This window comes from Lithobates pipiens, unplaced genomic scaffold, assembly GCF_037356315.1.
Source record: "Lithobates pipiens isolate NorthernLeopardFrog02 unplaced genomic scaffold, aLitPip1_a1.2 Scaffold_16, whole genome shotgun sequence".
Classification (NCBI taxonomy): domain Eukaryota; kingdom Metazoa; phylum Chordata; class Amphibia; order Anura; family Ranidae; genus Lithobates; species Lithobates pipiens.
The window spans coordinates 236,646,646-237,173,566 of NW_027507748.1; the positions used below are offsets into that span (position 1 = coordinate 236,646,646).

The window sequence follows — 526,921 nt, forward strand, 5'->3', positions numbered from 1 at the left end:
TTTTTTTTTTTAAAGCCAGCAGCTACAAATACTGCAGCTGCTGACTTTTAAAATAGTGACACTTACCTGTCCAGCGCGCCCGCGATGTCGGCACCCGAAGCCGATCTGTAGATCGTTTCTCGGGTGCTGCCGCCGCCATCTTGGGTATGGGAATCAGGAAATGGAGCCTTTCGGCTTCATTTCCCGGTTCCCTACTGCGCATGCGCGAGCCGCGCTGCGCAATAAGGACGGTCCCCGCTGCCTCTGGGATCTGTGTGTTTTCCCAGCAGGCATCGGGGCACTTGCGGAAAGGGGCGGGCACTTGCGGAAAGGGGCGTAATATACGCCCCTTTCCGCAGAGAGCTATCCCGGAAGTGGGTGCAGATACCTGTACTGTACAGGTATCTGTACCCCCCTCCCCCCTGAAAGGTGCCAATTGTGGCGCCGGAGGGGAGGGTTCTGATGAGCGGAAGGTCCACTTTAGGGTGGACCTCCGCTTTAAGTTTTGTACTATTGATGTCCAATTGTCTTTTGATAAATAAAACTAGCGCTTTTTATGAACCTTTTTGACTCATACTTGCTGCTAAAAAAAACCCATGGGGAATTCTCCATTTCTTTCACATGCTTTATTAATCGTGATCAATTATGTCATATGCCTTTGCTGCGCCAAGAGAATAATCTGCATGATTTTCAGAATTATCTCCGGATGATGGACCCCTGCTTTCACCAACTTTTGGCATTGTTGACCCCCTATATTAACCACTTTAGCCCCGGACCAATTTTCAGCCTAAGGACCTTTACAATTTTGCACTGCACTGCTTTAACTGTTAATTGCGCGGTCATGCAATGTTGTACCCAAACGAAATTTGCGTCCTTTTCTTCCCACAAATAGAGCTTTCTTTTGATGGTATTTGATTGCCTCTGCGATTTTTATTTTTTGCGCTATAAATGGAAAAAGACCGAAAATTTTGAGAAAAAAATATATTTTCTACTTTTTGTTATAAGAAAAATCAAATAAACTCAATTTTAGTCATACATTTAGGGCAAAATGTATTCAGCCACATGTCTTTAGTAAAAAAAATGTCAATAAGCGTATATTTATTGGTTTGCGCAAAAGTTATAGCGTCTACAAACTAGAGTACATTTTCTGGAATTTACACAGCTTTTAATTTATGACTGCCTATCTCATTTCTTGAGGTGCTAAAATGGCAGGGCATTACAACCCCCCCCCCCCAAATGACCCCATTTTGGAAAGTAAGACACCCCAAGGAAATTGCTGAGGGGCATGTTGAGCCCACTGAATATTTTTTTTTTTTTGTCCCAAGTGATTGATTAATGACACAAAAAAAAAAAAAAAAAAAGTTTACAAAAAGTTGTCACTAAATGATATATTGCTCACACATGCCATAGTTATATGTGGAATTGCACCCCAAAATATATTCTGCTGCTTCTCCTGAGTATGGGGATACCACATATGTGGGACTTTTTGGGAGTCTAGCCGCGTGCGGCACCCCGAAATCCAATCACTGCCTTCAGGATTTCTAAGGCCGCGTACACACGGGCGGACTGTTCGCCCAACCTTGTCCGCTGAACAGTGTTTGGGCGGACAGTCCGCTCGTGTGTGGGGCTTCAGCGGACAGTTGGACGGACAAGGTCTTACGGAAATTCCGAAAAACTGTCCGCTGAAACAAGGTTTCAGCGGACTGTTCGCTCGTGTGTAGGCTTGTTCGGCCAACTAAGTCTCGCGCATGCTCAGAAAGGATTTTCACGCCGAAAGCTATAATGCAGTGTATAGGACGTCGTATTTTTCGTCCCGTCGTACGTGCCGTTCACGTCATCGCGCACGGTTTCAGCAAACTGTTCGTCCGTCGTGTGTGGCCATGTCCGTCCATGCTAAGTTTGAGCGGACTGTTTGCCGAAACTGTTGGACGGACAAAGTTGGGCGAACAGTCCGCGCGTGTGTACGCGGCCTCAGGGTGCAAATTTTTGATTTCATAAAATGCCAAAATAACACAAACCCCCAACCCCCCAAATGACCCCATTTTGGAAAGTAGACACCCCAAGCTATTTATTGAGAGGCATGTTGAGTCCATGAAATATTTTATATTTTGCCACAAGTTGCAGGAATATTACATTTTTTTTTTTTTTTTTTGCACAAAGTTGTCACTAAATGATATATTGCTCACGAAAGGCTATGGGCATAAGTCAAATTACACCCCAAAATAAATTCTGCTGCTTCTCCCGAGTACGGGGATACCACACGAGGGGGACTTTTTGGGAGTCTAGCCACGTATGGGACCCCAAAAACCAAGCACTGCCTTCCGGATTTAAATATAAAACGCTACCAAAAAAAACTGTTAGCGATCACAGGGATCAGGCCTGACTCTGCGAACGGTGCAGTTATGTGTTTAGTGTTTTGTAAGTGACAGCGATCGATCGATACTGCACTTGGGTGGGCTGGGCTGGGCGGAGGGGCAAAACGCAGGTGCTAGCAGGTATCTGGGCTGATCCCACTAACAATGCGTTTTTTTGGAACCCTAAACTGCTGGGGACGCTAGTATAGATCTGATCAGATCAGATATTGATCTGTTCAGATTCTATACCACTACGGGAGGTGTATGCTTTGCGCATAGGTGTTAGCGATACTGGCACTAGCCTAGCGCTGCCTGGGGCGACTCAGACCCTGACCCTAAAACCTAATTGATATCACCCGCCGGGTGATCGGGGGGTTAAACCTTTATTGGGTAATAAATGATGGGTGCCCTGATGCTATAAAAAGCAAACTAACTAACCAGAGTCACCCGTAACACTTATACGGTGATCACTGGTGAAAGGGTTAACTAGGGCCAATCAGGGGGTTCAAATTTTTATTAGGTAGTATATGGGGGTCCCTGGCGCTATATAAAAACCTGCCGGGGAACCTAAATAACTAACTGGCTAACCAGCGTCACCAGTGACACTTATACGGTGATCGCTGGTGAAAGGGTTAACTAGGCGCAATCAAGGGGTTAAAACCATTATTGGGTAGTATATGGGGGTACCTAGCGCTATAAAAACCTGGCGGTGAACCTAAAAAAATAACTAGCTACCTAGCGACACTAGTGACACTAATGCAGCGATCAGAAAAATGATTGCTTAGTGACACTGGCAAAAGGGGGTGAAAGGGTTAACTAGGGGCAATCAGAGGGTTAAAATCATTATTGGGTAGTATATGGGGGTACATAGCGCTATAAAAACCTGGCGGTGAACCTAAAAAATAACTAGCTACCTAGCGACACTAGTGACACTAATGCAGCGATCAGAAAAATGATCGCTTAGTGACACTGGCAAAAGGGGGTGAAAGGGTTAATTAGGGGCAATCAGGGGGTAAAACCATTATTGGGTAGTATATCGGGGTACCTAGCGCTATAAAAACCTGGCGGTGAACCTAAAAAAATAACTAGCTACTTAGCGGCACCAGTGACACTAATGCAGCGATCAGAAAAACGATCGCTTAGTGACACTGGCAAAAGGGGGTGAAAGGGTTAACTCTAAGGGCAATCAGGGGGTTAAATATTTATTGGGGGGTGGTAGGGGGCTACCCTGGACCTAACACTAACTGCCCTGACACTTTTTACTTTTACAACTGACACTGAATGCAGTGATCAGTAAATAAATGATCACTGCAATCAGTGACACTGTGACTGGGGGGGGCGGGGGGGCGGGGGGCGATCGGGGGGGGGGGGGTTGTGTGCCTGTGTGTTAGTGTCAGTGTAGTGTTTGGTGCAGACTTACTGTGTCCTCTCCTCGTAGTCCAGTCAATAAGACCACCCCGAGGAGAATGACATCACTTCCTCCCTGCCTGTGTATACAATACACAGTGGGAGGAAGCTTCTCATTCGCCAGGAGCGATCGAGAGGGGATGGCCAGAAACCAACGGCCATCCCCTCATCCCGGATAGCTCCTGAAGCGAAATGGTCCGCCGCATCCAGCGGGAGAGGGTCTGATCGGACCCCCCACCCGCTGGAAGGCAAGCACGTACACGTACGTGCTTGTGCCTGTACATGCCATTGTGATGACGTACAATAGCATGTGGCGGTCGTTAAGTGGTTAAGAAGCAGGACACAAACATGAGGCTTTTATTTTATTTTTTGGTTGAATAATGATTTGATTTGGTATATTTTCTATATTTTTGGACGCATAGAATGTATTTGTTTTCTTTTTTTTTAATGCACAATAAAAATAATTGTGTAGAATAATACTTGGCTATGTGTTTTACTTCAAATGACAGTTTGGGAGTAGGTAGTTACATTTAAACAAATACAATCTAAAATTAACAAGGGACACCAACATAGTTGTATCTTTGATCTTAAAAACTAAGGGATAATGGTGTTGTGGTAACTTGCACCAAAAAAAAATGTGTGCTGCATTTTGAGATTTCATAATTTGCCACGTCACGAATGTTAATTGTGCACTACGAATGCTAGTTTACAAGACCGACCGCTTCCAGCTCGTCCTTGCTTCTGAGCATGCATGTTTGTACTTTTGACTTTTGTCCGACAGACTTGTGTACACATGCTCGGAAAATCCGACAACAGACATTTGTCCGGAAAATTTTAAAACTTGCCATCCAATATTTGTCCGCAGAAAATCTGACAAGTGTCCAATGTAGCGTACAAACAGTTAGATTTTCCACCAACAACCTGTCATCAAACAATTCCCTTCGGAAAATCTGATTGTGTGTATGAGACTTAAGAGTGTCTGGCCATGCATACCACAATTTGTAGATTTTTATTTAATTTGTAATATAAGGACACATTTACACAATCCAATCAATTTATATCCAATTGTACATGTCCTCACATTACATAGTTGTCGGTAGATATAAAGAAGATTGTACAATCAGATTGAATAGTACAGTAATCAGTTTAACATTGGTCCAAGTCTTTCTGTATGAAAAAATAATATCACAATTAATGACAAAATTAAGATATCATAAGTAATGACAAAATTACTTCATAATCAGTAAGCCAACAGCTGAAATACTATATTTGCTCTGGCTCATAAAGGGTGCAGGAGCTGAAGTGTTTTATTCTATGCTGTAACACTACAAAATCTTTCTGCAAAGCACCGTATATTGTATATATAACATTTAATTTTGGACATTAAATCTGTGTAACTTTAGTCTGAAAATTAAGTTCTTGTAGCACCCTCCTAGTAAGGTTGCTAGCAGTTTGAGGCAAATTTAGTTTTTGGCTCCTCTGTAGCCAGTGGAACAAAGCTTAATTGCTTTTGGCTGCTCTGGGTTCTGCAGGTTGCAGGCTTGACTGCTTCCCCCTGATTTCTGGTAGGTTCTAGAATTTAGTGGGTAGAAGAGGCAAACCCACACTTGCATACTTATAAAGCATCAGCCAATCCCTTGCAGGAAGAATGGGCAGTAGGAGTCTGAGGTGTGTATATATAGGCGGGGGCCTGGAATAGCAGGGCCTTATTCTTGTTGAAGACCCAGCACCGAAAGCTATGACCCTCTGGGTCACTTAGTTGAAGTTTTTAGAGGAGGCCATCTGGGTCCCAGCTCAAGGAGAGCTAGGCGACCAACATCCAAGATTCTGACAGCAGTTTACAGGAAGTCCACTGAAGATCTGACTCTGAGGCACACAGTACTGTCTGAAGCTGCCTGGTATTGCAGGAAAGCATTCAAGTACCCAGCACACAGCGAGGACCAGCTTGAGAAATATCCTAGAGATTGCTCTTGTTAACTCTTGAAGAGACTGCCCAAGATTTGCTAGCTCAGGATTACTCTTTTATTGGAATACACTGAGCTGTGGCTTTCTTGTCACTGGCCCCAGGAGGGGTTGCACTCTAAAGAGATAGTTACTGTCAGAGATTGTCCTCCATTAGCTTTTGCACTTAATCTGGAGTATTCAAAGGCACTCCCTGCACCCTACTTAAGTTTAATAAGCTGTTGTGAGGTGAGACTGGGAAGTTAGTGTGGGTCTGGCTGCTTGAATCCACTAGGGAACAGAACTTGAGACAAATATCGAGACCTGTGCACTACATCCTGATGTATCACTTCATGCTGGCAAATATTACAAATATAAAACATTAAAAATAAGAGTCTATACTGTTTGAAACCCAGTAATGCACTATTTCACTCTGTTCTGCACATGCTCAGTTGTCTTGGCACTGTGCCCAATATCAGAGCCATTAAAGGCCGACCAGCTGACAGCTTTAATATTTACTGTTGCCAAAGGAGAAAGAAAGCAACAGGAATGGCACAGACAGATTCAGGGCCGTCTTTAAGGAAGGTCAAAAGGGGCAGCTGCCCAGGGCACCATTGTTGTGGGGCCAAAAGTAGCTGCCTCATATTTGCCAACTATCCTAGTTTAAATTCCCTTGTCCCTTGAAGTTTAAGTCCCATGCAGTGCCTTGACATCTCAGTGTGAAGTTCTGTTACCAATGCTGCCCAGCTCCGCCCTATTGCCCTGTACAGGTGACTTACCTGCAGACCCAATGTTTACATGTAAATAACCTGCATTGACATGTAAATAATGGCTGCATTAATATAAATAGAAGAGGATCAGCAGCATTGATATGCAAATAACGTATTTATAGGTATATCATGCCCCCCGAGGTCATATCCACCATCATTTCTGCTCAATGCTGCCCATTTGGGAGGTAATGGGGCATGCCTGAAATTCCTTCCCACAACTGTGGTCATTAAGCCTAACACCAGCCTGTTCTGCATAGGTAAGCAAATTGGAGATGGAACCATTTTTCAAAATAACAAGGTGCCACAGCACTGGGAATTTTAGTGCATGTGAATTTGCACATCTCAGCAGAAGTGTGAGTCAGTGTAAATTCCCCATTACATTGATGGCCAGTGTAGAAACATCTCTTTATATTGTTAATCAGTAAAAAAAAATCCACACTTGCATTTGTGGTCAGTTTTGAATCCTCCCGTACATAGGTGGTCCATGTAGAAGCGCCCTTTAAATTGGTAGTGAGTTTTAATACCCCCTTTACATTGGTGGTAGGTGTAGAAGTGTCACCTTATATTAAGGTCATTGTATATTCCCCCTTACACTGGTGGTTGGTATAAATGCTCCTATTATATCAGTGTCAGTGAAGAAATCCATCTTTATATTGGTGGGTAGTGTAAAATCCCCCGTTACGTGGTGATCAGTGCAAATTTCCCCTCACATTGGTGGCCAGTGTAAATCCCCCCTCATATTGGTGGTTATTGTAAATTCCCCATTACCTTGGTGGTCAGTGTACAATCTCCCACTATATACTTGTATAAGATTTTCAGCTTTGCTCTACATGATTCAGAATTTTCCACAGTGTACTGCCCCCTTACTAATCACATTCCCTCACCACTGCTACTGATCCCATCAACCTCCCAGCATTGCCACTAATCACACCCTCCTCCCCCAGCATTGCCCCTGATTCCAGAAGTCCTAGGATCCCTAGGAGTTTTCTGTTTAATGGTGGGTCCCTCACCTCCCCAATCCATGGTGTGCAGGCAGTGAGGAGATGATGTGCTATAACGTTTAGCAACCAATCAGTGAGCAGTAATGATGTGCACTAACCTCTAGCAATCAGTGAGCAGTAATAATGTGCACTAACCTCTAGCAACCAATCAGTGAGCAATAATAATGTGAGTGGTAAGAATGTTCAGTAATCTCTAGAAACAAATCAGTGAGCAGTATAGATGTACAGTCATTTCTAGAAACCAATCAACAAGCAGAAGTCATGTGCTGTAACTTCTAGAAAATAATCAGTGATAATCAGTAATGTGTGCTGTAACCTCTAGTAGCCAGTTAGTGAGTGGTAATGATATGCTTTAACCTCTGGCAACCAATCCCAATTTCTGCCTGATCTAATTAAGTAAACTGATTTTGATTCTAGCTGCTATTTATTGTCTGTCTCACAGCAGGTGGAGAGCAAAATTGCATGGGGAGGGGGCAAGGAAATGTCTGCCCAGGGTCCAATCAATAATAAAGATGGCCCTGCACAGATTAGAGAGGAAGAAAAAAAAAGCAGGAGAGCTGACAGAGGAAACTCTGATGCCAGAGACCCCTTACTTCCTCATCTTTACTAAGTTCAGCACTGTCAGTTTTCCTCTCTAACCTCACTCAAGACATACAATCAAGGCTGGAAATGTGCATATTTTAATTGAAGAAAGTGACAAATGGTTTTTGAGACCAAGGACAGGGAGCGAGTTCCCAATAACTGCTCTGGGCTTCAACAAAATGGCAACCTCCAGCAGAAAGAAACAGGAACAATGTTGGAGGCAATTTACAGCACACTTCAATTTTGGTAGCATAACTAATTACGTGGGATGTATGCAGGGGCTCATTCACCATGTGGCAAACAAGGCATTTGCCTTGGGCGGAATTTTTCAGGAGGGCGTCCCCATCTCCCTCTCCTCACTTCACCCCACTGCACTGATCTATCCCCTCGCAAACCTGATGCTCTGCAGCTGTCGGCTTTCCTCCTCTGCCCTCTCGCCAGCTTTGGGAACTGCAGGGCAGCCACAGAGCCATCTATTTGGCCAAATTGATCCCCCCTCCACTTCAATGACCCCCCCTTCAGTGCTCCCCACCTCTATGCAGTTGCTGGCCGGCTCCCCCTCCTCCCCAACCCACTGGCTGCAGTTGCTGCTAGTGTGGGAGATCACTGGATGGATGGAGATCAGGGGGTCTGGTACACGTGTTTGCCAGCCCCTTTCCTTTCCTGAAAGAATACAGACAGCAATCACAGTAATGATCGCTTCTGTATTCATTAATCACTGACCCATAATAAACTGTGTTTGTCAGTTTGTGAATGAAATATAGTAAACACTGTTTACTATATTTCATTTTATGAATGAATAGAAGTCTCTATAAAAACTCATATCTCAGTGCAGTTCTGGCTGCAGAGAAAAGGACTGTCTTCAGTCCCATTCTGTGTCTAAAAAAAGAGACATTAGAGGTCAGTTAAGACCCTTGATGTCTCTCCAAAGCCCCCCCCAAAAAAAAATGTTTTAACAAATATTAAATAAATAATTAAACAAACAAAAAAAAATTGTACCCATACAAAAAAAAAGTTGTAAAAAAAATAATACCGGTAAATAGAAATAAAAAAGCAGATCTGTCCACTAATGGACCGCCTGTCAATTTTCATCCGACTGACATCGGATCCGCCAACCATCCGTCTTTGGTGGAGAGGATAGCGGTGGGTGTCAACGTACAGGAAAGGGTGGGACAAATTTAGGTCTGGGGGGGGAGGGCTTGATTTTAGTCTTGCCTAGGGCAGCACAAAACCAAAATACATCACTGAATGTATGGAATGTATGTTCTTTTGGTAAAGAACATTCATTTTTATAAAACTGTATTGGGTAAAGTTACGCTTTAGCCATACCTGTGCTTGTCTTCAATGGATTTGCTGTAGTTCTTTCATCATAATAATAATCGGGAGCTGCTGGTGCTGTATAATAAAATAGCATAGTTAAGGCTTAAATCATTTTAGAAAAACAACAAAAAATTATTTACACAATATATATGATAATATATTTTACATTTACTTGGAAAAAAGCTTTAAGATACCGATTTCAGTCGTAAACAGTCACCATTGCTTGGGGCAGTGTTTAGAAGCATTATTTTACTCAAGTTTCCAAATTCTAATTCTGTGCCAGACCCTATTAAAGTAGTTGTAAAAGCTGAAGACTTTTTACTTTCATGCACCCCCCCCCAAATACTTACATGAGCCCGATCTCAATCTAGTGATGTGCATGAGAGGAGCTGCTAGAGGGAGCGATTGTCAATCACAGCCAGTGAGGAGGGAGAGGTGGGCTGAGCCATGTTCTGTGTGTCTTATGGACACAGAGTGGAGCTCCGAACTTACGAATGCCCCCATAGAAAGCCGCTTGCTGTGGGGGGGCACTCCGTGAGGGGGGGAGGAGCCCAGAGCGCCAGCGGGTGATATGATAAGAGGGGACATGACATGTTTGTTATTTACATTTTTTTTAAATTAGCCTTTATTATCCACTTAAGTTGTTTTGGATGGCAACACTTAGATCAGCATTCCGAAACTGCAGCATGCAGGGCACCTCAACATCATGCAGTGCCATGAAACATTAGATTTCCTCTATCAATTTTGCTTGTGCTAGAAAATGTAGCAAAATCATGACAAAGGAAAAAGAGTGATTGCCTAAACAGTGAGGCCTGGAATGATTGGAGAGAAAGGGAATTAGTGCAGGGCCGGGCATGACAGTGCATCTAGTTAGACACTAAAAGGGTTAAAAAAGATGAGGGAATAGGGAAGAGGAGCAGCATGGAAACTTGGGGGGAGTGGCCATATTTAAAGAAGAGGCGGGGCCGAGATCGAGGCAGTGTGCAGAGGAAAGGACAGGAGGAGGCAGTTTTCCCCCCCTCCCTCCCTTTATATATGTTGTTGGTGTTTGTTTCTAAGTGTTTTCTTTCTTTCAGGAGCTTGTGAAGAAGGTCGTCATAACAGCGAAAAGGAGTTGGCTGTTTTCTGTTGGTCATTGATGGTGGCAATAAACAGAGGTGATAAAAAGCAGTGGGGGGCTCATCTGTAGTATGCGTCCCACCGGTGTATTCCAGCAGAAATGTGGAAGGAATAAGGTAATGGTTATACTGCAGGAAGGGGGGTTGTCTCCGAGCGGTTACAGCTGGAGGCCTATCATGTTGGAAAAGATCCCGCAGTGCATTGGTGGTAGATGTGGTGGAATATGGGGCGCCGTCAGTGACCAACAGACTGGGGTTAAAGAAAGGTTTGTTTTACAGTTGTTATATATATTAAATATATATATATTGGAGTTATTTTTTTATATTGTTTAATAAAAGATGTCTGTTATGGCCATTTATACTCCATTTAAGGTGTGGTCTCATCTTTTTAAGGAGGGTAAGTGAATTGGGGTTGTAGTATAAGTGGTTTAACAGTTATGTAAAGTGGGTAAATCTGGACTGCACTGGTCATGCCCAATTCTTTGTTCAGATACAGTCTTTTTATAACCCCCCCCCCCCCCCCCCCACACTCACCTTAGAGTGCATGTAAAACCATATTTTATATTCAAAGTGGATGGTTAAACCCCCCTGTCAGTTTTTTTCTGGCCGGAGACAATTTCTTCCCAGGAGACAATAATATCCAGGACAATGAGAGGTATATTTCTTCAGAAGGGACACAGACAGCAGTAAAAAAAATACTCACATAGATTTTAACACTTCCTAAAAAAACTAAAAAATAAAACTTGACATATCCCATATTGGCTTCACCCTATAAACAATTTTTTGTGAAATAGCTACATGCACTGTCTGTGATCGTTTTGCAGTGCTAGGTTTGGACACTAAAGTATAAAGGGTAAGGCCTTTTGTTGTTCTTGTACAATTTTCCTTTAGGTTTACCAAAACCATATAATATGAGATATAAGACTTTCAATATGTATGCAATCAGGCAAGCCCTTGCACTACATAATTAAAGGTAGATCTAAAGGAAATTAAATAAGAAAATTGTATAATGTATGACCAGCTTAAAGTGCAAGTAAACCCATGGATTTAAACAGTTAAAAAAAAAGGCATGCCGGGAATGCTAACTGCACATTGGTTGTGCTCTCAGCCAAACTATCAAACTATCCAATGGCTGGTGTCATAACGAATCACATGTGCAGCACCATAGCAGTTGAAGATTAAACAAAGGCAAAGATGGCAGCTTCCTTGGCTGAAAACGATAGGGGAGTTTACTTCTACTTTAAGCCTTGTGATTATCTGAGCTGTCTCCCTTGGCTGCAATTAATGTTTAATTTACTATTGCAGTACACAAAAAAATGAAATACTTACCATGAACTTGATTGGTGAAGATTGTCAGATATGAAACCAGAAATAAGATTGTATAGGTTCTGATAAACTGTGTCAACAAAGACATCTTTAGTAAACCTAGAAGATAATGATTTTCATTAGCACTGACAAATTCATTTTTTTTTCAATATTGTTTATATTTACATGTAAGTAAATTCATTTTAACAACAGCACTGCAAATGCACAAAGAGTAGATTTATAGAAATATATACTAAAAAATACTATTGGGATTGAAATAAGTGTGCATTTCAGGGCTGTTCAATTAGCAAGTGCAGGAATAACATGTAAACAATTTCTGGTATCTCTTAGCCCTTGTACACACAGTCGGAGAATCCGTCGGAATGTGTCCTACCGGACCGTTTTGTCGGATAATCCGACTGTGTGGTATGCATCGGACTGTTTCCATCGGAATATCCGTCGGACCAAATTTTCCAACTTGCTGGAAATATTTTCCGACAAACTGGTCCGATCGGACATACTCCGATCATATGTAGAGAATTCCGATCGGACCAAGTGCTACGCATGCTCAGATCAAATTCCTACATCAAAGCTATTGGCTACTAGCCTGAACGTAGTCCCATAATAACGAAATTACGTCATCACGTTCTGAACGATTGGATTTTCCGACAACTTTTTCCGACCGTGTGTATGCAACAGTTTCGGACAAAATCCGACGGATTTGGTTGTCGGAATCTCCGACCGTGTGTACAAGGGCTTATGCTGAGTACACACGATTGGAATTTTGGTTGGAAAAGCTCTGATGGTTTTTCCGATGGAATTCTGCTCAAGCTGTCTTGCATACACACGGTCGCACAAAAGTTCTCTGAACTTTCGACCATCAAGAATGCGTGACGTACAACACTACGACGAGCCGAGAAAAAGAAGTTCAATGCTTCCGAGCATGCGTATGAATTTTGCGCATCGGAATTTGTACAGACTATCGGAACTTTTTCCGACCGAAAAATTGAGAACCTGCTCTCAATCTTTTGCTGGCCAAAATTCCGCCAGCAAGAGTCAGATGGAGCATACACACTATCGCATTTTCCAACCAAAAGTACTCATCAGACTTTTGCTGGTGGAATTTCCGATCGTGTGTATGGGACAAAAGTGATTCTCGATTTACTGAAATAACATGCAATTGACAAGAAATTAGAGTGTTTTATCAGCTAGTTTCATTCTTACTACTTATGCAAACTGCTAACTTGTAATTGGCTACTGTCTAAGCCAGGGTTCTCAAACTGGCGGGCCTGCAGCTGTTGCAAAACTAAAAGTCCCATGAGGGATTGCAAGGCTGACATTTATAAGCATGATTCCCTCAGAGTCATGATGGGACTTGTAGTTCTGCAAAAGCTGGAGTGCCACCAGTTTGAGAGCCAAAGCCTATGTTTATTTCATAGAAATATCTAACTCACGGAATATATTTTTGATATTGAGTTAATACACCACAATGCTGTCTCTGTCGATTCTCATTATTTTAAGCTTGTGGGAGGATCTATCTCAGCATAAGGGAAACAAAAGTCTGTGGCAGAGTTAGGGTCCTTTCACACGGGGCGGATCAGTTCTGATCCGCCCCGTGGATGTCCGTTTGCTCAGCGGGGATCACTCCGCCGATCCCCGCTGAGCAGGGAGATGACAGCTCCGTCTCTGCACACTGTGCAGGGACGGACCTGTCACAGCGCCGCTCTCCCCTATGGGAGATCGGATGACGACGGACCGCAGTGCCCGTCGTCATCCGATCCGATCCACAGACGGATGGAAAAATAGCTTTTTCCTCCGTCACACTTTTTCGGATCGGAGCGGGTCGGATGTCAGCGGACATGTCACCGCTGACATCCGACGCTCCATAGAGCTCTATGGAGCACCCGTTCAGGTCCGCCTGAAAAACTGACAGGCGGGCCTGAACGGGACGTTAGTGTGAAAGGGGCCTTAACCCCTGGAGTATTATCAAGTAACCCAATAGCAAGTCTGACATATAAATAACCAGATTAGTGCAGTTTTGTTTTCTTTGGGGAGGTCTATATTTCTAATGGTTTCCTCATACAGATTTACTTTGCTTGCCAAGTAATTTAAAAATGGTATCCCTCTAAAATAACAAGTGTCTGTTATGTCTGACATAACAAGCATGCCCTCCTCTAACATTCTATGTGTAATCATGGGTATTTTACAAATGAAAGAAACCAGGGTATAGCGCCAATAGAAATTGTAATTTTTACTGAGTCCTCAGGATATTATCCTGAATTGTAACTGGTTTGGGGCACCACAACACTATTATATTTGTAAGTAAAGGAGGTGGCCGTCAAGTAGCTGTTATATTAAAATTCTGAACTGCACACTTGGGAAATGTCTCATAAGAACTGTGAGCCGCTGGCTTGAAGAATTGTAGATGGTGTAAATAAGTCACCTAGGTTTTTCACCTACATATAGTAAGGTTTGCAGCAGGGTGCCCCTTTTACTCACCATGCTCAGATACAGTCTCCAGCCCCATTAGCACACCCAGATAAGAGAAGTTTCCTTACTTTCCTACCTCACCAGCTCATAGAGACCACACCTAATGAGACAGAAGTAGCTGGGCAAAGGATCTGTAACCAAGTGATAAGAGCTCCACTGTCAAAACCTTTGTGTTGGCAGCTGGGCAGGAGCCTAACAGCACTAATTTTCTCTGGAAGACCCAGCTACTTTGGGAGGCACCTTCCCAATTGCTATCATAATATAATATGAATAATCTAGTTCCAGTGGGGTGCCCCCCCCCCCGTGTCCTTGGGTCCTGGATCCCTCTAGCTGTGCATCTGTGTTCCCAGAGCTAGCCTAGATTTCACTGAGAGGGGTGTTGCTTATTAGAATAAATGCAAGTGGCTGTTTGTATTCTGAACTGTGTTGCCAAACAAGTGACTCTCAGCTACACTCTTTGTTGCTATAGAGTTTTACGTTAAACAGCACCAGGTTAACCTGATTGATCCACAGAGACATAGCAATGGGAAGTGTCCATGTTTGTGCAGCTTTCATAATGTGTTTTGTATTTGTAATCTGTGTATGAATGCTTTTTGCCATTCTGACCCTGTTTTGCATTATGGATTCAAATTTTGAACCTGTTTAAGCTGGCCATTAATGCCTTATGCCACGTACACACGATCAGAATTCTCGTCGGAAGAAGCTCTGATGGTTTTTCGGACGGAATTCCGCTCAAGATGTCTGGCCTACACGGTCACACCAAATTCCGACCACCAAGAACACGGTGATGTCCACCACGTACTACGGGACTAGAAAAGGGAAGGTCAGCACCACGTATGGCACCCTTTGGGCTCCTTCTGCTGATCTCGTGTTTATCGCATGTTAGTAGAAGTTTGGTTAGAGAGGATTCGCGCTTTTCAGATTTGTGCTTCAGTTCGTTACTGCTCTACAGTTTGTGCTTGTCTGTGCGTATCTGCTTATCAGTGCGTGTAGTCAGTAAGCATTTGTTGCTCATTGTGGACTATATCTTGGTATAGTACGCTTTGATTTTGATTGAGCCACAGAGACATTGCTGTGAAGTGTCCATGTTTGTGCAACTTTCATAATGTGTTTTGTATTTGTAATCTGTGTATGAATGCTTTTTGCCATTCTGACCCTGTTTTATATTACGGATTCAAATTTTGAACCTGTTTAAGCTGGCCATTAATGCCTTAGAGGGGAAAGGTTAATCCTGCACCTCTAAGAGAAAGACCAGGATTACCTTGACAAGAAATCAGCATTAAGCAGAGTGGGAGAATCCATTCTGCAAAAAACACTGGTGCAAGACATAACAGGAGATATATGCCATGGGAAACTGGGCCAAGAAGGATGGCCCAGTTAAGGGGGGTTGGGGATGGATGGCTGATGGAGCAATTTGTGGATAGACTGCTGCCTGATCAAGTTAGAGAAACCTTGCAAGAGAATGATAGAAGCCACCCCAATTTGAAACTTCACACATTTTTAGAACAAGCCATGTCGAGTCAGGAGCAAAGATGTACACCTTTGGGATCACCCATGTCTGTCATAGGTGATAAAGTGATAGACCCACCTGCAAGCAAACAGATGGTTATATGGGAGGTGGACAAGAAAGACAGGAATACTCCTTTTCAGAAAGCAAACACTAGCACAAATGTAGCAAAGAACAGCATACTCAAAGAAGTGCTAGGAACATTTGCAATTCCAGGTATGGTCAGATGAAGGAAAGCTTCAAACAAACTCAATTGCTCTGCTGAGGCTGCTTCCACACAGCAAGGCTTCCATCGATGGACACCCAAAAAGTAACTCAAACCATAGAAGTAAAGAAAGGAGAGCCAGACCAAAACTGTATAAAAGAGTTCAAGATCATTTTAGATGTGAATTAAAACAGTCATATAAAAACTGCCAATGTATTTTAGGGCCCCCACCACTCCCCCTTCATCATGGCTCAACAATAAAACTTGGATGGACTCCATAGATCTGTGTGTATTGAACTCTCCTCATGAAGGAACAACCTGGCAAAAGTTGCTGGCCAGCAATGGAGCCAACAAAGGTAGGTCAGATGTTGTCATGAGCTGGGCCATCCCCAAAGAAACTTAGCTGTAAACAGAGAAAGCCATCAAATGAGAATGGCCCACTTGCAGGGGTCAAGAAATATGATGGCAAAGTAAAACAACTCCCTATTCAAGAAACAAAGATGTGGTGGTTGAGTTTTGTGCATAAATGCTTCGATGGGCAAGAGATGGTGTGCCTCTTCAATATCGGTTCTTAAGTCACTACACTACCAGAACTGTTGGAGAGATACTTTCAGAAGAACAGAGTTTGCCCAGACATGTCATGGATCTCAATGACAGCTACCAATGAGCTGCCCAAGAACTTGTCAGGATTACCTAACTGAAAGTAGAGATTTGGGGGAAGGACCTGTGCCAGAAGGGCAAAGTGATGCATGCCTCTGGGAGGGGGCAACCTCCGGTGATACTGGGCATGAATATCAGTTGGGAATCAGGAGTTTATGCTCACCATGAACGTCATCTGTCATCTTGGATTGCACAGCTTTACTGTCCTCATGGAACACTTGTCCTTTAGAAATGGCTCCATTTGTTCCTATGTCCAGAGTGATCCACTAAGGCATTGTACTAGTTTAAATCTTAAACTCCAAAATACTTCCACTTCCCCAGCTCACTAGAAAAGAAGATTGGACCTAATAAGAGATGTGATTTCCCTCAAGATGAGGAGCATGGAGCCTGAAGAGTTCCACGATCGTCACTATATGGTAGAGATAACTCATTGGTTCACAGAAACAAACTAAGAAAGGATAGTAGCGGGGGTGGAGCCAGCCGGGACATGTGAGGAGTGCAGGGACGGAGCTCCATCTGCAGACTGACAAACCTGCAATGATTCTGTGACAGCGGCACCCAAATTTCAAGCAGAACTGCTGGGGATGTGTGCTGGGACCCCTCAGTCACCTCCGGGCATGGTAAAATATGGCCCCTTCTAGCCAAAAACGACTGGAGAACGGCTGGCACAATTTGCCTGGGGCTCTCAAAATGGCGCCAGAGAGAGCCCCCCCATCTATGATAGCAAAAGTGCTCCACTTCTGGGACCAGGAGAACATCCTGCGAGGAGCCAGAATGGGCCCTGAGTTGATGTCTGATGGCAATTGAATATCGATCTACCCCAACTTTTCAACAGCCACCCAGAAATAGAGGGCTTCCTTTCAGCCCATAAAGAAAAGATTGAGGGACCTCAGCCTGATCTACAGCATGCTGTACCCGTCCAAGCTGCGCATTGTGGAAAATGGGAAAACTTATTTTTTCACCAATCCTACTGAGGCCTCGGAGTGGCTGGATACTCATAGTCGACAGAGGGATAGAGCCTCTTCTCGCCCACCCTGATGCAAATGTGTGAAGCATGTTATGGGTGAGAGAACAATGGGGATGACAGGGATTGCCAATCTGGATGTCTCCCATGTTATTTTTTTTAACTATGATGCCCATTTGGAACAATTTTTGTACCTAACTGTGTATGTTTTTTGTGGAAAGAGACCTGTGTCTGTTGTTATTTCATCTTTGGGAGCCATGTTCCTGAATTGTATCTTTAAGGTTTACTGGCGGGCAACCTATTCCTTGAAGGAGCTGACATGGGAGGTCCTTGGTTGTATTGAAACTGCCTCTGACATGTGCCAGTAGTATACGCAGAGTCTGCGGACTGCTCTTGATGATGCAAATTCTAAATGTTTTTTTGATCTACCAAAAAAAGTTTTCCTTTTGTATTTCCTTTTTTCAATTGTTTTTGACAGGAGAAATGTACTAGGTCATACCGTGAGGCACGGTTGCTCTAGGGTAACCTGCCCTATGTGACAGCTTAAGTCACATCTTCGCTGCCTATTTGATCTAAGGTTCATGGAATAAAGTGCCTGGCATGTTGGGGCTGAGTGCAGGGAGGGGGGTAGGGGAAGCTGAGATGTTCTTTATGTTGGGGATTTCATGTCTGTTTTTGGTTGCGATTGTCCACATTCGGCGTGCGTGTCTGCAAGGGGTCACTTCCATTGTCATGGTCACTACGCTCTGTGCATATGGTAAGGGAAATCTGGAGCCCTTTTCTCTGGCTAGCTATACCTTGAGGGGGGGGGGGGGGAGGGAACCCCCTATTTCACAATTCTCTGTCATGGAGGTTTATCTTAAGATTTTGGCCTGGAATGTCAGGGACCTCAATTTTAAATTTAAGAGCTCATCGGTCTTTGATTATGTTAAAAAATGTAAACCACATATAATACTACTTCAGGAGACACATCTCTAGGGCTCCAGGGCTCCAGGGTTCTCTCATTAAAGCGGGCGCATATTGCTGGGGCCTACCATGCCACCTACTCCCCATATGCGAGGGGGGTCTCCACCTTGGTCACCAAGGCTATGCCCATATTGATATATGCAGTTCGGACTGACACTAAAGGGAGGTTTGTTGTATTGGTGGTACTGTACAAGTGACTAGATTCCTAACAATTGTAAATTTGTATATACCTCCTCCCTTTTCGCTAGCTCATATGGATGATATGATACAGGCTGCCCAGGGCCGTCTTTAATATTGATTGGACCCTGGGCAAAACTTTTCTTGGGGCCCCAGCTAGCAGCTAGACTCAAAATCTATTTACTGAATCAGAGGCAGCTATTGCGATTGGTTGCCAGAGGTTACAGTGTATCATTACCGCTCACTGACTGGTTGCTAGAGGTTGCAGTACACATTACAGCTTACTGATTAGTTGCTAGAGGTTACAGCACAGGATTTCGGCTTGTTGATTTGTTGCTAGAGATTACTGTGGATATGACCTCAGGGGGGCATGATATCCCCTATTTACATATGAATGCCGCCACTATTTACATATGAATGCCGGTAATTTACATGTAAATGCAGGGTCTGCAGGTGAGTCCTCTTTTCACAACAATAGGGCAGAGCTGGACAGCATTAATTGCAGCACTTCACACTGAGATATTGGGACACAGCACAGGACTAAAACCTCAGGGGACGACGGAATTTAAACCAGGATAGTTGGCAAGTATGAGGCAGCCACTTTGGGCCCCACAACAATGACAGGGCCCAGGGCAGCTGCCCCTTTTGCCCTGCCTTAAAAACGGGCCTGAGGCTGCCTACGAGGTGGCGGAGGGGAGGATCTTCATACTAGGCGATTTTAACTCTGTGTCTGATCCGGCTTTGGATAGACTGGGAGCAGCATCTGGCACTGTGGCCCCCCTTGCGGGATGGCTGTCTACTCAGGGTTTCAGAGATGTCTGGCGTTTTTTATCATCCTGATAATAGGGAATACTCCTGCTATTTGGAAACTCATAAAACGCTCTCCAGAATAGACACTATCCTGACTGAGGGGGACGGTATGGAATTGGTAAAGGAGGTCTCCTATTTGCCCAGAGCCCTATTTGATCATTCACTTATGCTACTGGAACTTAATATGGGACCAAAGCCAGGTTTACAAATATGGCGGATGGAGGGCAGTTGGCTCCAGGAGTAATATATAAAGATTAAGTGTATCAATCATTTCTGAGCTGAAAATGGTAATTCTGAATCCTCTCTTCTCCAGTGGGAGGCCTTTAAGGCCACGCTGAGAGGGGTGTTTATAGCAGAAGTACAGGGGCTCAAGAAACAGTTAGCTTCCACGGTCCAACTCAAGTAGAGGGAGGTGATGCTAGTGGAGGCAGAATATTTCAGGGACCCCACTAGGGACAGGTTACTGACTATACGGACCAGAACCAGGAAATACAAGACAGTTCTAACAGATCGTACCACAAAACTTAACCTTGCACAATGTAGACGCATATTTGAATTTGGCGACAAGAATGGCAGGGTTCTGGCATAATTGGTGCGGCTGGAATATGTTCCAGTCTATATTAAATTAGTGTATGGCAACTGAAAAATTGAAATCTCTGACTCAACTGATATCCTGAAAATATTTGTTCAATTTTATTAATTATATAGGTCTTGTGCTCCTCTGGGGACGGAGAAATTGGTGACCTAGGTTGTCTGAGGAGAACAGTAACGCTTTAGAAACCAGCATTACAGTGGAGGAGGTGGAGTAGGAGATTGCCTCCTTTCCCCCTAGGAAGTCCCCTGGATTAGACGGCCTCCCCTCGGAATGGTATAACACTTTTCGGTTTGGTATAGCCCCTCGCCTGCTTAAAGTTTTCGGCGCAGCTAGGTCAGATGGTAGACTACCTCCCTCTATGAGGGAATCTTTGGTTGTCCTGATCCCTAAAGGGGGGAAGGACCCTTGAGAACTCCTATTGTCCGATCTTGCTGATGAATGTTGACACAAAAATTCTGCCCAAAATACTGGCAGGTAGGTTACAGTCAGTTACCCTAAAATTAGTAGATGTAGACTAAGCGGGTTTTATTTAGGGAAGGTGTGCACAGATGAACATCAGGAGACTTTTCCTGAATCTCCAGACTGCTCATGACAGCTCTGTTGGTTAGACTGAGGGTTAATGGCATTATTTCAGATTCCTTTCCTATATTTTGGGGCACCAGGCGGGGTGCCCACTTTCACCCCTCCCGTTTGCCCTGGCCATAGAGCCCCTAGTGGTCAAGCTGAGAACTACTCCAAATTTGATGGGTCTGCGAATTGGGGAGTTCGAGGAACGAGTCTCGCTCTATGCGGACGACATGTTGTTATATCTGCAAGATTCAGGGTCTTTGCTTTCAGAAGCCTTCCGATTGATTCTGGAGTTTGGGGATTACTCCGCATTCTGAATCAATTGGAAAAAATGCTCTCTCTTTCCTATTGACGCGGCTGTGCCTCTTCCCATTGTCCACCTCCTTTAAGTATTTTGGGATTGAGGTTCAGCTTCCCATTGAAGAGATAGTTAGCTTAACCGCTTTCATTCTTTAAGAAAATCGGTTTCCATTTTGTGTCTCTCTAACATCCACTTCACAAATAGATATGCTCAAGTTTTGCTAATCTAGTTTTGTTTCTCATGTTACTGTTATCTTCTTTAGCTGTTTCGTTTCTTGGAAAGCACATGATTTTGAGGAATCACTAGTTTCACTTTTGTTGTAGGCTGTACTTGTATATGATTGGATAATCTGTATGATACGTTCAAAGGGCGGTACTTTCTGAAAGCCCCCTTTAAATATTCACACTAAAGAATAAAGATTCGATTTGCTCGGAGAGACTTTGCTGTTTTGTGTCATTGTCTCAATGGGATAATCTCACAGGCCTGTGTGGGGATTGATCGTCACATCTTACCAGAGATAATTGAAGGGTTAATGACCTCTAGACAATCTACATTCCTTTCACCCATCTCTAAATTTCTGGATACAAACTTGACGCCAGTTATGGTAAATTTTCGGGAGAAGGTACGGAAATGGCAGAATTTACCGTTCACCTTGATGGGACGGGTAAATCTGTTTAAAATAATTTTTCTTCCTACATTTCTGTATATTCTCTCAAATTCTCAGTTTTTTGTGACACTACGGGTTTTCAAGCACATTGACTTCACCAATGTGGGTTTTTTGTAGGGTTGCAAGGCACCCAGGGTATCTTTGGCAGTTTTAAAGTTACCAATCACAATGGGAGGGATGGCCCTTCCTGACCTACGCTCTTACTTTATGGCTTCCCAACTATCCTTTTTGCACTGGCGATTTTTTCCACAAACTCACTAATGTGGGTAGAAATGCCACTACCCTGCTAGAGGCACCAGTTGCCACCTCACAGGAAACTCTGCAAAATATGTTGTACAGGAAAGGGATCCCGGGGAGGAAGATGGTATCGGTTATAGCACTCCCAGGGAAAGTGTTTCACTTGTGCTCTCAACGGGGGAAAGACAATCCTTATCTCCAAATAGCCCCCTGTGGTGTAATAAAACCCTTGAGGAATTTCTAAAATTACCGGATGGGCACAGTACCTGGGCTAGATTTGGCATAAAATACTTACATCACATTTATCAGGATAATCTTCTCTGTACTTTTACACAACTAAGAGAACAATTTGGAGTACCTAAGATCTGGTTCTTTCGCTATGTGCAGCGATTGTGTAGTTTGGGGGGGGGGGGGGGTGAAATTATGGTGCAGAACATGGACTTGGAGAAGCTTCTGATTGGTCCAGATCCTGCTAAGCAAATCTCTAGACACTATGGGGCAGTGGGCCCGGGGGTAATGACTACGACTTCTAGGCCCATGGCACGATGGGCGGTGATTGTCCTGGAATTGTCAGAAGAACTGTGGCAGGAGGTACTGGACACATATTTCTCTGTTAGACTTTACCGAATGCAAAGGAGGGAATCGGCTGTCTACCATAAATGCAAGGGGGCAGAGGGCACTTTCCTACATATGGTCTGGGAATGCGAAAAAGTGAGACCATTATGGTCGCAGGTGACTGAATTTATTTCAGACCAGTTTGATCTGCCTCCTTGGGGTTTTCGATCAAGAGGATATGAATGCATACACAAAACTGTTCCTTATGATCCTATTCTTTGGTGTGAGGAAACTCATTGCCAGACGCTGGATACATGACGAACAGTTGATGCTGGAAATGTGGATAAAAATAATAAATGCTGATGTGCTGATGTATAAAATGACCTATGAAGCTAGAGGGGCTCCCAAGAAGTTTGGGAAGGTGTGGTTTCAGCTAAGAGAACATTGAAATGTACAACGTTATTGCTATTAGTGGATGTTGGTTTCTTCATTGATCTGGATGTAACCCCTGTCTGATGTACTGTCTGAATAATATACAAGTGCGCAATATAATAATCTGGTTTGGCTAGGCTAAACCTCTTTTGCATCATTGCTTCTAACTTTGCACATGTTTAACAAACTACAGGTTACAGTTACTCCATGTCTGATTTTTTAGCTGATTAACTATTCTGTTAAACAACCGCATCTAAACTTCATTGTATTGCACAGTTGCATAGTTACATAGTAGGTGAGGTTGAAAAAGGCCACAAGTCCAACCTATGTGTGTGTGATTATATGTCAGTATTACATTGTATATCCCTGTATGTTGTGGTCATTCAGGTGCTTATCTAATACTTTTTTTAAACTATTGATGCTCCCATCTGAGACCACCGCCTGTGGAAGGGAATTCCACATCCTTGCCACTCTTACAGCAAAGAACCCTCTACATAGTTTAAGGTTAAACCTCTTTAATTCCTCTTCTAATTTTAATTAATGGCCTTGGGTCTTGTTAAACTCCCTTCTGCAAAAAAAGTTGTATCCCTATAGTGGGGTCACCATTACGGTATTTGTAAATTGAAATCATATCCCCTCTCAAGCGTCTCTTCTGCAGAGAGAATAAGTTCATTGCTCGCAGCCTTTCCTCATAACCAATATCCTCCAGATCCTTTATTAGCTTTGTTGCCCTTCTTTGTACTCGCACCATTTCCAGCACATTCTTCCTGAGGACTGGTGCCCAGTACTGGACAGCATCTGGGCATCTGCGGCCAAACCAGAGTCCTGTAGAATGGGAGAATTATCGCTTTATCTCTGGAGTTAATCCCCTTTTTAATGCATGCCAATATTCTGTTTGCTTTGTTAGCAGCAGCTTGGCATTGCTTGCCATTGCTGAGACTATCATCTACTAGGACCCCCAGGTTATTTTCCATTTCCATTACATTTTTGTTTTTAGGTTTAGATATGCTTTAAAGTCAGGTGTGAGATGGGATTTTTTTACTTCTCTGGAGATCAGCTTTAAAGTTTCTAAGTAGCAGTTTTCTTTTTTAACCAACAATTCTGTCACAGACTCCTAGCCATAACTCGACAGCTTTCCAGCCTTCTAATCTCTGATATTAACACAGAACATGTGCTCTGGTAGGGGGAGCAAGGTAAGCTGAGCTCTTAGCCCTTGTACACACGGTCGGAGATTCCGACAACCAAATTCGTCGGATTTTGTCCGACGGATTTTGTCCAAAACTGTTGCATACACACGGTCGGACAAAGTTGCCGGAAAATCCGACGTGATTACGTTATTTCGTTACGACGGGACTACGTTCACGCTAGTAGCCAATAGCTTTGGTGTAGGAATTTAATCTGAGCATGCGTGGCACTTTGTCTGATCGGAATTCTCTACACATAATCAAAGTATGTCCAATCGGAGCATTTTGTTGGAAAATTTTACCAACAACAGTCCGATGTAGACCACACACAGTCGGACTATCCGACAAAACGGTCCGATCGGACACATTCCGTCGGAATCTCCGACCGTGTGTACAAGGGCTAAGAAGAACTTGAAGTTCTTCCGTGCTTCTACTGGGATTTTTGAGGGTGAATTTCTGCCAAATGTCTGCAGCTACTGAGGTCAGCAAGGACATGTTTTAAACCCAATTTACGACAATGAGGAATATTTATATATTTGAATGTCACTAGCCTGGTCACAGATTCCCTTTAAATTGTACCATTATCTTAGGGAAATAGGGAAATAATGTTCATACCAATGAACATAATATGATTGCAATTATTCAAATTTTTAAACATCAAGCACCCAATGGAAATACAATAACAATTTATATTATGAGAGCGGATTTTCCCAGTGTTGAGAATCTCTGTCCAGCACATAGTTTGAGGCCAATTATTGTCAACAAGCATAAAAGACTTAAGACAAAATCTATGCAGCTTAGTTATAAAGTAATACAATTTTTGTTGCTTCAATAAAATGCCTGGCAGAAAAAGTAGGATTGCAAAACTTGAACAATATTGACAGAAGGCCTTTGTTAACAAGTGTGGTGAATCTTTTTATGGTACAGTACTCTACAACAATGAAAAGCCTTGAAGAAAGCCACAGGAAATATAATCTCACTTTCTCTTTGGATGTAATAGTTACATAGCAAGCAAGACTGAAAAAAGGACAGAATTAAGGTAAAGAGAAAAAATCCTTAGAACCACAAACATTCAGCTAATCTAAAGAAAGGCATCAAACTCTTATAAAGCATGGCATACATAGCTACATAGTTGGTAAGGTTGAATAAAGACACCAGTGCATCCAGTTCAACCTTTGGTGTGTGTATGTGTTTGTGTCAATCGTAAATTGCATATCCCTGTATGTTGCGATTGTCAAGATGCCCATCTAATAGTTTTTTTTGGAACTATCAACACTCCCTGCTGATATCATTGCTTGTGGAAGAGAATTCCACCTCCTTATCCCTCTGACAGTAAAGAACGCTCTACGCAGTTTAAGGTTACACCCTTCTCTTACAGTTTCAATAAATGGCTGCATATCTTTTTAACCACTTTCAGACCGGACCATTTTGCTGGTAAATGACCAGAGGTCTTTTTACACTTTGGCACTGCGCTGCTTTAACTGGTAATTGCGCGGTCATGCAATGTTGTACCCAAACAAAATTTGCGTCCTTTTCTTCCCACAAATAGAGCTTTCTTTTGATGGTATTTGATTGCCTCTGCGATTTTTATTTTTTGCGATATAAACGTAAAAAGACCGCAAATTTTGAAAAAAAATGATATTTTCTACTTTTTGTTATTAGAAAAATCCAATAAACTCAATTTTAGTCATACATTTAGGCCAAAATGTATTCAGCCACATGTCTTTGGTAAAAAAAAAGTCAATAATTGTATATTTATTGGTTTGCGCAAAAGTTGTCACATCTACAAACTAAGGTACGTTTTCTGGAATTTACGCAGCTTTTAGTTTACGACTGCCTATCTCATTTCTTGAGGTGCTAAAATGACAGGGCAGTACAAAACCCCCCCAAATGACCCCATTTTGGAAAGTAGACCCCCTAAGGAAATTGATAAGAGGCATGTTGAGCCCATTGAATATTTTATTTTTTTGCCTCAAGCGATTGAATAATGACAAAAAAAAAATTTTTTTTTTTTTTTTACACAAAGTTGTCACTAAATGATATATTGCTCACACATGCTATGGGCGTATGTGAAATGACACCCCAAAATAAATTCTGCTGCTTCTCCTGAGTACGGGGATACCACATATGTGGGACTTTTTGGGAGCCTAGCCGCGTACAGGGCCCCGAAAACCAAGCACCGCCTTCAGGCTTTCTAAGGGCGTAAATTTTTGATTTCACGCCTCACTACCTATTACAGTTTTGAAGGCCATAAAATGCCAAGATGGCACAAAACCCCCACAAATGACCCCATTTTAGAAAGTAGACACCCCAAGCTATTTGCTGAGAGGCATGTTGAGTCCATGGAATATTTTATATTTTGCCACAAGTTGCGGGAAAATTACAAACTTTTTTTTTTTTTTTTTTTTTTTCACAAAGTTGTCACTAAATGATATATTGCTCATGCATGCCATGGGCATATGTGAAATGACACCCCAAAATAAATTCTGCTGCTTCTCCTGAGTACGGGGATACCACATATGTGGGACTTTTTGGGAGCCTAGCCGCGTACGGGGCCCCGAAAACCAAGCACCGCCTTCAGGCTTTCTAAGGGCGTAATTTTTTGAGTTCACTTCTCACTACCTATTACAGTTTTGAAGGCCATAAAATGCCAAGATGGCACAAAACCCCCACAAATGACCCCATTTTAGAAAGTAGACACCCCAAGCTATTTGCTGAGAGGCATGTTGAGTCCATGGAATATTTTATATTTTGCCACAAGTTGCGGGAAAATTACAAACTTTTTTTTTTTTTCACAAAGTTGTCACTAAATGATATATTGCTCACGCATGCCATGGGCATATGTGAAATGACACCCCAAAATAAATTCTGCTGCTTCTCCTGAGTACGGGGATACCACATATGTGGGACTTTTTGGGAGCCTAGCCGCGTACGGGGCCCCAAAAACCAAGCACCGCCTTCAGGCTTTCTAAGGGCGTTACAGTTTTGAAGGCCATAAAATGCCAAGATGGCACAAACCCCCCCCCCCAAATGACCCCATTTTAGAAAGTAGACACCCCTAAATTTAGGGGTACACTAGTGAGACTAGGTAATAAATGGCGGGTGCCCTGAAACTATAAAAAAATAACTAACCAACCAGCGTCACCTGTAACAGTTATATGGTGATCACTGGTGAAAGGGTTAACTAGGGGGCAATCAGGGGGCTTTATGCGGTAGTATATGGGGGTCCCTGGCGCTATAAAAAGCTGCGGCGAACCTAAATACCTACCTGCCTAACTAGCGTCACCTGTGACACTAATACAGCGATCAGAAAAACGATCGCTTATTAGGCTGGGTTCACACTGGAGCGATGCGGGAACGCCACGAATGCGCGGCGGGTTCCCGCATCGCATGCCTCCCGGCGGCAGTTCACACTGCCCTATGCGAACTGCTGGGAGTGTCAGTGAAATGTTAATGACACCCCCAGATCAGTTCGCATATCGCAGTGCGATCTGCAAACTTGGATCGCATGGTGTGAACACCCATGCGATCCGATTCTGCTGCGGACCAAAAAAAGGGTCCCGTGCGAGTTTGCGGCGGGTGCGGCGGGTGCGACACGAATTCAGCCATACTATCTGTATAGCTGAACTCGAATCGCACAGAGATCGGATGTGATTTGCACTGCAGTGCGGTGCGAATCACATCCGTTCTCATAAACCGCTGCAATGTGAACCCAGCCTTAGTGACACTGGCGACGGGGGGTGATCACGGGGTTAAACCTTTATTGGGGGGGTTAGGGGGGTACCTTAGAACTAAAGGGGGCTAACCCTAACTGCCCTAACAGTTATTAGTCACAAATGACACCTGCCGGGTGATCAGGGGGTTAAACCTTTATTAGGTAATAAATGGCGGGTGCCCTGAAACTATAAAAAAATAACTAACCAACCAGCGTCACCTGTAACAGTTATATGGTGATCACTGGTGAAAGGGTTAACTAGGGGGCAATCAGGGGGCTTTATGCGGTAGTATATGGGGGTCCCTAGCGCTATAAAAAGCTGCGGCGAACCTAAATACCTACCTGCCTAACTAGCGTCACCTGTGACACTAATACGGCGATCAGAAAAATGATCGCTTATTAGGCTGGGTTCACACTGGAGCGATGCGGAAACGCCGCAAATCCGCGGCGGGTTCCCGCATCGCATGCCTCCCGGCGGCAGTTCACACTGCCCTATGCGAACTGCTGGGAGTGTCAGTGAAATGTTACTGACACCCCCAGATCAGTTCGCATATCGCAGTGCGATCTGCAAACTCGGATCGCATGGTGTGAACACCCATGCGATCCGATTCTGCTGCGGGCCAAAAAAAGGGTCCCGTGCGAATTTGCGGCGGGTGCGGCGGGTGTGGCGGGTGCGGCGGGTGCGGCGAATGGCTGAACTCGAATCGCACAGAGATCGGATGTGATTTGCACTGCAGTGCGGTGCGAATCACATTCGTTCTCATAAACCGCTGCAATGTGAACCCAGCCTTAGTGACACTGGCGACGGGGGGTGATCACGGGGTTAAACCTTTATTGGGGGGGTTAGGGGGGTACATTAGAACTAAAGGGGGCTAACCCTAACTGCCCTAACAGTTATTACAGTCACAAATGACACCAATGCAAAAAAAAAAAAAAAAAAAAAAAATGACATTGGTGTCACTGTGACTGGGGGGGCAGGGGTAATTGGGGGGGTGATCGGGGGGTAAAGGGGGGGTGTGAGTGTGCCTGGCATGTTCTACTGTGTGTGGGATGTGTTGGTGCAACTCACTGATCCGCTCTCCTCCGTGTCGGAACGAAAAATACCGACACGGAGGAGAGAATACATCACTTCCTCTCCTGTGTTTACATTACAGGAGAGGAAGTGATGTCACCGGGGATTTCCATTCGTCGGGAGCGATCGCGAGGGGGTGGCCATGAATGAATGGCCGTCCCCTCGTCCGGGATCGCTCCCGAACGAAAACCGACCGCCGCAGGCACCGGGCGGGGGCCCGATCGGGCCCCCGACCCGCGGGAGGCAAATCACGTACATGTACGTGCTTATGCCTGCCCGTGCCATTCTGCCGACGTACATCGGCGTGAGGCGGTCGGCAAGTGGTTAAACTCCCTCCCACTGAAAAGTTTTTTCCCCTATGCTAGGGTCTCCAGTAAGGTATTTGAATATCGCTATCATATCCCCTCTCAAACGTCTCCTTTCCAGAAAGAAAAAGTTTAATGCTTGTAGTCTTTCTCCATAACTGACATCCTCCAGTCCCTTTATTAGCTTTGTTGCTCTTCTCTGAATTCTTTCCAGTTCCAGCACATCCTTCTTGAGGACTGGTGCCCAGAACTAGACAGCATACTCAAGATGCGGCCGGACCAGAGTCTTGTAGCATGGCAGAGTTTTATCTCTTAGTAAATTCCCTTTTTGATGCATGCTATGCTGCTAATATTCAGTTGGCTTTGCATGCAACAGCTTGGCATTGCATGCTATTGCTAAGCCTATCATCTACTACGTGAGCAGACTACTAAACATGACAGATGTGTATACTGTTTTTGGACTGAGGACCTAGAGGGGGCCACCCATGCTGCTTATACCAACTGCCTGCCCAAAGGAATATTTGCTGTTTACCTTACAACAGTAAGGTAAGGTAGCCATTGCACTCAGTGTGTGGACACCTTTGCACGTGATCACCGGTGGAATTACTGTTTATTCACGGAATCATCATATATCTATGACAGAGTGGATATATTAAGTGCATGCTTTGATACGGACTGTGAATTTTTTCTTTTTCTTTTTTTCTTTTGTCTAGAGAATTAGACACTTTCACTTTTTACTTTGTTGCACTTTATTGGACATTGAATTATTTATTGTTTTGGTCACGCTTCAGACTCTGGATACCACTGAAATCTGTGCACTATGGATTGATTTATATTTTATATTCAATATTATATGAAATATTTATTTGGCACTTAATGCACTTTACTGTTTATTATCACTAGATGCACTTTTGTGATAGATGGATGTTATGATAGTTTATATGCGCTTGGATTTAAATTTTTGAAGGAGTATCCACCTACTGCTGGAAATTATTTTGCACATTGTATACTGACACTTATATTCATATTTATTTATTTTATTTTATTAGTGGAGCGCAACACCACTTAACACATATATAGTCTATTTATTCAGGGGAGGGTTTGAGCCCCTGTCGGTGTTTTGCTGCAGCTACAATTTTATTTTATTTTATTTTTAGTTTGCTGTGCTTTCCTTTATTTTATATATTTATTGTGGCGCGAGGATAATCTATAAATATTATCATCTACTAGGACCCCCAGATCTTTTTCCATCCTGGTTCTCCCCCTAGCGAGTAAATTGCATTCGTATTTTTAGCACCTAAATGCAATAGTTTGCATTTTTTTAACATTAAACATAATTTGCCAAGTAGTTGCCCAACCCATCATTTTATTTAGGTCTTCTTGTAAGGTTTTCACATCTTGCTGGGGAGTTATTGTCCTGCTTAGCTTTGAGATTGAGGTGTTTATCCCATTCTCTAGAACGTTTATAAATAGATTAAACAGAATTGGTCCCAGAACAGATCCTTGGGAGACCCCACTTAACACACCAGTCCATCCCCTATAGCCAGTTCTCTTTCCAGGTACATACCCTATGGTCCAAGCCAACAGACCTCAGTTTGTAAATTAAAGTTTATGGTGCAAATGTACCACGTCCACAGGTCTTCCTTTATCTAGATGCCAGCTCACTTTCTCATAGAATGATAATAGATTGGTCTGGAAAGAACGATCCTTCATGAATCACTACTAATTATTCTGTTGTAGCACCCTCTACCAATAGGTAGGTGCTAGTAATAGGATTTTTTACTCATTAGACTGTCAGCACAGGTAAACTTAGGCAGGCTTATGCTGCAAGCTAGGCCTGTCTGTTTTGATCTGGGGGCTGGGAGTGCTTAGTGTATCAGTGGGTGTGACCACCTGTGCTCTAGTTCTGATGTGCCTCCCCTGCTTCCAGGGAGAATGCTCTGGAAGAGGGGCAGGGCCTGGAACTGGAGTGGCAGGCAGCTCATGTGGGAGCCCTGACCAATCCCCAACTGAAATTGACAAGGGGAGGACATCCTATATAAGCTGAGGTAACATGCCACTGGGTGCAGTTGTTGGCTGGGTGAAGTAGAGAATGAAATACTAGACAGCAGCAGGAGGGCACCCCCATCGGGGGGGGGGGGGGGGGGGGGTTGCGCCGATCACAGGAGGAGGCCCAGGGAGAACTGCGAGGGAACTTTCCTTACCTTTACGCGGTCATTGGCGATGTCCTTATCTTTACATGGTCATTGATAAGGAACTCCTGGAGCAGAGGGGCAAGTGAAACTGTCGGAACGTATGGTCCAGTTAAGTTCTCCATCAAGGACTTAGGGCTGAGAAAGGTCAGTGATTGTACCACAGTGGAGTGCTAGATGAGCCAGGAAGTCTGTGAGGGAACTTCACTTCTTTACGGTCATGAGTGAAGTTCTGTGTTTGTAAACAGTAGATCTAGTAATGCATTGGCTTTTGTAGGTGCATTCACCAACTGACCAATAAAATCAGCCAATTAAGAGGGAGAGGCTCAGATTGCTTACAACCACTTTAAGGGAAAGGCAGCTGAAAGGTGAAGCCATAATGCACACTGATTCCCTTACATTCCCTTGATTAAAAAAAAAAAAATCTATTTAGCTTAACCAAGCTTCAGGCAAGCTCAGTAGATTGCTTTAAAAAAGGCCTGGATTCTTTCTTAAAGCAGGGGTCTACTCCAAAAAAAAATATTAAAAGCCAGCAGCTACAAATACTGCCGCTGCTGACTTTTAATAAATGAACACTTACCTGTCCAGGGTGCCCGCAATGTCGGCAGCCAAAGCTGAGCAATCGCTCGTCTTTCGGCTGCCCCCGCCGCCATCCTCAGTGAGGGGATCAGGAAGTGAAGCATTGCAGCCTCACTTCCCGGTTCCCTACTGCGCATTCGCGAGTCACGATCTGCGTCCTCACTGGTCCCTGCTGTGTTCTGGGACCTGTGTGCTTCCCATAACCCAGTGGGGGGTGACGCAAAGGGGCGTGACTCCCGTGGGAGTCTCTTCCTGGAAGTGGGTACAGATACCTGTACCAGCACGGTGGTGTAGTGGTCAGCACTCTCACCTAACAGTAAAAAGGGTAGCTGGTTTGAATCCCAACCACGACACTACCTGCCTGGAGTTTGCATGTTCTCCCTGTGCCTGCGTGGGTTTCCTTTGGGTACTCCAGTTTCCTTCCACACTCCAAAGACATGCAGGTAGGTTAATTGGCTTCTGTCCAAAATTGGCCCTAGTATATGAATGGGGACCTTGGATTGTGGGCTCCTTGAGGGTAGGGACTGATGTGAGTGTGCAATGTACAGGGATAGGGACAATTGTAGACACTCACTCAGGTTGAACTGGATGGACTGGTGTCTTTATTCAACCTTACTAACTATGTAACTATGTATACAGGTATCTGCACCCCCCTCCCCACTGAAAGGTGCCAAATATGACACCGGAGGGGGGGATGGTTCCGAAAATCGGAGGTTCACTTTTTGTGTGAACCTCCGCTTTAATTATACACAATATAACTGGGTACTAACATTTATAGGTAAAGTTGATCCAGGGAAGAGGCTTTCCTCTGGATCAACTGTGGGTATGGGGTTGTGTATATAAGATTGTATTTTTTTATTTTTTTTGGTGGAACCAGATGGACTTTTGTCTTTTTTTCAACCTAATTATGTAACTATGTAACCACTACTACCACTTAGCTAGAATCAATTTTACAGGTTTTTACTTTTACAGTATTTATAATAAAGTTTTCGCTTTACAGATTTTACAGTAAAGAACCCATTTTGTATGTGGAAGTTAAACATCTTGAACAATTTACTGCTGTGTTCTTTAACCACTTGCTTACTGGGCACTTAAACCCCCCTCAGTCCCAGACCAATTTTCAGCTTTCATCGCTGATGCACTTTGAGTGACAATTGCGCGGGCATACAACACTGTACCCAAATGAAATTTTTATCATTTTTTTCCCACAAATAGAGCTTTCTTTTGGTGGTATTTAGTTACAGCTCGGAGTTTTATTTTTTGCTAAACAAACAAAAAAAGATGCAAAAAAAAAAAAAAAAAAATCATGTTTTAATAGTTTGTTATAAAATTTTGCAAACGGGTCATTTTTCTCCTTCATTGAAGTGCGCTGATTAGGCGGCACTGATAGGCTGCATTGGTGGGCACTGATGGGCTGCATTGGTGGGCACTGATGGGCTGCATTGGTGGGCACTGATGGGCTGCACTGGTGGGCACTGATAGGCATAGTTAAGGCGGCACTAATAGGCACAGATAAGGCGGCACCGATGGGCACAGATAAGGCGGCACTGATGGGCAAAGATGGGCACAGATAAGATGGCACGGATGGGTGGCACGGATAAGTGGCACGGATGGGTGGCACGGATGGGCACTGATAGGTACCACAGATAGATGGGACTGATGGGCACTGATAGGTGGCACTGATAGGTGGCTCTGATAGGTGGCACTGCTGGGCACTGATGGGCGGCACTGCTGGGCACTGATGGGCGGCACTGCTGGGCACTGATGGGCGGCACTGGGTGCAGCACCTTTGAGGCAGATTGGGTGGCACTGTGGGTGGCACTGTGGGGTGGCACTGTGGGTGGCACTGTGGGTGGCACTGTGGGTGGCACTGTGGGTGGCACTGTGGGCACTATGGGCACTGACAGGGGGCACTGACGGGGGGCACTTACTTTTTCTTTTATTTTATTTCAGGATGGCACTGCGGGAGGCAGGTGGGCACAGGCAGGTGGCAGGTGGTCCCTTGTATTGATGGCCGTGATCGGGACTGATGTCCCGATCACGGCCGCCGGTGATCGGCTTTTTTTTTCTCTCCTCGCGCTGTCAGCGCGAGGAGGAATAATAGCCGATTACCGGCTCCGTTCTATCACATGATCAGCTGTCATTGGCTGACAGCTGATCACGTGATAAGGGGTCGGGATCGACCCCTTACACGGATCGGTGATCAGGCGAGTCTCACGGACTCGCCGATCACAGAGCGCGCCGCGCGCGCCCCTCAGGGGGCGCGCAGGCCGATCGTAACCAGGACGACGTCAATAGACGTAGTCCTGAAAATGTAGGTCCGCGCTAATGCCGTCATTTGGCAATAGCGCGGATCTGAAGTGGTTAAAGTAAATGTAAATCCTAATGGATAGCATTTAGTTTGCTAAAGCAATGTTTCTACAAATGCTATTACCATTTTTTAAATAAAATACTTGTTTTGGTTTATATTTCATCCTTTTGTGTTTTGCCAATCCTGCTGATCCCATGCATGCTTCTTGCAGCTACTTCCTCTCTACATTCATGTACTCCAGCGATCACATATAATTTCTTAGGGAATGTTTCCAGATGGTGAGAACACTAGGCCATGCATGTAAAAAAGGCCACTGGTAGTCTTAGTTAGGAACCCAAGTGACAATGTGACAACAAGAGCAAAACTGACAGACAAGAACAGTATATTGTCACCCTACAACAGGAAGTGCCTGAACAAGGACTTTTATAGCAGAATCACCAAGTACTATTTTTAACAAAGTTGTTTTAAAATATTAAAAATGAAATGAACATGTTAAAGATTATATGACATTTTTCTATTGAGTTTACATATATTTAAAGCCCAATTTATATTGGTTCTAAAGTCACAATGTTGTTTACCTTAACACATTACCTGCCTTATGGTTAAATTAACCTTTCGCAAAATGTTTGCTCCCCTTCACCCCCCAAATACTTACCTGAGTCCAGTATGGATACAGCGCTGTGCCTGTCTTCAGTAGCTCTGCTTTTTGTTCCTGGTCTATGGACACACATAACCCGGCTCCAGAGAGAGCCCTTATGTCTACCCCCATAGCAATCCGCTTGCTATGGTGGCAGACACAGAAGAGGAGGAGCCAAAAGTTCCAGTGGGGGCTCCTAGAAGAGAAGGTTTGGGGCCGGTCTGTGCAATATTAGTGCACATAGCAGGTAAGTAAAATTATAAATAAATAAATAAAAGTACACTTTTTTTTTTTAATCTTAAGTTTAAAAAAAAAGCCTTTAGAATCACTTTAAGTCTAACACCCTTACTATATTGATGCCTCTTATGATTTATGCTTGGAAATGCCTTATGAAAATTCTGCTTTCTACTCTTATTATACTGTCCAGTCACTGACAACACACATGTTTTCCAAATGAGTAATTCAGCAGAAGAATAGTATCGGACCTGTTCTGTTACAGAATGCTGATTATTGAGATCATTTTGGTCTAACTCTGGTCCCTATCGTTAGTATGATGTCTGTTTCTGTGACTTCAGTTTTTCTTTATAGTGATCAACTGTCCACTGCATCTACTATAAAGTACATGTATTTTACATATTTAACTACTTAAGGACCAGAAGATTTTCCCCCTTAATGTCCAGGCCATTTTTTGCAATACGGCACTGCGTCGCTTTAGCTGACAATTGCACAGTCGTGCAATATTGTACCTAAACAAAATTGATGTCCCTTTTTCCCCACAAATAGAGTTTTCTTTTATTTGATCACTTCTGCAGTTTTTATTTTTTGCACTATAAACAAAAAAGGAGCGACAATTAAAAAAAAAAAATTATAATTTTTACTTTTTTGCTATAATACATATCCAAAAAAAATAATATATATATATATATATATATATATATATATATAATGTATTCATCAGTTTAGACCGATATATATTCTTCTACATATTTTTGGTAACAAAAATCGCAACAGGCATATATTGATTGGTTTGAGTAAACGTTATCGCATATACAAACTATGAGATTTAGGGACTTTTATTTTTTATTTTTAGTTTTTACTGGTAATGGTGGCGATCTGCGATTTTTGAAACATTGCAATGGACAAATCTGACCCCAAATTACACTTTTTGGGGAACAGTGACATTATTACACTGATCAATGCTATAAAAATGCACTGATCAATGTATACATGACATTGGCAGAGAAGGGGTTAACACGAGGGGGCGATCAAGGGGTTAATTTTGTTCCCTCAGCGTGTTCTAACTGAAGGGGGGATGGGCCACCAGGTACTTGACAGAGATTCGTGTTCCCGATTACTGGGAACAGAAGATCTCTGACATGCCCCCAGTCAGAATGGGGATCTGCCTTCTTTACAAAGGCATATCCCCATTCTGCCTCTGTGTACAGCGATCGCGGGTCGCCAGTGGACATCGAGTCCACTGGATCCGCAGGTGAGTTCCCGGGGCACACAGCACGCATGCGCGCATTCACTAGATCACATGCACGGACCAACGTACAATGAAAGCGATTCGCGCTATCCAGCCACCTTGCCGCAGTACAACTGTGGCAGGTCGTCGGGAAGTAGTTAACCACTTGCCGCCCGCCCTATTACAAAAAGACGGCGGCAAAGTGGTTTGATAATCCTGACCGGACGTCATATGACGTCCTCAGGATTATGAGCCGCTGCGCGCCCCCGGGGGCGCGCATCGCGGCGATCGTTGTTGCGGGGTGTCAGTCTGACACCCGGCAACTACGATCTCGGTAAAGAGTCTCCGACGGAGACTCTTTACCACGTGATCAGCCGTGTCCAATCACGGCTGATCACAGTGTAAATGGGAAGAGCCGGTGATCGGCTTTTCCTCACTCGCGTCTGTCAGACGCGAGTAGAGGAGAGCCGATCGGCTGCTCCTCTGACAGGGGGGGTCTGTGCTGATCGATTATCAGCACAGCCCCCCCTGAGGATACCCACACTGGACCACCAGGGACACCACCACGGAAAAGGTAATCCTCCCTAGACCACCAGGGATGCCAATGGTCAGCACAATGGATGCCAATCAGTGCCCATAATGGATGCCAATCAGTGCCCACAATGGGCATCACTGATTGGCATGCATTATTGTTTGGCACTGATTGGCATCCATTAGTACAGTATAACACCAATGCCGCCTATGAGTGCCCACCTGTCCCGCCTATGAGTGCCCACCTGTTATGAGTGCCCACCTGTGCCGCCTATGAGTGCCCACCTGTGCCACCTATGAGTGCCCACCTGTGCCGCCTATCAGTGCCCACCCATGCCCATCTGTGCCGCCTATCCATGCCCATCTGTGCCGCCTATCCATGCCCATCTGTGCCGCCTATCCATGCCCATCTCTGCCGCCCATCCATGCCAATCCGTGCCAGCTATCAGTGCCAATTTGTGCCACCTATCAGTGTCCATCCATGTCGCCCATCCGTGTCGCCCATCCGTGTCGCCCATCCGTGTCGCCCATCCATGCCGCCTATCAGTGCCGCCTATCAGTGTCCATCAATGCCACCTCATCAGTGCCACTTCATTGGTGCCAATCAGTGCCGCCTTATCAGTGCCCATCAGTGTAGCCCCATCAGTGCCCATCAGTGAAGGAGAAAACGTACTTATTTACAAAGTTTTGAAACTGAAACAAAAAAAAACATTTTTTTTTTCAAAATTTTCGGTATTTTTTTATTTGTAGCGCAAAAAATTAAAACTGTAGAGGTGATCAAATACCACCAAAAGAAAGCTCTATTTGTGGGAAAAAAATGATAAAAATTTCATTTGGGTACAGTGTAGCATGACTGCGCAATTGTCATTCAAAGTGCGACAGCGCTGAAAGCTCAAAATTGGTCTGGGCAGGAAGGTGTTTAAGTGCCCTGTATTGCAGTGGTTAAACAAAGGGACCATATTCTCATTGATTGTCTCTTTTCAAGGAAGAATACAGTCAGTTCAGTTAATCTGTCACAATAATTTCATACTGTTATTAAATCTATGATCTAGCACAGGGGTCTCCAAACAATAGCCAGCGGGCAAAATCCTGCCTGCTACAAGATTTTATGTAAGAGGGAACTCTGATGTGGACCTTGATGTAAGATGGTCTCTCATGTAAAGAAAGACCCTGATGGGGAACTCTCATGTAAGAGGGGACTCCTATGGTGATCCTGATACAAGGAGAGACTCTGATGGGATCAAGTTCATTGACCAAAAGAATGGCGTGAGTGATACGTGAGCATGTATAGGAAGGTGGAAGATTGGTGACCATATTACTGCACATCATGTATTATCTACATCTCTGTGTCCTCTCCTTTTTATACAGGAGGCCAATGTATTGTGCATTTTCATTCATGTAAAGCTTTTAACCTGTATATTTTATCAATTTGTACTATAACATATATACTTTTTATGAATTTTTTGCATATTATTGTTATTGGCTGCAGCAAAGTCCCATGGGATATACTCTTGTGCAAGGGCTAGTTTATTTGGAATGTGCTTTGTTTTACTGACATTTTTTTCAGTTGTTCTAATCCATATCATGCTGGCTACTTCTCCATCATTTATTCACTCAATTAAGCCTCATGTACACTGCTGCTGGTAAACGGATGTTTAGGAGCAGTTGGCATTTTTTTTGTCAACTGCTCCTGAACCCTCCTCTATGTTATCTTATCAGTACATGTACACAGGGTTGTTTATAGTCGTTTCTAGGCAGTTATGTTTAGAGGATTTTTTTGGAACCCAAAAAAATGCGTTCAGAAGCTGTGTTTAGAGACATTTCAAACGCCAAACGCACCTAAATGTGGTTGACGCATTTAGCCACGTTTCGTTTACAGGCGTTTTTAAATTTTGGCTATTTAAAAAAAATGTTTTTCCAAACGCTTCTAGATGCAAACGCGGGTAAACGCAACTAAACACGGCATATAAACGTGGCTAAATGACCGTTTTTAGATGCTGGTTTCTAGCTGTCAAGTTAAATCATTCAGGAGAGGTTGAACAATGTCCCGTGTACATGAAGCCTTATACTCTTCCAAAATGATATGATGAAGTCGTGTTTTAGATCCCCAAGTGGAATGCTTTAGAATTATCAATATTTAACCTAGAGTCACGCAATCGACTTTAATACAGCACGGGGCGGCACAGTGGTGTAGTGGTTAGCACTCTCACCTAGCAGTAAAAAGGGTCGCTGGTTTGAATCCCAACCACGACACTACCTGCCTGGAGTTTGTATGTTCTCCCTGTGCCTGCATGGGTTTCGTCCGGGTACTCTAGTTTGTACACACCCAGATTTTAATCTAACTTTACCTGGCTGTACATCAGCACCAAAACTTTGCTTACATGGAAGAGGGTTTTGTATTTACTTCTTCTGTTTTAGCCAGTGCCCACTTCGGCATTGTGTTTTTTAGAGAGCCAAAAAATGTTTAGAAAATGCATTTTTACTAATAACTTGTCTTAAACTTTTTTTGAGGTTTAGTTTAATTTACTTTAGGAAACTGATATTCATTTTGCAGTTTTTCTATACTAATTTCCTATTTTAGTTTTTTGATGTTTTTTTCCCACTTTGAATCGAATAATGAAAGTGTTAATTCAGCTTTATGTTATATATGACCATGTTTATAATTTTCTAGCATTGAAGGTGCAGCAAAAGAACTGTACCACACTATATAATAAAAAACTTTGCAGTGAAGCAAGCCACAAATACTGTTCTCTGCCTATATCATGTGATACTGAAAATTCTATCGGCATTGAGCTCTGAGATCTGGGACAGTTCAACTTTAATCAGTGCTTGGTTCCATCAGGCAAGCCGACTGACAGTGGTTGTGACTTCTCCTGTGATACTGTGCTACAATAAGACAATACTACAAGTGTTTGTTGTATTACCATGCAAAAATTCAGCAAGCCTGTGACTTAAAGCAGTATTAAACCCAAAAGCAAACATTTTAATATAGTTTATCTTACCAATACTTATTAGTTTTATTAGTTTTCTTTTTTTAGGCTTTCTCTCTTCTATTTTCATCAGCAACACTGCTGTTTTTCGAAGTTCAAGCTCTCCAGCAGAATGTATCAGCTTACATGGATCAGACCATCTATTTAGCACTGCCAGGGGTGATTACATTTATTGGCTTTTATTTGTTCATATAATACCTTTATCCCAAAAGGAAAAAATGCTTGCGGTAACTGATTATAAACTGTTAGCTGGCGTTTGGCTTCAATTTGTTATATGTATTCAAATCTAATACATTTACCACTTCCATCCCCTTCCCCACAGACTGGCAATACTGCTGTTTGTTGTGTCCTTGCTTATTCCTCCAATGTGGTTTATCACTAATGCAGGAGGTGTGTTACTGACCAGATAACAAGGTGAAAACAGAGGGAAAAAAAGACAAAGAAAAGAAAACTGATGCAGCCACCACATTTAAGTTCAGCTGCAATACATTCCATTTTTGGTTTTGGGTTTAATACCGCTCTAAACATTAGTAAAAAAAAGTTTCTTCCATAGCAGTATTCAGAGACAGGTATCACATTTCTTTTAATTCTCTCTTTCACAAAGTTCCAAAAGAAATTGCACAAATGTCACATCATTGACACTTCATTTGGCAGGTCAGGGTATGGATTAAGAGAGAATTATAATCAACCATCATAATAATATAGGGGCATATATTTTTAAAGCAGTGAATCTGACACTCAGAAAACATTCCCCACGTGTGAATTTTCCTGGTGCATGTGTTTTAAATGGCAGGAATTGTTTTGCAACCAGAGAAAATTTTGTAAAAACCACATTGTATAAATAGAATCCTAGCTTACATCAGACCTTAGCAGATAATTATGAATGAAAGGTCTGGTTGGTGGAGATTGTATTGCATGCATCTCATACATCCAGAAGTGGTTGCTGAATAAGTAAAGAAATATACTATACAAGCACAAAACATCATAAGGGAAGAATGAACGGCATATGTCCTAAAAAGTAATTTGCAATAAAAAAATTAAAAAAATCACCCAAAATGCAAATCAATATATTTTGGGTGATTGTCCACTCTTTATCAGTCTTAAAAATGAATATATTCAGAAGTTTACAATTTGTTTTAAATTATTTTATTGTTTTACTTGTAAATGTTGAATTTGGAAGCTATTTATGCATTTTAGCCTTATAATTTGTTACTAGAATTGATTTATGTTTTTCTGACCTTTTTTAAATGATATATTAAGTACTTATGTATTCGTATGATTACCATTCATCATTCCGCAGCCTAACAACTTATCTTAGCATCTAAGTATTAACCTTTCTCCGTTTTCACCTTAAAGACTGGCATCTCTCTTTAGTTTTCTCTTAATTAGCAGGTAGACATTATTGTATATATGCATCTGTATAGTGTAATGATGTGCTAATACTTGTAGTGCCGCTCTAAGCAAAAAAGAAAGTCCCGCTGGTACTCAGGAATGGGGTGCTGGCAAACAAAAAAATAAAAGTGTATTGCACACTTGAAAACAATTGCTATCCAGTCTATGGGGTTAACATGTATAAGCTGGCCTAAGCCTTGCACCACTCCACAAGTTATGTCCATCTGTATACCGTATCTGCATAAATTTCAATACTACGTTCCATACCATATGTCCTTATCCCTGGCTTTACAATGGTTCATGACAGCAAACATTTAGCTGTCTAACCACGTTCTTAATTAAATAAAAATTAACAGCTGCAACTTACATTTGATCAACAATTAGTTTTGAATTTAAAGTAATTAATTACATTTGTTGCTCTAGAAAACACTTACGTTCAGTTTTGTGCTATAATTTTATATTAGAAAACATCATTTACAGTCACCTTATGGCAGAGTGCATTTTACAATCAAAAAAAAATAATACTCACTTTGTGGTCATAAGTTTCAGGACCCTCTTTAAAATGTTTCTTCTCTTCTTTACAATATTAACTTCTGCAAAGAGGGGATTATATGGCTCATTTGTTACATGATGTGTAGGAGTAAAAACAAAAACAAAAACCAAAAATCTACAAAACAGAAAGTTTAGCACAAATGTGTTTGAGAAGCTGAGTGCTGGTATGACCAGTTAACAACTTCAGGTGAGGACAAAGGGAATCTGTATTTATACAGTTTGACCAAGCAATGTAAAGAGGGCTTTTCTATGGTAATTCTTTGTAAACAAGTTGATGGTGAAATCTATGTATTTATAAGCCTTATTTAAACATGCAGCACCATATTACTTCCTTCAAAGTTCTTGTGTAATACTGGCTTGCTCAATAAGATACTGGAAGTAAGGGTCAGAAAGACATTGCACAAAAGTTTAGGTTAAAAAAAAATACTAAACACTCAGCAATTGTTACCCGAATGCATTCACAGTATTAGGATAAAAGATGCCCCAGCACTTGTGCTACCCCCTCCCTCAATCCCTTACCTGTGGTCTTTGTCACTGCTGGGGTATGGCTTGCTGGGCACTGTGTGTTCCAATAAAAGCACACATCCCTTTCTGGGAGTACACATGCAGGGCCATCTTTAATATTGATTGGACCCTGGGTGACAATTTTCTTTGGCCCCCCGCATGCAATTTCATTTCACACCTGCTTTGAAACTTAAATAAATAGCAGCTAAACTCAGTTTAGTGTAGAAGATCAGGCAGAAATTGGGATTGCTAAAGGTTACAGCAAAACATTACCAATCACTGATTAGTTGCTAGAGGTTACAGCACATAATTCCTGCTTGCTGATTGGTTGCTAGAGGTTACTCCACATCACCACCACTCACCCATAGGGGCAGTGTGATCAGTGGCGGTGGTGGCAGTGGTGGGGGGTGGAGGTGCATGGAATGGTATTAATGGCAATGCTGGGGGGGTTGATGGAATCAGTGGCAGTGCTGGGGTGATGGGATCAGTGGCAGTGCTAGGGGGATGAGGTGGGATGAGTGAAGGCAGTGCTGGTGGGGATGGGATGAGTGGCAGTGCTTGAGGGGGATGGGATCAGTAACAATGCTTAGGAGAGGGGAATTGGATCAGTGATAGTGCTTGGGGGAGGATCAGTGGCTGTGCTTAGGGTGGATGTGATCAGTGGCAGTGCTGGGTCCAGATGGGATCAGTGACACTCACTTGCCCACTCAGTCCCACCTGCCTGCATGTGAGAGAGAGAGGGGTGAGATAGAGGAGTCAGAGTGACAGAGGGGTCACAGAGGGGGGGAGAGAGAGGGGGGGGGGGGTCAGAGAGGTGAGTGAGAAAGAGGGATCGGAGAGAGGGGGTCAGGGGGGTGAGGGAGAGGGGGTGAGAGAGAGAGGGAGGGAGTGAGAGAAAGAAGGATAAGAGAGAGGGGGTGAGAGAGAAAGAGAGAGGGGTCAGAGAGAAGTTGAGAGAGAGGGGGTGAGAGAAAGGGGGTGAGAGAGGGGTCAGAGAGGTGAGTGGGAGAGAGAGTGGGGGTCAAAGAGAGGGGGTCAGAGAGGTGAGTGAGATAGAGAGGTCAGAGAGATGGGTTGAGAGAGAGAGAGAGGGGGTGAGAGAGAGGGGTCAGAGAGGGGATGAGAGAGAGGAGTCAGAGATGGGGGAGAGAGAGAGAGGGGTCAGAGATGGGGGAGAGAGAGAGAGGGGTCAGAGAGTGAGGCGAGAGAGATGCCCAGCACCTTTCATAGGACATTCATGCTAGCCAGCAGTGGGCAGGGCCCGTTCTCCTTCTGGGTGAGGTGCTTTGCTCCTTCCAGTGGATTCATAGACCGTGGACTGTCCCGGGCAGATAGTAGTCCCTGGCTGCCAACGCCTCCCATGGGTCCCACCTGTTCTCCAGACCGCTATCAGAATTGAAAGTGAAGAGGAAGGCGGATAGTAGTTTCTGGCTGCCTACGCCTCCTGCCCATCCTGGGGGGCCATCTGCCTGCCCTTCTGCCACTGTCAGAGCTGGGAGTGAAGAGGAGGGAGGATTGCAGTGCCTGGCTGCCTGCACCTCCCGCCAGCCTCTGATCCACCTGTCCTCCGGCCCGCTGTCAGAGCTGTGTGTGGGGAGGAGGGCAGAGGAATCCAGGCTCTGGTTGGCGCCACCATGTCAGGTATGCTGCACTTGCTACTCCTCACATCTCTGGTGGTAAGGGAGCTCTTCTCCCTCCCGGGCTCTCTTCACCCTGCTCCTGCCGCCACTGGTCCAGGGCTTCCCATGACAGGGGCAGCTGCTTTGGGCCCTTCAACAATGACTGGGCCCTGGGCACCTGCCCCTTTTGCCCCATGTTAAAGACGGTCCTGCACACATGTATGGCAAAGGAGACCCCTGCAAACACGAAGGTAGGGGAGCAGTTTGGGATGTAGCTCCAATTTCCTGAAAAAAAAATCAAATAAAAATACAAGACGGTAGAAAGACGGTAAAATAGATCTCCATGCAGTGAGCAAAAATAGAAATCACCCCAGCAACAGTAGACCCCCCAGGCAACAATAGATCCCCGCACAACAATAGACTCCCCCCTCCAACAAAATACCACCCCAGCACCATGAGGCCCCCGGCAGCAACAACAGATCTCTCAGCAGTCAGCATCAATAGACCCGCCAGCAGACAGCAACAAAAGATCTCTCCCTCAACAGTAGATCCCTACCAGCAACAAGTAACCCCCTCGCAACATAAGACCCCCCCCACCAATAATAGACTTACCCAGCAACTGTTGCCCACCCACCCAAAAATAGATCCCCACCAGAGAAAATAGATCTACCAGCAGCCAGCATCAATAGACCCCCCCCCCATCAGACCCTATCACTCTTTGTCATTATATACATTCAGTGCTGGAGGTGCCGGAGCTGCGATACCCGCGTTCCCATATATATATATATATATATATATATATATATATATATATATATATATATATATATATATATATATATATATATATATATACACACACACAGTGATTATAGAAAAGAATCAACCTCCTTTAACATAATCACAATTTGTTGGTTTGCAGCCTGAAATGAAGACAGACACAGTTTTTGTTTTATCCAACTATATTTTTAAGTGCAACTTATAACATTTAAGTGAGAGATATAACACCAACACGTCAGAAAAAAATTAAAAAAAATAAAAAACATACACACTGAGTTGGAAATAAATAGAATTATTTGGCCTCAACTCCAAACAATATGTCTGGCAGGAAATCTAATACAGTTCACCATCCAAATAACACCATTCTTATGGTAAATCATGGAGGTGATAATATTCTGTTATGGGGTGTTTCTCTGCATCAGGGACTGGAGCATTTGTCAGGATAAAAGAAAAATGAATGGGGCAAAATACCATCAAATTCTTGAGGAAAACCTGCTGCCCTCTGCCAGAAAGTTGCCAATGAGAAGAGGGTTTACCTTCCAACATAACAACCCGAAGCACACAGCAAAAATGACCATACAGGGGTTGAAGGAGAAAATTCATGAATTAGTTTAGTTTTCATAAAATTTTGTTTCATTTTAGTTCAAATTTGTTTCATTTTAGTTAAGATTTGTTTCATTTATAAATTTTCTAACAAATTACATCTTTTCAGAACAATTAGAATTCGGATCGGTCGAAAAACTATCGACCGATTCAAATTCTGTGTGAAGAAATAGCTGGTAGACCCTCATCCGAGCATGCAGCCTAGCTGGTCAGGAAAATGGAGGGGGGGGCAAGTGAACATGCCTCCCCACTTGAACCATACCAGGCCACATGCACAGAGCCCCCCTGCCCCAAAGCACCTTGTCCCCATGTTGATGAAGACAAGGGCCTCTTCCCAACAACCGTGGGCTGTGGTTGTCGGGTCTGTGGGTGGGGGGCTTATCAGAATCTGGAAGCCCCCTTTGACAAGGTGAATGGGTATGGGTATGGGTACATCGTACCCATACCCATTCACCAAAAAAAGTGTTAAAAAGTAAGAAAAACAGGAGACAGTTTTTGACAAATTCTTTATTAAAAGAATAAAAATTAGTTACCCGCGATGTAATCCACGGTCAATCACGCCGCCCCCCGCCAAACTTAAAAATAGAAAAAAAAATGGAAAAGACGCTTTGTCTCCTAAGAGGTCTCCCAACATATGAACTCTCTTTTGACAGCTCTTTTATAGGCAAGGGCAGGGCCTCCAGAGTATGTCATTAATGGCACCACCTCCTTCTGACCTCATATGTGAGGGCATGTGGCCTGGTATGGTTCAGAAGGGGAGGGGCACTTGCTCGCCCACCCTTTTCCTGAACAGCCAGGCTGCATGCTCATATTAGTCGCTATCAATAATCACTGTCTTTTCCTGGTGGGAATGGCTCTCCCCCCTCCATCCACGCCACCCGCCAGGAGCAGACAATTGCTTGGCAGAAGGGATGCCCCTGTCACCACTGTCTGTGTTGTTGAGGGAAACCTGTGAATTTCTTTCCTGCAAACCATGGTTGCAGAAAAGAGAATCACACTGTCTATGGCCTACCTTAGTTGACTGGTGTTACAGCTGTAGCACCCTGTAGTTTAGTCAGGGAGTTCCTCACAAATTTACTTACCAGGACTAGTTATCTTGGTTGATTGATAGAGATCTATTTATTTCTCCCTAAGTTTGGCCTTGTTGCACTTTTCTCTTCTACCACTAGGTGGCTGTGTACTTGGCGGTACTAGATATTAGAAGGGCAACCCAAGGTCAGGTTATGGGTATGTAAGGTATCTCAGCCAATGGGCAGTGGTTTTCTTGAATCCCTTGGCCTTCTGGGAGAACCTATATATTTGGGTGGAGTCAGGTGATCTATGTTCTGTGCCATCTGGACGGCAGTCTGGGTGGACATGTGTCCTATTGCCCAGCCTGCTATGCTGGAGATTGGGCCTATACAGTGTACATTTGGCTGCTAGGCTGTCCTAGGGCCTATCCAGAAGCAAGAGAGCAGTGGAGGAATGGGATTGCGGCTTGAAGTCTAACCAAAAGTGATGGTTCAGCCAACTGGAGAACTTGTCATGGTAGGAGGAATCTGTTGCCAGTCAGGGACCATCCCCCTTATTACCAGGGACCACAGTGAGTAGCTGAAACAAGTACCAGAGCCGCATTCTCACCAACCGGGGGTGAGGAATCGGGAAACTTCAAGCTAGGGACCCAACCAGGGGATGTGATGCTTGCAGAGCAGCCTTCTGTGTTAAGCCAGGGACTGAGCCGGCCAGCGTGGGTGAAGCTTGAGAGGTATTTAGAGTGTTAAGCTAGGGACTCAGCAGAGAAGGGGGTGACGCTTGAGGAAGATACCACCGTGAAGATTGAAGGAGCTCAAGGGATTCAGTGACAGTGAATCAGAGGATCTAGTGAAAGACCGGGAGCTCAGTGTATGGAAAAACTACAAGGAGAAGTTGTAGTGAAGCTGAAAAAACTGTTACGCTTTGTGTTAGGAACTGTTAAAGACTGTTGCCATAGGAGACAGCATTCCTGCACATGCAGATGTGGCTTCTTGCTGGAGGCCTTTCCCTGCATGGCTGTCCTCCTATTGAAGTCTTGGAGTCTGCTAATTGAATTTGCAAATATCTAAGGGTGTCCTGGCCCTAACCATATCTCCTCCCCAAAAATACAAAAAGGACTGTTAAGAAAAATAAAACCTCTTTTACATCCAAGAAGTGTCTGGCACCCAATGACTTTCACCATCTTTTCACCCACTATGCCTCACAACCCACCACATACAGATGGATGTCAGCTATCTCTGGCCCTGGAAGTTCTCATAAGACCAAAGGAGGCCCGGGACCTTGCTATACAACAAAACCTCTGATTTAAGATGATTGCTCACAATGCATTACTGTAATGTAACTTTACTTTACTGTTTTAATGTACTGCAATCATAGTGTGAATTTTATGACTGTATAGTATTGTTTTACTTGTTTACAATGCCTCAGGCAATTGTTCCTTTGTTTGTACCTTACTGAAAACACAGCGAGCATTGGTTCACACTTGTGTGATGCAATCCACTGGGTTCCCGCATTGCACCCGACTCGCACAGCAGTTCACACTGCCATATGCTAACTGCCGGGAGTGTCACTACATTGTTAATCACACCCCCATTTCAGCTCGCATATCGCACTGCAAACTGACAGTTCGAATATGAATCAGATCACATTGTTTGTGTGAACACCCTTGTGATCAGATTCTGGTGCAGACCAAAAAAGGGTCTTCTATGAGTTTGGTCCGAATGCGATGCAATATCAGTCATACAATCTGTATGATGAACTCACATCACACGGACATTGCATGTGATACTACAGGTATTGCGAATCACATGTGATCTTGCGGAGCACTGAAAGCTTATGTGGGTGCAACAAAAATCTGTTTGAAGGAGGGCTGTGCAACCTTTGATTTAAGATGATTGCTCAGAGTGTTTTATTGTAGTACTGCAAGCTTAAAGCGGAAGTCCGCCGGGAGTTCCGCGTTTTTTTTTTTTAAAAGCCAGCAGCTACAAATACTGCAGCTGCTGACTTTTAAAATAAGGACACTTACCCGCCCAGCGCGCCCGCGATGTCGGCACCCGAAGCCGATCTCTCGATCGTCTCTCGGGTGCTGCCGCCACCATCTTGGGTATGGGAATCAGGAAGTGAAGCCTTTCGGCTTCATTTCCCAGTTCCCTACTGCGCATGCACGAGTCGCGCTGCGCAATAAGGATGGCCCCACTGCCTCTGGGATCCGTGTGTTTCCCAGCAGGCAGCGGGGGACTTTCGGAAAGGGGCGTAATGTACGCCACCCTTTCCGCAGATAGCTATGCCGGAAGTGGGTGCAGATACCTGTACTGTACAGGTACCTGCACCCCCCTCTCCCCTGAAAGGTGCCAATTGTGGTGCCGGAGGGGGGGAGGATTCCAATGAGCGGAAGGTCACTTTAGGGTGGACCTCCGCTTTAAGGTAAACTTTATGGCTGTATAGTATTGTTTTACTTGTTTACAATGCTTCTGGCAATTGTTCCCTTGTAACTTGTTTGTTCTTTTGTACTGAAAACACAATAAAACCATATTGAAACAAAAACAAATAGTAGCTTTTTTTTCAGTCTGCATGCAATTTTCTTTAAGGCTCCATGCACACTGGGTTTAAAAAATGCCAGTACCCTTGGCAGAAAAAAAAATTCTCATATAGAGCATTCTTTTGTACACAGTTTAAATGAGTTTAGGAGAGTTTTGCGGGTTTTTTTATGCCAGAAAGCTCCAATCGTAAACGCAAACTAGAAGGTTTTTTTTTTCCTGCCTCTAAACGCTGAGCTTAAAGAGGGAGTCCATCTGAAAAAAAAAATTATTAAAAGCCAGCAGCTACAAATACTACAGCTGCTGACTTTTAATAAATGGGTACTTACCTTTCCTGGGATCGAGCGATGTCAGCAGCCGAGGCCGATCGATCGCTCGGCTCTCGGGTGCTACCGCCGCCATTCTCGGTGAGGGAATCAGGAAGTTAAGCGTTGCGGCTTCACTTCCCTACTGCTCATGCATGTGTCTCAGCAGACAGGGAGAAGCATAGACTCCCACGAGAGAAGTGGGTACAAATACCTGTCTTAGACAGGTATCTGCACCCCCCTGAAAGGTGCCAAATGTGACACTGGAAGGTTCCGATGAGCAGAAGTTCCACTTTAGGGTGAAACTCCGCTTTAAAATACTGTATGCCTGTAATCATCCTAATCTGCATGGACGCATAGGATAACATCGCGATGCTTCTACAGGTAGAACACAAAACTCCTTTAGAAGCAGCAATTTTTAAGCCAGTGCGCATTGAGCCTAAAATCCATTGTAATAAAGCAACTTTGGGGTGTCCTGTACACTGTTGGTGTGCACGATGCTCCCAAAAAAATTTCCTGTGTAATTGGATCACTGATTTACCCAGAAGTCTGCCCTAAGATACAAATTGTAGGCACCCTTCCACAATAGGAAATTCTGTTTTGATGAGATACTCCTCAGGTGTTAAATACTTCTAAAGACATGCAGACCCTGCAGCTTTTCTCATTAAAAGACTGAGCACCAGTACCAACTGATTATAATAAACCAGTCCCTCCCATCCAGAATCAGCATAGCTGGAAACTTTTTGGAATCGACCTGGCAATACTAGAATTTAGCTCCGGTTGCCAGGTCATTATCAGAATAGTTCTATCTCCAAAATGTCTATCTGGAGATGTAAATAAAGATAAAGCACAGAATGTGAGTAGGGTTGCCACCTGTCTGGGACTGTTCCTCGTCTTGAATCATGTGCCTGGGATTTGTACTGCCTGTAACCCGGGCACATGATTCAGTCCAGACCAGGGACAGACCATTCAGGCAGGGGGGACAGTGACTGTGGAGACAGCAGCAGTGGCATTGCTTATAAATAAGTACTGTGCACTGTGCCTGTGGTGTGTATTGGCATCCAAAGCATGCACTATGACCCGCATGCTTGGCCAATCACAACGTCATCTGTACAGCGAGCTCCCAATTATGGCTCAGGGGGTTTAGTACATGCCCCACACTATGTAAGGCTGTTGTCAGGATGCTTCCACCAGCAGACAGTCTCATCCTCCCAGAGGACCCCTGAGGCGCAGAAGAATGCACGTTCTTGTTGCGCACAGAAACTGGGCTATGGTGCATAGATGTGCACAAGCGCAAACGGGAGCGCAAACAGAAGCCATTGCACACCCTCATGGTTATCCGAAACGCTAAAGGATGAGCAGGCTTGTTTTAGGGTACCTGAATCCTTAGAAGCATTGATCAGACTGACAATTCAAATTGACAGATGTTTGAGAGAACGCAAGGCCGAGAGGTCTGCTGGATGATTTCAGCCTCTAGGGTTGTTGCCACAAGACCCTGGTCCACCTAGTCCAGCTCAGTTCAGCATGTCCCGTACATCCCTCTCACCAGAAGAACATCTGTACCGTCAGCAGAATCACTTGTGTCTGTATTGTGGGAAAAAAGGCCATTATATGAGATCCTGTCCTGCCAAGATCCAAAGATGTCTGACCGTCTCGCCTGCTAGCCAGTCATCTCTGCCTCCCAAGCCTCCTCACCTGGCCGTCCAGACTTCACTGCAACATCCAGAGAGAGTTATCCAGGTACCTGCCATTGTGGATTCGGGGGCTTGTAGCTGCATTATTGATCTGACCTTTGCTCTCCAATATAAGGTTCCCCTGCAGCCTAAAGCTCATGGAATCTATATCCACCTGGCAGATGGGTCGCATATTAAATCCGGTCCTGTTACCTAAGAGACTGTCCCGCTATCTGCTACCATTTCCAGTACATAGCATCATCTCTATTCCCTATCATTTTGGGTGTGCCTTGGCTCCAGGCACATGATCCCTGTATTCATTGGGTTTCAGGAAAGATCGAGTTCACCTCTCTTTACTGCCAGCAACATTGTCTCTCCAAACTGTTCCTTCATCCGTCCCCTCTGCTGTGTGTGGACTCTGGTACCGAAAATTGTTCTTCTATTCTTGCACCTTGACTTTGCCAATGTTTTCAGTAAAAAGGGGGCTGAGACACTCCCGCCACATAGGCCTGCCCCATCGAGCTCCTCCCTAGGGCCGAAATACCTTTCCTTAACTTTAAATAAATTTACGATTAAGAATCGTTATCCTTTGCCTCTTGTACCAGAACTGTTCCAGAGACTTCGTTCTGTCATTTTTACGAAATTGGACTTACGAGGGGCATATAAATTGGTACGTATCTGTGAAGCTGATGAATGAAAGACGGCCTTCCATACCACGTTTGGACATTTTGAATACCTAGTAATGCCCTTTGGACTTTGTAACGCCCCAGCAACGTTCCAGCACTTCATTAACAATGTCTTATCTGGACTTATTCATTATTGTGTATCTGGACGATATCTTGATTTTCTCCCCTTCTTTAGAAACCCATCGAGAACACGTCAGAAAGGTCCTGGCATGGCTTGTACACAAACCGGAGAAATGCGAGTTTGAGTGCCAAAGTATCCAGTTCCTGGGCCTTATCCTCTCCACAGACGGTATTAAAATGGACCCCCAGAAGGTCTCTGCCATCCTGGAGTGGCCAACTCCTACGGACAAGAAAGGGGTGCAACGGTTCCTAGGATTCGCAAACTTCCATAGGAAATTTATCAAGGGGTTTTCTGCCATAATTTCTCCCATAACCCAACTGACAAGACAATCCCAAGGGTTCCAGTGGTCTTCCAAGGTGCAAACCACATTTGAGAGCCTAAAGGGCCTTTTTACAGCTGCACCTATATTACGGCATCCAGACCCTGCTCTGCCATTTGTCCTAGAGGTAGACACCTCAGAGACGGCGGTGGGGGCAGTTCTGTCACAACGCAAAGGGGCCAAATCTTGGCTACACCCTTTGGCATTCTTTTCCCGCAAGTTGTCCCAGGCAGAAAAGAATTATGACGTGGGAGACCACGAGCTTCTGGCATTTAAAGCTTCCTTCGAAGAGTGGAGATGTCTACTGGAAGGAGCAGCTCATCCGATCTTGATCTATACCGACCATCGGAATTTAGAGTATTTACGAGCTGCAAGACGGTTGAAACCTCAGCAGGCCAGGGGAGTACTCTTCTTCACAAGATTAATTTTTTACATTACCTACAGGTTAGGATCCAATAACACTAAGCCGGACGCTTTGTCTTGGATGTTTGGCATGGAAGATTTCTTGTCACGGATTAGGCAAGCCTCCAATGATATCTCGCCATCTTCAAGGATGACGCTGCAAGCAAGAGATGGTCTCTTATAGCACAATAATAAAATCTTTGTACCTGAAGGTTTACGAGTCTCCGCCTTGGGCCTCTGCCATGATCATGCCCTTGCAGGACACTTTGGAGTCCACAAGACACAAGTCCACCCTTACAGCATATCTTTTGGTGGCCCTGTCTAAAAGAAGACTGCAAGAGGTACACTGAAGCCTGCACCACTTTTGCCAGAAATAAAACTAGCAGGACAAAATCCTGGGGTCTGTTGAAACCCTTGCCAGTCCCGGATAGACCCTGGCAAATGATCTCAATGGATTTTATCGTTGAACTTCCCCCTTCGGAAGGCTGCTCCACCATCTTTGTAGTCATTGATCGGTTGTCAAAGATGGTGCATTTCCTGCCCATGAAGGGTACACTATTAGCCTCTGAGACAGCACAGATCTTCATTAAAGAAATTGTAAGGCTGCACAGACTTCCTGACAATATCATATCAGACCTCGGGGTACAGTTTACATCCAGATTTTGGAGAGTCTTTTGTGAGTCCCTGAAAATCAAATTATCCTTTTCTTCAGCATACCATCCACGGACTAATGGTCAAACTGAAAGGACCAATCAAATGCTGGAACAGTATTTACACTGTTTTTCTTCCTTCTCGCAGGATGACTGGGTGGTGCTATTGCCATTGGCGGAGTTTACGTACAACAAATCAGAACATTCTTCTATCAGACAATCCCCATTCTTCGCCAACTATGGGTTCCACCCTTCATTCCTGACTACCTCTGCATCAGAATGCTCTGTTCTGGCAGTTCAGGACACAATACATTTTTTTAATTCCAACAGCCAGTTGTTGCAGAAGACCATGGCCAAGGCCCAGGAAGACTATAAAAGGTCCTTTGATAAGTACAAGCAAGGACATCTTGGAACCTGGTGATCAGGTCTGGTTAGCTAGGCGAGGCGCAGAAGAATGCGCGTTCCTGTTGCACACAGAAACTGGGCTATGGCGCATAGATGTGCGCAAGCATGAACGGGAGCACAAACAGAAGCCGTCACGCACCCTCATGCAAGACGGCACTTGCACGCACCCCAGCACACCCCGGCACTGGTGCCAAACTAGCCCATTTAAGTTCAGCCAGCACTTTGCCTGGTGCTGCTTTGTCTTCAGCTCCTGAGTATTCTGTCCTCTGTGAACCTGTGTCCTGATTACCTGTTACCTACCCGGATCGTCTGACCATCCTTTGAACTCTGCCTGTACCGACTTCGGCTTGTCCTGTGACCAATCTCCTGACTTCTTGGCACTTGCACCACTGATCCAGTTTGACCTGGCTTGCTTCCTGACTACGATCCTACCTGAACATCATACCCGATTCTTCCTGCCGCGTATGACCCTGCCTGTCTGACCTTGCTACTTGCTGCTGCCATCTGCACCTGTTGCCACCTGTTGGTTTCCTGCTGAAGCTCTCCTGTGTCTTCACCAGCACTTTTGGGACTAGCCGCCCAGCTGCCACCAAAGACTTCCTGGCGCTTCTGCGACTCTGCTCTCCGGTGGCTCCTGTTTACTCTATCGGGGCCCTGAGCCAGAGTGGTAAGGGAGGCCTTGCTTGTCCATTCAGGCTCTTCTACCAGGTATGTGATAGCCACCTGTGCAGCGGCCTTGCGTATTGTGTTGCGTCGGTGGAGAGAGATAGACGTTGAGACAGTGTCTTTGAATTTCATTTGAAGCTGTTGCAATTACAGTCGGTATATTGTGCCACCTGCACAGTGTACACCTAAAGCTACCCCAATTGCTGGTGTTCTACTGGTCTTATACCACAGGCAGCTGTAGCAATTACAGTCGGTGTATTGTGCCACCTGCACAGTGTAATCCTAAAGCTACCCCAATTGCTGGTGTTCTACTGGTCCAATACCACAGGCATCTGTAGCCATTACAGTCGGTATATTGTGCCACCTGCACAGTGTACACCTAAAGCTACCCCAATTGCTGGTGTTCTGCTGGTCCTATACCACAGGCAGCTGTAGCAATTACAGTTGGTGTATTGTCACCTGCACAGTGTACACCTAAAGCTACCCCAATTGCTGGTGTTCTGCTGGTCCTATACCACAGGCAGCTGTAGCAATTACAGTTGGTGTATTGTGCCACCTGCACAATGTACACCTAACTCTACTCCAATTGCTGGTCTTCTGCTGGTTCTATACCTCAGGCAGCTGTACCAATTACAGTTGGTGTATTGTGTCACCTGCACAGTGTACACCTAAAGCTACCCCAATTGCTGGTGTTCTGCTGGTCCTATACCATAGGCAGGCAGCTGCAGCAATTACAGTCAGTGTATTGTCAGTGTGGTGTTCTGCTGATCCTTTACCACAGGCAGCTGAAGTAATTACAGTCGGTCTACTGTGTACTCTGCACAGTGTGCACCTAAAGCTACCCCAATTGCTGGTGTTCTTCAGATCCTATACCACAGGCAGGCAGCTTCAGTAATTACAGTTGGTGTATTGTGTCATCTGCACAGTGTGCACCTAAAGCTACCCCAATTGCTGGTGTTCTTCAGATCCTATACCACAGGCAGGCAGCTTTGGTAATTACAGTTGGTTTATTGTGTCATCTGCACAGTGTGCACCTAAAGCTACCCCAATTGCTGGTGTTCTTCTGATCCTATACCACAGGCAGGCAGCTGCAGTAATTACAGTCGTTGTATTGTGTCATCTGCACAGTGTACGCCTAAAGCTACCCCAATTGCTGGTGTTCTGCTGATCCTATGCATAGACAGCTGTAGCAATTACAGTCGGTGTACTGTGTCATCTGCACAGTGTGCACTTAAAGCTACCCCAATTGCTGGTGTTCTGCTGATCCTATACCGCAGGCAGCTGCAGTAATTACAGTCTGTGTACTGTGTCATCTGCACAGTGTGCACTTAAAACTACTCCAATTGCTGGTGTTCTCATAGTAATAATACTACAGGCAAGCAGTTGATTCTGCTAGCTGCAAAATAATCTGTATATACGTCCCAGCTTTGTGCAGCTATATCTCCCTGCAGGCCATTAGTATGTTTGGAAGGCCAACAAGGAGAGGCAGACAGTCACAAGCCAATAAAAGAAGGCAAGCAGGCTCTGTGTCTAGAGGCAACAGTGCTGGTCGTGGACATGGTGCATCCTCATCAGCAAGTGGCCATGGGACACGCTTGTCCTTTTTTTCGGCAGCTGGCCGTGTTGAGCCGCAACATGCCGAAGACTTGGTAGAGTGGATGACCAAGCTGTCCTCATCCTCCTCATCCTCTCTCACCCAGGCTCAGGGTACTTTGTCTGGCAAAGCAGCAGCCAACGCGGCCTCTTCCCTCGGCTCAATGGCATCAGTCACTCTTTCCCTAACCCCGCCATGTCCTCCTGAGGAGTCCCCCAAACTGTTTGAGCACAGTGTTGGGTACATGCTCCATGAGGATGCCCAGCATTTTGAAGGCTCTGATGATGATACCCAGCTAGAGGAAGGCAGTACCGTAAGGTCAGAGAGGGGGGATGCCCAAGAAGGACAGCAATCTAGCAGTTATGTTCCCTAAGCTGCAGCATACTGCCAGGTTTGCTCCAGTGATGAAGAGGGAGGGGATGATAAGGTCACTGACTTCACGTGGTTGCCTGATAGGAGAGAGGAGGAGGAGGCACATCTTCAAAAAGGCAGGATGCCCTCCAGGGGCCAGCTTAAGGGCAACACACCGACTGCATCACACTGCAGAGCTCCGCATGTGCAAGGCACTGCCTCTGCGCGTTATTCCAAAAGTTCTTTGGTGTAGGCCTTTGCACTGCTGTTATTTGCAACATATGTCTCAAGCGTATCTCGCGTGGCCAAAACATCACCCGCTTGAGCACCACATGATTGACCAGACATATGTCGACCTGCCATGCAGTTCGTTGGCAAGACCCACCTAAAAGACCCACACCAAAGAACAAAGCGGACCTCTCCTTGCTCCTCATCAGCTGGGATCTCCAACCCCACTATACCTTCAGTCCTCTCTGAAACCTGCTCTGAGAGGAATGAAGGTGTAGAATTAGGTGTGTCACAGCCAAGTGCTTCCGGGAACTCTGCTAGCGGTACACCCACGTCCGATTATAGCAGGCAAATGTCCCTGCCCCAGCTGCTGCACCGTCCAAAGAAGTTCACTCCCAGCCATCCACATGCCCAACATTTGAATGCTAGCTTGGCTAAATTACTAGCATTTCAACTGCTGCCTTTTCAGTTGGTAGAATCTACTCCCTTCCGTGAGTTTGTGCAATGTGTGGTTCCTCAGTGGCAAGTTCCCAAACGCCACTTTTTCTCATGAAAGGTGATTCCGGCTCTCTACCACCATGTGGAAGGCAATATCCATGCCTCGCTGGACAGGGCGGTCAGTGGTAAGGTGCATATTACCGCTGACTCATAGTCCAGCAAGCATGGACAGGGATGTTACCTATCTTTCACGGCGCATTGGGTGACTCTTCTGGCAGCTGGGAAGGATGCAGGACAAGGTGCATTAGTGTTGGAGGTTGTTCGCCAACACGCCTCCAAAATGCTACTACTGGTGATTCTGACAAACCTCTCTCCTCCACCCCCTCCTCCTCTTCTTCCTCCATGGCCCCTTCCTGTGCTTTGTCCTCTGAACTAGTGGTGCCCCATAGGAGTTCAAGTGGCTACGCAAGTACGCAGGCAAAAGGATGCCATGCCGTGCTTGCGCTGGTGTGCTTGGGGGTCAGGAACCACATTGGGGCAGAGATTCTGTCAGCTCTGCAGGGGCAGGCTGAGAGGTGTTGACGCCATGCCAGCTTAAGCCGGGAATGGTGGTTTGCAACAATGGCACCAACTTCCTCTCCGCCCTCTGACAGGGACAACAGACCCATGTGCCCTGTCTGGCTCACGTCCTTAACTTGGTGGTGCAGCAGTTCTTGGACAGGTACCCAGGCTTACAGGATGTCCTGAGTCAGGCCAGGAAAGTCTGTACATTTCCGCCAGTCATATAATGCCAGTGCTCAGCTGGCTGACCTCCAAAAGGAATTAAACCTGCCCAAGAACTGCCTAATCTGTGACATGCCCACCAGATGGAACTCAACGTTGGCCATGCTGCAGTGGCTGCACACGCAGCAGAGGGCCATCAATGAGTACCTGTGCAACTACGGCACCAGGACAGTGTCAGGGGAGCTTGTTTTTTTTCCCCACGCCAGTGGGCCATGATCAGGGATGGAGGCACTGTCCTGTCACCATTTGAGGAGGCCACAAGGATGGTGAGCAGTGACAGTGCATGCATCAGTGACACTGTCCCTCTTGTCCACCTGTTGGAGCACACGCTGCATGGAATAATGGACAGGGCAGTTGAGGCAGAACAGAGGCAGGGAGAGGAGGACTTCCTTGCCTCTCAAGGCCCCCTTTATCCAGACAGTGTTCCTGCTGGCCCGCCGATCACACAGGAAGAGGAGGAGGAGGAGGAGGATTGTGTCAGCATGGAGGTGGAGCCTGGCAATCAGCATAAGCAACAGTCTTTTAGGGGTGATTTACAGTTCCAAGAAACCCGTGGACTTGTACGTGGCTGGGAGGAGGTGGCTCTGGATCATGTTGTCCTTAGTGACCCAGAGGACTTCGAACCGAATGTCTCAGCTAACCTATGCTGCATGGCCTCCCTGATCCTGCAAAGCCTGCGAAAGGATCATCATATTCATCAGATCAAGGAGAGGGATCATTACTGGCTGGCAACTCTCCTTGATCCACGTTACAAGGGTAAGGTTGCGGACCTTATCTTGCCGTCGCAGAGGGAGCAGAGGATGAGACATCTTCAGGAGGCCTTGCAGAAAGGTCTGTGCAACGTGTTTCCAGAGACTGGAAGGTTACAAATTCCTGGTCCTGGACAACGTGTTGCTGAGGCTTCGTTCAGTCACAGAAGAAGCAGTGGAGAAGGTGGCCATCTGATCGATGCGTTCAGACACTTTTTTAGTCCGCAGCCCCAAGGTATGATCGGTTCCAGTAACCATTGCCAGCGTCTGATTTACATGGTGCAGGAATACCTAGGGGCAAGATCAGACTTGGACACCTTTCCCACCGAAAATCCTCTGTGTTACTAGGTTTTGAGGATGGATCACTGGCCAGAGCTTGCACAGTATGCAATTGAGCTACTGGCCTGTCTTGCATCCAGCATTCTTTCGGAATGCACATTCAGTGATACTGGAGGCTTTGGCAACCAATCACAGGGTGCGCCTGTCCATCAACTCGGTTGATCAACTGACCTTCATAAAAATGAATCAGTCTTGGATCACCACCAGCTACCAAGCACCTGAAGCTGATGTAACAGAATACATTTTTTTGAAATGTCAGATCCCTTCAAGACTGCCTATCCTGATGCTGAGTGACTATCCTGTTATGCTGAGTGACTATCCTCTTCCTCCTCAATGATCATGCTGATAGCTTGGGAGAACATTTTTGTTTCTGGGTGCCACCACCAGTGGCTAAGGCCCAATTTTTCAGCCCCTGTTTAACAGGGGTGTGTAATTACAATTTTTTGATGCAATATTTTGCAGGAGGGTTCGTTGCTGTGCTCAACTACAATATTTGTGAGTGGTTGCAGTGTTGTGGCACCAGCACCAGTACCTAAGGCCCAATTTTTCAGCCCCTGTTTAACGGGTATGTAATTACAATTTTTGATGCAATACTTTGCAGCAGGGCTCATTTCCGTGCTCCAACTAGAGTATCTGTGAGAGGTTGCAGTGTTGTGACACCAGCAAAAGTGCCTAAGGCCCAATTTTTCAGCCCCTGTTTAACGGGCGTGTAATTACAATTTTTAATGCAATACGTTGCAGCAGGGCTCATTCCCGTGCTCCAACTAGAGTACCTGTGAGGGGTTGAAGTGTTGTGGCACCAGCACCAGTGCCTAAGGCCCAATTTTTCAGCCGCGTGTAATTACAATTTTTGATCCAATACTTTGCAGCAGAGCTCATTCCTGCTCTCCAATTAGAGTTTCTGTGAGGTGTTGTGGCACCAGTGCCTAAGGCCAAATTTTTAAGCCCCTGTTCAACAGGTACATGTAATTACAATTCTTGATATAATATTTCACAGCAAGGCCCGTCCCAGCGCCCACCAAGAGTAACTGTGAGGACTTACAGTGCTATGGCACCAGCACCACCACCAAAGGCCCAATTTTTCTACCACTGTTCAACAATGGCATGTAATTACAATCCTTGATATAATAGTTCACAGCAGGGCGTTCCAGCGCCCACCAAGAGTCACTTTGAGGGCTTACGGTGTTGTGGCAACACCAAAACCTTAGGCCCAAATTTCTGCACAGCATATAGGGCAGGCCCCTACTTTCAAACATCCAACTTACAAATGTCTCCTACTTACAAACGGAAGGAGAAAACAGGAAGTGAGATGAAATCTACCCCTAGGAAGGGAAATTCTCTCCTGTAAGGGTTGATATGGGAAAAACGTGTCTCCTCTCCACTGATACTTTATCCCAATCCTTGTTTTACTAAAAACACCAATTTTTCAAAAAACATTTGTCATTGGGACAAAAAGTGAGGTGAAATCCTCTGAAGAGGTGCACAGACAGCATAAAAAATGTTACAGGGGTGATAAGCCTTCCCTATGTTTCCAAAAAGCTTAAAAATAGATTTTTTTGACTGGAGCTACACTTTAAAAATGTTCCATTTCAAAATTACAAACAGATTCTACTTAACAGAAAACCTACACAGTGCCTGTCTTGTTTGCACTGCCTGTATACTGCTGTTCTGAGTATATAGGGCCTGGGCACACCATGCCTTTCCTTTTTTTAATTTGGGTATGGGGTTCCCCTTAATATCTGTACAAGACCCAAAGGGGCTGGTAATGGGCAGGGGGGGTATTCATGCCATTTTTCTCAATGATTTTCATCCATATTGCCGGGACCAGACATTACATTAAAACCGCAAGCAGTTTTAAATTACTTTTTTTCCGTTAGAAATGTAATTTTGTGCAGGGACTGTTCTAAACACGGGAAACACGTGCCACTTCACAGGCATACTATAGACACCCCCAGGTACGATATTTTTGAAAATGATTTTTATTTTGTTTTATACAATACATATTATAACAAACCACACAACGTGGGCTGCAACTGGCCACAAACTTGCCGTAAACTACAGAAAAACAATACAACATAAAAGTTCTCCACTTGTGGTACATCCCCCTCTAACTTTGCCCAGACAGGTACACAAACGTTCCTACCTCCAGCCAGAGACAATGGACACAAGGATACAATTCCACAGCTCCCCCGTGTTCTATCAGATGTCCTCTGTGGAATGGTTACACTCTCAACCCCCCCACTCCCCCCGCCCCACCGTGACATGGTTTAATTAAGGAGAGTTAGCCATCCCCAACTGTGCAGTGTGCAAATTCTTCAAACACTCACTAATCTTCTAGCCCTTCAAGACAATCGCCCTTCCGTATTATCTTATCTACAGAGGATCTTAGGTTATGTCCCAGTGTGGTTAATCTGATACCGTGTCCATGGAAGCCATCCACCCCCCCCCCCAAACCTTCTCAAATTTGTTCAGAGCCACTCTACTCAAATATCTAGCCTTGTAAAAGGGTACTTCCTTGTTGACCAATGTTTTCCAAGACTTCAATGTCGGTGACACAGAGCTCTACCATGAAAGGATAATGCGCTTTTTAGCGTAAAACAGTAACAGGGTAAGAAGGATCCGTATGGCCCTGGTAGTGGTCAGGGGCTCCACTAAGTGTAGAAGACATACTTGGATGGACATAGGGATAGAAATTGAGGTGACAGACCCTATACAGGAGGTGACGGCTTGTCAATACGATTTAATTAGTGGGCATTCCTAGAAAATATGCATGAAGTTAGCTAAGGGTGCAGCGCATCTCCAGCACAGAGAGTGCTGATTCCCAAACATCTTTGCCAGTCTAGCCGGGGTGAGGTAAATTCTGTGGAGGAATTTGTAATGAATCAATCTATCTCTGCTAGATACTAGATACTGGAACGCGGTCCCCAACATATTGTTCCAATGGTCTCTGTCCAGCTCCAGAGCTATAGCCTCCCAAGCTCTCCTGTAGCTCTCCTGTAAGTCCCCAACAGGAGGGCTGTCTCATGGAATAGGTATTTATATGGGCAAGAAACTGTTTTTTGCAGTGATTCACTGCGGGTCAGTAACTCTAGGTCACCGGGCTCAAGGTCAAGGGGCTCCCCACCAAATTGCGAGCAAAAAGCAAGTTGAATGTACCTGAAAAAGTGTCAGTTTGGCAGATCATATTTTAGTTTTAATTCATCAAATGACAATAAAGTACCGTTTTATACAATGTGGAGCAAGGTTTTGATACCATATGTGGTCCATGCCACTGGGTCTAAGTAGCCAAAAAAGTGAGTTAAATTAGGGTTCCTCCCCAGCGGGGTATTAGGGGAAAGTCTGGTTGAGCTAGGTGATCACCCTCCCTGGGCCATAACCCATGCCTTCGTCACTGAATGCATGGAGGATGTCAGTGGGTATGGAGATTTTAGACCCCTGTATACCAAATGAGACAGAGCCTCATAGGAGCCCACACCAGCCGCTTCCAGGGATACAGAGGAGCAGAACGTTTTTTTTTTAAATTAGGCCACCCTCTCCCCATGGCTGTTGTAGTATTGCTAGTTTGAGGAGGGGGATTCCTCCCTGCCACAAAAAGGAGGAAATTGTGGCATCGATTGATTTAAAGATGGACTTGGGGATCCAAACCGGGGAATTCCGAAGGTTGTACAATAAAAGGGGCAGAATTTTCATTCTTATCAAGTTTATCTTCCCTATGAGAGATAGAGGGAGGTTTTCCAGGCTTGAAACTTCTTAGCTATTTTAACAAGCAGCGGGGAAATATTCAGATTGATGAAGTCAGACACAGAGTTAGTGATCTGGAGCCCCAAGTATTTGATTCGGGAGACCCATTGTAGGGAGATGTTGGGGTCAGCTTGTTCGGGGATAGGATGGGAGTGCAAGGGGAGTATTTTGGATTTAGACCAGTTAACCTTGAGCCCAGAGACCAGTGTGAATCTGCCCAAGAGTGCCAACGCTGCCTGTAAGGAAGGTCCGGTGTCACTGACAAATAGAACCAAGTCATCCGCATAAAGTTTTGTGGTTTTAGTTAGGGTGCCGACCTTAATGCCCTGTATCTGGGGGGAGGAGCGCAGTGCAATCGCCAAGGGCTCCATTATTAGTGCAAATAGACCAGGAGAGAGGGGGCACCCCTGTCTGGTGCCCCTGGTCACTGGAAAAGTCTCAGACACCCCCCCCCCCCCCCATTTAAAACGGAGGGCCACTACCAGGCACTCATATAGCAGTGAAATCCATTTAAGGAATGTAGGGCCGAATCCCATGCGTTGCAGTATATGAGTCATATAGACCCAGTCGATAGAATCAAAGGCCTTTTCCAGGTCAAAAAACAACAGTGACCCCCAGAGGATGACTCAGCCTTCAACTATCCGTATGTTGATATCTGTTGCTTTTTTGGGCATAAATCCTGTCTGGTCAGGTGATACTAAGTGGTGTATAATTTTCATCAGTGAGTATTTTTAGGTCCATATTTAGCAGGGCTATGGGTCTGTATGAGGAACAGCAGAGTGGGTCCTTGTCAGGTTTGGGCAATAACACTACATGTGCCTCATAGAAGGAAGTTGGTAAATCCCCTTGTTCAGCAGCACATGTAGAGTCGTAGAAGTCTGGCCGACAGAACATCTATATATCGCTTATACCACTCTGCTGGGTGTCCATCAGGTCCCTGCGATCTACCTACCAGGGAAGGATGCAATAGCAATTTCCAGTTCTTTGTCTGTGAAGGGGGCCTTGAGACTGGCCATCGCCTCATCATGCAACACCGGGATCTGAAGGGGGCCCAGCAGGTCAGTCAGTATCTGGTGGTCATATGGTGGGATAGCAGAGTAAAGATCCATGTAATATGCTACAACAGCCTGCATGATACCCCCTCTATCTCTTACCATGTTACCCTCTGAGGAATAAACACAGAATATAGCCATGTGTGTCCGTGTATCTGCAGTTAGGTATGCCAACAGCTTCCCATTTTTGTCCCCTTTTTCAAATAGTTCCTCAGCCCTGCTTCTGCAGTTACATTGCGTAAGGTTTTGAAAATGTACCAATAGGGCCCTTCTAGCCATCTGCAATTCGGCTATGGAGGATGTGGAGAGTGCCTCAGCATGTGCTTTAGCACAGTGTGTTTCATGAGTCTGGAGTTCATCAGACTTGGAGTTTTTCAGCCCGCACAGCTTTAATGGCTGACACATATGCTCCTCTAGTGGACGCCCTGAAAGCATCCCATACTACAGGCCCCCCTGTCGAGCCCTCATTATGTTCCCAGTATTCCTGTAGATGAGGCGAGATCCAGAGCCTCTACCAAGGGCTCACTTACCCACCTAGGGTGCAGTCTCCAGGACCCGTTGCAGCCTCCCGCATTGCAATGATACATGTCCCCTGGGGCAGGAGCCGGGTCCCCAAACCCTTTTTAGGACTATAACTTGCATATTAGCCTTTAAAATTAGCACTTTTAATTTCAAATGTTCAAGTCCCATAGACTTTAACAGGATTCTATAGTTCGCATGAATTTTCGGTCCGTTCGCAGGTTCTGGTGCGAACCAAACCGGGGGGTGTTGGGCTCATCCCTAACTACAAGCAGGGAGAGGTGAGCTGAGTTTCTTCTGAGAGAAGTCTCCTTAGGTGGAAAGTTGCAAACTTTCAGGAGGGAGGATGTGTTCTTTAGATGATGCAGTGAAGGGTTAAGGTGATAGGAGAATTGGAGGAGATGGTGAGCGTGGGGGAGGGGGGGTCTGCAGTCTGATTACATTTGACAGATAACTCCTAAAAAGCACACATGTCTATCTATGCAAACATCCCCCAATTGTTCAGGCCATATAATGTGAAGTAATTAAAGTGGAGTTCCACCCTAAAGTGGAACTTCTGCTCATCGGAATACCCCCCCTCCCCTCTGGTGTAACATTTGGCACTTTCCAGGGAGGAGGGGGGTGCAAATACCTATGGCATGTAATTACAATCCTTGATATAATAGTTCACAGCAGGGCGTCCCAGCACCCACCAAGAGTCACTTTGAGGGATTACGGTGTTGTGGCAACACCAAAACTTTAGGCCCAAATTTCTGCACAGCATATAGGGCAGGCCCCTACTTTCAAACATCCAACTTACAAATGTCTCCTACTTACAAACGGAAGGAGAAAACAGGAAGTGAGATGAAATCTACCCCTAGGAAGGGAAATTCTCTCCTGTAAGGGTTGATATGGGAAAAACGTGTCTCCTCTCCACCGATGCTTTATCCCAATCCTTGTTTTACTAAAAACCCCAATTTTTCAAAAAACATTTGTCATTGGGACAAAAAGTGAGGTGAAATCCTCTGAAGAGGTGCACAGACAGCATAAAAAATGTTACAGGGGTGATAAGCCTTCCCTATGTTTCCAAAAAGCTTAAAAATAGATTTTTTTGACTGGAGCTACACTTTAAAAATGTTCCATTTCAAAATTACAAACAGATTCTACTTAACAGCAAACCTACACAGTGCCTGTCGTGTTTGCACTGCCTGTATACTGCTGTTCTGAGTATATAGGGCCTGGGCACACCACCCCTTTCCTTTTTTTTATTTGGGTACAGGGTTCCCCTTAATATCTGTACAAGACCCAAAGGGGCTGGTAATGGGCAGGGGGGGGGGGGGTACCCATGCCATTTTTCTCAATGATTTTCATCCATATTGCCGGGACCAGACATTACATTAAAACCGCAAGCAGTTTTAAATTACTTTTTTTCCGTTAGAAATTTAATTTTGTGCAGGGACTGTTCTAAACATGGGAAACACGTGCCACTTCACAGGCATACTATAGACACCCCCAGGTATGATATTTTTGAAAATTATTTTTATTTTGTTTTATACAATACATATTATAACAAACCACAGAACGTGGGCTGCAACTGGCCACAAACTTGCCGGTAAACGACAGAAAAACAATACAACATAAAAGTTCTCCACTTGTGGTACATCCCCCTCTAACTTTGGCCAGACAGGTACACAAACATTCCTACCTCCAGCCAGAGACAATGGGCACAAGGATACAATTCCACAGCTCCCCCGTGTTCTATCAGATGTCCTCTGTGGAATGGTTACACTCTCAACCCCCCCTCTCCCCCAGCCCCACCGTGACATGGTTTAAATAAGGAGAGTTAGCCATCCCCAACTGTGCAGTGTGCAAATTCTTCAATCACTCATTAATCTTCTAGCCCTTCAAGACAATCGCCCTTCCGTATTATCTTATCTACAGAGGATCTTAGGTTATGTCCCAGTGTGGTTAATCTGATACCGTGTCCATGGAAGCCATCCACCCCCCCCCCCCCCCCCCAAACCTTCTCAAATTTGTTCAGAGCCACTCTACTCAAGTATCTAGCCTTGTAAAAGGGTACTTCCTTGTTGACCAATGTTTTCCAAGACTTCAAGGTCGGTGACACAGAGCTCTACCATGAAAGGATAATGCGCTTTTTAGCGTAAAACAGTAACAGGGTAAGAAGGATCCGTATGGCCCTGGTAGTGGTCAGGGGCTCCACTAAGTGTAGAAGACATACTTGGATGGACATAGGGATAGAAATTGAGGTGACAGACCCTATACAGGAGGTGACGGCTTGCCAATAAGATTTAATTAGTGGGCATTCCTAGAAAATATGCATGAAGTTAGCTAAGGGTGCAGCGCATCTCCAGAACAGAGAGTGCTGATTCCCAAACATCTTTGCCAGTCTAGCCGGGGTGAGGTAAATTCTGTGGAGGAATTTGTAATGAATCAATCTATCTCTGCTAGATACTAGATACTGGAACGCGGTCCCCCACATATTGTTCCAATGGTCTCTGTCCAGCTCCAGAGCTATAGCCTCCCAAGCTCTCCTGTAGCTCTCCTGTAAGTCCCCAACAGGAGGGCTGTCTCATGGAATAGGTATTTATATGGGCAAGAAACTGTTTTTTGCAGTGATTCACTGCAGGTCAGTAACTCTAGGTCACCGGGCTCAAGGTCAAGGGGCTCCCTACCAAATTTCGAGCAAAAAGCAAGTTGAATGTACCTGAAAAAGTGTGAGTTTGGCAGATCATATTTTAGTTTTAATTCATCAAATGACAATAATTGGGGATCCAAACCGGGGAATTCCAAAGGTTGTACAATAAAAGGGGCAGAATTTTCATTTTTATCAAGTTTATCTTCCCTATGAGAGATAGAGGGAGGTTTTCCAGGCTTGAAACTTCTTAGCTATTTTAACAAGCAGCTGGGAAATATTCAGATTGATGAAGTCAGACACAGAGTTAGTGATCTGGAGCCCCAAGTATTTGATTCGGGAGACCCATTGTAGGGAGATGTTGGGGTCAGCTTGTTCGGGGATGGGATGGGAGTGCAAGGGGAGTATTTTGGATTTAGACCAGTTAACCTTGAGCCCAGAGACCAGTGTGAATCTGCCCAAGAGTGTCAACGCCGCCTGTAAGGAAGGTCCGGTGTCACTGACAAATAGAACCAAGTCATCCGCATAAAGTTTTGTGGTTTTAGTTAGGGTGCCGACCTTAATGCCCTGTATCTGGGGGGAGGAGCGCAGTGCAATCGCCAAGGGCTCCATTATTAGTGCAAATAGACCAGGAGAGAGGGGGCACACCTGTCTGGTGCCCCTGGTCACTGGAAAAGTCTCAGACACCCCCCCTCCCCATTTAAAACGGAGGGCCGCTACCAGGCACTCATATAGCAGTGAAATTCATTTGAGGAACGTAGGGCCGAATCCCATGCGTTGCAGTATATGAGTCATATAAACCCAGTCGATAGAATCAAAGGCCTTTTCCAGGTCAAAAAACACCAGTGCCCCCCAGAGGATGACTCAGCCTTCAACTATCTGTATGTTGATATCTGTGGCTTTTTTGGGCATAAATCCTGTCTGGTCAGGTGATAATAAGTGGTGTATAATTTTCATCAGTGAGTATTTTTAGGTCCATATTTAGCAGGGCTATGGGTCTGTATGAGGAACAGCAGAGTGGGTCCTTGTCAGGTTTGGGCAATAACACTACATGTGCCTCATAAAAGGAAGTTGGTAAATCTGGCCGACAGAACATCTATATACCGCTTATACCACTCTGCTGGGTGTCCATCAGGTCCCTGCGATCTACCTACCAGGGAAGGATGCAATAGCAATTGCCAGTTCTTTGTCTGTGAAGGGGGCCTTGAGACTGGCCATCGCCTCATCATGCAACACCGGGATCTGAAGGGGGCCCAGCAGGTCAGTCAGTATCTGGTGGTCATATGGTGGGATAGCAGAGTAAAGATCCATGTAATATGCTACAAAAGCCTGCATGATACCCCCTCTATCTCTTACCATGTTACCCTCTGAGGAATAAACACACAGTATAGCGATGTGTGTCCTTGTATCTGCAGTTAGGTATGCCAACAGCTTCCCATTTTTGTCCCCTTTTTCAAATAGCTCCTCAGCCCTGCTTCTGCAGTTACATTGCTTAAGGTTTTGAAAATGTACCAATAGGGCCCTTCTAGCCATCTGCAATTCGGCTAGGGAGGATGTGGAGAGTGCCTCAGCAGGTGCTTTAGCACAGTGTGTTTCATGAGTCTGGAGTTCATCAGACTTGGAGTTTTTCAGCCCGCGCAGCTTTAATGGCTGACACATATGCTCCTCTAGTGGACGCCCTGAAAGCATCCCATACTACAGGCCCCCCTGTCGAGCCCTCATTATGTTCCCAGTATTCCTGTAGATGAGGCGAGATCCAGAGCCTCTACCGAGGGCTCACTTACCCACCTAGGGTGCAGTCTCCAGGACCCGTTGCAGCCTCCCGCATTGCAATGATACATGTCCCCTGGGGCAGGAGCCGGGTCCCCAAACCCTTTTTAGGACTATAACTTGCATATTAGCCTTTAAAATGAGCACTTTTGATTTCAAATGTTCAAGTCCCATAGACTTTAACGGGGTTCTATAGTTCGCATGAATTTTCGGTCCGTTCGCAGGTCCTGGTGCGAACCAAACCGGGGGGTGTTGGGCTCATCCCTAACTACAAGCAGGGAGAGGTGAGCTGAGTTTCTTCTGAGAGAAGTCTCCTTAGGTGGAAAGTTGCAAACTTTCAGGAGGGAGGATGTGTTCTTTAGATGATGCAGTGAAGGGTTAAGGTGATAGGAGAATTGGAGGAGATGGTGAATGTGGGGGAGGGGGGTCTGCAGTCTGATTACATTTGACAGATAACTCCTAAAAAGCACACATGTCTATCTATGCAAACATCCCACAATTGTTCAGGCCATATAATGTGAAGTAATTAAAGTGGAGTTCCACCCTAAAGTGGAACTTCTGCCCCCCCCCCCTCTGGTGTAACATTTGGCACCTTCCAGGGAGGAGGGAGGTGCAAATACCTTTCTAAGGCAGGTATTTGCATCCACTTCCGGGCATAGACTCCTGCGGGAGTCTATGCCTCTTCCTGTCTCGCCACCCTGTCTGCTGGGACACACACGGGTCCCAGAGACAGCGCGGACCATTCCCATTGCACTGCGTGACTCACGCATGCAAAGTAGAGAACCGGGAAGTGAAGCCTCAAAGCTTCACTTCCTGATGCCCTCACAGAGAATGGCGGCAGCAGCAGCCGAGAGCCGAACAATCGATCGGTCTTGGCTCCCGACATCGCTGGACCCCAGGAAAGGTAAGTGTCCATTTATTAAAAGTCAGCAGTTATAGTATTTATAGCTGCTGGCTTTAAATAATTTTTTTCGGATGGACTCCATCTTTAACTACTTCCCACCCGGCCAATGTACATATACGGCCGGGTGGGAGCTCTCTACTTCTGAGTGGACTTTCCTGAACGTCCATCAGAAGTAGGGGGATCGTGCCCGCGCAGCGGCGCGATCCCGATGCGCCCATGTCACCCGGACACGGCGCATCTCGGATCGGCAGGAGGGCTCTGTGATTGGCCCTCCTGATCACATGATGGCCGTGTCCAATCACGGCCGTCATGTGATGTAAACAAACAGCCGGTTGCTAGGCAATCGGCTCCTCCTCTCCTCACACGGAAGCCATCGCGAGCAGATCACTGCAGCCAGCTGATGATCAGTGAGTATGAGCTGTTTTTTACAGCTTTTTACTCACTGATCACCAGTCTAGTGTAAACACACAACACACCACACAGTATAAACACAATGTCCCCACATATGTCCCCAAAACACACATGTCCCCAAAACACACATGTCCCCAAATAATAAAATCACATGTCCCTAATAATAAAAACATGACCACCACATATGTCCCACTAAAATCACATGTCCCAATGATTATCTGCACACATATGTCCGTGATCACCTGCACACATATGTACATGATCACACAAACCAATTATTATACACTTAAGCAAATTTTTTTTGCCAAAGACATGTAGCAGAATACATTTTGGCTTAAATTTAGGACAAAATTCGATTTTATTGGATTTCTTTTAAAATAGAAATAAGAAAATATAGTTTTTTTCCAAATTTTCGCCCTTTTTTCGCTTATATCACAAAAAATAAAAAAACGGAGTCATTAATAAATAACACCAAAATAAAGCTCTATTTGTGCAAACAAAATGATAACAATTTATTCTCGGCACAGCGTAGCTTGACCGCGCAATTGTCATTGAATTTGCGAGAGCGATGAAAGCTGAAAATTGGGCTGGGAAGGAAGGGGGCGAAAGTGCCCTGTATTGTAGTGGTTAAAGAGGAAGTAAACCCTGATGGGTTTATTTCCTCTTTGTCTCCCTGCAAAGATAAAGCATAATGGGTTACTATGCATCGCATAGTATCCCATTATGTGTCACTTACCTGACACAGGAGCCAGCGATGTCACCACTGTCCCCTGTAGTCCGGAGCATCCATCTTCTTCCGGGTATCGCTGCTCTGGTCACTCACAGCGCCGGAGTAGCGATGACATCACTCCAACGCATACGCGCGGGAGCCCTCACTAAAGGCATATCGGCGTTAACAGCATCGCCGCTGTCTATAGCGCATGCGCCGTAGACAGCTGTGACTGTCTTTTAGTAAATATCTCCTAAACAGTGTAGGTTTAGGAGATATTTCTTGGACCTACAGGTAAGCCTTAATCTAGTCTTACTGTATTTTTCTTGGGTCAGGGTTTGTGTGACTCAGGCAGGGCCGCTGATAGAAATCACGGGGCCCCGTACAGCCTACCTGACGGGGCCCCCCTTCAGCTCCACCCTGGCCGCGCCCCTAGTCCCTCCTCCAGCCCCACCCCTGGCCCCACCCATTGCCCCTCCCCAGACCATACATAGTGAAATGTAATGTTAGTTCAACATCTTTAGGCCGGGTTCACACTGCTGCGGCTACGAGAACCGGATGTGATTCGCACCGCACTGCAGTGCAAATCACATGCGATCTCTGTGCGATGCGAGTTCAGCCATACAGATAGTATACAGATAGTATGGCTGAATTCGCATCGCATCCCGGCCCAAACTCGCACGGGACCCTTTTTTTGGTCCACAGCAGAATCGGATCGCATGGGGGTTCACACCATGCGATCCGATTCCTGTCTGAGTTTGCAGGGTCCTGTGCGAGTTTGGGGCCGGGTGCGATGCAAATTCAGCCATACTATCTGTATGGCTGAACTCGCATCGCACAGAGATCGCATGTGATTTGCACTGCAGCCGCTCCAGTGTGAACCCAGCCTAAAAAAAAATGGGTATTCTTTTGTGTTTACATGTGCTAGAATTCATTAAAGTGCAATTATTAAAATTATGTTTCAAAAGTACAAAATTGCTTACGATTTTTAAAATGTAATCATTAAGTATGACACAAAAGCAGGTCAGTCCAGTTTTGTGTCATCTTTTATGCCTCAAGATCAAGAATACACACCTCCAGGGCCGCTGTTAGAAATCATGGGGCCGCATAGAGCATACCTGACAGGGCCCCTTGGTCCCGCCCACAACCCCACCCCTGGCTCCGCCCTTGACCCCATACTGTCACAAAATCTGGGGGAAAGGTGGCAGGAGCTGAAACATGTAAGATGTTCCAAAAGGTGAACCTTTAAAGTGGTGTTACACCCCCAAAAAAATAAACATTAAAAGCCAGAAGCTACACATACTGCAGCTGCTGGCTTTTAATAAATGGACACTTACCTGTCCTGGAGTCCAACGATCTCGACACCCGCAGCGGATGTTTCCATCAGCTGTTGGGTGCTCCACCACCATTATGGGTAAGGGAACCCGGCAGTGTAGCCTTTCAGCTTCACGCCGGAAACCCTACTGCACATGCACGAGGCCCCGCTTCTCTCCCCGTTTGGCCCAGGGGCCAGAGGAGGAGGAGGGAGCCCCGCGGTGACATCACAGCTCTGTGGCAGGGAATCCTGAAAGTGGAAAAGGATAGCTGATACCCTATACCCCCCCCCCCCATTTCCCCCTCAAAAGGTGCCAATTGTGGCACCGGAGGGGGGGAGGAAGAAGATGAGCAGAAGTTCCACTTTTGGGTGGAACTCCGCTTTAATAACCATTATTATTCTATTATTTTATTTTTTTACCTGAATGGACACAAGTCAATTCATATCTGGACTCCTGTAGACCTACATGGGGCTTTCAATCGGTCCACATCAGTGGCAGGCGATGCTCAAAATTTATGAGGGGGACGCAAACAAACTGAAAATCATATGAACATCATATGCAGCTACTGTACCCATCAATTGCCGCCACTGTGCCATCAATTTCCGCTACTGTGCCATCATACGCAGCTACTGTACCCATCAATTGCTGCCACTGTGCCATCAATTGCCGCCACTGTGCCATCATACGTAGCTACTGTACCCATCAATTTCCGCCACTGTGCCATCAAACATAGCTACTGTGCCATCAAACGCAGCCACTGTGCCCATCATACACAGCTACTGCACCCACTGGTCCACAGGAAAAACTGACAGGCGGACCTGATTGCAAGGCTTGGGTGAAAAATTCTTAAAGGGGAGTGATTTGGGGGTGGTACAAATGCATCTTGGCTGTGTGTTTTTACTGTCCCTTCCCCCATCACATGTGTAAAGTAGCATCTCACTATGTGCTTATGGTCACTATGATGATCAGGGCACAGCAGGTTCTCTATGGCTCTGTCAGTGTAACATGCTGTGTGTTGCTGACTTTCTTATGGCTGTGCTGAGTTATAGTCTGTAACACACAGCACAGCCATGAAAATCACAACCACACAGTCATGTTACACTGACAGAGCCATAGAGAACCTGCTGTGCTTTGATCATCATAATGACCATGAGCACACAATGGGGAGTCAGGGGACTAAGCCTCAGCCTGTGTGATGTGTGTCAGTGTGTGTGATGTGTGTAAGGGAATTGCTTGCCTGTGGGACCAGCATATGGATTACTCTCTCGTTCAGTCTCTCCATCAGGCTGCAGCAGCACGGCACTTATTGAGGGAAGGGAGCCGCATTACACTTGAATCCATCCGCCCAGGAAAGCATACAGTGAGCACAAGGTACACAGATGCAGAGCAGGGATTGTATGCCTCCACCCGAAAATGGAGAAAAAGTCCCTCTTCTTCTCTCACCTCCTGGGCCCCTCTATTAACCTGATGGGGCCCAGGAAGGTACAATATACCTTGCCAATCAAGTGGGAGCAGGTTAATAAAGTTATTTAGCAAATTCGTTTTTTTTAGCTAGAAATCTGCTCGGGCCCCCCCCTGCTGGCTGGGCCCGGTACAACAGGGCTGCTTGTACTGCCCTATCAGCGGCCCTGGACTCAGGGAGGCTGGTATGACTCACAGGCAGGAGCTGCCTGGAGTATTCTGAGAGCCCTGACCAATCCACAACAGATAGGTTGGCAGGGGCAGGCCCCCTTAAATACTCAGGGTCAGCTCAACCTGGGCTCAGGTGCAGAAGGGACCCTCTTCATGACACACAGAGGTGTCCTGACCAGGAGGCACAGGAGCAAAGTTGAGGACAGCAGGAGAACACTGCCAGGCAAATCTCCAGGGAAGAAGACTAGGAGGGCTGGTGACTGTACAGTCAGAGGACTGAGAGGCATGCCTGAGAGGACAGGGTGCAAGCATTCTGGAATGGATGCAGAGTCAGTCTGGGAGTACTGTGGAGTCTTAGTCAGGAAGGCAAGTGAAAGGGGCAGCTGCAGCCAGGTGGACTGGCAGTGCATGAAGAGGTGGTGCTGAGATCAGTAGCTACAGGAGGAGGACAGCTAGGAACTAGGATTCTTTTTCATACACTACCAAAAGGGCTCACGGTCCCTGCCTGCCAAGGGCATTTGCTACAAGTCTAATTGTGCTATTGTCAGACCACCTGTACAGTGCCAGCTGGTCCTGGGAGTTGTTGTTCTATAAGCAAGATTGTGCTGGAGGTAGAAAGAGAAGTGTATATACAGGCTGTATATAGTTTGTGTCCCTGAAGAGTTCTGCTAATTTGATCAAGTGGGCATCCCATAATACTCTCAACCCTATCCAAGTTCAATTCCTCTAATAAAATAAAATATTACTGGATAAACTCAACTAATCAAAATCGACTCAATTGTCTACATAAACACACACATTTACCTGACTAAATGGCATACTTATTTGCTCTACTTATTTAACAAGTCCAGAGTTCATTTTTTGCTTCCTGACCACAGATGTTACAAAATGTTCAGGTAAACTGATGTACTCTACATGTAAGATTGTATAATCTTTGTTGACTGTCTATTCTTTACCTTTCTTGTTCTAATAAACATTTATTAAACCAAAAAAATATATATACCTGTAAAAAGGGGTCAGACACCTCTGGTGAGTGTGCATCAACACTTTTGAGCACAAGTGGTAAAGACATATAATAGTAGAGTCACTTTGAAGATTACTGATTCATATTTCTGGTGTTGGTATAAATACCCCATTGGACTTTTCTTTCTTCTTTTATATATTTTAATTTTCATTGTATTGTGATGTTTTTGTGATATTATCAAAATAAAAGTTTTTAAGCATGTAAGTGCCACACTTTCTTTGATTTGTTATTACATATTTACTAAGTTATCTCTGGATTCAATATTGATTTACAGACCCTGCTGAATTTGGATACTTGTAAATCAGTTTTCTCACCTAAATTATCTTCACATTAAAACCAAATCCTTAGAAGGGCCATTCACACATAATGCAGTGACTGTCATTTTTCTGCACTGGTGCCATTTTTCCACCACGAGTTGTGGGTGATATTTCTGTTCACTTGCATCCCAGAAAAGCAACAGGAAGTGAGAGGAAATCTCTCCAAATTGGCTAAAATACCTCTCTAGGATAGGTGTCATGAGAGCAGGCGTCTCCAGAAAGATTTACCCTCATCTCTTGTTATGATGACAACTGTAAAATTATGTATTTCCTAAAACTTTTTGACTCAGTAACAATGGTCAATAGGACAAATAATTGAATTTATCAAAAAATAAAAAATAAAAAAACTTCACAATGAAAAAAAAAGGGCATTGCAAGGACAGAATTTAATGGGGTGTCTCAGCCAATGGGCAGGGATTTTATTGGGTCCCTTGACCTGCTGGGAGAACCTAATTATTTGGGTAGAGTCAGGTGATCGGGATTCTTTGCCACCTGGACGGCTGTCTGGGTGGAAGTGTGTTGTTATGCCCTGGGCTCCTAGGTCAGAAACCTAAGGCCTATCCCGGGGACATCTGGCTGCTAGGCTGTCTGAGGGCTTATCCAGAAGCAAAAAAGCAGCATAGGGTTGGGACTGCGGGCTTGCATTCCAACCAGAGGTAACAGCTCCACCGGCTAGAGAACAAGTTGTGGTCGGAGGTAGAGGCAAAATTGTCGCCATTAAGGGACCATCCACCTTGTTACTGGAGATCACTGAGTAAGCTGAGGCCAGTATCAGAGCAGACTTCTCGCCAGCCAGGGACAGTGAAGTGGGAAAACTTCAGCAAGTGCCAAGTCAGGGACCCAGAGGGACAACAGAGATGATGCTTGTGGAGTGCCAAGCTAGGGACCTAACGTGTCAGCAGGGGTGAAGCTTGAAGAGTATATGTGTGTGTCAAGCCAGGGACCCAGCAGTGAAGTTGGGGTGACGCTTGAGGAAGATACAGAGTGCTACAGTGAAAGCTCAGAGGATCCAGTAGCTAGTGGATCTGAAGTCTAGTGAGAGAGACTGGGAGCTTGTTTAGTGAAGACCCACAGTGAGTGAGTGTGGGGTAAAGAAAACTGCTCTTGTTGCGGATATTTGAATACTTTTACCATTAGTAACAGCTACAAGATTCTTGCCAAAACAGACAGCGGTCCTACCTATACAAAAGTGGTGTCTGACTGGAGGCCTTCACCTGTATAGCTGTCTACTTATTGAAGTCTCTGAGTCTGCTAGCATCTGCCTAAGGATGTACTGGCCCTAACCCTCTCTCCCACAGTTCTGCTCAAGAGACAATAAATCTTTTTGCATTCAAAAATGTCTGGTGCCCACCTGTTCATCTTGCATTACACCCACCATGCCTTGTAACCCACTCTATACTGATGTATGTCAGCTCTCCCTAACTCTGGAGGTAACTATTATGCCCCGTACACACGAGAGGAATTAAGTCTGACAGACCTCCAAAGGAGTTCCGCCGGAGTTCCGCTGGAGTTCCGACGGAGTTCTGGCGGACTTTTCGACCGAACGGACTTGACCACACACCATCACACCAAACTCCGACGGAGTCGAACGTGATGACGTACGACTGGATTCGACGTAGGAAGTTCATAGACAGTAGCCAATAGCTGCCCTAGCGTCGGTTTTAGTCCGTCGGAGTAGAACACACACGAGCGGATTTTTCAAAGGGGACCGGGTCCGGCGGAGTTCCGTCGGGAAAATTTAAAGCATGCTTCATTTCTAAAGTCCGTCAGACTTTAGCTTCGCTAAAGTCCGTTGCAGCCCACACACGATCGGATAGTCCGCCGGACTCAGTCCGTCGGAGTTTGGATGTCGAAAAGTCCGCTCGTGTGTACGGGGCATTAGGCTTAAAGAGGCCTGGGACTTTGCTCCACTACACTGTGATTTTTCTCTCCTTTATAAAAAAACATCAGATTGCGACCATCTCTACAGAGTGTGTCGCAATCTGGTGTTATATGGCAAAGCATTGTATGACTCACTTTTATAATGGGTCAATAAACTCTGATAAGCCTCCTCTTTCATTTAAGGGATAAGGGTGGTGAAGGATGAAAGGAATGTGAATTATTTGGGAATACACAAGAATACAAGACTCTGTTATCACAGCGACTATCAGACTGATATATCACTGGATTTGTTTGGATTAGGTTGATTTGTCATCACTGATATTATAAGGAAGGTTTAAATGCTATTTTATTTATTTTATTTGTTTAGTGGCAACTTTATTTGTTTAGCATTTTTTTAAAGTTTTCACATATGGAGCGCTGGTTTATTGGTTCATTGTGAGTCTACACACCAGGGGGTGTTGTTTACCAGTTGATTGGGGGGTGCTATATATTTTGAAAGTTCAGCGATGAATTGAAAGATTCCACTAAACACTGAAACCACAACTTGACTGGTAAATCACAGTGTCCCACAGCACACAAGTGTTGCCAAAAAAATCAAGTGAATAAAAACTGTAACTGAGGAACATGCCACCAGGTTTTGTCATGTCACTATAGAGAAACCCAGAAGCACAAAAGTCCAATAATGGATGCTCATAAGAGAACATATAGAACCCAGAGCTCAACTCTGTTACCAGTAGCAATGTCCAGTAGCAATGCCCCACAGAGTTTGGCACTGGAAAAGTCTTGGAAGTGCACAGTACTGGCAAAGTCTCAGGTGTGCCTGGCACAGTGCCACACACAAAAGAGGCCATCTCACATACAGAAGAGACAGATCCAGAAGGAGAAGCAGACTTAGAAGATGCAGATTCAAATGAAACTTTAACATATACAGGAAAGACAGGTTTAAATTTAGGACAAGTCAGGAATCTGGGGAGGCCATCTCAGACATAGAAGGGGCTGGCTTGGGGTATATTCTGAGGTATATCTCTAAAGTTGCTAGACTTTGGGTATATCTCTGAAGTCACTAAATCTAGTGAGTAACAGTAAATGACATGTACAGTATGTTGGCAGATCTTGAACATGAATTGCAGATTAAGTAGGGAAGTCTTCTTTTTGGATTCCAGGTTTAATCTGTTTTCAAAGAAAAATTTCACAAAGTTACAATACTGGAATGGATTGAAACATTTGACTTGGGTATTATTTTTGGGGGGATTGCAGAAGCCTCAGAGTCACTAGATTAATGTGTGACTACAGAAGAGGAGAGAGAATCTGAAAGCACTACATCCGAAGTGAAATCCACAAATAAGGAAAATGTCCAAGTATGTGGACACCAGGTACTGCTATGCCAGAATTGGTGATCCTCTGCCTCATTGACAGTCATATCTACAAAATCCATTTCTTCTGGTAGATATTCAAGAAAGTACAGGCATACCCCACTTTTAAGTACACAACGGGGTTCATTTACTAAAGCTGTAAAGTGCAAAATCAGGCTACTTCTGCATAGAAACCAATGAGCTTCCAGGTTTTATTACTAAAGCTTAATTGAACAATCTGGGGTTAGAAGCTCATTGGTTTCTACGCAGAAGGGAGTCTGATTTTTCACTTTCCAGCTTTAGTAAATAAACCCTGTTGTGTACTTAAAAGTGGGGTATGCCTGTAAACATTCATTCTGGACAGAACATCCTTACGGATAGGGGTAGTTGAAATAGAATTGTAGACATGAGCTGTTGCTAACAGAGACTGGGACTATATAAATTGGGCAGTAAGTTTAACAGCCAGAAATGAAGTCTCAGAGTAGGAAGTACTGTGTTTCAGAGCTTAAGACCTTATGCACACAGGGCATTTTTACAGCTGCTTTTACCAGCGTCAGGCAGGCTTTTAGGAGCTGTAATTGGCATAGGCGTTTTCAAGCTTCAAAAAAAAAACAAAAAAAAACTTGTGCTATGTGTCCTCCGGAGACCCTGCCCCCTTGTGACATCACCATCCAGGGCATGATGGCCAGTGACCCCGGGCGGTGATGTCACATGGGGGCAGAGTCTCTGGATGATGTCACCAAAATGGCACAAACCGGACCTATCAACAGTGGGAGCTAGTGTCAGGAGAAGACATCAGGAGGAACAAGAACCGGAGGCAGCAGGAGAACCAGAGGAAGAAGACAGTGGAGGGAGAAGAACCAGAGGAAGAAGACAGGGCAAGAAGACAGTGAAGGCAGAGGAACCAGAGGGAGAAGACATCAGCCTGGCTTTTAGGAAAAAACTCAAGACCTTCCTCTTTTAGCAGATGATCAAAGCTCGCCACAGCGCCTAGAGGCGATTCAGTTCGCATTGTGCGCTATACAAGTTATTCATTCATTCATTCATCAGCAGAGGAGGGAGAAGAAGCCTTGGAAGAAGACATCACTGGAGAAGGGAGAAGACAAGAGGAAGAAGACACATTGGAGCTGCTTTAATAAAGGACTATGTCAAAAACCTGAGTACTGTTTTTATTTATTTTTTTATATATTTTTAAGTGAATGAGTAGGGGTACAATGTACCCTTTACTCATTCACATAGGGGGGGGGCTGGGATCTATGGGTCCCAGCTTAAAGGGGGCTTCCAGATTCTGATAATCCCCCTACCCGCAGACCCCCACAACCACCACCCAGGGTTGTGGGGATGAGGCCCTTGTCCCCATAAACATGGGGACAAGGTGCTTTGGGGTGGGGGGGGCACAGAGCCCCCCTGCCCCATAGCACCCACCCCCTCATGTTGGGGGCATGTGGCCTGGTATGGTCCAGGAGGAGGGTGGCGCTCGCTGAATGATTGAATAAGGGTCTGGTATGAATTTTGGGGAGGGAGGGCACACCGTTTTTTTTTTTTTCATTTTGGCAAGGGATTCCCTTTCAAGATCTATACCAGACACAAAGGGCCTGGTATGTATCTTGGGGGGGAGCCCATGCTGTTTTTCTTTTCATTTTGGCGCGGGGTTCCCCTTCAAGATCCTCAGCGCACAAGTCGCACCACAAGTCAGAATCATCATGATCCGACTTGGATGTGACTTCTATTCATATCAATGGGCTGAAAGTCAGATCAGTTAAGACGACTCTCATAGGGAACCACTGATTTTGAATAGAGGCAGAGAAACGCTGCCAAAAGCTAGCACAGCTAAATGCACATTAACACCAATGCAAAAAGCTACTAAAAGCGTGTTTTCACAGCTGCTTTTTCCTGGCCTTGGTAGTCGCTTTGCAGCTAATTTTTTCTAACATGCTGTGTGCATGAGGACTAAAAAGTTGATTGAAAAAGAAGTGGGCAAGAGTTAGCAATTGACCATTAATGCAAATAAATATTCAATTAGCTTGACAGGAAATTATTGCAGTGCTGAAATTTTACTCTGGGTGAGAAGTGAGGAAGAAGTGAGCTGATGCTTTACCAATGGATATAAGTTTATATGACGGCTGGAACCTGGAGCATGAATATTAGTTAACATTACATGTATTTTTCAATTGTTTAAGGCTCTGTTCATATATGCTAATTGGATGCATTTTGAACTGCATTTGATTTTCCTGACATGTGAAATAACATTGACTTCCATTGAAGCTGTGGTACATCCACAATGCAAATTTAAAAAGAGACCTGTGTGTTTTCTGAGCGCTGTGGTGCAGTTCCAGTACGAATTCCAGGTTCATTGAGTTCTATGGGAACATACATGTATTCGGTTGTGCTCAGGAGTCCGTTCAGGATTACGTTCAGGATTCAGTTTAGGATTTCAGCACAGATTGGTCTCATACTATAGGAGTTGACACCTTTAATTTATGTATTGGCCAGCACTAAAAACACAGCTGTGACAAAAATGAAGAAGTAGCACCTTAAAAAAAAATCTGTATTTGCTTTTTTTTTCTTTCTTTTATAATGAATTTTATTGAGAAAACAGGGATATGGTATGAGTTCCACCCATATAAAAGTCAGCAGCTACAAAAAATGTAGCTGCTGACTTTTTTTAATCGGACACTCACCCGTCCCACAGTCCAACGATGTAGGCGTACATGCATGCGTGAACCGTGCTGCACACTGTGACTGGCTGGGCAATCATCTGGGAACTGTGACATGTCTCTGATGATTGCCAAGAGGGAGGGGAGGGGGGAGGGGAACTTCCTCATGGTGCCGCCGTGCCCCGGGAGGAAGTGGGAGCTGGATCCCTCTTAAAAGAGGGTATCTACCCCCCCCCCCCAAAAAAAATGGCATGCCAAATGTGGCATGTCAGGGGGTCACCTTCACTTAAAGTGGAAATTCCATTTTTGGGTGGAACTCCGCTTTAAGTGACAAGATGTATGTATAGAACAAAGATTGCAAACAATAAACAATGAGCTGCTCTGCACACTGTCAAAGCATGTGCATATACAGTATTTAGAAATTGTTACAAAATAAAAGATTGTGGTGTAGAGAATGAAAGTCATCACTTCTTCCCCTTCCCCTTTTTTTGCTGAGCAAAGGAGCATCTTATTCACCAAACATTTACAGCCATTGCTATATATAACTCTGTCAGATGTTCAATTGAGAACTATGGCTTAAAGTGTTTTTAAACCCATAACAGTAAAATCAGTTTGTATATGCCGTAAAGCATGCTCACTGTTGGACCTAAAGGGTCAATCCTCTGCATTTGGGTGTGCACCCCAAATCTCAAACACACATGCCTTTTTCTGCAGCCTCAGCTGCACTGGACAGTGAATGAATGGGAAGTGCTGTGCTGTGTCTGTGCTAAGCGGATTCTTGTTCATTCACAAACTGAAACATATTAAAAAACTGTTTACTATGCTGCAGCTATGAATGAGCACACAGAGTGTATTCACTGTGTTCATTTAGAAAAGGAAGGGGCAGGTAAATGACATATTAATTAGCCCCTTCCCCCACTCTCCATCCTGAAATATACTTTGCAGCAGGCCCGGACTGGAACAAAAAATAGGCCCAAGCACTTTGGATTGAGCAGTTTATAACATGTTAACTGGCCCCTTCCCCACTCTCCACCCTGATGGATCCCCCGGGAGAGGGGAGGGGGGAACCTGGCAGAGGTGTGGGGGGGGGGTGAGGGGGGACCAGGAAAGAGTATGGGGTGATGGAGAGCACAGGGGGGGGCGATGGAGAGCATGGGGGGGCAACGGGGAGCATGGGGGAATGTGGAGAGCACAGGGGGGTGGCAGAGAGCATGGGGGAATGTGGAGAGCACAAGAGGAGGGTGACAGAGAGCATGTGGAGAGCACAGGGGGGTGGCAGAGAGCGTGGGGGAATGTGGAGAGCACAGGGGGGAGGTGACGGAGAGCATGGGGGGATGTGGAGAGCACAGGGGCAGCAACAGAGAGCATGGGGGAATGTGGAGAGCAGGGGGGGGACAGCAGAAAGTATGGGGGAATGTGGAGAGCACAGCGGGGCAGCAGAGAGCATGGGGGAATATGGAGAGCTCAGGGGAGGGCGGCAGAGAGCACGGGGAACGTGGAGAGCACGGGGGGTGGCGGAGAGCATGGGGGAATGTGGAGAGCGCGGGGGGTGGCGGAGAGCATGGGGGAATATGGAGAGCATGGGAGGCAGCAGAAAGAAGCAGGGTAGGAAGAGCAGTGGGGTGTGGCTGCATATAGAAGAATTCTCTCCATCTTCCTCCTGCAGTCTCGGAATGCTTGCTTCTCCTCTACCTCTTGCAGGTATTCAGAGACTGCAGGAGGAAGATGAAAAGAATGATTGTTCTACATGCAGCCGCCCCCACTGCTCCTCCTATCCAGGTTACAGGGGGGGCTACACTCATGTTTCTCTTACCGGTCAGCTCCATGGTGTTTGCTCTAGCTCCTCCCCCTTCACAGTCACGCCCCCAGGCACCGGCGGCTGACCTATATGGATGAGGCCGTAGGTGTCTCATCCAGCTCCTCCCCCTTCATGTTTCTGATGGCTGAGCTTAACTGGCAGCCACAGAGAAGCTGGGTGAGCTATGCAGGCTCAAAGAGCAGCCCAGCCTTGGGCCCCGCAAAGACTGGCGGCCCAGTTCCCGGTTTGTCCTATGGCCAATCTGGGCTTGTATATATACATATCCAAAAGATGTCCCGAAGTCAGAGTGCATTTCCAGTTTGAAATCGTGCGAGTTCAGCTGAACTTCAACGATTTCAAACCGGCAATGCAGACCCACTTCGGGGGCGATTTGACAGATATCTGTGCGGGTTCATGCACAGATGTTTATTCAAATCACCAACAAAGTCGGGAAAAATAGTGCAGGAACTACTTTTGGGAATTGGTGCGGTCCTGCAAAGTCGGCATCGCACTGATTCGGAAGGTACTATTGCCGACAATAGCCACTGATTTGGCATGCAATTTGACATTTCAAATCGCATGCAAAATCGGTCCAATGTGAACGTGGGTTCAATGCAGGACACCTTTTGGGCACAAGAACTGTTCCTCTCTCACACAATATCTGACTGATGCCATCACTTTGACCCTTTTCACACTGAGGCGCTTTTCAGGCATTTTAGCACTAAAAATAGTGCCTGTAAACTGGCTCTTCTGTGCTTTCACTCTGGAGCAGTGCGCTTGCAGGACAGGAAAAAAAGTCCTGCAAGCAGCATCTTTAAGGCGGTGTGAGAGCAGTGTATACATGTACAAAATGAATGGGTACCACTTTCAAAGAAAAAAAAAGAAAAGGAGGGCGCACCGACCTAGTGCATGCATTACCAAAAAAAGTTTTATTTTAAATATATAAAAAGCAATGGTACTACTCACAAAATGAGCATATAAAAATGCTTTTTCTTATTGGTCAAACTGCATCTCTTGGCAACTGCAGACAGGACCTAATGGCAGGAAGATTGGATGGTACCCCAAATGACTGAATGTCTGACGCGTTTCAGGGGCGCACTCCTTTCCTCAGAGCCTAGGTGGTCAGTGGCTACTCTTTCCTGTGGGCCCCATTATATGCATTCATCTGTCTATGCCCCCGCCACTTTGAAAGAATGTTTGTGTCTAATCTGCTTGCAATGTTATGTGCAAAATGACCAATTTTTTTTTTCTGTTTTGACTCCACAGTTTCCTTCGATGCCACAGGAATGGCACACTTTGGCATCCCACTTTACCAACCGTTGGATCTTTCCCAACTGTGGAGAGGCACTTGATGGGAAACACATCCACATAGTTCCACCACCTATTCGGAGTCATAGTATTTTAACTATAAGGGGTTTCATAGTATCGTGTTGATGGTGGTGGTGTCGGCGACATATGCGTTTCTATATGTTGGACGTGGGAAAGAATGGCCAGATGTCGGATGGTGGAGTCTTTGCCCAGACCAAGTTCTACCGATATCTCCAGAGTGGTGGCTTGGGATTGCCATCTGCAAAAGAGAATGTCGGAGGACTCCCGTTTGTTTTTATCGCTGATGAAGCTTTTGGTCTGGGTGATCATATGATGAGGCCATTCCCCCAGAGGACCCTCACCCCATAGAGGAGGGCTGGCCAGAGCCAGAAGAGTCGTGGAGAATACTTTCAGGATAATGGCCAGCCAGTTCTGCTTATTTCTAACAGCAATTATCATGGCGGAGTACAAACTTTTTATTTTAATTTTTTTCTTTGTTTACAAACGATTTTTATTTGGTACATAGAGAAAGTACAGAGAGTAAGCATAGATATAATATAATAAATGCAATGTATATCAAGACAAACATAGAACTTAACCACATTGTTTTATCCTGCTGCATACTTCACAACTTTTTAAAGTAAAATGCACCTTTGGGCCTGAGGCCGGACTTCATGGGAATACTATGATGGTCCAGGAAGCTGGCTGTCCTAGCTTGCCCCCCCCCCCCCCAAAGTGCCCCTGAAGTGTGTGAAAAATATGTTGAATATTTTATGGGTGGGGGGGCATTGCTATGCCAGCTAATTTTTAAAAAATTTCTAAATAAAAAAAAAAGTGATATGATAAAATCTTGATTTGGATTTACTGCTTGTGTTTCTTTTAGCGTTCTCCTAGTGCACTTGTAGCAAGCGGTTTTAACATTATTTAAATAACACCCATTGTCACTGTAAACACCAACTTGATACAAAAAGTGATATTGAGCATTGAAAGAAGAAGCCACACATTGTTGAGTAGAAAGCCTTTTACTCCATGCACATTCACATGTGCGTTCTAAAACATTTTCTGGTAAAAAATCACATTTTTTTGTAAAAGTGTTGTCTTGAAATTTTTGAAAAAGTATAGAAACAGGCATGTTTCCAAACATAACATACACAACTTTGGAAATTACAAAGTTCAACATTTTCTAAAATGAAGGCAATATCAGACATTATAGGGGGTTATTTACGAAAGGCAAATCCACTTTGCACTGCAAGTGCACTTACAAGAGTCACTCTAAATCTAAGGGATAGATCTGAACTTCCAAGTGCACTTTCAGTAAAGTGGATTTTACTTTAGTAAATAACCCCAATTATGTCCTGGATAAGCCGTTGTGCACTGTCACTGGTGAAATGAGTAGATTGTTCTTCCACAACATGTACGTCACCTAAAATAAAAATACACACCATGTACTATAAATATGCACTCCAGGGCCAGATTAAGAGCATCATGGGCCTGGTGCTGAGGATTTTGATGGGCCTTTTTACGGAAACAAAAAGGAAAATGCAAACATTTTTTGCTAAAACAAATTAAATATACTCTCACCAGTAATATCAGCCTTTGAGCAGCAGCAACAACCCCAATACCACCTGCTATGCAGTCTCTCAACAGCAGCAACATAGGGCGACCACATTTCCAAACTGCCATTCAGGGACATCCCCCCTTTCCAAAAAAAGATGAGAGAAGGATGTAGCCTCGGGTTGATGTGGAAATAGGTGGCAGGGGTGATTTTTCGGGCAAATGGCTGGTGTTAGCACTTAAAATCATCCTGACACTATGCTTGATATGGCGTCAGGATGATCAAATTCCATTATTTCTATTACTACATTGTAATATATAATGAAATAGTTCAACTCACCATGATGCAAAATCAGTGGGTACCTGAGCTTGTCACTTGCCACCAAATGCAGCGTGTCACTTGCCACCATTGCCTGCTGCCAGATGCAGCATGCCAGATGCCACCCGCAGCCTGCCACCAGATACAGTGCATCACTTGTCACCAGCAGCCTGTCACCAGATATGGTGTGCCACTTGCCAATAGCAATCTGCACCAGATACAGTGTGCCACTTGCCACAAGCAGCATGCCAGATACAGTGTGCCATTTGCCACCAGATACAGTGTGCCACTTGACACAAGCAGCATGCCACCAGATACAGTGTGGCACTTGCCACTAGCAGCCTGTCACCAGATACAGTGTGCCACTTGCCAACTGCAGCCTGTCACCAGATACAGTGTGCCACTTGCCACAAACAGCATGCCAGATACAGTGTGCCACTTGCCAACAGCAGCCTGTCACCAGATACAGTGTGCCACTTGCCAACAGCAGCCTGTCACCAGATACAGTGTGCCACTTGCATCAAACAGCATGCCAGATACAGTGTGCCACTTGCCACCAGATACAGTGTGCCACTTGCCACAAGCAGCATGCCAGATACAGTGTGCCACTTGTCACTAGATACAGTGTGTCACTTGCCACCAGCAGCATGTCACCAGATATAGTGTGCCACTTGCCACAAGCAGCATATCACCAGATACAGTGTGCCACTTGCCACCAGATACAGTGTGCCACTTGCCACCAGCAGCCTACCACCAGATACAGTGTGCCACTTGCCACCAGAAGCCTGCCACCAGATACAGTGTGCCACTTTCCACCAGCAGCATGTCACTAGATATGGTGTGCCACTTGCCATCAGATACAGTGTGCCACTTGCCACCAGCAGCCTGCCACCAGATATGGTGTTCCACTTGACAACAGCAGCCTGCCTTCAGATACAGTGTGCCACTTGCCACCAGCAGCCTGCCACTCCCTCCAGGACTCTGCCCGGACAGATAGAAGAGACAGGGCCTGCATAGTCAATTCAATCCCTGGAGCCCCCACCCCTCCTGACCTTGTATGGTATGGCTGTGTGTGAAATGTTTGCCAGGAGTAGGGATGAGCCGGACACCCTCCTGTTCAGTTCGCACCAGAACCTGCGAACAGACCTAAACTTCGTGTGAACTTTAGAACCCTATTAAAGTCTATGGGACTCGAACGTTCACAATCTAAAGTGCTCATTTTAAAGGGTAATATGCAAGTTACTGTCCTAAAAAGTGTTTGGGGACCCGGGTCCTGCCCCAGGGGACATGGATCAATGCAATAAAAAGTTTTAAAAACTGCAGTTTTTTCAGGAGCAGTGATTTTAATAATGATTAAAGTGAAACAATAAAAGTGTAATATTACTTTAAATTTCGTAGCTGGGGGGTATCTATAGTATGCCTGTGAAGGGGCGCATGTTTCTGGTGCTTAGAACTGTCCCTGCACAAAGTGTCATTTGTGCAGGAAAAAAAGTCTTTTAAAATCACTATATTGTCGGCTCCCCGTAATACAGAGAACACTCAATGAGTGTATTCTGTATTAGCCGACAATTCATTCATTCATTGATAAAAAAAAAGCGTGGGGGTTTCCCTAAATTCAATTACCAGGCCCTTCAGGTCTGACATGGATATTAAGGGGAACCCCGTGTCAAATTTAAAAAAAAATTGACGTGGGGGTCCCCCTAAATATCCATACCAGACCCTTCAGGTCTGATATGGATATTAAGGAGAACCCCACATCAAATTTTTTTTAAAAATTGACGTGGGGGTCCCCCTAAAAATCCATATCAGACCCTTTATCCGAGCACGCAACCTGGCAGGCCGCAGGAAAAGAGGGGGGGACGAGAGAGCGGCCCCCTCCCTCCTGAACCGTACCAGGCCACATACCCTCAACATTGGGAGGATGCTTTGGTGGTCTGTGACCCCTCAACACACCATGTCCCAATGTTGATGAGGACAAGGGCCTCATCCTCACAACCCTGGCCGGTGGTTGTGAGGGTCTGCGGGCGGGGGGCTTATCAGAATCTGGAAGCCCCCTTTAACAAGGGGATCCATAGATCCCGCCCCCCCTGTTTGAAATGGTAAGGGGGTAAAAAAGTAAACGCAGGTTTCCGTTACATCAGAGGGGTCGGGTCACCCATACGTCACTGAGGAACCCCTGGCTCCCTTCACCAGCGTCAGAGGGGGCGGGGTCAGGTGATGGGTGGCCCCGCCCTCCTAATATAAGAAACATCAGTGCTGGGATCTCCGCAGTGTCTCTGCAGTGGAGACAGAAGACGGATGTATGGACAGCGCTGGACTGAGAGATCCCCCGTCGCTGGATATGATCATCCATCACTGGACCCTGGAGATTCGTCACTGGATAGCAAGAGTGTATTAGCACCGCTGGCATCTTTTTTTTATTTTTAATAAAGGAATTTTTCAAAAGTGTGTTTGTCTTATTTAACCATTTTTACACTTTCTTTGTGAAATGGTAGGGGTACTTTTGTACCCCCTTACCATTTCAAACAGGGGGGCCGGGATCTGGGGGTCCCCTTGTTAAAGGGGGCTTCCAGATTCTGATAAGCGCAGACCCTCACAACCACCGGCCAGGGTTGTGAGGATGAGGCCCTTGTCCTCATCAACATGGGGACAAGGTGCTTTGAGGGGTCACAGACCCCCAAAGCATCCTCCCAAAGTTGAGGGTATGTGGCCTGGTACGGTTCAGGAGGGAGGGGGGCCGCTCTCTCGTCCCCCCCTCTTTTCCTGCGGCCTGCCAGGTTGCGTGCTCGGATAAAGGGTCTGATATGGATTTTTAGGGGGACCCCCACGTCAATTTTTTTTTTAATTTGACACGGGGTTCCCCTTAATATCCATGTCAGACCTGAAGGGCCTGGTAATTGAATTTAGGGGAACCCCCACACTTTTTTTTTTTTATCAATGAATGAATGAATTGTCGGCTAATACAGAGAACACTCATTGATTTTAAAAGACTTTTTTTCCTGCACAAATGACACTTTGTGCAGGGACAGTTCTAAGCACCAGAAACATGCACCCCTTCACAGGCATACTATAGATACCCCCCAGCTACGAAATTTAAAGGAATATTACACTTTTATTGTTTCACTTTAATCATTATTAAAATCACTGCTCCTGAAAAAACTGCAGTTTTTAAAACTTTATTTTGCATTGATTCATGTCCCCTGGGGCAGGACCCAGGTCCCCAAACACTTTTTAGGACAGTAACCTGCATATTACCCTTTAAAATTAACACTTTAGATTTCTCCCATAGACTTGTATAGGGTGTTCCGGCTTTTCGAATTTGCTGCGAACAGCCCAAATTGTTCACTGTTCGCTGAACAGGCGAACAGGCAATGTTCGAGTCGAACATGAGTTCGACTCGAACTCGAAGCTCATCCCTAGCCAGGAGTATTGGTCAGACCAAGTTCTACAGGGGGGTTGTGTGTGCAAGCCTTTGGACTCACACTGGTGTGCTGCAGTCAGCCGCACTGCTTATGTATCTGCAGTTTTAGCTGCAGTCCTATTGATTTATATCAGGTTGCAGGTTTTTGCTGCATTTTCTGACAGAGCGCCATAGATGCAGCATGCAGGAATTTTGTTGCGATTTCAGAAAATGCAGAAAAAAAAAAACACAACCTAATAGAAATCTATAGGACTGTGGGTAAAACACAGGAAAACTGGATACACCAGAAATGGTCCAAAACACAGCAAATCAGCATGAACCCACCTAAAAGCACAAGGGACCAAACACTATCACAGGCTGATGACACAATTCTAAACACTTTGGCTGCAGTTAGGGATGGCCGAACGGTTCGCCCGGCGGTTGGTTCGCGGCGAATTTTGCCTGTTCGCGATTCGCCCGATCGGCGGACTATTGCCACTGTTAGCCCGGCTGACTTATGTGTTTACAGTGTGAAAGAACTTTGACCCATGATGACACATCTATCATGAGGTACAGGACAGCCAATTGAGACATTTCAGCACATGGACAAATGGACACTCCCCCTAACTTATAAATAGACCCGATCCGGTGGCCATTTTACATTCTTTCGTATGTCACTATAGGGAGAGGTTGCTGTGTGGAGCAGGGAGAGATTGCAGTGACACAAATCGCTAGCTATTAGGTCCACAAAAGTCCTTTTAAGGACTGGTATGGTATAGGTATAGTACAGTATATAGGGTTGAGTGCACTGCTGTGCTTGTGAGTCCAGCAGCCTGTCTTTAGTGAGTGCAGGGAGGGACAGGATGCTGTGTGTAGCAGGGACAGTCAGTTTAATCATTAGCTATTACTATTAGGTCCACAAAGGTCCTTTTAAGGACTGGTATGGTATAGGTGTAGTACAGTATATAGGGTTGAGTGCACTTCTGTGCTTGTGATTCCAGCAGCCTGTCTTTAGTGAGTGCAGGGAGGAACAGGATGCTGTGTGTAGCAGGGACACTCAGTTTAATAATTAGCTATTACTATTAGGTCCACAAAGGTCCTTTTAAGGACTGGTATGGCATAGGTGTATTACAGTATATAGGGTTGTACACGTATAATATTCTTTCTTCCAAATATAGAAAGAATATTATACTTGACTGCTGCCCTATTCTGCAGCAGTCCTTTATCAGTGTAGGGACTGAGGTACAGTCTGCTAGCTACTAGTTCCACAAAGGTCCTTATAAGGACTGGTATAGGTCCACAATATATAGGGTTGTGGTGCACTACTGCTGACTGCTGCCCTATTCTGCAGCAGTCCTTTATCAGTATAGGGACTGAGGTACAGTCTGCTAATCACTAGCTACTAGTTCCACAAAGGTCCTTATAAGGAATGGTATAGGTCCACAATATATAGGGTTGTGTTGCACTACTGCCCTATTCTGCAGCAGTCCTTTATAAGTATAGGGACTGAGGTACAGTCTGCTAATTACTAGCTACTAGTTCCACAAAGGTCCTTATAAGGACTGGTATAGGTCCACAATATATAGGGTTGTGGTGCACTACTGCAGATTGCTGCCCTATTCTGCAGCAGTCCTTTATCAGTGTAGGGACTGAGGTACAGTCTGCTAATCACTAGCTACTAGTTCCACAAAGGTCCTTGTAAGGACTGGTATAGGTGTACTATTTGGTGTGCAGTATATAGTTGTGTAATACACGTATAAAATACTTGCACATATAGAAAGCATAGTATAGTGTGTTTCCACTGTGCAACATTGTGACTGCTGAGCGGTTCTGCAGCGATACTATAAAGAGTGACAAACGCAATATAAAAAAAAAGTATTATAACTGGTGTGATAGACCAGTGGCCCCCAAAAACAACAGATTGAAGCGGGGTGTTATATACCTTCTTCCACATACATACTGCACTTCTCTAGAGACTTTTTTCACAGGGTCATTTAAAAAATGACAGGCAGAGGAAGAGGCAGGCCCTACCGTAGGGGTGGCAGGGGTAGGGCAGGAGCAACAGGTTTGAGCCAAAGTGGCAAATTGCAGAAGGTGCGTGCGATTACGTCAAAGGAAGCACCAGACTTGGTTGAGTGGCTTACTCAGCCTTACTCTTCTGCACCCTCCTCATCCTCTCGATTTTCACTCTCTTCTTCACTCTCTGCTATGTGCACCCCCAAAGACACTACCACCAACAACACCACCACCACCATATACCTTCCGCTTGAGTCACAGGAATTATTTTCCAATCCATATCAAGACATTTCCGATGCGCAGCCACTCTTGGCATTGGATCAGGAAGAGGACGTAGCAACAACCGCCACTCAGCAGTCTGACGACAGTACCCAGATCAGCCCAAGGAGGAGGTTGGTCCCCACTGTTGCTGCCTACTCCGAGATCTCTAATTATAGTGGTGGGGAAGGTGACGTTGATGATGACGTGTCTAGTGATGTCACGTGAATGCCCACAAGAGAGGAAGTGGAGGGGAGTTTAGAGGGAGATATGGACCAGCAGATAGGGAGGAGAAGCAGGAAGAACTTAGATTGCACAGGAGGGACAAAGCAGACTGCGACTGTATCAGGAGCCAGGCATCAACCATGTATGGTCACATCTGGCGCTCCCAGGACACATGGCTCCACAGTGTGGGCTTTTTTTAACATGTCCGCTGCTGACAATAGTGTTGCCATCTGCATTCCATCTGCCATCTGCATTCTTTGCAGTCAACGCATAAGTCGCAGTAAGCCCAACACTCACCTAGGGACGACCGCCTTAAGAAGGCACATGAGCTGCCATCACCGAGCCCAGTGGGAGCAATGGAACACACAAAGCCACACTCCAGGCTCTCACCGTCCAGCCTCGTCTTCTACTTCTCCTTCTCCTCTCTCCTCACAATTGTCCTCCACTCCACCTTCCATCATGCCAAGCTCACGTTTTTCTGCAAAAAGGCAGGTTTCCGTGGGCCAAATGATGACGCCGGATAACTCTCTTGCCCAACGGTTGATGGCTGGCTTGTCAGAACTGATAGCCCGCCAACTACTGCCATATAAACTGGTGGACTCGGAGGCCTTTCGAAAATTTGTGGCCATTGGAACACCACAATGGAAGTTCCCAGGAAGGAAGTATTTCTCACAGAAGGGCATCCCAGAGCTATATGGCCATGTTCAGCGGCAAGTGAATATATCTCTGGCAAACAGTGTCGTGCCAAGATACATCTGACCACAGACACGTGGTCTAGCAAACACGGGCAGGGAAGGTATATCACTTTTACTGCCCACTGGGTGAACCTTCTGACGGCCGTCAAGCATGAAACCCGTGGCACCTGTGTAGATTTGGTTTTACTACCACGGATTGCATGCAGGCCTGCCTCTTCTTCTCCTCCTCCTACTCCATCCTCCTCCCTCTCCTCCTCGGCTGACTCCTCCTTTTCCGCTGCTAGCGTCTCTTCCGCTACGCCGCCCAAGCTCCCCAGAACCTATTCGACATGCCAGGTGAGACGTTGCCATGCCGTGCTGCGTCTGTTGTGCCTGGAAGCCAAGAGCCACACTGGCCCGGCACTCCTTTCAGCTTTGCGCTCACAGGCAGATCAGTGGCTAACACCGCTCAGTTTGACAGTTGGTAAAGTGGTGTGTGACAATGGTGCCAATCTGCTTAGCGCATTGAAACAGGGCAAAATTACACACGTGCCATGCATGGCACACGTCTTAAACTTGGTCGTGCAGCGATTCATTGTCAAATACCCTGGGGTCCAGGACATCTTGCAGGCAAGGAAAATCTCGGCCCATTTCAGAAGATCTTACACGGCCATGGCTCACAAGCTGACATTCATCATCGACACAATCTGCCGGTCAGACGTCTTATTTGCGATTGACCCACGTGATGGAGCTCAACCTTCTATATGCTTAATAGGCTGCTCTAGCAGAAACGTGCAGTTAACGTCTACTTGTATGAACTCTGCTGCAGAACAGGTTCTGGGGAGCTGGGGTTTTTTCACCGCGCCAGTGGCTGCTCATGCGCAACGCATGCAGACTTCTGCAGCCATTTGATGAGATCACCAAACTGGTCAGTCACAGCCATGGTGCCCTCAGTGACATGGTACCTTATGCCTTCTTTATGGAGCGTGCATTGCGTTGTGTCATTGATCAAGCTGTGGAGGAGCGGGAAGATGAGGAAGTTGCAATGCTGGATGAATTCCCATGGGGGGCTACTCTATCTGAGACAAGTCAACAACAGGAGTCTGAAGAGGAGTCAGAGGAGGATGGTGCCGGGGGGTGGACGAGGAGGAGCAAGAAGAGCATGCTTTAAACCTTTCTGGGATCCCTGTTGTTGTGCGTGGATGGGGAGAGGAGAACGAGGAGGACGACATTATCCTGGATGATGAGCAGGAGCCAGGCCACCACACCGCTTCCAGTTTAGTGCAAATGGGGGCCTTCATGCTCCAGTGTTTTAACAGGGACCCCTGTATAAAAAGCATAACGGTCAAGGACCAGTACTGGGTGGCAACATACTTAGACCCCCGATACAAACACAAAATGGTGGAAATGTTACCGCCGTCACAGAGGGCTGTCAGAATGGAGAACTTGCAGGCCTTGCTTTGAGAAATGCTGGATTCTGCTTTTACGTGCGCTGGCAGAGGAGCAATTCCCACTCCCAGAGAAGGAGTTGCGGGTACCAATCCAACAGCGTCTGCAAGAAGAGGCCGGTTTGAAGATGTGTTGGTGACTTCTGATATGAGGTCATTCTTTCAGCCGACCCATCGACAGGCGTCATCCAGATCCAGCATCAGGGAATGCCTAGACCGACAAGTGTCCGACTACATTGGGTTAACGGGCGATGTGGACGCTCTGAGGAGAGATGAACCCCTGGACTACTGGGTGGGCAGGCTTGACCTCTGGCCAGAGCTTGCCCAATTTGCAATGGAACTGTTGGCTTGCCCCTCATCCAGTGTCCTGTCTGAAAGGACGTTCAGCGCAGCAGGGGGGACCGTGACCGATAAGCGCACTCGCCTAGCTCACGACAGTGTTGACTACCTCACATTTATAAAAATTAATGAGGTATGGATCTCGGAAGAATTCAACACATGTGACCAGTAGACCATGTATATCTCTATAAACAATTTATTTAATCGAGCACACAGACCTTGTTTCTACATTTGGCTCACTTCCTTGTACAAAAAAAGCACACCGTACTATATGCCCGTACCCTCCTGTTTGAAGAGGTTGAGCGGTGTCATATTTTTGGGGCCCAGCAGCAAGTTGCTGGTATCAGTGCTGCTGTTAGTGCTCTCTATCTCGTGCTGGTGTCAGTGCACGCTATCACAGTGCTGGTGTCAGTGCTCTATATCACGGTGCTGGTGATCATCTCCTGCACCCTCTTCATAGCCTACCCTGACCTTTCCTCTCCTCCATTGCCTTCATGCACTCCTGAGTCCTGAATTGTCAGAATTTCACATATAAAAAAAGAATGCTTGTAGTTGTCAATCCCAGATTCTCTTCATACATGTGTTATGTCAGTGGCCATGTGGTGGGACTATGTGTGCACAGCTAGTAATTATTTTGTGGCTGGAAATATGACCTGTAGGTTTTGAAAATTTGCCTGCCATTGAAGTCAATGGGGCCCGCCGCAAACTTTCGGTTCGCGAAATGTCCCGTCGGAAGTTCGTCCATCTCTAGCTGCAGTTATAACAGCTACTGCTGGAGAAAAAAGTTAAAAACAAGGGGAAGGGAGATAAGAGTCCAGTCACTGAGCCTCACATCTGGATGGTCCCTGGAGGCTCATCACTCAGAGGTATCCTGTTCACCTTCTACCAGCTTCTTCACTGCACAGACTTCACAGAGGGAGAGGGGAGGGGAAAGGCAGAGCCAACTCAGCCTCTCCCATTTGTGTAGGGGGGGGACTGTGCACTGTGACATTGTAATAACCACAGTGAGCAAACACAGATGCAGCCAGACACCCCTACATTTACACACAGTTCTCCTGTCCCATAGAAGTTTATGGACAGGAGAAAATCGGGCTTATACTGCTGGCTGGGCAGGCCGATTTTAAGGCAGGGGCCTGGAGCTGCAGCTCCATTAGCCCCTATGTTAATCTGGCCTTATGCACTCACCTGATGTGGTGAGAAACTCAACCACCTCTTCCACCTCTCCTTCCTCCACATCCACATCCAGGTGGTTGTGACCTCTGCTCCCCTTCTGTTGTCCTCAGACGCCCCGAGTCCTTTCTCCCCTATGAGAATGAAACAAAAGGTATACTTAGTACACAGATATTTGTGGCCAGAAATATGAATGTGAAACATTGCTTGGAAGTGGTGTACAATTGTCTGGGCAGAGTTCCAAGTTGAAGACATTATTAATTCCCTTAACCAAGCTGGAATACTTACCTTTTTTGGACAAGTTTCACACATGTAGACACCCCAAGTATCCACTGGAGTACCTGTGTGGGACACCTTCAAAAGTTTGTTCCGGTGTCCCACACTAGTGCTCCCCGAGTCCAGATGTGTAAACAGCTGCTGAGTGTCCTCTCCTTACATTACACTGAATCAAGTTTGCAATTCATTCTAGTTAAAAACACATCTAGACAACAATGTCCTAAACTTCTTTTAATAAAAATTAGCATGACCAAATGTAGTTAACCCTGTATCTGCCCAAAACATCATATTTAGTTGGCAAGCGAACAATGTTTCTTACGACCAATTACTGTGCCCACAGACACGAAAGTAGCCATTTTAAACTGTACAACACTAAAGAAAACCACATGGAGCAGCATGCAAATAATAATCATAATAGGAACACACGACAACTACTTACTTTTTAGAAGCACTTTCTTGATCTTTCTGTACTGATCCTGCCTCCCATAATTTGAGGTTTGAGGTCTGACCAGCGTTTCCTCAATTGCTCCTTGAAAAATCATACCCCAAAATTCCACCGCAGACTCTTCACAACTTTAGTCATGATCTTGGCCTTTCTCACGTTTGGGTTTAGGTACGGTCCTTCATAGTTGGCCCTCTTCAAGATATCCACCATCTCACCAAAGGACATATTTGACGCCTTAAATCTCCTCCAGGATCGTAACGTTTCTTGCTCCGGGCTTTCCTCCTTGTTACTGCTATTAAGCACCTGCTCTATCTCCCCCATGTTCCTCTCCCACTGTAACGAAAGAGAAGGGACGGGGAATATTCTAGAAAGAATGTCAGGAGCGGGCGACGCGGGCAGAGTTTCACGCATGCGCAGTGTATATAAAGTTAACATGCATGTGTGTCGTACTTCCGATCTGTGAGCGAAGGATGAAGTAACGGGAGCGTCAATGATTGTGTAGCGCTGGCTCCTGACGAGCAGGCGCTATGATTTTTTCAAAGTAAACTTTCTTAAAACCACAGTTGGGTTTTGGGGCTAATTTGATAAATTTTTGGTTTCAGTACCAGTCTGGCTGGGTTGCACTGGGTTCTCCTTGGCCACAGGTGTCCCCGTCACCGCCGGCAAGATTAGAAGCACAGTCTAGCTGGGTGTATTGAATGCCACTGTATTCCCTCTGAACCAAGCCCAGTGGGAGTGTTCTCCTGCTGTGCATTCTGGGGGGTGGTATTTAAGGTACTGACATCACGTGCTTCGGGGTTCCGAAGATTATTTTCTGTCTGTTCAGTTCTGGTCCTCCTGACCAGCCCCATGGCCCTCCTGGCCAGGGGTGCGGAACCATGCATTTCCAAGTCTCGGGGCTGGCTAGCCTGAGGCAACGCTACACTGATATGGTATCGCCGGATCGGCTGAGAGATACTGGTACTGTATGATAGCTCTTTAAAGTTTGTCTACGTCCCTCAGTGTTCATCATAAGTCTGTGCCAGGGACTTTATCAAATATCCTATGTTCAAGTGTTTATCACAAGTCTGTGGCAGAGACTTTGTCAAACAACTTACCGGCAGCTAGGCCTAGTGAGAGGAGGTCTATCCGGGGGGTTATACAATCCAGTTGTGAAACAGTCTTTATTCTCTGAATTTTCTATAAGGACTCCCTTGTATTTTTTTGCAGTCTAAAGTATGCTCCTAAGGCTCAGTTCACACAGGGGCGACTTGTCCAGGCGACTTAGCCGCTTGACAAGTCGTGCTCCGTTCTGTACTATGGAACCGTTCTAATAGGAGCGACTCAAGTCGCTCCGACTTAGAAAAAAGGTTCCTGTACTATTTTTGGGGCGACTTCAGGTGACTTGCATTGAATTCTATACAGAAGTCGTTTTGCAAGTTGCCGCTGAAGTCGTGTGCAGGTCTGTGAGTCTGTGAGTCGCGCTGCAAGTCGTGCCGCCCCTGTGTGAACCGAGCCTAACCCTTTGCTTTATTGAAAGACTGTTTTTGTTTCAAATAAATAACCCAAAAGAAGATTCAGTGTCAGCTTCCACATTTCTTTCAGCCATCTATCACGGGAACCCCTAGACGGAGAAGTACCGTATATACTCGAGTATAGGCCGACCCGAATATAAGCCGAGGCCCCCAATTTACCCCCAAAAAAACTGGCAAACTTATTGACTCGTGTATAAGCCGAGGGTGAGACATGCCTGTCCATCCCTGTGTGTGTGTCCGTCCATCCCTGTGTGTCCGTCCATCCCTGTGTGTCCGTCCATCCCTGTGTGTCCGTCCATCCATCCCTGTGTGTGTGTGTGTCCATCCATCCATCCATCCCTGTGTGTGTGTGTCTCCATCCATCCATCCATCCATCCCTGTGTGTGTGTGTCTCCATCCATCCATCCATCCATCCATCCCTGTGTGTGTGTGTCTCCATCCATCCATCCATCCCTGTGTGTGTGTGTATCCATCCATCCCTGTGTGTGTGTGTGTCTCCATCCATCCATCCATCCGTGTGTGTGTGTCTCCATCCGTGTGTGTGTGTGTGTGTGTGTGTGTGTGTGTGTGTGTGTGTGTGTGTGTGTGTGTGTGTGTGTGTCCAGCCTACCTGTGTCCCGAGCCTTTGTCCCGAGCCTCCGTCCCGTGTCGTGCCTTGCCTTCGTCCCGTCCCGTCCCGTCCCGTCCCGTCCCGTGCCGTGCCTTGCCTTGCCTCCGTCCCGTGCCCTCTTCGTCGGCGGCCATTGTAAAATTCAAAAGCCGCGCCTCCTCCTTCGCCTGTGATAGGCGGAACACTGAATTTCCCAGCAGCCTGTGTTCCGCCTATCACGGACGTCGTATCATCCTCGTCCGTAGTACGAGGATGATACGACGTCCGTGATAGGCGGAACACAGGCTGCTGGGAAATTCAGTGTTCCGCCTATCACAGGCGAAGGCGGAGCCGGAGGCGCGGCTTTTGAATCATAGAATGGCCGCTGTCTGTCTGCTCGACACGCTGATCGAGCGGGCAGACAGCGATGACTCGAGTATAAGCCGAGGGGGGCACTTTCAGCCTCAAAAAAGAGGCTGAAAATCTCGGCTTATACTCGAGTATATACGGTAAATCAGAAGATAATGGTAAGCCCAATAAAACCAGCAGCTCCTTCGGGGGTCAGTGCTACAATTATAATGAAGGCACAATTTTAAGTTGGTGCATCAGTGGCCTATACTGCTTATAGATTGAGGGCTATATTGGGTCAAGATTAGGAAAGTTTCGCCTGACATTACAGTTTGTGCTGTGTTGTGTCTTGCAGAGAAAATGGATCTATTCAATGAGGACTTTATGCCCATATTCATTGATATGTACAGGGAGCTGCCCTGTCTGTGTCAGGTAAACCACCCCTTTTATGACAATAAAGCAAAGAAGAAGGCAGCGCTGGATCAATTGGTGGAATTTGTGAAGCCGGTGATCCCCACCGCAGACATCCCCTATTTGAAGGCCCTAATTGGTGGCATGAGGAGTACTTATAATAGGGATTGCAAAAAGGTCCAGGATTCCCTGAGATCAGGAGCAGCAGATGACATTTATGTACCCAGGCTGTGGTATTATGACAGAGTAAATTTTCTGGCAGGCCAGAGTGAACCCAGGCCAGCACTCTCCAGTATTTCTTCAAAGCTTCCTTCCACCTCAGCTGAGGCTTCTGACGTCCAACCTGGGCCTTCTAGGCAGCAACATGTGGAGCCCAGCTTGAGTCGAGGTAAAGCATTCTTCAAAATATTTCTGTTTGTTAAATTAATGATGTTAAATATATGTTAGTTTTGATCACTAATTTCTGATTTCACGAAGTGTTTTACATATCAATAGACAGTAGTGGCCACAAATGATTGGGACAAGAATAAAAAATGTTGGGGTCAGAATGATAGTCTTTTCTATTTGTTAACTTTCAATTTGCAACAGTCATGAGATGAAAATTGTGTGTGATTGATGAACCAAAAACAAAAACTATGTCCCTTTTTCATACACAGGAATGCCTCAGCCAGGTGGCAGCAAGGAGGTGCCAGGCCCAGTAGCCTGCACGAATCCCAGGTCCCTCCCCTCCACCTTCCACAAAAAAGTGCCAGGAAGAGGAGTAACCTGAAGGAGGCAGCAATTTACCTATTTCTGAAGGCTACTGCAGCCCTCAGAACCCCCCCAGTGTTCAAGAGGACTATGCCTACATAAAAGCCTGCAAAATGCAGGAAATGGAGGAGGGCCAACGCCTCTTATGTGAGGAAGTCATCTTACAAGCCCTAAATATGGGGTTGAGGGGTGAACTTACAAGCCAAAGCCACATTTGTGAGTTCAACCATGGTCCTCCTCCTCCAGGTCCTCCTCCTCCTCCTCCACCTCCAACACCAGAGCCCCAGCCTGGAAGGAAGCGTGTAAGGAAGACCAGAGAGCAATGGCCTGGGTTCAGTCTGGTCTGACAAAAGATGCAGGCTGTTGTATGACCACAGCCTGGGGACAGATATGTCATCTGCTGCTGTTCCTGATCTCTCCTTGCTCACTATGATAAGGACTCCTCAGGCCCCCAATTTTGACTGTAAAATAATAGATATGTGCCCTGGGGTACAAAGGCTTTGCTAATTACACCAGTTTCTCCAGCGTTACCTTACTCTTTATTTTGTCATGGCTCAGAATAAATGGTTATTTTGTTTTTACAAATACTTGGCTATGTGTTTTACTTCAAAAAGGACAGTTTGTTTGTGAGTAGGCAAGTACATTTCAAAAATACAAGGTCAAATTAACAAAAATGTACCTCCTGGAGTTAAAAAAAAATACAAGATAATAATGGTGTTGTAGTAACTTGACACACAAAATTATAATTAATTTTATGGAGATCACTAGAAAAAAAATGCAGATCTTGATTAAAAACACAAAACACAAAAAAAACCTTTATTATGGGGATGTGACGAAAAATTTTTTTTATATATATTATTAATGAGATCACGAGAAATAATAAAGAAAGAAGTTTGTGAGAACAACTTCATTCTTCTAGCATTCTAAAGAAGAAGAGAAGGCACTGCATTAAACTATTTAAAAAATTTCAGCGTGAAGAATGTGCCATCTCCATTATGAACGCTAGTTTTACCAGACCTATCGCTTCCGTTTCGTACTTGAATCTGAGCATGCATGAGTTTTTGTGCATTGGAATGGCATTCACACGAACGGATTTTCGGATAGGAACGTTTTCCGTCCGAAAAAAATTGAGAACATGCTCTCAATCTTTTGATGTCGGAAATTCCGCAAGCAAAAGTCCGATGGAGCATACACACAATCGCATTCTCTGACCAAAAGCTCTCATCTGACTTTTTTGGCGGAATTTATGATCATGAGTACGGGGCATGAGAGAGACTGACCAAAGCATGCTTTTATTATGAATAGTTTAAAACATTGGCAGGCAGGATGAAAAAAAAAAAAACATTGGCAGGCAGTATAAAAAAACATTGGCAGCAAGATACAAAAAAAAAAAAACATTATCAAGCACACATTGGCAGACAAGATACAAAAACAATAAATAAAAACATTGGCAGGCCAGGCTGGCATAGTGTCACTTACCTTTTTAGCAGTCCAGGTGCTTTCACGACATGACGCAGAGGTGGTCTCCTCCAGCTCCTCCCCCTTCACAGTCCTATGACCTGACGCCGAACCGCTTCATTTTCTCCTTTTAGCTGAATAGGAGGCTGGCCAGATGGCTGTGGAGCCGACCATGGAGCCGGCCGTGGTGAGCGACACAGACACAAGGAGCAGCCCAGTTGCTGCAGATTGGGGAACGGCTCTGCCACAGAGAAATACGGCCATCTCCATGGAGTCAGCCACAGAGGCCGATGGCGGAGGAGCAGGGCAAAGTGAAAAGCTACCATTTCCATGAATACCCCCTCAAGTCTAATTACCCTTAATAAATTCTATGGTTCTCTTTCATCGTTAATGCCGCATACACATGATCTGACTTTCCGGCAGACTTGGTCTGGCGGACCAGAATCCGTTGGACAATTTGATCTTGTGTGGGCTCCGTTGGACTTTGTCTTCCCAAAAGTCGGATGAACCTAGAAATAGAACATGTTTTAAATCTTGGTCCGCCGGACCAAGTTCCTATTGGGAAGCCCGTTCGTCTATATGTTGGTCCAACGGACCAAATACAACACAAGGGCAGCTACAGCACCTGCCCGCGAGAATGTTTCCAGCGCGATCCTATTGCGCTGGTTCTCGGCTACAGGGTACTGTACACCAGGCCCTTAGGTTTGGTATGGATTTTAAGGGGAACCCCTACGCCGAAAAAATGGCGTGGGGTCTCCTCAAAATCCATACTAGACCCTTATCCGAGCACACAGCCTGGCCGGTCAGGAAAGGGGGTGATGACGAGCGAGCGCCCCCACTTCCTGAACTGTACCAGGCCACATGCCCTCAACATGGGGGGTGGGTGCTTTGGGGAAGGGGGGTGTCCTGTAGCCCCCCACCCCAAATCACCTTGTCCCCATGTTGATGAGGACAAGGGCCTCTTCCCGACAATAAGTATGAGGTACATTGTACCCCTACCCATTCACCTGGGAGAAAAGTGTCAATAAAAAAAACAATGTACCCTTTGAAATGTTCAATTGGATTAACAGGCCATACCTCACATACCTAGATAGATTTGCATAAGATGAACACATCAAAGGGTCATCAGCTGTCTCTTTGATATGTTAAAATTGAGTTGTCAATTCAACCGTTACCAACTGAATTCTGGCCCGGTCAATATTGTACTGTATGTGTAAGCAGCCTCTAATGCAGTTAGGTGCAAGTCTACATTTTGAGTTGAAGGTCTTTAAAGTACCAGACATCAGAGATGTTTAAATCCTGTTTCAGTAAAGAAAAGGGTTGGAAGGTATCATGCAAATACAATTGATCTAAGATTTGAGCCCCACATTAGCCCACAAAGTGGGCTACTGACATAGATTTTAAACTGGTTGTAAAGGTACATGTTTTTTTTCTATGTTTTCTATATTTTTTCATTTTATGAATTAAGCTGAAAAACATCTGACAATTAGCGGCCCCCGCCCACTCATTCACTTTCCTAAGCCCTGGAAAGTCCCACATCGTGAATGCACTGGCTTCTCGACCGGGCTTCTCGGCTCTTTCAATGGATGATTAATAGCAGCGCAGCCATTGGCTCCCGCTGCTGTCAATCAAATCAATGGCGTGGCCAGCCCAGGGGGGGGGGCCGAGTGATACAGTCGGCGGCTATAAAAAAAGGAAACTGTACAACCCCTTTAAGGGACATAGTCAGGATAGAAGTCCCATCAGCAGCATGTAGAAATAGAGTTGGGCAAACAGGTCGGGATGAGCAAAAGTTTTGCTCGAACATCGCCTGTTTGCACATTTGGAGAACACCCAAATTTGCAGGGTGCTCGTCAAGCACCCCACAATGCACTGCGTGCTGCACAGTACATTCTGAACCTGGATTGGGCAAAGTATTGACAATGGATAAGTCATCAGCTGTCAATGGGCTTCCCCACTGACAGCTGAATGAAAAAAAAACATTGGCAGCAAAAACAAATATGTGAAAAAAAATGTATGCGGTCCCCCCCAAATCACACCAGGCCCTCAGGCCTGGTATGGATTTTAAGGGGAACCGACATACCATTTTTTTAAATGGCGCGGAGTCCCCCCCGAAATCCATACCAGACCCTTATGCGAGCATGCAACCCAGCAAGCCAGGAAAGGGGGGGGGGAAGCGAGTGCCGCCCCTCCTCCTAGACTATACCAGGCCACATGCCCTCAACATGGGGGGTGCTTTTGGGCAGGGGGGCTCATCCTATCTGAGCTTATTTTATCTCTTATTTATTTCCATTTTTAACCCACCCCTTAATCATCCAACCCCTTTACTCCCATTCATTTAAACAGCATATTTTGTGTAGAATTTGAGGAGCGCAGATTACAAGGTGGGGAGTAAGTTGTTAAGTCCAGACAGGTAATGTCGAAACTTGAAGAGCCTTACGAACCATTTCATATAGCAGCCACGGCCGTGTTAGCAGTAAAGCGCTGCTGGTTTTAGCAAAATTCACCATTGTTTTAGCGACTCTTTTTGGCCTTTAGGGAGATTGTTTTAGGGAGATTTTTTTTTTTGGCCTTTAGGGAGGATTTAGGAAGATTGTTCCTAGAAGGGGCTCCAAGGTGACAGTAAGAAACCCTGGCATGTCCCTTTTAACAGATCAAATAGCATATGTGTGATATAATGTACACATATTATACCTGCTATGCTTTGTACCAGAAACATAGTTTTAGTTAAAATAAAAGGTATAGAGGAATGGGATTATAACGAGGTCGAGACAAATGGTTTATAACAAATTAAATAAAAAATATAATTTCTTTATTGGTACAAAAAGGGAAACACAAAAAACAAGGGAAATTTTAAACAATTAAAATCAATGTAGAGCAGGTTGCTGGTATCCCAATAGAGAAAGGTGGTCATAGACAGATGTTAAATCTTCGGAACTTCCCACTTCCTCCAAGTGCAGGGGGTTGTGATGAGGAACAGGTGTGCCCCATCGTATGCCAACCTGTACCTGGGGGGTGGGAAAAGGAGCTTTTTTAACATAATTACATGTCGATGTGCCTGTTCTATGTTTTATTGTGGTACAGGTATATCGGTGACAACATTTGGCAAGGTATACCACTCCAATAGTCTGGCATGAAATTCTATAGTGAATCATACTTATATGACCATTGGGAAGAAGCACAGTTGGACCATCTAAAATATACCAGCACAAATGCATTTGAAGCAAACGAACGTGCCAGTCTGAGTTGGGGGATCAAAGGATAAAATGTACCAGCTTGTCCCTAAGAGATGGAGCCCATTGGTACATGATTTCAGGTTGATGCCTGATATATTTTTGTGCAAAAGTGTTCGTTAAAGTAAAGGCCAGTATTGGGTTTGAATATTGCGAAACTGGACATGATGTCTAGAGTATTTTGTTATAATTCTAACTGACTGGTGAGTGGTAGAAGATTAGGTGGAAAAAATTAAGTCTTTCCTATCACATTTAGAGGCCTTGTTATATGCTTTTTTGAGCTATCTGTGTCTATACCCTCTATGCTTTAATCTGGTATAGAGTCCATGGGCTGCTTCCTGATAGTCTTCATCATGTGCACAATTTCTTCTAATGCATTGTACACACGGTCGGACATTCCGACCACAAAATCCATCAGATTTTTTCAGACGGATTTTGTCCGAAACTTGTGTTGCATACACACGGTCAGACAAAGTTGTCGGAATTTGATTGCCAAGAACGTGGTGACGTAAAATGCATACGACGGGACTATAAAAGGGAAGTTCAGTACCACGTGCGGCACCCTTTGGGCTCCTTCTGCTGATCTTGTGTTTATCGTGTGTTAGTAGAAGTTTGGTTAGAGACGATTCGCGCTTTTCAGACTTGTGCTTCAGATCGTTACTGCGCTACAGTTTGTGCTTGTCGGTGAGTATGTGCTTATCAGTGCATGTAGTCAGTTTGTATTTGTTTGTCATTGTGGCCTATATTTATATAGTAAACTTTGATTTTCAGTGCTTATTGTCCGCTCGCTTCTGGTTTTCAGTTCGTTCTTTCAGGCCTTGCTGTTTATCGGTGCTTTCTGTTAGTCCGTTCTGAACAGTCGACCGCTTTAAAGCCTTGTTATGTGTACGTACTCACATAGAGTTCATGCTTTTTAAGGGCTTGGTGTTGGGCTTTTAGCTTTGACACAAGCCCAGTCCATGAACAGGGCGAGGAGGAGTTCATGGAGCAAGAATTGGTTGCTCCAGTGTGACCAATTCTCGCAAATGCTTTTGCTTCATGAGATCCATGAGAATAATCTTGATGATTTCAGCAATTATCTCAGGATGACGGACCCCGTTTTTCACCATCTGTTGGCTTTGCTGACCCCTTATATCAGCAGGCAGGATAGCTGCATGAGGCAAGCCATTACTCCAGAGCAGAGGCTAGTTGCCACGTTGCGGTACTTGTCGACAGGGAGAAGCCTTCAGGACCTCAAGTTCTCTACAGGCACTGTAGAGAACTTGACCTGTTCTGCCATCATTCAGGTCCTGCAGAAGGACTATATTAAGGTAAGATTTCTCCTTTATCATCACATTCTATGTATTTAATGTTTGCTAATGTATTGTATTTCTTTCATTGTTCCATAATTACCATGATTGTAATATGCTGTAATATGCTGTGTCTCTTTGTCCTCATGCATTCTGTAAGCTTTTAAACTTCCTTTTTTGTCCTTTATGCATATTTGCCTTCACTAACCTCCCCAGCATGCTCTTCTGGGCCCATAAACACCTATAGCCTAGTCACTTAGCAATGTATTTTGTCAGCTCCGTAGTAGTGCTTTCCCCTAAACACCCCCTAAAATGTGTACAAATGTTATGTGTGTCCTTAAATTCATGCAGAGTGCCAGAGGCTTTTTTTTTGGTGGGCCAAACTCATTAGGAACCCCCCTCCCCCAACTGCTAAGTCAGCTGATACCAATCCTCTATCTGCTGACTTTGCCAAACCCATACACACTATACCTACCTCTTTTGTGGTCAGATTTATGGATGAATTCACCAAAGCATGTAGTGCAAGGGCCTGCCTCAATACTTTCAAATGCTACTGTTTTAAGTTTTTTTTCTCCTATTATTATCTTGATAGGTAATAGCATAAAGTAAAAATGTACGTCCATTTCTTCATTGTTTTTTTTTTTTGTGGATTATGACACTTCTTACCTGTCTGGTGGCTGCCAATATTGTAAGTAAGGAGGGGCTGGCCAAAGTATCACACATTATTTATGCATTCAGCTCTCAATGAAGTGGAGAGGGCTACCTGTCCAAAACACCCCCCCCCCCAATTTTTTGCAATATGCCATCAGATGGGGTGAAGAATCTGGTAAGGGGACCTTATACTTTTGGCTTTAAATACTAATTTCCAAAAATGTTATGCTCATCTTGGCCAAAAATGTTTGTGTCTAATCTGCTTGCAATGTTGATGTGCAAAATGACTAATTTATTTTTCTTGTTTGACTCCACAGTTTCCTTCAACGCCACAGGAATGGCAGACTGTGGCCTCCCACTTTGCCACCTGTTGGGACTTTCCCAATTGTGGGGTGCAATTGATGGGAAACACGTCCGTGTCGTCCCACCCCCCAACTCGGGGTCCTAATATTATAATTACTAGGGGTATAATAGTATTGTGATGTTGGCGGTGGTGTCAGCTACCTACGAGTTCCTGTATGTGGACGTGGGGAAAAATGGCTGGATGTCGGATGGTGGAGTGATAGTGCAGACAGAGTTCTACTTTCATCTCCAGAGTGGCAGTTTGGGCTTGCCACCTCCAGAGGAGAATGTGGAAGGACTCCCCTTCTGCTTAGTCGCGGATGAAGTGTTTGCGCTGGGGGACCATATTATGCGGCCATTCCCGATGAGGACCCTTACCCCGGACCAGAGGGTTTTTAATTAACAGCTGGCCAGAGCCAGAAGAGAGGTGGAGAACTCTTTCGGGATAATGGCCAGCCGGTTCTGCCTATTTTTGACACCCATCCACATGGCTGAATATAAACTGAACCATATAGTGCTTTTCTGCTGCATTCTGCACAATTTTTTTTTAAAAGTACTCTCCAAACTATGTGGCCTCAGTTGGGCCTGAGGCAGACTTCCCAGAACATGCCAACCTGATGGCACTTGAAGCTGGCCATCCTGGCTTGCCCCCCCCCCCCAAAGCGCTCGCAAGGTCAGAAACAGATACACGGAGTACTTTGCGGCTAGGGGAGCCATTGATATGCCAGACAATGTCTGAGAGGCATTTTTTAAATAAATTTCTCTTTCAAACTGCAATAATATTTGTTTTCATTTACTGGTTGGGTTTGTTTTAGGTGTCTCCTAGCTTTTTTTTTGTTTATTTTTTGGGCCTTTTTCTTCAACAGTGCAAAACAAATTTCTGTGCGAGATGAGGTGACAGTCTCTTCTTCATATAATATTATTATTATGTTGTGGGTCTGCTACACACATCTTGTTTATGTTTTTAATGTATGTAGTACATTACTGACAAAAATATTCCTAATTTTCAGCACCATGACAGAAATGTGTGGAGTCATGAAAATGGCATGATTTGGGAAAATTAAAAAGCACTGTGGGTGTTATTTGCTAAAGGCAAATCCACTATGCACTACAAGTGCACTGCAAAAGTACACCTGGAACTGTACTTGGAGTGCAAAGGGGATTTTCCTTTAGTAAATAACACGCATTGCCACAGAAAACAACAACTTTACTACAAATACTGCTTTTGCGCATTTAAAATGGAAGCCACACATTGTTGATAAACTTTTTACTTAAAGCACATTCACATGTAAGTTTATAAAAGGGTTTTACAAAAAACCAACATATTTGGTGTATATTACATATTTTTGGTAACATTAATATAACTTGCCGTTTTTGAGGAAACAGGCATGTATAAAAGCATAACATACAGAACTCACGAACTAACAAAGTTCAACTTTGAAAAGTGAAGACAATATCAGACATGAGTATGTCCAAACTGTGTTGATATTGCCTTCATCACATGGGGTGTCCAGGGGCGGATCCAGCGTCTAGTTTCGGGAGGGGCACTGCCAGAATTTTTCTTTTTTTGCGTGCAATTTATGGGGAAAATGGCTGGTGTTGGTGCTTCAATCATCACGGCGCCATGGTTGATATGGTGTCAAGATGATTGAAGTGCATTATTTCTTTTATTACATTGTTATATAAAATTAAATGGTTCAACTCACCATAATGCAGAATCACTTGCCACCGTGTCCTGCCACCAGATGCGGATTGTCACTTGCGAAGTCACCTGCCACACATTGAGGATTGTCACTTGCCATGTCCCCTGCCACACCTTGCAGATTGTCACTTGCCACGTCCCCTGCCACACCTTGCAGATTGTCACTTGTCACATCACCTGCCACACTTTGCGGATTGTCACTTGCCACGTCACCTGCCACACCTTGCGGATTGTCACTTGCCACATCTCCTGTCACACCTTGCGGATTGTCACTTGCCCCGCCCCCGCCACACCTTGCAGATTGTCACTTGTCACATCACCTGTGACACTTTGCGGATTGTCACTTGCCACGTCCCCTGCCACACCTTGCAGATTGTCACTTGCCACGTTACCTGCCAAAGCTTGCAGATTGTCACTTGTCACATCACCTGCCACACTTTGCGGATTGTCACTTGCCACGTCACCTGCCACACCTTGCAGATTGCCACATCACCTGCAACACTTTGCGGATTGTCACTTGCCACGTCACCTGCCACACCTTGCAGATTGTCACATCACCTGCCATACCTTTCAGATTGTCACTTGCCATACCTTGCAGATTGTCACTTGCCACGTCACCTGCCACACCTTGCGGATTGTCACTTGCCACATCACCTGCCACGCCTTGCAGATTGTCACTTGTCACATCACCTGCCACACTTTGCGGATTGTCACTTGACAGGTCACCTTTCATTAATATAACTTGCCGTTTTTGAGGAAACAGGCTTGTATAAAAGCATAACATACAGAACTCACGAACTAACAAAGTTCAACTTTGAAAAGTGAAGACAATATCAGACATGAGTATGTCCAAACTGTGTTGATATTGCCTTCATCACATGGGGTGTCCAGGGGCAGATCCAGCGTCTAGTTTCGGGAGGGGCACTGCCAGAATTTTTCTTTTTTTGTGGACAATTTATGGGGAAAATGGCTGGTGTTGGTGCTTCAATTATCACGGCGCCATGGTTGATATGGTGTCAGGATGATTGAAGTGCATTATTTCTTTTATTACATTGTTATATAAAATTAAATGGTTCAACTCACCATAATGCAGAATCACTTGCCACCGTGTCCTGCCACCAGATGCGGATTGTCACTTGCGAAGTCGCCTGCCACACATTGAGGATTGTCACTTGCCATGTCCCCTGCCACACCTTGCAGATTGTCACTTGCCACATCCCCTGCCACACCTTGCAGATTGTCACTTGCCACGCCCCCCTGCCACACCTTGCGGATTGTCACTTGCCACGTCACCTGCCATACCTTGCGGATTGTCACTTGCCACATCACCTGCCACGCCTTGCAGATTGTCACTTGTCACATCACCTGCCACACTTTGCGGATTGTCACTTGACAGGTCACCTTTCATTAATATAACTTGCCGTTTTTGAGGAAACAGGCATGTATAAAAGCATAACATACAGAACTCACGAACTAACAAAGTTCAACTTTGAAAAGTGAAGACAATATCAGACATGAGTATGTCCAAACTGTGTTGATATTGCCTTCATCACATCGGGTGTCCAGGGGCGGATCCAGCGTCTAGTTTCGGGAGGGGCACTGCCAGAATTTTTCTTTTTTTGCGGGCAATTTATGGGGAAAATGGCTGGTGTTGGTGCTTCAATCATCACGGCGCCATGGTTGATATGGTGTCAGGATGATTGAAGTGCATTATTTATTTTATTACATTGTTATATAAAATTAATTGGTTCAACTCACCATAATGCAGAATCACTTGCCACCGTGTCCTGCCACCAGATGCGGATTGTCACTTGCGAAGTCGCCTGCCACACATTGAGGATTGTCACTTGCCACACTTTGCGGATTGTCACTTACCATGTCCCATGCCACACCTTGCAGATTGTCACTTGCCACGTCACCTGCCACACCTTGCGGATTGTCACTTGCCACATCACCTGCCACGCCTTTCAGATTGTCACTTGTCACATCACCTGCCACACTTTGTGGATTGTCACTTGACAGGTCACCTTTCACACTGGGGAGGCAGTAAATACCTGAAAACTGCCTCAGTGGTGCAAATCAGCACACATTTCATATTTTCACTTGAATGGTGGTTACACCCTTCTATATAGCAGCTCAGAGACAGAGTTCAGTCACAGCCCCATTTTTCCCTCACCAAGCCCTGACAGTACAACCACTCTCCTCTTTCGTTCACAGACATGCACTCCTTCCAGCGTGCGGGCACGCAAACTCCATCCCAAGCCCTTCGTGCCACCGCTCCTCCCCTCACACACTGCTCAGAGGGGACCCAGAAATTACTCACTGCTTTGCGCTGCGTGGTGTTATAGGTCCAGCGTTACGTGCGTCTATTGCGTCACTCATTATCATGTCGGCTCCGTGACTGACTCCATGATGTCACTCGTTGCTAGACGCCAGAGGTCCCAGGCACTAGCAACGAGTGCAGGGCTGCCATTCCAGCGGCCCAGCTCCACCCACCTCCAGGCTCGTCCTGATCCCAGCGCTGCATAATTAAACTCTAGAGTCTCTCTCTTTGTGCCGCTGATGAGAGTGAGAGAGAGACTCGGGCAGTGCAGCGCTGCAGCCTTAAAATGACTGTGACCGGGCGGTGTGACAATCATGTCAGTGTGATATTTTTGGGGGGGCAATTGCCCTGTTGCCCCCCTGGCTCTACCCCTGGGGGTGTCACCCCTGTAAAAGCCAAATTTGGAAGCTGCACACAAATTGTGATTCAAACTGGGCATTTTCCTTCTGATCCCATGCCTAATGTCAAAATGTGCTATTCTCCCATCATGGGGGATCAATGTACGTGTTTTGGGGGTGCAACCCCTTCACCTCAGCCACTTTAGTAGCGAGGAACACATTGTGTGCATTTTCCAAATGTGGCTTTTGTCAAAATATAAAACAGTTTTTTAAAAGATAAAATGCTAGCTAGTTTTGGATTTGGAGTTTCATATACTCTCTAAAACATAAATGATGTTCTTAATTTTTTGTTGAACATCATTGATGTTTTTCTTGAGATTATTTAAACGTGATTGTACCCCATTATCTCCCCGATGAGGATCTGGGCACATTCACTGGTAAAATGCGATTCTTCTTCCACAACATCCGCATCACCTAAAAAAAAAACAAAAAAAAAAAACGCTGTGTATTATAAATATGCAGGCATTCATCGATTACCTTACCTGAAGCTGTGGTCTCAGACACTCACTTGTGGTGCCAGCTTCAACAACCTCTCCTTCCTTCTCCTCCATTTCTGTTTTTTGGATTTCCGCTTCTTTGTGAGGTGTGGGGTCCCTGGTGTCCTCAGATGTCCAGAGTCTTCTCTCCCCTATGATAATGTAAAAAAGGAATACTTTTAGCACACAGATATTTGAGGGCAGAAATAGGAATATGAAACATTGCTTGGAAGTGTCCTACATTTGTCTTTTTTGGCAGAGTTCAAAGCTGAAAACATTATTTTTTACACTTTCTAAAGCTGGAATACTTACCTGTTTTGTGCAAGTTTGACAGATGGAGACATCCCTATAGTATCCACGTGTGTGGGACACCCTAATTAAAAGGGTGTTCTGGTGTCCCACACAGAACAGACGTGTCCAGATGTGTAAACAGCTACTGAGTGTCCTCTCCTTTACACTGAATCAAGTTTGCATTTCATTCTATTACAAACCCCTCTAGACAACAAACTTCCTTTGACTAGAAATAGGCATGAACAAATGAAGTTAAGTGCAAAAAACATTGTATTTGAAGTGGGCGAACGAACAATGTTTACTACGAACGTTTGAACCCATGAACATGAAAGTCGCCATTTAAAACTTTACAACACTAAATAAAAGCACATGAAGCGTTATGCAAGCAATAATAATAATAATAATATGAACACATGACAACTACTTACTTTTTTGAAGAACTCACTTGATCCTTCTGTACTAATCGTGCTCCCTCAGTTTCAGGTCTGACCAGCGTTTTCTTAGTTGATCCTTGGATCGTCATACCCCACAATTCTTTTGAAGATCTGTCATCTGCTCTTCCTGATCTCTTGGACTTCTGGACCAGACTGTTCTCCCTTAGATATGGACTCCTCAGGCCACCAATTCTTCATTTAAATAATTGATGTCTGCCCTGGGGGCCAAAGGCTTCGCCAAATTTACCAGTTTCTCCAGCATTGCCTTCCTGTTTATTTGCTTATGACACCTAATAAAGGTTTTTTTGGTTAAATAAGTACTTGCCTATTTGTTTTACTTCAAAAAGGACAGTTTATTTGTGAGTAGGCAGGTACATTTCAAAAATACAAAGTCAAATTAATAAGGGTCACCAACACCAAACAACCTCCTCGAGATTAAAAAATAAAACAAAAAAATAAAAAGATAATAATGGTGTTGTGGTTGATACACAAAACACACAAAAATTACGAAGATGACCAAAATTTTTAAAAAAAGGAGATCTTGATTAAAAAAGCAAACACAGGTGGCCTGATCTCAGCTGAAGCTGGCAGCTTAACCTGAGAGCTTCCACCGACGAGGAGAACAATTCGCTACCCACAGAGACTCATAGCTCCCTAAACAACCCGAGAAACATGGGAACTTCTTCCCACAGCTCCTCTGCCTCTTGATCCAGATCCCCGAGAGCCGAGGCTGAAAGAACCTCGCAGAATATCCCAGAGATGTTCCGCAAGCATTACAGCAACATGGCAGCCTCACGCGGTCAGCCACAAAGGACAAATCGTACCTCAGCATCTCCTCAGCAGCACCCGACAGCCGAAGGCATTGTGCTCACCCCGCACCTCCAGCCCAGTTTACAAGACCTCAGATCTGTGGCGGCGAAAATAAAAGAGACACTAACGGCAGCCCTCACAACCGCCATATCAGATCTGAAAATAGATCTTCAAGCGATTGCTGGAAGGGTCCAGGAGGTGGAATAGACGACCGCAACCCATTCCTTCATACTGAAGAAATCATGCCAGATCGTGGATACCCATACACTGCAATTGTGTGACCTCAATCGACACATGGAAGAACTTGACAACCGGGGAAGACGTCACAACATTCGTCTGCGAGGTCTTCCCGAGTCCATCGACGCGGAACACCTAACGGCAGAAGTTACAGGCCAGTTCCACTCCATTCTAGAACGCCCGCAGGATACTCCTATTGGAATGGAGCGTATTCATTGGGCTCTACGCCCCAGAAGCAAATACACGGACCCACCCCGGGATGAAGTGTGCTGTGTGATAGACTATAAATTAAAAGAATAAATTTTACGCAAGGCGAGATCAGCCACTACTCCGGTGACTCATAATGGCGCTGCAATTAACCTCTTTCAAGACTTATCCACCATTACACTTCAGAGGCAAAGGGAACTCCGCCCCATTCTAGAAGCACTATGTGCTAAAGGAATTCAGTATTGGTGGAAGTTCCCTTTCGCCTTGTCAGCTACGTCTGGAGGCAGAACGGCCATGCTAAGGGTGCCGGAAGACCTCCGTAATTTCTGTGACACACTGGAAATTCCTTTCACCGAAGCTCCCAACTGGTATGCGGAATTTCGCCCACCTACGCCCAGAGCTCCGCAAGCAACCACCGAACCGATGGAGTTTCAGGAACACCAATCCAGAAGACGATGCTCACCATCGGAACCCAGATTCCACCATGTGCGGCACGGCCCAGACCATGGAGACAGCCCCTCAAAGGCTCCCCACTCTAGGAGAGCCCACTGGAACCGCTGACCGAAGAGCACTGTTATTGCCATACTCCACCCAGCTAAGTATCCTACCTTCCATCTTCCCCCTTTTTCATCCAGGTTTTCCCCCATCATACAGCACTCTTCCACCGCCCAATGGAAAAATCTTACTAGGTATGGATGTCTAAACTAAGTACCCCATCCCCACTGTCAGTTTTTGTCCCAGTTTGAGATCTTACAGGAAAACTCTTACTGTATGGATAACTTAAAAGCCCTGACTGTTCCATATTGCAAATAGGCTTAACAACGTCATGATCGGTATGCTAGGATTTGGCTGCCTCTCAACATTCATAGGGCACTATTGCTCCAGACCCACCCAACAGGTCTGTAGGAAACCCAACAAGAGCATATAATACTTTGGGGCTACGAGTTTTTTTTTCTTTTCTTTATATAAGATATAGCCTTTAATTTTGCCTCTTGAGCCTGTAGCCAGTTACAAATCCCCGCTTGTATGTGTTAGCTTAGCCATGTGGGGATGCAGCGGAGTGTGGGAGGAAGAGAATTTCAAATTACTTGAAGCTCTCTACACCAAGAGTGCCAAACACCCACTCCCCGAGTTCTTGTATAACGCACCAAGGCACCTGGTAACGCCTACGTATTAGAGACCAAAGAACACGCGGGAGGTCGAGCAACCCATCATTGGGACATTTCTGCCACTTCTAACCCAGACCATGGAAAATACTTACCATGAGTCCACAGACACACTCTCTACCGTCTCCAAAACATCTACCCACAAAATTAGGGTTAGCAAACCCCCCACGGGGACTAAATCCTAAACTAAAGGCATCCTCCCCCTCTGAGACATCTCAGGAATATTACATGGCCTGATTGTCTCTATGTGATACCACCAGCCTTACATGTGGACCCTAACCTTCCTAAAGCAAGGTAGACCACGTAGTGCTCTCAGATTCCAAAGTGATATAGCTAACTGTCTAGATCTTAGGATAGGTGTCTAACACTATTAAGTACTTTCAAATGTTACTTCTCTTCTGTTAGTCATCTTTGTGGGATATAGCATGTTCCCAATGCATCACGGCAGACGCTCTCTTTTTGGTGCGAGCTCGAAGCACCCCAGTTAGTGCAGTAAGCTCAGACCAAAAAGACACCTCTCGCGGTGGTTGTTCATACCCCCGTAAGACGTTGGTAACAAGTAGGTACTTCATTCTTTTCCATGTTGAGTAGTTCACGTTTCAGTTTATCCTGTTTACTCAGTTCACTCAGTTCATTCATTTAATTCAAGGTGTTCACTTAAACAAGATCTTACTGTTACAGGTATGAATATTGACACAAACACAGAGTTCAATATCCACGGTCACAGTTGGCCCTCCTCCTACTCTTTCAATTAACCCAACGACGATACACACTGATCTGTAATGTGCAGTAAGGTGAGCGGTCTTAGGCCTGACCCAATGGTCATTGCTCACTCCATTTTTAACAGATAAGTTTCCACGGCTACCGACATGCAAAATTTACACTTTCAGACCCCTCCCAGAAAATCAAAACACTTGACAAACCCTTGGGCTAATACAAACGCACCCTCCTAGCCTCATAGTTAACACGAGCATAAACCTTTCATGTAATCTCCCCGATATAGATAACTCTGTCTCCACCCCAGTCGATTCAAGTCCTCTCCCCACACGGTGGTTCTTCAAAAATACTCCACAAAGTCTCCCAATACTATTCCCACTCCACCAACTATATTCGGTCACAGGATCTTAAGAGAACCTCACATTCCTACACTGGAATAGCAAGCTAGTTCTTGCTCTTCTCCGGAATATAAACCGCAGATATCACCATACCCGTACACGGATTTACCTGGTCACCCCAACGCATACAAGCAAAACTTTTAAGAAACCACTCTAAACCAATTTAAACTATACGAAATTGATTTGACCCAAACCCGCCTCATTGAAATTACACTTATCAAGCATAATTCTAGTACACTTCTAGTGCTCTAATTCGCCATAGATCGAACCCTCAATTGACTCCCCAACACGACCACCTGCTCATTGAGCAAGGCAACACATCCATCTTCCACTCTCCCCCACTCTTGAACCCAAAAGACTAACCAGTACTAGATGACCAATCAACAACTTTCCAAACCTAAAGGTCCCAACTCCACGTACAATGCCACGTAAATGCACAGTCCGGACACAAGACTCTCTCAAAATAGTTTCCTTAAATGTGTGCGGTCTTAATATCCTGGAAAAAAGATCCCAAGTACTACTTTCCCTTCACAAAAGTAAAGCTGATATAGTTTTCCTCCAGGAAACACATTTCAAATCCAATTCCATTTCGAAACTCTCGAATCACAGATTCCCCACAGTTCTACACACCACCAATCCTGACACTAAATTGAAAGGAGTCTCAATCCTCATAGCAAAAAAATGCCAATTTCAAATAGATGACACCCTCCACGATAAGGATGCACAATACATCTTCACGAAAGGCACACTACTAGGCAAACGTATTACGCTTGCCAATATCTACGCCCCAAACTCAGGACAGGCAGCTTTCTTCGACTCAACCCTGACTAAACTCTCCGCTTTTCAAGACGGAATCCTTATCTTAGGAAGAGATTTCAATGTACCCCTCAATCCAATCCAAGGATCATCTACTGGATCTTCCTCGCTACCCTACAAAGCATTACACTCTATCAAATCACACCTACAGGAACTATGTCTACACGACTCATGGCGTACGTTAAACCCACAAGAAAAAGATTACACATTCTTCTCATTCCCACACAACAGACACTCCAGACTAGACAACCTATTTTCTGCCACAGAGGGACCTCCCTTGTCCCTTATTGAGGCATCCATAGATCCCATGTACCTGTCAGACCACCACCCTATCTCCATGACTTTGCAATTAGGGGATAATCCACCCAGATCTCAAATTTGGCGTCTTGATCCCTCCCTATTAACAGATCCCAATATTGCAATGTCAATAAAAGATCGCCTGACTCTCTACTTTACAGAAAACGAATACCCAGAGGTCTCCCCCATGCTATTGTGGGAAGCCCACAAAAGCACAATCCGAGGGGAGCTGATATTGGCAGCAGCCAAACGTAAAAAAGAAAAGAACACTCAAATAATAGAATACGAATACTGGAAAGAGCACACAAACTCTCCCAAGCTAGGAACACTCTCCCTGAACTCAGTCAGGCCACACAAGATCTCTTAAACATATTTAATACACAAATCAAAAGAAACTACATCCTTTCTCATAGAATCTTTTATGAATTTGGCAATAAGTCAGGTAAGCTGTTGGCCAGAGCCCTTCGTAAACAGCAGGCCTCCAAATCCATCCACACATTAACAGACACCTCTGGGAACAAGGTTGTGTCAAATCACCAGATTGCTGAACAATTTGTCCATTATTACACGGATCTTTACAACTTACATCCCAAAAACACGCAAGAAGATAACTCGCATAGGTATCAACTCATTACCAATTTCCTGAAGGGATACGGTCCAACCCCTATATCTCCAGACCTAGCCCATAACTTAGAAGCCCCCCTCTCACCACTTGAACTTGAAACGGTTCTCAAACAATTAAAACCCGGGAAAAGCCCTGGCCCAGACGGCTTAACTACGAGCTACTATAAATCTTTTATTGACATTTTGAAACCACGTTTTCTATCAGTATTCAATTCCCTCTCTCCTGAAAACCCACCCCCACAAGATTTACTAAAAGCCCATATTCCATACCAAATAAAGACGAATCCCTGGTAACCAATTACAGACCCATGTCCCTGCTCAACGTAGATTTAAAAATGTACGCCAAAATTTTAGCTAACCGCCTCTTGCCTCTCTTACCCAATCTTATTTTGGTTGACCAGGTAGGTTCTATTCCTGGGAGAGAGGCAAGAGACAATACAATCAAAGCTATCAACATACATAAATGGTTGTCCAAGCAACAGGGATTCTTCCTCTCTTTGGATGCGGAGAAGGCGTTTGACAGTGTGGCTTGGGACTACATGGTTGAAGTTCTTAAGCAGATAGGCCTACCATAAAGATTAATATCCTATATCTTGGCCCTCTACGCCTCGCCAACAGCCCAGGTTAGGGTAAACGGCCAGCTGTCGGACGCCTTCTCCATATCCAACAGGACGCGCCGGGGATGCCCGTTATCTCCTTTGATCTTTGTCCTCACCTTAGAACCTCTCCTCAGGAGACTAAAAGCAAACCAAGACATAAAAGGGGTGTCGATAGCCATCACCACTCAAAAAATAGCTGCTTTTGCAGATGACATCCTCCTATTCCTCACAGAACCGCATATCAAGCTACCCAATCTCCTTAAAGACCTCACCACGTTTAATACCATCTCCAATTTGCAAATAAACTTTGCCAAGTCTGAGGCCCTAAACATTTCCTTACGTAAAGAAACGGTAGACTTGTGTCGAGAGAATTTCCCATTCCAATGGAATAGCACAGCGGTTACGTATTTAGGAATCAAGCTATATCCATAATCTATATTCCAGCAATCACCTCCCACTTCTCCGAAACGTTCAAAAAGACCTTAAGGCCTGGTCATCAGGAGTGTTCTCCTGGTTCTGCAGGGCGTCGATCGTTAAAATGAATATCCTCCCTCGACTGCTTTACATGCTACAAACGATACCCATACAGCTCCCTTAGCCCTTTTTCAACTTGTACAGATCTATATGCACCAACTTTCTATGGGAAGGTAAACGACCTAGGCTTGGCTATGACAGACTGATCCTGCCTAGGATGAAAGGTGGCATCGGATTCCCGGATAGGGCTCAGCTATGATCGATAGGGGGTACAAATGAGCTTTAGATTGGTCGCTCTTCTTTCCCACATGCTGACAAGTATCACAGGTATGACAATACTGTCTAATATCCCTGGTTATCCTTGGCCAGAAGCTGAGTTAAACAGTGAATGGTTTTGGTCACTCCAAGATGACCAGCTAGAGGAATGTCATGTCAACAGGTCACGCTGATATTTCTGCAGCACGACCAGCTGTCGCTCAGGCACTGGATGAGATCCCTTCCCTTCAGTCACCTGATAAAGTAATTCCCAACCCCACTCTATCCGCTCCCTTTCTAATCCCCCGGGGTCCACCCGGTCAGTCAGGATAGCCTAGGTAAAGGGTGGTAACAGTCTGGGTGGGGTTAGGGAAGTTAGGCCTCACCTGGGTCCCATCATCGATTGCCTCCCTTGCTCGCCTTGTTGCTGCCGGGTGGTCACAGGGAAGGCTTCTGGGGATAAATCCACATGGAAAAATATAGAACATCTGTGGGTAAATCTCTCATAGCTCCAACTTCCACATCTCTGGATCCCAAGCCCCAATCCATATCACTTGGGCAAGAAAACCTCTGGGTTTTCTTGGTCGATGTAACAATCCTGGGTTGTAGTAGCTCCACTGTCTCGGAGTCCTTGGGCGGGTCGCCCATTCACCCATACTGCATAGAGCAGCCTGTATTGGGTTCACCTCATGGAGCAGCCCAAATTCCTCTTCACCCCAGCAGGTTGAGGTAGATGGTGAGGCGGCCTCCAGGCAATGAGTGACTGCTTAGGTTGAGCCAGGTGCAGCATGGTTCCATGAAGTGATGGTGACATTCTGAGGACAGTTAGCTCGTAGGTGTCCCATTTTATTGCACCCATAACATCGAGGCCTGGTCTGCTTGACGGGTATAGCCAGTCGGCCATTGCAGGGAGGGCGACTGACTGTTGGACGGATGGCTGGATATGGGCAGGTGCTGGCGGTGGTCTGGAGAAGCTGCAAGGCTCCAGTTGGTGGCATCTCCAGGTATCCATATACTGGTCATACAGGTATACACATACTGCAGCTGCTGGCTTTTAATAATAGGACACTTACCTGTCCTGAAATCCAGTGATGTTGGCACCGGGTGCTGCTGCCGCCATTGCGGGGAAGGGAACCTGGCAGTGTAACCTTACGGCTTGATGCCGGGATCCCACTGCGCATGCGCGGGGACCCACTCCTCTCTCCTACTGGTCCGGCAACAGGGGGAGGAAGAGGGAGGAAGAGGGAGTCCTGCGGTGACGTCGTGGGCTGCTGCGCGGACTCCCGGAAGTGGGAGTCAAAGACAGGTATCTTGTCCTCTTTCCTTTTGCAATTGTGGCACTGGAGGGAGAGAGGAGACAAATGAGCGGACGTTCCACTTTAACTCGCTCCTAGTCTTTTTTGTCTTCCACCCGTATGGCTTTAAAAGCATCCAGTGCTGAGCCAGACAGCTTGCGGATGAGGATGGTGACCCAGTCAGCTGTGAGGACTTACCTAAGTTGGAGTCCATGGCGCAGAGATGTAGGCTCACCCTTGCAAATAGACACAGCCCACGGTAACAAAGAGATAAGCTACCTGGGCTGTGAATCTGTGCACGGGGGCTGGACAGGAATTTGCCAAAGGATTGTGCAGGTAAAGCCATAGTCAGGGATTCCAGAAGTCCGCATAAACAAAATACAAGCCAGGGTCAGAAGCCGGGGTCAGTCTTGGAACACTAACTTTGAACACAGGAACACAGGAACCTTTGGCGACAAGAGACAATGAACTGACCCAGCCCTCAAAGTGAGACAGGGTTTTATACCCAGCTAATTAGGTAACCTGCCACAGCTGATCCAAGAGTGACAGGTACAAACAGAATTGCCCACAGTACTTTATGCAAACCTAGGCATGGCTGGAAAGCAGGCTGAATAGAACTGAGGCGGTGAATGCCCTCAGAGCATGGAACAGTTTATTTCCTTTGGACTTTCCTTGTTTTAGAAGTTCCAGCTGGGGAGACTTTCTTCGCTTGCAAGGCTCTTTTGAAAGTCTTTGGGTCCTGCTTACGGACTATGGTGCCATTTGAGGCATACGTACAGTCAGGAGGTAGCGGGGACACCGTCACAGGAACTTCAAGCGGGGTCACTGGCACAGGAACTTCAAGCAGGGTCACCTGCACAGGAACTTCAAGCGGGGTCACGCACAGGAACTGGGGACACAGGAACTTCAACTGGGGACACAGGCACCGGAACTTCAAGCTGGATAGCAGGCAGAGATTCAGGGGCAGCAGGAAGGATCCTAGAAGTACCCACTTGGAGAGCCTTTGGTCGAGGTGGACGAATTGGACAGAGAGAGATAAGATGCCCTCTCCCCCCACAGTAAAAACAAAGACCACAATCTCTCCTACGCTCTCTTTCACCTTGAGATAGCTTGGGCCGATGGCTCCATGGGTTCCACGTCTCCCAGGGAAGGTGTGCGTGTGATCTTAGGAGCGTCTAGGCTTTGTGGGGTAAGGACTTCAGCTTTATGGCTTGGAACATACTGTGATGGCATGGAGTCGTATCTGTACCGGGTACTCCTGTCCCTGGCTATCCGCAGGCCACATGAGCAGAGAGAAGACTTGGGAACTCTGGTTTTCTTAGAAAAAGGAATGTAACAGTCCAGAGCAAACATGAACGCTTCCCAGCTATCCAAGACTGGACTCCTTTCCTGTAAAAGCTGATGAGCCCATGTTTTGCATTGTACAGTGAGCACGTTGATGGAAGCATGTACCTTAATATAGTCGGTGCCAAAGGTCCTAGGCTTTAGAGCAAACAACAGCTCACAATCCATCTTAAAACAAAAGAAGGATGCACCATTACCATCAAACTTCTCAAGCATCAAAACAAACGGTTCCGGACATGCAGATTCCAGGGCTGGGTGCACTGTGCCTCTAAACAAGCAGACTTCTTGCTCAGCAACGGTCTGGCCCAGGCTGGAGATCTGTAGAGCAAGGGAGGTGAGCATCCTGTACATCTCTGCGGACTCCATGGTGGTCAGTTCATTATGCAAGGGCTTACCTAGGTTGAAGTCCATGGCACAGAGATGTAGGCTCACCCTTGCAAATTGACACAGCCCACGGTAACAAAGAGATAAGCTACCTGGGCTGTGAATCTGTGCACGGGGGCTTGACAGGAATTTGCCAAAGGATTGTGCAGGTAAAGCCGTAGTCAGGGATTCCAGAAGTCAGAATAAATGATATACAAGCCAGGGTCAGAAGCCGGGGTCAGTCTTGGAACACTGTAACTTGAACACAGGAACCTTTGGCGACAAAAGACAATGAACTGACCCAGCCCTCAGAGTGAGACAGGGTTTTATACCCAGCTAATTAGGTAACCTGCCACAGCTGATCCGAGAGTGACAGGTACAAACAGAATTGTCCACAGTACTTTATGCAAAACTAGGCATGGCTGGAAAGCCAGCTGAATAGAACTGAGGTGTGGCTCAGAGGTAAAGAAACAGGAGCAAGAACGAACAGTCATTAGTTCAATACCACCCAGAGCCACTTGGGGCGTGACCACGCCAGTCTGTCTAAAAGACACGGTAGGGACCGTGACATCAGCTTTGTCAATTCCCAGGAGACCACACTCGGTCTCAAAGACATGAAGGTACCAGTCAATTTCCTCCACCTCATCCTGAAAGGGTCAGAATGTCACGTAGGGAAGTTTCTTGTGGCTAACCTATTCTCCAATTGCAGTCCCCTGATCTTCTGTACCTCAAGCATTTTCAGGCAGGTCAGTAATAAAGGTGCTCATCTCTTGGGGGGAGTGGTGCTGGACCCCTCCATAGCTGGCCCTCTGCTTTTGGTCACTGGCCAGGTCACTGTCCATCAACTCAGCAATTAGATTGGCCCTGACTTGGTGCTGGCATTCTGTCCCCTTGATTCCAGCAGATCCTTGAGTGTGCTTTGCTTAAGGCTGGAGTAGCAAAGATCCATCTGACAAGGTCCCGTTGGGGGTTTGGATGTTCCAGGCACAAGGAAGCATCTCCCCGCTGCCAACCAAATGTGACAGAATCCGGATACCCTGTTGGGTATTTCCACCAAGAAGCTGTTTCCCAAGTCTTGGAACACGAGACCGATGGATCTGCCTATAGTAACCCCAAGGAGCAGGCAACAACAGTCTTAGCCCTTGTACACACGGTCGGACATTCCGACAACCAAATCCGTCGGATTTTGTTCGACGGATTTTGCCCGAAACTGTTGTATACACACGGTCGGACGAAGTTGTCAGAAAATCCGATCGTTCACAACGTGATGACGTTATTTCGTTACGACGGGACTACGTTCAGGCTAGTAGCCAATAGCTTTGATGTAGGAATTTGATCTGAGCATGCGTGGCACTTTGTCCGATCGGAAATCTCTACACATGATCGGAGTATGTCCGATCGGAGCATTTTGTTGGAAAATATTTCCGGCAAGTTGGAAAAGTTGGTCCGTCGGATACTCCGACGGAAACAGTCCGATGGAGACCACACATAGTCGGAATATCCGACAAAACGGTCCGATCGGACACATTCTGTTGGAATCTCCGACCGTGTGTACAAGGGCTTAGAGTGAACTAGAATAAGAACTGCTTTATTTGAGAAACAAACACTGAATTTATACAGAAAACCATCAGATAAAGGCTACTCCCATTATCTCACACAGTGGTCACTTTCAGGGGCGGACTGACCATTTGGGCACTCTGGCAATGCCTGAGGGCCCCATGCCACTAGGGGCCCCATCAGGGTTGCCAGCCTCAATAAAACCAGGGACAGTATGTAAATATCTGTGTTTTTTTTTAAATACCAAAATTATAGCTGCCCTGCCTCTCCAGTAGCTTTTAAGTGTGTGTATGTGTACTCTGTGTGTGTATACTGTGTGTCTATGTGTGTATACTGTGTGTCTGTGTGTGTATACTGTATGTGTGTGTATACTGTGTGGCCCATTCTCTACTGCCTGGGGTCCCCATAATCTCCTATTGCCCGGGGGCCCCATAATCTTCTCCTATTGCCCGAGGGGCCCCATAATCTTCTCCTATTGCCCGGTGGCCCCATGAGTTGTCAGTCCACCTCTGGTCACTTTAGACAGTAGAGCTAATCCTATTATCATGACAATGACCAGCCCAGACAGTCCCCCCCCCCCCATAGGACTAACTTCTGCATAAGAAGCCAAAAGGCATTAATGACCAGCTCTGTATGGATAACTTAAGAACACATTAAAAAACAGTTTTAAAGATTTCTCTGGGCAACAGTTCTCTGGGCCATGGTTCTCCTGCATCCCAAAGTCCATGACACAGGCTATAGATCTCCATAACGCTAGTCTGCTCACGGTTGCTATGGGAGTTGACCTGCTAGGGAGGGAGCCAGAACATTGACTCCCTCATTGCCTGTCACCTTACCAGGTAACACACTTAACGACTGGTTTCTTCTAGCTTGTTTTTTCACTTGGATAACCATATCAACTATACTCTTCTCCCTTCTCTTGCCGAGTCAACCATTTGTAATAGTGTTACCCAATACCCCATAGTGGTATTACAGAGCCAGGTTCTTTGGAATACGCCAAAACCAACATGACCCCTTTTGAATAACTTCAGACCAAACACATAATAGTTAAGATAAAATTTACTGTTGAAATCGGTGTTAATTTTGACATCAAATTTTTGACTAAAATGCCATTTTAGTTTTTTTTTGTTAACATGAACAGAATGTTCTTTTATTGAAAGAAATATGAAATGATACAGTTTATGAAGTACAACATGATAGCAGTTAAAGTTACATGTGGGTTGTCTTACAGCAGTCCAGAGTCATGTATACAGTTCAGAGAAGTATCAACACGACATAAATATCTAAGCAACCCCCAATGAAAGTTTATGAGCTCAATCAACTGTGTCCAGAACCGGGCCACTCTAGGACAGCTTCAAAACATATGCATGTATGTACTCTCCTTTCCACCACATCGAGTGCAGTTAGCAGAACTTTCTGGGAAGATGTTATGTAACCTCTGAGGTGTAAAATAAACTCAGAATTTGACTTGGATCAGCCTGTCCAATGCTTGGACACTTTCTCCAATACAGTCATCCCAGTCCTCCCTGTCCAAGTCTGGTATGTCCGCCCTACACTTTTCCCAAAGTCGTTCCATCCTGGGCGAGTGATAACTTAGCAGGTCTAAATACAGCGTGGACAAAGGCTTAGAAAGCTGTTCTATCTTCTATCGGGTCCATGTCTAGCTTCGGGATGATAGGGAACTGGGCTCGTATGGGGCGATGGAGCTGGAAGTACCTGAATGTCATCCATCCGGGCAGATGGAATCGGGTTCTGAGTTCTGTTAGTGAGAGCAATCTGTCAGCCGTTAGAATGTCTCCTAAAGTCTTTATCCCATACTTAGCCCAGACTTGGGGGTCAGGGATGGCACAGAGATGCTGGAGATTGTGGTTACCCCACAGTGGGGTGAAGGGAGACCACCTGCTAGGGCAGGTAAATATTGACCTCGCTGCAGCCCACACCCTGAGTGTGGTTTTAGTAGACTGAGGTGCACAACATACGCTCAGGATCCCCAATATATCAGACTGTCCAGTTCCTGAAGTGAGCCCAAAATAGCTGCCTCAAGACATACCGTGGCGTTAGTTCGAGACCACATGAACCACCACCGGACAGTGACCAGCACCTCTGCCCAGAAATAGAAATGCAGATCAGGGAGTGCCAGGCCACTGCATCGCACTGGAGAATCAGGGTAGCTTTTGATATTCTAGGTAGCGTTCCTCCCAAAATGAAACTGCTCATACATTTCTCCACTTCTTTTAAAAAAAGGTTGGGCAGCCAGGTCGGGCAATTCCGGAAAACAGAGAAACTTAGGGAGGAAAATCATTTTCAGGAGGTTACTTCTGCCCATAAAATTCAGGGGTAGTGATGACCAAGTCGTACATTTCTCCTTTAGTTGGGTGAATATAGGGGTTTATATTAAGGTCAGAATAGCTGGCCGGGTCCCTCTTAACCTGGATGCCCAAGTATTTAAATTGCTCCACCCACACCAACTGGCTGTCTGGGGCTGTAGCCCATGCATTGGAATCAAGGGGAAAAGAATTGATTTATCCCAATTAATTCGCACCCTGGAGTATTGTCCAAATTTGTTAAACAGATCTAGGGCCGCCTTGAGAGAGCCATTTGCATCTTGTAAATAAAGGAGCACGTCATCAGCGTATAAGGAGAGCTTCGCTTCCAGTGGGCCCCTTAACCTGAGCAGATTCCCTAATGAGTATCACCAGTGGCTCCAAGGCCAAGGCAAAAAGGGAAGGGGAAAGCCTTGTGCCCCTCTGTAGCGGGAAGGATTCAGATAACCTATCATTGGTTAGTATTCTGGCCCTGGGGGAGCTGTATAACATGTTAAGCCAATGGAGGAAGTAGGGGCCAAACCTGAACCTGTCCACCTCCCATAGAAATTCCCACTCAACAGAGTCAAAGGCCTTCTCGGCGTCAAGGGAGGCTATGACTCTGCTTCCACTGTTGGTGTGAGTGGCCGAAAAGGTTCAGAAAAAGGTGTTGGATATTGATGTCGGTGCCCTTGCCGGTATGAAACCAGTTTGATCATCATGAATTATGTTTTCCAAGACTGCCGAAAGTCGATTAGCCAGTATCTTGGCCAATATTTTGGCATCAACATTGAGAAAAGAAATTGGTCTATACGAGCAGCTATCCTCAGGCTTCCTACCAGGTTTGGCCACCAACACCACCACAGCCTCTGATATAGAGTCTGGCAGCTCCCCCAGAAGCAAAAATTGCTGAAACAGAGAGGTAAGCCTAGGGGCAAGCAGGTCCAGGTATTGCGTGTAGAATTCTATGGGTACACCATCAACCCCAGGCGTTTTGCCCAGCATAAGTTGGGTCATTGCCTTCTGAACCTCTTCCAGAGTTATTTCCTGGTCCAGGTCAGTACGAGTCTTGTCGTCAATCCTAGGGAAGCTAACTCTGTCAAGGTAGGTGTAAAGGGAATTATTCCTGCGCCTAATCAGGAAGAAGTCTGATTGTTGTACCGCTGCACACACTGGGATGGGGTACTAGAACCCCAATAAAAGAAAAAAGGGGGCAAAGAAGTAGTGATGCGCAGTACTATAGTGGAAAATCTGTCCGGAACAGGTTAATAGGTACACTAGGCTCTCAAATGATTAGGTAATAAATATAGTATCGTTCGTCCTAGAAGGTGCTATATAAGAACATAAAAGCCAATATGTGTTTGAAGAATAGTGAGGAGCCCTCACAGCTGTGCCGTAATAACAGGGCTCGAGTCCTGCGGGAACGCATGGGAACGGCGTCCCTGCACTTTTTTCACAGCAGGAACGCCGTTCCCTTTGCAGGACTAGAGCCGCCTGAGCCGATCCTTCAATAAGCATCGCCTCATAGTAAAGGACGGCGTCCTCCCCTCTCTCGGTCCTCCTCCCAGGGCCGGTGCTACCACTAGGTGGACTAGGCACTGGCAGTCGCCTAGGGTGCAGCCACAGCCTCAGTGCGGGAGGAGGTGGGGAAGGATCTGGCAAAAGCAACAAGCCGGCAGAAGTAAGTGAGAGATGCAGAAATTAGTTCCAGTCCCCGGAAAACCCATCCACCTTCTCCTCTCCTCCCCCTCCCTCGTCCGTCCTCTGCGCTCTGTCAGTGCCTGTGTGTGGACAGTGCAGGTGACGGCTTGGCAAGTATAGCTGTCCTAGGTGGAGGAAATGGATCCATTCCTCACGTTGCTCCATCCAACTCCAACTCCAGCATGCCTGGATGCAGCCTGTCCCAAGCAGCTTCACACACATCGCTTCTCTCGCCCCCCTCCCTGCTCGCATCTTCAGTCTGTGAAGGAGAGGTGGGCGGGAAGATTTAAAAGAAGCAGCTGACAGACACACTGATAGTGTACTGCTGAATAAATCAGAGAGCCTCCAGGAGCCTTCCAAGTGAGTGTGTGCACTTCCATTGACTCCCTCCGACCTCTCTCTCTTCCACACCCCAGCTTCTAGAAAACCTCCCTTTGCAGGGAGAATGGCTCTCACTTCCAGGAGACAATTCAGGGACAATCTCCCCTTCCTTCTCTTTGCATGTTTCCAACCTTTTCTTTCACTCTTCATCACTGAGGAATACCACACAGCTTTAAGGGTCCTTTCACACGGGGCGGATCAGTGCTGATCCGCCCCGTGGATATGCGCTTGCACAGCGGGGATGGCCGGAGCGATCTCCGCTGAGCAGGAAGATGACAGGTCCGTCTCTGCACACTGCGCAGGGATGGACCTGTCACAGCGCCACTCTCCCCTATGGGAGATCGGGTGACAACGGACCGCAGTGTCCATCTTCACCCAATCCGATGACGGATGGAAAAACAGCTTTTTCCTCCGTCACACTTTTTCGGATCCGAGCGGGTGGGATGTCAGCGGATTTCTCTTCCTGCAGGCAGCCAGACTATATTTGCTGCAAAGTGGACTGTGTTTTTAAAGCGGTTTTCCACCCTAAAGTGGAAGTTCCGCTCATGTGATCCCTCCCCCCTTCGGTACCACAATCGGCACCTTTCAGGGGGGAGGGAGGTGCAGTTACCTGGATAATCCAGGTATCTGCACCCACTTCCGGGACAGCCCGCCGCAGATGCCCCCCCCCCCATTGTATTCTGGGAAACACACAGTTCCCAGGACACAGCGGGGACCAGTGGAGACGCACAGCGTGACTCGCGCATGCGCAGTAGGGAGCTGGGCAGTGAAGCCGCAACTCTTCACTTCCCGATTCCCTGACAAAGGATGGCAGTGGGGGCAGCAGAGAGATGAGCGATCGCTCGTCATCTGCCGCCGACATCGCTGGACCCTGGGACAGGTAAGTGTCAATTTATTAAAAGTCAGCAGCTACTAATATTGCAGCTGCTGACTTTTAATATTTTTTTTAAAGGTGCAGAACCGCTTTAAGTTTATTTTATCAATTTTGAGTATTTTTTTTGCTTTTCATAAAATAAAAATCCTTTTTGAGTTGTATTTTGTGTGTTGGTCACAGCCTCATATTGGTGCAATTTTATATATTTTGATAAAATGTTATTGATCTAAAAATATTTTTAGATAATCTTTATGCACAATAAGAGCCCTTTCACACCCACAGCACCCAGGTGTCAGCGGTATTTTTAGCGGCACTTTTCAGTCATTTTTGCAGTGCTTTTCGAGAGTTAGCAGAGTACTTTTAATACCTGCTAGCGGCCTTAAAAGGATTAAAAGCGTTGGCAAAGTGCCACTGCAGCGGGTCGCTTTACTGGCACTTTGGCAACGCTGCCCTATTGATTTCAATGGGAAAGGGAGCTTTAGGAGTGGTGAATACACTGCTCCTATAGCACTGCAAAGATGCAGCTTGCAGGACATTATGCATTTGTATATGTATATGTATGTAACAGGGTGTATTTGTGTTAGAAATTCCCTGCGAGGGAAAGATAATCACCCACTGTGGTGATTATTCTGTTAGTTTGACAAGTTAACTTATTTTATTTTTGTAAACTGGCACTTTACAATAAATGTTACACTGTATTTTCTGTGAAATATGTATGCATATGAGCGTATCATAATTTTTTTTTTTTGGTGGGGGAGTGGATCTTGGGTGGGAGTTCCCACACTTTTTTCCCCAGGACTTGACCCCTGCGTAATAATATTTAGAGTAAAATCATGTGAATGTTCAGAAAATTTCAATAGTTTAAAACATAATTCCCAATGCGATTTTGTAAGGTTAGCAAAGTTGCATAAAGTGGCAGTGCTGGATATAAAGAAGGTCCGTGCAGGTAACTACTACATCATATAGTGATTTAAATAATACATATAAAACAGTCGACAAGATATATAGTGATTCCCAATGCGATTTGTTCAAACTGATAAAGTTGCATAAAAGTGCTAGTGCCAGACAGAGAATAGATCTGTGAAAATATCTATTACATCCAAATATGAAAATATAATGTACAAAAAACAGTCACTAACTAAAAACAATGGTGCAAATAATGGTTGACTTGTGACTGAAGAAATCGCATAAAGTGACAAATGCCAAAAAAGGAGGGGGGGGAAGTAAATATGTGCAAGTGTCCTATGTGGTAAAGAATAGTATCAGCTAAATGCTATCATCGAACACAACAGAATATTAAATCCAAAGCAGAACAAAATAGAAAAAAACATAAATTAATCTTGGTGTTAGGGGAAAGGAAAGAACCTTCTAAACAATATATATATAATCCGAACAAGAGAAGGGGGTGTGCATAATGTTTTAGACTTAGTAAATACAAAAAATTGAGCAATAATCTTTGTTAGAAATGTCCATTCAACTTGTGCGACACCCGATAGCGATTATCTCAAAAATCGCATATAACGAAGCAATCGCATACAGTGCTGGTGCTTTAAATATCTGTGCACTACAAAGTAACAGCTTAAGCGGTGGTGGTAATAGTGATGGTGAATGTATCCCACGTGGTCCTGTGTGATCGAAATATGGGTGTCCCCTTACCTTAAGGCTGTAAGGTAACAGCGTATGATATATATGTCCTCAGGGTTCCTGATGATCGTTATCCCTCGAGGTCCTGTTCCTGTGTCCCCGGGTCGTGGCGTCTCCTGCCGTCTCCTGCCTATTCTGCCGTACTGGACTCTTTATGTGGTCGCTCAGCAGTACTTCAGCGTGGGGGGGGGGGGGGGGTACCTCGGCGGTGGGTGTTTATGTAAGGGGTTAAACACATAAGGAAGGGAGCCCCATAGTGTAATAGTTTTTCCAACAATATTGAAGTTTATTCATAAAAACGGATTGAATACTCACAAACAGATAGGTTTCTTATATGAGGTATAAACGAGCCTCGAGCTCGATTGCGTTGTAGTGCACAGATATTTAAAGCACCAGCACTGTATGCGATTGCTTCGTTATATGCGATTTTTGAGATAATCGCTATCGGGTGTCGCACAAGTTGAATGGACATTTCTAACAAAGATTATTGCTCAATTTTTTGTATTTACTAAGTCTAAAACATTATGCACACCCCCTTCTCTTGTTCGGATTATATATATATTGTTTAGAAGGTTCTTTCCTTTCCCCTAACACCAAGATTAATTTATGTTTTTTTCTATTTTGTTCTGCTTTGGATTTAATATTCTGTTGTGTTCGATGATAGCATTTAGCTGATACTATTCTTTACCACATAGGACACTTGCACATATTCACTTCCCCCCCCCCCCCCTTTTTTGGCATTTGTCACTTTATGCGATTTCTTCAGTCACAAGTCAACCATTATTTGCACCATTGTTTTTAGTTAGTGACTGTTTTTTGTACATTATATTTTCATATTTGGATGTAATAGATATTTTCACAGATCTATTCTCTGTCTGGCACTAGCACTTTTATGCGACTTTATCAGTTTGAACAAATCGCATTGGGAATCACTATATATCTTGTCGACTGTTTTATATGTATTATTTAAATCACTATATGATGTAGTAGTTACCTGCACGGACCTTCTTTATATCCAGCACTGCCACTTTATGCAACTTTGCTAACCTTACAAAATCGCATTGGGAATTATGTTTTAAACTATTGAAATTTTCTGAACATTCACATGATTTTACTCTAAATATTATTACGGCACAGCTGTGAGGGCTCCTCACTATTCTTCAAACACATATTGGCTTTTATGTTCTTATATAGCACCTTCTAGGACGAACGATGCTATATTTATTACCTAATCATTTGAGAGCCTAGTGTACCTATTAACCTGTTCCGGCCAGATCTTCTGTCAAGGTAGGAGTGTAGGTCTGAAGTGGTATATGATACTTTGGTGGAATAGAGCTGCTTACAGTAAATGAGAAAGCAGTCATTCATTTCAGAGGGTGTGTGTAATACAATGCCAGTATGAAGAGAAGAGCTGCAGAAGTTCAAAGCGCTAGATCGAATGAGGGCTCAGGAAAGTATAAGTTGGGGGGGGGGGGGGGTGAGAGGCCAAAATCAATGGCTACATTTTTTTTACCTTAACCTCCCTGGTGGTATGATTATTTCTGATTTTAGGTGCTGAAAGCGGTACCATTATTTTGCAAGGAAATTTGGCGTTTTATATTGTAGGCCTGCAATTCTTAGGAATAACTCATCCCGGGTATGATAGTAGTTTGAAACACAAAATCATAAATTATAATATAATAAATAACTATAAATAATAACAAATAATAATATAATAATAATAAAAAATAGTCAATAATGTAATCAAATCAAAAACACTGAAATTTACTCAGTTGCAGAATTGTCGCTGTCATTAGATTTAGTGTTTGATGACAAATTTTCCCAGAAAACGATATCGCTCAATTCTACAAGTGATTATAATTTATTATTGCTGTTTTCTAGCTGGTCTATAACCACTTTTGACATAAAGGGACACTTTTTGGTTGCTATGGACAATCGCCAAATTCCAGGCAGAAAAAAACTATTTATAATATAAAACTACATACAGGGCACTGGACAGACCACTAGGGACAAAGAGGGTGTGTAATTTTTTTTATACAGTACTCTAATCTGTAAGATTAGAGTACTGTATGTTTATTGTGTGTTTTTACTTTTTAGAATTTGGCACCAATCTCCGCTCCCGTGCGTCGTAATGTCGCAGGGAACGGGGTTCAGCGGCACTTGGGCACTGTGTGATTTGAGCGGAGGACAGCTCGCACACACAGTGGGGAGGACATCGCAGGATCCAGGGGGCAAGGTAAGTAACTCTCCCTGTATCCTGCAATGCGATCCCGAGTCTGGCTCGGAGTTACCGCTTATGGTACTGAAATTCCACCCCAAGCCAGACTCGGGAATACCGCCAGGGGGGTTAATGCAAGAAATGCATTAAGATAAAAATGTTTAGGTTTTAGAACCACTTTACTTTAATTTGAACAATGAAACTGGGAGCTGCCATCTTGAATTTGACATAAGCAGCTCTAAGGATGAAAATACTGTGACCATTAGGCATTTAGCACTTTTTCAGTTTAACAATTTATAGGTTTAACGTTGAGAAGGGACACAGGCTTATACACCGAGTAGTGTGTCAGTTAACTTAAAGGCTCTATGACTAATTTGTCATTTTGACATTGAGCCTGAAAAATAGGAAAACACAGTTACACATTCTTATTTTTCAGCTGCAAGGGTAATCTGTGTTCTCACAGCAAGGGACATTCATCATGTGGACTTGATAATGGAATATTAAAGTACATTTTTACCAAGAGATATATAAGAGCTGCCATTGTTAATCCCCATCTGAATATGATAATTGTCTGCTCATTATGCTCAATTGGCTCCAATACTTTCAGAGTTACTGATTCCTTACTGATAAGTCCTTATCTGTATACCAATTAAGGTTTAATGGTTCAAAGTATTGAAGTTCAAATATTGACAACCCCATATCAACATATATCATTTTATTTTTACATACTATGAAAAGTTTAAAACACATTAAAAAAAGGGGAACAGATTCAGAATTGTTGGTATAGGTGTACCCAAAACAAATATACAACCCTCTACAAGCTTAATACAATTGTAAGTCAACTGCTCTGTCCAAAAATGGACCATGTACAGTACTATAAATAAATTCTATACAAAGAGGGAGAAGTACATATAGCAATCTATATTACAATTTATAAATGGCTATCTAGGCGTAACTATCAGCCCAAGACTCCCGCTACGTATAATTCTCAGCCACAAGGTATGTGACAGTGTCATCTTGTATAAACAACAAATAATATAGGACATAGGTGATACTGCCACGAACATCCAGAATGGGAGAAATGATTTTGGGGATTCTTTTTGTGGTGGGCAGGGCTGCTGTTAGAAATCATGAGGCCCCATACAGCCTACCTGACAGGGCCCCCTTCCCCTGGCCGAAAGTGACTGAGGACATTGATTTATCAGTTCCTTTCTCTGTAGCCTCAGATGCACAGATGAATGAATAGGAAGCACTTTGTGGCTTCCTGCTCATTCACAAACGGAAGCATAGTAAGTTTACATGATGGGTCCCGATTGCTCACTGTGTTCATACAGGAATAGAATGGGCCAGTAAATTTAATTTACTGGCCCATTCCCTGCTCTCCATCCTGAAACATCCCCCTGTGTACCCACAGCAGCTTCTGGTAGTAGAGGAGAGAAGGGAAGCCAGAAGCATTAAGCTTTGTTTAACCTTGTACTGAAGAGGTTATAGATGAAGAATGACAGTGGAAACATACAGAAGACAGGGAAAAACTATTTGTAAGACACGCTATACTGTAACAGAAGAATATGAAATATATATACAGTATATATATATATATATATATATATATATATACTATATATATGATATAAAGAGTTGTTTTGTTTTCTTGAAAGCAATATTGGGAAATGAAAGTTTCTTGCTTAGAACACAAGTTTCCTCTGAATGCACGGTTCCTGAAAAAGCTACATAACTGTTGATGTAGAAGTTATGAAATGTCTAAAAGTGCATACATAAAACAAAGGATGTCATCGCTTAATGAGTTAAATAAAGATAAGCCCCTCAATGGCAGTGATAAAGAACATAAACAAATGTATTCAATGAAGATCATAAAGGAACTAGAACCAAAGACCAGTGCTGGAATAATGGATAAAAAGAATGAATGTGAAATAAATTAGAAGGAGCCTATGGTTACACTGGAGGTCCCCAGAGCATGAGGAGCTGACAGCATCTATCAATGGAACTGTGCAGCATGGGAGGCGCCAATAACCCTTCTGCACCGAGAGATCCTGATCCAGGATCCGGACGGCAGACCCGCTCACCGTCATGGTCTGGGCTGGCTGGCATGCTAGTGAAGGAGGAAGGGAGCTGCGGATCACAGGAGGGCACAAAACTACTCTCCACAAGTCAGCTCGCTGGGTCAGCTGGCGTGCTGGCAACGGAAGAGTAATGTTACTCATTAATATATTCGGCAGATAAATCTGGCTGTATGAAAAACCTGTAGGCCCAGTTCACACACTACGACTTTGGGAGCACATGTCGCATGACGTGTATAAATTAATGGTGCCCTATGAGAGTCGTCTTAACTGGTCTGACACAAGTTGGTTCGACTTTGAAAAATGTTCTTGCACTACTTTGGTCCAACTTTGGTCTGTTTTCAGCCCATTCAATATCACTGAAGTCAGATCAAAGTCGGATCCTCGTCCAACCACTTGACTTTTGACATCCGACATGGTGTTATTTTCCATCCCCCTGCTCCAGTAGCCCCTCCTGTGGTGTGTTGTAGTGAGGAGGAGGAGGAAGCCATCTCAAGTGACCTTAACGAGGAGCTCATACGGCTGATGTAGGTTTCGTCCACCGTTTTATGACACTCATAATGCAAACTACAAGGACATGTCCAAGAAGGAAAGGGCCTGCCAGGAGATAAGTGAGCTGTATGAGGACTGGAATTCATGGACAGAAAGCATGCGTGTTGATAAATGTAAGGGATTTTTTAAACTCTTTGGTGTGTGTCTGTTGAAATGTAAATTTTTATTTTTTTAATTGGTGTGGGGTCCCCCCAAATCCATCAACATGGGGATAAGGTGCTTTGGGATGGGGGGGTGCAAAGCCCATGCTAAAGGCATGTGGCCTGATATGGTTCAGGAGGGGGGGCGCTAGCTTGTCCCCCCCTTTCCTGGCCTGCCAGACTGCATGCTCTAATAAGGATCCGGTATGAACTTTAGAGGGTGTGGGGTTTCCCCTCAAGATCCATATTGATTGGGGGGGGGCTCATGCCTTTTTTTTTTTTTATTATTTTGGTGTGGGGTTTCACCTCAAGATCCATAGCAGATCCAAAGGGATGTGTATGAATTTTGGGGGGCACCCTATGTAGTTTTTTTAATCTTAATTTGAAAAGATAATTAAAATCTATTTTTGCACATTCTGCTGTTAGCGACGAACCCCAGTGACAGCTGTAGACTGTTTTGGAAGCATGCATTTCGGTGGCCACCCATTCAGTGAAAAGAGTCACTGTATCTGAGCACCACAAATCAAAAGCACTGTTTTACTAGTTTTTAATATTCAAGGCAGACTCCCACAACCATCCATGCTTCCATGCTTGATTTTGCTGAATAATCACTTTGAAAAACACCCCCTAGCCTTTCTGGCCATGGCCATCTTAAATAAGGGCAGATGAGTAATGTAGTAATTACTTCCTGGAATCTATCTGCCCTTATTCTCAGCATGCCGGTGTCCTATCATATATGGTCCCCCAATGGATAGTGTCTGCTGTGTACACAGCACACACAGATTCCGAAAATAGCCGAGGATGAACAGCACCTGCGCTGTGAGTCCAGGTTCTATCCCCACCATCCAAGTGGACATAGAGTAGGAATATAAAAGAGCCGAGCGCAGCGGGGCCGTGCCCAAACCTATGTCCGCTTGGATGGTGGGGCTACCACCTCCACTCACGGCGCAGGCGCCGTTCATCTTCGGAGATTTTCCGAAGCTTCTTCTGCCCCGTACTGCGCATGCGCAGTACGGGGCGGACACTATATGATGGCAGGACACCATCTGCCAGAACACCGGCAAGATGCTGAGAAAACCCCTCCTCCACTTCTGAAGACTCCTGTGATATATGACATTATTTGCCTAGGCATGGAAACTAGGAAGTAACTGAAGAAATCCAAAAAATCTATTTACCAATGCTAGCAGCATCAGGATTACAAATAGTCATGCTTGACTGAGAAAGTGAATTTTCAGTTTAAAAAACAGGAATGTATACTGTTATGTTATATTATTCATATGTTATTTACTAAAAACATTACGGTACCTTGCCACATAGCAAGATGTAGTAAAATAACAGTGAAATAAATCCAACCTAAATTAAAGAAGACACTGGTGGTTTTATTCAAACAATATATATGTAGCAAGGTGTCAGGCCTCCTTCAGTCTAATGAGAACTTCCAGGGCCAGAGCTAGCTGATATCCTTCTGTATGTGGTGGGTTGTGAGGCATGGTGGGTGCAGAGTAGTTATTGGGCACCAGACACTTCTTGAATGCAAAAGAGTTTATTTCTCTTAAGCTTTTTTGGGGGGGAGAGGGTTAGGGCCAGGACACCCTTAGGTAGTTGCAAGATTAATTAACAGACTAGACTCTGAGACTTCAATAGGAGGACAGCCATGCAGGGAAAGGCATCCAGCAAGATGCCACATCTGCATGTGCATGAATGCTGTCTAATATGGCAACAGTCTTTAACAGTTCCTAACACAAAGCGTAACAGTTCTTTCACTTTCACTACAATTTCTCCTTGTAGTTCTTCAGCCCACTGAGCTCCCGGTCTCTCACTAGACCTGCTGATTCACTGCCACGGAATCACTTGAGCTCCTCCAATCTTCACGGTGGTATATTCGACAAGCGTCACCCCCACTTCTCTGCTGGATCCCTAGCTTGGCACTCTAGATACCTCTCAAGCTTCACCTCCGCTGGCCTGCTCGGTCCCTAGCTTAACACAAGGCTGCTCTGCAAAAGTCATCTCTGCTGGCTGGGTCCCTGGCTTGATACCCACTGAATTTTCCAGATTCTTCACTGTCCCCAGTTGGAGAAAATGTTGCTCCGGTACTTGCTTCAGTTACTCATTGTGGTTCCTGGTAATAAGGCGGAAACAGTCCCTTACTGGCGACATCTTCCCCTCTACCGCCGACCACGACAAGTTCTCTGGTGGGCAGACCCATCACTTCAGTCCCAACCCTGCACTGCTCTCCTGCTTCTGGAAAGGCCCTCAGACAGCCCAGCAGCCAAATGTGCCTGGGATAGGCCCCATCTCTGGCCTAGCAGCCCGGGCATTCCAAAACACATCCACCCAGACAGCCATCCAGGTGACACAGAACATAGAACACACAACTCCACCTGAATACATAAGCTCTCCCAGCAGGCCAAGGGATCCAAGAAAACCCTTGCCCATTGGCTGAGATAGCCCATATACCCATAACCTGACCTTGCGTTGCCCTTCTCATATCTAGTACCACCAAGTACCAGGCCATCTAGTGGAAGAAGACAAAAGTGCAACAAGGCCAAACTTAGGGAGAATCAATAGATCTCTATCAATCAACCAGGAATAACAAAGTGCAGCACACCTCATATTAGTCATAAGGTCATTACACAAAATCTATGTATATGTACATTATGATTATGAGATTGTTTGAAGCTGCCATGGTACTTCACCCGCCGATGACATGAAGAAGTCTTTAAATTTATCTCTGATATCGACACCAGTGGTGGAGCCCCTGCTTGCAGTCCACTGTGCACTTTTCAGATCATGCACAATTGCTTCCTTTAATTGATTCCCATCACTCTGCCCTACAAAATTGTGGCGAACACATGTGGCTTTGACCGCGGATTTGGCAATCTCCATGTTTAAATGTGTTGGCATATGCGGCAAACTCCACTTATTTGCCAGAATGCAAAAAATGGATTAGACCACCTTTCTGGCCCTGGTTAAGGTAATTGAATAGCCACTTGTCCACACTTAGTTTTTGATTCGAGAATGACCTTATCAGGTGTTATCCCTGGGCAAACGCCTCATCTCCTACAAACACATATGGGAGAGGAGGTCCATTTTATCCAGGTAATGGTGAATTTTCAGGGAGGTCCAGCTCATTGTTGCGCAAAATTTGCCCCAATGAGTGCGTAAAGATACTTGAGTCTGAATTGCTCCCATATGAGCCAATGTCGACATATGTGAAGCAGTAGTTAGCATCCGCTACTGCCATAAGAACAAAAGAAAAACATTTCTTATAATTGACATTTCTTGATCATACATCACGGGACACAGGAGCTTCATTACATAGTGGGTTATATAGGCACCTCTGGTGATTGGACACTGGTTGACCCCAATTAAGGAGAATTCCTCCCCTATATAACCCCTCCCATATGGGAGGCACCTCAGTTTTTTCGCCAGTGTCTATGGTGGTTGGTCACGTAAAACTTTAGCTCTGTGCAGGTCCCTGCGGGGGCCTAAGGGCTGCAACAAACCGGATCCATACCTCGGCCGATATTTGACTCCCAAGATGGTATGGTACCCGGGCCTCGTCAGCTGAAGAAACGAGGTTTGGCCTGTAAGTCCTCTCCATTGGAAGACTGGGCTCTGGGAAAACCAGACTTGGTGTACTGTTTACACAGAGCGCACGGAAGTTTCTGGCAGAGTCTTTTACATGGTCCAGGTAGGAGGCTCTTCCGAGAAAGAGCCCCAGATAAACCTTAAGGTTGGCTAACACTGCCCGCCGTGATGGGTGAAGGCTGGAATTTGTCTGTTTCAGCAATTCCTGCGGCGGGGACAGGTAAGGGAAGTTAATCCTATATATATAATTATATGATGGATTTCTTCATTGTGAGTAGTTGTATGTCTTACCTGGTTTCCACCACTAGAGGGAGTAAGAGCAGCCTGATGCATACTTACATGCTTTTCAGTACACACGCTCAGTGAAGCCTGGTTCTCCAGCTGTCTCACGTCTCCACTGCAATCCCTGCCACAACAAGGTAACACAGGGGTCCCACATAGTCTGGGGGTCCTACGCAGCTCCGGTGGAGTTCTCCTTTCCCCCTGGATCCCGCGGTCCTCGAGCGCGCGCGGGCGCGTGCACGCGCGCTGGGCGCATTATCAGCCTAATGGAGGAGGAGGGAGTGTGGTTGTGAGCCGTGCACGTCAGTGTGCACGGCGCTGTACTGCGCAGGCGCCAGGCGGCAGTTTTAAAAAGCCCAGAGCGTCAGGGGGCTGTAAGTGGAGACACAGGAGCTGTGGGCAGTAAGCATCCGTGGGGATTGGATCCAGGCAAACCTTAGACACCTACTCAGCATCAGGTTGTGCAGTTTAAGCATATATATTTATTGTGAGACTTTAAGCACAACAGTGATTGCACTTGTACTAGTACCTCTGCTTTGTAGCTTAGGACTATGTCTCCTCGTAAGAGGGTCTCAGGGGGAGGTAGCAAGGGCACTGGTAAATCACCGTGCAGCGCTTAATGTATAACACGTGACTGAATGTGGTGAAACAATAAATCAGGACAAGAAACGTTCCAAGTTAATGCTTTCAAAAAGTAAAACATCAATAATAAACAATACACATGTGCATAATGTGCAATAAAAAAATGGGCTGTTGAACCAAAAAAAGGATCAAAAAAACTTTTAGGAGGAAAAAATATTGTTTAAACTACAGCTTAGTGCTGTGAAGCACAACCTAGTGATTAAGTGAGAAAAACAAACAACAAAATTGAAAAATAAATCAAAACAAATCCCATGCTTTGGATAAATGAAGTGATTTACAAGGCCTCATAAATGTGAAGATATAAGTTCATTGGGTAGAACGTGAATGGAACTTTAAAGATGAACGTGAATGAAGCTTTAAAATTGGTCCCAGGTGTCACTGGTGCAGGTGCTTGACCACGTAAATTCTTTCACTCTACAGTTTAAGTAAGTAATAAAGGCTTACCAGAGCCACCTTTAGTATGCGCAAATACGAACTCCCCAAATGTTGGGATCGGACAGGATCGTTCCTCCGACACTCCTCGTGTAGATGGATGACTCGAATCACTTTTCCGGATAGGAAGGTGAAAAATGACCCACACCTTCGGGTGCTCCTTGAGCGTCGTCCGTTCCGGTCCGTTCGAGAAAAGTTGGCGTGTCACCAAATGGATGAGAAAGAAAAAAACGCCCAATCGTGTAATAAAGTCTAAAATATATGTACTTTATTTTCCAACAAAATAGGCGTTGAAAGATACAAATGACTCAATAGAGTCGTATAAAATTGAACGAAAAAAATTGCTAGCAAAGATGTAAAATAAAGCGGATAAAATTAGCACGAGATGTAGACGTATCTACCCGACGATCGTTTCGTCACAAATTGACGTCATCAGGGGTACGCCCACACCCTCGTGCTTAAGGTTTAAATAGCCTATGGGTGAGGTAGGGAGCCCTGCCATAGGTGCAGACCAAAACGTCCGTGCTTGATGGGATTAACCCACAAATGACCAGTCCCTTCGGAATGGTTACCACACATGGAAAAAAAGGAAAAGGGAAAAAACGGTCAACGACCAGTTAATTCCAATAAAGTTTGGGTACCATCATAACTAAATGGTGGGACTCAAATGTATAATAGACTAGTAAAGGTGACCACTAAAAAAAGCAAACAATGAATTCTGTGATAAATCACCTTTGTTTGACAGATGGCCAAATACAATAATGATGGCTGTCTCACTATGTGTATGTCTCAAAAAGGTTCAAAAATATACGAAAAGTATATAAGTGCAATACATGCGTATAAATTGCCATACAAAGAGATAGAGGAGAATGACCATACTATTGGGGCGGGGGCATAAACAGCATTAGCTGCCCTCCATCACCCTTAGTCCAGTTAAAGAAATACATGGATGAGATATAACCAACAGGTTTAGAAAGAACATTACAATCACTCTATTATCGTAAATACAGTCTCCATAAAAAAATCATATAAACTACCTAGAAAACATTGCTACACAAATACAAATAATAATAGTGAAAATGGTATATAAGACACAGACTGAATACAAAATCAGTATAAAAAGGAAAAAAAGGGGACTTTAAATCAACTATTGTTGATAAAACAATTTATGTCCCACTCAACGTTGAGCCCCCCAGGGATGTGTGTCCCTAATTTGTGGATCCAGTTTGTTTCTGCCCTAGAAATAGTGCGCTTAGCATTACTGCCGCGCCAGTGTGGGGTATATTTTTCTAAGGCCAGAAAGGTGGTACCTCTTGGATCCCGATTGTGTTTAAGATCGTAATGTTTACTAACGTTGTGTTTGTCAAATCCTTTACAAATCTTAGTAATATGTTCCCCCAGGCGCACATGTAACATGCGTACTGTGCGTCCCACATATTCCAAACCACATGGACATCTAAGTAAATACACAACGCACTTAGTGGTGCATGTGATGAATGTTCTTATGGGATATGTAAGTCCATTGCTAGACGAGGTGAACTCAGTAAACCTCCTACCTCGTAGAGCATTTAGCTTGCAAGCTCTACATTTCCCACAGGGGTAGAAGCCCTTCAAATCACCAAAAAAAGTGGGTCTAGTTGGGGGATCCGGGACATTTGGAGCAATCATATTTCGCAAGTTAGTTGCACCCCTAAAGATCACATTTGGTTTATCAGGAAGTTCGGGGCCCAAGATTCGGTCATTTTTAATGACCGACCAATGCTTCTGTAAAATTCTTTTCACAGCCCAATGCTGGCTGGAAAACGTTGTAAGTAAAGAAACTCCATAGTTGTCCATGTTGTCAATCCTGGGTGGTCTCTCAGCTAACAATGTTTGACGTTCCCTACTGTTGACCTCCATTATAATGGAGTCAAGGGACTCACTGTTGTAACCTTTAGCTAAGAATCTCTCTTTTAAGATTAGTGCCTCCTTAAGAAAATCATCATTAAAAGTGCAATTGCGTTTTAAGCGAAGAAACTGGCCCTTGGGGACCGCTGAGAGCCATGACCTATGATGGCAGGAGTCGAGTGGAATATAGCTATTCCTGTCAGTTTTCTTAAAAAACGTTGTGGTAGTTATATTATTATCCCGGATGGAAATATTCAGATCTAAAAATTGGATGTTAATGGGGCTAGAGACATAGCTGAGAACTATCCCCCGGTTGTTGTTGTTTAATTGGGACAGGAAGAGCTCTGCCGATGAACTGTCACCATCCCAGATAAACAAGATGTCATTGATGAACCTTTTCCAGGTGATTAGTTCCGGAGGTTTGTCACTAAACACTATATCCTCCTCCCACTTTGCCATGAAGAGATTGGCCATACTGGGAGCAAATTTTGCTCCCATGGCCACTCCCCTCACTTGCAAAAAATGGGTTCCATCGTGCCAAAAGTGGTTGTGCGTCATGGCAAACAAAAGTAATTCAAGAATATAGTTGCGCTGAGTCACCGAAATACTACCATCCTGGGCCAGAAAGTGATGAACCGCTTCATAGCCCAGTTGATGGGAGATAGCGGTGTACAGTGAAGCTACATCCGCGGTAACTAGGAGGTAGGTAGGTTTCCATTCAATCAATTGCAGAATGTTAATAACATGTTTGGTATCCCTCAAAAAGGATGGCGTGCCCATCACCAGTGGTTGCAGATATTTGTCAATGTATTTCCCTATACGCGAGGTTACAGAGTCAATTCCACTGATGATGGGCCGCCCTGGTGGATTTTCTAAAGATTTGTGTATCTTGGGTAAAGAGTACATAACCGGTAAACGCGGCGCTAAAGGTACCAGAAAGTCCCTTTCTTTTTTATTTAAAATACCCATATTGAACCCTTTCTCAACCAACTCCTTTAGTTCACCTTTGAACTGGGTGGTGGGGTCTAAAAGTAATGGAGAGTAGGTCTCAGAGTCTGACAGAATCCTAGTCATCTCGTTGGAATATGCGGTTTTGTCAAGTATTACAATGGCACCGCCCTTGTCCGCCGACCGAACTACTATGTCATTCCTGTTAAGCAGTGCGTCTAACCCTGCCTTAAATTCGCGTGTGGGTTGAGCTGGTCTCAATTTCAAACTATTAAGATCCTTTAGTACCAGATCTCGGAAGATATTGATGTTAGGTGCTGTATTACCAGGGGGATTGAACAAGGAGGCATTCGATAAACCAGAATGCATGATTGTTGAATCCCTAACTAATTGGCGGGAGGGGTTGCTCATGATATATCTCTTAATGTTCAACTTGCGTGTAAACTTTTGAATATCTATAAATGTCTGGAAACTTGCGCTTGCGCTTGGTAAAAAATAGAATAATTGATATGGAAAAAATCAATGAAGAAAAAAGCAGCTGAGCACAAAAAACCAGATACTAGGTCCAATAAACAGAAATATAAAAAACAGTGCAGCGCTTAATGTATAACACGTGACTGAATGTGGTGAAACAATAAATCAGGACAAGAAACGTTCCAAGTTAATGCTTTCAAAAAGTAAAACATCAATAATAAACAATACACATGTGCATAATGTGCAATAAAAAAATGGGCTGTTGAACCAAAAAAAGGATCAAAAAAACTTTTAGGAGGAAAAAATATTGTTTAAACTACAGCTTAGTGCTGTGAAGCACAACCTAGTGATTAAGTGAGAAAAACAAACAACAAAATTGAAAAATAAATCAAAACAAATCCCATGCTTTGGATAAATGAAGTGATTTACAAGGCCTCATAAATGTGAAGATATAAGTTCATTGGGTAGAACGTGAATGGAACTTTAAAGATGAACGTGAATGAAGCTTTAAAATTGGTCCCAGGTGTCACTGGTGCAGGTGCTTGACCACGTAAATTCTTTCACTCTACAGTTTAAATAAGTAATAAAGGCTTACCAGAGCCACCTTTAGTATGCGCAAATACGAACTCCCCAAATGTTGGGATCGGACAGGATCGTTCCTCCGACACTCCTCGTGTAGATGGATGACTCGAATCACTTTTCCGGATAGGAAGGTGAAAAATGACCCACACCTTCGGGTGCTCCTTGAGCGTCGTCCGTTCCGGTCCGTTCGAGAAAAGTTGGCGTGTCACCAAATGGATGAGAAAGAAAAAAACGCCCAATCGTGTAATAAAGTCTAAAATATATGTACTTTATTTTCCAACAAAATAGGCGTTGAAAGATACAAATGACTCAATAGAGTCGTATAAAATTGAACGAAAAAAATTGCTAGCAAAGATGTAAAATAAAGCGGATAAAATTAGCACGAGATGTAGACGTATCTACCCGACGATCGTTTCGTCACAAATTGACGTCATCACACACAAGAGAGGTTGTAGAGGGGGGAAACGTCTTCACACCAAAAAGAAGAAGGACTTAGATACTAGTGGTGTCATTAACTTAAGTAATAAAAAGTTATCTAATGAAGAATTGCAGACCCTTGGAAAGGGTCTCAAGTTTGTGCCCCCTCAGAATCTAAATAAATTCCAGACATTTATAGATATTCAAAAGTTTACACGCAAGTTGAACATTAAGAGATATATCATGAGCAACCCCTCCCGCCAATTAGTTAGGGATTCAACAATCATGCATTCTGGTTTATCGAATGCCTCCTTGTTCAATCCCCCTGGTAATACAGCACCTAACATCAATATCTTCCGAGATCTGGTACTAAAGGATCTTAATAGTTTGAAATTGAGACCAGCTCAACCCACACGCGAATTTAAGGCAGGGTTAGACGCACTGCTTAACAGGAATGACATAGTAGTTCGGTCGGCGGACAAGGGCGGTGCCATTGTAATACTTGACAAAACCGCATATTCCAACGAGATGACTAGGATTCTGTCAGACTCTGAGACCTACTCTCCATTACTTTTAGACCCCACCACCCAGTTCAAAGGTGAACTAAAGGAGTTGGTTGAGAAAGGGTTCAATATGGGTATTTTAAATAAAAAAGAAAGGGACTTTCTGGTACCTTTAGCGCCGCGTTTACCGGTTATGTACTCTTTACCCAAGATACACAAATCTTTAGAAAATCCACCAGGGCGGCCCATCATCAGTGGAATTGACTCTGTAACCTCGCGTATAGGGAAATACATTGACAAATATCTGCAACCACTGGTGATGGGCACGCCATCCTTTTTGAGGGATACCAAACATGTTATTAACATTCTGCAATTGATTGAATGGAAACCTACCTACCTCCTAGTTACCGCGGATGTAGCTTCACTGTACACCGCTATCTCCCATCAACTGGGCTATGAAGCGGTTCATCACTTTCTGGCCCAGGATGGTAGTATTTCGGTGACTCAGCGCAACTATATTCTTGAATTACTTTTGTTTGCCATGACGCACAACCACTTTTGGCACGATGGAACCCATTTTTTGCAAGTGAGGGGAGTGGCCATGGGAGCAAAATTTGCTCCCAGTATGGCCAATCTCTTCATGGCAAAGTGGGAGGAGGATATAGTGTTTAGTGACAAACCTCCGGAACTAATCACCTGGAAAAGGTTCATCGATGACATCTTGTTTATCTGGGATGGTGACAGTTCATCGGCAGAGCTCTTCCTGTCCCAATTAAACAACAACAACCGGGGGATAGTTCTCAGCTATGTCTCTAGCCCCATTAACATCCAATTTTTAGATCTGAATATTTCCATCCGGGATAATAATATAACTACCACAACGTTTTTTAAGAAAACTGACAGGAATAGCTATATTCCACTCGACTCCTGCCATCATAGGTCATGGCTCTCAGCGGTCCCCAAGGGCCAGTTTCTTCGCTTAAAACGCAATTGCACTTTTAATGATGATTTTCTTAAGGAGGCACTAATCTTAAAAGAGAGATTCTTAGCTAAAGGTTACAACAGTGAGTCCCTTGACTCCATTATAATGGAGGTCAACAGTAGGGAACGTCAAACATTGTTAGCTGAGAGACCACCCAGGATTGACAACATGGACAACTATGGAGTTTCTTTACTTACAACGTTTTCCAGCCAGCATTGGGCTGTGAAAAGAATTTTACAGAAGCATTGGTCGGTCATTAAAAATGACCGAATCTTGGGCCCCGAACTTCCTGATAAACCAAATGTGATCTTTAGGGGTGCAACTAACTTGCGAAATATGATTGCTCCAAATGTCCCGGATCCCCCAACTAGACCCACTTTTTTTGGTGATTTGAAGGGCTTCTACCCCTGTGGGAAATGTAGAGCTTGCAAGCTAAATGCTCTACGAGGTAGGAGGTTTACTGAGTTCACCTCGTCTAGCAATGGACTTACATATCCCATAAGAACATTCATCACATGCACCACTAAGTGCGTTGTGTATTTACTTAGATGTCCATGTGGTTTGGAATATGTGGGACGCACAGTACGCATGTTACATGTGCGCCTGGGGGAACATATTACTAACATTTGTAAAGGATTTGACAAACACAACGTTAGTAAACATTACGATCTTAAACACAATCGGGATCCAAGAGGTACCACCTTTCTGGCCTTAGAAAAATATACCCCACACTGGCGCGGCAGTAATGCTAAGCGCACTATTTCTAGGGCAGAAACAAACTGGATCCACAAATTAGGGACACACATCCCTGGGGGGCTCAACGTTGAGTGGGACATAAATTGTTTTATCAACAATAGTTGATTTAAAGTCCCCTTTTTTTCCTTTCTATACTGATTTTGTATTCAGTCTGTGTCTTATATACCATTTTCACTATTATTATTTGTATTTGTGTAGCAATGTTTTCTAGGTAGTTTATATGATTTTTTTATGGAGACTGTATTTACGATAATAGAGTGATTGTAATGTTCTTTCTAAACCTGTTGGTTATATCTCATCCATGTATTTCTTTAACTGGACTAAGGGTGATGGAGGGCAGCTAATGCTGTTTATGCCCCCGCCCCAATAGTATGGTCATTCTCCTCTATCTCTTTGTATGGCAATTTATACGCATGTATTGCACTTATATACTTTTCGTATATTTTTGAACCTTTTTGAGACATACACATAGTGAGACAGCCATCATTATTGTATTTGGCCATCTGTCAAACAAAGGTGATTTATCACAGAATTCATTGTTTGCTTTTTTTAGTGGTCACCTTTACTAGTCTATTATACATTTGAGTCCCACCATTTAGTTATGATGGTACCCAAACTTTATTGGAATTAACTGGTCGTTGACCGTTTTTTCCCTTTTCCTTTTTTTCCATGTGTGGTAACCATTCCGAAGGGACTGGTCATTTGTGGGTTAATCCCATCAAGCACGGACGTTTTGGTCTGCACCTATGGCAGGGCTCCCTACCTCACCCATAGGCTATTTAAACCTTAAGCACGAGGGTGTGGGCGTACCCCTGATGACGTCAATTTGTGACGAAACGATCGTCGGGTAGATACGTCTACATCTCGTGCTAATTTTATCCGCTTTATTTTACATCTTTGCTAGCAATTTTTTTCGTTCAATTTTATACGACTCTATTGAGTCATTTGTATCTTTCAACGCCTATTTTGTTGGAAAATAAAGTACATATATTTTAGACTTTATTACACGATTGGGCGTTTTTTTCTTTCTCATCCATTTGGTGACACGCCAACTTTTCTCGAACGGACCGGAACGGACGACGCTCAAGGAGCACCCGAAGGTGTGGGTCATTTTTCACCTTCCTATCCGGAAAAGTGATTCGAGTCATCCATCTACACGAGGAGTGTCGGAGGAACGATCCTGTCCGATCCCAACATTTGGGGAGTTCGTATTTGCGCATACTAAAGGTGGCTCTGGTAAGCCTTTATTACTTACTTAAACTGTAGAGTGAAAGAATTTACGTGGTCAAGCACCTGCACCAGTGACACCTGGGACCAATTTTAAAGCTTCATTCACGTTCATCTTTAAAGTTCCATTCACGTTCTACCCAATGAACTTATATCTTCACATTTATGAGGCCTTGTAAATCACTTCATTTATCCAAAGCATGGGATTTGTTTTGATTTATTTTTCAATTTTGTTGTTTGTTTTTCTCACTTAATCACTAGGTTGTGCTTCACAGCACTAAGCTGTAGTTTAAACAATATTTTTTCCTCCTAAAAGTTTTTTTGATCCTTTTTTTGGTTCAACAGCCCATTTTTTTATTGCACATTATGCACATGTGTATTGTTTATTATTGATGTTTTACTTTTTGAAAGCATTAACTTGGAACGTTTCTTGTCCTGATTTATTGTTTCACCACATTCAGTCACGTGTTATACATTAAGCGCTGCACTGTTTTTTATATTTCTGTTTATTGGACCTAGTATCTGGTTTTTTGTGCTCAGCTGCTTTTTTCTTCATTGATTTTTTCCATATCAATTATTCTATTTTTTACCAAGCGCAAGTTTCACCCCTTTTTTCTTTTCTGTTATACGATACACTAATTTGCTGCTGGTTCATCCGCAATGGATGTTTTTGAATATAGATCCCAAGCTGTCATTGACACCACAGGAGTCTTTGATGGGAATGAGAATTCCAGGGATGACCTGTCTGGTTGTTTTTTGAGGTTGAAGAATTTAACCATTTCTGAACTACACACAAAATGGGATATAGCCTATCTGGAGGAATATGTAAGGGAAAATATGGTTCCCAGGAGTTTGAGATGGGAGGTTAACCCACAAAAGGAAGACACGGAAATAGCTGAATGGTTTAAATACTTCAATGAGGCAGGGGTTCAGTTTTTAAAATTCCTGATTGCTAAGAAATCGAGGAAACTTGCCTCATTGGACTATGAGATTGGTCTGATTAAAACTAAACTTGTCCCCTTTAAAAATGATCCTGAGTATTTGCAGAGATCTGAATCCCTAAAGACTATCCTGACTAAAGAGGAAACTGAACAAAGAACTAAGAAAAAGAAAAAATATAATAGGGACAAAAAAGATTATAAAGACAATGTTGTCTTTAAATGGCAGGTCTCTACTGAGAACTTGGCCCCCTCACCCCCTATGGGTGATCCAGGTCTACACCCCCCTGGGCATATTGAGGGAATCAGAGGAGGCGGCGTTGGTGATTCTAACCTTTTTTGGGGCCCCATGAGCCAGGCCTCTCCAGTATACACTGAAAGAGTAATGGGTCCATCATCACAACCATATCCCCAGACCTTCAGAGGAAGGGTTGATAAACGTAACTTCAATCATCATCATCGTCCTACTCCATCTAATCATCACCAATATCCCACTTCAATGGCGCCCCCTCCACCCTGGCGATCCAGAGGTGGTAAACCTTTTTCCCAGGGAAACAGGTCCCTCTCTCAAGGTAGAGGTGGCAGCAGGGATAGGAGACCCCCTCCTGATGTAAGAGATTTGGGATCTAACTATAGGGTTGAGACCTTTAACAGATATGGCCCCCTTGGGGATGACAGAAATGGGCATTCTGAAGCCCCTAGGGGTCAGGGTGGTTTCCGGCCATCATATAGTCAACCCTCAGCTGGCAGTTTTTACCAACAGGGTTTTCAGGAGGGCACTCGGGGGGGACACAAGAGAAACGGGGACACAAGAGAGGTTGTAGAGGGGGGAAACGTCTTCACACCAAAAAGAAGAAGGACTTAGATACTAGTGGTGTCATTAACTTAAGTAATAAAAAGTTATCTAATGAAGAATTGCAGACCCTTGGAAAGGGTCTCAAGTTTGTGCCCCCTCAGAATCTAAATAAATTCCAGACATTTATAGATATTCAAAAGTTTACACGCAAGTTGAACATTAAGAGATATATCATGAGCAACCCCTCCCGCCAATTAGTTAGGGATTCAACAATCATGCATTCTGGTTTATCGAATGCCTCCTTGTTCAATCCCCCTGGTAATACAGCACCTAACATCAATATCTTCCGAGATCTGGTACTAAAGGATCTTAATAGTTTGAAATTGAGACCAGCTCAACCCACACGCGAATTTAAGGCAGGGTTAGACGCACTGCTTAACAGGAATGACATAGTAGTTCGGTCGGCGGACAAGGGCGGTGCCATTGTAATACTTGACAAAACCGCATATTCCAACGAGATGACTAGGATTCTGTCAGACTCTGAGACCTACTCTCCATTACTTTTAGACCCCACCACCCAGTTCAAAGGTGAACTAAAGGAGTTGGTTGAGAAAGGGTTCAATATGGGTATTTTAAATAAAAAAGAAAGGGACTTTCTGGTACCTTTAGCGCCGCGTTTACCGGTTATGTACTCTTTACCCAAGATACACAAATCTTTAGAAAATCCACCAGGGCGGCCCATCATCAGTGGAATTGACTCTGTAACCTCGCGTATAGGGAAATACATTGACAAATATCTGCAACCACTGGTGATGGGCACGCCATCCTTTTTGAGGGATACCAAACATGTTATTAACATTCTGCAATTGATTGAATGGAAACCTACCTACCTCCTAGTTACCGCGGATGTAGCTTCACTGTACACCGCTATCTCCCATCAACTGGGCTATGAAGCGGTTCATCACTTTCTGGCCCAGGATGGTAGTATTTCGGTGACTCAGCGCAACTATATTCTTGAATTACTTTTGTTTGCCATGACGCACAACCACTTTTGGCACGATGGAACCCATTTTTTGCAAGTGAGGGGAGTGGCCATGGGAGCAAAATTTGCTCCCAGTATGGCCAATCTCTTCATGGCAAAGTGGGAGGAGGATATAGTGTTTAGTGACAAACCTCCGGAACTAATCACCTGGAAAAGGTTCATCGATGACATCTTGTTTATCTGGGATGGTGACAGTTCATCGGCAGAGCTCTTCCTGTCCCAATTAAACAACAACAACCGGGGGATAGTTCTCAGCTATGTCTCTAGCCCCATTAACATCCAATTTTTAGATCTGAATATTTCCATCCGGGATAATAATATAACTACCACAACGTTTTTTAAGAAAACTGACAGGAATAGCTATATTCCACTCGACTCCTGCCATCATAGGTCATGGCTCTCAGCGGTCCCCAAGGGCCAGTTTCTTCGCTTAAAACGCAATTGCACTTTTAATGATGATTTTCTTAAGGAGGCACTAATCTTAAAAGAGAGATTCTTAGCTAAAGGTTACAACAGTGAGTCCCTTGACTCCATTATAATGGAGGTCAACAGTAGGGAACGTCAAACATTGTTAGCTGAGAGACCACCCAGGATTGACAACATGGACAACTATGGAGTTTCTTTACTTACAACGTTTTCCAGCCAGCATTGGGCTGTGAAAAGAATTTTACAGAAGCATTGGTCGGTCATTAAAAATGACCGAATCTTGGGCCCCGAACTTCCTGATAAACCAAATGTGATCTTTAGGGGTGCAACTAACTTGCGAAATATGATTGCTCCAAATGTCCCGGATCCCCCAACTAGACCCACTTTTTTTGGTGATTTGAAGGGCTTCTACCCCTGTGGGAAATGTAGAGCTTGCAAGCTAAATGCTCTACGAGGTAGGAGGTTTACTGAGTTCACCTCGTCTAGCAATGGACTTACATATCCCATAAGAACATTCATCACATGCACCACTAAGTGCGTTGTGTATTTACTTAGATGTCCATGTGGTTTGGAATATGTGGGACGCACAGTACGCATGTTACATGTGCGCCTGGGGGAACATATTACTAACATTTGTAAAGGATTTGACAAACACAACGTTAGTAAACATTACGATCTTAAACACAATCGGGATCCAAGAGGTACCACCTTTCTGGCCTTAGAAAAATATACCCCACACTGGCGCGGCAGTAATGCTAAGCGCACTATTTCTAGGGCAGAAACAAACTGGATCCACAAATTAGGGACACACATCCCTGGGGGGCTCAACGTTGAGTGGGACATAAATTGTTTTATCAACAATAGTTGATTTAAAGTCCCCTTTTTTTCCTTTCTATACTGATTTTGTATTCAGTCTGTGTCTTATATACCATTTTCACTATTATTATTTGTATTTGTGTAGCAATGTTTTCTAGGTAGTTTATATGATTTTTTTATGGAGACTGTATTTACGATAATAGAGTGATTGTAATGTTCTTTCTAAACCTGTTGGTTATATCTCATCCATGTATTTCTTTAACTGGACTAAGGGTGATGGAGGGCAGCTAATGCTGTTTATGCCCCCGCCCCAATAGTATGGTCATTCTCCTCTATCTCTTTGTATGGCAATTTATACGCATGTATTGCACTTACAGTGGTGTGAAAAAGTGTTTGCCCCCTTCCTCATTTCCTGTTCCTTTGCATGTTTGTCACACTTAAGTGTTTCGGAACATCAAACCAATTTAAACAATAGTCAAGGACAACACAAGTAAACACAAAATGCAATTTGTAAATGAAGGTGTTTATTATTAAAGGTGAAAAAAAATCCAAACCATCATGGCCCTGTGTGAAAAAGTGATTGCCCCCCTTGTTAAAACATACTATAACTGTGGTTGTCCACACCTGAGTTCAATTTCTCTAGCCACACCCAGGCCTGATTATTGCCACACCTGTTCACAATCAAGGCATCACTTAAATAGGAGCTGCTTGACACAGTAAGGTCCACCAGAAGATCCTTAAAAGCTACACATCATGCCGAGACCCAAAGAAATTCAGGAACAATTGAGAAAGAAAGTAATTGAGATCTATCCGTCTGGAAAGGGTTATAAAGCCATTTCCAAAGCTTTGGGAATCCAGCGAACCACAGTGAGAGCCATTATCCACAAATGGCGAAGACATGGAACAGTGGTGAACCTTCCCAGGAGTGGCCGGCCGCCCAAAATTACCCCAAGAGCGCAGCGACGACTCATCCAAGAGGTCACAAAAGACCCCACAACAACGTCCAAGGAACTGCAGGCCTCACTTGCCTCAGTTAAGGTCAGCGTTCATGCCTCCACCATCAGGAAAAGACTGGGCAAAAATGGCCTGCATGGCAGAGTTCCAAGGAGAAAACCACTGCTGAGCAAAAAGAACATCAAAGCTCGTCTCAATTTCTCCACAACACATCTTGATGATCCCCAAGACTTTTGGGACAACATTCTGTGGACCGATGAGACAAAAGTGGAACTCTTTGGAAGGTGTGTGTCCAAGTATATCTGGCGTAGAAGGAACACTGCATTTCATAAAAAGAACATTATACCAACAGTAAAATATGGTGGTGGTAGTGTGATGGTCTGGGGCTGTTTTGCTGCTTCAGGACCTGGAAGACTTGCCGTGATAAAAGGAACTATGAATTCTGCTGTCTACCAAGAGATCCTGAAGGAGAATGTCCGACCATCTGTTCGTGTACTCAAGCTGAAACTAACTTGGGTTCTGCAGCAGGACAATGATCCTAAACACACCAGCAAGTCCACCCCTGAATGGCGGAAGAAAAACAAAATGAAGACTTTGGAGTGGCCTAGCCAAAGTCCTGACCTGAATCCTATTGAGATGTTGTGGTATGACCTTAAAAAGGCCGTTCATGCTCGAAAACCCTCTAATGTAACTGAATTAGGACAATTCTGCAAAGGTGAGTGGGCCAAAATTCCTCCAGGACGCTGTAAAAGCCTCATTGCACGTTATCGCAAACGCTTGGTTGCAGTTGTTGCTGCTAAGGGTGGCCCAACCAGTTATTAGGTTTAGGGGGCAATCACTTTTTCACACAGGGCCATGATGGTTTGGATGTTTTTTCACCTTTAATAATAAACACCTTCATTTACAAATTGCATTTTGTGTTTACTTGTGTTGTCCTTGACTATTGTTTAAATTGGTTTGATGTTCCGAAACACTTAAGTGTGACAAACATGCAAAGGAACAGGAAATGAGGAAGGGGGCAAACACTTTTTCACACCACTGTATATACTTTTCGTATATTTTTGAACCTTTTTGAGACATACACATAGTGAGACAGCCATCATTATTGTATTTGGCCATCTGTCAAACAAAGGTGATTTATCACAGAATTCATTGTTTGCTTTTTTTAGTGGTCACCTTTACTAGTCTATTATACATTTGAGTCCCACCATTTAGTTATGATGGTACCCAAACTTTATTGGAATTAACTGGTCGTTGACCGTTTTTTCCCTTTTCCTTTTTTTCCATGTGTGGTAACCATTCCGAAGGGACTGGTCATTTGTGGGTTAATCCCATCAAGCACGGACGTTTTGGTCTGCACCTATGGCAGGGCTCCCTACCTCACCCATAGGCTATTTAAACCTTAAGCACGAGGGTGTGGGCGTACCCCTGATGACGTCAATTTGTGACGAAACGATCGTCGGGTAGATACGTCTACATCTCGTGCTAATTTTATCCGCTTTATTTTACATCTTTGCTAGCAATTTTTTTCGTTCAATTTTATACGACTCTATTGAGTCATTTGTATCTTTCAACGCCTATTTTGTTGGAAAATAAAGTACATATATTTTAGACTTTATTACACGATTGGGCGTTTTTTTCTTTCTCATCCATTTGGTGACACGCCAACTTTTCTCGAACGGACCGGAACGGACGACGCTCAAGGAGCACCCGAAGGTGTGGGTCATTTTTCACCTTCCTATCCGGAAAAGTGATTCGAGTCATCCATCTACACGAGGAGTGTCGGAGGAACGATCCTGTCCGATCCCAACATTTGGGGAGTTCGTATTTGCGCATACTAAAGGTGGCTCTGGTAAGCCTTTATTACTTACTTAAACTGTAGAGTGAAAGAATTTACGTGGTCAAGCACCTGCACCAGTGACACCTGGGACCAATTTTAAAGCTTCATTCACGTTCATCTTTAAAGTTCCATTCACGTTCTACCCAATGAACTTATATCTTCACATTTATGAGGCCTTGTAAATCACTTCATTTATCCAAAGCATGGGATTTGTTTTGATTTATTTTTCAATTTTGTTGTTTGTTTTTCTCACTTAATCACTAGGTTGTGCTTCACAGCACTAAGCTGTAGTTTAAACAATATTTTTTCCTCCTAAAAGTTTTTTTGATCCTTTTTTTGGTTCAACAGCCCATTTTTTTATTGCACATTATGCACATGTGTATTGTTTATTATTGATGTTTTACTTTTTGAAAGCATTAACTTGGAACGTTTCTTGTCCTGATTTATTGTTTCACCACATTCAGTCACGTGTTATACATTAAGCGCTGCACTGTTTTTTATATTTCTGTTTATTGGACCTAGTATCTGGTTTTTTGTGCTCAGCTGCTTTTTTCTTCATTGATTTTTTCCATATCAATTATTCTATTTTTTACCAAGCGCAAGTTTCACCCCTTTTTTCTTTACTGGTAAATCACCGCCTAGTTCCAGGGGTTCTAAAAATGCCTGTAAGTTACCATCCCCCCCTGCAAGACTGGAGCCAGCCTCTCAAGACGAGTCAGTGCCCCTGTCAGGTTTTGCAGTCCCAGCCCCGGTTTATGTCACTGAGGGCTACATTGGAGGGTTTTGAAGGGAGAATAATGAATTTTATTTCTGCTTCCCTGAAAGCTAGCAGGAAAACGGGCAGATCCCCTCCCTCTGCTGAAATTCCTCTCTCAGTTGATTCTTCTGAAAATGAGGAGAGATCCCTGTCTGGGGACAGGGATCATGAGCAGTCGGATGAATCAGAGGAAGAGGAGAGAGTCCCCTCCTTCCAGGCACTCAGAAAACAGGTGCAGTATTATACTGAATTGGTGCGTACCACATTCAGAATGCCTGCTGCTGAAGTCGCTACATCCTCTGTTTCTTCCCTGGGAGTCAGGAAAGCCCCACAGACTGCCTATTCCTTTCCAATTCATCCCTTAATGGATGAATTGTTGTATGAGGATTGGGGACATCCCGATAAACTGTTTGCTCCTCCTAAAAGGTTTTCTATGCATCATCCTCTGGAGGAAAGTTTCACCAAGAAGTGGGGGGTCCCATCTGTTGATGCGGCTGTTTCTTGCGTGAATAAAAAGCTGACTTGTCCCTTGGATAATGCACAGGTATTTAAGGATCCAACTGATAAGAAGCTGGAAACTTTATTAAAAGCCTCCTTTTCCATGACTGGCGCTGTGGTGCAACCTACAGTCACAGCCGTGGGGTTGTGTCAGTTCCTCAAGGAACAGGTTAAGCAGATGCTTGGGCTCCTTCCCAGTGAGGAAGTAAAAAATTATGCAGAACTGCCTCATATGCTGTGTTTCATGATTGATGAGATTTTGGATTCTGTCCAACAAGCATCACGTTTGTCCCTCATGTTGGTACACATGCGAAGGGCCCTATGGCTAAAGAATTGGGCAGCTGAGCTGTCATGCAAGAAGCATTTAATTGGGTTCCCGTTTAAAGGGGAATGTTTGTTTGGAGAAGAATTCGACAAATTCGTCCCAAAAAATTTCAGGAGGTAAATCTACTCTCTTTCCAGTCAAAAGGAGCAAGCTTCCTTCATTTAGGCATGCTCTCTCTCCCGGAGCATCAAGCTCTAAGCAGTGGCGACGGCCTTCTCAACCCTCCTCTACAGGAAAGGCTCAAGGCCGAGCCCAAGGACAGAAAAAGACTTGGGGGCGAAAGCCTGCCAAGCAGAGCCCAAAAGCTTCCTTGTGAAGGGACGCCCCCGCTCGGCCGAGTGGGGGGTAGGCTCCTGCGGTACGCAGGAGCCTGGTGGGAAGGGATCCGGGACAAGTGGGTGATCTCTTTGGTATCTCTGGACTACAGGCTAGAGTTTCAGGAGATTCCACCTTCTCGTTTCCTAAGGTCAAGGATCCCCAGGGATCCAGTAAAGCAAAAACCGCTATTTCTGGCCTTAGATCACTTACTATCCCAGGGGGTGATAGTAGAAGCGGACCCAAAAGAACAGGGTTCAGGCTTTTACTCGAATCTCTTCACCGTTCCGAAGCCAAATGGAAGTGTCAGACTTATCCTAGATCTGAAGGATCTGAACCGGTTTTTACGCATCCGGTCCTTCCGAATGCAGTCAATCCGCACTGTGGTCTCCTCCCTGCAAGGGGGAGAGTTTATGGCATCAATAGACATCAAGGATGCATATCTCCATGTGTCAATTTTTCCCGCACACCAAAAATTTCTAAGGTTAGCGGTAGAGCGGCGCCATTTTCAATTTGTGGCCTTGCCGTTCGGGCTTGCTACGGCCCCTCGAGTCTTCACAAAGATTCTGGACCCTCTCTTGGCAAACCTAAGAGCTCAGGGTATAGCCGTCATGGCTTATCTAGACGATTTGCTTCTCATGGAGAAAACAGCAGCGTTCCTGAACCACAGCGTCACCAGAACGCTAGAACACCTGGAACGCCTAGGTTGGATCATAAACCTAGAAAAGTCGTCCCTACAGCCTGCTACCAGGTTGGAATACCTGGGTATGATCGACACCACTCAGGGCAAGGTGTTTCTTCCAAGGCCAAAGGCCTTGGCCATTGGGGATCTGGTGCGCCTAATTCTGAGTAGGAGATCTTCCCCCATTCGATTGTGCATGAGACTGTTAGGGAAAATGGACGCCTCCTTCGAGGCCGTCCCATTCGCCCAGTTCCACTCAAATCCTCTGCAAAGATGCATCCTTGCGGCTTGGAACAGGAAGCCCCAATCCTTGAATCTTCCTATGCGTCTATCCCCAGGGGCACGCAGGAGTCTCATCTGGTGGTTACAAACCAAGAATTTGCTGAAGGGCAAAACTTTTCTTCCGCTTCCATGGAAGATTATCACAACAGATGGCAGCCTGACAGGCTGGGGAGCAGTGTTGGAGGAGACGTGCTCGCAGGGGAAATGGTCTGCGATCGAGAAGCTATTGCCCATAAATTTCTTGGAGATCCGGACAGTTTATATGGCTCTCATAAAGTGGTCTTACAGACTACGAGGTCTCCCTGTTCGGGTTCAGTCCGACAATGCCACAGCAGTGGCTTATATCAATCACCAAGGCGGTACCAGGAGTCTGGTGGCCCAAAAAGAGGTGAATCGCATACTTGTCTGGGCAGAAAAGCATGTTCCGTGTCTTTCTGCAGTCTTCATTCCAGGAGTGGAAAATTGGCAGGTGGATTTTCTGAGCCGCCAGCAGTTGTGCCCAGGAGAATGGGCTCTGCACCCCGACGTGTTTCGGAACATATGTCACAGGTGGGGTACTCCAGACGTAGATCTGTTTGCTTCCAGGTTCAACAGGAAACTTGACAATTTTGTGTCAAGGACAAGAGATACACTTGCTCAGGGGTCAGATGCTCTGACAGTTCCCTGGGATCAGTACAATCTGATCTATGCCTTCCCCCCGAGTCCGCTTCTGTCGCGGTTCCTCAGAAGAGACAAGAGGGAGACAAAATCGGTCCTGTTGGTGGCCCTGGCTTAGCCCAGGCGACCATGGTACGCAGAGATCATGAAGTTGGCAGTAGGCAGGCCATGGATCCTCCCTCTCCGGCCAGATCTGCTCTCACAGGGTCCAATCTACCATCCTGCCTTACGCAGTCTGAATTTGACGGTTTGGCTGCTGAGACCCACATTCTGAGAGACCGTGGCCTTTGGGGGCCAGTCCTTTCTACTCTGGTCAATGCCAGAAAGCCGGCCTCCAGGCTTATTTATTACAAAGTCTGGAGGGCATATGTTTCCTGGTGTGAAATCAGGAAATGGCATCCTAGAAAGTATGTCATTAGCAGGATCTTGGCCTTTCTCCAGTCAGGCCTAGAAATGAATTTGGCCATAAGCACTATCAAGGTGCAGATTTCGGCACTGTCAGTGTTTTTTCAGAAGCCACTTGCATCACATTCCCTGGTGCAGGCTTTCATCCAGGGGGCCATGCCGATAAGATCGCCAGTCAAACCTCTGGTATGCCCATGGGATCTGAATTTGGTTCTCTCGGCTTTGCAGGGGCAACCATTTGAACCGTTGCATCTGGCTTCATTAGTTCTCCTGACTAAAAAATTGGTCTTCTTGGTAGCCATATCTAGGCTAGAAGAGTATCAGAGCTAGCAGCTCTTTCCAGCAAGGAGCCGTATCTAATTATTCATAAGGACCGGGTGGTCATGCGTCCCAACAGGTCCTTTCTACCTAAGGTGGTTTCGTGATTCCATTTGAATCAAGACGTAATCCTACCATCCTTTTTTCCGGACCCACAGTCCGCAGAAGAAGAATCTTTGCACACTTTGGATGTGGTTAGAGCAATCAGTATATATCTTCAAGCAACTGCTCAGATAAGGAAAACTGATTGCTTGTTTATTTTGCTGGAAGGCCCCAGGCGGCGTCAAAATCCACTCTTTCAAGGTGGATTAGACAGGTTATTTCTCAGGCCTATAGTGTAAAGGGGAAGATTCCTCCTTTTCAAGTGAAAGCGCACTCAACGAGGGCTGTAAGTGCTTCTTGGGCGGTGCATCACCAGGCCTCCCTGGCTCAGATCTGTAAGGCTGCAATTTGGTCATCAGTCCACACATTCACCAGATTCTATCAGGTGGATGTCAGAGGACAAGAGGATATTGCCTTCGGGCGGGACACAGATCATAATTATAGAGTGCCAGGGACTGGAGGACCTAAACTGCAGGCTGCAGTTTAGGTCCTCCAGTCCCTGGCACTCTATAATTATGATCTGTGTCTCCCTCCCCATAATCTGAGCATTGCTTTGGGACATCCCACTATGTAATGAAGCTCCTGTGTCCCGTGATGTATGATCAAGAAAATGGGATTTTTATATACAGCTTACCTGTAAAATCCTTTTCTTGAGAGTACATCACGGGACACAGGACTCCCACCCCTCTTGGGTTTTACGTGGTTTCTTATTGCTTTGCTACAAAACTGAGGTGCCTCCCATATGGGAGGGGTTATATAGGGGAGGAATTCTCCTTAATTGGGGTCAACCAGTGTCCAATCACCAGAGGTGCCTATATAACCCACTTTACTTGCGCTCCTGTGTCCCGTGATGTACTCTCAAGAAAAGGATTTTACAGGTAAGCTGTATATAAAAATCCCATTATCTACTACCAGTAGCCACTGGCATCAAGATTCTGATGTGCTTGTCATTTATTGCTTCGACACAGTTCAGAAAATTGCAATGATCCCAAAACACTTGGGCAATGTTGGCCCAATTTTCTTTCGTAGGCTTCCAGATGACTAAATCCTCAAGCACCTCCCATAATACTATACATGTGTCATGTACAATGTTACTGGCTGTGGACTTGCCCACCATATTTTGGAATGTAGGCTAGCAAACAAATGTCCAGTTGCAAGGTACCTGAAAAGAAAAATAATGTTTATTTTTTTGTCAAATATATTTGATTTATTTTGTGCTACCATTTCTATTAAACCACTTTTTCAAATAGCTTTTATTATTTAAAAAAAAAACTTGCTATCCGTGTTGTGGGTGGCAGGTGACGTGCCAAGTGGACAATTTGAAACCTGTGCTAGGTAAGGTGGCAAGTGACAATCCACAACCCGTGGCATGTGATGTGGCAAGTGGACAATCCGCAATGTGTGACAGGTGATGTGGCAAGTGACAATCCGCAACTTGTGACAGGTGAAGTGGCAAGTGGACAATCCACAACTTGTGGCAGGTGACATGGCAAGTGACAATCTGCAACGTGTGACAATGGCAAGTGGCATACTCGGGGCTCCCACTGATTCTGCATTATAGTGAGTTGAACTATTTCATTTTTTATAGCAATGTGATAATAGAAATAATGTGTTTCAATCATCCTGACACTATAACAACCATGGTGCCGTGATGATTGAAGTGCCAACATCACCCATTGCCCCGATAAATTTCCCCCCAAAAAATGTATTTTCTGGAAGTGCCCCTCCCAAGACTAGACTCTGGATCCACCCCTGGATGAGGGTGGGGGGCCCCATACAACATTTTGCTATGGGGCCCTGTGATTTCTAGTTATGCCCCGCCTACGTTTTTAACTTTCCAAACATATCCAAGAAGTTTCATGCATTTCGGTCTTCCACAAGGCAAACTAGGAACATTAACCACTTGAGCCCCTGTAGATTTTACCCCCTTCCTGACCAAAGCACTGTGGCGCTTTAACTGACAATTGTGCAGTCGTTCGACACTGTACCCAAACAAAATTTTCATCCTTTTCTTAACAGAAATAGAGCTTTTTTTTGGTGGTATTTGATCACTTCTCTGCGACATTTTGAAAAAAAAAACAATATTTTTTGCTATAACAAATACAGTATCCCCCAATTTAAAAAAAAAAAAAAAATGTCTTCATCAGTTTAGGCCAATATATATTCTTCTACATATTTTTGGTAAAAAAATAAATAAATCACAATAATCATATATTGATTGGTTTGTGCAAAAGTTAGTGTCTATAAACTATGGGAAAGGTTTATGCCATTTTTTTTATTATTATTTTTATTACCAATAATAGTGATCTGTGATGTTTAGCATTACTGCGACATTGTGACAGACAGATTGGAGACTTTTGACACTTTTTTGGGACCATTATATTTATACATCGATCAATGCTATAAAAATGCACTGATTACTGTGTAAATGTCACCGGCAGGGAAGGGGTTAACACTAGGTGGCGATCAAGGGGTTAAACGTGTGTTCCCTCAGTGTGTTCTAACTGTATGGGGATAGTAGACATGTGCATACTGAAATATTTTGTTTCGGAATTTCGTTTTCGTCCGAAAAATAAAATTTTTTTAGTTACTCCTGAAATTCGTCTTTATTTATTTTGTTTTTTGTTAAAAATTTGTCCAAAAATCCAAATGAATTAAGGTCGAATCTGTCATTGAAGGCTTCTGGTGTCTGTCCAATGTTCAAAGAAGATTCGATGGAGCATCTAAACTGTATGACTTCGTATAGTTTAGCTGCTCCATCGAATCTTTTTAGAACTTTCAGTAGACACCATAAGCCAAAGATTCGACGTTTGTATGTGTTTCGCTGCTTTGTTGAATCTTTGTGATTCATGTTCAAACAGAAAATTGACTGGTGATAGTGATCACTGATCAGACAGGTAACTAGATAGGGTATATAGAATCTATATAGAATCTCAATCTATAATATAGAATCTATAATAATAAATCCCCCCCCCCCCCACAACACAGGCAGCCTCTGAGGCTATCATAACACTAGCAACACTAGTATCACTATCAAGTTCACAACACTAACACAATAGCAGCAGATTATTATGAAAAAGTTAAGTTGGACTGCAGCTTACTTCACTATTGTTCTGCTGCTGTGTTTATGCTTAATTGCTAAATAATTTAGGTTCTCTGACAAAGGGACCAGCTAAGATTGACTGTCTTATGAAATGATTCAGTGTCTGTGTCTCTCTCTGTTAACAATCGTAAGTAAGTTGGCTGTATGTGTGTACTTAGTTCTAACTATTTTACTGCTCCTCCTCTTTGGTTACAATCAGCCAATAATATTCATCATCATCATCATTATTTTTATTGTACTTCCCCCACCCAATTCCAGTAGTAATCTTTTCTCTCTCTATTGAATCTTTTCTCTCTATGTCAAATCTTTTCTCTCTGTCAAATCTTTGCTCAATATGTCAAATCTTTTCTCTCTGTCAAATCTTTTCTCTCTATGTAGAATAATCCTGGACTAATAGAGTTAAGGTTAGGCACATTCGACCACAGGTTAGATAGACACAGATTGTTATTGTCAGTGTCATGTCGAATCTCCTCACGTGTGCCCTCTGGTGGTCGAAAAAGTGTAGGAGGTACCCATACGGGATTTCACCCAGGAGAGCCATTGTGCCACAGTATACCTGCGTGACATGGTCGGGAACCGGTTAAACTTCACACAATAGAAGACTCTAGCTATCCCAGCATGTTCTGAAAATGTCAGCTCATTTGGTAAATCACACCAAAAGTTATCCACAATAAACTATTTTTTTACAATCCTAAAACATTTAATATGATCAGCCCTGGAGGATTTGGCAGCTCAATGACTGGAGGACTTTTTACAATTTGGCACGGTGCTGCTTTAACTGGTAATTGCACGGCCATGCAATGTTATACCCAAACAAAATTTGCGTCCTTTTTTCCCACAAATAGAGCATTCTTTTGATGGTATTTGATTGCCTCTGTGATTTTTATTTTTTGTGACATAAACGCAAAAAGACTGAAAATTTTGAAACAAAAGGATATTTTCTACTTTTTGTGATAAAAAAAAATTAATAAACTAAATTTTAGTCATACAATTAAGCCAAAATGTAGCCACATGTCTTTGGTAAAAAAAAAGTCAATAAGCGTATAATTATTGGTTTGCACAAAAGTTATAGCGACTATTCCTTTCTGGAATTTACACAGCTTTTAGTTTATGACTGCCTATCTCATTTCTTGAGGTGCTAAAATGGCAGGGCAGTACAACCCCACCCCTTCCAATGACCCCATTTTGGAAAGTAAACACCCCAAGGAAATTGCTGAGAGGCATGTTGTGACCATTAAATATTTTATTCATATTTTATCACAAGTGATTGAAAAATTACAAAAAACAAAACACAAAGTTGTCACTAAATGATATATTGCTCACACATGGCATGGTTATATGTGGAATTACACCCCAAAATACATTCTACTGCTTCTCCTGCGTATGGGGATACCTCATGTGTGAGTCTTTTTGGGAGCCTAGCCACTTACAGGACCCTGAAAACCAATCACCTCCTTCAGGATTTCTAAGGGTGTAAATTTTTGATTTCACTCCTCACCATCTATCACAGTTTTGAAGGCCATAATATATGCCAAGATTACACCCCCCCCCCCCCCCCGATGACCCCATTTTGGAAAGTAGAAACCCCAAGCTATTTGACGAGAGCCATGTTGAGTCCATGGAATATTTTATATTTTGCCACAAGTTGCAGGAAAACCATTATTTTTTGTATTTTTGTTGTCACTAAATGATATATTGTTCAAACATGGCATGGTTATATGTGGCATTACACCCCAAAACATTCTGCTGCTTCTCCTGAGTATGAGGACACCACATGTGTGAGAAGCAGCAGATTGCATTTTGGGGTTTAATTCCACATATAACCATGCCATGTTTGAACAATATATCATTTAGTGACAACTTTGTGCAAAAAAAAAAATAAGTGTAATTTTCCCGAAACTTGTGACAAAATATGAAATATTCCATGGACTCAACATGCCTATCAGAAAATAGCTTTGGGGGTCGTTTGAAATGTCCTGGCATTTTATGAACAACATTTAGCAGCATATGACACACATAACCCACTCTTCTAACCACTTGAAGACCAAGCCCTTTCTGACACTTTTTGTTTACATGAAAAAATATTCTTTTTTTGCAAGAAAATTACCCCCAAACATTATATATTTTTTTAAAGCAAAGGCTCTACAGATTAAAATGGTGGGTGTTGCAAACTTTTTGGGAAAAAACACACTTTTAATTTTAATGCACTAAAACACACTATATTGTCCAAATGTTTGATGAAATAAAAAAGATGATCTTATGCAAAGTATATGGATACCAAACATGACATGCTTTAAAATTGTACACAAACGTGCAGTGGTGACAAACTACATACATTTTTAAAAGCCTTTGCAGGTTACCATTTTAGATTTACAGAGGAGGACTACTGCAAAAATTACTGCCCTCAATCTGACCTTCGCGATGATACCTCACATGCATGGTGCAATTGCTGTTTACATATGACACCAGACCGACGCTTGCATTCGCCTTTGTGCGTGAGTACGGGGGGACATGGGGTGCTTTTTTAAATGTATTTAGTTTTTTTTAATTATATTTTTAAACTGTTCCTTTCATTTTTCATTTTACAGGTAAGCTGATATAAAAATCCTGTTTTCTTTTCTTACATCAGGGGACAAAGAGCCATAGTACTTAGTATGTGGGATGTCCCATAGCAATGGCAACTGAAGGGAGGGAGACACAAAAAAAAAGTAGGGCAAAAAGGAGGCCAGAGGACTCATACTGCAGCCTGCAGTATACTGCGTTCAAAGGCAATATCCTCATGACCTTTAATATCGATTTGATAAAATCACGATAAATGTATAAACCAAAGACCAAGTCACGGCCTTCCTGATCTGAGCCATAGAGGCCTGATGATGCACCACCCAAGTGGCACTAATCGCCCTGGATGAGTGTTCTCTAACATAAGAAGGAAGAATTTTCTTCTTTAAGACGAAGCTTGAACAATCACTTGACTAATCCATTTGGAAAATAGTAGATTTTGACACTGCCTGTCCACATTTTGGACCCTCTGGCAGTACAAACAAAACATGTGTTTTGCGAACCTGAGCAGTCGCCTTTAACTACTTTCCAACCGCCGGCTGTTAAATGACGGCCAGGCGGCGGACCTATTGTGGCGGGAGGGTGTCATATGACGTCCTCCCGTTTAAACAGGGAATGCAAAATGAGAAATGACAACCAGAAAGATTATCTTTTTTTTCTCAAAAGAACCAAGGGACTCAGCAAGGCCGATAAGAGCAAATTTAAATCCCAAGGAATAATCCGTGTTACCCCCTAAATAAGCTATGCACCAAGATTGGGAAGCAAGAGGCCATTGAAAAAATATTGACAAGGCCAGGATCTGGCCCTTGATAGAAGTCAAGGCCAGCTTCATTTCAGATCCCATTTGCAGGAATCAGGGATCCTGTCTATGACATACTTCCTGGGGTGCCAACCCCTGGATCCACACCAAGAAACATATGCCTTCCAGACCCTATAGTAAATGATTTTGGAAGCTGGATTCCTGGCATTAATCAAAGTAGACACTACCGAAGGAGATCACCCACGATCCTTTATAAAGTGGGATTCAACAGTCAAACCTGTTAAATTTTTCATCTGTAAGGTAGGATGAAATACCGGACTTTATGCAAGAAGGTCTGGCTATAATGGCAGAGTCTGAAGGACTCTTACTGCCATCTTTATTATCTCGGTAAATCAAGATCGTTCCTGCTTGATCCTGTGGAGAAGGCGCTGAAGTAGCAGAACTGGAGGAAACGCATAGATCAGTGAAAAAACTGATCCCATGGAAAGACTAATGTGTCTGTTCCGCCTGCTAGCGGATCACTTGTTCTCGACACAAACTTGCCGACTTTGTTGTTGAATCTGGACGCGAATAGGTCCATGTCCAGAATATCCCATCTCTGACATATCGCTAGGAAGATGTCGGGGTGAAGAGACGATTCGACCAGAATAATTGTTGGCGACTCAAGTAGTCCACCTGCCAATTCTCTATTCCTGAAATGAAAATTGCCAATACGCAAGGAATGTTGAGTTCTGCCCAAGCTAGGCAATTATTCACCTCTTTTTGGGCTGCACAACTTCTCGTGCCCCCGGTGATTGATGTAGTCACCGCTTTTCCCATTAGAGATCCTTTGGACTTACTTACCAGATCGTCTCTAAATAGCCATTCACCATGAAAGGGAAAACTGGCTAAGAGCTTTTTACATGGTGTTTCGGCTGACCAATTTTTCAGCCACAGAACTCTGCGAGAATGCACCAGTCCAAGCATAAGCCATGAGGACACCGGACATGTGAGATTCTTTCTCACTAAGGCGATTGCAGCATCAATTGCTGGAACCCCCCATTTTCTTTCATAGAAATCCTCTTCCATAGGATAAAATGTGGAGAATTTCTTGGGAGGATAGTATTGTTTATCCGGACGTTCCCATTCAGAATACATAAGCTTTTTTTTTTTTTTTTTTTTTTTTTTTTAGCCATGCATGAATAGGGAAAAACATCCCTGAATGGGGGAGGTTTTAATGAACCCAATTAGAGGTAGGTTCCTCAAGAGGCAGCAAAAAGGTTGAGTAATGGAGTACACAAGCAACCTGTCTTGTGATGCTACTTCTTCCATATTAAGATCCTCAGAAGAGGATAAATAAGTATCTTCCAAATATTTGGGAAGATCTACTTGATCCCCAGCCTCATGTACCTCAATAAGAGGGTCCTGAGTACTAGATGGGAATCTGCTATGTTTAGCCCCACTATGGAGAGACATCATAGCACATAGCATCAATCTTCTTTCCAAATTATAAATGATAGAAGAAAAGACCTCTTGTATGATATATACAGGGACTGAAGCGTTTATGCAACAACAGTTTCCCCTAATGGCTTAATCTGACCAGCCGCATTCCCTCTCAGAGGAGGATGACATTCTTTTGGAAACAGATTTTGTTTATAGTGAAAACCATTGACCCCTTTAGAGGAGTTCCTGGTCCCATTACCACTCATAGCCTGAAGCATAAAGCAGAGGCACTACCAGCAAAAGAATGTACACTGCTAGGCTATAGTCTAGCGCCATTAGCTGCTATTAATCCTAGCCTGGTAAAGTATAATGTGTCAAAGGGAAATGCCTGTGTCACTAACCTTAACAAGCCATCCTCCTGCTCTGTCCCTCCACAGCCAGCAGCAGCTACACATATACAGCGCTTTAACACTTCCTCCATGTGTGACTGAAGCCGTTAGCCATGCCCCCCATGCAAATTACACCCCCCTCCTTTCCTTTCAAAAAGGAAACTGCTTATATCAATCCATCCCCCGAAGGAGAAATAGGTCAATATTGGGGGCGCAGGAGGAGAACCAGACCCCCCTTCTTTTTTTTTTTTTGCATCAGTATATAGCACGCCGTAATCTCTCATCAACAAGTTGTGCCAAGCCTTGCGCCCTTATTGCTTTAGTTCCCTTCTACTTATCGCCACCATTTTGTCTGTTGGCAGTGCTACTTTCACATCACATGCAATCTTTTTTTTTTTTTCTGCATTTTCCTCTATTTTGTTCTTACTTTATTTTGTTAAGGTTTCGAAAAATAAATGTATTACAAAAATATACTTTCTATTCCATTTCCTTATATAACCCCATCCCCCCCCTCGATCCCTCACCCCCTCCCTCCCCTCTCTCTCTCCGTCTCTCTCTCCCGCTCCCCCCCTCACCTCTCCTCGGGTCCACTCATTCTGAGATATTCCCTTGTTTTCTTAAACTCCAACCATTTTCCCCATTTACTATAATGAGTTTCCACTTGGTCCGCTCTTCTAGATATTGATTCCTCCATTGATCTTAACCACTCTATTTTACCTAACCATTCCCTCGTAGATGGGGGTTCGAGAATGCCCCATCTCTTTGGGATCAGGCTTTTTGCGGCAATCAATAAATGAGGAATCAGTGAGTTTTTATATTCCCCTAATGTTTTGTCGGTATCATGGAACAGACATGTCCACGGCTCCTTCTTTACCTGTTCCCCTGTTATCCGGTAGATGTTTTCTATTATTTTCTCCCAATATGGGGCAATCTTTCCACACTCCCACCAGATGTGTGCAAAAGTTCCCACCTTGTTGCAACCCCTCCAGCATAATGCTGATATGTCCGCCCTCCTCTTATGCACTCTTTGTGGAACGATATACCATCTTGCCATTAATTTAAATGACATCTCTACTGACATGTTATCCTTAGATATTGTACCTGCTATTCTTAAAATCTTCTTTCTACGTTCCTTATCCCCCAGAGTACCCAATTCTTCTTCCCATTTTTTCAGGAATAGCGGTTCCCCTGGGTCCTTTTCCTCCTCTAGAATTTTATAAATTTTGGACATACTTTTTTTTTTGCAGCTCGAGTCTGAAAGCATTCTCTCCATAGGTCTAAGATCTCCTTCCCCACGAAGTGGCCACGGTAGGGTCTGAACGAAATGTTTAATTTGTGTATATCTCCAACTATCTAGTTTCCTACATCCCCATCTTTGTCTTATTTCACCTAAAGTGCAAAATCTGTCCCCATTCATCACATCTTTCAGCAAAATGTCATCCTTTTTTGCCCATCTGGTAAAGTAAACAAATTCCTCCTTCCCTGGTTTAAAAAAACTTGTGTCCAATAAAGAAATCAAAGGTGAATTATATTGCCAATAGTTTAATTCTCCCACTTTATCCCATATTTTAAACAAATTAATAGTCAGTGGATTAGTGCTACTCCCCAAATCACGATAATCCCGTGGTATCCAAATCCTTTTTCCTAGATTAACTCCGCTTTGTGTTTTCTCTATATTTACACACCCTTTATCCCCTTTGTCATACACCCAGTCCGCCACTCGTGAGATTACTGCTGCCTGGTAATATCTTCTGAAGTTCGGGGCCGCTAATCCCCCTCCTACTTTCCCCCTTTCTAGAGTCGCATAAGAGATCCTGGGATTCCTACGTCCCCATATATATTTTAAGGTTAGGGTTTTAAGTTTCGTAAAGAACTCCTGCGGAACTTTTATTGGGATCATTTGGAACACGTATGTCAGTTTTGGTAAGATAAACATTTTTAACGCGTTAACTCTCCCTATCAACGACAAGGGTTTATGTCTCATGCTTTTAATACATTCTTTAACCCTATTTAATATATCTGTATAATTGGCTGCGTATATAGATGACAATGTGGGTTTAATTCTAACGCCCAAGTACCCAAGCTCTCCCCTACACCAGATAAAGGGGAAGGACCTCTGGAGTTCCTCTTGTTCTTTTTTTGGTACTGTTATGTTCAAAATTTCAGTTTTTGACATATTGATCTTAAAATTTGTCAACTTCCCATATCTGTGGATCTCCTTAATTATGTTTGGCAGAGTCATCCTGAGTTCTGAAGCATAGAATAATATGTCATCTGCATACGCAGACACCTTATACTCCTCTCCGCCTATTCTCACCCCCCTTATATCTCCATTTTTCCTGATTGAGGCCAGCAAGGGTTCCAAGGCCAATACAAACAGCATTGGAGACAGAGGACACCCCTGTCTAGTTCCATTATATAACTTTACTACCGGGGAGAGGTTACCGTTAATTTTAATTCTTGCCATCGGGTGGGAATAAAATGCTTTTATCCATCGCAATGTTTTTTCTTTTAACCCCAAATGTCCTAAGGTCTCAAACATGAAGCCCCAGTCAACCCTGTCAAATGCTTTTTCAGCATCCACAGATAACAGGGCGACCGGGGATCCGCTGATTTCCACCCCATGAATCAGCATTAGGGTTTTAAGGCAATTATCCCTCCCCTCCCTGCCCGTAACAAACCCCGTTTGGTCACTATGGACCCATTGGGGTAATAATGGTTTCAGTCTTTCTGCTATCACTTTTGAGAATATCTTCACGTCCGTATTCAGAAGAGAGATTGGTCTGTAACTCCCAGGGGTTGTTGGGTCCTTCCCCTCCTTTAATATCAAAGTGATATAAGCCATCAATGCTTCTTCCCTCAAATCTTCCCCATCTGCGACTGCGTTCATATACTCACATAATTTGGGCGCCAGTATCTTTTCGAACTTCGGACTCTTCCCAATTGCCATTCCCCTTATTGCCCTCACCACCTCATCTACCGTTACCGGTGCCTCTAGCCTTTCCAACTCATCCTCTGGGACTGTAGGGAGATCTATCCCTTTTAGGTACTCGATGGTGTCCTCCTTGTTTCTACTTTTCTCCTTTCCCTGTCCTACCTTATATAACTGGCTATAATAGCCATGAAAAACCGTCGCTATTTCAGGAGTGGAGTGCTTCATTTCCCCCTTTTCATTTTTTATTTTTGATATGAAGGACGCATTTCTTCTCTCCCGCACTACTCTCGCTAACCATTTCCCGGGTTTGTTCCCCTCCTGATATCTTATGCTCTCTGCCCAGTGATTAACTCGCACCCTTTCCTTCTCCAATAGACCTTCTAATTCTAGCTTCTTATCTTTCAGCTCTACTTTCTCTGGGATCCCTTTTGGTCTTGTTTGTTGCTCCAATTCCCAAATCTCCTTATTTAAGTCTTGTAGCCTTTTCCTTATTTCCTTTTTTTTCCCTGTCCCAATGCTTATTAAGATTCCTCGGATAAATGCTTTATGGGTCTCCCATATCGTACTCCTCGTAACCTCTGGGGAGTCATTTCTTATAAAGAACTCTTCTAGCTCTGTTTCAATTCTACTTCTAGTCTCCGGGTCCTGTATCAACGCCTCATTTAATCTCCATGTCTCTCTTTTGGCCTGGTACATTACCAGCTCCAGCTGTGCCATGACCGGGGCATGGTCGGACAAGGAAGTAGATTTTATTACTGTATCTTTGAGTGCTGGGAGCATTTGATGTTCAATCAGAACATAATCAATTCGGGTGAATGTTCCGTGCACCGATGAGTAGAAAGTATAGTCTCTGCTATTCGGATGTTTAATCCTCCAAGCATCAACTAACTGAAATTCTGAGAGCAGGGCTTTTATTTTTTTATATCTGAGCCCCGACCATCGAGGGGACCCCGCTGAGGAGTCCACCCGAGGGTCGACGCACATATTCAGGTCCCCCGCCACTATCAATTTACCTTTTCTGAACTCTGCTAATAGGTCCAAGACCTTCCTTAAAAATTTATCTGGGTCCCTGTTTGGGGAATATATGTTCGCAAAGGTGTATACTCCATCCAACATTCTTCCCCTTATGAACAAAAATCTCCCTTCCGGGTCGGCCATTTGTTTCTCAACTTCAAACCTGACACTTCTCTCAAAGCCTATTGCTACCCCCCTAGCGTAGCTTGTTGTAGAGTCGCCGTAAAACCATGTTGGGAACCTCCAAGACGTCAGTCTCCCTTTAACCTCATGTGAGATATGTGTTTCCTGCAAACAGATCACATTCGCCCCATACAATTCTAACTCCTTGTTTACTCTGAATTTTTTTGGGGGCGTACTTATACCCCTCACATTATATGTTATCAATTTCAACCTTGTCATATCTCACTCCACCCCTCCCCCTCCTCTCTCCCCCCGCCCCGCCAGGGGGGGCAACATCCACCCCCCCCCCCCCGTCGGGGGTCAGCATGGGGAGAGAGAGGAGGGGGAGACGAGAGAGCATGAGAGAGAGTGCATAAACCCTGTCTGAGAGAGAGATTACCCCCTATCCCACCCCCCCACCTCCTTCTCCCCCCCCTCCAACCCCCACCCACCCACCCTCCCCCTTCCCCCCCCCCCTCCATTCAGAGGAGTGAACAATTTCCATTTTTGTTCCTCGCTTAGGCGTCCCGGTGACCCACTGGTCACCTTTTTCACGCCTAGCATTCTTTGAGAGGACCGCCTCATTCACAGCCTATCAACGTGCTCGCGCTCCCCCCCCACAGCCCACCTCCCCCTTGCCCCCCAGTGATGGTAGTTACACCCCGTCCCTCCCCCCCTGTCCCCGGCCCGAGACCACTGCATAGCTCCGCTAATTCCTTCATTCCCGAGCCCTTCCTCCCATCCTGGTAGTGCTGGTGGGGGGATTTCTAACCTATAACAGAAGTCCATTAAGTCCTCTGGGAACCTTAATACTGCGGAGCGGCCGTCTCTCCTTCCCCTAAGAGATGCTGGAAATCCCCATTGATAGGGAACATTTAATGACCTCATCAGATCTGTCAGGGGTTTAAGGAGCCTTCTTCTCCTCAATGTTTCCCCTGCCAGATCCGAGAATATCTGTAACTCCGACTCCTGAAACAGAATTTTATCCATCCTTCGGATATTCTCCAATACTAACGCTTTTTCCTCATAAAAATGGAATCTGATTATTACGTCTCTTGGTTTTTCTGTGGCTTGGGCCCGGTATCCCGCGACTCGATGTACTCTGTCTATTTTTAATTTTTCATCCTCCGCCCTACCTAGAATGGGATTGAACAAGTCCTGCATCACCCTAGGGAGCTCTTCGTTTTTAAATTTTTCTTCTAGACCTTTTATCCTTAAGTTTTTCCTTCTTCCACGATTTTCTTGGTCCTCGATTTTATATAGGATCGATCTGTTTATTTTTTGGGCTGATTTCACTTGTTCTCTTAGGTCCCTCATATTCTGTTCATACCCATTCATTCTTTCCTCCATCTCTTCCACCCTACCTAGTACTCGGCCAATATCTGCCTTTATCCCGGCTATATCGGGTTTAAGTGACGTTTCAACCTTAGTCAATGCCTCTGTAAATATCTCTCTCAGCATACTCAGGCTCACTTGTGGCTCTGCCAACACTGGGGCTCCTTCTAATTCGGGTTGGGTTTCAGGTAGGGGGGAGGCCTCTCCTTTTCTCCCCAATTCTTCCCTTCTTTTGACCTTATCTTCATCTCGGGAGCTTACCCCCCCCCCATCCTGGTGCGAGTTGGGCATAAGTCCTTAGGCTTTTCCACTCCCCGCCCTTCTCCCGTGTCCATAGATTTACTAGCGCCCGCACCTGATTTTCTTAATGTCTTCTGGCTGGGGGTTTCCTGGCTGCTTTCCATCGTACTTGTCTCCCCCACCAAATATCGTTGTATCCCCCCCGGGCTAGCAGGCCCCGTACCCCCCCTTTTATTAACTCCAAGAACCAGGGCCTTCCCCTTTCCTATAACTCTTATGGGGTCCGGATTGATTACGTCACTTTCTGGGGGCGGGGTACCTCAATCCCTTGTACCAGTATGCCAGCGGGCAACGACAGTACAGTTAACGGGCAGAGGACACCAGTCCAACTCATCGCCCAAGGCTCCGCGCCAGGATTCTCCCTCTCTTTTTTTTTTTTTTTTTTTTTTTTAGCCGCAGATATTGGCCATAAGTTAACTCAAGCACTCGCCACCTGTATCAGCCCGCAAAAGTTGCTGTCAAGGAGTGCTGGACAAACAATGGGCGGAAGGATAGACAATTTTAAAATGAGCGCAAATCCAGACCGCTATTTTATACCTCTGTATGAGACTTGTATGTAGAAGAGAAAAAAAAGAAAAACTCTGCATAACATTGCTAATTATCTGTCCTTCAGATGTCCATCCATTCACCTCTCACCACTCCTCCCCCTGCAGGGTTTATGTCCAGTTGATTAGGCAGTGTTGGTAACAATCTGGTGGTCTAGTAGTAGGTGTCACGTTAACAGCAGTCGTTAGCAGGCTTATATATATATATATATACACCTTACCACTTTCCAAGAAAAGTCATTACAGTAATGGCTTCTAGTCAATGATGATGACAAAATATCCAGCTGTCCATCTCCTCTCCTTTCATCCACACAGATTGCTCACCTATCACTGCTCCTCTGCTCTGTCACTGATTATCTCATTCATAACCTTACCGACCTATGGGGGGGTGGAAAGGTCCGTGCCGTCAGGCCGACTCCGTGGTAAGGGAGGGGGGGTGCAGAGCTTCGCACAGGGCCGCCTTCCTACTGCTGTGTCTCTGCTTCACGACGGAGCGCTCTCTGCTCGCTCTCTCTCCTGTCTTGATCCGGAGCATCCGTCTGCCTCGTGGAGGCGAGCAGCTGACGGCGGGTGGGCGGAGCGGGCGATTCAGGAGGCATGGGGCAGGGGCGGCAGGGGAAGAGGACGCGAGTCGCTCCGGCGGCTGCTACGTGTCAGCGGCTCCTCCCATCTCCCAGACCCCCCTTCTTACTGGAGGATCTGTTGTGGCTGGAGGAGAGGAGAAAATGCATCAGGTTGGTGAGTGCTCAATACAGTGGTGACACATAGGCATGACAACATTAAACATAGAAGGAGAAATTCCTGAGAAAATCTCCCTTACCTTTTCCTCGCAGCCGGGTTATCTGAGATAAAAACCCAATCTTCACCATTCACGGTGGGCTCCAAAACCTTCAGGAACAGGGGAACCTCAGGTAACCAACCAACCTGGACCTGCGACAGCACCCTGCCAGTAAAAACGTTATGGCCTTACTACCAAAAAGTACTGGGTCCCGGGTCCAGCTCTCTAAAGAGAAGCGTTCGCAAGCAAAACCTAATTTCTTCGGACACGAGGCCAGGCTACCATCCATTTAGCCCATGAAAGGACATCAGAACGGATCCGGTCAGCATAGCTAGCCTAAGCAGGGAAGCTTCCAGTGGAGCACACCAAATCTTTCCCCGTGACCAACAGCTTAGACACTGGCAAAAAAACTGAGGACTCCCATTAGTTTGAGGGGTTATATAGGGAGTACACTTCTTGCCTTAGGGTATGACAGTGTCCATCAGCTATCAATGGCCCTATAACCCATATAGTATACTATGGCTCTGTGTCCCTTGATGTAAGAAAATAAATATATGCCGAAGCATGGGGGCAATCCACCCCTAATGTTAGGAGAAAATTGCTCCTCCCGCCCTGCCCCCATGCTTCGACATTTATGCTTCTTTTTTTTTTAACTATGGTGGTGCAACCTCCGACAGTGCTGGAGTCATGGCTTTATGTATCGTGGGAGCAAACGCTGTTGCTTTCAAGATAAATAAACCCGTGCTGCAGCTGAATGGCATACCTGATAAGAAAATGATGGTTAACAATAAATGATGGTTAACAATAAAACAAAGTAACATTACAGTATAACAATAACACTTACCATACCTGCAAAGCAAATACAATAAAACATAGTAAAAATAAAACATTGCAATCTGTGCCTAAAAAAATATATGCCGAAGCATGGGGACAATCCACCCCTAATGTTAGAAGAAAATCGCTCCTCCACCCATGCCCCCATGCTTCGGCATTTATGCTCTTTTTTTTTAACTGTGGTGGTGAAACCTCTGACAGCGCTAGAGTCATGACTTTATGCATCGTGGGAGCAAACGCTGTTGCTGTCAAGATAAATAAACCCGCTCTGAATGGCGTACCTGCTAAGCAAATGATGGGCAACAATAAAACAAACATTACAGTATAACATACCATACCTGCAAAGAAAAATACAATAAAACATAGTAAAAATAAAACAGAGAGACAACGATAGATATAGAACAATAGTGAGTGAACAGTAGAGCGGACAATAGAGAGCGAACATAAGAGAGAAAACAATAGAGACAGAGAAGAAAAATACAATCACAACAATTTTTGAATTTTTTTTTTTATTTTTTTGCCGTTTTTTTTTTCACTTTTAGCACTTTTATAAAAACTGTAAAAAAAAACTGTAAACTGAACGTTGCAGATTAGGGTCTCTCAAAATGTGATGGCCATCACATCTTTCGAGACCCCGAGACCCTGTGTTAGTGTGGCTAGGAATGTGTGGTGGTGTACCCTACGCTAATACTCAACTAGTGTGTGATAGCGTTTGAAACATTCACCAATGCAGAGACCAGGTTGGTTAGACCCCAGGAAGAAGTCATTTTTGACGAAACGACGTAGGGTAAGCGGCGTGCTGACGTCACCGCCATTCTCCGTTAACCAGGCAGTGCGGGCAGTGTTAATAGGAGAGAGCCGGCCGGCTCGTGATTGTACTTACGCTTGTACTCAACTGGAAATCTGTGAGTTTGTTTTACTATTATTACGTTCGGATTAAAAAAATTTTATACGGAATTATGCTATGGGAGCCTTTCTTTCTTCTTTTACCTAACAATTACGGTGGGATGTGAGACGCTTTAAGAAAGAGACATAAGAGTTGGAGACGCCAGCAGAACCCATTGGAGAGACCAGGAACGATCGCTTTGTTTCATGCTTGTATGATCTCCCAAAAAGAGATCTTGGCAGCTGATAAGCCTCACTGAATTAGGTGGTGGATAAATCTTTCTTTCTGGGCACACCTGCTATACATCTGAAGGGTGTTTGTAAAGAGTCACTTCAACGGACTGAATTCATACCTTTGTGCTTCTCTTCCCCTTGGACTTTTCATGTGTTTTAAGTTTGATGATTTTTTGCACAATTTTTGATAGTACACACTGTCTAGTATTTGATACTAGAATTTAATATGTCACAATATTATTATTGCAATTTATAAGTTTTAGCGCAGCTTTATATTTTTTGGTTAGGATAGGAGGGACAATAAAAGCAGGTGTCATGCCTAAATCCGCATTTACTGCAGGCACAACACCTTCTTTGGGGTGTTCTTTGGGTAGGGGTACCAGGGAGAAAATGTATTGTGTGTGGTACCTCTGCGCTGGACCCTATAGGTATAATATGAAGGGAAGATGGGCTACTGCTGCACACACTGATAAAGGGGAAAACTCTGACCACAAAAAAAACAAATGAAAGTGTAATAGTGCTGCTATATATATATTACACCATAAAAATAGTTAATTGTGAACGCGTTGTATATTCCCTATGGTAAATGAATGATATTAAAATCAAACAGCAATTATTGAGTAAATAATGTAAATCAAAGTGTCATAGGGATCTATATAAGATACACTGACAAGTGCTAACAGTTAAAGTGCAAAAAACTTCAAATAAAACTCAAAGTGACTAATGCACACTCAAATAAAGTGACTAGTGCACACACAAATAAAATGATCAAATAAAATAATCACACTCAGAAATAAATCCGTAAAGCAATCCGTATAAATAAAGTGATAAGTGCCAATAAGTCCAAGTAATTAGTCGCATGGATGAAAAAACTGGAAGTAAAAGCAGTGCAACTATTGCTGCCGTGTTGTTCAGACAACAGATAAATCCATATTTTGTGCTGTGCAAATCATGCAAACGATTCAGTGGCACACTCCTCCTTTCCCCTTCTTGGGATAAATGGGTGGATGTCCCCTTACCGTTACCACTGTAAGGTTACAGCGTATGACAACATATGATGGTCACTATGGAGCTTCCTTTCTCTTATATCTTACATTCCCTGATGAAGTCACATGACAGTGACGAACACGTGCGGAAAGAGAGAGAGAGAGACACCGGAAGTGACGCCTAGACCCGCTGTCCATCGTTTTGTTTACATTCTATGCCTGTTTTTAACTTCCAAAATGTGAGTAGCTAGATTACTTTATTAAATAAAAAAATGATTTATCAAAATACTACACTATCTGGCAACGTTTCTTACATTTCATGAGGTTCATCTGCCACAATATCATTCGATATGAGAGAAAGGAAGCTCCATAGTGACCATCATATGTTGTCATACGCTGTAACCTTACAGTGGTAAGGTAAGGGGACATCCACCCATTTATCCCACGAAGGGGAAAGGAGGAGTGTGCAACTGAATTGTTTGCATGATTTGCACAGCACAAAACATGGATTTATCTGTTGTCTAAACAACACGGCAGCAATAGTTGCACTGCTTTTACTTCCAGTTTTTTCATCCATGCGACTAATTACTTGGACTTATTGGCACTTATCACTTTATTTATACGGATTGCTTTACGGATTTATTTCTGAGTGTGATTATTTTATTTGATCATTTTATTTGTGTGTGCACTAGTCACTTTATTTGAGTGTGCATTAGTCACTTTGAGTTTTATTTGAAGTTTTTTGCACTTTAACTCTTAGCACTTGTCAGTGTATCTTATATAGATCCCTATGACACTTTGATCTTTGATTTATATTATTTACTCAATAATTGCTGTTTGATTTTATTATCATTCATTTACCATAGGGAATATACAACGTGTTCACGATTAACTATTTTTATGGTGTAATATATATATATATATATATATATATATATATATATATATATATATATATATATATATATATTTTTTTTTTTTTTTCATCCACCCCCGACCATCCACTCCCCCTCCCTCCCTTGTTTCTCTTGTCCTTTTCCCTTTTCCTTATACAGCGCAGCACTATTACACTTTCACCAGGGAGAAAATGCCTCTCATGCAGCCTGCTCACAGCATTTGTGTTGGGAAGTTGGGAGAGAGCACCATCTGGAAACAGAAGGGCTCTGACGATCTCTTCCTGGAATTTAAGGAAGGATCCAGTTTGTCCTGAAGCTTTGTATAGCACAAAAGCATTCAGTAAAGCCAAGTGAAATAAATAAACAGACACTTTTTTGTACCAGTGTCTGGCCTTACGGGCATTTAGGTACGATGCCAACAACTGGTCGCTGAGGTCCACCCCTCCCATTTTAAGATTGTATTCGTGGACACAGAGTCGCCATAGGAATTTGAACTGCCGTGTCTGCGTGAAGCGAAAACATTCTGTGAATCCCTCCACTTCACTGCTAAGAAATTATTACACCTCAAGCAGGCTCTCTCCCCCGTCTAAGTCAGGATTCTACAAGCCATTGGGGGAAGCTTGTGATTAGATTGCATGGTGCCACATTCGGCAATTCAAAAAGGTGACTAAAAAGTGGCAATAATTGTCCACGTATAAGTGGTACCTCTTTCCGAATAAGGGTGAATACAAGTCCTATGCTATTTTACCAGCAATCCCTATGTAGTCTGGGCAGTTCTCCGGCTCTAGGTAACTTTCCCTCATAAACTATAAACTATATGTATATATATATAGCCTGTTGCCCCGTCACAGAGCTTATACATCTTGACCCCGTATCTCGCACGCTTGCTGGGAAGATACTGTTTGATAGACAAGCAGCCAGGAAAACTTAATCAGGGCTCATCAACGCAGACAACTTGATTGGGAGTAAACAAGGCTGCAAAACATTGGTTCAAGTGGTTTACGAGGGCCCGAATTTTGTAGAGCCAATCAAATCCAGGGTCACCCTGATGACGACAGAGTTCATTGTCATTGAAGTGCATGAACTGTAAGATCTGCTCGTATCGTGTCCTGGTCATGGAGGTAGAGAACAAGAGCATATGATGAATTGGGTCAGTGGACCAATATGACTGCAACTCACTCTTTTTAGTTATGCCCATGAGGAGGGATAGCCCCAGAAAGGTCTTAAATTCGGAAACCATAATTGGTTTCCAGTCTCTAGCAAGGGTCAGCTGGGGATTAGCAGCTATGAATTGACCAGCATATAAATTGCTTTGGTCCACAATAGATCTATAGAGAAAAGAAATCAAACAAAATCAAGTGACGTAAAATCAACTGTTTCCACCTGAATTCCGGGTTATCCAGTGAATGGGGGAAGTATGGGTGCTGCAGAAGTGGTGGGCTCCCAATTAGGATTGGTGAATTCAGCAGGAAGTGCACTAAGGGCACAACGGGCCTGTGTTTGTCTTCTTGCCACGTCTTCTTGTCTTCTCGCCATGTCACCAAGTGTTACTGCAGTGCTGGATGTATGACCAGGAAGTACTAGGCTGCTGGTGCTTACCAGTTCACCAGAAGGATAAGCTGCGCTAGTACTGGCTCTCTGCTCTATACAAGGGACCTCCGGTTTTTGCATCTCAACGACAGCAGAAGAAGAACAGGGTCTGTTATGCCTGACCTTGACAGGGACCACAACTCCATCGTCAGAGCTATCTGTCAGGGTGCCGCTGCTGTCTACAGGATCGTATTCTGAGCCTGAATCTGACAGATGAGTGACTTCCTCTTCACTATCTGTCATGCTCAGAAACGTGTAGGCCTCTTCACTACTGTACCTTCGATTTGACATTTTGGTCTCTAAATTTACTGGTACAATAGTGACTCACAGGTAAAAAAGCTCCTGACTGTTAGCGACTGATTCAAACGCTACCAAAAAAACTGTTAGCGTTCGCAGGGATCCGGCCTGACTCTGCAAATGCTGCAGTTATGTGTTTAGTAAGTCACAGTGATCGATTGATACTGCACTTGGGTGGGCTGGGCTGGGCTAGGAGGAGGGTCGAAAATCAGGTGCTAGCAGGTATCTGGGCTGATCCCGCTAACACTGCTTTTTTGGGAACCCTAAACTTCTGGGGACGATAGTATAGATCTGATCAGATCAGATATCGATCCGTTCAGACACTATACTACTAAAGGGAGGTGTATGGTGCATGCGAGTGTGCTAGCACTACTGGCAATGATCTGACGCTGCCTGGGGCCTATCTGATGCTAAAACCTAACTTTGATCACCCGCCGCGTTAAAGGGGGTTAAACCTATTGGGTAAAATATGGCAGGTGCCCCGACGCTTTTAAAATAATTCTAGCTAAACTGTGTCACCCGTGACACTAATACAATGATCACAGGTGACAGGGGGTAATCAAGGGGTTAAACCTTTGTTGGAGGGGTTAGGGGGAGTCCCTAGATCTATCTGGGGCTAATACTAATTGCCCTAACGCTGATTTGTGTCATTAATGACATCAGTACAGCAATCAAAAAAAATCTGATTGCTGTAGTGGGTGACACAGTGACAGGCGGTGAACGGGTTAACTAGGGGGGTTATCGGGGGGTGATCAGGGGTGAATTGTGTGCCTATGTGACCTGGTGTCAGTGTTCTGTTGGCGCAACTCACTTTTAGATGTTATCTCTCCTTGGTCTGTAAAGGAAAAGACCGACACGAGGAGAGATGACAACACTTCCCCTGTCAGTGTTTACACTTACACGACAGAGGAAGACTCTCATTCTTCAGGACCGATCACCAGGTCCAGGCCAGATATCATTGGCCTGGGGATTGATCAGTTCCTGATCAAATCCTATAGTCGCGGGCTGGGGGGGGGGGCGAGCGCCCCCCCACCCGGCCGTGCGTGACGTATAGCTAAGACGCTTTGTGCAGCTGGACCAACCTGCCACAGTGTAACTGGTCCGGAACCAGTTAATGTAAAAAGAGCTTAATGTACCATAATTTGCCTAAACATCAATCAATTGCCTTGCACAACTTAAGTTGCCAACTTCCAAAACCTGTCCTAGAAGTTTCATGGATTTTGGTCCCCTACAAGGCAAACTAGGGACATTAAGCTTGTTTTTTGGGGAGCTTACTGTGGCTTAATGTACAAAAAGAATGTTTACGTTAACCAATTTCCCCCAAACTTCAAACATTTCAAGGCAGGTCCTTTCATAAATCATAGCAAAAGTTATTCAGGTGTAACTATTTTTTGTCAAATCTTGTGCCATAATGTGTCTAAACCTCAAGCAATTGCCTTGCAAAACACAAGTTTTCAGCTTCCCCAAACCTATCCTAGATGTTTCATGGATTTTTGTTTCCCACAAAACAAGTGAGTGACATTAAGCTTCTTTTTAAAAACAATAGTTTAATGTGAATAACTTTTGGTGTGAATACATTTCCAAGGTTTGCCGTGTGGATGACCAAAATGCATGAAACTTCTAGGATAGGTTTGGAAAGTTAAAAACTTAGGCTGTGCAAAGAAGTTTCAGGGCAATTGATTGAGGTTTAGGTACTTTATTACACGTTAAGCTACATCAAGCCATTTTCGCATTAAATGTTTTAGTATGTCCCCATAATGGCTGACCGAACCACACCAACACACAAGAAAGAAACAGGGATTACAGCAGCAGGAAAATTAATTAATGTCACACCAGAATTGCTTTGATTGGTCAAAGGACAAGTCTGCCCATCACAAAGTCGGAGCAAAGACTTATCCCGTTCATTCAAGTCCGATGAAAGTTGGACTGATGTAGGACCAAAGTTGCATGGCAAAGTCGAAATAACAGTTGTGTCATACCATTGTAAACCTAGTCTTAATGTTCAAAAACTTCTTAACTATTACAAGATATTTTTTAAGTCCAATTACCTAACAAATTTCAAAGGTAACCTCCACTTGTTTTTATTTTTTTAATTCCATTTAAAATGGTGAATTTGAAGTAAGCATGGCAATCCTTTGATGGACTTTTATTAGAAACAGGTGCTCTAGTTGGGACAAATCCACATAACAATAATAACAACATTAAAATATGTGAGTCAAATGCATTTATGCTAGTGCATTAAGACCCCTTTCACACAGAGGCAGTTTTCAGGCATTTTAGTGCTTGAAATAGCCTCTAAAAAGCCACTGAAAACTGCCTCACGTTCTGGGCAATGAGTGCTTTCACACTCAGGCAGTGCACTTGCGGTACATTAGAAAAAGTCCTGCAAGCAGCATCTTTGTGGTGATGTATTTAGTGCTCCCAAAACGCCCCTGTCCATTGCACTGAATGGGCACCGCTTCCAAATCGCCTTAAAAGCGAAGCAAAACTAGACTTTTTAACCTGTTTTTATGGTAAAAACTTCCCCACTAGCATCCAAAAAGTGATGAAAAAGCACCACTAAATCAGCGCTAGAGCACCGCAAAAACAAGTGCCGCTTTAGTGCTGATGGCACAGGTGCTCCAGTGTGAAAGGGGTCGAACACTAGTTGAGTTACTCTGTACCTATTATTAAATGTAGGAAAAAAAGGCTTTCAAAAGTAATATTTCTCAAGCTGTGTTGCTGGACATCATACATCATACCGAATTTTTTGAATGCATTGCTCCAATAGAGACATTTAACTCTATGAAATATTTTTTTTTTTTTTTAAATGCAGCACATTTGAAAACATATTGTAACACATTGCTGCCATATGTCATGGTGTGAATAAGCCCTAAGCCTAGAAAAGGTCAAGCGAAGACCAATTGTCAGTAATATTATGCAATTGCAGCATAATGTGTATTACAACATCAAAAGAGGAAATAAAATTAAAGATGTCTTTTTAGGATTCACTTCCTCATAGAATGGCATAAATTATCATTATGAGACCTCTCTGCTTCTCTTTTATATATTTTTCATTCTCTTTGCAAAACATTCTGAATATTTGCACTGCATACTTACAAAGCATTTTAAAGTATCAAATGTTAATGTATTAAATACTGCTGCCTTTCATTGGAATGTGATAAATATATGAAGCAGCACTAAAAGAATTCAACGCAATATTGTGAAACCACAAAAATAAATCAATATAATGAGAACAAATAGGTGAAAAAAATGTGTATAAAGAAATCACACCAAATATGTAAATAATTGTCCATAAGAGCCCAATTCGCAAGCGCTAAAAAGGAAAAATATACCGGTATGTGAAACTTATTTACATATTTGGTGTGATTTCTTTATACACGTTTTTTCACCTAATAAGTTTGATGTCATTACATTGATTTATTTTTGAGTTTTCACAATATTGAGATTAATTCTTTTAGTGCTGCTTCATATATTTATCACAATTCTTGCATTTAGTGTCACAGATTGCTTAAGTGGCTGCTCATTTGTAATTTATATGTTTTAGCGTGGATATCCTATATGATTTTTCATTGCAATGTGCCTTGTCACCTGAAAAAAATGAAACATATTTTTCCTGATTACCTTTATAAATTGAAAATGACTTAAGTATTTTAGAAATGAATAATGAATGAATGAATGAAATACTTGTATAGCGCACAATGCGAACTGAATCGCCTCTAGGCGCTGTTTATAGCCTTGTTTAGGGTGTTAAAACAACCACAGTGATTTTTTGGCAATATACATACATTCAGAGCCGCTGTTAGAAATATCAACCCCACAGAAGAGAATGTACAATACCTTACAGTAGTCAGGTTGCTGGCGCGGGCTTCAGGGGATGCTGTGGCTGCGAGGTTGGAGCTGTGTGCAAACCCAGCCCCCTGCTTCTCCTCCTCGCCCTCTGTTGTATAGCTGGGGGAGCAGGGAGGGTTGAGGATGCTGCTGGCAGAGGATCGCTGTCACTTCTAAAACACAAAATCCGCACTTCCGTGTTTATAAGTGATAGCTGACAGTAGTGAGCAGCATTGCAAGGGGCCAGCACCCAAGATCAAGTTCCGCATGTAACTACAGCATTATGGTGAAATTTGAAGCTGCTGGCTGGGTGGACCCCCCTGCCAAAGTGAAGGGCCCAGACCCCCTGTAGGAGGCCCTCCACTGTATGTACCCAATTATCTGCAGCCCTGCATACATTTATGACAGCTAAATACATTTATTCCAGTTAATCAACACAATTGAAGATAAGATATCCAGCATCCAGCTTCCTCCCCCAACCAACATATTAGGTCCAACACTGTATTCAATACTTTCCTCCTTCAGCCCTGTTACCACTGAGGAAGTTGCCAAACTCCTCTCCATGGCCCACCTCACAACCTGTCCCCTCACAATTACTGCGACCACCTTCCTGCTCTATCCTAAACTCTCTAACCCACCTATTCAACCTCTCCCTCTCCCTTGGCACCTTTCTTTTCCTGCTCAAAACACGCACTGGTTACCCCCATATGTAAAAAACCCTCACTGGACCCCACCTGTTTGAATAACTTAAGACCAATCTTCCTGTTGCCGTTTGCCTTCAAGCTTCTTGAACGCCTTGTCCACGACCATATTGCTACCTCACTGACAACAACCTTCTTGATGACCTACAGCCCAGCTTCCACCCACATCATTCCACTGAAACTGCCGTACTAAAACTCCCAAATGACTTACTAACTGCTAAAATCAACAGCCAGTAGTCCACAGTCATACTCTTGGACCTCCCTGCTGCCTTCGACACTGTAGACCACCTGCTCCTCCTCAACAAATTCCACTTCCTTGGCCTCTGTGATTCTGCTTTTCCTGATTTTCCTCCTACCTATCTCAGTGCACTTTCAGTGTAATATACAACACCATCTCCTCCGCTCTCCTTCCTCTTTCTGTTGGGGTACCCCTCGATCAACTCACATACCACAAACTTACTGAATGACATATCAGTATGGATGTCATACCACTTCCTCAAACTCAATCTTCCCAAAACTGAGCTTGGAATATTTCATCCTCCCCTATCCCCTCCCCATGAATTTACTATTAAGATTAATGGCACAACCTTTGGTCCCTTCACACATGCCAGGATGCTGGGTGTAATCCTAGACTCTGTCCTCTCCTTCAGCCCCCACATCCAATCGCTGGCTACTTCTTGCCTCCTCAACCTCTGCAGCATTTCCAGAATTCACCCCTTCCTAATGACACCACAAAACAACTTATTCACTCCTTGGTTATTTCCTACCTCCACTACTGCAACTCTCTCCTCACCGGCACACAGGCTACCCCCCTTCACTATGAATGCTGCTGCTAAATTCATACTTCTTAATAACTGATCCATGACTGCTGCTACTCTCTGGTCGCTCCCTTCACTGGCTTCCAATACCCCACCATATAAAATTCTAAATACTACCCACAACAGAAATCTGATTTTGTTCTTTTATGAGGGAGTAAGCAAAAACTTAGACAAAGGAGTGACTGTGGATATAGTACACTTGGATTTTGCAAATGCATTTGACACAGTTCCCCACACAAGGCTAATGTGTAAGTTAAAGTTTACAGGCTTGGAAAAATCAGTTTATAAATAGAAAACTGGCTATAAGACTGTATTCATAGAGTAGTTGTTATTGATGCATACCCTGAATGGTCTTTGCAGATCACACAAAGCTATGCAGTGGAATTATGTCTTTGGACAGCTATGTGGTAAATGAGGTTTAATGTTGACAAATGTAAAGTTATGCACTTGGTGGCTAAAAATATGCATGCATCATGCATACTAGAAGGAGAACAGCTGGTGGAACCAATGGTGGAGAAAGATCTGGGTGTCCTGGTAAATTACTAATGCCATGCAATTCCAAGCTGTGATTTCCAAGATAAGCAAAATCCTCTTGTATTAACCACAGAGACAAAGACATAATTTTGCTCCTCTACAAATCATTACTAAGACCTACTCTGGAAAACGTAATTCAGTTTTGGGCACCAGTTCACACAAAAAGGATATTGGGGAACTTGACATGGGCATAGAAGGGCAAAAAAACCTGATAAGAGGCATGGAGGAGCTCAGCTATGAAGAAAGATTAGCTGAACTGAATTTATTCACTCCTAAGAAGAGGAGATTGATGGGGCATATGATCAACATGTATAAATACATAAGTGGTCCATACAGTGAACTTGGTGTAGATTTTTTCAGAAAGACTTCTTTACAGTAAGAGCTGTGAAAACGTGCAATAGATTCCCTCAAGAACTGGTTCTGGCCAGCTTAGTAGATTGCTTTAAAAAAGGCCTGTATTCTTTCCTAAATGCACATAATATAACTGGATACTACTATTTATAGGTAAAGTTGATCCAGGGAATATCCCATTGCCTTGAGGATCAGGAAGATTTTTTTTTACGCCTCTGGAGCAAATTGGATCATGCTTTATTGTTTTTTTTTTCCTTCCTCTGGATCAATTGTGTGTATAGGATTGTGTATATGGAGGGTTTCTGTTTGTGTGTGTGTGTTTTTTTTTTCTCTCTTTCTCTGGGATGAACAGAATGGACATTTTTCAACCAGACCAACTATGTAACTATCTTAGCCATGGTGCTGCATACGTGTCCACCTATGACACCGGTCATTTGAGGACTGGAGAGATCAGCTGAGAGCTGATATAAGCACATTTGCAACTGTGACAGTAATCAACAAAGGAATGCCTTGAATGTTTTAGCGCTGTTTCCTATTTTGGTTCAATGTTTATATAGTTATTCACTATAAGCTAGGCAGCTTTATTGGTTGTATGTTTGCTATGCCTTGAATGTAGCTTATGCCGATCATGCGCTAGCAACATTGGTATATTGTATTAAAGATTTAATATGATTTGTTGATCACCTCTAACGTGATCTTTCTTTTGGGAAACTGTTAAAACTGTGGGTTGAGTTACGCATTATTATAGTATTATTCCACTAAAATGATAATCACCATCCATGCCTGTTTACTCCCCCCAGGTAGAAGGAAAACGCATGTCAAAACAAAAATCCCCAGTTTCCTTGCCAGCCCTCAACAACTGGTGCACCCTGCACCAATTCAGCAACTATACAAACAAATTGGTAGAGGGACCCCGCAAATCCTATGCATCTTTCCATATAGGACATCAGCGAGACCCTTGGAGACAGAGCCAGGACAAGGGGTGGACAGATTGAGTATGTGCTCTTGGTGCAATTTTATTATGTAGGGGATGGGAGGATGCACTGGGAGCTTACTGCACAGCACCTTCCCCACCTCACCTCTGGATGCTGCCTTGCCCAGCACATAGATTGGCCATTCTGCTTACAGTTCTTACACTCCACCCCCTGCTGCTCCGATCCCTTGTGGCTCCCCTGCAGCTGCTGTTTTCTCCTGCCTTCCCATCCATTTCCTGCAGCGGGGTGGAGAATGGAGGTTGGAGTCAGGTGTTTGCGGTTATGCGAGGGAAAGGGGGCAGGTTCGCCTTCCCCAAAATATTGAGCTTGGCCGCCACTGGCTATCGTCAATGAGTCATCAACTAAGGGATTTTTTTCGGATACCTACCATGGATTATTAGATCAATTTCTGTTGTGATTCCCTTTGTTATGTGGGTCTTGATGAGAGAGAGATACAGGTTCTATCCCCAATGATAACTGGGAGGCTATCCTACAGTCCCTTCAGAGTATTCCCTTACCTCCTTCTAATAGGTTTACACAGGTATTTCGTTTCATAAAGGTTTTATTGCAAAAGATCAATCATACATGAAACAGAGGAATAAGCAAAAGAAGAATACAGTCATGATGTACAATAAATCAAACATAGGCGTACGTTTATTAAACTGAGACATTTTTTCTCAGTTCAGTTCTCAGCAGTTCGCAGAAGAAAATGATCTCCTCTGTAGCTGGCTTATGAAGCTGATAACTTCAGTTCTTAGAGAGAGAAAACGGCCGAGATCAGCATAAAAGTGGGTGGGCTGCCTATAATCTCATGAGATATTGTAAGATTACAGTGCAGCCGAGTTAAAAAAGTGAAACTAAAGTTTAAAAGAACATGTAATTACATGTTTTACGACGTGTAAATTTGCTGTCCCCTCAAAATAACTCATCACACAGCCATTAACCACTTGCTTACTGGGCACTTAAACACCATTCTGCCCAGACCAATTTTCAGCTTTCGGTGCTCTCACAATTTGAATGACAATTACTCAGTCATGCAACACTGTACCCAAATGAATTTTTTGTCCTTTTTTTCCCACAAATAGAGCTTTCTTTTGGTGGTATTTGATCACCTCTGGGGTTTTTATTTTTTGCGCTATAAATGAAAAAAGACCGAAAATTTTGAAAAAAAACGCATATTTCTTTGTTTCTGTGACAAAATTATGCAAATTATTAATTTTTCTTCATAAATTTTGGTCACAATTTATACTGCTACATGTCTTTGGTAAAAATAACCCAAATTAGTGGATATTATTTGGTCTTTGTGAAAGTTAGAGCGTCTACAAGCTGTGGTGCGAATCGCACAAAATTGATCACATCTGATGTACTGGTGGCCTATCTCGCTTCTTGTGACCCGAACAAGTCAGAAAAGTACAAATACCCCCCAAATGACCCCTTTTTGGAAAGTAGACATTCCAAGGTATTTAGTAAGAGGCATGGTGAGCTTTTTGATGTTGTCATTTTTTTCCCACAATTCTTTGCAAAATGAAGATTTTTCATTTTTTTTATTTTTCTCCACAAAATTGTCATTGTAATAGGTTATTTCTCTCACGTGGCATGTGTATACCACAAATGACACCCCCCAAAAAATTCTGCTACTCCTCCTGAGTATTACAATACCACATGTGTGGGACTTTTTCACAGCCTGGCCACATAGAGAGGCCCAACATGCAGGGAGCGCCATCACGTGTTCTAGAAGCATAAATTACACATCTAACTTGTTGACTATTTATTACACTTTTGAAATACCAGGACAATGACACGTGACACTGATGACAGATGGCACTGATACGTGGCAATGATGACACTTATACGTGGCACTGATGACACGTGGCACTGATGACAGATGGCACTAATTTGTGGCACTGATGACACGTGGCACTAATACGTGGCACTGATGACACGTGGCACTAATACGTGGCACTGATGGCACGTGGCACTAATACGTGGCACTGATGACACGTGGCACTAATACGTGGCACTAATACGTGCCACCGGTGACAGATGGCACTAATACGTGGCACCAATGACGCGTGACACTGATGACAGATGGCACTGATAAGTGGCATTGATGACACGTGACACTGACAACAGATGGCACGTGACACTGACAGGTGGCACTGATGACAAATGGCACTGATGACAGATGGCACTATGTGGCACTGACACGTGGCACTGACGACACGTGGCACTGGGGGCAGGTGGCACTGGGGGCAGGTGGCACTGGGGTGGATGGCACTGGGGGCAGGTAGCACTGGGGTGGATGGCACTGGGGGCAGGTAGCACTGGGGTGGATGGCACTGGGGGCAGGTAGCACTGGGGTGGATGGCACTGGGGGCAGGTAGCACTGGGGTGGATGGCACTGGGGGCAGGTAGCACTGGGGTGGATGGCACTGGGGGCAGGTAGCACTGGGGTGGATGGCACTGGGGCGGATGGCACTGGGGCAGATGGCACTGGGGCAGATGGCACTGGGGCAGATGGCACTGGGGCAGATGGCACTGGGGCGGATGGCACTGCTGGGGGTGGATGGCACTGCTGGGGGTGGATGGCACTGCTAGGGGAGGATGGCACTGCTAGGGGAGGATGGCACTTTATTTTATTTTTTTACTTTTTTTTCTTTCAGTCAGAACGGCTGCCGCTGCAGCCGTTCATCTCTCCCCTCTCGCACTGTCTGTGCGAGGAAGGAGAGCGGCGCTGAGAGATGATCTCATATGTAAACATATGAGATCATCTCCCATTGGATACGCCGATCACGCTGTAAACGGCCGCTGTGATTGGCCGTTTACAGCGATCTGTGTTTGCCTGTCCCCGGGGGACACGGCGAACACAGAACTTCCGCGATGCGCGCCCGCGGCGGCGCGCATTGCGGAAGTAAACATCACGCCGTCCAGGGACGACAACCCGGACGAAGGCGCCTGCTCTACTGCCGTCATTCGGCCATAGGGCGGGCGCGAGGAGGTTAATGTCTAAACTGCTGACAACAAAAGTGAGTACACCACTAAGTGAAAATGTCCAAATTGAGGTCCAAAGTGTCAATATTTTGTGTGGCCACCATTATTTTCCAACACAGCCTTAACCCTCTTGGGCATGGAGTTCACCAGAGCCTCATAGGTTGCTGGAGTTCTCTTTCACTCCTCCATGACGATATCACAGAGCTGGTGGATGTTAGAGACCTTGCGCTCCTCCACCTTCCATTTGAGGATGTCCTGCAGATGTTCAATAGGGTTTAGGTCTGGAGACATGCTTGGCCAGTACCTTTACCCTCAGCTTCTTTAGCAAGGTAGTGGTTATTTTGGAGGTGTGTTTAGGGTCGTTATTAAAAGGAATTCTGGTTCTGGACAGGCATCCTTGATTAATTCGGCAAACCACTTGGTTTGCCAAGTACTGTACTGAGAGACACTCAGAAGAAAACCATGAAAACAGGAAGTGAATTCACAAAGTGTCTGTCTTTTAATGGGCGGACATATAGCTTATATAGTATACAGATGAAAAGAAAAGAGGGGGTGTGGTCTTAGTGACAGGAAGAGAGAGACTGGACACCTGGTCATTTAGTCATAAAATGAAGCCTATTGCCTAAGGATAGACAGGATATACAAACTTGAAAGGACTTGACCATAAATACACACTATAGGGTGTATGCTATTTATACAGATATTCCTATATAATCATATACAACATGAAATGAGAGACTATACTGAATATAGCAGGAACAAATCAAATGATGGGAATTATTAAATTGGAGTCCTTATGATTCATTCATATTATTACAATTATCATGTTGGAATACTGCCCAGTGTCCGAAGAGAGAGGATCATGTTCTGCTTCAGTATGTCACAGTACATGTTGGCATTCATGGTTCCCTCAATGAACTGCAGCTCCCCAGTGCCAGCAGCACTCAAGCAGCCCCAGACTATGACACTCCCACCACCATGCTTGACTGTAGGCAAGACACATTTGTCTTTATACTCCTCCCCTGGTTGCCACCACAGATGCTAGACACCAACTGAACCTAATACATTTATCTTGGTCTCATCAGACCACAGGACATGGTTCCAGTAATCCGTGTCCTTAGTCTGCTTGTCTTCAGCAAACTGTTTGCGGGCTTTCTTTTTTTGTTCGTCATCTTTGGAAGAGGCTTCCTTTTGGGATGACAACCATGCAGATCAATTTAATGCAGCATGCAGCGTATGGTCTGAGTACTAACAGGCTGACCCTCCACCCCTTAAACCTCTGCTGCAATGCTGGCAGCATTCATATGTCTATTTCCCAAAGACAACCTCTGGATATGATGCTGAGCATGTGCACTCAACTTCTTTGGTCGACCATGGCAAGGCCTGTTCTGAATGGAGCCTGTCCCGTTAAACCACTGTATGGCAATTGTGCTGCAGCTCAGTTTCAGGGTCTTGGCAATCTACTTATAGCCTAGTTCATCTTTATGTAGAACAACAATAATTTTTTTCAGATCCTCAGAGAGTTCTTTGCCATGAAGTGCCATGTTGAACTTCCACTATAAGATAGTGAGAGCGATAACACCAAATTTAACACACCTGCTCCCCATTCACACCTGAGACCTTGTAACACTAATGAGTCGCAGGACACCGGGGAGGGAAAATGGCTAATTGGACCCAATTTGGACATTTTCACTTAGGAGTCTACCCACTTTTGTTGGCAGCGATTTAGACATCAATGGCTGTGTGTTACATTATTTTGAGGGGACAGAAAATTTACACTGTTATACAAGCTGTGCACTCACTACTTTACATTCTAGCAAAGTGTCATTGCTTCAGTGTTGTCACATGAAAAGATATAATAAAATATTTACAAAAATGTGAGGGGTGTATATATACCGTATATACTCGAGTATAAGCCGAGATTTTCAGCCTCTTTTTTGAGGCTGAAAGTGCCCCCCTCGGCTTATACTCGAGTCATCGCTGTCTGCCCGCTCGATCAGCGTGTCGAGCAGACAGACAGCGGCCATTCTGATTCAAAAGCCGCGCCTCCGGCTCCGCCTTCGCCTGTGATAGGCGGAACACTGAATTTCCCAGCAGCCTGTGTTCCGCCTATCACGGGCATCTTCTCATCCTCGTACTACGGACGAGGATGATACGACGTCCGTGATAGGCGGAACACAGGCTGCTGGGAAATTCAGTGTTCCGCCTATCACAGGCGAAGGAGGAGGCGCGGCTTTTGAATTTTACAATGGCCGCCGAGAAGAGCGGCGATCCTGGAAGGACGGAGAAGGCTCGGGACGACGGCTCGGGACGGAGGAGGCACGGGACGGCGGCTCGGGACGGCGGCTCGGGACGGAGGCTCGGGACGGCGGCTCGGGACGGAGGCTCGGGAATTGACTTTGTGGGTATTAGTCTAGCAGAGCTCTGTGCAAGGAGCAGTATAAAGGTAAGAAAAGGGATCCTCCCGTCAAGTTCTCCTTAATTATTTTGCTGATAGCGATTAAGAAAAGTAAGGGCTGTTTTAGAAGTTAATTGATCAACCTCTGTGTGCATTGTATTGTGTGACTGGTATAAGTGTAAAATGATTTCATAAACACTGGTAAGCTTTAAAGTGCAGCAAGTCCATACAGGATTTCTACACATACTAATTGGCATTGTAGATTCAAAAACAAACAAACTATAAACTATGTCCTTATTCTCCAATAATAATCCATACAAATCCCCTACATAATGGCCGGTGATCTATTTTTTCATGAAATAGTTTCTCACTGTGGGTTTTGCTTCCTTGTAATGCCAAATCTTTCCTTTCCCCCATATCTTTTTGATTGGAGCAAGCAGTGCACATTAGTCGTAGTCACACAAGGCTGCACGGACACACACACACAAGGCTGCACGGACACACACACACAGGGATGGATGGATGGATGGACACACACACAGGGATGGATGGATGGATGGATGGACACACACACAGGGATGGATGGATGGATGGATGGACACACACACAGGGATGGATGGATGGATGGACACACACACAGGGATGGATGGATGGATGGATGGATGGACACACACACAGGGATGGATGGATGGACGGACACACACACAGGGATGGATGGATGGATGGACGGACACACACACAGGGATGGACGGACACACAGGGATGGACAGCCATGTCTCACCCTCGGCTTATACACGAGTCAATAAGTTTTCCAGTTTTTTTGGGGGTAAATTGGGGGCCTCGGCTTATATTCGGGTCGGCCTATACTCGAGTATATACGGTATATATATATATATATATATATATATATATATATATATATATATATATATAACAAACACATTATACTGTATATATATATAATAAGTGTGTGGGAGTTGGGGGAACGAGGGGAAAAGGGAGAAGGCTACAGAATATATACCACCTTGAAATCCAACCAACAATACTAGGTAGTTGTAAACTTGGACATCCTGTCCTGAGAAATATGAACCAGCTTCTCCATCTCCTCCATGTTATTAATCCTGCAAACCCATTCACATAGGGTGGGAGTGACTGTGTCCTGCCTATAGTAAGGTATACAGAGTTTAGCTGCATTTACCATGCACATTGTCAAAGATGTAGGAAGAGACTCTATTAATTATACTGTGTACTTGTTTCCAGAAGGGCTGAATATTAGGACACGTTCCACCCCGCATGAAACATATTACCAACTTCTGCTCCACTTTGCCAACATAGGTTAGAAACAGTAGGGTAAAATTTGTGGAGCAAGGATGGACGTTTCCTTGAATTGCAACATTAAGTAAACCCTTATAAATAAGGGTACAAATGTTCTCCCAATCTTCATCTGAAAAAGAATCATTTAACTCCTAAACCCATGCCCGACAGGTTGGGGACGTGATTGTGGAGGTGAAGGCTAGGATTGAGCTGTATAGAGTAGAGATCACATGTCCTTGCGCATGTGTATGAGTGCAAATGGCCTCCAGTGTCAACAAGGGTCTAGTCCAAATTGTGGTGGGGCCCTGGGGAGTCAGAAAGTGTTGAATTTGGAGATACGTCCAGTGGGGCATCGTGTGGATTAATTAAAATAGAGGTATGGTTTTTTTTTGTAGATTCCTACTTACCTATGTGGATGCAGCATCAAACGGGCACCTCTAACACTGAAAACTAAGCGATCGAACATTGCAGACTGCTCGGTTCTCACAGCTCTGTGAGCAGAGAGCTGCTGACTGTCAATCAGCAGCTTACTGCTCACTAGAGTGCTGGGCTGTGGAGGGGGTGGGAGCGGCCAGCTCAGGCTCTCAGTGGCTCATTGAGAGGTTGAGCCAGGTGCCAGGTCCAGGCATGTGGGTGGATACCAACTCTATGTTTGTGTTGATAGACGAGCCTGGTTCAACTCTGATGTCAGCAGAGAGCGGGCTGAAGTCACATAACGGGTCACAAGAGTGCAAAACTACCTGCCCTCCTGCAATCCACAGGAGAGATACAGCCAAACAAGCTTTGGCTGTACTTCTCTTTTAAGTGATTGATAGCTTCCTGGGAGAGTACCGATCCTTTACCGAAAAAATGCAGTGCTAATACTTCCTGCTGCGGCCAACCATGCCACAGAAAAGAGGGCGACATGCCAGGTTGGAAAGCAGGGTTAAAGTGTAAGGGTGTCAGAGGGCCACTCTGCATTGTCCCTTGCAGTAGTTTACAGGAATGGTGATATATTTGTATTCAGGGGATGTGATTTAGCCTTGTTGGGCACCACACTCAGCCAAAGCCAATGTAAGAGATGCAAGGGCAAAGATATCAGAGAATGTTTGAGTTACCCAAGCCTTAGTAGATTCATGAACATTCCAGTCTACCAACCCGGCTAGAAGACATGCCTTGTACTAACCAGGAAGGTCCATGAAGGAAAGCCTAAGCCTCCTTTATGTTTAGGGGTGACCAAACGGGTGAATCTTATGCTAGGGGGTTTTTAATGCCAGATGAAGTGCATGCACTCTCTCCAATACATAGACAAAAATGTTGGAGGGATACGGATGGCCGCTGTTTGCAAGAAGTACAAAATGCGAGGGAGGAGCAACGTTTTTTTACCAGGGCAGCTCTGCCAAACCTGAATACATTAAGAGAGTTCCAAGATCGCATGTCCTTGATTATTCCTTTCAAGATAGTCAGGGGGTTTCTACGGTAAAGTTCTGACAGATTGTGGGGGATTTTAATACCCAAGTAGGTGAGGGCTTTCGAACTCCACTGAAAGGGAGAGTTGGATTGGCTTGGTTATATGGCTTCTCTCCCTGTTCAGAGCATGGGATTTGGTGTAATTAATCTTTAAATTAGAAAGATTTCTAAAATGGTCCAAGTCCTTAAGGAGGTTCCATAGAGAAATATGAGGGTCGGATAAGAACAACAGCATATCATCTGCAAAAGTAGCTAGATTATACGTTTTCCCATGAATGTCCACGTTAGAGCACAACTTATTAAGAAAAGGCTCGAGCGCAAGGACAAAAAGTATAGGGAAAAAAAGGCACCCTTGCCTCGTACCATTGGTCAAGCAGAAGGCGTCTGACAGATGGGCATTGACGCAATCTCTTGCGTGTGGATAAAAATAGAGTGCCTAGATATTGCTGCACATCCGTAGCAACAACTCGATTTCCTCGAGGGTCGCTGCCAAATAATCCCAGGCCACTCTATCAAATGCATTTTCAGCATCCAGCTTTAGAAAGAAGTCCTGTTTATTATGGGAGGTGAGTCAATGGTGGAGATTCAAGCCTTTGATAGTTTTATTGCATTTCCTTAAAGTGGAAGTAAACTCCCCTATTGTTTTCAGCCAAGGAAGCTGCCATCTTTGCCTCTGTTTAATCTTCAACTGCTATGGTGCTGCACATGTGATTCGTTATGACACCAGCCATTGGATGGTTTGATAGTTTGGCTGAAAGCACAGCCAATGTGCAGTTAGCATTCCCGACATGCCTTTTTTTAACTGTTTAAATCGATGGGTTTACTTCCACTTTAAAAGTTCTAATTCCTCTCCAGAGATTGGGGTTTTGAGTTTTATAGCCTCCGAGTTGGGAATAGACAGCGGACCAAACTGTGTTAAAAAATCAACAATAAGCTGCTTCCTTGAAGTAGTTGCTGGGGGCTTCTGAGAAAAGTCTTAAGATTGTAAAGAGATCTATAAAAGTACTCAAATTGTTTGGCAATAACCTTGTTAGAACAGTGTTTCTGTCCCTGGCTGTCCCTAATGTCCCTTTGTCCTTCCTTTTGGGCCTGGACAGCCTTTGCAAATAGAAGACCACTTTTCCTGACACAAAGCATGACAGCATACACGAATGGGATAGGCTCCGCCTCCCGCCCAATCAGGACTGGTTATATTATATTTAAATAAGTCGCCTCCCCCTAGGTGGTATTCTCTTTTTTTTTCTCAAACACACAACTGGTTATAACTGTGAATTAATGAAGATTTTTATTTTTTGCTCTCACCTGCTGGATTCATCTGGCCAGCCACACAGGTTTAGCCTCTTTCCTGTGACGAAGCCCCTCTGTTCGGTTGTAAAGCTTCCATACGAGTGACACACCCCCCTCCCCCCAGGTCCAGATCCTAGGGGGCTGGGATACTGGTCTCTGGATGCAGGTAAAACATTTCTGTGGTTAGTTGAGACAGATCCAGTCTCTCCTCTCTGGTGAGTTGTGGCCCCAAACACACATTTTGTTGTTAGTTTGGCTTTGGATATGTTGGTTTCCCTTACAAAGATGCTGGAAGTTTTTTTTTTGTGGTCAGGGCTGCCCCTTCCAAGATGGCTCCTTGTCTGTTGCCTGTGGCTAGATGCGGCTTTCAGTCAACAGGGAGCAGTGAGATGATATTGGGGTAACTTCTGGCCCACTGTAGCAGTGGCCGGGAGCTCCCCCTGGGAATGGGTTGGTGTCCACCTGTCAGGTATGGAGCCTCTCCCATCCCCCCTTAGAGCCAGTCAAAGAAGGGTTTTGCACAGAACAGGTAATCTTTCCATGGGCTGTCATGGTGTGTCTGAATCATTATGCTGTTAATATACAAGCTGCCAAAGTAGGTTAAACTGCCGTGTATAGTTCTGTCTGTTTCATTTGCTTTACATGTTTTGTTGTCTATCTGTAGGACTACTAAATTGCTGCAAAGTTGAGCATCTCTATTAACTCAGCAATGCCTGGCTTTGCAGGTTGTAGGATCACTATGTCAATGCTCTAATTAGGGATGAGCTTCGAGTTCGAGTCGAACTAATGTTCGACTCGAACATTGCCTGTTCGCCTGTTCAGCGGACAGTGAACAATTTGGGCTGTTCGCGGCAAATTCGAAAAGCCGGAACACCCTGTACAAGTCTATGGGAGAAATCTAAAGTGCTAATTTTAAAGGCTAATATGCAAGTTACTGGGGACCTGGGTCCTGCCCCAGGGGACATGTTTGGGGACCTGGGTCCTGCCCCAGGGGACATGGATCAATGCAAAAAAAAGTTTTAAAAAGGGCAGTTTTTTCAGGAGCAGTGATTTTAATAATGATTAGTGAAAGTGAAACAATAAAAGTGTAATATTCCTTTAAATTTTATACCTGTGTGGTGTCTATAGTATGCTTGTGAAGGGGCGCATGTTTCCCGTGCTTAGAACTGTCCCTGCACAAAGTGTAATTTCTGCAGGAAAAAAAGTCTTTTAAAATCACTTGCGGCGTAATACAGAGCCGACAATTCATTCATTGATAAAATAAAAAAAAGCGTGGGGTTCCTCTAAATTCAATTACCAGGCCCTTCAGGTCTGGTATGGATATTAAGGGGAACCCCGCATCAAAAAAAAAAATTGACGTGGGGTCCCCCTAAAAATCCATACCAGACCCTTTATCCGAGCACGCAAACCTGGCAGGCCGCAGGAAAATAGGGGGGATGAGAGAGTGCCCCCCCTCCTGAACCGTACCAGGCCACAAGCCCTCAACATTGGGAGGATGCTTTGGGGGTCTGTGATCCCTCAAAGCACCATGTCCCCATGTTGATGGGGACAAGGGCCTCATCCCCCCAACCCTGGCCGGTGGTTGTGGGGGTCTGCGGGTGGGGGACTTATCAGAATCTGGAAGCCCCCTTTAACAAGGGGACCCCCAGATCCCACCCCCCTGTTTGAAATGGTAAGGGGGTACAAAAGTACCCCTACCATTTCACAAAGAAAGTGTAAAAAATGGTTAAATAAGACAAACACACTTTTGAAAAATTCCTTTATTAAGAATAAAAAAAAGATTCCAGCGATGCTAATCCACTCTTGCTATCAAGCGACAGACGATCATCTCTCCGGGGTCCATGCTTTGTGTCAGGAAAACTGAAAATTTTATACTTACCTGACAGTAATTTTCCTTTCCTGATGCAAAGCATGACAGCATACAGGTCCCTCCCTTGTGCGTTTCACATTTTGAGTATAGTTACGAGAGTACCGCCTAGGGGGAGGCGACTTATTTAACTATAGTATAACCAGTCCTGATTGGGCGGGAGGCGGAGCCTATCCCATTCGTGTATGCTGCCATGCTTTGCATCAGGAAAGGAAAATTACCATCAGGTAAGTATAACATTTTCCATTTTATTGCCCTGTACGTAAAAAACTTTGACATAACGTACATTGTCTATGGGTTCTCATACCAATAACCTTAAAGAAGAAGTAAACCCTGATGGGTTTACTTCCTCTTTCATTCCCTGCAAAGGCAAAGCATAATGGACTACTATGCATCGCATAGTAGCCCATTATGTGTCACTTACCTGACACAGGAGCCAGCGATGTCACCGCTGTCCCCTGTAGTCCGGCGCATCCATCTTTTCGGTGGGGTCTCGCAGCTCCGCCGCTGTCATTCGGCGGAGCCGCGATGACGTCACTCCCGCGCATGCGCACGGGAGCCGACACGCGCGGCAGCTCCGTTGTTGGAAATGCCGCGCTCAGTGCGCCTGCGCGCCGCTGTCTACAGCGCATGCGCCGTAGACAGAGGTGCCTGTCTTCGGGCAAATATCTCCTAAACCGTATAGGTTTAGGAGATATTTCTTGGACCTACAGGTAAGCCTTAATCTAGGCTTACCTGTAGGTTAAAGTGGTTTGTAAGGGTTTACAACCACTTTAAGGAGTTGTAATCTGGTCTCTGTCAAGCAGCCTGCAGTCATTTGTGTGCTTTCTTTAAGCAGGTATATATTTTACAAGGGGTTTCTAGAATTCCTGAATTTGTATTCAAAATTGTTTTGAAAGATGACCCCTGCTGTGTTAGATGTGGACACGTATCTGGGTCCCTTATTGATCTTCTATGGTGTTGTCCCACATTGAGAAGATACTAGTCTGAGTTGGTAGGGATTCTTAATTACTATTTTACTTGGTCATGTGGATTTATCCTTAACGACCAGAATCTATGGCTCACTATCTTGAGAGCATTATTTATAGTCTGCAGACTAATTGTACTCAAGTGAACGTCCCCTCAGCCCCCCTTCTTATTCTGAATGGATGACAGAGTTTAACAAACATATTCTCTATGAAAAACATGCTATGTCCAAACTCTAATGGACATTTGAAGAAATATGGTCCAAGGGGATAAAGTGTATATATTCAAATTTTTTATAGAGACCATTTATTAATCACTTTAATGATGATTGTGCTCTTTCCCCCTGTGGGTTTTTTTTGTGTGTTGTTGCATTATTTGTTCCATCCTGCAAGATAGGTAGTTATTTTGTTTTTGTATTTTTGTTTGTAAAATGAAAAAAAAATTTGTAAGGTCCCATTCACATGGGGCATACTAAAGCGTAGGCCTGTGTAATACCATCTGCACCTGCACAGGGATGCACATGTGTACTGTTCATCCCAATGCAGACAGTCCTGCTCATGTCAATTGAGATGCAGCAGCTGCATGGACACATCTTTGTGGGTGCGGGTGCATATCCCTGATTTCATAATGTCTGCGTTTGGGACAGTGAATCCCACCCAAACAGATGTCAGATTGGGAGCAGCTGTGTACAAGTTGACATCAATGGGGCTGCCTGAGCAGGACCTGGCAGCAAATATGTTAATAAACTATATTATACCAGCTCCGCTGGTGCTGATGGTTCCCTAGCCCTTCCTAACTCTGTATGTTATGAAAAAAGGACCCCCATCAGCACCATGCCTGGACAGTGCAGAATCTCTCTCCAGTACCAGTCAACCAAGAGGCGGACTTACAGGGGTTGCAGGAGTCGCCATTGTGACCGGCACCATGTTGACCATGTGGGCCTCCTGTATGCCTGGATAGGAAAAGCAGCCAGGGTGGCTGAGACTGAGCTCCCCGATCCTCAGCCGAACTGTAAATCGGCACTTTGGGGAACTGGTCACACTGTTTAGCCCTAAAGTGAAAGCACAGTGTGTGCTCTCTGCCTCCCCCTACAGTGCAGTACCCAGCAGGAAGAGGTACAGTAGTGCCATTTTATAAAAGGCTATGCGTGTTTATATACAGTGGGGACGGAAAGTATTCAGACCCCCTTAAATTTTTCACTCTTTGTTATATTGCAGCTATTTGCTAAAATCATTTAAGTTAATTTTTTCCTCATTAATGTACACACAGCACCCCATATTGACAGAAAAACACTGATTGTTGACATTTTAGCAGATTTATTAAAAAAGAAAAACTGAAATATCACATGGTCCTAAGTATTCAGACCCTTTGCTGTGACACTCATATATTTAACACAGCTGCTGTCCATTTATTCTGATCATCCTTGAGATGGTTCTACATCTTAATTTGAGTCCAGCTGTGTTTGATTATACTGATTGGACTTGATTAGGAAAGCCGCACACCTGTCTATATAAGACCTTACAACTTGCAGTGCATGTCGGAGCAAATGAGAATCATAAGGTCAAAGGAACTGCCTGAAGAGCTCAGACAGAATGGTGGCAAGGCACAGATCTGGCCAAGGTTACAAAAACATTTTTGCTGCATTTAAGGTTCCTAAGAGCACAGTGGCCTCCATAATCCTTAAATGGAAGACGTTTGGGACAAGCAGAACCCTTCCTAGAGCTGGACGTCCAGCCAAACTGTGCTAACGGGGGAGAAGAGCCTTGGTGAGAGAGGTAAATAAGAACCTAAACCTAAGGAGCACTCCTGGTCGGAGGTCCTCCTTAGGCTTCATTTACGCAGAGAATTTTCTTTTCTTTTATTAAAGCCTTTTACTCCTGGCAGGAAAAAGCATCCTGCACACATGTTTAGGTGTGTTTTTGTGCCTTCAGCATAATGCATTCTAATGTTCAAAATAAACAATAACAATGCTCAAATGTGCCTAAACATGTCTAGTGTTTATGGGCGCTTTGCATTTATTCTGCCCAAAAGCTCCTCTGCTGAACACATTGGTGATGAGTTATTTTTCGGCCTGTAAATGCTCCTCTTCTAACATGCCTGTAAACGTCAATGTGTGCACGAACACCAGGCTATGATCAAGGTGTTTTCCCAGACTAAAAAAAAGTAAAGGCTTGTAAAAGAAGTGTGCATGAGGAGCTAACGGTGTGAGGGTGGAGAAAGGGTCCCTGTATTTCTGGAAAGGAGGCTCCTTTGGTCACCCCCTGTACTCATCCTGGATGAGGCTAACCTTTGACTGGAAGGGGGTTCCTGTATTCTCGGACAGGGTCTCCCTGTACTTGCCTATATTTTTGGATGGGAGTGAAGATTATCCCCTGCACTCCGCCTGGATGGGGTCGCCTTCTACTAGAGATGGGGAAGGGGGTCCCACTTTACTTATCTGTATTCTGGATGGGAGTGAAGAGTCCCCTCAGATCACCCCTTATGCATTCCTTAGTAGGGATCTCTGAATATTTTCCCTGTACAGATCAAAGTTTGTGTGTGTATAATTACTCATAGATCCTCATTAGTGGTTGAACTTTGTAAGAAGGATTCAAAGTTCAAAGTTACTGCATGTATTTCCAGTGAGGAGGGGACTTTCATTTCTCCATTATTGGTCTCTCTGATTCTTCCAATATTGTATCTGTCCTCCAGTACAGGGGTCTCTTGTTACTCTTTGTCCATTACTACAGTGATCTCCCTCAGGACCAGGGAGGCAGAAGAGGCATATTCTTTTGAAGCTATGTTATGTAGTAGGTGGAGAGTGCACTGGGATCGTCTGGCAGCTCCATCTCCAGCTGCCTCATTGAAAGGAGTGAAAGTTATGAAACAGCTGTCAGAAGTAGGGACCTCCATAGCTACTGCAGGGAGGATTCTATGGCATTTTGGCATTTTTACCCCACACCAATGTCAGGGCATTTCTTCCTTCACCTCTGTTAGCCCATATTTTTCTGCAGGACAGAATGTGCACCACTATTAAACTCTTCAGTTCACTGTGGTGTGCCACGACCATTGGCACTATTTCAGTGCACATAACAACCACTGCACATATTTTAGCTCAGCGCTGCATGCACTGTTTTTAGACTGCCAACTACCCCACCTGCAGGGGCGTTGCTAGGTGGCAAAAGGGCCAGGGGCTTCAGCCCAGAGTCCAAGCCGGAAACGGGGGGGTGTTGTACACGACACAGGTTTTTTTTGGCTGGGCCGTGACACTGACGGTAGTGACTTACATACACTACTGTACCTACACTGACGGCAGTGACCTACCTACCTGACCTACCTACACTGACAATAGTGACCTACCTACACTCACCTGCCTGACCTACATACACTGGACATATACATACACTAACGGTGGTGACCTACCTACACTGACCTACCTACACTGGCATTAACACACACTGACCTACCTACACTGACATTTACACACACTGACTTACCTACACTGACATTTACACACACTGACCTACCTACACTGGCATTAACACACACTGACCTACCTACACTGGCATTAACACACACTGACCTACCTACACTGACATTTACATACACTGACCTACCTATTCTGACCTACCTACACTGACATTAACACACACTGACCTACCTACACTGACATTAACATCATACACTGACCTGTCTGAACCATGGTGTCACAGCAGCCAGTCCTCAGAGGAGGAGCTGAGGAGGAGAGGAGAAGCCGAGAAGGAGAGGAGAGCGGCTCGCCCGAGCGCCAAGCAGGGACATGGCGCGGCAGCCTCTTTGTAATTACCGCCTTCTGCAGCCAACAGCGCCTATGATGGACTGACATTAACACACGTTAATTGGACCAGTGGGACGTCCATCATAGACGTGCAGGCTCCAGAAGGCGGGACCTGCTCTGGCACTCGGCCGCGCTCGGCATCAGATTGGTCCCGGCGCTCTCACCTACCCTGCAGAGCTGACACTCGGGGCTATAGGGGGACATATTCGGGGCTTCAGCCCCCCCCAGCCACCCCCTGCCGACGCCCCTGCCCACCTGAGAGGTGCAATTTGACATCTTTGCCCTAGGCACCAGATGACCTTGTCCAGCCACTGTTTGGAGATAAGTAGTTATTCTTTTTTCATGTAGCACCCTTCTACCATAGTTTAGATTGTTAGGTAAATTTAGTTTGCTCCTCTGTAAGCAGTGGAGTGTGGGTTGATTATTCAGGCCTGTTCAGTGTCTTGCAGGGTGTTGCTCTGATTGCTTCCCCCAGTGTTCTAGAATTATAGTGGGAGGAAGAACAGAGTAAGCAGCCCGCCGAAGTGCGATGGTGCAAGCACTGACATTTAGCACCAGATGGAGGGTGGAACTCCATTAGTGGGGCCATATAGATTCAGGCAGTCCATATATCGCCCCCCAACAGCAACGTATCTTTGTTTACTGCCCCATACTGCAATACATCTTTTTTCCTGAAGGCTGAAGAAACATATGGAGGATTGGCAGCAGATTATGTTTTCTTAGTTTAGTAATATTTTTTTATTCCTTTTTGAGGTAGGTTATCTTATTTTTTTAATATACCCCTTCATTAATGCAGAATTTGGGTGGTTGCTAATTAAGATGGCAGAATTCCTTATATATGGGTCAGTTCTGGGGAGGCTAAACTGATTATGCATTATTTTTCTTTGGTGGCAGCCCCATCAGATGAGCTACCAGTACCATCTATGACTTGGATGGCCAGATAATATACATTTGGGGAGTAGAGGTGTAGTTTGAAATTCTGGGCCACCACCATCTTTATAGTTAGAACTAAATAACATTAAAGTGGAGGGCCACCCTACAATAAAAAATAGCTTTAATATTCTTTAAAAAATGAAAAAAAAACATTTGAAAAAAATTTTTTTTTTTAATTTACCAGAAACCCCTGTTGCTAGGCAGTCTTCCTAATCTGCCTCTTCCTATTCAGCGGCACTTCCTCCTCTTTGGCAAGCAGGCCCGTTGCCTTCTGGGACATGTGTGCGTCCCAGAAAACAACGGAGCCATTCACAAAGCACCGCGTGACTTGTGCATGCGCAGTAGGAAACAGGCAGTGACGCCGCAAAGGCTAAATCTGCCTGTTTCCCTTCGTTAAGATGGTGGCGCCAACAGCCCATCCGATGGATGGATGGCCGTGGGGGGGGGCGACATTGCGAGCTCACTGAACAGGTAAGTCCCCTTATTAAAAGTCAGCAGCTACAGTTTTTGTAGCTGCTAAATTAAAAAAAAAAATGCGGTCGGAACGCCCCTTTAAGAAAAACTAGATAATTATGTTGGATAAAATCAGTATTATTTGGGGTTTAATTACATGTTAACCTCCTTATTTGGGGGTTTCTTTTCTTCCTTCCTACCCTCACCTGGTAGAATTATGATCTTTTTTGTGGGAATTTGACAGGCTCAAAGATCTACCGTATGCTATTTCTTTGCTCCATGATAGTATTGATACCCAGAATTATATCTATTGTTGCTTGGGTGCTGGGAACTTGGGAGTCCATTCAGCTATAGGGGTTGCTGTTCCACCCCAGATTTTAGACACTGTACATTGGTTCGGCATCCACTAATGGTACTCATGTGTAAGGTTTTTATTACTGAAAATTCATATGCACTTGGATTTTCATTGAACATAGGGTGACATCTTTCTTTCTCCTGTGAAACACAATGAAACTTTTCTGTATGGTTCCCCTAATTGTTTGAGATAAAAGTTCAGGTTATTCTGTAACCTCTCTATGTATAGCCTGTGCAAAGTGAACATATGGACAATGTGCAATTTACCCGTTGTCTGGTCTTTTTTTTAAATTATACACTAACCTGTTCGCAAACACACTATAGCCGAAAGACGGCTACAGTGTGGGCTTAAAATGCCAGGAGGTTGCCCATAGACGTCCTCCCTAGCTCGCACTGCCCAACTCAGCTGATCACAGATTGGGGTAAAGGGCTAATCACAGTGGTCCTTTACCACATGGTTAGCTGATCACACGATGTTACCAGAAGCTGGTTATCTGCTTTTTTTTCCCTTGCGCTGACATAATCAGCTTCTGTAAAAAGGGACATCAGTCGTAACATTTGGCCACCAGTGCTGCTAATCAGTGCCCACCAGTGCCACCTACCAGTGCCCATCAGTACTGCTAATCAGTGCCCACCAATGACACATATCAGTGTCCATCAGTGCTGCCAATCAGTGCCTCACCATCAGTGTCACCTATCAGTGGCCATCGGTGCTCATCAGTGCTGCCTCATCAGCACACATCAATGAAGGAGAAAAAGTACCCATTTGCAAAATTTTATAACAACCTATGAATTTTTTTTTTCAAAATGTAGGTCTTTGTTTAGAGAAAAATAAAAAACCTAGCGGTGATTAAATACCACCAAAAGAAACCTCTATTTGCGTGAATTATTTTTTTTTAAATGTTATATGGGTACAGTGCTACATGGCCACGCAATTGTCATTCAAAATGTGACAGCGCCGAAAGCTGAAGAAGGCCTGGGCAGGAAATGCCCAGTAGTTTTAGTAGTAAAAGTGCCCAGTAGGCAAGTGGTTAATAGGCATGAGGACTTTTGATATTGCACTTTAGATATAGATTGGGTTATCGATTTAGTAAAAGATTATCTCCTAGGAGACGGTGCTTCAGCTTGATGATGTTATAGTGGATGTATGATTGACTCTTACAGCAGGATCACATGGAAGATTGTTCCAATTTTATTGCACGTTAGACAGAGGTATGGCTCTACATAGATTTTAAATACTAATGTAAATATGTAAACGAGTACAGATATCTGTGCCAGCCCCGACAAGATTTGGTGCCAGTTATACATTTTTGCTGTGTAAAGTTTATATTTAAAAGTGTTTGCTTTTAAATGTATATAGTTTCTGATTATTTCCTTTTTTTCCATCATGTTGAATGCCACATGATTCAGTTAATGTTTACCGTATTTATCGGCGTATAACACGCACCCCAAGTTTAGGAGGGAATTTTAAGGAAAAAAACTTTTAGGAGGGAAGTTTAAGGAAAAAAACTTACATTTAAATGCCCATCAATGCAGCCTTATCAGTGTCCATCTGCAGCCTTGTCCATCATTGCACCCTTGCCCAGTGCCTCTGCAGCCTTGCCCAGAGCCTTTGCAGTCTTGCCCAGTGCCTTGCAGCCTTGCCCAGTCTCTTTGCAGCATTGTCAGTCTCTTTTCAGGATTGCCCAGATTTAAATTTGGTGCCGATCTCCTCTGACTCCTCGGAGAGGAGTGAGCGGAGCCGAGATACACAAAGTACACTCGGCTTTACTCGGCTCCTCTCGCAGTCCCACCCACCTCCACTGATTGCGAGAGGAGCGAGCGCCACTGTCATACAGAAAGCCGAGTGTACTTCGGCTAGACTCAGCTCTGCTCACAGTCAGGGGCAGGACTGCAAGAGGAGCTGAGTCTAGCCAAAGTACACTCGGCTTTCTGTATGTCAGCGGCCCTCGCTCCTCTCGCAATCAGTAGAAGTGGGCGGGACTGCGAAAGGAGCCGAGTAAAGCCAAGTGTACTTTGGCTTTGTGTATCTCAGCTCCGCTCGCTACTTTCCTCACAATCAGTGGGGGATCGGCGTATAACTAGACATGTGCAAAAGGAAAAAATTAGTTTAGTTTAGTTTTGTTTTAATTTGTTAATTAATTTCATTTAGTTATATTTGTTAAATTCGTAAAATTTTCGTATTTCGTTTAGTTTTCTGCCGAATTTGAAAAATCGGTCACATTCGAAAATATTTCAACCAAATTCGAAAATATTTCTACTGAATTCAAAATGATTTCAACATGATTCGAAATTATTTCAACCGCATTCAAAACTATTTCAACCGGATTCGAAAATATTTTGCGACCCGAATTTAGGGCCATGTATCTCAGGGTCACTTGGTGCTAGAAACCCCAAATGTGGATATGTTGTAGTGCTAGTTCTATTGTGTTTGCATACCAAATTTGGTGTTTATAGCTTTAAGTGACCCCGAGATATGTGGCCCCAAATTCGGGTCGCAAAATGTAATTCTCTGCTGCAGAAAAGTACTTTCATATTGCCCATATATGGGGTCGCTTCGTGGCAGGTGACGTGGCAAGTGGACAATCCACAACTTGGTCACATGGCACTCGTGGCCGGTCACATGGCACTCGTGTCAAGTCATGTGGCACTCGTGGCCGGTCACGTGGCACTCGTGTCAGGTCACGTGGCACTCGTGTCAGATCACGTGCCACTCGTGTCAGATCACGTGGCACTCGTGGCCGGTCACGCGACACTCGTGGCAAGTGGACAATACACAACTTGTGGCAGGTGACGTGGCAAGTGGACAATACACAACTTGTGGCAGGTGATGTGGCAAGTGGACAAATACAATACACAACTTTTGGCAAGTGGACAATGACATACAGCATATGCACTTGCCTTACAATCGACATCTGTGACTTCTTCAATCAGGCATGCTGACAACTTCATTGATACTATAAATATAAATTAAATAAGATGTGTGTGTATTTTTTGCACTAGTACACTGCAAGTATGAAAAGTTGATGTGACAGATATATATAAGTATAAGTAACTAGCCATCTTCCAAAATTTCTAGTTTAAAGAGAAGTGACCTGCTGCAGTACTAAGTAGCAATGGCATGCTTCCATCCCGAGTACATTATGTAAAAAGAAAAGGGGAACAAGTGGGACTTTAAACGAAGCATGTCAATTGCAAATAACAATGTATGAATACATGTGAATAAAATGATTTAGATTTACCGTATATACTCGAGTATAGGCCGACCCGAGTATAAGCCGAGGCCCCCAATTTACCCCCAAAAAACTGGGAAACCTATTGACTCGTGTATAAGCCGAGGGTGAGATATGCCTGTCCATCCCTGTGTGTGTGTGTCCATCCATCCATCCATCCCTGTGTGTGTGTGTGTCCATCCATCCCTGTGTGTGTGTGTGTCCATCCATCCATCCATCCCTGTGTGTGTGTGTGTCCATCCATCCATCCATCCCTGTGTGTGTGTGTGTCCATCCATCCATCCATCCATCCCTGTGTGTGTGTCCATCCATCCATCCATGTGTGTGTGTGTGTCCATCCATGTGTGTGTGTGTGTGTGTGTGTGTGTGTGTGTGTGTGTGTGTGTGTGTGTGTGGCCTTGTGTGTCCAGCCTACCTGTGTCCCGAGCCTCCGTCCGGTCCCGAGCCTCCGTCCGGTCCCGTCCCGTCCCGAGCCTCCGTCCGGTCCCGTCCCGTCCCGAGCCTCCGTCCGGTCCCGTCCCGTCCCGAGACTCCGTCCGGTCCCGTCCCGTCCCGAGACTCCGTCCGGTCCCGTCCCGTCCCGAGCCGAGCCTCCGTCCGGTCCCGTCCCAGGATCACCGCTCTTCGTCGGCGCCCATTCCCCTGTTCAAATGCCGCGCCTCCCTGTCTGTGATAGGCGGAACACAATTTCCCAGCAGTCTGTGTTCCGCCTATCACGGACATCCTCTTATCCTCGTCCGTAGTATGAGGATGAGCGGATGTCCGTGATAGGCGGAACACAGACTGCTGGGAAATTGTGTTCCGCCTATCACAGACAGGGAGGCGCGGCTTTTGAAAGTTAGAATGGCCGCTGTCTGTCTGCTCGACACGCTGTTCGGGCAGACAGACGGCGATGACTCGAGTATAAGCCGAGGGGGGCACTTTCAGCCTCAAAAAAGAGGCTGAAAATCTCGGCTTATACTCGAGTATATACGGTAATTTGTAATCAATAGCCACTAGGGGTTGTCCAAAATCGGAATGCATACAATAATAGTACAGTAATATAGATATGGATATACACTCAATATATTTTCATAATAGTAATCAGAGAATCTAGAAGTATAGACAAATCAATGGACATGCATGGATGCAGTTCATAACAGAAATGCATAAATCAAAAATCATAAAATCACATGAACGAGTGCAAACTCAATAAGACAAAAGTTGATATTATCAAGGATTAAAATAAGCTTAGGTAGGCATCCTTAGTTTGAGAACCCGACGCGTTTCTTGGCTTCTTGCCAGTCATCAGGGGTGGGATGCATGTTTTAACTAAAAAAGCAAATAAATATGACAAATGTTAATATAGGCGGAACCTCAGTTAAATAGAGAAAGTATCAAATTGGTCCACTTGATTGATAAAGTGACTTACAAAATAGCCCAAAGATTGGGCAGAACTTCCAGCAATGGGAACTGTAAGAGCTGGGATAAAACCGTCTCGTCCGGGGTTGAGGCAGGGTTCAGACCATCCCCCAACAATGTCAGGGGGCAGGCCAGGGGGAACCGAAACAGACATCCTCAACACAGGTCCACTAGGTACTAAATGTATATGTGTGTTAACCAAATCTGCGAAAAAGAAAAAAGAAAAGTGTGATGGGTCCCAAAAAAACAAAAAACAAAAGCAGGACACTGAGTGTTGGATTAAACGTGTTGAATGAATATAGCTGATTGCTGAAAAGTGTGTGTGAATGAGATATACATGAATGATTGGGAAATAGGAGAAGACTAAATGTGTGTTAAATAAGTGGGAATGGATGATGGGGAAATACAAAATCATCCAATTCAAATGTGTAAAAAAGTATGTGCAGTGCTCTGAATGAACCAATGTATGTGCAAGAAGGAGAGAAGAAAAACGAAACAAAAACAAAAAAAACATGCATGAAACTATTACCCATATGTAGAGTTAAGGAGTGATCTCTTCCTAGTGGAGCACAGTGGAGGAGTGAACTGTCTGTCTGTCCCAGCTCATATACCCCAGGCCCTGGGCGGATCCCCGCCAGCGTCATGCATGATGTCTTTTGCAGCTGTGAAAAGATGAGGGAATACTCACAGCTGAGGATAATCCATACCTCAGTGGGTGCCCCTCCATCTTAGCTGCAGCATCAGGTGGAAAGACAAAAAAAAAAAAAAAAACACAAAAACAAACAATAGACTGCCACCTTGCAGTGTCTATTGACACCACTCGAGGGGCCCCTTTATGCATGGCGCCGATGCGCTGAGATCGAACCCCACCACCCCCTGTGATCCACAAAGGGAGGTAGGGAGGGAGCTGAGCGCATCGCAACCCCGGAAAAATGACTGCAACATACCCAGCAAAAACTGCCCATATGTTCAATTAATTGATAAATAAATTCCAGGAAAAACAAAACTGGAAAAAATTGTAAAAAAGTTCTCAATAACTGATGGAAACACATATATAAATAATTTCAAACCGCAGGTTTATAAACCCGAAACTGGGATTATAAATGAATAGGGATATACATACAGACGAATATTTACTAAGGATAAGGATAATGAGTAATTGTGCAGCATGGTCACCAAAGGAGCAGGTGTCTTCCACCCAAATTATATAGTTTAAAGAGAAGTGACCTGCTGCAGTACTAAGTAGCAATGGCATGCTTCCATCCCGGGTACATTATGTAAAAAGAAAAGGGGAACAAGTGGGACTTTAAACGAAGCATGTCAATTGCAAATAACAATGTATGAATACATGTGAATAAAATGATTTAGATTTAATTTGTAATCAATAGCCACTAGGGGTTGTCCAAAATCGGAATGCATACAATAATAGTACAGTAATATAGATATGGATATACACTCAATATATTTTCATAATAGTAATCAGAGAATCTAGAAGTATAGACAAATCAATGGACATGCATGGATGCAGTTCATAACAGAAATGCATAAATCAAAAATCATAAAATCACATGAACGAGTGCAAACTCAATAAGACAAAAGTTGATATTATCAAGGATTAAAATAAGCTTAGGTAGGCATCCTTAGTTTGAGAACCCGACGCGTTTCTTGGCTTCTTGCCAGTCATCAGGGGTGGGAAAAAATTTTTTTTTTTTTTTTTTTTGTCTTTCCACCTGATGCTGCAGCTAAGATGGAGGGGCACCCACTGAGGTATGGATTATCCTCAGCTGTGAGTATTCCCTCATCTTTTCACAGCTGCAAAAGACATCATGCATGACGCTGGCGGGGATCCGCCCAGGGCCTGGGGTATATGAGCTGGGACAGACAGACAGTTCACTCCTCCACTGTGCTCCACTAGGAAGAGATCACTCCTTAACTCTACATATGGGTAATAGTTTCATGCATGTTTTTTTTGTTTTTGTTTCGTTTTTCTTCTCTCCTTCTTGCACATACATTGGTTCATTCAGAGCACTGCACATACTTTTTTACACATTTGAATTGGATGATTTTGTATTTCCCCATCATCCATTCCCACTTATTTAACACACATTTAGTCTTCTCCTATTTCCCAATCATTCATGTATATCTCATTCACACACACTTTTCAGCAATCGGCTATATTCATTCAACACGTTTAATCCAACACTCAGTGTCCTGCTTTTTTTTTTTTTTTTTTTTGGGACCCATCACACTTTTCTTTTTTCTTTTTCGCAGATTTGGTTAACACACATATACATTTAGTACCTAGTGGACCTGTGTTGAGGATGTCTGTTTCGGTTCCCCCTGGCCTGCCCCCTGACATTGTTGGGGGATGGTCTGAACCCTGCCTCAACCCCGGACGAGACGGTTTTATCCCAGCTCTTACAGTTCCCATTGCTGGAAGTTCTGCCCAATCTTTGGGCTATTTTGTAAGTCACTTTATCAATCAAGTGGACCAATTTGATACTTTCTCTATTTAACTGAGGTTCCGCCTATATTAACATTTGTCATATTTATTTGCTTTTTTAGTTAAAACATGCATCCCACCCCTGATGACTGGCAAGAAGCCAAGAAACGCGTCGGGTTCTCAAACTAAGGATGCCTACCTAAGCTTATTTTAATCCTTGATAATATCAACTTTTGTCTTATTGAGTTTGCACTCGTTCATGTGATTTTATGATTTTTGATTTATGCATTTCTGTTATGAACTGCATCCATGCATGTCCATTGATTTGTCTATACTTCTAGATTCTCTGATTACTATTATGAAAATATATTGAGTGTATATCCATATCTATATTACTGTACTATTATTGTATGCATTCCGATTTTGGACAACCCCTAGTGGCTATTGATTACAAATTAAATCTAAATCATTTTATTCACATGTATTCATACATTGTTATTTGCAATTGACATGCTTCGTTTAAAGTCCCACTTGTTCCCCTTTTCTTTTTCCAAAATTTCTAATTTAAATCGGAAATATTAGAACAGAATAGAAAAAAATTATTTAATAGAATAAAATAGAAAGAATATACAACCATCTTCTGAAATTCAAATTTGAATAGAATAAATTAGAATTTCGAATAGTATGAATTCAAGTTTTTAAATGAATTAATTTTAAATTTGGATAGGAAAGATTATAATAAAATAGAAAATAGACTAGAAAAAACGATAGAACAGAACAGAATAAAATATATTATATTTTATTCTGTTCTGTTGTTTTTGTAGTCTATTCTTTTATATTCTATTAAAATCTTTTCTATTAAAATCAAAATCATTATATACTAAATTTGAATTTCGGAAGATGGTTTTTATATATATATATATATATATATATATATATATATATAATTTCCGACATTTGAATTTCGTATAGAATGAATTTGAATAGAAAAAATTAGAATAGAAATGGAGAATAGACTAGAACAATAGAACAGAATAGAATATAGATACTATCTATTTAATTTTTAATTTTTTTGCAGATTACCATTTGTTTTAATAAGATCTCCTGCAGACTATTAGCATCTATTAAATTTTTTACAGATCTCCTGCAGACTATTAGTATCTATTTAGTTTTTTCACCAGATCTCCTGCAGACTATTAGCGTCTATTTCCTTCTTTTGCAGATCTCCTGCAGACTATTAGCATCTATTTCTTTTTTAGCAGATCTCATGTAGACTATTAATAGCCATTTCACTTCTTTTTTTGCAGATCTCCTGCAGACTGTTAGAATCAATTTCATTTTTCTTTTTTTTTTTTGCAGATTACTATTTATTTCCATCAGATCTCCTGCAGTATATTAACATTTCATTTTTTTGCAGATCTCCTGGCATCTATTTCATTTTTATTTTTTGCATTAGAACAGCCATTTCCTTTAGATATAGATGCTAATAGTCTGCAGGAGATCTGCAAACAATGAAATATATGTTATTATACTGCAGGAAATCTGATGGAAATAAATAGTAATCTCCCCAAAAAAAAATGAAATTGATTCTAATAGTCTGCAGGAGATCTGCTAAAAAAATGCTAATGGTCTGCAGGAGATCTGGTTAGAAAACAAAATAGATACTAATAGTCTGCAGGAGATCTGCAAAAAATTTAAATAGATGCTAATAGTCTGCAGGAGATCTTATGGAAACAAATAGTAATCTGCAAAATAAATTAAAAATGAAATAGATAGTATCTATATTCTATTCTGTTTCTGTATTCTGTCTCTATTGTTTTTCTAGTCTATTCTCTATTTCTATTCTAATCTTTTCTATTCAAATTTGAATTCATTCTATACAAAATTCGAATGTTGGAAAGAAATATATATATATTATAAAACCGCCATCTTCCGAAATTCTAATTTAGTATATAATGATTTTGATTTTAATAGAATATAAAAGAATAGACTAGAAAAACAATAGAACAGAACAGATTAAAATATAATATATTCTATTCTGTTCTGTTCTATCATTGTTCTAGTCTATTTTCTATTTTATTATAATCTTTTCTATCCAAATTTAAAATTAATGAATTCAAAATTTTGAATTCATACTATTCAAAATTTTGAATTCATACTATTCAAAATTCAAATTTATTCTATTTGAAATCTGAATTTCAGAAGATGTTTGTATATTCTTTCTATTTTATTCTATTAAATTATATTTTTTTCTAATCTTTTCTGTTTGAATTAGAAATTTTGGAAGATGGTTAGTTACTTACCTATATATATCTGTCACATCAACGTCTCATACTTGCAGTGTACCAGTGCAAAAAAACACACACATCTTATTTCATTTATATTACTTTTCTGCAGGAGAGAATGACATTTTGCGACCCGACTTTGGGGCCATGTATCTCGGGGCCACTTATAGCTAGGAACCCCAAATTTGGTATGCAAACACAGTAGAACTAGCATTACAACATATCCAAATTTATCCGAATCTAGCTCCAAGTGACCCCGAGTTATGGGGCCCCAAAGTCGGGTCGCAAAATGCCAAGCACTTTTCTGTAGCAGAGAATGACATTTTGCGACCCAACTTTGGGGCCCTGTAACTCGGGGTCACTTAGTGCTAGAAACCCCAAATTTGGGTATGTTGTAGTGCTACTTCTACTGTGTTTGCATACCAATTTGAGGTTCTTAGCTATAAGTGACCCCGAGATACATGGCCCCAAATTCCGGTCACAAAATGTCATTTTTCAAATTTGATTCGAATTTCGTTTGAATTCGTTAGCATTGTAATTCGGTTATTCGGATGCATCCGGATGTCCGAATAATGAAAATTTGTCCGAATTTCGATTCGGAACGAAACGCACATGTCTACGTATAACACGTACTCACGATTTACCCCTGATTTTAAGGGGAAAAAGGTGCATTTTATATGCCGATAAATACTGTACTTATCTTTTCCATTCCTCTTTTAGCATGGGATACCCATGCGCCTGTTCCAAGAGCATTTTTTGCCTCAGCCTGAGGTCCAGTTCTGCTGGAGACCCCTGTGCAGGTTTACTGAATGTGCCATCTAGAAGACATCAAGGTTCCAGCTAAGGCTGTAACTGGGGAGGGCCTACTTGCTAAGCCGGGTCCTGGAGTTCATTTGGGTCTGGAGAAGCTCACCGGAGAGTACCAGGAGGGAGTTGGTGAAAAGATTTCCTATGATGTTGGGAGTCCATATCTCCCTCAATAGAGAATGTCTGGTGGATATCGGAAGGAGGCAACTGATAATCCAATGGCCGTGTGAGTAAATGACCCAGGAAGTTATTGACTGTGTGCAATTTGGTCTTTTAGAAAAAAGTACTAATCACCTGTCAGCATTAGAGTTCTATGGGACATTGTTTTGCAGTTCAGCAAGATAGAGGAGTCCCTAAAGTGCTCAGTTCATCTGTTTTCAGGGGTAGCTGATGCCCCCTTAACCCCATCCAAGTTCATTGTTCCAACCCCCCCCCCCCACCCCCCCAAAGTACTCCCCTAGACCTAGAACCAGTGAAAGAGTGAAAATGTGTGCATGGCTGTGTGTGTACTAATTTGGGGGAAGAGCATCAGTTTCACCAGGGGCTCTTTAGGGAGTGTGCTACATTTATCTCTGCTGTGGAGTCTAAGAAATTCCCCCTTGTCTTTCAGAAGCATGATTGCCCTAAAATCTCCCACCTAAAATGTCCCTCATTTGGTGATAAAGGCAAACAGGGAAAAAACAAGAGACACAGACAGAAGTTGTACTAGAAGGATTGCCAGGTAGACGTGCCGATGACCCAGCAACAGCTAGGTCAGTAACAAGAGAGCTGTATTACACGAGGCAACCAGGAGTCGTGGAGGAGTGGCAGGAGTCCAGCCAGTAAGAGGAGAGAGATTATGATTACAAAACAAATCAGGTCATTAAGGGCTTATCAGGAACAAGGAACAAGTTCAGCTCAAGTTAGCTTTCCTCAGAAGAACTTTAACACATTGTTTAGAAACAAGAACATGTTGAGTGCCTGGAAGTAAACTTGCCAGATGAAAAATGTACAATTGTCAAGGTGAGGTTAGAGGATGATGCAACATCATTGTCAACTTTTCAAAAGAATTTCAGCAATAGCAGCCTATATAAAGTATTTCTCTTAGTATATGCTTTCTAGATAGATAGATAAATTATTATACAGGATTTATATAGCACCAACAGTTTACGCAGCGCTTTACAACATAAGGGCAGACAGTACAATTACAATACAGTTTAAAACCGTAGGAATCAGAGGGCCCTGCTCATTAGATCTTACAATATAAGTAAACTATAGAAATAAAGCAAAGTGAAAAGCATGCTTAAAGTGTTTGTAAACCTCAGTCATGGCATCTGAGCAAAGCACATACTGTATATCTGTAGTGTTTACTTATCTCTCTCTAAGTGTTGTTTCTCTCTGGTGCTTCGTTCCCCTGTTATCAGCATGTGTCAATTCTGAGAAGTTTTCCGGACACATGAGATTAAATTTGTGTCAGGGAGAAAGCTCAGAACGGAGCTTCTCTATTCAGAACACAATTCTTCCACTGTGTGGAAGGAGGGTGTGTTCCTTTCCTCCAATCAACTCTCCCAAATTAACTGCAGCCCCCCCCAGTTTTTAACACAATCTGCCATTTTAAAAGGTGTATAGAGAACAGAAGTCTGCAGATAAACCTATGTAGAAGGATTTGTATAATCTCTGTTTCATCTCTGTGCATCACCTGAGGCTGTTCAATTCACTCGGTACATGTAAGCACTTGTACACACGGTCGGACATTCCGACAACAAAATCCGACATATTTTTTCGACGGATTTTGTCTGAAACTGGTGTTGCATACACACAGTCGGACAAAGTTGTTCGGAAAATGCGATCGTTCGGAACGTGATGACATTTGTACGTTATGACGGGGCTACGTTCAGGCTAGTAGCCAATAGCTTTGGTCTCATAATTTGATCTAAGCATGATCGGAATTCTCTACAAACTGTTGTCGGAAAATTTTATATCCAGCTCTCAAACTTTGTTGGTTGGACATTCCGACGGAAAAAGTCCGATTGAGCCCACACACGGTCGGATTATCCGACAACACGGTATGATCGGACATTTTCCGTCGGAATGTCTGACCGTGTGTACAAGGGCTAAGGGTTTACAACCACTTTAATGTAATGGCGTCAGCATGGGACCCGAGAAGAGAAGATTTAGGGCTGCTCTGTGCAATGGAATAAAATTTAAGTATAGCCCAGCTTTTTTTTTTAAAAGAGCATTTACAATCACTTTAACCACTTCAATACCGGGCATTTTCACCCCCTTCCTGCCCAGACCAATTTTCAGTTTTCATCGCTGTAACATTTTGAATGGCAATTGCGCGATCATGCAACACTTCACCCATATGATTTTTATAATTTTTCCCCACAAATAGAGCTTTCTTTTGGCGCTATTTGATCACCTCTGTTGTTTTTGCGCTATAAACAAAAGAAGAGCGACAAGTTTGAAAAAAACAAAAAACACAATATTTTTTACTTTTGCTATAATAAATCTCCCAATTTTTTTTAAATATATTTTTTCTCAGATTAGGCTGATATGTATTCTTCTATGTATTTTTGGCAAAAAAAAAAAAACGCAAAAGTGTATAAAATAGTGAGCGGTTTGTGCAAAAGTTATAACGACTAAAAAATAGGGCATAGATTTATGGCATTTTTATTATTGCTTTTTTACTAGTAATTATGGCGATCTGCGATTTTATTGTGACTGACATCATCGGACATATTGGACACTTTTGACACTATTTTGGAACCATTCGCATTTACACGGCGTTCAGTGCTATAAAAATGCACTGATAACTGTATAAATTTCACTGGCAGGGAAGGGGTTAACACTACAGGGCAATCAAGGTGTTCAATGTGTTACCTAGGGAGTGATTCTAACTGTGCGGGGAGGGTACTGACTAGGGGAGGAGACCGATTGGTCCTGTTCTGTAATGAGCGATCGTTATAATGTAAATTGACCTATTCCTTTCTAGGGCTTTTCCATTGAATAAAGCCTATTTAAACCTTCAAGGTGTGTCAGTGTTCTTGGGTCCAGGAAAGGGGTGAGCCATCACAGGTGCAGGGCAGAAGCGACCCAATAAAAATACCAGCGGCTCCTGCGGGGGTCGCGCTGCACATGCTTCTGACAAACGTTTTGAAACCTTGTAGAAGGCATTATTTTTCCTCAGTGCATGCTGCTTTACAGCTGGCAGTTGCTGGAGTCTGCCAGAGCCTGCCAGAGCCCTAAGGTTAATGTAAGCATACCTCCCAACTTTTTGAGATGGGAATGAGAGACACCTATCATACAATTGTACAAAAAAAAAAACAAGATTGGTTAAACCCACAAGTACTTTTTTATCCCTACTATTCCTTAATATTGGCTTTTGGAATTTACAAATACAGCAATTTAGAGATCAGATAAAGGTTTAGCACTGGAAAACACTTTTTGATAGATAAAAAGTGAATTTTATATACATCTATATAGATCAGACGCAAAATGAGGGAAAAATGAGGAGGAATGAGGGACATTGCTCCAAATCAGGGACAGTCCCTTGAAATCAGGGACTGTTGGGAGCTATGATGTAAGGTGTCTATCTGGGGGTTAGATTCCACAAGCAGTGATATTGACTTGGGAAAGAATCTGACAGATTTCCCTTGGTCCCTTTGTTTTGCTGTGGATGCCTTAGGCCCCTTTCACACATGCGGATGGTATGTCCGTATTTCATCCATCCATTTGCGGATGAAATACGGGCCATACATTCATCCCTATGGGATAGCGGGTGTCTGCGGATGAGCATCCGCAGACACCCGCTATTGTCCGCCTCCGCAAATGTCCGATTCTGCAGACGGAGGAAAATCCTATTTTTCTGTCCGTCTGCAGAGCGGATCGGATGAACACGGACAGACGGTCCGTGCTCGTCCGATCCCCATAGAGGAGAGCGGAGAGCTGACAGGGCGGTCCCCGCACAGTGTGCGGAGCCCGCCCTGTCCGCAGCCGGCTCAGCGGGGACAACGGAGCGATCCCCGCTGAGCGAGCGGATCATCACGGGGCGGATGTTTACTGATCCACCCCGTGTGAAAGAGGCCTTAAAGTATTCCATTTATCAGATTTCACATTGGGACTTTTACCCATATACATGCACATTTGGTTAAAGCGTTAAAGCACTACACAAACCCTGAGTCCAACATGTTATTCATTCTTCATACTCTGTATATACCAGAGATATAGAGATGCTCATTGGTAAAGCTCTGTATTAATTAAATTCTGTATAAGATTCAGAATTTGTCACGGTCCTGGCAGACAGGTACAAGGCTGTGGTTTTACACATTAGAGGTGTTACTTGTTTGTTAACTTGTATATCCCTCCTCCCTGTAAACTGAAGATTTTAGCCAACATATTTGATAACGTTCTAGCACTCTACTCATATAAAACTATTATTTGTGGAGATTTTAATGTGATTTTTGACACTGCACTTTATATGGCTAATGCTAATAGCTCCCCTAACTTGGGTCTTCAGACCTGCATGGAAGATTTTAGTTTTACCAAACAATGGCAGTGGAAACATCCAACTGACAAACATTACTTAATTTCTCAACCTCTTACAGTATGGTTCAACATCTCGTATTGATTTAGCCTTTAGCTGCTCTGTTATTCTTTCTCAATTCACTGCAGCCGCTTTCCTCCCCAGGAGGGATCTCTGATCATAGTCTGCTACAAATTGCTGGTAGTAGAACACCACCCCCTTGGCATCATCAATCGAGCTGGCTCCAAGACCATGATGTGGAGATTCAAATTAAAGATCATGTCATTATACTGGGAATTTCAGGTTCCCCGCTGACAGCTGGATGTTAAAACAAGATATGCCGGCAATAATAATTAAAAAAACAAAACCCTTAGGGTCTGGTATGGATGTCGAGGGGAACCCCATGCTATTTTTTTTATTTTGGCGCTCTCCCAAAATCCATACCAGTTTCTTACCTGATGATGCAGCCCGGCAAGTCAGGAAAGGGAGGGGACGAGCAAGCACCCCCCCCCCCGCCCCACCCTGAACCATACCAGGTCATATGCCCTGAACATGGGGGTTGATTTGGGGCAGGGGGGCTCTTAGATCCCACCTCCAATGTAAATTAGTATGGGGTACATTGTAATATACCCCTACTCATTCAGCAAAAAAAAATATAAAAAGGTTAAGTGTAAAAGATGACGGTAGCAGTTTTGACATGTCTTATTTAAAAAACAATGTCCCCTGATGTAGATCCATCATCAACCATGCTGCCACCGCCGACCAGAAGAAAAAAAAGAACGGGCAGACACTCCTGCTGTCTGGCCGTTCTTAAACAACTGAGCATGTCCCTGGTGTAGAACAGTGACGTCAGTCAGTGGCCTTTGGTAGCCTAGCTTTTTCCCAATTTTCTTCCAATAATTCTTTTCAATTTGTTTTTATTGAGTATTGGCAGATTATACAGATTTATGCATAGCATGTCTTGAAAATTACAATGTTCAAGCCATATATAACTTTACATAATTTGAGCAGTACATATACAATGAAAAGGGAAGTCAACTGTAACTCTATTCCCCAGATAAAGGGGGTGATATAAATTCTAATCTGAGGGTTATCAGAAATCTAGTATCTACGAAAATGAAAACATCAACTCAAATCATAACAAAATGCTAACACCATAAAATGCCTGGGTATATATGGAAAAAGAAAAAGGCTGAGGTACAGAGAGACAAGATCTTGTGTTGGAATTCTGATTACATATCCCTTTTTGGGAAACTATTGAGCCAACAGTTCCAATTGTTGTGGAATTTTTGTGTAGAGTCTGTACTATATGCTAATGTTCTTTCATATTGGGCAGAGTTCTGCACTCTTTTGATAGTATCTGACGCATTAGGGGCTTTATTAGTTTTCTAGAGGTAAGCTACAGTCATATGAGCTGCTGTAAGAATTTGTATTATCAGGAAACTAAATTGAATAGGTACTCTGTCTAACTTCGAATGTAAGAGGGCCATTTCAGGTGCAGGGGAGATGAAAAAGCCTGTGATTCCAGAAATCAGGGAAAATATACCTCTCCAGAAGCTACGTAGGTGTCAGGAAAGGTTCCCTCTGCTGGTAATATCTATCATTTGGCATGCAGTACTGAGGTCCACCAGCAGGTGTCTCCTAGCAGTTTGGAACTGTCAGGAGAGCCTTTCCCTGCTGGTATTATGTGATCTTTGGGCCACAGTGCTGGCGTCCACCAGCGGGGGGTTCCTGACAGTGTGGGGCTGACATTACCTCTTGCAATCAGGCATCACCTGAGTTCCTGATTGAGATGTGTATAAATACTCGGCATGTGCACACACACCTTGCCCTGGTATTGTTCTTGTGCCCTGACCTGCAGCCTTTTTATCTGTTAGCCTGATCCTGATCCCTGTATCCTGAACCTGTTTGCATCTGTTCCTGTATCCCTGGATCCTTGCCCTGCAGCCTGATTCCTTCCATCTTGTTTCCCTGTCTGTTTACTCCTGGCCCCCCATCTGCTGATCTCCTGTTTATGACCCTGGCCTGGCTTGACTACGATTCTGGTACTACCTTTTGCTATATATGCTGGTTGGTTTATTATCACTGTTTGGTCGTTTGTTCACTCTGTTTGTATTGGTGGTGTGTTCACATTTATATGCATTTACTTTAATAAACTTACTTACTTTCACCTATTTATGTCTGGTTCTCTCTGTCGCCGTCACACAGTTCTGGTCACATCTGGTTTATGAAAGAATACCAGGGCCATCCCTGACCAGAAGTGTCTGCAGAGGGGAACAATTTTGATCCAGTCTGGTTGCAAACATGAATGCCGATGAGGTTATTTATTTTTTCTGCTGGCATCTGAAAGTGGTGATTATTGCCACCAGACTTTGAAAGGATGGTCTAGTGACTAGTTGATTGCAACTATCCGTTTGGCTCACTCCCTGGTCAATCAGGGTTATATATTGTTTGGGGAGGTGCAGCGTTTGATCAAGATCTGTACTGAGCGGGCCCTGCCCTGTATCAAAATGCCTCTAATAAAGGCTTTGTGTGTGCACCAGACCAAGGAAGAAGATACCTCAGGTCACATTATCATGGTCAGAGACTGCAGACATAGTACCGTTCCTAGGATAAGTAATGGATAATGGCCAACAGACAATCTTACCAGACCCAGTGAAACTACAGCAGTGATCCCTCCGGCTGGACAATTGCTCACTCTGGGCTCCCCGGGGATGACTCTGGTTAGTAGTGTAGCATGTCTGTACCCTGGTAGTGGCTCAGTCTTTCTCTCTCTGTGTCACCTGAGACCATGTGACAGATGCACTCCGTAGGAGTCGGAAGTGCACCGCTAGGTAGTGGACCTTAGGACTGACTGCTGCGGATTGTACCCAGGGAGATTCAGGACACAGGTCTACTGGATCACTAACACAGATCCCAGTAGGAGCTAGAGCATAGATTCCCCAGGGCACAGAGTCTAAGAGCCAGCAGGTGTTCGCCAGAGCCTCTAGTGGTGAGGATGGACTTCGCTGCAGTCTGGCTCCAGGTCGCGGCCCCTAGGGTCTCACAGCTCATACTCACAGTAGACTACAGGAGAAGGAAGCAGCAGGCTGGAACAACAAGGAACAACAAGGATAGAAAGGGGATAAGGCAGAGGTCAGGGCCACTAGCAGACAGGAACAACAGAGTACAGGCCAAATTCAGGGTCACAGGCAGACAGGGATGGTCGGGGACATGCCAAAAGGTCAAGGTCACAAGCAGACAGGAATCGTAGAGAACACGCCAAGGTCGGTAACAGAGACAAACATAGAGCACACGGCAAGCAGGAAACAGGAAGCCAAACACACAATGGATACACAATGGTTGATCAGCACCGCTGGCTTGCAGTGCACAGGTTAAAATAGGGATCCCTGATAGGGCCTGGGGTGGAGCCATGCTTAGAGGAGAGGTTATAAAAACCACCAAGTGGAAGTGGCTAGCCTCTTAGTCTGAACACATGAGGAGAGGTAAGCAAACAGAGGAAGATTACTGCATAACCATGACACTCTGGTGGTGCTGAGCAGCGTGGATCTCTCTCTGGCTTCCGCGTAGCACACTCCTTATTCTTTGCCCTGTAGTGCTCTCTCTCAGCTTTTTTCCAGGCTGCAGTCTCTCAATCTCCCTCTTGATCGAGCTGTAGCCTCCTCCCTGTGGAAAATGGGGCCACCAATCTTTGGGACTACATGTCCCATGATGCTCTCCTTTCCTAGTCTCCTTTGATTGGCCCTCAGTTATGGCCAATAGGAAAGGAACGGAGCAGGCAGGAAGCTGGGCAGGGAACCTGGTGAGAGCCGCCGTATTTTTCCCTGACAGGAGAAAGGGGGGGTTAGCGGGGGAAACATTCACTTCTATCATGTCAAAGAGGCCTTGAAGCAAAAATGGCGGTTTAGGAAGTCTATGTGCCCTGTCAACAAAAATCTCTCATTTAGGTACCTCAGGAAGGAGCGTTGGAATCAATTGTTGAATATGGTTGGTGTGACGGGAGTTACTTTTGGGGGCAGGGTGACTAAGAAAATAATGAACCCTGTATCTGCCATATTAGAAATAGTGTCCGATTCATAATGCTTGGACAAATACTGTTAGGAGATGCTGATGTCAATTCCAGCCACCTGTCTCTGTCTGCTATAATGTAAATTAGTCTAGTATGACTTGTCACAGCTTCTAATGCCGCGTACACACGGTCAAACTGTTTGACGTACTTAGTCCGTCATACAATCCGACGTACAATCCGAGTGTACTTTCCACTGAATGGACTTGACCACACACGGATACCCAAACAGTCCGACGAAAGCTTGCGTGATGACGTACAGCACGTACGACGGGACTAGAAATAGGAAGTCCAAGACACAGCAAAGCCCTGTAAATCCTTTCTGGGCATGCGCCATTCTTAGTCTGTCGGACTAGCATACTGACGACCGTATTGTCCGCTGAAACCAAAGTACGACGGACAGATTTTTGAAAAAACCGAAAATTCTTAGTACTCCGGACTGCACGCTGAAAAAGTCAGCTGAAGCCCACACACGAGCGGATTGTCCGCTGAAATGTGTTTCAACGGACTAAGTACGTCAAACAGTTCGACCGTGTGTACGCGGCATAAGAGTCTTTCACTCATTGTGCTAATTAACCCTGCAATTGTATGAAGGAGTATTGTGTTGAGATGTATAATGTGAATTGTATAGTCGGTGAGCTAGGAGACATGAAGTCTGTCCTAAAGGTCATGTCTCTGAGTCACCTAGGCTGTCTAAAGGATTAGATAATTAGCTCATGTTAATTAGGTTTTTGGTTACAGATTGTATTTTCATCCTGCTGTATATATTTGTGTGAGATCTCAAAATAAAAATTCATTCCTGTTTGACCCTCAATACAGAGCCTACTCTCGTATTTGGGGGGAAGAATTATTCGTATGGGTTTCTTGTTCGGCTGATGGAAGTGTTCAGTAGCTGCCTTTGTGTTCGGAAATGGAATGTCCTAAACGGCTTTAACCCCTTTCATACTTGGGGTGTCGTTACAATTGGGTAGTCCAGCTAAGAGTATATTTTCAGCGACCCCATGGAACTTCACATTGTTCCTCCTGGAATGATCTTTGAGGTCCGCTATCTTTGCTTTAATGGCCGTTAATGCATCATGTGCTTCATTGTGAGAATCAACTAGCTCTTATTTTTTCCAAATGGTGTATTCTATCTCCCATATCGTCCACCTCCCTTCTAATCTGAGAAACCATTGACATCATGTCCGTGTGAAGTGATCCTATCAGAGACACCAGCATGTCTTTCAGCCGGTGATTGGAAGCTGGAACTGCGTTATATTGTTGCTTTTTGTTGCTCTGAGAGGTCGGGAATTGCCGTGTGGACCAGGAGCTCTTTGCTTAGGTGGCCATCTTCTTTGGCTGCTGGCCCCACCCCCTTCCAATAATTCTTAGTCGGCAGCTTGTACGCACTCATAATTGGCTTTTGCTTGGTAAAGGGAATGCCTCAGTGGTGGCGTAGGCAATAGGGTTGGGTTCTTACAAAGTGTTGCAATAATTTCTGTATAGAGGCTACTGGGCCTTGTATCCCCTCACTGGCACCTGCAGCCTCCCATTCATGGTCCCCTCATCTTGCGTTGTGGAAAAAAAAAAAATCTTCCGCAGCCATTTCAAATCTCAGAGCCAGTCATTTGTACAGCCAAGGATATTAAACTGTTGAGCAATATAATTGTTAATGAACACCCTCCATCTTTTTCTGTATTGAGAGTCAAATACTAACTACCCAACTGGTATTTTTTTCTTCATCTACAATTACAGAGTCATCCACAACTCTGCCCTGATCTTGTCTCCAAATATCACCCAAACCATCCTCTCCACTCCTCTCAAGACCTCCTGCTCTCAAGCTCTCGTCTCCTTCTCCCATGCTCATCTCCAGGACTTCTCTAGAACTCCTGCCATCCTCTGGAAATCTCTACATCAACTTTCCTGGCTATTTCCTCCTCTGGCTGCTTTTAGGTGAGCCTATCACGTCTCCCACTAACTGAAATTGTATCTTTTTCCTCAGCTCATCCACTACAGTTATAACCTTTTGTACCACTTGCCCAACCCTATTAAATTATAAACTCTTATGAGTAGGGCCCTCTTCACACTCTTGCATTTTATTGTATTGTAACTGTACTGTCTCACTTTAGATTGTAAAATGCTGTACGGTTAGCGCTATATAAACCCTGAATAGTAATAATAATTACACCATGCATGCATATCACAATTTGGTTTATAAATAACTGTATAAAAAGTCACTGAGGCTACACCTGTAAATAATAGCTGGAGGGGAATTCAGGTATCTAACCCCTAAACAACCCAACAATGATAACCGTCACCTCAATTAGATAACACTAATGCCGCGTACACACGTAGCCGTCTATCCGATGGACTTAGTCTGGCGGACTTCCCGCCAGACTGTCCGTCGGACTTTCCGAACGGGCTACTTGCCCACACACGGCACTTTTTCAGCGGACTAATACAGTGTACTAAGTCCGCCGTACTATCCGCCCTACTTTTGAAATGAACGGACTCGCCCACACACGCGGAGGAAAGTCCGCTCATTTCGAGCGGGTCTGCAGGTAGGCGGGGCCCGCGAAGGAGACGCCGCTAGCCCCGCCACCTGGTATGGACTTAAAGGGGAACCCCAACGCCGAAAAAAATCGGCGTGGGGGTCCCCTCCAAGTCCACAACAGACCCTTGTCCAAGCACGCTACCCGGCCGGCCAGGAAAGGAGGGGCGAGCAAGTGCCCCCCCCTCCTGAGCCGTACCAGGCCGCGTGCCCTCAACATGGGGGGTGCCTTGGGGAAGAGGGGGCCGCGCGGCCCCCCCACCCCAAAGCACCTTGTCTCCATGTTGATGAGGACCAGGGCCTCTTCCCGACAACCCTGGCCGTTGGTTGTCGGGGTCTGCGGGCCAGGGGCTTATCGGAATCCGGGAGCCCCCTTTAATAAGGGGGCCCCCACCCTATGTGAATGAGTATGGGGTACAATGTACCCCTACCCATTCACCTGTAAAATAAAGTACAAAAAAAAACACAACACACAAGATAAAATAATTTATTGCACAGCTCCGGGGGTCTTCCGTCTTCGGGGGTCTTCTCTCCGGACTCCTCCACTATCTTCTTCTAGCTCTTTTGCTAGCGGAGGAGCCCGGCATTCTTCTTCGTCACCGTGGCCTCTTCTTCCGACTTCGGGGGTCTTGTCCCCCTCTTCGGTTCTTCTGCCGGGCCACCGCGCCTTCTTATAGCTCTTTTACAGGCGGCGGCCCGGTCTTCCGTCGCCGCCGCCTTCCGTTCTTCTTCTTCTTCTCCTGGAGATGTTGACTCGAAGCTCTCTCCAGCCGCAATGCCAGGGACACGCTGCGCTGCGACTTATATAGGGACAAGGGGCGGTGTCATCGGTTGATGTCACGTGGGTTGATGTCATATGGCGACAGGCCCAGCATCCTCCGGGACTGTGACATCATAAGGGGGTGGGGTCACCATGTGACATCAACCCATGTGACATCAACCAATGACACCGCCCCTTGTCCCTATATAAGTCACATCGCAGCGCGTCCCTGGCATTGCGGCCGGAGAGAGCTTCGAGTCAACATCTCCAGGAGAAGAAGGAGAAGAAGAACGGAAGGCGGCGGCAGCGGCGACGGAAGACCGGGCCACCGCCTGTAAAAGAGCTATAAGAAGGCGCGGTGGCCCGGCAGAAAAACCGAAGAGGGGGACAAGACCCCCGAAGTCGGAAGAAGAGGCCGCGGCGACGAAGAAGAATGCCGGGCTCCTCCGCTAGCAAAAGAGCTAGAAGAAGATACACACGGGGGGGATTGTCCGGCGGACTTCAGTTTGCCGGACTTTTCCACCCGCTTGTTTGATCGTGTGTACGCGGCATAAGAGGTGTGTTCCTCTGAATTTAACAGCAGCATATAGAAAAGAGGGGAAGAGTTCCCAAAGAATTCATCAATGGGAAACAACCAGTATTAATCAAAGTTAGTTAAAATGTTTATTGAACAATTCCACATAGACACTAGAAACCATAAAAAGTTATATATAAATAACCTCCACCACATTCAGTTTAAAATTTGACAACGTTGTCAGTGGACACAGGTAGCCACCACAAACACTCATACCACATGGTTATATGTTGAATCTGTGGTAAATTGGATCACAGAGCCAAGAAAGCTGGCACCTAGAATTCCAAATGGTACGCCACACGGGAGAATAACAAAGTCACAACTAACTTCAGTAATGAACTAGATAGCAGTCCATGTGAAACATATTCCCCAGATCCCGCTAGGGCCACAGCTACCAGGCATGTAGAGCATGTGAGTGTATGTGAATGTTTAAAGTTCAATACCCAGTCTGGTGTATAAATGTTGATACAGCTCAACACTTTCCTGGTAGTTCATTCAAGGTTGTCCTGAAATCCGGCCACCCGATCATCCAGTTGCTGTATAAAGGGATTGGTTCCCGCAGTGTGGAGAGAGACATTCCGCTCACTGCTCTATGTGTGTAGCTGGCGTCTTGCGCCGTAACTGCAGATATTCGAGGATTAACTTTCACATTCCATGCATACATCTGGGGGAGTCTATTGGAGAGTGTCTGTGGCTGGCAATCTGTGCCCTGAGAGCATAGGACATGATGGCGTCATGCTGACGCGTTTCACTCGTGACACTAGTTTCCTCAGAGCATGGAGTATATGTGTGGTAAACATCCTTATATAGTGAGATTGGAGACATGATTAATTAGTGCCTCTGCAGGATTATAGACACACAGCTCTTTCCGGTCACCCAGCCAACCGCACCTAAACAACTATAAAGCAGCCCGGTCCAGCAGTGCAAAGGGAATATATATATATATATATATAAAATAAAAAGTGATTTTCTATGTATATGATTAATAATAAAGAATAAAAAAGTCCTCTACATTATCAATAAATATGGCCATCATTTAAAAGAATGATCTCACTGATTATAAGAATGAAATTAGAAAAATGAGAAATAGAGTAACAGGAAAAAGGTAAGTATACCAAAAAGTATATGAATAATAAAGAATATTCAAAGAGCAGGAGAGGGAGGATTTAACTTTTATCACTTTTTAGGTAACTGATCTGGAATCACTACTCTGGTTAGACTTGATGGACTTGAGTCTTTTTTCAACCTCACCTACTATGCAACTATATGTATGACTACCTGCCCAAAGCCCATTCAACTCTATATCAGACCCAGGGTCAGCCTCTGTTCCAGGGTTTATGCAAAAGCAGAGAAAACTGGATGCTGGACATTACGAGCATGGACAATGATGATTTGGATGATGTCTGGAATTACCCCTTACAATATATAATCTTAATTAATAAATAAAATAATTGTTTAACCACTTCCCGCTTGGCCAATGTACATAAACAGCCAGGCAGGGGCTCTCTAGTTCTAGGATGAGATAACTATGTTCTCCCAGAACTGCGCCTTGTGTGTGCCCCCTGGGTGATGCAGTGAAGCGGTCTGAAATGGACTGTGGCTACTGGACACAACTACTGATCACGGTACCGGCCCGCTCACATCGGCCCTGGTACCATGTGATTGTTGTGACCAATCACAGTTACAATAGTAAGCAAGGCTGGCATTGATAATACCTTGCTTACTAGTTAGTCAGAGATCACATGGTGCCAGGGCCCACAGTGGCTCCGTATCATGTGATAACTGTGACCAATCATAGTATTAAGGTCCCAGAGTAGTAGTGTCACTATGGTAACACTGCACTGCTCTAGTGATCATATGTAAAAAAAAAAAAATATGTATATGTACATGCATAGATTCATTTTTGTTTATTTTTTTTTTTGTACGTATTGTCACCAGAGCAAGTACAGTGTCACTATGATGACTTGTCATGTCTGTCTATGGCCTGAACTGAGCCATCTGCACATCACGCTGACTACATTCCTACAAAACACTATGCCAGTGGGCATGGAATTCGTGGGGGAAGCCATGTACCAGTAGGCTAGGCGTGTTGACTTAAAGTCACTGCTATAGGTGCAGCTACACTTAGCTATATTCCTTGACCACTCATACAGAGGTGACCATTATAGTGCATTGGTTTTGACACAATCGGTTGATCTGTGTGATACACAAAATGAAATGTCCAGTACATAATCAGTCTAGACAGTGAAAAAATCTCACATGTGGTATCACCATACTCAGGAAGTGTAGCTGAATGTGTTTTGGGGTGTAATTCTAAGTATGCCCATGCTGTGCATGAGAAATATCTCACTAAATTGAAAACTTTGTGTATAAAATATGCATTTTAGTTTCAAAATATTTTCAAAAACTAATGCAAAGAAGTGTCTTCAAAAGACTCACCTTTTAAAAAATACCCTGGAGAATTTACTCCCCAAAATGTGGTCATTTGTGGGTGTTTCTTCTGTCCTGGTGTTCCAGGGTCTGCAAAAATTGTATAGGTAGTCAGGAAATTAAATACAAAACGTATGTCCCTAGAACGACTTCCTTGGATTTCGACCACCCTCTATATGGCTGGGCTGTGAAAAAGTCTCACACATATGATATACTCCCATACTCAGGAGGAGTAGCAGAATGTGTTTTGGGGTGTAATTCTAAGTATGCCAATGATGTGGTAGAAATCTCCTAATGTTGTGTAAAAAAAAAAAAAAAAAAAAAAATATATATATATATATATATATATATATATATATATATATATATATATATATATTTATGGCCCAGAGCCCTCTGACCGATACGGATAAGGATGACAAACAAGGATAACACAAAACTCGCTTACTTGAACCGGACCTGAAAGTGTGCCCTGGCCTAACGTAGGGTATACCAAAATAAGGGGGCATACCCTTGGTAGAGAAATGAGTAATGAATGAAATGAAAATGAAATGGAGTGAAATGAGTACTCGCCCGGGAGTATAATGCTTGAGAAATGCCCTGACAGGGGATGGGTGGGTGGGTATCGCGCACCGGAACCGACGAGGGAGCCAGGCGAACGGGCTGGTTATATACTCCACCGGGCTCCACCCATAATTCCAGGCCACCATACTGGCCTTTCCATTTATGGCCCAGAGCCCTCTGACCGATACGGATAAGGATGACAAACAAGGATAACACAAAACTCGCTTACTTGAACCGGACCTGAAAGTGTGCCCTGGCCTAACGTAGGGTATACCAAAATAAGGGGGCAAAAACATACAGGTAGGGAATGCCTTTATTGATTCGAGTTTGTTACTGGGTGAGCTTGATGAAGGCCTGGGCCATCTCTACTTGCGGATTGGGTATGTAACGGGCGAAGCAGGCGGATTTCCACCTACCCAACTTTTTGATGATGTGGACCGGGACCCCTTGGCGGGAGGCAGTTGAAGCTGCTCCGATCCGAAACGAATGTCCGGAGTAGTGAGCCGGATCGAGGTGAAGGATGCCCAGGAGTATCCTGACATGCTCCATGAACTGGGCTGCGTTCAGTGGCTTACCGTGGAATGGTAGAAGCGGGCCAGTTCCTGGTTGATCGGCCAGAAGGGTCAACAAGCGGGTGAGCATGGCGACCGGGCACCAGCGGTTGTTAGTTTTATAAAAATGTATGTCCGTCCCCGGGCCAAGTTGTTGCGTCTTGGACACTGCTATATGCAGGATGAAATGGTCTCCGTGCCTGACCAGGTGGTGCTTGCATAGCGTGCGAGCTGAGGGGCTACTGGAGGTAAACTCGCCTGGCCGCAGGAAGCCGTAGAAGGCCAGGTGTATGGCTGCTTGTATAATGGTACTAGTGTGGAGTCCGAAAGGTGCAGTGGCCAAAATATCGGACATGTTTCTGAAAATGTCTCCTGTGATAGGCAAGCGTTTGAGGGAGGCCGCAGGCTGGCGTTTCTGGATGCCACGCATGACGGCCCGAATGGCGTGGAAAGTGAACAAGGAGGGTTCAGCGGGGTCCTGGAGGGACGTAAAATGTTGTACCCCGGCCAGGTATAGTCGGATCGTGTTGACGGATAGCGCCAAGTCCGAGTGGCAATGGGCAACGAAGGCCAGAACTTGCTTGACCCGGGAGGTCTCTGTGGAGTGAGACGTTAAGAAGCGGTTAAAGGCCCTCCAGGCTGTTTGGTAGGCCTTGCGGGTATTGTCTGCGAGGGAGTGATTGATGAGTTGAGTCGCGGCTACTAGGTGAGGGGTTAATCCAGGGTCAGTTGAGACCAGTCCGGGATAACTGCTGACGTTGGTCCGGCTCCGGGCACCTGATCAAAAAAGGAAACTAAGTTAAAGCGGGAAAGGGCGTCCGCTGCCCGGTTACATTTACCGGGGATAAAGGCACAATGGACATTAAATTGAAACAATAACGAGAGCTGGACCAGTCGCCGCAGGAAGGACATAATCTCCAGAGACTTGGACCTGCCTTTGTTAATGATTTCCGCAGTGGCGAGATTGTCCGTTGAAAAGGTCACTGTTTGACCGGACCAACTGCGGCCCCACGTATGGGCAGCGGCTACGATGGGGTACAACTCAAATAGGGAGGACGTCTCGGTGAAGCCCGGAATAGCCAGTATCTGAGGAGGCCAAGGGGCTGCAAGCCAGAGGTGGCCAAAAATTGCCGCGAAACCCGTGGAGGCCGCTGCGTCGGTCACGACCTGCGGCGATGAGGAGGACACGGAGGGAATGAAGAGGGACACGCCATTCCAGGACGTCAGGAATTCTTCCCACATGGCAAGGTCTGCTATAGCTGCGGGGTCCAGGCTGAGGATATGCTCCGGGTCTTGTGAATGAGACAGTAGGACTAACAGGCGTGATATGAAAGCGCGACCTTGAGGGATGATGCGCATGGCAAAATTAAGCATACCGAGAAGGGACTGTAACTGCCTCTTGGTACAAGTTCTGGTGCGGGTGAAGTCCCTCATGACCGACCTGATGCGGCTTAGTTTATCCGGGGGAAGGCTGGCCTGCATAGTGCTGGTATTTAAGCTGACCCCGAGGAAGGTGATTGCCTGCGCAGGGCCCTCTACCTTGTGCTCAGCAATCGGGACGTCAAGATTATTGAAGACCACCCTTAGTTTATCCAAATCCCCTGGAAGGGAGCCAGGTGACTCGACCAGCAGGAAGTCATCCAAGTAGTGTATGACTCCCTGGCACTGGGCTACGTGCAGCAAGATCCATTCGAGAGCCTGCGCAAACGAGTCGAAGAGCCAGGGGCTACTCTTGGACCCGAAGGTCAGCTTAGTGGCAAAATAGTAGAGCTCCCGCCATTTGATGCCATGCCAGCACCAGAGAGATGGATGGATAGGAAGGAGCTTGAAGGCGTCCGAGATGTCGGCCTTGGAGAGCCATGTACCTGTGCCTGACTTGAGAATGGCCTGGATGGCCATGTCTACGGACGCGTATTTGAGGGAGAACTCCTCGGAGGGGATAAGAGAATTAAGACTGGGGACAGAGGAAGAATAAGGCGCTGACAAGTCGTAGACCAACCTAAGTTTATTTGAGAACTTGCCCTTGACAAGCCCAATAGGGCTGACTCGCCAGGTGTTAAATGGGGGCTTCGTGAAAGGGCCTATGATGAAATTCCGGTCTAGTTCTGCCTGTAACAGCTGGTCGATGGCCTGTACGTCGGTGGCTGCTGACCGCAGGTTCTGGCACTCGTGTGTGAGGTGAGGGAGGGAAATAAGTCCTGTATGAAAGCCCTGAGTAAAGCCCTGGACTAGGTAGGTGGCAAGTGAGGGGGTGGGGTGATTGGCGAGGTAGACACCGAGCCACGACACGTTGACCCGGCTCAGTCATGATTTCCTAGCCTGCTTAAGCTCGCACATGAGCCTGGGATGAGCTCTATTACACCGTGAGCATACATGGAGCAGCCTGCACTGGCTGAAATTGCACGACCCACTGTTATAGTTGTTACAGATGGCTGCGCCACCCAAGGTCTTGACCGGGCGCCCCAGTTTATCTGTCTGAGGCAGGCGTGCCGGTGCTGGTAGGGCCTGGGCAGAACCTGAGGTCGATGGACCGTCTACAGGCGGGGTTGCCACCGAGCTGGCACACCAAGTCGCGGTGTGAGTAGCTGACTGGCAGATGGCACAAAGAGGAGACTGCAGCCCTGCGAAGTGTCGGCAGAACAACTCGGTGTCCAAGGCACTCCAATCCGTAGGTAACTGAAATTGAGAGAGCCTGGCGGCCGCCTTAGCGGAGAAGGAGCGGTGATAGTCATAAAAAGCGAAACCGCCGTATTTGTACCCCAGGTCGACTACTACGTGGAGGTAACGATCCAGTTCCTCCCTTCTGCCGGGGGAGGCCGAGCAGATGACATCCCTCAGCATGCCGAAGGCCAGGGTGAACTCGGTGACTGACAGCTTTCTGTCCAGCCTGGGGTCTTTGGCTTTGAGGACCACCGACACGTCCCCCCAAGTATAAGCTTTATTTTCTGCCAGCTCGTGAATGGATATCAGTAGCGAGGCCAGATTGACGTCCTTTCCCTCTAGGATGTCCTTCCTGATGTTGGCTGATATTAAATGGGAAGGGTACACTACTGGTGTACACCCGGGGGTACCTGCGCTGGTGTTCTCCACTGCTTGTGAAGCTGGTATAGGAGGAGAAACGACTGGGCGGGTCTCGAGGAGGGCCACCCGACTCTGAACTTCTGACATTGAGGTCGTCAGGGATGACACCAGCGTGTGAAGCTGCGTGATGGAGGCAGCGATGGAGCCCAGGGAGGCCTGCTGGGCACTATCCTCAACCGCGGCTGGGGGAGGAAAAAGGAGCCTGAAGAGCTCGGCCTTTCTGGCTGTAGCTGGGAAGGGTACACCCCTACGCCTCAACTCGGCCGTCAGCCTGGGGATGGTCCATGTTCTGAAGGACCTTTGGCTGCCGCTCTCTGAGAAAAGAGACGGAGACAACGGAGCCGTGTAGTCCTCGCTGCCAGCCTGGGACATGGTGGCAAAATCCGGGCTTGGTAAGCTTTATTAATCCCTGGGACCGGGCTTTTCTCCTATACGAAACCTAAGAGGGTGACATGGATTACAAGACTCGTAGGAGACTCCTAAGCAAACTCTTTTTTTTTTTTTTTTTTTTTTTTTTTTGAGAAGGGCACTACCGCTTGTGGGCGTTTCCCTTCCCGAAGATTCTCTTACCTAAGGAGGCACCGTCCGACCCGGTGCAGGTTGGACCTACTGAAAACTCGACTGATCTGAGGAGATGAAGGTAAGTTTGTATGAGACTCCTATGCCTGCAGAGAGATGTCTAGCTAAATCGTGGAGGTAAGACTGGAAAATGTGAAGAAAGACATAACTGAAACGAGCTGCATAAATGAAACGAGCAGACAACCGAATTTAGAATAATGTGCGTATGGCGACAGAGGCGTGACTTGGTTGCGTCGTAGATGCAAAATTTCCTTTTCCCTTCCCCGTTTTTTTTTTTTTTCCACGCAGATGCGCATAGAACGTGGGGCTTAAGCGGAGGTGGGCCCGCCACGTGGAGCTCAGGCGGAGGTGGAGCCTGCCACGTGGAGCTCAGGCAGGGGAGGGGGGGGGGGGGGGCTGCCGCGTGGAGCTCGGGCGGGGGGGAACCCCGCCGCGTGGAGCTCAGGCAGGGGAGAGGGGGGGGGGATCTGCCGCGTGGAGCTCAGGCGGAGGTGGAGCCCGCCACGTGGAGCTCAGGCAGGGGAGGGGAAGGGGGGGGGATCTGCCGCGTGGAGCTCAGGCGGAGGTGGAGCCCGCCACGTGGAGCTCAGGCAGGGGGGGGGGGGGGGGGGGCCTGCCGCGTGGAGCTCAGGCGAGGGGTGAACCCTGCCACGTGGAGCTCAGGCAGGGGAGAGGGGGGGGGGGATCTGCCGCGTGGAGCTCAGGCGGGGGTGGAGCCCGCCACGTGGAGCTCAGGCAGGGGGGGGAGGGGGGACCCTGCCACGTGGAGCTCAGGCGAGGGGTGAACCCCGCCACGTGGAGCTCAGGCAGGGGGGGGGGAGGGGACTTTGCCGCGTGGAGATCAGGCAGGGGGGGGGGACCCTGCCACGTGGAGCTCAGGCAAAAAGGGGGGGGGGTACTGAAATGAGGCGTGCAGCTGGGCGCACCAGAACGAATCGATGCATGAGGAATGCGATGGGATTCGAATTGGAGCGTAATAAGTGACAGAAATGATATGCCATGACAAAGAAAATTAAATGATCCGACATCACCGACTGACATGATTGAAGTGACTGCAATGATTGACATGAAAGGAAATGACATGACGGACATAGTACAAACGGTATGACATGACTTTTTTTTTTTTTTTTTTTGGTTTTTGAACAACCTGAGATTGACATTGCCCGGACTGCTCAATTTAGCGCGACAAGCAGACGGCTGTGATTTCGAGATGGTTCGATCGGTTCGAACACAACAAGAGTCATTCGGTTTAGCAACGACGTGCTACGAAACGAAGTGCCAGTTGGCACGAACGACATGTATCGAAAAGGTGACAACGACTTCTACGAAGAAGGGGTAGTGACAGTGAGGTACCGAATACAAGTGTCGCGGTTAAGCCGTTCGTGTGCCCTAGAGTGAGTGGTTCGTGAGTTCAGGAATCTAATTTTCGTGACTTTAATAACACATGAAACGAAAAGGGTGCCGAAGCCCTACCTGCGACAGCCGGCCCAGACGTGTTGTACGACAACGAAACTTTCGATTAGAGTATAGCGACTCAGACGGCGACCGGACGGACGCTGATGAACGACAAGGTTTTGTCGACACGAGGCGGACGAAAACGTAGGAACTCACGAACCCGGCTCACTGTAAAGTCTCGTGGATAGTCGGCCCTTGATTTCTGACGTATCAGATATCGCGCACCGGAACCGACGAGGGAGCCAGGCGAACGGGCTGGTTATATACTCCACCGGGCTCCACCCATAATTCCAGGCCACCATACTGGCCTTTCCATATATATATATATGTATTTTTTTTTTTTTTTTTTCTTTCCTGCATTTTCCAAAAACTTGGGGTGAAAAATTACATTTTCAAAAGACTCACTATGCCCTTCAAAAAATACCGTTGTTTGTTTACGTTGCAAAATGGAGTCATTGTGTGGGTTTTTCCACTGCCCTATTTCTCCAGGACCTCTGAAAATGTGATAGGTAGTCATGAAATTAGATGCATAATTTACGTGGAATTCATGTGGAAACTCTGGCCCATAGAAAAGTTACCATAATATTCTTGAGTATTATGTTAGGAAAGCAATTGTTCTTTGGAAATCTTCTGCTCCCCCTCTTCCTTAGATAGGTGGAAATATCTTGTTAATTAATTCCCATTACATAAAGCTATCAACAGGTGAAGATGTTCGACAAAATTTGGTCTCCGTGCTTGGAGAAGTTTGACACGGTGGCTCTACCTTAGGGCAGTTATATCATAAGAGGTGGTGACCATGGGCACTCCTACCTTTATCAATTAATAAAATGGAAAGTAAATGAACAGGTTAAATCCAAATCAATATTTGAAATGGCATCAATTCTTCTAGGTACACTTGCACAGTTTTTGAAGGAACTCAACAGGTAGGTTGTTTCAAATATCTTGGCGAACTAACCACAAATCTTCTGTGGATGTAGGCTACCTCAAATCCTTCGGCCTCTTCATGTAATCCCAAACACTTGATGTTGAGATCAGGGCTCTGTGGGGGCCAAAACTTCACTTCCTGAACTCCTTTACACTGAAGAGGGACAACCTCTGAACAGTTTATACTGTGACCCTGGATGCACCTGTGCCATAATCAAGTGGGCTTGTTTCCCCCTTGCTTTCTGGACGGTTAGTATTATGACCTTGTATGTATCTGTGCCACAATCGAGTGGGGATTTGTTTCCATAGCCGCCCCCCCCCCCCCTCGCATCTGAGTGGTGAAGATATCATTCCAAGAGCGTGGTTCTCTCATCTATGTGAAGAAGCCATATCTTGGTGAAACATGCAAAGCTGAAGTCACTGCATCAGTGCTCAAGCTGCACAGTTCTTCTGTGATGCTTTTAAGATTCATACCTTGATGATGATGTTTTTAAGATTTTGTAAACATAATAAAATTATTATTTTGTTATATATGAAAATGCTATTTGCGGTATATTGATTTTGGCACCTTGAAAATCCCCATTTCTTGTTTTCTTCCAATGTATTACTTTTACTACATACAGTATCACACAAAAGTGAGTACACCCCTGACATTTTTGTAAATATTTTATAATAACTTTTCATGTGACAACACTAAAAATTACACTTTGTTACTATGTAAAGTAGTGAGTGTACAGCTTGTATAACAAAGTAAATTTGCTGTCTCCTCAAAATAACTCAGCGCAATGTCTAAACCGCTGGCAACAAAAGTGAGTACACCCCTAAGTGAAAATGTCCAAGTTGGGCCCAATTAGCCATTTTCCCTCCCTGTTGTCATGATTCTTTAGTGTTACAAGGTCTCAGTTGTGAATGGGGAGCAGGCATGTTAAATTTGGTGTTATCGCTCTCACTCTCTCTCACTGGAAGTTCAACTGGATCTGAAAAAAAGAATTGTTGCTCTACATAAAGATGGCCTAGGTTATAAGAAGATTGCCAAGACCCTGAAACTGAGCTGCAACATGGTGGCCAAGACCATACAGTGATTTAACAGAATAGGCCTCGCCATGGTCGACCAAAGAAGTTGAGTGTAAGTGCTCGGCGTCATATCCAGAGGTTGTCTTTGGGAAATAGACATATGAGTGCTGCCAGCTATGCTGCAGAGGTTGAAGGTGTGGGGGGTTAGCCTGTCAGTGCTCAGACCATATACTGCATGCTGCATGAAATTGGTCTACGTGGCTCTCATTCTAAAAGGAAGCCTCTTCTAAAGATGATGCACAAGAAAGTCTGCAAATTGTTTGCTGAAGACGAGCAGACTAAGGTCATGGATTACTGGAGCCATGTCCTGTGGTCTGATGAGACCCAAATAAACGTATTTGGTTCAGATTGTGTCAAGCATGTGTGGTGGCAACCAGGCGACGAGTACAAAGACATGTGTGTCTTGCCTACAGTCAAGCATGGTGGTGGGAGTGTCATGGTCTGAGGCTGCATGAGTGCTGCCGGCACTGAGGAGCCACACGCCTCCAAGACGACCACTGCCTTGCTAAAGAAGCTGAGGGTAAAGGTGATGGACTGGCCAAGAATGTCTCCAGACCTAAACCCCATTGAGCATCTGTGGGGCATCCTCTATCAGAAGGTGGAGGAGCGCAAGGTCTCTAACATCCACCAGCCCCGTGATGTTGTCATGGAGGAGTGGAAGAAGACTCCAGTGGCAACCTGTGAACTCCATGCCCAAGAGGGTTAAGGCAGTGGTGGCCACATAAAATATTGACACTTTGGGCCCAATTTGGACATTTTCACTTAAGGGTGTACTCACTTTTGTTGCCAGCGGTTTAGACATTAACAGCTGCGTGTTGAGTTATTTTGAGGGGATAGAAAATGTACACTGTTATACAAGCTGTACACTCACTACTTTACATTGTAGCAAAGTGTAATTTCTTCAGCGTTGGTACATGAAAAGATATAATAAAATATTCCCAAAAAAGGGAGGGGTGTACTTACTTTAGTGAGATTATATATATATATATATATATATATATATATATATATATATATATATATATACACACACATACATACACACGCATGCATATATACCCACACACATACAATATATAAAAAATGTAAAAAAAATGTATGTAACATGTATGTGCACCCTTTTGTTCTCTTCCTGTCTGATTTTTAAAATGGCTCCTACATCTCTATCTGGTCTCAGACATTTAAAAAAAAATAAAAAAAATATTAAGCTATCATTTGAAATTTGTGATTTTTTTTTTGTTCCCCTGAACAGGCCATGGATTTAGACTATTTTCAAACTAAAATCTTCATCTAATAAAACCACAAACATTTATTCACTTATGGGTATTTGAAACAGAGCAACATTTAATGTCTCTAGCTAATCAAGGGTAGATTTAAACTTGAAGTATAGGCACAGAGTGAAAGTAGGACAAAGTTTGGAAATAAGTAAAGGTCTTGTCAAATAAGACCTTTTAGATTTCAGTCCTTATTTGTCTTGAGGGTGAGGTTAGAATTATCCTTTCCAGGTTTCAGCGGTTTTGGAAGACAAACTAATGATTGGATCAGTCAAATTAAAAGTTTTTATTACATGCGCAAGTAAAATACAGTCAGCAAATGGATGCAACAATAGTATACTTTAGAGGGAGACATTTTAAAAATGTACAGAATAAAGAAATATACAAATAATTAGCTTACTTTAAAATGTTACTAATACAATTTATGGCAAAAACAATGGCTGCATGTGACACGATTCCCTTAGACAGAGTGTAAGGTAATTTTAGAGAGTAATTAGCTATAGGATAGTTCCTCAAAAGCTTCTCTTAAAACCTTTTCAAGGTAGAATTTAACTGACAAATTCGTAATAAAAAAAGCACTAATAATTACTGAAACAGGAGGTTCTATGATGAACAAATCAGAATCCATCGTTTTTCATCATCACATCATACAATCTAGAAAGGGCAGGGGTAAATCTGAGTGACTCAATGATAGAAAAGATTTGTTTCCTCATAAATGACAGCATGCAATGTCAAACTGCTGCTTCTGGAGCAAGAAATATATTTCATGTATAAAAAGCAGTATTTATTCGTTTATTATTCATTTATTCAGTATGTATTCATTCTTGGGAAGAGGTAATTACATGGTGATGTACCTGCTTTGTATAAATATATAAAAGTATTGCAAAATATTTGTTCACTTTAGGGCCGGTTCACACTGTGGGCGATGCGAGGCGACACCGACTTGCCTCGCCGCGACCTGCCGCGACCTCAGCGGCGATTTGCAAATGACTTCTGTATAGAAGTCAATGCAAGTCGCCCCGAGGTCGCCCAGAAGTAGTACAGGAACCTTTTTTCTGAGTCGGAGCGACTCGAGTCGCTCCTCTCAGAACGGTTCCATTGTACAGAACGGGGGCGACTTGTCAGATTGCGGCGAGGCAAGTCGTGTCGCCTCGCATCGCCCGCAGTGTGAACCGGCCCTTAAATGCCAAGTTCCATATTTACATAAGCTGACCCATGCACGTCAAGGGTAGCACTAGTAGTTTAAAATACACTGTGCCATTTGTAAAATATATTTAAATGCAAATGCCATACATGAAGACCTTTACCATCAGCAATGATGCCTGGCTCAAATACTCCCAGTGTTTACATGTCTATGTCTTAGCTTATTGTAAGGGCATGGGCTACAACAAATTGCCACCAAGCCTCCTTCTTTGAGGACAACTAAAGAGATTATCACTTTAGTTGTCCTCAAAGTACAAGGCTCAGTGGGTGTTTGGATGTAGCTCATGTCCAGAAAATAAGCCAGAATGTTGGAATGGTAACATAGGGAGTATTTTGGGCAGGCTTAATTTTCCAACCTATGTGACTATTAAACACAAATATGCATGCTCCTGGTAATTAAAGTTAGCTTTTCTACCCCAGCATTTCAATTTACGTTTTCAATAAATACAGTGCAAAAAAAATGTGTTTTATGTTTTACATAATTCAAACACCTCACAGGCATATTATTATTATTCACCTATTTTAAAACTCCAGAATTGGGTACCATGTCTTGTTTCACATTTGTAGTACAATGACACCAAGGTTCATACAGCCATCTGCTATGGACCATTCAGCTATATGCTAAACATTTGCATTTAGATATATTTTAAATAAAATGTGTATATAAATATAAATAATAAACAGCAGCTAGCATTATATGTAGGCAGTATACATAAAAAATGCAGCTCTGTCACTTTAATAAAGAGCATCAATTAGTCTCTCAGAGCTTGGGACACCGATAATGTAATCAGTTCATAAACAACAAAGTTGTCACTGTATAATGAGATATATGTGAAAAAATCCTCCACCAACACCAACAAACACGCAGCCTCTTACCAGAGAGATTTGGCTACCATACCAAGCAGCCAAATAGCACAGTTTAACAACTCCAGGCAAGATTTAAAAAAAAAAAAAACACCATTTCAGGATTCAATACTGCAGTAACACTCACTCTTTTTGCTGGATTTCAGGGAGAATCTATTGAATATCTGCACAAATCCTGCTGGACATTATCAGACCCCCATGGGTGAATATTCAGCTCTCACGGAGCAAAGATCAGCCATATGCTGCCTGATAAAAGCTGAATGGCTTTGCCTGGTGTAAGGTCAAACTAAACAGTGTCAACCCCAGTCTGTGTTCCTGCTATAGATATTTGTTTGTATTGGCCTACTATTGAAGATATTTACAATTTCCAGTGCAAAGAAAAAGCAGCGGTCTATCCAAAATAAATTATAGCAGCAAGTTATTTATAAATAGATTTGTCACATTTTCACTCCTGTACTACTTTACACATACAGTAGTACCTTGGATTACGAGCATAATCCCCAGAAGAATGCTTGTAATTAAAATCACTCGTATATCAAAGCGAGTTTCTCCATAGGAGTGAATGGAAACTCAGATAATTAAATTCACGGTGACTTCTTATGTATACAGTACCGTATGTGGTCAGAAGTGCGGGAGCGCCAGTGTATGCAGTACCACATGTGGCCAGAGGTGACGGCGCTTGAGACACTCAGAGACACTCAGTAACGTGTCTCTAGCACCCTGAACCTCTGTCCAAATGCAGTACGTCACACCCCAGTGGCTTGAATCCTACTTGTCTTGCGAGAGAGCAAGAATTATTATTTTTTTAAATAGCTTGTATAGCAAAACACTCGTAAACCACGTTATTCGCAATCTGAGGTTTCGCTGTATTACGGCAAACCTCAGTTTACTCCATGCTATGCATTCAAAATCCAGTTATCTTCCTTTAAACTTCAGATATTCGGCAAACCATGGCCAATCTCATTAATAATAAAACCACAGCCATTTGTTGGGTATCAGAGTCACTTGTCAGGTGTCAAGTGTCAGAATCAATAGCCAGCATTGGGTTTATCACTAGTCAGTGTCAGAGTTGATAGTCGTCATCAGGTGTAAAGAGCAAAGAATCGCCGCTACTCCTGACCAGCCCAGGTGAACAAACAATAACCCAGATAACAAGCAAGTTGGAAAATGGCTTGCTAAGCTATTTTTAGATTTGCCATATTTAACAAGTTTAGCAAGTCTGCATTGCATGACTCCAGATCAACGTTCTTTGCAAACATTCGGCAAGTCTGCTGCAAGTTCTGGTTCAGTTATATTGTGCAATAGTCATCCCACCATAGGGGTCACTATGGCAGAATATTCATGCTGTAGACTTGCAGAGCTCTTGCTGTAGACTTAACACTGCAACTTTGCTCTTGCTAAAGACTTGCCATGCAAATTTGCTACAAATTAGGACAATTGTCAACTAGAACTTGTGCTTCAAGTGCTCTGCAAGAGTACAACTTGCCAGGGAAAATGTGCGGGAAGTTAGCAGACTTACAATTTAACACTGCGGCCTTAGCCTACATGTCTCCACCACACCCTGATGCATTTCACTCCACCCACCGGTGCTCAGTCATAGCATGTCGCTCATTATTGTTTGTTCACCTGGGCTGGTCGGGAGTAGCAGTGATCCTTCCCTCTTTACATTTACTGGCCCTCTGGATTGTCATCAGGATAAGCCTGCACCCCATGCTCTGGGACACAGGGATATACTTTCACCTCTACTCTGAGTGGCGCCAAAAATATACTTGAAAGTGAATACTTTGCCTCCCTTCTCCTTTGCCCTGCTTCCTCTTATCTTTTTTTCCCCCGTTTTAAATGGCTCCTAAAATGTCTCATTTGAGATTATAAAAGTTCATTGAAATCCTCTACAGTTGAATAAGTCATAGCAAGACAAAACCCCAACATTCCATTTAAAGGTAAAAATAATGTTTTCTTCCCCCCAATATGTAGCTACACTTTGTAGAGTTTCTAGTGTGTCCCATTCGAGTCCACAATGTATATGCTCTGTCCTCAGTTTTGGTTTTCCAGGAAAAAAAAACTGATATTGACAAATAATAATGATGTTAGTGCATATGTGTTCTCACCTCATGTAAGTCCTCTTTCTTACAAATAAGTCAAAAAGAAGGAGTTGATAAATAGTTGATACAAACAATATAAAAACAATAGTAAGGTAGCACCAATGCCCCAATAGTAGAGAAGTACTGAACTGCTGGAAGACTAATACACTTTGGGCTCACCCTAAAGCATTATATGTAGCAAGGAGGATGGAGAATATGTACGGTAATAATAGTGCACTTATATATTTAGAAGTTGAAAGCCTCTAAACTGCAAATGGTGTTTTAAACAATGAATAACTTTAATAAACTTAAAAACAATGGGCACGTAACACCAGTGGAGGAACGGGGGTCTCCCAGGACAACAGCAAACTATTGCCAGAGAGCAACACAGTGGCTTATATTGTGGAGGCTGATCCACCCCGGACGGGGTAAGATTTTTGGTGAGAGCAATCACATTATCATTCACTGTGCACTGGGAGCAGCAGTTGCAGATACCTTTTGAAGATATTCACAGAGGATTTTCACAGTCCATTTTTCACTATTATTATTCACCTGTTATTTATGATGTGTCACTTAGCACATTGATTTTTTATAAACGTGGGACTTTCACAGATCGGTATTCCAAATAGTGTTTGATATTGTTTTGATAACTTTTTTTAAATTATCTCTTTATTTTCTTTGATATCTTATGCTCAAATTTCACTTGGGATTTGCACGGTTTTCACTTGCATTTCCATTATCAATTTTTTTTTGCAATTGTATGTTCACTTATTCTTTATTTTTTATAATAAGGCTTGCACTTTTATGGTACTGACACAGGTGCATGTGATTTCATATGGAATTTTCTAATAGCACTAGACACTAACACTTGTTATAAAGGAATTATTTGGGTTTATTATTATTTACCAGCATGCTGAAAATGTATACACCAGTCAGTTTATAGCCTCTTTTCACAATTCTGATTTCGATTTCTTTTATCATTTAGTATTTAAACTTAAAGGTATAGCGCCAAGTCTATTTTTCTCTTCATCAAACAATAATAAAGATTTGATTTAAAATATATATTTATATGACAATTTAAAACAAACAGAATATTGATAATTATTTTTATGCTGTATCCTGAAGGCTGTTTTTCTATTTTGAACATGTAACCAGCAGCAGAGAACTAGAAGCTCCTCCTGATTATGTTCGCCAGCAGTCTGGGAAAGAGCGGAGTCATGTGACAGCTTTATATCGATCAGGAAAAAGTTACTTTGAGTTTTTTTTTTTTTTTTTTATATAATTACAGAGCCATTATCCATATACAGAAAGAGAAGGGAAAATGTAAATGAAACAGTGCAGGTTTAATATCACTTTAAAGTGGAATCTCCACTTATCTGTTTCCTCTCCTCCTTCGGTGCCACATTTGGCACCTTTCCGGGGGGGGGCGGGGGGAGCAGGTACTTGTTTTTGACAGGTACCCGTCCCCATTTTCAGGAGATCTCGCTGCGGCAAGATCACTCATATCTCAGCCCCCCACCTTCATCCACCGCTGGTCCATTCAGAAAGCACAGCGTGCTTCGCGCATGCTCAGTAGCGGCTTCACAGCCAGTTTTCCTTACAGGCAATGGTGGCGACAGCACCCGAGAGCCAATGGAAACATCGGCTGGGGTGCTGACCTCGCTGGATTCCAGGACAGGTAAGTGCCCTAATAGTAAAAGTCAGCAGCTACAGTATTTGTTTTTTTTTTGCTGGGGGGGCAGAACTCTGCTTTAAGGGCAAAGGGAAACATGGAAATGAGTGTAAAAATCCTAGTAAAATGTCCTCATTGCATAATTTCTGAAACCTTTCAGTATGAGATACACAGTGCCTTGAAAAAGTATTCATACCCCTTTGAAATGTTCCACATTTTGTCATGTCACAACCAAAAATGTGGGATTTTATATGATAGACCAACACAAAGTGCCACATAACTGTGAAGTGGGAGGAAACTGATAAACGGTTTTCAATTTATTTTACAAACAAATATATGAAGAGTGTGGCATGCATTTGTATTCCGACAGAAAAAATTTGAGAGCAGGATCTCAAATTTTCCCACAACAAAATTAGATCTGACTTTTTCCGATCGTTTGTAGAGAATTCCGATCAGTGCCACGCATGCTCAGATTAGTTGGCTACTAGGCTGAACGTAGTCCCGTCGGAATGAACGAACGTCATCACGCTCCGAACTATCTGATTTTTCGACAACTTTGTCCGACCGCGTGTATGCAACACCAGTTTTTCGGTCAAAATCCGTCTGAAAAAATCTGACGGATTTTGTGTTGTCGGAATTTCCGACCCTGTGTACAAGGGCTAATAGGTTTTGGTCTAAGATTGCCCTGTATTTGGCTCCATCCAACTTCCCAAAAACTCTTACCAGCTTCCCTGTCCCTGCTGAAGAAAAGCATTCCCACAACATGATGCTGCCACCACCATGTTTCACGGTGGGGACGGTGTGTTCAGGATAATGTGCAGTGTTAGTTAGTCTTCCACCACACAGAGTTTTGCTTTTAGGCCAAAAAGTAAAATTTTGGTCTCATCTGACCAGAGCACCTTCTTCCACATGTTTGCCGTGTCCTCCCACATGGCTTTTTGCAAACCTCAAATGGGACTTCTTATGGCTTTCTTTCAACAATGGCTTTTTTCTTGCCACTTTTCCATAAAGACCAGATTTGTAGAGTGCACGGATAATAGTAGTCCTATGGACAGATTTTCCTACCTGGGTTGTGGATCTCTGCAGCTCCTCCAGAGCTACCATGGGCTGCTTGGCTGCTTCTCTGATTAATGCTCTCCTTGCCTGGCCTGTCAGTTTACGTGGATGTCTTGGTAGGCTTGCAGTTGTGCCAGGCGCTTTTCATTTTCAGATGATGGCTTGAATAGTGCCCCGTGAGATGTTCAAAGCCTGGGATGTTTTTTTATAACCTAACCAAGTTTTAAACTTCTCCAAAACGTTATCCCTGACCTGTCTGGTGTGTTACTTGGCCTTCATGATGCTGTTTGCTCACTATGGTTCTCTAACACACCTCTGAGGGCTTTACAGAACAGCTGTATTTATACTGAGATTAAATTACACACAGGTGGACCCCATTTACTTATTAAGTGACTTCTGAAGGCAAATGGTTCCACTAGATTCTAGTTAGGGGAATCAGAGTAAAGGGGGCTAAATACAAATGCATGCCATATTTTTCAGATATTTGTAAAAAAAAATTGAAAACCATTTATCATTTTCCTTCCACTTCACAATTATGTGCCAATGTGTGTTGGTGTCTCACATAAAATCCCAATAAAAGACATTTACGTTTTTGGTTGTAACATGACAAAGTGTAGAAAATTTCAAGGGGTACGAATACTTTTTCAAAGCACTGTAGTAAGTTAGGGGGATTAATTTCCAAAGCAAAAATCTTTAAACCTTCCCTTTTTTTTATGTTTTCGCATCTTCCTCCAAAAGGACATACCCATGCATATTCTGGTTGAAGTGGGTATACCGAGGCTATGGCTGATCCTGGTATATATATTTTTTTCAGCTGGCAATGCTGAAAAGTGTAAAAGCAATCTGAGTGGATAAAAAGTCGCTGCATTGCTTTTAAATGCAGTGGAACCTTTCTACCCCCCCCCCCCCCCCCACACACACACACACACACACTTTCCTGGGCTCTCCCATCCAAGTGTAGCCCAGGACTAAAGCCGTCAGTTTGGCTCATGTAAACAGGCTGTTAACAGCCTATGAAAGCATCAGATCAAATCAATCTCAGATTGAGCTGATGCTTTTAAGGAGAGATCTCTCAGTAAACTGTACCTGGCCTCACACGCAAAAAGAAAACACATACATGGGCCATGCACGCATATGTAAATGGTGTTCGCACCACACGTGAGGTATCACAAAGAACGATGCAGCAAGAGCAACGATTCTAGCACCAGACCTCCTGTGTAACTCTAAACTGGCAACCTGTAAAGGCTTTTAAACCTTCGCCCATGGATAATTTAATGTACCATAGTTTGTCGCTGTTCCACGAGCACGTGCGTGTTTGGTATCTATTTACTTGATGTAAAATCATTTTTTTATATTTTATCAAACAATTGGGTATTTTATTGGGTTTTTGTGCATTAAAATTCACAAAAGTGTATTTTTTCCCAAAAACATTGCATTTGGAAAACCACTGCACAAATACTGTGTGACAAAAAAATATTCTCTAGGGCATCTGCTTAAAAAAAGGTTGTTCCAAGCAATTTTCTAGCAAATAAAGTTGATTTTTACATATACTGTATTTGAGAAGTGCCAGAGCTGGCCCAATGTTGGTGGTTAAAGTGTTTAGGGACACTTTGGTCTAAGGTGCCATGTTTGATAAGACTTGTATGCTCATTGAAAGGGCTTCCTAAGGGTTGGATGAGGTGGTTATAAAAACAGTAAATTATATGTTCACAAGAGCAGTTTAGAAACTGTGTAATTGGATGTTCCCTACCCATATTGTATTTAAATGTCTTTTGTCTGTGATGTTAGGAAAGACAATTTCTTAGTTTATATCAGAATACTCATTTGAGATCATTAAAGTATAACTAAAAGCAAAACGTGACGGGTTCTTAACTTAAGTTAGGGAGTTCCCCCTATTTGTCCTGTATACCATCATGGAAAGTGAAAGTAAAAGAAAATTCAATGTTTTGGGTTGACACCAGAACAGTGATAGAGGGGAAATCTTCCAATGGTGACACCCCAGGTTTCCTGCCTATTGGAATGAATGGGCATGGCTTCAAAGCACCTTAAAAGCTCAGAAAATGGGAGTTTTTAACCAATTTTTTGGGGTAAAAGCGCCCCGCTAGTGTCTGAAAAGCGCTGCTAAAACAAGCTGTGCTTTAGCGCCGTGGCCACAACCCCAGTGGGAAAGGGGTCTTAGAAAGGTTTTATTTCATTCACCGTCACTTTCTTGCTAAAGCTAGGAGCTTTCCTAAATATGGCCCTAGGCAGCACTAGAAGGGAGTATTGGTGCTAATTAACCTCCCTGGCGGTATTCCCGAGTCTGGCTAGGGGTGGAAGTTTTACACCAAAAGCGGTAACCCCGAGCCAGACTCGGGACCGCATCGCTGAATCCATGAGGAGGTTTACTTACCTTCTCCCTTGGATCCAGTGATGTCCCCGCGCTGTACGATCGGCTCGCTCTCCGCTCGATTCATCACGGAGTCGATCTCCGTTCCCTGCGAGCGTTGCGACGCACGGGGACGGAGATCGCCGCCAAATTCAAAAAGTGAAACACACAGTATACATACAGTATAATGTAATCTTACAGATTACATTGCTGTATGTAATTATTTCACATCCCCTTTGTCCCTAGTGGTCTGCCCAGTGCCCTGCATGCAGTTTTATATTATAAAAACTGTTCTTTATGCCTGGAAACTGGAGATTGTCCATAGCAACCAAAACTGTCCCTTTACATCAAAAATGATTTTAGACCAGCTAGAAAACAGCGATAATAAATTGTAATCACTTGCAGAATTGAGCGATAGCGATTTGTGGGGAGATCCGTCATCAAATATGGAAAAGTAATGACAGTGACAATTCTGCAACTGAGCAAATTTCAGTGTTTTGGATTTGATTACATTATTAAATAATTTTTATCATTGTTATATTATTTGGTATAATTATTTATTATATTATAATTTATGATTTCATTTTTCATACTTAATCATACCCGGGATGTCTGCTAGACTCTGGTTTGGACAGATTTAAGTTAATTATTCCTAAGAATTACAGGACTACAATATAAAACACCAAATTTTCATGCAAAATAATTGTACCGCTTTTAGAACCTAAAATCCGAAATATTCATACCGCCAGGGAGGTTAAAGTGGGGTACCCCTTAAAAAAAAAATTAAAAGTCAGCAGCTACAAATACTGCAGCTGCTGGCTTTTAATAATTGGACACTTACCTGCCCCAGGGTCCAGCGATGCGGGGGAACGAAGCCCCCCCCTTGTTCCCCGCTCTGCTCGCGGCACCGTCATGCATACTGTGGGCACCCGGCTGTGGCTTCACAGCCGGGCACCCACTGCGCATGCGCGAGCGGCGTAGGGCGCCGTGTTACGCCGTACAGTCACCTGGGACACGTGACAGGTCCCAGGTGAATGTGTGGCGCAAGGGGAAGTGATGTCACCAGCCCGGGCAATGAAGAAGGCAGACTACGAGGGACCCCCTAGCAACCGGTATTTAGAGGTGAGTAAAAATTTATTTTTTTGCCAATTATTTATTTTTTTATGAATTTTAAGCAGCTTTTCATTTTTTGGTGGCAACACCACTTTAAGGTTTCCATAATATGTAAAATATAACCATTTTCATGTAAAACAACGTAACTATGATTATTTATATTCATTGTTTCATTATGAATAATATGATAATTAGATTGCTCCTTGGATGTATTGATAGTTCCTGGTATGCTATAAATCCACTCTTGCAGTTAATCCAATTAGAGGCTTGATAATGAGAAAAACCCCCGAGTAGGGCCCTTGGTTATGGAGGACTGCCGGCCACAGCAAGGGAGCATCTTTCTAAGAAGCATGCAAGTCAAACCATTGTTTCTAAGTTTATTAAAGTTCTTCACTATTAATGTACTACTTTTATATCCAAGCAGTTTAGAGGCTTTTAGCACATTGAACCCTTAAGTGTCCAGGGTGTGCCCGATTTTGTTTTCTCTTTTTTGAATATTGATACTGAGGCTTTGAGAGTGTTACACAATATGACAAGCCCTCACATATTTTTTTTTTTGTTATGATGGGGTCAACATAATTTGCTGGATATCGGACTGAACTTTGAGGGAAAATAATCGAGTTTTGTATGAAGTGCATGAACTAAACTGATGAAAAGCTAAAGTGCAAAAATTATGGCACCAACAAGAAGTCCTTTTCAAGTGATTTTTTATTCCACAAGGTGCAGATCAACTTTTATTCAGCAGATCCATTTCAAGACTTTGGGATCAAAATGTTGGATGCTGCTGGTATAAAAGACATGAAAAGGAATCAACAGTGGTGCTGTTAAAACTTTTGTATTTACAGTATATATCGATAACCGGAGGCTGAAGCTTGCTCATACTAGAGGTGTATGACTTTGTGGTATAAACTCAAATGAAGTGTTGTGTGGTCGGTCATAGTACATCATTCTGATATAAATATACAAAACATTTTATATTTTATATACACCTTCACTTCAAATTCATATCCCTATTTTCTTTAGCAAGGACACATTAAATTGAATTGGAACACAGAAAATTGTGAAAACTAAGCAGGCATTTATATAAGGCTCTATAAATACATACAAAATATGTCCCAGATGCATACAATTTCTTTTCTTTATTAGTCCCCATTGGATTTGGATTAGAAACCCTACCCACATGTATGCAGTCAAATGTTTTTTTTTTTTTTTTTAAAGTTACATTTTTTCTTTTCTCTGAATAATGAACAACAGGAGCAGAATGATTGCTACAATGTGCTACTTTGTGGGTATGTATAATATAAGGCCCTTCAGAGTGCACTATAACTAAAGGGCAAGTTCACCTCTTGCATAAAAGTGACTGTAGACAAAGGGCCCCAGTAGGAACAGAGCAGTTTTGAAAAATATTGATTATTATATGTACCATACCTGGAGGTTATACATTGGACACTCAAATCCTTCCCGCTGCTACCTACAGGCCCTTTAACTGGATCTAATTTCCCGGTAGGCAGAGGAGGGCATTCTGATCATGTGACCACTGTGATTGGCTGTCACATGACTGGAAAGCTCCTGATCACAAGTATACATCGAGAACTTTCCATTACGTGTTAGTTGCTGTGCTTGGAGTGAGCAGTGACTGGCGCTTTCAGCACAGTAACTTGTTTACAGATGCATATAAGCATTTGCTCGGCATTAAAGCCCACCCGCTGATAGGCTGCATATACAGTGAATATAAAAATCGACATACCCCTGTTAAAATGCCATGTTCCTGTGATGTAAAAAAAAAAAAAAAAAAAGATACAAAGATGAATAGTTTCTGAACTTTTTCCACCTTTAATGTGACCTATAAACTGTACAACTCAATTGTAAAACAAACTTAAGGGGGGGGGGATGTAGCAGAAATAGGAGTCAGTACACACCTTTCATCATTTAAAGTTCCTCCGAATAACCCCCAAATAAAGTTCAGCTGTTCTAGTAGGTCTTTCATTTTCTTACGAAGAAAAACATCCAAGCCCAGATAAATTTTGCAAAAACACATCTGAAGTCTCCCAAAAGCATGTGGGAAAATGTGTCATGGTCTAATAAATCCAAGGTTGAACTTTTTGGTCATAATTCCAAAAGATATGTTTGGCACAAATACAACACTGCACATCACCAAAAGAACACCATATCAACGGTATAGTGAAGCATGGTGGTGGCAGCATCATACTCTGGGGCTGTTTTTCTTCAGCTGGAACAGGGGCCTTAGTCAAGGTAGAGGGAATTATGAACAGTTCCAAATACCAGTCAATATTGGCACAAAACCTTCAGGCTTCTGCTAGAAAGCTGAACATGAATAGGGACTTCATCATTCAGCATGACAACGACCCAAAGCATACATCCAAATCAACACAGGAATGGCTTCTCCAGAAGAAAATTACAGTTTTGGAATGGCCCAGCCGGAGCCCAGACCTGAATCAGATTGAAAATCTGTGGGGTGATCTGAGGAGGCCTGTGCACAGGAGATGCCCTCGCAATCTGACAGATTTGGAGTGTCTTTGACAAGAAGAGTGGGCAAATATTGTGAAGTCAAGATGTGCCATGATGATAGACTCATCCAAAAAGAGCTCTGTATTTAAATCAGAAGGTGCTTCAACAAAGTATTAGTTTAAGGGTGTGCACACTTATGTAACCATATTATTGCAATTTATAGGTCACATTAAAGGTAGAAAAAGTTCTGAAATTATTTATCTTTGTCTCATTTTTTTTTACATCATAGAAACCTGACATTATAACAGGGATGTGCAGACTTTTTATATCCACTGTATGTGCCATGTCAGTGGGAAGACGTTAAGCTATGACAAAGATACCTGGTATCCGTACTGGGTACGGTAACACCATATTAGTCATTTCAGTCTCTCTGCATTCCCTCTTATTCATATCATTGGACCTTAAATGTAGACTTAGCGTGTCAAAGTGCATTAATGTGCAATGCGGCAAGACAGCCCATTTTGAAATTTTCCTTTAACAGACTTGCAACAATTTTTTTACAATGCAGCGCATTAAAATGGACATATGCTTCACATTTGTGTATCATGCACTAAATCTCATGTGCCTTGTTGCCGGCTGACTATGTGTATTGGGGTGCAATTCAAAGTAAATGGCATAACAACCCACCGTACTTAGTTTTATGCATTACTGCTTGTTACAGTAACACACTGTATAGTGAACATTACCAAAACAAAAAGTCTGAGTGCAGTCCCCTACAATACAGTTCTACATAATTTATAGAACCCCTACCAGTATATACAGTTATTTGCAATTAAAACTTTTAGGCCCAACCCTCTTATCCCATGCAAATCTAATGTGAGTCTAGGAATGTATTTTTTAGCTTACAAACATGATGCAAGGCACAATTTTTAAAAGGTAATAATAATCGCAAGTGCAAAATGAGCATAACAAAAAAATAAAAAATATGAAATCTGTGTTAAAATATTGCCTATACCTTTTGAAGTACTTTACCACTGAAGATAACTTTTTTAACATAAACTTAGTGCAATTAATCAGAAGAATATCAAGGCATTTCATAGGCACTTCACATCAGGCAGGTTTTAGTGCAACAGCAGACAATGCATCTTAAGAAATATTCTTTTGCGATTTACATCTCAGAAGTGATGACTTGTTACATGTCCCATCAGGATCATTGTGAGCATAACAATTCTCTTTCCTTTAAGGGAAAAAAAAAAAAAAAAGAGTACAATTACATAACTGTATAAAGAAAAAAAGGCTGCACACTTGAAAAGCTAAGATGGTTTGATCACTACTGTATTTAACGGATAAACAAGACAGACATGATATACAATGTGAAAAGAAAACGGTCATAGGAAAGATGCATATGCAGGCATTCACAAGCTCCTTCATAAAATGCTATGTTCCTAGTCATTGACCCAAAATAAGCATACACAGCCAGTTAGGCGTTGAGCTTTATACTTTTATTGTATTGCTGGTCCCCGATGTGTCCTGGGAACTGTGTGTTTCCCAGAACACAACGGGGGGGGGGCTTCTGCAGCAGTCTGTCCCGGAAGTGGGTGCAGATACCTGGATTATCCAGGTAACTGCACCCCCTCCCCCCTGAAAGGTTCCGATTGTGGCACCGGAGGGGGGGAGGGATCAGATGAGCGGAACTTCCACTTCAGGGTGGAGGACCGCTTTAAGGACCAGCCTCGTTTTGGAATTTAGGTATTTACATGTTTTTTTGCTAGAAAATTACTTAGAACCCCCAAACATTATATATTGTTTTTTTTAAACACCCTAGAGAATAAAATGGCGGCCATTCCAATACTTATTTTCACAAAGTATTTGAACAGCGGTCTTACAAGCGCACTTTTTTTTGGAAAAAATTCACTTTTTTTAAATAAAATAAAAAAGACAGCAATAAATTTAGTCCAATTTTTTGTTATATTGTGAAAGATAATGTTACGCCGAGTAAATTGGTACCCAACATGTCACACTTCAAAATTGCGCCCGCTCGTGGAATGGCGTCAAACTTCTAACCTCAAAAATCTCCATAGGCGACGTTTAAAAAATTCTACAGGTTGCATGTTTTGTGTTACAGAGGAGGTCTAGGGCTAGAATTATTGCTCTCGCTCTACCGATCGTGGCAATACCTCACGTGTGGTTTCACCACCGTTTTCATATGCAGGAGCTACTCACATATGCGCTCGCTTCTGCGCGCGAGCTTGTCGGGACGGGGCGCTTTAACCACTTCAATACCAGGCACTTAAACACCTTCCTGCCCAGACCAATTTTGAGCTTTCAGCGCTGTTGCACTTTGAATGACAATTGCGCGGTCATGCTACACTGTACCCAAATGAAATTTTTATAATTTTTTTCCCACAAATAGAGCTTTCTTTTGGTGGTATTTGATCACCTCTACGGTTTTTATTTTTTGCGCTACAAATAAAAAAATACCGAAAATTTTGAAAAAAACGTTTTTTTTGTTTCAGTTTCAAAACTTTGTAAATAAGTACGTTTTCTCCTTCACTGATGGGCACTGATGGGGCTACACTGATGGGCACTGATAAGGCGGCACTGATGGGCACCAATGATGTGGCACCAGTGAAGTGGCACTGATGAGGTGGCATTGATGGACACTGATAGGCGGCACTGACAGGCGGCATGGATGGGTGACACGGATGGGCGACACGGATGGACACTGATAGGTGGTACAAATTGGCACTGATAGCTGGCACGGATTGGCATGGATGGGCGGCACAGATGGGCATGGATAGGCGGCACAGATGGGCATGGATAGGCGGCACAGATGGGCATGGGTGGGCACTGATAGGCGGCACAGGTGGGCACTGATAGGCGGCACAGGTGGGCACTGATAGGCAGCACAGGTGGGCACTGATAGGCGGCACAGGTGGGCACTGATAGGCGGCACAGGTGGGCACTCATAGGCAGCATTGGTGTTATACTGTACTAATGGATGCCAATCAGTGCCAAACAATAATGCATGCCAATCAGTGATGCCCATTGTGGGCACTGATTGGCATCCATTATGGGCACTGATTGGCATCCATTGTGCTGACTGGCATCCCTGGTGGTCTAGGGAGGATTACCTTTTGCTTAGCATCCCTGGTGGTCTGGTGGCGTCCCTGGTGGTCCAGTGTGGGCATCCTCGGGGGGGCTGTGCTGATAATCGATCAGCACAGACCCCCCCTGTCAGAGGAGCAGCCGATCGGCTCTCCTCTACACGTGTCTAACAGACGCTAGTGAGGAAAAGCCGATCACCGGCTCTTCCTATTTACACTGTGATCAGCCGTGATTGGACACGGCTGATCACGTGGTAAAGAGTCTCCGTAGTTGCCGGGTGTCAGACGTCCGATCAGAATTATGAAACCACTTTGCCACCGTCAATTTGTAATAGGGCGGGCGGCAAGTGATTAAAAAAATAAAAAAATTCTTATTTATTTTACTTTATTTTATTAATTTTTTCACTGTTTAAAAAAAAAAATGGGTCACTTTTATTCATATTACAAGGAATGTAAACATCCCTTGTAATAGAAAAAAGCATGGCAGGTCCTCTTAAATATGATATCTGGGGTCAAAAAGTCCTCAGATCTCATATTTGGACTAAAATGCAAAAAATAAATAAATAGTTATTTGAAAAAATGACAACAGAAAAATGTTCCTTTAAGAGGTAAGGGTGGAAGTGATGTTTTGATGTCGCTTCAGCCCTCCCATGGTATGGAGAAGGGTGGGGGCCATCTTAGCCTCACTCTTCTCCATACCCAGGACATGACAGGTCCCGATCCCCTCCGCCGATATCAACGGCTCTGGTAAGCGGCAGAGGGCACGGGAGAGCGGTGGGTGGCACCTCTCCCGCTGCCGATAACGATGTTCTTGCTGCGAATCCGCCGCGGAGACCACTATTATCGTAGACACGACCACCTCCTGTAAAGATGGATATCTTGGTTGTGGCAGGAGCTGCTGCCGTTACCAAGATATCCCTGTTGTAAGTGCCGAAGTGTGTGTACAGGAGGCGGTCGGCAAGTGGTTAAAGGTAATTTACTCAGAAAAGCAACTAGCATTTTTCGGTAGATCAGTTACAGCAGCATACACTTTTCTTTCATGACAGATTTCTTTTAGCACACAATACTACCTGATTTGAAGCCAAATTGAACACCATCAAGTTGAAAACTAACTAGATATATCACAAGTTAAAAAAAGCTATGAATTTGTGAAAAAAAACTTCATTCTCAACAGAACATAAAAACACATGTCTACATGAAACATGAAAGCCTGGTACAAACTACAGGAAAACTTGAGCATGAAAAGTGAGGTTATTCTTTTAAGGCCCGTACATACGATCAGACTTTTTGAAACAAACATGCAAATTAGCTGTTTTAAAGCAACATCCGTCCGTGTGTACGCTCCATAGGACAAACTCTTTTGGTTTTCATTGGACAAATGTTGGCTGTGCGAACAAACTTTTCGACAACGTAAGTCCGATGGAACAAAGTCCGATTGTGTTTACAGAAACCCATCAGATTTTACAAACACGCATGCTCAGAACCAATGCAAAAGACCAGACAACAATACAGAAGTTGACCAAAGGTGGTGGTAAAGAGCAGAAAAACCACATGATTTGGTGAAAGTTGACAGAAAAAGTGCGATCGTGTGTATGCTTAACAAGTTCAGGGCCAACGCCCTTTGTACAGAAATCCACGGCAAAGTTTGTTTAAAGTCCGATCGTGTGTACGAGGATTTAGAATTGGAAATTAAAAATGGGATTTTTATAACAGCTTACCAATAAAACCCTTTTCTTTGATGTACATCAGGGGACACAGAGCCATTGTTACTACTATGTGGGTTATAGGGCCACTGATAGGTGATGGACACTGGCACTCCCTAAAGCAATAAGTGTACTCCCTATATAACCCCTCCCACTACTGGGAGTCCTCAGTTTTGTAGCCAAGCAATACAAGTGTATACCCAGAAGGGAGGGACCTCTGTGTCCCCTGATGTACATCAAAGAAAAGGATTTTACAGGTAAGCTGTTATAAAAATCCTGTTTTATTTTCTTACACCAGGGGACACAGAGCCATAGTATTTACTATGTGGGATATCCCATAGCAATGGCCACTGAAGGGAGGGAGACACAACAAAAAAGTAGGGCAAAAAGGAGGCCAGAGGACTCATACTGCAGCCTGCGGTATACTGTGCCCAAAGGCAATATCCTCATAACCTTTAATATCGATTTCATAAAATCTGATAAACGTATCAACCGAAGCCCAAGACGCGGCCTTACAGATCTGAGCCATAGAGGCCTGATGATGCACCACCCAAGAGGCACTAATCGCCCTGGATGAGTGTGCGCTAACATGAAAAGGAAGAATTTTCTTCTTTAAGTTGAAGCTTGAACAATCACTTGACAAATCAATTTGGAAAATAGTGGATTTTGATGCTGCCTGTCCACATTTTGGACCCTCCGGCAGTACAAACAAAAATAGGATTTTTGTACTCACCCTAAAATCCTTTTCTCTGCAATTCCCCGACTGACACAGTTCCTCTCTGTAACAAAATGGGTTGTCAGCCCTATCACTGGAGATAATTAGGCAAGTTGTAATACAACACTTCAGAACTTTTAGTTCCGCCCAGGGGGAGGTCCCTAGGCTACAACCCCACAGCCTGCTCTAGCAGAACTCAGAACCTCAACAAACAGTATAACGTAAAGAGAAAAAGGTGGGACGGGGTGCTGTGTCGGTCGGTGAATTACAGAGAAAAGGATTTTACGGTGAGTACAAAAATCCTATTTTCTCTTATATTCACCGACCGACACAGCTCCTCTCTGTAACAAAATGGGACATCCCCAGGCAGTGCCAAACGAGGGGTGGGAAAAACAGCATAAAAACTTCATCCACCATGGCAAGTGGGAACTAGTGAAACTAAACCCACAAAAAAACAGCAGTGTGTGGAAAACACTACCACATAACCGGGTATCCTCAACCATATGCGGAAGTAATGCAACAGTGCATTAACATAACAGAACTGCGTTTTTAACGAAAAACCAGGAAAAAATACAGATTGCATATTTAATTGCAACTACATGGCCGCCTGCAAAACTTTGCGACCAAAACAGGCATCAGCCAATGCACTGACTTCGACCTTGTAGAACTTGGTAAACGTATGGACAGATGACTAGGTCGCCGCCTTACACGCCTGAGCGACCGACGCTTGGTGTCGGAAGGCCCAAGACGTTCCGATTGCCCTTGTAGAGTGGGCCGTGACCGGAAAGGGGGGCACCTGCCCCTTCAAGGCGTAGGCTTGTACTACAATCTGTCTGATCCACCTGGAAATGGCGGCCGACGAGACCACCATACCCTTCTTTGGACCAGCCACCGAAACAAACAGCGAGTCTGACTTACGAAAGGGAGCCGTGAAGGTCCACCTCTTTGGGATGCTTCTGCTTAGGACACAACGATGGATGGTAATACAATGTCCTCATTGATATGAAAAGCCGAGACCACCTTGGGCAGAAAAGATGATTGCGGACGCAACGCCACCTTATCCCTGTAGATGACCAGATAGGGCGACTTGCAAGACAAGGCCGCCAATTTCAAAACCCTCCTAGCCAAGGTAATGGCCACTAGAAAGACCACTTTCTGGGAAAGAGTCAACAGGGGGATCTCCCTGATATTTTCAAACGGCGGTTTTTGAAGCGCCGACAACACCAGGTTCAAATACCATGGGGGTAACGGTGGGCACACCAGAGGGACTACATGTTGTACCCCCTGAACGAAGGTACCCACTAAAGAGTGGGATGCAGGGGTCGTTGAAAAAAAAAGACAGCCAAGGCTGAGATTTGCCCCTTGATGGTGCTCAATGCCAATCTCTGGTCTACTCCTTGCTGGAGAAAGAGCAGGATGCTTGCTATAGAAAAGGAACGCGGATGCCATCCCTTCTCACACATGGAGATGTAGGCCTTCCAGGTACGATGGTATATCTTCCGAGAAGAAGATTTCCGTGCCCTCAACATAGTTGGAATCACCGAATCCGACAGACCCCGGTTCCTCGACACCTGGCTCTCAATAGCCATGCCGTTAAAGCCAGCGATGGTAAAGCAGGATGAAAGTTTGGACCTTGAGATAGAAGGTCCTCCCGTAACGGCAGGCACCAGGGAGCGTCTGCCACCAGACGCACCAGGTCTGCGTACCAGGTCCGCTGAGGCCAATCTGGGGCAACCAGGATTACTAGAATCCCCTCGGCTTGCACTCTGCGAAGCAGACGTGGTAACAGTCTCAGTGGAGGGAAGGCGTAGATCAGCTGGTACTGATCTCATGGAGCCATCAGCGCATCTGACACGACTGCCCACGGGTCTCTTTTCCTGGACACGAATCTTGGCACCTTCCGATTTAGACGGGAGGCCAATAGATCCACATCTGGTGTGCCCAACTTCAGGCACAGAAGCCTGAATGTCTCCGGATGCAATGCCCATTCTCCTGGGTCCAGCATCTGTCGACTCAGATAGTCCGCCTGCCAGTTTTCCACTCCCGGGATGTAAATGGCCGACAGGGCCGGTACATGTCGCTCTGCCCACCGAAGTATGTGAGCGACCTCCCGAGCAGCGGCTGAGCTTCTTGTTCCCCCTTGGTGATTTATGTACACCACAGCCATGGCGTTGTCCGACTGTATCCTGATCGGACGCCCTTGAAGACACATCGTTTATGTGTGGAGGCACAGCCTGATCGCTCTCAATTCGAGCAGATTGATCAGCAACCCAGATTCTTCCATTGACCAGAGGCCCTGAGCCATCTGAATCCCCATCACTCCACCCCAGCCGGATAGACTGGCGTCCGTAGTGATCACCGTCCATTTTAGAGGAAGGAATGATTTTCAGGACTGAATCACCAGGGACCTCAACCACCAGATAAGAGAGAGTCCCTGACTGGCTGGCCCACCTGGATCTTTCGATCCAGGGACAACTGAGGTTTATCCAAATTTCAACAAGATCTCCTTCTGCAGTACTCTGGTGTGGAACTGGGTGAAGGGTACTGCCTCGAAAGAGGCTACCATGAGTCCCAGTACTCTCATGCAAAACCGGAGCGACGACCACTTGCGGTCCATCAGCAGTTTCACCGCGGACCTGAGAGTCTGCAATTTGTCTGAAGGGAGAAAAACTCTCACTTCCTTGGAGTCCAACAGTAAACCTAGGTACTACAGATGCTGGGTCGGCACAATCACAGACTTCTTTAGGTTCAGCAGCCACGCAAATTCTTGCAGGGTCTGCATGGTGATCGCCACATCCTCCTCTAATTCTGAGGACAGAAGATGCTCTCAGGCAGGGGTCAAGTCCTGGGGAAAAAAGTGTGGGAACTCCCACCTAAGATCCACTCGCCCACCAAAAAAAAAAAAATGATACGCTCATATGCACGAACGCTTCAAAAGTGGTATTTTTAATCCAATTTTCGTACTGTGTGTATGAAGCTTAACTGTTAGTACATAAAAAAAAAAAATCCTCAATAAACATAAATACGGTAATTCTCTGAATAATCAGCATTCATTCCATTGTGCTTCCATGCAAATGTGAACATCATGTTCTGATCTTTATTGGGGAATTTTATTTTGTATATAGAGTGTTTATGTGGTGAGTTTACACTTTTCATTGAATAGAGTTTGGATAACACAGGGTTAAACTGAAAGATCATAATTTAACTGCACATTATATGGACAGAATGCTTGGGGAGATAGTGATGTGTTCCTGCTTAGGAGAGGTATGTTAGCTTGGGGGGCTGCAAACTATGCAGGGCTCCAACACACTCTCGCTGCTATTCCAACCCTTCACATATTTCCACATAAACTTCCCTCCTGGCATTAAACTTTGCCAGGTATTGTGCTCAGCTTATCACCCCAAACTGATGCTCTTCCCTCAGCTCACCTCTCTCCCTGCATGTCCTGTGAGCAAAATAGCTGTGCTCCTCCTCTGGGTTCTCTCATCATATGGCACTGAAGATAGAGGAGGGGGGATTCAGCAGGACACACAGAGCAAGTATGCAGGGGGGGGGGGGGGGTGAGATGAGGAAACAGAAAATCAGGAGGGGCTGGTGGGGAAGAGCGCATCACGAGAGGTCTGACTAAATACAATCTCTTAGCAGCAGGGACCTGATCTACACATCAGCTAGCTGTGATTGACAGGTAGATCGAAGTGGAATCTGTCATGGGGCCCCCTACTGGCAATGCCTTACTACTGTGAGCTGTGTCGGCTGTGTCGGCAGCTGCTGGTGTAGCACCTGCCACACAGCTTGCATACTTCAAAGTCTTGCAGGACACGGCTGCTAATGGGAACTGAGTTCCTGTTGTGGAAAAAGTACAGGAACTCCGTTCCCATGCGTTCCCGCAGGACTTGAGCCCTGCTCTCAGGAGGAGATCGTCCGGGTAGCCCACGATCGCGATCCCATGTTGTCTCAGCAACGCCAATAGTGGAGCCAGTACCTTAGTAAAGACTCGGGGGGCTGATGCCAGATCAAAAGGAAGAGCCACAAATTGGTAATGGGCTTCCCGGACTTCAAAACGCAGAAACTTTTGATGCAGAAGGCATATGGGTATGTGCAAGTACTTATCCTGGATGTCTAAGCGAACTGATTCCATCCTGAACCTCTGCACTTTACAAAGTGATTGAGGGCTTTCAAGTCCAAGATCGGACATACCCCTTCCTTCTTGGGAACCACAAACAGATTTGAGTAGAATGCCTGGAAGCGTTCCAATTCCAGAACTGGTACAATCACCCCCTGATTCAGCAAGTCCCTTACCGCCCCCAACAGGGCATTCCAGCAAACCGGGGATACGGGTATGCTGGAGGGGAACAATCTGTTTTTTGCGGCCAAGAGAGAAACGATCTTGTAGCCCGTGGAAATCAGATCGCAGACCCATTGGTTGGATAACCGGGAGGACCATCCTGTCGGGCTGGGGACGTTTTGTCGAAGCACCGGGCGGACGAAAAAGCCATTTGTGAGCGGAAAAAGAGGGCCCTTGCCTTCGGCGTGGCTCCTTAGCCTTCCTGGCCTGTGGGAGTAGAGTACTCTTACCACCAGTGGCATTTTTAATAATGTCATCCAACAATGCTCCAAAGAGCCGGTCGCCAAGGAAAGGAAGATCCGTCACGGCTTTCTTGGTCAGCAGACCAGCATTTTAGCCAAATTAGGCGCCTCAGCACCACAGCTGACACTGAAGCCCTGGATAACAGAGGGCAAGTATCCAGGGCCGCGTCAGACATACTTAAGGCCTTGTACTAGTTGGTCTGCTAGTTCCACGCAGATAGGGGAGGCCTGTTGCTCTCCCAATTCGCGGTGCAAAATCTTTGCCCACTCAGTCAGTGTCTGCGACACCAGTGCGGATGCCAGTACAGGTCGCACGGCTGACCCCACAACCGTAAACAAGGAACGAGCCACCGCCTCGGCCTTCCTATCCATGGGATCCTTGAATGCAGGAGTCCCCTCAACTGGGATCGTGGTTACTTTGTTTAACCTGGATACTGGGGGGTCCACGAACGGAGGAGCCGACCACTTTTTTTAGAAGGCTTTCCTCAAAGGGGTAATGCACTGCCATGTATTTGGTGACCGCAAAGGTCCGTTGCGGGCGACCCCATTCCTTGTAAATGAACTTATCAAAATAAGTCAGATACGGGAACACCTTAGGTGAACGTGCTGGCTTGCGGGACCCAAAAGGGACCGGTACATCAGCAGAGGGATCCGCTGGCTCCTGAATCTTCAGGGTATCATGCACAGCTGTGATAAGTGCTCCAACTAGTGCTTTGCCGCGCACGGACCCGGATATAGGGAGTCATCCTCACTGTCTGAATGGTCCTGGTCAGCGTCATCTGACAAGACAGAACAGGGGTGACCGGCCTCAGCAGGACCAGAGTCTGCGTCAGAGCTCTCCCCAGAGGGGGTGCAGGGGCCGCTTTTTAGCACCTTTCTTCCCACATACCGCCTCTATCCTGGCAACAAACTAATTGAGAACCGCCGTAGGGTATCCATAGGGACCTCGCAGTCCGCAGGTGACCCGGTTGCAATTGTATGGATTTCGGGGGAAGAAACACCAGTTTCTGAAGCCATGCTGACCCTACCCTGTCTGCCATCTGAAGGGGACTTAGGACAGTGACAGTCCCACCCTCCTGCTGCCGCTGGCTGAGGGGCTCTAACCCGCTGGACTCACCACCCTGGGCCGTTCCGCGCTGTATTACCGCAGTGCCTGATGATCCCCAGCGCTCCCAGATGCAGAGATAGCAAAGCTGTGTCGGCGGCCGGCCAATCGCACGATCGGTGAATGATCAGACACACGTGGTCAGAACACATGAGAAACCTCCCTGTGATGACCCAACAGGAAGCAGAGGGCACAGGGGCAGCAGCTAGAGCACAAAAACACGGTCCAGCTACAAGAACATGGCTGCCAGTGTTCTCAATAGGGACTCACCAGGAAAATGGCCGCCTGAAGCCAGACTGACCCTTGGCCATACTTCAAATGGCTGCTGAACAGTGCTGTGAGGGACTAGAGAGAACATGTGGCAGACACAGTGCTGCACCAACACAGGGGGAGACTACACAGGCATCCAGCGGGACAAGCTGCAGGACCCAGGCACCCAGCACAGCTAAACCCCCAGGTGAGAGCCCAGACACACACACACCGCTCAGCACATGTACAGCCCCCCTGTGAGGGGGGGAAAGGAGGGGAGTTAGGGACAGGGGAGAGAAGAGAGGGGGGGCCACTGAATCGACCTGCCAGGGAGTGCCCAGCTGCTCCACCCTGCCAAGGCATGGAGAGCTGTACTATTTATATATATATATATATTATATATAATATATATAATATATATATATATTTTATATCTTTAGCACCATTTGGGGTATTTATGTTTTTTATTGTTCCACAGAATGGAGCCCCTTTGTTACATTGTTCCAGACACTCTGCGTTATGCCCATACTCATGTTCCCTGTGTTCCTATAGGACCCTACTACCACAGGTTCCGGAACAGGCATTCCTTTCGGCCCTAGCACCCCGGCGGTGTGTTTGTTTCACACTAAGCAGATACGTGAGTTTTACAGGGATGACCACCTTATCCTCCCTGTATGTATGTTCATTTCTTGTCCATGAATGGTTGATGTTGATATATTTACCTCTTTTTATAGATGTATCGTGCATCCGTCCCTGATGATTGGATGAAACGAGTCGGGCCTAACCTAGATGCAATGCATACATACTTACATGGTCTTTGGATTCAGGCAATGCCGTGGATTATAACTGCTATATTATAATGATTTTTATGATTGAGGACAATACTACTGTATATTGTATATTCTATTCATGTTTTTATCATGTAAATGTTTTTGGATTCATGCTTTGTTACACTATGTGCCATTATTGCATGTATTGTCTGCCATGTACCTACTCAATCATGGCAAACAAATAAACAAGTATTTATGTTTTACTTTGACTCCTTCGATTAGCTACAATATAAACACCTCATTTAAAGTCCCGACCTTTTTTCTCTAAGTATTAGAGGAGTTCCTGGTCCCATTACCACTCAGCTTGAAGCATAAAGTCAAGTAGGTTATAGTCCAGCGCTAATAGCTGCTATTAATCCTAGCCTGGTAAAGTATAATGTGTCAAAGGGAAAAGCCTGTGTCACCAACCTGAAACAAGCCATCCTCCTGCTCTGTCCCTCCACAGCCAGCAGCAGCTACACACATACCGTGCTTTAACAACTTCCGGCATGTGTGGCCGACGTCTGAAAGGAAAGGGGGGCCATAATTTGCACGGGGGGCATGGCTAACGGCGTCAAAGGAAAGTGTTTTCTCGCACGAGCAGTGTTCTGTGAAACAGCAGACATGGCGGGGGGGGGGGTTTAATCCTCCGCTGAGCGGTCGGCGCGGTCTGTCTCCCTTTTTTTTTAAGGAAACTGCTTTGGCATATAAAAAAAAACATTGGGGGTGCAGGAGGAGAACCAAACCCCCCGTTCTTACCGGAGGATTTGCTTGTGGCCAGAGGAGAGGAGAAATAGTCACATAGTTTGTAAGGTTGAATAAAGACACCAGTCCACCCTGAGTGACTGTCTACAATTGTCCCTATCCCTGTACATTGCACACTCACATCAGTCCCTACCGTCAAGAAGCCCACAATCCAAGGTCCCCATTCATATACTAAGGGCAATTTTGGACACAAGCCAATTAACCTACCTGCATGTCTTTGGAGTGTGGGAGGAAACTGGAGCACCTGGAGGAAACCCACGCAGGCACAGGGAGAACATGCAAACTCCAGGCAGGCAGTGTCATGGTTAGGATTCAAACCAGTGACCCTTTTTACTACTAGGCGAGAGTGCTAACCACTACACCACTGTGCCACCCTAAATGAAAGCGTCTGTGCTGTTTCCAGCATCAGGTCGGTGAGTGCTCAATACAGCCCCCATAGGCATGACAGCATTATACATAGAAGGAGAAATTCCTGAGAAAATCTTCCTTACCTTTCCTTTTAGGGTTATCTGAGATAAAACCCAAATCTTCACCCTTCACAGTGGGCTCCGAAACCTTCAGGAAATGTTCAGGAACAAGGAAACCTCAAGTTACCCACAATCCTGGACCTGTGACAGCACCCTGCCAGTAAAAAACGTTATGGCCTTACTACCAGAAAGTACTGGATCCCAGGGTCCAGCTCTCTAAAAGAGAAGCGTTCGGAAGCAAAACATTGCTTCTTTGGACACCATTCATTTAGCCCCTGAAAGGACATCAGAATGGATCTGGTCAGCATGGCCAGCTCCAGCAGGGAAGCTTCCAATGGAGCTCAGCACAGCACATCTTTACTCGTGACCAACACCTGCTGTGGAAATTGCATCAAGATATTTTGAAGGGTCGAAAGACATACTGAAGTATCACAAAAAGCTAGCTCTTTTTCATACATGGGTACCTTAATTTTCTCACCTTCATCCTGGCCCATCAAAGTATTTTTAGTCATTTTAAAATAGATGGTAAACGTGGTAACCAAGTAAATATTTGCAAAAAAAGATCACCCTGGGCTGTGACTGCTCGAACAGTAAACAAAAATATGCCACCTCTAGATGCCATCATACTAGGGGGTGAGTGAAACTAATTTGTACAGTAACTTTTCAAACGTTTTAGAGAAAAACTGGATATTTCAGTGTATTTTTTGCCTTCACTGCAAAATGCTTAGAAGATGAGAAAGACAGCAAAATTAATGTTGTTTTTGAGTGTTTTAATGGTGCAATGGGCTTTAAATGACCTCTGAGTATTAGGGAACTTTCAAACTATTTTTGACCTTTTCTTGTAACCCAAATAAAAGAGCCTTAGCTGGGAACATGAGGCTGGATTACTGCACTAAACGTGGTATATTGTAATTACTGTCAGTTTGTTGTTTGCATATCATAATGTGTACTTTTTTGGTGCCCATTTTTTTCAGAATTTAGCTTTTGTTTTCCATATATTGTAACTACTGCCCAGTTCTTCCTACATAAAACGTAAAAAATGAGTTTCATGCATATTATAAGATGTGCCTATTTGCTGGCTGCGTACTGTTCCACTGGCCAGAGGATTCCCAGCAAACTATGAGTATTTAAAGACAGCAGCAACAAAACTTGCTTGACTCAGACTTCAGACTGAACTGACAAAAATGGGCAAGTCAATTCTCTCACTCTTTCATTTGTGAGTTTGAATGTCAGTGTAATTTATTGAGCTTTATATTCAACATGCAAAATTTAACTGACAAAAAAGTTAAGTATTTTTAACCGATTTTCTAGTCATTGCTATAAAGAGAAAATCTGTACAAAACCATTCAAATTCACCCAAGACATTCACTGTCATACTTTATCAGCAGAGTAAAGTCTATTAGAAGCAATTACTAAACAAATTTGTTTTCTTACCCAGGACTTGTGCAGCATCATTCGCAGCATCGTTCGCTAAAAGACATAAAACAAATTAAAGATTTATGAAGAGGAATTAAAAAATAAAGATAAAATTGATTCCTTAGCTCTACAAAACTCCAACAAAGAAATTCATAAAAAAAAAAAAAAAAATCACAAAATATATGGCACGTAATAAACAGGATGTTTGACTTACCGTAAAATCCTTTTTTTTTTAAGTTCATTAGGGACACATAGCCAACTGGGTTATACTGCTGAATCTGACCCTGGCAAACAAAAAAGCTGCTAGCCAGTGAGTTATATCCCTCCCAATCATGCTTCATTTTTGTGCAAAGGCTGTATTAGGAGTGATCATAAGACATAGGGGTGGCACCTTAATGAAAGCTAAGAAAGCGGCTTTACAGTAATTCAACAATTTTGTTTTCCTAATTGATTATTATTCTACTGGTTGAACTAGATGGTCTTTTTCAACCTATGTAACTATTAAGGGACACAGGGTCAGAAGGTTTTCTGAGACTGCTGGGACATCCCAAAGCAGTCCAACTGAGAGGTGGCCAAAACAGTAAACCAAAGACCAACATGTTCACAAGCATTGGGTGCTAGTTGCAGCTCTATAAACTGCCCTACATCCAAGCTTGGCACCAGATGAGACCTAAACAGTCAACATGTAAATGTATGGATGTGTGAACAGTAGACTAGATGGCAGCCTTGCAAATCTGGGAAACAGATACCTTATGCTGAAAAGCCCTCTGAGGCACTTACTGACCTAATGGCCTTGACAATAAAAGCTGACACGTATACTTAAGCCTAAAGGTTTGAATGATGAGCTGTCTAAGGCACCTAGAAATGGTGGAACGAGAGGCAGACTGTCCCTTACAGGAAACCCTCAAGAATGAGGGAGAGCGTCAATCTACCTGAAAGAAGACCCAGAGAGTCTTGAACAGTTCATACTACATCCAAACAAACAATGGGCAAGAAAAATAAGACAACCAACCTCATCTCTACTTAGAATAACCACTTGCCCGCCAAAAGATTTACCCCCCTTCATGATCAGGCCATTTTTTTGCAATATGGCGCTGCACTACTTTAACTGACAGATGTGTGTTCATGCAACACTGTACACAAATCAGTGTGGACTCTTGGAGGCAGTGGAAAAGGATCTGGGCCTCTCTGCCAAAAAACAGTTCTAGTTGACACTTGAGAATAAGATTACGCCAATATTTGGGACTGAAATGCACCTGTGGGCATAGGGCTGTTTCCACTAGTGCAACTCCAAAGTCGCACAATTGAGAGTGTGACTTTGAGATGCGACTTCAGTGCGACTAAGGTGTGGCTTTGGATGTGACTGATTCAAATTTACACACTGGGTCAGAGTTGCATCCAGTGTCGATCAGAGTGGTGTAGGTACCGTTTCAGAGTTGCTGCAGCTTTGAGTGGCATAGATTGGAACAGGTGCTATTGAAATCAATGGGCTGTGACTTGTAATGCAACTATCCAAAGTGGTATGACAAAACGCACTGGTGGAAACGAAGACTAAATAACACTATGATCTTGTGTATGAATCTTTCTTCTTTGTAATTACTAATGGATGTAAGTAAACATTTCCATAACACCAGAAAAGCAGAAACAGGTAAATGTGATTATATGCAGCTGGCCCGCACTGTAGCAATAAAACGAGAGTGCGTGGTCAGCAAGTGGATAAAAAAAGGTTCTCAACAAGAGTCCCAACTCAAAATCAAGTTTGGGGTGGAAGAACTTGACTGGCCTTCAGAGAGTCCTGGCCTCTTCCCGACAGAGCACCTTTGGGTTGAATTAGAGCGGAAAATATGAGCCAGGACTACTCATCCAAAATTAGTGCCTGATCTCACAATGCGCTTCTGAAAGAATGGTCAAACATTCCCATAGATACACTAGTAAACCTTGTGGACAGCCTTTCCAGAAGAGTTGAAGCTGTTATAGCTGCAAAGGGTAGGCCAACTCAATATTGAAACCTACAGACTAAGACTGGGATGCAATTAAAGTTAACGTACGTGTAAAGGAAGCGTCCCAATCTTTTTGGTAATATAGTGTATATTGACTCAAATTGGATTGGAGAAAGATCAGAATGGGTCCCACTGAGTACTTCCTGAGATACAACTTACTTGCCTCACACCATGTGAAGTACACTTTCCAGGTGCAATGGTAGACCTTACAAGAAATTTGAAGAGGACTAACAAAAGCAGAATCAGATAGGCCCCTATCGTTTAAGACCTCAGCTTCAACAGCCATGCTGTCAAAGCCAGCGACTGAAGCTTGGGACCAAAAGATCTGGGCAAGTTGGAAGAACCCATGAAGAATCTGCAAGGGGACTGCTGGGGTCCGAGTACCACATCTGTTTGTGCCAATTTGGTGTGATGAGTATCATTGTAATGCCATCTCAATTCTGCAGAACAGATGAAGAAGCTTTAGAGGAGGAAATGCAAAGCTCAAGCCAAACAGATCCCTCGGAGTCCCTAGGGCATCCACTGCAATCTGGACCTTAAGACAAAATTGCTTGCTTTGTTATTGAAACTGGAAGTGTTCTTTATTTGCAGTAAGTGTCTTGAAACTCATCTGGGTGAAAAGATCATTCCCAGAAGCCAGACTTTGTTAACTGATGCCAGAGGAGAGATCCAGCAATAAAGGGACAATGGAATTGTTCAAAGCTCCAGTGCATTGGTTGGAAGACAAGTTTGCTCCAGTGAGCAAGTCCCTTGCACCTAATTGGACATCAAGGATGCTTTCTGTTCCTTTTAATTCTAAGAAATGTGTCCTTTTGGAACATTAACCCTTCACTGCCAGTTCTGTATGCAGTGCAGACTTATAGAACTGCCTGCAGGGGGCCAAGTCCGTATTATTCAGCTAAAATGACCCCCCGCCACTTCTCTACCTGCCACCCGCTGCTTCCTCCCCCTCCTGAACTGCCTAAAATGCCTGCTCTGTCTCCCCCACACTGTCCTTTGTCTACTACAGCTGTCCCCCCAGCATCAGCGCCCCCCCACCGGCCAGAACTGATCTCCATGGATCCGTTGCGATTGCCTGCTTCCTCCACTGCCACTCTTGCAGGTAATTGCACTGTTAACCCTTTTTTTCCCCTCAATGTTGCCCCTCCCACTGGCATTCTCTTCAGTGCACCCCCTCACTCACGATCCCCAGCAGGCCCTCCATGTAGCTTGGCAAGTGGCATTCCCTGCAGCTGCTGCCTGGGAGGAGGGCGAGTGCAGTTTCAGGATGGAGAGCAGGGTGGATGTGGGGCTGGTAAACATATGTTAACCAGCCCCCTTCTTTTCCTAGGAGAACATAGTTAGTGTTCAGTACTAAACTTGGTGGCATATGTTCAGCGGTTATGTCAGGGGGTCATGTGTTCAGTTGTCACGATCGGTGGCATAGTAAACAGTGATTACTATGCCACCATTTATAAATGAGAGCCGCTATTCAGAGGTTTGCTTAGACCCCTGATGTCTGTCCAAAGAAAAAAAATAGGTAGAAAATAAAAAAAAATCATAGGAAGGCCTCTTTTACATAGGCGGCTCCCTGTTCAGCAGGGGATCAGTCTGCTAATTCCCCTACAGATGACAGGTCGGTCACTGCTCTGCTGTGCAGAGCAGAGATGGACACAGTCCCAACTGTTTTTTGCAGGCAGGATCGAATAGCGGCAGATGTCAGCGGACAGGTCCCCACTGACATCCGCCACTCAATAGGGGAGACAGGAGGGTCCGATCAGATCCGCCTGAAAAAAATTACAGGTGGACCTGATCGGACAGCTTGCGTGAAAGGGCCAGAAGGGTAAATTTAGACATGCGTCTAACTCGCCTTTGCCTCTGAAGCCCGAGCTAATCTCCAGAGGTTATTGGCAGGCGATAAGAAAACAAATTTTACAGTAACTAAAAGTTTGAGAAAAACTGGATATTTCAGTGTAAAATGCTTCGAAGATGAGAGACAGCAAAATGAAGGTCGTTTTTGAGCGTTTCAAGGGTGCAATGGGCTTGTAAACCCCCCCCAAAAAAAAGAAGAGCCTCAGCAGGGAACATGAGGTTGGATACTGCACTAAACATGGCATATTGTAATGACTGCCAGTTTGTTGTTTGCATATCGTAATGTGTTCCTTTCCTGTTTCATTTTTCAGAATTGCGCTTTTGTTTTCCATACATTGTAACTATTGCCCAGTTCTTCCCACATAAACTGTAAAAAATGTGTTTCCTGCTAAATCTGTTATAAGATTTGCCTATTTGCTGGTTACATACAGTTACAAATCACCTACTTCCCAGAGGATTCCTAACATACTAGGAGTACTTAAAGACAGCACAGAGGAAACCTGCTTGGGGGCTTGCCTTTGTATGACTGGGACTTCAGACTGAACTGACAAAAAGGGGCAAGTCAATTTTCTCACACCTTCATTTGTGAGTTTAAATGTCAGTGTAATTTATTGAGCTTTATATTCACATGCAAGATTTAACTGACAAAAAAGTAAAGTATTTGAAAACAATTTCTAGTCATTGCTATAAAGACAAAATCTGTACAAAACCATTCAAATTCACCCAAAACATTCACTATCATACTTAAACAGCAGAGTATAGATAATTACTAAATTCGTTTTCTTACCCATGCCTCCTGCAACAGAGTCCCCTAAAAGACATAAAACAAAATGAATGAATGATTTATGAAGATGAATTACAAAATAAAGATAAATTGATTCCTTACATAGCTCTACAAAACTCAAAGAAATTCAGTAAATAAAAAAAATCTCAAAAATATAAGGCACGTAATAAACATGATGCTTGACTTACCGTAAAATCATTGTCTCTGAAGCCCGCGGCTAACCTCCAGAGGCTACTGGCAGGCGGTGAGAAAAGTGATGTGATCCTCATCACCTGTTTTAATCTCAATTTGCCGACAAATGCTCCACAACTGCATGCCCCCCCCCCCCCCCCCCCAACGGCAAGTCTAAACAAAGCCTAGGGCCTTGTTACATAGTAGGTAAGGTCGAAAAAAGACACAAGCCCATCAAGTCCAACCTATGTGTGTGATTATATGTCAGTATTACATTGTATATCCCTGTATGTTGCGGTCATTTAGGTGCTTATCTAATAGTTTCTTGAAACTATCGATGCTCCCCCCTGAGACCACCGCCTGTGGAAGGGAATTCCACATCCTTGCCGCTCTTACGGTAAAGAACCCTCTATGTAGTTTAAGGCTAAACCTCTTTTCTCATTTTAATGACTGGCCACAAGTCTTGTTAAACTCCCTTCTGCAAAAAAGTTTTATCCCTATTGTGGGGTCACCAGTATGATATTTGTATATTGAAATCATATCCCCTCTCAAGTGTCTCTTCTCTAGAGAGAATAACTTCAGTGCTTGCAACCTTTCCTCATAACTAATATCCTCCAGACCCTTTATCAGCTTTGTTGCCCTTCTTTGTACTTGCTCTCTTTCCAGTACCAGAACCCATTTGTATCCATTATTCTATGAGAATTGGCTTTTTATACTAATTACTTCCATGGGATACTATGCGATTTCAGATGCGTGCATGTGTGGATATATATGAATTCTTCTTTTTTGTATGCCATCACTTTGTACATAGATAATAATACTCATGTTCAACCATGTATCATAGGTTCATGAGGTATGCTTTGTATATATGCCAAGTAAACAATTTTACAATTTCTCCTGCCACGTGTCTTGTGTCTCACTCATGATCCCAAAAACCCCTTTCTTTTTTCTGAATTAGGGATAGAGGTGTATGTTATCATACACCTCATTTAAAGTCCCACAACCACTTCTGTTTTCTAAAAATTCTAACATGATGTTCACTTTCTAAAGAATATAGAAAGCTGAAGACAGCAGATATGCATGTAAAACTTATGTAGGGAGATTAGTTTCATCCCTGTGTATCATCTGAGGATGTTCATTTCACTGGGTATCGGAGAGGGTTTACATCCGCTTTAAGCTGGTCATGCACTAGTAGAATTTTGTTTAAAAAAAATCTTTGTTTTAGGAACATTCATTTGATTATCTAAACCAGGGGTTTCAAACTGGCGGCCCTCCAGCTGTTGCGAAACTACAAATCCCATCATGCCTCTGCCTGTGGGAGTCATGCTTGTAACTGTCAGCCTTGCAATGACTCATGGGACTTGTAGTTTCACAACAGCTGGAGGGCCGCCAGTTTGAGACCCCTGATCTAAACCTTAGTGGGGTCATATTGACATTTGCTTTCGACTACAGTGACGAGAAAATGCAGGAATAGGATAGAAATTTTTATTGAATGAATGAATTTCTAGCACAGAATGCGGTTTCCATTCACCAAAGCCTATTCATTACAAAATTCCAAAAGTTAAATAAAATTTTGAAGTACTTTCGAAAGACATTCGCCAAGTCAGCGAATGCACTGAAGTTTTCGCACGAATGCTCATATGAACATTCATTAAATAATCTATTAGCATTTGGCCAACTTAACACTACCCTGGTTGACAATGCTGCAAGTAAAAAAGGTCTCTGTTGCACCTCCATTTAGAGCATTACATACACATTAACAGGAAATTATAGTGCAACTTACTATTACATGTAAAGAAAAAATCAAATAAATGGTGTTGCGCTACCAAAATAATTAAAACTAAACTAAAGTGCCTAGTGCATAAATGCTAAACTATATTGCAGAGCTGCAAATCCCACTAAAATAAATCAAGCCGTAAATAAAATGTAAAAAGGTACAATGAATGGATATTTCACTACCACATAATAAAGTGTCTGGTGCATGAATGTAAACAAATCACATTAAATGTGCAAAAACCTTATTGCAGAGGTGCAAACCCCCACTGAGATAAGTTTTAACAAAAGGGAAACAAATCCTCAAAGGGAAGAGTTGCATAAGGTGCCTAGTGTTTAAATCAACATAATGAAACTATACCATATTCGTATAAAAAACTGTAAAAGAATTACCAGAACTCCATATGTGCAATGATAAAATGCAACAAAATTCCCATAAACAAGTCCAATCAAGTGCATTAAAATTGAAAAATAATAAATAAAACGTGAATCACACCGTGCAAATGAACAAAATAAAGTCTATAAGCAAATTGAAGTTTGCTAAATAATCAGTGACTAATTTAGTACTTCTCCATGTGGAAGGTGAAAGGTAATTATCCCTCTTGTGCCTCTTCAGTGCTCACAGCACACCAGGTAAAATGGCCCCTTACCTTACTGCTGTAAGGTAAATAGCAGATTAAAAAGATCCAGGGATTGCATCCCTATTCCTGGCAGATCAAGCTGTCCCACACAACTGGCATTAATACTTCATATTTTCCATAGAGATCTATATCACTGAGAACCTTCTCGCACGATTTCTTAGAAAGAGGGATGCTTCTCTGTCATTCCCCAGGGATGGACGTGTCCAGCGATCAGTCACTGATTATTTAGCAAACTTCAATTTGCTTATGGACTTTATTTTGTTCATTTGCACTGTTTGATTCACGTTTTATTTATTATTTTTCAATTTTAATGCACTTGATTGGACTTGTTTATGGGAATTTTGTTGCATTTTATCATTGCACATATGAAGTTCTGGTAATTCTTTACAGTTTTTTATACGAATATGGTATAGTTTCATTATGTTGATTTAAACACTAGGCACCTTATTCAACTCTTCCCTTTGAGGATTTGTTTCTTTTTTGTTAAAACTTATCTCAGTGGGGGTTTGCACCTCTGCAATAAGGTTTTTTGCACATTTAATGTGATTTGTTTACATTCATGCACAAGACACTTTATTATGTGGTAGTGAAATATCCATTCATTGTACCTTTTTACATTTTATTTACACCTTGATTTATTTTAGTGGGGTTTGCAGCTCTGCAATATAGTATAGTATATTTACACAGGATGTTTATTTATGCACTAGGCACTTTAATTTAGCTTTAATTATTTTGGTAGCGTTAGTTTTGTTCTTGATAGAGCGGGGATATTCCAATTTACCTTTACTATTACATGTAGGCAACGCAGGATCCCATTGGCTGCTGGCATTGCAGTTGACAGAGTTGGCGCCTTTCATGGTAAAGTCCTTAAAACATTCAAAAGTGACTGCAAAATTGTAATAGTATGGACCAGCAAACCCAGATAATTTCTTTGCATTTTTCACATCTGGACTTGGACATTCAACAGCTGTAAATAAGCAAAATACAATCTTTTTTGTAAATTAACTAAATATATTGTACCAGATGAATCCGTAAAAAAGCTCAATACAAAAGTTATACAGTTAAAAACATTTCAGCCAAAAAACTTTTTTTGGAGTAGGCAAGGTTTGGATCTACTGTTGGGTTTTTATTTTTTTGTGGTCCCTCCAACAGCAATGCAAAGAGGAATTTTAGTAGAATGGGAGGTTAGCACTTAAAACTAAAACAAGTAATACAGTAGATGAGGTTATACTTTACATGGTGGTTCCAGGAAAAAACAGACCTTTCCATGGTATTAACGGATCTCCACAATTAGGGTTGCACCGATACCAATTTTTAAGACAGAGTACAAGGACCGAAACTTTTTTCAAGTATTCGCCGATACCGAAGCTGGGGACTTTGGTGAGATATCAGGGGTCTAAACAGACCTCTGACATCTCCCCTTTAAGACAGAAAAAGGGACTGTGGACAGATTCACCAGTTCCTTTCTCTGCAGCATTGGCTGCACTGAAGATGAATGGACAAGAGGCAGTTCATTCATAAACTGAAGCATCGTAAACACAGTCAGTGATCACTAACTCTGTGCATTCAGAAAAGGAAGGAAGCCGTAAATTACATATTTGCATCATTATGTATTTACATTAATTATATGATATATGGTACATTCATCAACACTCTATTTGTAGAATTCACACAATGTTTACATCTGTGCTATCCTCAAGGCCCTGACGAAACGGAATCACCCGCAATATGCGTAGGCCATTTTCTGTATAACCTGCTGGGAACATCCCTGAACTCAAATTGAATCATTAAGACTGTAAAGTATCTTAAATTTTGTTTAAACTTTTATATATAGCAATATTTTTTATCACTATCCTCCTCACTTGAGAATTGGTTAGTCATCACGTATTGCATATTTATTATGATTTAATATTCATTATGGTGATCATTTGGTGCAATTCACTGTTTATTTTTGGCACTGTATTATTTTAGTTTAATTTTATGCACAGCTTTTTTCTATGTTTATGGTAACGATGTTTGTATATAGCTTACAAATTTGAGCTGCAGCTATATATTTTTAGGATTTAATTCACTATTTAGTTTTTAGCGCTGTATTTAACCCTTTTTTATCCTAAAATTAGAGTCCCACTTCGTTCATCCCTGTGTATCATCTGTTCTATTATTTTTTTGAATTATATTTACATATTTACCAGCACCTTTTTCGGATCTCCATCCTGACAGAATCCTGAGAAGAGGGGGGAACCCGAGAAGGACCTGGAGAGCCGGAGGAGCACACAGAGATCCTGGGAAGCCAGAGGACATAGGAGACAGTCAGGGTGATCGGTGCGGTGGTGGGGGGCAGTTATAAGCACCGACCTCCCTGTATAGCTTTTAATAAAGCAGCTGAAAGCCACAGGAGGGAGAGGAGGATAAGCGGCTGTCAGCTGCTTTATTGAAAGCTATACATGGAGATCGGTGCTTATAAATGACCTCCACCACCACACCGATCATCTGTGAGGCTGCCCGGCCCCCGTGCTATGCTGAGGATGCCAGACCTGGTACAACAGGTATCAGATTTAGCATAGACGCATACAAGTATTTGTGCAAATGCTTGGTATTGGCACAGATACTAGCGTTGATATCTGTGCAACCCTATCCACAATACCATATAAGTTTTCCCAAATGATTTACTAAGGATTGCAGTCACCAAATTGATAACAAGGTTGAACTGTTCTGTACAATTGGGAATCCAGGTGCAACCATACATAAATATAAATGGTATTCTATGACAAGTTAAGAACAAGGACACTGGGGGTAAAGACAAGGAGAGGCCAATTAAATAGGTAAAGTTTTTTTTTGTAATAAATGATAAAAACAGAAATAAATCTGTCCTACCCATTTTTCAAAGTACCAACATCCTTTTAATATGGCTATAGCGCTCTTTGTTGATAAAACGCTTGTGGTGCCAGATACAGAAAACTTATGTATCATAACCAAAGGTGTAGCTATAGACCATAGGACAGGGAGCAGGAGAGCTGTTGGCTATGACTAGGGACCAGGGATTGTAAAGAGAATAAAAAAAAAAAATAACAAACATGTTATACTTACCTCCACTGTGCAGCTCGTTTTGCTCTTCTGGGGTCCCTCGGCGGATGTCTCGGCTTCCTCCCTCAGATGCTTCTCACGTTCATGCGAGCTCCCTCGCATGGTGAGAAGCATCTGCGGGTGCGCTCCCATGATACAGCCGGCGGATATAGCCGCTCGCGGTATCACACGGCCCCGCTCCCGGCGCTCCGCGTCAGTGGATGTGATTGACAGCAGCGCGAGCCAATGGCTGCGCTGCTTTCCATCCATCCACTCCAGCCAATCAGCGGCCAGGCTGAACGGTGGAAAAGGACGTCGGGGGACGAGCGCGGGACTTTCGAGGGGTGAGGTAAGTAAAACGGGGGGGGGGGGGGCTGGGGGCGCAGGCACTGTCAGATGTTTTTTCACCTTAATGCATAGAATGCATTAAGGTGAAAAAACATTTACCTTTACAACCCCTTTAATCCACCGGTTAGTAATAATGGGCATATCAAAGTATTCAAAAAGATGGTAGTGCAGGATTTACACCAAATGGAACTCAGAAAAGTTAGAGAAGCCAAAAATACTGAAATCGTAATTAAACGTCTAGAAAATAGGAAAAATCTTGTAATCAGACCAGCCGACAAGGGAGGGGGATTAGTTATACAGACAAAAGAGGCCACAAAGTGGAATTAAGGAGACAGTTAGATGATAATGATACATATATCCCACTAAGAAGTAACCCCACGAGGAGTTATAAAATGAGTGGATAAAAATTTAAAGAGGGGGCTGTTGAATAAGAAAGAAAGTATATATCTTGTTCTTAACACTTGTAGGATCCCTATTATTTACACGGTTCCCAAAATACATAAGGATAGTCTAAACCCTCTGGGACATCCTATAGTTAATGGAATCCAATTTGTTGGAGCAAGGATGGGCCAATATCTAGACTACTTTAGCTGGCTAGATAAAACATGTCCTAGGATTCTAATGTGACTTACATGCATATACAGCGAGACCTGCTAATAACCTTAATATAGTTTATATGCTCGCACGTGAGAGATAAAAGCAGTTATTTACTGTGACTTTATACACAAATGTCAACGGTTGACAACGGTTGTATATTGTGTTCACAGAAGCAAATGAGAAACATATGCCTTTTAAAGCGGAGGTCCACCCTAAAGTGGACCTTCCGCTCATTGGAACCCTCCCCCCCTCCGGCGCCACAATTGGCACCTTTCAGGGGGGGGGGTGCAGATACCTGTACAGTACAGATATCTGCACCCACTTCCGGGATAGCTCTCTGCGGAAAGGGGCGTAGATTACGCCCCTTTCCGCAAGTGCCCGCCCCTTTCCGCAAGTGCCCCGCTGCCTGCTGGGAAACACACAGATCCCAGAGGCAGCGGGGACCGTCCTTATTGCGCAGCGCAACTCGCGCATGAGCAGTAGGGAACCGGGAAATGAAGCCGAAAGGCTCCATTTCCTGATTCCCATACCCAAGATGGCGGCGGCAGGACCCGAGAGACGATCTAGAGATCGGCTTCGGGTGCCGACATCGCGGGCGCGCTGGACAGGTAAGTGTCACTATTTTAAAAGTCAGCAGCTGCAGTATTTGTAGCTGCTGGCTTTAAAAAAAAAAAAAACGCGGAATCCCGGCGGACTCCCGCTTTAAGATTCATTATATGACAGTAAGGTAAGCTCAAAGACACAGCAGAATTGAAACCAGAAAACAGAGTTAAGCCTTTGTGACTCTCAGGTGTTTTGGCCAATCACAGCCAATCTCCCACTGATCAAGAGTCTTGGCCAGCCTTACACCTATTATTTTGTCTGGAAATTACCCAGCACATTGCTAGAACTCATTACATCAGAGAGAGTGGACCTGAGCAGATTACAGATGCAGCCAGAGCTCCGTTTTATGGAAGCAAGTGGCCAAAATAGGTATTTAATACAGTTATATATGTTACTATTGTTAAATAATGTGATTAGAACTGTATACTGAACTAGTTATGTGTTCACTTGTAGTTCCACCAAACAAATGTTCAAGCAAACATCATAGCAAACATCATTAAACAAACATCATAGCAAGCGTTCAAACAAGCAAAAATATTTCTTAAGCCTCAGATATACCTCTCAGAGAGATCATAAAATGTCTAAAGTATTTAAAGTGAAAGTACAAATACTGAAGAGAAAAATATATCTACCATTTTATGTAGAATGACAAGATTGAACAGTTTATACTTTATTCAACACGTTTGTATGTGCACTGCCTGCTGCTAAATTGTCAGTGTTATATATGAAGAAAAGCTGAAATTAATAAAGAAGATAGCATAGAGGTTTGATGTGCTTCTGCTTCCATAGAACAGTGCTAGAGGAATTATGAAGTAAGAGATAGTCCTGTTTGGATTAAAAGATCAGAAATTAAAATTCTTCTAATGCCACAGCACATAAGGCACTTCATAGTGCTGTGCCTGCCACAACTACTGCCTACAACCCTCTGGCACAGAAAACCAGAGCTTACCAGAGGGACACGAAGCATCTTGGCCAACTGTTGGATGAAATTCTAATTAAAGAGGGACCCTGTCCATTAGCTACGCTTGATCAAGAAACAGTAAAGGCAACACAATGGGCATTGAAACACCTAGAAAACAGTGGTATAGCTGTTAGAAAGTCTGGAGTATTGCCTGTCACATAATTATTTCTGGCATGACAACACATACTACAAACAAGTTAAAGGGTATCACAATGGCGCTAAATTTGCCCTGAGCGTGGCAAATATTTTTTGGAGATTTGGAGGAGAATTCTATTAACTAAGCCATACCTAAAGAGTTAACAATGTATAATTGTTACATCGATGATGTCATTGTCTGGAATGGCGATGAAACCACTTCGGTCCAAATTCTGAGTATACAAAATTACAGAAATATTTCCTTCACATGGAAACATGATTCAAAACAAATAAATTTTTTGGATCTAACTATATCAGTGTTGGAGGGAAGGTTTAACACAACCTTTTTTCCAATCGGTGGATAAAAATGGCTATATACCAATAAAAAGTTGCCGGAGCTCACTGCGCATATGCCAATTAACTCAAAAGCTTTTTATTTTATCTATAATTATACACCACCATAGCCGCACGGCTCATTCCTCCAGATGAAGCCATGAGGTAGGTGGCGGAACTAGTATAGGTGGAGCCTGGCGGTGAAACCTTGTTCGTTTCAAGTGAGACCTGTTTGGATTTTTGTATCTATGCTTATTACTTTTAAATACATGTGAGTTTAATATTAGCTGGGGTGGTGAGGTTCTGTTCATTTAATACTGAGGATACTGCACTATTGCAAGCAATTTTGTCTTTTGCATGTCATTTTAATTTGCTGGAGACTAATATGTAGCCAACTCTGAAGCAGCTACATTGGGAGGTTACTGTATTGATTGCAGAGTGAGCTAAACCCTTACAAAGCTTACCAGGAACTAGTTAGGATCAGTGTGGAGCCATGCTTAAAAGGAGAATTGAACTGTGTGCAAGATGTGTTTGACCCCTTACAGGGTCTTATAAGGAGGTCAGCATGCATTACACTTGGTGTTGGGAGTACCTTAACAAGTAGTGAGTCACAGTAAAGCACAATCGCAAATTTACCCACGATTTTTTCACTTTGATAAGAAGACTTATTAATTTTATGTCACCTTTATGCACTGTTTAAATGTGATTGTCTTATTTTTTACTTATTAATTTATTAGCAGCGCTGTTACATTTGTATATCTGATGCTGAAACAGGAGTATCATGTGCAAGAGGCCTAAAAAACAAACCATGTGAAGACTGGGCTATTTCAGCCCCAAGACCTATTGGGCCCATCATATCTATTCAGGTTATGGGGAGACATCGGAAGAGAAACCTAAAACAGGATGACCAACCCCTGGAAGTGGAGCAGACCGGACAACCCCCCCTCAGAAAAAACAGACACTTCATCTGTGAAAGATGCAAAGATAGTTTGCCTAGGGTCACAATTAGCAATAAGGGATCGTCGTATATTCAGTTCAAACAGAGACATAAATGTAAATGGTCAGCCAACCAGCACAAAGGAAGAAAAAAAGACCTAAAATAGTAAGCATCTATAACAAAGCACACTCCAGTAGTAACCCAGCAGGTATTGGAGGTTCAGTAAGGCTCCCGGGTCTCCAAAGAGATACCCCCCCTTTAGCTGCAGAGGCAGAGGCTGGGGGGTGTACACATGGGATTGTAAACACACAATTTGGCAAAATTATATTTAACAGTTGAAAAAATATAAAAGGACACCTTTGTGTTTGTCCATCTTTTTAAAAAAAATGGCAAACTATTTCTATCCTTTTGTTGTGGGGGATACTGGAGTACACTACCCTTTGATCAATAGCAGCCAGTATTATATCTTCTGGTTAGTGTTGGGCAAATGGTTTGGGCAGAACATTGGCTGTTCGCTCATTTGGCGAACACCCAAAATTTTCACAGTGTTCAACCATCGGTTTGGCCGGCTGAGTGCCCCCTCAATGCACTGTGCACCACGTACTGCATTGGAAGCCCCGATTGGCTGAAGCAATGAAGGATTTGTCCAGTCAGGTCACAGAACACTGTCAGAGCCATCACTGGAGAAAGTAATGATGACTCTGCCCTGTTATAGCTCATTGCTCATAGACCCACCTCACAGGAACTTTCCCAGAGCAGTGTGATATTGGATCAATAGAACAGGGCTCTATTTATTGCTACTAGAAAGTTAGTTTGCTATTATGATTCTATTGTGCGGGTAAGATCAGTGTGAATATAGTGATAGCGCAGTGTGGTTGTAGTGCAGCCATTCATTTTTACTTTAGTGTCAGTTTAGTGTTTCAGGGTAGGTTTACTGCAATACATTGAGGTGCGTTGGTGCATGTTTACTGCAGTATATCGGAAGGCTAAATAGATGATGGACTTTGTAGGCACCACAATAACAATGTTTATAAAATGCAAATATCTTTACAATTTACAATGCTAAAACATTTTGCTTTCACAGTATCGTACTAATTGCCTGATTGGCACATGACACCACCATGTTACACTACAGCAACATTACTAAACTGTCCATTTGGTCATAAACCATTCTGATGGACACGATTGGTAGGTGGATAGTATTACAACCTTGATGTTGAGTGGTTGGAGGTGTACTGTAGCTCAGCTCTACATGTTACATATAGAAAAACGCTTCTTCAGGACCTTAGGCATGTAGTCCACATAGATAAAATGATGATCCCACAAGTATACATCTCTTTAAAAAAAAAAAAAAAGCAAAAACATATAATCTATATCTGACGAATATAGACAGTATCTCACAAAAGTGAATACACCTCACATTTTTTTAATATTTTATTATAGCTTTTCATGTGGGGAATCGGGGGCTTCAGTAACCAAAACTGCAGTGTTTATTCTCATGACACATCATAGGAAGCACCTCCATGGTTAACAAAGGACAGAATTAAAATTAGACTTGGGAAACATTAATAAATCACTGGGACCAGGTGGCTTGCACCTGAAAGTTGTTCTTAATTTTTACTGACAGTCTACTGGCTGGAATGGTACCAGCTGATTAGAGAAAAGCCAATGTAGCACCAATATTTAAAAAGGGACACAAACACATCCCTGGGAATTACAGACCAGTTAGCCTAACTTCAATAGTATGTAAACTCTTGGAGGGGATGATAAGGGACTATATACAAGATTTTAGTAATGAGAACGGTATCATTAGCAGTAATCAGCATGGATTCACGAAGAATCATTCTTGCCAAACCAATCTATTACCCTTCTGTGAGGAGGTGAGTTGCCATCTAGATAAAGGAAGGCCCATAGACGTGGTGTATCTGGATTTTGCAAAAGCATTTCACACAGTTCCCCATAAACATTTACTGTACAAAATAAGGTCTGTTGGCATGGACCATAGGGTGAGTGTATTGAAAACTGGCTTCAAGGGTGAGTTCAGAGGGTGCTGAAAAAGAGGGAGTACTCAGAATGGTCAGGGGTGGGTAGTGGGGTCCCCCAGGGTTCTGTGCTGGGACCAATCCTGTTTAATTTGTTCATAAACAACCTGGAGAATGGGGTAAACAGTTCAATCTCTGTATTTGCGGACTATACTAAGCTAAGCATCGCAATAACTTCTCTGCAGGATGTGGAAACCTTTCAAAAAGATCTGAACAAATGAATGGAGTGGGCAACTATGTGGCAAATGAGGTTCAATGTAGAAAAAAAAAGCTGCTGCTAACAAAGCAAACAGAATGTTGGCATGCATTAAAAAGGGGATTCATTCCAGAGATAAAATGAAAATTCTCCCGCTCTACAAGACTCTGGTCCGGCCGCACCTAGAGTATGCTGTCCAGTTCTGGGCACCAATCCTCAGGAAGGATGTACTGGAAATAGAGCAAGTACAAAGAAGGGCAACAAAGCTAATAAAGGGTCTGGAGAATATTGGTTATGAGGAAAGGTTGCGAACACTGAACTTATTCTCTTTGAAGAAGAGACGCTTGAGAGGGGATACGATTTCAATTTACAAATACCGTACTGGTGACCCTATAATAGGGATAAAACTTTTTCACGGAAGGGAGTTTAACAAGACTCAAGGCCACTTAAAATTAGAAGAACAGAGGTTTAATCTTAAACTATGTAGAGGATTCTTTACTGTAAGAGCGACACAGATGTGGAATTCCTTTCCACAGCGGTAGTTTCAGCGGGGAGCATCGATAGTTTCAAGAAACTATTAGATAAGCACCTGAATGACCACAACATACAGGGATATACAATGTAATACTGACATATAATCACACACATAGGCTGGACTTGATGGACTTGTGTCTTTTTTCGACCTCACCTGCTATGTAACTATATAACACTGAAGAAATTACACTTTGCTACAATGTAAAGTAGTGAGTGTACAGCTTATATAACAGTGTAAATTTGATGTCCCCTCAAAATAACTCACACAGCCATCAATGTCTAAACCACTGGCAACAAAAGTGAGTACACCACTAAGTGAAAATGTCCAAATTGGGCCCAAAATGTTAATATTTTGTGTGGCCACCATTATTTTCCAGCACTGCCGTAACCCTCTTTGGCATGGAGTTCACCAGAGCTTCACAGGTTGCCACTGGAGTCCTCTGCCACTCCTCCATGATGACATCATGGAGCTGGTGGATGTTAGAGAGCTTGTGCTCTTCCACCTTCCGATTGAGGAATCCCCACAGAAGAGCAATAGGGTTTAGGTTTGGAGACATGCTTGGCTGGCTCATCACTTTTATCCTCAAATTCTTTAGCAAGGCAGTGGTTGTCTTGGAGATGTGTTTGGGGTCATTATGTTGGAATTCTGCCCTGTGGCCCAGACTCTGAAGGGGGGGGGGAATCATGCTCTGCTTCAGCATGTCACAGTAAATGTCGGCATTCATGGTTCCTCAATGTGCTGTAGCTCCCTAGAGCCGTCAGGGCTCGTGCAGCCCCAGACAATGACACTCCCACAAACATGCTTGACTGTAGGCAAGACACACTTGTCTTTGTACTCCTCACCTGGTTGCCACCACACACGCTTGACACCATCTGAACCAAATAAGTTTATCTTGGTCTCATCAGACCACAGGACATGGTTCCAGTAAAGCATGTCCTTAGTCTGCTTGATTTCAGTAAACTGTTTGCGGGCTTTCTTGTGCATCATCTTTAGAAGAGGCTTCCTTCTGGGGTGAAAGCCATGCAAACCAATTTAATGCAATGTGCGGTGTATGGTCTGAGCACTGATAGGCTGACCTCCCACACATTCAATCTCTGCAGCAATGCTGGCAGCACTCATACGTCTATTTCCCAAAGACAACCTCTGGATATGACGCTGAGCCCATGCGCTCAACTTCTTTGGTTGACCATGGTGGGGCCTGTTCTGATCGGAACCTGTCCTGTTAAACCGCTGTATGGTCTTGGCCATTGTTCTTCTTCTTATAGCCTAGGCTATCTTTATGTAGAGCAACAATTCTTTTTTTCAGATCCTCAGAGAGTTCTTTTCCATGAGGTGCCATGTTGAACTTCCAGTGACCAATATGAGAAAGTGAGAGCAATAACACCAAATCTAGCACACCTGCTCCCCATTCACACCTGAGACCTTGTAACACTGAGTCACGTGACACTGGGGAGGGAAAACGGCTAATTGGGTCCAATTTGGCCATTTTCACTTAGGGTGTACTCAATTTTATTGCCAGCACTTTAGACATTAATGGCTGTGTCTTGCGTTAGGAACCATGAATGCCAACATTTACTGTGACATGCTGAAGCAGAGCATGATCCCCCCCCCCCCCCCTTCAGAGTCTGGGCCACAGGGCAGAATTCCAACATAATGACCCCAAACACATCTCCAAGACAACCACTGCCTTGCTAAAGAATTTGAGGATAAAAGTGATGAGCCAGCCAAGCATGTCTCCAAACCTAAACCCTATTGCTCTTCTGTGGGGATTCCTCAATCGGAAGGTGGAAGAGCACAAGCTCTCTAACATCCACCAGCTCCATGATGTCATCATGGAGGAGTGGCAGAGGACTCCACATTTACACTGTTATACAAGTGTAATTTCTGCATTGTTGTCAGTTGAAAAGATATAATAAAATATTTACAAAATGTGAGGGGTGTACTCACTTTTGTGAGAATATTTTATATTTTATATATATATATATATATATATATATATATATATATATATATATATATATATATATATATATATATATAATGCTGCTTGCCTATCACCCAACAAGCAAAAGGTCAAAACAAACAGCCCAAGTGTAGAACAAACACACCATGGCTATGGGTGTACATGCAACCTTGGTGTACTGATGCATAATTGAACAGATAGTACATAAAATAAGGCACTAGAGCCACCCATAAAAGGAAATACACTCAAACCCAAGTAAATCCAAACCTGTTATACTTACAGGTAGACTATTATAGAAATAGGGCTAGAGCCTTGCATCATTTTGATCATAGTGATAATTCACCAATCAATGTAGAAGGAAGCAGGTGTCCAAGATACACCGGGGACTGCGTGGATGTATTGTCAGGTATTAGAATACTAATACAAATGTAGAGATCCATTTAGAGATATGGGTAGTGTGTTTTTGATGTTATATATGGAAAACAGAAGTTACCAAACATACAAAAGGGAACTTTCGTAAATTACCAAGCAACCACTGCTCTGCAATTTGCCTATATTGTACAATTATAAAAATGTGGCGCTCGCAAACGTTAATAAACATGTGTAACCAAGTGTGGATAAGTGCAGATGTGAATACACAAAGCAAAAAACATGTTAATAAAGTCCAAATAAATGTGCTGAATGTTCTGATCCACAATGGGAAAAAAACTTTTGAAATGTAATGGACCACAGACACTCCAGGACTTTTCAGGTGCAGACACGCCACCCCCACATGTGTCCCCACTTACCAAATGGCGATGACCCCCAGCTTTGCAGTCTGGGAGTCACTTCAGGCTTATGTGATGGTATCCAGAGAAGATCAGGAGTGGAGTTGTGCACATCAGATCAAAGGATTTCTAGTTGGAATTTCTCAGCAGAATCACCAGGCACCAAAAAAGGATAAAAAAATGGAACTAATAGTGAAATTGAAAAGGGATTTATTCCATATACAAATGGGTACTTACAAAATAGTTGATAAAAACAGGCATGTAAAGGGATTAGAGATGGATCCGGACGCTGCTCGCGGCGTGCATTTCAAGGAGCAGGAAATTACGTCAGTGCCACCAGAAATACGTCGACATGTTTCGCCAATCTACAGGGCGTTATCAACGACCTTTTTTTCCCAATGCGGTACAGAACATTCAGCACATTTATTTGGACTTTATTTACATGTTTTTTGCTTTGTATATTAACATCTGAACTTATCCACACTTGGTTAAACATGTTTATTAACATTTGCGAGCGCCACATTTTTATAATTTTAAATTTCTAGTGAGTAGCACTTTGTGTAGCAGCTGCTTTAGTTTTCCTTTTCACCGTTTTTTCACCATTCAGCACGAGTTTAAATTTTATATTATATTGTACAAGGTGACAAACACAGGGTAGAAATAGATGAATCTAACAAAGATGCTATGTGATGGCTGAATTTTAATTATTTTTTTTTTAAACATCCATGAGGTCGCTATTGACCATACTATAGTTGCCAGCAGTCACATAACAAGGTAAGAATATAAACAGGGTTGCTAGATACCGAACGTATTCGCCTATGACAGAACAATTTTAATAACCTACCGCATAAAGAAACTTCCACTACACAGCTCCACCATTCCTGGACCACCCAGTGTGGTGAAAGGTGGCTGTATGAGACGCTGACCGTGTCCCCTTGTACACCTGCACCGTCCGAGATGTCACGTCCGTGAAACCGGAAATGGCATTGATCAACACACAGCCATTAATGTCTAAACTGCTGGCAATAAAAGCAAGTACACCCCTAAGTGAAAATGGCCAAATTAGCCATTTTCCTCCCCAGTGTCAAGTGACTCATCAGTGTTACAAGGTCTCAGGTATGAATGGGGAACAGGTATGCTAAATTTGGTGTTATTGCTCTCACTTTCTCATACTGGTCACTGGACGTTCAACATGGCACCTAATGGCAAACAAGTCTCTGAGGATCTGAAAAAAAGAATTGTTGCTCTACATAAAGATAGCTTAGGCTATAAGAAGATTGCCATGGTGTGTTTGTTTTGACCTTTTGCTTGTTGGGTGATAGACAACCAGCATGTTATATCGGACATATATTAATATATATATTTTTTAGAGATGTATTACTTGTGAGATTTACCATTCATTTATACTATTCATATAGAATACGTGTCTATGCTCCTGAAGAAGCGTTTCCATGCGTAACATGTAGAGCTGAGCTACAGCACACCTCCAACCACTCAACACCAAGTTTTTTTGTAATACTATCAACTACCAATCATGTCTATCAGAATGGTTTTGTGACCAAATATACAGTTTACCAATGTTGGTGTAACAAGGTGGTGCGTTATGTGCCAATCGGGTAATTAGTGCAATACCATGAATGGAAAATGTTTCAGCATTGTAAATTTTATAGTTGTAATAAAGACATTTGAATTTTATAAACATTGTTATTGTGGTAACTACAAAGTCCATCGTCAATTTATTTATTTAGCCTTCCAATCCTATTGGGGACGTGGCACTTTTGCATATTTTTTGTATCCACAGTACCATTCTGATGATACAACTAAAACTCTTTCTACGGCAGTATATCAAGGTGCGTTGGTGCAAGTTTACTGTAGTATATTGACGTGCGCTAGTGCAAGTTTACTGCAGTGTACTTAAGTGCCTTAAGCCCCATACACACTATCAGATTTTTTCCTTCAGATTTACCAAAACCATATAATATGAGGTCAAACCTTAGGAGTTTCAATGTGTATGTAATCATGCAGGCCCTTGCACTACATGATTTTGGTAAAACTGAAGACAAAAAATCAGCAGAAAATCTGATAGTGTGTATGGGGCTTAAGGCACTTCAGTACACTAAAGTAAACTTGCACTAACGCACATCAATATACTGCAGTAAACGGGCACCAATGCACCTCAATATACTGCAGTAAACTTGCACCAACGCACCTTGATATACTGCAGTAGAAAGAGTTTTAGGTGTATCATCAGAGTGGTACTGTGGATACAAAAAGAAAACAAAAAAAGGCTTTAGTGCACTTTTATTATAGTATATTGAATTCTGTCAGTGCAGTTTTTTTACATTGATTAAAGTGCATCCGAATACACATTTCCCCTACTCTATTACATTTCAGTAATAAGCCCGCCCCCATCATGTCTGAGAGGCCAACAAGGAGATGCAGTTGTTCCCATGGCACTGTAAAGGGGCTAGCAGCATCCGTGTCCACAGACAAAGGTGGACATGGTCTGTCCTCAGGCAGGGCACCATTTCCTCCGTTTAGCAATGTTGCCCGTGCCATCCAGCCACAGCATGCAGAGGTGGTGGACTGGCTTACTAAACCATCCTCATCCTCTGTCACCCATGCAGAGATTAGTGCCCAGTCTACCACAGCTGCCAGAGCGGCTTATTCTGCCTCCTTCTACAGCTACTCCTGCTATAGCCCGAGCATCATGCATGGAGGAGTCAGCTGAGTTATTTGAACACAGTGTCAGCCACTTGTTCTTTGATGATGCACAAGCATTACTTGATTTTGATGTTGGTTCTGACCCTGAGGTTAAGGAAGGTAGGAACTTGAGCCTACAGAGAGGGGAGAATGTTGGTAAACCCCAAATTGGCAGTCACACCCCCCCCCCTTCCTCCCCCAGATGCAGAATATTGCCAAGTTGGTTCCAGGGATGATGAGGATGGAAGAATGGAGGGAATGATGATGATTAGATGCTGGATAGAGAAGAGAAGTAAAGTGTAGATTAGGCACAACCACAATGCAGCTGCCATCATGGAAGAGTAGAGTAGCCACCCTATTCCTTCACATTTGGCATAGGGTTTGGGATTAAATGTACCATTTCAGTCTTTGGAGATCACACTAAGCTATGCAGTGGAATAACATCCTTACTGGATGTCTCCAATTTACAAACTGACCTCAATGCACTGTCTAAATGGGCGACTATATGGCAGATGAGGTTTAATGTTGATAAATGTAAAGCTATGCACTTGGGGGCTAAGAATATGCATGCATCATACATACTGGGGGGGGGGGGTTACAGCTGGGTGAATCCATAGTGGAGAAGAATCTGGGGGTTTTGGTAAGCTCAATAATAACATGCAATGCCAAGCTGTGGTTTCCAAAGAGAACAAAGTCCTTCCTTGTATTGAGAGGTATGGACTCCAGAGAGAGGGATATCATTTTGCTCCTGTACAAATCATTAGTAAGACCTCATCTGGAATATGAAGTTCAGTTTTGAGCACCCGTTTTTAAAAGGGATATAGGGGAACTAGAGAAAGTGCATAGAAGGGCAAACAAACTGATAAGGGGCATGGAGGAGCTCAGCTATGAAAAAAGATTAGATTAAGGGGGATATGATCAACATGTACAAATATATAAGGGGTTCATATAGTGAACTTGGTGTTGAATTATTCACTTTACGATCAACACAGAGGACACACTTTATGCCTAGCGGAAAAGCGATTTAATCTCAAAAATACGGAAAGGTTTTTTCATATTAAGAGATGGGAAAATGTGGAATATTCTACAGCCAGAGGTGATTCTGGCCAGCTTAGAAGAGTGCCTTAAGAAAGGCCAGGATTCTTTCCTAAATGTACATAATATAATCTGGGTTCTAACATTTATAGGTGAAGTTGATCTAGGGAAAATCCGATTGCCTCTCTGGGATCAGGAAGGAATTTTTTCCCCTGCTGTAGCAAATTGGATCAACTGTGGGTATAGGATTGTGTATATGGGATCGTATACTATTTTTTATTTTTATGGTTGCACTAGATGGACTTGTGTCTTTTTTCAACCTGATTAACTATGCAACATTGTGGACTGGTTACCTCCCGCCCCACTTCCCACAGCACAGCTGTCTGGGCCTTTTTATAGCACATGCGCAGCCTATCGCACTGTTGCAATTTGCAAAAACACCAGCCATTTGGATACCACATGCTTGACAAGGCATTTAACCTCCCACCACTCAGCCTTTTTTTTTTTTTTTGTTTCACAAAGTTCAGCCCTTTTGCAAGAGCACCTGAAAGCCACATAAAAGGGATGCAATTCTGCTCCTCCTCACCTTTCAGGTCTACCCCCACTATATCTCATGACCTCAGCAGCCTCCACTGATAGGTATGATCACATAGTCACTGTCACATAGTAGGTGAGATTGAAAAAAGACAAGTCCATCAAGTCCAACTTATGTGTGTACTTATATATCAATATTACATTGTATATTCCTGTATTTTGCGGTCATTCGGGTGCATATCTAATAGTTTTTTTAAACTAATCGATGCTCCCCGCTGAGACCACCACCGCTCTTAGAGTAAAGAACCTTCTACATTGTTTAAGGTTAAACCTCTTTTCTTCTAATTTTAATGAGTGGCCACGTGTCATGTTAAACTCCCTTCTGCGAAAAAGTTTTATCTCTATTGTGGGGTCACCAGTACGGCATTTGTAATTTTACATTTTATGCCCTCTCAGGCATCTCTTCTCCAGAGAGAATAAGTTCCGTGCTTGCAACCTTTCCTCATAACTAGTATCCTCCAGACCCTTTATTAGCTTAGTTGCCCATCTTTGTACTCTCTCCATTTCCAGTACATCCTTCCTGAGAACTGGTGCCCAGAACTGGACAGCATACTCTAGGTGCGGCCGCACCAGGGTCTTGTAGAGCGGGAGAAATATCCCCTTTTTAAATGTATGCCAATATTCTGTTTGCTTTGTTAGCAGCAGCTTAGTATTGCATGCCATTGCTGAGCCTATCATCTACTAGGACCCCCAGGTCCTTTTCCATCCTAGATTCCCCCAGAGGTTCCAACCCTAGTGTATAGATTTCATTTATATTTTTGGCACCCAAATGCATTATTTTAAATTTTTCTAAATTAAACCTCATTTGGCATGTAGTTGCCCACCCCATTAATTTGTTCAGATCTTTTTGCAAGGTTTCCACATCCTGCTGAGAAGTTATTGCCCTGCTTAGCTTAGTATCGTGCGCAAATACAGAGACAGAACTGTTTACCCCATCCGCCAAGGTATTTATAAACAAAATAAATAGGATTGGTCCCAGCACAGAACCCTGGGGGACCCCACTACCCACCTCTGACCATTCCAAGTACTCCCCATTTTTCCCCACCCTCTGAACTCGCCCTTGTAGCTAGTTTTCAATCCTTGTACTCACCCTATGGTCCAAGCCAACGGACCTTATTTTGTACAGTAAACATTTGTGGGGAATGGTTAATGGGGAACTGTGTGAAATGCTTTTGCAAAATCCAGATACACCACGTCTACGGGCCTTCCTTTTTCTAGATGGCAACTCACTGCCTCATAGAAGGTTATTAGATTGGTTTGGCAACAAAAATTGTCTTAATGAATCCATGCTGATTACTGCTAATGATACCTTTCTCGTTACTAAAATCTTGTATATAGTCTTGTATGTAGCTTGCATACTATTGAGGTTAGGCTAACTGGTCTGCAATTCCCAGGGATGCATTTTGGGGTCTTTTTAAATACTGGTGCTACATTTGCTTTTCTCTAATCAGCTGGTACCATTCCAGTCAGTAGACTGTCAGTAAAAATTAGGAACAATGGTCTGGCAATTTCTTGACTGAGTTCCCCAAGTACCCTCGGATGCCAGCTATCTGGTCCTGGTGATTTATTAATGTTACGTTTCCCAAGTCTAATTTTAAATTCTGTCCTCTGTTAACCATGGATGTGCTTCCTGTGATGTGTCATAAGTATAAACACTGCAGTTTTGGTTACTGAGGCCCCCTGATTCCCTTGTGAAGACTGAGGAGAAGAATAAATATAATACCTTCGCCACCTCCCCATCCTTTGTAACCAGATGTCCTTCCTCATTATTTGTGGGGCCAATATGGTCTGTTCTCCCTTTTTTTACTGTTTACATAAAGAATTTCTTGGGATTTCTTTTGCTCTTCTCCGCTACGTGTCTTTCGTGTTCTATCTTAGTCGCCCTAATTGTACCCTTACATTTCTTGTTGCATTCTTTATAAAGTCTGAATGCTGATAATGATCTCTCACCCTTGTATTTTTTGAAGGCCTTCTCTTTTAATTTAATATGCATTTTACATTGGAGTTAAGGCATTCAGAACTTTTGTTTGCTCTTTTAAATGTATTACCTAATGGGATGCATTGGCTAATGCCCTTTTTTAATATGCTCTTAAAGCAAACCCATCTCTCCTCCGTGTTCTTTGTTCCTAAGATTTTATCTCAATTCATGCCTTCTAACAAGGTTCAGTGAAGGGTGTCACAGGTCCTTGAAGCATGTCTGCCAGCAGCACACAACAAATAGTAGTAGACTATAGCAAGCAAATTTCTCTGCCCCGGCTGTTGTAGCAAAAAACAAAATACACAGTCACTGCCATCCACATGCCCAATTTTGCAGAATGTGCAACACCACATTGGTAGGTTTCCAATTGCCATTTCTTTGCATGGCCATTCCAGCTCTTTAGCATCACAGGGAAAAAAAAATTGTGGCATCGTTGGGCAAGGCAGTCAGCCACAAGGTCCATGTTACAGCGGACACGTGGTCCAGCAAGTATAGTCAGGGACTATATAGTCAGTATAGTCAGGGACACATTTTGTTCAGCACACTGGGTAACTGCTTGCAACTCAGAAGAATGCAGGACAGGGCTCAGCTACAGCTAGTTTTTCCGCCACGTCTACATATAGTTGACAGTGATGATGCAAGATTTGTCACCTACACCACCTCCTCCTCCCTACCCTCTTCTGCTAAATTGTCCTACGAACCACCAGTACCCCCTAAGAATTCAAGAGGCTATTCAATGAGTCAGGCTAAAGGATGCACATGCAGTAGAGGGCCATCAACAAGTACCTTTGTGAGTATGGCACAAGGACAGACTCAGGCAGCTCTGCTTTTTTTTCCCCCCAGGGCAATGGCTGCTGATAAAGGATGCATGCACTGTACTGTCATCACAGAGGGAGCAGAGGATAAAATAACTAGAGAACACCTTAAGGGGGTGCCGTCAGCCTCTATGATGGAGGTGACTATTATTGTGATACCAAAAGAAGGAAAAGACCCTTTGGATGTAACCTCTTATATGCCGATATCACTCCTTTGCACAGATGTCAAAATTCTAGCTAAGGTACTATCAAATAGGTTAAATAAAATTGTTAAAAAACTCGTACACCCAGATCAGACAGGATTTATTGAGGAACGATCTACTAGTATGAATATTAGAAGAGCATTCCTAAATATCCAGATGCCGGCGGTAAATAGGGAACCAAGAGCTATCTTATCCCTAGATATGGCTAAGGCCTTTGACAGCTTAGAGTGGGAGTACTTATGGGTAGTTTTGGTAAAATATGGTTTTGGACCTTTTTTTATTGGTTGGATCAAACTGATGTATAAAGCCCCTAGTTTAAAAGTAAGAATTAATAAGGAACACTCTGAAAAAATAGAACCGAGCAGAGGGACAAGGCAGGGATGCCCACTCTCTCCCCTACTCTTTGCACTTGCAATGGAGCTGTTGGCAACCGCAATCAGGTTAGACCCTGAGATAACAGGGTTTCAAAGGAAAGGGGGCTGGTAGGAGAGAATTGCACAATATGCGGACGATGTTCTTTTTTTTTTTTTTTAGGAGACACTGGTCAATCTCTTAGAAAGGCAATAAAATTAGTGGAAAATTTTGGTAGATTTACAGGACTAGTAATAAATTGGGAGAAGTCAGAGTTGCTTTGGGTTGACCCTCCAGATGCTGTGACTGCACTGGGGATGCCACATATGGAGGTGGTAGATGCAATGAAATATCTTGGTATATACTTAACAACAGATCTTAACCAGTACATCAATAAAAATATAATTCCATTATTGAATACATTTAAAAGGAGCTGTGATGTCTGGAGCCAGCTTCCCTTATCGGTGGCAGGCCGGTGTAGTTTGATCAAGATGATATGGATGCCACAATTGTTATATGCCTTGCATAATGCCCCGGTCTGGATATGTAAAAAGTGGTTAAAAAAATTTGAAACTCTATTTCGGGAACTGATTTGGAAAAAGGGCCAGGCGAGGATCCGGCTCCAGACATTACAGCTACCAAAAGAAAGAGGGGGATTGGTGGTACCCCACCCTAGGAATTATTACCTGGCGGCGCAGCTGCAGCATCTGGTGGGTTGTGACCAAGAGGGGGGGTAACCCAAGTGGGAGAATAATGCTAACAGGAACACCCCACGGATCGCTGGTGGAGGCGCTACAGGCAGAGTCCTTGCAGTATAAGAACACTATAACAAATATGATGAGTAAGGTATGGATACTAGCAAAAGTACTGATGGGATGTACAGGGATATCAGGATACACACCTTTGTGGGATAATAAAAACTTACAAGAAGTATTACTAATTGGGAAAATTAAGACATGGGAGAGTAAGGGTATAACTAGATTGATTCAACTATATGATGATAGAACCCTGAAGACATTTTCGGATTTAAAAAAAGAATATAATATACCACAACAGACATTTTATAGATACCTACAGATCCAGCATGCTCTGGCAGTCCAGTTTGGTACACAGATACCTGAGTGGGATAAAACCCTTTACCCTAAAAGATAACTAAAATTGACAAGGCGAGGGGTTTAATATCTAATATGTATGACCAATTATGTAATGGCTCTGATATAGACCCAGACTCTTCTAAAAAGAAGAGAAGATGGGAGGAGGATATAGGGGAAATATCAGAGGAACAGTGGAGGAGGATAATGGAGCTGAGGTCACTGATATCAGTCTCCCCGTCACAAAAAGTGTCACATCTGATGCTGGTACATAGGGCTTATTATACCCCTAAGAGGTTGTTTTTGTTTGGAAGGAGAGTAGACGCTAACTGTCCTAGGTGCCAAGACTATGGAGACCTCATACATATGGTATGGAGGTGTCCAAAGCTGTTCTGTTACTGGGAGGGAGTTGTCAAAACCATAAATAAGATCTTTGGGATGAAACTGGACTTAGACCCTAAATTTTGTATACTGGGATATAGGAGGACCCCGGGAGAATGGAGGAACACCACATTGGCAGTTATACGTTGTCTGTTCCAAGCACGAAAATTAATAGCACAGAGATGGCAATCTGAGAAAGCTCCCTTATTGAGTGAATGGACTCAAATGACTAGCGAATTATTGTGGAAGGAGAAGGCAGTATATATACAAAGGGGAAACCTCAGTGGGTTTGAGAAAATATGGAGACCTTGGTTAAATCAGATGGGGTATCCACTTGACTAGGGAGGAGATAGGGAAAGAGGAAGGGAAAGTAAGAGGAAGGAGAAGGGAAGAGGAGGAGAAAGGAAGGAGATATGATAAACGACAGAGTCAATTCGGTGGACTAGAGAACCATGTAAAACTAAGATAACTACCTAGTAATAAAAATATCAGCTTAAAGGTGTAGTAGGAAGAAGAGGGAGTTGGGGGGGGGGGGGGGTAAGAAGGTGAAATATATATTTATGTAATGCAGTAAGAGATGAACTAAGGTAGAAAATATGATAGATATTATGTTAGTAATTTTTATTGTTATATGATTTCATATCAATTTGTAACAGACTGCTTTTGTATGAAAAAAGAAAAATCGAATAAAGAATACATAAATAAAAATAAAAAAAATAAAAAGAAGGAGTTTCTGTAATGCCTTTCCAGACTCTGCTGGCTTACAGTCTTATGGAAAGGCTAGTTTTGAGGCTTCTGCTGGTCAAGAGAGGAGTAATGGAGAAGGGGGCCGCCTCAGTGATGCATTTCAACGTTTTTCTAGTTCTCCGCGCCCAAGGCGGTCAGCTTTGACATCCTATCGGCAGCATCTGCATTATATGGTGGAAGATAGTCTAGGGGGCGAAAACAGACATGAAGTGCTTTACAGTTGACGATCCACTGGGTCATGAGAATAGACCACTGTCCAGAACTTGCCCAGTATGCAGTTGAGCTGCTGGGCTGCCCTGCATCCAGTGTGCTTTCTGGACAGACATTCAGTGCTGCCGGGGGCTTTATGAAAGAAAAAAATACATCTGTCCACAGACTGGCTGACATTTATCAAAATTAATAATTCCTGGATTAGCAGCAGCTATCAAGTCCCTGATGCTGATGTTGCTGATTATATGTGTTTGGGATGTGGAATGTGTGAAAGACTGTCTAGGCCAGTGTTTCTCAACTCCAGTCCTCAAGGTGCCCCAAAAGGTCATGTTTTCAGGCTTACCATTATTTTGAACAGGTAATTAGATCAGCTGCACTGCCTTAGTAAATACCACAGCCATTTCACCTGAAGGAAATCCTGAAAACATGACCTGTTGGGGCGCCTTGAGGACTGGAGTTAAGAAACACTGGTCTAGGCTGCTTAGCTTTGTGGGTATTGATTTTATCGTGTAGAATTTTTTGGTACAAGTTTCATGGGCACAATTAACACCCAAGGACCAATTTTTCTGCTCCTGTTTGACAGGTGCATAGTATTAAAAATTTTGACAGCAAGGCCAATTCCTGCTTTCATCAAGAGTACCTCTATAGCGTTATAGTGTGAAGGGACCACCAACACCCAAAGTCCAATTTGTTTGCACCTGGTACTTCTATCCAAAGTCTGCTAAACAGACATCAGAATTCATACAAAAAAAATCTCTAATATTTTTTTTCATTCATACATGTCCCCCCAGGGCAGTAACCAGACCCCCATACCCCTTGTATGCCCTAAAACTGAATCTAAGCCCTCAAAATGGGCACTTTTGATTTTTCCTGTTCCGGTCCCATAGAGTTCATGAGGTTCATTATTTGGCTCTGAATTTTTGCAATGTTCGAGAGTTCTGGTGCGAACTGAACAGGCTGTCGTTTGGTCCATTTCTACTTTTGGTATGTGTACTTATTCTTATTCATCGTTGAGAGGTAAAAGTATCTCTGGTACAAGAGGAATGTTCTTTTTAGCAGAGACCCTAGGGAATAAATTGGTGGTTGTTGCAACTTTTTACGCCACATGGTATTTGCGCAGCAATTTTTCAAACACATATTTATGGGGGAAAAAAAAGTTTCATGAATTAACCACTTGCTTACTGGGCACTTAAACCAGCCTCCTGCCCAGACCAATTTTCAGCTTTCAGCACTGATGCACTTTGAATGACAATTACAAGGCCATACAACACTGTACCCAAATGAAATTGTTATAATTTTTTTCTTTTGGTGGTATTGAATTACAGCTGGGAGTTTTATTTTTTGCTAAACAAACAAAAAAAGATGCAAAAAAAAAAAAAAACCTCATGTTTAATAGTTTGTTATAAAATTTTGTAAACAGGTCATTTTTCTCCTTCATTGAAGTGCGCTGATGAGGCGGCACTGGTGGGCACTGATAGGCATAGTTAAGGCGGCACTAATAGGCACAGATAAGGCAGTACTGATGGGCACAGATAAGGCGGCACTGATGGGCAAAGATGGGCACAGATAAGATGGGACGGATGGGTGGCATGGATGGGTGGCACGGATGGGTGGCACAAAGGGGCACTGATAGGTACCACTGATAGATGGGACTGATGGGCACTGATGGGTGGCACTGATAGGTGGCTCTGATAGGTGGCACTGCTGGGCACTGATGGGCACTGGTAGATGACACTGATGGGCATGGATATGTGGCACTGGGGTGCAGCACCGTTGTTGAGGCATATTGTGGGCACTGATAGGTGGTACTGTGGGCACTGATGGGTGGCACTGTGGGCACTGTGTGGCACTGTGGGGGGCACTTTTTTATTACTGAGGTGGCACTGGCAGGGGGCAGGTGGGCACTGGTGAGCTGGCCATGATCGGGACTGATGTCCCGATCACGGCGGCGGGTGATCGGCCTTTTTTTTTTCTCCTCGCGCGAGGAGGAAAAATAGCCGATTACCAGCTCCGTTGTGTCACATGATCAGCTGTCATTGGCTGACAGCTGATGACGTGGTAAGGGGTCAGGATCGACCCCTTGCTTCGATCCGTGATCAGGCGAGTCTCATAGACTCGCTGATCACAGAGCTCGCCGCGCGCGCCCCCTCAGGGGGCGCGCAGGCCGCTCGTGCACGGGGCGACGTCAATAGACGTCGTCCCGCCAAAGTAGGTACCCTAGTGGTTAAAAGAAGAAAAAAAAACACTAAAGTAGATTTTTTTTTGTATAATGTGAAAGATGTTACACAGAGTAAATAGCTACCACTCTCAATAATGGAAGGTACTGCAACAGACCAGGGAGCGGATTTACAAAGATCCCCTGACAAGGAAAGAACAATAATTAGTGAAGATAAAGTAACCCAACATACAACTGACAATGGAGGTAATACACATGAGGAAGAGCAAACAGAAAGAAGGGTGAAGAGTAAAGACCATAAGGGACCTCAGGTTGACACACTAAGGAAAGAAAGGATAAAAGAGAGACCGGAAAACCCCAGTATGACAGAGCAAAATAAAAGAGGTTCTGAGGGGACAGAGACGGAAAGCATAAATATAGAATGGGATCTAAGAGAGCATATAAAGGCCCTCCCTACGAAGGCGGACATTCAACAGCTAATAGCAACAGTAGAGAAATCATGTAAGCTAGCAGTAGAAGAACTAAGGGAAGAAGTGGTGGCAATAGGTAATAGATTGGAAGGAATTGAGAACACCCAAGAAGATATGGCACAGGCAGTAGCAGAGAACCAAGACACTATTAAACTCCACGAGGAAGTAATGAATAATTATAGAGATCAAATGGACGAATTTGAGAACAGGGATCGGCGACAGAATATACGCATACGAGGACTACCGGAAAAATATCACAGCAACGACCTGCCTATGGTAGTCCAAAAGCTATTCTGCCAAATTATGGGAACAGCTGCGCCGGAATTCATTGAAATGGATAGAGTTCACCGTGTTACATCTTTCGGTATTCAAAATAAAGACAAGCCTAGGGATGTGATATGCAAATTGCATAAGTACACAATAAAAGAAACAATAATTAGGATTGCACGAGATACCTCTACAATTGAATACGAAGGAGCCCATATCCTTTTGTTCCCTGACATATCCCATCGTACATTAATGCAGCGCAGAATGGTCCGACCGTTATTGGAAGCTCTACAGGCAGCAGATATTAAGTACCGATGGGGGTACCCTTTTCGTTTAATAGCAGCAAGGAACGGGAAAACAGCAGTACTACGCACCAGGGATGATTTAAAAGAGTTCTTAGAAATACTAGAACTCCCACTTGTAGACTTTCAGGATTGGAGAATAACTAATATCAAGACACTAATTCAACGACCTGAGCCATGGTCCCAAGTGGGAGGAAAAGGTTAAGGAAAGATTATAGTACTCTTTAGTATAAAAGACTGAAAGCAGGGAAGAGAAGAGAGACTTAGGAAGTAATAGAAACGAATAAAGCAAAGGGGGAAGGGGGGAAGTACGGGTTGGTGCTTAAACTTGTCACTTAATTTTATTGTAATTTTTGGTGTTTGTTTTTTCTTTTTTTTTTTTGTGTATTTTTGTCAGTTTTTTTTTTTTTTTTTTCCCAATTAGGCAGGTCCCGTGGAAAGGGATCGATAAACCTGCAATATGCAGGAAGGAGGGAGGGCTCGGGAGGAACAAGGAGCAACCAAGCGGGCCCACCCTACCGTTAGTTGGTACATTTTACAAAGTAAAGTGTTAAGTTGTGGATGGGGTCAGTATGGATTTTTTTTTGAAGTTTTTACCGCAGGTGTACATGGAGGCGGGGAACACGAGATGTGCAGCAACAGATTAAGAATGGTACATATTTACTCAGATTAAAAGAATGGCTAAAACTTTTAAAATAATGACTTATAATGTAAGGGGACTGTGCTCACCTCAAAAAAGGGGCCGCCTTTGGCAAGAATTAAATCATCAAGCTGTAGATATAGTATTTTTACAGGAAACACATTTCACGTCAGGATCCGTACCAAGGCTACCATTATTCCCATACAACCAGTGGTTTCATGCAGTATCGCCCATTGCGAGGGCTAGAGGAGTATCGATAGCCCTGGGGAACACGTGTCCTTTGACATCCATAGTGGTGAACACAGACTTAGAAGGGAGGTTCCTTTTTATTAAAGGAACACTGCAGGGACAAGTGTACACATTCGCTTCAATATATGCCCCCAACACACACACAGTTGATTTCCTGGGAAAAACACTAAAAGCGTTAGAAAAATTTAGGGAAGGGTTTTTGATTCTTGGAGGGGATTTTAATGTTATTGTTGATACTAAACTAGATACAACTACAGGGAAAACACCACTATCATTTAGAGCACTTAAACATGTTAAAAAACTATTTCAATCTTCACACTTGGTAGATAGCTGGAGGGCATTAAACGGAGAAAAAAAAAATTATAGTTACTACTCAAAGAGCCATAATACCTATTCCAGGTTGGACTGGATCTTGGTAGATCAATATTATTTAGAAAATGTAAAAACAGTAAGCATAAAGCCAATAACGATCTCGGATCATGCCCCGGTGGTGGCGGAGATCTTCCCTATACACGCGGGTCATAAGGAACGAACGTGGAGATTAAACGAGTCATTACTGGATAATAAAATAATACTAGAGGACCTCCAACATAAATTAGAGGAGTATTTTGATTTAAATACGTCAGAAGAAGTATCGGAGCAAACAGTGTGGGAAGCCCACAAAGCGGTAATTAGAGGAGAATTAATAGCACATGGAACGCGAGTAAAGAGGGAAAAAAGAAAAGAGATAGAAGATCAGTTGGAAAGAATAAAGGAATTAGAGAACAAACATAAAAGTACTTGCGAACTAGAAGATGCCAGGCAGCTGGGAATTATGAGGGAGGAGCTCTCCAGGTGTCTGGATAGAAGGGTCAGGGATAAATATAGATTTTTTACACATAGATTTTATGAGCATGGGAATAAATGTGGCCGATTACTGGCTAGACAACTAAAAAAAAAGAGGGAACTATCCCATGTACATGAAATTAGAATAGAAAATAAACAAGTAAAAGATACAAAATCAATAGCAAAAGAATTTCAACAATATTATAAGAAACTATATAATATCCAACCCATTCTAGAGCAGGCAGAAGATAGGGGGAGGATAGAAGAAATGAGAGACTATATTAGTAGCTCTACAATATCAAAGTTCCCCTCTAGGTTAATAAAAAAATTAGAAGAACCAATAACCAAAGATGAAATAAGAAAAGCAATTGAGAACCTGCCGAGGGGGAAAAGCCCAGGACCCGATGGGTTAACCAATGCATACTATAAAAAGTTTGCCCAAATTTTAGAAATACCTCTGTGCAGATACTTCAATAATATTACTGCCTCTAACCCAATGTCCTCAGAAGCACTGCTAGCATATATAACAGTTTTACCGAAACCAGGGAAGGATCCACAGGAATGTGCTAATTACAGACCCATATCATTGCTTAATTCAGATACTAAATTAATGGCAAAAATCATAGCTACTAGAATACAAGAAGAGGTAACACAATTGGTCCATCGTGACCAAACAGGTTTCATGAAAGGCAGAGAAACCAAAGATAACACCATTCGAGCCCTACACATACTTTATTGGATGCAAAATGGCCCAGATAAATTACCCAGGACAATGCTATCAATGGATGCCGAAAAGGCATTTGATAGAGTGGACTGGGACTTCATGAAAGAAGTACTGAGAGCAATAGGAATGGGAGAGCGAATGATGGGATGGATAGAAGCCCTATACGCAAGACCCAGGGCAAGAGTGAAGGTAAATGGTACTCTATCAGGATGCTTTGATATACGAAACGGCACAAGACAGGGGTGCCCCCTGTCCCCAATACTGTTTGCCTTGACTCTGGAACCATTTCTGTGCAGGGTAAGAGAAAATAAGGGAATAAAAGGGATAAGAATAGGATCTGAGGAGCATAAGGTATCAGCATATGCTGATGACCTATTATTCTATCTTTCAGAACCACAGGGATCAATAATGGCACTAATGGAGGAGGTCCAGAGATATGGAAAAATGTCCAATTTTAAAATAAACATGGAAAAATCTATAATACTACCATGTCATGTACCCCCATTGATGTCAATGGTAATGAAGGATAACCTCCCATTTAAATGGGAAAAAAAATCATTATACTATTTAGGAGTACATATTATGGCGGAAACTAAATCTTTATATGAACTTAATTATGGAAACCTAATAATAGAAATAACTAGAGATCTAAATAGGTGGAAGGGTCATTCACTGACATGGTTTGGGAGGATAAACACTTTGAAAATGAACATACTACCTAGAATAATATATATTTTAAATACCGTACCTATAGCAGTGCCTCAGGCCTTTTTTAAGAGAATTCGTAAAATGTTTATATCCTTTATATGGAACGATAAAAACCCTAGAATAGCATATGATATACTGCGTAGAAATAAGAAGGAAGGTGGAATAGGGCTCCCAGATGTCTTCATGTATTACAAAGCAATGTCTATGGTACGAATACTAAACTGGTGTCATGACTCCTCAAATAAGGCATGGGTTTCGGTAGAAGAAAGTATGGCGGGCAGAAATCTAGCAGGGGCGCCATGGATACAGGCCGCGAATAGAGCTTTAGCAAAGTGGACATCACCACTAACACGGAATACATTAGCAGTATGGGATAGAATGAACAAGAATGGAAAATATGCTCCACGCACATCACCAATGGCCCCATTAGGGGGATATCCATGGTTTCCACCAGGGGAAGAAAAGGGAGCATTAGGTTCTTGGGGCTCAGGGGGAAATACAAGGTGTCTAAGATACGCTCCATCGGGAAGCTTACTTCCTTTAACAGAATTAATAACATCACAAGGAGAAATACATATGTCGAGATGGAGATATTACCAAATGAGAGACTTCTTTAATAAATTAGAACCCCAAGTAAGACCGCTGAGCTCCCTTACGACATATGAGAAGATGTGTATGAAAATAGAAAAAACAAATAACTTACTATCCCAGATGTATAAATTAGTCCTTAGTGAACAAAGTAGCACAATTCCTTACTTTATAAGAGAGTGGGAGAAAGAACTAAAATGCACATTCAGACCAACACAAATAAAAAAAATTATGGAAATGACGCATGAGACATCAATAAGCGCAGCAATACAAGAAATGTCATACAAGTTTATAGCTAGATGGTACCGAACCCCGGCCAGAATAGTAGAGATATATCCAACAGCGGATGGGCATTGCTGGAGAGGATGTAAGGATAAGGGGACATACCTTCATCTATGGTGGGACTGCCCAAAAATTAGGATTTTTTGGGAGGGAGTGGCTAAATGGACAGGGAGGATAACAGCAAAACCAATAGAAATGACACCCCTACAATTTCTGTTTCATGGGACAGAAGGATCCATTAAAGCTTATAAAAAAGGAGTCACACCACATCTGCTGAATGCAGCCAAAATATTAATACCTAGATATTGGAAACAGATAACATGTCCCACTCTACTGGAATGGAAGGGGGAGGTAGATAAAATAATGGAAGCTGAAAAATGGATATACGATATAAAAGAACAACAAGAAAAATATAAAAATATATGGGCAGGCTGGAAGCATTATTCCCGAGAAATAGAGAAAGAGTAAATTATACCAGATTAAAAAACCCCTCCGGAGTCTCCCAGAGATCCCTGACAGGGAGAGGGAGAAAGGAGGGGAAAGAGAAAAAATTAAGAAGCTGCTGTGCAAACTCGTGCACTCCAAAGGTACATCGTATAAGGGGTAAAGGGGTAATACGAACCCAAACCACAACTTATAAATTTTGTTGTCTGTAGTATGGTTGAAGGTATATGGGAAGTGAATAAATGATGGAAATGTAATTGGAGGGGGGGCCTGAGGGAAGGGGAGGGGAGGGGAGACAACCAGTGGGGGAGACACCAAAATAAACAACACAACTTTTAGGAAACATAAAGGAAAGCCGAGGACTTTCCTAAGCACAAAGCACAAACAACACACCAAGGGGTCACAAACGGAATAAAAGCACATAATAATGACTAAATAAGAAAATAATATTTTTTTTTTTTTTTTTTTTTTTTTAATAAATATATATATAAATAAAAGGAACCACAAAGGCACAAAAAAAAAAAAACACATAAAGAAGGGAAAAAACACTGGGGAGAAATCTAAATCCCACACCCACCTTTTCTTATTATTTTTTTTTTTTTTCTTCTATCCCTCTCCTACACACCGGTTGACTCCACTCCAAATATCCCCTCCTCTCGGGCCACCACCTAATATTGTTATAGATAAGCAGTGGAAAGTATATATGTAAATGTGAAGACATTGGGGGACTTGTGTAAACCTCAATGCCTCAGGACTGAATGTAATTGTAATTGTCTGGTGAATTTTTTTATATATAAGAAAATAATAAAGATGATTTAAAACAAAAAAAAAATAGCTACCATGCAACGCTTTAAAATTGCACCCACTCATGGAACGGCGCCAAACATCGGTACTTAAAAATCTCCATAGGAAACACTTTTTTTTTACAGGTTACCTGTTTGGAGTTACAGAGGCAGTCTTGGAATAGAATTGTTGCTCTTGCTGTAACGTTTGCGGCAATACCTCACGTGTAGATTGAGTGCCGGCTGCATATGTGGGCGCGACATACGTATGCGATTGCTTCTGCGTGCTAGCTAGCGGGGATGGGGGCACTTTAAATTATTTTATTTTTTTTTATTTTTTTTGACACTTTCCTTCAAAAAAAACAAAAAGTATTTACACTTTTTTTCTATTAAAAGGGATGTAAACACTCCTTGTAATAAGAATATTGCATGACAGGTCTTCTTTATGGAGAGACCCCACATCTCTCCTCCAGGCTGGAAACCCTGAGATAAAAAAAAAAAAAAGAAAATATGAGATCAGCTTCCGGACGTGTACACGGCAGTATTTACAACTGCCTGGCAGGATGTGAGGTCATAATGTTGCGCCCAGACTTCAGAGAATCCTAGAGATGACCGGGACCATTTGTTCCTCAGAAATCTCTATGGTCAACTTCTGGCGATGATGGATTCCTTCTCCAGCTCGCCGATCGCACAGGGGAGGGAATCGCCAGCATTGTCCGGGTATAATCACTGAAAGGGGAGGATGCCCATGTGCTCCCTCCCACCGGAGAGTGGTTAGGGAGTTCCTTTTTGACATATAACCCTTTCAATATTGGGCCCTGTCTCTCACTTTGTATCTCAAATACTTTTTGCCATTTCTTCCATGTACAATAGTCTTATAAGTTTGTAAATGACCCACTCCAAACCGTATATTTTATCTAAGTACAGGATTATGTAGAATTCAAAAACCTCACCACTGCTTTTATATGTTCCACAATACTGATAATGATACATGATAGTGATAATTCCAATTGTGCCCTTTTGAAAAACAGTTAAAACAATATTAGATTTGCCTTAGCTGTAATAGCTTTTTTTTGGAATAACAGGGCAAAGTATACGTATTCAGGAACATTAAAGCGCAGTTCCAGCTTTTTTTTTTCTTTTTTTCCGCAACACCCACGTGATCGTCGTGACTAATCCTATACATAACGGTATTAGTAATACATGTATGTTTTATCACCCTTTCTTTTTTTTTTTTTTTAACTCAGCTGTCCCCAGCGAGCGCTGTTTCATCTTCAGTATGGGCATCCGAAGCCCACTTATTCCTCCTTCCAGGATACGGCGCAGCTGACTACTCAAAATACACCTCTCGATCTTGCACATGTGCATTGCGCACAAATTGCGGCTTTCGAATCAGAAGTGGAGGCTGCCCATTGACTCCTGGGATTGATGACACTCAATTCCCAGGAGCCAATGCATGGGCGGAAAGGACGTACCTCAACGCAGTACGAGGTACAGCGGAAGCAGAGCTTTCAACTTCAAAATAAGGTGGCACTCCGCTTTAGGTTGCTGCCTTCAGCAGACTGGACAAAGATTGAAGGGCATCCCAGTATAAAAATCATGCCTTCATTTTGTAGCAAGCAATGATAGATTGGACCATAAGAACAGAGGGGAGGGACTTGTGTCTTATAACGTACTCCAAGAAAAAAGTGTTTACAAGCAAGACACAAATCATATTTAAAAAAAAATAAAAAATCACACGTACACCACAAGAAGTTACCAGAGCTGCCAGAAGCCAAGATAAGCTGAGGCCTGAAGATACACCTGGCAAAACTCAAATGTCAAAAAATGTAACAAACAAAAGATCAGGTGGCAGCTTTGCAAATATAAGAAACAATGCTTTGTGGACTTTTCAGCATCTAGTGGACTAGGCTTTGAACAGTAACAGGGGTGCTTTGGCTCTGAGGTCATACACTCAAATGATGAGTTGTCAAATCTACTTCGTGATAGTGGAATGAGAAGGAGGCTGTTCCTTATGGGGACTTTCATGAACAAGAGTCCAACAGTTGAATGGGAGCTGTAGCTGAGAAAAAATAGCTTGTGCAACATTCTGGCAGTGGAGATTAACTACTTACATACCGGAAGGATTTATCCACTTCCTGAAAAGGCCTTTTTTTGCGGTACGGCATTGTGTTGCTTTAACTGACAAGTCATGCGATGTTGTACACAAAAAAAATGTATGTCCTTTTTTTCCCCACAAATAGCACTTTCTTTTGGTGGTATTTGATCACCTCTGCGTTTTTTTTTTGGTTTTTTTTGCGCAATAAACAAAAAAAAACACTATATTGAATTTTTTTTTAATAATATTTTTTACTTTTTGCTATAATATCCAAATTAAATAAAACTAATTTCTTCATCAGTTTAGGCTAATTTGTATTCTTCTACATAAGTATATATGGAGTGGTTTCCACAACAGTTATAGGGTCTACAAAATAGGGGATATAATGATGGCATTTTTGTTAATATTTTTTTTATTTTTTTTTACTAGTAATGGCGGTGATCTGCAATTTTTAGCGGGACTGCGACATCGCAGTGGCTAGATCGGACACTTTTTTTTGATCCCAGTGTCATTTATACAGTGATCAGAGCTAAAAATAGTCACTGATTATTAAAATGTCACTGGCAGGGAAGGGGGTAACACTAGGGGGCGATCAAGGGGTTAAGTGTACCCTAGGAGGGGTTTCTAACAGTGGGGGGAGTGTACTGACTGGAGAAGGAGAGAGTATCAGCGTCGCGTGTGCCCCCTATAGCTTCTTAAAGTGGCAGATGTACAACGGGCGGCACAGTGGTGTAGTGGTTAGCACTCTCACCTAGCAGTAAAAAGAGTCCCTGGTTCAAATCCCAACCACAGCACTACCTGCCTGGAGTTTGCATGTTCTCCCTGTGCCTGTGTGGGTTTCCTCCAGGTACTCCGGTTTCCTCCCACACTCCAAAGACATGCAGGTAGGTTAATTGACTTCTGTCCAAAAATGGCCCTAGTATATGACCAGGGACCTTGGATGTGGGCTGCTTGAGGGTAGGGACAGATGTGAGTGTGCAATGTACAGGGACAATTGTAGACACTCACTCAGGTTGAATTGGATGGACTGGTGTCTTTATTCAACCTTACTATGAAACTATGAAACAATGATGGCGATTTGCACAGCCGTGGATTTTCGGCAAGTAGTTAACTATATAACCATGTAAGGTTTATTTGGTTAAAAAAAAAAAGACATAGAGGGAAGAGTTAAGCAAAGCTGCTGAGCAGACATAAATGCTTAGAGCTCTGCTGTCACCGGGACAAAATCGGCCTTCTCTCCTCGAGTCACAGACAAATATTGCATCTCCACGGTAACCTGCCTAAGAGCACATATAATGTTTAATAGGAAAAAGAAAAAACTTAAACAACTATCAGGCAAAGAAAACCTGACTAAAAACTCTTCTAAAATGGCGGCAGCACAATCCTCCCGCTCTGCATTACCTCAGAGGCAGAAATTCAAAGGGAACTCTAACTCTTCTCCCTCACAATATATTGACTCTGACCATGAATTCAGAATGACCCCTATAAAATTACAGAATATCCCTAATGGCTCAGTTCTTCTTAGTCAGTTTGAACGTGTCTTACAAAAAGCCCTCCAAAATACCTCAGACACAATAACTGAAAAACTGACAAGGGAAATTTGTGAGGTAGGGCGCTGCACATCAACATTAGAACACAAAATGGAGTAATAAATGATATCACCAATACTCATGCTGATGAGTTAGAAGCCCTTAGAGAAGAAAATTCTTCCTTTTACACACGCTTAGAAGATTTTGAAAACAGAGCCAGGAGCTCTAACTGGTATACCAGAAACCATAATAGATCTACGATCTAAAATCAACAGTAATAGCACTGTTTCAGGAGTTAGCTCCATCAATTCCCATTGAACGCTTGGAGATGGACAGAATCCATAGAACTCTGGCCCCCAAAAAAGGAAGATGGGGGCCCCCCCGGGATATTGTAATAAAATTACATTATTTCAGAACAAAGGAGCAAATAATGGAAGCAACACGTAATAGGGATGCATTGACTTTTCAAGGTCATCGTTATCAAATATTCCAGGACCTTTCACAACAGACTATCCTCAAGAGAAAATAGATGAAACCACATCTACAGATACTCTAATACCACCACATCTCATATCGTTGGTGCTTTCTGTTTGCTCTTTGATTCACTCATAAAGGTACCGCATACACCTGCAAGAAAATTGACGATCTTCTAACGGCAATCCATGAACTTCGATTGACAATTCCAGAAAATACAACAGAAGGATCCAAACGCCGAGCATCATCAAACTCACCCAATACTCAACAAGAAAATCCTATTTAACAAGCCCTCTCCAGTAGAGATGGCCTTGCGGTTTGCCCAGCGGGCGGTTCGCGGCGAATTTAGCTCGTTCACGATTCGCCAAACCGGCGGACTTCTGGCGCTGTTCACGGCAGCCATATTTGTTTACATTGTGAAGAACTTTGACCCATGACACATCCATCATGGGGTACATGACAGCCAATTGAGACATTTGAGCACATGGACAATTGGACATTCCCCCTACCTTATAAATAGACTTGATCTGGCGGCCATTTTACATTCTGTCTTTTGTCATTGTAGGGAGAGGTTGCTGTGTGGAGCAAGGACAGACTGTAGTGACACAAATCGCTAGCTATTAGGTCCACAAAAGTCCTTTTAAGGATGGTATAGGTGTCGAGTATATCGGGTTCTGGTGCACTGCTGCTGACTGCTGTGCTGGTGATTGCTGAGTGCACTGCTGACCGATTCTGCAGCTGTCTTTTATCAGTGTAGGGACTGAAGGACAGTTTGGTGTTCTGAGCAGGGACAGTCTGCAAATCACTAGCTACTAGGTCCACAAAGGTCCTTTTATAGGTGTACAGTATATAGGCTTGTACACGTATAATATACTTTCCACATACATACTGCACTTCTCTAGAGACTTTTGTCACAGGGTCATTTAAAAAATTACAGGCAGAGGAAGAGGCAGGCCCTTCCGCAGGGGTGGTAGGGGTAGGGCAGGAGCAACAGACTTGAGCCAAAGTGGCAAATTGCATAATGCGCGTGCGATTACGTCAAAGGACGCACCAGACTTGGTTGAGTGGCTCACTCAGCCTTACTCTTCTGCATCCTCCTCATCCTCTCGATCTGCACCCTCTTCTTCACTCTCTGCTGTGTGCCCCCCAAAGACACTACCACCAACACCACCACCACAATATACCTTCTGCTCGAGTCACAGGAATTATTTTCCGATTCCATCACAAGACATTGCCGATGCGCAGCCACTCTTGGAATTGGATCAGGAAGAGGAGGTAGCAACAACCGCCACTCAGCAGTCTGACGACAGTACCCAGAACAGCCCAAGGAGGAGGTTGGTCCCTGGTGTTGCTGCCTACTCCGAGATCTCTAATTATAGCGGTGAGGAAGGTGACGTAGATGATGACGTGTCTAGTGATATCACGTGGGTGCCCACAAGAGAGGAAGAGGAGGGGAGTTCAGAGGGAGATATGGACCAGCAGATAGGGAGGAGAAGCAGTCAGAACTTAGATTGCACAGGAGGGACAAAGCAGACTGCTACTGTATCAGGAGCAAGGCATCAACCATGTACGGTCACATCTGGCGCTCCCAGGACACCGGCACATGGCTCTGCAGTGTGGGCTTTTTTTAACGTGTCCGCTGCTGACAATAGTGTTGCCATCTGCAGCCTTTGCAGTCAGCGCATAAGTCGCGGTAAGCCCAACACTCACCTAGGGACGACCGCCTTAAGAAGGCACATAAGCTGCCATCACCGAGCCCAGTGGGAGCAACGGAACACACAAAGCCACACTCCAGGCTCTCACCGTCCAGCCTCGTCTTCTACTTCTTCTCCTCACAATTGTCCTCCACCTTCCATCATGCCATCCTCACGTTTTTCTGGAAAAAGGCAGGCTTCCGTGGGCCAAATGTTAGAGCATAAAAAAATAATGATGCCGGATAACCCTCTTGCCCAATGTTTGACGGCTGGCTTGTCAGAACTGATAGCCCGCCAACCACTGCCATATAAACTGGTGGACTCGGAGGCCTTTTGAAAATTTATGGCCATTGGAACACTACAATGGAAGGTCCCAGGAAGGAAGTATTTCTCACAGAATGGCATCCCAGAGCTATATGGCCATGTTCAGCGGCAAGTGAATGTATCTCTGGCACACAGTGTCGGTGCCAAGATACATCTGACCACAGACACGTGGTCTAGCAAAAACGGGCAGGGAAGGTATATCACTTTACTGCCCACCGGGTGAACCTTCTGACGGCTGTCAAGCAAGTAACCCGTGGCACCTATGTAGATTTGGTTTTACCGCCACAGATTGCATGCAAGCCTGCCTCTTCTTCTCCTCCTCCTACTCCATCCTCCTCACTCTCCTCCTCGGCTGACTCCTCCTTTTTCGCTGCTAGCGTCTCTTCTGCTGCGCCGTCCAAGCTCCCCAGAACCTATTCGACATGCCAGGTGAGACGTTGCCATGCTATGCTGCGTCTGTTGTGCCTGGAAGCCAAGAGCCACACTGGCCCTTGCACTCCTTTCAGCTTTGTGTTCACAGGCAGATCAGTGGCTAACACTGCTCAATTTGACAGTTGGTAAAGTGGTGTGTGACAACGGTGCCAATCTGCTTAGCGCATTGAAACAGGGCAAAATTACGCACGTGCCATGCATGGCACACGTCCTAAACTTGGTCATGCAGCCATTCATTGTTAAACACCCTGGGGTCCAGGACATCTTGCGGCAGGCAAGGAAAATCTCGGCCCATTTCAGAAGATCTTACACGGCCATGGCTCGCCTTGCTGACATTCAGCAGAGACACAATCTGCCGATCAGACGTCTTATTTGCGATTGCCAGATGCAATGGAACTCAACCTTCTATATGTTTGATAGGCTGCTCCAGCAGAAACGTGCAGTTAACGACTACCTGTACGAACTCTGCGGCAGAACAGGTTCTGGGGAGCTTGTTTTTTTTTCATCGCGCCAGTGGCTGCTCATGCGCAACGTATGCAGACTTCTGCAGCCATTTGATGAGATCACCAAACTGGTCAGTCGCAGCCATGGCGCCATCAGTGACATGGTACCTTATGCCTTCTTTATGGAGCGTGCATTGCGTTGTGTTATTGATCAAGCCGTGGAGGAGCAGGAGCAGGAAGATGAGGAAGTCGGAAGTCGCAATGCTGGATGAATTCCCGGGGGGGGGGGGGGGGCTACTCTGAGACAAGTCAACAACAGGAGTCTGAAGAGGAGTCAGAGGATCCCTGTTGTTGTGCGTGGATGGGGAGAGGAGAACGTAGAGGACGACATTATCCTGGATGATGAGCAGGAGCCAGGCTACCACACCGCTTCCACTGTAGTGCAAATGGGGGCCTTCATGCTCCAGTGTTTTAACAGGGAGCCCCGTATAAAAAGCATAAGGGTCAAGGACCAGTACCGGGTGGCAACGTACTTAGACCCCCGGTACAAACACAAAATGGTGGAAATAATATATTTATATTTATTTATACAAATGAATGAGGCATGGATCTCGGAGGAATTCAACACATGTGACCAGTAGACCATGTATATGCATAACTCTATAAACAATTTATTTAATCGAGCACATGGACCTTTTTTCTACCTTTGGCTCACTTCCTTGTACAAAAAAAGAACACCCTACTATATGCCTGTACCCTCCTGTTTGAAGAGGTTGAGCGATGTCATATTTTTGGGTCCCGCAGCGAGTTGCTGGTATCAGTACTGCTGTCAGTGCTCTCTATCTATCTCGGTGCTGGTGTGGTCTCAGCGCTCGCTATCTCGGTGCTGGTGTGGTCTCAGCGCTCTCTATCTCGGTGCTGGTGTGGTCTCAGCGCTCTCTATCTCGGTGCTGGTGTGGTCTCAGCGCTCTCTATCTCGGTGCTGGTGTGGTCTCAGCACTCTCTATCTCGGTGCTGGTGTGGTCTCAGCGCTCTCTATCTCGGTGCTGGTGTGGTCTCAGCGCTCTCTATCTCGGTGCTGGTGTGGTCTCAGCGCTCTCTATCTCGGTGCTGGTGTGGTCTCAGCGCTCTCTATCTCGGTGCTGGTGTGGTCTCAGCGCTCTCTATCTCGGTGCTGGTGTGGTCTCAGCGCTCTCTATCTCGGTGCTGGTGTGGTCTCAGCGCTCTCTATCTCGGTGCTGGTGTGGTCTCAGCGCTCTCTATCTCGGTGCTGGTGTGGTCTCAGCGCTCTCTATCTCGGTGCTGGTGTGGTCTCAGCGCTCTCTATCTCGGTGCTGGTGTGGTCTCAGCGCTCTCTATCTCGGTGCTGGTGTGGTCTCAGCGCTCTCTATCTCGGTGCTGGTGTGGACTCAGCGCTCTCTATCTTGGTGCTGGTGTGGACTCAGCGCTCTCTAGCTCGGTGCTGGTGTGGTCTCAGTGCTCTCTATCTCTGTGCTGGTGTGGTCTCAGTGCTCTCTATCTCGGTGCTGGTGTGGTCTCAGTGCTCTCTATCTCGGTGCTGGTGTGGTCTCAGTGCTCTCTATCTCGGTGCTGGTGTGGTCTCAGTGCTCTCTATCTCGGTGCTGGTGTGGTCTCAGTGCTCTCTATCTCGGTGCTGGTGTGGTCTCAGTGCTCTCTATCTCGGTGCTGGTCTCAGGGCTCTCTATCTCGGTGCTGGTGTGGTCTCTGTGCTCTCCATCACGGTGCTGGTGTTAGTGCTCTCTATCACGGTGCTGGTGTCAGTGCTCTCTATCACGGTGCTGGTGTCAGTGCTCTCTATCACGGTGCTGGTGTCAGTGCTCTCTATCACAGTGCTGGTGTAGTGTCAGTGCTCTCTATCACGGTGCTGGTGTAGTGTCAGTGCTCTCTATCTCGGTGCTGGTGTAATGTCAGTGCTCTCTATCTCGGTGCTGGTGTAATGTCAGTGCTCTCTATCACGGTGCTGGTGTCAGTGCTCTCTATCTCGGTGCTGGTGTCAGTGCTCTCTATCATGGTGCTGGTGTCAGTGCTCAGTCTCTATTGCGGTGCTGGTTTCAGACAGTGAGGGAGATAGCAGCGGAGAAGCCAATCAGCAGGCAGTGAGGGGCTCAAGCACAGGTTCGCACACTGGGACACTGGCACAGGACTGCCCTGACTGTGGCACTGATCATCTCCTGCACCCCCTTCATAGCCTGCCCTGACCTTGCCTCTCCTCCATGGCCTTCATGTGTTCCTGAATTGTCAAAATTTCACAGATAAAAAAAGTATGCTTGTCGTTGTCGATCCCAGATTCACGTAATACTTTTGTTATGTCAGTGTCCATGTTGTGGAACTATGTGTGCACAGCTAGTAAGTATTTTGTGGCTGAAAATATGACCTAGAAGTTTTTAAGATTCGCCTGCCATTAAAATCAATGGGGTCCGCCGCAAACTTTGCGGTTCGCAATCTTTTGGCCGCGTTCGCGAAACGTCCCCTCGGAAGTTCGTCCATCACTACTCTCCAGTACCAACAAGCGGAGTCGTTTTGCATCACCTCCACCAAATCCTGAAGAACAATTGGACTGAAATCTTCTATGATGATATTGCACATATGAAACTTCTTACTTATTGTCACTAAATTAATGGTGACAAATCCTAGGTAATTTCAAAGGATAAGATCAAACAATCTTTCCCCTGATTAGAGCTTTATGTTTACAAATTCATAAATATAGAAGTTTATTAAGTTTATTGTAATATTCCACAGATTACCTATCTTTAATGCACCAACACCATTCTTTAGGTTAAGTTTAATAAACTGCCTTTGCTTACAGTGTATGAAATAATGCAGAGGTACAGGTAAACACTCCTATTAAATGTTCCTAATAATAACAAATATATTATTAGTGACTTGTATTGTTTCATAATTGTTTGTATAACCTTTGCCTTTGTCCCGGTGACAATCTACTGCACCTCTCACTTGATCCTCGAGTAGCCGGACTTACTGACCAAACACTCTTTGGACTATTTTTCCCCACCGGCTGGTGATATTTCACCATCCCTTGGATACTAGAGGAGTGCTAATTGCATTTCCTAACACTACCCCCTTCACACTACATAAGGAAATAAAGGATCCTGAAGGACGGTATATAATTACTGGTCTTTTGTTAGACAATGAAACAATAGTTTCATACTATGCCCCCAATAGAAATCCACTTTCATTCCTCTCGCATCTGTTTTCAGTAAGTGGAATCACATAAAAGGGGTACCCTCATGATGTGCGGAGACTCAAATCAAGTAATATACCCAATTCTAGACAAATCCCCTACACCACTACAACTTCAACGCCTTAATTTCCAACAGCTCTTTGATGAACATTCTCTTACTGACTCTTCGCGTGAAAAAAATCCTAAAAGAAGACAATATACATTTTATTCTCATCCCCACAAAACATTTTCTCATATAGACCACCAATTTGTCCACTTTGGCACTTCTCCTAAAAATACAAAATTCCTTAATCATCCCATGTGCATGGTCAGACCACAATGCGGTCATGACAACTTTCTCATCCTTGATCCCAAGGCCTAATTACCGATACTGGAGTATAAAAGACAATTTATTAGTTGACCCAACATATTGTCTAAAAAATTGAAAAAGTCATTCAAGATTACATTGCGAATAATTTACCAACAGATACAAATCCACTGACATTATGGGAAGCTCTCAAACCATCCATTAGAGGAGTTTGTAATAGCCAAGCATCTTACTGACGCAAATTAAAACAGCAAATTTACAACAATTTAGAGGAAACTTTATAAAGCCTCTGAAGAGTTCCAAAATGTATCTTCTCAATCTACTAAACTAGCCTATGATACAGCAAAGTTGGAACTGGACCTATTTTTGACAGACCCGGCAGTACAGACTCTTCGCAAAACAAAACATACACTATATATGAAAGCAAACAAACCAACCGCATTCTTAGCAGTAACACTACGCAGAGCTGACCACATTCCGGAACCGATTCGACTATAATTAACCAAAAACACATATTCTAGTAATCCACAGAAAATAATACATTTATTCCGCAGAAAACTCAAGATTTATACCAAAATACATATATATTAGACTCAAAAAGCTTAGACACTCTACTATCCTCTATCCAACTTCCCTCCCTTTCTGCTACTCAACAAGTAAACTTAGATAAATAGAGCACAAATTTGGAAGTTTCAGCTGCAATTAAATCCTTAAAACTACACAAACGCACAGGCCCTGATGGATTCTCAGCCACCTTTTATAAACACTTTACTACACTACTATCCCCACTTATGACAAACGCATTTAATTCTCCCTTAGAAGGATATTCCTTTCGCACAGAATCCTTACTAGCTTCAATATCCATGATTCCTAAACCACAAACGGATGACACTTCATGGGACTATAGGCCAATCTCAATACATAGACATTAAAATATTAGCTAAGATCCTATCTAACAGACTTAACCCAATTTTCGGAACACTGATTCATAAAGATCAAACTGGTTTCATTCCCTCCAGACAAACAGGTGATAACATTCGTCGTGCTACCCTACTAGCCCATATAGCCAAAACTTGCAAAATCCCTGCTTGCTTCCTCTCAATCGACATACAAAAGGCATTTGACACTTTGTCATGGTCTTATCTTATTGCCATTCTTCATAGATGGGGATTTGGAGAACGGTTCCTGAAATGGATTTCCTCTCTTTATCAAAATCCAAAAGCTTATGTATCCTCCTTGGTTTACCGCTCCGACCCCTTCAACATTGAAAGAGGAACCAGGCAGGGTTGCCTATTATCCTCTCTTCTATTCTCCTTAGCAATTGAACCCCTAGCCCAACTCATTAGATCCAATATAAATATAAAAGGCCTTGAACTAGGGGGTCACCAGCACAAATTATGTATGTTTGCCAATGATGTCTTAGTATTTCTAGCCTTGCCCCTACCATCAGCCCCAAACCTCACTGAAATACTTACTAAATTCAGTAAATTATCTGGCCTCAAAATTAACCAACATAAATCATAAGCCCTAAATATTTAATTATCACCTGAATTACAAAAACAATTACAAGACTCCCTTCCATTTAAATGGTCGACAAAACATATATCATACTTAGGGATCTCATTAACTGCTAATCCAGCTGACTTATACTCTGCAAATTATCCACCCATGCTAACTCAACTAACTGCCTTAATGAAAAAATGGTCTATCTTACCGTTAGTATGGATGGGTAGAATCACTGTGGTTAAAATGTCAATGCTACCTAAAATTTTATACGTGTTCCGAGTTCTCCCTATACATGTTCCTGCTCGTTTTTTCCGTATACAGCCTACCCTATTTATGCCCCGAATGCCACGAATCCGTGGAGGTCTAAGTGTTCCTAGCTTCTCGAAATATTATTATGCTTCACAATTAGCACAAATAGCCAAGTACCACGCCACAAAAGATATTCCTCTTTGGGTAGCAATAGAATCGGTGGACTGTGATCCTCTTTCCACATCGAATCTATTATGGCTTTCATCATCCCAACATCGATCAATGAAAAATTCCAGTCACAAAACATAGCCTCTCCATTTGGGATAGACTCAAATGGTTTGGTCTCCAATCTCCACTTAACCCACTCCTCTCCATTTTACACAATCCCTCTTTCTACTCAGCTTGGACTTTACCTTCCTCCTTCATGGCCTGGATAAATGTGGATCTTACGCGAATACATCACTTCTACGAATCTGATAAAGTCATAACATTCCCAACACTAAATAAATCTCACAATATACCTAATAATGAAACATTTAGATATTTACAAATTTAAAACGTTTTGTCCCAAAATGCCCCCACAAACTATACTACCTTTGAACAAGCTTGTATATCAGATCCACACAGACGAGGACTTATCTCAGACCTATATGCCCAACTGTTTTCACATACAACCTCCTCTCCCCCATCTTATACTTCTAAATGGGAGGCCGATTTAAATCTTCCTCCAGACACATTGGATTGGGCACACATCTGGCAAAATACAAAATCCGCCACACCAAACATATTAGCCCTTGAAACAAATTATAAAGTTCTTACCAGGTGGTACCTAGTGCCAGCACGAATATCAAATTCCTTCCCCAATACCCCCCTCAATGTTTTCGAGGCTGCAGTGACACAGGTACACATCTAAACATTTGGTGGGCTTTGTAATATTTTACTTTACAACTTGATCCATTGGTTGCTCTCTTAAATAATAAACCAAAACACATAACACAATGGCAATTTAAACTCCTACTATATGTCACAACTGCAGCAAAACAATCTATAGCTAAAGCCTGGAAGTCAGACAAGCTCTGTGAAGTGTCAGTAAAACAACGTGTAACACAAGCTATGATCCATGCCAAAATGGAGGCAATCATACATGATAATCTTGTTAAATTTGAAACACTATGGCTTCCATGGATAAAACACATTCTACCACCAGATTTTGACTTCTCACTTCTTTTACCCCGATGAGGCTCACCACCTTTACAGACACTAATGTTATATGATGCCTTGTATATTTGAACAATCGATTCCCTCTGGAGACCCCTTATTCCCTCCAACCTCCTTTTAGATCCCGCCCCTTTTTTTCCTACTTATTAAACTTCATTTTTAGATATGTATAATAGTGGGAATGTATTATTCCATTCTTATATTGAATTACTCTTTGGAAGAAAGTAAATGATCAGTTTAGAAACAATCTACCCAAAGTTATGTTGGGGATGTTTTGGTGGGACGTCTATTCATCCGGGAAAACCCGGTCCACATAGCCGGACCTTGGCCCTGGATGGGCGAGTGTCTCTCCAGGACATCTCAATACAGACCGATTTATCCAACATAGTTGTATCTCTATGTCTAATTCTTTTATATATGACATATTCATTTTCCTTTATGCAAATTTTACCAGGTTTATTAATTGTTATGATTATATTCTCACATATATTTACTGATAAAAGATTCCCATATTACTCTCTATACGGTAACTGTACTATTGTTATTCCAAATTAATAACTGAGAAGTTCCTTTATTCAAGTTTGATAGCCCTATACAATGTTAAAACTTGTATTAGTAACTTGTATTGTATCATTCTCAATAAATTATAAAAAAAAAAAAAGACACAAGTCATCCAGTTCAACCAACACTTCTTAAAAAATATATATATATATATATATATATATTTTTTTTTTTAACTTCCTGTCTGTTTAAGGCAGGATAAACTGCATTGTGATCTTGCAATGTCATTTAGTAATATCCATGCTGTATAATACCTGGTTGATCCTGTGGTCAGTGTTTTTTCCATCATCCTGCCCTCTCTGCAGCATGGTTGTATCTCCCTTGATCTCCTGGTCTGTGTAAATCAGCCCAGCTCAGCTCCTTTTCACTTTATATGTAATAATATTATTTATTTATTTTATTTGGCGCAAAGTTTTAAACAATTTTTCACAAGAACATAGCAAAGATTCCTCTCCTGACATATCTCACATATGTCAGAAGGGGATATTTGCCCCTTCCAATGTACTCTCTGTGATCAGCATAGAGAAGAGACCATGCAATTGCAAAAAAACACCTTTTAATACAGGCAGATAGTAATGTTTATTTTGAAAAAACAAGCCACACTGCACTATCTTTGGTCATAATTAAGAAAGATAATAAAGGAGTTTTTTGATGACTTTACAACTACTTTTAATTAAAAATAAAAAACCACCTTAAGAAAAGCTGAAGCCTCAAAACATACTTGTTCCCTATGTAGCACAGGAATGGGTTAAGGCAGTCAACTCAGACTCACCTCACAGAAGTGATGGCAATGGGAAACAACTTTGTGAGAAATAGTAGACTGAAAAGAATGTCTCTGATGGACCAACAGTGCTAGGCTGAGATTCCAAGGAGTCACTGGGGAAGGTCTTCACTAAGGAGTTAGAGGAAAGCTAGGCATTTACTGAGAAGAGCGAGATGTCACTTAAAGAACAGCCAAAGCTAAGATTTGACATTTGATGGTACTCAAGGCCAAATGTTGATCCAGCCCAAACAGGAGAAAAGACAGAACTTCCTCTGTTTGAACACTCTTGCCTCACACCCAGCAAAGTATGCTTTTCAAGTGTGAGGGTCAATTAAGGATGAGCTCAGGCGTGCTCGCAAACTGTACTTGCAGAGCCCACCAAGAAGTCGGCACCGCGGAGCGCTAATCACAGACATTAATACATTTCCAGATCTCTGCAGCCACACATCAGAACAATGTCTCACTGCTTGCGATTAGCGTTCCACAGTGCTGACTTCCTGGCATGCTCTTCACGTGCAGATTGCAAACACGCCTGAGCTTATCCTCAGTATCAATTTACTAGAACTCAAGAGAGTGGGTATGACAAATCTGACAGGCCCTGCCCTTCAGTACTTGGGCTGTAACAACCATGCATTAAAGCCGACAATGAGAATGGTATACCGTTCCGTGGACAGAAGATCCAGATAATCTGAGAGGGTCTACAAAGAGTCTTCAGAGCATCCACTGCAAAGAGTAGAGAATCCTCGATTCTGAAGACAAATCTGCTTAGGTTGTCGTTGAACCTGGAAGCCAGATGGTCCATATCCAGTGCCCCCAACTGCAACAAAAAAAAAAAAAAAAAAAGAGAGAGAAAAAAAAAACCACCCCTATGGGTGAAGAGAAACCAATTCTCCATGGTCCAGCTGTTGAGAATGAAGAAGGACCACCTACCAATATTTCTGGGATATGTGCAATAGTCAGGGCCAGAGAGTTTGGCGCAAATCAGAATACGGTCCACTTGTTTTTGAACAACGCAATATCTGGTGCCTCCTTGATGATTGATGTATGCCACTCTGTGGCAATGCCGAACCAAATCCTGGTCAGGTGACCTTGCAACGGAGAGTTGCAGCTTTAAAGACAACTAAAGTGTGCTCAATTCCAAAATACTGATCCAGATTTAAACTTCCTCCAGCAGCCAAACCCCTGCATCGAGAGGGTACCCAAGACTCCTCCCCTACTATAACGGCTGGCATTATATATAAGCTCCAACGTCAGTTTGGAGATCCACCTTGTCAGTAGACCCGACCCAGCTGTTCAGAAGTACAGAATGAGTTGCAACAATCTGGAATGAGACTTGGCATATCAGCCTGCCTTGAAGGAGGCCACCATCAATCCCAAAATATTCTTGTAAATTTTAGATGGTTGGTTCCTTGACCGTAGAAAATAGGGAGTGAAGAGACCGGTGTTTGTTACAAGGAAAAAAACAAGACTAGGCTCTCCAAGTCCAATCTGTAATGGTCCTGCATATTGGACTCTCAAATAGCTGTGTGTGTAGCCACCATTTTTTTCAAGTTATAAGTCTTCAAAGGCATCTTGTCATATGAAGACATAGCTGCAGTGACCTGTATGCTGCCCCCCCCCCCTCCTTCAGCACATACAATCCACAAACTCTTCACGCCAGGCATCTCTGATCAATTTCTCAATACCCATCTCAGGGCCTGTAAAAAAATGTCTGACTTAGCCACTTCAGTGACTAGAAAGCTAACAGACTTGGGTCGTAAATACCTCAGTGGAATCTGTACAAATCACATATCTGTCTCTCAGGAGAATGCATCATTCCAGCATATTCCATAACTTCCAAAACAACAATAGCACAGCCAGAATATAGACATTTAACTTTCCTCAGTTAATTTGTAAGGTTTCAAGTCCAGACACCCCTATGTCAGATCATATGGGGAACCATTGAACCCCTTACTCCTCCTAGGTAAAGTAGAAAGCGGAGACCTGCCATATTTATATTTGTTTAGTAGCAAATTTCACACTGGACAATAATCTGCTGGTTAGCAAACTGTATATATTTTCAGAGATATGAACACTTATCGTAAACTGTATCTGAGACATGGTCATAAAATGTAGTGACCTCCCAGCAACCACCCCTTAGACCAGATGATTTGCCAGATGGTCTATGTCAACACCTGTTTGATCAAAAAGAAAAAGGGGCATGCCAAGACAGTTTGACAGTTCTTATTTACCAAACCAGGAACATCTGGCAGGTTTGAGAACTGATCATACCTGGTTTATCGACTGAACTCTGCTAAAATGGACACTGCAAGTATTCTTCCTTGTCAACTCTGTCTTGTTTCTCTGTTGCTGTATGATGTCTTTATTTCTTTGAAAAAACTTTTCTGTAAATATTTATTTGCACCATTACCCACTTAACCGCCTGCGGACCAGCCGCTGCAGATGTTCAGGAACGTCCCTCAGAAGGAGCAGGATCGCGCGTGGGCATTCCTGTGCAGCGACGCAATCCCGATACGCTTCTGTCACCTAGATTGGCAGGAGGGCTCTGTGATTGGCCCTCCTGATCACATGACGGCGTGTCCAATCACAGCCGTCATGTGATGTAAACAAACAGCTGGTTGCTAGGTGATCGGCTCTCCTCTACTCACACGGATGTTGTCACTGAGGAGAGGAGATCGGATCTTTGCAGCCGGCTGGTGATCAGTGAGTATGAGCTGTTTTTTTATAGCTTTTTACACACTGATCACCAGTCTAGTGTCACCACAGTAAAACACACAAAGTAAACACACGTCCCCACATAGTAATGATCCCCAAAACACATGTGCCCCACATATACAACAGTAAAATCACATGTCCCAATGATCATTTGCAAACATATGTCCTTGATCACCTACGCACATCTGTACGTGATCATTTGCGTACATATGTCCATGATCACGCAAACCAATTATTATACACTTAACGGGATTTTTTACCAAAAACATGTAGCAGAATACATTTTGGCTTAAATTTATGACGAAATTAGATTTTAATGTATTTTTTTTTAAATAGAATAAAGAAAATATATTTTTTTTCCCAAATTTCCGCTCTTTTTCCACTTATATCGCAAAAAGTAAAAGACGGAGTCGTGAATAAATACCACCAAAAGAAAGCTCTATTTGTGTGAACAAAATTATAAAAATTTCATTTGGGTGGTTACAGCATTGCATGACCTCGCAATTCTTATTGAAAATGTGAGACCCCTGAAAGCTGAAAATTAATCTGGGAAGTAAGGGGGCAAAAGTGCTCAGTATTGAAGTGGTTAAGAGCCTCCTAAACTTTTGCATGTCCTGTACAGTCTGTCAGACATTGGCCGATAGAAGCAGTTGTTCCGTCAGAAGGTTGTATAGCTATCCCAAAATGTGGCTGCTCTTAGAGCAAAGCAGAGAGAGAACAGGGGCTTGTACCTTGGTGGAAACATACAGTAGGGAAATTATATGATCCCCTGCAGATTTTTTAAGTTTGTCATCTTACATGAAATGGTCTAAAATTGTTGTCATACAGTAGGTGTATTTTAAATGATAGACAGAATATATACCAAAAATCCAGAAAAAAACCATGATACAAATGTTATAAATTGAGTTTCATTTCAGTATAATAAGGAATTGATTAGGGCTGAAACTAAATAAATGAAACAACCAGGGATTTTTTTAAGCAGGAACTTGGGGGAACGCAGCACCTCCAGAACTGAATGGCAAGGGGTGCTGGTGTGTGCTGGAGAGATTTAATGCTGGCTGTTGAGGAATCTATTGTTGCTGGAGGGGATATTTTATTTTTTTGGAAGGAAGGAGGTCTACTGTTGCTGGGGAGGACTTCTGTTGCTCGTGTGGGATCTATTGTTGCTGGGAGTGGGTCTTATGTTGCAGGGGGGGGGTCAATCGTTTCTAGGACGAATCTATTGTTAAGGGAGGGGTCTTTGTAGCTGGCTGCTGGAGGGCCTATTGATGCTGGCTGCTGGGGAATCTATTGTTGCTGGATGGAATCTTTTTTTGCAGGGGTTCTATTATTGCTGGGTGGGATCTACTGTTGAGAAAGGGCTCTAATGTTGCTGGCTGCTGAAGGGTCAATTGATGCTGGCTGTTGGGTATGCATTGTTGCTGGAGGGGATCCATTGTCGCTGGGCTGTATATTGTTGCTGGATCTATTGTATTGCCTTTCTTGTCATCATTAACATCATTAACAAACTCCATATAAAATACTTGGTTCTGTATTCTCTTAAAGGGGCAGTACTGGGAGGTGGGTAAGGGTTGGACCCAAGGAACGGTGCTTGGAGGTGGGAAGGGGGCGGAAGTCAAAGGGTGACTCAGAAGTGGGGGATTCCTGCACCTTCTCGCTTAGAAAAAAAGCCCTGTCGACAACTAATCAATTATGAAAATAGTGGTCAATAATTTTCCTATAATTAATTGGTCAGTCGATTAGTTGGCCTGCATACAGAATGCATTATTTGTTTACATATCAGGAAATGCAGTGAAACACACATCCAGCTTAGTGCACCACCCATTGATGTCCTTACAAACTTTGCCATATAGTTTCCAACCCTATTCATTTGTTCAGATCTTTTTACAAAGGGGGTTTAATGTAGAAAAATATAAAATAATGCATTTGGGTGGCAAAAATATGAATGCAATCTATACACTGGGGGGAGAACCTCTAGGGCAGGCATGTCCTAAGTCTGGCCCGCGGCCCGGTTTTTAACGGCCCGCCTGGTTATCCCTCTCTCAGCCAGTGTGCCACGGGATCAGGGCTGTCAGATGAGCCCAATTCCAGCACTGTGAGAAGCTCCATCAGCTTCAAAAGTGAAAGTAAAGTGCAGAGGAGTGTGCTGTGCTCTCTGCTTCCCCCTACAGTGCAGTACCCAGCTGAACGAGGAAGCTGGAAAGGTAGTGTACTGTGCTAAAAGCTAAATTAGTGTTAAAAAGGGCTTTATTCATGTGTCTGTATGTGTGTGTCTGTATGTATGTGTATGCATGCGCCTGTATGCATGCGTCTATGTCTGTATGTATGTACGTGTCTGTATGTATGTGTGTGCACACATGTCTGTATGTATGGGTGTGCATGTGTCTGTATGTATGTATGTATGTATGTGTAACCCCAATAAAAGTATAACCACAAAAATTTCTTCTTGATCCCCCAGAGGCAATCAGATAATCCCTGGATCAACTATCCTTGAGATTATTATCTTTAAATGTCCCCCAAAAAAATTGCATTTAGGAATGTATCCAGCTCTTTTTTTAAAGTTATCTACTGAGCTGGCCAGAACTACTTTAGAGAGTCTATTCCTCATTTTTACAGCTCTTGCGGTGGAGGCTTTTCCATCAGAAATATAAAACCATGCCCCTTTGGCCTCTGTAATGACCTGAAAGTGAATAACTCTAAGTAGGGTTGAGCCGAACACTCCCGGTTCCGTTCGCGCCAGAACATACCCAACAGGCAAAAAACTTTGTCAGAACACGCAAACACGTTAAAACCAATGGGACACGAAAAATTAAAAATCAAAAGTGCAAATTTTAAAGGCTTTTATGCAAGTTATTGTCATAAAAAGTGCCTGGTCCTGCCCCAGGGGACATGTATAAATGCAAATTTTTTTTTTTTTTAAAAGGCAGTATTTTTTCGGGAGCAGTGATTTTTTTTTAATGCTTAAAGTAAAACAATAAAAATTAAATATTCCTTTAAATATTGTGCCTGGGGGGATGTCTATAGTATGCCTGTAAAGTGGCAAATTTTCCCCGTGTTTAGAACAGTACCACAGAAAAATGAAATTTCTAAAGGAAAAAATTGCCATTTAAAACTGATCACGGCTGTAATGAATTGTTGAGTCTCGGCAATATAGATAAAACTCATTGAAAAAAAGAGCATTGGATCCCCCCAGTCCATTACCAGGCCCTTTGGGTTGTGGGGATGAGGCCCTTGTTCCCATCAACGTGAGGACAAGGTGCTTTGGGGCTTCCACAAAGCACCCTCTCCATGTTGAGGGCATGTGGCCTGTTACATTTCAGGGGGGGTGCTCTCTCGCCCCCCCTCTTTTCCTGCGTCCTTTAGAGCACGGACTTCTAAAGGCTCAAAGAGAGGCTCTGTTAGGGCCTGTAAGAAAGGAAGGACCAAGCATGGCCTTTGTCTTATTAGAGCTTTGAAAGGGGTTGGTGGCCAGAGATTTCTCTAAATACACGCTGAGACTTGGCTCTTAAGGGTACTGTTGGCTAGGCCCTTATCCACTCCGCATTGTAAAAGTTCCAAGACTGCTATAGGGGTCTGCACCTTAAAGGAGTTCCCTAAACACCATTCTCTAAAGCGCATCCAAACCTGTTAGATTCGGCACGTTTCCTCCTTTTTATTATTGAGGAGGGTGGCTACTAGTTGGTCAGAGAAACGCCTGTTTTTTAGTATTTCCTCTTCAGAAGCCAGGCCGCCGAGTTTCAGCGATGAACCTGGGGACAAAAAACTGGGCCCTGTGAAAGGAGCAGGGGGGTTCCACTGCCAACTGTTGAGGATCGAAAACCAAGCCCTTCTGGGCCAGTGTGGAGCCACTAGGATTAGAGAGGTGTTTTCTAGCTGAAACTTTCTTAACCCCCCTGCCGGTATTCCCGAGTCTGGCTCGGGGTGAAAATGTTATACCAAAAGCGGTAACCCCGAGCCAGACTCGGGACTGCATCGCTGAATGCAGGGAGAGGTTACTTACCTTGTCCCCTGGATCCAGCGATGTCCCCCCGCTGTACGAGGAGCAAGCTGTCCTCCGCTCGATGTATCACGGAGCTGAGCTCCGTTCCCTGCAAGCGTTGCGACGCACGGGGCCGGAGAAGGGCACCAAATTCAAAAAGTAAAAAACACACAGTATACATACAGTATAATGTAATCTTACAGATTACATTGCTGTATATAATTATTTCACATTCCCTTTGTCCCTAGTGTTCAGCCCGGTGCCCTGCATGCAGTTTTATCTTATAAAAACTGTTCTTTATGCCTGGAAACTGGAGATTGTCCATAGCAACCAAAACTGTTGCTTTACATCAAAAATGGTTTTAGACCATCTAGAAAACAGAGATAATAAATTAGAATCACTTGCAGAATTGAGCGATAGCGATTTGTGGGGAGATCCATCATCAAATACTGAAAAGTAATGACAGGGACAATTCTGCAATGGAGCAAATTTCTGTGTTTTTGATTTGATTTCATTATTGAATAATTTTTATTATTGTTATATTATTATTTGGTATAATATTTATAGTTATTTATTATATTATAATTTATGATTTCATTTTTCAAACGTTATCATACCCGGGATGTCTGCTAGACATTTGAGGTAGACAGAGGTTTGGACAGATTTAAGTGAGTTATTCCTAAGAATTACAGGACTACAATATAAAACGCCAAATTTTCATGCAAAATAATTGTACCGCTTTCAGCACCTAAATAATAATCGTACCGCCAGGGAGGTGAATACAGCTGCAAGTAGGACCGGAGGTGGGAAGGCGTAACAAGATTTTAAGTGCCAGCTTTGAGTCAGAGCATCTACTCCTAGAGCGTTTTCCAATCTGTTTAGTGAGAAAAACCCTGGGGTCTTTGCATTGCTGTTTGAAGCAAATAGGTCCACCTCTGGGAGACCCCCTCTCCTGACTATAAGGTCGAAGATTTCCCTGATTGAAGACCCAGTTGCCTTCTCTCAGTTGTTTCCAGCTGAGGAAGTCGGCTACTACGTTCTCTTCCCCCTTTAGAAACATTGCCGACAGGGAAAGATCATTCGCTTCTACCCAGCTCAGAATCTCTGTTCCTAAAATCAACAGGACTCCGCTCCTCGTGTCACCCTGCTTGTTTATATAAGCAATGACCGAGGGGTTGGCCGAACGTACTTGAATATGTTGTCCCAGGTGGTCTCCTCTGAAGACTTTAAGTGCCAACCCAACTGCTTTTAGTTCTTTCCAGTTGGATGACCTCGAGTTCCTCTTTTTTTTTTTTTCCACATCCCCTGCGCCAGCCGAGAACCCAAGTCTGCTCCCCAACCTCTGCCGCTTGCGTCTGTGGTAATCACTTTGGACACTGGAATGATCCACAGGCACCCCTGTGACAGATTTATCTGCTTCCTACACCACCAAAGGGATCTTTTCACCCAAGGGGGAATTGAAAGCAAAGTGTCCAATGACTCCTAGTTGTGGTCCCATGCTTTTAGAACCAAGGCCTGCAGGGGGACGGAGTGGTAGGCCTGCCCACTGGACCACCAAAATGGCATATGACAGTAAACCCAGGGTTGAAATTGCTGCCCTTATTGATACCTGCTGGTTGTTTTGTAGGAAAGCTACCGCTCTGTCCACCTTTAGTATTTTTTTCTCTGGGAGAAAAACTCTCAGCTGGGTGGAGTCCAGCAGGTATTTGCTGATTTGGATTAAACTGCATTTTTCCAGATTCAGCAGCCATCCCATCCCTGTCAGGGTTTGTTTTGTTAGCTCCAGATCTCTGATAAGCTCCTCTGGAGAAGCTGCGAAGATGAGTAGATCATCCAAGTATGCAATACTTGGTACTCCCATGAGCCGCAGAAAAGCCATGGCTTTTGCCATGACCTCTGTAAATAAATACTCGGGGTGACGGGGATAGGCCAAATGGCAAGGCCCGAAACTGCACATGGGTGGTTTCTTTCTCTACCCGCACAGCTAGGCACAGGAACTTTTGAAAAGTTTCGGCAATAGGCACGTGGAGGTAGGCGTCCTTGAGATCCAATGACACCATGTAACAGTCCTGGGTTAATAGATCCCTGACTGTTAATATCGATTCCATCCAGAACCTTTTGTAGGCAATTGATTTGTTTAGGGGTTTCAGGTTTAGAATTAATCTCCAACTTCCTGAGGGCTTTCTTACCACAAAAACGTGCGAGTAGAAACCCCTCCCTTCCTCCCCTTTCGGGACCTTGCAAACAACATTCTGTTGCTGTAGTTCCTTTAATGCTCCCAGGAGAGCTTCTGCCTTTGTTGGACATCTGGGGAGAAGCGTCACTAGGCTTCGACGTGGAGGAGGCTCTGTAAATTATAGAGGGTACCCCCTCATTACTATACCCAGTATAAACTGGTTGGGGGAAATTGCTTCCCATTGTAAAAGGAAGGCCCCCAGTCTTCCTCCCACTGTGACCAGGGGGTCATTGGCTTTTACGGGGCTGCTCAGGAGGGTGAAAAATGGCTCCTCCTCTGCCCTTACCCCTTTGGCCCCAAGTCTACTTTTCCCTTTCAGGCTTGGGGGGGGGGGGTATTCTTTTTGCGGACGAAACCCCTTCTTGGTCTGAGTTGGGGTTTTCTCTTTCATTGGGAACACATTTTTCTTATCAGCTGTGCTGTCTAATACCGCTTCCAGACTTGGGCTGAATAGGAGGTCCCCCGTCAGTGGAATGCCACATAATTTAATCTTAGAGACATTGTCGCCTGGCCATGTTTTGAGCCAGAGGGCCCTTATGGCTTAGTTGGCAAGTGCAGTGGTCCTGGCAGACATGTGAACTGACTCAGCAGAAGCATCCGATATATATATGCTACTCCTCGCAAAATAGTCGGAAAGGGTGACAAAATGGTCTCTTTTGTACCTGCCTCAATATGGGCTTGAATCTGAGTAAGCCAATGTTCAAGATTACGAGCCACCACTGTGACCGCCATCTCTGGTTTCAAATTGCCCAAAGTTGATTCCCAGGTCTTTTTTTAGAAGGGAATCAATCTTTTTGTCCATGGTATCTGTCAGAGCCCCTAGGATCCTCGAAGGTCAGATCCATCTTTCTGGAAATTTGCGAGAATGCCATGTCCAGTTTGGGGTTCTTGTTCCAGATTGACGCCAGGTCATCTGAAAACGGAAATGTTCTTTTCAGGGATCTAGAAAAGAAGCGTATCCCAGAATCCTGCCATTCCTTTTTGACTGTCTCCACCAGGAGCATGTGGACTAGGAACACCTTCTTTTTCTGTTCTCCCAGGCCGATATACATTTGGCCGTGGAGAGATAAGGGTTTATTGTCTACCTGGATACCCAGGGTGGTATAGACTGCCCCCAAAAGGTCCTCTACCTCATCAAGGGACAGTTTTCATCTTGAGGGTCTCCTGGACTCCCTGTCCCGGTTGTCTCCCTCCGATTCGTCCTGAGAACCGGAGGTAGCACCGTCTGGGTCCTCCCTAGCCTCCCCTCTGGAAGGCCCCGCAGTTTCCACTGCCGAAGCAGTGGCCCTGGGTTGGGAAGATGCAGAGCCCTGTGCAAGGGGTGGGTTTGTACTCTGCGATGCAGGTGAGGGATTAGTGGGAAGATGTAACCCCTCAAACAGGGTTTTGAAGAACTGAAAAGGTGATGACAACTCTTTAACTGATGTCGCTAACCCTGTCTCCTGCTCTGAGGCCCTTTCATTAAATAGTGCATCAATGCAACCTTTACAGAGCACTTTCTTCCAAGCCTCCCCTAGGCTCTCTGACTGAACCTAGGCCTGGTTCCAACGCAGTGTCTCCCCACTGGGGGAAACACAACTAACTGAGGCTGGCAGGGGGAGGTGAAAATTTATGGGGGCTGGCGCAGTGTTTCCAAAGGAAGAGGAGGAGCCAAGGTCTCTCATTGTGGCTGTTCTGAAAGACAGGGAGGGAAAAATGAATTTGTATTCATGCATTCGGATGACATGATGCAATTGTTTGGGCCTTTTGTTAATGTTTAAAGCATCCAAAATAATGTAACATAATGAATCATCAGAACTGATTCGGATCCGTTTTTATTCTAGTGAGCATGAATATTCTTGTTGAACTTGGGAGACCATTTCTTTAATTCTATGTGCATGGCCCAACAAACAAAGTTGGGTATAGGGAATCAAATTCAAGTTAATAACTGAAGAAATTAATATGTATTAATCCATTTTATTCAGATGAGAGCATTACGGTAGCCTTTGACTCTTGGATAACCAGCCTATTCTTTTTGTAATAACATTTTTGATTATTATGAAAATGCACTACATATGAAACAGAATCAAACTGCATAAAATACAGTAAGATATAAAAGTGAAATAACGAATGAATCCAAAATCTAATTTTGTTCCATTTATTACTTTCAAATGCACGCGACTATGGTCAATGTTGTCCAATCAGCTCATTCCATTTTTCTTGGACAGGACTAGCAGGGATGACGCAGATAAAACTCGATGAAAAAAATAAATAAATGAATTACCATAAAAACAAGTTTAGCCAATCTTTTGAAAGAACGAAATAACAGAGCTTCTGAAAATACAAATCTACAACGAATATACACTCCCAAAATAAGGAATCGTTTAGAAAATGAATCATAACATAACAATGACGAAACTAAATGATTTACTGAACAAATGAAACTGAAATTAAGTAAAAAAATTTTGTCGTGCACATCTCTACTTAATTGTACAAGAAAAAATGTATAGAGACTGAGCCTGTTTTTCTGGGAAGGGAATCTTATTTTGTGTGTCAGTAGGAACTTGATACTACAAGTGTGAAGGGGGAGACAGGTATAGGATTTGTGTACATGGAGCTTCTTTTTGTGTGATTGACAACACAATTAATTGCACCATATGCCTGGGTGAGTGTCTTGTTTGAAAAAAAAAGCGCAAGTACTGTTTTTGTCCTTTGCACACTACACTGGCACTCCTTTAAAGGGGTTGTAAACCCTCAAAAAATATGATTTTTAAAACAGCTTACCTGTAAAATCCTTTTCTTTGCTGTCAGAGGACACAGTGCCATAGTAATAACTATGTGGGTTATATGGTGCTGGACACTGGCACACCCCTTAAGGCGTGAACTCTCCCATATAACCCCTCCCATTACTGGGAGTCCTCAGTTTTGTAGCCAAGCAATCAAAGTGTATAAGAAGAAGAAGGGAGGGACCTCTGTGTCCCCTGATGTACAGAAAAGAGAAGGATTTTACAGGTAAGCTGTTTTAAAAATCCTATTTTCTTTTCTTACTTCAGGCGACACAGCCCCATAGTAATAACTATGTGGGATGTCCCATAGCAATGGCATCTGAAGGGGGGGGGGGAGACAGACTCAAGGAAACAGGAGGCCAGAGGACTCATACTGCAGCCTGCAGTATATGCTGTGCCCAAAGGCAATCTCCTCATGACCTTTAATATTGATTTAAAAAAAAAAATCGGATAAACGTCTGAACCAAAGACCAATGTTGCGGTCTTATAGATCTGAGCCATGGAGGCCTGATGATGCATCACCCAAGAGGCACTAATTGCCCTGGATGAATGTGCTCTTAATATGAGAAGGAAGAATTTTCTTCTTTAAGCTGAATCACTTGACAAACCCATCTGGAAAATAGTGGATCTTGACACTGCCTGTCCATATCTTGGACCCTCTGGCAGTACAAACAAAACCTGTGTTTTGCGAACCTGAGCAGTCGCCCTTAAATAGATTCTGATTGCTCTTACTACATCAAGAGACTGTAGTGCTTTCTCTTCCCCAGATTAAGGCTTCTGGGGAGAAAGAAGGAAGAATAATATCTTGGTTAAAATAAAAACCTGTTACCACTTTTTGTAAGAGTTGAGGATGAGGACATCAGATCACCACGTCCTTATACATGATGAATTATGGCTCTTACAAGACAGAGCCGTTAATTCCAATACTCTTCTAGCAGAAGAAATGGCAAGCAAAAGATTATCTTTCTTGTCAAAGAACCAAGAGAATTTCTCGTAAGGTTCAAACGGTTGATTTAACAAAGCCGACAAGACCAATCTTAAATCCTAGGGATTTAGAGGTGCCTTGATAAGGGGAATAAACAGTGTTACCCCCTGAATAAGCTATGCACCAAGAGTGGGAAGCAAGAGGCCGTAGGAAAAGACATTGACATCGGACTGGATCTGGCTCTTGATAAAAGTCAAGGCCAGCTTCATTTCAGATCCCATGTGCAGGAATCCTGCCTATTGACATACCTCCTGGGGTGCCAACCCCTGGATCCATACCAAGAAACCTATGCCTTCCAGATTCTATAGTAAGTGACTCTGGAAGCCGGCTTTCTGGCATAAGTCAAAGTAGACACTACTGAAGGAGATCACCCACAATCTTTTATAGAGTGGGATTCAACAGTCAAACCTGTTAAACTCCTTGTCCGTAAAGTAGGATGAAATACCAGACCCTGTGCAAGAAGGTCTGGTTATAATGGCAGAGTCCAAGGACTTCAACTGCTCTCCTTATGATCTTGATCAATTCAGATCTTCTGGGACCAATTGGGGCCACCAGAATCACCTCCTTCCTGCTTAATCCTGCGGAGAAGGCGTGGAAGTAGCAGAACTGGAGGAACTGCATAGATCAGTGAGAACTGATCCCCGGGCAAGACTAATGCGTCTGTTCCGCCTGCTATAAAGTTGTCGACCTTACTAATGAATGCGGACGCGAATAGGTCCATGTCCAGTGTACCCCATCTGATATATTGCTAGGAATATGTTGGGGTGAAGAGATCATTCTCCCGGAAATAATTGTTAGCGTCTCAAGTAGTACGCCTGAAATATTAAAATTGCCTATAGGCAAGGAGTGTTGTGTTCTGCCAAAGCTAGAACATTATTCACCTTTTTTTTTTTTTTTTTTAATGTAAGCCACCACCGTAGCTCTGTCAGACGGAATCCTGTCAGGGCAGTCCTGTAATCTGACCACCAAGATTCTATGGCCAGATGTACTGCCTGAAACTTCCAACAAAGTTGATAAGCAAGGTCCTCTAACCTGGACCATCTCCCCTGGACAGAATCTACTTCCAGGGCTGCTCCCCAGCCTAGAAGGCTGGCATCTGTTGTTAACACCTTGCAGGATAAAGATTTTCCCTCCTGCTGGACAACAACCACCAATTTAGGCTCTGACCTATGTCGAGAGCCAAGCGTATTGGAAACAAACAAGGCCTGAATCCTCTTTATTCCAGACCAACAGGATGGTGTCCTGAAGCAGTCTTTGAATAAAACTGCGCGTAAAGGACAGCCTTGAAGGAGGCCACCATTTCCCTTAAAAATCTCCTTGTCAGGTCACCTGAGACCAGGTGACAAATGCACTCCATAGGAGTCGGAAGTGCACCACTAGGTAGTGGATCTTAGGACTGACTGCTGCGGATTCTACCCAGGGAGAATCAGGACACAGGTCTACAGGATCACTAACACAGATCCCAATGGGAGCTGGAGCATAGATTCCCCAGGGCACGGAGTCTAAGAGCCAGCGGGTGTTCACCAGAGCCTCCAGTGGTGAGTATGGACTTAGCTGCAGTCTGGCTCCAGGTCGCGGCCCCTAGGGTCTCACAGCTCACGCTCACAGTAGACTACAGGAGAAGGAAGCAGCAGGCTGGAAGGACAAGGATGGTAAGGGGATACAGCAGAGGTCAGGGCAACTAGCAGACAGGAACAACAGAGTACACGCCAAAGGTTCAGGGTCACAGGCAGACAGGGATGGTCAGTGACATGCAAAAGGTCAAGGTCACAAGCAGACAGGAATCGTTGAGACCCCGCCAAGGTCGGTAACAGAGTCAAACATAGAGCACACGGCAAGCAGGAACCAGGAAGCCAAACACACAATGAATACACAATGGTTCATCAGCACTGTTGGTTTGCAGTGCACAGGTTAATATAGGGTTCCCTGATAGGGTCTGGGGTGGAGCCATGGTTAGAGGAGAGGTTATAAAAACCACCAGGTGGAAGTGGCTGGCCTCTTAGTCAGAACACATGAGGGGAGGTAAGCAACCAGAGGAAGATCACTGCATAACCATGACAGTACCCTCCCTCTTATTAGGCCTCCCCCTCCCCCGCCTCGGTCCAGGCTTAAAGGGAAACTCCAGATAGAACCTCCTCAACAGACGAGGAGAAAAGACCTCAGATGCAGCGATCCAAGACCTCTCCTCAGGGCCAAACTTTTTCCAATGTACGAGGTACTGAAGAATGCCTTTACGGAGTCGGGAATCCAAAATTTGACTAACCTCGTATTTTAGATTATCCTCAGAGACCGGAACCGAAGTAGGGAGAGGACGAGAGGACTTGAGGACTAAAGGCTTTTTAGGAATGGGTAAGGGCATGAGAAGATCAGGAGTCTGAGCAGGGTCCCCCAAACCCTTAAAGATGAGCTGGACTTCCAGCACAGGACCACCAGACTGGTCAGGGGTCAGTGGATCCCTGAGGTCAGGTTGATAAGAAGGTGACATGTCAGAAGAGTCAAGTAGGATAGCTGAAACACAAACAGAATGCAGAGAGCCTTGAGAAAAAGATTAAAACCCCCACCTGGCTGAATGAGGCAGTCTATCCAAAGGATGGATTGAGCCTCTTAAGCGGGTTTGAACGGACATAGTAGCAGTAGGGTGAGGCCAGGTTACAGAAGGTCCTGAACAAGAAGCAGGAAGCTCATTGGACATGGGCTGGACTGGCATAACTGGTGCGGAGGCCGACTGAATAGTATTGTCAGGTGTAGCGACCATCTCAATCGCATCACAGGGCATAGCGACTCTGGAACTTGCAGACAAGTTAGCCTGGCTGTGTGTCCAAGGGAGATTAGGGACAGGCAAAGGTAAATGTCCATGCAAACTGGAGTGAAAGATCAACTCAGGTTCACAGGTGGGCCCCTCATCCAGAGTACCACATGACCCAGAGAGTGCACCAGTCCGACTATTGCAGGACACATCCCAGAGATCGCTATATACAGCGGGAAGAGCAGAAGATACTGGGATGGTGGCAACAGGAAGCTTCTCTTTTGGGGTACCCTTGAGTAGGCAGGAAGAGGAACAGGAGGAACCCCAAGCCAGGATCTGTCCAGCAGACCAGTCAACGTATGGAGAATGGAGCGTAACCAAGGAAGACCTAATATAATAGGAGATGAAGCCTTAGGTAAGACAAGGAAGGATATCCACTCCTGGTGGAGTGTCTCTACTGACATCTTAACAGGAAGGGTCTGGAAGCGGATAGGGCCCCCTGGGAGAACAGTGCCATCAATCGCCAAGACCACCAATGGCATTGTAAGGGGCAAAAGGGTAAGTCTCATGGAGGATGCAGTTTCCCAATCCATGAAATTGGCAGCGGCTCCGGAATCCAGACCGAACGAGAGGAAGCACCGACATGAAGCAACACAGAAAGGAGAAGACGAGAAGGTGAAGGTGCTATTTCAGGGTCTAATACTCCACCTTCCAGATGTATTAGCCCTGAGCGTTTTTCCGGACGAAGAGAACAAGTGCCACGGAAATTACCTTTGGCCCCACAATAGAGGCATAGGCCCAGAGTTCTGTGCCTAGCGCGTTCTTCAGGAGATAACTTTGTCCTCAGCAGGCAGGGGGTGCTCCTCGGCTCGAAGAGAAGGGACTGGGAGCTCAGGCTGCCTAAAGAACGGGGAGTGCTGGTGTCTTTTTTCCAGGGCCCTCTCCTGAAAGCGAATATCGATCTGGTTACACAAGGTGATGACACTGTCCAGATCAGCAGGAAGGGATCTTCCTGCTAATTCATCCTTCACTCTATCAGAGAGGCCATGTAAAAAGGTTGCAACTAGGGCCTCATTATTCCAGCTCAATTCAGCTGTGAGGAACTGAAGAGCATACTGACACAGAAGCAGATTCTTGACGGAGACGTAAAAGAGCGCTAGCCGCTGAGGAGGCACGACCCGGTTCCTCAAAGATATTCCGAAAAAGTTTCAAGAAATCAGACAGGCTAGAAACCACTGGATCATTCAGTTCCCACAGAGGGGCAGCCCAAGCTAGCGCCTCGCCGGACAGGAGGGATATAATATATGCTACTTTTGCCCGATCGGACAGGAAGTTTTGGGGCTAAAGTTCAAAATGAATTGTGCACTGGCTAAGGAACTCCCTGCAAGCCTTGGAGTCCCCAGAGAAACAGGCCGGAGCTAGTAGTTGTAATGAATGTGTGGCTGCGACTGATGCGATAGGTGCAGCGGCAGATAACGGTTGAGGTTGTTGAACCGAGGGTCCTAATGAGGCCTGAACCTCTTCAACACGGGATGCCAAATCCTGAAGGAATCGCATCACCTGGGTCTGATGCGATTCTTGGGTCTCAAGTCTGCGAACTAAGCCCTGCAATGGATCATCTGCGGGTAGCGGCACATCAGCTGGGTCCATGGCTGATCAAACTGTCAGGTCACCTGAGATCAGGTGACAAATGCACTCCGTAGGAGTCAGAAGTGCACCGCTAGGTAGTGGACCTTAGGACTGACTGCTGCGGATTGTATCCAGGGAGATTCAGGACACAGGTCTACAGCATCACTAACACAGATCCCAATGGGAGCTGGAGCATAGATTCCCCAGGACACGGAGTCCAAGAGCCAGCGGGTGTTCACCAGAGCCTCCAGTGGTGAGGATGGACTTCGCTGCAGTCTTGCTCCAGGTCGTGGCCCCTAGGGTCTCACAGCTCACGCTCACAGTAGACTACAGGAGAAGGAAGCAGCAGGCTGGAACGACAAGGATGGTAAGGGGATACAGCAGAGGTCAGGGCAACTAGCAGACAGGAACAACAGAGTCAGGGCTGGTGCAAGGATTTTTGGCACCCTAGGCGAAACCTCATTTTGCCGCCCCCATTGGCCCCGCCCGACTCCACCCCCAGAATACCGCTTCACCAGCGCTCAACAATTCCGCCTCACCAGTGCCCATAAATTACAGACTTGGGGGGACATTTGGCAGATCAGTCAACATAATAGATATATATACTCACATTTTAAAATTAAATGTCATGGTCATCACATTCACATAATGTTATTCTCATTAAGGCCCCTTTCACACTGGGGCGGTGCGGGTGTCGGCGGCAAAGCGCTGCTATTTTTAGCAGCGATTTACCGTTGTTTTAGCGGCGGTCTGCGTTTAACGGCCGAAAAAGGGTTAAAACCGCCCGCAAAGTGCCGCTGCAGCAGCGCTTTGCCGGCGGTATAGCTGTGCTCCCCCATTGATTTCAATAGGTAGGAGCGGTTTCACCGCTCCAAATATGCGGCTAGCAGGACTTTTTTTACCGTCCTGCTAGCGCACCGCTCCAGTGTGAAAACCCTCCGGCTTTCACACTGGAGTGAAAGGGGCCGGTTTTTTCAGGCGCTATTTTTAGCGCTGTAGCACCTGAAAACCGCCCCAGTGTGAAAGGGGCCTAATAGAGAGAAAGCAACAGTTTTTTGCTTACCTCACGGTCACACCAGCCCTGCTGTATCCCATGATGATGCATGCTGCATTCATCCTCCATCCATCCTCTATTCCAGGAGAGCGTGGGGGCGGGGCCAGGGGTGCTGTGCTATCAAATGACACGTGTTATCATGTCACAGAGGACTGAGGGGGAGGGGGGGAACGGCTGCTGCTGCTGTGCCTGTGTTATCATGAGTAATGTCACAGACCGCCGGACTGACAGAGAATGGAGGGGGGGGAGGGGGGGCGGCTGCTGTGCCTGTGTGTTATCATCATGACGACTCCCCCCCCCCCCTCCCCTCCACTCTCTGTCAGTCCGATGATCTGTGACATACTCATGATAACACACAGGCACAGCAGCCGTCCTACCCCACCCCCCCTCCCCTCCACTCTTAGTCCGATGATCTGTGACATACTCATGATAACAGTAACACAGGCACAGCAGCCGTCCGCCCCCTCCACCCCCCCTCCCCTCCACTCTCTGTTAGTCCGATGGTCTGTGATGATTCATCAGCTGCTGCGTGTCATCATCATCATCATGGCTAATGTGACAGTCACAGACAGACTGACAGAGAGCAGATAGGAGGAGGGGGGGCGGATCGGAGGAGGAGGGGCGGATCGGCGAGGTGATACTATAACAGAAGAGAGGATTACTGGAAAGCCAGAGCGGGGCGGGGCGGGAGGGCGGATGGCGCTGTTGCTTGACATGGCACTGGCACAGTAGCAGTTGCAGCAAGGACAGTGCAGCCAGCCAGGAATAAAATAACCAGCGGCCGGGCGCCCTAGGCGGCAGTGCGCCCCAGGCGGTTGCCTAGTCCGCCTAGTGGTAGCGCCGGCCCTGAACAGAGTACACGCCAAAGGTTCAGGGTTACAGGCAGACAGGGATGGTCAGGGACATGCAAAAGGTCAAGGTCACAAGCAGATAGGAATCGTTGAGAACACGCCAAGGTCGGTAACAGAGTCAAACATAGAGCACACGGCAAGCAGGAACCAGGAAGCCAAACACACAATGAATACACAATGGTTGATCAGCACTGTTAGTTTACAGTGCACAGGTTAATATAGGGTTCCCTGATAGGGCCTGCTTAGAGGAGAGGTTATAAAAACCACCAGGTGGAAGTGGCTGGCCTCTTAATCAGAACATATGAGGGGAGGTAAGCAACCAGAGGAAGATCACTGCATAACCATGACACTCCTGCAGCCAAAATGAAGGAATTTTCCTTTCCTGAATTAGTCCTACAATGGAACTTATTCACTTCTGGGGTAAAAATACCTCCTGGTATCTATAACCAGCCCCCAAGTAACCTCCTTGATGGTTTTAAGGAGCATCTTCCTAGGCTGAGAATCCAACCTAGAGATTTCAGCCATCTATAGCTGAGATCAGACTCTGGCTTTAGACCTGAGACTGAATGATCTATTCAAAGTAGATATTCTAATAGGCTAGGACCGCTATGCCTTGAGCCTTTAACCTGGCTAAAGGAGGTGTCAGAATCTTTCAGAACACTCATAGTGCTGTGGCTAAGCCGAATGGCAGTGCCGCGATTGATACATTTTTTAAAACCGCAGAGATTTCTGGTAAGCGGGAAACTTTGGCACATGGAGATATGCAACTCCCCTCCTTGCAGGATGGACACAGCTGATCGAATTATGAAAGTATCGGATGTTTAAGTGCCGATTCAGCTCTCTGAGATCTAGAGTGGGTGTTACCACCCCGCTTGTCTCTGGGACCTTAAAAGGTTTGAGCCAAAAAAAACCTGTTCCACTAAGGGAATCTCTGATATCACCGACTGGGATAACAGCTGAGCCAGAAACCAGAAAGACACTTCTCCTTTCTCTCTTTCTCCTATTTTTTTTTCTTTTTTCTCTGGAACCTTAGGAGCATTCTTTGAGGAGACGGATACTCTTGCATAAGACTGCCACATCAGCAGCCCTAAGGACCCCACAGGCAGCACCCAAACAGGACCTGAACCCTCGGATCAAAAGCCGACTGGGCCATCTGGGCTCTTGAAACTCTAGATGTAACCTAGAGAAAACACTCTGCTCTTAACATTGTTCCTGCCAGACTTTGAGAATCATAGGACCTTTCCCCTTACTCAAACAAGTGGGTGTGCTCCTTCATGAGAAGGCCTTAGCATTCTGCTTCATGGGCTTTCTGACCCCAAGATCCTGGTGCTGCCCTTGGGAACTTTCTCCTGAACCCGACGATTGAGACGATTGGGACCGTCGAGACTGCCTAAAGGCAGATACCCCAGGCATAGGAGAGGCTGCGTGTTTAAAGGAGAACTGTTTGAACCTCCGTTTACTGCCTTTTGGATGTACTTATCCACTCTAAATAGTCATACCACAGGAAGGGACACAGACTGGCTAAGGGTTTTCACCTGGTGCTTGAGCTGACCAATATCTCAGCCACGGACCTCTGCAAAAATGCACTAGTCCAAGTATAAGCTATGAGGCTTAAATGATCGAGTCCTTCAAAGCATCTGTGAGACACAGTGTGTCAAATAAACCAGCCCCTTGCCGGGCCTGCTGATCAGGCAGAACTTTCAGGTATCTCATACCTGTTCCTTAACCCCTTGGAGTCCCCATTCCAATGTATTGGCGTGACTCAAAATGTGCTCCACCACAATAGTGGAGCAAATGTTAAGGGGTTAATGGACTGAGCCACTCCAATTGCAGCCAGAACTGCAAAAGACATCTTGTCTTTAAAATGAAAAGCCAACCTTAACTTGCTGGATCCTTTAACATCAGTGCATTATCCACTGGACATGTGAGCCTCTGCTCACTGAGGTGTTTGCAGCATTAATAGCTGGAACCCCCTCCCACGTCTTTCATAAAAATGTTCCCATTCAGAATACATAGTTATGCATTTTTAGTGCTTTTTGCGTCTTGCAGATTTGCATTACAGAACTTGTTCAATAGGACACCATGTTAAATGGATTCCCATAAGTATCTTCCAATATTTGGGAAGATCTACCCGATCCCTAGCCTCCTGCACCTCAACAAAAGGGCCCAGAGGACTAGAAGGGAATCTGCTATGTTTAGTCCTACCGTGGAGAGACATCATAGCAATAATCTTTTAACGGTAGGAGAAAAACCTGTTGGTATGAAATACAGGGACAGAAGTGTTCTACCCTTGACGGCTTCATCTGGCTGGCCCTATTTTACCTCTCAGGGGAGAAAGACAGACATTCTTTTGGAAGGGTATTTAGTTTGTTGTATACCATTAACCCCTTAGAACCCTTAGAGGGGTTCCTGGTCCCTTTGTCACTCACAGCTTACAGTACAAAGCAGAGGCAGTACCAGCAAAAGATTGTTACACTTGCTAGGCTATTGATCCTAGCTATACAGTACAATGTTGTCAACAAAAGGGAGATGTCTGTGTCATCAAATCTGACCAGCAACCACTCTGCTCTGTCCCTCCACCGCCAGACTTCAGCTTTTCCTGTACAGCTTAAAATACTTCCACCACGTGTGGCCGGCATCTGACACAATTTAGCCATGCCCCCCCCGCATGAAAACTCCCAGTAATGGGAGGGGTTATATGGGGGCGTGCCAGTGTCCAGCACCTGATAATCCGATATAACCCACATAGTTATTAGTATGGCGCTGTATCCCCTGATGTAAGAAAAGATAACTTGTCACTGACCGCCCCCTCACCCCCGTTTTACTAACCTGAGTCCTGTAATTCCAACACCGGACACACACGCTTCTCCTCTGCCTGTTGTCCTAGCTCAAATAGATAGATTGACAGCAGCGCGCCATTGGCTCCTGCTGCTGTCAATACAATCCAATAACATGGGAGCCGGGGGGCAGGGTGGAGTCCGGTATTCTGCATCTATGGACACAAATGAAGGACTTTTTAGCATGCCCACAAGGTAACCCCCCCCCCCCCCCAAGGAGAGTGCTTCTCCTAGGGGGTTATACGATGCAGGGGGGGAGCTACCAGCGGCACCGGGGGAACCCAGAAGTCGAGGATCGGGGCCACTCTGTGCAAAACGAACTGCACAGTGGAGGTAAGTATGATGATGTGTTTGTTATTTATAAAAAAACAAAAAACAAAAAAAACAAAACAAAGCCTTACAATCACGTTAAGTCCAGATCTGGGCTCAGGTCCCCTTCTCCCCTCAGAAAACATCCCTTTTTCAGGTGTCTTTGATCTAGCCCAGAGATCTGCAAACTCCAGCTGTTGTGGAACTACATATCCCATGAGGCATTGTAAAACCGACATTGGCAGACATGACTAGGCATGATGGGAATAGTAGTTCCTGAACTGGAGGGTCATAGTTTGGAGACCCCTGAATTCTAGTCCAATGACTAGAATTTACCTTCCGCTTCCTCCAGCAGTGGGTGGATCCTAAATGCCGCAGGGAGCCGCAGTTCGATAGCCTTCACCTGTAAGGCAGGTCATAGATAATTAAATTTCCAGCAACCAGGAATTACAGGAAGGGGAATAAATGACACTGGGCTTTGACGCAACACATAAAATATTCCACTTTATTGCATGTGTAGTAATGCACTACAAGACACCAGAAAGGTGTGACGTGGCTCCCAAATTATTAATAAATACTCTAATGTATGTGGAGATACATAGTGTGTGTAGTAGGGGCAGTGCACACCAGTGGCGTACTAAGTGGGGGGCGGCACGCCCCGGGTGCCACACACTGGGGGGGGGTGTCAGGCCAGCGCCTTTCCCCTCCGCAACTGAAGAGGAGACAGCGCCGCGCCTCGGGTTCGCAGCCCACACGGCTCAGTGATCCGGGACCCGGCGCAATAATCCCCTTCACTCTGTGGTCACGTCGCGCCGTTCTGATCAGTCTCGGCAGCAGCTGTCACTCACAGCCGAGCAGAGTGAAGCTGACTCCCCCTCCTCCTGCATGCACAGCACTGTGTAGATATAAAGGAGGAGGGGGAGGCGGCTTCACTCTGCTCAGCTGTGAGTGACAGCCGGTGCCGAGACTGATCAGAACGGCGCAACGCGAGTCACGCGGCCACAGAGAGAAGGGGATTGTTGCGCCGGGTCCCGGATCACTGAGCCGACAGGTGTCACTCCACTCGGGTGCTGCTCGCACCTCCCCCCTGTAATGCCACTGCCTTGGGCTCGAGGTACGTTATGGGTCGTTAGGGGGGTCTGTGCACTGTAGGGGGGTTCTTTACTGTGGGGGGTCTGCACTGTAGGGGGGGTCTGCACTGTAGGGGGGGTCTGCAGGCGAAGATTCGGCACTGTAGGGGGTCTGCAGTGTAGGGGGGTATGCACTGCAGGGGGGAGGGGTCTGTACTGTAGGGGAGGATTCTGCACCGTAAGGGAGTTCTTACTGTAGGGGAGGATTCTGTACTGTAGGGGGGTTTGCACTGTAGGGGGGAGAGGTCTGTACTGTGGGGGGGGGGGGCTGCACTGTAGGGTGGAGGGGTCTGTTCTGTAGGGGGGTCTGCACTGTAAGGGAGGATTCTGTACTGTAGGGGGTCTGTACTGTAGATGGGGGGTCTGTACGGTAGGGCGGGGGGTATGCACTGTAGGGGGTCTGTGTAACATCCAGGGGGCCCAGAGCTGTGAGGTGCTGTGTAATGTAAAGGGGTGCAGAGTGCTGTGCAATGTAAAGAGATCCTTAGGTACAAGGTCCTGTATAATGTAAAGGGGTCCAGAGGTGCAGGGTGCTGTGTAATGTAAAGGGGTCCAGAGGTGCAGGGTGCTGTGTAATGTACAGGGGTGCAGGGTGCTGTGTAATGTAAAGAGGTCCTTAGGTGCAAGGTCCTGTGTAATGTAAAGGGGTCCAGAGGTGCAGGGTGCTGTGTAATGTAAAGGGGCCCAGAGGTGCAGGGTGATGTGTAGTGTAAAGGGGTCCAGAGGTGCAGGGTGCTGTGTAGTGTAAAGGGGTCCAGAGGTGCAGGGTGCCGTGTAATGTAAAGGGGTCCAGAGGTGCAGGGTGCTATGTAATTTAAAGGGGTCCAGAGGTGCAGTTGTGGAGAGGGGGGGTACACAGTATTGACAAAAATATATTGAAGGATGCAGAGGTATGCAGGGGGCACAGTGGGGTGGTTTTACATTTTAAGGTGGGGGGTGCCAGATATAGGATCTGCCCCGGGTGCCAAATGCTCTAGGTATGCCCCTGGTGGACACCATGAATTGCAGAGTAACACAATGTGCTTTCCTGTGGAATTATGTGATCCAGGTACAGTGCGATTTCAGCTCATTCATTTGAGTGGGCTAAAAGTGGGGCAGACAGAATTTTTTTCCCCCACTTCACTTACAGTAATTACTATCAGCAGGGGGTGACACGTTGCCTCGTGGCAGTAAATACCACTGATTATACCTTCTCTTTAGAAGACATGAGGGTCCCTAGGGTCACTTTCTGCTGAAAAAATAATTAAAGAAATGATTCTACTTATTTTTTACCTTCCTCGAATTCTCCTTTCCCCACTAAGCAACAATGCTCATGATATTTGTAAAACCGCAACATTTTCATTACATACCTTAACCACTTAAAGTGGTTGTAAACCCAGTTTTTGGACTTCTACCTATAGGTAAGCCTAGAATAAGGCGTGCGCCGTTTAGGAGATATTTCACTTGTAGTCCGCCGAAAATCCCAAAGGCGCATGCGCAGGGAAGAAACAAAACTAAGTGCAGTTTCGTCCGTAGCCTGTGCGTTAATCGTGCCTCCCGTGCGCATCCGCGGGAGTGATGTCACGCGGCTCTGGCGAATCACAGAGCTGTTGTCCATGGCCCAGAAGGAAGAGGGGCCAGAAAATGGACGCTGCCTACACAGGGGACATCGCTGGATTCTTTTGCAGGTAACACACATAAGGCACATAATGCGATGCACACTAGCCCATTATGCTTTTCATTTGCAGGCTTCGCAGTGAGCAAGAGGAAGTAAAAGGCTTTACTTCCCTCTTTAACAGCTTCGCGCCCGCCCTATAGGCAAAAGACGGCTACAGAGCGAACGCTATCTGCCGGGAGGCCGTCCCTGGACATCCTCCTGTTTACTTCCCTAATGCGTGCCGCCGTGCTAAATGGCCAATCACAGTGGCCATTAAGCACTCGATTGGGTTATCCAATGAGCGGTGATCTCATATGTAAACATATGAGATCATCTCTCATCGCCGGCTCCCCTCCTCACACAGAGACAGCGTGTGAGGAGGGAGAGATGAACGGCTGCAGCGACTGACAGTGAGTGAACACACACACACACACACACACACACACACAGAGTAAAACACACACACATGCCCACCTGTCCCCAGTGCCACCTATCAGTGCCATCTGTCCCCTGTGCCACCTATCAGTGCCATCTGTCCCCAGTACGACCTGTCCCCAATGCCACCTATCAGTGCCATCTGTCCCCAGTGCCACCTGTCAGTGCCATGTGTCCCCAGTGCTACCTATCAATGCCACCTGTCCCCAGTGCCACCTAACAGTGTCATCTGTTCCCAGTACCACCTGTCCCCAGTGCCACCTATCTGTGCCACCTGTCCCCAGTGCCACATGCCCCCAGTGCCACCTGTCCCTAGTGACATGTATCCCCAGTGCCACCTGTCAGTGTCAGATGTCATCAGTGCCACGTATCAGTGCCACCTGTCAGTGTCACGTGTCATCAGTGCCACATATTAATGCCATCTGTCAGTGTCAGGGGTCATCAGTGCCACGTATTAGTGCCATCTGTCATCAGTGCCACATCAGTGTCACGTGTCATCAGTGCCACAGATTAGTTCCATCTGTCATCGGTGTCAAGTGTCATCAGTGCCATCTGTCGTCAGTGTCACATCAGTGTCATTTATCAGTGCCATCTGCCATCAGTGCCACGTCAGTGTCACATGTCATTGTCCTGGTGCTCCAGGGCCTTCAAAAGTGTAATAGGTAGTCAACAATTTAGATGTGTCATTTATGCTCCTAGAACACGTGATGGCGCTCCCTGCATGTTGGGTGTCTCTAAGTGGCCAGGCTGTGAAAAAGTTCAACACATGTGGTATCATAATACTCAAGAGGAGTAGCAGAATTTAATTTGGAGTGTTATTTGTGGTATACACATGCCATGTGAGAGAAATAATCTATTACAATGACAATGTTGTGGGAAAAAATAAATAAATAAACAAAATCTTCATTTTGCAAAGAATTGTGGGAAAAAATTACAACACCAAAAACCTCACTATGCCTCTTACTAAATACCTTGGAATGTCTACTTTCCAAAAAGGGGTCATTTGGGGGGTATCTGTACTTTCCTGGCTTGTTCGGGTCGCAAAAAATGAGATAGGCCACCAGTACATCAGATGTGATCAATTTTGTATGATTTGCACCACAGTTTGTAGACTCTAACTTTCACAAAGACCAAATATTTTTGGTCTACTAATTTGGGTTATTTTTACCAAAGATATGTAGCAATATAAATTATGGCCAAAATTTATGAAGAAAAATTAATAATTTGCATAATTTTATCACAGAAACAAAGACAAATGCGTTTTTTTTTTTAAATCGGTCTTTTTTCATTTATAGCGCAAAAAATAAAAAACCCTGAGGTGATCAAATACCACCAAAAGAAAGCTCTATTTGTGGGAAAAAAGGGACAAAAAATGTATTTGGGCACAGTGCTGCATGACTGAGTAATTGTCATTCAAAGTGTGAGAGCACGGAAAGCTGAAAATTGGTCTGGGCAGGAGGGGTGTTTAAGTGCCCAGTAGGCAAGTGGTTAAGAGCCGGGCCTCTTTTTGAGATGTGTTGTTTACAAGTTAAACATTTTTTTTTTTGCTTGGAAATTACTTGGAACCCCCAAACATTTATAGAGCATAAAATGGCGGTCGTTGCAATACTTTCTGTCACACCGTATTTGCACAGAGGTCTTAAAAGCGCACTTTTTTTGGGGAAAAAATACACTTTTTGGAATTAAAAAATAAGACAACAGTAAAGTTGGCCCAATTTTTTTTTTATATTGTGAAAGATAATGTTATGCCAAGTAAATTGATACCCAACAGTCACGCTTCAAAACTGCGCCTGCTCGTGGAATGGCGACAGACTTTTACCCTTACAAAATCTCCATAGGCAACGTTTAAAAAATTCTACAGGTTGCATGTTTTGAGTTACAGAGGAGGTCTAGGGCTAGAATAAGCTCTACTGATCACAGTCATACCTCACATGTGTGGTTTTGAACACCATTTTTATATGCGGGCGCTACTCGCATATGCGGTCGCTTCTGCACGCAAGCTCGGCGAGACGGGTTTAAAAAATATATTTTTTCTTAATTATAGTACATTACCTTTTATTTTTACACTGTTTTTGAAAAAAAGCATGACAGGACCTCTTAAATATGAGATCTGAGGTCAAACAAAATTTCAGAATTAAATATGAGATCTGAGGTCAAAAAAAAAGAAATCCCAGATCTCATATTTACACTCTAATGCAATAAAATAAATACATTTTTGCATTTAAAAAAAAAAAAGGGGTCTCTTTAAGAACTAAGGGGGAAGTACGTTTTGATGTCGCTTCCGCCCTGCAATGTTATGGAGATGGGTGGGTGCCATCTTTCCCTCACTCGTCTCCATACCTAGCAAGAGGTAACATCCCATCGCCTCCGCCGATGGATCCGGTAAGTGGCAAAGGGCACCGGAGTGCGGCGGGCCCCTCTCACGCCAATAAAATTGATCTCACGGCGAAGAGACAATTCTTATCAGAAAGTGGACCGCTAGTTGCTGCCATAACAATGATATTCCTCTTCAAACTTAGGATGTATATCGGCATGCGGCGTAAGTGGTTAACCACTTCAGCCCCGAACCATTTTGCTGGCCAAAGACCAAAGCAATTTTTGCGATTCGGCACTGCGTCGCTTTAACTGACAATTGCGCTGTCATGCGACGTGGCTCCCAAACAAAATTTACATCCTTTTTTTCCCCACAAATAGAGTTTTCTTTTGGTGGTATTTGATCACCCCTGCGGTTTTTATTTTTTGCGCTATAAATAAAAAGAGCGACAATTTTGAAAAAAACGCATTATTTTTTACTTTTTTTACTAATAAATATCCCCCAAAAATATATAAAAAAAAGTTTTTTTCCCTCAATTTAGGCCGATACATATTCTTCTACATATTTTTGGTAAAAAAATTTGCAATAAGCGATTATTGAATGGTTTGTGCAAAAGTTATAGCGTTTACAAAATAGGGGATAGTTTTATGGCATTTTTATTAATAATATTTTTTTTTACTAGTAATGTTGGCGGCGATCAGCGATTTTTATTGTGACTGCGACATTATGGCGGACACATCGGACATTTTTGGGACCATTTTATTTTATACAGCAATCACTGCTATACAAATGCAGTGATTCCTGTGTAAATGACACTGGCAGTGAAGGTGCTAACCACTGGGTGGCAGTGTAGAGGTTAAGTGTTCCTAGGGGTGTGTTACTAACTGTTGGGGGCTGGGCTTTCTTTTAGTGAACACTGATCTCTGCACCAATCACATGGAGCAGAGATCAGCGTCACTTGTTGCTAGGCAGAACGGGAAGATGCTGTTTACAAAGGCATTTCCCAGTTCAGCCGCCCCGATCGAGTCCATGGGACCCGCGACCGGACTCACATGGGTGCCGACCAGCACGCTAGCGCGCCGGCAGTCGGGAAGTGGTTAAAGTGGACCTTCAGTCATTTTTTCAACTTTCCATCTATTAAATCTTCTGCCCTTGTTTTATCTTTGGATAGTAAAACTTTTTTTTTCTGCCAGTAAACACCTTAAACAGCCCACTCCCTGTTTCTTGTTTGGTAAAAAGCCTAGGCTTATGACATCATGAGCCTAGCTTACGACATGTACAGCTACCCCCCCCCCCCCCCCCAGTGAGAGTTTGCTAGGAAGGTGAGGGGAGGGGGGGTGTGAGTCATAAGAGGGCCAATGAGAGCTGCAGGGCTGCAGAGCTGGAGGTGTGCCTCTGTGTAAATCCAGGAAGTGAACAAGCAGCAGCTCCAGCTGCCCACAGTTAAAATGAATGCCTCCAGACTCAGTGGAGGGAGATTTCTGCAGCATATTTGGCAAGTACAGAGTAACAGTATATATAAAATATTATGCAAGGTGGTTGGAGGGAAGCTTCAGAATGGCAAAGTTTTTATTACAATTTATATGAGCAGACTGCAGTTCCTCTTTAATTTAGACCCAATGTCAATCATTGGGTCCCTGTGGTTCCATATGTAATGCAGGCAGAGCATAGCTGGTAGGAAGACCCATCAGGATTGCGTAGCTTACCTAAACTATCATAGTACCTTCCCTTTCTACTCCTCTCAAGAGCCCACAGTCCTGATGAAAGTAGTGACCTGGCTCATGGGAGAAAAATATAGAAATATCAAAATGCCTTGATGGGGGGTGTCAGCCAACAGGAGTGGGCATTATTAGGCAGGCAGACTGCCTAAGGTAATGCCCAAATGTTAAGCTGAGCCTTCATGAATAAATGAAAGGGGCAGGCCAGGGACAGTAAGGGTAGGGAGGAAAGAGATGATAATGGATGTCCTCCAGCCAATACACGAAGCAGGTTCTGACTTGCTGAAGCTCAATTTGCAACTGTGAGAAGATTGCTGTGCAGTCAATTTTAGTACAGAGACAGAAGCCTGTACATCTGTGCAAGTTAGGCTTTAAAATACTCCTAAATCAAATATGTACATTACCAATCCCCTTTAATGATTTTGAGACCACACAATTATGTTGTAAAATGCAATAACTAAAGTACTTAGTGAGATCTGAAAATATATCATTAACTGGTAAACTTAAAACATTTTGTGAAAATGAAAATACCATGTACAAAAATGACATGTACTTACCAACACACTTAGGGGCATCGGAACTCCAATTTCCATAAGAGGTGCAAAATATAGAAGACTGTCCTATGAGTGCAAATTTTATATCCTTGCACTGGTATTTTACAGCATCTTGGTAAACATATTCATCATTTTCAGGGCGGTACAATCCATCTATAATAACATATGGAGGCTCACAAACCTGAACTGCAGAAAAAAGAAAAACTGAAAAATTAGATGTCTGCAAAATAATGATTTCAAGTACACCTAAAGCCAAAGTTTTTTTTTTTAAATGAGCTTTTGCCATTTTGGAAGGATGCAACCGGTCAGTTTTTAAGGTTGTGTGTATCCCACAGGAAAGAATCATTCCCTGGTTCTGGAGACATAAAACAGGAACTGAGAGGAAATCTATCGAAAATTAGACTAAAGCTGGTCATAAATGGATCAAAATTGAGCTGGTTTAGCAGGGACCAGCCAAATTTCAATGCAGGTGTGACTGCTCCCACTCAACAGAAGTAGATCTATAAACCATCCACTTCTGTCGAAAGGCCATATTGGAAAATTTTCATGATCAATAGCTGCAGCAGCTGATCAGCGTATTCAGACAGCAGAGTCTCCACTGGCAGAATACAAATGTCTCAGCGGGGAGGATTCCTTTATCCACATCCTTAAGGGTCCTTTCACACGGGGCGGATCAGTTCTGATCCGCCCCGTGGATATCCGTTTGCTCAGCGGGGATCACTCCGCCGATCCCCGCTGAGCAGGGAGATGACAGGTCTGTCTCTGCACACTGCGCAGGGACTGACCTGTCACAGCGCCGCTCTCCCCTATGGGAGATCGGATGACGACGGACCGCAGTGCCCGTCGTCACCCGATCCGATCCGCAGACGGATGGAAAAATAGCTTTTTCCTCCGTCACACTTTTTCGGATCGGAGCGGGTCGGATGTCAGCGGACATGTCACCGCTGACATCCGACGCTCCATAGAGCTCTATGGAGCACCCGTTCAGGTCCGCCTGAAAAACTGACAGGCGGGCCTGAACGGGACGTCAGTGTGAAAGGGGCCTAAATCCTTTCTGTTTTGGACTTCCCCACCTTTCTGATCTGGTGACAATTGCCACTGGTACAAAGAGGGTGAATCTCACCCACCAAGACAAAAAAAGTGTTTTTACTCAAGTTCATATAAAAATATAAGATATCTTTTATACAAATACATTGGAGTACACTGAACTGAGACCTGGAAACTCAGATCAATTTAATTTATTTTTTATTAAATTAAATCATTTTTATTATGAACCTTCATTTTTTGCAAATGAGTGCAAAAAAAGGGATGCTAATTAAAAGGGTTAGTATACCTTTACCAAAAACCTACCTATGCAGAGAAAGGCCATCTGTAGATAAAAAACAAACCGAGCTTTGAACCAAGAAAAATGCTGCCACTATCATAAGTGTAGGCCATTTACATACTGTACCTCCTGAACTCTGGCTAAAAAATATCCAGAAATGAGATCATCCCATTTCGCCTTGTTACTAGAACGTGGCTAAGACACTGCCAGATATTTTGAAACCTAGTGCTCTCTCTCCCCTGATGCAGGAACCCTGAGCTCAGTGAGAAGAGATAGTGGACCACACATGTGATAATAGGAGTGACCAGTAACAGCTGAGTGTTCTAGCAACAGGGCGAGATGGGATGATGCCATCTGAGAGTTTTTTTAGGCAGGCTTTGGGAGGTACCCAAATGACCTACACCTATAGCAAGGGCATTATTCAGCTATATTCAAGCAGCTCAGTTTTTTTATCTATAGGTGAACTAACCATCCTCTTTCACACTGAGGCTGTTTTCAGGTGTTTTAGCGCTAGAAATAGCGCCTGTAAAGCACCTGAAAACTGCCTCCCATGCCGTCCAAATGTGAAAGCCCGGGTGCCTTCACACTGGGGCGGTGCACATCCGGGACGTTATTAAAAATCATGCAAGCATCTTTGGAGCAGTTTACCGTATACAGCGCTCCCAAAACGCCCCACCCATTCATTGAAAAATTGAAATTGCCGCAGGACGGGCGCTTTTAACCCCTTCCCGCTTAAACAGTGCTAAAACGAACAGCGTTTTAGCACTAACACACTGGTGGTCCCAGTGTGAAAAGTAAAGAGTTGTATGCCTCTTTTGCCTAGGGGATTCGTTTTTCTAGTTATGGCACCCAAAAACTTTTGAGAACCATGCCCTCAAAATTCTCTACACAGTATTCATCAGTTTGGTGTCCCAGGTTTTCGGTAAATGTCGGGTATATGCTGCTGCCTCAGAGTTTGAACGCTAGGCATATTTAAAGGCACAGCCTCATCTACTGATTATACCTCTACAGATACTGAACCAGCTCAGGAGTAGCAAGTGGTAAGCAAATGGCAGTAAGAAAGGATAACCTAAAGAATAATCCAAAATATGGCAATAGGCAACATTGTATTTTTCTTTCTAGCTTTCATTGGAGGACACAATCTTTAACTCCTAAGGTGTTCAAAATCAGTCTCCAAAAAGAGAAGGAAAAAAAAAATAGCATTTCTGCCAATATTGCACAATTTCTTACATACTTACTGCTTTATTTATTCAGTTTGTAAAAACGCATATGCTGTATGGTTTTTAATTTTATCGTATAAATGTGTAATAGAGTTAAAGTTGCTGTTTATTTTGACTAGTTAGAGTGAGAACAAACACATAAATGACTGCTTTTTTTATTTGGTCTGATTAGGTAGAGATTATTGGTACTTTCCATACATTTATTTTTCTTATACCTGGGCTTCGGCTTAACACTGGGACATTGCTTATAAAGTCTACCTCCTAATACTAAGGCTGCACACCTTTTTAACTAAATTAGTCTAATATATTGTCTAATATATTCACATGTTCATCGGGGGGGGGGGGGGGGGCAAGGGAGAAGATCTTATGTCCTATATCCTACTACACTATAAGGATCAATCCATCAACGTTTACCGCATGCAATAAGGGTTTCATGTTACTCATTTGCATAAATAAAAACAAAACAAAAAAACACGGTGTAGGATCCCCCCCCCCCCCCACCCAATATCCATAGCAGACCCTTATTCGGGCATGCAGCCCAGCAGGGGTGGTTGTGGGCGTCTGAGGACAGGGGGCTAATCACAATTTTGGAAACCCCTCATAAGAAGCCCCCCCCTTCTTACGGGATCCTGCCCCCCCCCCATGTGAATGAGTATCAGGTATACCGTACTCCTACCAATTTACCAAAAAAGTATCACAAGCTAATAAAAACAAACACACACAGTTTTTGACAATTCTTTTATTAAAAAATAAAAAAATATATAGTGTCCCATGATATACATCATGGGACACTATTTTTTTTATTTTATTTTTTAATAAAAGGTGTAAGGAGGGACTCGGCTGGATGCATTTTCCTTTCCCCACTACACCATGCCTAAAATGAATGCCCCCCCTAATTATAATAGGACTCTGCCTAAAGACAAAAAAGTGTCCCTATCTTTTTTTTTTACAACGTTTGCAACTATGACATTCACAGACATGGCCAGGCATGATGGGAATAGTAGTTCCTGAACAACTGGAGGGCCATAGTTTGGACGCCCTTGATCTAAATCATGAGGGGTTTTTTTTTGTCATGTTTAGTAATATTTACAAAAAAAAAATGTATCCTCTGGATATTTTGGCCGAACAGAGTTTGCAGTCTGCAATGCGTTTGTTGGTTTCATCAATTTTAAAAAAACTTCCAGACAGCTGACATTTTGCTGGCAGTGGTATCCGTTTGCATTGCACTTAAAAGCCAGAAATAAGTAAGTCTCTCCACCTTAAAGTGGTTGTAAACACACTTTGACCTACAGGTAAGCCTAGATTAAGGCTTACCTGTAGGTCCAAGAAATATCTCCTAAACCTACACGATTTAGGAGACATTTGCTGAAAGACAGGCACTGACAGGGCTAAAAAAAATTCTGAAGTAGTTAACCAATTCATCATTCATTGGATACTAGAAGAAATGCTTGACACTTGGGCAATTCCCAAAAGTTCTGTCCATGTGGTAGTCCATGATAATGGCAGAAATATGATAACAGGTGTACAAGATGCTGGTCTTCAGAGTCTTTTATGTGTGGTACATACACTGCAGCTGGCTGTCTCAGGGGGGCTTTTATCACAGCGCAGCATTACGGAGACTGTGGGAGTTGGGCGCAAAATAGTTGGGCACTTTAAACATTCAAGCCTGGCATATTCTCGGCTTGGTCAACCCATTAAAATACTTCAATAAGGTGTTCAGACTCCCTTGAACAGCACTTTTTACATGCTGCAGTCTCTGATAGAGCAAAAAACGGGCCATTGGAGTATGTGTCAGCACATGCCTGCAACGATCACTGCAAATCAGTGGAATCTCATGGAAAAGATGATCAACATCTTGGCTCCCTTTGAAGAGTTGACTCGGCATGTGAGTTGTTCAGATTCTTTTTCCTCAGATGTAATTCCTGCAGTGACTGTGCTACAGCGATTATTATCTAAATAAGTGGATGAGGACCACGGTGTGAAAACAATGAAGAATACATTGGTGCTTTGCAGAAACGGTTCTCTGACATGGAGCAAAGTCCACTTTACTGCATCACTACCTTATGCGATCAAAGGTAATCAACTGTTTATTACTGGCTGCTATTTTGACTTGTTTATATTTGAATATCGATGATATGATTTTGTTTTTTGGATGAAGGTGATATTTTACAGTGTTATCACTTGCTTGCATTTGTAATGCATTCTGTACAATTTGCGCTTTAACAGCTTTGTGACCAGCAAATACACGTTTTCTTTTCATTCCTGTTATGGTGAAAATGTGTAATTTTTCATTATTAAAAAAAAAAAAAAAAAAAAAAAAATGGTCACATGACCAAAATCAGGTATCGGTAATTGGTATTGGAGAATACATGATGTCAAGTATCGGTACTCGTACTCGGTGTCAAAAAAGTGGTATTGGTGCATCCCTAGAACCAGATAGCCAACAAGCTAATGCGGATGCTCTCTCCAGAGTTTACAGTCCGTTTGCCCAAATTGCTCAACCCCCCCAAGTTAGATCTGGGTGGGACAGACTCCCAAGTCCATGGACTGAAGTTTAATGTTTTCATTTCAGGTCTTGGTTCAGGCAGCTGGTCCTAGCTCTCAGAAGAGAATGACAGGAAAAGGGGGAAGGCAGTTTCTTGCCCCCCTTTTCCTCATGTGAGAGCGGCGGGAGTGTCAGTTTCAAGTTCCCCCTGGGGAGCCTGATGCTCTCAGGGGGAACATTAGGGCTATAAAGGGGTTCCGTAGTTAAAGAGGAGGGCCAGTTTAAAAAAAAAAAAAGAAATTAAAAGTCAACAGCTGCAAACACTGTAGCTGCTGACTTTTAATAAGCACACTTACCTGTCCAGGGCGCCCGCGATGTCAGCCGCCCGAGGCTGACCCGTCCCTCGGCTCTCGGGTCTCGGCGCCGCCATTTTGGCTAAGGGAAACAGGCAGTGGAGCCTTGCGGCTTCACTGCCCGTTTCCTACTGCGCATGCGCGAGTCGCGCAGCGCTTTGTGAATGGGGCGCTCTGTGTTCTGGGACATAGTTCCCAGAACACAGCGCAACCCATTACCCTGAAGACGACGCACGGAGAAGAGAAGACAGAAGATCTCCGGAGGAGGAACAGGCAGATTAGGACGATGTGCCTAGCAACTGGCATTTCTGGTAAGTAAAAAAAAAGTCTTTTTTTTTTCCAGATTTTTTTTCAAATTTTTTATGTATTTTTTTTTCAGGGTGGCCCTCCACTTTAAGCATGCTCATTCGCCTCAGAAGAGGAGCTGTGGTGATCTGTCCTGGGGTATTATTTCCCTGAACAAGTAGTCTCTTCTGAGGCCAGAAGATGTGTCTCCCACGGTGGCTAATAGAGCGGGCTGGTGAGAATGGTGGGGAAGCCTGGATCCACCAGTGCTTAGACTTACCACGCTCTTCGTGTCAAGAGGCTCTGGTGGGAGCCGCAACTAGCAGCAATGATCCTGGGCTAGCATCGGCCACAGAAGAGCGGCAAGTCATAAGAGCCCAGGAGCCCGCACAGCGCCAGGAGGAAGTTGATGCAGAGATCGTGGAGGAGGAGCCGGGATGACGACATAGAGGCGCCACCCCCACTCGCTTAAGTGAAGCGGCGCGCATTCAGCGCCATGATTACTCCCCTTCCCCGCCTTGCTCTGCTGTTTCAAAAAGAGCTGGTCCTTCTCAGGACCATAGCAGAGGAGCGACGGGCGGCGCTAGAGGTGTGTCAGTCAGCAGGCCTAGAGAAGCTCAACGAAGAAGAGGAGCGTTCAGAAGCAGCTCAGTGGTCATGGCTAAGGGCGGTACTAGAGGCGGGATGGAGAGCGGATCTGAATCATTAGAACGGGCTTCTTCACAGCAAGCACAGCTGTCTTCAGGGCAACATATAGTGCCCTGAAGCGAAGGGCCTGCAGTCAGGCCTGCTATAGTCTCACCTACGAATGAATCATCTGTTGATAGGAACGCCCAAAGTTCTACTACTATATTGGGTCCTTCTGAGCAGCAAGGTATGAGTGAGTCATCATCTAGCATTTTACTTCCTAACATAGCTGAGATGTGATCTAGATTAACAGAATAACTAAATGCAGGTAATAGTAATGAAAATCAGCCTGTACAAAATTGTGCTGTTTTGGCTAATGATATTTCAGCTCTTGGCGTTTGGTCGCCATCTAGTGGTATTTTTACTAATTGCGCCCAAGCTCCTCCAATTAATTCAGATTTAGGTTTTTCTTCTTCTAATATTGCTAAATCGCAAAATTTGCCTGAGACTTGTTTAAAGGAGTCTACTCCATGTGAGGCTACCCCGCTAGGCTATCATTTGTCGATTTTAATCAAATAAAAAGTTTGGCGGAGGGAGTTTGAAATTCTCCCTTTACTTCCATCTGCTAAAGATTTTTATTAACAAAACAGACAAAAAAGATGATGATAGACATAGACCTGTACAAAAATCTTTTAACAATTTGTTACAGGCTTTTTGTATATTTTCAGGAGTTTTGTGTGAAAAATTTCCTGAAATAAGTGCGGGATTGTTCCAACACCTTGACATTATTATTGAAGCTTTTAAAAACTTTGGTGGAGTTGCTTGGTATAATTATGACAAAGCATTTAGTTAGAAAGGATCCATTCATCCTAAATTAAAATGGGGAGTTAAGTATATTAGCCTCTGGCTAAATCTTTTTATACCCCAAAGACCTATTAATACCAAACAAATCGTGAATCCGCAAGTCACAAGCAATTCCGGATATAAAAAAGGAATCTGCTTCAATTTTAATGACAGCCAGTGTAGATGGCCAAATTCATCCAAATACAGACATGAGAGTGCTTTCTGCACCGGCACTCATTCAGTGTCCAAATGTTTTAAAAAGATGTCCGCAGAAAATCAGCTGTCAGGGTGTTTTCAAAAAAGCGTCAATGCCAGTGATCCTACAAAATATGCTCCCATGGCTCAAGCTATTTCCAGACAGGTTGAAGGCTCAGCTTCTCATTGAAGGCTTTAGGGATGTTTTTTTCTGGACAGGGATGCAGTTTGGTTAGTAATTTGAAATCAGTAGAATAATTTCACAACATAGTTTTATCAAAAACTTAATGTTGAAATTTCAGAAGGTAGGGTAGCAGGTCTATTTAGTTCCCCTCCTTTTAATGATTTTAGGATTTCTCCACTAGGTATTGTTCCAAAAAAATAAAACAAATCCTTTAGATTAGTACATCATTTATCATTTCCCAAAAGGTAATTCTCTCAAATAATAAAATTGATGATAGTATATCATCAGTTCCTTATGCCTCTTTTGAAGATGCCCTTAAGAAGCTTAGATGTTTGGGTAAAGGAGCTATGATGGCTAAAGCGGATGTCAAATCAGTGTTTTGCCTTCTTCCAATTAACCCTGTATGCTTTAATCCCCTTGGTTTTTTCTTTAATGGTAACTTTTATTTCGATAAATGTTTGCCAATGGGTTGCTCTCTGTCTTGCTTTTAGTTTGATTCTTTTTCATCATTTATAGAATGGGTGGTTTCTTTTATCCCCCCCCCGATTCCCCTGATTGTTTTAATTTATTACATTTTTTTTTAACATTGTTGTCACTTTGGTATCCCTCTGGCGCATAAGAAAATAATTTGGCCTTCAACCTATCTGGAGTTTTTAGGTATCGCTATTGTTAATTTTAATTAGAAAAAAGAAAGTTTGTCTTAAGGAAATGCAGTCTCTCTTAGGTCTTTTAGCATTTGCTACTAGAGTTATGCCGGTGGGAAGAATTTTTCCCAGAAGGCTATATCTTTTCATATCTGGTTTAAAATCACATTTTTTGTCATATTCATTTATCCAGTGATATGAAAGAAGACTTGACAGTTTGGCTGCAGTTCCTTTATCATTTCAATGGAAGAGCTATGTGTGCGGAACGTTGGGTTACATCTTGGCAAGTAAAGGGTTATTTAAAGAACATAGTTCTATTAGAATTATTTCCCATTATTGTAGCCATTGAAATTTGGGGTTATTTTTTCAAAAATAAGAGGATTCTGATAAGAACAGATAATAAAGGGGTTATGTACGCTATCAACTGCTTAACATCAAAGTCTCCGCCTGTCATTGTCCTTTTAAGACATATGATTTTAAAATGTTTGAGCTTGAACATTTGGTTGAAAGCTATTCATGTACCTGGTAAGGACAATGATTTGGCGGATGCTCATCTACAGGTGGAGCGTTTCTTCCAGCTATTCCCGGAGGCAGACCGAATGGGACTGTCATGTCCACCCAATTTATGGGACCTGGTTTGAGGCCCATTTCTGAATGTATAAATTAATTCTTTGGCTCCTTCGACCTGGGCTGGATATCAATCGGCCTGGTTTTTATACTTGAATTTTTTAACTCTGAATCATGAACTGATAGGTTCCTTTTCCAAAAATGTAATGTTACAATTTCTTATTTTTTTTTTATTTGCACAGTATTATCTGTGGTCTTATGTACATAAGACTTTGTCTGGTATTTATTTATTTTTTCTTAAAGCTTAACATGCCTTCCTGTATACAATACTATTCTGTCAAACAGGCTTTGAAAGGCTATAAGAAAGATATTTTTAGAATTGATTCACGCAAACCTAGGTTTTGGGCAAATTAACTTTGCTCAGTTACGGATAAGGTTTGTTTTTCGGCTTTCGAATCAATGCTTTTTCAAGCTATTTTTTCATATAAAATCAGAGGTTCTTATTTCTAGTAGGTCACTTAGGATTTTGGATAGTAGATCAAAAACAGACCAATTGGGCAAAGGTAACTGGATATATTTGAACAATTGCGTTAGTTTTAGCATTTGTCCAGTTCATTTAGTAAACCAATATTTATTGGTCAGGCCCCCTGGAGTTTCAAAATTTTTTATACATGAATTGGGTTTACCCCTTACTAAGTACCAATTCATATGGGTTTTTAAAAAATGCCTAAAAGTTTTAAATTTAGACCAGTAACAGCTCACGTCTCATTCATTTAGGGCTGGAGCAGCGACTGAAGCTACGAGATTAGGTTTAGATGTTAACTCAATAAAGAAGCTCGGTAGATGGAAATCAGATAGGTATTTGTATTTGTATATTTGTATTTGTATATTCGTCCTAACATAATCTTTTGATTTGTTTCAGATAAAATCTGCATTGTTTGGGTTATTGGACATTCCTTCATCTATTGGGCGCATATCAGAGCTCAGCACAGAATTTACTCTGTTAATTTAGGTTTGAATGTAAATAAATGTAAGGTTTTTTTGGAGTGGGAGGAGAGATATGTTATGGTCTGATTTAAAAGGGAATTTTCACAGCTTCTTCTGCATTTTCCCCCACCTGATCTTTTAATTATACATCTTGGGGGGAATAATATTGGCAAACAAAAAACGGATATTATTTTTAGAATTAGGGATGACTTACAAAAAATTCAATTGACTTTTCCCAACACTATAGTGATTTTTTCGGAGATCGTGCAAAGACTGGGCTGGCTTGCCCCTCCCTCTGTGCACCCCTTTGAGAAAATCAGGAGACGTGTTAACAGGGCGGTGTCAAAACTCTTGTAAAACCTAGGTATTTTTTTTTTTAGACATACGGAATTGGAGGGAGGTATTAAGAGTCTTTACAGGAAGGATGGAGTACATTTATCCGATATAGGTTTACACATTTGTAATGTAGACTTAAGCTCTTGCGTGGAATTGGCCACGGGTTGGGAGCTCTGTGGTCAGGTGGTCTTAGTTCCACCTGCCTTTTGGGAATTGTGTTTTTGCAGCCTGATCCATAGTGGCTAGGTTAGCTTTAAGCTTATATGGAATATATGAATTTGATTGAATAAATGTATTTCTAAACATTTGAAACCAATAATAAACAACCGCGGCCTTTATTATCCAAATACTTGTCTGCTGGTATTTATTTATTTAAGTTTTAGACAACATTTCCAGCCTGCTGTCCTGTGTGTGTCTCCATTAGGGATGAGCTTCGCGTTCGAGTCGAACGTACGTTCGACTCGAACATTGGCTGTTCGTCCGTTCGGCGAAGTCCGAACATTTTGGTCCGTTCGCGCCAAATTCGTGTGGCGCTCACGGCCCACAATGCACTGCGATGGCGCAGTGCATTGCTGGCTCATGATTGGCCAAGCATGCACTGTGACCCCGCATGCTTGGCCAATCGCAGCGCCAGCAGCGAGTAGAGCCATGATTGGCCACAGGCAGGATGTCTGTGGCCAATCATAGCTCAGGCTGTGTAGTGCACGCCCCACACTATATAAGGCCGCCAGCGCGGCGGCCTTGTGTAGTGTGTTAGCGGCTGAAGCAGTGGGTGTTCTGTGTACCTTCAACACAGTGCACACCGATCGTTTTCGGCCGATTTTCGATCTTGCTGTTGTGTAGTGGTTATTGTCTGCGTGCCCTGACCGCAGTATACACCGCTATATTCACCTCACCTATATAGCTAGTGATCTATCTTTTATAATAGAGCTTGCAGTCAGTAGTGTTAGGAGATAGTGCGTGCTGTCTGCGTGCTCTGTACCCAGTACATACCGCTATATCCACCTACATAGCTGTTCTCTATTTGAGCCCACTTGCCATCTGCAGGAGTTATTGGAAGTTGCGTGTGCCTCCAGCACAGCACAGTATACATCTGTATATACCCCTTTATCTCTGGTGTTCTATAATAAAGGCATCTGCAGGAGTTAGTGGGTGTTCTGTGTACCTTCAACACAGTACACACCGATCGTTTTCGGACGATTTTCGATCTTGCTGTTGTGTAGTGGTTGTTGTCTGCGTGCCCTGACCGCAGTATACACCGCTATATTCACCTCACCTATATAGTGATCTATCTTTTATAATAGAGCTTGCAGTCAGTAGTGTTAGGAGATAGTGTGTGCTGTCTGCGTGCTCTGTACCCAGTACATACCGCTATATCCACCTACATAGCTCTTCTCTTTTTGAGCCCACTTGCCATCTGCAGGAGTTATTGGAAGTTGTGTGTGCCTCCAGCACAGCACAGTATACATCTGTATATACCCCTTTATCTCTGGTGTTCTATAATAAAGGCATCTGCAGGAGTTAGTGGGTGTTGTGTGCCTCTAGCACAATATACACTACCCAACTGCTTTTTTACCCAACTCCCTTCAGGCCATTACCATATCTGGAAGGCCAGCAAGGAGAGGCAGACAGGCACGAGCCGATAAAAGAGGGCAAGCAGGCTCTGTGTCTAGAGACAACAGTGCTGTTCGTGGACGCGGTGCATTGTCATCAGCACGTGGCCATGGGACACACTTGTCCTTCTTTTCGGCAGCTGGACATGTTGAGCCGCAACATGCCAACGACTTGGTAGAGTGGATGACCAAGCCCTCTTCATCCTCCCCATCCTCTCTCACCCAGTCTCAGGGTACTAGCAAAGCAGCTGCCAACGCATTGTCTTCCCTCCTCTCAATGTCATCATCAGTGACTAGACCCACCACGTCCTCCTGAGGAGTCTCCTGAACTCTTTGAGCACAGTGTTGGGTACATGCTCCAGGAGGATGCCCAGTGTTTTGTGGGCTCTGATGATGACACTCAGCTAGAGGAAGGCAGTAGCGTAAGCGCAGAGAGAGGGGATGCTCAAGAAGGACAGCAATCTGGCAGTCATGTTCCACAAGCTGCAGCATACTGCCAGGTTTGCTACAGCAATGAAGAGGGAGGGGATGATGAGGGCACTGACTCCACGTGGGTGCCTGGAAGGAGAGAGGAGGAGGAGGCGGCACATGTCCAACGAGGCAGGATGCCCTCCGGGGGCCAGCTTAGGGGCAGCACACCGACTGAATCACACCGCAGAGCTCCGCCTGTGCAGGGCGCTGCCTCTGCGTGTTATTCTAAAAGTTCTTTGGTGTGGGCCTTTTTTGAGACGAGTGCATCAGATCGCACCGCTGCTATTTGCAACATATGTCTCAAGCGTATCTTGCGTGGCCAAAACATCAGCCGCTTGGGCACCACATGCTTGACCAGACATATGTTGACCTGCCATGCAGCTCATTGGCAAGCGTACCTCAAAGACCCACACCAAAGAACAAAGCGGACCTCTCCTTGCTCCTCATCAGCTGGCATCTCCAACCCCACTAGACCTTCAGCCCTCTCTGAAACCTGCTCTGAGAGGAATGAAGGTGTAGAATTAGGTGTGTCACAGCCAAGTGCTTCCGGGAACTCTACTAGCGGTACACCCACGTCCGATTATAGCAGGCAAATGTCCCTGCCCCAGCTGCTGGACCGGCGAAAGAAGTTCACTCCCAGCCATTCACATGCCCAGCGGTTGAATGCTAGCTTGGCTAAATTGCTAGCACTTCAACTGCTGCCTTTTCAGTTGGTAGACTCGGCCCCCTTCCGTGAGTTTGTACAATGTGCGGTTCCTCAGTGGCAGGTCCCCAAACGCCACTTTTTCTCACGGAAGGCGATTCCGGCTCTCTACCGGCATGTGGAAGGCAATGTCCTTGCCTCGCTGGGCAGGGCGGTCAGCGGTAAGGTGCATATTACCGCTGACTCATGGTCCAGCAGGCATGGACAGGGACGTTACCTGTCTTTCACGGCCCATTGGGTCACTCTTCTGGCAGCTGGGAAGGATGGAGGACAAGGTGCAGTAGTGTTGGAGGTTGTTCCGCCACCACGCCTCCAAAATGCTACTATTGGTTGTGACACACCTCTCTCCTCCACCCCCTCCTCTTCTTCTTCCTCCATGGCCCCTTCCAGTGCTCTGTCCTCAGAACCAGCGGTGCTTCGTAGGCGTTCCAGGGGCTACGCAAGTACGCAGGCAAAACGATGCCATGCCGTACTTGCGCTGGTTTGTTTGGGGGACAGGAGCCACACTGGGGCGGATGTTTTGTCAGCTCTGCAGGGGCAGGCCGAGAGGTGGTTGATGCCACGCCAGCTTAAGCCAGGAATGGTGGTTTGTGACAATGGCACCAACCTCCTCTCCGCCCTCCGACAGGGACAACTGACCCATGTGCCCTGTGTAGCTCACGTCCTTAACCTGGTGGTGCAGCGGTTCTTGGGCAGGTACCCCGGCTTACAGGATGTCCTGAAGCAGGCCAGGAAAGTCTGTGTGCATTTCCACCGATCATTTAATGCCTGTGCTCGGCTGGCTGAGCTCCAAAAGGAGTTGAACCTGCCCAAGAACCGCCTTATATGTGACATGCCCACCAGGTGGAACTCAACGTTGGCCATGCTGCAGCGGCTGCACACGCAGCAGAGGGCCATCAATGAGTACCTGTGCGACTACGGCACCAGGACAGGGTCAGGGGAGCTCGGTTTTTTCTCACCACGCCAGTGGGGCATGATCAGGGATGCATGCACTGTCCTGTCACCGTTTGAGGAGGCCACAAGGATGGTGAGCAGTGACAGTGCATGCATCAGTGACACTGTACCTCTTGTCCACCACTTGAGGCAGAACAGAGGCAGGAAGAGGAGGACTTCCTTGCCTCTCAAGGCCCCCTTTATCCAGACAGTGTTCCTGCTGTGCCACCCATCACACAGGAAGAGGATGAGGAGGAGGAAGAGGAGGAGGAGGATGATTGTGTCAGCATGGAGGTGGAGGCTGGCACTCAGCATCAGCAGCAGTCTTGTAGGGATGATTTACAGTCCCAAGAAACACGTGGACTTGTACGTGGCTGGGAGGAGGTAGCTGCGGATCATGTTGTCCTTAGTGACCCAGAGGACTCCGGACCGAATGCCTCAGCTAACCTACGCTGCATGGCCTCCCTGATCCTGCAAAGCCTGCGGAAGGATCCTCGTATTCTTCGGATCAAGGAGAGGGACCATTACTGGCTGGCCACTCTCCTTGATCCACGGTACAAGGGTAAGGTTGCCGACCTTATCTTGCCATCGCAGAGGGAGCAGAGGATGAGACATCTCCGGGAGGCCTTGCAGAAAGGTCTGTGCAACGCGTTCCCAGAGACTGGGAGGTTACAAACTCCTGGTCCTGGACAACGTGTTGCTGAGGCATCGGTCAGAAGGAGCGGTGAAGAAGGTGGCCGTCTGACTGATGCTTTCAGACAATTTTTTAGTCCGCAGCCCCAAGGTATGATCGGTTCCAGCACCCATCGCCAGCGTCTGATTTACATGGTGCAGGAATACCTAGGGGCAAGGCCAGACTTGGACACCTTTCCCACCGAAAATCCTCTGGCTTACTGGGTCTTGAGGATGGATCACTGGCCAGAGCTTGCACAGTATGCAATTGAGCTACTGGCCTGTCCTGCATCCAGCGTTCTTTCGGAACGCACCTTCAGTGCTGCTGGTGGCTTTGTTACCGATCACAGGGTGCGCCTGTCCACCGAATCAGTTGATCGACTGACCTTCATCAAGATGAATCAGTCTTGGATCACCCACAGCTACCAAGCACCTGAAGCTGATGTAACAGAATAATTTTTTTTTTAAATATCACATCCCCTCAAGACTGCCTATGCTGATGCTGAGTGACTGTCCTGTTATGTTGATTGTCTATCCTCTTCCTCCTCCGCTGATATGTTGGAAGAACATTTCTGGTTCTGGGTGATGCCTAAGGCCCAATTTTTCTGCCCCTGTTTAACAGGGGCGTTTAAGTACAATTTTTGATGCAATGCTTTGCAGCAGGGCTAATTCCTGCAATCAAACAAGAGTATATGGGAGAGGTTGCAGTGTGGGTGCACCAGCACCAGTGCCTAAGGCCCAATTTTTCTGCCCCTGTTTAACAGGGGCGTTTAATTACAATTTTTGATGCAATGCTTTGCAGCAGGGCTAATTCCTGCAATAAAACTAGAGTATATGGCAGAGGTTGCAGTGTGGTGGCACCAGCACCAGTGCCTAAGGCCCAATTTTTCTGCCCCTGTTTAACAGGGACATGTAATTACAATTCTTGATATAATATTTCACAGGAGGGCCCCTTCCTGTGCCCACCCAGAGTAACGGTGAGGACTTATAGTGTTGTGGCACCAGCACCACAACCACCAAAGGTCAATTTTTCTACCACTGTTCAACAATGGCATGTAATTACAATTCTTGATATAATCGTTCACAGCAGGGTGCTCCAGCGCCCACCAAGAGTCACTTTGAGGGCTAACAATGTTGTGGCAAAACCAACACCTTGTTCCGCCATTTCTGCAGAGCATATAGGGCAGGCCCCTACTTTCAAACATCCAATTTACAAACATCTCCTACTTGCAAACGGAAGGAGACAACAGCAAGTGAGATGAAAAAAGATGGACGACAAAACAAATTATACAGGGGTGATAACCCTTCCCTATGTTTTCCAAAAAGCTTAAAAATTGTTTTTTTGACTGGAGCTACACTTTAAAAATGTACCAGTTGAAAATTACAAACAGATTCAACTTAACACAACAAACCTACACAGTCCCTGTCTTGTTTGCACCGCCTGTATACTGCTGTTCTGAGTATATAGGGCCTGGGGGCCACACGCATTTCCTTTTTTTAATATGGGTACGGGGTTCCCCTTAATATGCGTACAAGACCTAAAGGGGCTGGTAATGGGCAGGGAGGGCTACCCATGCCATTTTTCTCAATGATTTTCAACCATATTGCAGGAACCAGATATAACATTAAAACCGCAAGCAGTTTTAAATGGTGTTATTTCCATTTAATGTCATTTTGTGCAGGGACTGTTCTAAACACGGGAAACACGTGGCACTTCACAGGCATACTACAGACACCCCCCAGGCACCATATTTAAAGGAATATTTCACTTTTTTTTCACTTTAATCGTCATTAAAATCAGTGCTCCCGCCAAAACGGCCATTTTTAAAAAATATTTTAGGCATTGACCCATGTCCCCTGGGGCAGGAGCCAGGTCCCCAAACCCTTTTTAGGACAGTATCTTGCATATTAGCCGTTAAAATTAGCACTTTTCATTTCGAACGTTCGAGTCCCATAGACTTCAATGGGGTTCTAAAGTTCGTTCGAATTTGGGGTCCGTTCGAAAGTTCTGGTGCGAACCGAACCGGGGGGTGTTCGGCTCATCCCTAGTCTCCATGTGAAGAGGCAACTAAGAGCATGGCTTCTTATTCCCTTACTTTGGATATAAAGTATTTGCATTTGTAAGGACACTTACTACAAAACCAAGGACTGGTCAGACTATGGACACAATAAGGCTCAGTAGAGCAAAGGTTATTTTTGTTTGATTAATGGCAGGATGCCCTTTTTGTTCTGTTTGGGAGTATCCTGTGGATTAAACATGATGTTTTCCTAAAGATACTGTGAGTTTGTCCCTGCATTGAGTCTGATCCCCTACAATTGGTGGAGAATGCAGGCACAAGACCCACAGACTGTACCTCTTGCAGCAGCATTTTTTTTTTTTGGGGGGGGGGGGGGTTTCTTAATTCACTGGTACCAGTATACTGTTAAGAGAATGGAGGAAATAATCAAACAGCTGGTACAAGCATGCACAGACCAACAACTGCTACCCAAGCGGCCATGCAGAAGCAGGAGTTCAAAAAGCTCATACAGAGTCAGGTACAGTCCCTGACTGACAAGGTTCTACATGTGGACAATGTTGCAGTATTACGCAATCGAGTGCAGGCTGCACTGCAGAAAAATGATGGCCAAGGATAACGTGGAGGCTTTCCTCACAGTTTTTGAGAAGAGGGCAGGGCGTAAAGGGCTACCCCAGTACCAATGGGCTGAGGTCCTTGACCCCTTTTTTGACCGGGGACCCACAGAAGGCCTATTTTGATCTGAATGCTGCTGAGGCCCAGCAATATAAAACTCTGAAAAATTTGATTCTGGCCCGCCTTGGCATAACAATGGCTGTGAGAGCTCAGCCCGTCCATGCTTGGCAATTTAAAGGGGTTGTAAAGGTAAATGTTTTTTCACCTTAATGCATTCTATGCATTAAGGTGAAAAAACATCTGACACTGCCGGCGCCCCCAGCCCCCCCGTTTTACTTACCTGACCCCTCGAAAATCCCGCGCTCGCCCCCGCCGTCCTCTTCGCCGCTCAGCCTGACCGCTGATTGGCTGGAGTGGATGGATTGAAAGCAGCGCAGCCATTGGCTCGCACTGCTGTCAATCACATCCAATGACGCAGCGCGCCGGGGGCGGGGCCTTGTGATACAGCGAGCGGCTATAGCCGCCGGCTGTATCACGGGAGCGCGCCCGCAGTGCTTCTCACCAATGCGAGGGAGCTCGCATTAACGTGAGAAGCACCTGCGGGAGGAAGCAGAGACAGCCGCTGAGGGACCCCAGAAGAGCAGGTTCGGGGCCACTCTGTGCAAAACGAGCTGCACAGTGGAGGTAAGTATGACATGTTTGTTATTTTAAAAAAATAAAAATTTTTACTTTACAACCCCTTTAAGGTGGACCAACCTCATTGTATGACCTCATTCATCTCACATGGATCTGGTTACAGCCAGAGGTTGCCACCCCAGCCCAAATCGTGGAGAGAGTCGTAGTGGACCGCTTTGTGAGAGCCCTTCCAATCCCTATACAACGGTTTGCCGGGAGAGCTGATCCTCTACTTACAATATAATATTTTTATATATATATATATATATATATATATATATATATATATATATATATATATATTTATATGTGTTTTTTTTTTGTTTTTATGTATATATCTGACTTAAGTCAGATTGTAAATTTAAGGTTATTAATTACCTTTCCTTTTAAAACTGCAGCATTGTAATTTTCTGTAACATGCAATATGGCTACCTGGAGGCCTTCTGTACACAGTTGGTGTACAGAATAAAGTAAACTAAAGGCAGACCAACGTGCAAAACCAAAGTCAACAGCTAAAGCAAATCCATGCAGACCAACAGAAGCTGCCAAACATAAAAAAGTGTTCCCACACAAAAAAGCAATCAAATAAAAATAAATATGTGGCACTAACTACAGTAAGGGCCGGTTCACACAGCAAGGCGCGGCGAGGCGTCTCCGACTTGCCTCGCCGCGACCTGCGGGGATCTCAGCGGCGACTTGCAGAGGACTTCTGTTTAGAAGTCAATGCAAGTCGCCCCCGAAGTCGCCCAGAAGTAGTACAGGAACCTTTTTTCTGAGTCGGAGCGACTCGAGTCGCTCCTCTCAGAACGGTTCCATAGTACTGAACGGGGGCGACTTGCGGGAGCGAGGCGAGGCGAGCCGTGTCGCCTCGCATCGCTGTGTGAACCGGCCCTAAGGAAAGGTGAGTGGTCAAGCTAAATAAAATAAACAAAAGAATCAGCAGTGTAACATCACCAGACTGACTAAATCCATATGATAAAAGAAACCAATAATCAAATGTAACCAATATAGCTCTAGAAATGCATAGGACTGGATAGCAATCACAAAGCAAAGTAATTAACCAAAAATCACATAAAGTGAGAAAAAAAATTGCACAAAAAAAGCGCATATAATGCCAAAGTCTTCACATAAGGTACAATGAATGGATAGCAATCACATAGAATGCATGAGAGTGGATAACAATGACAATACGGAACAATTAACCCAAAAAAAATGCATAGAGTGAAAAAAGTCACATAAAATGCCAAACACTTCACATAAAGTGCAATAGGGATCCAATAAGAATAGGAAGGTCTAAAGTGCATAAAGGTGCAAACAAAACCATAAATAACATAAAAAAAACACATAAAATGCACAGAAACCGCCAAGGTGAAAGAAATCGCATGAAATGCAAAATAATAAAAGTCAATGTAAAAAAAAAGGAAAAGGTGCAAAGTCCAATCAGTGCAGTAAAGTGCAAATGTGAATGTACTTAATCTTCATCAAACTGTTCATATAAAAGACGTAAAGTGCATGTGTAGAAAGTGATCGATTTCAGATTCCTTCAATCCAATCAGCAGCAATCCGTGGAGTGTCACAGATTTCCCCCAGCCTCTTACCTCCAAAGGAGACCCCTAGGGTCAGAATGAGCCTGTAATCTGAAGGCAATGGAAAGCCAGCAGCCGATTGATCTCCTCCGATCGTCACAGCACACGACGGATCTCTAGTGGGTAACTTCAAACTCAGCAGATGAGGTGAAGGCATGTGAAGAAGAAAAGCATCCCCATTGTTCAGTAGTTTAAAACAAATTTAATAGGTAAAAAAATATATATGCTTACATCAAAAGTATAGGTAAAACAGCACTGAACACAGTACTTCCTGGTCTCGGCCGTGACAGGAAGTGATGACACCTGACTCCTCGCTGACGCGTTGCATCACTGCTCACATGACTTAATCAAAGGGTCATCAAAGGGACTTTGAAATCACGTGAGCAGTGATGCAACGCGCCAGAAAGGAGTCGGGTGTCATCACTTCCTATCACGGCCGAGACCAGGAAGTACTGTGTTCAGTACTGTTTTACCTATACTTTTGATGTAAACATATATTTTTTTACCTATTAAATTTGTTTTAAACTACTGAACAATGGGGATGCTTTTCTTCTTCACATGCCTTCACCTCATCTGCTGAGTTTGAAGTTACCCACTAGAGATCCGTCGTGTGCTGTGACGATCGGAGGAGATCAATCGACTGCTGGCTTTCCATTGCCTTCAGATTACAGGCTCATTCTGACCCTAGGGGTCTCCTTTGGAGGTAAGAGGCTGGGGGAAATGTGTGACACTCCACGGATTGCTGCTGATTGGATTGAAGGAATCTGAAATTGATCACTTTCTACACATGCACTTTACGTCTTTTATATGAACTGTTTGATGAAGATTCAGTACATTCACATTTGCACTTTACTGCACTTGGACTTTGCACCTTTTCCTTTTTTTTTTACATGAACTTTTATTATTTAGCATTTCATGCGATTTTTCACCTTAGCGATTTCTGTGCATTTTATGTGTTTTTTATGTTATTTATGGTTTTGTTTGCACCTTTATGCAATTTAGACCTTTCTATTCTTATTGGATCCTACTTGCACTTTATGTGAAGAGTTTGGCATTTTATGCGATTTTATGCAACTTTTTTCACTCCATGCGTGTTTTTTTTTTTTTTGGTTAATTGTTCCGTTTTGTGATTGTTATCCACTCCCATGCATTCTATGTGATTACTATCCATTCCTTGCACTTTATGTGAAGACTTTGGCATTATATGCAATTTTTTTTTCTCCCTTTATATGATTTTTGGTTAATTATTTTGCTTTGTGATCGCTATCCACTCCTATGCATTTCTAGAGCTATTTTGGTTATGTTTGATTATTGGTTTCTTTTATCATATGATATCATTTACTCAGTCTGGTGATGTTACAATGCTGATTCTTTTGTTTATTTATTTTATTCAGCTTGACCACTCACCTTTCCTTACTGCAGTTAGTGCCACATATTTATTTTTATTTGGTGTACAGAATGCCCCCCAGAAATGCAATTTCCTGCTTGTGTGGTTTAAAGATTTTCCCACTGCTACCAGTCAGATTTTTGGCATCCCCTGCAACATAAAAATGTCATTTTTGGCGAGATACTCCCAAAGGGAAATCAGATCTAAAGGGGATGCAGACCCTGTCACTTTCCTAAGAGCCCTGCAGGTGCAGCATCTCAGTGAGAATTATAAAACCACAGATTCACTTAGTACATGGACACAGACTAACGAACATCTATTTCTTCAGAATAACAGAAGGTAGGAATCTACAATAAAGATTGTTAAAATCTTTGCAATGTACACAGATCACCCAGAGGGAATTTTTTTTTCCTAAAAAATAGTGGAGTTACTCTCTAAGAAACAAAGTATGGGAAAATGCAAAGTAAAAATTGAATAACTACACACAGTACACCTACTTTAATTCAATGTTACAGTAAAAAAAAAAAATTCAAAAAGGGAAAAACAATTTCCAGGTACATACCTGTATGGACATTTATACATATTACAGTCTTGTATATGAAAACCAAACTGACTATATACTAAAGTGTACAAAGTTAAAACTTTGAGAAACTTTACTGTAAAACTGAACTAAACTCTCAATCAACATTGACCTTTTTAATCCATTCTTCTAGAATAAGTAAATAGGTAGGAAAGTTTATCATTGACTGGTTTTAAACAGTCAAACGGGCTGTTATTTCTATTAGACCCATATTTTTACACCCCAGAATGTCTGGTTTTACCTTCACATACAGGGACTTCATTACTCCAAGTTCCATTTGCTTGGCAGTCTCTGTAATTCCTTTTGGATATCATATTGTATCTGAAATATATTAAATGAAAGACACTTATGATAGAAATAGAAGAAAGCAACATTGAAGCCGCTAAGGTTAAAGCCGCACTACAAGCAGCAAGGTATGTGCAATGCATTTACAAAATTTATTTTTTCATAAGCTGGAAAAATACAAGGATCTCTTTTCAGATCAGCCTCATGCAACCTCTATATACAGACAACAACAAGAACAAACATACGCTCACATGATTCTGGTGCAACAATACTCTTATTAAAATCAGAACTATACCACCATAGGCAGGGAGATTTTCCTCTCCTAATGTGCCATTATGGTGAGCATCCTTACACATTATGGTAGACTTCATTGTTTGCCCTTCACAAGCACTGACAGTTCAGCACTATCTCTCTCTACTTTAGCTACCATGGCAATCTTCTTTTCATTGGATGGCCACTAAAGATTTACCATGTGCATGCAGCTGCTCCGGCCAAAGACAAGTGATACATGTACGGCACTGCAGACACTTACAGTTGTCAAACAGCGTCATGAGGGGGAAAAAAAAAGTATATGATCCCCCGCTGATTCTGTACGTTTGCCCACTGACAAAAACAATCAGTTTATCATTTTAACCACTTGCTTACTGGGCACTTAAACACCTTCCTGCCCAGATCAATTTTCAGCTTTCGGTGCTCTCACACTTTGAATGACAATTACTCAGTCATGCAACACTGTACCCAAATGAATTTTGTGTCCTTTTTTTCCCACAAATAGAGCTTTCTTTTGGTGGTATTTGATCACCTCTGGGGTTTTTATTTTTTGCGCTATAAATGAAAAAAGACCGAAAATTTTGAAAAAAAACGCATATTTCTTTGTTTCTGTGACAGAATTATGCAAATTATTAATTTTTCTTCATAAATTTTGGCCACAATTTATACTGCTACATATCTTTGGTAAAAATAACCCAAGTTAGTGGATATTATTTGGTCTTTGTGAAAGTTAGAGAGTCTACAAGCTGTGGTGCGAATCGCACAAAATTGATCACATCTGATGTACTGGTGGCCTATCTCGCTTCTTGTGACCCGAACAAGTCAGGAAAGTACAAATACCCCCCAAATGACCCCTTTTTGGAAAGTAGACATTCCAAGGTATTTAGTAAGAGGCATAGTGAGCTTTTTGATGTTGTCATTTTTTTTCCCACAATTCTTTGCAAAATGAAGATTTTTCATTTTTTTATTTTTCTCCACAAAATTGTAATTGTAATAGGTTATTTCTCTCACGTGGCATGTGTATACCACAAATGACACCCCCCAAAAAATTCTGCTACTCCTCCTGAGTATTACAATACCACATGTGTGGGACTTTTTCACAGCCTGGCCACATAGAGAGGCCCAACATGCAGGGAGCGCCATCACGTGTTCTAGAAGCATAAATTACACATCTAACTTGTTGACTACTTATTACACTTTTGAAATACCAGGACAATGACACGTGACACTGATGACAGATGGCACTGATACGTGGCAATGATGACACTTATACGTGGCACTGATGACAGATGGCACTAATATGTGACACTGATGACAGATGACACTAATATGTGGCACTGATGACACGTGGCACTAATACGTGGCACTGATGACACGTGGCACTAATACGTGGCACTGGTGACACGTGGCACTAATACGTGGCACTGGTGACACGTGGCACTAATACGTGCCACCGGTGACAGATGGCACTAATACGTGGCACCAATGACGCGTGACACTGATGACAGATGGCACTGATAAGTGGCATTGATGACACGTGACACTGACAACAGATGGCACGTGACACTGACAGGTGGCACTGATGACAAATGGCACTGATACGTGGCACTGATGACAGATGGCACTAATACGTGGCACTGATGACAGATGGCACTATGTGGCACTAATAACACGTGGCACTGATGACAGATGCCACTTATACGTGGCACTGATGACAGATGGCACTGGGGACAAATGGCACTGACAACAGGTGGCACTGGGGACAGATAGCACTGCGGGCAGGTGGCACTGGGGTGGGGTGGATTGCACTGGGGCGGATGGCACTGGGGCAGGATGGCACTGGGGCGGATGGCACTGGGGCAGATGGTACTGGGGCGGATGGCACTGGGGGGGGGGGGGGGGCATGGCACTGGGGGGGATGGCACTGGGGGAGGATGGCTCTGGGGGAGGATGGCACTTTTTTTTACACTTTTTTTTTTTTTTTTGCTTCTGTACACTGACGGCTGCTGCAGCCGTTCTTCTCTCCCCTCTCACACGCTGTCTGTGTGAGGAGGGAGAGCGGCGCTGAGAGATGATCTCATATGTTTACATATGAGATCATCTCCCATTGGACACGCCAATCACGCTGTAAACGGCCGCTGTGATTGGCCGTTTACAGCGATCTGTGTTTGCCTGTCCCCCGGGGACATGGCAAACACAGAACTTCCGCGATGCGCGCCCGCGGCGGCGCGCATTGCGGAAGTAAACACCAGGCTGTCCAGGGACGGCCAGGCGAAGGAAGCCGCCCGCTCTAAGGCCGTCATTCGGCTATAGGGCGGGTGGGAAGCGGTTAATAGTAGGTTTATTTCAACAGTGAGAGACAAAATAACGACAAAAAAAAAATATCCAGAAAAACGCATTTCAAAAAGTTAGAAATGGATTTGCATTTTGAATGAGTGAAATAAGTATTTGGCCCCTTCGCAAGACACGACTTCGTACTTGGTGGCAAAACCCTTGTTGGCAATCACAGAGGTCAGATGTTTCTTGTAGTTGGCCACCAGGTTTGCACACAAAGAGGGATTTTGTCCCACTCCTCTTTGCAGATCCTCTCCAAGTCATTAAGGTTTCGAGGCTGACATTTGGTAACTCAAACCTTCAGCTCCCTCCACATATTTTTGTGATTAAGATCTGGAGACTGGCTAGGTCCCTTGTGCCTTCCACAGGACCTTAATGTGCTTCTTCTTAAGCCACTCTTTTGTTGCCTTGGCCACGTGTTTTAGGTCATTGTTATGCTGGAATACCCATCCATGAACCATGTTCAAAGCCCTGGCTGAGGGAAGGAGGTTCTCACTAGGGATGGGCGAACGGTTTTAACCTGAGCATAATTTTGGGCCGAACTTTGTTTGTTTTGGATGTTCTGTGAACACTAAACAATATGAGGTGTTCAGGGCAAATTCGTAAACCGCCTGTTAAATTATATGGGACACGAACATGAAAATCAAAAGTGCTAATTTTAAAGGCTTATATGCAAGTTATTGTCATACATAGTGTTTGGGGACCTGGGTCCTGATCCAGAAGACATGTATCAATGCAAATATTTTTTTTAAAAACTGCCATTTTTTTGGGAGCAGTGATTTTTTTTTTTAATGCTTAAAGTGAAACAATAACAATTAAATATTCCTTTAAATATCCTGTCTGGGGGGTGTTTACAGTATGCCTGTAAAGTGGCGCATTTTTCTCATGTTTAGAACAGTACCACAGCAAAATGACATTTCTAAAGGAAAAATTGTCATTTAAAACTGATCGCGGCTGTAATGAATTGTCGGGTCTCAGCAATATAGATACAACTCAGTGAAAAAAAAAAAGAGCATGGGATGCCCCCTAGTCTATTTCCAGGCCCTTCGGGTCTGGTATGAATATTAAGGGGAACCTCGAACCAAAATGTGTAAAAAAAAAAATAGTGTGGGGATCACCCTAAAATCCATACCAGGCCCTCCGGGTCTGATATGGAAATTAAGGGGAACTCTGTGCCAAAATGAAAAAAAAATTGGCGCAGGGTTCCATAATTTCCACATCAGACCCGAAGGGCATGGTAATGGACTGGGGGGGACCCCATGCTCTTTTTTTCAATGAGTTTTATCTAAATTGCAGAGACCTGACAATTCATTACAGCCGCGATCAGTTTTAAATGACAATTTTTCCTTTAGAAAAGTCATTTTGCTGTGGTACTGTTCTAAACACAGGGAAAATGTGCCACTTTACAGGCATACTATAGACACCAACCAGGCACGATATTTAAAAGAATATTTCATTTTTATTGTTTCACTTTAAGCATTAAAAAAAAAAAATCACTTCTCCCGAAAAAACTTCAGTTTTTACAAGAAATTTGCATTGATACATGTCCCCTGGGGCAGGACCCGGGTCCCAAAACACTTTTTATGACAATAACTTGCATATAAGCCTTTAAAATTAACACTTTTGATTATTCATGGTCGTGTGTTCTGCTGAGTTTTTTGCCTGTCTGTTCTGGTGCGAACCAAACCACGGGGTGTTCAGCTCATCCCTAATTCTTACCCAGAATTTGATAGTACATGGCCCTGTCCATTGTCCCTTTGATATGGTAAAGTTTTCCTGTCCCCTTAGCAGAAATAAAACCCCAAAGCATAAGGTTTCCACCTCCATGTTTGACAGTGAGGATGGTGTTCTTGGGGTCACCCGGCGAGTTGAGTCAAAGAGCTTGATTTTGGTCTCATCTGACCACAAAATGTTCACCCAGTTCTTCTCTGAATCACTTAGATGTTCATTGGTGAACTTCAGACGGGACTGTACATGTGTTTTCTTGAGCAGAGGGACCTTGTGGTCGCTGCAGGATATCAGTGTGTTACCAATTGTTTTCTTGGTGACTATGGTCCCAGCTGCCTTGAGATCATTGACAAGATTGTTCCGTGTAGTTATCAGCCGATTCTCTGAACTCCACTAAGCGAGATCTTGCATGGAGCCACAGACCGAGGAAGATTAGCAGTTATTTTGTTTCTTTCATTTGTGAATAATCGCACCAAAATGTTGTCACCCTCTCACCAAGCTACTTGGCGATGGTCTTTTAGTCCATTCCATGTTCGTGACATACTTGAACAGCTCTTTGGTCTTGGCCATGGTGGAAAGATTGGAATCTGATTGAATACTTCTGAGGATAGGTGTCTTTTATACAGGTAACAAGCTGAGATTAGGAGCACTTCCTTTGATTGCTCCTAATCTCAGCTCATTACTTGTATAGACATCTGGGAGCCAGAAATCTTGCTGATTAACCACTTGCTTACTGGGCACTTAAACCCCCCTCATGCCCAGACCAATTTTCAGCTTTCAGCGCTGATGCATTTTGAATGACAATTGCGAGGGCATACAACACTGTACCCAAATGAAATTTTTATAATTTTTTTCCCCACAAATAGAGCTTTCTTTTGGTGGTATTTAATTACAGCTGGGAGTTTTATTTTTTGCTAAACAAACAAAAAAGATGCAAAAAAAAAATCATGTTTAATAGTTTGTTATAAAATTTTGCAAACAGGTAATTTTTCTCCTTCATTGAAGTGCACTGATGAGGTGGCACTGATAGGCTGCACTGGTGGGCACTGATAGGCTGCATTGGTGGGCACTGATAGGCTGCACTGGTGGGCACTGATAAGCATAGTTAAGGCGGCACTAATAGGCACAGATAAGGCGGCACCAATGGGCACAGATAAGGCGGCACTGATGGGCGAAGATGGGCACAGATAAGATGGCACGGATGGGTGGCATGGATGGGTGGCACGGATGGGTTGCACTAAGGGGCACTGATAGGTACCACTGATAGATGGGACTGATAGGTGGCTCTGATAGGTGGCACTGCTGGGCACTGATGGGCACAGATATGTGGCACTGGGGTGCAGCACCTTTGTTGAGGCAGATTGTGGGCACTGCTGGGTGGCACTGCGGGCACTGCTGGGTGGCACTGTGGGCACTGCTGGGTGGCACTGACAGGGGGGACACATTTTTTATTGATGGCACTGGCAGGGGGCAGGTGGGCACTGGCAGGGCTGGCCGTGATCGGGACTGATGTCCCGATCACGGCCGCTGGTGATCGGCTCTTTTTTTTTCTCCTCGCGCTGACAGCGCGAGGAGGAATAATAGCCGGTTACCGGCTCTATTGTATCACATGATCAGCTGTCATTGGCTGACAGCTGATCACGTGATAAGGGGTCAGGATCGACCCCTTGCTCGGATCAGTGATCAGGCGAGTCTCATAGACTCGCCGATCACAGAGCACGCCGCGCGCGCCCCTCAGGGGTCGCGCAGGCCGCTCGTGCACGGGACGACGTCAATAGACATAGTCCCGGCAAAGGAGATCCGCGCTGTAGCCGTCATTCGGCTATAGCGCGGGTCTCAAGTGGTTAATAGGGGATCAAATACTTATTTCACTCATTAAAATGCAAATCAATTTACAACGTTTTTAAAATGCATTTTTCTGGATGTTTTTGTTGTTATTCTGTCTCTCACTGTTAAAATAAACCTACTATTAAAATTATAGACTGATCATTTCTTTTTAAGTGTGCAAACGTACAAAATCAGCAGGCGATCAAATACTTTTTTTCCTCTCTGTAGCTGTATAAAGAGACCAGATGAAGCATCATACAGATAAAGTTTTGATCAAAAGCAAAAACGAAATTTAAAAAAGCAAAAAAAAAAAAAAAAAATGCGAGTGAGAAGGGTACTACCAGACTGGTCACTGCTTTTTGTGTGTGTATTATAAAAAATAAATAAATAGATTTTATATATATATATATATATATATATATATATATATATATATAAGAGGGCCAGTATGGTGGCCCGTAATTATGGGAGGAGCCCGGAGGGTATATAATCAGACCACCCACAACGGTCTGTGTTGGTTCCAGTGCAAGGTACTGCACATCAAGGGGCCGACTCTTCTCAGCTCCCTCACGGTCGTCTATCTGTGTGTCCAATCGTAGGTGCACTTCGGCTTCTTCATTCGTGGTCTTCGTCGGCGGTTCCCGCTCATGGTCGCAGATAAGTAGTATCCGAATCTTTTCATGTCATGTGCAAACTTGCGGCTTATCATGCTTACTATCCTGCAGCCCTTTCGCAAAACCTACCTCTGAGTTGTTGACACTCATGTCCCGACATTGTTCGGCACAGCCGAGTCGCTGTCGGTTGTTCTCCAATATCACTCGCCATAGGCTTCACTGGTTATAAAATTCACTGTTCTCATGCTTTTTTGAGATAAACAGGTATTGTTTGTATGGGTTTCTGTGGCTGATTGAGGTGTAATTAAACCCACCTGATGTCTTTCCTGCACTTGACTAGCCTGGGGGGATGGGTGGTTGATAGGTGTTTGGTTTCACAGTAAGGAATGGCATACACTCTACAACCAATTCGTATCAGATACTCCTTACTGCCAATTTATATCAGATTCATCTCATACATTTTTGAGCTGATTCGTGTCAAATGCATTGCAGAGGCTGACTCTGCCAACTCACTGCGTGTCCACGTAGTTGTACCTTTGAGATCGGTCGTATATCTTCATCGATTGTCCCACGCTCGGACCGCTACACACTCTCACTCTGTCGCAGGTAGGACTTTGTCGTTACCGCTCTTCTAAACTCCAATAGTTACCTTATCATGTTCGTTTTGCAAAGTCGCACTTACGCCACCGTAAGTCTATGTCATCTTTCATGTATTTCATCCTTTCTACCCAACGCGAGTTTACTCGAGCCGATCACTTCACGGTCGATGCAGTCAAATCCGACATTCAAGCCCCTTACTCATCTCGCATCTACGGCCGATTTGAAATCTAGTCGCAACTTCGCTTCTATGTTTCGGATCCTCGGCAATCACAAGCCCCTTCAACCGTCATCACCATTTAGTTGATTCGAACCCAGCCATATCATCGGCAATACGGTCAGATCTGTCATACGAGCCCCGTAGTCACCTCATATCTACGGCCGATTTGAAATCTAGTCGCAACTTCGCTTCTATGTTTCGGATCCTTGGCAGTCACAAGCCCCTTCAACCGCCATCACCATTTAGTCGATTCAAACCCAGCCATATCATCTGCAACACGGGCAGATCTGTCATACAAGCCCTGTAGTCACCTCGCATCTACGGCTGTTTCGAATCTAGTCGCAACTTCGCTTCTATGTTTCGGATCATTGGCAATCACCAGCCCCTTCAACCACCATCACAATTCAATCAATCCGAACCCAGCCATATCCTCAGCGATACGGTCGGATCCCATATACGAGCCTCTCAGTCGCATCTACGGAGGATTCGAGTCTAGTCGCAGTGTCGGCGCAACGATTCCAGTCCTTGCCAAACGCAACTCTAACAACCAAGCCGAATCCTGTTGCATCACCGACTCAAATGAGTCAAATCTTTCACAGACTATTCCATAGCTATAGCCCAGTTCAAACTAGTCACATCGACTGTACGAATTCAGCAGTACTTACATTTGACCTTCTCAGTCTATCCATACATGATCGTACACAATTCTCTCCACCAATTTGCTCAGTATTGCGCACGGTCATTCCTACATAATCACATTTCCTCTATAACCTTTCTTTCGCCTTTCAACAAAGCTGCGTTCTTGCAATCGCTGCAAGTCTTTCTGCATTTGGCTCAAAACTGCCAATCGTCTCCAGTAGCAACACTGCTGTTCACCTCATACCTACACACTTATAAATCCGCAAAACATTGCTTTCACCTTTCAAATAAAGCTGCTTCCTTGCAATCGCTGCGAGCATCGATGCAATGGCTCAATACGGCCACTCATCTCTAGTAGCAAAACGGCTGCTCTCCTCATTCCTACACACTTATAATTAAATTTATAGATTCAAATAAAGCTGCTTTCTTGCAATCGCTGCAAGCATCTCTGCAATAGCTTAATACGGCCACTCATCGTCTCCAGTAGCAACACAGCTGTTCACCTCATTCATTCATTCATTCATTCTCACCTCATAATTCAATTTATAATTCAAATAAAGCCGCTTCCTTGCAATCGCTGCAAGCATTTCAGCAAATGGCTCAAACTGCCACTCATCGTCTCCAGTAGCAACACGGCTGCTCATCGTTTTCTCTGTCGCTTTCCCCTTTTAGGCCAGTTAGAACACCAGTTAGTCCACCCTGCACCAGGTTTGGACAGTATCTCCCAAAAAAAAAAAACCCATTGTCGAGGGCTTGCATCTTCACCAGGGGGCCAGCTTTGCCCCAAACAGCTCTTTGCAATCCCCATCGTCAAAACGAAATTCTCATGTCACCTTACTACAGGCTCCCGGTCAACTCAGTTCTCGACCACCAAGCAGTCGACTTCACAACTAGGGCATAAAGTCAGGTGTGTAGTTCAATGGGATTCCCCCTTTCTCTTAAACACTCTTTCACTACATATTTTTACTTCACATACAGAATTTGACCTGCTCCTGAGGCGTTAGCAACTGTCACATACTTCTGTGCACTTCACTCTGTTTTCGAAGCACAAGCCTTCAATACGCAGACAAGGTCGCCTAATCTCCATACTTGCTGGCAGTGCAAGCATTAGTAGACCGAACCCACGTCAATTAACTACAGATCGCAACATTCCTACTTAGTATACCAGACTTCAGCTACCCACCCCAGTCCGCCCTGGGGCGCTCTGGTTCATTAGTCTGTGCCGAGCACAGACTGACACCCGAGCTATCGGTTACCTAGCCAGTCACCTCCTGGCTCACCTCGGTTGTTACGCATTCTTTTGAGTTTTCTAAAGTCACACTCAACAGCGCTCGAGCGCAAACCAACTGTCACTATGGCTGTCGTTCCTTGTCCTATTCTTCTTGTTTCCTTCCGCATTTCATCTTATCTACCCAACGCAACTATCCCCTCCTACCTTTGCAACTTACCTCAAACATACGCACCCCCCCCTTGCTTTTAGTTGACGCCATGTCGCAGGCAGACAGTGAGGACTTTGCCTCAGCCCTGCCATTACCCTTTACGGGCTCAGCAAGCGGCGGTTTACAGTCTCACAAGAGCTTGGACCAATAAAAAAAAAAAAAAGAATAATAAAAAAAAAAAAAATAAACTCATAGCAGAACGGTGTCGCAGGAGTAAATGCTACCCTGCTGCAGCCAGGAAACCAAGCCTTTAGGCTACTGTTTCCACCACCACTTCAGTCTATCTTCTTTGCGACTACTCAGCTGCACTCCTGGGTAACCACACTGTCAGCAGCAGTCCCCGAAGTCCAAGCAGAGTGACAGCCCTGGAGGTACGCCCAGCCATGCCCCTACCAGCTCCAGTCACCACCGTCATTCCCGTACCTTCACTTACAGATACACCCAACTTCTGCACCATCGTCTTCCCTGCACACATTGTCCTAGCAGGGCATCTAGGAGGACATCTTGGATGACAACGACGTTAACTTAGCATCCCTCCTCATAGCAGTACACAACTTGGCCTAGAACAAATCATATTCGCAGGGAGATGTCTCCATCATCCTGAAGACCAGAGACCCTTTACTTAATCGCAAGCTCACTGTCACAGAGTTTGTGCGGGCCTTGGGGACAGTCAGAGACATGCTAGGCAGAGCAACCCCAACAGGAGGGTAGAATTGGACCCGTATCTGCACGCAGCAGGTCACAAGTACGCAGGGTGCCCATCCTTTGACTATCACTGCTCATTTTCAGCCAAGGCAGCATCCAGACTCAATGGGATCTTTTACCTCCCATCTTTTAGTGTTTCTCTTCCTGACTAAATCCTTAAATTAAGATGTGCCAGCTATAGCAGATCTGCCCATGAGAGTCGAATTTCTCACAAATTGGAATGGCATGCCAATGTGTATTCCCTCAGCATCTCTCTCTTCATCTCAGGTAGTCATGGTCACCGCAGCCTCCACAGGTCCTCGCCTCAATTTTGGCCAAATTGGGTTTATAGGGCCATGGCCGTCAGAAATCCTCTTGATTCCTGGGTTCAGTTAGTCCTCCTCTTTGTTCGACCTCTACCCCATTGTCGCAGCAGCTCAAGTCTGGTGCAACAACTGGGCAGGACAAACAGTGACGTTCGCCACAGACAACCAAGCTACAGCCAGTATTATAAATAAAGGAGGTCCTAGTAGCTGGCCATCGTGGCCTTCCTGTGCAGGCTGGTGCCACTATCCCCACAGCACCAATCTAACGTCCTATGCGTCCACATCCCAGACAAACGCAATAATCTGGCCGACGCACTACCCGTTAACTTTGCTTCGTTATTTTTTGCAGGAACCTGGAACCGACCCGACCAGGTCTCTTATCCCACACTGGTCGTAGCTAACCTCGGATTCAAACAACACTTTCACGACGCTACCTGCCTTATTAATCTTTCACTATCTCACAACACCCTGAAGGCCTACCGGGCAGCCTAGAGGTTCTATGTCAGGTTACTAGCCTCAAACCCCAGAGCAATACCAAGAGTTCTCCATCACATCCTGGTCTTCATATTATGCCACCGCACACAGTTGGCATTGTCACACAATACCTTAGACCCCACTCAGCTGACATCCAGTATTTCATCCTAACAAACCGTCTTGTTCGCCGCCCATACGGTCAAGACCATGTTGTGTGGTATTCACAGGCAATGACCCCAAATCAGTATCAAACGGCTACCCGTCACCAGCGCCATATTCCGAGACATGTCTTTCATCCTGTCACATTCCCCTTTTGGCTAAATTCAGCCTGGTCCTTCAAGCAGCCATCTACCTGGCTTTCTACAGCTTCTTACGTCCCAGTGAATACTGTCACCATCCCAGTTGTAAAGTGTTACATAGACGCCACCTCACACACCATCAGACTTCATCTTGCTCCTCAGCGTGTCCAAAACACAATAGTCCGGTCCAGGGGTTGACCTAAAACCTTTCCAAACTCTCAAAGCCTGGTGCCCCGTGTCCATCCTAGATCAATTTTTGGCCCATATGTTTCATCCCTCGCAGGACAGCCCATTACTACCGTTCTCGATTAGTACCCCAGGCAGCAACTAGTTCATTAGTCACGTCAGGTTCCTTTTGAGCAAATTAGGCCAGGACCTTGGTCATTTTCTTGGACATTCTTTTGCATTGGAGCAGCCTCACGAAACGGGGTCCCAGTCCACGCGATCAAAGATGGGCAGGCGGGAATCCACCTGCTTTATGCGATACATCTCCAATCCACAAGTGGAAATGTCCTGAGCATTCAGAAACTTTGCCCCGTAGTGTCTTGTTGTACATAAATTAATAATTACCTCCCTACACCAAATCTTTTGCGGCCTTCTCTTGGCATATCGCCCAGCAGAGCAGGGCTCACCGCCCAGCTCACCAGGGCTTACCTTACAGCAGACCAAGGGCACAATTCAGGTCTATTTTATGTTGTTAGTCTTGTGACGTGTTTATGTGTTCTTTCATATCTCTTACAGCGGAGGGCTCCAACCATAAATAAGAGGGCCAGTATGGTGGCCCGTAATTATGGGAGGAGCCCGGAGGGTATATAATCAGACCACCCACAACGGTCTGTGTTGGTTCCAGTGCAAGGTACCCACCCACCCATTTCCCTTCTCAGAGTACTTCACTTAAAACCCGTTTCTCTACAGAAACATCCATTTACTTTCTTAAGGTATGTGGCCTTCTCTTGGCATATCGCCCAGCAGAGCAGGGCTCACCGCCCAGCTCACCAGGGCTTACCTTACAGCAGACCAAGGGCACAATTCAGGTCTATTTTATGTTGTTAGTCTTGTGACGTGTTTATGTGTTCTTTCATATCTCTTACAGCGGAGGGCTCCAACCATAAATATATATATACACACACACACACACACACACACAAACACACTGTGCCATTTTTTTTTTTTTTTTACAAGGTAGCGCACCAAAATGCAAAGAATATTTGCCTTAGTATTTTATTGCCCTGTAACACTTATACAAGCCTTATAGCCCACTGTATATGTGGATTTATAAGCACACTACAATGCATATACAGTTTATTGCATTATAGCACATCGTGGAGAGTACAAACCCTTGATGAGCACTGCAAGCCTATGCAATTCCAATGGAAAGCAGACACATCAAAAATATTGATTTTTAAACAGTGAAACTGGACATACAGTACAGCCTAGGAGAAGAAAACCATGAGACCTAAGACCCTCATGCAAGCACAAATTAAGGGCCCCCTCTGGGTCTGGGTGGAAAATTAAGGGACAGGAGTTTTTACTGAAGAAAAAAGGTTATGGACAGGGCTATGTCGAGTGTCAGACTCAGGTACTACAATCTGTGAGGGGTCATTAGATTGATTACTCAACCCAAACGCTGCAGAGCCTGTACTGTCTATTAAATGTTGGTGGACAATGTGAATTGCCTGGGAATAGAGTAGACCCAAAACTGGGGTAAGCAGCTTGGGAAAGACCAGGGGAGCCATGGACATGCCAAAGTAAAGGGTGTCAAACTGGTAGAGCTAATTGCCAGTTTGCAAATAGGCATCCCAGATGTCTACTGATTCCAGAATGGGAGGGATTTACCATTGTTTCCAAACTTCAACCTCTAAGATCAAGCAGAGAGTTTTGAAATCCAGAGTGGACTAAACTGCTCCATTTGGTTTTGGGAACCATGAAAAGGTTCAAGTAGAAAGCCTGCAAGCATTCCTCTGGTGGAACAGGGGTATTAACCCTTTGAGACAAGAGCCATCAGATCTATTTGCTGTGATGGGGAAGGAGACAACCTGGAGTGCATGAAGTAGGAAGGTGGCAAGAATACAAAACTCCAGTTTGCAGCCCCTGGAATCTACCCTCTGGACCTAGGTGTCTGAGATTTTCTGGGACCAGAAAGCCAACGAATGTCCCCTTACTATGAAAAGCGAGACCTTAGCGTCAGTCTTGGCTGGCTTAGAAGGCCATGTCTTCTTACAAAAGTTTGTTCCTGTCTTAGACTTGGCATTCAAAACCGAAGAGGGACAGTGGTGTAGTGGTTAGCACTCTCACCTAGCAGTAAAAAGGGTCGATGGTTCGAATCCCAACCACAACACTACCTGCCTGGAATTTGCATGTTCTCCCTGTGCCTGTGTGGGTTTCCACCCACACTCCAAAGACATGCAGGTAGGTTAATTGTCTGCTATCCAAAATTGGCCCTAGTATATGAATCCTTGGACCTTGGATTGTGGGCTCCTTGATGGTAGGGACTGATGTGAGTGTGCAATGTAAAGGGATAAGGATAATTGTAGACACTCACTCAGGTTGAACTGGATGGGCTGGTGTCTTTATTCAACCTTACTAACTATGTAACTATGCAAAATGATCCCCTCCTAATCTCTAAAGTAGAATATCTACTGGCTGTGACACTAGACTTTTTCTACCAGGAGGAGTAGAGTACCCTGCTCTTGATCTCCTTGAAGTACTTATCCATGGAGGGCTCAAACAGGCGCTCCTCTTCAAAGGGAACCATTTAAGGTGTTTGTGGCATAGGAGTTTGACTGACCAGCATTTAAGCCAGAGAACCCTGTGGATATGGAACCTTGATAGAGAGAAGACTGATTCTAGATAGCTGGCGAAGTGCATCTGCAAAGCCACTCAGTAACGTAAGTCTCTAGGTAAAAAGTCTAACCGATTATAAGAATAAAACTGGGATTCCGGGTCATATGCTTAATCCAGACAGGAATGGGTGGACAGACTGCCATAGACACAAGCGCAGGTTGCAAAGCAGGGCCCACCAAAGCAAAGACAGCTTTAAGGACAGCCTCTAACCATGTATCTACAAGGTCATCTCCTCCAAGGGACAAGGGTCTTGGGTAGGCAGAAATGGCAGAATTTTACCATAGGAAATACTCCTTTTCTAAGAAAATTTTCCTCAATAGAATACTGTGGCAAGACATTTAGGAGATGGAAAACTCTTCCCAGGGTAAGGTCTTACTGGTGTCGGGAATTTGAGAGACCCCATACTGAAGATGCCTTAGGGTGAGTAGACTCTGGCTGCTCCAATGCTAAATAAGAGAATAAAGCATCAATAAGAGTAGCAATGGCTTCTTTCAGATTAGGAGAAATCTCTGTAGCAGGCATGTCATCCTCATCTGATGCTTCAGAAGGTGAAGGGTTCTCCCCTGCTGTCACCTCCTTCTGTGGCATGGTGTTTGGCTGAATCAAAGACCAATTCAGGAGGTTGAAGGGGCACAGCTGTGAATCCTGTTATCTGTGGCCTTAACAAAGATCAAAAATTCTGCCAATGAAATCTCACACTATGGTAGAAAATTCCTATTTACAAAGAAAAAAAGGACGGTGTGGCCAAGGCGGCAGGGATTCAGGGTAGGCCAACCATCAGATGGAAAGGGACTATGACCCTGACCTGGTGTACTACCACCAAATGAGCTAAAAGCTGAGCCAGCGCTAGCAAACCCACCTGGCCTCTTTTCTCTGTGCTTCTGCACTGCCATGAATGTAAAATTCATCCACAGAAATGTACTCCTATCCTTCATAGCAATGGAGCAAGGGGGATGCCTCAGCGCCATGCACTTGTAGGCCATAGTCACCCAGGTGTTGTGAGAATAACCTCTAGTAATGTTGTTGTGAAAATTTGATTTTATAACATTTATGTGAACCTTTTTATTCTAGGATGTGTGTTTTATAGATTGTCATCTGTTTCCCTGTGTCTGGTTTAATCGAGGAGCGCTCTAACAGAGTGCACTTGGGGCAAATCGAGACCAGTGGTGTAAAAACGGTCAGTATGAAAACCTTCTCATGGGATTTGAGACATGTTCTCTGTGTCTGTGGATGTTTGTTGGTTTGTAGGTACCAAGCGCAATGCGCTGGGCTTCTTGCCTTCAAATGACTATGCACATTAGAGAAGCGAAGTCCACATAACGAGACTAACATATTATTGTATCTCTGTGTGGCTACGTCATCCCTTTTGGATACATATCTGCTTTAATAAGAGGACATTGGTATCTGCCTTGTTAATATACTAGTACCGTATATTGACAACACCAGTAGCAATGTCCCTGCAGATTGTCTCAAGCCTGCAAGAACCATTAGAATGAGCTCACTCCATACTGTTTACTTTGAAACACTATTGTCTGTGCTCCATGCTGACTAAAAGGGAGTATGTGCACTTCCTCTTGTGAGTGCCCTCCCCTTTAACCTCCTCCCGCCCGCCCTATAGCCGAATGACGGCCTTAGAGCGGGCGGCTTCCTTCGCCTGGCCGTCCCTGGACGGCCTGGTGTTTACTTCCGCAATGCGCGCCGCCGGGGGCCGCATCGCGGAAGTATTGTATTTGCCGTGTCTCCCGGAGACAGGCAAATACAGATCGCCGTGAACGGCCAATCAAAGCGGCCGCTCACAGCGCGATCGCAGCTGCCAATGGGAGATGATCTCATATGTAAACATATGAGATCATCTCCCATTGCCGTGTCTCTCCCTCCTCACACAGAGACAGCGTGTGAGGAGGGAGAGCGATCTATGTGTCAGCCCCAGTGCCAGTGTCAGCCCCAGTGCCAGTGTCAGCCGCAGTGCCAGTGTCAGCCGCAGTGCCAGTGTCAGCCGCAGTGCCATCTGTCAGCCCCAGTGCCAGTGCCATCTGTCAGCCCAGTGCCATCTGTCAGCCCAGTGCCATCTGCCAGTAGTGCCAGTGCCACCTGCCAGCACCTGCCGTCAGCCCCAGTGCCGCCAGCCCCAGTGCCGCCAGCGCCAGTGCCACCTGCCAGCGCCACCTGCCGCCCGTCAGCCCCAGTGCCGCCCGTCAGCCCCAGTGCCGCCCGTCAGCCCCAGTGCCGTCAGTGCCGTCAGCCCCAGTGCCGCCAGCCCCAGTGCCACCTGCCAGTGCCACCTGCCAGCACCAGTGCCACCTGCCAGTGCCATCCATCAGCCCCAGTGCCGTCAGCCCCAGTGCCGTCAGCCCCAGTGTCGTCAGTGCCAGTGCCACCTGCCAGCGCCACCTGCCAGTGCCATTTGTCAGCCCCAGTGCCAGTGCCGCCAGTGCCACCTGCCACCACCAGTGCCGCCAGTGCCACTTGCTAGTGCCACCTGCCAGTGCCACCTGCCAGCGCCAGTGCCATCCGTCAGCCCCAGTGCCATCAGCCCCAGTGCCGCCAGCCCCAGTGCCAGGTGCCAGTGCCACCTGCCAGTGCCACCTGCCAGCCCCAGTGCCGCCAGCCCCAGTGCCACCTGCCAGTGCCACCTGCCAGCGCCATCTGCCAGCCGCAGTGCCATCTGCCAGCCCCATTTGCCAGAGCAATTAGCCAGAGCAAATAGCCAGCACCATCTGCCAGTGCCATCTGCCAGTGCCAGCCCCAGTGCCAGCCCCATCTGCCAGCCCCATCTGCCTCCAGTGCCATCTGCCTCCAGTGCCATCTTCCTCCAGTGCCATCTGTCAGTGCCACGTGTCGTCAGTGCCACGTGGGGTCACTGTGTGGGCATTTCCATTGTCCTGGTGCTCCAGGGCCTTCAAAACTGTAATAGGTGGTTGAGAAATAAGATGTGTAATTTATGCTCCTAGAACGCCTGATGGTGCTATTTCAATATTGGGCCTCTGTATGTGGTCAGGCTGTGTAAAAGTCTCACACATTTGGTATCGTTATACTCAGGAGGAGTAGTAGAACGTATTTTGGGGTGTCATTTTTGCTATGTACATGCTATGTGTTGGAAATATCTTATAAATGGACAACTTTGCGTAAAAAAAATGCGTTTTCATTTTTTTTCCACATTTTCCCAAAACTTCTGGAAAAAAAAATGAACCATTCAAACGACTCATTATGCCTCATAGATTATACGTTGGGGTGTTAGCTTTCCAAAATGGGGTCACTTTGTGGGCATTTCCATTGTCCTGGTGCTCCAGGGCCTTCAAAACTGTAATAGGTGGTTGAGAAATGAAATGTGTAATTTATGCTCCTAGAACACCTGATGGTGCTATTTCAATATTGGGCCTCTGTATGTGGCCAGGCTGTGTAAAAGTCTCACACATTTGGTATCGTAATACTCAAAAGGAGTAGCAGAACGTATTTTGGGGTGTCATTTGTGGTATACACATGCCATGTGAGAGAAATAACCTATTACATTGAAAATTTTGTGAGAAAAAATAAAATAAAAAATCTTCATTTTGCAAAGAATTGTGGGAAAAAGATGACAACATCAAAAACCTCACCATGCATCTTAGTAAATACCTTGGAATGTCTACTTTCAAAAAAGGGGTCATTTGGGGGGTATTTGTACTTTCCTGACTTGTTCGGGTCGCAAGAAATGAGGCCACCAGTACATCAGGTGTGATCAATTTTTACAGATTGTAGACTCTCTAACTTTCACAAAGACCAAATAATATCCACTAATTTTGGTTATTTTTACCAAAGATATGTAGCAGTATAAATTGTGGCCAAAATTTATGAAAAAAAAATTATAATTTGCAAAATTTTATCACAGAAACAAAGAAATATGCGTTTTTTTTTCAAAATTTTCGGTCTTTTTTCATTTATAGCGCAAAAAATAAAAACCCCAGAGGTGATCAAATACCACCAAAAGAAAGCTCTATTTGTGGGAAAAAAAGGACACAAAATTCATTTGGGTACAGTGTTGCATGACTGAGTAATTGTCATTCAAAGTGTGAGAGCACCAAAAGCTGAAAATTGGTCTGGTCAGGAAGGGTGTTTAAGTGCCCAGTAAGCAAGTGGTTAATGTATGTGTAATTTCCTGTGATGTCATTTTCTGTACTGAGGAACTGCTTGCCTGTTGTGGGCAATATCTTGCTGTTTGTCATTCTTTTGGAGATAATAAAAGGCGATGCTGGACCCCCGGGGGGGTCACAAGGATGGAACTGAGAACGTAAGAAGGATGGTCATGTCTGTTCAATGGGATGACAGGGTTGGAAGGTAAGCTAAAGTATTATATCATTAAGATGGAAACGGATGCTTATATGAGCACAGTAGATGTGGCTGTGTGCACCCGCACCCTGACCCAGGACCTTTAAAGCACCCTGCAGCTAACTCCATGTGCCAAGAAAAGTACCCACAGCAGGATCCAGTACAAAACAGCATTACAAAAGAAAGATTACCGTATATACTCGAGTATAAGCCGAGATTTTCAGCCTCTTTTTTGAGGCTGAAAGTGCCCCCCTCGGCTTATACTCGAGTCATCGCTGTCTGCCCGCTCGATCAGCGTGTCGAGCAGACAGACAGCGGCCATTCTAGAATTCAAAAGCCGCGCCTCCGGCTCCGCCTTCGCCTGTGATAGGCGGAACACTGAATTTCCCAGCAGCCTGTGTTCCGCCTATCACGGGCATCGTCTCATCCTCGTACTACGGACGAGGATGAGACGATGCCCGTGATAGGCGGAACACAGGCTGCTGGGAAATTCAGTGTTCCGCCTATCACGGACATCCGATAGGCGGAACAGCAGTCAGTGGGAAATTGAGTGTTCCGCCTATCACCGACGGAGGCGCGGCTTTTGAATCCTAGAATGGCCGCCGACGAAGAGCTGAAGGACGGAGGCTCGGCTCGGGACGGGCCGGGCCGGGCCGGGCCGGGACGCAGGCTGGACGGGACGCAGGCTGGACGGGACGCAGGCTGGACGGGACGCAGGCTGGACGGGACGCAGGCTGGACGGACACAGGCAGGCTGGACACAGGTAGGCTGCACGGACACACACACACACACACACACACACACACACACACACACACACACACGCATGGACACACACACACACACACACGGATGCATGGACACACACACAGGGATGGATGGACCCACAGGGATGGACGGACACACAGGGATGGACAGGCATGTCTCACCCTCGGCTTATACACGAGTCAATAATTTTTTCCAGTTTTTTGGGGGTAAATTGGGGGCCTCGGCTTATATTCGGGTCGGCCTATACTCGAGTATATACGGTACTTCAATATAATCTGTATGACTAGGAAATAAAATAGGCTGAAATCAGAAAAGGTTTAATAGAAGAATAAAGGTTAATTTCCAAAAAAGTTTGTGTCACTGTCAGCCAAGTCCAATAAAACTGGATCTTGGTCCTTGTGTACAGCTTTGCAAATGCATATTTTTTCTCTACACAACAGCTGTTGAAGCAAACCTGAAAGTATAGAATGAAAGATGTACTCTTTAAAGTGTCTTGAAAAAAAAAAAAAAGTTACAGTTCATGAAATCACCTAAAGCGTAGCCTTAAATCCAAAAACAAAAAAATGGAATATATACAGTGCCTTGAAAAAGTATTCATACCCCTTGAAATGTTCCACATTTTGTCATGTTACAACCAAAAACGTAAGTGTATTTTATTGGGATTTTATGTGATAGACCAACACAAAGTGACACATAATTGTGAAGTGGAAGGAAAATGATAAATGGTTTTCAATTTTTTTTTACAAATAAAATATCTGAAAAAGTGTGGCGTGCAGTTGTATTCAGCCCTTTGTAGAACCAACTTTCAATGCAATTACAGCTGCAAGTCTTTTTGTATACGTCTCTACCAGCATTGCACATCTAGAGTGACATTTTTGCCCATTCTTCTTTGCAAAATAGCTCAAGCTCTGTCAGATGGAGAGCATCTGAACAGCAATTTTCAAGTCTTGCCACAGATTAGCAATTGGATGTAGGTCTGGACATTGACTGCAGTGTTCTAACCCATAAATATGTTTGGACCTAAACCATTCTATTATAGCTCTGGTTATAGGTTTAGGGTCGTTGTCCTGCTGGAAGATGAACCTCCAACCCAGTCTAAAGTCTTTTGCAGCCTAATAGATTTTCTTCTAAAATTTCCCTGTATTTGGCTCAATCCATCTCCATCAACTCTGACCAGCTTCCCTGTCTGCTGAAGAAAAGCATTCCCACAACTGATGCTACCACCACCATGTTTCATGGTGGGGATGGTGTGTTCAGGGTCATGTGCAGTGTTTGTTTTCTGCCACACATAGCATTTTGCTTTTAGGCCAAAGAGTAAAATTTTGGCCTCATCTGACCAAAGCACCTTCATCTGCATGTTTGCTGTGTGTGTTTTTAACCACTTAAGGACCGCCTCGCACCGATATACGTCGGCAGAATGGCACCGCTGGGCACAATCCCTTACCTGTATGTGGCTCTTTAAGTGCCCAGCCGTGGGTCGGGAGCGCCCCAATGGCGGCGCACTCCCGACTCGGTTCTGAGCTCTGTGAGCGCGGGACCAGCGGACCCGATCGCCGCTGGTGTCCCGCGATCGAGTCAAAAAGCTGAAAAACGAGGAGAGGTCTTATAAACAAACCTCTCTTTGTGCTTCCTAGTGTGGCTGTCACCGATCATCTGTTCCCTTTTATAGGGAAAGACGATCAGTGATGTCACATGCCAGGCCACGTCCCCTACAATAAAAAAAGCACATTTTTGTTGATAGCGCAAAAAATAAATACCACAGGAGGTGATCAAATACCACCAAAAGAAAGCTCTATTTGTGGGAAAAAAGGACGCCAATTTTGTTTGGGAGCCACGTCACACGACCGCGCAATTGTCAGTTAAAGCGTCGCAGTGCCAAATCGCAAAAAGGGGCCTGGTCCTTTGGCTCCAAATTGGTCCAGGGCTTAAGTGGATATGATGCGTTTCATCACAGGACATAATTTATAATGAAAGGCGTAGGGTGGAGCTAGGACGTGCAATGCAGAACTTACCACGCATGCGTGGCCCATCGCCACCATTTTGGATACTGGCAAGGGGATCTGTTTGTTCCAGCCACATCATATGTTTGCATGCTGGTTTACTATGCAAGTGCAATATTTTAGATTTTATTAAACATTTTAAACTGCTTCAACTGCTTGACTGTGCTGGGATGTCAGGCTGAGGACATACATCCCCGATGACAGGCAGGAGTGCCTGAAGCACCTTCTGTTAACCATACCAGTAATGCCATTGGTATTAATGTTCCATCACATTTACTACGGCTCATATTGACCACCATAATCTAGGTCATAACCATCCAGTAAGCCTCCACTTTATAGCACGTGGTGGAGTGACCTCTTTGGGTACTTTCCTGGATATCCTCACACTCCAATTTTTGGGTGATATTCCTACATACAGTATTTCAAAAAAGTACATACCTCACATTTTTGTAAATATTTTATCTTGTCAGGTGACAACACTGAAGAAATGACACTTTGCTACAATGTAAAGTAGTGAGTGTACAGCTTTTGTATAACAGTGTAAATTTTCTGCCTCCTCAAAATTACTCAACATGCAGTCATTAATGTCTAAACCGCTGGCAACAAAAATGAGTACACCGCTAAAATGTCCAAATTGGGCCCAGTTAGCCATTTCCCCTCCCTGGTGTCATGTGACTCGTTAGTGTTACAAGGTCTCTGGTGTGAATGGGAGGCAGATGTGTTAAATTTGGTGCTATCGCTCTCACGCTCTCATATTAGTCACTAGAAGTTCAACATTCTGCATAAAGATGGCCTCGGCCAGGGATATGCAATTAGCGGACCTCCAGCTGTTGCAGAACTACAAGTCCCATGAGGCATAGAAAGACTCTGGCATCCACAAGCAGGACACCCAGAGGCAGAGGCATGATGGGACTGATGGGACAGCTGGAAGTCCGCTAATTGCATATCCCTGACCTAGGCTATAAGAAGACTGCAGCACAGTAGCCAAGACCATACAGCAGTTTAACAGGACAGGTTCCACTCAGAACAGGCCTCACCATGTTCAACCAAAGAAGTTGAGTGCACATGTTCAGCATAATATCCAGGAGGTTGTCTTTGGCAAATAGACCTATGAGTGCTGCCAGCATTGCTGCAGAAGTTGAAGGGGTGGGGGGAGTCAGCCTGTCAGTGCTCAGACCATACCTGGACACTGCATCAAACTGGTCTGCATGGCTGTCGTCCCAGAAGGAAGGCTCTTCTAAAGAGGATGCACAGTTTGCTGAAGACAAGCAGACTAAGGACATGAATTACTGGAACAATGTTCTGTGGTCTGATGAGTCCAAGATAAACTTATTTGGTTCAGATGGTGTCACGCATGTGTGGCGGCAATCAGGTGAGGAGTACAAAGACAAGTGTGTCTTGCCTACAGTCAAGCATGGTGGTGGGAGTGTCATGGTCTGGGACTGCATAAGTGCTGCCGGCACTGGGGAGCTACAGTTCATTGAGGGAACCATGAATACCAACATGTACTGTGACATACTGAAGCAGAGCATGATCCCCTCCCTTCGGAGACTGGGCCGCAGGGCAGTATTCTAACATAAGGACCCCAAACACACCTCCAAGATGACCATTGCCTTGCTAAAAAAGCTGAGGGTATAAGGTGATGGACTGGCCAAAAAAAAAAACGATCAAAAACAGCGCATCAAAGGGACTAGTAGATTGATGTGAAAAAGACTTTAAAATGTCATTTATTAAATGTAAAAAATAAATAAACACAGACATCTGATCCCTGCAGGATCTCAAACACATAAAAAACACCAATCATAAAACGGACAGATGTTTGATAATGAAAAGCTCCTCAGATCTCTCAATTATAACTTTGGAAAGGTCAAAACCAAAGACCAATGTGCACAGCTTTCGAATGCCTAATGAATGCAATCAATCATCTGAAAGAACCCAAAAAGTCAGTGTAAACGAATGGAACAACGTTCCTAGGGACACTCACTTCATAGGTGTTCAATGGGCTGCAGAGCTGATGAGTCCAGTCTGATGACCGAGGGGGAGGTGTTTATTTCAGCTCCATCTGAAGCGTTCGGCTTGGAGGCAGAGGTGTAATGCTGCACGCTAGGTGGTAAGGATCAAGCTTAGTCACCAGATGATATCAGCTGTACACATAGGCAGCTTGGAGAACGCTGCACTGCCTGCAGTGCCGCTTGTCCGAGCGGCTGTGGATCACATGAGAGGCTTGTCACGTGGAAGGTTGTGAAGGGGAAGGTTGCTATGCCGACTCTCCTGCTTACATGTTTCGCGCTCCTGCGCTTTGTCAAAGCTGGAGTGGCATACAGCAACCAGAAAGATAAAGGCATCGGGTAGTGTGTAGGGGCGGGGACTGTCGAAGTCTCTCAGGTTAACCCCTAATGTGTCACTAAGCCTCCTGCAGTTAAAACCTTATTAGACAGGGGTCTGTGTCAGTGAAAGAACTGTTAGAAAACATCTAATAGGAAATGTGGATTGAAACATATGGTTGACACAGTGTAGTGGTTAGCACTCTCACCTAGCAGCAAGCAGGACGCTGGTTCGATTCCCAACCACGCCACCACCCGCCTGGAGCTTGTATGTTCTCCCTGTGCCTGTGTGGGTTTCCATGGGGATATTAAAGGATATACAGGAGGGAGAAGAATGCTATGGATAAAAGGACACTGTAAGTTAAAAAAACACTAAGTTAAAAAAACTCAAGGGGGGGAAAAATTGCGGAGACCAAGGGCAAGAAAACAAATTATTTAAAAGATATATTTTATATTATTATTATTAAGTCCTTTCCTATAGGATAGTTAGAATAAATATATTAGCTACTCTTCGTTCATAAAAAAAAAAAAAAAAAAAAAAAAATGATACAATAAAGAAATGAAAAAAAAAAAAAAAAAATTTTATTTCTAAAAAAAAAAAAAAAAAAACAAAAAAAAGAAAATGAAAGAAAATGAAAATATATTTTCTATAAAAATTGTAGGGTGGCGGTCATGAACGATGAGTAGCGATTATATCTGAGTAACCTATATCAAGAGGTTATGCTGAGGATGTCAATGTCTTCATTGAGGCCATCAGGCGAGAGAGACCCCATAAGATATATCCAGAAGGTCTCCCTGCGACAAAGGTGGGAGAATCTTTCGTTGGCCGTTAGGGTACCCTTGGGGATCGCCTCAATTGCAAGGACCTCCATTTCTTTAAAGTTTTTATCATGACAATGGCGAAAATGGCGTGGCACGCTGTGTTGAATGCAGCCCTCTTTAATCAGGCGGCGATGTTCGCCCACCCTGACTCGTAGGGCCCGCATAGTGCGGCCTACATAAAGGAGGCCACAGGGACAACGTAAAACATATATTACGTATTCAGTAGAACACGTGATGAATTGTTTAATCTCAAAGGTTTTTCCTTTGGGTGTAGTGATGGTGGATTGGCCGTTGGGGATGGACTGACAAGTATAACAACCTCTTTTACGACATTTAAAAATCCCACATCTATTATCAAAGTACATCCTAATATCAGGGAATATATTATTATCCTTTCTATTGGATTTTATAAGTTTATTGGGAGCAATAATATTTTTGATTGTACGAGAGCGTCTAAAAGTGATTTGGGGTCTGACCGGAAGGAGTGGTGCTAAAATCGGATAGGGTACCCTTGGGGATAGCCTCAATTGCAAGGACCTCCATTTCTTTAAAGTTTTTATCATGACAATGGCGAAAATGGCGTGGCACGCTGTGTTGAATGCAGCCCTTGAATGCAGAATTAGCATTATTGAAGAAAGGTCTAAGCTTTTCGCCATCCACTGGACCAAATAAATTTGGCCTCTTCAAAGATTTAAATAAATTTATTCGATCTCTTACCCTGAAAAGACATTTTGCAAAAACAATTATTAATAACAACAAAAAAGGAGATTCAACACCTGAAATCGATAATATTGATATGAATGTCACCCCCCAGGATGACATTTTGAGAATTCTTGAAGACTTGTGGAGCGAGTGTCATATCTCAAGCCAAACACAATATCCCTTTACAGAACCAGCGATAATTCATACTCATCTGAAACCGGCGTCCACCTTTAACCCAACCCATTCTAAGGGCCCCTTTATTGAGACTTTTTACCAAGTGGTTTATAAAGAATTTATTGAGTTATGCAATACAACCAATAACAAAAAACAAGCTAATCTAAATAAATTTGAACAACAGGCTCTTCATAACCTTACCACCAACAAGAACATTGTGGTCAAACAAGCCGATAAAGGAGAGAGTCTAGTCGTACAGGACATGGGCGACTACCTTGGCGAAGCCAATCGCCTGTTATCTGATACGACTACATATCAAAAACTTCAAACCGACCCCCTTCCAATTTACCAGCGTGATTTAATTATGTTGGTAGACAAAGCTCAAAAAGATGGGGTGTTAAATCCCCAAGAAAAACGATTCCTCCTCCCCAAAGTCTGCAGCACCCCTTACTTTTATCATCTCCCCAAGGTTCACAAGTCCCTTACTAACCCTCCGGGTAGACCAATAGTGGCCAGTACTAATAGTTTCACTAGCGGCCTTTCGGCCTATATAGATCACATCTTACAGCCATTGGTGGTGCAACTTCCTTCCTATATTAAGGACTCCAGTCAGGTGATTGAGGTTATGGAAAACTACAGATGGTCTGACGAATATATGTGGGCCTCTTTAGACGTCAACTCGCTTTATACTTCTATACCCCACGAAGTGGGACTGAATGCAATACAACACTTTTTGAGCATTGATGAAAGCATGAACTCCAAACAGTCTGAATTTTTATTATTGAGCATAGAGTTCTGCTTGAAACATAACTACTTCACCTTTTTAGACCAATTTTTCCTCCAGCGCCAAGGTACAGCCATGGGAGCCAGTTTTGCCCCGGTATATGCGAACCTCACCATGGGCTTTTGGGAGGAACAAAAAATCTGGAGAAACAATCCTTTTGCTGAGTTTATCGTATTTTATGGTCGTTATATAGATGACATTTTGCTCATATGGAGTGGCGGAGTTGAGACTTTTTCCTCCTTCGTCACTTATTGTAACAACAATTCTATGGGTCTATCTTTCACATCGGTCATCGACCAAAACCATCTGGTCTTTTTGGACCTTGTACTTTCTCATAATGAGCATAGTGTCACCACTAGCAACCATATTAAACCCACAGCAGGCAACTCTTACCTTCATTATAAGAGTTGCCATCACCCTGCTTGGAAGAAAAATATTCCTAGCGGTCAGTTCCAAAGGTTACGCAGAAACTGTACCTCAACTGAGGACTATACACAACAAGGCCAGCAGATGGCAAAAAAATTCTTAGAAAAAGAATACCCAGATGATTTAGTTACACAGGCCTTTATGGAACACGCAACCAAGCATTCACCTACGAAAAAACGTCCCAAAAATTCCACTAATGACTATACTACAATTAGGTTTATTTCTACCTTTAACACACAATATAAACATATGTCTAAAATAATTCTTAAACATTACGATATCCTAAAGCTGGATCCGATTTTAGCACCACTCCTTCCGGTCAGACCCCAAATCACTTTTAGACGCTCTCGTACAATCAAAAATATTATTGCTCCCAATAAACTTATAAAATCCAATAGAAAGGATAATAATATATTCCCTGATATTAGGATGTACTTTGATAATAGATGTGGGATTTTTAAATGTCGTAAAAGAGGTTGTTATACTTGTCAGTCCATCCCCAACGGCCAATCCACCATCACTACACCCAAAGGAAAAACCTTTGAGATTAAACAATTCATCACGTGTTCTACTGAATACGTAATATATGTTTTACGTTGTCCCTGTGGCCTCCTTTATGTAGGCCGCACTATGCGGGCCCTACGAGTCAGGGTGGGCGAACATCGCCGCCTGATTAAAGAGGGCTGCATTCAACACAGCGTGCCACGCCATTTTCGCCATTGTCATGATAAAAACTTTAAAGAAATGGAGGTCCTTGCAATTGAGGCGATCCCCAAGGGTACCCTAACGGCCAACGAAAGATTCTCCCACCTTTGTCGCAGGGAGACCTTCTGGATATATCTTATGGGGTCTCTCTCGCCTGATGGCCTCAATGAAGACATTGACATCCTCAGCATAACCTCTTGATATAGGTTACTCAGATATAATCGCTACTCATCGTTCATGACCGCCACCCTACAATTTTTATAGAAAATATATTTTCATTTTCTTTCATTTTCTTTTTTTTGTTTTTTTTTTTTTTTTTTTTATAAATAAAATTTTTTTTTTTTTTTTTCATTTCTTTATTGTATCATTTTTTTTTTTTTTTTTTTTTTTTTTTATGAACGAAGAGTAGCTAATATATTTATTCTAACTATCCTATAGGAAAGGACTTAATAATAATAATATAAAATATATCTTTTAAATAATTTGTTTTCTTGCCCTTGGTCTCCGCAATTTTTCCCCCCCTTGAGTTTTTTTAACTTACAGTGTTTTTTTAACTTACAGTGTCCTTTTATCCATAGCATTCTTCTCCCTCCTGTATATCCTTTAATATCCCCATGGAAACCCACACAGGCACAGGGAGAACATACAAGCTCCAGGCGGGTGGTGGTGTGGTTGGGAATCGAACCAGCGTCCTGCTTGCTGCTAGGTGAGAGTGCTAACCACTACACCACTGTGTCAACCATATGTTTCAATCCACATTTCCTATTAGATGTTTTCTAACAGTTCTTTCACTGACACAGACCCCTGTCTAATAAGGTTTTAACTGCAGGAGGCTTAGTGACACATTAGGGGTTAACCTGAGAGACTTCGACAGTCCCCGCCCCTACACACTACCCGATGCCTTTATCTTTCTGGTTGCTGTATGCCGCTCCAGCTTTGACAAAGCGCAGGAGCGCGAAACATGTAAGCAGGAGAGTCGGCATAGCAACCTTCCCCTTCACAGCCTTCCACGTGACAAGCCTCTCATGTGATCCACAGCCGCTCGGACAAGCGGCACTGCAGGCAGTGCAGCGTTCTCCAAGCTGCCTATGTGTACAGCTGATATCATCTGGTGACTAAGCTTGATCCTTACCACCTAGCGTGCAGCATTACACCTCTGCCTCCAAGCCGAACGCTTCAGATGGAGCTGAAATAAACACCTCCCCCTCGGTCATCAGACTGGACTCATCAGCTCTGCAGCCCATTGAACACCTATGAAGTGAGTGTCCCTAGGAACGTTGTTCCATTCGTTTACACTGACTTTTTGGGTTCTTTCAGATGATTGATTGAATTCATTAGGCATTCGAAAGCTGTGCACATTGGTCTTTGGTTTTGACCTTTCCAAAGTTATAATTGAGAGATCTGAGGAGCTTTTCATTATCAAACATCTGTCCGTTTTATGATTGGTGTTTTTTATGTGTTTGAGATCCTGCAGGGATCAGATGTCTGTGTTTATTTATTTTTTACATTTAATAAATGACATTTTAAAGTCTTTTTCACATCAATCTACTAGTCCCTTTGATGCGCTGTTTTTGATCGTTTTTTCTGCTGCATCCATTTTTTGCCAAGTCCATAATGGGTTAACAGCCGCACATTGAGACCATCTACAGGACATTTATTTAAATAAACAAACATCCCACGAGATAGTCAAACGCTCTTAAAGAGACCATTCATTTGTGCGCCAACTTTATCTTGTTTTGTTTTACGATGGACTGGCCAAGCATGTCTCCAGACCTAAACCCTATTGAGCATCTGTGGGGCATCCTCAAATGGAAGGTGGAGGAGCGCAAGGTCTCTAACATCCACCAGCTCTGTAATGCCATCATGGAAGAGGACTCCAGGAGCAACCTGTAAAGGTCTGGTGAACTCCATGCCCAAGAGGGTTAAGGCAGTGCTGGAAAATAATGGTGGTCACACAATATATTGACACTTTGGTCCAAATTTGGACATTTTCACTTAGGAGTGTAAGGCGCCGTTATTTGAATGCAGAGGCCGGGCGTGACATCATAACATCGCGCCCGGCCTCCATCTGGTTCACCGGAAATCTCTATGATCATTATCCGGGGGATGGCGGATCCTGTGTCCGACTCACAGATGGAAGCGGTGAGTTGGTAGAAGCGCTGGAGGGCGGCGGGGGGGGGGGCGAGTCCCCCCGCCACCTATAAAATGATCAAGAGGTGGAACAGCCGCTATGATCGTTCTTATGGTGCAGGGAATCGCCGGCTGAAAATGACGATATCTGAATGATGTCTGTAGCCTCAGGCATCATTCAGATATAACCCCGGAAAGTCAAGGCCATCCCAGGATGTCAATCGATACACAGGCTCTAAATTAACTCTGGGGCTGCAGGTCTGTTCATAGATAGTGCCTTTGTGTCTAAGCACTCTATTCCGCTGCAGCTTCGTGCCACTCCACTTGCCATTGAGGCCATGGATGGGAGACCTTTACAGCCTTCCCATGTAACTCATGAGACTTCTCCACTGACCATGGCTGTAGGGGCTCTTCACCATGAATATAATCCAACTTCAAGTAATTTCTTCACCTCATTATTCAGTGATAATTTGTTATCCTTGGTTACAGAGGAACAAGCCTATTCGTGGCATCCTGCTGGAGGTTCTTTTTCTGGTCACCACAATGCAGCAAAACATGTTTTCAGATAGTGGTCAAGGTCCTGTGCACGTCTTAACTCTCCACTTTGCCAGAGGAGAACCGCAAATTTAGCAATGCCTTTGACAAAAGGTCAAGCCGGTATTTTGCCTCCACACCCGTCGAATGATTGACCTTCAACCTTGTGCCATGCCTCCTCGTGGCTGGGTGGGTTTACCCTTTGTCAGTCCCAGAGGATAAAGCCACGGAGGACTTTGTTGTCGCTGCACTCTCTTGAGGATTTATATGCAACTCCTTGTCTCCTGCCGTTGCTGGTTTCTTCTTGGTGAAAGATGATTTGATTTATGTTTTGACTAAGTTTACTGATCTGTACCATTTTTACCATTACATTAAAAGGTTTGATTTTTACTGCATTTTTTGCGAGTCTGTTTCATGGTTCCTGATACTTCCTCTTGCTGTTCCTGACATCACCACCCAGGGTCGCTGATAGAAATCATGGGGCCCCGTACAGCCTACCTGACGGGGCCCCCTTCAGTTCCACGCTTGGCCCTGCCCCTGGTCCCTCCTTTAGCCCCACCCCTGGCCCCTCCCCAGACCTCGCCTTGAAAAAAAGTGCAGGCTTGTCTACAAGTGATATTTATTTTCTTGTGGTGGTATTTGGTCACCTCAGCGGTTTTTACTTTTAAAAAAAGCAAAAAAATAAAAACTATTTTGAAAAAAAAACAAAAACACACACACATATATATATATATATATATATATATATCCACATATACATACACACACACACATATATATATATATATATATATATATATCCACATATACATACACACACACACACATATATATATATATATATATATATATATATGCTGCTGCAGTAGTATTAGTAGATCTCGAATCCACACACCTGGCCCCAGGAGTCACTTTTTCCCTGATCCTGCTGCTGCCTAGAGTGCCGGTGTCCATAAACTACTCCAGTCATGCCAGCTGCTTCTTTTTTTCTTCTGCCACTGGCGGCCCCGCTCGCTTCACTGCTTCAGAGCAGAGGGAGAGGAATCACGCCGTGGCGCCAGGAAACGACATGCTGGCCGGGACTTGAGCCAGCATGAGGTGCGGGCACGGAAGAGACATTCTTCCGCGCCCGAAATAGAAAAAATAGTCCCTCCCCCTGTCGCCACCTGCAGATACTGAGCTCAAAAAAAAAAAAAGTAACAGGGGGGAAGGGGAGGATGAAGCAGACAGATGTTTGGTCATGGTGGCTGGAGGTTTTTTTTTTTTTCATATTAAAGCGGAGGGTCGGTTATAAAAAAAAAAAAAAAAAAAAAGTCAGCAGCTGCAAACACTGCAGCTGCTGACTTAATAAACACACTCACCTGTCCAGGGCGCCCGCGATGTCGGCCGCCCGAGGCCGACCCGTCCCTCGGCTCTCGGGTCCCGGCGCCACCATCACTTGTAAGGGAAACAGGCAGCGGAGCCTTATGGCTTCACTGCCCGTTTCCTACTGCGCATGCGCGAGTCCCGCAGCTACTGCGCATGCGCGAGTCCCGCAGAGCTTTCTGAATGGGACGCGCTGTGTTCTGGAACACACAGTTCCCAGAACACAGCGCGACTCATTACCCAGAAGACGCCGCGACGAAGAGAGAAGACAGAAGATCTCCGCGGAGGAGGAAGAGGAAGATTAGGAGAAAGTGCCTAGCAACAGGCATTTCTGGTAAGTAAAAAAAAAAATTTTTTTTCATTTTTTTTTTTTTTAGATTTTTTGTCATTTTTAACATTTTTTTGTTTTTCAGGGTGGCCCTCCCCTTTAATTAGTTCTGTGGACAGGTTTCCCGGGCACCCCCTGCTGGCCAGGCCCGGTACAACAGGGCCAGTTGTACTGGCCTATCAGCGGCCCTGTCACCACCCCCAAATAATTAACAGAGTCCTCTCGATCCAGTGCTTTGCCTGTCTGCTGCTGTCAGTCAAATAGGGTGAGAAGGGAGCAGGGGACATGGCCAAGCCACAATGTGGGCGTCTATGGACGCACATAGCCCAGCCCGGTAACTTGCCCATACGGGTGCCCCCACACATAGCACACGGCTTGCTATGAGAGCATTCATAAAAAAGGAGGTGAGGACAGCGCTAGCTGGAGGATGACTGTTTTTTGACAGAGATAACTCTGACATCATTAAATGTACTGAAACAATTGTTGCACAAAAAAAAAAAAAAAAAAAAAAAAAAACACACCACACATACATTATAGTTTAGAGCAACCTTTTTCAACCAAGATGCCCATGCATCCTGGGATGCTTTCGGGTTTCTACAGGGGTGCCTAAAATTGCCCAAAAACTGTATACAATCCAGCAGGTGGATTAAGCCTGCCTTTTAGTTACACAAAGCTAAAGGTTTCATTGTGCACCATTGCAACCTTCTAGCCACTAGTGACATCAGTTTATAAGGGAGTACGTCGGGCATGTGCACAGCATGCTTGTTTGCTCCTCTCCTGCCAATCTGTCAGCAATATGGTCAAATTCATGGCGTGAGGGAGAGAAACCGAGGGAATAGAGAATCATTTGAATACTAGGCAGTACAAGTGTGCAAAATTGTGTTTGCTTTGCAAGAATATGTCACCTCTAATGTTGGGTGTCCCCTGAGTGTGGATGTTGCTGCATTATGTAAAACTATTCATGTAGCTTTTTACATTTTAGAATGGGATGCATTGACATTGTGCATAATTTTAAAGGGTGTCTTGACTGAAAAAAAAAGGGTTGAAAAACACTGGCTTAGTGAATTGAATACATTATAAAAAAACTCACCCAGTATGACATGTGTAATTTACTCTAGATCCAACGACTGTATTATCAATGTGTACATCTCCATTTTCTACATCTCCAGGGGCCCCACAATCTATCCCTGCATATGATATAAAAAAAATAAATAAAAAAAATAAGTAAACAAGGATATTAAATCTGTTAACAAGACAATATTATATTATATATATATATATATATATATATATATATATATATATATATATATATATATAAACGTAAGCATGAAAAATGAGCCATATTAAACATCGAAATTCTGTAAAATAGGTTAAAAAAACAAAACTTCAACATAAAGATTTAACAAATGTTTCAAGGAGAAAAGCATTAAAAGCAGGTAAAAAAGACATACAATTGCATATTTCATGGCTTTTAATACCTGCCAAAGAATTTATATTTTATCCATTCAGTCCAAAGAGTTATACAAACTCTGCCATGCAACACAACCCTGTTTGGCAGGGTAGTAGACTTGATTTTTCTCTGCTGCAGTTGAGCAACACTCAGAGGGCTGGTCCCTCCCCAAACCTGTTACTCAACAGCACTACTAGAAAAATTGGCCTGGTGCAAATAGCACAGCCAGTACTCCTGGGGATGTTTGAATGAGATAGACCAGTCCGTAGAAAAATTATAATACAATAAGTTTATTCATAGAAAATATTACATACATGTATGGTAAAAGAACATAATAGTGGCAATGCATGAAAAGTTTCTAGACCAAACACTGATAATGTAAACAATGGACTCGCGATTTATGTAAATTTTGAGAAGAATGCCGACATGTTTCGGACCAACCGTCCCTTTTCCTAGGCATATATTTTATCTCGTATGTACATAGTCTAAAAATGTAAATATAATTGAATTAGTACAACTTTATATAAATCAATACGTGCAGAGAGCTTGCAAAGAGGTCATAAATAGCAATGCATAACAAGATCCAAAAATAAACAATACATACCATCCAAACCCAAATACCAATGGAAACCAGCAGGGGGTGAAGGTCTACTAGTGTTCAAGAGTGCCACAGTATGTAGAACTGTGCCTGGTGTAGAGTAAGCAAATTTGCACTGTAAAGAATGATGCTAATGAGCCAGTGGTGTCCGTGGTTGCTGTGGTTACAAGGTCTCCACTGGCAAGCTAACCTTTTAGCTTACCACAGTATAACACCAGCAAGAAGTTGAAACAGAGTTGATATATATCTAGACGAAAAGGAGAGTACATGGAAATCATAGGTATATTGGAGTATGAGCAAATTAAAACATGAATAAGAGTAAATAAAGTACCATAATGTCTCACCTAGTCATTAGAGATGTGTAAAGATCCAGAGCGGTATGCACCAGGCAGCGTACTCAACGCAGTCTGTGCATGCCTTATATAACCCACAAGGGTAATAGTTATCATCTGTGAGTAGGCGGCAATGAGCCGCTTCCACAGCTGAAGCTGATGGGGCCGGTGGAAGCGCCAATGGCTACTTCTAACCAGCCACAGTGAGACTTCTGACAGGACGGCGCGGGGCGCAGCCACACCCACCAATGGGTGGGGCCACGTCCACCGTCATGACGCCACCGGCGCGCGGGTAGCCCTGGCATCCGCGCTCCATGGTGGAGCGCAAACACACCATGGCGAAGTATAGAAACCCCACCAATTGGGCAAAAAAGACCACACGCATCCCATATGATATGGGAGCGTGCAAGTCTCCCGCGTGCAGGGTAACACAACAACCACAAGGGGAAAGATGTAATTGTGTTATATGTAAATAGGTATACAAAATAAATGCCGTTATATATACGCCCCCTGGTGGAATGTGGCAATGGTGTTGGCAGGTAAAGAAGCACAGCGATACATACAAAAATCATCATGTAGTTTGAAACAATATTACATGTAGCAAACATACAAGTATGTAACAATAACAATGCACTATACATGTTAAATAAATGGGTAGATGAGTAATATAGGCAGTATAAGCGTGATATATAGGGAGAATTAGCATGATAATTGTAATAACAAGAAATATTAATGTGGCATACAAGAATACCAGAAATGAATGTCCACAGTATGAGCAAATAATCACATACTAGAAAGATATATAATAATATCATAGTGCGAGTAAGATAGTGTCTGAATGATGACATAATAAATGTCAGGTTGTGAAGTTTGCAGCCAACATCAGAGTAAAATAAACTAGATATGGATTGGCATATTAAAGAAGATTGTCAGGGTTAGCTTAGGTCGGATTGGGGGATTGGAAAATGGGAGGGGGGGGGGGGTCGCGGCCCTCAATGTACAGGAATTCTTGGTTGCGTTAACTATACAGACCTCAATTATTTATGACAATACAGCACTATTGATAATAGGAGTGGATATTTCACTTAGTGAGTGATTGGTATTCAGGAGATAGATTGAACACCAACCAGGTTGCCATGTTTTATTGAAATTTGAGCTATTTACTCTCTTTATGGCCACAATTTCTTCCATTTTTTAAATATAGTGTATTCTGTTTAACCAATCCTTGACTCCTGGGACTTTTGTAGATTTCCAGTAAATGGGTATGAGAGTTTTGGCAGCAGTAAGTAGGTGTCATGAGAGTGATTTTTTTATATCTGCTTAGAGTAGTGGGGACTATGTTAATCAGACAAGCAGCTGCATTCAGTTCTATAGTTTGGTATCCGTGACATGTTTTATCCAGGTCCTAATTTCATCCCAGTAGGCAAGGATGGGTGGACACTCCCACCAGATGTGCAAAAATGATCCGAAGTGAGGCTTACATCGCCAGCATAGGTCCAAGGCTGAGCAGAGGCATCTCCGGGCCTTCTGTGGTGTTACATACCATTGAGTAAGGATTTTGTAGGATATTTCCTGGTATCTAGAGCTTAAAGAGCATTTGTGTGTCAGGATACACGCCTTTTCCCAATGCTTCTCAGAAATCTTAATTTTGAGATCATGTTCCCATTTCTTCTTATGTTTATAATTATCTGCATGTGGCGTTTGGTTCAGCCAGGTGTATGCAAGAGAAGTGGTATTCATTACCTGTGATCTCTTGAGGCATAGAGACTCCAAGTGCGTCAACGGGAGGCGGTATTGAGATTTGTGTTTGCCATTCACCAGGAAGTCCCTCAGTTGTGTATAAAACCAACAGCCAGGAAATGATTCACCCACCTCGGAGCAGAGCGTTTCAAATTACTTAATGTTCGGGCCATTCATGCAGAGAGAGGTGAGAAGGTCATGTGGTATATTATGTTGCATACCTGGGGTAAAATCAGGATTGTTGGCGATAGGTGTCAGAGGCCCTGGTATGGAGGCCATTTTATATATGCCTGCTACTTTGTGTCAAATATGGATCGTGTTCGCAATTAGTGGGTGGTTTATTTGTTTTTCTTGGAGTGAAGGGACCATGGATAGAAGAGGGTTTGGTGTGGAGATAGGTTGTTTTACAATTGAACCCAGTCTTTATTTGGGCCATGGCAGTGCCAGTCTCTCAATCTGGTGATATGCGAAGCCTGATGGTATTTTTTGAAATCGGGTAACCCTGCACCCCCTGTTTTTGGGTAATGTTAGGAGACGGAAATTAATTCTTGTTTTTTTGTCAGCCCAGAGAAAGTTTCTTTGTACTGTGAAGAGTTTTGTGAAAAGGTTCCTGGGATTCTAATGGGTAGGGCGTTAAACAGATAGAGGAGTCTGGGGAGTATTATCATCTTCAGGATTGAAAGTCTACCAAACCACGAGAACATCTTTGGGGTCCACCTACAGAAGTCTTTCGTTATTGCAACTAGTAGAGGTTTGTAATTAGTGTTATGAGTAATGTAATGTAATGTGTTATGAGTATGTAATGAGTCAAGGCTGTTTGTTAGGTATATCCCTAGATATTTAAGTGTATTCTGTTCCCATTTATAAGGGTAGTTATCCTTTAACATCCTTAGCTGTTCGTGGGGCAGGGTGAGGTTAAGTGCTTCAGATTTCGATTGGTTTACTTTAAAGTTAGAGATGTATCCAAAGGTTTTAAAAATGTTTTGGAGATTTGGTATGGAGATATGGGGATTAGATACGAAGAACAAGAGATCATCCGCGTATGCGGCTATTTTGTATTCTCTGTTGCCTACTGTAAATCCCTTTATGTCATTGTTTAAGTTAATTGTCCTTATTAGGGGTTCCAGTGCTATAATAAAGAGTAGGGGAGAGAGGGGACAGCTTTGGCGAGTGCCATTGTAGATCCTTAGGGGTTCAGAGAGAGTATTGTTCACTTTAATTTTTGCTTGGGGATTATGATAGAGGGCTGAGATCCACATTAACATGTGTTTGTTTATACCAATGTGAGTATATGTGGACATGTAATCCCAGGAGACTATCAAAAGCCTTTTTGGCATCAGTGAAGAGTAATATTCCTTGGGTTTTAAAGGTTTGGGCAAAGTGAATTAGGTTTAGGGCTTTTGTAATGTTATCGCAGGCTTCCCTACCTGACATAAACCCTACCTGTTCAGGTCCAATAATCTTTGTTAGGAGGGGTTTTAGTCAGTTAGCTAGGATTTTGGCAAGGAGTTTGAGGTCAATGTTTAGGAGCGAAATAGGCATAAAATTTGCGCAGTCTGTATGGTCTTTGTCGGGTTTGGGGATTACAGCTATATGTGCCATGAGGAAGGAGTTAGAATTGGTTTTGTTCTTTGCGAGATAAAAGTTTATTATATTCACCTCCCCGAATATTGGGGGGGGATGTGGTCTAAAGCCAGAAATCTTACATGTGGTGTATGGTCCGGGTGGACCGTAATGCAATGTCGACCAATCGGGAGGAAGTAGCCATTGGTGCTTCCACTGACCCCATCAGCTTCAGCTGTGGAGGCGGCTCATTGCCGTCTACTCACAGATGATAACTATTACCCTCGTGGGTTATATAAGGCATGTACAGACTGCGTTGAGTACGCTGCCTGGTGCATGCCGCTCTGGATCTTTACACATCTCTAAAGACTAGGTGAGACATTATGGTACTTTATTTACTCTTATTCATGTTTTAATTTGCTCATACTCCAATATCTATACAATATAGATTTCCATGTACTCTCCTTTTCGTCTAGCTATATATCAACTCTGTTTCAACTTCTTGCTGATGTTATACTGTGGTAAGCTAAAAGGTTAGCTTCCCAGTGGAGACCTTGTAACCACAGCAACCACGGACACCACTGGCTCATTAGCCTCATTCTTTACAGCGCAAATTTGCTTACTCTACACCAAGCACAGTTCTACATACTGTGGCACTCTTGAACACTAGTAGACCTTCACCCCCTGCTGGTTTCCATTGGTATTTGGGTTTGGATGGTATGTATTGTTTATTTTTGGATCTTGTTATGCATTGCTATTTATGACCTCTTTGCAAGCTCTCTGCACGTATTGATTTATATAAAGTTGTACTAATTCAATTATATTTACATTTTTAGACTATGTACATACGAGATAAAATATATGCCTAGGAAAAGGGACGGTTGGTCCGAAACATATCGGCATTCTTCTCAAAATTTACATAAGTCGCAAGTCCATTGTTTACATTATCAATGTTTGGTCTAGTAACTTTTCATGCATGGCCACTATTATGTTCTTTTACCATACATAGATACATAGTTAGTAAGGTTGAATAAAGACACCATTCCATCCAGTTCAACCTGAGTGAGTGTCTACAATTGTCCCTATCCCTGTACATTGCACACTCACATCAGTCTCTACCCTCAAGGAGCCCACAATCCAAGGTCCCCATTAATATACTAGGGCCAATTTTGGACAGAAGCCAATTAACCTACCTGCATGTCTTTGGAGTGTGGGAGGAAACTGGAGTACCCACAGGAAACCCACGCAGGCACAGGGAGAACATGCAAACTCCAGGCAGGTAGTGTCGTGGTTGGGATTTGAACCAGTGACCAATTTTACTGCTAGGCGAGAGGTGCTAGCCACTACACCACTGTGCTGCCCAAATTATTATTACATGTATGTAATATTTTCTATAAATAAACTTATTGTATTATACTTTTTCTACGGACTGGTCTATCTCATTCAAACATCCCCAGGGGTACTGGCTGTGCTATTTGCACCAGGCCAATTTTTCTAGTATTGCTTCATTGGGATGTGATTGACCAGTCGAGTGTCGATCGCCAGCCTGCACGAATTATATTGACTTTACTCAACAGCAATGGTCTCCAAAGTGGTCGGCCCAGGGCCAGAATTAGCCCTTTGCTTTCCTTTATCTGGACCCACTAACTGACATCAATGGTGGAGCACCATTCCCCCTACTGACACCATCAATGGAGCACTATTATATTAATTAATATCAAGTTCAACAATGGGGCACTATTCCTTCAATCAAAACCAATGATGGGGCACCGAGATGCTGGGGCATTTCCTACTCCGACTGACCACAGCCCCCCTAAAGCCTGATACGGCAAATTTATGTAAAAATTTGAATTTGCTTACTTTTTAGATAAAATAGGATTTTTATAACAGCTTACCTGTAAAATCCTTTTATTGGAGTACATCACGGGACACGGAGCCATAGTGGTTACTATGTGGGTTATAGGCCACCTTTAGGCGATGGACACTGGCACACCCTAAGACAGGAAGTTCACTCCCTATATAATCCCTTCCACTACTGGGAGTACTTCAGATTTTGTAGCAAAGCAATATACGTATATTAAAAGAGGGGGGGGGGGGGGACCTCTGTGTCCCGTGATGTTCTCCAAGAAAAGGATTTTACAGGTAAGCTGTTATAGAAAATCCTATTTTCTTTATCGTACATCACGGGACACAGCGCCATAGTAGTTATTATGTAGGATGTTCCAGAGGAATACCAACTGAGGGGAGGGAGACACAACAAAAGTAGGGCACCATGAGACCAGAGGACTTATACTGCTGCCTGCAGCACACTGCGCCCAAAGGCAATATCCTCATGCTTTTTTACATCCACCTGATATAATCTGGTAAATGTATGGAGTGAAGAACAAGTTGTGGCCTTGCAGATTTGAGCCATGGAGGCTTGGTGATGCACTACCCACGTAGCACAAACAGCACTGGCGGAGTGCACTTTGATTTGAGAGGGTGGAATTTTCCTCTTCAAACCCTAAGCTTGAACAATTACTGTATTTATTAGCAAATAACACTCACTTTTTCACCATGAAAATTGGGTGCAAATAGCGTGTGCATGTTATAAGCCAGTACTACAATTTTAGATGCCTCAGAGGGGGCATGTCAAGCGCCGTCAGATTACACACAGCGAGACTCTCCTGGCCACCATTGGACCACTGTTCTATCTATCAAAGGGGATTCTCATTGTATGCAATCTGTCGGTGCTCATCCTGCCCCCCTCCCTGTTCCCTCTAGGCTGCAGATGGGCATCGATTAGACTGCACTGATGGCAATGGTGAGGCTGCTGCATTGATGGCGCTTGTGAGGCTGCAGATGGGCATTGATGGCAATGGTGAGGCTGCAGATGGGCACTGACTTTTATTTTGCTTCAAAGTTAAAAATGTCTGTTTTTTTCCTGAAACTTCCCTCTTAAAATGAATGTGCGTGTTAAACACCTGTGCGTGTTATGCGCTGATAAATACGCTACTTGCCGAATCTATTTAGAAACAGTCGATTTTGATGCTTCCTGTCCTCTTTTAGGACCTTCAGGCAACACAAACAAAAGCATCAATTTTTTTTTTTTTTTTTTTTAGCAAACCCCTTGGGTAAGGTTTATTTTTTTCCATGAAAAATTTTTTATTAGAGATTTTCGAGATAAAAACAACAAAGAGGCAAGACCGATACAGAAATGTAAAGTATACAATAAATGAACCGGTGACGTGTGTAATCATACTCTAATACAGGATAAATCTGACTGAGCATGTGTTACAAGCAGGTTTTAACAATATTCCAGCAACTGGCTGTAACTCCGCTGAATGATGGTGCTTACTACAAAGCAGAATACGTGTGGTGGTCGGGGCCTGTCTTCCACAGTAAGGGAAGGAAGATCAATCACCCTTATTCGGCGGAAGCTGACCTGCAATGTCTGTGAGCTGGTTCGCTGCATCTGAGATCTGAGGTCCTGAGCATGAGAATGTTGTCACCTGTCATTGACAGGTTCGAGTGATAAGGCGCTATATCGGTCATTCAAGGTGGGTCAGTCTTGGGGGGAGGGGGGGGGTCGGTCGTCTACGAGGGGGGAGGGGTGGGTATACTAGGGACAGTGACGAGGGAAGAGGTGTTGGGGAGGATCAGGTGACTAGCAGGGGTAGGGGAGGTAGGGGAGGGCGGGAGTAGTCCAGAGGCGTCACCTTCTCGGCCCCCTCCACAGCAGGGGAAGGTTTCCCTTGGGGACCCCCGTCCTGCAGGAGTTCCCTCTGGGGCCTTGTAAAAGGTGTTTCAAGGTTCTCAATGGTAGAGCCGGAATATGGTCTATCAGGGAGAAGTCAAATATAACAATGTTACTATTTGTGTTACTATTTATCGTCCATCAGAACCATTAGGGGTAGTAAGGCTCATCAGGGAGGAGTATCTTTCCGTAGTTCGAAAGTGAGACCAGCAAGCCCACGTCTGCGCAAATTTAGATGGAGAGTCTCGGGCTATGTGGATCAGCTCTTCCATTTCGGCTATTCTTCCCACGCGTGTAAGCCATTCAGCCACCGTAGGGGTATGTGACGTACCCCAGTGGGTTGCTATACATAATTTGGCAGCGTTTATCATATGGATCCCCAGGGACCTTGTGTAGGATTGGGTTGAGATAGAGGCGTGATGAAGAATAAGCCGAGCTGGTGTAAGCTCTACCGGATATGTAGTTATCTGAGCAATTATGTCACAGACCAGTGTCCAGAAGGTCTGTATTGATGGGCACGACCACCAAATGTGAAGAAGAGTACCTTTATCTTTTGAGCACCTCCAACATTTGTCCGACGTGTCGGGTTTGAATTTGTGTAGAAGCTCTGGTGTGCGATACCATCTAGTGAGTGTTTTGTAGTTATTTTCTTGTATACCGACGTTAAGGGAACCTTTGTGAGCTATCGTGAAAAGTCGTTCCCATTCTGCATCAGACAGGTCAAGCTGAAGGTCTCTTTCCCAAGCTTGACATGCCCTCCCTTCTTTAGGAGAGATTGATGAGAACAGCATTGAATGAATGTTTGAGATTAGGTGCTGTTGTGGTGGGGATTGGGAGCATAAGGTTTCGAATGGGGTAAGGTCCCGTGAAAGGCACTCTGTCTTGTTGTTTGTGTAGAGAAAATGTCGAATCTGGAAGTAGGTCCAGCATGGGATAGGAGAGCTGTTTGGAAGGGTGGGAAGCGCGGTGCGTTCCAGGAGCCTACCAGAATGAAAGAAGTGGCGGACAATAACTGTGTCATGGGACCATGTACGTTTTAGAAAGTTACCGAACATCCCCGGGACAAACGCCGGGTTAAGGCGGATAGGTGTGAGAGGACCTGGGTTAGAGGAAACCTGGAATCTCCTGCAGGCCTCTCTGAAACAGCAAAGGGTTGCTCCGATGAGAGGATGCTTCTTTAGAGAGTGAGGGGTAAGGGAGACTGGGATCCATGGTATGGAATTCAGTGGTAAGTCTGAGAAGGAATTTTCTAAGGAGACCCAGTCCTTGCTTCCTTTGTGTAGTGTCCAATCTGCGATCCTGCCAAGGTGGCAAGCCCTGTAATAATTTTGAACATCGGGGAGGCCGATTCCCCCCTTAGCCTTGGGTCTGGAAAGCTGGGCAAAGCTGATCAAGCATCAATTTTTTGTATCTGAGCAGTCACCTTCAAGTAGACTGACTGCTCTCATCACATCAAGAGAATGTAGCGATATTTCTTCCATAGAACCGGGTTCTGGAAAAAACAAAGGTTCAGATGATATCCTGGTTTAGATGAAAACCCGACGCTACCTTCAGTAGAAAGTTAGGATGAGGATGCAATACTACCCTATCCTTGTGAATAATTAAATATGGCTCTTTACAAGAAAGAGCAGCCAACTCTAATACCCTTCTTGCAGAAGATATGGCTACCAGAAAAACTAGATTCCTTGTAAAAAGGACCAAGGGAATATGTCGTATCGGCTCAAAAGGCTGTTTCTGTAAAGCTGACCGAACTAAATTCCAATCCCAAGGTTTCAGGGGTGATCTAACCGGTGGATTAAGCCGTGTTACCCCCTTTAAAAATCTACGGACCAAATAATGAGAAACAAGTGGTCATTGAAATAATAACAATAAGGCCGAGACCTGGCCTTTGATAGTACTCAAGGTCAGCTTCATCTCTAAACCCATTTGCAGAAAGTAAAGGATTCTATGACATACTTCCTGGGGTGCCAACCCCTGGATTCACACCAGGAAACATATGCCTTCCAGATTCTATAATAAATGATTCTAGAGGCCGGATTCCTTGCATTAATCAAGGTAGATAACAATGAACCTGACAGCTCATGATTCTTTAGAATGTGGGTCTCAATAGCCAAACTGTTAAATTTAGCGCATGTAAGGTAGGATGGAATACCGGACCTTGCGAGAGTAGGTCTGGACATGGTGGTAGGGTCCATGGGTCCCCTACTGCCATCCTTATGATCTCTGCACACCAAGATCTTCTGGGCCACAAGAATCACCGACTTCCCTTCCTGCTTGATCCTGTGAAGAAGTCGTGGAAGCAGCAGAATAGGAGGGAATGCATAAATCAGTGAGAACAGGTTCCACGAGACCACCAAGGTATCTGTTCTGCATGCTAGCTGATCCCTTGTACTTGACACAAAGTTGTCGATCTACGTCCGGGATCCCCGATCTTTAGCATATTTCCAGGAATATCTTGGGGTGAAGGGACCATTCTCTAGGGAACAACTGCTGGCTACTGAAATAGTCATATAAAACAAAGACAATTCCATAGCTCAACTCACCAACCAGTCTGCTGACCAACCAAATTAACCTGTCTAACCATCTGTTAAAAGCAGGGGTTTAGTTAGCACACATTTGCAAATGCATGTGAAAGCTGCAAGGCCTCATCACGGCACCTTGCATTGCTTGCAGTCCTACCACTACAAATTTAAAAGTGTCTCCACAGTGGAAGGACATACGCAAATAGTCCACCTGCCAATTTTCTATTCCTGGAATGAAGACTGCCAATAGGCAAGGTACATTGTTTTATGCCCAAGTTATGAAACGATTCACCTCTCTCAGGGCCATACGACTTTGTGTGCCCATTGGTGATTAATATAAGCCATGGCTGTGGCATTGTCGGAATAGATTCTGACAATTCCGTAACCTGAATGTCCAGTCCCTCTGTCAGGGCTGGCTTAGCCCTTCCTCCTCTGGGCTGATCGCGCAGCTGTCGGCTAATTGCCAGCTCTCTTCTCTTTCCACAGTTACCAGCTGTTCCTGATGATGCTTGACTGACCTGCCTATTTAAAGCCTTCCAGCTCATTTCTTCATTGCCTTCACATGGTCACATCACAAGGAACCATCTCCTGCTGTTTGTTTCAAGACTGGCTTGCTGACATCCCCTCCTGGCTTCTTATCCTGCTTGCAGTTGCTCTCCTTGGATCCCTGACCTCAGGCCTGGCTGATAACCTGATCTGGTTAATGAACTTTGGACAGGCTGACTACCCGATCTGGCTACTGGACTCTGGCTATGCTTGGCTACGTTTTTTTCTATTTACCTTTTTATTTTTATTAATAAACAAGTGTGATTTGATTGTACTTCTGTCTCAGTCTGATTCATGGTTCCTGACATCCTCAGGGTGAAGCACGCTGCCCGAATCTCCGGATCCATTTCCCTTAGACAGTCGCCTTTTACAGGACTGCTCCCCAACCCGAAAGGCTGGCATCTGTGGTTATCACCTCTCAGGTAACTGGTAGGAAGGATTTTTCCTTTTGCAGATTCTTGGTTATCAATCGCCAACTAAGGCTTCAGCGCACCTTCGGAGACAGACACATTGGGAAATCTAGAGCTTGGACCTACTTGTTCCAAGCTAATAGGATATTGTTTTGCAGCAGCCTCAAATGAGCATAAGGAACGGCCTCGAATGAAGGCACAATTTTTCCAACAACCTCATGCAAAGCCGAATAGAAGCATTCCTTTTTGCCTTGACCACCTGAATCTGTTCCTTTATGGCACTGATCTTTGCCTGGGGCAAGAATACCCTTTTCTGGGCTGTAGCTATGATCAGACCCAAGTATTCCAATTTCCTTGATGGTTTTAAGGAAGATTTCTCTAGGTTGAGAATCCATCATAAGTATTCCAGGTAGATGACTGTGGTGACCATACTTTGGTCTAAGCGGGCTACCAAGTGGTCTATCAAGAGCAGAGCTATCAATCGTTATACTTTGGTCCCTTAATCTGGCTAGAGGAGGGGCCAGAACCTTTTGTAAACACTTTAGGTGCAGTAGCTAGACCGAAAGTCAGAGCTACAAACTGAAAATGAAGAATCTACCTCGAAACGTAGACATGGGATTTCATACGAAGTCACTAGTTCGTTACTAACCTTCCCTCATAAATCAGGGACACAGCCCATCTGTTAGAGAATCTGGAAGATTTATGTATTCCACCTGACTCAACCTTGGTCACTGTGAACGTTGAGGCCTTATACAGCTCGATTCCACACACCAAGGGGATTGAGGTAATAAAACACTTTATCTCCCAATCACAGAGAGATCACAAGCCATTACACCAGTTTCTTGTCAGCTTTGGATTTTATTTTGCTACACAATGCATTTTCTTTTGACGGCTCCCACTTCCTCCAGATACAGGGGGTAGTGTTGGGGACATGCCGCGCCCCATTGTACGCCAACCTGTATCTGGGGAAGTGAGAGAACTCCTTGTCTGATGAAAGGTTCAGCGCATTTACTGAGAAGAGATCAGTCTGGTATGGATATATTGACTATATCTTTCTCATTTGGAAAGGCAAGGTTGATATGCTCAGTTTATTGAGTTGGAAGCTCTGGTGCATGAGGAGAGCTATGATGTAATCAGTTGAGATGGACGAACTTCCGACGGGACATTTCGCGAACGCGGCCAAAAGCCCACAAACCGCAAAGTTCGCGACGGGCCCCATTGACTTCAATGGCAGGCGAACTTTAAAAACCTACAGGTCATATTTTCAGCCACAAAATATTTATTAGCTGTGCACACATAGTCCCACCACATGGCCATTGACATAACACATGTATGAAGTGAAGCTGGGATCGACAACTACAAGCATTCTTTTTTTATCTTTGAAATTGTGACAATTCAGGACTCAGGAGCGCATGAAGGCAATGGAGGAGAGGAAAGGTTAGGGTAGGCTATGAAGAGGGTGCAGGAGATGATCACCAGCACCGTGATATAGAGCACTGACACCAGCACCGTGATATAGAGCACTGACACCAGCACCGTGATAGAGTGCACTGACACCAGCACCGTGATAGAGTGCACTGACACCAGCACCGTGATATAGAGCACTGACACCAGCACCGAGATATAGAGCACTGAGATAGAGAGCACTGACAGCAGCACTGATACCAGCAACTCGTTGCTGGGCCCCAAAAATATGACATCGCTCAACCTCTTCAAACAGGAGGGTACGGGCATTTAGTACGGTGTGCTTTTTTTGTACAAGGAAGTCAACCAAATGTAGAAAAAAAGTCTGTGTGCTCGACTAAATAGTTTATAGAGATATACATGGTCTACTGGTCACATGTGTTGAATTCCTCCGAGATCCATGCCTCATTCATTTTTATAAATGTGAGGTAGTCAACACTCATGAGCTAGGCGAGTGCGCTTATCGGTCACGATCCCCCCTGCTGTGCTGAACGTCCTTTCGGACAGGACACTGGACGAGGGGCAAGCCAACAGTTCCATTGCAAATTGGGCAAGCTCTGGCCAGAGGTCAAGCCTGCCCACCGAGTAGTCCAGGGGTTCATCACTTCTCAGAGCGTCCACATCGGCTGTTAACCTGATGTAGTCGGACACCTGTCGGTCTAGGCGTTCCCTGATGCTGGATCCGGATGATCGGCTGAAAGAATGACCTCATATCAGAAGTCACCAACACATTTTCAAACCACCCTCTTCTTGCAGGCGCTGTTGGATTGGTACCCGCAACTCTCTCTGGGAGTGGGAATTCCTCCTCTGCCAGCGCACGCAAAAGCAGAATGCAGCATTTCTCGAAGCAAGGCCTGGAAGTGCTCCATTCTGACAGCCCTCTGTGACGATGGTAACATTTCCGCCATTTTGTGTTTGTACCGGTGGTCTAAGTACGTTGCCACCCGGTACTGGTCTTTGACCCTTATGCTTTTTATACGGGGGTTCCTGTTAAAACACTGGAGCATGAAGGCCCCCATTTGCACTAAACTAGAAGCGGTGTGGTGGCCTGGCTCCTGCTCACCATCCAGGATAATGTCGTCCTCCTCGTTCTCCTCTCCCCATCCACGCACAACAGGGATCCCAGAAACGTTTAAAGCATGCTCTTCTTGCTCCTCCTCATCCACCCCGACACCATCCTCTTCTGACTCCTCTTCAGACTTCTGTTGTTGACTAGTCTCAGACAGAGTAGCCCCCCCTGGGAATTCATCCAGCATTGCGACTTCCTCATCTTCCGACTCCTGCTCCTCCACGGCTTGATCAATGACACGACGCAATGCACGCTCCATAAAGAAGGCATAAGGTACCATGTCACTGATGGCGCCATGGCTGCGACTGACCAGTTTGTGATCTCATCAGAAGTCTGCATGCGTCGCGAATGAGCAGCCACTGGCGTGGTGAAAAAAAAACAGCTCCCCAGAACCTGTTCTGCCGCAGAGTTCGTACAAGTAGACGTTAACTGCACGTTTCTGCTGGAGCAGCCTATCAAGTATATAGAAGGTTGAGTTCCATCGCGCCGGGCAATCGTAAATAAGACGCCTGACCGGCAGATTGTGTCACCGCTGAATGTCAGCAAGGCGAGCCATGGCCGTGTAAGATCTTCTGAAATGGGCCGAGATTTTCCTTGCCTGACGCAAGATGTCCTGGTCCCCAGGATATTTGACAACGAATCGCTGCACGACCAAGTTTAAGACGTGTGCCATGCATGGCACGTGCATAATTTTGGCCTGTATCAATGCGCTAAGCAGATTGGCACCGTTGTCACACACCATTTTACCAACTGTCAAATTGAGCGGTGTTAGCCACTGATCTGCCTGTGAACGCAAAGCTGAAAGGAGTGCAGGGCCAGTGTGGCTCTTGGCTTCCAGGCACAACAGACGCAGCACAGCATGGTAACGTCTTACCTGGCATGTCAAATAGGTTCTGGGGAGCTTGGGCGGCGCAAGAGACGCTAGCAGCGGAAAAGGAGGAGTCAGCCGAGGAGGAGAGGGAGGAGGGTGGAGTAGGAGGAGGAGAAGAAGAGGCAGGCCTGCATGCAATCCGTGGAGGTAAAACCAAATCTACAAGGGTGCCACGGGTTACATGCTTGACGACCGTCAGAAGGTTCACCCAGTGGGCAGTAAAAGTGATATACCTTACTTGCCCATGTTTGCTAGACCATGTGTCTGTGGTCAGATGTATCTTGGCACTGACACTGTGGGCCAGAGATACATTCACTTGATGCTGAACATGGCCATATAGCTCTGGGATGCCATTCTGTGAGAAATACTTCCTTCCTGGGACCTTCCATTGTGGTGTTCCAATGGCCACAAATTTTCGAAAGGCCTCCGAGTCCACCAGTTTATATGGCAGTAGTTGGCGGGCTATCAGTTCTGACAAGGCAGCCGTCAACCGTTGGACAAAAGGGTTATCCGGCGTCATCATTTTTTTACGCTCGAACATTTGGCCCACGGAAGCCTGCCTTTTTGCAGAAAAACGTGAGGATGGCGTGATGGAAGGTGGAGTGGAGGACAATTGTGAGGAGAGAGGAGAAGGAGAAGTAGAAGACGAGGCTGGACGGTGAGAGCCTGGAGTGTGGCTTTGTGTGTTCCGTTGCTTCCACTGGGCTTGGTGATGCCAGTTCATGTGCCTTCTTAAGGCGGTCGTCCCTAGGTGAGTGTTGGGCTTACCGCCACTTATGTGTTGACTGCAAAGATTGCAGATGGCAACACTATTGTCAGCAGCGGACACATTAAAAAAAGCCCACACTGCGGAGCCATGTGCCGGCGTCCTGGGAGCGCCAGATATGACCGTACATGGTTGATGCCTCGCTCCTGATACATTCGCTATCTGCTTTGTTCCTCCTGTGCAATCTAAGTTCTTCCTGCTTCTCCTCCATATCTGCTGGTCCATATCTCCCTCTGAACTCCCCTCTTCCTCTCTTGTGGGCACCCACTAGACACGTCATCAACGTCACCTTTCCCACAGCTATAATTAGAGATCTCGGAGTAGGCAGCAACAGTGGGGACCAACCTGCTCCTTGGGCTGATCTGGGTACTGTCGTCAGACTGCTGAGTGGCGGTTGTTGCTACCTCCTCTTCCTGATCCAATGCCAAGAGTGGCTGCGCATCGGAAATGTCTTGATATGGATCGGAAAATAATTCCTGTCACTCAAGAGGAAGGTATATGGTGGTGGTGGTGGTAGTGTCTTTGGGGGTGCACATAGCAGAGAGGTAAGAAGAGGGTGCAGAAGAGTAAGGCTGAGTGAGCCACACAACCAAGTCTGGTGCATTCTTTGACGTAATCGCACGCACCTTCTGCAATTTGCCACTTTGGCTCAAGCCTGTTGCTCCTGCCCTACCCCTACCACCCCTGCGGAAGGGCCTGCCTCTTCCTCTGCCTGTCATTTTTTTAAATGACCCTGTGACTAAAGTCTCTAGAGAAGTGCAGTATGTATGTGGAAGAAGGTATATAACACCCCACTTCAATCTGTTGTTTTTTGGGGGCCGCTGGTCTATAGTTATAATACTTTTTTTAATTGCGTTTGTCACTCTTTGTAGTATCACTGCAGAACCGCTCAGCAGTCACAATGCTGCACAGTGGAAATGCACTATACTATGCTTTCTATATGTGCAAGTATTTTATGTATTACACACATTTATACTGCACACCAAATAGTACACCTATACCAGTCCTTACAAGGACCTTTGTGGACCTAGTAGCTAGTGATTTGCAGACTGTCCCTCAGTCCCTACACTGATAAAAGACTGCTGCAGAATAGGGCAGTAATCTGCAGCACAGCCCTGCACCAGCACCTTATATATTGTACACCTATACCAGTCCTTAAAAAGGACCTTTGTGGACATAGCTAGTGATTTGCAGACTGTCCCTCAGTTCCTACACTGATAAAAGACAGCTGCAGAATCGGGCAGCAGTCAAGTGTAATATTCTTTCTATATTTTGAAGAAAGTATATTATACGTGTACAACCCTATATACTGTACACCTATACCAGTCCTTAAAAGGACCTTTGTGGACCTAATAGTAATAGCTACTGATTAAACTGACTGTCCCTGCTCCACACAGCATCCTGTCCCTTCGCTGACAAAAGACAGCTGCAGAATCAGTCAGCACTGCACTCAGCAATCACTAGCACAGCAGTGCACCAGAACCCTATATACTGTACACCTATACCAGTCCTTAAAAAGGACCTTTGTGGACCTAATAGTAATAGCTAGCTAGTGATTAAACTGACTGTCCCTGCTGCACACAGCGTCCTGTCCCTACACTGACAAAAGATAGGCTGCTGCAATCACCAGCACAGCAGTGCACTGAACCCTATATACTGTACTACACCTATACCAGTCCTTAAAAGGACTTTTGTGGACCTAATAGCTAGCGATTTGTGTCACTACTGTCTCTCCCTGCTCCACACAGCGTCCTGTCCCTAAACTGACATAAGACAGAATGTAAAATGGCCGCCAGATCAGGTCTATTTATAAGGTAGGGGGAATGTCCAATTGTCCATGTGCTGAAATGTCTGGCAATTGGCTGTCCTGTACCCCATGATGGATGTGTCATCATGGGTCAAAGTTCTTTCACACTGTAAACACATATGTCCGCTGGGCGAACAGCGGCAATAGTCCGCTGATCGGGCGAATCGTGAACACGCAATATTCGCTGCGAACCGACCGCTGGGCGAACAGTTCGGCCATCGATAGTAATCAGTAATGCTGAAACTTGGCTTCATATGACTGGGCTATTAATATACCTGGCTATACACTCTTTTGGAGAGACAGGGTAAAAAGGAAAGGTGGCAAGTGAGCTCAAAGCAAGCGTGAAAGAGGACCTAGTTGATGGAGAGTGTGATGAGTCTGAAGCACTATGGTTGCAAATGCATATAGATGTGCGTAGTTCAAAGTTAATCATTGGAGTTTGTTATAGATGGCCCATGTTAACAATGAGGTAGACACTCAGCTCCTTGCACAGATGGAAAGGGCTGCAAGGGCTGGGACAGTGATAATGGGGGATTTTAACTATGCAGAAATTGACTGGAGTAATGGCACTGCTGGGACAGTTAAAGGGCAAAAATGTATAAACCTATTACAAGGACAATTTTATGGTCCAGTTTATTTAGGCCCCAACTAGGAATGAAGCTCTGTTGGACCTGGTAATCTCAAACTATACAGAGCTTATTACTAATGTTCAGATAAAGGAACACCTGGGTAGCAGTGATCATAACGTCATAACATTTCATTTGATGTTAGCAAGAAATACATACGGGAAATATAAAAACACTTAACTTCAAGAGCAAATTTTCAAAGGATGAGGGCTGCTCTCCAGGATTTAGAATGGGAGAGAATATTGGCATCAATAAGCACAGAATATAAATTGGAATTCTTCAAAAAGACTGTTTGGGACCTCAATGCAAAGTATATTCCCATGAGCAATAAGTTTAAAAAGGCTAAAAATAAAACCTATGTGGCTCACGGTCAAAGTTGAAAAAAGCTATAAATAAGAAAAAGAGCTTTTAAAAAATATAAAAAATGAAGGGACACTAGTGCCCTTTAAATGTTACAAAGAATTTAACACAATATGTAAAAAGGAAATCAAGGATGCAAAAATTTAAAATGAACGACAGATTGCATACGATAGTAGAACAAACCCCCAAAAATTCTTCAAATTTATTAATAGAAAAAAGGTCAGGTCTGAGCATGTAGGCCCTTTACAAAATAATCTAGAATGGGTGACTGGGAACAAAGAGGAGTCCAATTTATTAAATACTTTCTACAGCTCTGTGTATGCAAAAGAGCATTGGGGAGCTCATGTCCATAATGGGAGTGGTATTGACACAGCCCTGAATGATTCACAATGGCTCAAAAATGATATGGTCCAGAAATATTTAGACAGAATAGAGGTGGATAAAGCACCTGGACCTGATGGCATTCACCCACAAGTCCTAAAAGAACAGAGCTCTGTAATTTCAAAGCCATTATATCTCATTTTTAGGGACTCATTAATGATTGTAATAGTATCACTGGATTGGTGCAGGGTGAACATGGTGCCTATATTTAAAAAGGGAACAAAGTCTTTACCAAGTAACTATAGACCTGTTAGTTTAACTTCTATAGTTGGGAAGATACTGGAGTGTTTAATAAAAGGCCAAGTTCTTGCTGGAAAAAAAATGTAAGCAACAGACAGCATGGATTCATGAAAGTCAGAAGTTGTCAGACAAACCTGATTTCTTTTTATGAAGGGGCAAGTAAAACCTTGGACAGAGGTGTGGCGGTGGCTGTGGTATCCTTGGATTTTGCAAAAGCGTTCAATACAGTTCCGCATACACGGCTCATGTGTAAGGTAAAGTCTACAGGCTTGGGAATTTCAGTTTGTAAATGGATAGAAAACTGTCCAAATTCAGAGAGTAGTGGTTAATGATTCTTACTCTGAATGGTCTAAGGTCATCAATGGTGTACCCCAAGGTTCAGTGCTGGGACCCTTACTTTTTAATATCTTTATAAATTATATTGGGTCTGGGATTAAAAGTAACATTTCTGTCTTTGCAGATGATACCAAGCTATGTCGTGAAATAATGTCCTTACAGGATGTCTCCAATTTACAAGCCAACCTCAATGCTAATTGGGCAACTAAGTGGCAGATCAGGTTTAATGTTGATAAATGTAAAGTTATGCACTTGGGGGCTAGTAATATGCATGCATCATACATACTAGGGGGAGTACAACTGGGGGAATCCGTAGTGGAGAAGGATCTGGGAGTTTTGGTAGATCATAAGCTCAATGATAGCATGCAAAGCGAGCAAAGTCCTTTCATGTATTAAGAGAGGTATGGACTCCAGAGAGACAGAGTTGTTTTGTCCCTGTTCAAATCATTAGTAAGACCTCATCTGGAATATGCAGTTCAGTTTTGGGCACCAGTTCTCAAAAAGGATATCGGGGAACTGGAGAAAGTGCAGAGAAGGGCAACCAAACTGATAAGAGGCATGGAGGAGCTCAGCTATGAGGAAAGATTAGAGGAATGTAATTTATTCACTCTTGAGAAGAGGAGAATAAGAGGGGATATGATCAAAATGTTCAAAAATACAAGGGGTTCATATAGTGAACTAGGACACAGGGGCACTCTTTACATCTAGAGGAAAAGAGATTTCATCTCCAAATACTGAAAGGTTTCTTCACAGTAAGAACTGTGAAAATGTGGAATAGACTCCCACCAGAGGTGGTTCTGGCTAGCTTAGTAGATTGCTTTAAGAAAGGCCTGGATACTTTCCTAAATGTACATAATATAACTGGGTACTAACATTTATAGGTAAAATTGATCCAGGGAAAATCCGATAGGAAGTTTTTCCCCTCCTGTAGCAAATTGGAGCATGCTCTGCTGAGGTTTTTTGCCTTCCTCTAGATCAACTGTGGGTATAGAATTGGGTATATTGGATTGTACGATATTTTATTAAATTTTTTTGTTATGGTTGAACTGGATGGACTTTTTTCAACTTGGCTAACTATGTAACTATATTGCGTCAATGGGTCATAATGACTTCAAGGGGGTCATAATGACTACTAGGGATGCACCGAAATTTCGGCCGCCGAAACATATCGGCCGAAAATGGTGTTTTCGGCAAATTGCCGAAAGGAAAATCTTGCCGATAATGGGGCCGAAAATGGGGGCGGGACCTGTGCGGGGCTCCGTCCCCTGGTGCCGCCCATTGCACGGGTGTTTTCCCGGCTCCTCCTCCGTCCTCCCTCCTCCTTTCCTCCCACCCGACAGTGTGGTGATCTCCGTGTGTCACGGAGCTGTGCATTGAATTGCCTGGGCGGCTGCAGTAACAATGTCCCACCTCCTGTGACAGACGGTACACTGATCCAATGGCGGGACATTGAATCAGCGTGACGTGATTACAGGAGGCGGGACATTGTTACTGCAGCTGCCCGGGAAATTCAATGCACAGCTCCATGACACACGGAGATCACCGCACTGATCCGGGCATGGGTAAGTGGAGATGCATGTGTTACATTGGATCCTTAATACATATTTGGTGGCAGTGTGCCTTAATCATCCCTTTTTAGGACAAAGTAATAGAACTAATCGAATTGATTGCAGAAACCACATTGGTACTTGATGCAACATGCTGCTTACTGCATATATCAAACTGGCCCAAAAAAATAAAAAATAAAGTACAAGTCTGAAACTATCTACCTCTGGCCACTTGTGTGAATGTAGCCATGCTATATAAACCAGGTCACAGGACAAAGGCTGTACTCCCTTTATTGGCCATATAAAAAAAAATAATAATAATCTTGATTTTGACCCAGCTAGGTTTTTATCGCCATGTGATAGAATTGGGAAGGGTTAAGTTATTGCTAGTAGAGGTAACGATATGAGCATTCCCAATAGAAGTCTGTTGGAACGGAACCAGGTAGCTTGCTTGGGGCCAGTTCACACCAGATGCAGTTCCGTGTGCTTTTTTTTTTGCACAAAATGCATGCACAGTGTTTTCCATGTATTCCAATGGCTCAAGTTCACACCATGCAGTCAGTTTCCGCACCGGAAACTGACTGCATGGTGTGAACTAAAGCCATTGGAATACATGGAAAACACTCTGCATGTATTTTTATCAGGCAGGCTGCATCTGAGGGGAACTGGTGAGGCTGCTTTGATCTCTCCTGTACCATGTCCGCAGTCTCTGACCATCTCCTGTACCATGCCTGCAGTCTCTGACATCTCCTGTACCATGCCTGCAGTCTCTGACCATCTCCTGTACCATGCCTGCAGTCTCTGACCATCTCCTGTACCATGCCTGCAGTCTCTGACCATCTCCTGTACCATGCCTGCAGTCTCTGACCATCTCCTGTACCATGCCTGCAGTCTCTGACCATCTCCTGTACCATGCCTGCAGTCTCTGACCATCTCCTGTACCATGCCTGCAGTCTCTGACCATCTCCTGTACCATGCCTGCAGTCTCTGACCATCTCCTGTACCATGCCTGCAGTCTCTGACCATCTCCTGTACCATGCCTGCAGTCTCTGACCATCTCCTGTACCATGCCTGCAGTCTCTGACCATCTCCTGTACCATGCCTGCAGTCTCTGACCATCTCCTGTACCATGCCGCCAGTCTCTGACCATTACCTGTACCATGCCTGCAGTCTCTGACCATCACCTGTACCATGCCACCAGTCTCTGACCATCTCCTGTACCATGCCTGCAGTCTCTGACCATCTCCTGTACCATGCCTGCAGTCTCTGACCATCTCCTGTAATCTGTCCCCAGTCTCTGACCATCTGCTGTATGAAAATATTTTTTAAAAACAGTCATTTTCGGTATCGGTGCTGTTTCAGTATCGGTTTTCGGCCTAGTGTATTTTTCATTTTCGGTATCGGTTTCGGCACCAAAAAACCCATTCGGTGCACCCCTAATGACTACAGGGGTCACCGCTGAATTCCCCAGTGTACTCACTGGTAACTAATCTGGCATTCAGTGATCGTGTACGTTTGTACGTGATCAGGGGGTTGCAGGGTATAAATTGGTTTAGCATAGGGTCAACTACGATGGAATGTGAGCCTTTCTTGGACAAGATCACTTTCTTGGATGTCACCATTCAAAAAAAAATGGTCACCTTTTAAGTGTGTTGTTCCGCAAGGAGACAGTGGGCAATACACTCTTACACGCCACTAGCTTTCATCCTGTATCACCTATATAAGTCTATTCTCTATACACCATAATACTTGCAGATTCGCCAGAATTGCTCTGAAGAGAGCACTTTCCAAATAGAAGCAAATAAATTACAAACCAGACTCTTACAATGGGGATATTCCCCCACAGGCCTGAAAAAGGCCTATAAAAGAGCCAAAAGAAAAAAAATTCGACATGACTTGCTATTTGACACCTCTAAAAGGGGACATAATCCAACGAGAGAAGATTCACAAATAAGAGTTATTACTACATTTAATAAACATAAATGTTTTAAAAGAATCTTAGAAAGACATTGGCATGTTCTCCATATTGACCCTATGCTAAACCAATTTATACCCTGCAACCCCCTGATCACGTACAAACGTACACGATCACTGAAGGACAGATTAGTTACCAGTGAGTACACTGGGGAGTTCAGCGGTGATCCCTGTAAGAGACGGGGCACATTTAGATGTGGGGGATGCTCTTACTGCCAATTCATTAACATCAAGACTGACTACCAACTACCTAACGGCCTCAAGTATAAACGTTCCCATTATGCCAACTGTCGCACACCTGGGATAGTTTATCTTATGACTTGCCCCTGCGGGTGCTTTTACATTGGGGAAACCAAGCCAGAGTTACACAAAAGAAAGAATGTACAGAAATATACATAGTATGCGTACATGCAAACTAGATCTCCCACTGGGCAGACACACCCAGGATGTGCATCAGGGGCATCTTCCCAATATTAAATTTTTAATATTGGACCGTGTTCATCCCAACAATAGAGGGGGTGACTGGGATAAAACCCTTTTACAGAGAGAAATAAGGTGGATAGTGGCCTTACGAGCCATCTTACCACGTCTCAATGACTGCATCAGTTATCGCCCCTTCCTGGAAGGATTCTAATCTGGTGTTCGGGATGGAATGGGGTAGATATTATAAGATCATATTTTTTGGCTAGTATTGCATATAAGTACTTGGACCGTCTTGCAACACTGGTTCGGTAGTATTATAGGATTTATTCTCTGTTTATGGGTAGTCTGCTTTGTTTACTCTACATACTATCATGTATAATTCCCCCTTTATGTCTCACTAGTAAAGTGTTACACACAATCAGCATCTAGGCTGTATACATGCCTGTTTTTGTTAAGGATTTCATATTTGATATGTGTTGTTTTAAATTTCTATACATTTTCTTTTTATTTTTCTCTAGGTGGCACTGGGACTATGGGGAAATACCTGTGCGCCTTACTAGCAGATTTTTCTACCTCGGGGGATTCTATAATTTTCTGTGATGGCGACTTAACACAGTATAGAAATTTGCGCAATCCTTCCTCCCTCCTATATATTTTTCTAACTTAGTGGCTTTTTTTCCTTTTGTTTTTTTTATGGTTGTTTGCGGTTTGTCTATTTCAGCCGCTGCCTGTGTGGGGATTTCCTAATACATAATACATCACTCTCACCAGCCATACCAGTTCTCTCAGGGGAGGATGACATTGTAGAGATGAGACTAAGCTTCCTCCCCTTCTGACCATAGCCCGATGGCACTACCAGAAGAAATTGCACCCACTGCTTGAGCAAATAGTCCAGCAACTGCCGCTGCTATTAATGCTCAGCCTGATGCTTAGTAAATGTGCCAAGGGAATGCCCGTGTCACTACTTACATGCCCCCTTCTGCTCGTGTCCCTCCGACAGCTGCACTCAGTCAAATGGAGCTTTTTATAATGCACTCCTGTGCTGGACGCTGTTGCACGCTAACATCACACCAAGCCACGTCCCCTCCGTCTTCCCACTGCGCCCCCCCTTCCTCTTTTCAAAACAGCGGGCCTCCGATCCGATGGGATCGGCATGTGTGTCGGGGGGTGGTGGCGAGGCGGTGGAAGAACCAAGCAGCATCCGCCAATTGTTCTGGGTTTCCCCCTCCCCACCAACATCTTACTGGAGGCCTGTGACTGCTTAGCCAGAGGAAGCCTGCAGCTTCTGCTAACACAGAGCGATCTATGGAAAGCCTGAACAAGGTACGTGCTCTATACAGACCCCAGTATTGACTTTAGGCATGACAACATTTACTTTTAAAGGCAACAATCTATAAGAAAATTAAAAAATTCCTTAGGAAGCTTCCAATCTTCACCCCTCAAGGTTGGCTCCGTTAAAAAACCTTCAGGGACCGGGGGCCCCTTTTTATCGGGGGTTCCACTACCCTGGACCCATAAAGCACCCCGGACCAACACCTAAGACACTGTCGAAAAAATTGAGGTACTCCCAGTAGTGGGAGGGGTTATATAGGGAGTGAACTTCCTGTCTTTGGGTGTGCCAGTGTCCATCACCTAAAAGGTGGCCTATAACCCACATAGTAACTACGATGGCTCTGCGTCCTGTGATGTACACTAAAGAAACAAATGATATTAGATGTAAACAAATGTGCCAGATATCGGTATTCCTTCCCTCTGGGCTGTCACTGTGTGAGGAAAGGAAAGCCAATTAGCGGAAAGGCTGACAGGACACATTTGCACTGTGCAGCCCTATTAGTGCTGCCTATCAGTACCCACCAGTGCCACCTCATCAGTGCAGTCTCACTAATGTCCATCAGTGAAGAAAAAATTACTTGTTTGCCATATTCTATAACAAAAAACTATGAAAAAAAGGTTTTTTTGGTCTTTATTTGTTTATTGATTACCGTATTTATCGGCGCATAACACGCACCCCAAGTTTAAGAGGGAATTTTAAGGAAAAAAACTTTTAGGAGGGAAGTTTAAGGAAAGTTTAAGGAAGTTTAAGGAAAAAAACTTACATTTAAATGCCCATAAATGCAGCCTTATCAGAATACATCTGAAGCCTTGTCAGTGTAATTTGCAGCCTTGTCCATCATTGCACCCTTGTCAGTGTCATATGCAGCTTTGTCATGCAGCCTAGTCCATCATTGCAGCCTTGTCCATCATTGCAGCCTTCTCCCCTTGTCAGTGTCATTTTCAGCCTTGTCAGTTTTATTTTCAGCTTTTATTTTTAAAAATGGCGCCGCCGAGATGTCTTGTGAATCTCGGAGGCGCTCGGTAGTTCTCGGCCACTTTCGGCCCTTCTCGACGGCTTTCGCCCGCCTTGGGCCCTTCTCGATGGCTTTCGTCCGCCTTCGGCCCTTCTCGACGGCTTTCGTCCAAAAAGACATAGGTGAGCGAGTCCTACACAGAGTCCTGACTTCAACCCAATAGAACATCTTTGGGATGAATTAGAGCGGAGACTGCGAGCCAGGCCTTCTCGTCCACATCAGTGCCTATCCTCACAAATGTGCTTCTGGAAAAATGGTCAAACATTTCCATAGACACACTACTAAACCTTGTGGACAGCCTTCCCAGAAGAATTGAAGCGGTTATAGCTGCAAAGTGTGGGCCAACTCAACATTGAACCCTACAGACTACAAACTGGGATGCCATTAAAGTTCATGTGCATGTAAGGGCAGATGTCCCAATACTTCTGGTAATATAGTGTGTATATATACAGTATCTCACAAAAGTGAGTACACCCCTATCATTTTTGTAAATATTTTATCATCTCATTTCATGTGACAACACTGAAGAAATTACATGTTGCTGCAATGTAAAGTAGTGAGTGTACAGTTTGTATAACAGTGTAAATTTGCTATTCCCTCAAAATAACTCTGCACACAGCCATTAATGTCTAAACCGCTGGCAACAAAAGTAAGTAGACATTAAGTGAAAATGTACTAATTGGGACCAAAGTGTCAATATTTTGTGTGGCCACCATTATTTTCCAGCACTGCCTTAACCCTCTTGGGCAGGGTGTTCACCAGAGCTTCTTGACTGGTCTTAGCCCTTGTACACACGGTCGGAGATTCCGACAACCAAATCCGTCTGAGTAATTCCAACAAATTAATTCCGGAAGAGGTCCGGAAGTGATGTTGCATACACACGGTCAGACTAAATTGTCAGAAAATCAGATTGTACATAACGTGATGACGTTATTTCGTTACGACGGGACTACGTTCAGGCTAGTAGCCAATAGCTTTGGTCTAGGAATTTGATCTGAGCATGCATGGCACTTTGTCCGTCGGAGTAGGCTACACAAGATCGAAGTATGTCCGATAGGAGCATTTCGACGGAAAATTTTACCGGCAAGTTGGAAAACTTGGTCCGTCGGATATTCTGACAGAAACAGTCCAATGCAGACCACACACAGTCGGAATATCCGACAAAACGGTCCGATAGGACACATTCCGTCGGAATCTCCGACCGTGTGTCCAAGGGCTTACACTCCTGCCCCAGATGCTCAATAGGATTTAGGTCTGGAGACATGCTTGGCCAGTCCATCACCTTTAACCTCAGCTTCTTTAGCAAGGCAGTGGTCTTGAGGTGTGTTTGGGGTCGTTACCTCTGGATAGGACGCTGATCACGTGCACTCAACTTCTTTGGTCAACAATGGTGAGGCCTATCCTGAGTGGAACCTGTCCTGTTAAACTGATGTAGGGTCTTGGCCGCGTTTCAGGGTCATGGTAATCATCTTATAGCATAGGCCATCTTTACGTAGAGCAACAATTCTTTTTTTCATATCCTCAGAGAGTTCTTTGCCATGAGGTGATGATTATGTTGAGCTTCCAGTGACCGGTATAAGAGTGAGAGCGATGACACCAAATTTAACACACCTGCTCCCCATTCACACCTGAGACATAGTTACATAGTTAGTAAGGTTGAATAAAGACACCAGTCCATCCAGAAAATGAGACCTTGTAATACAACGAGTCAGATGACAGTGGGGAGGGAAAATGGCTAATTGGGCCCAATTTGGACCTTCTCACTTAGAGGTATACTTAATTTTGTTGCCAGCAGTTTATACATTTACCACTTGCTTACTGGGCACTTAAACCCCCCTCCCGCCCAGACCAATTTTTAGCTTTTAGCAATGTCACTCTTTGAACAATTGCACAGTCATACAACACTGCACCCAAATTTAATTTTTATAATTTTTCCCCAAAAATAGCTTTCTTTTGGTGTTAATTGATCACCTGTGGGTTTTTTTATTCTTTGTTCAAATAAAATTTAAAGACTAAAATAAAAAATAAAATAAACATACAATACAGTTTTATATTTTGTTATAAAATTTTGCAAACTGGTAATTTTTCTCCTTCATGGATGTACGCTGATGAGGCTGCACTCATGGGCAGTGATAAGGCGGCACTGATAGCTGGCAGTGATGGCAGTGATGGGCACTGATTGGCACTGGTAGGCAACACTGATTGGCACCACTGGTGTGCATGGGTAGGTGGCACTCATGGGCATTGATATGCACTAGTGAGCACTGATGCATGGCACTGTGGGCACTGGCAGGCGGCGCTAGTGGGCACAGATGAGCTGGCTGTGCATCTTCCCCTTCATGTCCCTTGCACAGAAGCTGGTAATTGGCTTTTTATTCTCTTCACGCTGTGAGCGTGAGGGGGAAAAAAAACGATTACCGATCTTCTGTTTAAATTCCGTGATCAGCTGTCATTGGATGACAGCTGATCATATGGTAAGGGGCTGGGATCGGCCCCCACTCTGATCCGTGATCACCTGAATCTCATTGACTCTGATCACAGTGCGCACCGGGGAGCGCACGCAAAGGGAAGGACGTGTATTGACAGCCTCTCGGCAAAGTAGGTCCGCGTTGTAGCCGTCATTTGAGGGGGGAGAGCGAATATAATATATACAAAAAAATAAAAAATAGCTGGAGGCAGCTAAAAGAAAGTTTTATGATCTGATAAGACTAAAATGAAGGCCTTGAGCATCATACTAAATATCTTGTTTGGTGTAAGCTGAATGCTGTACCTCATCGGAAATGTACTATCACCATGGAAGCGGGATTTTTTTTCTGCAGCAAGATAGAGGGTAGAAGACATGAAAGAAAATCCTGCAGGAAAATCTAATGCAGGCAGCAAAAAAACTCGAACCCTGGGAGAAGAACGGTATTCTAGTAACATAACAACCCCAAGCCAGAACCATACAAGTATTCTTTTGAAATAATGTTCACGAATGGCTGTTACAGTTCAGATTTCATCCTTATAGAGATTTTGTGGCTGAACTTGTAAAGACTGTTCACTCACGCACCCCATGCAATGTAACAGAGCTTGAAGAGTTTTGCCATGAATAGGGAAATATGGCAGTGTTCAGATGTGAAAAGTTGATAAAAACATTTCCTGTTGAACTCAAAGCTGTAGACTACATCTGCTAAACACTGACTTGTTAGTTGTTAGTTATTTTGATTAAAAAATTTTATTGAATCAAGCCACATAGCCATACAGTACTGTAGCAACATCTGTAATCAACATGACTAGGGGATGTGCCTACTCGTGAGGCTCTTTCTAATGACCACCTATACCCTCTATGATTTATCTACAAATGACCAAACGACACATTCTCTTTTTGGAGTCGAATGGCCATAGCAGCCCTTTTTTATTATAAGCATATGAAATACAAAAATTCTCTGAAACAATAACAATGCATATAAATACATTTTCAACAAAAAACATTATAAACCAAATATGTACATCCAGCATTAACCCATTTCTTATCTAGGGGTCTTTGAAGGTAAATTACAATTTTAACCAACCAGTTGTATCAGTAAACCATAAACAGGCCCCCTGCCGTGTATTACGCAAGCTCAGGGACAACCAGCAACTTTCTTCCAGATACAACCTCCTCCATTCCATTATTAACATTTTAAGGGAAAAAGGACACTCATACCTCCGTATGTGCCCAACCCCCTTAAACCTCTATTATTTTTCCAGCACCACCTTCAAAGACCCCATAGACCTAACGCCACTGCACACACACGTGATACCTTACGTGCGTGTGCCCTCACATCCTAAGTGCCTCTTGCACACCGTCCTGTACACCCAGCTGCCAAAGGTCAATCCCTATGGCATTCAGGTGCACGCCGTCCGAGCGCAAAAAACGCCATGTTTCCTCCTCCAAGTCCCGATGACGCACCGCCAAACCTCCATTCCGGACAAAAAACTTGGCCACCGCTTTATTCACCTTCACCCTGGCTCTATTTAAACCCACAACAGAGCGCGCTAAATGCCAAGCCGTCCTAGCCACAATATCGGACCATATAAAAATCATATCAGGGAAAGAGGCTTGCAACCGTAACCGGTCAAATTTTATGCCCCTGGTCAATTCCCTAGCACACCGCAACCCCAGGTCATTTCCCCCCCCCCCACATGAAACAAGACCACATTAGGGGGGCGATCTAAGCAAGCATACCTGTGCATTTCAGGTACTAGACCACAGCATCCCCGGTATACCCAACCAGCGAACCGCGCCCTCCTCCCTGGACAAACCCAGCAACCTCCCATTCCGCCGGACCTCAGCTCTCCTGGCACCCCAATACACATATGAGTGTCCCAAGATCCACACAAGACAGGTCTCAGATTCTGAAAGAAAAGAAAAAACAACAGGAATAGAGTGGGAGGGTGGGGCGGGAAGGGAATAAGGCTGCACAACGATTTCAGGAAAGAGAAGAGAAACAAGCCCCAACACCACTGGCCCTAGCGTTACCCCTTACTTCACAACAGATGAGGGCGAACATACAACCTAAAGCTCGCCGATTCCCAATGCCCAATACTCTGAACCACTTTGTCATTCAACCCCCACCAGACCGCCTCAGTGGCAGCCCCAATGCGGAATGAGTGAGAAGAGTAGTCTTTTTCCAACACCCCCGCTGCCACTAGACATTTTTTAAACACCGCTTGAAATTGAAATCAGGACAAGGCCGTGCCATCCTCATGGAGGAAGAAAAACCCCCTACCCCAGGGCCTAACACGGCAAAATTCCCCCACAGACACCACCGGGCACACTGGAGAGCCAGGGATCTACCTTAATTCTACCCAAACCCCCTTGCCCAACCGATCCGTCTTGGACCTGCGCAGGAACAACCCCGACTTCTGCACAAACACCTCGCTAACGTCCAAACCCCCATCACCATTTTTGTTCCTACTCACAATCTCCCCAGCCCGAAAAGCCCCTAAGAAGGCCATCACAAAAACCGCCCGAAATAGGACCCTCTCAAACTGTGAAATGCAAACATGTTGCAACTGTTCCACCACCTCCCCCAAAAGCTGAAACGAAACTGGACGTCTGGTGTCAGCTGCCGTGCGACCAGCGCGATAACTATGCATAGCATGCCGCACCACAGAAGCTTTAGCAGCGTCCCGCTGACCCGCCAACTGGAATATAAAGGCCAGCCCGGCCAGTTTCCGCGACATGTACGACACCGACACCCCACTTTCAAAATTACGACCTATAAAATACAGCAGCAAATGGACACTACCCTCATGACTGCAATCCCATACCTCCTGTACCAAGGCACCCCATTCCAGCCAGACCTTACTGTATGCCGACCAGGTAGCCGCCGACACGCAGTGGTAATGCAATGCTCCATAACCTCTCGGGGCAAGAAAGCCCGTGTACCTCTGCTTCCAGTGCCAGTTGACGAAATCTGTCCCACTGGAAACGAGACAACGCATCAGCCACAGAATTTTCCACCCCAGGAACATGCACAGCAGTCACAAAACAATTAATACATAAACACTTGAGAACCAGATGCCGCAGCAAGCGCACTACTGGAGGAGAAGACGCAGTGTTGTTATTGATGGCCTGCACCACCCCCAGATTATCACAATGAAAATGAACGTGACGATTCTGAAATTCCCCCACCCACAGCTCGACTGCCAACACAATGGGGAACAATCCCAACGCCGCCAAATTGCGAAGTAAACCTGCTTCCCTCCAAGCTACCGGCCACTCCCCTGTGCACCACCTACCCTGACAGAAAGCCCCAAAACCACCCGCATCCGTGAAAAGTTCCAGATCAAAATTAGAAACCACCCGGCCCAACTAAAGAGAATGGCCGTTATAAGTGGACAAAAAAGAAACCCACACCCTCAGATCAGCTTTGTGATCCAGACCTAATCGTATGAAATGGTGAGGGGCCCGCATGCCAGCCGTGGCCGCCGCCAAGCACCGGTAGAAAACACGCCCCATCGGCATAATGCGGCAGGCGAAATTCAACTTGCCCAAAAGTGATTGTAGGGCCTGAAGCTGAATCTTCTTTGCCCGCAATGCCCCTGCCACCTCCAGCTTTAGACCATCCACTTTGTCCATCTGGCAAACGGCACTCCATCGCCATGGTGTCTATTACTATCCCCAAAAAACGCAGCTCCGTGGCCGGACCTTCCGTCTTGTCCGGAGCCAACGGAACCCCAAACACTGCAAACAGCTGCTGAATCCTAGCCAGGAGAGCCGCACATACGTGGCTCCCCGCAGGCCCGAAACAGAAAATCATTCAGGTAGTGGATGACGGATGACAAACCAGAAACATCCCGCACCGCCCATTCCAGAAAAGAATTAAACTGCTCGAACAAGGAACAGGAGATTGCGTACCCCATGGGCAAACAGCGGTCAACGTAAAACTTGCCCTGCCAGCGGCAACCCAACAAGTGGCAGCAATCTGGGTGAACCGGCAAAAGGCGAAAAGCTGCCTCAATATCAGTTTTCGCCAACAACGCCCCTTTACCAAAACGCTGCACCCAGGCAACCGCCGTGTCAAAAGAAGTGTAAGACACCGTGCAAAGGCCAGGATCGATGGAGTTGTTAACTGATCCCCCCCTGCGGATGAGACAAATGATGAATGAGCCAAAATTTGTTCGGCTCCTTCTTGGGAACTACACCCAATGGGGAGACAACTAAATTAGGCATGGGTGGTTCCCAAATGGACCAGCCATACGCCCCAACATAAGTTCTTTGAGCAACTTCTCCGTCACAATAACAGCATGCTCCCTGGCCGACTTCAAATTGGTCGCCACCGGCGGAACTACCTGAAGCCGACTGTTCAACCGAAAACCCTCTGCAAACCCCAACTCCAGTAACCTGGCTGCAGCCCAATCAGGATAGCGCCTTAGGAAAGGCACCATCCTTCCTACCTTCACCGGAGTCACCCCCTTTACCAGCATCCCCCCCTTTCCACGTCCCTGCCGGAAGCACCGAGACTGCAAATGGGAACCTTCGCATGTAGAACACTCCTGTTGGAATCGACACTTGGCCCCGAATTTGTAAGTGCCAGCATTGAATTGCCAGCAGAAAACCATGCGGTTTCCGACCGGTTGTCCGACCGCCGCCGAACTCCCCCCCCCCCCCCCCCCCCCCGAAAGGGAGGCACAGCACCTCTCGGGGAGGACATTAGCTTCATCCAAAGACTAATGTCCTTGTGATCCTACCGCAAGGACGGGCGGAGCACCTTCCTCTGCCTAAATTGCTCATTATAGCGCAACCAGGCAGTCCCTCCATAGACCCTTTGCGCCTCCCCGATGGAATTGAGGTAGCAAAAAAGCGGCGAGCAGTTTTCAGGCACTTTCTCCCCAATAACACTCGCTAAAATCGCAAACGCCTGCAACCAGTTAGCAAACGTGCGTGGGATCAACCGGTAACGCTGCTTCTCCTCCTCTTCCTTCTTGCTCTCATCGGGCTTAAGTTTGTCCAAGTTAAACTTCTCCAAAAGGTAGCAAGGAGAAAATTTCCACATATTCCCCTTTCCAAATGCGGTCTTTCACCTCAGTCTTCAAGTGAGCGCCCAAATGCCCCTCAACAGACGTCGACCTCGCATTTTGCAGCGTCTGCAAGACGCAAGCCATCTACACCCGCTGTCCCCTTGGCAGCCACGGCGACCTCCCCGACTGCCGCTGATGGACCAGCCACGGCCCCCGAAGCAGCCGACCCAGTCGCAATCGCCGGCGAATCCCCCGCCAGCCCAGCAGCTGCGGCCACCACCACTGGAGTAACCCCCGGAACCACGCCCTGAACCGCAGGCCGTTGGCCCAATGCCCCCGCCGCTACCGGAGATGCCTTGGCCGCTGGCCACGAACCAGCCTTACAGCGCGCCAAAACACCTCCCTCAAACCCACCAGCAAGGTTTGCACTACCCCCATGTCCTGTGAGCCCGCTACCCCCAGGGACAGGGGACCTGCCCCTTGACTCCCCCCATGCACAGTGGTGTAGTGGTTAGCACTCTCGCCTAGCAGTAAAAAGGGTCGCTGGTTCAAATCCCAACCATGACACTACCTGCCTGGAGTTTGCATGTTCTCCCTGTGCCTGCGTGGGGGTACTCTGGTTTTCTTCCACACTCCAAAGACATGCAGGTAGGGTAATTGGCTTCTGTCCAAAATTGGCCCTAGTATAATAATGGGGACCTTGGATTGTGGGCTCCTTGAGGGTAGGGACTGATGTGAGTGTGCAATGTACAGGGATAGGGACAATTGTAGACACTCACTCAGGTTGAACTGGATGGACTGGTGTCTTTATTCAGCCTTACTAACTATGTAACCAGTGCCCATCAGCGCAGCCATGCCAGTCACCAGTGTCCATTAGCGCTGCCTTGTACATCAATTCAGCCTGATCAGTACTCCTTTACCTGTGCCCATCAACGCAGCCCGATCAGTGCCCATCATCTCAGCCTTGCCAGTCACCAGTGCCCATTGGCGCTGCCATGGGGAGAGGAGAGCTGTAGCCCGTTGGTTTACACAGAGCAGGATCTTCTGCTGCAGAGTCCACTAAGTCTCCTGGACTGACGGCTCCTATGATGGACATCTCATGTCCCAATATTGGACCACTGTGACGTCCATCATATGAGCCAGAGGTGGGACTTCTAGGTCACTGGATAGTCAGCCCCCCTCTCACAACGCCGCTGGTGGTGCTGGCTTTAGGGCGCCATACCCCCAGCCCTTGAGGCGCATACCGCCAGGGATACGCATACCACAGGTTGATTATTTGTTTCCATTTAAATAGATAAAGACCGCTCCACCAATGATAATTTCCAGTGTCCCATGCAGTAAAGTCCATCTAACATGGTTTCCTATGGAACATGTTCACATCTGTGCGGTTTTCAGCCTCTGCACTTTTGGAAAGACTTTTTTAAATTCAAAACAATGCATTATTGGTTCAATAGACTTCAATGGAGAAGCTGCAGAAAAGCAAGCGGTGCATTTTTGCCACAATTTGTGTTTTTTAATCTGCCCAACTAACTGGCCACAAAAAAAAAAAAAAAAAAAAGGATAGCAAAATGCAGCAAAAACAAAAACGCACTATAGAAACGGATCAAAAGCAAACTGCATAGGTGTTAACCAGGCTTTAATGGGCACGTAGGCAGCTCGCATTAAGACGGCTTTCACACCAAGCCGCCCCGGGCATCTGTGTTTTAGCGGCACTATTTGGCCACTAGCAGGGCAGTTTTAACCCCCCGCTAGTGGCCGAAAAGGGGTTAAATCTGCCTGCAAAATACCACGGGACCCACATTTTGCCAGCAATATCGTAGCGCTGCCCCACTGAATTCAATCGGAAGCAGTGGTGGAGGAGCGGTGAGTTCACTGCTCCTTCACTGCACCAAAGAAGCTGCTGGCAGGACTTTTTGAGGCCATGCCAGAGCACTGCCAGCACACTGCTCCAGTGTGAAAGGAGTCCGCTTTTTTCAGGCGCTATTTTTAGCGCTGTAACCCCTGAAAAATGCTGGCAGTGTGTAAGGGGTCTTAAAGGAACAAAAGCTCAGATAGTAGGGTCATAAAACAAGAAGACTGGCTGCTCCAGGTGAGGTTCTGAAAGCCTGATGATCTGGACAGGTGCTCGCCTCGGCTCGCTTCCGCATATAATCAAAAGAAGAAACACTCTTCAAAGAAGAGAAGAAACACTTCAAATAATCAAAGAAGAGCACTCTGTACTCGATTACAATTCTTCTATTTCAAAACATCCCAAAGTGTTGACAGAAAGCTGGTAGATTTCATTTCACACACTCCAAGTGTGCTTAGTCATTACACAGGAAGGGCAGCATAGATTTCCTTATAAAGCCCCACCTAGCTGCATAGCAGGTGACACTAATCATTGAATTACATGCTTCCTGTTATACGATACACATAGACCAAGGAAACAAAAAAACCTATAGCAACGCACACATAAATATGTATCACATCGCATATAGATGAATGTAAAAGGAACAACAGAGAAAGAGGGCAGAGTAAAGAGGGAGAAACAGAAAGACAAAAAAAAAAGACAAAGAGACTAAATAAGTTGAGCAGTAAGAGATATGAGACTGTATTAAAATTGTCAATGAATATGTACCAATCTATATGTCAGTAAGAACCAAAATATATCAATATATGGAGAAAGATTCCTTGAATTATCTCCCTAGAGTACTATACCATATATAGTGATATATGTTGTTTAATGTTTTTATAATAGAGGGAGATACTCTATGGGTGGGTGTCAATGTATTTACACATATACATGCGTGTGTGTGTGTGTGTGATGCGCGTGTGCATTATTCTGTTAAGGGATGGTATATGATGGGTTACACAGATTTGTTTTAATCCAGTATGGGGATTACAATGGTTTTATGGTGTATGTTCTTAACCACACTGTTCTAGCGCTTTCAGTGACAATTGCGCGGTCATGCTACACTGTACCCAAATGAAATTGTTATCATTTTGTTCGCACAAATAGAGCTTTATTTTGGTGTTATTTATTCACGACTCCGTTTTTTTTTTTTTGCGATATAAGCGCAAAAATTGCGGAAATTTGGAAAAAAAACAATATTTTCTTTTTTCTATTTGAAAAGAAATCCAATAAAATCAAATTTTGTCATAAATTTAAGCCAAAATGTATTCTGCTACATGTTTTTGGTAACAAAAATTCCGTTAAGTGTATAATAATTGGTTTGTGTGATCACGGACATATGTACGCAAATGATCATGTACATATGTGTGCAGGTGATCACGTACATATGTGTGCAGATAATCATTGGGACATGTGATTTTAGTGGGACATATGTGGGGGACATGTTTTTATTATTAGGGACATGTGTTTTTATTATTTGGGGACATGTATGTTTTGGGGACATGTGTGTTTTGGGGACATATGTGGGAACTGTGTTTGTACTGTGTGGTGTGTTGTGTGTTTACACTACACTGATGATCAGTGAGTAAAAAGCTGTAAAAAGCAGCCCATACTCACTGATCATCAGCCGGCTGCAGCGTTCTGCTCTCCTCTCCTCAGCGGTGACTTCCGTGTGAGGAGAGGAGAGCCGATTGCCTAGCAACCGGCTGTTTGTTTACATCACATGACGGCCGTGATTGGACACGGGCGTCATGTGATCAGGAGGGCCAATCACAGAGCCCTCCTGCCGATCTGAGATGTGCCGTGTCCGGGTGACACGAGCACATCGGGATCGCGCCGCTGCGCGGGCGCGCGCGATCCCGCTACTCCTGAATGACGTTCCTGAACGTCCTATCAGGAGTAGACGGCTCCCACCCGGCCGTATATATGCATCGGCCGGGTGGGAAGTGGTTAAGTATGTTTATCTCTATTTACTAATATATGTACACATTCTTTTCACTATATACAATTTTTTTACTTTACATTAATGTATATGCGATGTGATACATATTTATATGTGTGTGCGTTGCTATAGGTTTTTGTAGGTTATTCTGTTTCCTTGGTCTCTACGTGTATCATATAACAGGAAGAATGCAATTAAATGATTAGTGTCACCTGCTATCAGGGCCGTCTTTAATATTGACTGGACCCTGGGCAAAAATGTTCTTGGCCCCCCCTCCCATGCAATTTCACTCTCCACCTGCTCTGAGACATACAATAAATAGCAGCTATACTTATAATAAGTTTATATTATCAGATTGGGCAGCAATTGCGATTGGTTGCCAGCTGTTATAGCATATAATTACTGCTTACTGACTGGTTGCTAGAGGTTACAGCACACATTACGGCTCACTGATTATATATGCATGATATACATATGAATGCTGCCTTTATTTACATATCAATGCCGCCGGCATAAACACAGGGTCTGCAGGTAAATCACCTGTACACAACAATAGGGCAGAGCTGGGCGGCATTAGTACCAGCACTTCACACAGATATCGGGACACAGCACAGGACTAAAACTTCAAGGGACAAGGGAATTTAAACTGGGATAGTTGGCAAGTTTCAGACAGCTGCTTTGGGCCCCACAATGACTGCTTTGGGCCCAGGGCAGTTTCCCCTTTTGCCCTGCCTTAAAGATGGCCCTGCCTGCTATGCAACTAGGTGGGGCTTTATAAGGAAATCTATGCTGCTCTTTCTGTGTAATGATTAAGCACACTTGGAGTGTGTGAAATGCATCTACCAGCGTTCTGTCAACACTTTGGGATGTTCTGAACAAAATAATTTTTTTTTTTCCAATATTTTTATTCAAATTTTCCACAAGAGAAATTACAATTTCAGTATCTGACATCGTAGATACATAAAAGAACAAGAAAACAATAAAGAACAATTCAAGTAGAGAGAAGAAGGAAGAAAAACTGGTAGTACATGTGCGATGCTGTGAGGGTACTTCACAGAGTTATTGGCTCACCCCATCCAAACAGTTATCCTGTGTCTTTCTCCATATAGGGGTCAGAGAGGCTGAACAAAAGAATTTTGATCGACTACATTTCTTCTTAGGATCTTAACCACTTCCCACCTGGCCAATGCACATATACGGCCGGGTGGGAGCTGTCTACTTCTGATAGGACATTCAGGAATGTCCTTCAGAAGGAGGGGGATCGCGCGCACGTGTCGGCGCAGCGGCGCGATCCCGATGTGCTCGTGTCACCCGGGCACGGCGCATCTCGGATCGGCAGGAGGGCTCTGTGATTGGCCCTCCTGATCACACGACGGCCGTGTCCAATCACGGCCGTCATGTGATGTAAACAAACAGCCGGTTGCTAGGCAAGTCATCGCAAGTCATCGCTGAGGAGAGCAGATCGCTGCAGCCGGCTGGTGATCAGTGAGTATGAGCTGTTTTTACAGCTTTTTTACTCACTGATCACCAGTCTAGTGTAAACACAAATCACCACACAGTCTAAACACACATGTCACCACACATGTCCCCAAATAATAAAAAGACATGTCCCCAAATAAAAAACCACATGTCCCCCACATATGTCCCACTAAAATCACATGTTCCAATGATCACCTGCACACATATGTACGTGATCACCTGCACACATCTGTACATGATCATTTGTGTACATATGTCCGTGATCACACAAACCAATTATTATACACTTAACGGAATTTTTTTTACCAAAAACATGTAGCAGAATACATTTTTGCTTAAATTTATGACAAAATTTGATTTTATTGGATTTTCTTCAAAATAGAAAAAAGAAAATATTGTTTTTTTCCCAAATTTCCTCTTTTTTTGCGCTTATATCGCAAAAAATAAAAAACGGAGTCGTAAATAAATACCACCAAAATAAAGCTCTATTTGTGCGAACAAAATGATCAAAATTTCATTTGGGTACAGTGTAGGATGACCGCGCAAATTGTCATTGAAAGTGCGAGAGCGATGAAAGCTGAAAATTGGGCTGGGAAGGAAGGGGGCGAAAGTGCCCTGTATTGTAGTGGTTAAAACACAATTTACATCTGTTAAAAACCTACTCAAACAAATACTTTAGAGCCCATCAATATCTCCCATAGTCAACATTCAAGCAGTCAGATCCCGATCACTAAGCATACTGGAGAAGGGTATCTAAACCGGTCCTCGCTACTGTGACTTCCACTGCATCACTTCCGGTGAGTACTGGCGTCACTTCCGGTTGACGTGTGGTTTGAAGCTGCCGCATTTCGTCTGCCGACTTTCGGAAAGTCTTCCTAACCCATGGCGTTTACAGTGTGTTTAAGATGTGGTTGCAAAGCATCAAAAGTGATCACTCTCTCTCCTTTTCCCACAGGAGGCTCAGCAGCAGGGCCCCACCATCAGCTCCTGCGGCTATCAATCATCTGAGGGTTTAGACGTGGTGATGTGAGGTGTGCTCTCCTTGAGCTCTGCAGCCTTCAAGGATCTCTCCTACCTGACTTGACAAGCTGGACTACCCACAGATCAGCTACCCTGCCTTAAACCTCAGAGATATGCCCAAGTCTTCCCTGTCTGACTTGGCTTGATGTCAACACCTGCTGCTAAAACTCTCCTGCGACTTAACCGAGTGCTTACGGTCTTAGACTCATCTGTGGCTCAAGTCATTCATCTGGCATGTGCAGCATTTTACTTATCACAGTCTCCTGCTGCTTAACTCACTCACTCTTTAAAATGAGTATTGCTGATCTGCAACCTTCAGTTCACTCATCCATCCAATCGAGTGCTTGCTGTTTGGTCTCTGCTGCTAACATACTCACCTGGCTTGTGCAGCTGTCAGACAACCAATTTATTTATTTATCAAACCAAATGCTAGATCACCTGGCTTGTGTGGCCAACAGATAACATTCACTTATCAAAACCAAGTGCTTGCTGATCTGGCCTCTCTAATGGCTTTACTCAGTCACCCACTTTGTGCAGCAGACAACTCATTTATTTAAAGCGGATAATATGTCTTCTTCTATCGTACCTTTTTATGAAGTACATACTGTACTTCTGATCCATCCAGCCTGCGGCAAAGGACGTCACTTCCCTTTGAAATTACGAGCCCCCCCCCACTGTCTTCTGGGGCTAGTCACAAAGTGGCGCGGGACTAACAACTCGTGCATGCACAGTAGGAAATGGGCAGTGAAGCCACAAGGCTCCACTGCTGGTTTCCCTTAGTTAAAATGGTGGCGCCGGCACTTGATCTGATGGACAGATCGGCCTCAAAGGGCCCAACATCGCTGGCTCCCTGGACAGGTAAGTGTCCTTATTAAAAGTTAGCAGCTACAATGTCGGCTCAACTGAATTTTAAACAGTAATCAGTGCATTTTTATAGCACTGATCGCTGTATAATTGTCAATGGTCCCAAAAATGTGTCAAAAGTGCCCAACTTGTCTGGCACAATATCGCAGTCCCGATAAAAATTGCAGATCGTCGCCATTACTAGTAAAATAAAATAGCCATTAATCTATTCCCTATTTTTTAGATACTCTAACTTTTGCGTAAACTACCGTATATACTCGAGTATAGGCCGACCCGAATATAAGCCGAGGCCCCCAATTTACCCCCAAAAAAACTGGCAAACTTATTGACTCGTGTATAAGCCGAGGGTGAGACATGCCTGTCCATCCCTGTGTGTGTGTCCGTCCATCCCTGTGTGTCCGTCCATCCCTGTGTGTCCGTCCATCCCTGTGTGTCCGTCCATCCATCCCTGTGTGTGTGTGTGTCCATCCATCCATCCATCCCTGTGTGTGTGTGTCTCCATCCATCCATCCCTGTGTGTGTGTGTCTCCATCCATCCATCCATCCCTGTGTGTGTGTGTCTCCATCCATCCATCCATCCCTGTGTGTGTCTCCATCCATGTGTGTGTGTGTCTCCATCCGTGTGTGTGTGTGTGTGTGTGTGTGTGTGTGTGTGTGTGTGTGTGTGTGTGTGTGTGTGTGTGTGTGTGTGTGTGTGTGTGTGTGTGTGTCCAGCCTACCTTTGTCCCGAGCCTCCGTCCCGTGCCTTGCCTCCTTGCCTCCGTCCCGTGCCGTGCCTTGCCTCCTTGCATCCGTCCCGTGTCGTGCCTTGCCTTGCCCCCGTCCCGTGCCGTGCCGTCCCGTGCCCTCTTCGTCGGCGGCCATTGTAAAGTTCAAAAGCTGCGCCGCCGCCTTCGCCTGTGATAGGCGGAACACTGAATTTCCCAGCAGCCTGTGTTCCGCCTATCACAGACGTCGTATCATCCTCGTCCGTAGTACGAGGATGATACGACGTCCGTGATAGGCGGAACACAGGCTGCTGGGAAATTCAGTGTTCCGCCTATCACAGGCGAAGGCGGAGCCGGAGGCGCGGCTTTTGAATAGAATGGCCGCTGTCTGTCTGCTCGACACGCTGATCGAGCGGGCAGACAGCGATGACTCGAGTATAAGCCGAGGGGGGCACTTTCAGCCTCAAAAAAGAGGCTGAAAATCTCGGCTTATACTCGAGTATATACGGTAATCAATAAAATGGGATGTTTATTATAGCAAAAAGTACAAAATATCGTGTTTTTTTTTTCAAAATTGTCACACTTTTTTGTTTATAGCACAAAAAATAAAAACCACAGAGAGGATCAAATACCACCAAAAGAAAGCTCTATTTATGGGAAAAAAGGGACATCAAATTTGTTTGGGTACAGTGTTGCACGACTGCACAATTGTCAGTTAAATTGACGCAGTGCCGTATCACAGAAAATGGCCTGGTCATTGGGCAGCCAAATCTTCTGGGGCTGAAGTGGTCAAAACTTTTTTGGCCATGCGTCTATGGCTCACATGAGTGCAGTTTTTTCTGCACTCTTAAAGCCTGCTGTCAGCTGACGTCACTCACCTGTGTTGTAATATGTTTATATGTTTGTCGTTTTATGTAGGATATTATTATATACGTGTACACATACAGTACAATATTGACTAGGCCAGAATTCAGTTGATAACGGTTGAGTTGCCAACTCAATTTTAACATATCAAAAGGGACAGCCGATGACCCTTTGATGTGTTGATCTTATATCTTCCTAGGTATGTGAGGTATGGCCTGTTAATTTAATTGAACACTTCAAAGGGTACATTGTTTACATATTTAAGGATGCAAATGACCATAGAAGTGCTGCTGGAAATGATTTGCATCATACTAACAACAACTAATTCATTATCTACCCACTACACTATAAGCTGGTCCAGGCTGGTGAGACACCCTGACATTACAGGGCTTGAACCTGGCTCGGCTTCAGCTGCATTGCTGGGAGACCGAGTCAGCCACTTCCTCCCCTCCTCAGCCCAGCACTGGAGGGGCAGAGCAGAGAGTTGGTGACTGACAGCACAGCTCACTGCTCAGAACGAAGGAGAGAACTGAGTGAGCCTAAGTCCTCTGGATGCATGAAAAGACGGAAAAATAAAAAGACCCAAGGAATGTTGAGTGACTTGCACACCATTAATATAGCTTCATACCTTGTCTCCCACCCATCTATGAATCAGCTGGCTAGTTAGTCAACTGGTCTTTGTCCTGCTAATATATTAAAATTGCCATGTCAGCACCCTATAGCTGAATGTGAGATCTGCAACATATCAGCGTCATCTTGGACAGCATCAATAGAAGAAATCTCCTGTTGCGCATTCATGACCATTGCAAAGTGATGCCCTGTGTTGATGATGACCTTCCTCAAAATCTACTTTGGTTGTGGAAAATAGTGGGTCTTTTAGAGAAGTTCATAATTATGGATTGAGTCAGCTACAAACCGAACTTCTGTCTGTTGGACTTCCTGCTTAACCAACTCTTCCCAAGCCTAAAGCCTTGTATACAATAAATAGTTTATTTTTAGTTCAACCCAGCTGGCTGAACGAAACAAAACAAAACAAAAAAACAAAAACCTGACAGCTCCTGTCGGAGCCGCTGTACTAACAATCCAATGTTAGTACAACATTCTCCCCTGGTGAGCTATTGTGCTCTGACAGGGGACTGCCCCCATGAGCCATTGACAGAAGTCGGCTGAGGGGACGGCTGCCATACACATGGGCCGAATGTCAGCCAGTTTCGATTGAACTGGCTGCTGCCAGCCAACATGTGACCTTTGTGTACTAAGGTTGAGGGAGGTATACAAACAAACCAAGAGACAGAACAGCGAATAGGAGAATGACACCTCAGTCCCTTTCAAAGTAGGCCCCTTGGGACATAAAAATCTCAGACACAGTAGGTTTTGTAATCCCCAGATCAGCTTCTATTTCTCGCACTGACAGTCCTTGTTGATTGCAGCCTACACACATTCAACATTCTCAGGTGTCCTGCTTGTTGCAGGCCTTCCAGAACGTTGATCACTTTCAACAGATTCTCGACCCGCTTTGAAGCATTTAAGCCACACTTACTTGCAGTGAACTCATTGCATCCACTCATTGCTGTTCCTAACAGCCTTCTAAATTATCGGAATAGTTTCCATGAAGGAATGTTCAAACTCAACGCAAAATTTGATGCAGTTTCATTGCTCTACTGGCTCAGCCATTTTGAATCTGATGGCCAGACAGTACACAAGCTCACGCAGAGGACAATCTAGTGCCCCCCCCACTGATTATTAAAGTGAAGTTGTCATAGTTAATACATTATATTTTATACACACACACAAAGCACTTGAAGATTTATCTGTTCAATAAATTCAAAATAGATTACATAATAAAGTGTTCAAATAGATTTCTGTTTGGGGCTCACATGCTTATGCCCTTCGTCAGATCAGAACACATTTAAAATTTCAAACACATTCGTCAGAATTTAAAAATTTCCAAATAATCATATATAGAATCAATTTCCAGGTTAATAGCTTATTAGTATAATTGTATTCCAAGATTGAGTGATTAACCATTTTCTGTATCAGTGGCTTTGAAAAATCAAATAGACATCTAATTATTCCTTCACATTGCTAATCTGTCAAGAGAAAAATATGTTCATCGTAATCTAAACGTCAAAAAATAATATTATAGAAAAATGTAAAGCAAATAAGTCATTTTTACCCAATCAAACGAACAAATACAGATCTAAATCTGTGTTCAATCCTTTCAGGGCAACAATATTAAGGAAATGTATCCAATAAACTTCACATTTTCTTAAAATTAACTCCCGATCACCCCCTCTCCTATTTTTACTAATACCCTCCAACACCATATATTTTAATTGGGAGATTGAATGTCCCTTCTCTAAAAAAAAAAATGTCTAGCCAAAGGTCGCTGTGTTAAATTATCTATGATTGAATATTTATGCCTAGCTATACTGTCCTTGACCTTTTGAGTTGTTTCTCCAATATAAAGTAACCCTCATGGAAACTGTATAGCATAGATCACATATGAGTATTGACAAGTATAGTGGCCTTTAATTGGGATATCAAAACCTTTATGAGGGTATGATATACTATTTCCTTTAATCATAGAATTACACTGTATACATGATAAAACAGGGAAATGATCCTGTATTACGTGGTCCCAAAAAGGTAATTTTAGGATTGGAAGGAAAATTTTGATCTGATCTCACCAAACATTCTCTCCATGTTCTACCTTTCCTATATGAGGGTAATGGCGGGTTTGAAAATTCATCTATGGTAGGATAATAAACCCCAATGTTTTTTAATAATGTTAAAAATACGATAAGAAGGTTCTTATGAGATGGTACTTGGTACTGGCTAGGATAGCCAAGTTCCCGCCATCATACTCACCAAACTGCTTCCGAAACTGCGGGGAAAGAGGCACTCATATCCATATACGGTGGGCTTGCCCGACAGTAAAGCGCTTCTGGGGGACAATATTTCAAATGACTTCTACATTGATTTGGAAGCCACTGGACCCCGACCCAGCCCTAGCCCTCCTAAATCTTTTACCAAACGAGTACACCAAAGCACAGCAACATCTTCTTCTGCAGCTCACTACTGCAGCCAAACAATCGCCAAAGCGTGGAAAACCCCAACTATAAATATAGCTGAGGTGAAAAACAGGGTCACTCAAGCAATGATTCATAGCAAAACTGAACCCACTATCCTTGACAAAATTCCCCGACACTTAAAAATTTGGCAGCCATGGATTGATCATTTCTTACCGCAAGACTTCGACAAACACTTAATGGAGCCATAGGTTCTAAGGCCCCCCCAAAAGATATCGTACAGGACCTATTGGGTGCTATGTGTGAGCAAGCCGACCACCCCCTCCCTGTATTCTCTTCTCTTGACTCTCTCTCCACTCCTCTATTTCTTTTTCTGCTGTGTCCTCATTTACCCACATCTTTTTCCCCATTCTTAATAGTCTCTGTGGTAACACAAAAGAATGTTAGGAATGGTTTAGCTAACTTGACGTCTCCTACACCATGGCATACCACCCACACTACAACTTATCCATGTTCAGTGCCCTCGCCTGTATCACAGCTATAAGCCTTGTAGCAACCTTTACACCATGAGAGCCTTAGGTTAATTATATGTAAGGCTTTTCTAATCTGTCAACGTGTTGTTATTAAGCAGAGTCGTGCTCTGTTCATGGTTGTTTTTCTCCAAGCTGAATTGTTGATGCTCATGAATACTACTTATTTGTTGCCAATAAAAATCTTTGAAAAGAAAAATAGGATAAGAAAAACAGGTGGAATTGTGTTACAAATTATTTTTATATGTCTATTATTAATCCTACTACTGTTTCGATTTTTTAATTCTCTTTTCACTAATGCTGCTGGATAACGTCTACTGATTTAGTTTCCATTTAATTTAATACCCCTTCCCGACACCGAGGATCACGGACTATCCTTTGAACTCTAGTTAATTGACTCCTGGGGATAGAGTTAAAGACTTCTTGGGGATGAAAAAGGTCATCATCTAATAATCGATTATGGCTTGTGATTTTGACATACAAATCACTTTCAGTTGTAGTTTTATTTTCAACATTGTATCCAGAAAGGGAATTGAATCCCTGCTATACACAATGTTGAACTTCAAACCAGGAATAAGATAATTAAGCTACTGATCAAATAAAAATAGGGTTCCAATTTCGCCACCCCACACAGCAAACACATCATCTATACCATCCTTGGCAATGTTCAGCAAAAATTATATTATATAAATGATGTTTCTATCATATTTATGAACGATTTTGCGTATGGGGGTGTGATATTGGAACCCATCACTGCCCCTTTAGGCTGTAAGTAATGGGTATCCTTGAAGAGAAAATAATTCTCTTCAACAACAATATTCAGTAGTTCCAGGAGCAATCTGCCGATCACTATAACGATGTCATGGTAACAACAGCTGCCAGCATGCTTCAATACCTAGCTCATGAGGGATAATGGTATAGAGACTGGACAAGGCCCATGTGACAAGAATGGAATCAGATGACAATGTAATACTATTTATCTTATTTAAAAAAAACTGGTATCATGTATAAATGATTTCATATTAACCAGTAGTGGTGTTAAACATTTACCCAAATATTGATTTAGCGGTGTCATCGCCGATTCCATGCCCGAAACCAAGGGACGTCCAGTAGGATTAATGGGGTCTTTAGGAATCTTGGGTAGTATATACACTACAGGTGTAATGGGATGTTCACATAAGAATTTTTGTGTTTCGTCATCAATAATTGAATAATTCCATCTTTTAGTGCTGATGTTTTCTAAATTTCTCCCCCTCTCTGTCATTTTTGTAAATATTTTAGTATATCTTTTCATGTGATAACACTGAAGAAATGACACTTTGCTACAATATAAAGTAGTGAGTATACAGCTTGTATAACAGTGTACATTTGCCATCTCTTCAAAATAACTCAACACACAACCATTAATGTCTAAACCAATGGCAACAAAAGCGAGTACACCTTTAAGTGAAAATTTCCAAATTGGGCACAAAGTTTCAATATTCTGAGTGGCCACCATTATTTTCCAGCACTGCCTTAACCCTCTTGGGCATGGAGTTCAGCAGAGCTTCACAGGTTTCCACTGGAGTCCTCTTCCACTCCTCCACCATGGCATTATGGAGCTGGTGGATTTTAGAGACCTTGCGCTCCTCCACCTTCCGTTTGAGTATGCCCCACAGATGCTCAATAGGGTTTAGGTCTAGAGACATGCTTGGCCAGTCCATCACCTTTACCCTCAGCTTCTTTAGCAAACCATTGGTTGTCTTGGAAGTGTGTTTGGGGTCGTTATGTTGATTCCTGCGGCCCAGTCTTCAAAGGGAGGGGATCATTCTATTCTTCAGTATGTCACAATACATATTGGCATTCCATTTGAATTTTATACATTTTTTAAAAAATAGACAAAAATATTATAGTATACAGACAGATAAATATAAAAAAGAAACTGTCGTATATAATACATATGTTTTCAACTTAATTACACAATTACACTCTATTTTCATTTTATCTCCCTCCCACTACCCCTGTTTATCCCCTATCCTCTTCCCACCCTTCCACCCCCCGTTCTGTTGGCCCGCCCACCTTTACTTATTCTGCCAGTGCCTGGATGTTGTTTTCTGTCTTTTTAAATGATCTCCACTTTTCCCATGTTGCCTAGTATCTGTTCATTTGATTATTTTCCATTTTTATTAAATATTCCATATTGTTAATAAATTCTATTCTCTGTATCCAATCTCTAATTGGGGGTTTTTTGGCTTGTAGCCAATTTTTGGGTATCATAGCTTTTGCTGCATTAAGTAAAAAGGGTATCAGTTTTATATATTTTTTTTCCGTTTCTGAGCCATTTTTTGTTTTCTGTTTTGATTACCACTTTCTTCCTCTACCCCGTAGAACAGACATTCCCTGGGACAATATGGTATTTTTTCCCCTGTTATTTTTTCTATATATTCTAATATTTTATACCAGTAACTCCTTATCTCTGGGCATTCCCACCCTATATGAAATGTTGTTCCAAGTAATTTGCAGTCTCTCCAATGTTGTGGGGATCTAGAGGGGTCTATTTTATATATTCTATTCGGTGTCATATGCCATCTCATCATGCATTTATAGTTAACTTCAACTGACGTTGTGTCCGATACATGTCTATACACTGTCTCTATCATCTGTGTCTCGTCTACTTTTATACTCATGTCCTGCTCCCATTTTACTATAGCTGGAATACTTTCTCGTGCCTCTATTTCCGAAAGGATTTCGTATACTCTTGACATTCCGTGTTTTACTTTTATCTTGGAATTACACAGTTTTTCTATTGGTGGTAAAGTGTTGTCGTCCCTTATAGGTTTTGGGATTGAGTTAACAAAATGCTGAATCTGTAGATATTCCCATTGTTTTAGATTTTGCCATCCATGCTTCTCTATTATTTCTTGTTTTGACATTAACTCCCCTCCATGCGTGATATCTTTTAATTGTACATTTTTCATTTGTTTACCTAGTTGTGAACCCTTTCCTGGAACAAAAAAATCTGTGCCCTCTAGTGGGATTAAAGGGGAATTATATATCCATTTATTTCTGCGATGTAGTGCATCCCATAGTTTAAATGTCGTTAAAGTGATTTTGTGTGCCTTATTACTACCTATTCTAAATTTTGGCGGGATCCAAATATTTTTTTGTAATTGTGTGCCTACAAGTGATTCTTCCATTTTTACCCAATGTTTGCCCACTCCACCAATCCCGCCAAAGTAATTGCTAAATAATATCTGTATGTGTCTGGAAGTGCCATCCCTCCACTTTTTTTTTCCTAGTTAATATATTGTAACTTATACTAGACTTTTTGTTTTGCCATATAAAATGTTAAAGTGTTTTTATTATTTTAAAGAAATTATTTGGGATATTAATCGGAAGCATTTGAAGTTTGTAGGTGATTTTTGGTAAAACCACCATTTTCAGCATATTAATTCTACCCATCCATGAGATTGATCCCTTTTTTATTTTCCTTAAAACTGTTTTAATTTCATTTATTAATGGGATATAATTAGCCTGATATAATTGCTGGACCGTTTTCGTTATTTTTATCCCTAAGTAAGTTATTTCTTTTTTTTCCCCATGTAAAGGGAAATTCCTGCTGTAGTATCTTTTCTTCCTTACTATCTATGCCTATATTCAGTATGACTGTTTTTATGGGATTTATTTTAAAATTTGAAAGAGTACCATATTCCTTTATTTCTTTTATTAAACTGGGCAAGGACAGACGTGGGTTTGTTATATATAGGAGTATGTCATCCGCATATGCCGCCACTTTATGATTTTCTCCCCCCATCTTAACCCCCCCTATATTCTCGTTCGCTCGGATCTTTGCCAATAATGGCTCCAGAGCTATTACGTACAAAAGGGGCGAGAGCGGGCATCCCTGTCTTGTCCCATTTTCAAATGCGGACAACATACTCCCATTTACTCCTATTTTAGCTGATGGTTGTGTGTATAAATTGTTTATCCATTTTAGCATCTTTGGACCTAAGCCTATTTTCCGAAGAGTTTCTATCATAAAGCACCAATCTACTCTATCGAATGCCTTCTCGGCGTCGATCGATACTAATACCATTGGGGGCTTGTTTTCCTTATCTTTTCCTATAAGTAGCAAAGTTCTCAGGCTATTGTCTCGACCCTCCCTCCCTGGGACAAATCCTACCTGATCCCCAATAATTAATTCCGGCATCAACTTTTTTACTCTGGTTGCTAATACCTTCGCGTATAGTTTTGTGTCCACGTTTAACAACGCTATAGGCTGGTAGTTGGAACAAATAGATCCATCCTTGCCTGGCTTTGGTAAAACAACTATATTCGCCAAAAGTGATTCTTTCCTCATGCCCTCTTCCTCTCCCAGGTTATACCAATATTTACATAACTCTGGTATGAATTGGTGCCGGAATTTCTTATAATATCTAATTGTAAAGCCATCTGGGCCTGGGCTTTTCCCATTTGGTGTTTCCTTTATAGCTTTATATATTTCTTCTGGGCTAATAGGCTCGTCCAGGCTTTTGGCCATTTCTTCTGTTATTCTAGGTAGGTCTGTTTCCCTTAGGTAGTCTAGGATTTTGACTTTCCTATTTTCCTTCTGTTCTTCGGTCTCCATGCTCCTAATTGTATATAGAGCACTGTAGTATGTTTTAAAGGCCTGGGCTATCTCAGATGTTTTAAATTTCAATTCCCCATGTTCATCTTTAATCTTTTCTATATAATTTGAGGCTTTTTTTTTCCCTTGCTAACCTGGCCAGATGTTTCCCCGTCTTGTTCCCCCATAGGTATCTTTCTTTAGCCACATTTTTATACACTTTCCTTCTCTCCTGTTCTATCATATAATTTAATTGTGTACGCTTTTGGATAATTTCCTTATATATATTTTTATCTAGTTGTCTCTTATGTTTTAGTTCTAGCTCCTGAAGTTCTTTTTTTAAGTTATTAAATCTCATTTCGCTTTCTTTTTTTTCCCGGTGCCTATAGATATTAATTTGCCTCGAATTAGAGCTTTGTGAGCTTCCCATAGGGTTGCTTTAGAGACTTCTGTTGTATCATTAATTTTAAAATATTGTTCTATCTCTGTTTTTATACTGTTCTCAGTTTCCTCATCCTCAATCAGGGCCTCGTTGAGTCTCCACGACCCTTTTCTATACTCAATTTCGCTCTGTGTAATTTTGACCATCACCGGGGCATGGTCCGATAGAGTGATGTTTCCTATCTGTGCCTTTGTTACTTTTCCCAATATTTCATGGTCTACTAGTATGTGGTCCAGTCTGGCATACATGTCGTGTACCGTAGAATAATACGTGTAGTCCTTTACTCCCAAGTTGCATACTCTCCAGACGTCTACAAGCTGTTGTGTATGTAATTTTCTTTTCAATATTTTGTGTTGTTTGATTTCTTGGGGGAGAACATTTGACGTACTGTCTAATTCAGGATTCATAGTAAAATTTAGGTCTCCCGCTAATATCACCTGGCCTTCTTTGTTACTCTCTATAAAGTTCAAAATCCCATTCAGATTTTTTTTGGGGCCTCGTTAGGACAGTAAATATGAACTAATGTATATTTCTTTTTTAATATATTCCCTTTTAATAGCAGAAACCTCCCCTCTGGGTCTACCTTCATGCCTTCTAGAGACCATCTGACATTATTTGCCATTCCAATGGCTACTCCCCTAGATCCCCGTATCGGGGAATCTGCGTAATACCAGGTTGGAAACCTTCTCGTATTTAGGCAGGTATTAATGTCCAAGGGTAGATGGGTCTCCTGTAAAAAAACGATATCCGCCGCGTATCCCTCCATCGCTTTCAGGATATTATACCTTTTTTGGGAGAAATCATTCCTCTCACATTATATGTGGCTATCTTAAGTTCTACCATCCTTCAGACCAATATACTTTATTTAGTGGATTCAGGCCAACAGCATTTCCCTCCCTTAATTCCCTCCCCTCCCCCTCTTTTGATGTACTTTTAACTCAATGGTCTGGGGTTTCTTTTCAGGAACCTCCTTGTTCCATTTGTCCCTAGGTCCTAGGGTGGAATTCTGTTCGGCAGCGTCGCCATCCATCTCGCCTTATACTTGCGAGACAATTGCCCAACATGCCAGGAGGATCTTCTTCTCCCCCCCATTTCCGCCCCTACCCCCCCACCCCCTCCCCCCTCCCGCATCCAGGGGGAGGGGAGGGAGAGAGGAACAGGGAGAAGGGGAGACAGCCCCAAGGGACCTGGCCCAAACGGCCTTTACTCCCCTTCGGCGATTCCTATCTATCCCCGTCCCCTCCCCCCCGACGGGAGAGGGAAGGGGGTCCCGTCCCCCCAACCACGTCCTCCTCCCCCCTGCCCCCACCGCCTAATTAAGTCCTTGGTGTCGGAATATCAAATTTTTTAGAAAATTCTGTTATGTCTTCAACCTGTCTCAGTCTTGCTGTCTGACCATTTTTTCTACCTATTAAGCCCGCTGGGAAACCCCAGTTATATTGTACCCCATTCTCAGCTAACACCCCTAAAAACGGTTTTAGTTCTCTTCTTCTCCTCAAGGTATCTGGGGATAAGTCCTGGTACATCTGTATAGTCTTTCCTTCATATTCTATTGGTGCGTTTGCTCTGATGTTCTTCCAGATTTGGTATTTATCTTCTTCATTTTGAAAGCGCACTATTATGTCGCGTGGCATGTCCCGTGGCAGATCCTTTGGTTTCCTTATTCTGTAAACTTTTTCAATATTTATTAAATTTGTTGTTTCTTTATTCAACAATGGATTGCATATCTTATTTATTACAACTGTTAAATCATCTCGCTGGAAGGTATCCGGGACTCCACATATTCTTATGTTTTTTCTTATGTTTTTTCTTCTGTCCCTGTTTTCCTGTTCCTCGACTTTATATGCTTGTTCTTGGAATGCTTTTTTTAGGGATACTATTTCTACTTCTAAATTCTTTATTATGTTTGCGTCTCTTTCCGTTTTTTTTCCATATTTTCCACTCGTTCCATAATATGGGCAAGATTCTTATGTCGTTTTTCTATTTCCATTTTCATAGAAATTTCCAAGGCAGCAAACATAGAAGTTATTTCTTTTTTTGTGGGCAAAGATGAGGGGTTCTTGTGTTGAGTTGGATAAGTCTGTGTACCTTCCGTTTCGTATTCTACTTCTACTGGTTGCTCTATCTCCACATCTGGTGGACCTTCTTGGTCCCATAGGGAATTATTTTTTACTTGCTGCTTTCTCTTCTCCCTATCTTTTCTATCCTTTTTATCTTTATCTGCTTGGGAGCTTCTTCTTATTTGTTGTTGTTTTTCTGATTGTTTCTCGGTTTCGCCAGATTGTGCAACATATTTATTCATTGGCCCTGGGCTTACAACCAGGCTCCACGATTTAGGAGTGGCTCCTAACTTCGATGTCTTACCCTTCATTTGACCACTTGTTTCTTTAGTCTGGCCAGTGACTTTGGCTCTAGGATGATGGTGTTTACTCAATTTATTATATCTGTGGTTATAAATATTTCTCCCTGCGTCCTGGTTTTATCCACCGTCTGTAACGCAAAGAATTTTTTGCTTTTTGCTTTCCTAACGAAAGTCTATATTCAGGGGCAGTGCAAATCCACACAAAATATTCAACACCAATATTCAATATATATAGTCCCCCTTTAATCATATAGCCCCCCTTACTCTCTATAATACGTTTACTAATCTTGAGGACATAACGTTGTTACATCTACCATAAGTTAAGGAGAAGAAAAAAAAAAAGAGAAAAAAAAAGGGGGGGGGGAGGAGTCCAGCAACCAGGAGAACAAGGAGTTTTCCTTTTTTTTTTTTTTTCAAACAGTGTTTTTTTTTTTTTTTTGAGTGATAATAGTCGCCCTTTGTGGGCTCCTTCCTTTTTTGTTTCCTTATCCTTTTTCCTTCCTCCTTTCCACCCTATTATTATAAGTTTTACTATTGCAAGTCTGCTCAATATATTTCAGCCACCATTATCTAAATGTGCTGCAGCACTATACACTTGTTATTAAACACCAGAGTCTCTTCGGATCTTTACATAGGTATTAAGAAATTATATGTTTCTTACCCATTCCGTAACGGGACCGTGTTTGCATGACTAACCTCTGCCACTTTTCACCTCCGCCATCCTCCCATCTATGGCTCTGTGGTTTAATAGATCTTCTGGCAGTTATTATCAGTACTATCCAAGAGGTTATCCAGTCTCTTCACAGAAAATAGGGATTTATATAATAAGTCCACATACCAGTTCATCCGGGTTCGCTCTGGGTCTTTCTTAAATGTCCTCCGCCGGGTCTGTTACAACACCGGCTGTGGGTGCTTCTCCAGAGGCTCTGGCGTCTCTCTCCAACAGCTCTACACCATCTGTGCTGCAATCCTCGGAGCGCCGTTTCTTCGCTCACCAGAAGAGGGCACTTGGAGCCGTCGCCTATCCCCTCAGCTCCGGAGAACTCCGACCTCGTTCGGAACACCTCCACGTCAGCCGGGGGGGGCCCCGTCCACCTCCGAGAGGCACGATCACTCTGCCGGGATGCCTCACAAGCAGACGACCCCGACAGCCGCTCGAATCCTTCACCGGAACCAGGAGGAGACCGAGGTATGGGGAGCACAACGTGTCACGGGGGGAGCAGGGGAGAAGGGGAAGGGCAGCCTCATGCACGCCGAAGCCGGCTACATGTGGGGGAGGACGTGCGGATCACCGCCATGGGAGGAGAGCCGATCCACACCTGCACATGTTAGGTGTGAGCACCCTGCCGTACGAGACTCCTCCCCCTCATACCTACATATTGGCATTCAAGATGCCCCAGCCCTGTCATTATTGGGGGGCCCAAAGCAGCTTCTGCCCCATTAGCCCACGTTCCATACTTGCCAAGTTGCGAAAAGTCACATATTTTAGTGATTGCCTGCCCTGCCGTGTTCTTGTCCCCGGCTGCATTCCGGAAAGCAGAGCCGTGATTGGGACAGCTTACAGCCATTTCACTCAATGCTATTTATTTTTCTATTGCTGTATTAAGTTTTGCTGCCCTCCGTCTCGCACATCTCCACCCCCTGCACCTCCTCCTATATCACTCATCAGTAGTTTTACTGTTCTCCTGCAGGACTATGGACCATCCCCGAGGTGGAGCCTCCAGGCTTCAGCTGCTTGAGTGGGCAGGATGGGGGTGTGCCTGATCTCCAAGATCCCGCCTGCCTGTAAGAGGGTGGTGTGGCAGTAGTTGGGCAGAGGGAGCCGAGCCAAGGGAGTGTGCCTGGAGGTAAAATCACCTAGCAGTTCATTGTGGTGACCAAAACTAAGCTGTATATTCCAGATGAGCATGAACCAGTGTTTTGTAAAAGGGTAGAATAATTGATTAACCTCTGGAATGTATGCACTTTTTACTGCATGAGAGTAGTCTGCTGGCTTTGTTAGCTGGGGTTTGGCATTCCATGTTATTGCCAAGTCTGTAATTTATGACGTTTCTGGTGTGTCAGTATGGTACTGGCTCTTTTTCTTGCGGACATGTTCCTGTGTGTGTATCAGTAAGATATAGTACTGACTCTATAATTTAATTGGCGTTTGTGAGCATATTTATGGTGTGTACCGTAAGTTTGCAATCTATTTTGTGCCTGCTGACATGTTTTTGGTGCATAAGTGAGCTAATTATTATTTCTCCACAGGCATGAATGATGTGCAGTATCCTCTAGAAAACAATCAGTGAGTGGCAATAAGAAGTAGTAACCTATAGCTATCAATCGGTTAGCAGTAATGATGTGCAATAACCTCTATCAACCAATCAGTGAGTGACAACGATGTGCAGTTAGCTCTAGAAACCAATCAGTAAAGTGGCGAATGATAAGCGGTAAATGATAAGCAGTGAATGATAAGTGGTAACCTATCGCAACCAGTTGGCAGTAATCTCTAGCAACCAATCAATGAGCGGTAATGATGTGTAGTAACCTCTGGCAACCAATCAGTGAGCAGTAAGGAAGTGCAGTAAGTTCTAGCAAGTAATAAGTGAGTGTGGACCAGTTCTTTACGTTTACACTATTAAGGTTTTTGAGATGTTGGGGTGGAGAGCTGAGCCGGCCTATGTGTGTCAATAGACTTATACAGAGCAGGTTTGGGATCAAGTCCACACGAGTGCCCCCACAGCAAGCAGCTTGCTATGGGGGCACTCTGAGAAAAGAAAGAACCAAGACTGCCATCGGGGGACCCCCAGGAGAGGAGACATTGGGGCTGCTCTGTGGCAAAACCACTGCACAAAGCAGGCAAGTACGACATGTTTACTATTTTAGAAAAAAATTGAAATTACAAATAACTAATTCGGTGACAGCAAAAAAAAAACACACATAAATTACACAACTTACCATAACTAGCAGCAATGAAGGCTGAAAAGCATAGAAGTAGAAAACCCCAATTGTCTCTTGCAACGTTCTTTTGAGGAAACATGATGCTGATGATGGACAACCACGACAATTCACTGATTGAAAACAAAAGAATTAAAAAAAATGTTTAGAACAATTTTTTTTGCAATTGCCTGTGCTCTAGACAGATGTGGCAATATATTCTCTTTTAATTGGGGGTGGCAACATGGTGGTTCTGTCTGCCTGTTGATCCACACCAGGTGGGTTCCAGCATTCTTTTGGAGCTATAGACTCATTAAGTTTTTTCCTTGGATTCATAAGAGAATTGGTTATGGATTAATCAGCCCCTTTCAACTATGTACCTTATAGTCCACTTAAACTTTCTCCTCCTTTGGTTGTACGGGCATCTCATGAACCACATTAGATATAGTTTTCGGGGGCCCCTATGTTCCCTGCATCTGCACAAGAAGGATACCTGTATCTGGCCCTCCTAAGTGATCCATTCTAACCACACGGAAGTCTTTTGGAGAGATAGCCATCTGCATGCGTTCTAGCAGATACTGTCCTCCTTAACCACTTCAGCCCCGGAAGAATTTACCCCCTTCCTGACCAGAGCACTTTTTGCGATTCGGCACTGCGTTGTTTTAACTGACAATTGCGCGGTCGTGCAACGTGATTCCCAAACAAAATTGACGTCCTTTTTCTCCCACAAATAGAGCTCTCTTTTGGTGGTATCTGATCACCCCTGCGGTTTTTACTTTTTGCTATAATAAATATCCCCCAAAAATATTATAAAAAAAACATTTTTTTCCTCAGCTTAGGCCAATACGTATTCCTCTACATATTTTTGTAAAAAAAATGGCAATAATCGATTATTGATTGGTTTGCGCAAAAGTTATAGCGTTTACAAAATAGGGGAAAGTTTATGGCATTTTTATTAATAATTTTTTTTTTTAAATGCCGGCAATCAGCCTTTTTATATCGAAACTGCGACATTATGGCAGGCACATCAGACTTTTTGACACATTTTTTGGGACCATTTTCATTTATACAGCAATCAGTGCTATACAAAATGCACTGATTCCTGTGTAAATGACACTAGCAGTGAAGGGGTTAACCACTAGGTGGCAGTGTAGGGGTTAAGTGTGTCCAGGGGCGTGTTTCTAACTGTGGGGGGGGGCGTGGCTGTGTGTGACATGTCACTGATCTCTGCTCCGATCACAGGGAGCAGAGATCAGTGACACCGTCACTAGGCAGAATGGGGAGATGCTTGTTTACATTAGCATCTCCCCGTTCTTCCTCCCCGTGAGGTGATCGCAGGTATCCCCGTGGCGTTAGAGTCCGTGGGACCCGACTCTCAGAGGTGGCCGCCTCTTAAAGGGCAACGTAAAGGTACATGATTCTGCCTGAACAAGCCCTTCTGCTGATGTATATCGGCGTAAGGTGGTCACAGCAAGCCGTTAAAGGCATTCTATGCATTAAAATAAAAAGCATTCTGTGTGCACCAGCCCCCCCCCCCCCCAACACTTGAGGTCCCTCTAGCTCCAGCGATGTTGTAGGAATGTCTCGGTCATTCAGGACTCTCCTCCTCATTGGCTGAGACAGCAGCGCAGCGCAATTGGCTCCCACTGCTGTCAAAGTCAGCCAATGAGATAAGAAAGGGGGTGGGCCAGAGCCCTGCATCTGACTGGACAGAGGGAGCTCTGACTCGAGTGCCCCCCACAGCAAGCGGCTTGCTATGGGGGCACCCAACAGGAGAGGGGCCAGGAGAGCCGAAGAGGGACCCGAGAAGAGGAGCATCCGGGTTGCTTTATGCAAAACCAACTGCGCAGAGGAGTTTGTTATTTTTAATTAAAAAAAAATTAAAAATAACACACAGGACTTTACAATCACTTTAAAAAGCAGGCATAGTTTTCTACAAAACATGTTGAGGAACTACAATCATCTTTGAAATGGACTTTATATTCAGTTATTGCTCCTACATTCTCTAGTATTGTGAGGTTTAACTTAAATGTGCCATACACTGGTTTTCACTGCTAACAAAAAGAATTTTGCAATGTATTTTAGCCAAATTTTGTTTTTAACTTTTGGTATGAATAAAGTTTAATATGGGCCCCATCAGGGGCCTTTCAGTGGGAGGAACGCATTTCCACGTATGCAGGTAACACCCCTTTTGTACCTTGGGGACTGCACCACATCTCCGCAGTAAGCCCTCCAAGTTATAGACACCTTCGGCCTCTACTTGGGTATCCATATCAATTGGGACACATTCCCTGTCTCTGGGTACCACCCTACCAGTCCCCTCTGCTCCGGTGCGTACAGTCTCACAGTTTAAATATTTGGGCGTTATAGTATGGCAAGATCCTTCGGATACATTATATATAACCTTCTTCCACTACTGTCCTCTCTGCAAGCCACGTGCACTACTTGGTCTGCGTTACTCCTTAGTACTATAGGCTGAGTCAACTTACTAAAACTTATCTTACTGCCTAAACTTGTTTATTTCTTCAAACAGACCTTCTTTCGACTTCTGGACAGCATAGTCACTTCCTTCATCTGGGCGGGGGCACCCTTAGACTTTCGTTGTTGACCCTGCACGTTCCCATTAATGGAGGAGGCCTGGTGCTCCCAAAATTTCCAATTATATAATATTATTGGGTGACGGTACTGGTCACCATACAGTGCTGGTTCTCCCAGCCCAGAGATGATGTGTTGGTAATTTGGAGGCAGCACTGCTTGGCTCCTATGCGGAACTCAGCAACCTGGTGTATCCTGTACCCACCTCTAGTCTTACTATTACTGCCCCAATGCAGACTACCTTATGGGTTTGGCGGCATGCCAGGGCTCAATATGAGTCAACCACTTAGTCACAGAGTGGAGTGCAGAGGGAATATCTCTCACTTCCCCATTTCAGTGCTTGACCTCAGTCCTTGACCTGGCCCTTTGGGCTCATTATGGTATCAAGTTACTAAAACATATTCTGCTACAAGACTCCCTCCCCTCCTTTAACAAACTTAAAGGTAGATTCTCCTTGCCAAATTTCAAATTTTTTAGTTTTTTTCGATACCTACAACTGCGGCAGCTCAATTTCCCTCTCCTCCTATGCAGAGCTCAGACCCATTGGAGTGCCTGTTAATATAGGAAGACCTTCTTAAGCCCCTCTCTGCTATCTATGCTCAGTTGAACCTATTACCAGCTCCTAGGATTGTCTCCCTTTATGAGAATTGGTATATAGATATTCCAACTTTCTCTGAGGATGACTGACGGAGAGGAATTTCAACTGAAGTTTGTACCTTCTATGATCTCTGTGAAAGATCTGCTCCTTCAATTGAACATTGTACATAGGGTTTACTATACTTCCCAATGGCTAGCTGACATTTATCCAGATAGGGATGCAACATATGTATGGTGCGCTTTACCCAAAGACTCATATGACCATTTGTTTTGGCCGTGTCCCAGACCGGGATCCTACTAGACTGGCATAGTGTTTACTATTAAAAGTCACAAGTCTGTCTGTGCCCAGAGACCCTCAAATATTGCTTTTTGGCCTGGTAGATCTGACTGAAACTACTAAACATATTACTTTGTATTCTTTGCTGTGTATTACACCAGAAGGGAAATTTTACTTAGTGGGAATTCCAAAGCTCCACTGACAGTGTCCAGATGGAAAGAGGCGGTCAATCAAGCCCTCTCACTTTACAAACTTACTTACACGAGTAGACATTCCCCAGCTAAATCGATAAGGTGTTAAATAGCTGGATTGATGCACAAGGCCTTACAGTGTGATAGACCCTTTTAAACTCCAGGCTAGATACTGTCCTATTGCCTTGCCCCCCCCCCCAATACCCATTTTCTCCCCCATTTTTTGCACCTGTTTGTGGCTTGATACACTACCTCTGTCTCTCTGTCTCTATTATGCCTTTTGAGTGATGTACTTTATACAGACTCTACTTTTGCATACAAAATCATAGATAGATACAATTATAAGAGTTATCCTCCCACTTAATTTTAAACCTACCGTATGTGTATTTGTGCGTTACTTTTTGGGGCACCTAAAAAGTCCATGTAATCTTATTTGGAATTTTCTGACTATTTTTTGTATGTGGTGCCCTTAGCTCTTCCTGGCTAAACCCACCCAGTATATTTTTTTTCTATAAACAATTGTTTTTTACCACAATGCCCATTACTTTCAGCAATCACAGCCAATGACAGCTGCAAAATGGACTACATGACTGAAGCCAACTCTCATTATCAAAAATACACCAAAAGTATAAAAACTTGTGAAGCTAATGCTGCATTTCTTACTTAAATTCTAATAATGGTATAATAGGAATCTTTTCTTGCAAATAATTATATCCAGAGTAAGAATTATAAAAGGCAAAAGGGCTCATTCACACTAGCAGTTTAGAGGGCAATAAAACACTATGGTTGGGCCATGCTTTTACTCAGTGGCGTAACTAGAACCTTCAGGGCCCCGATGCAAGAAACCATGAAGAGCCCCCCTGAACCCCAGCCAGGGTCCTTCCCTCTGAGTCCGCCTGTGGAACTCCAGGGCGTGGTCACAGGTTGACCTTTGTGAGCCCTGTAGTTCCACCACTGGCATCAGTAGTTTTTTTTTATTATTTTTTTTTTTCTCTGGCTGGGGAGAACAGACATCGGACTGAGCGGCAATGCATGGAGAAGGGTACTCTGAGTATCCGGGTAGTCACCCTCCACCTCCAGCCACCCGTGTGCATGGTGCACTGGTACCCCTAGCTGCCTATGCTGCTGCCAGCCATATGTAGAGGGGGCTGCATGGGCCCCCTGCAGCACAGGGCCCAGTTGCGGTCGCAACTGCTGCACCCCCTATAGTTACGCCCCTGCTTTTACTGCCTCCTAACCTCTACTCTATTTAGCTGCAGAGCCAAGGGGCAGGGGTGTACACATGCTGCAGCTGCTAGGCTTTGCTTCATGGCCGCAGCAGCAATTATACCTCCCGTTGCTTTCGGTAGGCATAGTGCACGCCAAATTCAACCCATTCAAATAAATGGGGCTGCTCTGCAAGTGCCCTGCTACCATGTGCTATGCACGTGGTAGCAGTGAGCTATTGTGGGGTTTGAGGGGTTAAAGCATGCAGTGAGGAGATGATACAACACCTCACCACCTATCAAATTCAGATCACTCTACAGAGAGAAATGCTCGCTTGAATGAGACCCAGAATTTGGTTCACATCTGTGCGGTGCATGTTAGGTGCGTTACCATTGAAATTAAAACGCAGTTAGAAGGACTTTTTTCCTGGTTTCAATCATTTTATTATTACCCACTTCAGCCCCGAACCATTTGGCTACCCAAAGACCAGAGCACTTTTTGTGATTCATCACTGCGTCGCTTTAACTGACAATTGTGCGGTCGTGCGACTTAACTCCAAAACAAAATTTACCTCTTTTTTCCCCACAAATAGAGCTTTCTTTTGGTGGTATTTGATCATCTCTTTGGTTTTTTGCTATAACAAAATATCCCCAGAACATATATAAAAAAAACTTTTTTTTTCCTCAGTTTAGGCTGATACGCATTCTTCTACATATACTTGGTAAAAATCGCAATGAGCGTTTATTGATCGGTTTGCGCAAAAGTTATAGCCTCTACAAAATAGGGGATAGTTTTATGGTATTTTTTTATAATTTTTTTTTTTACTAGTAATGGCGGCGATCAGCGATTTTTTATCGTGACTGCGAAATTATGGCGGACAAATCTGACACTTTTGGCGTGGTTTTGGGATCATTCACATTTATACAGCGATCAGTGCAATTAAAAATGCACTGATTACTGTGTAAATGTGACTGGCAGTGAAGGGATTAACCACTAGGTGGCACTGTAGGGGTTAAGTGTGTCCTAGAGATGTGTTCTAACTGTGGGGGGGAGGGGCTATGTATGACACCACACTGATCATAGCTCCCGATTACAGGGAGCTATGATCAGTGTCAGTGTCACTAGGCAGAACGGGAAAATGCTTGTTTACATCAGCATTTCCCCGTTCTTCCTCTCTGTCAGACAATCGCATACATAGAGTCCACGGGACCTACGATCACACTCACAGAGGTTGCTGCGGTCGCATACCCGCAAACCGCTTCTGAAAGGGCAACGTACAGGTACGTTAATCTGCTTGTACGTGCCCTTCTGCTGACGTATATCTGCAGAGGTGATCAAATACCACCAAAAGAAAGCTCTATTTGTGGGGGAAAAAGAAGGACAACAATTTTGTTTGGGTAAAACGTTGCGCGACCATGCAATTGCCAGTTAAAGCGACAGTGCCGTATCGCAAAAAATGGCCCGGTCATTAAGGAGGCAAATACTTCTGGGCCTTAAGTGGATAATCAAGACTGCATTGACACAAGGCATATCTTACCCCACAAAAATAAAAATGGTGGGGAGGGGGGAAAGAATGTGTCAGGACAAAAATGTAATCATGTGAACTGTGACAGTACAGTTCCCTGTCCTAGTAATTGTCGCCCAGGTTTCTCAAATAGGCAGGTTGAGGGGCTCCGGGGCTATTTAATGTGGAGGAATCTGTTTTATCAGTTTCCTCCAAAGTTTGTAAAATCCAGTTGGGGACCTGGAGCCCGGAGATTCCATAGCGTTATGGGTGGGACGGAATCTCCAATCCTGGGACCAGGTTTTTGGAACAGCCAGGAGTCTGGCTGGTTGATTGAGCAGGTGGGTCCTGGGCTTATAGCAGAGTTAGGATTAGGGTTCTGGACTCCACCCAGAGAGACAGGAGGTCTCCAGTAGTCCGGTGAGCAGGTGAGCACTAGTGAAAGCCAGAGACCCAAGTCTGAAGATCAGAGCAGTGAGGGGTTGCTTTCTAGATAGACGCTGTGTGTGTTAAAGCTGTGTGCATCTAAGTAGACAGATGAGAGCCTGAAGTGGAAGGCCTGAGCAGCAAGGAAGCTGAAAAGAGGTACAGTAGTTGTACGGGAACCCTGTATTGTGGCAGTTTTGTTGGAGAACCAGGTGTCTCAGCATTTTTCATTTATTATTTTTGGGAGAAGAACCCCTGTGTGGGCAACCAAGTGCATGTATGAACTTTATTTTGTTCCTCTTAATAAAAGTGGGCTACCATGCCCTTAAACTAAAGTTCCTGTTCACTGTGAACTTACTGAAAAGGCATCTACCACTGAGTTAAACACCCCCCCCCCCCCCAATGTCACAGAACCTAAATAAAAATGATTTACTTTTGTCCTGAAACATGTCTTTCCCCCCTCCCCACCATTTTTGCAGTCTTTGATTACGAGAGAAGCTCTTTTGTGGATATGGTAGGGCTCAGGTGGTTATTTGTGTCCACATGGATAAGAGTACCTGTATCGCATATCTGAGAGATAGGCATATCTACGGTCATACACATATCTTTTACGATTTCTAATAAAAGTTTTAGACATGTGGCATTTGGTGCATAGGGCAGCGCACCCTCATCTAGTTTTATTTGACCGTTGCCACAGTGAATGACATTAATAACACGCGTTTCTATATTACAGCACGGGGCACAGCTATCAGAGCCATGCAGCACCACCTGTTGTGCAAGCAAGCAGGGTAAGGTAGTGATAGGCCCTACGTCTGTGCCATCTAGGTACCGGAGAACCAACCCAAATGAACGGTTTTTCAATGTACATCCACTAATTTCCTGACTTTCTTTTATGATCTAGGAAATGTCCTATCTTGTATAAACCCTTATTTATCTGCCAGTTAAACTGGTAGAAATGTAGGCCAAGAGGAAATATGGAATGGTTAAGGACTTTTTTTTTAATGAAACTGGGCCTAAAAGAGTATCTTGAGCCAGAGAATTTATCTGACCGCCCTTGTGGGGATTAGGAAGCAACTCTGTTTTTCTATGTGGCAAACCTGCCAACAGTTGCTCAGAGTGACTTTTGTTTTACCATTCCTGCATCAACGCTGCAGAAGTTTTGCAAAGCTTCACTATACCTACATAAGTCTATTATTAACATTAACTGAGAAATAATACATACAATACTGTAGTGACTCATTTTAAGATAAGGGAATTGTGTAACAACAACAACACAAACATTATGTGGGCCATTTTCCCAAAGTCTAGCAATGATTTTATAGCTCAACATCTTGGCACTTCTATGTCAAGTATTTGTACAGGTGTGACTCTGCCGTACAGAATAAAGGCTGCCCACATTGTACACCCACACACCCATATTGTCTATGGCCAAGACAATACATAAATTGGCATGGAGTTGCCAGACTGCTGAGCTATGTAAACACTGGATGCCTTTACTGCCATTGTGCTCTTACTGGGCATCACGTGCATCCATGTGACTTTAGCCACTTCAATACAGGGCACTTGTACAACTTCCTGCCCAGACCAATTTTCAGCGCTCTCACATTTTGAATGCACACCCAAACAACATTTTTATCTCCCCCCCCCCCACAAATAGAGCTTTCTTTTGGTGGTATATAATCACTTCCGGGATTTTTTTTTTTTGCGCTACAAATAAAAAAATGAAAATTTTGAAAAATGTTTTTTCTTCGTTTCTGTTACAAAACTTTATAAATAAGTAAGTTTTCTCCTTCACTGCTGGGCACTGATGAGGCAGTACTGATAGGTGGCACTCATGGGCTATCCCAAATGGGCAATGATTGCCATCTCTGGTGGGCTTACCTAGTGGCCATAGGTGGGAATTCTTGCTGGTTGAAATCTGCCAGACCCAGTTCCTATCGAGAAATCTGCTCGTCTGTACGCTAGTCCGACGGACAAAAACCGACGCTAGGGCAGCTATTGGCTACTGGCTATGAACTTCCTTATTCTAGTCCGGTCATACGTCATCACGTTCAAATCCATCAGACGTTGGTGTGATTGTGTTTGGCCAAGTCCGTTCATTCAGAAAGTCCGTCGGAACTCCGATGAAAGTCTGTTGGGAAGACCGTAGGACCTAGTCCGTCAAAGTCCGGTCATGTGTACGCGGCATTAGACCTTGTTCCACTATAGAGGTGGAAATGCGGTTTCCCAAGGTACATATGAGAAACACTTAGAGCTTAGGCCTCATTCACAGTGCTGATTTTAGGTCCAGTAGCAGATTTGTGGATTCTTTGGGCTGGAATCATAGGTGGTTCTGGACATCTGCAGTCACTATACAAAAATGATGACAGGAACCTCAGCTTTCCACTGATTTGTGTGTGTATCAGCAGATGCAGGGGGTACCTGTGTCTAGGGACATTTGTCAGACTCACAAGGAGGGAGGAGCGGCGTGCTGAGGTCACCGCGTTCTACGCCAGTCCCGGAAGTAACGGGTGGTAGTCGAGAGCTAGCCGGCTCGTTTGTTGTTTGTGGCCATTTTTATTTGGAAACATGCAAGTGTTTTATTGTCTACATCTTTATTAATAAATCTTAAAGTGGTTCTGTACCAAAAAAAAAAAAAAGCCAGCAGCTACTACCTGTCCCAGGGTCCAGCGATGTCGGCGGCAGATGACGAGCGATCGCTCGTCTCGCTGCTGCCACCGCCGCCATCCTCTGTCAGGGAATCAGGAAGTGAAGCATGGCGGCTTCACTGCCCGGTTCCCTACTGCGCATGCGCGAGTCGCGCTGCGCGTCTCTTCAGATCCCCGCTGTGTCCTGGGAACTGTGTGTTTCCCAGAACACAACGGGGGGGGGGGGGGGGGGCGGGGCGTTTGCGGGGGTCTGCGGCGGTCTGCCCGGAAGTGGGTGCAGATACCTGGATTATCCAGGTAACTGCACCCCCCTCCCCCCTGAAAGGTGCCGATTGTGGCACCGGAGGGGGAGAGGGATCAGATTAGCGGAACTTCCCCTTTAGGGTGAAGAACCGCTTAAAGGTTTTATGATATGCGAGCACTTTTCTTTCTTATGTATATGGAATACTGCCATTTGCCTTTCGTAATTCCACTGCTGGGAGTGAGGAGCTGCTTGTTCGCCATTCTGATCATCGGGTTTTGCTGTTAACCATTTGCGCTCCTGGGTCCTCTAATTTAGGGACCATACAGTTCCTGTAAGCGGTAGTGTGCTTATAGGTGGTGGCATCTGTCTGGTTCAAGAGGAAGTAAACCATGATGGGTTTACTTCCTCTTACATTCCCTGCAAAGGTAAAGCATAATGGACTACTATTCATCGTAGTCCATTATGTGTCACTTACCTGACACAGGAGCCAGCGAAGTCACTGCTGTCCCCTGTAGTCCGGCGCATCCATCTTCTCGGTGGGTCTCGCCGCTCCGCCGCTGTCATTCGGCGAAGCCGCGATGACGTCACTCGGCATGCGCACGGGAGCATGTGCCATGCTTCGTAGACAGCGGTGCCTGTCTTTCGGCAAATATCTCCTAAACCGTGTAGGTTTAGGAGATATTTCTTGGACCTACAGGTAAGCCTTAATCTAGGCTTACATGTAGGTCAAAGTTGGTTATAAGGGTTTACAATAACTTTCATGGCACGTTTCAAGGGTATGATTTGTATTTCATCACCGAGATCCTGCTGACACTTTTGCATAAAACTATTTCAGTTCCCTATTGGATACACAGACTTTTCCTTTCAGGACTTAATGCAACGATTACATTTTAAGTTTCACTGTCACTTTCAGATTATATATTTTTGTATAATTTTTACGTATAAATTGCAATATTTATGGGTGTTTTGTTATTCATGATATGGTAATTTTTATTGTTCTGAATTAGAATTGGCTTTATTGCATAATATAGCTACCTCACATATTACATTTTTTAATTTTTATTATTTTTAGCGCAGCTCCATATATTTTGTGAGTTTTGCGTGGCGTTGTATAACGGCTTGAGTTGCAGCTTAGTTGTTAGTTTATAATAGCGCAGTTTTTTTCTTTACAATTTGACAGGGTTGGTTATCTGTCCCTAAATGCAGGTAACTGGGTAGGTACCTTTGCATAGACCGAATCTTCAGCTGTCTGTACTCACCTGTGATTCCAACTGCAAGAATCCACAGATTGTCGCTGCAGGAATTTGTTGTGTAACTGAGGTCTGGAAGAAAGGCTTCTAGGAGAGTCTGCAAAACATCTTGTGTGCATGAAACCTTACAGTTTAGGTTGCCCTAAGGCCGCATTCACATCTGAGTGTAGTGTTTTCAGGCAGAAAGCAGTGGCTTTTTGGGGCAAGCAGAGAAACAGCATGCAGCTTGTTAAAAACAATGAATTGCTGAAATGGGTTGCTAGATGCTGTTTTGAGCAGTGCTTGCATTTAGGGCCATATATGTTCAGAGACCTGTGTGTGAGTACCGCTCAGAACAGCATCCAGCCACTGCATATCAGTCTGTCATTTATTCTAACAGGCTGCTGGCAGCGGGCTCTGTGCTGCACCTGTGCCTCCAATTAAAGGGTACATACACATTGATGATTGCAGGCGCAAACATCCTCTAGCATAAATTCCTGGCATTTTCCTGCATCGTGACAGCTGCAAGTGGTTCATACAGCCAGCCATAGACGTGAATGCCTGTATGCATTTGTATTCATGAAAACACCAATAATCTATTGCATCGCGCCATGTAGGCCCAACTGTTCTCTCAGATTTGTCTGTATTTTTTTACTGAATTTCAATCTAAGCCTAAATTTGTTTAATGTCTTTACCTATACTTGCAGGTTTCTTTTTCCTTTTTTTGATTTGCTCTGTCCATGGGGGTGGCGGGTGTCTCTTTTTCTAGAATAAGTATAACAATAATATAGTGGTTTCCCCTCCCCCCTTTGTGTGTGTGTGTGTGTGTATATATATATATATATATATATATATACACATATACACACACACACACACACACTTTTCAATAGGCTTTTATTGTTGTTTATTTCTGTGCCTTTTGCGTAAATTCTTTGAAGCTTTTTGTATACATATCTATGCATGCATCTTTTTGCTTGTTTATTCTTACGTAAGTAGAATATATTTTTACTGTAAGATCTTCACGCTCAGTAGAAATCCCTATTCACCTATTAATTCTGATATTATATTAGATATGTATATTTTAATTTCTTGAATTTTTTTTGCTTTTTGTGTGTATGTGTCCATGAAAGTTAAATAATCCCTAATTTTTATTATTAATTCCTATACATTTAGTATTTTTCATATCTATTTTTATTATCTTTTTTTGAGTCATTATAACTTATTGGTTTCTTCATGCATTAGTATGTGTGTGTGTGTATATATATATATTATATATATATATATATATATATATATATATATATATATATATAAATTATTTTTTTCTTAATTTTATAAAATATATATATTTTTTATATTTTGTATTTTCCGTCCTTTTTTTTTTATATATAGTTTTGCCATTATGTGCGATTCTAATCACCATTGAGAGTTTGCCAATTATAATCGAATTATTGATCTTTTAGAATTTTTTAAGTAATTAACTTGTTAGTAATTAGGATATTTTCCACCTTCCTTTTTCGTTTAAAATTATAACTGTACGCAATGGTAATTTTTTTAAATAATTGTGGCATCTTTATGTCCGTTGACCTATCACAATGCTCCCCGCTCTGGCCGCTCCCCCTTAGTATTTTTATTGTGAGGATCTTCATCCATCCCCAGCTCGATGAAGGAGCGCAGCTAACACGTCATTGTAGCCCGTACGCTCATGAAACGCGTTGCCTACCAGTGACGTCATCTCTCCGCATCTGCTGTTCACCGTGTTCCAAGCCTCGTTCTGAGATTTTCTCCACCGCGCCCGGCATTACTATCCTGCGGTGTACACAACAGGTGGCAATAGAGCCCCAAACAGGAAGAGTTTCTGACGAATCTGAAGGTCTCTTCCTGATGGATGACTTTTAAACCTACCTGCTTTTGATGATCTTACGTGTGTGTGTGTGTGTGTGTGTGTGTGTGTGTGTGTGTGTGTGTGTGTGTGTGTGTGTGTGTGTATAATGTAATTTATAAATAAAATTGTGTGTTACATCTACACCCAGAGGCGCCCCCCTCTTTGTATTTTACTCTATTGCATCAACCTTTACAATTGTTTGCCATGTGTCCCAGCAGTGAATAGCTTTACTTCCAGTGCACTATGGTAAAATGCTACACTTTTGCATATGCTTGCCTCCAGGCGGCACTGCAGCAGAAACGGGGCATATGGAAAACTATTTTTTACGGATAAGCATCATTGACTGGTAAAGCACATTGAAAACAATTGTTTTATATGTGCCCTAGCAGTGAATGAGGTTTACCCAGTATGGGTCATCATGGGAATGAATCCTTAGCCTAGGTTCATACTGCTTCTGAGCGGTAACTGGTGTTGTCAGTGCAGGAGATAGAGAGAGAGATGACACAGTCTATAGTTGTACAAGCATTTGAGAAGTAGATGGGTCCAGCTGATCCCAGAGAGCTACACAGGGGCTTACACTGTGAAAATGAGATACCGCTGGGGGGGTAAGGCAATCTGGTGAGTGCAAAATCACTATCAGCAGGGATAAGCTCACTGGCACTATTGTCACCTAAAGCAGTGGTCCCCAACCTTTTTGGCCCCGGGGACCGGATGCGTGGAAGAAAATTGTGCCAAGGCCCGGCGAGGGACTGGGGGTGATGTACGCACACACGTGGGGGGGGTAAGCAAATTTTGCCGGCAATTTATCGGGCAATAGCTGGTGTTCGGCTGTTGGTACTTCAGTCATCCTGGCACCATGGTTGGTATGGTATGGTGTCAGAATGATTGAAGCGCATTATTTCTTATATTACATTGTAATATAAATGAAATAGTTCAACTCACCATAATGCAGAATCAGTGGGAGCCCTGAGTGTGTCACTTTCCAAGTCGCCTGCCACCAGATGAGAAATGCCACTTGTCACGCTGCCTGCCACCAGTTGAGGAATGCCACTTGCCATGCTGCCTGCCACCAGTTGAGGAATGCCATTTGCCACATCACCTGCCTGTGCGACCAGATGAGGAATGCCACTTGCCACGTCACCTGCCTGTGCCACCAGATGATGAATGCCACTTGCCGTGCTGCCTGCCACCAGTTGAGGAATGCCACTTGCCACGCTGCCTGCCACCAGTTGAGGAATGCCACTTGCCACGCTGCCTGCCACCAGTTGAGGAATGCCACTTGCCACATCACCTGCCTGTCACCAGTTGAGGAATGCCACTTGCCACATCACCCGCCAGTGCCACCAGATGAGGATTGTCACTGCATTGGTGACACTGGTTCAGTGGTCTTTGTTATATGAGGGCAGGAGAGCAGAGATGCGGGGAGAGCAGTGAGAGATGATGTCATCTCTCTGCTCCCCGCCGCACCTCCGACATTCTGTATGCTGTGAGGGCGGAAGACCGGTGATGCTAGGCGGGCAGGGAGAGATGATGTCATCTCTCTGCTCCCCGCCGCACCGCCGTCATTCCACACGTTGTGAGGGCGGAAGAGCTGAGAGCGGGGATGCTAGGCGGGCGGAGAGAGATGTCATCTCTGCTCGCCAGCCCGCTGCTCTTATTCACCCGCCCGCTTTCCTCTCAATCCACCGGTGTCTTAGAGTCTGCCGTGGCCCAGCTGCAAAGACGCTACGGCCCGGTAGTGGGCCGCGGACCGGGGGTTGATGACCCCTAACCTAAAGGATTAATAACAGCACTTTGACCAGGCACTGGAGATCATTTGCTGAGCACAAGTCACTTTTCACCATATTAGTGGCTAATACAGTTTTTCATATCTAATTTATTTTTTAAATGTTTTCTTTTTCTAGGTTTATATATTTTTTTTCTTTTTGTAACCACCTAAGTTGCTTTTTATTCGAGATCTGACACGGTTTGTTATGACTACAGAGTGCGATTTTTGCAGGGGGTCTAAAACAGTGAGAATGTAATATTTCACTGCTACAGCAGTATCAGGTGCCATTAGAGGTTTCTCTAATTCATATTAACATATTGTTTATTATTTGTTTTATACGCATTTTTTACTACTTATAACATAGGGGGTCTAACACTCTTCTAGTACACTTAACAGGCAGTTGGAATATTTCTTCTCTTTCTTCCAATATACACATGGTTTGACTTTTCTTTATACACTCATATACGTTATGTTTTTTGATAATCATGGTTAAGCTGCAGCAAATTTTAACTGCAGGGGTCTGGTGGTTGAAAGACCACCTAAGCCACTAAGATTTTCTCACATGTCAACAGCAGGCACCACCATCTCTCATTATTTTTGTTAGTACCAATGATTTTTACATGCAGAGGGTGTAACACATTTTAATGTGTAATTCTTATTGAGTTTATTTCCATTTTTTTCTTATTTAATTTTTTCTTTTGTTGGTTTTGGGTGCCTTCAAGCACATCAATAATCAATTCTTCTTCAGCCATATTTTTTTTACATACCAGACATGGGGTCTAAAACAGAATTTTGGATTTTTGGCATTCACAGATTTTTTGATTTTCACCACTTTGGTTAATACGTTATTTCTTTATAACAGAACCCCGTCAGGGAATTCTTGTCATAGTTATTGGGTTTTTATTATTTATATTAAGTGCATCTATTAGTAAACCACACACCTTTACTCACCAGAGGTTTAGCGCTAGGGATGAGCCGAACACCCCCTGGTTCGGTTCGCACCAGAACCTGCGAACAGACCGAAAGATCGCATAAACGTTAGAACCCTATTAATTACAATGGACGCGAACATTCAAAATTTAAAGTGCTAATTATAACGGCCAATATACATGTTGTTGTTCTAAAAAGGGTTTGGGGACCCGGGCCCTGCCCCAGGGGACATGTATCAATGCAAAAAGAAGTTTTAAAAGGCAAAGTTTTTTCTGGAGGAGTCATTTTAATGATGCATAAAGTGAAAAAAAAAGTGAAATACTCCTTTAAATATTGTACCTGGGGGGGGGTGTCTATAGTATGCCTATGAAGTGGCATGTGTTTCCCATGTTTAGAACAGTCCCTGCACAAAATGACATTTGTAAAGGAAAATAATCCGTTTAAAACTGCTTGTGACTTTAATGTAATGTCTTGTTCTTGCAATATGGATGAAAATGAGAAAAATGGCATGGCTACCCAATCAGCCCCCCTACCCCAGCCCATTACCAGCCCTTTTGGGTCTTATATGGATATTAACCACTTAAGGACTACCGCATGCCAATGTACGTCATCAGAATGGCATGTACGTGCTTGCCTTCCAGCGGGTGGGGGGTCCGTTTTGCTTCAGGAGCGATCCGGGATGAGGGGATGGCCGTTGGTTTCTGGCCACCCCCTCTCGATCGCTCCTGGCGAATGAGAAGCTTCCTCCCACTGTGTGAGGAAGTGAGGTCATTCTCCTCGGGGCGGTCTTTTTGACCAGACTACGAGGAGAACAGTGAAAGTAAGTGCAAACACTACACTAACATGTAGGCACACAAACCCCCCCCCCCCCGATCGCCCCCCCCTCCCCAGTCAGTGTCACTGATTGCAGTGATCATTTATTTACTGATCACTGCATTCAGTGTCAGTTGTGACAGTAAAAAGTGTCAGGGCAGTTAGTGTTAGCTCCAGGGTAGCCCCCTACCACTGATTGCCCCTAGTTAACCCTTTCACCCCCTTTTGCCAGTGTCACTAAGCGATCATTTTTCTGATCGCTGCATTAGTGTCGCTAGGTAGCTAGTTATTTTTTTAGGTTCACCACCAGGTTTTTATAGTGCTAGGTACCCCGATATACTACCCAATAATGGTTTTAACCCTTTCACCCCCTTTTGCCAGTGTCACTAAGCGATCATTTTTCTGATCGCTGCATTAGTGTCACTAGCGTCGCTAGGTAGCTAGTTATTTTTTTAGGTTCACCACCAGGTTTTTATAGCGCTAGGTACCCCCATATACTACCCAATAATGGTTTTAACCCCCTGATTGCCCCTAATTAACCCTTTCACCAGCGATCACAGTATAAGTGTCACTGGTGACGCTGGTTAGCCAGTTAGTTATTTAGGTTCCCCGTCAGGTTTTTATATAGCGCCAGGGACCTCCATATACTACCTAATAAAAATTTGAACCCCCTGATTGCCCCTAGTTAACCCTTTCACCAGTGATCACCGTATAAGTGTTATGGGTGACTGGTTAGTTTGCTTTTTATAGCATCAGGGCACCCACCATTTATCACCCAATAAAGGTTTAACCCCCTGATCACCCGGCGGGTGATATCAATTAGGTTTTAGGGTCAGGGTCTGTGTCGCCCCAGGCAGCGCTAGGTTAGTGCCAGTACCGCTAACACCCACACACAAAGCATACACCTCCCGTAGTGGTATAGAATCTGAACAGATCAATATCTGATCTGATCAGATCTATACTAGCGTCCCCAGCAGTTTAGGGTTCCAAAAAAACGCATTGTTAGCAGGATCAGCCCAGATACCTGCTAGCACCTGCGTTTTGCCCCTCCGCCCAGCCCACCCAAGTGCAGTATCGATCGATTACTGTCACTTACAAAACACTAAACACATAACTGCAGCGATCGCAGAGTCAGGCCTGATCCCTGCGATCGCTAACAGTTATTTTTTGGTAGCGTTTTATATTTAAATCCGGAAGGCAGTGCTTGGTTTTCGGGGTCCCGTACGTGGCTAGGCTCCCAAAAAGTCCCCCACATGGGGTATCCCCGTACTCGGGAGAAGCAGCAGAATTTATTTTGGGGTGTAATTTGACTTATGCCCATAGCATGTGTGAGCAATATATCATTTAGTGACAACTTTGTGAAAAAAAAAAAAAAAAAAATTGTAATATTCCTGCAACTTGTGGCAAAATATAAAATATTTCATGGACTCAACATGCCTCTCAGTAAATAGCTTGGGGTGTCTACTTTCCAAAATGGGGTCATTTGGGGGGGTTTTGTGCTATTTTGGCATTTTATGGCCTTCGAAACTGATAGGTAGTGAGGAGTGAAATCAAAAATTTGCACCCTTAGAAATCCTGAAGGCAGTGATTGGTTTTCGGGGTGCCGTACGCGGCTAGACTCTCAAAAAGTCCCACATATGTGGTATCCCCGTGCTCAGGAGAAGCAGCAGAATATATTTTGGGGTGCAATTCCACATATAACTATGGCATGTGTGAGCAATATATCATTTAGTGACAACTTTTTGTAAACTTTTTTTTGTGTCATTATTCAATCACTTGGGACAAAAAAAAAAAAAATATTCAATGGGCTCAACTTGCCCCTCAGCAATTTCCTTGGGGTGTCTACTTTCCAAAATGGGGTCATTTGGGGGGGGGGGGGGGTTGTACTGCCCTGCCATTTTAGCACCTCAAGAAATGAGATAGGCAGTCATAAATTAAAAGCTGTGTAAATTCCAGAAAATGTACTCTAGTTTGTAGACACTATAACTTTTGCGCAAACCAATAAATATACGCTTGACATTTTTTTTTTACTAAAGACATGTGGCTGAATAAATTTTGCCCTAAAATGTATGACTAAAATTGAGTTTATTCGATTTTTCTTATAACAAAAAGTAGAAAATATCTTTTTTTTTTTTTTCTCTAAATTTTCAGTCTTTTTCCATTTATATCGCAAAAAATAAAAATTGCAGAGGCAATCAAATACCATCAAAAAGCTCTATTTGTGGGAAGAAAAGGACGCAAATTTCGTTTGGGTACAACATTGCATGACCGCGCAATTACCAGTTAAAGCAATGCAGTGCGAAATTGTAAAAAGACCTCTGGTCCTTAGGCTGAAAATTGGTCCGGGGCTGAAGTGGTTAAGGGGAACCCCGCACCCAAAATATGTTATGTTAATGTTAGGCAGATGCCTGTGTTGCACAAATTAACTACACAACACCAGCAACGAGGGGGTAGATTCAGGTGTATGCTGTGCAGGAGGCACACTACACCCACTGTAACAACGCTAGGTTAGGAAGCAAAGCTGACACAACTCCCTGCCTATCCTGCTCTCTCCCTGAACACTGCACTCACTGTAACAGAGCTATCTAAAGAAGTAAAGCATAGCTGACACTGTCCCTGCCTATCCTTCTCTCTATGAACGCCGCAACACACTACACAAGGCCGCCGCGCTGGCAGCCTTGCATAGTGTGGGGCGTGTACTAAACCCCCTGAGCTATAATTGGCCAATTATGGCTCTCCTCGCTGCCGGCACTGTGATTGGCCAAGCATGTGGGGTCACAGTGCATGCTTGGCCAATCATCAGCCAGCAATGCACTGCGACTGGCGCAGTGCATTGTGGGTCGTTCGTATCACACGAATTTGATGCCAACAGCCCACAACGTTCTGGTTTCGATGAACGAACGAGGTTCGATTCGAACATGGGATTGAAGCGAACATCTGGCTCATCCCTATTTAGCGCCATTTCTACACCATTGGTAATGGTGGGTTATCCTCGCGCTATAATGGTAGAATTTAAGCAGGCTGGTGTGGTTGCAGCAAAAACACCGACAGAGGTGCAAACCCTCCCCTCAAAGTGATAGTAAGTAAAAAATAGATGGTGTTGCGCTCCACGCCAAATAAATTAAATCTAATAACACAATTGATAAATAATCGCATAAAATCTTGAAGACGCACTCATGCGATTAAAATTACTATTAATTATAACTACAAACTTTAGTGCAAAAAATTAATGCCAAGTGATTAATACAGTGCTCGGAGTAAAGCTAGTTCCTACTATTATTCATGAATGAAGGAACTAAAATGATCTATACAATCGTAATAAAGTGCCAGATAAAAAACGCAGCTCTTAATAGAAATACTTCAAAAGAATCGTGACATCAAACAAATCTGTGTCAGTCCATGAAAGTGCATCCAAGTGCCAGCATGTGTGCACGACTTATATATAAAAAAACATATATAATAAATACACAAAAAAAAAAAATATATATATATAGCGGTGTGTGAAAAGTATGTATCACAGAGTACAAAGACAATAGTCCAACAAACGTGATTGCTAAAAGTGTCTCTAAATTAACATAAAAAACTTAGTAATAAAGTTCATGCAGGAAATGAAATAAATCCACGCTGTGCTATGTGAAGAAATTAATCCTGTGAACGACCCCGGGATAATTCCACCAGTGATCTTGCAGCTCCTTAAACGTGGGTGCTCACACACTGAGTGCAGTGGGTACCTTACCTCACTGCTGTCAGTCAGACAGCAATATGCTCCAATATAGCGGTTGTGTCCTCAAATGGGATGTATGTCCTCAGTGGGTGTAGGGGTACTCCAATACTTTGCGGTGTATGTCCTAAATGCAGTCTGGGCGCCCCCAAAACTTTTCCTCCAGATACTCCGCAAAGGATCGCAAGTCAGATGTAAAAAACGTTTGAATTTTACTGCATAAATGTGAGTACCCAGGACTTGGTCCTTTTATAATAAAGTTTTTGTGTGACGTACTTCACTATTGGAGCCCCCCTTTTTTCTTTCTTGGGTCTGACTTGCGATCCTTTGCGGAGTATCTGGAGGAAAAGTTTTGGGGGCGCCCAGACTGCATTTAGGACATACACCGCAAAGTATTGGAGTACCCCTACACCCACTGAGAACATACATCACATTTGAGGACACAACCGCTATATTGGAGCATATTGCTGTCTGACTGACAGCAGTGAGGTAAGGTACCCACTGCACTCAGTGTGTGAGCACCCACGTTTAAGGAGCTGCAAGATCACTGGTGGAATTATCCCGGGGTCGTTCACAGGATTAATTTCTTCACATAGCACAGCGTGGATTTATTTCATTTCCTGCATGAACTTTATTACTAAGTTTTTTATGTTAATTTAGAGACACTTTTAGCAATCACGTTTGTTGGACTATTGTCTTTGCACTCTGTGATACATACTTTTCACACACCGCTCTATATATATATATTTTTTTTGTGTATTTATTATATATGTTTTTTTATATATAAGTTTTGCACACATGCTGGCACTTGGATGCACTTTCATGGACTGACACAGATTTGTTTGATGTCACGATTCTTTTGAAGTATTTCTATTAAGAGCTGCGTTTTTTATCTGGCACTTTATTACGATTGTATAGATCATTTTAGTTCCTTCATTCATGAATAATAGTAGGAACTAGCTTTACTCCGAGCACTGTATTAATCACTTGGCATTAATTTTTTGCACTAAAGTTTGTAGTTATAATTAATAGTAATTTTAATCGCATGAGTGCGTCTTCAAGATTTTATGCGATTATTTATCAATTGTGTTATTAGATTTAATTTATTTGGCGTGGAGCGCAACACCATCTATTTTTTACCTGCTATTTCTACACCATTCCATTCATTCTCTTTGCTCCACTTTTGGGTGGTAGCAAATTGTAGAGGCAGCTTTTCCTTTTTAGAATTTTCTATTGTCAAATTTATATTCAATATTTATCTCACTTTTATATATTCCGTGGCGCAGTATCACACGCTATTTTCTTCATACTGCTGCTGCATGATCATGGAATCTGGGATTTTTATATGTTTTCATGTTTCACTGTGTTTTTTTTTTTTTTGGAGAAGGAAACTGGTGTAAGGCTAGGTTCACACTGCTGCGATGCGGGAACGCTGCAAATCCACTGCGGGTTCCTGCATCGCATGTCTCCTGGCGGCAGCTTACACTGCCCTATGTGAACTGCTGGGAGTGTCAATTAAAAGTTAATGACACCTCCAAATCAGTTCGCATATCGTAGTGTGATCTGCAAACTCGGACAGGAATCGGAGCGCATGGTGTGAACACCCATGCGATCCGATTCTGCTGCGGATCAAAAAAGGGTCCTGTATGAGTTTGGGCCGAATGCGATGCGAATTCAGCCATACTATTTGTATGGCTGAAATCGCATCGCACAGAGATCGCATGTGATTTGCACTGCAGTGCGGTGCGAATCACATCCGATCTCAGACATCGCAGCAGTGTGAACCGAGCCTTGAACACAAACCCTATTAAAAAAAAAAAAAAAAAAAAAAACAAACACACGCACATGAACATTTGTTTTTGATGAGCTCCTATTGAAAAATAAAGGTGCAAAAAATATGCACTATGCTGCACCAAAAAAGCAACTGTACTTTTTCAAAATGGTGCTGCACCATGTTACATTGATGTGAAAAGGGCACCATAGAAAACGAGTGGTTAGCACTTCCAACTGGCAGCACTAGTGTCTTTGGTATGAAATCCAACCATGGCACTACCTGCATGCAGTTTGCATGGTCCCCCTTGTGCCTATTAGGGTTTCGTCCAGGTACTCAGGTTTCTGCCACATCTCCAAAGACATGCTGATAGCGCCAATTTCGACAGGAGCCAATTAACCTAGTATGTATGAATGTGAGCTAGGGATTGTAGGTTCCTAGAGGGGAAGGATTGATGTGCGTATAAATATTAGTGCTGCTTATATTGTCAGCACTATACAAATACCTGTAAGGGCTCATTTACACTTGCATTTGGGATGTGGCAAAACCCCACTGTTGAGCGGCGTTTGCTACAGTCAGCGGCTGGGGTGCTTTGCACTGTGACAAGATACCCCCTTGTCCTTGGCGGAGCGGCATCACCCGCTGAGTGCGACCCATTGAGGTAAATGGGGAACCTCCCCGTAACTGTGCGCAAAACTGGTTGTGGTCCAGTATTTATATTTAGTAGGTTAAAGTAGGTGTTGAGGAGCCAATACAACGCTCTTCATTAGACAAAACAGGTGTTAAATATATTTTAAAAAATTATAATATATATATTTTTTTTTAATATAATAATTCATGCAAGAAAAGCAAATTAAAAATAATACTAATACATAAATAAAATAATGTAATTTCCATTGCTATCCACTGAAGTGTGATGGTGAATACAGGAGAAATCACACTCGCTGGAAGATAATAGTCGGAACTCATCTAAAGTCACATGAAGACAAGCACCCAGAACCTGATCAGGAAGGTAGAGGTTTGTGTAATCTTCCCAGATCATTCCCTGTACAGAGAACCAAAACACAGCGAGCGGTTCCGACACGTCCACAGATCTCTATAAACACAACAGTTATTTTCACTTTCGATTGTGATGACTCATGGTCTTTCCGCTACACAGGGCAGGCACGTGACAGCGCTATTTAGACATACAAGTCTGTTATGTCCCAAGACAACGAGCCATTAGACATCACACCATCAATATAATATCCGATCCACATTGGCTGTTGTTCTTTATTACTAGCAGCGGATCTGAGACAAGGACTAAAGTTATAGCCAATTATGGCAAATTGATCACACCACCATCCGTACCGCACAATAATACAAAGTAAAAGTCCACAAACAGCAGTAACCTGAGCATCAAGTCATACTGATCTATAAAATGTTATCATATGGCGGTAACAACTCACCCGACTTTATCCCAGACACTACAGATCGTCTCTACACACAAAATTCTCTGCCGTCCACCCAGCACAGCTGTTCGAGCTCCTCTACTCAAAGTGATGATCAGCTACTCCTTCCCTACTGTCACAGGGACAACGTCACTCACCTCCTCCAATCAGTGACAAGAGCTGCTTTTCCTGTCAACACAACAGCAACTAATCGCCTTCAAGGGTTGATCAAGGTGTGCTAACTGCGGGTATTCCAGTAATCGTTTCCGTGTTCCAGTTTAGCACCAACTTCCCCATCTCCGTGTTCGTTAGAATATTTCTTTTAAGGATGACTACAGATCACATGATTAGTGTTCTTTTTAAATTTGTACATTTTAACAGATGAGTTTGGTCAGTTTGCAGATAAGGAGCAAGAGGAAAGTTTAGAGTCAGCTTCCTGAATGCAGCACCAAGAAGGCTGAATAAAGTCACCAGCCCATCTAGTTCACCCTTTGTGCCTGTCTCCATGTTAATAATTCCCATAGCCCCCATAATTCCCATATCATCAAGATTCTCATCTAATAGATTTTATTTTTATTTTTTAACTCTTGACACGCAGTTTAAGGTTAAACCGCTTATTTTTCAGTTTCAGTGAATGGCCCTGTCTTTTTAAACTCCCAGCCACTGAATTATTTTTTTTTTCCATATGCTAGAATCACCATTAAAGCGGTAATAAACTCAGCCGCAATGAATGGAAAAAAACATAAGGGCAATAAGTGTTTACAATGCACATCACTATATTCTTTTTTCAAGAAATCCCATGTTATAAGTTTATTTTTGCTTACTTTCACTTGTCATATCTCAGCCGAGATCTGCGCCATATTGGGACTCTTCTTCCTTGTCCAGCTGCCTCCCTCTCTCTGATGATGGCCGTAATCTCATAAATGCACATTATGAACTAGCCATGCCTTGGTTTCATTTTCAAAATCTCCAAATTAAACTTGTAGGTTGTTGGGCATGTGGAGGGTACAAAACAGGAAATTACAACTTTGTGAGGGCTGCTTCACACAAATTGGTGACAAAATGAATTTGTCATTCATCATCAGCACTCAATGGATCAAAAAACTCAGTTTGGACCATTCCTCAGATCAGGCACAGATCGGATCATTTTTCGGATCAGCAAATAATAATTGAATTTGCAAAAACCTTAAAAAATTCCACCACCATATAGTCCCCACTGTAATATCCACAATCTCTCCCACTGTAATATCCACAGAAATATCCCCCACGCTATACAGTATAGGAAGACTAGTGTTTAGTCTTACCTTACCAGAATAGAAGCCGGTGACCTGCCAAAAAAGTTCCCCCCAGTGGATAAGGACGCCCCTGTACTGCGCAGGGGGCCTACGGAGCTGCTGAACCTAAACAGCTGTGAGTGAGCTGTACACTGCGCATGCGCAATTAACATGTCATTGTACGAGACAATGCCGCACGCTCCCGATGCACATGCTACTCTGCAAGGGGCAGCTATCATCTAACCAACGGGCGGGTCTATTATTACTGTTATATCGCGTAAGCTGATAACTTGGGGTGCTTTTAACAATAAACTACACGCCATTTTTAAACCAATGAACAGCGTCTTTTACAATAAAATTAATTAAAAATTCGGCCTCTTCTGTAGCCATCCGCCCCTTACACAATATAATAATAGACTCACCCCTTGCTTACACAATATAGCAGACCTGCCTCTTGCTTAGCGTAATAATAGACCCGCCCCTTGCAGAGTAGCACGAGCATCGGGAGCGTGCAGCATCATCTCGTACAATGACATGTTAATTGCGCATGCGCGGTGTACAGCTCACTCACAACTGTTTAGGTTCGGCAATTTTCGGCAGCTCCGTAGTCCTTCGGAACTGCGCCTGCGCAGTACAACGGGGTCCTTATCCGCCGGGTGGACTTTTCTCGGTAGAACACCGGCCAGATCAGATCCACGAGCAGTTGAGGGGTGATGATGTCAGTGCGCAGCTCACCGCCGGGTGTACCAAGATGGCGGCAGCTCCAGAGCTAGGTCGAAGCCGCTGCCTTTCCTAAGGCCGAGGCTGCAGAGCGCTCCACAGATCACGTGGTGTGCCGATCCGAACAGGTTGACCCGTTCGGATCATGGATCGGTGACGATCTGTTGCACCACTAATAAGCACACATTAAAATATGTGTTCAGGATCACACCAGACCATATCTGGCCCAAAACACAATTCTAGATTTGGTGCAAACCCACACTTTCTTAATTTATAAGGTTATTTTTTGGGGTTCCATTATGTGAAACCCATCAAAAATGTAATCACTGGTAGTGGGATTGGGTTTCGAACCAAGAACCTCAGTGCTGCTAGGCTGAAGTGCTAAACAGCCACTGTGCTGCCACACGTTTTGTGTGCAGTGGTGGCTGGTGAAGTTTTAAGATGAGGAGGCGCCAGACCCGCCCCTCCTTTTTGATCCCTCACACTTATAAGCCCCACCCCTTATAGAATCCACCTACTCCATCCCCTGTATTGCTTCCACCAATAGTGTCAGGAGTATACAGCTCATCACATGGCAGAGTACACAGCCCAGACTCGCAGCAGAGTACACAGCCCAGACTTGCAGCAGAGTACACAGCCCAGACTCGCAGCAGAGTACACAGCCCAGACTCGCAGCAGAGTATAGCATTTCTCACAAAGCCCGTTATATAGCATTTCTCACAAAGCCCGTTATATAGCATTTCTCACAAAGCCCGTTATATAGCATTTCTCACAAAGCCTGGTATATAGCACTTCTCAAAAAAATAAATAAATAAATGATATATAGCATATCTCACAAAGCCTGGCCTATAGCATTTCTCAAAAAAAGATATATAGCATGTCTCACAAATAGTGATGGACGAACTTCCACGTTTCGCGGACGTGGATCGCGAACGCGGCCGATAGTTCGCGAACCGGAACGTTCGCGCCGGGCCCCATTGACTTCAATGGGAGGCGAACTTTGCAAACCTACAGGTCAAATTTGCAACCACAAAATAATTAATAGCTGTGCAAACATAGTCCCACCACATGGCCAATGACATAACACATGTATGAGGTGAATCTGGGAGCGACAACTACAAGCATTCTTTTTTTATATGGGAAATTGTTGTGACAATTCAGGACTGTGGAGCGCATGAAGGCAATGGAGGAGAGGGAAGGTCAAGGTAGGCAAAGAAGAGGGTGCAGGAGATGATCACCAGCAGCGTGACATACAGCAATGACACCTGCACCATGATAGAGAGCACTGACATCAGCAGCGTGACATACAGCATTGACACCTGCACCGTGATAGAGAGCACTGACAACAGCACCGTGATAGAGAGCACTGACATCAGCAGCGTTACATAAAGCACTAACACCAGCACCGTGATATACAGCACTGACAGCAGCACCGTGATAGAGAACACTGACATCAGCAGCGTGACATACAGCAATGACACCTGCACCGTGATATACAGCACTGACATCAGCACCGTGATATACAGCACTGACACCTGCACCGTAAGCAGCCCCAGGAGGAAGTCGGCATAGCACAGGGATGGTGGGAGCCCCTCATAATGAGCATAGCACAGGGATGGTGCGAGCCCCTCATAATGAGCATAGCACAGGGATGGTGCGAGCCCCTCATAATGAGCATAGCACAGGGATGGTGGGAGCCCCTCATAATGAGCATAGCACAGGGATGGTGGGAGCCCCTCATAATATGCACAGCAGAGGTACAGCCCCAGGAGGAAGTCAGCACAGCACAGGGATGGTGGGAGCCCTCATAATAAGCAGCCCCAGGAGGATGTCAGCATAGCACAGGGATGGTGGGAGCCCCTCATAATAAGCAGCCCCAGGAGGATGTCAGCACAGCACAGGGATGGTGGGAGCCCCTCATAATAAGCAGCCCAAAGAGGAAGTCAGCACAGGGATGGTGGGAGCCCCTCATAATAAGCAGCCCCAGGAGGAAGTCAGCACAGGGATGGTGGGAACCCCTCATAATAAGCAGCCCCAGGAGGAAGTCAGCACAGTACAGGGATGGTGGGAGCCCCTCATAAGCATAGAATAGGGATGGTGGGAGCCCCTCATAATAAGCACAGCACATGGATGGTGGGAGCCCCTCATAATAAGCAGCCCCAGTAGAAATATGACACCGCTCAACCTCTTCAAAGAGGAGGGTACGGGCATATAGTACGGTGTGCTTTTTTTTGGACAAGGAAGTGAGCCAAATGAAGAAAGAAGGTCTGTGTGCTCGATTAAAAAAATTGTTTATAGACGTATACATGGTCTACTGGTCACATGGGTTGAATTCCTCCGAGATCCATTCATTTTTGGAAATGTGAGGTAGTTAAGCGTACTCGCCTAGCTCACGACAGTGTTATCGGTCACGGTCCCCCCTGCTGCGCTGAATGTCCTTTTGGACAGGACACTGGACGAGGGGCAAGCCAACAGTTCGATTGCAAATTGGGCAAGCTCTGGCCAGAGGTCAAGCCTGCCCACCCAGTAGTCCAGGGGTTCATCACTCCTCAGAGCATCCACATCGGCCGTTAACCCGATGTAGTCAGACACCTGACGGTCTAGGCGTTCCCTGATGCTGGATCCGGATGACACCTGTCGATGGGTCGGCTGAAAGAATGACCTCATATCCGAAGTCACCAACACATCTTCAAACCGGCCTCCTCTTGCAGGCGCTGTTGGATTGGTACCCGCAACTCCTTCTCTGGGAGTGGGAATTACTCCTCTGCCAGCGCACGCAAAAGCAGAATGCAGCATTTCTCGAAGCAAGGCCTGGAAGTGCTCCATTCTGACAGCCCTCTGTGACGGCGGTAGCATTTCCACCATTTTGTGTTTGTACCGGGGGTCCAAGTACGTTGCCACCCAGTACTGGTCCTTGACCCTTATGCTTTTTATACAGGGGTCCCTATTAAAACACTGGAGCATGAAGGCCCCCATTTGCACTAACTGGAAGCGGTGTGGTGGCCTGGGTCCTGCTCATCATCCAGGATAATGTCGTCCTCTTCAGTCTCCTCTCCCCATCCACGCACAACAACAGGGGTCCCAGAAAGGTTTAGAGCATGCTCTTCTTGCTCCTCCTCATCCGCCCCGGCACCATCCTCCTCTGACTCCTCTTCAGACTCCTGTTGTTGACTTTTCTCAGATAGATAGAGTAGCCCCGCCTGGGAATTCATCCAGCATTGCGACTTCCTCATCTTCCCGCTCCTGCTCCTCCACAGCAGGATCAATGACACGACGCAATGCACGCTCCATAAAGAAGGCATAAGGTACCATGTCACTGATGGCGCCATTGGCTGCGACTGACCAGTTTGGTGATCTCCTCAAATGGGCGCAGAAGTCTGCATGAGTCGCACATGAGCAGCCACTGGCACGGTGTAAAAAAAACCCCAGCTCCCCAGAACCTGTTCTGCCGCAGAGTTCATACAGGTAGACGTTAACTGCACGTTTCTGCTGGAGCAGCCTATCAAGCATATAGAAGGTTGAGTTCCATCGCGTCGGGCAATCGCAAATAAGACGTCTGACCGGCAGATTGTGTCGCCGCTGAATGTCAGCAAGGCGAGCCATGGCCGTGTAAGATCTTCTGAAATGGGCCGAGATTTTCCTTGCCGGCCGCAAGATGTCCTGGACCTCAGGGTATTTGACAACGAATCGCTGCACGAAGTTTAAAGACGTGTGCCATGCATGGCACGTGCGTGATTTTGCCCTGTTTCAATGCACTAAGCAGATTGGCACCGTTGTCACACACCACTTAACCAACTGTCAAATTGAGCGGTGTTAGCCACTGATCTGCCTGTGAAGCAAAGCTGAAAGGAGTGCCAGGCCAGTGTGGCTCTTGGCTTCCAGGCACAACAGACGCAGCACGGCATGGCAACGTCTCACCTGGCATGTCGAATAGGTTCTGGGGAGCTTGGGCGGCGCAGCGGAAGAGACGCTAGCAGCGGAAAAGGAGGAGTCAGCCGAGGAGGAGAGGGAGGAGGATGGAGTAGGAGGAGAAGAAGGGCCAGGCCTGCATGCAATCTGTGGCCGTAAAACCAAATCTACACGGGTGCTATGGGTTACATGCTTCACAGCCGTCAGAAGGTTCACCCAGTGGGCAGTAAAAGTGATATACCTTCCCTACCCAAGTTTGCTAGACCACGTGTCTGTGGTCAGATGCATCTTGGCACCGACACTGTGTGCCAGAGATACATTCACTTGCCGCTGAACATGGCCATATAGCTCTGGGATGCCCTTCTGTGAGAAATACTTGATTCCTGGGACCTTCCATTGTGGTGTTCCAATGGCCACAAATTTTCGAAAAGGCCACCAGTTTATATGGCAGTAGTTGGCGGGCTATGAGTTCTGACAAGCCGGCCGTCAACCGTTGGGCAAGAGGGTTATCCGGCGTCATTTTTTTACGCTCTAACATTAGGTCCACGGAAGCCTGCCTTTTTGCAGAAAAACGTGAGCTTGGCGTGATGGAAGGTGGAGTGGAGGACAAATTGTGAGGAGAGAGGAGAAGGAGAAGTAGAAGACGAGGCTGGACGGTGAGAGCCTGGAGTGTGGCTTTGTGTGTTCCGTTGCTCCCACTGGGCTCGGTGATGGCTGCTCATGTGCCTTCTTAAGGCGGTCGTCCCTAGGTGAGTGTTGGGCTTACCGCGACTAATGCGTTGACTGCAAAGATTGCATATGGCAACGCTATTGTCAGCAGCGGACACGTTAAAAAAAGACCACACTGCGTAGCCATGTGACGGTGTCCTGGGAGCTCCAGATGTGACCATACATGGTCGATGGCTCGCTCCTGATACATTAGCAGTCTGCTTTGTCCCTCCTGTGCAATGTAAGTTATTCCTGCTTCTCCTCCCTATTTGCTGGTCCATATCTCCCTCTGAACTCCCCTCTTCCTCTCTTGTGGGCACCCACATGACATCACTAGACACGTCATCGACGTCACCTTCCCCACCGCTATAAGTAGAGATCTCGGAGTAGGCAGCAACACCGGGGACCAACCTCCTCCTTGGGCTGATCTGGGTACTGTCCTCAGACTGCTGAGTAGTGGTTGTTGCTGCCTCCTCTTTCTGATCCAATACCAAGAGTGGCGGCGCATCAGAAATGTCTTGATATGGATCGGAAAATCATTCCTGTGACTCAAGCAGAAGGTATGTGGTGGTGTTGTTGGTGGTAGTGTCTTTGGGGGTGCACATAGCAGAGAGTGAAGAAGAGGGTGCAGATCGAGAGGATGAGGAGGGTGCAGAAGAGTAAGGCTGAGTGAGCCACTCAACCAAGTCTGGTGCGTCCTTTAAAGTAATTGAACACACCTTCTGCAACTTCCCACTTTGGCTCAGGCCTGTTGCTCCTGCCCTACCCCTACCACCCCTGCGGAAGGGCCTGCCTCTTCCTCTGCCTGTCATTTTTTAAATGACCATGCGACAAAACTCTGTCCCTATACTGATGGACTGCTGCAGTATAGGGCAGCGGTCAGCAGTAGTGCACCTCAACCCTATGTATTGTGGACCTATACCAGTCCTTACAGAATAGCAGACTGTACCTCACTCAACCCTATGTACTGTAGCACCCTACACCAGGTTACCAGTCCTTATAAGGACCTTTGTGGAACAAGTAGGTTGTGACTGATTAGCAGACTGCAGCAGAAGGGCAGCAGTCAAGTATAATATTCTTTCTATATTTGGAATAAAGAATATTATATGTGTACAAGCCTATTACCATACCACTGATACCAGTCCTGAAAAGAACCTTTGTGGACCTAATATAGTAACAGCTACTGATTAAACTGACCCTCACTGCCTCACACACAGCTTCCTGCCTGTCCCTATATAAACTGACACAACAGAGGCTGCTGGAACAATAACTGGTTACTGGAATAGCACTTTTGTGGACCTGATAGTAACAGCTAATGATTAAACTGACTGTCCCTGCAGCACACACCGTCCTGTCCCTTTCTCTAAACTGACAAAAGACACTCAGGCTGCTGCAACAATCACTAGCACATCACTGCATCAAACCTATATCCTGAACTATACCTAACACCTATACCAGTCCTGAAAATAACTTTTGTGTACCAAATAGCTAGCGATTTGGGTCACTGCAATCTCTCCCTGCTCCACACAGCAACCTCTCCCTATAGTGACAGACGAAAAAATGTAAAATGGCCGCCGGATCGGGTGTATTTATAAGTTAGGGGGAATGTCCAAGTGTCCATGTGCTGTAATGTCTCAATTGGCTGTCCTGTACCCCATGATGGATGTGTCATCATAGGTCAAAGTTCTTTTACACAGTAAACACGGAAGTCCGCCGGGCGAACGGCGGCAATAGTCCGCCGATCAGGCGAATCGCGAACAGCCGAAATTCGCCGGGAAACGACCGCCGGGCGAACCGTTCGGCCATCACTACTCACAAACCCTGGCATATAGCATTTCTCAAAAAAAAAAAAAATTATATAACATGTTTCACCCCTCATCCACCTCTGTAAGCCCAATTCTCAGTCTCACATGCGAATCCCCTTCTCTGCACTTTTTGACCTGACACTGCAGTATAACGCAGTGCAGTCTCTGGCTATCAGACCAGTAGCACACAGCCAGGAACACTTCACTCGGCTGTGTGCTACACGGGTCTATCACTGTTAGGTGAGGTGGGGCGGAAGGAACACTGAGCGCCACTCATTCACTATCACTCCGGTCCACAGCTCCTGACAGAGGGAGAAGTGGGACAAACGGGCTTAATCACATGAAGCTTGCAGCTGTCCCGCTCTCCTATCACAATGTGCCTGCTGCTTGGGAGAGTGGGGGGGGTCAACTACACTCGCTACTCCATGAAAATCTGCAGGCAGCGAAGGGCTTAAATGGCAGCTGTTTGTACTCCAGTGATGACAAGGTAGGGCTGGGCAGCCAGCACTTACCTTCAATGGCGCTGCATGCACTCCAGTCGACTCACCCCCACTGTGGCCGAGAAACCGAAAGTGATATTCTAGTACCACCCACTGTCCTCTCCTCCAGTCATCATTAATAAACTGCGTGACAGTACCTCACCTATTGACATCATCCCCACAAAACTACTGAAAGAATGCTCCGACATCGTGGCTCCAACCATAACCCACCTCATAAACCGATCATTCCACGAAGGGATTGTTCCCAGCATCCTCAAACAAGGCATCGTCAAACCTCTACTCAAGAAACCAAACCTGGACCCTCAGGATCCAAACAACCGTAGGCCAATTACAAGCCTCAACACCATTTCTAAGATCATGGAGAAAGCTGTAGTACATCAGCTACAACTTCACCTGGATACTCACAAACTCCTGGACCCGCTGCAATCAGGCTTCCGCCCGGGTCATGGAACAGAAACAGCTCTCCTCAAGATTTGGGATGACGCCCTCCAAGCAGCAGATGACGGAGAGCCGTGTCTCCTCGTACTGCTAGACCTAAGTGCAGCGTTTGATACAGTAGATCACAATACTCTACTCGTCCGCCTCACAGAAGTAGCCGGAGTCCAAGACATAGATCTCCAATGGTTCGCGTCCTTCCTAGGAAATCGGTCACAGACAGTGAAACTAGGAAACTTCCTCTCCGAAACTCGGGCAGTCACCTGCGGAGTCCCTCAAGGCTCTCCGTTGTCACCCGTTCTCTTCAACATTTACATTCGCCCACTCCTTCAAATCATCAGATGCTCAGATCTCTGCTTCCACTCTTACGCTGACGACACGCAACTTTATTTCCGGATCAATAGAAAAAAAGATCACCAACAACAACTTGAATACTGCCTCAAATCAATAGAGGACTGGATGACCACCAACTCCCTCCAGCTGAACCAATCAAAGACAGAGCTTCTTATCTTACACCCAAATCATAAGCCCGCAACCAAAACCTCCTGGTCTCCACCAACCGTCTTTGGGCAGACTATCTCCCCAAAGACCAAAGCGAAGAGTCTCGGGGTTATTTTAGACGCACAAATGTCAATGGATGCGCAAATAGGATCTGTAGTCAGTGGATCTCACCATCTGCTGCGCATGCTTCGCAGACTCATCCCTTTTATCCCAAAGAATGACAAAGCAGTGGTAGTTGGAACAATCATTAATTCACGACTGGACTATGCAAACTCGCTTTACATAGGATTACCACAATATCAACTTGCGCGATTACAACTGATCCAAAACACCGCGGCAAGGCTGATAACAGGAAAAAAACCCTGGGAATCCATTTCTCCTTCACTGAGGAGCTTACATTGGCTAACCGTAAAAATCGGATCACGTTCAAGACCCTTTGCCTCACCCACAAATGCGTGCATAGAGAAGCTCCGCAATACCTAATGGAGAAATTAAATCATTACACACCAAACCGCAGTCTTCGATCGGCCAACAAAAACCTCCTCCTCGTGCCCAAAGCCCGGTATAAATCCAAGGGTGATCGGAGATTCGCTGTCCAAGGGCCTCGGCTATGGAATGCTCTACCAATCAATATCCGCCTGGAAGAAAATCACCTGGCTTTTAGGAAAAAACTCAAGACCTTCATCTTTTAGCAAATGATCAAAGCTCGCCACAGCGCCTAGAGGCGATTCAGTTCGCATTGTGCGCTATACAAGTATTTCATTCATTCATTCAGTCCTGGCCGCACCAATCCCATGCCACTACTAGGCATACTGACAAATGAAAGTAGAGTGGGAGTGTATGCGGGTGCACAGCTTGCGCCCTGCACACGCCCTAAATATGGGCAAATCAGCTTTCTAGCCTACAATCAGCTGATTGCAGGCTGGGAAGCTTCCCATAGACCGCCGCATGTCCGATGCCCGGTCACTCTTAAAATTGACTTTTTTCTTTTTTTCTTTCTTTACAGCTCGGGGGGGGGGGAGCGCCCCTATGGATGGACCGCCACTGGTACTGTGGAAGGCAGGAGAGCCATTAAACAACCTGTTTCTGGCATATGCCATCTGTTTTGAAGGCTGGTTATGACTGATTACCTTCAGCATGCTGAGAGATAAACAGCTGTCATTTTGTGGGTTTAGGCTTGGTAAGAGGCTGCAATTAGTGCTGGTGGGGAAATGTTAAGGCTGATTATAGTCCTCTTGTCCATGGAAAACATGGCAAGATTTGCAATGGTGGTGGAACCTTCCTACACATAAATACTACATTTAGGCAAAATGTATGTAAGGACCTGAGTCAGGAGCTATGTTTAACAACATAGGGAGAACAGGCAACTTCTCTACAAGAAGTGGCATGTTTGGGATTTGAACCAAGAACCTCAGAGTTGCTAGGTAGAAGTGCTAACCTGTTAGCCACTGTGCTGCCACATATGGAACCCTCCTATACAGAAATACACATAAATAATGCATTTCTTTGGCCACATAGGTTGTGGAATTACATTAGACAGGAGTTCTTCTTGATTTATTCTGTAATATTTGGTGGTTCTTGGTGTGTGCATGTAGAATAGTGATGTTACCCTCTGAATTTTGGGAATGACATTGCTATTTCTGATGTTGGTACACATCACGTTTTTTGAGCTCAAATTATGAAATACTAAACATCAGACAAGAGGCATGCAAGGGATGATTCCTTCAGTCTGGATACAAGCACAGACCTCTGACACAGTGGCACTATGTACGGAGGGACTCGAGAGCAGGTGGCTGCCTGTTGAGTGTTAGTTTCTGGCTGCAGAACAAGGGAGAAGGATCACCAGCGGCCGGTGCCCTAGGCGGCTATGTATTTTGCCTAGTGGAAGCACCGGCCCTGTACATAACTTTCATTTTCACTCTCAAAAATGCTTTAGCCCAGCGTTACTATAACTCGAGAGCAGGTGGATGCCTGTTGAGTTAGTTGCTGGCTGCAAATCAAGGGAGTAGGATCACCAGCGGCTGGGTGCCCTAGGCAGCAGTGCCCAATGTAGTTTGCCTAGTGCTAGTGGAAGCACCGACCCTGTACATAACTTTAATTTTCACTCTCAAAAATGCTTTTTAGCCCAGCGTTACTATAACTCTTGATAACAAAGGCATGGGAGTTAAAATGAGTCTGAGCATGCTCAGTTGTGTCGGCACCTAGTTGTACAGAGACAGGTAATTTATCTCTTTTCAGACTTTTAAAGATATTTCAATGTATATATCACTTTTTAAAGCAGTTTAAAAGAAGATTATCTTTAAACAATATACCACATAGTTAAGTACATTTAGGCGATATCATGCTCTAAACATCATTTCCATGTGTATTATTCCAGGTTTTAGCAAAGTAAGGTTTTGGGTGTTATCTGTTGTCTGGAAGCTATAGTAAATTCAATTTTGGGAGTATTTCTGTAACCAGCACTATAGTGAATTCCGTTTTGGTGCCAAATAGTGCAAAAGCACTATTTTGAGAGTATTTAGTGACACTATTGCATATTAGCGCTATAGTAAATGACCCCCAATCTAACAATTAACTAACTATGCCAGCACCTACCTAGGAGGGTGCTACATATCGTTTCAAATGGTTAGTACTTGGATTATTCTCAACAGTAATTATTCTTCACTCGCTAGTGCTAATCTGAGATGGTGTGATGCCTATTATCCTAGTTGGGTACTTCTCCCTACATGCAAACTGATGCCGTTACAATATCTTAGGCACCTTTCACAAAGGGCAGATTGAGTAGATCAGCAGGAGATCTGTCCACTGATTCCCTGCTGATAGGTGCAAAGTGGGCGGATGACAGGTCTGTGTCTGTTCAGTTTATGTAGAGGGAACATGTACCGAGTCTGCACTGTTCTATGGACAGGCAGGTGTAAACGTAGTCCACTGTTCATTTATACCCAACTGCCTCCAATCCGATCCACCTAGATGAAAGAGGACTGATCCCCTTCTGCTTTTTTTATTAGCAGTGGATCAGATTGGAAGTAGGCAGGTATAAATGGTCTCATATCCCTTTACACCCACCGATCCATAGGGGTGGATGGAGACCCTAACCAGGTACACTGAAAAACTGACAGGAGGACCTGATCAGACCCTTCATGTGAAAAAGGCCTTCAACAGTCCTTGATTTTCAAATAGGAAGAGTAGGCACAAGCCCACGGGGCTCCCCACTGTTTAAGGGCCCTGAAACAACAGATAATAAAACTGATTTGATCTTGAGGACATTATTTTGTAGGACAGTGTATAGAGGGTCAGTAGGAGAGTGTAGGGCAGAGGACAAGGGTCAACAGAGCATATGACAGATGTCAGCAGGGTGAAGAAAAAGGGTTATCAGGTCAGCAGGATGGCAGACAGGGGTCAGCAGGGCAGAGGACAGGAGTCAGTAGGGCAGAGTAAGTAGCTCTTACTCCCTTCCCTACACTGCACCTTGCTAGGTACTCAGAGCTCCCCCACCCCACACAGCACAAATCTGAGAGCAGAGTTCCTTACAGACACCGCATCCATTTGCAGTGTGTAGCTGCTTACTACAGCTGCCATTGCCGAATGGGGAATTTCACGGGTCAGAACTTGCACAACGCCACCAGCTACACACTGCAGATTGAGGCTGTGTCTGTAAAGAAATCTGATCTTAGCTATGTGCTATGAGGGTAGGGGAAGATCTGTTGAGTGCCCTCGTTTCATGTCTCAGCATAAATCCTTCCCCTTAAAAAAAAACTAAAATCAAACACAGCACTGATCAGCATGCTCAGCTCACCCCCTAAGCATAAATTCCCTCTGCAAGCCAAAATTCTCCCAGAACAATGCAAGAATCTCCCCTCTTCCCAGTACAAATCCTCCCTCTCAGCACAAATCTTTGGCACTCAATACAACCTCCTAGCTAATATGCCCCCCCCCCCAGCAAAAATCCCCCCCCACCCAAAAAAAAAAAAAATCACTCCTAGCACACATCTTCTTCCCCCTCAAATCCCCCCTCCCGGTTCAAATGCTATTCCCCAAATCCCACCAAATTACTCTTCTTAGCACAAATCCTCCCCAGACCCCTCCTCTTAACTTAAATTCCCACACCTCCTAGCACAAATCCCCCCCTAGCAAAAATTGCCACACCAAATCCCCCCTCCTTGAACATATCTACAGTGCCTTAAAGTACTCATACCCCTTGACATTTAACACATTTTGTCATGTTACAACCAAGAATGTAAATTTATTTTATTGGGATTTTATGTGCTAGACCAACACAAAGTGGCACAAAATTGTGAAGTGGAAGGAAAATGATAAATGATAATTTTCAAAATATTTCACAAGTTATGTGAAAAGTGTGGCACGCATTTATTATTCAGCCCCCTTTACTCTGATACCCCCAATTAAAATCTAATGGAACCAATTGCCTTCAGAAGTCACCTAATTAGTAAATAGAGTCAACCTGTGTGTAATTTAATCTCAGTATAAATACATGTAGCGCTGGAATTTTTGCCATGTAATGCTATTAATAGGACCATGTTAATAAATTGGTATTTGGCTCCCTCTACTAGTATGCAATGGAAAAATAGGATTTTTGTACTCATTGTAAAATCCTTTCCTCTGTAATTCACCGACCGACACAGCTCCTCTCTGTAACTAAATGGGTTTGTTAGCCTGCCACTAGGAGAACTAGGCAAAATTGTAATACAATACACAGAACTGTCAGTACCGCCCAGGGGGCGGACCCTGTGCTAACAAGGGGTAGGTGCTGTGTCGGTCGGTGAATTACAGAGAAAAGGATTTTACGGTGAGTACAAAAATCCTATTTTCTCTTATATTCACCGCCCGACAGCTCCTCTCTGTAACTAAATGGGACGTCCCCAAGCAGTGCCAAACGAGGGGTGGGAAAAACCGCATTAACCACTTAAGGACCGTCGTATTGCCAATGTAAGTCATTGCAATGGCATGTACAGGCACAAACATGTACGTGCTGCTTGCCTTCCAGCGGGTGGGGGGTCCGATCGGACCCCCTCCCGCTGGATACGGTGGTCCGTTTCGCTTCAGGAGCGATCCAGGATGAGGGGATGGCCGTTGGTTTCTGGCCATCCCCTCTCGATCGCTCCTGGCGAATGAGAAGCTTCCTCCCACTGTATTGTATACACAGGCAGGGAGGAAGCGATGTCATTCTCCTCGGGGCGGTCTTTTTGACCGGACTACGAGGAGAAGACAGAAAGTAAGTGTGCACCAACACTACACTGACATGTAGGCACAGAACCCCCCCCCCCCCCCCCAGTCACAGTGTCACTGATTGCAGTGATCATTTATTTACTGATCACTGCATTCAGTGTCAGTTGTAAAAGTAAAAACTGTCAGGGCAGTTAGTGTTAGGTCCAGGGTAGCCCCCTACCACCCCCCCAATAAAGGTTTAACCCCCGATTGCCCATAGAGTTAACCCTTTCACCCCCTTTTGCCAGTGTCACTAAGAGATCATTTTTCTGATCGCTGCATTAGTGTCGCTAGGTAGCTAGTTTTTTTTTAGGTTCACCGCCAGGTTTTTATAGCGCTAGGTACCCCGATATACTACCCAATAATAGTTTTAACCCCCTGATTGCCCCTAGTTAACCCTTTCACCAGCGATCACAGTATAAGTGTCACTGGTGACGCTGGTTAGCCAGTTAGTTATTTAGGTTCCCCTTCAGGTTTTTATATAGCGCCAGGGACCCCCATATACTACCTAATAAAAATTTGAACCCCCTGATTGCCCCTAGTTAACCCTTTCACCAGTGATCACCGTATAAGTGTTACGGGTGACTGGTTAGTTTGCTTTTTATAGCATCAGGGCACCCACCATTTATTACCCAATAAAGGTTTAACCCCCTGATCACCCGGCGGGTGATATCCATTAGGTTTTAGGGTCAGGGTCTGCGTCGCCCCAGGCAGCGCTAGGTTAGTGCCAGTACCGCTAACACTCACACGCAAAGCATAAACCTCCCGTAGTGGTATAGAATCTGAACAGATCAATATCTGATCTGATCAGATCTATACTAGCATCCCCAGCAGTTTAGGGTTCCAAAAAAACGCATTGTTAGCAGGATCAGCCCAGATACCTGCTGGCACCTGCGTTTTGCCCCTCTGCCCAGCCCACCCAAGTGCAGTATCCATTGATCACTGTCACTTACAAAACACTAAACACATAACTGCAGCGATCGCAGAGTCAGGCCTGATCCCTGCGATCGCTAACAGTTTTTTTTGGTAGCATTTTATATTTAAATCCGGAAGGCAGTGCTTGGTTTTTGGGGTCCCATACGTGGCTAGGTTCCCAAAAAGTCCCCCACATGTGGTATCCCCGTACTCGGGAGAAGCAGCAGAATTTATTTTGGGGTGTAATTTGACTTATGCCCATAGCATGTGTGAGCAATATATAATTTAGTGACAACTTTGTGCAAAAAAATAAATTAAAAAAAATTGTAAAAATCCTGCAACTTGTGGCAAAATATAAAATATTTCATGGACTCAACATGCCTCTCAGTAAATAGCTTGGGGTGTCTACTTTACAAAATGGGGTCATTGGGGGGGGGGGGGGGGGGTTGTGCTATTTTGGCATTTTATGGCCTTCGAAACTGTGATAGGTAGTGAGGAGTGAAATCAAAAATTTGCACCCTTAGAAACCCTGAAGGCAGTGATTGGTTTTCGGGGTGCCGTACGCAGCTAGACTCCCAAAAAGTCCCACATATGTGGTATCCTCGTACTCAGGAGAAGCAGCAGAATATATTTTGTGGTGTAATTCCACATATAACTATGGCATGTGTGAGCAATATATCATTTAGTGACAACTTTTTGTAAACTTTTTTTTTTTTTTTTGTGTCATTATTTAATCACTTGGGACAAAAAAAAATATATATTCAATGGGCTCAACATGCCTCTCCACAACTTCCTTGGGGTGTCTACTTTCCAAAATGGTGTCATTTGGGGGGGGGGGGGTTGTACTGCCCTGCCATTTTAGCACCTCAAGAAATGAGATAGGCAGTCATAAATTAAAAGCTGTGTAAATTCCAGAAAATGTACTCTAGTTTGTAGACGCTATAACTTTTGCGCAAACCAATAAATATACGCTTATTGACATTTTTTTTACTAAAGACATGTGGCTGAATAAATTTTGTATGACTAAAATTGAGTTTATTCGATTTTTCTTATAACAAAAAGTAGAAAATATTTTTTTTTCTCAAAATTTTCGGTCTTTTTCCATTTATATTGCAAAAAATAAAAATCGCAGAGGCAATCAAATACCATCAAAAGAAAGCTCTATTTGTGGGAAGAAAAGGACGCAAATTTCGTTTGGGTACAACATTGCATGACCGCGCAATTACCAGTTAAAGCAATGCAGTGCGAAATTGTAAAAAGACCTCTGATCCTTAGGCTGTTAATTGGTCCGGGGCTGAAGTGGTTAAAACTTCATCCATCATGGCAAGTGGGAACTAGTGAAACGAAACCCACAAAAAAACTGCAGTGTACAGAAAAAAACACACCGCCCTACAACCGGGTATTCTCAACAGGAGAGATCCCCAACACCGCAACCTTTTTGCGGAAGTAATGCAACAGTGCATTAACAATACTGCTTTTTTGTCAAGAAAACAGGAAAAAAAAATCTCAATTGCAACTACACGGCCGCCTGAAAAAATTTGCGACCAAAACAGGCATCAGCCGATGCACTGACGTCTACCTTGTAAAACTTGGTAAACGTATGGACAGACAACCAGGTCGCCGCCTTACACACCTGAGCGGCCGACGCTTGGTGTCGGAAGGCCCAAGACATCCCGATTGCCCTTGTAGAGTGGGCCGTGACCGAAAAGGGGGGCATCTGCCCCTTCAAGGCGTAGGCTTGCACTACAATCTGTCTGATCCACCTAGAAATGGTGGCAGACGAAACCGCCATACCCTTCTTTGAACCAGCCACCGAAACAAACAGCGAGTCCGACTTCCGAAAGGGAGCTGTGAATGAATGAAATACTTGTATAGCGCACAATGCGAACTGAATCGCCTCTAGGCACTGTGGCGAGCTTTGATCATCTGCTAAAAAGGTTCTTGAGTGTTTTCCTAAAAGCCAGGTGATTTTCTTCCAGGCGGATGTTGATTGGTAGAGCATTCCATAACCGAGGCCCTTGGACAGAGAATCTCTGATCCCCCTTGGATTTATACCGGGCTTTGGGCACGAGGAGGAGGTTTTTGTTGGCTGATCGAAGACTGTGGTTTGGTGTGTAATGATTTATTTTCTCCATTAGGTATTGCGGAGCCTCTCTATGCATGCATTTGTGGGTGAGGCAAAGGGTCTTGAACGTGATCCGATTTTGTACGGTTAGCCAATGTAAGCTCCTCAGCGAAGGAGAGATGGATTCTCAGGGTTTTTTCCTGTTATCAGCCTTGCCGCCGTGTTTTGGAATAGTTATAATCGCGCAAGTTGATATTGTGGTAATCCTATGTAAAGCGAGTTTGCGTAGTCCAGTCGTGAATTAATAATTGTTCCAACTACCACTGCTTTGTCATTCTTTGGGATAAAAGGGATGAGTCTGCGAAGCATGCGTAGCAGATGGTGAAATCCACTGACTACAGATCCTATTTGCGCATCCATTGACATTTGTGCGTCTAAAATAACCCCGAGACTCTTCGCTTTGGTCTTTGGGGAGATAGTCTGCCCAAAGACGGTTGGTGGAGACCAGGAGGTATTGGTTGCGGGCTTATGATTTGGGTGTAAGATAAGAAGCTCTGTCTTTGATTCGTTCAGCTGGAGGGAGTTAGTGGTCATCCAGTCCTCTATTGATTGGAGGCAGTTTTCAAGTTGTTGTTGGTGATCTTTTTTTCCATTGATTCAGAAATAAAGTTGCGTGTCGTCAGCGTAAGAGTGGAAGCAGAGATCTGAGCATCTGATGATTTGGAGGAGTGGGCGAATGTAAATGTTGGAGAACGGGTGATAAAGAAGAGCCTTGAGGGACTCCGCAGGTGACTTTCCGAGTTTCGGAGAGGAATTCCTAGTTTCACTGTCTGACCGATTTCCTAGGAAGGACGCGAACCATTGGAGATCTATGTCTTGGACTCCGGCTACTTCTGTGAGTCGGACGAGTAGAGTATTGTGATCTACTGTATCAAACGCTGCACTTAGGTCTAGCAGTACGAGGAGACACGGCTCTCCGTCATCTGCTGCTTGGAGGGCGTCATCCCAAATCTTGAGGAGAGCTGTTTCTGTTCCATGACCCGGGCGGAAGCCTGATTGCAGCGGGTCCAGGAGTTTGTGAGTATCCAGGTGAAGTTGTAGCTGATGTACTACAGCTTTCTCCATGATCTTAGAAATGGTGTTGAGGCTTGTAATTGGCCTACGGTTGTTTGGATCCTGAGGGTCCAGGTTTGGTTTCTTGAGTAGAGGTTTGACGATGCCTTGTTTGAGGATGCTGGGAACAATCCCTTCGTGGAATGATCGGTTTATAAGGTGGGTTATGGTTGGAGCCACGATGTCGGAGCATTCTTTCAGTAGTTTTGTGGGGATGATGTCAATAGGTGAGGTACTGTCACGCAGTTTATTAATGATGTTTTTTGCGGTGTCTACAGTAATTGGGGATAGTGAAAATTTTGGCGGTTGCGCCATGTTGGTGCAGACATCCTCTTTATGTATTTGCTGGCTGAGGTTGGATGTTTTCTTCTGACAAATTGTTTCCCTGATGGTTTTGACTTTATCGATGAAAAAATCCGACAGTTTGTCACAGTAATCCTGGAAATCACTTTCTGGGGGTTCTAGGCACCTGTGGCAGACAAATACACTTTTAGAGCCCTAACCACCTTCGAGCGTGAAGGGCCACCTCTTTGGGCTGCCAATTCTGAAACCCTCCTGGCCGATATCATTGCCACTAGGAAAACCACCTTCCGTGAAAGGGTCAATAAAGGAATCTCCCTGATATTCTCAAATGGCAGCTTTTGAAGCGCCAACACCAGGTTCAAGTCCCACAGAGCTAACGGTGGACGCACCGGAGGGACTACATGACGTACCCCCTGAACAAAGGTACTCACTAATGAATGAGACGCCAGGGGTCACTGAAAAAAAAAGACAGCCAAGGCTGAAATTTGTCCCTTAATGGTGCTTAATGCCAACTTCTGGTCTACTCCTCGCTGAAGAAACAGCAGGATCCTGGAAATAGAAAAGGAGTGCGGATGCCATCCTTTCTCCTCACACATGGAGATGTAGGCCTTCCAGGTACGATGGTATATCTTCCGTGAAGAAGATTTCCACGCCCTCAACATAGTGGGAATCACTGAGTCCGACAGACCCCGGTTCCTCAGCACCTGGCTCTCAATAGCCATGCCGTTAAAGCCAGCGATGGTAAAGCAGGGTGAAAGATTGGAACTTGAGATAGGAGGTCCTCTCGCAGCGGCAGTCGCCAGGGAGAGTCTGCCACCAGATGCACCAGGTCTGTGTACCAGGGCCGCCGAGGCCAATCTGGGGCAACCAGGATTACTGGAATCCCCTCAGCTTCCACTTTGCTCAGTTTCAGTGGAGGAAAGGCATATATCAGCTGGTACCGATCCCACAGAGCCATCAGCGTGTCTGACGCGTCTGCCCACGGATATCCTGTCCTGGACACTAATCTTGGCACCTTCCGATTGAGACAGGAGCCCAATTGATCCACATCTGGTGTGCCCCACTTCAGGCACAGCAACCTGAATATCTCCGGATGCAATGCCCATTCTCCTGGGTCTAGCATCTGTTCGACTCAGATAGTCCGCCTGACAATTTTCCACCCCCGGGATGTAAATGGCTGACAGGAACAGAACGTGCCGCTCTGCCCACTGAAGTATGTGAGCGACCTCACGAGCAGCGGCTGAGCTTCTTGTTCCCCCTTGGTGATTTATGTATGCCACAGCCGTGGCCTTGTCTGACTGTATCCTGGTCGGACGCCCCTGAAGACACATCGTCCATGTGTGGAGGCACAGCCTGATCGCTCTCAATTCGAGCAGATTGATCGGCAACTTGGATTCTTCCGTCGACCAGAGGCCCTGAGCCGACTGAATCCCCATCACTCCACCCCCAGCCGGATAGACTGGCGTCCGTAGTGATCACCGTCCACTTCAGAGGAAGAAACTATTTTCCGGAATGAATCACCAGGGACCTTAACCACCAGATCAGGGAATCCCTGACTGGTTGGCTCACCTGGATCTGCCGATCCAGGGACAACTGAGATTTGTCCCATTTTGTCAAGATCTCCTTCTGCAGGACTCTGGTGTGGAACTGGGCATAAGGTACGGCCTCGAAGGAGGCTGCCATGAGCCCCAGTACTCTCATGCAAAAGCGGAGCGATGACCACTTGCGGTTCATCAGTAGTTTAACCGCAGATCTGAGAGTCTGCAATTTGTCTGAAGGGAGAAAAACTCTCGCTTCTCTGGAGTCCAACAGCAAACCTAGGTACTCCAGACGCTGGGTCAGCACAATCACCGACTTCTTTAGGTTCAACAGCCACCCAAATTCTTGCAGGGTCTGCATGGTGATCGCCATATCCTCCTCTAATTCTGAGGTGGAAGAAGGTCTCAGAAGGAGATCGTCCAGATAGCCCACGATCACGATCCCACGTTGTCGCAGCAACGCCAATACTGGAGCCAGTACTTTGGTAAAGACTTGGGGGGGCTGATGCCAGGCCAAAGGGAAGAGCCACAAATTGGTAGTGGGCTTCCCTGACTGCCAAAACGCAGACATTTTTGATGCCGAAGGCATATTGGTATGTGCAGGTATGCATCCTGGGTGTCTAAGAATGCCAGGGAGTCCCCTTGATGGAGTGCAGTGACTACTGAGCAAACTGATTCCATTCTGAACCTCTGAACTTTTACAAAGTGATTGAGGGCTTTTAAGTCCAAGATCGGACGTACGCCTTCCTTCTTGGGAACAACAAACAGATTTGAGTAGAACCCCTGGAAGCGTTCAGATTACGGAACTGATGCAATCATGCCCTGATTCAGCAAGTCCCTCACCGCCCCTAACAGGGCCACCCGGTGAACCGGGGATGCGGGTATGCTGGAGGGGAAGAATCTATTTGGTGGCCAAGAGAGAAACTATCTTGTAGCCTGTGGAAAGCAGGTCGCAGACCCATTTGTCGGATAACTGGGAGGTCCACCGGGCTGCAAACTCCCGAAGGCGACCCCCCCCACCCAAAATGTGGGTGGGGGCAAACCTTCCTGCAGTAGCACTTTTTTTCGCAAGCTTGTTAGGCTTGCAGTTCCAGGGACGCTTCTGACCGTCAGTGGAAATCCTGTCGGGTTGGGAGCGTTTTGTTGAAGCACCGGGCGGACGAAAAAGCCGCTTGTGAGTGGAAAAAAAAAAAAAAAAAAAAAAGAAGAAGAGGGCTCTTGCCTGCAGCGTGGCTCCTTAGCCTTCCTGGCCTGTGGGAGTAGTGTACTCTTACCACCCGTGGCATTTTTAATAATGTCATCCAACGAAGCCCCGAAGAGCCAGTCGCCAAGGAAAGGAAAATCCGTCAGGGCTTTCTTGGATGCCTGGTCAACAGGCCAGCATTTTAACCAAATCAGGTGCCTCAGCACCACAGCTGACACTGAAGCCCTGGATAACAGAGGGAGAGTATCCAGGACCACGTCAAAAACGTACTTAAGGCCTTGCACTGGTTGGTCTGCTAGTTCAATGCAGACAGGGGAGGCCTGTTGCTCTCCCAATTCGTGGTGCAAAAGCTTTGCCCACTCAGTCGGTGTCTGCGACACCAGTGCAGATGCCAGTACAGGTCGCACAGCTGATCCCACAACCATAAAGAGGGAACGAGCCATCGCCTCGGCCTTCCTATCCTTGAATGCAGGAGTCCCCTCAACCGGATCGTGGTTACTTTATTTAACCTAGATACTGGGGGGTCCATGACCGGAGGAGCCGACCACTTCTTGAGAAGGCTTTCCTCAAAGGGTAATGCACCGCCATGTTTTTGGGGACCGAAAAGGTCCTTTGTGGCCGACCCCATTCACTGTAGATGAACTTGTCAAAATAAGTCAAATACGGGAACACCTTACGTGAACTTGCTGGCTTGCAGGACCCAAAAGGGACCGATACATCAGCAGAGGGATCCGCTGGCTCCTGGATCTTCAGGGTATCACGCACAGCTGTTATAAGTGCTCCAACAAGAGCTTTGTCAAGCCCGGACCCGGACGGGGAATCATCCTTTCTGTCCGAATGGTCCTGGTCAGCCTCATCTGATAGGTCAGAGCAGGGGTGTCTAGCCGCAGCAGGGCCCGAGTCTGCATCAGAGCTCTCCCCAGAGGAGGGGGGAGCAGGGGCCTTTTAGGGGCACCTTTTCTTCCATGCACCGCCTCTATTTTTGCAACAGAAGAGTTAAGGACCATGTCAGGGTTTCCATGGGCACAGCGCTATCCGCAGGTGAACCGGTTGCAATAGCCTGGATTTCGGGGGAAGAAAGACCAGTTTCTGAAGCCATGCTGACCCTACCCTGCCTGCCACCTGAAAGGGGACTTAGGACAGTGAAGTACTTCACATTCCCATCGCACATCTTCCTGGATGCGCTCTCAGATTTGGGTGCTGTAGCAACAACCAGCTGGATACTGGTTCAAGTCACGGTGAAGATATTTGCCAGCACACCATGGAACGACACAAGTAGCGTCCAAACGGGAGATTTATTGTATGATCACAACACGATAGTGTAAAGTTTCGGAGCCGCGTAGGGCCCCTTAGTCAGGTATGTGATATGTGTAGAGTGACAGTAAAAAATATTTAAAGAGCCATCAACCAATAAGAAAAAAAGGGCAAAAAGTAGAATAAAACAAGCTCCTCCCACCCCCCGAGTGATAAGACGTCACAAATCCCGCCAAAACGGTTAAATACTGAGGGTAGAGGAGCACAAATCACAATAAAAATGTATATGTGAAAGTAAGGGTTAATATGGTAATGTGCTTTAAGTGCCATGAGGTACCTTTAAACTGTGTTACTGCAGGGGCAGACCAGCTGTAGGTAACATCAGTCTACAGTGATCAGCGGAATAGGTTGTGCAGCAGATCCTGCCACACAGACGTAACCGCGCTTGCGCAGTGCAGTAGCGGTTACTAGGCAGCCCAAGACGCTGCAGTGCTCTGCCAAGTAAAAGGATACAGCAGTCACCGCCGATCACGCATGCTCGATGTGTCGGCGGGGGCTGGGAAACTATGCAGGCAGTTGTGGAAACGGTTGACGTCAGCGGACACCGCCCACAACACTGGCATTGGCCAATAGGGGGAGGAGGGCTGGAGACAGTGAATATAAAGAGCCAGCAGCCGTGGGTGTGAAAACAAGGTGTCCAGAAAAAGGCAGTGTCAGTGAGTGAGAATAGAGGAAATAAATAGTAGACCACGGAGTTGGGAAGAAAAAAGAAAAGGGAAGCAAAAAGAAAGCCATGGGGGAATCTAAGTCAAGAGGAAAAACAGTGGATGAAAACAGAAAAATAAAGAGAGAAAGAGAAAGAGAAAGAGGTATATAAAAGAAAAAGAGGGAGGAGAGAGAAGGGGACAAGATGAGATGAGGATGAATAGAAATAAGGATAAAAAAAGAAAAAGGAAGAAAAAGAGGGAAGACAAATTAAAGTAATAAAAATGAAACCAAAAATGGAAAAATAAATGTAAAAAATAGAAATATGGAAAAGAAACTTGGCTCACCGTTTCAGTCTCCCAAGACGCAGACTTTACACAAGGCCTCCGGGAAAACCATTCAGAAACGATCGCCCTGCAACATCTGACAGCGACCGCCCCACAGAGAACCCATCATTCGACAGCGACTCCGGAAAGCAAGGAGGCACCGAAGCTCAAACAAGTACATCTCAGGATCCCATTTTCCGGTTGCAAGAGAAGACGACGACCCAGGAGGGGCATCAAGAAACCGCAACACCCTTCCGCCACGCAGTACCCGCCAGGGCACGAGGCGTGCCCGGTGATCAACCTGTCGACTAGAGCAATTTGGACCGATGAGCTGCAGTTATTATCTAAAGGCCTCTTTTTGCCTTACTGCTAGATTTCAGGACTTTGAATTTGAAGTTGACATGTTTAAGTTTGAGAGAACGCTAAAAATTTAACTATTTTCATACAGTACCTAAGATGGCTCCCACAAGACCAACGGTACCATTTAAGCTTAAAAGTAAATTTTTCCCTCCTGGATATTTTCACTCCATAGACAGCTTTATGCGGACAATTAAACATGGTGTGCGCAATAACGCCTCCAACAAAACATATACAAACCTGAGTCCGGAGACACTTAAGAATGATAAAAGTATAATCATCAAACCCGTCGACAAAGGCGGTGCTATAGTGGTCATGAACTATGCTGACTATAGAGAAGGCATGACTGCCCTGTTGTCAGATACAGACAGTTATGCTGTACTCCAACAGAACCCTGCACCTCGCATTAAGAATGAGCTACACTCCCTAATTAATGTTGGGAAATTAAATGGCTGGCTATCTGAAGACACTGCTGAAATTCTGCACAATGAACATCCCCGCTGCCCAGTCATTTATGGCCTACCAAAGATACACAAAGGCACAAACCCATTGATATTTAGACCCATAGTATCTGGTACTGGGTCGATCACCCAACACCTGGCCCAATTTATTGACTATCTCCTACAACCTCTGGTAAAAGTTACCAGCCTAGATCAGGGATACACAAGACTTTCAGGAGAAACTGAGGGTATTTCTTAGTTATTGGGGAAGGTTGGAAACTTGCAACTATGGATATAGGATCTCTATACACGTGCATACCCAATGATGCTGGATTGCAGGCCGTCAGACATTTTTTGGCCAACATGAAATCACCCCCATTACCCAAAGAGTTCATTATTGAATGTCTTGACTTTGTACTTTCGAATAACTACTTTACGTTTGAAGGCACCAAGTATGCACAGATCCGAGGTACAGCCATGGAGAGCTCCGCGGCCCCATCCTTTGCCAATCTCTTTGTGAGTCTGCTTGAGGAACGCTACATCTACCCATCTGATGCCTTTACCAACCACATCAAATGTTGGTTTAAGTACATTGATGATATTTTTCTTATCTGGACTGTTTTTTTTATTTCGTTGACTTTCTGAATAGCATCTTCATAGGGGTTGTGTGCACACCTGAAATTTTACCATGCAACATTTCATTCTTGGATGTAATGATCACGATCTCCCAAGGCTCTCTGACCACATCCCTCTTTACAAAACCCACTGACAGAAACATCAGAGTGCACATCCCAAACATCTTTTTAATAGTCTGCCAATATCACAATTTATGAGAGTGTCATGGATCTGTTCCGATGAAGGTGACAAGACGCGGCAACTAAGCAAGATGTGGGACAAATTTCTGGAAAGAGGGTATCCCGCTGAGATCCTTGACCACGCACTAACCAGGATCGAGATTGCCCACACCAAGCCCCCCCGGGCCCCTCAATCAACCATTATTTATTCACACATTTAATCGCAAATCTGACCATATTAAACAGACCATCACAAAAAACCTACACATTTTACGAGCTGACAGCGAACTGGCATATGAACTTCTCTGTTTTATCGGCTTTCAGGTGTGATTTTTATATTGCCCACACCTGTTACTTGCCCCAGGTGAGTTTAAAGGAGCATCATATGCTTGGAACAATCTTATTTATCCACAATTTTGAAAGGGTGCCAAGAATTTTGACCAGACCCTTTTTGGAATTGTGTGACATTATGTGCAATTTTGCTTTTTTTCCTCCCTTTTTTTTTTGGTTTGTTCCAATACACACAAAGGGAATAAACGTGTATAGCTAAACATGTGTTACGACAATATTTTTCTGTGAGAAATACTTGATTTTCTGGAACAGTTAATGGGGTGCCAACAATTTCGGCCATGACTAAACACAAAAATATTCCAAACTTTGTGCACTTTAAAGGCCATGTTCCTTATTTACATAAGCTGACTCATGCAGACAAGGGACACCAGTAGTTTAAAATACACTGCGCCATTTGTAAAATATTGTTAAATGCAAATACCATACCTGTAGACCTTTTCTACCATCCATTAAAACTGGCTGAAATACCCCCAGTGTTTACATGCCCATGTCTTATTGCAAGGAGATGAGCTACAACAAATTGCCACCATGCCACCTCCTTCAAGGACAACTAAAAATAATTACTTTGTTGTCCTAAAATTACTAGGCTCTGCGGTCGATTTGATGTAGCTCATGTCCAGAAATTAAGCCAGAATGTAGGAAACTTAAACATTGGGGGTTTTTTGGCCAAGCTTAATTTTCCAACCTATGTGAGTTAAACACAAACATGCATTCTTCTTATAATTTTATTTTTATTTATTTCAGGTACCTATATCGCCGTCCATTTATGCAGCGCTTTACACATACATCGTACATTTATCATTACATCACATTTAAAAAGTTATTTTTTTTACCCTGACATTTTCATTCATCTTTTCTCTTTCAATAGTTTTTATTGAGTTTTGAGTTTTTCATTCATCTTTTCAATAATCTAGTGCAAAAGATTGTGTGTTATTATCCACCTATTCTAAAATTGGAAAATTGGGTTGCATGAATTGCTTCACATTGGTAGTACATTTATACAAAAGGTTCATGCAACCATCTGCTATGGACCATTTGGCTATGTGCTAAACATCTGCATTTAGATGTATGTTTGTATGATATTAAAGATATTTACAATTTCCAGAGAAAAATCAGTTATATATCCAGTGTAAATTATAGCAGCAAGTTTTTTTATAAACGGATTTGTCACATTTTCACTCCTGCACTACTTTATACATATTATGCATACCTCAGTTTACTCCAGGCTACGCATACAAGATCCTGCCATCTTTCTTGAAAACAAACATTCAGCAAACCATGGTCAATCTCATCAATAATCCATCAAACCACCGCCATTTGTTAGGTGGCAAAGTCACTTGTCACGTGTAAGAATCAATAGCCAGCATTGGTGTCACAGTCACTAGTCAATGTCAGAGTTAATAGTTATCAGGTGTCAAAGTCAGTAGGTATCAGAGTGAATACTTTACCTCCCCTCTCCTTTGGCCTGCTTCCTCCTATCTTTTTTCTTGGTTAAATGGCTCCTTAATATGTCTCATAGGTTATAATAGGTCATCGAAATCCTCTACAGTAGAATAAGTCAGTGCCTGTAAAAAGCCTCTCCTCTCACTTCAGTGTGAAAGTATCTTTGCAGTGCTGTAGGAGCGGTGTACACAATGCTCCTAAAGTGCCCCTGCCAATTGAAATAGTGCACTCACATATTTAGAGGCTGAAAGACTCTAAAACTGTAAAATGGTGGAACTGGTTTTACATTTACTAGCCAAGTTATTAAAACACTAACATGCTCATTGTAGTAGTAGCAGCTTGCGCCTGTACTGTGGCCACACAGTACAGGCGCAAGCTACTTTTTTTTCCCCGAATAATGTTTAGAGCCTGCTGTAGCCAACCGTAAGGTACTGTCCTCCCACTCTTCCCAGGGATCCAATTGCTGGTGACCCACTTCGATTTACAAGAGGCATTTAATGTATGCCAAGATTGGTGGTGACTGTGGGGAGTATTGGTATTTTATAAGAGGCTCTTGGATGTGCATCTTAAAGAGCAAAACATACAGAGATATGGGAAATTATAGACACTGACACGTACACCTACACAGGTTGAACTAGATGGACCATTGTCTTTAATCAACCTTACCTAATATGAAACTATGAACTGCTAATCTAATGTCTTGTCATTACAAACCAGAAGTGTCAATGCATCCAAGGACAAGTCTAACATATATAAGTCTAACTTATAGGAATTTATCAATATAAATATATAAATTATGTGTTTTACAATAAAATGAAGATACATTTTTCAAAATTATTTGTAACCCGTGTACATTTTGCCACTAGATGGACCTAGAGTACAATTTTACTATTTCTTACAATGCAACAATTATTTCAGAGAGATATAAGTAATATATCAGTTTGGATACAATGGAAAATGAAATGAATAGATGTACAAAAGGGCACAGGCCCCTTAGACATCTGCGGATCCATATGCAGCAATCTGCTTGCTCAGCAGGGATCACTGTTGGTCCCCGCTGAGCTGGCGGATGACAAGTCCATCTCTGCACACTGTACAGGGACAGACCTGTCAGATCTCCGCTCTCTATGGGGGGGGAAATCGGATGATTACGGACCGCCTGTCTATTTTCATCCGATCTGATTGACGGATGGAAAATAGGAGATCCAGCTGTCTGGATTTAGCGGAGCAGATGTCAGCAGACATGTCACTGCTGGCATCCGTCGCTCTTTGGAGATGTGTGGAGCGACCTTTCAGGTCTTCCTGAAAAAACTGACAGGTGTATCTGAACAGTTGGCACGTGTGAAAGGGCCCTAAGAGAACAGTAAAAACGTATTTATCTGAATTCTTAATCAGATTAAAATAGGGAAAAATCAAACAGGATTTGTAAAAAGGTATTAACAGCTAATGCTTTATTAAGGCCAAAGGGAGCCATGGTAGTGAGGAGTATAAATCCAGAAAGTCTCCTGATTGTAAAATTTCTGGAACCTTTGAACCCGAGATACAATAAGTTAGGGGGAATCATTTCCAAAGCAAAAATCTTTAAACCTTCTATATTTTTGTTATGCTTTAAAGTGTTTAGGGACACTGTGGTCTAAAGAGGCACTTTTGATGAGCCTTGTATACTCATTGAACGGGCTTCTCAGGGGTCAGGTGGTGCCGTTTAAATATATATATATATATGGGTCTGTAAGAAAAACCTAAATTGGATGTTCCCTACCCATATTGTCCATAATTTTCTTCTGTCCATGATGTGTAAAATTATAGGAAAGGCAATTTCTCCTTTTACACCAAAAAACTACTTTGAAATCAAAGTATAACTAAAAAGGCAAAAGTTTTTTTTTTTTTTTTTTTTTTTAGTTTTGGATAGCGTGGAGAGGGATCAGAACACCCATTAGGGTTTTACGGCTGTCTGTGCCTACAAAAATTCACCCGCTCTATTTTTCCCGGTTTACTGCCATCATAGAAAGTGAAAGAAAATTCTACATTTTGGGTTGACATTAGAACAGTGATAGAGGGGACATTTGCCAATGGGGACACTAGCTGCGATGACTCTGGCAACCCCCCCTCAGGATTCCCTTACTGTGGAGGGATTTCCCTTCACTTCCTATTTTGGCTATGGGACAGAAAGTGAAGGGAAATCTCTCCTGTAGGACATAGATGGCAAAAAACTGACAGGGGTTATAACCCTCTCTTACTCTTGACAATATGAAAAAAAATTAAAATAAAAGGAAAGGTGACTTTCAAAAGTAGTACAGGAACCTTTTCCTAATTCACACCATGCATTAATATGAACAGGCACCATTGACAACAATGCGATTTCCATTGTCCCGTTATTCTGTACATTTCAGGTCACACCTGAACCGCACTACTGTGATCAGACCCTAAAAGGAGGATAAGTTCACCTGTCAAATGCAATGTCAGGCTCCTGCACATGGTCCCTTCAGCTTTCTGCCCATACTTGTGTACAGGCTTTGGTTAAGAAAGCTGGAGGAAGTTTGAATGAACTAGGACCATGCGGATCAGCACACTCGTAGTTCACCGAGAATTACAATCCATCTGCCGTTGTGGCTTGTACCCGTGAATGAAAGTTGCAACTGTGTGGGTGGAGCCAATTTGAAAATGTGACAGCAGCTATAAGGGAGAACAACCCCCACTTGCTATAAAGGTGGGGGACTCTGGGGGTATGCTGTGCTGGAACAGGTTCCACCCTAAATATATGTAAAACATGCATCATGTTCCAAAGGTTAAATTATCATTTAAGGGAAGTTTTAGGTATTAGTTTTATTTTGCAAGATTTTATTTTACTCAATGCCACTTTGTTGCCCATGCTAGGTGCTTTCCCAAGGATGGCCCTAGGCAGCACTGATGCTAATTTAGGGTCCTGTATTAATGTGTAAAAATTTAACTTTTTTCATGTAGAACACAAAATTATGATTTTAAATGTATACAGCTAGGCTCCTTATGACTTGTATGATAATAAGACTGCTACTTCAATGTATTGATATTCCTGGTCTGCTATTTAGACACATTTGATTAGCAGTTCCTGGTACACTATAAATGCACTCTTACAGGTAATCCAATTAGAGGCTTGACAAAAGGGGATCCCCCCCGAAATGTGCCATTTAGCGCCTAGCAACCAATCCAGGCCAAAAGTAAAGGCAGAGTAGATACCATGGCCAGGACAGCCATCAGAAATGCTTTAGGCCTGGGCCCCCGGGGCCTGACCACAAACATTCCTCAGGGCCCGCCCACTGGCCGTCCCACCGAATCCACCCACTGGCCATGCCCCCCCCCCCCCCCCCCCCCGAGTTCTTTGGTGCACCCACTTATTTTAGCACTTTTTTAATGCTGGACGTAGATGGCGATGCCTGGTGGAGAGGGATGGATGGATGGTGCTGGGCATGGATGGGGATGCATGGCGGAGAGGGGTGGATGGTGATGGGCGTGGATGCATTGTGGGGAGGGATGGATGGAGCTGGACGTGGATGGGGATGCATTGTGGAGAGGAATGGATGGATGGTGCTGGGTGGGGATGAATTGAGAGGAATGGATGGATGGTGCTGGGTGGGGATGGAGATGCATTGTGGCGAGGAATGAATGGTGCAGGCTGGGGATGCATGGTGGAGAGGGATGGATGGTGCTGCATGGTGGAGAGGGGATGGATGGATTGTGCTGGGTGGGGATGCATGGTGGAGTGGGATGGATGGATCATGCTAGACGTGGATGAGGATGCATGGTGGAGAGGGATGGTTGGACGATGCTGGGTGGGGATGCATGGTGGAGAGGGATGGATGGTGCTGGGTGGGAATGGGGATGCATGGTGGAGAGGGATGGATGGTGCTGGGTGGGGACGCATGGTGGAGAGGGATGTATGGAGCTGGATGGGGAAGCATGGTGGATAGGGATGGATGGTGCTGGGTGGGAATGCATGGTGGACAGGGATGGATGGATGGTGCTGGGTGGGAATGCATGGTGGAGAGGGATGGAGGGATGGTGCTGGGTGGGGATGCATGGTGGAGAGGGATGAATGGATGGTGCTGGGTGGGGATGCATGGTGGAGAGGGATAGATGGTGCATGGTGGAGAGGGATGGATGGATGGATGGTGCTGGGTCGGGATGAGGATGCATGGAGCTGAGTGGGGATGCATGGTGGAGAAGGATGGAGCCAAGTGGGGATGGAGGTGCATGGTGGAGAGGGATGGATGTATGGTGCTGGGTGGGGATGAAGATGATTGAGTTGAATTGTGGAAAATGGATGAGGATGACTTGGTGGGGATGAGTTACAGAATAAAGAGCCTCTAAACAATGCAACTCATTTCCACCCAGAGTCATCCTCATCCATTTTCCACAATTCAACTCAATCATGCCAGCTTGTTAGCACATGGGGCACAGCAGCGCACACATACAACTTTTGTAACTTACCCTCCATGCTGCTCTCAATGCATGCACCAGATAGGGCTAGGGCCACCGCGCTGACCACACCCCCTGACCTTCTCCCAGCCAATCACTGTGTAAACTAACCCAGCACTTGCCGAGGCGCTAGTTAGAAAGGGGGTGACATATGGGGGGGATGTTTGCGAGTAGTGAAAGGAGGCTTCTTTATAGGGGCCGGGCGCCACAGTTGATTGTAGGTAGAGAGCGGGCCCTGGCCGTTCGGGCCCCTTACTTCTTACTGCCCGTACGCCCCTGATGGCAGCATGGACCAGGATGCTACTAGCATGCCTGACTGCCAGCCACAGCAGGCTCTAACATCATCTAGAAGCCACAGCACAGGAGCATGCAAGTGGAGCCATCCAAGTTATTTACTATTAAAGTACTACTTTGCAGTCCCCCATTTTTATATCCAAGTAGTTTAGACAACATTGAACCCTTGAGTGTTTCCCATGACAACTATGAAAAAGACCATTTATGTTGGAGAATATGCGAGTGCACCAATACAAATTCTTCCTCCTCCTGGCCTCAATTAACGATTCAGGGTGCGTCCAATCTTGTTTTCTCTTTATTGAATACTGAGGCTTTGTGAGTGTCACATAATATGCTAAGCCACCACAGATTTTTTTTTTTTTTTTTTTTTTTTTGATGGGGTCAACATGGTTTGCTGGATATCTAACAGAAGATTGAAGGGAAAGTTTTGTATGAAGAGCATGGATTAAACTGATGAACAGCTTCACAAATGAGGACACCAACAATAAGTAGTTTTCAAGTGATTTCCTTTCGTTTAGCAGATCTATTTCCAGATATTGAGATCAAAATGTTGGCTGCTGCTGGAATAAAAAGACCAGTAATTGGAGGCTGAAGCTTGCGTATACTGTGTTAGCAGTGTTAATTTTGACATCCAATCGATTTAGTTTTAGTTGTATTTTAGTCATCTGAATTGTTTTGGTCATATTTTGGTCGACTAAAAACGTCCAGTACATTTTGGTCGACTAAAAACCCAATGGATCTAGTTAAATTGTAATGCATTACAAAGCATTTTGGCATCTGTACTGGGTACTGTAAGACTCGGTCCACACCTTTGCTTTTTTTATTGCTTTTTGCAGAAATATACTACAGTCCATTTAACATGGTTTCCTATGGGACACATTCACATGTATGCTTTTTTTTTCAACCACTGTTTTTGGAAAGGGTCAGGGACCTTTTTTTAAAAGCTAAACTGTGATGTAGTGCATTTTTTGCCTCGACTTTACTTTGATTTGCGTTTTTATTTTTTTCTACGTTGGCCAATTTGAATAAAAGCATAAAAAATGGCTTTAAAAACGTGGGAAAAATGTGTGCAAAAAACGCACTGCAGAAATGAATCAAAAGCAAACTGAATGTGTGTGAACCAAGCCTAACGCCCTATCAGCCATTTCAGTCTTAGTCTGGGGTGACACTTTCTGCATTACCTTTTATTCATATCAATGAACATTAAGGGGCAAAGTTACTAAAACTGGAGTGCTCACAATCTGATGCAACTGTGCATGGTAGCCAATCAACTTGTTCAGTTAAGCTTTGGTAATAAAACTTGGAAGCAGATTGGTTTCTATACAGAGCTGTACCAGATTATGCACTCTCCAGTTTTAGTAAAAAAAAAAACCCTTAGTGAAGACTTAGCGTGTCAAAGTGCATTAATAATGAGCAGTGTGGTAAGGCAGCCTTTTTTAGAATTTTCAGTTTTTAGCAGACTTGCAACATTTTATTTCCAGTGCAGCACCAGGCTGCATTCACACCTGAGCGATCCGAAATGGCAGCAACTCGTGGGGCGCTTGTGTGATGCCATTACTTCTTAATGGCACCCCAATCACAGTACAATTTCGAATTGCTGTGATTCCGCCCGTAATTCGGACAGCTCAGGTGTGGATGAAGCCTAAAATGCACATATGCTTCACATCTGTGTATTGTGCACTAAATCTCATGTCCCTTGTTGCCGGCTGACTATGTGTATTGGGATGCAATTCAAAATTAACAGCATAACAACCCACCACACATAGTTTTATGCATTACCGTTTGTTGCAGCAACACATGGTATAATGAACATTGCAAAACACAAAAAGTCCTAAAGTCTTGTGAATTTAAGACCCCTTTCACACTGGGGCGTTTTTCATGCGCTTTAGCGTTAATAAAAGCGCCTGAAAGAAGCCGCAACTGCAATCCCAATGTAAAAGCCCGAGTGCTTTCACACCAAGATCCCTTTCACACTGGGGCATTTTTCAGGCGCTTTAGCGTTAAAAAAAGCGCCTGAAAGAAGCTGCAACTGCAATCCCAATGTAAAAGCCCGAGTGCTTTCACACTGAGGTGCTGCGCTGGCAGAGCGTCAAAAAAAGTCCTGCAAGCAGCTTCTTTGCAGCGCTTTTGGAGCGGTGAACATAACGCTCCTAAAGCGCCCCTTCCTATTGAAATCAATGGGAAGCGCCTGAAAAACGCTATTGGCAGCAGCGTTTTGTGGGCACTTTTAACCCTTTATGTGGCCACTAGCAGGGGTTAAAAGCACCCCAATAACGCTCGAAAAACGCTGGTAAAGTGCTGCTAGTTTAAGCGGCACTTTACGAGCGTTTTTCGGGCGCTGACATTGTGAAAGGGCTCTTAAAGCACTTGGGCTTTCACATTGGGACTGCAGATGAGGCTTCTTTCAAGCGCTTTTCAGGCGCTTTTTTTAACGCTAAAGCGCTTGAAAAACGCCTGAAAAACGCCCCAGTGTGAAAGGGGTCTTAATATTGCTCCCCTACAATCCTGTTCTATATAGTTTATTTACAGAATCCCTACAAGTTTCTACAGTTATTTGCTATTAAAACATTCTTTAGGTACAACCCTATTAGCATATCTAACACAAGTCCAGAAGTGTATTTACAAACATAATGCAAGGCACAATTAAAAGTAATTCTTCAATACAAAATCACCACAAAAAAAATAAAAAAATAAAAATAAAAGTCTGAAATCTTTGTTAAAAAATTGTCCATCCCTTTTGAAGCCATTAACCAAGAAGATAAAAAAAAAAAAAAAAAAAAAAGTTAACATAAATTTAGTGCAATCAGCAGTACATCAAGGCATTTCATTGGCACTTCATATCAGGCAGGTTTTAAGGCAACAGAAGGCATCTCATCTTGGGGAATATTCTTTTACATTTTACATCTCAGATGTGATGACTTATTACATGTCCCATAAGGATCATTGTGAGAATAACAATGCCGTTTCCTTTAGAGAGAGAAAAAAAAAAAAGGGAAGTGTGCATTACATAACAGTACATTTAATAATAAAAGAAAATACCAGGGCTGCACACTTGAACAAACCAAGATTGTTTGACAATTACTGTATTTACAGGATAAACAAGCAAGACATAATATACAATGTAAAAAACAATGAGAAAAATGTGTGGGCAGGCATTCACAAGCTCCTTCAGAAAATGCTATTTTCCTAGCTCTAATTTTGATATTCATTCAACATTATCAGTCATTGACCAAGAATAAGCACACACAGCCAGTTAAATCTTGTTTTACTGTATACTTTTTTTTAAGGAAATTAAGGAAATGTTGAGCGACTTGCATTTTTCAGTAGATCAGCTACACATTTTTTACCCCATCGTCCCCCCCCCCCCCCCCCCCATCATACACTACCTTATTTATAGACATCTGGACATAACTGAGGTCTCACTGGGTCAAGATGACAACGAACCAGGTATGTCACATGTTAAAAAATGCTGTATATTTGTGAATCAAGTTTAATTCTCAACAGTCGCACATTTTATATAAAACACACCTGCATGAAACACCTTTAAAGCAAAGCCTGGTACCAATTGCAGCAAAACTGGAGCATTTAAAACGAGGATATTCTTAGAATTAGAACTTAAAAAGGTTATTCCTGTGACCACAATTATGCTGTGGGAATTTTCCCAAAAAAGTGACAAAAAGCAAGCTTTATAAATTATAATATATATAAAAAATAATATATATATAAAAAAATGATAGATAGATAGATCCATCTCACACAAAATAAATTATACCTAAAAAGTGTGTGATGCAAATTAATTAGGAAATAATTTAAGAATTTAAGTAGCGCTCAATAACATTTATGAGTGATCTAAATAAAAATCAACACTATACATATAACACCCTCTGACAACGTGCTATATAAATAAAGTCCATTGATAAAGTGCAGGAAAAAAAACAAATACATTTTATCAAATCATTCAATCTTACACCACACCGACGTGTCCGATTCCTCTCCCAATGAAATCGCACTCACCAGCTGATGTTGCCTCCCACTCTCGTGTTTGGCAAAAGAGCAGATAGACCCCTCCTGGGTCAATCACGCGGTTACGTCCAACCAGGCATGTCCATATGTGAAGAGTAAAACAAAAAAAGTGCTCCACATAGCGCGATACTATAAAACTAATTTATTAATATATTTCACAACCACACTTTCAATGTTTCCACTCACATGTCGAGGGCGTGGCCAAAGGGACAGATATTTCATTGATAGACGGTACCGATTGGAGTGGTTGGGAAACAGCTGGAGCAGGTCCAAATTGGTCGGAGTGGGTGTTAGGCTGCTCTGGACTCGCATACCTTCCTCACGAACGGTGATTACGGAGTGGGTAAGAGTTGAGGCAGACTTCGGATCCGCCACGACCGTAGTGCACCACAATTTATTTCCACATAGTTTGCTGTGAGAGGTTTTATTTTGCTGGCACCAATTTTAAAACATGTGAGTGGAAAAATTGAAGTGTGGTTGTGAAATATTTTAAATTCATTTTATAGTATCACGCTATGTGGAGTACTTTTTTTTGTTTACTTTTCATATATGGACATGCCTGGTTGGAAGTAACCGTGTGATTGACCCAAGTGGGGTTTATCTGCTCTTTTGCCAAACATGAGTGGGAGGCAACATCAGCTGTTGAGTGCGATTTTCATTGGGAGAAGAAAAAGACAAGTCTGTGTGGTGGAAGATTGAAGGATTGGATGAATATTAATTTGTTTTTTTTCCTGCACTTTATCAATGGACTTAATTTTTATATAGCACGTTATCAGAGGGTGTTATATGTATAGTGTTGATTTTTATTTAGCTCACTCATTAATGTTATTCAGCACTACTTAAATTATTTCCCCAATTATTATTTGCAGTACACACTATATATATATATATAATTTTTTTTTTCCAAGGCAGTGCAAAAGGGGCAGCTTCCCTGGGCCCTATCATTCTTGTGGGGCCCAAAGCAGCTGCCTCATACTTGGCAACTATCCCAGTTTAAATTCCTTGAGGTTTTAGACCCATGCTGTGTACTGATATCTCAGTTTGAAGTTCATTATATATATATATATATATATATATATATATATATATATATATATATATATATATATATATATATATATATATATATATATATATATATATATACATATACACATACATACATACATACACACAGTTATATGCATACGTATACACACGCATCCAGTTTGTTTCATAACCGCAGAAGTCACTTGTATTAAATAATTAAATTCTTCATACATGGGTACCTTCCATTTTCTCGCTTTCATACAAAGTGGTCTTCTATTAATTTTACAATTGATGGTAAAAAAGTGTTAACCAAGCACTCAAAAGCACAGGAGGAGGGTAAATATTTGCAAAAAAGATCGCCCTAGGCATTGGGACCACTGGAGCAGTAAACAAAATATGCAGCAAATATGTAGGCACCTCTAGATGCCTTCATACTAGGGGTGAGTGAAACTATTTTTTACAGCAACTTTGGGATATTTTAATGTAATTCTGCCTTTGCAACAAAATGCTTCGAAGGAGGACAAAAGCAAAAAAATAAACTGTATTAAAGCGGGGTTCCACCCTAAAGTGGAACTTCCGCTGATCGGAACCCTCCCCCCCCCCTCCGGGGGCACAATTGGCACCTTTCAGGGGGGAGGGGGGTGCAGATACCTGTGAAAGACGGGTATTTACACCCACTTCCGGGCATAGACTCCCACGGGAGTCTATGCCTCTTCCTGTCCCTGCGCGCTGTCTGCTGGGACACACACGGGTCCCAGAGACAGTGCGGACAATTCCTATTGCGCTGCGCGACTCGCGCATGCGCAGTAGGGAACCGGGAAGTGAAGCCACTTTGCTTCACTTCCTGATTCCCTCACCTAGAATGGTGGCGGCAGCAGCCGAGAGACGAGCGATCGATCGGCCTTGGCATCGCTGGACCCCGGGACAGGTGAGTGTCCATTTATTAAAAGTCAGCAGCTGCAGTATTTGTAGCAGCTGGCTTTTAATATTTTTTTCCGCAGTGCAGTCCCGCTTTAAGCATGCAATGGTTTCTGAGCATTAGGGAAGTTTAAAACAATGTTTTACCTGTTTTTGTAACCAAAAAAGGACCCTCATTAGATGGGAAACGGAGGTTGGATAAATGTACTAAACATGGCATAGTGTAAGGACTAGCAGTTTGTTCACATATTGTAACATGTACCCGTTTGTTGCCCATGTATTGCCAAAATTGCTCTTTTGTTTTCCATATATTGCACTGTCCATATTTTCCCAAATAAAACAAAAATAATGTGTTTCCTGCATTTTATAAGGTTTGCCTATATGCTGCCTATATGTGGTTACAATCGCCTGTTTCTTGTTTATATTGTCACGACTACGTATTTGCTACACAATAGAGATTTAAAAAAAATTTGCAGAAGGGAGTTTAAGAAGACACGTGGCCAGTCATTAAAATTAGAAGAAAAGAGGTTTAACCTTAAACTACATAGAGGGTTCTTTGCTGTAAGAGCGGCAAGGATGTGGAATTCCGTTCCACAGGTGGTGGTCTCAGTGGGGGGATCGACAGATTAAAAAAACGATTCGATAAGCACATGAACAACCGCAACATAGGGATATACAATGTAATACTGACATAATCACATACATAGGTTGGGCTTGATGGACTTGTGTCTTTTTTACTTCACCTACTATGTACCTACTCATGTATTGTAAAGCCTGCCTACTTGCTGCCTTTGGAATGTCACAAATGCCTTATTTTCCCCTTAGTATTATTACAACATGCAGACAACCATTGTGCTAACTGCTCATTTGTTGCCCACATATTGCAAATATTGGCCTTTTACTGCATGTTTATTTTACAAGTGCCTTTTTATTTCCCTAATTGATACACTTGTCTGTTTCTTCCTTGCATGTTAGGTTTACAGTTTTTTGCCTTTATTGTCAAGTAGGATTGGTTTGTTTAACTGCTTGCTGCCCACCCACCGTCAAATGACAGTGGAGGGCTCGTTCTGGGACGCCATCATACAAAGGCGTCCGAGAACAGGCACGCAGCGTGGCGATTAAGGCCGCGCCATGTTGCCAGAACACAGCATGACCCCACGGCTCTTTAACCATGTGATCGGCTGTGTCCAATCACAACCAGTCATCTGTAAACACGGAGATACCGGTAATCGGTGCTCCTCGCCTCACACGGACATCTCCTCACAGGGGGACATCTAGGAATGTACTCAGGGCACTGATCATCAGTGCCCTGATTACAATACAGTGTCACAAGACAGTGGCCACCATTGCCAACTTTCAGACACACAACTCTGTGCTGCCACTGTATGACGCAGTTGTGTGGGCCGCACTGCTTTCAAATAGCGGCAGCTAGTACGGGGAACTTCTCCCATACTTCTGCCATGGGTCAGCAGCGGGCAGTTGCAGCATTGGAAACATGTTACATGTTCCACCCTAAAATCTCCCAAAGGTAAACATATCCTTTATAAATCCGCCACAGGCCTGTCACTTGACCCAAGGCTGATTTGATAGCATTTTAGAGAGTTTTTTTTTTTTATCAGGTAAAGTAGATAACATCAGGTTTTGTTTTTTTTATACGTTTTTAAACTGAAAATCAGTCTTTTACAACAAAAATGGAATACATGACAAAGGATTCCCAGAGTACTATAATTACCTAAAGAGACAAAAATTTCTGCTTTGGGGCTTGCTTTGTCTTACTGAAACTTCAGACTGAGCTGACATAAAGGGACAATCTTGCTTTTTCACTTGCAAGTTTAAATGTCAGTGTAACTTATTGAGCTTTATATTCAAATGCAAGATTTACCTGACAAAAAAAAGTATTTTTAAAACATTTTCTAGTCATTGCCAGAAAGAGATTATATGTACAAGACATTCATTATCATACTTAATCAGAGTAAATTCTAGTGAATTACTAAACAAATTTGTTTTCTTACCCATAACTCCTGCAACATTGTTCCCTAAAAGACATAAAACAAATAAAAGATTTATGAAGACGAATTACAAAATAAAGATACCATGCATAGCTCCACAAAAAAAAAAAAAAAAAAAAAAAAAAACAACATTCAACAAAGGAATTCAATAGCAATCTCAAAATATAAAGGCACAGAACAAACAGGATTTTAGACCTACTGTAATGTCCTTTTCTTTGAGTTCATTAAGGGATGCAATGGGGTAGATTTGCTAAAACTGGTTAACTCAGAATTTGGTGCAGCTGCGCATGATAGCCAATCAGCTTCTAACTTCAGCTTGTTCAATTAAGCTTTGACAATAAACCTGGAAGGCGATTGGCTATCATGCACAGTTGCACCAGATTTTGCACTCTCCGGTTTTAGTAAATCTCCCCCAATGTCACAAGAAATGTCTATGGCAACTGGGTTAAGCTTTATGTACACTACAGCTGCTAAACTTGCGTTTAGGAGCTAATGGCATTTTTTTTTTTTTTTTAACCAGAGTTTAGGTGGTGTTATGGTCAGAGCCGGTTTACACAGGGGCGACTCAGATCCGACTTCAGGACGCCCCTAGTCGCCTCAAGTCACGCTACATGTAAAAATCAATGTAAGTGAATGAGAGCCATCTTAATGCACACTACTGAAGTCGCTCAGACTTCAGAAAAGGTTCCTGTACTACTTGTATCCGACTTCTAGGCGACTGGTACCCATTGATTTAAATGTAAGTGGCCTCAAATTTGGATCTCCGTCTATATGGAGGCGAATCTCACAGAATTGTCAGCTCTCAAGAGGGAACTCCACGGCAAATTTATTAAAAAAATCCGGCATGGGTTCCCCCTCCGGGAGCATACCAGGCCCTTAGGTCTGGTATGGATATTAAGGGGAACCCCCATGCCAAAAAACGGCATGGGGTCCCCCCCAGATCCATACCAGACCCTTATACGAGCACGAAGCCTGGCCATTCAGGAAAGGGGTGGGGACGAGCGAGCGCCCCCCCCCCCGGACCATACCAGGCACGTGCCCTCAACATGGGGGCGTTGGTGCTTTGGGGAAGGGGGTGCCCTGCGCCCCCCCCCACCCCAAAGCACCTTGTCCCCATGTTGATGAGGACAAGGGCCTCTTCCCGACAACCCTGGCCATTGGTTGTTGGGGTCTGCGGGCGGGGGGCTTATCGGAATCCGCGAGCCCCCTTTAATAAGGGGGCCCCCACATCCCGGCCCCCACCCTATGTGAATGAGTAAGGGGTACCCATTCACCTGGGTAAAAAATTTCAATAAAAAACACAAGTTTTAAAAGTAATTTATCAGCTCCGGGGGTCTTCTTCCGACGTCGGGGGGGTCTTCTGACGACTTCTCCGCTCTGTCCGGCCTCTTCTCGCAGCTCTTACTAGCAGAGGAGCCCGGTCTCCTCTGTCCTCCTTTCTTCCCTCTTCTTTCTTCTTCCGATGTTGACCCAGCGCTGTCTTCCCCTGTACTGGCTTGTGTAACATGCGTGGCGACTTATATAGGTAAAGGGCGTGGTCACCGGGTGATGCCACACGGTGACCCCGCCCATTTATGATGTCACAGTCCCAGCATGCCCATCACATCGTGACATCACCCGGTGACCACGCCCTATACCTAAGTCACCGCGCATGTCGCACAAGCCAGTACAGCGGAAGACAGCGCTGGGTCAACATCGGAAGAAGAGAGAAGAGGGAAGAAAGACTGAGGAGACCGGGCTCCTCTGCTAGTAAAAGAGCTGCAAGAAAACAGCGGAGGAGCCCGGGAGAAGATGCAGGAGAGCGGGAGAAGAGGCCGAACAGAGCGGAGAAGTCGTCAGAAGACCCCCCCGACGTCGGAAGAAGACCCCCGGAGCTGATTAATAAATTACTTTTAAAACTTGTGTTGTGTTTTTTATTGACATTTTTCCCCCAGGTGAATGGGTAGGGGTACGATGTACCCCTTATTCACATAGGGTGGGGGGCCGGGATCTGGGGGCCCCCTTATTAAAGGGGGCTCCCGGATTCTGATAAGCCCAACGCCCGCCCACCCCGACAACCAACGGCCAGGGTTGTCGGGAAGAGGCCCTTGTCCTCATCAACATGGGGACAAGGTGCTTTGGGGTGGGGGGCGCAGGGCACCCCCCTTCCCCAAAGCACCAACCCCCCCATGTTGAGGGCACGTGGCCTGGTACGGTCCAGGAGGGAGGGCGCTCGCTCGTCCCCACCCCCTTCCTGACCGGCCAGGCTTCGTGCTCGGATAAGGGTCTGGTATGGATCTGGGGGGCATCCCATGCCGTTTTTTCGGCGTAGGGGGTTCCCCTTAAAATCCATACCAGACCTAAGGGCCTGGTATGCTCCCCATGCCGTTTTTTCTTTTAATTTGGCGTGGAGTTCCCCCTTAAGTGC

At 44.2% G+C, this 526,921-nt stretch overlaps 3 protein-coding genes across 15 annotated transcripts in view; all 3 read right to left on the reverse strand.

Annotated features, from left to right (window-relative positions):
• The window catches only part of LOC143982461 (C4b-binding protein alpha chain-like), a 505,748-nt gene extending 463,629 nt beyond the window's left edge, over positions 1-42,119 (reverse strand). For 4 of the 7 annotated variants that reach the window (XM_077481188.1, XM_077481189.1, XM_077481186.1 and 1 more), the window contains exons 1-3: positions 41,813-42,118; positions 11,802-11,897; positions 9,364-9,429 (exon numbers count right to left, since the gene is read on the reverse strand). In XM_077481188.1, the coding sequence (XP_077337314.1) occupies positions 9,364-9,429; positions 11,802-11,886 (151 nt within the window). In that variant the 5' untranslated portion in view covers positions 11,887-11,897; positions 41,813-42,118. Of the gene's footprint in view, positions 1-9,363; positions 9,430-11,801; positions 11,898-41,812 lie in introns of all 7 variants that reach the window. The other 3 variants (XM_077481187.1, XM_077481191.1, XM_077481190.1) reach the window with 1 other exon arrangement.
• Positions 42,120-250,503: 208,384 nt separating this feature from the next.
• Positions 250,504-484,218, reverse strand: LOC143982462 (membrane cofactor protein-like). 7 transcript variants are annotated; one of them, XM_077481193.1, is made up of 10 exons: positions 483,922-484,057; positions 476,190-476,246; positions 460,687-460,799; positions 404,519-404,615; positions 371,723-371,802; positions 350,185-350,367; positions 275,207-275,392; positions 271,844-271,867; positions 267,224-267,259; positions 250,504-253,519 (listed from the first exon to the last, which is right to left on the reverse strand). In XM_077481193.1, exons 3-10 carry the CDS (start codon positions 460,766-460,768, stop codon positions 253,458-253,460), a joined length of 750 nt encoding a protein of 249 aa, XP_077337319.1. In that variant the 5' UTR covers positions 460,769-460,799; positions 476,190-476,246; positions 483,922-484,057; the 3' UTR covers positions 250,504-253,457. The 7 variants fall into 7 exon arrangements, with proteins under 7 accessions (XP_077337319.1, XP_077337320.1, XP_077337321.1 ...); XM_077481194.1 differs by having other exon boundaries at positions 476,180-476,246; XM_077481195.1 differs by lacking the exon at positions 483,922-484,057 and adding an exon at positions 483,474-483,568.
• A 32,594-nt stretch (positions 484,219-516,812) lies between these two features.
• LOC143984131 (C4b-binding protein alpha chain-like) overlaps positions 516,813-526,921 on the reverse strand; it is a gene marked incomplete in the record, with an annotated part of 258,170 nt that continues 248,061 nt past the window's right edge. Inside the window, 2 exon segments of the mRNA XM_077484441.1 lie at positions 516,813-519,502; positions 524,518-524,541. Of these exon segments, the coding sequence (XP_077340567.1) occupies positions 519,441-519,502; positions 524,518-524,541 (86 nt within the window).

Coding starts and splice junctions, on each gene's coding strand:
- LOC143982462 (XM_077481196.1), bottom strand. CDS start 460,768: ATGTTTCCTCAAAAGAACGTTGCAAGAGACAATTGGGGTTTTCTACTT. Junction 350,368..371,722: donor TGAAGTCCCTGTATGTGAAG/GTAAAACCAGAC, acceptor TTTTTTCTGCAG/TTCAGGTTTGTGAGCCTCCA. Junction 275,393..350,184: donor CGATGCCCCTAAGTGTGTTG/GTAAGTACATGT, acceptor GCTTATTTACAG/CTGTTGAATGTCCAAGTCCA.